Source organism: Scaptodrosophila lebanonensis, unplaced genomic scaffold (genome assembly GCF_003285725.1).
Source record: "Scaptodrosophila lebanonensis strain 11010-0011.00,11010-0021.00 unplaced genomic scaffold, SlebRS2 tig00000024-arrow-pilon, whole genome shotgun sequence".
NCBI classification, from domain to species: domain Eukaryota; kingdom Metazoa; phylum Arthropoda; class Insecta; order Diptera; family Drosophilidae; genus Scaptodrosophila; species Scaptodrosophila lebanonensis.
Window position 1 is genome coordinate 1828017 of NW_022060538.1, and position 508232 is coordinate 2336248.

The 508232-nt window shown below is 40.1% G+C and overlaps 18 protein-coding genes across 27 annotated transcripts; 7 read left to right on the top strand and 11 right to left on the bottom strand.

Moving 5' to 3' along the window:
• Nucleotides 1–9350: 9350 nt before the first annotated feature.
• On the bottom strand, nt 9351–13653 carry LOC115620737 (sodium-coupled monocarboxylate transporter 2). Its single transcript, XM_030514122.1, has 7 exons — nt 13201–13653; nt 13023–13140; nt 10812–10879; nt 10587–10738; nt 10387–10527; nt 9846–10329; nt 9351–9788 (listed from the first exon to the last, which is right to left on the bottom strand). The coding sequence occupies exons 1-7, from the start codon at nt 13579–13581 to the stop codon at nt 9402–9404; spliced, it is 1731 nt and encodes a 576-aa protein (XP_030369982.1). The 5' UTR covers nt 13582–13653; the 3' UTR covers nt 9351–9401.
• A 38561-nt stretch (nt 13654–52214) lies between these two features.
• LOC115621467 lies at nt 52215–54015 on the bottom strand. The gene is made up of 2 exons (XM_030515127.1): nt 52590–54015; nt 52215–52512 (listed from the first exon to the last, which is right to left on the bottom strand). The coding sequence occupies exons 1-2, from the start codon at nt 53769–53771 to the stop codon at nt 52504–52506; spliced, it is 1191 nt and encodes a 396-aa protein (XP_030370987.1). The 5' UTR covers nt 53772–54015; the 3' UTR covers nt 52215–52503.
• A 34179-nt stretch (nt 54016–88194) lies between these two features.
• LOC115621607 lies at nt 88195–90968 on the bottom strand. 2 transcript variants are annotated; one of them, XM_030515299.1, is made up of 2 exons: nt 90783–90968; nt 88195–89181 (listed from the first exon to the last, which is right to left on the bottom strand). In XM_030515299.1, the coding sequence occupies exons 1-2, from the start codon at nt 90802–90804 to the stop codon at nt 88277–88279; spliced, it is 927 nt and encodes a 308-aa protein (XP_030371159.1). In that variant the 5' UTR covers nt 90805–90968; the 3' UTR covers nt 88195–88276. The 2 variants fall into 2 exon arrangements, 1 of the variants encoding a protein (XP_030371159.1); XR_003995279.1 differs by lacking the exon at nt 88195–89181 and adding an exon at nt 90089–90192 and having other exon boundaries at nt 90783–90829.
• An 8605-nt stretch (nt 90969–99573) lies between these two features.
• LOC115620870 (putative inorganic phosphate cotransporter) lies at nt 99574–103375 on the bottom strand. The gene is made up of 3 exons (XM_030514343.1): nt 102200–103375; nt 102007–102143; nt 99574–100871 (listed from the first exon to the last, which is right to left on the bottom strand). The coding sequence occupies exons 1-3, from the start codon at nt 102225–102227 to the stop codon at nt 99597–99599; spliced, it is 1440 nt and encodes a 479-aa protein (XP_030370203.1). The 5' UTR covers nt 102228–103375; the 3' UTR covers nt 99574–99596.
• Nucleotides 103376–111515: 8140 nt separating this feature from the next.
• Nucleotides 111516–328893, top strand: LOC115620510 (polypyrimidine tract-binding protein 1). 5 transcript variants are annotated; one of them, XM_030513769.1, is made up of 18 exons: nt 111516–111531; nt 111614–111700; nt 112259–112530; nt 131109–131163; nt 141589–141618; nt 167193–167291; nt 217349–218275; nt 233475–233516; nt 283290–283413; nt 296124–296389; nt 307678–307995; nt 308467–308740; nt 309096–309289; nt 310215–310248; nt 320604–320696; nt 326999–327215; nt 328490–328567; nt 328627–328893. In XM_030513769.1, exons 4-18 carry the CDS (start codon nt 131143–131145, stop codon nt 328757–328759), a joined length of 2850 nt encoding a protein of 949 aa, XP_030369629.1. In that variant the 5' UTR covers nt 111516–111531; nt 111614–111700; nt 112259–112530; nt 131109–131142; the 3' UTR covers nt 328760–328893. The 5 variants fall into 5 exon arrangements, with proteins under 5 accessions (XP_030369629.1, XP_030369630.1, XP_030369631.1 ...); XM_030513770.1 differs by lacking the exons at nt 111516–111531; nt 111614–111700; nt 217349–218275; nt 233475–233516 and adding an exon at nt 111866–112196 and having other exon boundaries at nt 308467–308752; XM_030513771.1 differs by lacking the exons at nt 111516–111531; nt 111614–111700; nt 217349–218275; nt 233475–233516 and adding an exon at nt 111866–112196.
• An 18674-nt stretch (nt 328894–347567) lies between these two features.
• LOC115621953 (rho GTPase-activating protein 100F) lies at nt 347568–387981 on the bottom strand. Its single transcript, XM_030515800.1, has 11 exons — nt 387358–387981; nt 380701–381126; nt 356983–357558; nt 356439–356712; nt 355325–356376; nt 353704–354823; nt 353568–353647; nt 353087–353399; nt 352371–352624; nt 350120–350243; nt 347568–350051 (listed from the first exon to the last, which is right to left on the bottom strand). Exons 2-11 carry the CDS (start codon nt 380785–380787, stop codon nt 348412–348414), a joined length of 5520 nt encoding a protein of 1839 aa, XP_030371660.1. The 5' UTR covers nt 380788–381126; nt 387358–387981; the 3' UTR covers nt 347568–348411.
• A 1281-nt stretch (nt 387982–389262) lies between these two features.
• Nucleotides 389263–390947, top strand: LOC115620962 (ferrochelatase, mitochondrial). The gene is made up of 5 exons (XM_030514483.1): nt 389263–389376; nt 389431–389794; nt 389855–390001; nt 390057–390378; nt 390449–390947. The coding sequence occupies exons 1-5, from the start codon at nt 389340–389342 to the stop codon at nt 390761–390763; spliced, it is 1185 nt and encodes a 394-aa protein (XP_030370343.1). The 5' UTR covers nt 389263–389339; the 3' UTR covers nt 390764–390947.
• A 177-nt stretch (nt 390948–391124) lies between these two features.
• On the top strand, nt 391125–394337 carry LOC115621138 (solute carrier family 52, riboflavin transporter, member 3-A). 4 transcript variants are annotated; one of them, XM_030514691.1, is made up of 5 exons: nt 391125–391307; nt 391385–391605; nt 392659–393172; nt 393273–393935; nt 393999–394337. In XM_030514691.1, exons 2-5 carry the CDS (start codon nt 391502–391504, stop codon nt 394194–394196), a joined length of 1479 nt encoding a protein of 492 aa, XP_030370551.1. In that variant the 5' UTR covers nt 391125–391307; nt 391385–391501; the 3' UTR covers nt 394197–394337. The 4 variants fall into 4 exon arrangements, with proteins under 4 accessions (XP_030370551.1, XP_030370552.1, XP_030370554.1 ...); XM_030514692.1 differs by having other exon boundaries at nt 391432–391605; XM_030514694.1 differs by having other exon boundaries at nt 391480–391605.
• A 718-nt stretch (nt 394338–395055) lies between these two features.
• Nucleotides 395056–395933, bottom strand: LOC115621911. The gene has a single exon (XM_030515745.1). It carries the CDS (start codon nt 395931–395933, stop codon nt 395181–395183), a length of 753 nt encoding a protein of 250 aa, XP_030371605.1. The 3' UTR covers nt 395056–395180.
• A 489-nt stretch (nt 395934–396422) lies between these two features.
• On the top strand, nt 396423–404728 carry LOC115620528 (DDB1- and CUL4-associated factor 5). The gene is made up of 7 exons (XM_030513797.1): nt 396423–397286; nt 397360–397540; nt 397614–397880; nt 397942–398216; nt 398278–398408; nt 398478–399162; nt 403947–404728. Exons 1-7 carry the CDS (start codon nt 397079–397081, stop codon nt 404396–404398), a joined length of 2199 nt encoding a protein of 732 aa, XP_030369657.1. The 5' UTR covers nt 396423–397078; the 3' UTR covers nt 404399–404728.
• LOC115621523 lies at nt 399871–401793 on the bottom strand. The gene is made up of 2 exons (XM_030515189.1): nt 401051–401793; nt 399871–400966 (listed from the first exon to the last, which is right to left on the bottom strand). Exons 1-2 carry the CDS (start codon nt 401791–401793, stop codon nt 399871–399873), a joined length of 1839 nt encoding a protein of 612 aa, XP_030371049.1.
• A 695-nt stretch (nt 404729–405423) lies between the features above and the next one.
• LOC115620766 (bromodomain adjacent to zinc finger domain protein 1A) lies at nt 405424–414200 on the bottom strand. Its single transcript, XM_030514168.1, has 5 exons — nt 413837–414200; nt 407288–411091; nt 407055–407227; nt 406310–406763; nt 405424–405869 (listed from the first exon to the last, which is right to left on the bottom strand). The coding sequence occupies exons 1-5, from the start codon at nt 413956–413958 to the stop codon at nt 405773–405775; spliced, it is 4650 nt and encodes a 1549-aa protein (XP_030370028.1). The 5' UTR covers nt 413959–414200; the 3' UTR covers nt 405424–405772.
• Nucleotides 414201–414682: 482 nt separating this feature from the next.
• Nucleotides 414683–418669, top strand: LOC115621926 (histone-lysine N-methyltransferase PR-Set7). Its single transcript, XM_030515770.1, has 3 exons — nt 414683–414856; nt 415030–415543; nt 415622–418669. Exons 2-3 carry the CDS (start codon nt 415186–415188, stop codon nt 417406–417408), a joined length of 2145 nt encoding a protein of 714 aa, XP_030371630.1. The 5' UTR covers nt 414683–414856; nt 415030–415185; the 3' UTR covers nt 417409–418669.
• Nucleotides 418670–419310: 641 nt separating this feature from the next.
• On the bottom strand, nt 419311–425443 carry LOC115621925. Its single transcript, XM_030515769.1, has 4 exons — nt 424960–425443; nt 423582–424903; nt 423332–423524; nt 419311–421489 (listed from the first exon to the last, which is right to left on the bottom strand). Exons 1-4 carry the CDS (start codon nt 425102–425104, stop codon nt 419859–419861), a joined length of 3291 nt encoding a protein of 1096 aa, XP_030371629.1. The 5' UTR covers nt 425105–425443; the 3' UTR covers nt 419311–419858.
• A 311-nt stretch (nt 425444–425754) lies between these two features.
• LOC115621857 (ATP synthase subunit e, mitochondrial) lies at nt 425755–426439 on the top strand. Its single transcript, XM_030515675.1, has 2 exons — nt 425755–425773; nt 425917–426439. The coding sequence occupies exon 2, from the start codon at nt 425953–425955 to the stop codon at nt 426193–426195; it is 243 nt and encodes an 80-aa protein (XP_030371535.1). The 5' UTR covers nt 425755–425773; nt 425917–425952; the 3' UTR covers nt 426196–426439.
• A 130-nt stretch (nt 426440–426569) lies between these two features.
• Nucleotides 426570–428282, top strand: LOC115621855 (DNA repair protein XRCC3 homolog). Its single transcript, XM_030515674.1, has 4 exons — nt 426570–426788; nt 426868–427029; nt 427093–427436; nt 427800–428282. The coding sequence occupies exons 1-4, from the start codon at nt 426710–426712 to the stop codon at nt 428277–428279; spliced, it is 1065 nt and encodes a 354-aa protein (XP_030371534.1). The 5' UTR covers nt 426570–426709; the 3' UTR covers nt 428280–428282.
• LOC115621912 (homeotic protein labial) lies at nt 428276–468329 on the bottom strand. The gene is made up of 4 exons (XM_030515746.1): nt 468212–468329; nt 461741–462792; nt 455067–455431; nt 428276–429873 (listed from the first exon to the last, which is right to left on the bottom strand). Exons 2-4 carry the CDS (start codon nt 462765–462767, stop codon nt 428938–428940), a joined length of 2328 nt encoding a protein of 775 aa, XP_030371606.1. The 5' UTR covers nt 462768–462792; nt 468212–468329; the 3' UTR covers nt 428276–428937.
• Nucleotides 468330–480198: 11869 nt separating this feature from the next.
• LOC115621854 (dynein assembly factor 5, axonemal) lies at nt 480199–497597 on the bottom strand. 2 transcript variants are annotated; one of them, XM_030515672.1, is made up of 3 exons: nt 497492–497597; nt 490118–490552; nt 480199–482962 (listed from the first exon to the last, which is right to left on the bottom strand). In XM_030515672.1, exon 3 carries the CDS (start codon nt 482874–482876, stop codon nt 480354–480356), a length of 2523 nt encoding a protein of 840 aa, XP_030371532.1. In that variant the 5' UTR covers nt 482877–482962; nt 490118–490552; nt 497492–497597; the 3' UTR covers nt 480199–480353. The 2 variants fall into 2 exon arrangements, with proteins under 2 accessions (XP_030371532.1, XP_030371533.1); XM_030515673.1 differs by lacking the exon at nt 497492–497597 and adding an exon at nt 493883–494144.
• Between the last annotated feature and the right edge of the window lie 10635 nt (nt 497598–508232).

Consider the following 508232-nt stretch of genomic DNA (forward strand, 5'->3'; position numbering starts at 1 on the left):
ATTTTGTCGAAAAAAACAAAAAAGGCCATACAGGGACGATCGGCTCGATCGGTGGAAAAAGAACCGTTGTTCCCTGCATCCATAGACTATATACTTCTATATATGAAAACTAATGCCTTTCTGCCTACCGTTTTATTCGTTACAGATTCATAAGCTGCTTAAATGCTTGGGATCAACTTTTGAAATGTTGTGTGCATGCCGGATTGAAATTTTCTTATGTATTTACAAAATGTATAGAATAATTAGATGCCACATTGTGAATTTTGTATCCCTGTGGCAAAAACAAAGGCGATTTTCGAATTGAGTAACAAAAAATAAAAACCAAAATGTTGTGTGTTCCTCTTTGATTTTGAAATGGAATGAAAAATGGGCAAGAAAAAAAGCGAGGGGTGCGCATCGCTGTGTGGTCAGCCATCATGTTTAAATCACATGTATAATTCATGTGTTGGGGAGCTGGGGATGGCTGTCACAGTTCAAAGTGAAATTGATGCAGTGCCTCGTTTTATTAAAAATAGACAAAAGCCAAGCAAAGCACGGAAATTTACAATTCCAACATTGTTTGTATGTTTCATATACACATCTAGATACACACATACATATATGTATATATGTATATTAAAGTCCCCCAGCGACACCTAGAATTTTAAAATGCGCACTCAAGCACGCAGGGAATCAGTTCGGGCACAGTGTTTTATTTAATTTTCATAGCCTTTTTATTTTTTTAATTTTCGATTGCAAATACTCGAATTATAAATACTAAAATCGGTGCAACATTAAATAATTCAATACGAGTACGAGTACATATATTGAAGAAGAAAAGCTACCGGAAGCAAAATGATAACATTTTGTTGAACTTTAATAAAAGGAAGCAGGAATAGGCCTAATAAAACGCCAATGTGACCAACGTAGCTCACTCCCGCCCTGAATCATTATATTTGCTTCACCGCATCTCGACCCAAATCAAAGTTCGAGCAGTCGTTCGGCAAGTTGGAGTTTTCATGCTATTCGACCTTTGCTTTATGGCATTTCGGCTGAAGCAGCTTAAAAATTAATAATTCAGTAGTTCAATGATCAGGCGGTGATGGTGGCTTCTCTTAAATGTTGTGCACTGATTGAAATGCTTGATGGAAAATAAATAAATAGGATTTCAATTGCTTTCAATTATTTGGTCTGGTCTCAAACAATGTAATTGGTCTCAGAAGGGTACTCTACTTGTACATATGTTTGTACGTTTAAAACTTTCATCATTGTGTTTCTGCACAAGAGCAAGGTTATAAATCAACACGAACAAAAACAATAATAACTTTGATGTTTGGCAAAACTTAATACAAAGTCATTATTCATATTTTGCGAAACTTGTGAAGTTGCTTTTGACAGCCACATTGCCGACGGTGACGACAAGGCGACATATATATATGTATACTATATTGCAATCATTACATGCTAATTAGAACTTTTCGACAAGCAACCAACTACATACCGACATACATACATGCACATGCCATGAAAGTCATGAAAGGCGGTCGATGCGCCTGTGCGTATGCTACACATATATGGGTGAGAAAGCGTTTGACAGTTTTATTGTACACCGCGTGCTTTAATTTATTTATGTCATGCCCATCAATCTCATGAAATAAGGATCCAGTATAAAACAAGGATCCAGTTAATAAGCGACTAGTCATGTATATGTTTCTGAGTGTGTGTGTGTGGAATTGAAGCTACTGTCACATGCGTCGCCATGGATTGTTGAATTTGAGTTTAATGACATGTAAAAATGTTTTCACGGCTTTTGATTATATTTTACCTTGAACGCCGGCAGCTGAAGTTTCGTTAATATAAGCTCACACACACACACACACATACACACACAAATTGTTAAAGATCCCTTCCGTTTACCATTTGCAATGAATAATGTCAACGTTGGCGTGCTCATCGCCGCGACGACGCCAACGCCAACGTCAACTCCAGCTCCAACTCTTTTGCATATGAATACATTTTAACGCAAATTCGCTGATTAGTAGACTAACAATGGCAGCCACGGCGGTGGATGTGGCAGTGGCAGAGGCAGCGGAAGCATTTTAATGCCAAGCCCAACACAGAGTCGCATCCACCACCCACCCAAGCCCACACCGTTGTGACCTGTCAGCTATCGCTTTCAAAATATGGTTATATGTGTTTTTTGGCGTTTACGCTACGTTTAACACATTGTTTTCTGGCTGTTTGGCTTGCCAAGGAAGCGGAGATGCAGTAGCCATTGTACTTCTTAATTAAAGTTTAAAATGTGATGTTGCATTAATTTTGATTGCCGAACTGCGGAAGTTGAATTCAACTTATTGAAGCATTCGAAGCATACAATCCTGAATTGTAAAGTGCACGAAAGCAAAAGCCAGAAACGTTGTTTTGTGAGTGTCCTTTCTTCAAGAAATCATTATTAATGCGACTTGTAGAGCTGAAGTATCGCGTAAAAGCTCCACATTGCCATCAATCTGAAATGTTGACAATTGTGGTCGCCATTGGTTACAGAGTTACTTTTGGCTACATCCTTCTCTGTGTACGTTTTGTCTGTCCAATGGGACCTTTTTAGTTTTCAAGTAAATCTTCAAAAATCCCACACCTAAGGCAACAACAGCAAAAACAAAAGCACAATGCTATAGAAATACTAACAAACAACAAACTTGTTGCTAAAGCGAGCCTGCCTATTCCTTCAAGTCGGCCAAATAGGGGTTCCTGACAACTTGGCGTAAGGACAATTGTCTGCTCTTTGCCGGGCTAATATAAAAGTTAAATTTTGCTCACCATTACTCTCTTATGTTGGATGATTTTCCATCCTCCTTATGCCATAACATTGATCAAAATTAAGGAATTGTTAACAATTTAAAGTTATTAAGGCGAGGAAACATTTTACATTATATACATATATACATATATACAAGGTGCGTTCGAAAGTAAACAGGACTTGTTGAATCTAGCGCCCCCTGGTGGCGCTATCTATATGTCGACTGGTGCGTTAGAATCTGCTATCTTTATCTATTGTCCAGGGAGAAAACCATTTTTTCCGTTTTTTTAAAGTCCTGTTTACTTTGGAGATCGCCTTGTAGTACATATGAGCACAAAGATCTGAGGAAATGTAAGAGCAAGAAAAACAGGTGCTGCTAGGTCCTCTCATGTCCAAAAACGGACAAATGTGAAAATATTTTTTTTATAGAGACTGCGAAAACGATCCTTCAGCTGTCTGCCAAATTTTTTCTTGATGATTATTGTTATAGTGAATATTTGTAAAGTTTTGAAAATGTCGATAGTTTGTTAATCGTCCGTCGCTAGTTCGATTTAGTGATCACCTCTTATAGATGTGAACTGCGCATTAATTCAATAAAGATGACAGAATATCTTTATAATTATCTGCAGCCAATAATGGCATGCGTATGTATGCGGAAATTTCGCCTTTTTTACGGAAGAAATCGAGTATTGATTATCAAAACATCAACGATATCAAATAGTCGATATTTTTATTAACAGCCCTACAATCTAGGGCGTTAGCGGTGGTTTTAATTCCTCACATATTTACAAATTTGTATTTATATCCATCATCTATTTAACTGCGTGTTCCTTACATTTAAATAGGGATTCGTTTACCGCATATAGTGCATTTTTTAAAGTGTAGACAAACAACGATGTATGCGTTTGAACCACTAACCATATGGTTAGTGGTTTAAACGTAGTACATACTAGTGATGTAAATATGCATAGATACATCGATGTATCGATTTTAACGTAAGCGATTGTTTTCGATTTTAACTCGATGTTTTTACATTCGATGTTGATTGTTATAAAAATATCGATGTTACGGGCATTCCTAAGCAGGGAAATCCCAGCAAATGCACAAAAGTAATAAAACTGATATGGATTGTATCAAAAAAGTGCTAAAAAAGTGCTAAGAAACCATGCCAAAGCAAGTTTGGAACAATGGTTGATGTGTGTTAACCGTTATGTGTTATGGATGAAGGTACTACACTGACCACCATGTCGCAGCTCGTCTGTGTGTGTGCCATGCAAATGAAGACAAAAACATTTTTTGGACACTTTTCCCTTATGCTTGTCACAACTACAGCACTTGCCTCTAGGCTTTGGATGATGTGCACGTGGCACAGCAGCGGAGCGGGAATCCTTCTGTTTGTACAGATTCCCTGCCAATTTGGGTGGCGACCACTCACGCTTGCGGTAAAACAAGCAACTTCAGATACATGTGTATGTATGTATGTATATCAAAGAAGCATATGGCCTCGAATAGCAAATATTTAAAGGACATACTTAAATCGAATAGTAACGTTGTGGTATGTATTTTCGACTTCATTTGTGGGGCAATTGAAGTTGCCCACTTGCATCTCATCTGAGTTTGACTGACCACAACAAAGGTACACACCCGTAGCCCAAAGGCAGCTTTATTAGACCCACCCATGCACATGCTCGTATTGCCAGCTCATTGAGCGTAAGTATGCTGGGAAACGCTTACCCCGTGATAATGCGGCAATACTTAAAGTTACTTAATAGAAATACACCGCAAAAGCCGCAATATGCTGGCGTGTGCCCTTCTAAAGGCCCTGGGAGCAAAGTTGTCCGATCCTAAGTCTGTCTGTGTGCACCTTAACAGAGTCGCGTTACCACAAAACTTTTACTGCTCATTTTTGTATTGTGTTGTGGGCGTTAGTGCTGCCGCCTCTGTGGTGGTACCAATGCTTCCTGCCCGCCCACATGTACGAGTATTGACTAAATTAATATTCTCAATTTAAAACTTTTCAACAATTGATGGTGGTAAAAAGTTGCTCAAAGCTTTCTCAAGTTTTCAAAGTGAGAAAAGTGCGGGCTGCCTAATTTTCTAAACCACAAAATATCGTTGGATAGTGTAAGTAAGTAGTTGTATACAGCGGGTTCTAAAATGAGTGATTAAATACACATGTTATAAGAATTTAGCAGTCTGAATGCAAGTTGCGGACAGAGGGAATCAAGTATATTTGTGTTTAACATTATGAGAGAATGTCCGTGCCTTTACTTGTCTGTTTAGTACATGTTTTATTCTGATTTGCCTCCCACTCGTTCACTAGCAACATAATAAAAAGTTTTCTCACAAACAAAGTTTCAAGTAATAGCTCTAAAGCTTCCGGAAGAGGAGTGACTGAAATTGGATGACGAACAGACGGGTGTTACGAACTTAGATACCAAAAAAAAGCTTTAAATCGTATCTTTCTATATATACTCGTTTTTCAATGGCAGCTGTGTCCTCCCAAAAAGGCTTCGGTGTGAGGAGTAGAGATTAAAAAAGCCAACGCGAGTTGGATTAACATGTGATCTATCATTCTTCCACTTTAACACCATCCTCCACTGAACATCCAGTAAAATATACCCTGACACCTTTTGGTAAATATTTTCAAAATCATTCTTCTTATGCGAGCAACTTAAATTCGTTTCCTTCCGTCAACTTCGAATCAATTCATGTAATCGACAACATTCAAACCTTAGAACGTTTTAAAAGTTGGCAGTGAACGCACAACAAAGGCCAACACCACTACACTACACTCCCCAGTAAAGTACTCACCCAACTGCTTTGCCAGTGAAATGAACAAACATTTTTGAAAACTTACTTGAATAGATTATTAGTTTATCACAACTTGCTTCAGCACAGTTTGGCTCATGAAAGACTGTCCCAGTTCTTTGTAAGCTAATGAATGACTGAATAAGTAAGCTTAAGCCAGGTGGCAAGCAATCCAACAAAATGAAGGGGGACTTGAAAGTTGCTTTTGAAGTGGTTTTGTAAAACTTTGCTTCAACATCTTGCCGTTTACAACGACCCCATTAATATGGCAGCCATTGTATGAGCATTGGTGATTAAGAAAACCAAAAAAGTCTCCTTTGTGCTAAAGCCTTAAAAGACCTTAAAAGTAAACCAGATGAAGCGGCTTTGGTGTGGCTGAACACATGCGAATTATCTACTCTGAGGTAAGAAATGTTATTTACTACATAACTTTAATCGCGACTCGTTCACAACTGATTCAACTGCCCTGGACAGAGTCGGTGTTTTTTCTGTAACTGCTTTCTAATGAGGCTGCCAGCTGACACTCTCCCTACCAACCTGTCCGTTAGCCAGGCATATCCAACTGTGAAATTGACTTAAATTAAATGAAGCCAACGACACTAGCAATTGCAGGTTGCCTTCGGACTGGAGCGGCGTCAATCGACGCGGAAATTCTCGCAAGGCTAAAGCTTCCCCTTTTACGACGGCCGGCCACCCGCACATCGTTCCGTTTTGTTCCCAGTTCAAAAGCGTAGTACTGCGGGGGCTGAACAATAAGTAATTGTGTACTTGGCAAGTTCTAAAGTGCATTTGTATCCCTGTCTACTTTTCACAAACTCGTAACTCCTGAACTGTGTCCAAAAACTCCCAAAAATTTGCCTTGTCTTGACGAAAAGTTCTAAAATTTTTCAAGGAAGCTCAAAGCTGAACGCGTTAGAAAGGCAAGAGTTGCAATTAAGAAATCCTGGCAACTATCGAGGCGACAGGTATCCTGATTGCTGTTCTTCTGTGCAGAAAATTTTAGTTCAGCGACTACGGAGAATCTTGATCTTTTCGGTTCTGATGCACAACAACATAAAAATTGATTCAACCAATATATCGTGCTTATCATAAAATAAATATGGTAGAGGATCCCTTAAAATAACATTTATGCATTGGCTTCGAAAATAAAAGTATTATACGCAAATTCGCATCTATGTTGCTTGATCGACCCTCGTAATAATGCGCATTCCCACCTTATTGCCTCAGAAAAATAGTAATGAGCACTATAAGCCGAAGCTGTGCAGATAATCGCACGGAAAACGGATGTCCAATTAGTTGTGTGCCAGTTTCCGGCGCGACAGTGTCCGCTCTGGCACGGTTCGTCATTATGAACGTTTGCTTGTCAATTGCAGCTATTTGATTTCTATTCATTTTGTCAAGTGGTCGTCTGGTGGTGGGTCGTGCGGTTGGGTTGCTCTGCTGGTTAATATTTGCCTTACTTTACTGATTTGAATAACATACACAGATGCATATATACTTGTAGTATATGTACATAACAATATTGATTGCCCACTAGCTGATCTATGTGCTCGTACGCTTGTGTGCCTGATATTTATGGGCCTTTAGGGGCTCTTATCAATGCTTAAAATGCTGGCATGGAATCCTTCGGATTTATGTGTTTGATTGCGCAGCGTGTGTGGCGCTTATCGTTGGCATGAACGAGTATAGTATATTTTTAGGCGCGCTCGCGCGGCAGACAGATGACGGCGGCGTATATAAAATTTATCATGACTAAAAATTGAATAAAGGATTTACGGTCTCAAATTGGCGTGGCAACATCGAAGCCCAAATGTCATGTCAGACGTGTTCATCGAGGTCGTGCAACAGCAGCGTGTAAGTAATAGGAAGCCAAACAATAGCAACATGTGGAACTTGGGCGGCCTGTCGCCGGCACCACCTCCACACCATCGCATCATCGCACCATCGACCTCGATGTCGATGCCGACGCCAACAAACTCTAAGAGGGAGCGGAGGCTGAAAATCTATTAGAACGTGTTTCGCCTGCAAGGCCCCAAGTCTGTGCGTTCCGTGCCCAGCTCGACTGTATGGGCCATACTTATTTTGCCCGAGGGCATAATAAGCTTGCAACCGGATTGCTTTTTTCTTTGCCGCCCTTCTTTCCTTTTTCAGTCAGTGTGCGTGTGTGTGTCTGGAATATTTACTTATGATTGAGTTGCTTTGCGGGACACACACACACACACACACAACCAAACGCACCAGCTTGATATAAGATTGCGGGTTCTTTACTGATTTTCGCATCCATTTCGGTTTTTATTTCAAAATGCGTGTGTAAGCGTTGATGTAAGTGTGTATGCGTGAGAGAAGAAAATTTAAATTGATTTTATATTGTTGACTGCCGTTCTTGTCGAAATGGTGGTTGTTCTTTTTGTTGTTCTTCCAAAGTGATACCACATATTATTTTAAAATTCAATTTGCACTCTACAATTCGCGCCAAAAAGAGTGACAATCATCGCAAATGAGCGATGATAATAATTTTCGAAATGGTATGCATACTGAGAGAAAAACGAATGCTGGATCACATGTTATATGGCTAGAGGAATCGATATTTGTCTGTCTTCCTCTTGTGGAGCAAGTACGATCACTGGCCCATTCACCATGTATCCATTTGTGATTGCCGATTAGTCTCTGGTTAATTACTCTTTGCTAAATATGTTATAGTTTTTGGATTTTTCGACAAAAGGGTAACTTGAAAGGACGGGATAAAACAATCGCAATCAAAGTAATCCCAGATTTTTATACCCTGTACCCACAGGGTACACACAGAAGGAGGCTTGGTAGACCCCACAAAGTATATATATTCTTGATCAGCATGACAAGCCGAGTCGATATAGCGATGTCCGTCTGTCTGTCTGTCTGTATGAACGCAATGATCTCAGAAAGTATAAGAGCTAGAATAACCAAACTTGGTATACAGATTCTCCTGAGCCCGAGAAAGGACGAGTTTGTTCATTTTTTCTGATCCACACCCCCACTCCCCCCTATTAACGATTTTCTATAACTCCCGTAATTCTTAAAATTTCGAACTAAAACTACTGGTAGTCACAGTAGCTTAGTGATAGCTTATGATAGAATGATCGGAAAGAAAGTTATAGCCATATAACCAGGCCCAATGCATACATACATGTACAAGTACACAAACACGCATAGGCACGATTCTGATGTAAATGTAAATATATGTATGCATGTATGGAATATTTTATCTTTAATTTAGTTAATTAATTAAATTAAACTAATTAATTAATTTAATTAATTTAATTTTTTGTGGGGTGGTGCAGGGTATTTAAGAGTTGAGCCTGCTCGATTTTAGCATTCCTTTCTTGTTAGTAATAGGTGCAATCAATAATCATTAATCACTAGTCACAATTACAATTACCTGGTAATTGCGGACGTTTTCTGTATTAAATGCAGACTGCAATTGTCCGAAAACTATATGTTGGTGTCATGGATGAATAAGTACGAATAAATAGGCGATAGTACGTAACCGTTGAGGTGAGATGGCGGCGCTTTGCCGTCGGAACTAAGCATAATTTCACAACTTCAAATAGTACAAAATGTGATCAAACTTTAGTAGGTGCTATACGACGATTACGCTTGTAGATATGTCATTCTCATTATACAAGTATGTACATACATATGTTATCGTACGCAATAAGCTGAAAAAACTTTTTATGGTCTAAATACAATAAACGTATTAATGGGCTTGTCAAGGGAAATAGTAAAATTTGTCTTTAATCGCTTAATTTATTGTGTAATTAGAATTAAATGAACTTCACTAAGCTTTTAACTTATCGCACTTAAGATCATATGTTTCATCAACTTGTGTTTGCTCGTATTTCACAAACGGCCTTATTACTGGAGATAATAATTTTGGATCAAGCTTGAAGCTCGATGATGGGGGAATTATGTAGCTCAATGGTATTGCCACAATCCAAGTTATTATGAAGCCCACAAAAGCATACCAATTAAAGGATAAATTGAAAATGCTCCACTCATTATCCTGTGGCTCTCTCAGCATCGTAGGTTTCGTAGTCGTTGTCGTATTTGGAGCAGGACAACTTTGTGTGGATGTAGGTAAAGTTGGATAATGAATGCGTCCCCATGATCCGATAACGATAATGCTTATGCACGCAATACTCACAAAGACTCCGGCAAGGGCCGCCTGGAACAATTACTTGTAATTAATTGCTCTATCTCGTATTATTGAGAGTTAACTCACCCGACTATGTGCTCTGGGAATAAGCATGCCAAGAAGAAACACACCTCCGATCGATCCAAATATAATTCCTCCGATGCAGTATATTATTTGCAAAAGGGAGGAAAACTTTGAAACAAAAATTCCACCCAGGATACAGAAAACCCCAACACTAAAGATGAATAGCTTCATAACGATGTTTGCCTTGTGTTCAGTGTGATGTATGTGTGGCTTGATGTAATCGAAGTATATGATCCCGGCCAGTGAGTTAAGACTTGCGGACATTGTGCTAAGCGCCGCGCTGAACACACACGAAATAAAGACTCCTGGCATACCCTTCAGGTGCCCCACAACATCCTGCACAAAATACGGCACCATTTTGTCGACCTTCTCAACCACTCCCTGAAGCATAGGATCGCAGCCGTGGTACCGGACGTACATAACAATGCCAGTGTAGCAGTTGAAAAACATTATTACCACGAATCCTATTCCAAAAACGACCAGAGATCTGAAAAAAAAAAAACATTTTTAGCCGGCTCAGATCTAAGCCTTAAATCCGGCGTACCTTCTAGCGTGTCCCAAAGAGGGCAGTGAGACAATTCGCTGGACACAGCTTTGATTCAGTCCCACATAACTGGTCCACATAACTGTGGCAGAACCGAAAATATTCCAAAATGTAGAACGTGTAGTTAAGTCAAAGGCGAAGCTGTTAAACAAAACATATTGTATAGTAGTCTTTGCTCTTTTGGGATCTGCTTTATTTACTTGACGGTCAAACGTTCTCCTGCGCCAGCTATTCGCACAACTTCTGCGAATCCTCCGACATTATTTGTTCCCAGGATGCCGACCAACACAACGGATCCAACCATAACTGCAGCCTGCACAACGTCTGTCCAAACTACAGCTTTGATGCCCCCCTGAAATTAAGAACTTCCTGAATACTTGAACTGCTAGGTTGGGCTGCCAGTTCACATTTCAGAAACAACTCACAAACATTGTGTAGAATACGCAAATGCTGCAAACGATCGAATTGATTATGTGCACGTTGAAACCAGTAACTGGAACAAAATAAAGTTGATGAGACAACCCAGTTTTGTAACATATAAAGTACATATGTTTATAATATCTTTCTGGGTTCTGTATTACCACCCAGATGCAATGTCATTTGGGATAGAAAAATCAAAGTAAAATTTAATTGGGTTTGGAAAATGCGTTATATGCTTTGCAATATTTTGTGTGTTAGCTGATTCCCTACTTTTGCATTTTTTGTATACCCTGTACCCAAAGGATAAAAGGGTATACTAGTTTAGTGCGAATGTAGATATGTAACACACAGAAGGAGGCGGGGCAGACCCCCAAAAGTATATTTATTATTGATCAGTTTGACAAGACGAGTCGTCTGTCCGTCTGTATGAACGAAAGGATCTCAGAAGGTACAAAAGCTAGAAAGCTAGGTTCCCCTAAACCCTAGGCAGATCAAGTTTGTTCATTTTTTTTACCACCATATATACATATGTACAAGTACACAAACACATTGTACATAAACACTTATGGGTATTTAAGGGTTGAGCCCGCTCGACTTTAGCATTCCTTTCTTGTTTGACTTTAAATGAAGTATTGTCGTAATCAGCAAGAGAATAAGTTAAATATCAACTATTAGTAACTATTTGTTGACCCAACCCCCTTTTCAAACCAAGTAGATGTACATGTTCAACATGAGTTTGTCAACCTAACATACTTAGGTTTGCCACGCTATAGCATATTAACTAGTACACTAACTTTTAAATGCCGAACAAGGATGAACAATATGTAGCAGCTTCAAGGAATCAATTGGAGTATAAGAAATTAATCCATTGCTCCATTGTTAGATTTAGCAGATTGTATACGGAAGTTTGGTCTTGGAGTGGACAATTCAAAATATGAAATGTCGGGAATACATCTCAATGCTTTTTAACGATGAATGACACACAAAAAAAATCATCAGGCGAGGTGAAAAATTTTGTGCAAATCAGAACACTCTTAAAATCAATTGTGCCGCCTGAAACAGTCTGTTTAAATATATAACAATAAATAAGCAATGAGTTAGGAAAATATATAATTTCATTCTTAAGATACACAAAATACGAAACTGAAAATGATACAGTGTGTCGTGTATAACGCAATATACAACCCAGTAAGCTCCGGCTTATACTCCCACATATGTATACAGCTATTGACAACTAATTAACAATGACTAGTTCAAAATAGTACTATTCGTAAATTTTACTGGCATTTGGAAAGTCCCACTATTTGAGGAGTCAGGTTTTGAGGGAGAAAAATTGTCGCTTTTTTCATAGAATTTTTCTTTTCAATTTAGATATTTAGATAGAATCGGCATTTGTGAATACATTTTGTACATTTTTGTGCAATGCATGTAACAGGCAGAAGGAAGCATCTCCCATAAAGTATATATATTATTGATCAGCAAGCCAAAAGAAATTGATCTAGACATGTCCGTCCGTCTGGATGAACGTCTGGATTTCGGGAACGGTTGAGAGCACATTACCCGAACTTGGTATATAGATTCTCTTACTATTAGATATTAATACTTAATACTACTCCCACAAGCTGCAGCATCAAGTTCGCTCTTCTTCTTCCTTTACTTCTACTAAAGGCGCATATACCTCAGTGTCGAAAGTTTACCTGGGTACAGGGTATTTCAATGTCGGGTTTGCTCATCAGTGGCGTTCTCTCTTGTTATTTCCAGAATAGGGGGAGTCATTGAACGTAAACCCGTAACTGCTTGTACTAAAGATCACCTTTATTGCTCGATAGAGTTGATAAGTTGTTTTATGGATTTTTCGCGTGCTTCTTTTTTAAGTTTAGCGATAAGGCTGGGGTCTGGTGCAGGGGAGAGCCTTCTCTACCATTGGCGCCTAGATTTTTTGTCTGTCACGCTGAAGCTGCATATTATTTGAATTTGAAATAAATAGTACGAATTCGGCCTCAACATGTTTGCCTGATTTTCTGTATATCCAGCAGTGTACATACATGCTTATCTGCCTCTAGTGCCCCTTTTCTACAACTGATATCGAAAAGTATAAGCCATGCTATACTTAGTCTAAAGAGAAAAGTCCCAATGCTTTCTCTTTCGGAAGAGGGCATATAAGTAGAAGGTGAAGTTTTCACTTATAAGTAGGTGTGCTTTTCAAAATATGTTACCTTGAGAAAACGCCAGAGATGGTAAGAAGATGAATATTGGAAGCATCAAAAATAGGAAAACCACAAAAATGAGTGTTTGCCACTGGCGTGTGTTTCGGTCGAAGCGTAACTCCAGATACTGCAGTCGTAAAAACATGTTTTAGCGCAGGAAACATAACGATCAGTAAAATATTCATACTTCGTAGCAGTTGGAAATGTTATTATTATAAAACACTGGTATTATGACATAGTTGAGTAAGGGTACAACCACGATCATGCAGATCACATTGAAAATCCAATTAATGCCATAGGCATACATTTCCGCTGGTATAGTCATAATTGAGATGGCGGACAATTGACTGGCCACCAGGGATATGGCAATCGGAAGGGTTTTCATTCGTTTGCCACCCATCAGGTATTCCTCTGTAGTGTCGGCTCCTTTCGAAAAGAATCCAAAATACACCCCAATGGCTGCTGATATACTGAGCATTACAACAAAAACCACATAGTCGACCGTATTAAATACGAATGCTGCCGATTCCCGAACGACATTTTCCGTGCCGTTAACTAATATCGACATTATTACAACAAGTACTTCCCGAACTGCTATCCACGAACTGCACAATAGATCTACGAACGAGCACACTTCAACGGCAAATGGATATCACATTCCAAGATCTGAGCTTTTATATGGTATTGAAGTCGATAAGATGTTATCTATAAAGCGCCAATGGAATTAATAACCGAAATACCACCTATTTGGAGAGCAATCTTATCTAAATGGTTAAACTGATTTTAGTTTTATCACATTTTGCGTAGATTTGAACTTTTTAAGCATACACCATGAGCTTGGTCTTTCCCAGCAGACGCGCCTTGCTCTCTCTTATCAATTAGCTCTGACATTTAAAATCAGATTATCGTTATCTGAATAACTCATTCATTGTCTTCGCAGCCACAAAACTTGTATATATTATACATATTACCTAACCTGAAGTGTGCCCTCTTTTCACAAGTCATGCTATATAGATTATGGGGAATAATCTTAGGCAAGAGAATGACAGTGACTCAGCATCTCGAGAGTGATTTTGAATCATGAACAAAGCTGTTAAGCAAATATAATTTTGAGTCTCCAGGGAAGCAGCGGCTGACTGTGTTGACCGCCCAGCTACGAGTATTCCGTTTGAATTGTCCTCGATAACCTCCCCGATAACGGCACCAACAGTAAACGGTAAACAGGAGATCCCACTTAATGTAATTTTATTTATTATATTTAAGGTCAAGAAACATGAATGTCGATGAAAGAACACAATAAAAAGGTTATAATAAAGGCTTATAAGCTAGAAAACTAGCTATGCCCAATACAAATAAAACATTTATAGAGAAAGAAAGCTTATATTTAGATTTAATAGCTTATTATATTTATATGTATATTTATTTATATATACACTCGTATATATAAAAATGGAATATCAGATGCGATGGGGGAAGATTTATTAGCGAGTCCAGCAAGATAATCCCCGTCTCATAGCCGTTCCTGGTTAGAGATTACGGAGATGGCTGAAATATGAGGCTAATGATAAGCTTCCTTCAATAGCTTCAAGTGTAATTGCAGCCTAGTTTGCCGCCCCGGCCACCATCCCCCAAGTGAGTGTTTCTCCAACTCTTCCAGGCTATTCCAGGTACATTTTTTTTTATATTTTTATTGTAATTAATAATATTTTTATTGTAATTGTAAGGTCTCGGTCTACTTTGGGCTGTGAATCGGAGCATAACTGGTGGATGAACAAATAATATTTTTCCATCGCTTCGGATTCGTTATTAGATATTGACTTTAACTCTTTAGTTTTTAAGTTCTCGGTGAATTGTTTTTATGGCATCGATAATTTATGTTCAAGAAATTCGTAAATTTATATATATTAATAGAATATGAATATATATAAAAGGGCTTAGTTCTTTCGAACCCAAACTGATAGTAGAAAGGTTGCGAGATGCAGTCTTACGTTCGCCTTAAATTACAAGTCATGCGATACCCCGTCTAGAAGTTAAGGTTATATTGATAACAAATCATTAGAGATCTGGTCATAAGTTCAACAACTTGCTTGTTAACATAAAAATAATTATAATAATCAATATAAAATGCATACAATACATTTTAATGGATTCAGCATTCAAGAATGTGTTGATGTACTGTCCTGTATCAGGATCGTCTCTTGCTTAGGCAAATATTGATAGTAGACTATATCTATGTATATTTATGGTTCTTTTTAAAGTTTCCGCTAATACTCGACTCGATTAAAAGCCGACCATTTGTTGGCAGCCACTTTGGAGCTACTTGGCTATTCCACTCAAAATAGAGGCCTGCTAGTAGATTGAGGAGAGTGGCCTGTCGATGGTGAAGCGGTAGACGTAACAGCAAATTGGTTACGTGCCGTCGCAGGTGCATGAAATTGCACATCAAAATGAGTTATGAGACACGTCTTATTTGTTATTGTTGTTGCACAAAGCCGGGCGTTGAAGCGTTAAATGCGCCAGTGCCGACGCGTTGATTGCGTGTAAATGGTGTGACCCCAAACACATCTGTTTACCTTTTAATAAACTTGCCAAAGCCAAATCAAGGCGCACGCACAGGTGTGCTGAGCGCACAGTGTTGATTAACGGCGAACTGCCAGGGAGACGGATGCCAAAAACAGCGAGAAGTTCTTCAAGCCACAAAGCCAACTTACAGTTTGATTGGCATGCTGTTTGTTTGACTGCCTCTGCTACTCTGCTACTGTCCGCTTCCCTGACACGCTTAAACGTTTACTTAAACTCATGCAGCTGTTAATTAATGGATGCCATTTATTTTCTAATTAGTGTAATTTTCGCCGCCCTTTGTTATGCTTGCGATTGATATGGCAACATACAAATTTATTATAAATTTCATTATTTAAAGTGGGCGTCTCGAATGATTAACGGATACCTTTCGCACCGATGCGAACGCTCTTTTCGCCCCTTTCTTATGGCCTATAATTTTGAACATGCGTGTGTGGTGATGGGCTAGGGAGTAATTAATTTAAGTTGATAAACTATGGTTTATGCTGCAGTCCCAGGTGATTGCTAGTTCTTATGCCTGCTTGCTGTGGCGTGAATCAACAAGTTTGAAGTTTGAAAAATGGAAACATTAGTCCATGAGCTGCGATAAATGGAGGAGGCCTCTTCAAGAACTCGAAAGCAAATTCTGAATCTAATGTACGAACGACTTCATTGCAAAGCTGTTAACCGATGGCTTAAGAACTGAAAATTATTTAGGTGTGTTATTTTTCTTGCGAATCGGGCTGCAAGTTTTGGACATAGCACAAGAGCTTAACAAATATCCTTATTACAATTAATGAACAAAACAGGGTGTAAAGAAAGAGTTAAACATTTATTATTATAGCGCACTATTTCGCCTTAAAATGGAATTAAGTTAGATTTGTTTAACTTTTTCTATTAATAATATGCATAAGTTCTCAATTTAACATATCGTGCATTTTGTAATCAAAATTTAAATTTCTTAGCCCCCTTTGGGAAATGCTACGCCCTTGAGATAAAATTAGTTTGTAAGGTTAAGATCAGTTCAGATTTTGAATTCAGGAAATGAAGTGGCTTATTCGATTCCCTGCACTAACTTTTTTTTCCGTTTGAAAAAAAATAAAATTTATGCGTTCACCAACCGCCACTAGCATCCTTTTAACTTTTAACATTACAATATTTAAATTTGCAATTTTGCAACGCCTGTAACAACACTTTTACTTTTTGCCCTTTTTTCCTTTTGGCTCATTTGGTTAATGGCGAATTAATTGTCCAGTGGGTCGTATCAACTAATGGGAGCATGTAGTCGTATTTTACATAGCAAATTAGATCTCAAACTAAATGCGGACTGCCAGTTAACCATAAGAAAACTTGATTGCATACAAAATTAGTTCTTTTCAACAATAAAATAAAAGAAACCAAGTAGAAACAATGTTAAAGAAAAAACGTACGTGTACCCGGCAGCCATTTAGGGTCGGCACACAAAACGTTACTGCCATTATTTTCTTTGTAGATAATTAGAATAATATTTGATTTAAAACATTTTATTTCAATTACACAACCACCGCAGCAAACTAAACAGCCAGCTCGGCGAGTTGCTGCGTCGCTGCAGGCCAAATGTCCAACACAACTAGCAGCAGCAGAAGCTCGAGTTTGGTGAAGCATGAAGCTCAGCAGTTGCCACAAACCAACAACGGCGTCCGGCAGTTCAAAATAACAAAGAAAAGAAAAAAGGAACAAGAACAAAATAATGAGAGCTGAGCACAGCATTGCATTAAGTCAAGTAGCGTAAAATGTTAAATATTGTTTATACGAAAAGCTTCCGATTCGTTTATTTTGCTACAAACATTCTACGAGCTTGTTAACCTGCCGTTGCTAATACATTACAAAGAAGGGCAACTTCCCAACTGTATGCTATGGACAGCACAATTTCACAGATCTTCCGAGAAAACAACAAGCCCAGGTGTGAAGCGTATTGTGAAAATAAATATTCAAAAGAAGAGCAGACTCTACTTCTACACAGGTTCAAAAGTTATGTCTTGTTTATAGTTGTGGATGGTTAAGTATGCTTTTAGGCTCCAGACAATTGCACAGTTAATTTGCATATGCACTCGAATGGTCGAATGGAGTTGTCGTTCATTTGCAAAGTCAGATGCTGACCAGAGGCTAGGGTGGCCTTTTAAGCACATCAAATCCTTGAACGGTCGTTCGACATCTATCAATGCATGCTGAGAAAACCAGCCAGCCGGTCATATTTCAACTGTTTGTTGTTGTGTTAATTATCGATTTTGCCGTATTAGTTAACATCTATACGTGTATGTATGAAGGTCTAATATGTGCGAATTTTGCATAATATACAATTAATTAATGTTCAATAGTAATTACAATTTCCATAGGCGGGACTTATGACAAACACAAACAATCACATCTGGTGTTTATGCGATACAGATTTCTGTAAAATTAAATCCGTTAAGTGGAATACCCTAGACTTCCCAAACTGTGTTAAATACACAAACATACATATGTATCTGTTGTTGTATTAGCACATAGCAGTAGCGAAGTAGCAGAGTTGAAGTGATTCGCTAATAAGTGCTCTTAAAATACCGGTTTAGATGAAATTTAAGTGTGTTCTATATTTTTTCGGAGTTGTGAGGAGTATTGAGGAAATTTTGAATTGTGGAAAAGTGGGGAAACAAATCAAAACAAATGAAATAACCTCGTGTTATGTGATGTGAGCCTAGCTGTTTTCGAAATTCTCGCATTCATCCAGACGGACAGTCGGTTATGTTTTGATTGATTTACCTTGTCATGCTTCGGCGACCTAAAATACTTTTTTTGTACCCTTTCGGAAGATTTATCATAAAGATACCATTAAATTGCTACATACATAATAATACCATTATAATGCATTAATACACCATTATTAGATATTATTCAAATTTTTCATAGCCCGGGAATCAAATTTCACAAATATATATTATGATTGAGCGAGAAATTTGATGAAAATGTTTGCATATACTCGTACATAAGTAGTGTAATGTTCAACAGACGCTTCAAGTAAATAAATGGCTTGGCAGTCGAAGTTAAATTTGATCAAACATTTTTGTACGCATAAACGTTGCATGCGTGCATGTATGTATGTAATACACCCACAAGCAAACACTGTCCTAAGTAAATTCACAAATAGACAGCGAACGGCTTTCTGTCCATAGTCAATTTGATAATAAGGTTTTTGTATGCTTACACAGTGTCGAAATGTATTTGTGTCGAAGCACATTCGCGTATCCGGTTACTGGGTGAGTGGGAATCTAACTACTACTACAAATTACTGGCACGAATCATTGGCAAGGGCGGGTACTTGTGCTATATGTCCTAAATAATAAAGGAAGTTACATACCTAGCCCAGAAAAGAACGAACGATACACCCTTCGGATTAAGAGTAGCTCTCCATAGCAGCTGGGTGCATAAAGCTTCGACTAAAGCTGGTGAGCAATGGACTCCCTCTATTCCCAGTGTAATTCCAGAGAACGGATTGCAGGCACAGGTCACTGCTTAGATGTCAAGAAGGCCGACAGATGCAGGTAAGCGATCGAAAAACTGGAACACCTCCTGTACACGCCAAAAGAATAATTTCTCAGAACGGCGAATGCAGCTTATTTTAATCTTAGAGTACAAAATCCGAGTATGTTGTTAATCATATACAACGTGCATATTTTTTAAATAAACGCTGCAGCCCATTTCCCCCCTTTAGTGTTTGAATTTTCCAAACCCGTCCCAGAAAGAACGGCGAATGGTTGCCTAACTGAAAGAGGTCACAAATGGATTATTAAACCGCCCCCAAGCTGATTTCCAACATCTGATATGGAAATGTAGATATGTATGTACGTTCAATAAAACAATTCAACAACAACAATAACAATTCAACAACAACAATACCCTAAATTCTTTACCTCTCATTGGAGAACTAAAAGATGAGTGTCAGTTCGTATATTGAATTTTCCAAAATTTTATCGTCAGTTTTTGATTTATTCTGCTTTATAATGTAGTAAAGTAGCATCAACACTAATACGAAATGGAAACAAACTGTTAGTAGCCACTGTAGGTTTATTATTGTAAATTATTATTCGGAAGAGCCTTAGCTTAACAACAGCAACGATGAAAACAGCAAAAACAAGATACGAGGAAACCAAATACTCAGCACATTAATTTCAATCGCCTTTGTTACGATGTGAAGCTGTCTGTAAGCTAAAGGAGTTTGCTTACATTTAGAACTCAAATCGAATTGGCAGTTGCCTCAATTTCGACGTAAACTGCATTAATTAATAATTTATAATTTTTACAGCTTCCCCAATTGTGCGCAACCAAAACTAATACCATATAAGCCTTTTGAGTATGTAATATGCTTATAGATTCAAATGACCATACGGTAGTAGGAGGGAGGGAATGTCTGCAATTGTTGTCATGTCATTCTATTGTTTCGAGATTTCAATATTGTTTGATTAAATGACTCGAAGGGCCTTAAGCTGATACAAATTACAACCATACACTAAACTCCTCTCTCAATAATATCAGCAATATTAAAGACTAATAAGCATTGCATTTGATTTATTGGCAAACAATAGTTCCAATTATTGCTAAAACTGTTGTTATCGGTGCTAGCCTAGTAATAGTAATGGATTATAAACAATAAAAACGGAGTCTCACCGCTGAACTAGGCTTGTCCTCTCTACAGACTGTAGACCAAGAGACTAATAAGTCCTCTAAAAGCGCAAGTCAATATTAGAATAGCTCGCGATCAAAGAATATACGATGGAGTCCATTAACGACCTAAATGTTGAGGGATATCTCAGAATACAGATCATGCTTTGCTCCATAGGGAGAAGTTCTCTCCCCGCTCCTCTGATTGATAAATATAGACTGTATGCTAAGCAAATTGATTCAATGAGTTCCAATTGACTTCGTGCTACTGGCATCCGTACTTTTCTCGAGAATCAATATTTTTAAAGCGTTCATTAAGAAAGTTATGTAAAAGAACACAATTTTCAGCCTTAACCTACCAAAGCTAACTGGGCAGTAACCAAAGTTGTCAGACAAGGAGATACTTGACTGGAAGATGTCCGTGCAGATATAGAAGAGCTTGCATTCCCTTCTAGACTTGTGGGATAAATTAAACTATTGCTGGAGCTACTAGATTACTAATTGAACTGAATATACATAAAAAGCACAGCAGCTAAGAGCGCTCTCAGATTAGAGATTTGACCTGAGGGCGATTCAGACACATAGAACCCAAGAAAGCACCCCGACAAAAACAGGCATCGTTGTGAATTTGAAAAGCTTTTATTGTGTCTTCAAATCTAAATGAATATGTGACGAGCCCCAAAGACTAAATACTGGCCATCAACTGCCTTATAAATCAAATTACAGAACTTGGTAGACAAAGAAAAACAACATAAAGATTTGCCTTTTAACTACTTGCACAAATATGATAAAGCATCCGATATGTTTTGTGAAAGAGTACATTGCGTTTGTTATACCATTGGTAACGGGGTATAGGGAGGCGCATTATACCTTATGTTCATATAGTAATACTTACTGTGATGTATCCTTGCATGCTTAAAGCACCCGCCTTATGCTTCATTTGGTTAAATTTTAAATTAGTAGAATATTCGACTAAATGTTTCCATTTTTCCATTCTGCTGGGGTTTCCTCCAACCAGTCGCCAACTCTGCTGGGTGCTTTGTACAGCCGTGCCCTGGAACTGCGAACATCTGTGCATGAACATTATTGGGCCAAATTGTAAACAGGCTAACTGTAGGGCAATTGGCTATAGCTTTATTGCATTATAAATCAAGAAGAAAATATCTATTGTTCCAATTAAATGAGGTATAAGGAACCCAACTGATTTTTCATGTTCTCTTTTTTTAATTCCATCGCGCAGAAATGTTGGGTAGCCTGTTTAAAATGTTTGTGCTACAGAATACTTGTATATTATTAATTGATGCATATCTGAATGCATCGGATCAAATCACTATTTCATACATGAATGGGATTCAAGAAGAAACGCCACATCACTTGCTGAATTAAAAATTGAACTGTTTTATTCCTAAAAATGTTGCGTATTATATACACAATTGTTAATTCGCATCTATACTTAATTTCTATATTCTACACTTACTCTCCCTTTCTGTAGTTCTCTTTGACTTACATTTGATATATCATTCCATCTCTAATGTGAGTGTGGACTGTATATCCTATTGGTTGTTTGTACTATCTGTGACCTGCATATGATATCACACTTATCGATACCAGATGCTTACATTGTTTATGTGCTGTATGTCTTGGGTTTCGGCGACGCTTTTTCCTTGAACTCACTTGTATGTGTACTTTCATTTATGATCTGCTTGCCCATGTTCATATATGAGCAAGTGGCCTTTTTTGTTGCTATTTCTTTCCGGCTTCAACAAGGGAACTGCATTCATTTAACAATTTACGTTTTACATTTACATTTTCACATAAAAACAATACCTTTGTGTTGTGCAAGTTTATATTTAAACAATACATATGGAATAATATGTTTGGGCAATTTGAAAAACTGAGAAGTTTCGTTCCAAGTGTGTAGAAGGTTCGGCGTTCTAAAGCCAATGTACGCCCAATTGTTTTTTACTTGCAAGTGCTAAAGTTTCGGTAAAGGACGACGTGGAACGAGCATGGCAGTGAAAAGCCAAAAGTAATGTACCATGAAAGCTTGAAGTGGAAAACATTATAAAATTATTTTCAACTTTCTGTTGCGTTTGAAACAATACGTAATTTCTCGTATGCCATCTGCACACACATGCAGCTCCCTGTTGCAATTGCCAAGTGCCTTGGGACACAACAAGAACTCACACAAGGCAGCGCACAAGACAAGACAAAAGTAACAACAGGCAGCTAGGCAGTAGTACACGCGTCAAGGCAGGGGGCGTGGTGCCACGGGGGGGGGGGGGGGGGGGCAACGTGGCAAGTGCAACAAGCGAACAACACTCCGAACGGGGCATGCTGTAGTAACAGTAGCATCAGGAGGCACAGAGGAACAACATGCCTTATGTTCGTACATCCATGATTATTAAGTATGCGCAGCTAGTTAATTTTGAAGGATTTTAGTAAAAATAAAAATCTGTAAATAAGAGACTCGTCAGACTTGTTAAACTTTTGGAAGCGCTCCGTCACCGCCGCACCAGTCACAGTCGCTGTACCGCACCGTACCTCATACTCGAAAGTCAACGTCATCTTCGTTCGTTGTAGTGCTTGTTTTAAGTTTTCCGCAGAACTTTTCCGCCTGCCCGCCCGCTCCACTGACTGACTTGCTGCCGTTGCTGTTGCTGTTGTTGTTGTTTTGCTACACAGCAAAATTATATAAACGACGTCGACTAGAATTGAACGCCTTCGGTTATTTGCGCGAAGTTTAATGGAATTTTCAACAGTTTTGTGCCACCGCGATTTGCGCAGATACGGAAACCTCAATACTCTGAACACTAGAGGTGTACTGGGTTAGACATATTACATCACGACCACGATTGATTGACTTTCCAAATAGGAGGCATATATGTAAAAACGTATATAAAAATACATAAATCTGTGCTCAAAGCCTAGTCCAATATTGGCAGACTTTGTATGTCTCGCTGTCTGTTGGAAAGCTTAAAAGCTTTAAAAACTAAACTAGTTCTAGTTTTAATATTCCACTATGGTAAAAAAAGCAACAATTGTGATGGTGGATTGATCGAACTACTACTTCCCGTAAATCGCCAAAAGTGCTCTTGTGCTCTTTAAATAAGTTAATAATGTGCATATTAAAGAATGAGTAGATAATATCTTGTTTCAATCAATTAATCAATTCTTGATGAGAATGACGAGACAAAGTGGTCTTTATATTTAAAACAACGTACATAGTACATATACAGTACTTACAAGTATTATTAGCATAATAAATTATTACTTAAAAAAATCAATATATATACATCAAATGATCTTTCAAATTTTAAACATTTACTTTAAATTTTTCAAAGTTTCCTTCGAGTCTATGTTTAGGCTTGTGTGTGCGATGTACACAGTTAAACTATAACAGCAGCAACAACAAAAGTGTTTTAAATACAAATTTTAGATTTTCTATATCTTATACATACTTTCCGAGAACCTTTCGTTCGTGCAAACGGACATGGCTTCATCGAATCTGCTTGTAATTTTGCTCAGGACTATATACATATGTGTAGCATACTTTGTGGGGTCTGCCACGTCTACTTCTGTATATTACATTGGCATCCTTTGGGTACAGGATATACAATAGTTCGACCTAATCATTAGCCTCATTCCATTTATCAACTCAAGTAAACTCCAGTATATTCAAGTTTTAGTTGAGCCCGCTTTATATTCCAACTTTTTCAACATAATCCTGTTCTTTGCTATTTGGTATGAAATTGAAATTGAAAACACGAGTACGGCCACAAAAAAATCACGACCCATGTCCACCTCTACTGCAGTCCCTCACAGAGAAAAATAAAGAAAAACACACGGACACATACACATACATACTATACATTCGAGTATAGTACATACATATATGAGATGAATTTTATTTATTTACTTGCGTACTCGCATTCTCGTAGTTTTTTTCACTTTTTTATTCGCCGCATATGAAAATGAATTTGTAACTTTTTTACCTGAGGTTTGCATCTGACATATGCAATTTGATTTGGGACGACTGCTGCCTAATGGCTCTTAATGTTTTTTGTTTTTGTTTTTGATTTTTTTTGCTGCATAATTCCGTAACCCAAAACCCAGTAAAGCCCGCGGTTACTTCTACAGCACAAAGTCTGCCCCCTCACCCAGCGCCGGAAAATTCATTAGACGTCTTGCATACTTTTATTTAAACACATTAAACGCATTAAACATTTCAGGGAGCTCCCAACACCTTTATGCAAAGTGGCTTGTTGCGTTCTGCCTGACACGGGCAATGAATTAAAATGTCAAATACGAAAGTTTCGCCAGCTCTTAAAACGAAATTAAAAACGCAGAAAGCAGCTTTTTTAACAATTATTTCTTACTGACATTTGCTTGTTGGATGTTGAATATCCGTTTCCTCACTTGTACACGGTTTTTAATGAAGTGGATTTCCATAAAATGTGAGACCTATTCTATATTCTATCATTGCTGAGTGACAGCCGTCAGGTACAGGTACTACTCTTACAGCTATCTCGGCCTTCTTTCAATCTTCAATTATAATAAAAGGCTTCGGATACAAACATAACTGCACTGTTTGAACCCATAGAAAGGTCAACACGGATGCGCATTAAAGGATTCGCTCGAAACTACTTTGAAGTTGTTGTTACGACAGCGACTGCTTTTGTTGTTGTTTTTTTGCTGCCGTTGATAGGCCGCTTATGCCACATTATCGTTGGGGCGTTTTTATAATTTTTAATATGCATAAAGTAGAGATACGATAACTGAAAAGTCATGATGCGAATTAAGAGGCAATGGGGTCGGGAAAAGGACGCGTACATCGGAGGTCGGACGCAGTGGACCCTTCGCACATGCTAACACATGGCCTACAACCAAAATATGTCCGCAGCCGACCAGCAACCCTTATCAAAATATTTATATGACTTCGCATATGTTAAACGCAGAAACTGTTCGAAAAGCCACCATCCCCATTCCTCTCCATTCGACAAATTACATATATTTATATATACATTTGTATGAAAAAATGCTTAATGGTCTGTAATCTGCTTAAAATTTGGACATGAGTTCAATTTGCAAAATGGCCTCGGCTCCAGCTTTAGCTCATGTGTTGCGTTGCGCCGGAGTGTGGGCTTGTTAAGGGAAGGAGGGTGCTTTAAGCTACTGCCAACCCTCTCTACCGCGCTACCTCGATCCAACGATCCAAAACCCCACATACATATTCATTCTTACTGTACTACATTTCAGGAGAGCATTTTTTATTTATGAACTTTCATTTATTTTTGCACACAAACAGAGAAAACACAAAACGGCTACCATTTTATAATTTTAATTAGTGCACATGTGTGTACGTACATACTCTTATGTACATATGTATTTGTATATGTGGGCCACACATGATGGTCAGCGAACCCATCGTAACCTTAACGTACGACGCGCTTCAAGGAAATGCTCGACCTTATTTGGTCGACTGAAAAACAAAAGGGACCGGAATTCAATTTACGATGTTTTTTCCTAGCGCTATGCATGTGTGTGTAAATTTATTTCTTTTAAAAATTGAACCTTTTTCCAAAGTTTTAGGAAGGCCGAGATAAAATTAATTGTGCCAGCTTCTGCATTCGCTAAAAACTAGGTGAATCATGGAAAAGGACTCACTGTTAAATAAATATGTGGGTAATTAATTTATATAAAACAAATGTAAAACCCAACTCGCTCCAACTGAATTAATAGATGTTGTTGGCTGGTAAAATGGTCGCTCCGCTGCTGCACTTCCCAAAAAAACAATGTAATGGGCTCGCTGTCTATTCCGTGACTGGAGAATAAGAATAAGGAGGGAGAATTTCGCGATGCCAGACTTTACATGTAAGGTCATTGAATACAATTCGTTAGTTCCCAATTGAACAAATCAAACACTGGAAGAAATTCTAATCCAACCTCCTCCATCAGATGTTTTCACTTTGTAATACCAGTATTTCAGCAAGTTCAACATATTTCAGTTTAAAACAAGTGGACAAGCTAAAGTCGGATGCCCCGACTTTGAAATACTCTCTATATATGTGTAAAATAATTACACAAATTAAAATCCAAAAAATAAAACAAACTTGCACAGCTTACACAAACAGGACATCTTCGTGCCAAATGTTGTGTCTCTAGCTCTTGTAGTCCAGGTGTAGATCGACTCGCCTTGTCATGCTGATCAAGAATATGTATACTTTGTGGGGTCTGACACGCCTCCTTCAGTCTGTTAAATTTTTCAGCAAGCCCATTTTGCACATTTTATGTAGAGAGCATAAAAATATCGGCTATAAGCAACCACTTAATTACAGTTTTAATTCGTATGTTGAAAAAACGTACTTTAACGTACCTGTATTCATTACTGTAACGCTTGAATGCACAACAAACATTTTATATAGAATTAATTCCCTGTGCCAGTAGATAAATGTATAGTATAATACTTAGACAGGAGGAAGCATTTCGATCTTTGAATAATCTGATTTGAAAAAAGGTTTTCAAACAAAATCGCTTTCTTTAGTCAGACAGACAAAAAATGTGCACGCAAATCGAATAAGAATTATGTTACATGAGTGTAATTTTCTGTTACAAGGACTTTAGTGATTTACTTTCCAAAGTCTACTGGTAAAATACGAAGTGGACAGACGAATATCGTTATTCTGGTTCCTCTCAATATGCGACTCATGTTTGGCCTGCCATTCTTCCTTATGGGAACAAAAAAAAAATACTTTTCAGTGAAGGGTAAAATTTGCTTCTGAAAATGTAAACTCCATCAATCTCCATTGCATACTTATAACAAATATTTAATGGAAACTATAAATTGTCTTTTAGCATTTGGATATAATAAATTAATTTGCTGATTGGTCGTTATCTTAACTGTACAGAAGCCGACTGGAATAACTAACCCTCATTATGGATGGAGTAAAAATGTCCATTATTGACTTAAATATTCTTGACCAGCTGAAAAATAGCACTCATTAATCAGTTCCCGGATCAGTGTAGATGTAAAGGCAATCCGCCACATGATTAATTATAATTTCAGAAGCATTATGCTTAAGCAAGCCGCATACACATTCACAGTAACATGAAATGGACGTAACACAAAACACATTCATTGCCGACCCGCGGCCACAATTAGACACATATGATGCATATGGTATGTACTTATGTGAGTATTCAGTGGCATTATAATACATACATAGGTTGAGACGCCGCTGTTATGCTCAACATTGATATTGATGATGATATTGATTTGGGAAACTAATCTGTAAATGTGCCTGTTGCAGGTCTTGCCACTGCTTATACTATATGCTCGTACTTTTGAACTAGTTGCATGAATGTACAGTACCACATTAATTCTATTCTTTATTCAAATTCTCGATAACCCATCACCTCTGCTTGATTTCAGTCTGGCTCAATTGAAATTAGGGCTATTGTTGAGCTATCAATCTTTTTGTGTCCATCCAAATGAAACTAATTGGCTTTCAACAACAACGTTATATTGTGTATTTAATTGCAAACTATGTTAGTGGCTGTGGCTTACTTCGGCTAGCGCAAAGCCCTATCCCGGTGAAACAAGCTGGGTGCTGCTACTCTTTGTATCCTTGTTTTCTATATTTCAACAAATCGGGATTAGTTTTTTGACTTTGGAAATTGGCATCAAACAGAGGCAAACACATTAGACTAAATGTGTGACAGCACTGAAGAGTGTGGCACATACAAATCTTTAATCTTAGCCAACAGCTTGCACTTATAGTATTCTACCCTTCTTGACGCACATCTTTGGCGCTTTGGTGTTAGCCTAAACGTAGTTTTTGAAATTTCATTAATAACCATAACAAACAAACCCATTACCAATAAACAATTAATGTCTTTCCTATTATTTAAAAGGGAGAAAGTTATAAATATTTGTTCGATCTAAAAAAAATTAATAAGTATTCCGAATTGTAGATCTTACATAGTATTTTACGTCTTTGCGACTGCTTATTATTTTTCCATCTGGAGTATGGAAAAAGGGACTCGTGGGAGGCTCGCTGGCAACAGGAATTTAAAATGTAATAATGCTGACTAAATTAAAACATAATTTCAACTCAAACAGGTACGGAAACATGTCTCACACCCTCAGCAAATTGCCATCCCTTTACAGAGAAAGCTAAAATATTAAACAAATGAAAAACAAAATTTACAACATTCGTATTAATAAAAAACAACACATATAACGACAAAACAAAAAAAAAAAAAAAACAAGAAAGGAAAAAGCAAAGCAGCACTGAAAATGCTGGTAGCAATATTCCTAATCTAATTTCAACAAAGTCGAGGATGGAAGTAGCAGCAGCAGCCCAAGCCACATCGAGGAAAAATGTTCCGTATGCAGAGTGAAAAACGTTATAACAAAAAGGAAAACAACAATGCAGCTCAGAGCAAAGAAATGTTTATCAAAGTTGCCAAAAGTTTGTAAGACGGGGCTACCTGCACGGCCGGGAATATTGTTGAATGTCGCTAAATGAAATTAGAAACGAATAAAAGAATCATACAAGGCGCGAGGGAGAACGATGTGTGGATGGGGCGCCCAGCATTTCGGGGGTAGCTTGAAACGCAAATGATGGTTTAGGCAAACAAAGCGGCGAAAAATGTTGACAAACGGCATTTGCAAGCCCGCTGGGCCTCGATTTAAGCAATGGCGGCCGGCCATTGAGCTAAGGGGGGCACCAAAGAGCAAAGGTGCGGAGTGTGTTCGCAATGGAAGAATTTCGTGTGGAGTAATATGAAATAATAAACATAATTTGCCTGCTCGTGCCGCTTGCTCATTATTTACAGGCAAGTGCGTTGAATTTAATTAAAAGTAATGTTTTTCTGTCATTTCTCAGCTGCAGGGCATTCTCGAAGTACTACACATCATGCGTACTGCTTTCCATCAAACATGCACAATCAAAGCATTGCACGATGCTAATGGTTAGCTGAAGCGTTAAAACACAAACAACGAATGTCGATTCAACCAATTACCAGGAAACAGCATGTCCCAGCTCTTGCCACTGATGATGCTGTTTTGATGGAGCCGTAAGCTTAGAGGTATATTACACAAGGAAAATAAGCAGCACTACCTGGATATCAATGTTCACTTACCGACTTTGGTTAAGCTTAAGACAGAATCGCAACGCAAAAAGTCTATTATAATCGATCACCCTAATAAAATTATTGAAGGACGCCCAGCGAATATAATAAAAGGAAAATAAATCTGTCAGTCCGTCTGGAAGTTTTAAGCTATCTAGGCGCCTTCAAAATTTCTTTTCCAAATAATAATTCTATTTGTCAAATATGTACATTCGCACTAAACTAGTACACCCTATACCCAGGATATAGACAATTGTAAATGTCAACTTCCATTCATAATATTATCTTCATAAACGCAAAAGTTTTTAGTGCCAAGCGTGATTTATTCACAAATTTTTACTATACACCTTGTCTCCGTTGGAAGGAAACGGAAAGCACTCTCTATCTGTGGAGTAACGAATCAATAGCGAAATAACATGTATATAGATATATATATATATATATATATCTATATACATGTTATATAGATATATGCATACAAGTATATATAGATACATATGTAATATAGTGATCTTATTTTGATGAAACTGTTATGTTAAAGTAAATGAATTTAAGTAAATTAATTATGAAGAACTTAAGGAACATAAGGTACTTAATCAAATATTATCTTTTAGTTTTGTAGAAGCAAACGATATTCTAGTAATTTTTACACCTGTTGTTTCAATGACAACTATGTATATTTTATTATAAAGCTAAGTATATATGGTTTGTAAAAAACGTGTGATGAGATAAATCTAAACGACAATATATTGTACGCAGCTGTAGTTGCTCAACAAATGCGTTTGGGGGAATAGGCATATCAAATAGTGTTGGTGCTTGGTGTTTAGACTTCTACGTAAATTAATAGAAAAAAAATGACGAAAAAAAAATAAATTCAGATGTTGGAAAACTTGGCAATTTATTTCTAATGTAATGTACTTAGTATATAAAACGTAAAGCGAAAAAATAGCAAGCAAAGTACATATATATAGTAGATATTTACACAGCTCTATCTTGTGCAAACAAGGGTTAATATTTCTACTTTGATTCACAGTCGTTCTCCATTTGGCAGACCTGTGTGTGCTTTAGCAGCGACGTGATTAAATGTTGACGCTTACTTTTTATGTTGGGTGTATGTTGGAGACACAGTGAACCATAAACATGGGAAGTAGGAAGGAGTAGAGCAATTGGTCACGCTTAATCGCCTGCTTGGCAAGCGCAGGTCGGTGCAGCAAAATCAAGTATACGCCCCGTGTACATAATTCTATGCATTGACAGTAAGTTTATCAAACGCATCGACACACAAACTCCAGGGAACAATGCAGGCTTGAAGGGTCAGGGATTGGGAAAGAACTGTGGCTATGGGCAACGGGCAATGGGTAATGGGCGGTGCAAGGGCGATGCAAGGTATGTGCACATGCAGGCGAGGAACGAGAACATGCGACAGTGAAATGAAAATAATGAAAAGCAAAAGCATCCTGGGAGTTTTATTACAATTGATCACCTGTTACGTTCATTGGTAATTGCACCCAGAGCCATACTAAATATACACACACATACACATACATGTGTATATTCATACAGGACGCGGTCGACCATCGTGAGTGAGTCAACCAAGCGCATGATGTGCTTCACCCAGCCCGTTGTCGTTGGCTTTGGACTGCATGAGGTCAGCTTTTGTGTTTGGTTAAATGGGGCGGACTGGTTTTTGGACGGGTTAGAGAAAAGGTACCACCGTCGAGTAATTGAACGAGCTACCTTTTCAATGTGTCTGTGTGTGTGTGCTGCGAGAACAATATGGCCTCTGGACAATTGTTACAGATGAAATGCACTCGTAAAATGTTGCTGAGCCAGAGTGTTATAGTGGGCTAAAACTGCCGGTAAGCTGGAAAGAAGTAAAACAAATTGTTGCATTTTAATGTGCTGCCATCGTTGCTTATTACAGATGATGGGCACCGTTCATTGTTTGCTGGATTTATTGAATTTTAAATTTTGCCATTGTCAGGATACAACTCACACCCACACACACAGCAAGATGGAAATGGGCAGTGTTCGCAAATGGCAAAAGGGTATTATCTAGCTCCACAACAAATATGCCTGACTGGCTCCACAGACGAGATAATTTAGAGCACATTTAGAACAAATTTAGATAACTGAGAACATTGATAATTGTTGTAATACGCTTAAAAGGCAGCTAGCGCTAGGAGTTAGGAGAATAAGTAGACCTTACATTTAAACATTTGTTTATTGCTAACAGTACACTTGTAGCTTAAGTTAGTAAAGCACCCTGTAGTCTTCGTTTGAGCGATGATGATGGTTAGGAGAGTGTTTGTATGCCTGGCCCAGTGTTTTGGAAAGGTCGTAGGTCTTCATGACGGCACATGCTTTTGGGACACTCTTTGCATTATATGCAGCCAGGGGCCGTTGCCCAGCTTGCGTACTCCCTGGTATACAACAGATGTATAGGCCATGCCTCCTTTTGCATGTTAAAAATATTGTTATTTTAATTGCTTCAGAATTTTGCTTAAAATCATGCAGTGCTTTGTTTTTATTCATCCCGAATCTCATAAATCCTGCGAATCGGAATCACTTTTGATGCAAGCACTTAGTGCTAAGTATTTAGTCGGGCAGAGTGCGCACACATACACATAAACATTAGCCGAACACTTCATAACTCTCAACTAAACGCATTATCCCGCCAGTAACAAAACAACCACATACACAAGTGCCCGCTAAAAAAACCGCTAATTCAATTAACGCCACTTCAAAGTTGTAAACAGCAGCAGAAACGGATTTTTTTTTAGATTGTGTGTCATGAAAGCTGACTTCTGACTGTTGGCTAAGTCCTGGCTGGCGGGCTGGCAGGCTGCCTGGATGCCTAGCTGCCTGGCTGTTGGTTGAATGTTCGCTGTTGGCACTCAACTCACTGAACAACAATTACGCTTTAAAATGCTAATACATCAGTGTGCGCGTAATTACTTCAAACACCTTGCCACAGGGCACAGGAAAAACATGGGTAATCCCAGCGCATGGCTCTCTGCCTCTGCTCATTAGCAGCTCCAGGCCCGAAATGCTAAAATCAACGGACTGGAGTTCAGAGTTGGCCAAAGCAGCCCGCCAGCTAAGCCAACTCCCTCCCTCTAAGTGTCTGTCTGTTGGTGTTGGTTTGTTTCTGTGTGTGTGTGTGTATGTGTGTGTATGTGTGCTGCACTAATGTGTCATGTTAAATTAACACTTTAATTTATTCCGCGCTCTACACGTTGCAAAGTGCATATTTAATCAGTTTGTATTTGCGTTTCTCGCTTTGCCACAACCCGGACCCAGGCAGCCATCCCGACAGCGTTACAGAGAGCCGGCACTTCGGGCTGTCGGGCTGTGGGGCTGTCGGGCTGTGGGGCTGTCGGGCTCGTCGGTCTCCCACCTGGTTGGTGGCATACAGACAGCCACTTAGCCTTTTGCCTAGCGCTACAGCACTTCCCTAAATTTTTCGGCTGTTTCTCTGCATATACATATACACATATAAAAATATATATGTATACATATATAGTAATATATCTACTACTCGTATATACATAATATGTGCTGCGTGTGTTTGTGTAAGCCATTGTAATTCATGCTTCTGTTTTTAATTATTGCGTTTAACACACAAACAGAATTTTAAAACACTTCCCCAACGACAGTTAAACACTTTTACAACAAATCAACAAAATATTATTAAAAAATACACAATATGCATTGCATATTTGAACAGGTTTTCTATAAATATGTACAATATTAAAATCCATTTAAATAGTTGTAGTGGGCGGCTATTTTCACAAATTAAAACCGCATTTAACATTTAACATTGCCAATGCACATATCCTAAGGGAATGTCACAAAAAGTGATGCATGCCAAAAAGCTGCTGCACATTAATTGAAAATCAATTCGGTTGATATATATAGAGTACGTGGTCTGTTCAAAAGAAAAGGTGAATTTTTTGTAAATTTTTTATTGTTTTTGAAAAGTATTTATATATTTATCAATATCCAATTTGTCCCCTTCACAGAAGTCCCCCTCAGATTTAAGCACTTATGCCAGAGTTTCTTCCAATCCTCGAAGCACTTCTTGTGTATTTTGGAATTTTCCTCCCTCCCCCCTCTCCCCAAACAAAACGTAACTCCCGTAATTCTTAGAATTTCGAACTTAAACTTAGCAAATACCTCCAAATAGTGATTATAAGTCAAAATTCCAAATTTCATAATGATAGGCCGATTTAATATGAAGTTATAGCCATATATGTACATAAGGCCAAGCAGTGCCGACAGCTGTTGTTGATGTTACTGCTTTGCTCAGGCACACGAGACATACACAGACACACACATGCACGCATAATTATTCTACACAAATGTACAGAGTATTTCAAAGTCGGGATATCCGACTTTAGCTTCTCTACTTGTTAATTTTAATTTTATTCAAAAGTGTTCCATTCGGACTCCTCATAGTGTTTTTTTGCGGTATAAAATCAGGTCGAACGAGAGTTTTAGATCGTTGCATACCTTATAGCCTTCAGGATATCGGAAGAAATCTTTTTCGGTGGCGTATATGTCCACATAACACTTTCCTTTCATTGCCAAATGGATTTTGCGAAACTGTGCCAAATTAAGGCGAATACGGGTAATAGTTGATGGGTAAATACAATTTTTAATAAAACAAGAGAGAACGCTACAGTCGAGCAAGCCCGACAGTGTAATACCCTGTACCCAGGTTAACTTCCGTCTCTGAGTTATATGCGCCCATAGCAGCAGCAAAAAGAGGAAGAAGAAGAGCGAACTTGTTGCTGCAGTTTGGGGGGGGGTTGTACTGGCGAGAATTTGTTTCGCTAATAAAATTTTAAATTACAGTAGATAATTATATATGAATTATGTGTGCAAAGTTTGGTTTAGGTAGCATTTGAAATGTGGACGTTATTGACGAAATTCTGTAGCGGGAGAAGGGGGGAAAATAAAAAAAATTAAATAAACTCGTCCTTTTTCGGACCTCTAAGAATCTGGATACCAACTTTGGTTGTTCCAGCTTTTATAGTTTCTGAGATCCTTGCGTTCATCCAAACGGACGGACAGACGGACGGACTAGATCGATTTTCCTCGTCATGCTGATTCAGAATATATATACCTAATATACCCTTTTCACCCTACGGGTACAGGGTATACAAAATATTATTTAAATAACAAATTTTCAATAGATAAATAACCCATCCTAATGAAACTTGGCATCCGGACTCATAATCACTAACTGTGTATGTTTCGTGTGTCTGTGCAGTACAGCAACAACAACAACAACAGCTGCGGGCAGTGCTCATATTACATTACATAGATGGCTATAACTTCCTGTTAAATGGCATGTGGACTGGTAATCACTAACTGAAAGTATTTGCCAAATTCGAATGAAAAATTCAAGGAAATACGGTTTAGAAAATTAATTGCATTGGAGAGGGAGAAACGAGGGAAATTCTGAAACACACATTCTCTGCGTATTCACATATCATCTTGGAGTAAATTTGGTGCTCCTGGGTCTTCTAGTCTCCGAGATATGGGTGATTATACGAACGGAGTTTCCGGAAATCTCCCATAGGGGGAAATTGGGGGTGTATGAACTCAATAAAATAAACTCGTATATTTTACGCATGTTCGGCAAAATTGTGGTTCTCTAGCTCTTATTGCCTCTCAGATCCAGATGTTCATACGGACGGACAGACAGGACTAGATCGACTCGTCTTTTCAATCTGATCAAGAATATATATACTTTATGGGGTCTGTCCCGCCATCTTCTGATACACGTATACTCTTGTACATTTCATGTGCAGAGTATAACAAAGGATGGGGCGCTTGCTTTAACGAAAATCATTGCGAAAACGATATGCGACAATTGCTTATATTCAACGATTTTTTACAGCTATATTTACTTATATTATTTTCTGGAATACCTGCTATTGGAAAATATTTTAAATTGTTTTTAAGGGGCGGATAGGTACAACAATACAGACTCATAACATTTTTCGTACCCTTTGAGTGCAGGGTAAATAAAATGTTGCCTTTCATTTTAATCTGCTCCAGCAAATCAATGGCACTGTCGGTGGTCGAAAACTCAAAAGCAGGATGCATTGCTGAAAAGCACACCAATCGTCTTTCATTTCGTATTGACAACTGCATCTGTGTGTTTGTGTTTGTGTGCGTGTGTATGTTTGATTGTGTCAGCCGCCAGATTCCCTGCAGAGTCGTAATTAATTTATTGATGTACCGTTGCAAATTAAAAGGAAAAGCAGTTTGGACATAAACATATTTTTCTCTTTGGCTTTCTTTGTTCGTCTATTTGAATGAAGCCAAAAGTCAAAAGAATACCAGTACCGCCAGAGTTCCGATTTAATTAAATTTATATTGAAGGTGCTAAAGAAGCAACGAAAACAATAAAATTAAATATTTTGACAAAGTGAAATAGGAATAATAGCTGCATGGCAATTACTGAACAGGAAGCAGCGGAAAAGAAGGACCCATGCTATTTTTGCTGGAGATATGCGTGGAACTTACGTAATAAATATGTGTACGCCGACTTTTACCAAAAATCTAGTTAATATTTTCATAGAATACAAAATAATACGAATACGAATATAGTACCCGGAACACACTGTTTTGCCGCTAAAGAAAGACATTTTAGATGCAAATTCTATTTACTTACACCAAATGCTGAAAATATGCAGATACGTTACATTGTTGGTAGTACAAACATATGCTGTAAGTCCACACACAAAATTGTATCCGTTTGCATGTAAAAATAGCTGAGGTATTACGAATTTGGGTATTATTCGCCCACTTTTCTAGTCACACGGTAGTATTTCAGGCAGATAGTCATTTGCAGTTCAAATTAAAGCAGTTTCTAAGCAATGCTAGAGAAGGGGCACGCCATAAGATGCTATTATTAACTCTAATTGCTCGTAACTCCGAATCGAAATAAACTTTACTACTCATTAATGACCTGAGAGGCAAGACAATTAGTTATATAAGTTAACACGCGCAAGGCAGAATCTGCTGACCAAGTCATTAGACCGGACGCCGTTGCAACACAGCGGCCGGCGGAACCTGACACCCGCATGCCTGCGCTGAGTGACCACTGCAAGAGCGGTCACGAGGCGCCAAGTCACCGTTCTTTTGCCTACGCTGCCGCGGCCCATGGGCTATGTGGCCTGCCTTGAATATTTTTTAAGTTAGTTATAATTTGGAACTCACTATGCTCAGTTGAGCTAAATAAAGATTTAATTGAAACCTACTCCAACCGAGATTTGTTTACTTATATATTGCACATTTTGATTTATTACAAGAGGTTATATTGTTAGTCAGCGACATCGATCAGATCCCTTATGGACAATTACTATTTTGAGCAATACGGCAGCTAATGACGCCTTTTTATCAGCGGTAGTTGCCTTGAAGTGGGTTGAGATAAACTGAACACTGCTACTACAAAATTTGAACAAAAACGAAGAAGAATAAGGCTTAGTAGGGCCCTGGGCTTGATCAAATTTGTGATAATAAAGCCATGCAAATGAAATATCACTACATCAGGCTACAAGATATTTAATTTAACGAAATGGGTCGATTAGGTTTTCTAATCTATTTAGCTTCCAAAGGCCAAAATATAGAGTACACGAAAAAAACCTGCCCAGCTATATTTCTTAAGAGATATTCATATAATTAGAGTCTGTACATTCTAGCTTCCGGAACTTAAGTCGAAACCAATTAACGATTACTGTGACCACAATTATTTTAATTTAAATTGATTCGGAAAATGTTGTGAGTTGCAGCTTAACTTTCGCCAAGATACAAGTACAACTACAAACCAGTTTTCAACAACTCCATAAGTTCGTAGTATTAGCATAGGTTTTCGAAAAACGAAATATAGATTACTTTAAATAAATTGTAAAGTACCTATTATGGACTAATAGAGTAAGAACCAGTATGTATATATTAACTAGAGTTTATTATAGTAGTAAACACACATATATACTCACTTGGCATAAAAAAGCAAAAAAAAAAAAAACTAGAAAACAGTTTCTAGACCAGTATACTTTGTTGCAATTGAAGGGATGTGCGCACATCGTACGCAAAAACTCCGCCTCCAACTGGAAAATACTCAAAGGTGATCGCAGCATTTGTACACAGTTCACTTCGTTGTTATATAAAATTGAATTTGTTTGCACTTTACGATGTACTTACAACCAACCACTTTTATAATAAACACATGAAGACATGGCACTTAAAATAAATTAAAAAATTCGCAACGTGTCTTCCACGCCCACAATGGCATGCGAAAAATGCTATTAAATTAAATTCAAATATAATTTCATATATGAAAATGTTCAAAATGCGTCTTAGAGTCTGAGTCTGGCTTGCCCCCAGGGCTCTGGCCTTGAATGCCATCGAGTGCCATTCAATTGAATTCAATTTGCCATTAACCCATTACGGCTGAGCGTGCAATAATAAGCCAGTGCCGACGTTGGGCGGTACCGAAGCTCCGAAGCTCAAATATGCAATAACACATAAAAATTTTTTGTTGGTAAGGCTGGCAAACTATTGAATGTTAATGCACGGGCGAATGGGCATACACAAAGGGAGCCTTTGTGGTGAGATGGCGTCATGCCGCGGGGGACACATCGTGAAAAGAAAACGCAACGGCAACGGCAATGGCAACAAAAGCTACAACACGGGCAAAAGGTGTGTCGCGCATTAAAAGAGGCTGGCGCGTAGTTATCCTGCCGCAGCGGTGCGTTGAGACGAAGCGCACAGAATTTTTCAATTTTCCAGCTTTTGTGTGTCAATAAACGTTCAATTCACGAGCATCCGCAAAGTGCCTACAACTGTCAGCACACACACACACACGCACACACACAATCACACACACACACGCACTCACATGCACATTCGCATTCTGCCCACCTGCCACATGTCATGTCGCATTCAAACACATGTCCTCATTTTTTGCTCACTCTTACGTTACTTTACAATCATTAGAAGCATCGTAGCTAGTGATGTTTTACAACCACCCACCACCCAACCATGCGTACCATCTGCACCACCATCGCCAACAATGAATAGCAACAAAAAGCAGCGTCGTTAGTGGCTTTGCGCTATTTTCATTTTTTTCCAGCAATTCCTATGGTTTTTTTCATAATTTTCTCGCTGGCGCAGCCATATCCTTTCGCTCCTGTCCCTGGTGGGTGCTACTACCGTAATCGTTGCCGTAGTCGGCGTAGGCGTTGCTGTTGAAGGTAATAAGCTGCTCTCAAGTCGGGCGACTAAAAAACACTGAAACATAATTGCAGGTGTGCAGGTGTCAGAGCTGTTAGCCGCCTGTCTGCCTCGGGCGCCGTTGGCCGCTTTGTCAAAGACTTTGAAACGGAACGCAAAAACTAATCAATTTTCCTTGTGCGTTCTTTGTAGTGGCTTTGCTAGAAGGCCGGTCACCTCATAACCGCGCCTTCTGACGAATGACCACCACACATCTGCAATGCGCTTGATTCCAATTCCGAAGGAGCAGTAAAGGCCGCATCCCCAGTTGATTTCTTTGTAGTCACACATGTCTCTGCGGCTGGGTTCTTTTAATTCTTTTTAGGCATCGAGCGGGCTTAACAAATAAGCTACCTACAAAGATATCTTGAGAGGATGGATTGATCGATTTCTGATGGTTCTTTCAAGGTCTCAGTTTCGTTCTTTCAAGTGGCAGTCACATAATTGATAGGCAAAGTGGTCTTCTCTTGAGGCGGGACTTGAGACAGGCTTGTATAATTGGTCCAGCCAGTCTGTAGGTATGGTGGTTTATTTGTAGCTCAACATTTTCCAGATTTAGGTCATTGTGAATCAGTAATAAAGCAGCCATTCCTCAAATCTGAATTCCAGTTCAGAATGGTAATTTTTTCTGCACACAGGCTGCATATGTGATTTGAAGGTCAACCGTTTGTCCAGTGCTTGATTTATGATCCCAGTGCAGGACTTCACAGATAAGCCAACCGACTGCCACAGAGTGTAGCATACTTTTCAGCACTATGGCGGATTCAGCCGTATGTTCCACCTGCGAGTTCAGTTTTCAAGCAAGAATAAATATTAGGAGCGGTTTGTTTTTATACTCTGTACATAAAATGTAGAAGAGTATATTAGGCTTGCGGGAGCTGAAAAATGTAACAGGCAGAAGGAAGCGTGGCAGACCCCACAAAGTATATATATTCTTGATCAACAAGACAAAACGAGTCGATCTAGCCCTGTCTGTCTGGCCCTCTGTCTGTCCATCCGTAAGAACAAGAGACAACACTATAATTATTCTACACATATTTGGCATCTTAGACAAAAAAAGGGGTCAACCTCGGAATTTGAGATAATAAACTGAAAACTGGTTTACACCCGTGTTTTGGTGTTCTGTATGTTGCCTCAAAAGTCACAAAAGTCGTGTTCGCATCTTAAGATATTAAAGGTCCAAGGTCACGGAAATCGGGTTTTCTCGTATATTTCGCTTCCTTTGCCGCGACATATAGCTCAGTACCTTCAGTACTTATTCTTATTTATTTTCACTCCTAAAACGAAAATTGTGCTCTGAAAGTGTACCGTTATTATACCCTGTATATAAAATGTACAAGAGTATATTAGGTTTGCGGGAGCTGAAAATGTAACAGGCAGAAGGAGACGTGGCAGACCCCACAAAGTATATATATTCTTGATTAGCATGACGAGACGAGTCGATCTAGCTCTGTCTGTCTGTCTGTCTGTCCGTCTGTCAGTCTGTCCGTCTGTCCGTATGAACACCTGGATCTCAGAGACTACAAGTATAAGAGCTAGATACACCAAATTTTGTGTGTACGCTTTGCAAGTTTGTTTTATTTTTTTGATTTTCCCCTCCACTTCCCCCTATGGGCGTTTTCCCGATTTTTCATTCGTATTATCGCCTATATCTTGGAGACTATAAGACCTATGGACACCAAGTTTTAGTCCAAGATGTCTTATGAGAATACGCAGAAAATGTGTATTTTGGAATTTCCCTCTCTCCCCCCTCTCCCCCGTAAATCGTAACTTCCTTAATTCTTCGAATTTCAAACTCAAACTTGGCAAACACCTCCATTTAGTTATAAGTCCAAATGCCAAGTTTCACCATGATAGGCCGATTTAACAGGAAGTTATAGCCATATATGTACATAAGACCATGTAGTGCCCGCAGCTGTTGTTGTTGTTACTGCTTTGTTCAGGCACACGAGACATACACAGACACACACAAATACACACATACACGCATAGTGGGAGAAAAAACCCCTCTTTTTTGTGAGACAGCCAATTAGCACACTTACGCTTCAGTGTAATTTTCTGCGAGTGGGTTGTGGTATTTGGCTTTTTAAAGTTATTATTTAATAAAGTTAGCCAATTTTCAATTAAATTGAGTTAATATAGGGAAAGCTAAAGCATTGAATGTTATTTCCTTATTCGTAAGCAATGAGTATACCTATGGAAAATTATGAATATGTGATTACAGAAACTGGAAGGCGAATTCTATTGATGCTTGCGTCCAATTCACCCGACTCAGCCTCCAAAATTAAAGAAAACAAGAGAGATCGCTACAGTCGAGCAAGCCCGACAGTGTAATACCCTGTACCCAGGTTAACTTCCGTCACTGAGTTATATGAGCCCATAGCAGCAGCAAAAAGAGGAGGAAGAAGAGCGAACTTGTTGCTGCAGTTTGTGGGGGTTGTAGTGGCGAGAATTTGTTTCGCTAATAACTTTTCTTAGAATTGACAGAATTGAATAAAACAATTTAAACAACAGTAGATAATTGTGTATAAATTAAGTGTGCAAAGTTTTGTTTAGGTAGCATTTGAAATGTGGACGCTATTGACGAAATTCTGTAGCGGTGGAAGGGGAGGAAATTAAAAAAAAATAATAAACTCGTCCTTTCTCTGACCTAGGAGAATCTGGATACCAACTTTGGTTATTCTAGCTTTTATAGTTTCTGAGATCCTTGTGTTCATCCAGACCGACGGACGGACATGTCTGGATCGATTTCTCTCGTCATGCTGATTCAGAATATATATACTTTATAGGGTCGGAGATGCTTCCTTCTGCATGTTACATACTTTGCACAAAACTAATATACCCTTTTTACCCTACGGGTATAGGGTACAACAATATCCTTTACCCTTTGGGTACAGGGCATAAAATAAAATACATTTTATCTGATTGGAAACCAGTAGCTGGTAAGACCAAATAGCAATAAAAATTGTGGGCGTGTCAATATGTGGAATCAACAGCAGAAGAATCGTTCGTCCATATCGGCTGGGCAGGATACTCAAGGAAAATGTTATGCGATGCATAAAACAAAAGGGCAACCAGTATATATATATATATATATATATATATATATATATATATATATATATATATATATATATATATATATATCCTATATATATATATATATATATATATATATATCTCTACTATATATATCTAGCTACTCTCTCATATCTATCTCTCTCTCTCTCTATCTCTCTCTCTCTCTATCTCATCTCTCTCTCTCTCTCTCTCTCTCTCTCTCTCTCTCTCTATATCTATCTATATATATATCTATATATATATATATATATGTAAGCAGGCAAGTTACAAGCGATCAGGCGACACACCAAAAGCGACAAAGCTACAAAGCGGAGGGACAACAGACACAAGAGAAGAGCAAGTCGTTAGAAGCAGTCGAGAGAGAACAGTCGTTGCAGAGAGTCGTCGTGAATGGTCGTCAGTCGAAGAAGTTGTCAACGCCAACCGTCGTGAACATATTAATCATATTGAATTGAATTGAACTGAATTAATTGAACTATTGTTATAATTTGTATCATTTTTAAAATATATTGTACTTAACATAACTTTACATATGGGGGCTCGTCTCGGTCAATTCTCGGTTAATATTTCCTTCAGTGCGTGTAAAAAACGATTGATCAGTTTGTAAAAGTGGACATTGACAAAAGTTGCAAAAGCAGAAGTTTGGCCGATTGATAAAAAAGTTGAAAGTTGCTAAAGTTGTTTAAATTGATCGGTCGATGCAGAAACAAAAAGCTGAAAAGTCGTTAAATTTGCAAAAGTTGTGAAATTCGGCAGTCGAACATTCAAGGTCTTTCTACGTCGTATTGTCAGCCTGGCGCCAGCATCATACGATCGAGCGAAAAGTTACAGTTATATACCCGCAGTTGTGAAATAAAAAACAATTAAAGCGAAACTATGACCAAGGTCAGACGTACACCGGCAAAGAAGGACGCAAAAGTAAAAGAACAAAGTGATGAAATGCAGGAAGCTGTTGGTTTAGTACCGCGAGAAGTTGTTATTGTTGAACAAGATCAGGGTGACCAGTTGTGTGAAAAGAATATAGAGCAGCAGTTGTGTGAAAAGAAGATGGAGAAGCAGCAAGTAGGGATAGAGTGCAAAATTCAGCAAATGTTGCAGTTGCTAACACTGAAAGTGGAAATCGATGAAAAGAGAGAAAATGAAAGAGTGAAAATCCCTATAGACAGTTTTGACAAAGTTGTGTGTGAATGTGATGGGTATACAGTTCCGATAGATAAATGGTTTGAAATGTTTGAAAATAATGCAAATGCCTATGATTTGTCCGATATGCAGAAATATGTACAAGCTAGAAATAAAATGTGTGGTGCCGCCAAGCTATTTTTAGAGTCTGAAACAGTCGGTGACTACTATGAATTGAAAAGGGCATTAGTAGAAGAGTTTGAATATAGCCTAAATAGTGCAGATATACATCAGCGGTTGCAAGAGCGGAAAAAGAAAAAAGACGAAACCTTTCATGAATACATGCTACAGATGAAAAAATTAGCGTCAGTCGGTAATGTGGAAGATGCGGCAGTTATTCGCTATATTGTTGATGGTTTGTTTATAAAAGCTGAATATAAGTGCGCGATGTATCGTTGCAAAACATTTGTACAAGTGACCAAAAGCAAAACAAACCGAAGCAGAATTTAAATATAAAAAACGTGGTAGATCAAGGCGCAAAGAAGGACCATTGCTTTAATTGTGGCTCATCTGAGCATAAACGTAAGGATTGCACAGCTGCTGTAAAATGTTTTAAGTGTAATCAAAGCGGTCACATATCTAGTAGTTGCCCTAAGAACGAAAATAAAGTGCGTGTTGTTGTTGATCGCCGCCGTGTGAAGTTGGCCTGGATAAATTGTACAAAAGTAGAGTGCCTTGTGGATACCGGCTCTGACGTAACAATTATTAAAGAAAATGTAGCTAAAAATATCGCCAATGTTAACATTCTAAAGAGTTCATCCATGTTGCGAGGCTTGGGCAACATAGCAACGAAACCTGTTGGGTTCTTCATAGCCGAAATAACAGTAGATGGTCTGCACACAAATCAGAAGTTTATGGTGGTCCCAAGCTGCAAAGTCGACTACGATGTACTGTTGGGGCATGATTTTATCGAAAAATTCCGCTTGACTGTCGATTCGAAGGGCTATGCGTTTGAGGCCCTTGAAGCGCAGCAGATCTCTGACGATAAGTATGACCTAAACATTTACAATGTTATTGAAGTCCCATCTATTACAGCTCCGCCTCAGTTCTTGAAGAGTGTAGAGCAGTTAATAGAAAGCAGCACCCAGATGCCACCAGATGAACCAAAGCAGTGTCCGATCACTATGAAAATTGTCCCGGACACAGTTGTCCAGTCGTTCCGTCATTCGCCAAGTCGTCTATCGGCTGATGAATCAGATGCAGTGAAAAAGCAAGTAGACGAGTGGCTTGAGCAAGGTGTAGTGCGCAAGTCAACTTCGAACATGGCAAGCAGAGTAGTCGTTGTGAAGAAGAAAGATGGCACACTACGAGTTTGCGTCGACTACAGAAAGCTGAACAAGATGGTACTCGACGATTGTTTCCCTGTGCCACTAATGGAGGAGGTCTTAGAGAGGCTTCAAGCTGCCAGATACTTCACCATCATGGACCTCGAGAATGGGTTCTTTCACGTACCAGTGGATGAAGAAAGCAGAGCTTTCACGGCGTTTGTAACCAGAGAGGGCCTTTTCGAGTTCAACAAAGCGCCATTTGGGTTTAAGAACTCACCAGCCGCTTTCATTCGCTTTGTGAACTACATATTCCAAGAGCTGATCAACGAAGACATAATGCAGTTGTATATGGATGACATTATTGTCTACGCTAAAACACCAGACGAATGTATGCAGAAAACTAAGATGGTCTTAGAGACAGCATTCCAGTATAAGCTGAAAATAAAATGGAAAAAATGTAGCTTTCTTCAGTCGCGTATAAGTTTTCTTGGACATTTTGTCGCAGATGGGAAAATATGGCCTGGAAGAGAGAAAACTACAGCCGTTATTCGTTTTGCTGAGCCGCATAACATTAAAGCCGTACAGGGGTTTCTTGGGCTTACCGGATTTTTCAGGCGATTCATTCCTAAGTACGCTCACATGGCTCGCCCGCTAACGAATCTTCTAAAGAAGGATACTGAGTTTATAATTGGTCCAGCAGAAAAGCAGTCGCTACAGCAGCTAAAACAGGCTCTCAGTAGTGAGCCAATTTTGCACATCTACAACCGATATGCCGTTCACACAGATGCTAGCAAAGAAGGATTCGGTGCGATGTTGCTGCAAAAGTTTGATGCCAAGTTCCACCCGGTATATTTCTGGAGCAAGAAGACGTCTGATGCAGACTGCAAGAGGCACAGTTACATCCTAGAAGTGAAAGCAGCTTACCTCGCCCTGAAGAAATTTCGACACTACATTTTAGGAATACAGTTTAAGTTGGTAACAGACTGTATTGCCTTTAAGCAGACAACGTCCAAGATCGATGTACCAAGGGAAGTCGCGCAATGGATATTGTACATGCAAGACTTTACGTTTGATGTTGAACACCGCTCAGCTGATAGAATGAAACATGTTGATTACCTCAGCCGCAACCCACAATCATGCTATGTCGCCAGTGCAGAGATCCTACCACAGTTAAAGAAAGCGCAGCAGAATGATGAGCACATTAAGGCAGTCGCAGAAGTCCTTAAAGAACGCCCCTACCAAGACTACAAGCTGAAAGGTGGCATTCTCTACAAGTGCGTCAGCGGAAATGAACTGTTCGTGGTTCCAAAAGGGATGGAGCGCGAAGTAATACAAGAAGCTCACGAAGTTGGTCATTTCGCAGCGCAAAAAACCATGCACTATATTCAACAGCAGTATTGGATCCCACATTTAGAGCATAAAGTTGCAAAGTTCGTCGCCAATTGCATAAAGTGCATAATAAGTAACAGAAAGTTGGGAAAGCAGGAAGGCTTGTTGTACTGTATAGACAAAGGAGATACACCCCTCCATACGCTGCACGTTGACCACTTGGGGCCATTGGATGCGACGTCTAAACAGTACAAATATATCTTCGCAATGGTGGATGCTTTTTCAAAATTTGTATGGCTGTTTCCCACAAAATCTACTGGACAAGAAGAAGTCGTACGTAAGCTGAAAAGTTGGTCTGATGTTTTTGGGTTTCCAAAGCGCATTGTAAGCGACAGAGGATCGGCATTTACATCAGTTGCATTCAGCGAGTTTCTGAACCAATACCAGATTGACCACGTGCGTTGTACTACAGGAGTAGCCAGAGGGAACGGGCAGATAGAGCGCGTTAATCGTTCTATTTTGTCAGTCATCACAAAATTGTCGATTGATGAAACGTCGAAGTGGTTCAAACATGTGGCGCAAGTACAGAAAGCTATTAATTCAAACGTGAATGCAAGCACAAAGGCTTCTCCGTTTGAAGTCATGTTTGGTACAAAGATGAACAACAAAGTCGAGGATCGCGTTTTGGAGATACTAAATGAAGACAACATCAAGCAGTTCGATGATGAGCGCCTAAAATTGCGTCAGCTGGTTAAAAATAACATTAAAGATGCACAACGAACCTATAAGCGCAATTTCGACAAAAAGCGTAAACGAGAGCATGGCTATAGCGTCGGCGATCTTGTTGCAGTAAAAAGAACGCAGTTTGTTGCCGGTCGCAAGCTAGCCACAGAGTTCCTGGGTCCGTACGAGGTAACGAAGGCTAAGAGAAACGGCCGTTATGAAGTCAAGAAAGCAGCAAACGTCGAAGGGCCAAATGTTACGGCTACAAGCGATGACAATATGAAGTTATGGAGGTATGTGGCTGAAAACGAGGATCTGTTGTCATCTGGGACAGATGACGAGAATCAGGAGGGCCGAATGTAAGCAGGCAAGTTACAAGCGATCAGGCGACACACCAAAAGCGACAAAGCTACAAAGCGGAGGGACAACAGACACAAGAGAAGAGCAAGTCGTTAGAAGCAGTCGAGAGAGAACAGTCGTTGCAGAGAGTCGTCGTGAATGGTCGTCAGTCGAAGAAGTTGTCAACGCCAACCGTCGTGAACATATTAATCATATTGAATTGAATTGAACTGAATTAATTGAACTATTGTTATAATTTGTATCATTTTTAAAATATATTGTACTTAACATAACTTTACATATATATATATATATATGCACTGACCTTTGGTAATTATTGAGCAACGCGAACCGTTTGCAAATCTAAAAACAAGAGAGAACGCTACAGTCGAGAAGCCCGGCAGTAAAATACCCTGTACTCGCCACAAAACAGGAAAATTATTAAAAATTAAAATTAAATTATGAAATTAAATTATAAATTTCAATACATACGTAGATATGTACATACATACATGCAAAAGTAAAGACATGCATTCTCTTTTGTTGGTATTAAATTCGTTAAAATTCAATAAAAATATTATTTATGAAGCTAATACGAGAATTATTATTTAATATACTTGTATTAGCTAAAGAGTTAATTTTAAATCTTAATTTGACTGGACTATATGTACAGAATATTTCAAAGTCGGGAAACCGGACATTAGTTTCTCCACTTGTTTTTTTTTTGTTACAGAGATGAGCAAATATTAGAAAATATATGCATGCGCGTTGAAAACCTTAATAGACAGCTATTTGAAGATCGACGATCACTGCCTTCGAAAATGGGTGATCGACCATTTCGACGATATTATTTTACCCTCTTGGTGCCAAGCAAAAAAACTATAGCGCATTTTACAGCTTCCGGCAAAATGCATCGGCTCTTTTTTTTTTGTTGATGTCCCCTATGCTTTACTTTGAGCGTTGAAAACAAAGCTCTGTAGCTTTGTAACAGCACCGGCTCTGAACAGCACTTCGAAGCAGAGCGAATAGCGAACAGCGATGTCCCAGGCTGGCATATCAATCAGGATTTAACAAGCAAATTTATGCACTTGAGCTCTAAGCAAGCATACATGCTCACACGAATACTCGCCTATGTGCAAACGAGCATGTGTGCGTATACACACACACACACACACACACACACACACACACATACACACACACACGCATGCCATTCGCTTCATCTGTTTTGCATATTTGAATAGTTTTTATTTACTTCAACTCACAATTGCACTTTTGCCATTACTTTGGCTATTATGCTGGCGCTTTTAACGTGTAAGCCGTTGACAACAACAACAACAACATAACAGCAGCAACAAATATAACATTGTGTAAGTGTGTGTGTGTTTGTGTTCATTATTTATGCATAGGTGTTGGCTCTGCTTGGCTGCTGCTGCCTCTGTCGCCCGCTCCCAGTGCTATGCGTGTAGCTTTGCTTTGCATATTAAAGCAACATCATTTTCTTGGCTCTTTCCCTCTGGCTCTCCTCGTGTATTATCCCTGATGCCGTTTATCCTTTTTTGCATTAAACAAAGAGTCAACAGCAGAAACAAAAGCAGAACACAACAACAGAAGCAATAGCAATGTGAGCAACAAAGTATTCCATTGAAATTTAAATATGCTTTGCTCTGTGTTTATATCCATGGTTAGCCCAGCACATACATACATACATACATCCTCGTACACTTCTATACTCGTACACCGGCATTTTAATAACAAAAGTCTAATTATTTATCAACATTTAATATTCATATTGCCTGTCTTAGAAGCACAATCAGCAGTCGTATTCGGGCTCTTAGAAAGGCTTAATGAATTTGAATGAAACAAGTACCCATTTCTTATATACGAGTAGTACGAGTATGCCCTGTACCCAGTGTACAGTAACTAAAAATAAGTGTGTTTAATAGGTATGTTTAAATTAACATTTAATGCAATAATATCAGCTGCTCAAATTTAGCTTAAGTCGAATCGGTAAAAATTTATTGTCCCTAGCTTGGTAACATCATCTGACCGAAATATGTCAATTGTGGTATGCTTGCCGACTATTTGTTTATGCGAACTCGCAGGACCTGAGGGCATTAAAAATATATCTTATGAATCGACTGAACAAGTATTTAAATACATACATCTGTAATATAGTGTAATATAGTTTATTAATTGTGTGCTTATTTTACAATGTTGTTTAATATATACATTTATACATTCACTGTTAGGTATTTCTAAATGAACTCCGTTTGCTGTCCGCCTCTGGCGACCACACAAGCACAACTGAGTATATAGTAATTGATTGATATCGATAACGCAGTTATCGTAGTTCATCTTACGAGCTAGATCTACGAACTAGGTCATTAGTACAAATGAGAGAACTAGTAACTGCCACTTTGTTTACAACTCGGCCAACCTGACAAACAGACCTCGATCTCGGTCAAAAACATACAGAAATTGTCTTATTTAATATTTGTGTCCAAGGTTTTAATCTGGCCGGTTCTAAAATTCCTTTATATGGTATTTGTGTTAATTGACAATTATCTATATCAGTAACTTCATATCTATCATTTTCAAAAACACGGCTTATCTTATATGGCCCGCGGTACTTTGGAGCGAACTTTTTGCATGTGCCTGTAGTTACATCAACGTTACGAATGGCTACGTAATCTCCACACTTATAACTTAACGGCGGCTTGTTTTTCAATACACTAATTTTTTCGTTCCTAACCTGTGACTGCGTTATTTTTCGACTAGCTTCTTGTCTTATTTCTTCGAGATTATTTTGATTATTTGTAGTAAATTTTTCCTCTAGATATTCCGATAAATCATCTATCATGGCGCCTCTCTGATTAACTCCGAATAAAAGTAAACTAGGGGTTTTATTTGTACTGCTATGAACCGAATTGTTAATGGCGAATTCCACCCTATTAACTAACTTGTACCAATCTTCTTGATTTAACGGATTTGACAACTTTCCCAACATAGGCGTTATTACGCGGTTTACCCGTTCTACCTGCCCATTTGCTTGAGGAGCAGCAGTTGCTACCTTAATATGTCCAATATTTCGTTCAGACAAAAACTCAGTAAAAGCCATTGACGTGAAACAACTTCCGCGGTCTGAAATTATTCGGCGGGGGCGACTGTAATAGTCGAAGTATTTTTTCAAACAAGCGTTAACTTCCTTTGTACTCGTCGAGTTTACTGGATATAATTTTACGAATTTGGTAAATGCGTCTATCACCACCAACAAGTGTTTTTGCTTTGATTTAATACTAGGAAGTGGGCCTAAATGGTCTATATGTATCGTATCGAAAGGGACAGGTGCTTTTGGGATACTGTGTAGTGTTCGGTTGTTTACTGTCTTCGGGACAGAATGCAATATACATCGTAAACAATTCCTTACAAACTCTTCTATTTTACTCCTCATTAATGGGAACCAGTACTTTGATTTCATATCGTTATAGCATTTTTCGGCGGCTAAATGTCCAAGTTTCTCATGGCTCATTCTAATTAACTGCTCCTGCATACTTAACGGAACGTAAAGCGCTAATTCATTACTTGCGTTTACACGATAAACTGCTCCATCTATTAATGCATAATTATCAACAGGGTGATTCTCTAACTCTTCTCTTAACTCATTAATAGCCTTGTCTCTCATCTGCTCAGTTTGTAATAATAGATCCATATCCTCTGAACTCGCACCGACTACACCAACACACTCTGAATCTACGCATTTTAACGGATATGTACCATGAACGATTTCATTATTGCTATTTTCTAACGGATTCTTCTCTTCACTATTACTGACCGCGAAACTTTGCCCCGGCCTATCTAACGGTTTATCCAACGGGTTTTCTATCCGGTTATCAAGCGGGTTACCTTCCTCTATCTGCTCGACAACATGTCTTCCAAAACTTTGAATAACATTTAATAGCTCTACACCTGACTTACTAATATTCATGGGGCCAGGCTTGGTATCTACCTGACTTGGCAAAACACACGGTTCTACTGGCAATCTTTCATCATCGTTTATAATAAACTGAGTCTGCCTACTCAAGGCATCAACATGTGGCATACTACTTCCTGGCCGATGTACTAGACATTCTATCGGGTAGTTTTGTAATTCGAGTACCCATCGGCCTATTTGTGGGTTCACCTCCTTTTTTTCTAGGGTACAGGCCAGTGCGTTACAATCTGTTACAATTTTAAACGGTCTATGTTCAAGATAAACTCGGAAACGCCTTAATGCATATATTATTGCTAAGGTTTCAAGCTTAAAACTGGTCATTCGTGCTTCATCTGCAGATGCCTTAAGAGAATAGAAATATACTGGGTGCATTCTATTATCATCCTGCTTCTGAAACAATATCGCACCAAAGCCTCTTGAACTTGCATCCGTATGAAGTTCAGTTTCCCGTTTCGGGCTGTAAATTGCAAGAACTGGCGGTGTGGACAAAAGAGCCTTTAATTTTTCAAATGCTGCCATTTCTGTTCCCTGCATTGGAAAAGGTCCCTTATTTTTTAATAATTCTACTAGCGGTTTACAAATACTTGCAAATGATTGGACGAAACGGCGAAAGTATGAAAACAACCCTATACAAGAGTGCAACTCTCGTACATTTGTTGGTATTGGATAATTTTTTATTGCTTGTATATGGGTGTCGTTCGGCAAGACTCCACTTCTGCTCACACTATAGCCTAAGTAGTCGATGGTTTTCCTAAAAAATTTACTCTTTTTAAAGTTAATTTCTAATCTGTTTTCACTCAACCGGCGAAGCAATTTAGTCAGTGTATCAAAGTGTTCTGCTATACTTGTTGTTGCCACTACAATATCATCCATAAAGACCACAATTTTATTGTTTCGAACTAAATCATTTAAAGTGTTTGAAATGAATCTTTGAAAAACTGAGGGGCCATTTTTTAATCCAAACGGCATTCTGAGATACTCATACTGTCCCTGTGGAGTTACAAAGGCTGTATACTTAATTGAATCTTCATTTACTCCTATTTGGTGAAATCCGCTTTTGAGGTCAATCACCGAAAAGTATGTCTTTCCTTCCAAATATTCTAGGCAGTCCTCAATTAACGGCAGAGGAAAATTATCACGAACTGTTAGCTTATTTAAGCATCTATAATCAACGCACATACGTATTTCACCGGATTTCTTTTTAACGAGTACAATTGGAGATGCATACGGTGAATTACTTGGTCTAATTACTCCTAATGCCATTAATTCCTCAATTATTTCTGAAACTTTGCCCTTCTCATAAAATGAAAGTCGTCTCGGACCAAAGCTAAAAGGGGTACTATTAGTTAATCGGATGCTTATTTTTCCTATCGGTTCAATCATTGTATTACTCCAAGAATTTATATAATTATTATAAATAAGATCTCTACACTGTTCAGCTCTATTCAAACCAAATTCGCAGCCAACATCAACCTTTTCGTCCACTATTGCCGCCACTCCGGCACATACATCATGCAGCTCCAACAACCAACGGTTATACAAATAACTGTTTTTTACAAACTTAATTACTGAATTGTTACAGGCTACATTATTTTTAGATATGTTCTTAAACAGGGATGCACAGAAGGATTTATATTCACATTTAATGACATTCTGATTTACAGCTTTAACATTGTTTTGTATTAATCGAACTTGGAGGATACTGAGGGCATCTCTCCCAAGCACTAACTGTGTTGGTAGTCTACCATTATCTATAACTAAAAGTAAAATTTCATAATATTTTCCATTAAATTTAATACGGGATTTCACTTGTCCGCAAACAGAAAGTTGGGTTCCTCCCAGTCCATGATATTTCTTCATAAATGGATTTTCCAATACAAAATCATTTGGTACTACGGATTTATATATAAAACTAACTGGGCTGCCAGTATCAAAAAGAGAAAGAATTGTTGTAAAATCTGTGCATCCACATTTACTACTTAACAAACAAAAACTCACTAATTGTATGGCTGCCACATCGTCTTCTTCCTTTACCAGCTCTGCAGTAGCGGCAACTGTATCTTTCATACGGCGTTTCGGGCAGTCCCGATGCTGATGGCCTCTCTCCCCGCAAGTGAAACATCCATCGATTGGACGTTTCGGCTTCTTACACTCAGTCGATATGTGACCCATCTGACGGCAGTTGTAGCAGCGGACTTCACGTACTGTAGCTTTATTCGTAGAGCCTGCTTCGTTCAATAACACCAACGGCCGGATTTTGTCGAGCTGGATCACTTTCTGACGTAGCTCTTTTAGGGTCTGACAAAAGAACAACGATGACGTAATACCAACTCCATCGCGCAAGCCACACACAATGTGTTTGATGACGTCGCAATCTTCCAAATCGGCTTGACGCGCAATACTGCACATTCTTATAAAATAATGAAAAGCCGATTCGTCTTTAGCTTGCTTGCATTTTTTTAACTGCTCGCCAATCTCCAAGCGCGTGCACTCCTCCCCAAATACATCCATAAGCTGCTTACGTAAATCGCCCCACGGTATGGCTCCTTGATGGAGGAAATATTCCTTTGCCGATCCACTCAATAAACGCTTTGCATAGATCCACAAACGTTCATCTGGCACTCCAAGCATGCTACAAGCAGTCTCAAATTCGACAATCCATAAACGAACGGGCAAATTATCATCGCCAGAGAATGCTTGCACGACCGCTTCCAAGTCTTTTATATCGATACGGCTAGGATAAATTTCAGCAACACTGGACGCTCTTGATTCCACAGAAAGGTGACTCATTCCTACTTCAACACGCTGCAACTCCGCCATTTTGTCTTCTTCAAAATCACGCTTCTCAGCCGCCTCCACGGTTTGAACGGCGTTGCAAAATTTCGAAGCGTCGTCGCATACCACCATGGCGCCACATTTCTTCATAATTGTGTCTGCATTGATTTCGCCTTCAACGTGATTTGACTCGATATTAATTTCATGCGGCTGTACAGAGGTAATTTCTACCAAATTCTGGGTCTTGCATTCAGTTTGTGCTCTTTCCCTCTCCTCATCCATCACTGTTTTTACCGCTGTGCGCAGTTGGTAAATTGAGGCACCGTTATCTAAGCGTACACCTCTTTCGGTTAACAACGCGCACAGTTCTTCTTTATTTAGCTTTATAATTTCGGTATACTTCATTAACTTAACAGAGGGCTGTGGCTTCACCCCACATCTGAATTGTAATATAGTGTAATATAGTTTATTAATTGTGTGCTTATTTTACAATGTTGTTTAATATATACATTTATACATTCACTGTTAGGTATTTCTAAATGAACTCCGTTTGCTGTCCGCCTCTGGCGACCACACAAGCACAACTGAGTATATAGTAATTGATTGATATCGATAACGCAGTTATCGTAGTTCATCTTACGAGCTAGATCTACGAACTAGGTCATTAGTACAAATGAGAGAACTAGTAACTGCCACTTTGTTTACACATCAAAGGGTTCTTTTTATTTAACCAGTTTCGGTAAAATTTGATCAAAAGTTATATAACGTACATATAGTTGTATACATTTCTGTATATACATTTCTTTTGCATATATACATGCTTGTACATATGTAAGAATGCGCTTAATAAATTCCAAGTATTTCAGGATCAAACAACACAAAACACCTTTGGAGGGCGGAAGGGAGCTGCGTTAAAAAGAAACTTAAATATGCCCTTTCATGGACATAAATTAGTTTAAATAAATCTAGGGATGCAGCTCTTATTATTTTCCTTCATGCATTTCTAGAACGATTCGAGTTGCTAAGCTGATCAAGTAAGTATATTTACTTTATGGACTGCACCAAATCAGTAACACGATTTGAACGATTTTCAAATTGTCGAATTAGAACATAGCTCAAGTTTTATGGCAATTTGTCTACAGATATGTTCTTCTTCTTCAATTTGATCCCCTTTTTATTAGAAATAAAAAGCTTGGGTTCTATCTATACACCGGAATACCATTAAATACGATTCCATACAGTATTCTTTCATAACTGCATGGACTTTTCGCCATAGTTTTGCAAGACAATAACGAAAAACTGAGCAGATTTGATTAGAATTAGGTTTATTTAAAGAGGTGGACAAGGAAAATAGTGTCCGTTTTTTGTAGTAATGCAAAAGGATTGTTTTTAAGTTTCATTTCATTTGACTTCCCAGGCCTATTAATTTATTTGTTTGCGCACTTGCTCCCTAGTTGCGTCCAGTTGTGGGAAATATGGCTGCAAAGCTGTGGACAACGCGAGCATGAGAGAGACAAGACGATAAAGCCATAATTTCTCAAACTGCAGTCTTACAGTCCACACCTTTTCATATTCATTTCATTTAACTAAGCTGTGCGCTCGTCGCTCAGCAAAGGTGAAACCAAAGTGAGGCGACGATGCTGCCCGCTAATTGCACACGGCAGCTTGAACTTTTTTAATTAAAAGACGCAGCTAGCTAGCAAAACGCCAACTGGTCGTCCAGAAGCCAGCAGCCAGCAGGCCAACAAATCTTGACAAACGTCGAGCGGCTATAAGTAGCAACAAATCTTTGTTAATGTCGGTTGACACTTGCATCGTCGTCCACCGCTCGCTCCTCGCCCATCGCCCCACGCACATCGCCAGACCATCGCACTAAATGAAAAATACATATAGTAGATATTTTTGTTTTTGTTTTACACTTTACATTCTCTAAGCAATTTATATGAGGCGAGTACTTGGCTGTTATCTTGCGTAATTACGCTTTTGCTGGCGCTTGCATTTAGGCTGAAAAGAAGGCCAGGTCTGAGGCTAAGGTGGAGAAGAGCGCAATAACAAGAACAAGAAATTGTTTATTGTTGCAAGTTGTGGAAAAAGTTAATTGAGTTTGTTTTAGCCCCTGCGCAAAAACGTTGACAAAGTTGCGAAATTATAGCTAAGCACAAAGCTCGATGCATTTATATGACAAAGTGCATAAAAAGCAGCGCTCTCGAGAGCGCTTTTTACAAACGGCCCTTCTGCAAATTGGTTTCGCATGGGCACCGCTCTAATGATATTGGAAATTACATTTTCCACTCGTAGTTGGGTATTTGCACAGGCGGCTGGGGCTCACAGCTCGGTTGGAAAATAATTGAAACGCAAAAAAAACAACAACAACAAATAAAGGCCATCTCGCCCGCTTGCCTGACTAGCTGACTGACGCACTGACTGACTGACTGACTGGCTCATTGCTTGTGTTGGGAATGAAAATCCACTTGTCCTTTGGCATTGTCGTAAAAGCGGTTGGTTAATAGAAATGGCTGCTAATTGCTGCATTCCGTTTGTTCTGTTGCTTTAGGATTAGGGATTGGAAAACAGTTCGCATAAAAGTATTTGTAAGCTTTGGATCAGACGTACAGTGGCTCAGAACTGATATAAACATGTTCATAATTTTAACAATGAAAATATAGACAATTTTTGCTTATTATAATTTTGTTGATTGACTGTTAATGCTGGTATTCAATTGTGCGTAAAATTGAAATTGAAATATTGAAAGCCTTTTGCCAGTATCGCTGGATCAAAACACAACTAAGTTGTCACTTTTTACATTTTTATAGCCTGTACCCAAAGGGTGAAAGGCTATACTAGTTTTGTGCGCATGTATGTAACACACAGAAGGAGGCGTGGCAGAACCCACAAAGTATATATATTCTTGATCAGGATGAGAAGTCGAGCCGATATAGCCTTGTCCGTCCGTCCGTCTGTCCGTCTGTCTGTCCGTCTGTCTGTCCGTCTGTCCGTCTGTCTGTCCGTCTGTCCGTATGAACGCAAGGATCTCAGAAAGTATAAGAGCTAGAATAACCAAACTTCGTTTCCATATTCTCCTATGACCGAGAAAGTACGAGTTTGAGTTTTTTTTCGATGCACCCCCCCACTCCCCCGCAATTCGTGTTTTTTCTTATAACTTCCGTAATTCTCGGAATTTTGAAATCAATTTTGGTAGGTACATCCAGTTAGTACTAATGTGTCCGTATGCCAAATTTCATCATGATAGGTCAATTTTGAAGAAAGTTATAGCCATAAGTAAAATCGCTGCTCATGCGCTGCCTCTGTCGGCAGCGCTGCCCGCAGCTGTTGTTGTTGTTGCTGCTTTGGTTCAACTTTGTGCTGCATACATACACGCATATAAACACGCATAGGTACGTGATGTAAATGTATGCTGTTAAAACTGAACATAAACATGTATTCTCATTTAATTTAATTAATTAATTCATTCATTCATTTTTTTTAATAATTTAATTGTTTTTTTAATTTTTTTTTATTTTTTATTTTTTTTAATTTTTCTTTTTTGTGGAGAGTACAGGCTTTTTTACTGTCGGGCTCGACTGTAGCGTTCTATCTTGTTCACTTTGCAATGTGTAATATTATTTTATATGTGTAGAAGTAACAAAATTGATCAATTTTCTTCATTTTTATTTTGTATTTCACTTAACCCAATGCTTGCTGTGAATCACAACAATTCTGTCTCTGCTTCAGACTTTTTGTTATTCTTTTCGGTCTGTAAGCCAGCCATAAATACAATCTAGAAAAATCGAATCCATACTTTATAAATCTAATTTAAGGCGCACAAAACATATTTAAAATTTTACATCGAATTGGGAAAAAGCATAGACTACCGTATATTAGATTCGTCTCGACATATTAACAGTGCAAAGTTTCATCGCAATTGCTCTAATATTGTGGGAGGAGTTGTTGGCAGCGATTTGACATCGTCTTGTCATGCTTTCTAATGAATGCTCTAACATAATTATGGTCTCTACAGGAAGTTTAACCGCACAAATGGATGCATTTCAAAGATTGTAGATATGTGGAAATTCTATGTTGGTATATATATAACAATTAGGCATCTTATAATATAATAATGCATAATACATAGATCCACGAAGGATCTGAATCGGCGAATATACAATACTAATTTCACACATCGAGTACACTGCATGGGGAAAGGAAAACCATAAGAACCGAATGCATTCTTGTTTTATGTGCACAAAGTTTTGTTGAAAAGCTTATCACTTTTAAGTGTTCATTACAATTCAGGGGTGGGCGATTACATTGGAAATATGTACTTTAATGCAAAGTCCTAGTAATATCCACTTGATGCACAACCGCAAGTTCATGCTATACTTAAGCGCCTTTTTTGTGTACATATGTATGTTATGTATATGCTGTGTGCTTCCTGCCATTTTATTTCTCATTTATTTGCCGTCTTGTAAAAGCTGCAATTGATTTCAAATTCTGCGCAAAGACTCATGGCCAGCAAAAGGAGCAATCGAAAACATTTTGCGAAATACACCAAACGGGCTTCCCGTCGTGCCCGCTTTGATTGCTTTGATGCGTACACTCGACGGGTGGTGGATGCAGATTTGGCCGCAATGGTTCAATTGCAGTATATTGTACTTTAAAAATGGCAAGCAACCAATAAAAATATATACTATGCTAAGTAGTTTAAATTAGTACAATATTATACCTCATATCAAAAGAGAGAATGTTAGAGTGCAGGGTGCACTGTATTATATGCGTGGTGCAGTTTGTGACCGTAGTACTGGAGTGAACTTGTAAAAATAATATACATACAAGTATATATGTACTTTATGGGGTCGGATATGCTTCCTTCTGTCTGTTACATACTGTGCACAAACCTACCCTTTATATCTTTCTGCTAGAGCTAAAAAGAAGGTCGAAAAGAGTTGCTGCGACAAATTTTGTAGATCCTCCCGACTTGGCAATTATCATGAAATTTGAAACTAGAGGTTCTCGAAACCGTTTTCATCCAATTTAAAGCGATGGACAAAGGAGCACTCGCAGAGCCTTTAAACTGATTGTATCGGAATGGTTTAAGCCGTATGCCAAATCTATGCCTTCATTTGAAAGTTGTTTGCATATCACCAATTTAGAGTCAATCTTAAGCTCTAAGTTGGAAAAGTACTCAGCATACCAATATTGTTTTCAAAGTTATACATAATTCATAGTAATATTAGAATAAACAATAATGTTAACAAATAAAAAAAAACCGGACTTCAAACAATTCCAATACAAATTAATATGCACCAAAAAGTAAACAAATAGTTACGTATTCGTCTACAATAATCTAGGTACAAGTATTGTTATTTTTGGAGTCGTTGTCAGCTGTGTCACTCAAGAGAAAGAAGCGATACGAGTCACTTGGCACGAGTCTACAACGACATTCTTAAGGTAATTCCTTTTGTTTTATGTTGGCTATGTTTTCGTATCACCGTTTGCTAGATTGTGTCTCAGGATAGTGTCGTATTAAAGTTCGTTTGTATGATTTAATTAGGTATTGGTATGAAGTCTCGAGAATCTTTCATGTTCTAAAGAATTCGTCGTGGATGTGCAAAGACAACCTCAGGATGAGCAGAGTAATTAATGTCTGGTGCATATTCGAATGCAAGGCTGGTTGCTGCCTCTCTCTGCCGCTTTTTCAGAATGTGTATTCAGCATTCGTGCAGCTCTTGTTTTCAATATATTTTTTCGCAACCGCTGTTCTTAAGATTCTCGTCTGCGAATATCTTCTTTTCTGATTTGTTGAGCTGCGATTCTTGTTGCAGTTCGTTCTTCTGACTTTTGAGCTCTGAGCACGCTGACGTTGGCATTATATTGAAAATGAATTTCTATTTCACATGATATCTCATTTCAAATTGACACTCATCTACCGGGTGTTTTCGCATTATATCCGAAACAATCCCATAAACATTTTGTGGGATTTAGGTTTTCTCATGGATGCCATTGTCAGAATAGTACCAAATTGAAGTAGGACCAAATAGTCAAAAGTTCTGAGGCAATAATCAAAGATTCAGTCGACTTGAGAACGTCCTCTTTTGCAGAACTTAACCAAACTCTCATCAAAGTACCATTTACAATAAAAGAAATTCGTCCATTTATCGCGTACATATAGTACTTAATGTAAATTTAAGGCTTATATGGTTTTTTCATGCATGCCATTATCAGAACTGGACCAAATTGAAATGGGACCATTCGGCTTTCAAATAGAAAACGAATCATCAAAATCGGTTCACCTATTGTGCTAAGGTAAGAAACATAAGAAAAAAATACAGACGAATTGATAATCTCCTCCTTTTTTGAAGTCGGTTAAAAACAGTACTTATTTGTTAAGATTTGAAAGATGAGAAGTTATGTTCGCTCTTCTAAAGCTATTTGAAAGAGTCATTATTACCAATTTTTCATTTCCGCTATAGTTGTAGCTTTTGAGACAATATTGTTTATTATTTGCATATTCAGAATTACGAGTAATGGCAGTTTATCAAAAATGTTTGTAAATACGCAGTTGCCTGGCATTCTGCGAACAGTCCTGCCAAAGAAACACCACAACATTGTTCGAACTTCTTTCTTCTTTCGCAGCTCTATCGCAGATTTGCCTGTTTTTACATTTCGAATACTTTTGTTGTTGTTGTCTGAAATACATGTTTTACTTTAGCTTGTTTGTAAAAAACACAGACTGTTGCGCTCCCTTTGTATTTGTCTTAGTCCCGGGTAGGTAATTTCTTCCGTCTGTCATTTTATTGTTTTTATATGCTCAATTTTATTGTTGTTGCTGTAATGGTATTGCTCAAGAAGCCACGGAGTAATTTATGTAGCGAGAAGCACTACTGACACTTGGGCGACACTCAGCTGAGATAAAGGGGATAACAAATTGCGCTCATGCAACAGATTTCCATGCAAAAACGCCAAATGGCCACCCACCCACATGTAAAGGCGCTATTGAGAGTTAAGTTAAAGAGAGGGAGACGAATGAGAGAGAACTTAAAAGAGCGAGTTGTAACCAGAGGGGAACGAATGATTAACTAATGCTTGCGAGTATATCTTCAAATTAACGCGTAAGAATGCAGGCTTCACTGCAAAAGTTTAATTGTAAGCGACGAATATTTGCATTCGCTTAGTAATATTAAAAAATTGTCCACTTCTTATATGGCGGTAATCGCAATAGTGCTGGCGTTTTCAAATGCTGGCTGGTTTGCCGCCAACAGCTGACTATCAATGCGCACGCACGCATATCTCGTGTTCGGCTCTCAGCAGTTTCACACCGTGGTGAGTTGGAGAAGGTTACTCACGGAATTACAGCGAGTAAAGCGAACGGCTCTCTCCTCTCACGGGCGGATGGACAAGGGCAACTCGCTGTGGATGTTGGCTTTAGTAACGAATAGGCAAGGTGCGAACAAATCAACACTGTGTGCACGCTCCACGCTGCGTGCCCTAAGAAATAAATTTTTAAAATTACCAATCGGTTCGCGGAAAGTACAAAAATCGCATTGTCGCAAGCCAAAAAGCAAGACACACCAGTCTGCATAGACAAAAGCTGACAAAGAGCTGTACAAATTGTGAGCAAGATTGAAAATTACGGCATCAGGCAGCACAACAGCAGGACATACGCCAAAACGCGTCCCCCACCACACGCACACCCACAACATCAGAATCGTACGTATGCTTGTATGTGTGTGTGTGTGTGTAAGAGGAAAGAGCGCGCGCGAGAGTGCTCTGAGCATGTAGTGGTGCTGTGTTAACAATGTGCGGCGCGAACCAAAACATTCGACTGTATTTAATAAATAATTTGATTATTAAACGAAACGAAAGTTCAGTCGATGTGAACAGCAGCAATAACAGTGAAAACAGCTACAATAGTTCAAATAATTAAATACCGAGCTTAATTAAGTAACACGTCATGGTAATTACAGGCAGCTGTGTCCAACAAAAGGCTACATATGTAAATGCCAATTCTACCTCTCACCCAAGACTACTCGCATTACTCATACGCCGCCGCAACACTTGTGCGCCAAAATGTTAGCATGTGGCGTCGTCGCGTGACGTTTTAGTGTTGTTTGCTGGGCGCCGCCTCGTCCCTCGTCTCCCACACACACACACGCGGTAAAAGCCCATCGTAGTGGTCGCTGAAACTGAATGCATAATTTAAGTTTTGAAGTCAGCCTAAAAGACTTTTCCAAAACGTATGAGCCGCGAGGTAAATAAGTGAACTTAATTACTTAACTCAGTTTTGTGGACGCGCACAAAAACAAAAACTTTTCGAGTGCTCGTTCCTCAATGAGCCGTGTGTTTCTTCCGTCTGCCTGTCTGTCTGACTCGGCAATTGTATACATACACGTGTGCTCCAAGGCAGTGAAGGTGGTGCAGTCAGTGTGTTGAACGTGTTTGTAGCTGTTTTGCATATGCACCTGTGAGTGGCATTATTACTAACGTACTAACGCAGTCAAGTGACTCTTGCCTGCGTTGGCAACTGGCAGGCAACGCGCACGTGCAGCGCGCGCACACACACAGCAAGAAAAGTGAAAACACTTGAAAGTGACATTTCGCCACGTCAAGCGGACTAGTCGAGCGTGTATGTGTAAAAGACGTAACCATACACTTCCCAGATCCTTAGATCCACAGTCAACAACAACCAGCGCCCCACTTCAGTTCAATAAGTCACCGAACTATCCTAACCTACAGTCAACTGAGTCGAACAATACTTGCGTAAGAATAGTAATGCAACTGTTTCCACAGCTGCTGGAGGTGAGCCACTTAAATTATTAATACATTAGGTGAGAAAAGTTTGCCCACAGAAGTTATGCGGTTGTGCCGAAACTATTTTCAAAGTCTTCTATAATATAAATTGTGTATTTGTGTTTACCACAAACACATTATTTTGGTTTTAGTCAGCCATAATCACCAATCCCCAGCCGCTGTTCACGATACTTTATCGACCACACGTTCATTATTATGACGCACTATTCCGCCTTAAAATGGAACTGAGTTTGATTTGTTGAAGATTTCCATTGATCATATGCATAAATTATTTTTTAAATGCATCGTGCATTATTTTACTAAAATTTTGTTTTTTGGCCGCCCTTTTGTAAAAGCTGCGTACGCCCTTGGGTATTTGGATCCATTTTTTGTTCTGATCGGTCTCCAGTTATTAGCGTCATTGCAATATTTCAGCAGGATAGCTTGAAAACTATCAACTGTCACTTTAAATTAAGAAACGAAACGATATTGTTTTGTTCTGATACAATTCTTAACATATTTATCGGTTAACAGTTCCAGATACGTGTTCATTTTTGGCTGTACTATATAGTACATATAGTACATGTAATGTATCATTATTACGCCGTCGTGTTGTCTAAAATGCTTAATAAAGAAACTACATATTCTTATCAATAATTTATCGATTGCAAATAATTCAAACCTAGATCGTCACCATACTATTCAACCATACACACCACAAGATGTACTAGTACCTTTTTAATGACTTAGCTATGGCGTTTGAGCGCAAGAGTTTCGTCTGTTTTCTTAGTCGCTCGTAGCGGTTCTCGCCAAGTTGAAGATCTATCATCGTTACATGCATCCATCTTGCTTCTTGCGGCTGGCGGTCGCTTGCAGTTGTCAGCCATTCATTCGCACTCATGCCATTATTTCAACCTCACTTCACACAAGCAAAGTCCTGCGCTCGGGTAACCCAAAATGTCATGTCCTCCTGTCAAATCAAATCAACTGTCGCGGCTGTGAAGTCTGCCTCGTCGGTTTGCCAGTCAACGACCACTTGTTAGTCTATAATATGTATTCACCAATACAAACAGATGCACATCCTGCCACACGTTCATTCACATACACACCCATTCATTCACATATACATGCATATACACCCGTATGTATATACATGCATGTACGTCTTGGCAGTCAAACACAGATACAGTAACTGAGCCACAAAACGCTTATGATTTTTGCTTGGCTGAGTACGCAGGGCCTTTAGCTGATGCTCATACTGCCCCTGTTGCTATCAGGCACGGTCATGTGGTGTGCTGTGGAGTGGTGGGGATGGGGGGAGTCTTTTGTCATTTGTTGAATCTTCGCGCACTTCGCCTCAGTTATTGTTGGCGCGCAACGCATGCCTTTAATTTTGCAACTTCAACGAGTTTCCTCTCACCCGCCGCCTACCCGCCTGCCCGACCGCTCGCATCGTTTTCTTTGTTTTGACTCGCTCTCGCGCTCACTCAGGCAGGCCACTTGGCACATAATGTTTGCCTTTCGCTATCCACTTCAGCCCACTGTGTGTTGTTTGTGCGCTTAGAAACTCACCACAGTTGACTTAATTTATGCTGCTCGCTTCCACGTTGCGTCGATTACCAAGCAAATCCAATTTTTATTTCTAGTTTTCTCGCCATGCTTGTCCGTTTTCCAGCAACAGCTTGACAGTGCAACGCAGCTAATAGCAAACAGCTTTTTTACAGCTTGGTTAGCTTATCATCTTTTGCACGTGCCACATAGGAGCCGCCATAGTTGGGCGCCCCCTAATCTCGGATTAAAAAGCTTTATTAAAAACGTTTTGAATAGCTTGGAATCATATTTCACAAAATTTCTATAAGAATTTGCATTTTTGATTGTATTACCCAATAAAATTATAGAACACATTTTGAATACTAAATACATATACTTGTACATGTGTATTTGATAAAGCTTCGCAAACTGAACAATAATAGCAGCCCTTTCAAGCATTTGGCAACGACGTCATCCAAGAAAATTTGAAAAATGAAGGGAATTAAGGCGGAGGACACGTATTATACTTGTACTATACAGTGGGATACGGTCCTTTATTACTGGTACTATACTTTAACTTCTGAGAAACTAAATAGTACACCAAGCTAGTTAAAGCAAACATAAGAAGGAGGTTGCATTAAGCCGTTATAAATCATATTTTCACTTGATTTTGCTTGTTCGTCGTAGCTTGTCTGACAAAAGGAAGATAAATCTGATAACTGATGTTATATCGTCATTTATATAGTAAGACTCTGTGCAGTCTGCCATCTCTTCGTGCCAGAAGGGTACCTATTCAGTATACTGATTTCTAGCACCCTCCTGTCAACTTTGTGCTTAACACAAGAACAATCTTGTATCTTCATAAAATGCCAAAAATATGACTGATTTACTATATAAACAATATATGTTGGATATATCGGAAATATTTTAAGGAGTTATTTATCGATAACTTAGTACAATTTGGTAATTAATTTTCGCTGACATAAAAAAGTATTCCCTTATATTTGAGCATTACTTGATTTATTTTCTCTGTGTACTTCTTAGGGTTAAGTGAAGTGGCGTTGGCTGCCTGTCGGTGTCTGTGCGATTGTGGCTCGATTCATTGTATTGTTTACACGCTGTGTTCGGGTGTGTGTGCTTGGCATTGCGTCCTGTTGCGCCTTGTACACATCCCGCTGACTGCGAAATGGTGACACACAGTTCAATGGCTGGTCTACTGACACCCATACACCCGCACACATTTATAGATTGCGCACACGGGTGTAGGCGTCGGCTGACAAAAATGCCACGCAAAAAGCTCTTCATGATTGTATGTACATACATAGTTTTTTCCACTACTGTGGTCCCCTCTGATACTTCAGTTGCAATTGATTTTTATATGGGTCGCCGCCAAAAGGCCGTTGCAAAAAGTTACACAGCGTTCGTCTGACATTTCAATTGTGGTTTCGTTTCAATTCGATTTTGATGCCACAGTCAAGACGCTGTCCTCGCTGTCTTCGCTTTTCGCCCTGTCGTTGCCATCAACAGAAATGCAACAATAACAACAATCTGCGGGTGTCGTCAGTAAAATGGCAGCAATATTGTTATGTTGCAGCGCCGGCGTCACTGCAAATTAAGTTAAATGCCAGCAAAACTCGTGCAATCCGAGTCGGTCTAGCTTAATTTTGTTGGCGCAGCTGACTTATACTTGTATGTGGGTCATTTTTTTCAGCGCCAGTCTACATCCTTGTCGATTTCTATGCACACAAGCCGGCTCGCTGACGTCAGCGCCATCCAGCTAGTTAATTAAACTACTTTGAATGTTGGCGAAAGTGTTAATAAACACCAACACATACATACACATACATATTCTTGCTTGTATGGTTCGCTTACCATACGAGTATGCGCTGTTACCTATCGCCGGGTGGTAAGTTATTAAACTTACAGCCGCACTATGGTAGTAAATCGGAATTTCAGCCCAAAGTTTTATATTATGTTCAAAACTTCAAGGTCGAAGTATGTGAAAGAAAAAAACACTATCTTCAGGGCGGCTTATTGCACTTTTAAAATAATAGATCTCATTTCTTATCTATTCTATGATTATAGCTACGAAAAAGGAAGTTACAAACAGTGCTTATAAGACTCTAGCATCGAGTCTAGTATTTGATTATCGGTTGTTTTTTTTCTTTTTCTGGCTAAAATTCGATCCATTGTACGGTCTCAGTATTGCGTAAAATAAGACGCCACCTCTTCTAATGAGCTCCTGCTGTGTTTTAACATTTCCACGCAATGCTGGCAAAGTTGCTTCAGCCAGCATGCGGCAGTGCCCACAAACAGTGTCAGACAGTTGGAGACATCATCCTACCATGCTATGCTGAGCGTTCCAAGCTCTCATCCGCTCGGGCAGTAGGAAAGAGCTGCTCTGCGTTTAGTGTTTGTTGCGTGTTGGCGCTGGAAAGTATGCTTCAAATTTGGTTAATTTTTAACATGTGTTCGTTTTAAAACGCTTTTGCACCACGCCCCACCTGGTTCAAACAGATGCATATGCTTTGCATAACAATTTTAATTAAGGTAAGCTGCAGTTCAGGCCAACAACCCAAAAGCCGAGGACGAGTATAGGCGTTTGCGAACACGCTAAGCAAGATCGCGGACTGGCACATGCCCCGATCAATGCTCAAGTTGATTTTTGGAAACTTTCCACAGAGGTAATTGCATAATTAATTTGTTGTCGTTTGTTTGTCGTCTTAAATAAGAACACTTTAATGAGCGCCATGGTCCTGGTTGCGATTTGCGGCCAACTTGTTAAATCCTTTGATGCTCTCTCGCAGTGTGTCTAGCTAAGGCGCTTGCGTATGATGTCATATTTGTATAAGAATTGGAAACCATAAGTATGTATGAAGCGACTTAATTGCTCATTTTTATTGAAAATTTATTTGCATTGGGGAAAAATACCTATAAAGAAAAAACTCATGAGATGAAATTGCTATGGAAAATGCATTAAAATAAAATCCTATTCATGATTAGTTCAAAAAAGTTAGCTCGAAAAATGAAATCTCTTTGAAACTCTATTACATCAATGCATATTTCCAGCTATCCCGTGTAATCACAATTGACTCAACATTACTCTCAATACACACTGTAGTGTATTAAAAAGATACGTAAAGGCGGATAAAGATTAATGTGACAATTGTATTTCGTTGCATTCCTTTAACACTTATCTAACTGGCCCGCTTGTTTAGATGGTAGAATTCTGCAATGGGTACATGGGGGGCGTCTCTACTTGCACTAAACTAAACAAGAGAGAACGTTACAGTCGAGCAAGCCCAACAGTGTAATACCCTGTACCCAGGTAAACTTCCGTCACTGAGTTATATGCGCCCAAAGCAGCAGCAAAAAGAGGAAGAAGAAGAGCGAACTTGTTGCTGCAGTTTGTGGGGGTTGTACTGGCGAGATGATGTGTGCAAAGTTTGGTTTAGATTGCATTTGAAATGTGGACGCCATCGACGAAATTCTGTAGCGGGGGAAGGGGGGGAGGGAAATTACAAAAAAAAATAAACTCGTCCTTTCTCGGACCTAGGGGAATCTGGATGCCAACTTTGGTTATTCTAGCTTTTATAGTTTCTGAGATCCTTGCGTTCATCCAGACGGACAGACGGACGGACAGGCGGACGAACGGACGGACATGTCTAGATCGATTTCTTTCGTCAATCTGATTCAGAATATATATACTTTATGGGGTCGGAGATTCTTCCTTCTGCATGTTACATACTTTGCACAAACCTAATATACCCTTTTTACCCTACGGGTACAGGGTATAAAAATAGTTCGTCCTCAATAAGAATACCACACTTCATACTTTTTGCGCTTTGAAACGGCCTTTGCAGTAGGAATAATAGTTAATAGCAATGTTTGTAAGCAGATCTTATTGTACAAACAAAAGTTTTATTGAAAACTTTTTTGTCTGCTCAAACAAAATATTAGATCGGTTTTCCTCAAATATTACGGACCTCGAAATATTGAAAAGTGTTTTTTTTTGCACAGAATGTATTTAACTAGCGATACGAGCACAGTACGTTTTGTGGTTTGGCTGAAACCGTCGACTTATCGGAAAATCTGTCATTGTCCCGTTTTGGTTTTAAATTTTTGCGTACAGGGTTTCACGAATTTAGTCGATTTGCCGCCCACTACTGCCGTCGGGGCGATGCGTGAACAATAGGATATTGCGCGCAATTTCCGCTATGCGGCCGGAAGTAATGGTAATCAATTGATTGTTTTATTGTAAATTAATTGTGGACATGAACATGAGCAATGTTGTTCTTGTTTCATTTTCTGCTGCTGCTACTGTTATTGTTGATGTGCTCCCACTGCGGGCGCTGACCGCAGCGTTGCGTAGCATTTGGCCCTGGCGGGTTGCTTGTTGTTGTTTGCATTGTTTATTGTTTTTACGCAATTGTTTGGCAGTTGGGCCGCTGTTGTGGTAGGCTTGCCTGCTGCTGCTGCTGTTGATTTAAAACAACCAAAATGCGAAATGAGTTTTTGAAACGGAAATTGAGTTTTTGGTTGGCAGAATGATGCTTTTGCACTTTTTTTCTGGCACTGTTCTGCGCAAAGTTTTCCACAGCAGCTCGAGGCGAAATTACTTGGCAAATTACAGAAGTTAGCAGGCTACTTTGATAGCGTTGACAAGTTATTCAGGCTGGTCAGGTATGACAAAGTCGGACTTGTATTCATGATACTCCTATATCCGTAGGCTTTGGGCTGTTTGTGCTTTGGTAAAAATAATGAGCAGGGTTTTTGCTGTTCCTACTATATACAAGGTGTGTTCCAAAGTAAACAGGACTTTAAAAAAAAAAAAACAGAAAAAATGTTTTTTTCGGCAAAATCAATTCATTTATTCAAAATAGTCTCCTTCCGGTTCAATACAGATTTTGTCATGATCCAAAAGCATGTCAAACGAGTGTTTTAGCTCGTTGGCCGGTTTGGCCGCCAGTGTGCCGGTGCAAGCCTTTTGCATAACGCTTTCCTTTCATGGGCAAATGCATTTTTCCGAAAAGGTAGAAGTCGCACGGTGCCATATCAGATGAATACGGCGAGTGGTTAATGGTTAAAATGTGATTTTTGGTCAAATAATCGGTCACAATCGGTTGGATTTTGAGCAATTTTTGGTCATCAGTCAATTTGTGCGGAACAAACCGTGCACACACCTTTCGTAAGCCCAAATGTTCGGTCTAAATGCGGTTAATCGATGTTTTGGAGATGTTCAATTCCATTTCCATCAATTTCAATGATGATTTCGGCTGATTTTTGATGAATTCACGCACAGTTTCGATGGAATTTTCGGTCATCACGAATTTTGATTGGCCCACATGTTGATCGTCATTTATGTCCTCACGACCACTTTGAAAACGTTGAAACCACTCGTTCACTCTGCTACGGGATAGGCAATCATCGCCATAAACTTGTTCCATCAATTGAAAGGTTTCGGTAAAAGTTTTACCAATTTTAAAACAAAATTTCATGTTGGCTCTTTGTTCGAAGCTCATTTTCTCACCGATAACACAAACATACTGACACTCAAGGGTGTACGCTGGGGGGGGGGAGGAGGGGGGGGGTCCCAATCGATGAAATGTCATGAAATTCTCACTGGACCATTGATAAAGCAGACATATAGATAGCGCCACCAAGGGGCGCTAGATTCATAAGTTCTGTTTACTTTGGAACGCACTGTACTTGATGCCACTGTTTTTAGGCACATAATGATTTCATTTTTATACTCTGTACCCAAAGGGTAAAAGTGTATATTAGTTTTGTGCGAGTGTACATGTAACACACAGAAGGAGGCGTGGCAGACCCCACAAAAAGGGTATATATTCTTGATCAGGATGACAAGCCGAGTCGATATAGTCATGTCCGTCTGTCTGTCCATCAGTCCGTCTGTCTGTATGAACGCAAGGATCTCAGAAAGTATAAGAGCTAGAATAACCAAACTGGGTATTCAGATACTCCTACGCCCGAGAAAGGGCAAGTTTGTACATTTTTCCCTATTCTCTTGGAATTTTAAGCTAAAATTTGGTAGTCACATCCAGTTTGTGATTGTATAAGTTGATTTAAAAGAAAGTTATAGCCATATTACCAAACCCAAGCTCTGTTCGCAGCTGTATTTGTTGCTGCTTTGACATAGTTGTGTAACGCACATTTGTACAAGTACACAAACACGCATATACACGATTCTGATGTAAATGTAAATGTATGTATGGAATATTTTATATTTAATTAAATTAATTAATTATTAATTCATTTTTTTATTTTTTTTGTGGTGTCGTACAGGGTATTTAAGAGTTGAGCCTGCTCGCTTTTAGCATTCCTTTCTTGTTAGTATTTGCATCAGTAAATAGACACTTTTTAGTTATGCTTTATACATGGGGTCTATTCTTATCTTAAAATACTAGAAAACGCTTTGAAGGCAAGCAATTTAAAACTGCTATCATTATAATTATAGAAAAATGCTGCCTAGGTTGCATTTAAGTCCCGGCATTATTTACAAACAAGAGAGAACGCTACAGTCGGGCAAGCCCGACAGTGTAATACCCTGTACCCAGGTAAACTTCAGTCACTGAGTTATATGTGCCCAAAGTAGCAGCAAAAAGAGGAAGAAGAAGAGCGAACTTGTTGCTGCAGTTTGGGGGGGTTGTACTGGCGAGAATTTGTTTCGCTAATAACTTTTCTTAGAATTGACAGAATTGAATAAAACAATTTAAACAACAGGAGATAATTGTGTATAAATTAAGTGTGCAAAGTTTTGTTTAGGTAGCATTTGAAATGTGGACGCCATCGACGAAATTCTGTAGCGGGGGAAGGGGGGGAAAATTAAAAAAAAAAAAATAATTTCGTCCTTTCTCGGACCTAGGAGAATCTGGATGCCAACTTTGGTTATTCTAGCTTTTATAGTTTCTGAGATCCTTGCGTTCATCCAGACGGATGGACAGACGGACGGACGGACATGTCTAGATCGATTTCTCTCGTCATGCTGATTCAGAATATATATACTTTATGGGGTCGGAGATGCTTCCTTCTGCATTTTACATACTTTGCACAAACCGAATATACCCTTTTTACCCTACGGGTACAGGGTATAAAAAGCTCTATTTGTGGCCAATTCCAAACCAATTTCAGTCCATACATCTTGTTTGTGGCTAACGTGATTTTTAGATAACTATTGTTTGCCAGTGTATCCAGATGCCATAGAATCTTTTGTCTATTTATGTATTTCGATTACTTAAGCCGCGGTTTGTGTTTATTTCTGATAGATATAATTAATAATGTAGCTACCAAGAAACGGTTAGCGCTATAGATCAATAGAAGAGAGAAAATGGATAAAGAACCGATAGATGTTGTTGAACTAGTTAGGAGTTAAGACGGCTGGAGCAATAGACCTTAACCCTTCCTTGAAGGAATTGTACTATGTGTGGCATTCATTTCATTAAGTATCCTGACGATATCTTAGTTGATCTCTTGTCTGTTATAAGCTCTAGTGGTCCAGAATAGATTCCATTCAGAGGTCTCTCCCTGTGTTGGTTGCTAACTCCCTCTCTCTATGATATCAAAGGGAGATCAAAATGGATGTTTAATGTTGAGTTCTGTCGATCTGTGAACTTTGTTGAGTAGCGTGAGATCAGTTAGTTGCTCCAGCGCCCTATCACCCCATTGAATGATGGCCAAATAGATCTGGTAAAACATTCCAGCAGAGAACTCCCATCTGCTACTTTCTTACATGGGTAAAGCGCATTTGTGGCTTTAATAGCTCGTCAGTACTGCATTCTTCTTTCTAGATTGGCTTTGTTGCTAAATGTGAGACTGTAGTAGTTCCGGAATCTGGTACCGTTTCTTGTAGGTTTTACTACCTGTCTACGACAAAAGTTCCTTCTCCATTAGGTTCAATAATATTTGCAGGACTAATAAAGTTAAGCAGAGCCTCGCATTTTGTCTATATATATGTATAGCACTTTTCTATTGGGCCCACACTACCAATTAACACAAACACATTTATCATAATTATCAACAAAAATCTTTGCCTATATCTGTCACTGCGTACTTTGGCCTTAAAGGCAACTTGTTGCATGGCGAGATATGAAGCCCCGTAGGCCTTATTTGTCACACTTGCCGCAGATGAAAAGTTATCGGAAACTTTACTTGACTTCATTTTTGGCATTTTTGTCTGTCAACGCCGAGCCCCAACAATGATGGCAACCCAAATTGGATGCCATCCAGCTCACGGCTCCTGGTGGTGACAATTTGTTTGTGTTGTTTTGTTGGTTTTTTTCATCTGCACTTTGGCGCCAGCTCATCATCATTAACTCATCAATGTCAAAGTTGATCAAAGAAGGCGCTGCCCTGCGCCGCGCTGCGGTGGCTGTGGCTGTGTCGGATTCGTTATTGCCTCGGTAGCTAAAACAGGCTAAGCGTAAAATTAACACAATGTGTAATGTACGCTGCTTATTGGAAATCAATTTTCCCGCTGCTGATGACTGACAGACAACGTCAAGCGACTGGCGCTCTCTGCTTGGCTGTCTTTCACTTCTTCCGGAGGTGAGGCATATGTTTGTTTGTGTACGTGTGTGTGTGTGTTTGTGTGTGCGTCATGCCTAAATCAATTATATGGTCGGCTTCTCATACGCTCATTTAGTTCGACTCCTGCTGTTTCGGATGCTGCTCCTGTCCTCCTTGCCAGCCCTCCACTTGCTTTCCCGTTAATTAAGTTAAGCGATTTATTGCATTTGCTCATTGCCTAATGCTGCATGGCATTGATTACGCCGCGTTTGTGTACATACTATACTATATAGAGTATATAGCTGAAAATCGCATTGTCAAATGTAAACATCAAACAGAAAAAGGGCACATTTATCATTGTTTGCTCGGCGCCCTTAGCTCAAAAAAAAAAACCCAGTATTTGAACACACAATATTTGTTATTTTTATAGTGAATTATTTTTTCTCTGCGCAGACAGCACTCTGTATTTGGATGACTTTATTTTGTGGCAGCATGCATATTTTCATGCCATTGGCTACGGCTTTGCCACATCACATCACTCACCTCCCCCAACAACCACACACACACGACAATGGACTGTGTTAACAATCCTTATTGTTTATTTTCAGCTGCACTTCAAGTTGTTGCGAAATCCAATGTCCTCTGCATGTAAATATTAACAGTATTTATTTGAAATACGATATCCTTTTTTTGTGTTTCCGCCTATGTCCTTTAATTTGTCGATTGTAACTTTATTTACCCTTCGTCCATTGGTAAACTCGATTTTGAGTGTCGTGCTGTCCACAGCTTAAGTCTAACAGCTTGGAGTGCCTTTTGTTTTCAAATTGCACATCAATCTTTCTAGTAAATGAATTAAATTGTACTTACACAATTAAGCAACTTTATATTCGTGAGAATGAATTGGGCTCTCGTCCACAAGGTTTTTGCTTACAAAATTGCAAATTTAAGCATAACCTGGTGTTGTGCAGAAACAGAGGTAGAGGTATTCTGGATTCTTCTGCACTCTTAGATCGTTCCAGACTCTCTAGGAACTTTCACTTGTGGATTTTATGTGCATCTAATCATCTCTTTCTTCTTCTCTCTAGTCTAAAAACGTATATCTTTAACTAGCTTCGGAGTAATCTCCGACTTTACGGTGAGTTGGAGCTTAGGATGTCAGACAGTCTATTCAATTTTTATCTACTGTGCTCGAGACTTACAATGTTTTCTTTAAGTAATCGAATTAGCTATTAATTGTTGACTTAATAAAAAAAAGGAAAATATTAATATAAGAAGAAGGACAACAACAACATTTGCGGGAGCTATTTAAAAATCAGTAATAGTAGGGAGTGAAAAAACACTAACATGTAACTCAGAGTTTGGTTATTCTACCTCATGAACTTTAGAGATAATAAATATAATACAAATATACAAATATACTATGCTTGTGAATTAAACTCACATCAGAAGAAATTTTTTAAACTTTAGAAACATTGCCGTAATTTCAAGAAACATATGGAAATATTTTTATAATATTCAGGATACTAACTTGTTTTTAAAAAGAAACTATCACAGAAGTGAGCTGGCTAGCTGTCTTTAGTTGTATTTGAATTGCATTTTTTCAAAATGTAAGAGCGATTTCGGTATTTCTATTGGTATCGGAACGAGAAAGAAATGTTCCTGGCATAAGGATATGGAAGTCGTCAAGATTATCCGTCGCTATAAAGGTTCGTATACGACTAAATATTCTGCTACAGCTTGACATGAATTGTAGCTTTGGAACTTGTGTTGCCCAGGGATTAGGGGAGCCTACAAACTAAGTGCGGTCAATGTGGACTCAGCTCATACACTACTACAAACCCCAACCCATTCACCCATCGACTATAGGGTATACAAATTAAATTTAAAAAATGGCAACAGAATGGAACTCTTTTTGAAAATTTAATTGCACTTCAGTTACCCATTTGTGAAAAGTCACGTTTGTGAGCACATCCAGCCATATGTCGGCAATACTTATTATGTGTGCACCCTACAATCGTGCTGCGTGTTGGAATGCAATCGTAGTTTTAGATTTTTCACGTATGTACAAGTATGTACATATATACTATAGCTGTGGCTGTAAGGCTCGACTATACCCGCATCGTACTGGTATATATGCCATCGATTTTTAGCTTTATTGTTTTACTTGTCAGTTGGCTGGCAAACCCAAATGACACTTGTTATGCAGCCAGCGTTTGTCTGCTCTCTTTGTCTATACTACGAGTATACATGTATCTGAATCCGTATACAAATCTATTTTTACTCTATATGTGTATATGTGCGCAAAAGCAATTGTTGTTGCTGTGTAACAGTCAGGCAGTTTGTTGTTGTTGTTGTTGTCGTTGTCATTGTCGCTGCCAATGACACTTAAAATGTATCAATATTTTGGATTTCGCGTAATTGAAGTTGAGTTTGTCGCAGTCAAGTGTGGATTATATCAGAGACATCGTACTATATACAAGAATGTGCTAAAAAAAAGTTAATTAGCTTGCAATTGTCAATTTGTAGCTTTAAAAGTTCAGAATTGCCGCATTCGACGGCAATTAGCCATAATCTCCTCGTTGCTCATTGAATATTCATTATGAACACAAATCCAAAATGTCCACCTATCAATTTTTAATTAAAAACCTTTGCGCAAACCTGAGCCTGTGGCTCTAATTTGATGTTCGCTTGGATTTTCGATGGCTTATAATGAAATGTTCTTATTCGACCTACTAATCATCATCGTCACCATTCTCATTAGCATCATCATAATCATCGAGTTCAATAATATTTGGCATAATTGTTTCAATGTCGAGGCAGCTTCAGCCACAAATTGCCTATCGTCCGCTTGGCAGCTGGTTGGCCACGGCCATTCACCAAGCGGCTAACCATAAAATGGGGATCGGGAATCGGAGCGGGGATGGACTTATAGCTGGAGAGGGGAGGGGAGGGGGGCGCCGTCATTGTCGTCAGAGGCAACCAACATCGCCAAGCTGCTTAGTGGGTGGGGCGGAAGCGGTTTCGGCGCAATTGACGTCAGCTTTGTTTTAACACTAATTAATTAAATTCAATCAAATTAACATGGCGCCCAGGACACTCAGTGCCACGACCACTCGCGCAACCATTTTCTTTGAGTGGCTTTTTGTCTGCCTCTCCGCCCTCCCCTGTCCTCCTCGCTTCCACAGATTTCCCTATCCTTGTGCATTGAAAAGCGTTAATTACCAATTTTTGTGCTTTGTTGTGTTTTGTGATTTGAGCGCGCGTTCTATTGTTTTCCACAGTCTCATCTCTCTCTCTCTCCCTGCCATCCTTTTGAAAAGTCTCTATGAAGGTGTGCGTTAGTTGCCTGTAACCGTTATAGAAAAACTGATTAACATTTGGTGGCCAAACGCTACAAACATTACAAAATTGTTAAGCGCTGCTGCCTAATGAGCGCTGCACCAGCTGTTACAAGTATGCCTTCGTGGACCTGTGGACCGCTTTGTCATGCTGTGATGCTTACAGGATGGGGACTGCGACGGGAGGACCTCCAGATCTCATATTTTGCTAGTAATTCATTTAAATGAAATGCACTCAACTGCAGTGGAAAGTAAGCCAATCGATTAGCATGAAATGGGTTCTTAATTGCTTAGACAGCTTGCCTCACTGGTTGCTCAGCTTGCTGACAGCCTCCATCCCCCCCCCCCCATTTGCCTGTTTGGACGACTGGGGGCGGTGGGATTTCGTGGTCATTGGCTAAACTTAATTTCAAGTTTTCTAAAAGTAGCCCCACTGGCGTTTTATGTGGCAATTACAGCAACAGTTGCGCTCGCGAGTGGACTTCGCTGAATTAAGGCGCTAAGAGCATTATTTGTTGAGCGGAAAACTTAATTTGATTAACAGAGAGTGCTTTGTGCTGGCCAAAGCTTACAGTTACCTAACGACAAAATACTAGGCTTGATGTTGGCAAATTCAAGTTGTTTTTGTTCAAAAACGAGCTGTATAATATAAAGCAGAGCTCAGGCTCTAGGCTGCGGTTTACGGACAGTCCGATTCAATCAATGCACCTCCCATAGCTTTTGAATTATCACATTATTAAGGATCCCCAAACATGCTGGTAACTTCTTAGTATGGTTAGATTAGTTAGTTTCCTGGAGAAATTCCCCAACAATGTTTGTTATTCATGCACTAACATTGAAATTGGATTTACAAAATATTATTTTTATATTATTTCCTAAGATCAAGCTAGTGCGAATAAAAACCCCCTGATAGAAGTTTTTCTATTAAGTGTATGTCGTCAGAACTTACACGATCGTAGTAATTGTTATTAAGGACTTACGTAAACCTAGAATTTGGCGACCCTTGCTCTTATGCTTTGAGTTTATACACTCAGACACACCTGTATAGATTTATTCGTCAGATATAGTTTATAGTTTTGTGCGCATGTATGTAACACACAGAAGGAGGCGTGGCAGACCCCACAAAGTATATATATTCTTGATCAGGATGAGAAGCCGAGTGGATATAGCCTTGTCCGTCCGTCCGTCTGTCCGTCTGTCCGTCTGTCTGTCCGTATGAACGCAAGGATCTCAGAAAGTATAAGAGCTAGAATAACCAAACTTGGTTTCCATATTCTCCTAAGACCGAGAAAGTACGAGTTTGAGTTTTTTTTCGATGCACCCCCCACTCCCCCGCAATTCGTATTTTTTCTTATAACTTCCGTAATTCTCGGAATTTTGAAATCAATTTTGGTAGGTACATCCAGTTAGTACTAATGTGTCCGTATGCCAAATTTCATCATGATAGGTCAATTCTGAAGAAAGTTATAGCCATAAGTAAAATCGCTGCTCATGCACTGCCTCTGTCGGCAGCGCTGACCGCAGCTGTTGTTGTTGTTGCTGCTTTGGTTCAACTTTGTGCTGCATACATACACGCATATAAACACGCATAGGTACGTGATGTAAATGTATGCTGTTAAAACTGAACATAAACATGTATTCTCATTTAATTTAATTAATTAATTCATTCATTCATTTTTTTTTAATAATTTAATTTTTTTTAAATTTTGTTTTTTTAATTTTTTTTTTTAATTTTTCTTTTTTGTGGAGAGTACAGGCTATTTTACTGTCGGGCTTGCTCGACTGTAGCGTTCTATCTTGTTTTTTATTTAATTTATTTTTTCATCGACAAACAATGCAGTCGATTTACATAAAAAATCAAAAAATAGAGAACTTAAACTAAGTAAAACTAAAGAAATAAAAAACCCTATAAAAATGACAAAAATATCTAATAACGAATCAGACACGGTGGGGGGAATTTTATTTGCCAAACGGCCAGCTATGTCCCGATTCACAGCAGAGAGTAGTCAGATACGTTATTAGACCTATCAAAATAGAAGTGGAGATGAAAAAATATAGCAATAAAAGATACAAGAAAACAAATTAAAATTAAAATACTTAAATAATAATAGATATAGAAAATATAATTAAAAATTAAAGGTGAAGAATAACTGACGCGTTGAGGGAAAATTTATTAGCCAGCCCGGCAAACTATGCCCCTACTCAGAGCAGTGGTGATTCTGCCGAAGGTAGCAGAAAATAGAAGATTTTAGTGAGGGAGAGAGAGCTCACTTAAGATTATAAAGTATTATAATTAGCGCATAATACTCGAAAAGGATTGTACATGGCGTAATCACTAGTTCGTCTGTTAAGAAGAGAAGCAGAAAGTTCCTTGTTGGCCTGGAAGGAACAGAAAAATTGATACGATCTAAAAGCATAGAGAAATCAACATATCGAACAATCAATTTGTGGAGGAACAGAACACCAAGAACTATCTTACGGTCAGCTAAAGAAGGCAGGTTAATAAGGAGAAGTCTGCTGGAGTAGGATGGAAATCGCAGATTAGGATCCCAGTTTGGACCACGAAGAGCAAAAAGAAGAAATTGTTTCTGAACCGACTCAATGAGATCCTGATGCAATTTATACTGAGGACACCAAACACATGAGCAGTATTTTATCCCTAAAGTAGCTTGGTGGTGTAGGGGTCGCTAAATTCTCTGGACCATCGTTTAATAAATCCAAAAACAGCCTTAGCTTTGTTAACGATAATGGAGATGGGAAGATTGATATTCAATTTGGGATCGAAAAGAACTCCAAGATCTTCAACTGTAAATATACGTTGCAATGGTATATTGTCAATCGCATAAGTACCTAGATATGGTCTGGACCGGTGAGAAGTCATAATTTTATATAGTATATAAAGAAAAAAACCTCTAAAGGAAAAGTTTCGCATAAACAATCAACTGTTTTCCTTCTGTTTAAGATGTTTTGCAATATTTTTATACACTTCTCAGAAAGCTTTCACGAAACAATTTGAAGGATGAATTAAGAATATAGTAGGATCAGTATGCCAAATAGCTCTCGTACTAACTATGTATATGACTTAGGAACAGTTTTTGAAAACCTGGATCTGAGAGACTATAAGAGCTATGTGAATACGCAGAAAAGGAGTATTACAGAATTTTCTTCCCTTCCCCCACTCCCCAGCAATAAGCAATTCGATTTTTCAAACCTCCGGTATTTCTTAGAATTTAAAACTGAATTTTGGCAATTACCATGGGTTATAATGTGTCCGTAATCAAAGTTTCATAATGAGAGACCGATTTAACAGGAAGTTATAGCAATGTATGTGTATATAACCAAGCAGTGCCTGCAACTGTTGTTGTAGTTACTGTTTTGCACAGGCACACGAGACATACACAGACACACACAAACATACACAGACAAGCATAATTATTCTACACATACATATGTACAGAGTATTTCAAAATCGGGACACCCGACTTTAGCTTATCTATTTGTTGTTACCTAGTTTTTCTAAGAGTTTGAACTCAGAAAAGCTACACTTCTTTGTCCTTCTTCTTCTTCACTTGCTATTTAACACCTGGCTTTACATGAACCTGTCTACAAGTATCTACAGCTATTGGTGCACCATCCAAAAAGCACTTGTTATAAAAGGATTTGACTTTTCAAATACTTATTAATGAATATTTTGCGAGTATGGATGATGCCTTGCTACCATTTGTACCCTGTACCCGAGCCTACAGAGCGATGACGAGAGAGAATGTTGCGGCTTCTGCAATTAGGCAGCAGCAGGCTTTTACGCAGATCACGAAATCATCAATAATAGAGTTTTGGTTAATCAGCATCCGCGCAGCAGTTAATGTAGTAGTCAGTGAGTGCACTTGGTGTGTGGAAGAGCGCATAAATCAATTGTATTAATAAATTAACAGCATTCATTTCTGTGCTGCAGTCACATGCAACTATGTATCGTATAGTAAGTTGTCTGGTTGGCCCCAACCTCTCTGCTAGCTTGTAGTTTCATAATTAATTATTACAACACCAAACATAAATATACATATGTATATGTAGGACATACATACATAGTATAGTACGTATGTATGCACTGCTCTTAGGCGGAGAGGGCGTGAGGGGAATGCGTGACTGAATCGGAAACACGACGGTTGTCTGGCATATTTTAATTATATATTAATGTGGGCGCAACCCAAAAATATACACACATACTATACAGCAAATAAACATGTTATTATTGTTGCAACACACTAACATTTGCCTTTAGTGGCTCTAAAAAACAACAATACATTGTGACTTGCTTCGCTTCTGGCATACACTCGTACTACTCGTATACTATACTCGTGCAACAAAAATGTCCAAAGTTCTGCATTTTGAATGGAATAAAATAAATGTAATTCAACACTGAATAATTGGTGAACATGTAAGCATGTAAAATGTATGTTAATTAATGTGAGCGTCGAACAACAAAATTAAAACTAATTAAAATTAATACAGCAATAATGAAATGTTATCAACATTTATACAGCTAGGCTAACTTTGGGGTGATTACGGTGTTGGGCCACAAATATTTGCATTTCCCTGTTTAATCCCAAATCGATTAGCTCGCCTATGTACGCCTTTATTTGTATGGAAATGCATTCGTAAAATGAATGAGCTTCGGTCTACGTCCGAAAGGGTACCCAGTTCGATACAAGACAGACAATTTTTATTCAAAAGGGCCAAGTATATTTCATAAACAAAATTATGTTTTCTTTTAAAACAAACTTATAGACAGTCGCAACCTTGATTAGTAAAGAGTAATGAACAATTTTTCATTTTTTTTTATACCCGCCTCTCTAAGAGCTGCTGGTGAACTATCTGCGTCTCCATTGGCTTTTAACCTGCTGCCTATATTATTTATATGACCGACATTTAAATTGAAACGTTGTATTAATTTACTGATCATTAACTTAAAGAGGCTTACCTTTGATTCCTTATTGTTCGCCATTTATAGCATTTTATAAATGAACAACGAATGTAAACATCAGTATTTTGTAATTTCAATTATTTTATTATTGGATTAATGGATAGTCATTTTTAATAGAGCACTTCAATAGAAACAACAATTTTGATTGGGCAGTGAATCATATAAAGACTTTGTATAGTCTAATGATATTTCTGTCAATGTGCAGACCCGTACACCTTACGTGTAAGGCATCCCATCCATTTTCTATCACATCGAGGCCAAATGGGTATGGGGGTTACTATAAAAGAGATACGTTTTCTACGAATCGAAAAATTATCATGCTGGCAAGTCAAAGATAAAGGTTGAAAAATGTGTATAAATATGAAATTGCTCCCAAACCATAATACTTCACAGTTATGGTGATGAGCCAAATAGTGTTCGATCATAGAAGTGTAGTGTAGTGTAGAAGAGTAGTGTACATTTTAGGAATATCGTAGGTTTTTGAAGTTACGGGTGAACAGTGGGTGCTGGTCGTTACTGGTCGTTTAGTTGTGCCGAACACGTCCAATTAGGAGAACATGTAAGGCACATTGAAGCAGGCACAATGATTCCTTGGCCATTTATCTACGTCGTGATATGATATTTGTAAACTTGTTTTCCAGTTCGAGCAAAGTGTGAAGGCTGCTGAACGATGTGAATTGTGGACTGTGAACTGAACGGGTGGGTGGGAAGTTTTTCCACAACTTGTTGAGCGCCCAGATTCTAATTCTTTATGCAAGAGAGTATTGCAAAGTACTGTACTCGTATGCGTCCTGGCAACGCAATGCGAGCACTTAATTATTTTTTGTAAACATTTTAATGCTCGTTCCTTTTTCTTGTGCGATATTTTGTGGCGTGCAAATAGTTTTTCGGGTTTTGAAAGTTGCCATGCCTGCACGCCGCCTCCCAGCCCACAGTCCAGGCTGCGCCTGTTTGTTTGCATTGGTAATGAGTTTACTTTAGTTGTAAGTTTCGCAAACAAAATGTCTGGGTGCGCCCACAAAGCTAAGCCCGACACAAACACACATGCTCACGCACACTCACACTCACACACACACACACAATCACACACTTGCACATACTAGTACGTACAAAGCAAATGACAGCGGTGAAAAGTTGTGCATTAAACTTTCGTTTTATTGTAAAGTTGTGTCAACAAAAATGCGAACCACGCTTGCCACATGTGCTGGCTCTGTGGGTCCGCGCTTGCGGCTGGCTTTTACCGTATTTGATTATTTGGCAAATTGGTCTGCAGTGTCGGTTCTTTTTCTTTTTTTTTATTTGGTAACTTTCATAAGCATAAAAATTATAATTAGTATGCCAAAAAAACTGCGTTAGTATGGACAGCAAATCCACCTATAACTTTAAACGAGCCAGCATAATTTGCTTGGAAATAATTTCCTTCCATTTACGAGCCCTTTAAAATAGGCCCAAAAAGCGAAATAAATCACAGTTGGCTGGCGAGTTTATCAAAATGTTGATTTGCTTGCACGTGCTTTTGGGGGGAGGGAATCAAAAACAAGATGTGCCGATAAGCGGTCCTTTCGTTCTTTTATCCCTGGAAGCACTGGTATAAAAGATAAACATCGGGCGCCGCTACATAAATTACACAGCACTACAATCGCATTCATCCAAGTTATACTGCCAGCCTGACAACCTGCCACAAAATCAATTCATTAGTCGCTCTTAAGTGCAAAATGTAATGAAATTAGCGACAAGCATTCAAAACAGACCCACCGTCAAGTAACTCTGTAGTCAGAGTACACCGCTAAGTAGGCAATTGGGCCCACCGCCAGGGGTAAAATTTCAAAAAGTATGTGTTCAGCCTCGAAAAAGCCCCTCCAAAGAAGTCAGTTCACCATAAAAATAAAATCCGCCACTAAGTAGTGGTGCTTATGACATAATAGGCCGCTCGCACTTACCATGGGACACATCTGAGGGTGGCGATGGTGACATACAAATCGGATATATGAACTTTTAAGTGTCGTCAGGTTTTGTGGAAATGTTTAAAATCTTTAGAAATGTGCATTCTAATTGGAAAACATTATACAAGGAGTGTTCCAAAGTAAAGAGGACTTTTTAAGAACAAATGGTTTTTTCGGCAAAATCAATTTATTTTATTCAAAATAGTCTCCTTCTGCTTCAATACAGCTTTTTGTACGATCCAAAAGCATGTCGAACGGGTGTTTTAGCTAGTAGGCCGGTTTGGCCGCCAGTGTGCCGGTGCAAGCCTTTTGAATGGCCTCTACGTCTGCATAACGCTTTCCTTTCATGGGCAAATGCATTTTTCCGAAAAGGTAGAAGTCGCACGGTGCCATATCAGGTGAATACAGCGAGTGGTTAATGGTTAAAATGTGATTTTTGGTCAAATAATCGGTCACAATCGGTTGGATTTTGAGCAATTTTTGGTCATCAGTCAATTTGTGCGGAACAAACCGTGCACGCACCTTTCGTAAGCCCAAATGTTCGGTCAAAATGCGGTTAATCGATGTTTTGGAGATGTTCAATTCCATTTCCATCAATTTCAATGATGATTTCGGCTGATTTTTGATGATGGAATTATCGGTCATCACGAATTTTGTTTGGCCCACATGTTGATCGTCATTTATGTCCTCACGACCACTTTGAAAACGTTGAAACCACTCGTACACTCTGCTACGGGATAGGCAATCACCGCCATTTTTAAACAAAATTTAATGTTGGCTCTTTGTTCGAAGCTCATTTTCTCACCGATAACACAAACATACTGACACTTAAAACGCAATAACTTCACTTCCAATCGATGAAATGTCATGAAATTGATAAAGATAGCAGACATATAGATAGCGCCACCAGGGGGCACTAGATTCAAAAAGTCCTGTTTACTTTGGAACGCACCTTGTACTAGAAAGCAACACTGGAACTGAACAAAAGAAATCAAGCTAGCAGAGACAACCAAAATTATGCAATTAAATTAATTGAATTAAGAAATTTTGGTGTGACTATTACTCTTTTACAGAATAATACACCATTATCCTCGCCCGTCCACAATTCCAGACTTGGATTCCATTCAATTGTGATGCTCGTGAATCTTCGCAATCCTAATTGTGTTAAATAAACACGTATGGCGTTTCTTCAAAGCAGTCTAGAGTTCATATTCGATTCTTTAATGAACTATGCTTCAGATTGTATATGTTTTTGAGTTTTCGGTGCGTACTTTTTATCCAATTGACCTGGCTTTATTGAAGCGTACGCTAATGATTGAGAAGACCTTTACATCAATATCATGCTACACTATATAGTTGGAGTAATCAATGTAAAGGAAAATATTTCCCGTTTTATCCAGATGCTGCCTTCGGGTGTTTTTGTTAAACTATAGCTGAACCAGACTAATTACTTTCTGTCTACTACTCTGAGCTATTATAGTTATACCACTCATGTTTCTGAAAACAAGTGATGATGGAAAAACGGATTCTTGTTTTTTAATATACTTACTTTTAAATTAATCTCAGACCATCAACCGCATGAGACGGAAGATAAGTTTCTTAAAGCTATCCAATAAAAATTTACAGTAGTTGCTTTGAATCATTTCTATTTATTTTTGCAGATATTTAAATTTAGGATTTCGTAGCTGGCTTAATTATATACACGCTAGTATAGCATAACTGAGTTCATGCTGCCACTTATCTGAATATTCATAAGTAATGGGGAATACCTAAGTCCAAATCTTTACACGCTCGCAGTTGGTTTCTGTGCCATGGTGCGTTCCTTTGGCCATCTTCTACCATCTTTAAGAACTAATGTCGTTTACCTGCCGTCCCATGCCGCTTTTGCTGTTGTTGGTTTTGTTGTCGTTGTATTTTGGCTATATTATGTAACGCACCCACACACAGTACGGAGAGTGTGTGGAACATTTTAAGAAAATTAAAAAATAACATTATTATTTTTATAGCATACTTTTAGGGCGCCGTAACACATGGCCGACCAGAGCTGTGTGCTCTCCTGGATTTTTCCTTGAATGTTTATTTATTTGACGTGCATCAATCTTGAAGTTTGTTTTTCAACGGCAACAACGAAAACAACAACATCAAGAACATTTCAATTATTCGCATAAATTAATGCTCGCTAATTTCTTTAAAAGCTTTAAAGTAGTTGTGTAGATTTCGAATGTAAGCTTCAGGGTCTAGCAGCTGCAAACAAGCAGCCCAGTCACCTGTCACTCTAATCAAGTGTCAATAAGCCAAATAGTCAGTCATACTAGTGCTGCGTATGCGTATAGCTCGCATTTACCCAATCAAAGTCGAGCAATATATCATCATCAATTGTAGTTGTGGGCAGGGTCATTGGCTTTGATGCCCGGAACCTGTGTCTCTGACCGACCATTACACGGCGGCCCGGCGATGATGACAGTGACAAAGCAAATGTCAAATTAATTTGATGGTCTGCTTAAGCTTGAACACCTTCTGTTCAGTTCGGTTCAGTTGCGTTCAGTTTAGGCAAAGCAGACAAGTGCTCTGGCTGTGTTTGTGGCATCTTCAAATAGTCGTTTGCTTGAGCAAAATGTCAAACGGTTTAACACGTTACGAGGTGCGCGTGCAACCACTGTCGGGGACAGAGCGAAAGGGGATCGTCCTGGTTAGCTGGTCACTTGGCACGCTGGCTGTCAATTTCGCATACGCTTTCAATCGATTCATTGTTCCTTACACTTACACATACACACACACACACACACTCATACATGCTCACACACTCGTAGAGCTAGCCAATATTGGTTAGATTTTTGACAGCTCAAATTGAATTTGCCTTTGCATTGGACATGTGCTGTTCGCTGGCCTTATGGCTGCCTGCCATCAGGCGTGTGCGAGCTGCTAGGTGTGAGTTGTTTTGTTTGCTTGACCGCCCGCATGGCTGGGACCAGGGGCGTGTAAGAGGATGTGGCCGACCGTCAAGGTGTGAATACATTTGGCTTTTGTTTACTATACAACCGACACATGACGATTTGGTTTATTTTTTGATCGATTGTATATCTCGTAGCGGATCTGGGGAGGTGCCCGGACCGGTCCGGGCAGGCTGCGTGTTTGCCTGTCACCAACATCTTGTCACATTTAGTGTGGGATTTGGTAAAGAATTTGCTGCCTACTGACCACACGAAAGGCTTATTTGTCATTTCCTCAACTGCTACAAAAATCTTGACACAGTTTTCTATCCTATATTTAAGGACATATATACAAGTATTTATGTACTATATGTGTATGCACGTACAATAAATGTGTCATTTATTTGTTTTTATTTATTCTTATGAGCGCAATGGCGCTTTTATGTGCCGCATTACGTAAAGCTTACAAATATCTACAGTTTAAGATCTTGGAGTTATTTTTGAACCCAAATTAGTTCTTGGTTTTATTAATGGAAAGTCCAAAGAATTCAATAACCCCTATACCGCTAAGCTATATTCGCAGTCAAATGGATACTGGGTGGGTGGCTTTTTTAAACTTACTCGATTTCAGTAAGGCATTAGATTGTGTTAATCATGAAATAATGTGCAATAAACTTAATAGAATTTACTACTTCTCAAAAACGGCAACAACTTTCATGCTTCTTATTTGGTGTTGCTTAGGGATCCGTTCTTGGCCCATTATTGTTCAGCCTGTACGTGAATGACATCCCATCTGTCAGTCTAACAGTAAAGTCCACTTGTGTGCTGATGATGTGCCAATGTATTTTATTCGTCATGTTACTGAATTAAGTGAGTGTATATGACTGGGCTAAAAACAATGGGTTAAAACTCAATCCCCCTAGATCTAAATGCTTAGTAATTTATAAAAACCGCCGAAACACTTCTCACTTTAACTCCTATGTGATTAGAGATATTCCGATTGAGTATGTGGATCAAGCTAACAATAGAAGCTTGACGTGGTGCGTTAAAAGTTCTGAACTTGAAACCGATAGCTCAAAATCGATAAAATAGTGTCACTCGCTATGTTTCGGTTCAAGACGCTTTGATCAGGTAACCAGCTATACATACCAACTTTTTGACTTAAGCATCATGTCTTGGAGAAACTTTCGGGCTTAATCATTTTTACACAAATTGATAAATACTAAGGAGCCAGCATACCTGATTAAAAAATATCAGAAACGCGACACAATTTCGATGTAATCTAAAAAAATATTTGCAAAATTGGCAGTAATAAACTGACACGATGACATGCATAAAATATTTAATCATTTTATAATGTAAAACTAATAAATAATTTAGTATTAAGAAAATGCAAAATTTAATTTAGATTTTCTTTTTTCTTAAAATTTTTTTCCTTTAATGCCATTAAGAACAAATTCTTTTTTCTTTCTAATAATTCTTTGTTTACACACAAAAGTTTACAATTACATCAGAATCTGTGCCCCAACATTTTTTGACAGAAATTCAGGGCTCAGGAAAAATTTAAAAAAACCAAGTATACTGTTTTTCTTGGAATTTTTTAGAGATTTTAAAGTCTAAATAAAATTGTTTAAAAAAATTTAATTAATTAAATATAAAATTATTTAAACATGCATACATATTATGTATGTGTTTATGTATAATTTCACTGGAATAAATTTACTTTAGAATGCAATGGTTGCATCAGAAAAAAATGCAAACTCGTCCCTTCTCGGACTTAGGACAATCTAGATAGTAAATTTGGTTATTAAAGCTCTTAAACTTTCTGAGATCCTTGCGTTCATACAGACGGACATGGCTACTTGTCGACTTGTCTTGTCATGGACAGGCTCAGTCCCGCTTTTCGGGAATAGATATACATATGTACATACATATAAAATAATTTTTTAAAATTAATTTTTTATTTTTGTGGGAGGTACAGGGTTATTAAGAGTTCAGCTCGCTCAACCTAACCATTTTTACTCTTTAGTTTTATTTAGTTTATATTCTCTATTGTATTGTAATTATGCTTTTGCTTATCACTAATTTATTTCCATATTCAAATCAGTTTTATTTCACTCTGGCACATAAACTGTTTTTTATATACCCTGTACGCAAAGGGTAAAAGGGTATATTAGTTTTGTGTGAGTGAGCACACAGAAGGAGGCGTGGCAGAGCCCACAAAGTATATATATTCTTGATCAGGATGACAAGCTGAGTCGATATAGCCATGTCCGTCTGTCTGTATGAACGCAAGGATCTCAGAAAGTATAAGAGCTAGAATAACCAAACTTGTATCCAGATTCTCCTGAGCCCGAGAAAGGACGAGTTTGTTCATTTTTTCAGATGCACCCCCCCACTCCCCCCTATCTTCGATTTTCTATAACTCCCGTAATTCTTGGAATTTTGATGTAAATGTATATATGGAATATTTTATATTTAATTTAATTAATTACTATTTTTCTCTGGCACATAAACTATTTTTTTTATAAATATGGTTTGTAAAGAACGTTTTGTAAATTTGATAAGAAAGGATTTAACATTATTTGCATAACATACTCGTGAAGTTGGGCAAATTTGTATGCAAATTATGTGCCTATTATATTATGCTCTTATTTGTAATTATGCTCTTGCTTATCACTAATTTGTTTCCGTATGCAAAGCAGTACTATTTCTCTCTGGCACATAAACTATTTTTTTTATAAATATGGTTTGTAAAGAACGTTTTGTAAATTTGATAAGAATTGTGCTCTCTTTTGATTTAACATTATTTGCATAACATACTCGTGAAGTTGGACAAATTTGTATGCAAATTATGTGCCTGATTTATTATTTTTTATCCTCCATTCATTTCACTGCAGGCGTTGTCTTCGTGGAGTTTTTGTTCAGCTGTTTGTTGCAGCTGTTTTGAAATGATCCCCTCTGTCTCTGGCGCAGAAATGGCCACGGTATAGCGCCTATAAATGCTTGTCAGTCTGCAGTACTCCGACCAAAAGTTCGGTTGACTGAACGGTTGCTTGAATTTGCTGGCAAAGTGCACAAATAAGTGATTGGCTTGGGTCCGCACATTTTGGGAGTCCTGCTGGAGCTCAGCCAAATCATCAGCAGTGAGCTCGTCCTCTTCACTATAGGGAACTCTAAATCTGCAAAGCTGGCGAATGGTGTCCACGGCGTCGTAGTTGCGAATAAGTAGCAGCTGGCTTATAGGTAAATGCTGCAGCTCCAAGAAGGCTGCCTGCGCATTCAAATAGTTCTGGTCGGTTAGGGTCAGGCTGCTGCGCAGGCGATTGATCTGCTTAATAAATTGCGGCTCCACGTTGAGTGAGTCGCTTTGCTGCCGCACATGGTACACATAACTTAGGTCCAATTGCTCCTGACTGAGCGGCGATGGCTGATCGGGGATGGTGGGCGATGGCTGTGATGAAAGCACCAGCGACTCTTCTATGGGACTTAGAAGCTCCATAACGGCATCAATGATGCCTTCCTCCGTTACGCCGCGAATGCGCTCGGTAATGAAAACGGCTTCACGAAACTCCTCATAGTCGAGCGTTTCGCGGGTGATGAACTCCGACTTGGTATACTCATTATACGGCCAGATTTTACTGTAGCGAATCCGATGTCGGTCATTGGTCGACATGAATTGCACCAGGCTAGCGCGACTATGTTTAGCAATTATTTTAGCCGGCCAGGGTATGTAGCCACATTTCTTAGCAAACACTATATCTCCAATAGCCAAGGTTTCTATAGAAATATAAATAATATTGAAATAATCATTAGTTTTAAGGGTTATTATAAATATTGCAAAATCAAATATTTTTTAATTTTATTCATTCTCTCACAACAAAATGATTAATTTTGTGTAATACTTTTTAACTTTAACCAATAATTTTTTAAATACATATATTGCTTAAACGATGCCTTTTAGCCCGAAACTGGACTATAGGGGTTCGTCATGGCGCACTGTTTAAGGATATATATGTATGAAATTCACAACTTGAGTTTTATTTCAGATCATAAATAAATAAAACTTAAATAATAATCCTTATTTTATAAGTAATTTCTAAAGCATACATAAAAACTAGTGAAAGAATGAATAAAACTGTAGATTATGAAATCATGATGAATATGCATAGATAGCCCTAAAAGAAGGATATTGCTATAATCCTCGTTTTCTATCTATATCTATTTCTTGATGTTCATGTAATAATTGAACACTCGTTTCTCGTTTCAGCCTAACAATATTTAATCCTCAGCGGTAAGTAAGCATGTGAGGTTGAGTAAGTGTGTAGAGTTTTCGGTTTTGTATGCTCTCCTAAATTTTGTGAATTACTTTTAAACAGCTGTCTATTATACAAACATTCATTGCTTTTCGTAGTCTCTAATTTGATTTATTTATATCTTTAAACCCATTATCATATTGTTTCGTTTGTCATTGTAATGAAGCGAAGTACATTAAAATAATGGGCGCAGGAGGAAAGGGCGGGGGCTTGGGCTTGGATACTCGCTTGGAAATGGCTGTGAAAATTGAATTGTGAAGCAACCACAAAATGGACACTCAACTCATGGCGGCGGCCTCCATCGCGTATGCTCGGGTAAATAAAACACGTGCGCCGACGCTGAAGATTAATTGTTGGCACCGTCGTCCTTCATTACAACGCGTATATGCGTAGAGTACATGTGTAAATAAGGACACAACATTCCCGAGCAGCACTGTTGTTCTCGTATTTTTGGTGGTGCTGCACCACGTTGCGCCTGCTTTTTGGGTCATCATATTTAATTCAGGCATAAATTTTTGCACGCATATAAAAAGGCCAAGGCGAGGCAGGGCAAGGCGAAATAAAAAGAATTAATACGTTTCGGTTAATTTATATCGGGTAGGCTAGGCGGGCAACCAGCCAACCAGGCAGAGAGGCATGCAGGCAGGCAGGCAGCCAGCCAACACGACGAACCCACAGTGGAGCCATGAAAAATTGCCATGCCGAACCAATGAGCCACAAACGGCCGTGACGAACGGCACACACAGGCACGACGATGGCGATGACGATGACGATGATTATAATGATGATGATGATGACGATTGCGGCGGCTTTTGTCTCGCTTTTGTTGTGCTGGTCAGCCCGTTGGGGCCCTCATGCACACTCGTACCTAGGGATGGGCTGCCATTTTGCAGCCTTTGTTGCTATAATGGCGCCGGCAATTACGCGCGTAGGCGACCGTGCCACCTGTTTTTATTTCTTGCACACTCTCACAGCCATTCAGAGGCACACACACTCGCTTTTTAAATTTGTCATAATTTCCACACGCTTCCAGCGCAGGCCTGTTAATTAGACCCCTTCACTCACCAGCTGTTACAACCGTAGCCATTTCCAATGCACTTGCTGGTGGGTTGGTTGATTGGATGGATGGCCGTTTGCCGATCGCTGGTCCCGCTTTTTGCAATTGTACGATAACGATTACCTTACTTTGTCGAAATCTTGGACGAAACTAAGCTCGAGTCGGGGCGAAGCTGGCGACATTCGTCCGTCTGTCATAAATTGGAGAGTTGGAATTCTTTCGAATTTTTAAAGCTCCCTGCGTAAACAAACATTCGTAGAAGTGTTGTTTGTTTATCGATATGAGCGGCGTCAATTGGAGGTGTTTACGTGAAATGGCAAACTGTTCTTTTGTTTCCCAACAGCTCTGGTTACCTATAAAATGCAAACATAAACACAATTCGTGTTTGTTTTGAGGCTTTCGTGCGCAATTGAGTTACGAAGCGAGAGTTTAGTTCTAGAAGCTACAAATGCAAAATGACGAAAAATAGAATGACAGTTGATAATTATCAAATAGACCGATAACATGTATTGCCTCTATTCGATTTATTGGCTGACGAATTGGTTCTTGCATCCACATTTCACGAAGCGACACCTTTAGCAAAAAGCAATACAATCAGCAGAAGTTTTTTATATTGCAAGCTTGAAATTAGTAGTCAGTAGTAATGCGAATATTATGCTGTATGATCAGTCCACATTAGGAATAAAATAACAATAACAAATAACAACCTTTTAGAATAACACAAAAGTCTATCATAGTCGATGGTCATACATCTGCCTTAAATATTAAATTACTAGTTCCGATAAAGCTTCCGATTATTGTAAGGTTAAGGGTGAGCTTTTCACCGATCATTTCGCTGGCAGCTACATGATGTACTCATAAAGTGAATCGATTTCAAAAAAGTTTATGGTACCTAGAATGCCTTTTGTACTAATCAGCTGTATTCTAAGACAGAATTAACAGAATGTAACTTTCACAAACTCATAAAAGTTAAAATTTTTCGGTGTATGGATATCGGCAGTCAACACATCGATGAGCAAGTTGTAGCGGCAATTTTACAGTTGTTATCGTTATTGAAAAACTTGAAAATTGCTGCCGTGACCGCATTAGGAGAAGCAGTCACACACCAACCAGGGCTGCAAAAATATCGAGACCGGTCTCATTCGATACTACTCGTTGGTACACAGTTGAAACGGATATTTTAGATTTAAGAAAACATTTTATTATTAAATCATTTAGTGTGAATTATAATTTCTTAGGCCATTAAAAGCGAATTATATTACAGCCAGGGAAGGACCTCGTCGATGTGGTGTTGGGAACTGGGGCTTGAAATTCCAAATGTATATTCTTCTACCAAAATAAAAATAGAAAGTTAGTTTGTGTTTAAAGTTAAAACTCAAATAGTTCTGAACCGATAATTGCACAAAAATGTGCACAGTTTAATTGCATTTCTGGGTCGAGATGAATGTTTAAAGTGATTTCTAAAAAAACATAAATTGTTCATCAAATAAATTGGTTTTGAAGCTTTGCTATGCAAATGCCAGATAACATACATACATATATATGTATGTACATAGATACTAAGCGTATATAGTAAGGCAAACGAGGTAACATTCTAATTATTTCAAACAAGAAAGGAATGATATAGTCGATATACCCTGTACAAAAAGAATATATATATTTTAAAAGTTAATTGTAAAAAATTTAATTCAATAATTAAATGAAAATAAAAAAAATACTAACTCGTACTTGCTCAGGCATGGGATAATTTGGATACAAAGTTTGGTTATTCTAGCTTTAATACTTTCTTTACCTATATGTAAAGGGTATACAAATATTCTTTGAAGCTTTACTTATCGCATGCCACCGGACCATTTGGCATTGAAATAAATTTAAGTTGCAAAGACACTCCGAACACAGAGAAAAGCAAAATCACAAACTTGGATCTGGACTGGCAAGCACATACATATTACTGGCGACTTAATTTTTCTCGACAATAAACCCAGCCAACTAAACCCCGAATAAACTGAGAGGCAGCCACAAATGTTCCAAAACATGCCACAGTAACCACATAAATCAATGCCTGGACGAGTCCAAAAACAAATCAGGCACAAATCAGAGCACGCTGGACATCCACATCAACACCCATCATTGGCATGCGGGGACAGAAATAGCAAAATATTTGATTTGTGCTTATTTAATTCGAGTTTCGAAATGGACGACAGCCGACAGCCGACAGCCGACGGACGCTAAGAGCAGACCACAGAGAAAACATATCAAGGACTTTGGCTACTTTGGGCACAGGACGAGCACACGCACTGCATTGGGCTCGGTAAAATAGCTTGCCAAAGGCATAACAGTGCGAGATGAAGATGTCCAATTGTGTGCATATGGAGGTGGAGCTGGATGCGAATGAGAATGTGAATAGTAATGGGGGGATAGTACAGATAGGGATAGCGAGTACGACCCTGGGTCGAGTGCGTCATGCAGTTTTCAAGTGCTGTCAGCTGCACTCATGCAACATCGGCGCTGATGAATTTTGGGCTCCCAGACAAAGCGCTGCAGGATGACAAGTTGCATGGGATACCATTTCATGTTCAATTAGTGCAAGAGCTGGGCGGCGGGGGGCGTAGGGGCGGCATGGCGGTGAGTCGGGCCGGTGCGGGCCGGGGCGGGGGCGGCAAAGATGAGGCGATGCCGAAACTGATGCTGCAGTCGAACAGTGCAGCAAACCGAACTCTTGCGCTTTGTTCATCATATAAAATGCCTGCGAGTCTAATTAATTACTACACGATGGCAAGTAGGCTCGGCCAGGACATGCTCTGGCAAACTCTGCTCTCTGTCCTGTGTGCGAGTGTGTGTGTGTGTGTGTGGCTTGTGGTTAGCTGACATGGACATACGCACACACAATCACACAGTCACATTCATTTGGGCAAAGTACATATCAACAACATCATTATCAACGTTAGGCAACATCGCCGCCTCCGCCTCCGCCGACCACCTCCCCTCCATGCACCCCTTTTCGCATGTGGTTGTCGATACCTCTGCCTCTGCCTTGGCCTCTGCTGCCGCCGATGCTCTCGTGGCAACTTTGGCGCATTTCATGCGCAACCTAATGACAAAATATGTTGATACTCAAATGGATTTTGGTTAGCGGTTAAATATTTGCAAATGAATTTGCCCCGTGCTTTCCTGTGGGAGAAATGTACGGACGACTACACTATAATCAGCGCAAGCCTCCAGCTTCAGTTTCCACGCCCCTTTCCGCCCCTGTCCAACATAAAGTTTTACATACATATGTACATACATGTAGCTGAAGTAGCATTGCAAATTTATATGGAAAACAGCTGAAAAAGTAGAAAATTGTTGTCGCCAATTTGCATATTGAATTACATTCATTGTTGATGCTTGCACCCGCACCCGCACCCACTCTCCTTTGATGAGCCTCTACCCCAACGCCATCCGCCACCCGGCACCCCACTCCAACCAGCAATACAGTACAGCACAGAACAGCTTCAGTCGTTCGCGTCATATTTCAAACGCACATACATACATACATACATATGTATGTATGTATGTAGGTACATCCATACATGCGAGTACATACCACACATGTCACAAAAGGATTGAGCTGCACGAACAGCCCGTTCGTGCCTGTGGGTGTGGCACCTCAGTTGCTTATTTTTGACGCTTTTGAGGGACGCCAACAATGCTGGCAATTGGCAGCCGCTGTCAACGTCATGCAAAGGCAAATGCCATAAAGAATTCATCTACACAACAAAAGGGCGCATCGCCTTGTGAATTTTCAATAAATTACATATTTATTTTTATTTTTTAACTGATTTTCAATTCATTCACCCCAAGTTTTCTCTTTCTGCTGCCCGTTTCAAACGCTTATAGAGCTACGATATAAGACGAGCTTTGCCATTTAGCGATTCCCTATGCATTAAAACCCACTTTTAAGGTTCGACGTTCAAGTATTCGGGAATCAAATCTTGGCATATATGGTACTTAACAAATTCAAATCAAGATGCTTTTCATGCGTAAGAGTAGGGGAAATAAAAATTAATTATTTTGAATCCCAGCCAATTAAAAGCATTCACAACGTCAAAACGTCTAGTAGGGTTTTATTTTCTAGAAAAAAATCGAGTTTCAAGGAGCGATTAAAACTACTCGAACATTTAATCTGCTGGTTTCGAGGCGGCAATGTCGTGTCTAACATGGTCGCACCCGAGGGGTAATCGACAAATGTGTGTACTCTATAATGATGAGAGGAATCAACACAGACATTCCCGTTTGTTCGTCCTCCTATCCGTCAGCACACATTTAATCGGATAATATGTACTCCTGTATAGAATTTTTCCATCCTGCTGATGACTTCTAACAGCCGCGACGCGTCGTTGTTAGCTACTTGCATGGAAAAATATACTTTATGTACCCAATTGGCTATTCGTTTAAAACCAGCGGAAGTAGTGATGTAACTAAGTTTGAATAGAGGGGTTGCCAAAAAGGGAACGAAAGCGGGGCTTTAATATTGGGAAAAAGGGGTTACCAGTAAGAACTAATCAATGTCTGTTCGAAAATTGGCCAAACTAAATTAGAACCAGCCCTGCTATTATTGAAATAGTAAAGCGAAGACATGATTTAGAAAAACACACATACGAGTATAGTAGAATAAATGTATACAGATAAACTAGAAAACTATAAAGTCTTTAGTTTTATGATTCTGTGAAATGTAAATAATGATTCAAAAGCTAGCCTACAATAGGTTGAAAGGCTTAAGACAACAACTGAATTTGAAATATTTGTCGAGAAGATTTCTAGGCTAGTTAATTCTGCGGCAGACTTAAAGAAGAAAGAACAAGTGCCTAAGAAGGTAACAGAATTTAAAAGCAAAAAAAACTGACTTAATAAGAATAAGATGTTATATTTACATTATAATCAAAAAAAAATTTTTTTTTTCTTTAATTGTATTGCATTGAGTTGCAAAAACATCGAACATGTTTGAAATAATTTTTATTTTTACATTAAAGCGGAATATAAATATATTTTTTCATAAAAAACAAGAACATATTTAAAAACCAAAGAGTTAAGAGTAAATCAATATGTGCTGCCTTTGAATTAACTATTCTTTGAAAAGAACTGGATTTCATAAATTAGCAGGTTGGAGCTACAGTAGATATTATTCACAACTAATAACTAATTCACTTATTCAATTTTAAAAGTATCAGAGCTTATAATTCATTTGCATGAAGACATTTATATTTAATTGGCTTTCCTATTCAGATATGTAGGTATGTAAGAGTATGTACGAAGCGGCTCAAAAGTGTTCGAGTGCAGATAGTTTCTCTAACTGGCAATAATTCACTTGGAAAATAGTTAATTTTCCATTTTGGCCAATTTGTCGATGGACAAAAATGTTTGCAAGTGTTTCTCGCACATATCCGGCTCTACTGAGAAGCAGTTGAGGCTAGTCTAGAATTCCTAAAAACGATTTATATTCGAAATTTGTTCACTTGAGTTGGGCGGAGAAAATTGAATTTTTAACTTAATCTAGACACATACTGAGGCTGACTTACTCGTAATGGGTAACGAGTAATGCTTGTCGAGTTTTTGATGTTGTTGTTGGTTGTTGTCGTTGTTATTGTTGTTCTTGTTGTTCTTGTTGTTGTTTTTGGCAGTTGAGTTGTGCAATTTGGAGGTTCAGTTTTTATTTTGATGCTATAACACATTTTGTTGTTGCCGAAAGTTTTTGGGCGTACATTAATTAGAAGCTGCTATACACACACACACACACACACACACACACACACACACTGGCACACGCACACATGTTCGAGCGTTGAGAAGCGAGAAGGCGTGCTCGCAGACACGCACCAGCGCCTGAAAGTTGGCAATAGGAAAGTGCAACATGTACGCGCGCACAAAGTTTTCGGTTTGAGTTGTGCTTGAGTTCTCTTTTTTTATGTTTTTTTTGTGAATAAACCCAGCTAGTTTTGGACTCATATATAAGTGTGTACGGCTATATGTTTTCGGCAGCCAACTGGCGGGCAAGGTGCTTTTAATTAAGGCCGCCACCGTCATGCGTCTTGCACTTTTCCGTGGACCTAGTGGCAGCGACAAGAGCAAAAGGACTGCATCATTAGCAGTCGCATCGCCGACAACGAGGTGGCAACAACTTTTCAACGTAACGTTTTAATTTTGTCCAAAGCGTCGCCCAGCCAAGCGGCACGTGCAATTTGAGAGCGTAAACAAACATATGATGTGGGTCCAGGTTCATGTTGAGGTCCAGCTCCAGCTCCACTCCCCGTTGCCAGACACTGTCTGTTATAAATAACGCAATCTTCACGCACGTAACTCAAACGTATTGCTAATGGGTCAGGGCAAATAGTTGCTGGAGGGGCGGGCGAAGGTGGGCCGGAAGTGCGTCGCGTCTCATTTAGCGCACGTAGCAGAAAACGTAACAAATAATGGCGCCAAAATTATTGCGTTTCATTTAAATGAGCAGCAGCATGGGCTCTGCTGCTTCTGCTCCTGCTCCTGCTTCGGATGATGATGATGATGAGGATGGTAGCAAGTGGTCAGCATTATAGAAAAAAGGTACAACGGTACAATGGGAATGTGAATGAAATGCTTTATCAACCAACAGAGTACAGCTGCCTCCCTCTCTTCCTACCCCACGCACCACACACACACACACACACACACACACACACACACACACACACACAGAGAGACACACACCAAACGCCAGGTTGACTGATGAGGCTGCTTGGACGTGTGCAGCAGCATCGGGGGCCACAACAGCCACGTCGTGATATTTGTTGTTGTAATTGTTTTGTTTGTCGTAAATGCGAAGATAGATTGCAATTGTTACAGGCCATTACCAATGGAAATTACGCAGGCCTCAAACTCACGGGATGCGCACAAATTTCTGTCATTAAATTAAAAATAAACGACAATATTTTATGCGCCTATAAATATGCAACAAAAATGGCTTGTAGCGGAAAGTGAACAGCTGTTATTTATTTATGTAAGTATTTATGTGTGTTATTGTTGTTGCTGCTACTGCTGTTATTGTTATTCCTGCTGCGGACGCCGCACGCTTAATGTCTTCTTTATGCAAGAGACTTCCTCGTTGTCTCTCATTGTCTCCCATTGTCTCCATGCCCCCCACCCGCTCGCATTGCATACTTTTATGCGTTGGCACAGGTGCACAAGCCAGTAGAAAAGAAGAGTGTTTGTCGAGGCGTGTGCAAAATAAATGACCAGCAGGCCTCCTTCAGGATTTACTTACGAGCACATTTGGCCTAAACATGGGTAATAAATTTAGTTTAGACTGCAACTAAATTTATTTTATTGCAACTACAATATTTTGGTTGCCAAAAAATACTCACGAGCTACAACTATTTAGTCAGTTATTGGTAATAAACAAACAGACACAGGTAACATTTATAGATTTATTGGCAGATTAAGTGATCATTTATCCAATTCGAGTTATTATTATACAAACGACTTAAGCCACGTTCGGACACGCAGACAATTGGATTGCCGACAAGCACGTGCGAACGTGTCTGCACGCCAATTGTTTGCAGCGAACATCCTTTAATTTTCATTGTTATTCAATTAATTAATTTAATTTAATTTTGAAACTCATGGGAAGATTAATCTACGGACCAACAAATGGTGTTTCTTCTCTATTCTCAGCGAAAGAAAACTTTAATCTTCATTGATAAAAATGAATATTTCTAGGTACTAGTGAATATATCATATTCAAGTTCGGTTTGAGGTATAAACTCAACTTCCTACTTGGACAGACATCTACTAAATTTCATAAACGATTTGTGGGTTAGAAGCAATAATTAAAAAAATCGATTCATAGACCTGCCTTACTTGATAATCCACAAGAACTACTGCTATAGCTGATTAGTGGCAAGATTATTCTGAGTCGATATAAAATGCCTAATAAAAATAAAGTTGTTTCTTGCAATCGTACCAGCTCGTCTTGTTGTTGATAAAAATGTCCAGCAAATATTTGACTTCCCCTACATTTGAGTTATGTAGCATAAGTACATCATCGCCTTCTAGCATCATGGGTGCAGGCATTCCAAAAATGAGGTGTGATCCTTAGACAGAATGGTGCCAGAAGCCTTCCGATTTCTAGCTCTATAATTGTAGAACTTGCTGCAAGAATTTGGCGGTGCGTTCTTGTCGGCACCAACATAGGGCCCAAGGACCCACATCTAATACTTGGAATTCCCTGGCTATTTCCTTCCAATCACGTTTGTGTAATCAGCTGTACCAGCGATAGCTCAGACAAGGTAATCGTTATCAACTAGCCGTTCGCCTGTGACAGACTTATGAGAAATCAAGTCTGCTGCCGACTGTGTGAACATCCAGCACATGTTATTGACAGACGCTAAGCATAGAGTCTGCGTGTCAGAACGTAGCTTTAACCGTGCAAGTGCTAAGCACAACATGATTTATTAAACAGTTTACAGTTCTTGGTGAGTGTTGACTAATAGTTATGATAAATATCACATTTTCGACCAATTTCGCTCAAATCCTCAAGCGATTTTGACAAGGACTTGATTTATTGGTTTATGAATAAAAATATGCGCAAGTACACAGCCAAAAGAAATAAAGAAAATGCATCATGTGGCGCAAATCGAACCTACATCTGAATTTTTTATACATTGAATAAAAAATGATCTAAAATATCATCGCATTTATAGACACGTTCGAGGTCATTTGCACAAACCCGTAGGGTCCAGGATATAGAAGTTATTCTTCTATTTATTTCAGAGTAGAACAACTGTGTTATCAATAGTGAGAATTGGTATTTATTTACTAAACGCTGATGCTTTGTTAAGTAAAATTTCCAGCCTGGCATCCTCGAAAACCTTCGCCTCAGGCTGCTCCTCCTCCTCGCTGACAGCATCCCATTTCTGGGTCTCTGCCGTACCCCAAATCAGGTAGACAACATTGCCCGCGAAGAGCACCAGGGCGGCAATGCTGAACACCAGCTGCCACTCGCCGCGCTCCGTTTGTCGTTCCACGAGCACGCCCACCACCAGCGGCGTTATGAGCGCCACCACATTGGTGAAGGTGCTGAGAATGCCCGCCAGTATGCCGGCGTGGTTTGGCGATAAATCAATCGTGTTAAGCTCGCTGCCAATAGTCGCTGCACTACTCACGCCTACACTAAGCGTTACCAAGACTAGGGCCAGCGGCCTCTGGTCAGACTCAACGAACCCGAGGGCAATGAGGATGCAGGCGGGCGTCCACAGCGCAATGCTATTGAAACTCTTTCGAAGCGCTGTCAGACTTAGCCAGCGACACTGCAGGGCCAGGTCTGCGACGATCAAATAGACATAGCACATGGCCCACATCAGCAAAAAGGGCAGTGCGGAGTAGAGGGCGTTGCTCCTCATGTCCAGCTGGAGAACGCCTCTTAAATAGGCGGGCAGCTCCGCCTGCATTGTCGCCAGGCCCCAGGTGTCGGCGCAGCGCGCACACAGCAAGGCATAGAATGGCGCCGATCGGAAGATACACCGCCATGGAATCGGGAGGCGTCGCTGCTGCCGTTCACTGCGCTGCACATCCCCCACTATGAAGGAACGTTCCACCTCAGATATGCAGCGGGCGTTGCTGGCCCGATTGATGCCTAGGAGCAACCAGAGCAAGCACCAAACAAACCCCAAAATGGCCGACACATAGCTAATGCCAGGCCAGCCCAGCTGAGAGCTCGCCAACAGGCCTGCTGCATACATGGCCAGCACATTGCCGCAGTCGAAGCCTGTGTAGGCGAAAGCGCCCAACCGTGTGCGCTCCTTCAGAGGAGCCCAGTTAGCCAGGTGCTGGTGTACGCAGGGCAACGTCACGCCCTGACACAGACCCTGCAGCACTCGGATGAGGCAGTAGGCGCGCCAACCGGCCGCGTACACCCCATGAGGTGTTGCAGCACTTAGAAGCGCTGATCCGAGACTGCCCCATAGGAGCACCGTCTTGGCGCCGAAGCGCTTGCACAAGTAACCGCCGGGAAACTGAGTCAGAGTGGAGCCCCAGTAGAAGCTCGAGAGAATGTACGACTTTTGCGGCTCCGTCCAGTTGTAATGCTGCAAAAAAGTAACCATACATACATACATACATATATGAGTGTACAAATACATCTTAACTTTCTAACCAGCTATCGAAGGTAATTGAAAGGTATGCGGTATTTAGGTAGGTGCCTTGCTCTTAATTCTACATTCTATTTCTTTTTAAGGTGCATACTTCAGCGAAATGAGATATTGTGGTCGGCATTCTATCTTGTTTCAGTATTTTATACAAAAACTCTATACGTAGCATATCGTTTCGATGACAGCTATATAATGCTCTGACTTTATAGTAGAGGAAGTAGTAGCTCCTGGCTCAGTATTGTCCTGATAACTTTTCTTAGATTTTAACAATCCGCATGAGCTTTGGAATTGTTGAAGCAATGGAAATAAAATCGGACTAGGAGAGTTTAATTGCTGTGCCCTCAACCGATGATTGGAGTATAGACATGCCAAATAAATTTAATTCTCATTTTTTATATCGCGTTCCCGTAAGATAAAAATGGTATATCAGGTGTAATAGGCCCCATGAAGTATCTATATTCTTAATCGTCAGTTCGTCCGTCTGGATGAACGCCTGGATTTTGGAGACGTCTGATTCCACATTAACCAAACTTGGTATGTAAACTCTCCTTATCGCCAGGCAACACGAGTGCATTTAATTTTTATGGATTTTTGCACCCCTCCCTCCGCTTCAGAATTTCGTCAATACTGCCCATAGTTCCAAAGATACGAAAAGTAAGCTTTGTACACGAAATGCATAATAATCTACTCTTGCTTTCATTTGATCCAAATCAGTTAACTCTATGAATTCTTATTATTCTCTTCTTCTTTTTGCCTTCTTTATGCCCCGACTGTAGCGTTCTCTCTGGTTTTAACATTAGAAACATTTTCGGACACGGATTAGGATTCGGTAGGTGGAAGTAATATGTCTTGGCTAGCATTAGCATTACAAAGAAAATCTTAGAGAACCCTGCACCTGGTTGGGAGAAGCCAGTCTAACTAGTTGTATCTTGTTGGCCTGCAATTGAGATGACAACTGACTGAGCTAAAGGCGGGTCGAGATAATCAGAACACTAGCACTACTTAGTGTTACGATATATCATTATTTTCCACCAACTCTTAGAGTCGTTCCATGGCTTCTGATTATACTAACTGGTATTTGTCCACTGCTGGGGGTGGAATTTGTCATGGCCACCACTGCCACGCCCACATTGTATTGCAATATGGTGTTCACTGCCAGTCCGATGAAGAGAAGCGAAGCCTGCAAATGACGCTGGCCGAGGCAGGGAACTGGGGAGGCCGGGAAGCTAGATTAGTTCGGTTTGTTGTCATTCCTGTAGGCTTACCTTTTTGTTCCGCCCTAATTTCATTCATGGCCCTGTTGCTGCTGCTGCTGCTGCTGCTGTTACTGCTGCTGCTGCTGTTACTGCTGCTGCCGCCTCTTTGTTGTGGTCGCCCCACACTCTGCCCCACACAATTGAACAAATGAAGCCGTCGTCGTCGCCGCTAAAACCAAATCAGAATGCAGTAATTGTATTAAATAGTGTGTGGGAGCGTGTGTTTGCGCGGTCGTTGCTTGATAGTTTCACCCGATAACTTGCGTTGATAATTTGGCTTTGTCGCTGACGCGATTGTTAGTGTTGTTGCTGCTGCTGCTGATAGTTGCTGTAATTAGTGGTAACTGGCAAACGCTCGCGCTCGACATAATTGCCTCTGCCGCGAGTTAGCGGCAAATTGAGAGTTTGCGAACAAAACTGACACAAATATACTCGTAAGTGTTTGGGGAAATGTCACTCGAGTGGGAGTGGAAAGGAGCGCAATGAACAGTGGTTGAAAATAATTGAATGCCATGATTAGTTCACTAAATACGACACTAAAACGGCACTGGATAGTAGTCGAATGACGTTAAAACATTCAAAAGGCAAACAGTTCCATTGTGGTTTTCAAGAGAGAACGTTGAAGCCAAATGCAACGCAAAGGACCTCGTCAGAAAGGGTACCCGCGCACAAATGGTTTCTGATAAGCACAGAATCCTACGTTTGACTCTCTTAAAGCTTTTGACGGGAAAGGAGTCAACAAGTGTGCAAGGACAAAGCTGGACACGACAACTCAGCACACAGGAGAGGATCAACCTATCCACTGCAAAAGGACTACTAGCAGCTCACTGTCCTGCTGGCAGTCAAGCAGCTAGGCTTGTCATTCCGTTCAAATATAGAAGCTCAGAGGGGAAAAGGGAGGCCCTTTTTCTTACAAAATCCCGCAGAATAGTCGGAAATGAAGATGGGATTATTAAATGATACAAATATCACAGGATGGCTGAAGGGACTATAGTTAATTGAGCGTTTGAAGGAAACGATTGATTGAGAGAATGGCAACATATAATATAATAAATTTGAAGCTTTTTAAATAAAATTAAATCCGGAGTTAACTTGCAAAAGAATCAATTTCAAGCAGTATCTTACAATAGAAATGAGTGTTGGCCCTCGAAGTTGGCATCAAAAAAACCGCTATTTAGTCGCTATTTAGTCTCATTTTTACGTATTTTGCTAATTACTTTCTCAAAAGCTAAAACATATGTATTTTTAGGACAAATTTATGTTTTATAACCAAATATCACATTTTAAAACCAAAAGGGTCTCTAAGAGAAATGCAATTTTTTTTTGAAGAAGAGCAATTAATGCAATCATCTTGAGTTCGAATTTAATTTTGGAGAGGTCAGAGCTTTGTTTTTGCATAATAAAGAAAATGTGGCTAAAACTTTAAATATTTTGAAAAATCAGATAAGTATTTATGAAAAGCTATTTCGAAGGAGAGGGGCAGACCGCACAGACTACAAAGTAAGTAGGTTGAGAGAGACTTGTCTGTCTGTTTGTCTCAGCAGGACAGTGTAAGGGAAACAACAAACTTGGTAGCCAGGTTCTTCTAAGCCAAAAAGTTCGACAATTATATACTATTAGTGCTTCTGGGAGTATTTGTGCAAACCCGATGATGAAAAACGTGTGCAATTGAAATGTATATGGCTATATGTCTGTTCGTTTTATTTTAGTTAAATTAATTGAGCTCAAAAACATATCAGACATCATAAAAATAAATGATATGAATTGATATGATTGAAACTCCATTTAATTAAAAGTATAGGCAAGCAAGCAAGTATATGTAGATAATAAAAAGTGAACATTCAAGGATGGGCAAGGAGCTTGCAAAAAATACATTTTTTAATTCACTTTGTGTTGCCATCAATTTCAAATGCCCTTCATACCTGTATGTATCTACATAGGAGTATGTATGTAAAAGAGCTTATGTATTTCAAAATGCACAACGAAATATACTAAAATATTACACATACTGAGTACTCGCAATATATCAATAATTCAATCGTTTTTCTACGCAACTCGCTGAAAAATAATTTAAATGCTCAGCATTGTTGTTTTGTTTTCAGTTCATAAGCTACAGGTCGATTTTTTGTACCAGTTACAGAAATTAAATTCTAAAACTTTATCAATGCCTTCGTTTAATTATTGTAAAAGGAGTCATTTATTCCGTTTTGTGCATATCTCTAATTGTATTCATTAGGTAGCTTTGTGGTTTTTTGAAAAACGTAAAAGAAATGCGTCTCTGCAAAACCAAAGAATAAACTTCAAAGAGCGTCTTCTCTTTGGAACGAGATCCTTTTTTATTGAGTGGACTTGGTTCCGAAAAGTCGTTAAAAAGTTTTTGAAGCCAAAGAGGAATATAAGTACATTTTATTAACTCACAATCAATTTATTGTGTTTTATTCAGTAAAGTATTAAGGTATGTTTCTGTATTAATAATATCCATTATCCAGATACTTCTACCAACACATGAAAATTAGTTTATTTATTAAAAAAATTTAATCTCAGACCCTGGGGGGTTAAGATTCATTAGCCAGTCCGGCAAGCTATGTCCCGTCTCACAGCTTTTCCTTTTCCACACATGGCTGAAAAGGGTGAAAGGATGAAAAAACTCATAATAGGTTAGGCATAAAACCCGAAAAGGATTGTGCAATGCTTAATCAATGCAATGCTTTAACCAAAAGGGGAAGATAATTTTTTATTGTTCTGCAAGGAACTGAGAAACTAAGACGACGTAAAAGGAATGGAGAATCGAAATTACAGACAATCAGTTTGTGGAGATTGGTTTGATTTATATGTTTAAAATTTCATCTTTCATTTCAAAAATGCTTCTTTAAGTTATTTAAATTATTTGGTTGTGTGGAGAAACCTCATTCAAGGGTTCATATAAATAGGTAATCCTCTTCGTTGATTAAATAAAACCAAACTTAAGGTAATGTGTTAGCTGCGGAACCTGTGGCTGTTCTGCCATTGCCTTGGCTGGAGCTTCGATTCAGCTCAGTTGTTTGTTATTTTAGAAATTGGCAATGTCTATTTGTCTACAAGTATGTGTGTAGGTGTGTGTGTGCTCATGGGTTGCGAGCCTAGTGGCTCTAGTGGGCGGAAATGTTGTCGATAATATCAACGAAATAATCAAATTTGCTCAGCATTTGCTATTGTCTTTGTGCAGTTAAGCAGATACTTTTAGGCGTCAAACAAATACACTCCCGACCAGTAAAATAGTCCCAATAATTCCAAATGAACCATTTTTATACCCTGTACCCAAAGGGTATATTCGTTTTGTGCGAGAGTGTACATGCAACAAGCAAAAGGAGGCGTGGCAGACCCCACAAGGTTGATACTTATATTCTTGATCAGCATGACAAGACGAGTACGAGTCGATATAGCCATGTCCGTCTGTCCATCTGTCTGCCCATCTCAGAAAGTATAAGAGCTAGAATAACCAAACTTGGTCTCCAGATTCTCCTAAGCCCAAGAATGGACAAGTTTGTTTATTTCTTCAGATGCACCCCCACTCGATCGCTATTAATGATTTTCTATAACTCACCTACTTCTTGGAACTTTTAACTTAAATTGTAATTACATCGAAGTAGTGATTATGTGCCCGTATGTCAAGTTTCATGAGGATAGCTCAATTATGAAAAAAGTTATACCGAATGTAAATGTAATCTCTGCCCAAGCTCTGCCCGTAGCTGTTGTTGTTGTTTGTTGACTTCATTCTGTACTGCACCCAAATGTCTCCACTTATGTATTGGAAATTTTTTTGTTAATTTAATTAAATTTTTTAAAATGTATTTTAAAAATATTTTTTCTTATTTTTGGGAGTGGGAACAGGTTATTAAAGAATTGAGCCCTCTCGACTCTAGGAGGAATGCTAGAGTTTGTAGTCCAATAAAAATATTTTATTGGCTAGCACTTAAGTTTTAAATCTGAGATAATATAAAATCTTCTTAATTTATTTCCAATAAATTTTCAACTTTTGCCTTCTCCCCTATTTAGACCCAGATTTGAACGAATTTTCATTCACATTCACAATGTCTCAAAAATTGATAAAATTTAATGAAAAACACAGACCCCAGACCGACTGAATTTTCGCGTAACTTTGAAAGTTATGGTGAGTCTATTCGATTGATCGGTAGTGTATATTTGTACATATGGCATGTTTATCTATATGCGAGCTGCATGTGTTGTTTACACTTGTACAAGTATTAGTTCCCGATGCTTTTTCAATTGTTTTAAACTTTTCGCAACAATGCGAAATAAAGATGCATACGTACACATGCATACATACGTATGTATGTTTGTACGAGTATGTGTGTCGATGAGTGCCCCGGGTAGGGGTTGAGGTCGGACATTGCATGGCTCTGGCTGGCAAGTAGGCGTCCGTAGCCCACCGGTGCATAGAAAACACAATCAACGCCACATTTGAGAACATTTTCGGGCCCATGCAAATATTTGCACATTGGCACAGCATTTTTGTTTGCATTTTAGTGCAAATTTTACAAATAACTCGGTCCGATGGGCTCAGCACAGCCGCACACAGAGGTTGTCAGCTTCCTTCTACCAGGCCATATCGGAGCTTGTAAGCAGCTTTTACGAACACAACTAATGAGCAGCTGGGAATCCAGCGTTTCGCAATTGCATGTACTTTGTTGTTAAGGTTTCCAGCGATATTATAGCAACGAGAAATATTCCAGTAAAATTGGAATAAACTACAAATGCTATTTACTTGTACATATATGCAGTGGAAACTATTCACTTTAGTTAAGAACCTACTGGTGATGAGCAGTTATAAAGCAAAAGCTGGCACAAAAGTAGATTTCATTGTTGGAGCAACTAACCACATAACATATTATGAAAAGAGCGCAAAATAATAGCAGAGGGGCTCAAATCAAGGCAGAAATATGTACATAGGTATACCCTAATATTCCGAAAAATGTGAAATTATCAACTAATATTGGAACCAACGTTTAATTAAAATGCATTTGCAGCTTAAGAGCGTTTTCTTTTTGTGTCTATTTAGTAAACACTTCTAAGCTCATGTTCATAGAAGTCGAGGCCAGATGCTAGTTTTTTCTGGGCTGGGCAATCATGAAAATACAAATGTATTCAAGAGTTGCTGGAAAGTGACCGACAATTGGACCCTTCCGTAAGATATTTCGCAAATTGTTTCATTATTTCTGGAAATAACATAAGCTTAAGTTAAACTTCCGCGAAACACGATCTTAGTATTATTCAAGGGTGCCACAGGAATCTCTAGAGATTTCGGCTAGGGTTGATGTTGAAATATCTAGAGCTTTCATTTTTTCGAGCTTCCCCTTTAAGCCAGCTGTCAGTAACAGTTGACTGACTGTAAAGTAGGCTAACAGACTCGTTAGAGTTACCAGCGCACGAAACTAAGCCGTATTTCATTTTAAATTAGCTACATAGCTTAAAATATTATTCACGATTTCCACAAAAAATTAAACGGCACTTGCTTAATAAATAATAAAAGCATCAATATATATTTACGGTGACACAAAATTTTCGCCAAGTTTTTTTAATTAATACACAATCATACACAATTCGTATTTGAAATCAGAAGTGCGTCAAAAATATATTTTATTTTTGACTTTCGTTTAACAAAATAAGACTTAATTGAGCAAAATGTGATGTTCGAAAAAAGTAATTTTGTATTTGGGCCAAGTTGGAATCTCTATTGCTCGGTTGTTTTGGAAGCTGTATGTGAATGCTAGTGTTTTAACTAGGGGCTTAGTAATTTGCTAATTTAATAATATTTTCATAGCATATGCAAAATATTTTTGATGCAGATTGCACAGAAAAACTATAAAGTTTATATTCCAATGATTATTTATATTTCGAAAAATGCCTTTGTTAGAAGGGATGTCAGAAGGGATTTCTGAAGCACCCCTGATTATGATTTTTCAAATTAAACGAGTCGAGTTCTTAAACATTGTATACTATACTACCAGAAATCGATTTTAATAATGTTCTCCATAGATTTTGAGAAATGCGATTTTTAGAACTAAACTCGAAAAGATGCAGGGGTTGTAAAAGGACATGTTTTCAGCGATTATTTTCGATTTCACCAAATGTTTTGATATTTGATGTTACGAAGTAAATTTGGGTTCTACTCAAAACATCGGTGTCTCAGAGATAAAAAGTTTTCAGTAAATTACGAAAAACTCTACACAAAATAAATCAAAGCGTACACACATAAGGCATCTTTTTGCAAAATTTGGTGCCGCTAGCTTTTATAATCTCTGAGATTCGGGTCTTCATACAGACAGACAGACGGACATAGACCGACTCGTCTGGTCATGCTGATCGAGAATACATACATATACTTTGTGGGGTTTGCCATGCCTCCTTCTGCCTGTTACATTTTTCAGCTCTCGCAAACCTAATACAAAACCTGAACATTTCATGTACAGAGCATAAAAAGTTTCAAACTTGTATGAGAAATGGTTTAATTCGTATCTTCTTCTTATCTGGACTCACATCACTGATGTACATACAGGTGCAGAGGAGTAATGTTACTTTCAATTTCAGGCATATAGGCCGAAACATGTACACCTCCTCCTCCGTGCCGAAATGTGGGAATAAGATGATTCTTTTGAAGCGGATTATTCGGCTTACGCCATTCCCGCTTCATTCCGTCGGACCCATAGGTATTATGGGCCGTCTTCAAAAACATATCGTCCCACCATGAGATTGGTTTCAGAACGAGATCCTTGGCAAGTTGAAGTGGACATAAGCGGCTTCCTAAAGGTTGTCGACCATTGAAATCGTGTTTCTCCACTACTCGGATCAGAGTTTCTGCAGAGGATTTTTTGACCAGTTCATCCTCTAATTTTTATGGCCAACTTGGGGCTGATAGCATGGGGCTTTCTTTAATTTTTCGTACTATACGGCGCTAATCCGAGTCCGTAAAAATTAGTGGTTACCCGAATCTCACGTTCGATGATGCTCTGCACTGTACTAGGAATCAGATCTACGAGGCCCGCTATTTTCCGTTGGCTAATGCCTTCTTTATAATGCAGGAGCACCAATAAACGCCCCAATCAGCCACCCATTCTTAAAAATGCTAAAATATTTATATTGAATTGGGAAAAAACGGAAAATTTGTGGAAATAAATTAGTTAACGAATAGTCAATTACAATGGAAGAAGAAGAACTCGATTTGGCTAGCCATTCGACCATCCGAAAAAAGCTGTGACCTTTTTCTTGGTTGCAATATGAATAGTTTCTGGTTTGTTGCAAAATAAAGCAATGCTCGAAATGAACTCAGCATGTTAAACATATTTTAAGTAAATAGCTACAAATCTACATTCACCAAATTTTGTTATAACAAAGCGTTTACTTGCTACGGCGTTTTAAAGATTTGCACAACGCCTGCTCGAAACAAGCTGTGACTCACTGTACGTGTATATATATATGTATACTTTATGGGGCCTTAATATACCCTTTTTCCCCTTGGGGGTAACAAAATGCATACTAATTACTTGTTAATAAAACTATCCTAAAATTGTTCAGTTCTTCAATTCCCTCTCACTCTCTAACTGAGAAAGGTGAAACAATCGTACAAGTGGCTAAGAATTTCGCTCACAGCTGTGTCAAAAAAGTAATACTAAGTGGTTATTATTCAATGCACCCTTCTTGTACGGATTCTTCTGCAGCTTATTTAATGCTAATAATCTACAGGGTGCAGTCAGATGCGACAAAAATCAGGGGAAATTCTAAATAGTAGCGCATATATTTGCTTAAGAAAATCGAATTCATTTAGTCGCCCACATGCGTCGATACATAATTCCCCGAATTGGCTTGCATTTATTAACTACAAATAGAACAACAACAACATCAAGAACAAGAACAACTACAACAAATACAGACAGAGAGCGGCAGAAAAGGTAGTTCATATTGTTTTGTTTTTATTTAATTTAAAATTAAAATACGAGCAGTTGGCTGGCTGCCTCGCGAATCCGTTGGCAGCGGGCGAGTCGATTCAGGAATTTGGCAATGGCATGTGGTTTAACGAATGGGCATGGGCCTGTATTGGCCATACATGCTTTTTATACATATGTACATGCATTCATACTATACTTTATAAAACGCATTGGGGATGAAGTTCTTTGTTGATGCAAATATTTCACAAATTTTTCATCTTTTCTTGAGGCGATGCGCGACTCGCCGCGGTTTTGATTTACACTTTGTTGTATTTGTATTTTTATTTGTTTTTATGGATTCAACTCGGGTCTGCTTTTAGAGCCAATTAAATGCACTATATGCAACGAATTGGTTTGTGCGACGCGCGATTCTCGATTCTGATATATTTCATTTACAACCCAGCGGGCTCACTTCGCGTGCGATTTGCTCAGCAGCGCTTTGTTTTTGCGAATAATTTATACAAATTGGTTCGCAATCAATTTAATTCTCGCCTTAAAGCTTACATAGTGGTAGCAGAGTGAGTCACGCGTGAGTCATCGATGCAGTGCCAAACGTGTTGAGCATTTGATTTGACATTGAAATTTACGAACAGAAACAAATTTGAAAGCAACCTAAAATGAGAATGCCTTAGTGGGGAGTATTTGAAATATATACAATTGGAACAATTAATAAAATTTTGCTTGATGGCTTTAAAATAAACTGATCTGATCGCTGATATTCCATTCCATTTCAGGAATGCCTAAGCGTTTCAGAAGTTTGAAAAGTAACGCATTCTTTGTGCACGGTATCAAGCTCACTGCTACGTAATACATTCGCTATAAATATTTCCCTAAGTTTGTATTGCCCGACCGCAAGGTGGTGTTATGTTCCACTGTGGTGAGTAGAACGATCTTGAGGTGAGTAATGCAAATGGCTTATGTGTGACCGCAGCATTGTATAGCAAGAATAGAGTGGCCAGACAACCAGCGATCAGCTGTTTTCTGTTTGAATTTGTTAAATTGCACTGTTGTTAATTTCTTTAATTGACAACAAAACGATAACTAGGAGCAGCATTATTTACATTGAAGCGCAAACACACTGCATGAGCTGTGCAAATCTTCTCCAATGCGTTTGTCTTAAAAAATACTTAAATTCGAGTACTAAAAAGAGAGTAATGTGCGCATTCCGGGCCGGGCGGGCACATGCGGATCGACACCAAGCAGCCAAAATCAGTTTTCGTTTAGTTGCCAACCAGATCGCGTGTGAGTGTGGCGAACGCAGCGCTCACCAATTTTAGTTCGGCAGACGTCGGCGTCGTGTTTTCAATTGAATTTGTTTAAATAAACAAACAAAACGCAATCAACGACGACGAGTTATTTGTGTGTATTATGCTGTTATGAGCAAAAGCAGTCAACTATTAAATTGCATTAAATTATTAGTATATTTTCTTTTAAAAAGCAGCAACCTACAACAACAAAGCAAGCAAGCTATCTGCAAAAGTGCCGCTAAACGGCTGGCCAGAAAATAAAAAGCGAATAACGCATTCCAGTAATATTAAATATTAACAAAGTTAAGCTTTGCAATTGCATATGTATGTTTGATTCTTACGTCGTTTTCAAAAAAATTAGTTTCGTCCGACTCTGGCATTCGATAAGTATACATACATACATACATATGTAGTTTTCGTGGAATTTGTGTTGTTTCGTTCGTTTTCAGCTTTTTCGTATCCTTCTTTACACTTTCTGCGCGTGTTTGTCAAAATTCTTACGTTTTGCGCGTCTTTGTTTCCTTGTTGCACATGCAACGTGACCTTGCGCTCGCGCGTCCCTAAATCCTGTATCCCTAAGTGTACGAACGTCGTCAACTTACGGTCAGTCGATCCCCGTCCTCTTGTCGCATCCCCCCTACCCCCTTTTCAGAAAAAGTGAACACGCGCGCCATTTTCCGCCGCCCTTCGGCATTGTTTTATTAGCACTTCTAATTGCATTCATTCTTCGTGCGGTCCGGTCCTGCCAGTGCTTACATTTTTGTCCTCATCGAGCCTGTGAGTTTAGTGGCGCTCTCTTGTAAATTTGCGTGCTATAAATAATTCACCCTATCCTCCAGTTTTTATTGTGTGGTGTGTTTTCATACGCGCTGCGAGCGTCTTTATGAACGTGTCAAAATTCTCAAAGTATAGATAAAAAATAATAAAAAACCGCAAACCTGTACTAAATTCAACGTGCTTCATCATTTCGTCATCTGCTACTGGACGGTTTAATAAACAACTACAACAAAACAATAAGGAGAAGCGCATATACATACATACACAAAATTGTGTGAATAATTCATCTTCAACAAAGCATTCACCGCTCAAAGTCTTATTTGCCTGCTGTTCTGTAAGTTGATAAAATATATTTTATTCTTTTTACTACTTCTGTATTTTTAAAACTACCTACATACATATGTACATAAGTATGTATGTATGTATGTTTTTGTTTAATGCTTAGCATACCTTAATTCAGCACTTGAACCAAGCGCCGTCGATCGCTCAGCTACAAAAGTACAAACATACATACATACATGCATACATATGAACATTTGGATGTACGTTAATTTCATATAAAGATTCAACTACCTGTTGCCTTTTCCCTTGTATCGTCTCCCTTTCCTTCCAGTACACTCATGCATATACATATACATACAAACACATGCACATGAACACGCACACACCCGCGCAATCGCTCCCGTCGCTTTATTAGCAACGGTTATTTTTATGATTGCTCTTTTTTGGATTCACTTTTAATATTTTACTTCTGCCTGTTAATTTCTCTCTCTCTCTCTGTCGCGCTGCTGATTGTTGCTATTGCTGCTCTCATACAACTCTTGCTGTTTTCTTATTGTGTAATGCAGCCCTTATAATACATACATATGTACATACATATATACACACCTTTGCTCGTACCTTCTTCTCACCTTTCGTCTTTATCACGGTTCATCTGGCCGTTGTTTTTGTTGTGTCCTTCGTTATTAAGTGTGTGTGTGTGTCTGTGTGTTGCTTATTTTCTTTAGTATTGTTTATTCAACTTCATTACCACTGCTTCCTTTTTTATTATTTCGCTGACTCATCCGTACGCTACATGAAATTTTAATACACAGGCAAACATACATACAAACATATGCATGCTTGTGTACTATATATGTATGTATGTGTGTGTGGACATGCAATACTCAACGTTTTCTGCGGCTTTTGGCACCATAAGGAAATAGTACGCCGGCCGCTCTGAGCTTCTCGCATGTTCAGTTCGGGCTTTATTGTCTTTGCCTGGGTCTGTCTGTCGGGGTAGTATTTCTTTGTTTTTAGCGTTGTAGAGTTACAAATGGATGTACATACATGCATATGTGTGTGAGTCTATGAATATGATATTTCGGAATTATTTCTTCTGAATTATTTATCTCAAATAGCTTCAGAGATAACCCGACTTGGCAATTAAACGTATTCCTATGGATATACATGCATACATATATACATATAGATAAAATAATAGGCTTTCTTCCACTTATTCCTTCATTATTCCCCAAAGAACAATTTAGTTTTCAAAATGTACTACTACTACAAAGTCTACTACTCCAATTCTAGATGGCCCTATAGCTGTGCCGAAAAAAATTTGTAAATAACATTGAAATTTCGCTAACTAGGATCCCGTCTTACATTGTTACAAGTTTGTATTGTAATATTGTTACAAGCTATTTGACGTTCCCAATGGGATCTGAAGTTGATTTAGCTTTTCCAGGAACCATGCTTTCAGAAATTGTGTATGTAGTATGTACATACATATGTGTGTACCGAAATCTCAGTATTTATTTTTGCATTACACCTTATATTTTTTGACCGTTTCCAGATCGAGAATAGCATGCTGCACTTTTCCATAATGAATAATCCGCACAAACAGGAAACAAGAGTGGAATTTTAGAGTCATGAGGGCCTACTTTAAAAACTTCACCTTTCAATGTGAATATTAATAACAAAATAAGCATTTACGAGAGTTATGGAAAATCATGCATCAATTATTTTGTTACCTTCACAGATTGAGGATCTGTCATAAATGCATATTAGGTTAAAAATTAATGGATGTTTTGCTTGAATTTCATCCGTTAAGATTACTTACTAAAAATAAGAGGTTTATTGTTTTCACTCTAATGGGCATGTACTGTACATACATATTAATAATCTAAGTATAATAAGTAACAATCCTCTTTAATTTGAAATTAAATTTATTTAAGAAAATCCCTCATTTTGTACAAATCTGAACACTAAGACAAATCGATTTCACAAAATTTGATCGAAATCGCGAACGGGTCTGTATTTACACTTACATAAAACAAGAAAGGAATGCTAAAGTCGAGCAGGCTCAACTCTTAAATACCCTGTACCACCCCACAAAAAAGTAATTAAATTAATTTAATTAAATTAATTAATTAAATTAAATTAAATTAATTAATTAACTAAATAAATTTAATTAATTAACTAAATTAAATATAAAATATTCCATGCATGCATAGATACATTTACATTTACATCAGAATCGTGCCTTATGCGTGTTTGTGTACTTGTACATATGTATGTATGTGTGCATTGGGCATGGGTATATGGCTATAACTTTCTTTCTGATCATTCTATCATAATGAAACTATACGGTATACGGATATATAATTACTAACCTAATGTGACTACCAAATTTTAGTTCAAAATTCCAAGAATTACGGGAGTTATAGAAAATCGTTAATAGGGGGGGAGTGGGGGGGTGGATCAGAAAAAATGAACAAACTCGTCCTTTCTCGGTCTCAGGAGAATCTGTATACCAAGTTTGGTTATTCTAGCTCTTATACTTTCGGAGATCCTTGCGTTCATACAGACAGACGGACGGACGGACGGACAGACGGACGGACAGACGGACAGACAGACGGACATGGCTATATCGACTCGGCTTGTCATGCTGATCAAGAATATATATACTTTGTGGGGTCTACCAAGCCTCCTTCTGTGTGTTCCATGTGCACTCGCACAAAACTAATATACCCTTGTACCCTTTGGGTACAGAAATTACGAATTAAAATTGGTACAATGTAGGTAGGATTTTAATTTTTACAAACTAATTTGTAATGAAGCCAGAAATATTTGTTCAGAGAATCAGCAAAGTTTAGAAAAATTAAAAACACTACATAATTATTAGCCAGGTCCATTGTAGAGTATATGTGAAATAGGAGTACTATACATCCTGCCAATTTTCCGATTTGTTTTGATAATAACAAACCAGCTCTACATGGCGCTAACCGCCATTGTGGACACACTCCGCAATTGGGGCACTTGCTTGGCTGGGCCAGTTGTTGCGCTCCCTTCTCAAATTGCACAGCCAGACACACACACAATATTATTTAAGCCAGAAACAATCCTATGAGCAACAACTCATTTGGCCACATATGGAACGAACGGAGTTGCAGGGGCCGGGATGCGAGGGACCAGGCATGGGCATCGGGCACCCGGCACCGACGACAACAATAATAACAAAGCGACGCGTAATTTGCAAACAAAAAGTCATTAAAATATCAAATTAGCGTCTGGTTTTCAGATTTAGAGGGTCTCTGCTGATGCCAGCACATGCATTTAGACCCTCCCCCTATTCCCAACCCCCAACCCTTTTGCCTTACCACCTCAAGCATATGACTAAAAACTTGTGCAAAAACAAAATCGAAAGCTAACTTAACACAATCCACACGCACATACATATGTATAATTGTTATGTATAGGGGTATGTTCATGTGTAAGCCAAACCCTCATTTTGCCGATAATCAGGGGTCGCTCTCACGTCAAAGCCTTCAGTAAAGTGGCACTATATAGTATATATAGATGCCGCTTGCATGTATAGCGTGTGCGTTTTTATCACAAGCGCAGCGTTTATCAATAAAATAGCGAGCTGGCAAAACTTTCCCTGATAACAGAGTTTAGATGCTACATGAATTGGTTGGTGGGAGGGGCGTGTGTGTTACTCTTACCTTTTATTTGCAGTTAATTGATTTTATTGGGAATACATTTAAATATATTAAGTACGAGTATATAAGGCATGGAGCGAAACCCGTTTCTAACTGAGTCACTGGGTTGAAGGAACCCTTAACGTGTTCGTTCTAGTGCGAAATTTGTACAATACTTGTACACGAGTATTTATGTGTATCCAGTTTGTCGCCACAGCGAATGAAGCCAAAAACAATCAAGCCATTAAAAACAAATTTATGAGTTCTCTCGCACAACCCTCCAAAGCACAGTTTTGAGCTTGACTGACTGGCATGGTCGTCGGCACAACAATCTTGCATCTTCTATAGTATGTCTGGTCTATATTTGGGCAACACATGTGCACAGACACAAATGTTTTTCTGTATCTGTGGCTACGCTTGCGCGTTACCGTCTTAGTTCTCATACATACATACATAAATATGTACATATACGTATGTATATGTAGTGTGAGACATACATACATATGTGCACATCGTCGTACCCTTCCCTAGTCATACACAAACGCGTTTAATAAATTATCAAGTTGAATGCCCAGTTTCGAAATTTAACATGTACGACCTTGAACACAAATTTCGGTGCTTTGGGCTCTGGTCTCGCATTGTGTATGATCGAATAATGTGTGTCTACATACATATCTGAGAGTACGTATATGTTTACAGTCGAAAACGCCTATAACGGCATTGCTTATAGAGTTCGGATTGCTATACTACACCGTTTATTTTATTATTTTTATTTAGTCTTAGCTATTAGTTAGAACGAGCAAACCCAAAAAGTGAAACGTACAAATACTGTTCTTTATAGAAGTATTTTTCTTTAATCTGACTAATAGCAATTAATAGTCGGTCTATTTGCCAGTACTTTAAAGTAAAACTGAGCAACAAACGCAAACCATTTTCTGTTACGGAATTATTAGATATTGTGAGCAGCCATTGAAGACAATCGTTTAAACTTTGAAGAACAAAAGCATTAGAAAGTTGACGGTAGACTCATCCTTATTTATTAATGAAAATGTGCATATTTCTGACCTTTTTTCAGCTGATAATGATATTTTGAATTCTGTAAAATCGGAAGAGAATACCATATCTTGCCGATAGTTTTACTGTATACATTTATCTGTTCGACTGATATTGGCAATAACTAGCACATTTATAGTATATAGTACACTCAGCAGTTTAAGTAAAAAAAATAGCAGACTATTTTAATTAATTTTTCACTGTACTTTTTGAAGAAGTTCGTTTTCAAGTTTCTGTTGAGTACGGAACTCGTATATGTATAACTTTTTCTCATTTGCGAAAACTCAAAAAGATTCTTCTGAAGTGGATTCTACTTACTACTTCTTATAAAAATCCCAAAACACTTCGTATAACATGAACAGAAGAACAGGAAACAAAAACTATTCCGAATGAACTGACCTTACTCAAACTATATGACTACACAACGCTTAAAACTGGAGGAGTTGTTTCAGGAGGTCCAGCTCCAAGAGCTTTCTCTTTCTCTCTAAACAGCTTAAATAATTGTTTTATGAATTCCTATTAAAAAAGAAAAATGATGAATGTCTTTATAAGCAATTTCGACTGTATATATAAGTATAAGTACATATGTACATATATACATATATACTCATATATGTTATGTATGTTGCGTATATATTTGTAAGCTGCGCCTCTTCATTTTCACGCGTGTTGTACTCGTACTTGTATCTGTAGACTGTGTTCTTCGGCAATTACCCGACATTGCTTGACGCGCAATACTGCCCCCGGAAAAGGCCGTCGTCAACAAGCTGATGGTTTCACTCCGTTTCTCACAGATATTTCTGACAACACGGCCAGCTGATTTCGCTTTGGTTAATTAGCGCAGCCATACAAATTAACTAACGCACATGCGTAACTCACATATAGCCAGAAAACGCGCCGCTCTTGCCGTGATTGTTGGCGGCTCAGTTGTTGTATGCTTCCTCAGCTGAAAATGATTAATGTTGTGTTTTCTTATTCGTTTTTATTTTTACCATTGTTTTTTCATTGTTTTTTATTTGAGCTATCTACGAACTTGAGGTAGTCATGGTGGTGGTAATGAAGTAATGCTCAAATTTTTTGTACGCTCAAATGGCTGGGCATACTACTATATATTCGGTAAATGAAACCGGTTGGCAGACAAATATTAAAGTGCGGGGCACTAGCTTTGGGGTTTTTTGTGTACTTTTAAAGGTCAGAATAATTGTGTTTTGCCCTTAATTGCTACAATTAGAAAAACTACTACGCAACTACATATACATATGTCCAGTCTCAATAAGCCTAGATAATAAATGCATACATTTTTTTCACCAAAAAGAACTTATTTTCTTTGACTAATGACTGGAGAATTCACCAAATGCTGTTCGTACTTTCAAATAAGAACACAATTATAAAACTCTTATTTGTACAGCAATAAACGCTTAACCCTTTGACGTCTTGTAATTCTTATTCGGAATATACTATATACATACTCTATATCCTATATATATGGTTTATTAATTCTTTTCGCATATCGAAAGAAAGCTAAGAACCTGCTTCTTTTCAACTAAAATTAATGTCCCCGGCTGACCAGCAAGAGTGCAGATCTCTATTTACTTGTACATCGATTAGAAAATCAATTCCTACAAAGCGATTAATTAACTTTGTTTAATAAAGGAATATGAAAAAAGTTGAACAGAATCAGAAGCTCAATGTAAAACCTTGTTACAAAACCAATTGATCTGATGACAAAGATCCATACAAAAAATATAGTCGTAGAGAGATAAATTTTCGAAAATTGTTCAGTGGCTTCGCAGTAGCTTTTGGATATTTGCACTTTAAGAACTAATTGGATGAAACTAATTAAAGAACATATCGAACCAGTAAACAGATTGTCTGCATCCGCATAGACGTGGGAGATCGCCATCTCTGAGAACTCAAGAGCATGAAATGATTAGCTGCCTGTGAATGCCAATTTGTTAAGGTGCTGAAATATGCAAATAAACGATGTGGCCCGCTGATTTGTCTTGTCAAGTTGTGGGATATCGTGAGACGGTCCGATTGCTGCTTGGGGCTATAGGAGGAGGGGAGGATGTCAAGTGATTTGATGGCATCGCGTCACATTTGTCATTTGGTAGAACGCCCAGCGTGTGTGAAATTGTTTCGAATGTTGCACCGATATCATCTGGATTACAAACGCTGCCACAATTTGAAACTCAGCTCAATCAAAGGGCTTACGGCTGTGGCTGCGGCTGTGGCTGCCACGCCGGTGTTTATCGGAGCGAGCGTACCCTCCGATTCAGTTTGTATTTTTTTATCATAGCGCACGTAAATGTCAAACATAAGCTGGGCAACTTAAATTAGTTTCTCTGGGTGTGTGTGTGTGTGCCTTTTGATTGATAAGCAACGAAGCGACAGCTGCTTGGGAGTGTGTCATGCCATTGGAAGCTATAAGAAATCAAAGGGTAGGTCTGGCTGGCTGTCTGTCTGCTTGTTGGTTGTGTGTGCGTGTAATTAGGGTTGCATTTCCCGATTTTCACTTGGCATATGTCAAGGGGTGTCAAGAGAGCTTCGGAGAGCTGAAAAAAATGTGAAATAGAAAGCAAAGCCTTGAACTGTTGTTAAGGACATAATCGTATGCAGGTAATTTTGATGAGCAAACTGCTGTCTGAAGTTATCCCTTCAACTACAACTGGGCTCCAGTTGGATACACAGAGCTCTTTCTGCTTGGATTTACAGAATATTTTACCGGTTATATGCCTGTTATATTCTGGACAGGTGCGAATTGTTTGTATACATAACACACGTCGTTATCGCAGGCTGCGTTGAGTTGTGTCTTTATCGCTTTACAAAGTAATTCATTCCCTGTAGGACGATTCACAAAACACAAACAAGAAATCAAGGTAATTCGATAATGCACAATTGTAAAAGAAAATTACAAACTATGTTTTTATAACTTGCTCTAGAGTTGGGAAAATATTGATATTCCCGAAAACTAATCTTTAATAGAAATAAGCATCCGCTGGTTAATACTTCCACAAAATCGTTATAATGGTTGAACCAAAAATATATCTATTTTAAAGTATCTTAACAATTTACAACAATTGTGGAATTTCTTGGGTTTTAAATGAAATTGTCATTTGTCTGTTAAAAATGTTAAAGCATATAAACGTTAACAAAGAAAAACAAAAGCATCAGTTATGTTTTCCTTCTAAAGTTCGGAAAGATCGCAATTTGTTAGGTTACTACCGGAAGTTGACCAATAAAAATCTCTTCTCACCTTGCTTTGCCGCGTTTTGTTTTTTGGGAATAAACGAACGAAACCATCGATAGTGTCATCGAAATTTTGACAAAGATAAAAAGCCGAGTCGTTCTACCTAAGGCATTATAGATCCTCTCTAATTCTTGGAGTTTCGATCAAAGGCTGTTTAATGTACGGGTAATTGGCATTAAAATGGGTCTCTCGAGGAAATGGACCGTCCATGGCCAGCTGAGAGATAGCTGAGTGGCTATAGCCGAAACCTATTGCTAGACGGGAAAATTATCTCCACGCAAATCTGTCGAATGCTTCGATAGGAATTCTAACTTTCAGCCACAACAAAGTATCTATCAGAAATTAGTATGAACATTATTAGCATGTCTATCTAAGTCTATTTAAAAGTATATAGAAATGTAATTAATTTAAAAATTTGTATATATTCATATAACATTGGATAAAATATTCATATTCAAAATAAGTGTCGTACACATCACATTTTTTCCATCGATATAACAACTCGTTTTAAATTTCTATCTACGCCTATTTACTATACTTTTTAAACTACAATGTAATGTTTATTGTTTTGTTTTAAGGGCTTGCAATACTTCTACTAATTTATTGATATCTCTGTAAATAAGTATTGTTTAAAGAAAACCTACGTCCGCCATCTACCATATGATAACATAATATTTCAATACACTTGTTTGTTTTTGTATAGAAACCAGAAAGAAAAAAACACAATTTTATAGTTATTCTTTTTATGCGCTTGTTGTGCTGTGAGAAATTCTGTTCCATTATTTCCCCCCACACAATACGCACACACACACACACACACTCATACCCTATTTCTCTATCTTTCTTTTACCATTACTTTTTCTATCTCTGCTGTATCTCCGTCACTGTCTTCCTGCTCACAACATTGTCCCTATGTCCTCATTGTCCGCCTGTCTTTGACGCCCACTGCTGACTGTTGAGTTTGTATGTACAAATGTATCTATATATGTATCTAAACATTTATACACTAATTTTGATGCGATTTTCAAAGCAAATACTTATATCTACATATCTATATAAATGCTGTTTATTATATGCACATTGTCTGTCTGTGCGCTAGAAATTCCGATGCCTAGAGCCGCGTGTTTATAAAAATATTTCTATTTTTTTTACTCCAGCCACAAATATCACATGCCACAGATACAAATACAGAGCTACTACTCCCACACATTTTCCTAGCATTTAAAAATGCATTCTCACCCGATTCTTCAGCTAGCTGTTTACAGCTTCTTTGTAACACATTTGCCTGTGGAGCCAACGTTTTCATCCCCTCCCTAATAACTTAAAGCGTCTTGATATCTCTATCTTCATATTTTTTTTCGCTCTCTCTCTCTTTCTCTCTCTCTCTCTCTCTGTCTTTCTTTCCCCTTCTCTTTCTATTCTTCTCTCTTGCTCTATGTATTTTGTGCCAATCTTGCTGCCCGCATTAACTTTTCACTTTCAAGCCAGTATCACTGATTATACATAGACCTATATATGTACATATATCCATATGTAACTACCAACTTGTTGCCTTACATCGAAATTGTTATAGTTCTCTTTCGATTCTTACAGGCGACCCTCGTTCGTACGTGTGTCAGTGTGCAGTGTCGTTAGCTCAGAAATGCCAAACAGCGTATAAAATCCAAAATAATCAAAACATCAGAAGTAAGATCATTTCGAGTATTATAATAAAAAGGCTGCTAAGTTGTGCAATCCTTGAACCAATGCCATTTATTCGAAATCGATAACCAATGAAAATTAATTCGAAAAGCCACTAAACTCGAAGCCAATTATTTGCTTTATTTGAGTAAAATTGTTTCAGTATCAGCAGGCCAATAAATTAACGCAGCTCGGTCCTCGGGGCGTGCTCTATAAATACTTATCGGTATATAGTATGTACTATAAATTGTGCTGCGCCCAAATTCATTTAGTCTTTTAAACAAATATCAGAGTGGTTTGTTTTGTTTTTTGATTTTGTTTACGTTGGCGCTAATTTGACCAGCTCTGCAGTTCAGAGCCGTACTCGTCATAGTCCATATGGCGCAAGAATTGAAAAAAGAGGGTAAATTATACTTGCACTCGTAATTCATTCACAAGTAGTACCTTTTTATCTTAAAACCAATGCGAAATCAACTAAAATTATACGTAAAACTCCGACAAAGGAAGGCGCCGTCAATATAAGCGGCACTCATGTACGGGTTCTTCTGAAAGTGGGTGAGTAGTCAGCAAAAAATGATCGCATTTATGATAATAACTCTGCATAATAATAATTCTCACATTACACATAACACTGGCAACCTTTAAGGAGTTTACACAAAATTCACATTTAAATAATAAGCTTCATTTTATTGTGAAATTTCAATTCAGAAATATAAGCCAATCATTTGTTCTTTCCTTCTCAAACATAGAACTATAGAATTTAAGACTAAAATATGGTGGAATCAGATTTGGAGAATCGTATGTGGAAAAGTTCTCAGAAAAAACAGTTGAAAAATGTCCCCACTTTAATATTTAAGGTCTCTTAAATATTGAGCTTACGCAAGATAAGTATAAGAAATACACAGGGTTCGTCTGGGCGATAGAAGCCTCTACTGGGAGTATAAGTATTGCTGAAAAACTAATTGATCTGTGATGGTTCCATCGAAAATCAGCTGTTCTGCATTGTTGTTCCATTTTGATTTGATTTGACCAAAGTTTTTATATTATTTGAAATTAATGGACATTCATTTAATATTAACATTGTTGCACATACTTGAGATTTTGGAAAAGATTGGGCTAGAGCTACTACCACATTCTCCATCCATGGCCATTAGAAAACAATGGCACATTTTACTATTACTATTGTTTTTAAAATATTTTCTTATATTGTATATATTTGGAAAGCAATATTGCTATTAACTGCTTATGTTCAACACTTCTGAACACTCGCAAAAGTCAAACCATTTAGATTTTCCAAAGTTGAGATCGAATGTGTTTTTCACAATCTAAAGCAAAATCTTTTTACTAAAAATTTAAATGCAATAATTATTTTAAACGCGTTTTAAATTTGAAACAATGTTACATTCGTAGCTGAACCTAGTATCTTTATAAGTACTTCCAGATGATATCCATGTATACAGACAACCTGGCAGTCATGTGTGTACATACATACATATTCATTGTGGAGTCCTTTACGTCTCCTAAACACAAACATACTATGTATATGTTGCTCTGAAGACACGCCGATTTGATAATAGCTATACTACACTTTGACTGACCGATTTCGACGAAACTGGCTTTCGAGAGAAACATTTACATACATTTGTTTCTACGCAGCTGCGCAATCGTTTTGGATTACTTTTCTCGCAAAATTAACTTGCAATACTTTTTATTTCGCATCCAGAAACAAATGCAAATGGTATGTACATATGTATGTACATACATGGGAATAATAAAAAATAAAGCATTTGTTTATTTTATCATATTTCGACACTCGTTTCATATGCAATTTAACATAAACTATAACACTATTGTTGTTGTTGTCGTTGTCGCCGCAGTCTCTGTTGATTTCGCACTAAAAATGACGTGATATTTTTTTTGGAGCGGGCGTCAGACTAGAAAAGAGGAGATAAATAAAAAAAGAGCAAAACAGAATAAAAATAAATAATGCACAACGAGTTAAGCTTATGTGTTTGTTTTGCTCTAAAATGACAGATCAGCTGTTTTCGGCAGTTTTTTTTTTCCCTTTGTCGCGTTTCTGCTGTTGATGATAAAACAAAAGCCAGCCAGCCTCACTGTTTCCACTCCACGCGGCTCCCATTTCAGTTCGAAACAAAAGCTGTGCGCGTGACAAACAATGCTCTTCCAATCACGCACATTCCCGAGACAAATGTATTTAGAAAAGAAGTTTTAGATTTTGCTTTGTTTTACAAAAATGTTGATCTTGAAAATACGTCACCATTCGTTCCTCTTCTTACGATTTCAACTGATTCGATGGAGGATTGGGTGATGTGTAAAAAAACCTACTTCCCTTAAAGTGTTCGTTGCAGTGTAATAAATTCTACTACGCTTAAAATGTTAATAGGTCGGTTTATCAATTAAATATTTACAGCCCTCAATATCTGCGCATCTATGCGAATTTTAACCACTTCTGATAACATGATGTTTCCAGAGTTCCTTCCACCTGGGACTTTTATACAAGTATGTTGCTTAAGAGACTTTAATTTTGTTTGAACTCAATTCAGAGCAATTAAAAATTGTGCATACTCTAGTAAAATTAATTCATTTGGGGTGTAAATAATAATGTTACTCGGCTTTATGTGTTGAACCGTTAGCATGCTCTTCAGTCCGTGACAAAAACTGGATATACATATTACGAACAGCAATGTTTCTTTGCTAGAGTTGTTCATCACTGATTGTTCATGTCTTAGGCACTTTTAGAATTCCATATTTTCCAATCAGCAACCAACTACAGTACATATTAAAAAGAAAAAGGAAATGCTAGAGTTCTGTTCACCCAATTTGTAAAAATCCTTTACCAACTTCATTTCTTAATCGTAAAAACCTGGATACCAAGTTTCGAAGATCTATGTCTTATACTTCCCAAAATTCTTGGGCTCATGGCGAACAAGGTTGTTTCTATCTATTTATTTATATATAGTATACTAAATGTTATTAATATATTAATTAAGCCAAGCATGCTTATATAGTATTACTATATACATATACTTCTGTCGCGTTACATATGTACATTCGCACTAAACCAGTGTATCCTTTTATCCTTTGGGTAGAAGCTATAAACAACTTTTTTGGGAAATAGTGCATTGGCAGAAATGTGCCCGTTTAACGCCGCAGAGTAGCATCTTTCTCGTTAACTTGTCGCATATTTGTACTACATCTTTGTGCCCCAATGAGCAACCAAAGACTCATTTGCATGTCGGCTGGGAAACGATTTTAAGTGCATTTGAACATTAGACACTAGAATAAAATGAAAATGTACACGGTCGCCTACAAAGCCTCCATGTACATTACATCCGATGTTCATTTTGTTGTAGTTGTTGTTGTTGTTTTTTTGAATATACTCGTAGTACGTGTTGCTGGGCTATGAATGCGAGACGACAACATGCGACGATTTTTGCTCGAAAATTTATTTCAATTGCCGCTAATCGAAATAAACTGACTTGTGCTTGCGTCTTGTAGTTGCGGTGGTGTAGGCGTTGTTCGTTGTTGTTGTTGTTGCTGTTGTTGTTGGTTTTCTTGTTATTTTGTCACCTAGCACAAGTCATTAGCGGAAAAACCTCCGCCACAATCATCGCCTAATGGCGTAATTAACAACCGCAAATCATAGCGTAAAAATATTCATTCGGACATTTTATTAAATGCTGATCATTACAATTTGATTTACGAGTGAGTACTTCTTATGCACGTACTCGAATATGTATTATTTGATTTTCTTCCCAATCTTCCGCTACAAATTTCGTCTTGTATTTTGAAGCTACCTATGTATATAAAGTTTATATTATAAACAGATGCCAATCCTAAGAAAAGTTGAAAGCATACAATTTTTAAATGAATGTATAGACGTTCTTTCCTGCAGCAGCCTTTTGCTTCTTTTTGCTCATTATTGCTTCACAGTCGTGTCACAATTCTGTGTGGAATAGATAGTGTGATGGGATTTAATTTCTATATATGTATTATATTTATACTTATAATGATGTGACGATACGTAAATATTCGAAATCAGCTGTTTGGAGAAAAGGGCGCCTAAGAGAACTATTGGTTTTAAGATACGGCGTGTGCCGTACGCGCGACCTGTTGATGGCAGCAGTTTCAACTGAAACTTGTTTGCAAAAATATTAAATTTTACTTAACCTATTAGTTGCAACAGACAGCCAGGGGTATAACAACAGCGACAAAACAAACATAGTGTTGCAGACAAGACGACACTCTGCCCCCTGCCTGTTGGAATTCTGCTCGAAAAGTGGAGCCAACGGCTTGGCGGGCTGTCTTGTCTGACGCCTTGGGCAGCAAGTGCCAAAAAATGGTTTGGTTCGTTGTTGTTGGTGGTTTTCCCATTTTCCGGCCGCGTGCTGCGCATTGCATACTCTGTGGCGTGCGTGCGTGCCAGTTGTTGCACTTTGCGCTTTCGACCCACATTTGTCTTTGGCAACTCGCCCTCGCCCTCGTCGCAGTTTTCGTTGTCGTTGTCGTTGCGCTGTGTCTGTCGCTGAGAAGATTAAAAAAAAAATAGTTTTCTTCTTTTTTTCCCTGTAGTATTTTAAGCATTCCTTGTGCATTTTTCAAGGGGTCCAACATTTTTGTTGTTGCTGTGGAATTTGGCTCCTTTATGCATTGCATTCATGCTTATGCAGGCTCCTCTCCTTCGCATTTGTTTCCACTGCTGCTGCAACTGCCACTGCTTCTGATACTGCAAGGAGCTTCATGTTTCATTATACAACATAGTAGCTTTGGTGCTGTCTAAGATTTTTCTGGGCATCAACTGGGTGCCACTTTTAAATGAAGTTAAAGCTTTTACATAATGCAGTGTGTTTTTTGGTCAAGGAGTGGAAATTCTGCCTTCAAGTACATTACTTAAAATGCACGTATATACGAGCAAGTCTAAATCAAAGGAGACGTTCTTGATGCCATGTTATCAGTATATCTGCATAGCGATAACAAACTTTGTAAGTAGGGGAAACCATATACATACAGTGATAACTCGGACTAAACGACACCTTTTTTATGCGGACTTTTAAAGATAATCTAAAGATATATTGACAAAATCGAAACTTTCGTAAAAGATTTCGTCAACAATTTTTGGTATTTGTGACCCGAATTTGATCGAAATAGATGCAGCACTATCTAGGAATGATTGGAAGAGAAAAGCTGGTACAGGGTATTCAAGAGTAGGGTACCAACGACCTAAACATTCTTTTTGTTAACTTTACACAAAACAAGAGAGAACGCTACAGTCGAGGAAGCCCGACAGTGAAATACCCTGTACCCAGGTAAACTTCCGACACTGAGTTATATGCGCTTCTAGAAGAAGCAAAAAGAAGAAGAAGAGCGAACTTGTTGCTGCAGTTTGGGGGGGTTGTACTGTAGAGAATGTGTTTCGCTAATAACTTTTCTTAGAATTGACCGAATTGGATAAAATTTTAAACAACAACAGTAGACGGACGGACTAGATCGATTTTTCTTGTCATTCTGATTCAGAATATATATACTTTATGGGGTCGGAGATGCTTCCTTCTGCATGTTACATACTTTGCACAAACCTAATATACACTTTTTACCCTACGGGTACAGGTTAAAAAATTGTGCTTCCACTCGCAAACCTAGTTAGCTTAGCCAAATAATTTTTCGATTAGCTGTTTATATCTGAGTATTTTTAAAGATTTGCAATATATGTACAGCTTGAAAACCACGTAGACAACACAGCCCAGCCAACAAGTAATGGGAGGGGACAAACAAAGATGCCCAAACAACAGCACCACCAACTATTGTGTTTTGACAAATTTTAGAAGGCATATCATTTATTTCTTGGTCCGTTGACAAGATCTCAAATTGAGTTCTGCATTGGTGGTTGGCAGAGAGCAGTCTTGTTTGACTTATGGCCGCTTGTCGCTTCAACATAAATACCACTCACTCACGCCGACACTCACACACACTACTTTCGCAGCATTGGTTGTACTGATGTGCAAAGGGGGGATGGCACGCGTATCTGACGGATAGGAAAACATGCAACTATGCTACAGCTACACATGTTTGCGAAAATAGTTGAGATTTCTGGCGAGTGCGGCGGTAAAAGAACATTTCGCATTTTGATTTAATTTTGCTGCCCAATATTGTTGTCTTTGTATTCGTGGCAACTTGCCAGGCCAGCCTTAAAAGCACATAAGACACTCTCAGACATCGGATCTCGGCCCTTTCATGTACTATAATTGACTTATTCATCAGACTTGTAGCATGTTAGTACGACTATAAACGATTTTTTTCTCTCTGAGCTAACAAGTACTAAAATGTACATTATAACTTAAGGGCCGCTGGTAATTGTTGCACAAACAAATAAGTAGGATAATATGCTAGTGCTAAATATTGTGCATCAGTAATGATTCAGCTCGCTTAGCGTATTATTATTATTATTTGCCAACACACGGTCTCACGCATATTTTAGTGTTCGCGTCGCAATTGTTGTTGCCGTTGAAGTGCTGGCCACTTGAGCAGACAATGAACTACTGACGAACCTATGCATGATGACATCATCTAGTCGTTAACTGCCTTCTTTGCTGTTTAACTGTCTTAAAGCAATTTGAACGACTCTTGTCCATATAAATAGAATTGTATACCTCAGGTTTGTATGCCTTTTGCAAGAGGTGGCTATCACTGCTCTAGTCTTACAAATCAACCGTACCTAATTATAATTAGTAGTTTGAGGTCGCCAGTCTTCTCAATTTAAATGTTGTATGCTAGTGCTTCATTGTTCCAACGGCGATACGGAAAATCCTCTATCAGGGGAAGGGGGTGGGGGGGCATAAACAAATAAAAAAAACTTGCAGACAGATGGACAGATTAAACAAACATATGCCCCCGCACTACCCTCAGCTGGTTTTCCAAAACACCAACTTTAACAGTTGTCTCATCATTTCATTCTTATTTATAATTATTTACTGTGGTTCTCATTAATGACTGAACGATTGTGAATAAAAAAGAACCAACCGTTATTCATAGAGATTTTTGGTGTGCCATGTTTCTGATAAGGTTTTACATTTCATTTTTTTTCACACTTAGTGTAATGTGTGTGCCTTTGCGTGTGGTCGACCACAATGGTAAATAACAACAAAGTTATGACAAATTAGATAAGGCGTATAATATCACTGATATGGCGACGACGTCAACACATGGTTACAAAGCGAGTGTTTGAAGTTGCACAAATTACGTTTTTGATATCAGTTTCCTATGACCTGGTGTTTCTTTTTCCTAGTGATCAATGATTTAAATATAGCTTCTGCTATTTTCGGAATTTGGCAATTACCTCTTGTAAGTGCCGATTAGTCCTGTCCTGTCCTGTCCGACTTTAATGAACATTTGAGCCATAAATGTTGGCACTTTTAGCAGCTGTTTTGTTCCAGAAACATAAACTTGTGCATAAAACCGATGCACACGAATTCTGTTAGCTTTGAGAAATATGCCAAATACTATTTCTACAACATTTACAAACAAATTGAACATACATATTTGAAAACAATTATTGGACAGAGTATAAAACCATTGACCAGGAATAACCTAATGTGGTATAAACGGTCGGGCACGCTTTTACATTTTTGTTTGAATTTTTAATATATTTTTCTGATGACCATGGCTTTCTGTTTGGCTCAGCCAGCTTATTACTATACTCTTCGTCTATGCCAATCATATGTTGGGACAATTGTCGATATCTGTATGCCGTTTACGTCGCTTAAGCATAATGATTCTGGGCTTTATTTTGTAATTTAAGTACACAGATGTGCTCACTTGGATTTTGCTCAATTTATAGCAGTATTGTATATGTGTTAGGGTAGCAAAAAATATGAAACCAACCTACGTAATCCAAATGCGGCGAACAGCCAGCTTATATGATATAGAGGTTCTGCAGCGGTATCAGGTATCAGGTCCAGCAGCTGCCTGCACAAGACAATACCCAGGCCATATACTTGCAAGGGAACAGTCAGCCCCTCAGGCGCCTTAAGAAGATTCACCCGCGCGACCAACCTTCCGCACTCTTTAAATTGTTTATCAATAGTTGTCTGTCAAGGTCATTGAGAAAACTTAACAATTGTCAAAATAAAGAATAGAACGAACAAATAATGTTAGGTAGTTTGGAAATATTCTATTTATTCGCTGAAGATTTGACAAACAAATAAAACATCTAGATCGACTTGTCTCAATCTGATCAACCATATATATACTACTTATGTGAATATACCTTGTGGGGTCAGCCGTGGTTGTTACAAGAGCTACACGATTTGAAATTCCCTTCTTCCATTTGGCTATAGGGTATAAAAGCACAGACGGTGGCTACTGAACCAGCTGTTTTGTTTTGCATTAAGGTTGCTGTGAACGAAATGTAATATAGTTTTTTATGTGCCTAATAAACTACTTAGCACAGAGTCTTCGCAGAATTCCTTTCTTTTTTTCTTTTAGTTGACTTTTGGTTTTTCACTGCCATTCAACCTATTTACTTTTAACTCTAATTCATTACTTTACGCGCCATTTAGTTAAACAATGAGTTTTGCTTGTTTTCCTGCTTGTTGTTACTCTTGCGTGTTGAACGTTGAATCTTTCAGCTATTTTGTTTATTTACACGCTTTTGAAAACAACAGCAACAACCTGCCTAATGAACAGCATTTAGGGAATGCTCGTCGTCCGCTCGATTTGAGTGCCCGCTGGTATTGCTATTGCTGTTGGCAACGGAAGTTTGCATGGCATAGAGATTTCATTTACGAGTTTTTCTTTTCAGCAACCAAGAACAACAATGAGTAGGAGAATCTGCTCCTCCATTGCCTGGAAAATACAATAGTTTTTAAAATAAGTTAAGGATATCCTCAATTTGTTTCCACTACATGTGCCCCCTTTCTCCTATTCTGCTCTTCTTTATCGTTTTAGGTAAGTTTGTGGATGTGAGGCAACAGGTTTTGGCATGAATCGTCACACAGCAGCAGTAAGTGTAAATTCAAGTTAATTCTATAGCTGTACAGTAAAAAAATCTCACATTTCTGCAAATTATCTATTACCAAGATGAAAAGAGAAAGCAAGCAAATATGTTATATATGCATTTATTTTTATTTGTAATAAGTTTTGTTATTTTAAAGAATGTTTGTTTTCATAGCCTTATCCCAAGGGAAAAAGGGTACCTTAATTTAGTTCTAATGTAGAAGGAGATAGCACTGCAGGCCACACAAAGTATATGTATACTATAACATACATATATGCAAGCATTTTTGATTAGACGAGTGTCCTTATCAGAAAGTTGATTCACCAGGGTATACCACATAAAAGTTGTCTGAAGTTGGAGATGGAAAGCTTTCTTTCCTTAGAGGTTGGTACAGGATTTTTTAGGAGCCACAACTCGTAGTAGGATTCTATGCTGACTTTTCGCAAGCAGTAAAATTTAGAAATCCCGATGATCAACAACAGTAGATCAACAATTTCAGTTTTGAAACTGCCGTGTAACTTCTGCAGAGACAGAACTTACTTCATCTTTGTATAGAAATTTCACAATTTTTTTAAGAACAACTTCAACTAAAACATTATTTTTATGGCATATTCATTGCAACCTTTGGAACCGCAAAATAAATGACTTCAAATACACAAAAAGAAACTTCATATTTAAATTTTATTTCCGTAGGCGACAACTCGCTTTTAATGCCATAGAATTGTGTCTCTTTTAAAGGAAGTGTCCGGATGTTTTCGGTAGACAGACAAATACTTGTTGTCCGAATTACAGAATCCACAATAGCATAAGATTGTTCCGTACCCACAAGCTTACCCCAAACACCGCATTCCTTGTTGCATAAAAACTGTAACTGTGTTGCATGCTCGATTTGTGAATGTAAGGGAACTTATACTTTGAACTGCAAGTGACGAGCACAAAGCCAAATGCCACTTGAGTTTCACTTTGACAGCCAAAACCAACAGCAACAACAACAACAACAGCGACAACAACGACAACAAGGGCCATTTAAACCGCAAAGCTTAAAATGCTAAACATTTGGTGAGCATAGAAATTATTATTATTTGCTGTTGTTTGTTCTGCTGTCTGAAGCTGGTGTTGTTGCTCCAATTTCCTGCATATTTTTCATGCCATTTCACATTTGCAATTTCAATGAATAGCGTGAAATACTACTGTTGCATATGTGTTTGTGCATGTCTTTGTGTGTGTGTGTGTGTGTGTGTGTGCATGTGTTTGTTGACGTGTGTAGAGTATGTGTGTGTTGTATGGATTCCTTGAATTTGTATTTATTTTATTTTATTTGATTTTTTGTTGCCGTATGCAATTGAATTGCAAATATTTTTGCCAGTATTTGTATTTTTCTTTGTTATTTTTTAAAACTTTTTTTTTTGTGTATTTTAGCGACGCCATGCGCCAGTTAAATAAATGAAATTCTATTGCATTTGATTAGTTTGAAAATAAACAGTCCGATCTATTTCAATTTGAGTCCAAACTTAACACTGTGTGTTGTTATTATCCATTGTGGCACTAAATGGCATTGCGTATACGCAGCGTATGCCCATTAAGCCACTAAGTTGCCATGGGCAACAGAACGACCCCGCTTAGTGCACACACAAAGCATTAAAAGTATCCAAGTATGGCCCTGATAAAACAAATGTGCAACATAAGCAAAAACAACAACAACAACAACATTAAGAGCCCGTCCGAAATCGGGAATCAAGAATCTTTTGCTTTGACTGCCGCCGCTGCCGCTGCCGCTACTTAGAACAGTTTTATTTCACAGCTTGCCGCCTGTGCGCGCAGCTAAAAATAATATTTACGATTTTATTTCATTTTCATTTCATGTTTGCGCTTTGTTGTAAGTTCCCGCAGCTCGTGTTGATTTCGTCGTTGATTTTGTAGTTGCTGCTGCGGGCTGGGAAGGCAGGAAAGCACGAAGGAAGGGAGACAGGCAGGCAGGGGAGTGCTTCTTGTTTGTGTTTTAGAGAACATCGCTTATAATTAGCTACTTTGGTGGCCAGACGGCGCTGTTTGTTGCTCATAAGTCAATAGCTGGCGACGTTTTAACGGCAAGTGAAACGTGTGCCTTGTTGCGCTCCTCCTCTGCGCACCCCTGCACCCCATAGCGCCCACAATTACTGCATCTTACTCAAAAATCTTGGCGCTAACGGGAAAATTATGAATTTATGGATGTGTACGCGTCCACGCTGGTCGCATGAATTAAAGTATAATTCATATTTATTGTGCCACTAGCCGAGTGGTGGCATATAGTATCCACCTGTGTGTGTGTATGAGATATTCTGGCTTAATTATGGGGCAGCACCTTCATTTCTTTTAAATAAGCGATTTGGCTATATATTTGTGGCTACATTTGCCACATGGATATTGATTAATTCGTCGATTGTGCAAGTAAATCCTTCAAGTATGTTAGAAAGGCTTGCTGTTATTAGAAAACTTGATTGTGGCCGGCAAACCTAAAGGATTTAGGAGGCCGCTTATAGCGATAAATAATATATGCAAGCAATTATTTATTCATGTGGGCATTTTCGATAACAATAGATGCTGCAATTTCTTAATAAATGTCCGGTGGGAAGGAAGATGGGTAGAACATCCAGAAAAATCATCCCCATCAGTATTTGGTACTCACCTTTTCTAATATATCTAGAAATATAATAAGCATTATTTGGTACTCACTTTTTCTAATATATCTTGAAATATAATAAGCATTGTGTGATACTCCAGATCTCATAAATGTCTATTAATTTTCTTACAATTTAGTTGAAATACAACTAAATTAAGGCTATTAGTGTTTTTTTTTGTGGTATTCACGTTTGATTGTGATAGGTCAAAGAATTTCATTTTGCAATATTAACAATGTTTTTTGCACACAGAACGTAACGAAATTTTATTGATATAATCCTCTTATAAATAAACGGAAAAATTTCACATCGTGACGAACGAATTTTTTATGTCAAAACATTATATGCATAGTCTTGAATATATGAGCACACAACCGCACATCGTTTTAGTCTAGATGGTATGCCTATGTTCAGATGTAAATATGGCCATAAACAAGCTATTTGGTAGTATACGAGTATACACATGTTTGCAAGTATTTGTTCCTTACAGGCCATTGGCAGTGTTAATTATGATGTAAAGGGGGCCGTAAAACACAATTATTAATTTCAATTAAACATTACTTTTCAACGGAATAAGCTATAACACCCAATTACGATTTTTTCAAATGGAATACCATTGGCTATAGTATGTACATATGTATAGTGCAATGGAAAAATTATTTACAGTGGGTAGTGTATGGTAACGGAAAGATCCAATGTGTTAAATGAAAACTGCTCCGAATAAGGCCAGCTTAAAACGAAGTGTATAGAAATATCGAATATTTTGAAACCAAATAATGGATCGTATATTTCTCTTTCAAATAGGTACTTAATTATTTTCAGCAGCCTTTTTAAATTGTGCATGTGATGCTGCATTAATAATTTCAACATAATTTCCGATGTCTAATTACTTTTGTCGGAAATACATATGGTTTCATAGATGGGTACGTGGAAATAGGACAGAGGTTTAAGGTAGAAGATACTTGATATACCCAAAAAATCACCTATATAGAACCTTGTCCAATATATAATCCCATCGATGACATACCTTTACATAACGGCAAGAGCCTCAACAAAAAGTTATAAAATTTTTTTATCAATCAGACTTAAGTGTCTGTTTAATTTATTTAAAGCTATTCAAATGTTTGGTACCACTTCAACATTTGACTTACCTATTTTGAATCTTTAAGCTGTAATAAAATTTCTATAGACTTGGATTAAACAAGAAAGGAATGCTAAAGTCGAGCGGGCTCAACTCTAAAATACCCTGTACCACCTCACAAAAAAAAAAAAATAATAATAATAAAAAAAAGTAATTAATTCATTTAATTAAATATAAAATATTTAACACATGCATACAGACATACATAAGTGTTTACGTACAATTTCAACAGCATAGATTTACATCAGAATCGCGTTTATGCGTGCTTGTATGTCGGTATGTAAACATTGAATATCTTTGAAAATAAACAACCGACTTTCAAGTATGAGATATTTATACTCTGTACATGAAATGTACAAGAGTATATTAGGTTTGCGCGAGCTGAAAAATGTAACAGGCAGAAGGAGGCGTGGCAGACCCCACAAAGTATATATATTCTTGATCAGCATGACGAGACGAGTCGATCTAGCCCTGTCTGTCTGTCTCTCCGTCTGTCCGTCCGTATGATCACCTAGATCTCAGAGACTATAAGAGCTAGAGATTTTTGATTTTCCCCCCCACTTCCCCCCTCTGGGGGTTTTCCCGATTTTCCATTCGTATAATCGCCTATATCTCGGAGACTAGGAACACCAAATTTTAGTCCAAGATGCCTTGTGTGAATACGCAGAAAATCTATATTTTGGAATTTCTCTCCCTTCCCCCTCTCCCCCGCAAATGCGATTTTCTCTAACTCCCGTAATTCTTGGAATTTCGAACTAAAATTTTGCAAATACTCCCAGTTAGTTATTATGTGTCCGTATGCCAAGTTTCACTATGATAGACCGATTTAACAAGTTATAGCCATAAATATATTTGCTGCTGCAGCGCTGCTTAAGCGCTGCCCGCGGGTGTTGTTGATGTTGCTGTTTAGTTGACTGCGAAAATGCTTACACAGACACAAATAGACGCGCATAAACATACATACACTCACATAGACGCAATTGCTTTGTATATGTGCAATTATATACCCTTTACTTGAGTTCGAATACCGAGAAAGGTAAAATCCATCCAATTTTTTTAAATTTTCTTATTTTTTTTCTATAATTATTGTAAACATATGTACAGAGTATTTCAAAGTCGGGACACCCCACTTTAGCTTTTTTACTTGTTTTATTAAATTTGGTTCTGTTGACAATTTGTTGAACTGAGGTTTTCAACACTGGGCTACTCAAGTCAATCGGATCACTTATGACAAAGTTATTCAATATTTACATACCGACATAAAAGATGGTACTTTGTATTAAGGAGGAAGCTAAGACTACATTCACCAAACTTAGTATGTAATCTAATCTTTCGGCAACACTTTATTGAATTTTTCCCAGCCTTCGCTTCCTATTTCCTACCACAAATATGTTAATTAATCCTTTCAACCTGCAACAGAAATCGCTCTCCTTCTTTTTCTTCTGCCATGCGTGCTTAGCAGGGTGTTTTTAAGTGTCGGTTTTGCTCGACTGTAACATTCTCCGTTGTTTATTTTCTGTTTTGTTTTCCATATGGAATATTTCAATCTTATTGTTCTCCCATAAAACATTTTCTAATTAAATTGGAACTATATAATAACATACTATTTTGGCCATGGCTTGCCTCGGGAATTTTTAAAGTTTTCTAAAAAAGTTTTTGGTTTCGACTTTAAGAAGATTAATAACTATGTATGTATGTACAGAGGTTGGTCAATTCTTTCATGCAAACACTTAATGTGAACAATTTTTGCAAATCACCACAAAACGTAAACATAGTGAGGAGTGTTGAATGAGTTGATATTTTTATCGGGATCATTATAGCGTAGATTTATAGCTAGCCAAAGCATTTTCAGATTAAAACAACAATATTTGATAAATCCTGGCTGTGATTAATGCGGCAAGCATCAAATGGCAAATGTCTGGTTATTTGACAAAAGAGGCGCCGCCGGCCATTTGCCAACCAACCAACCATTCAGTATTTCTAGTGTTTTAAGAAAGACAAACATACAACATACTGTATTTATAAGTTTATGTATTATAGAAATATTATATAATATATATATTATATATAATTTTTGCTCAATATTAATATTTTAGTTCACGTTTTTCGTTCTCGTTAACCACTTGGCGCTCATAAAGATGGTTCATTTAATTTTCTATATACATGCATAATATTTTTATGTTTAGAGCTATTTTTTATATTTCGGCCGTTGGCGTTGGTGTTGGCCTCTTTCCAAGTTATTCAGTTCTCTTTGGGCCTGAAATAAAACGAGACGAAAGAGTGAAAATAGAAATGAAAACAAAAACAAAATGGAAATGCGAAATGTTTCGCGGCTCTTAATAACAACGTCACAAACATATACTATATGTATGTATAATTCTTAATTAATTTACGTTGATTTTTTATGTGAACCAAAATGATGTATTAAATTGTGTTGCGAGTGCGGCACCCACTCGGATTGCTGGCATTGCTGGCATTGCTGCCTGGGATGATTGCTCACCTGGTCGATGTGATTGGGCGTGTTTTTAAAAATACATACAGAGTGGGAAACAGCATTGCAGGTTGCATTGCTGCGAGAAATCAATATTGGCAAACTTTGAACTGAATTAGCGATTTTCCCATTACATGATAAACTTTAACGCTGCGTGGCTGCCACGAGATGCTTGGCAAAGGGTGCCTGCCCTGTGCCGGCACCGATAATTGTGCTGGTGCTGGTGCTCGGTGCTCGGGCCGGTGCCTGATTATTTAGTTGACTTGTCTTTGATATTGCACTGGGCAGCACTGTCGATTGGATGTGCTTTGGCTTTTAGGTAATGAAATTTTTGCATGTTGCCGGGCCGGTGTAAAAAGTTTGCCGAGCCATAATGAGCTATTATGACGCCTGAGCTGCATAAAATCAACATGCAGGCATGCCGCCGCCTGCCCAACGCGCCATAGAATATGGAATTAAGCAATGTCCATTTAGCATTTGAAAAGCGCACGTTTTGCCTGCACATCACCGCCGTAGATGTTCATGTGGGTGACGTGTGCATGTGTGAGTGTGTGTGAGTGTGTGTGATGGTGTGTGCGTGCTGTGGCTGCCACACAATATACCTGTACGGATGGCAGCAACTGTGAAGCTTTCAACAATTCCTCGTTGGTGGGACTGGCATGTGCGGCATGTACACACATTACTTCGATGTGTGTGTGTGTGTGTGTGTATGTGTGTGTGGTAATTTGTATGCAGCGCCGTGCCGGTGGCTCGCCTGCTTGGCGTTGAACGATTGCGCTCTCGAGTGCACTGAGGAAGCGACGTGTGCTTGCCCCAGTGCCCAGGAAACTGCTTAGCGTTGTGTTAACCTTGTTAAAGAGCTGCTCCACATCTGCCTGCGACCTGTGACCTGAGACCTTTTTGACCTGCCCCCCGACTAGATGTTGGGTGTTGTTGCATTTATCTTAAAGTGGAACTAATGATGCGCATTGTGCCACGCATGTCAATGGCTAGCGTGGTACTTTGGACTTGGCTTATAGCAGCAACTAAAAACAACATCAACAGCTCCCTTAATTGCGTTTGCGCATTACAATTAACAGATATTACGGCTACAGAGCACTTAGGTGACTACTTTTTCTCAAAGCGAATGATTCATTTGTGCAGTTGTGAGCAAACCCTATTGCTGCGTGTTGATGTTATTTGACTTAACTCAATTAAACCACACATAATACTTGAGTAAACTGTTGTCAACATTACTCTTGATTGCAGTTCAATAAATGGACAGAGATTCGTTTAAGCACTCGTATGTTCATGTTTTCAGCCACTGTTGATTATTTTCGAGGCAGCTGACATTCAGAATATTGAAAAAGCCAACATAAATTTATCTTTCAGAACTCATTCTGAATCCTAATTCACGTACTGGATCTAGAAAATATTGTTCATGTATATCGTACATGAGATATTTTTGTACCACATAAGCACATGTTCAATTAATATGCAAAAAGTTATTGTTTATTATTAATAACGCCTCCGTTTCAGTGCGGAAATTTTTTTTAATTTTTTAGGCAAAATAGGAAGGAAGCAAGTTGAATATTTAAGACCATTATGGACGAGTATGTACATATGTATATCCTCTGAGGCCAATAATTTCTTGGTAGTTTCCAAAACATTCAGGAACTAAAACGACCGAAAAAGGGAATGAATCTATATAACCGACATTTAATTTGTGAAGGAACGTAGCTCCAGGGAATGTTATCCGGTTAGGTAGCGACGGAAGATTAATAAGCAGAAGTGGCAAACAAACCTTGGTATCCCAATTTATAAATGCATGAACATTATTCCAGCACATTTCATACTAGAAAGGACTTCAGTGGCCTGATGGTGATCATTGATTTCTTTGGACTAACGATTAATGAATCCAAGGAAATATCATAAAAGATAAATTTTGAATCGAAAATTTTGATAGAATAGGTTTCACATCATCGTCATTTATAAATAAACTATAGCTACACCAGAAGTTTCGAAATATTGGACCTGATTTGTAAAGGTGCAGCAAATAATTTAGTAATAACCCACAATTTAGGAACACATTACACGGCTTTAGCATTGGTTGCACTTCTTAAGCAAACAACTAGAAATATTTTCTGATCCAGGAGAGTGTGAAGATTTTAAAGTTATCATACAGAGATTACAAGAAAATGCGCTAGTTGTAAGAATTGCCAGACTAGACGTTGGACGATGGAAAAAACCCATCAGTTTTTAAATGGTTATGGAAACCACCGCTTTAACGCCTTTCTGTTACAACCGCAAAATCCAGTAAGATATTTATGTGGTTAAATATCGAATTAATTTGAACCGAAGCCAGATTAGACAGGCAAGTCAAATAATCCTGCAAGCCTGCTGCGTATACAATATTTGGCAAAGTGATTCCGGTATCTGATTAATTTGGATAATCTGTGAATGCGTATGTGCCTATAGGCGGAAAATATTCACTTTAGATTGTTCAGAGATCGGCACGTGCAAAGCTATGCTGTCTTATAATACTGGACCGACGGATAGCCGCAAAACTTACACATCAATGCATTTTTAATATGATTGCCCGCTGGTGTACAGTCGGATGGGCTGGGCTGGGTTGGGTTGTGCTGGGCGCTGCTTCCTTTTCTAAGCACGAATGCGCAGGAAATTCGCTTAAGTGTGCAACAAAATGTTAAAATTAAAAATTGATGATGCTCTACCACACTGCCTCTGTGGCCTCTCGCTTTTGCGGTTGTGCGCACATTACCCCAACTCCTCCAACCCCACCCCCGCCTCCACCACGACCACCGTCTACTCCTCTGTTGCTGTTCCTGTTCCTGTTTCTGCCTGTTTCCCCCCTGCATTAGTTTCAGTTTCAGTCGCAGCTTAAGCTTCATCTTCGTTGCCCCGAGCTTGTGGTCAGTGTAGCATAACAAAAAGACGAAAATGCGAGTCAAAACCGACACGGCTAAGCATACTATAGTCGCTCTCCAGCTCTGCAACTCTTCGAAACTTTACTCCACTCGGCGCGATGCCGGCAATCACGTGTGAATATTTTTGCACAAATGCAGTTCAGTGTAATGTATTTAGCTGTACGTGCTGCGCACAGCTCGCGCATTCGCAATTTGAAGTTATAATTTATTTAAGCGCATCCATTAACGTGCTAATATTGATGACCACCACTCACGAGTCACTCACGAAAAAGGAGCACGCAGCGCAGGCGCCCAGCAGCAATTGCCGCTCAGCGCAATTACTTTTGAGTTATTTGACGTGGGCTTTGACTTTAATAGAAATGCTGCTAGCAGCAGCACACTTTGTGTTTGTCTAGGCCTGGCCCTCCCTCGAGTAGACTCGACTCGCTTTGATTTCCATAAGTAAATTTTTGACAAAGTTGCGACTTAGCCAGCCAGCTAGTCAGTCTCAAGCAGCCAGCCAGCCAGCCAGTCAGCCAGTCAGTCAACTAACGAACGTGTGTCTAGGGCAGGTGTATGTGCAGGTGCTCTACAAATATTGTTTGCCCATGGCACACACAGATAGTCTATCAGTGGCGTCCGTACCTCCGACAGTTGCAGGCAAGTTCGTGCCCCCGGGGAGGCAAGCGCTGAAAATCGATTATGAATTATTTGAGTTAGAAAAATGACTTATGAGACTTTGCCTGAACAGAGGCTGGCGACGGCAACTCACAATGGCCACAACTTTTGTGGTATGCTTGTTTGGCATGTTGTCGTCATATTATCATTTTTATTTTATTTCTGCCACAATCTCACACCCGCACCGCACGCAATGTGTTGTGCTGGTGAGGTGGCATGATAAATGATCATCCCAATGTTGCTGTGCTGAAGGCAGCAACAGCCTTCATTGTCTGGCCAAAAGGATGCTTAGCCTTTGTTATTGGCCTTACTCTAATAAATTTAAAACTCATATATTGAAAATTAATTCTTTGTTCGCTTGCTTTGTGGATTTGATTTATGTATGTTTTCTAATACATTACGAGTATGTGCTTTCAATTTTCATGCAATTTGCAGACATCTATGTATTCGTATGTATGTATGTAATTTATATCCGGTCAAAGCTTATTTAATTATAAACGTAGCAGTTCTTGCAATTCCATCTAATACAGCGTTTTCTTTTCTTCTTTTTGTTTCCAGGTAAGTTCGCAGTACGACGGAAAGGAAAACGTGAGTAATACAAATGTTCGGTCAATGTCATTAATTCATTTATTATTACGCTGGATTTTTGGCCTCTGGGGCATACAATTTGTGGTTCTTGGCCCTTTTAAATAATTAATAAGGCGCAACGCAATCGATTTTCATATAAATTGAGATTTATTTCGTTCATACCACAAAAAAAAAAACAACAACAAAAATCGAAAAACACAGCTAATTTATTTCCCAAGTTGCGCATTTTTATAGTGCAATTATCACGCCCGTCGTGTGGGTGACTGTAGCTGTGGCCGGCCATTGCAAAATGCCATGATAAAATCATATAAATTAGTCGTAGACTACGGTCTACAGCCTAGTCCCCCACTCCCCGCACTCCCTGCACTCCTCACCTCCCCGCTCGTTCCACACTTATTAAGACACTTGATTAATCGCCTAACGCATTGTGTTTTTGTAATGCTTGCTTTAGCAGCCGTTTTGTGGGGAGATGGGTGGTTGCGTGAGTATATGGGGGTTTTGTTGCTACTGCCCCAGCCAGCTAAGCCAATTAAGTCATCGGTTTTGTGTGCTGCTCAAAGTGTCATCAATATGCCTACAATTGGAAATTAATTAGCCGCAAATTTGCTGCTGTTTTTCCCCCGCTATTAACCTATCTTTATCGAATGAATATTTCGTCGACTCATTCCATTAGCTCGTTATGTTTGGGACGCTAGGTAATCGAACCAATAGCAACTGTTGCACCTTTAAAGGATTTGTGTAAAAATTTTACATGTACGCATTAGTACCGGCCACTGTATAGGCCGGATATAAGGATATACCATTTCTATACCTTATCTTAGACCCCACCAAGTATATACATATGTTCTTGATCAGCATGATCCATGGCCGTTCCTCTGTAGGCCTGAACGCAAAAGTCTCAGAAAGTATAAGAGCTAGAGGAACCAAATTGGTTAAATTAAATCGCTAAAAGAAATTTGATATAAAGAGGCTTTAAATAATTTGTATTTTGCGTTTTCTAAAGTCATTGGATCCAAAGTAAATATTGAAAATATTTCTGCCAGACCTGGGGATGATATGTTGTGGTGTTAGTAAAAACCCGTCGGATATGCTTCTTTCTGTAGTCTTCGGGTTCCGAGACTGTTGACTCCACCTATTATGGTTCAAAAGTTCCCGGGAATGAGATTGTTGATACTTGTCACCAAGCTGCTTCTAAAATATGAGGACAGGCAAGCCGCCTTCTGTGTGTAATATAGTATGTACAATTGGCTTTTAGCCTTTCTAAAAATAGAAAAAGCAACTATATTGGAAATAGGGTATTTGCGGAATATATGTAGTAGTATCAGAGTAAGCCGCGCACTGTATCAGTATTTTACTTCATTGTCGTAAATTGTAACCGTGAATGGTTCGGTTACATAATTAAGCGATAATTGTGATTAAGAACAGTTCGACTGCAACTGCATACGATGCTATCCTACTATAAAGAAAGTGCCTGCCGCAGATTTTAAATCACTTCAAAGACAAAGTCGCCCTATCGCTCAGTTCGCCGTCACTTTATTCGCTCAATTATGAAAAGAAATTATTAAGTGTGAGCCGTGCTAAATTAGTGCGCAATTGAGTGTGGCTGCTGGCAGAGCGGTGCACTGTGCACCGTGCACTGTCTTTTGCGGCCTGAATGCGGCTGATGCCATATTTTTGCCTCATATTTTTGCCACACTTCTAGGCGAGTGCCGCCGCACACGTAACCGGTCGTGTGTTCGAAATGGTGCGGGAAATGCGGGTGGTGGCCTGTGTCTGCTGCTGGTAATATAAATGGCGCATATTTTGTGCATTTCATTTGCGTGATTTGCAGGCCAAAGTGTGTAGCATTTCTATGGCACATACTACATACTCGTGCTCGCATTGTAGAGGAAGACATGATGGGCACGAAGATAATGTCGACTATGAGTGAGGACCTGCCGGACGGTCCGGACACTTGGGCAGTCAACAGGTTGTTGCTGCCTCTGCCGCTGGCAATACAGTGAATGCAAAGCTACTTAGTTGAGGTCTTTGGCTTGGTTGTTGTTTGCATTGAGTTTGCTTGGTTTTTGTTTCCTTGGCTGAGTGCCAAATACGTGTAGGTTTTGGACGAGCATTGTTGCAGCTACTATATGTGTGGTTGCTGGTTTGCCGCATAGAGACCCTTTGTGGTGGCCAAATTGTGTCACAATGCAGTAAATTCGTCTGTTCTATACAGCCTTTGAATGCACCTCCATCTCATGTGTACCTAAGGAGCGCTTCTCTTGAGATATGCATCGCCATTTCTTAATCTGGCTAGAAGCATAAATCTGACAGGGGGTCGTCTGCGAGTGGCAGCTTCTTCGAAGCGTTGCTAAAATGCTTAATTGACTGAAAATAAAAGCTATAAATTATACAGTCGCAGTGGCAATCGCCACATTTCTCCACTCTATAAAAAAAGAGATGTGTTTGACGAGTTGCTGCTTACGGTTTTTCTTGGTGAACGGGATGCCACTCATGTGCTCCATTGAGAGTTCTTATTATGGAAAAGAGTGAATCCTAAGGGCTGTGGCAGGCTAATGCTACACATCGGTCATCGATTCTAATCGGTTTAAACAAGACACAAAGCACAATTATCGGCATCGATAAAGATTTTGCAATGCCAGATCTCGGCAATTTTCACAATATAAACAGTCAAAACAGACAACGGAGCACAAACTGCTCAAGTTTTTAGGTAGAACGCTAACTCTTGTATACCCTGTGCCAACATGATCTGCTTACAGATAAAATAAGTCTCTATGCCTAGTTTGGTGTCCTTAGTTGTTATAACCCAAAAGCTCTTGGTGTTCATATGACTACGGATGATTATTGTATTAGAGTGACAATGGTATTACGTGTACAAAAGTTTTATTTATGTGTTTCCAAGATCCAGGTGTTCGTGTAGTCGGATATACCCTTTGTTTACAGAGTATAAACACTGAGGACTCAGTCACTCAATCAGTTTCGCAGCAGACAGCAGGCAATATGTTTCAAAGGCAAAAAACAGATCTTTCTAAATATTTATGCTTGAAAATCGAAATAATACGGCGTCAGGAACAATAAATAAGGTTTGATATTCCCGAGAACTGAGCAACCATCAAAAAGTTTGTGCAAGAACTACATTTTATTTGATCTATTTTGGCGTGCCAGCAATCGTGCATGTTTTGAACAGTTTGAGGCTTTTATTTTGTTGGTAATAATATTCCAAAATGAACAATACTACTTGTACACTCCCATGATAAAACTGATGCCTGTCTGTTTCAATCATTTCGAACCCGACCAAGTGAGATCGCGATATCATAGAAATGATATGATTTAAGAAGCGTGTATGTATTAAAATCAATTTTTGTTTATAGAAATATTGCAACCAAACTGTAAGTAGATAATATGGTTGCAAAACTTTTGGATCACACAGCAAAAGGAACCTAGTACTTTCTAATGAGAAATTTGATAGTACGAACATTGTCAAAGAATATTATTATTGCTGTAAGTCACACTGATGTATCATATTTCAATATTAACCCTAGATGGTTGTTCTTATTTTACGTACACCCAGGTTGTTCTACATCGAAACGACTACGGCCGATTTTAAATTCCTGTTTGATCTAAAATCACAAAATTCTCAGTTTTACATTAAAAAAAAAAAAATTGTATTCAATATTTATGACTTAAGTCTTATATTTCGACCAAGCTTCAAGTAGTTATGCTCATGAAATGTAAAATTTTTGATATACATAATTGTATACATAATAATTAAAACTAATAAAGGAACTTAGTTTAATGTACATTATTTTGTATTTAGAAAAAAAAAAGGTCAGATCTAAGTAACTGTTGTGGACATCCGGAATCTTTTTGCTTCTATACTTTCTTAAAAATCGACCTATGCTATCGACAGGAAGTGGGGGGTGACAGATAAATGAACAGACATGAATATGTATCAGAAATAAATTAATAATTGTTTATCCGCCATTTCGTAGAAACCTCGATATCTTTTAAGACATCAAGCCACAATTACGTTCAAAAACTTGGCACTTAAACCAAGTTTATTTCGAAATATATATGCAAGTTCTTTTTTTGTTTTATTATATCTATACCATCTGTGTGGAGTGTGAAAAATAGGCGGTTGCATCGCAACATCAGCATTCAAAATTGTTAAAAATGAACAATTTTATAGAGAATGATTTCAAAACAGTGCCATGTCCCAAGTTGTACGATTTTTTGCTTTAACTGAACTGTTGTTTTTGGAATCGTTTAATGTTCTTCGTGTTTATTATGCGGCGCAGCGGAGCAAATCATTAACACACTCGACGTATAGTATGTGTGTGGGTATTAAATTGTGTTTGTCCCACTTTATTTTCATCAAATAGTAGAAAAGCAAAATAAATGAGTTACGAATATATCTTCGTTTGTGTCGAACCTATATACCCTTTTCTACTCTCTACAACAACAACATATTTTTCTGCTGTAACATTATATGTTTCGCTTCTTGTAAAATCTAAGTATTTATTAGAAAGAATTTTAAACTTTTTTCCAATTTCATTAAATTCCTAATATTTCGAATTTTTCTTTTTCAAATATCTTTTAAAAAAATTGCTCATATAGAAATTATATTTAAATTAAAACGTGTCTGTGGCAGCTATGTGATATATTGATTTGTGAAAAAAAGTGGATGCAATCGTCAACGGTGCTTTCTTATGGGTGTTACAACATGCTTATGAACAACAATATACCCTTACAGTTTTCAGTGAAGAGTATAATAACTGAAAATTAGTAGACGACGACGCCGACGACGGCGATCGTAATCTAAACAATTTCGCCACATGCTGCGGAAGGTAGGGGAAGTAAACAATAAATTCAAGAGGAGAAAGAAGAAGGAGACAGACAGACAGCTTAAATAGGAGCAGCATGAAAACATCAGCAGTATTCGCTGGAAAACCATAATACCAGCTGAAATTTAATGTAAATAATAGCTTGCAGATACACGAGCATGCAAACAGCTGTTGCTACTATTAAGATACTCTTTTAAAATACTTTTGCAAGCTGTTTTTTTACAGCCTGTGTAGTACCCTAAGCGAAAAACGGGTATGCTTGTATGTGGTTTGTGCAACTGGCCGAGAAAATCATATACGACCCCATAAGCTATGTATGAAAATATTCTTGATTAGCATGACGAGAAAAATTGAATGATCGTCTGACTTGGCAATACAAGTTTATTTCATTTGTTTTATCGGCTAACAGCTTGTGTGAGGGTATTCTGCCGTCAGCCTTGCTAGCCTGTAACAATCTCTCTTGTTTAACGATCATCGCGTGTAGTCTGCCAACAAGATCAATAGGTGCTGGTGAATCAAATATCGCTGCAATTTTTATGGCAATAAAATATGCTTTGTTAAATGATACTTTTCTTCTAAACTTCAAATACGGCAAATAACCCAGAAATGCTCGCCGTACGTTAATCGAGAATGTTCCGGCATCGGCGCTGTCCAACTGGCCGACTGGCCGATTGACATACTAAACGAGAGGCCCGCTAGAACAGAGCGATCGCATTATGACGCTTCCAATTATGTGCTGCAATTGAAAAGCCACTTGTTATAACTCATGACCATTTAAATTTCTATTGGTCTAACTGACTGATTGACTCACTGACTGACACACAGCAATCAGCGTCAACAACAACAAACACATGAGCATCGGCGATCATCGTTTGCACTTTTGCGCTAATTTTCTGCTGTATCGCAGTCTCAATTGAATTATGACAAATTAGTTGGCTCGAAGTGTCGGGTCAGACCGTGCTGGCCCACGAGAAAGTGCTAATTACTTAGCGACGGCAAACAATAATGCAGTTTCAGGATCTGCCCCGGACTCGTCCGCTCCAGCCTGGTTCATGAGTTGTTGTGCTAAGGACTTGTTTGCACTACTTTCCTTGTTCGAACGGACGAGACAGGCCAAGTAATAGGCAGTACTGTGTGATGGGTCAGGGGTTGTGTAGGGGGGACGTGCAATATGATCGCGAAGCAGACAGTGCTGTTGCACGCATGTGAATGAGTTTTTCACATTGTTTGGCATTTTATGAGCGTGAAATTAAATTAATTAAAACTACACGTAGACGTTGCCAACGTTGCTTCTGTTGCCACGTCGCAGTCAGCCACCCAGGCAGGCACGGAGTCAGTCAGGCAGGCAGTCAGACAAGCAGTTAGTCGCACATCCTTACTTGCCTTTGTTTGTCTATTTGCAGAATATATGAGCATTGGGGGGGTTGTGGCGTAACAAATTTTGTGCCCAGGTTGTTTTGAGAATAGCATTCTGGATTTTACACCTTTTCATAGTTGCGCGTTGCTGGCCACGCTTGCTTTTCGCTGTCACACGCATGGCGCCCCCACCGCACCTGCAGCTGCATTGTCTATCCAGTTAGCTGCTCGGTTGACTGCCCAGGATAATAGTATAGCACATCTGTTGGTGTCGTCAGTGTGTGTCCTGTGTGACCGCTCAATAGGTCCGCAATGAAGTAGCTTTCAATTTCGGTATTTAGCTTAAAGGCAAACATGTAATTAGGCGCACTATCTTTTCAAATGTAAGACTGTAATAAATAAACCTTTAAGAGGTTTCGATAACACATAAGAATGAGTCTGACTTGCATGATGAAGGCTTTCTATTTGAGTTGTGCATCTGAATTAAGATAAATGATATCAGCTAATGGTGGGAAATTATTATGTTAGGTTGCAGGAATTGATAATTTGCCTCCAGTAAAAAAATAAAAGGGGCTTTTATATGCGAATCCGTTTTTATACCCTGTACCCGAAGGGTAAAATGGTATATGAGGTCTGTGCAAAATATGTAACAGGCAGACATAGGAGTATCGGACATAGGAGAATCTGGATACCAACTTTGATTGTTCCAGCTTTTATAGTTCCTGAGATCCTTGCGTTCATCCAGACGGACATGTCTAGATCGATTTCTCTTGTCATGCTGATTCAGAATACATATACTTTATGGGGTCGGAGATGCTCTCTTCTGCATGTTATATACATTGGCACAAAACTAGTATACCCTTTCTTTCAGCCTTTGGGTACAGGGTATTCAAGTAATGATGTACGTTTTATATCCTTTCCTAAATAAAAATTGCATGTAAAGGTTTAAGCCGGTTTTGTTTTTGGAACAATTTGAGGAGGACCTTCATCTATATACAAGTACTATATATAAAACAGTTTGTCCTGACTGACTGATTGGTGATCAACGTACAGCCCAAACGGTAAAATCTAGGAAGCTGAAATTTGGACTCAAGTATCCTTTCAAAGTGTAGGCTGGCGATAAGAAGGGATTATGTAAAATTCGAGCTCCAAAGGGGGGACATCGAGCTCCAAAGTTTGTATGAAAAATCTATAATTTACAATTAATTTCAAACTTGGTTTGTATACTCCCAGAAAAATTCCAAGAAAAACTGCATACTTGGTTTTTTGAAATTTTTCTTGGGGCCTGAAATTTGGGCTCAAGTATGTGGAAAATGAACTCTTTAAAAAACTTTAGAGAGCGTCGAAGTAAATAAACTTTAAATTATAAGCACATTTTACTTAGGCCAGCAAAGACGGGCAAGACCTGCTAGTACATACATATAAGAGATCGAAAGAAAAAGAAGTTGGAGGATTGCACGATGTTTGCCATTCCTTTTACTTTCACATGCAAGTTTGGGACCGTTTGAGCTTAAGTGGAAATTATAAATGAAGTATCAAAAAATATTCGGCACATATGTATGTATATTAACTGATTTTATCTGATGAATAGATAATACCTAAGAAAGGTCGATAAAAATCGATATGAAGTCGTAGCCGAATTTCATATATAGCTGTTGTAGGGAGCGATATATAAAAGCTTGAATATAATTGAATATAATTTAACGGAATACTGTGAACACTTTGTCCTTCTTGCGAATACTAAGAAGCAGTGCTGCACTCAAAAATTAGCCCGACATTGTTAAACACGTTTTCTGTCAATTTAATTTCTAATTAGTCACGACCTCCTAAGGAGTCGGGCCCAGGGAATACCGGTGTCCCAAGCAGTAGCAAAGGAGCAGAAGCGGGCACTGATGGCAGGGCGGAGGATATTGGCGTGCGGACAGCTTTTCTTTAATTGAAATTGGCAGCTGTTATCGTGTGTCCAGCGGCATCTTGCACGTGATTTCGTTGCTAATTATTGTGGATAACTGGAGGGATGCATTGGTCGGATGTGTGTGGATGGTAAATTGATGAAAGTGTCACTTGTGATCGACTTGGTTACGTGTTTGATGTGCCTTTTGCATGCCAAATGAAATCAAAATTCTACCAATTCATTACACTCGACAATAATGTATACATGAACATACGGTGAGAAGACATGAAACATCAATCGGATATACTTAATGGATCCAAATACATACGTGTATATGCAGCATGCAGATGTATGTAGCCATGGGCGGCCGATGTTAAGGGTACAAATAAAATGAGTATAATAAGCTGCTGTCAGAACATTCCCAGAGTCTACAATTATGGTTCGAATTGGCATTACGTTTATTACTAAGAGGAGAAGTGTTCCCTAACATTTCGAAGATTTAAAAAAAAGTTATAAAAAATCACTTTTAGTTAAGGAGTGAGACAATCGAGCAAGGCTTTATCGCCTTATCTCGTCATGGTGGCCAAGAATATGTAATATATGTAAATAATGCCACGCCTCCTTCAGTGGGTTACATACATTTGCACTAAAACTAATATACTAGCGTTGTATACTACTTAGTATGCCATAAAATGGCACGACATGTAACTAAAGACGTACACATGTAGTTGGTTTTATTTTACAATATAATTTCATTCATTGTTCTTGGTTGTAGCAGGTTTCGCTGCTGTTTTTATTGTTGTTCTTCTGGCAGTTGTAACATTGCCGGCCGGCAGCTGGTTAGGTTGTTTGACAAGTTTTCCTACAAGTTTTCCTACAACTGCATGAGCTCATCATCATTTGAGGGTATCAGCTGGGCCAAAGTGTACGCAAATACTTAGAAGTCAAGACAACTTCGAGTACTTGGAAGGCCTGACTGAAGTCATTAATTTGGCATGGCAAATGGGAATTTATATGTCTGCTGCAGCGGCCAAGCAATTTCTCGTGTACAAAAACATTTTTTCAACATCAACATGTCTCGAATGGACTAAGCAGAAAGATAAACCTTAAAAAGAAATACAAATTTTCGTACAAATGTCAATAACACTCGTCGCTGTCAAGACCAAAATATTATGAAAAGCCCAGTTGCTGTTCAGTTGAGTTGAGGCTCATTAGGCCGGCTACGTTTTAATTTTTTTTTGCGGTCGTTGGTCGCTTGACCAACCAACAACACAAATTAACAAATGTATTAAAAAAAGCTCGTTTTGTGGGCTACTTAAAAGGATCGATGGCTTACTGTGTCAGTGTCCATGGTTGTAACATAAACAAATGCTGAGTATTCAGAAGATTCCGTTTTTGAAAAACCAAACCTGTTGTACGCACTTAATGCCTTTTGTGGTATGGCAAACAGCTTCAATTATTAATCATTAACCACAACTGTTGCTAACAAATATTTTATTTTTGCCGTCGACAGCTCTTATGTACATATATAGATGAGCCATTTTGTTCGAGCTTCTATAGCAACCAGATAACTGAGAACACAAAAACTTACCTTATATAATACCATTTCTTCAATTTCAAATTGAAAAGCCACTTCAAATGCAAAAAACAACATTGGGCAAACTTTTAGTAATGTTTCTTGTTAAGATTTAAAAAAACCACAACCAAATGTGGGAAGTAACTTTTGACCTCTGTTTTCAGCCTAAAATAATTTGTTTCCTTCAGTTCTGCTCGATTTTTTGGAGATATTTCATTAGGTTTTTTGATAGAATTAGGCAATATATACGCTCCTAGGTATATATATATTTTTTTTTTAAATGTAAAGATTGTTATTGTTAATTTGAAAAATGAAAAAAGAAAAACAAAATAATTTGCTCTATGTTTTATTTTGTTGTTCTTTTGGGCCCATCTATGTTATGATAGCTTCTTTGCCCGCTCCACACGCACTGGGAAACAAGAGTTTAATCAATTAATATTGCTGTTCAACTGGCCCCACACATGTTTTTGTATATTATATACAAATACTTTAACATGCTTCCAACAACCAAACTAATTTTGTTAAAATGTTTTGTTTTGTAAACTAAAATTTCAAAAAAGAAATACACAGAACACATACACATACGAGTATATGTGTGTGTATGTACATATGTACAGACTGCATGTACAAACTGCAATGCAAACAATAAGCAAATGCTCATTGCACGGTACGTGTGGCCATTTGTTTAGCGCTTGAAATTGGTTGCCGCCGGGTTTGCCAGTTCTGTGTTATTTTGTTTCATTTTAGACGGCTGCTATACAATGCAATATTACTCTACTCGTACAGTGTTTGTTTTGGCTGTAAGAAACAGCAGCAAAAAATGGCACAAGACAGATTTCTGCACTCACATATGCATGGTGGCGAAAAAAATACAATTCCACCCGAGCCACTCAAACATCATCAGGTGTTTTCATTTAATTTGTGAAAAATGTTTGTCTACTGGCAAGCAAGCGCTTACCACCTACCCGCCGATTTCCCCACCAAATTGAACAACAGTGCAAAGTAGAAGCGGAAGTAGAACTATGTAGACAACGGCTTATGGCGCTTTGAATAAGCCCCGTCGTCGACTTTCTCCTTCAGGATTAACCAGATACCAAATAGATAGGTACGTACGTCTGTTTTCACAATATCTCTCTCTCTCTCTCTCTCTCTCTCTCTCTCTCTCTCTCTCTCTCTCTCTCTCTCTCTCTCTCTCTCTCCCATGCTAATCTCTCCTTTGGTTTAGAGTTTTGTAAGTCTTTTCGAGCTTAATAGCCAAAAATAAAATAAACTCGTCCTTTCTCGGACCTAGGAGAATCTGGATACCAACTTTGGTTATTCCAGCTTTTATAGTTTCTGAGATCCTCGCGTTCATCCAGACGGACAGACGGACGGACATGTCTAAATCGATTTCTCTCGTCATGCTGATCAAGAATATATATACTTTATGCGGTCGGAGATGCTTCCTTCTGTATGCTACATACTTTGCACAAACCTAATATACCCTTTTTACCTTCGACAACTTACGATCTACTACTTTGGGGCTCAACCGTTTGTTGCCCTACTATCTTTGAGACTCAAATGTTTACCGGCTACAGGAGTATTGACAAAATACTGCCACGGTGTTGAGGCACTTCTACGATAAATATTATAATGGAAATGAAAATGAAAATGTAACAGTAATGGATCGTACTGGCTTCCTAGAGGGGCCAAAACCAACGACAATGTAGGATGGTAAATTCTGAAAACCTTTTTTTACCCGAAGTCTTCAGAGAAAAATGAAAATCCATCTAGCAATGCCCAATTTATGGAGGAATAAGAATAACTTAAGAGACCTGAAAACCATTCGATATTTTTGGTTTTCATCATACTCATACTTTATGAGATCCATTGCGGGGCCCAAATTGTCAAATTGTCAACTCAATAATTGAGTTCTGCCACCTATTGTTGTCACTCTTCTCAAAGTTGAAAGCCCAGAACACTGGGGGCTCTGCTCCACTTTATCCTTCTGTGCATGGCTAAGTCTTCATTTTTCGGCCAGGGCTGTGTTGGTGCAACGTGATTGCATTGTCACCTAAACCATTGTGCGTTGACATTTTTAATTATGCACAAATCCACAGAAACGCACAACACCGACCTACACACACATCCAAACACACAGGAGTATGCGGAGTAGATAGGAAGGTAAATGATAAATGATAGCTGCTTGCTGTTACATGCAGCATGTTCTTGCAACGCTCTGCAAGCAGCACTCTACTGACTGCTCTAGAATGGGCTTAACCAAAGCCACCCAAACATAGAGCAAGCACAAGCTACAGTAGAATAGAGCGGAACTCTGAGCCTGGGCCTACCGCCAAAAAAGGCGATGGCGTCAAAATGCAAAGAGGCGACACAAATTCCGTAGCTGTAGCCGTCGCGTTGTCGTCTACGTTGTCTGATGCAAGGAAAACAAATGTGGAGGCACAGACATAGTCTTCTTTTGCGATTGCAGCTTTCAACACTAATGCAATTTGATGCCGAACAAAACCACATGGAGGCACCAACACGTAATGCTCCCCTCCAGCTGCTGTTGGCGGCGGAGGAGTCGGTGGTCGTGGTGTGGTGTGGTGTTGGCTGTTGTTGGTAAATCCTTTAGAGAAAAAGATTTTCAACGCATTTACTGCGCGTGCTGTATAGTTTTAGGCGTTACATACATACGTCGCACCCATGCATGCATGCATAAGCGCTAAGCGGCACTAAGCTCGGCACTTGCCAAAACAACACACAACCAACCACAAAGCACACTACATAAGACCCATCCGTCAGGACACGCTTCATTGCTGGCATATCAAAAATGCATATCGCACACATACATACATACGCGAACTAGTCAGAGCGCACAAGAGCGTGCTATTATATTTCTCGCTTTTCCACTTTATTGCTAGCTGGTGCAGTGTCGACGCTGTCTGCTCTTCTTATCATTACCATAGAGCTTCCGATCAATAGCCAACGTGTATTCGTCATCTTTCTTGTCGCCAGCGCCTCGCCATCGCTATCGCCGTAAACGAAATTTATGCAAATGCTGCATTTTGCTTTTCAATTTCACTCCGGCATTTCCCATTTTATATTGCCCAGCAACAAGTTTGTGTGCAACTTCTTGCCGTGTTTTCTTTGCGCATTACGCCGAGAGTCGTGAAAAATATGGGCGCCATTCTTTGCGTAAAGTGGCACTTCAACAGATACAGATAGAGAGAGGGAGGGGATGAAGAGGTGCGCATATCCTTTTCTATTTACTTTTACTTGTCACGCTAAATCTGCACAATTTCGCATGCAGCTTTAAGGCAGTCGGATGTTTTCTGTCATTCTAGAATCCATTCAGTTTGTTGTTGCTCTCACTGCTCCTGCTATATAGTATGGCTGATGCCGTTCATCCGCTCCTAAGTGTCACAAATCTAAACGCTTTGAGCTTTTTAATGCACTTTGCAATGATTTGATTGATACAGTCAGTCAGTCATTGAGTCGCAGCACAGGTTCTTCCTTGGCGTGGTTCTTTGTATGACAGGACGGCTATAAGTGCTCCGTGTGCACCTTTCTAAACTAATTGATTAATATTGTGTTTGAAAGGAAAATTTATACTTTTAGCTGAGATTTAGATTTAAAAATATGTAAAAATTGCTTTGCATATACGAAATGCCATGATTGGAATACTACCAAGCGATATATCCTTAAAAAGCGACTATTCATAATAGCATTATTGAATTAGGTGGTAACAATTACTTACTTGCTTTCTACTTTGTATCCCTAGATCAATCAGCCCAGACTGCCTTAATCAATTTGTCCCGTCATGCTTATTAAGAATATAAAAGCTTTATGGAGTCGGTTATAGTCAAATACAGCTTGTTAAAAACCTTATGAAGACTCATTACTTTATATACTACCAACAGTTCCTGCCCGTCTTTGCTGGGCTAAGCATTTGTGCTTACAATTATAAGTTTACATGCATGGCAGACAATTTAGATCCTTGAAAGAATTAAATGGAGCAATCGTAACAGAGTGGGCCAAATTGGGCGGATCACTTCTTCAAAACATGAAAGAAATTAACGCAAAAAACATGTATATTGAAAAAGAAATACTCCTAATTCATAAACAGCCGTGTAAAAAAAGACATTGATCATATGCACAAATAGGTGATTGGTACCTTATCTCTAAAGAAATATATATGAAATTTTTAATTTTCAAACCAAGTGTCCTTTAATTTCCTTAAATATTTATTAACTGAATGTAAACTGTCATTTTAAAAAGTTTAAAGAAAAATTACTATCATTTTAAGATATCAAAGATTTGTTATTTAAATACGAACAAGAGAGAACGCTACAGTCGAGCAAACCCGACAGTGTAGTACCCTGTACCCAGGTAAACTTCCGTCACTGAGTTATATGTGCCCAAAGCAGCAGCAAAAAGAGGAAGAAGAAGAGCGAACTTGTTGCTGCAGTTTGGGGGGGGTTGTACTGGCGAGAATTTGTTTTGCTAATAACTTTTCTTAGAATTGACCGAATTAAATAAAATTTTAAACGACAGTAAATAATTGTATATAAATTATGTGTGAAATGTGGACGCTACTGACGAAATTCTTCCTTTTACCCTACGGGTACAGGGTATAAAAATATTACTCCTTTTAAGAGTAAATAAACCAAGTTTAAAGTTAATCGGATTTCTAACTTTCTAAACTTGACTCCAAATTTCAGCTTCTTAACGCTTTACCACTTGAGCTGTGCGTTGATCAGTCAGTCAGGACAAACTTGTTGATGTATATGAAAATACCTTTTCTAAGAAACGTTTTTGTTTGTATCCAAGTTAAGTATTTACGCGATATCGCAATGGGCCATCCTTCAGGGCCTAAGTAAGTCTACGATCTACATACCTACCTACCTACCTACCTAGGTATTTATGAGTCTTTAAAGTGTCTCTCCACAATCGATAAACTATATATCACAAGAATGATTAATACAACCAACTTTATTTTGGTTGAATGTCTGTACCACGAGAATAATTTCGAGATTGGGAAATAGAAACTACACATATGTACAAGTATATGTAAGCAAACTCCCCTGTTGACCTATAATCGGAATTGTATTCTTATTCATAAAAAAATAAAAAACAAGAAAGGAATGCTAAAGTCGAGCAGGCTCAACTCTTAAATACCCTGTACCACCCCACAAAAAAGTAATTAAATTAATTAATTAATTAAATTAAATTAATTAACTTAATTAATTTAATTAATTAACTAAATTAAATATAAAATATTCTATGCATGCATACATATACATTTACATTTACATCAGAATCGTGCCTTATGCGTGTTTGTGTACTTGTACATATGTATGTATGTGTGCAGTAGGCCTGGTTATATGGCTATAACTTTCTTTCCGATCATTCTATCATAATCAAAATTGGTATACGGATATATAATTACTAACTGGATGTGTCTACCAAATTTCAGTTCAAAATTTCAAGAATTACGGGAGTTATAGAAAATCGTTAATAGGGGGGGAGTGGGGGAGTGGATCAGAAAAAATGAACAAACTCGTCCTTTCTCGGTCTCAGGAGAATCTGTATACCAAGTTTGGTTATTCTAGCTCTTATACTTTCGGAGATCCTTGCGTTCATACAGACAGACAGACGGACATGGCTATATCGACTCGGCTTGTTATGCTGATCAAGAATATATATACTTTGTGGGGTCTACCAAGCCTCCTTCTGTGTGTTCCATGTGCACTCGCACAAAACTAATATACCCTTGTACCCTTTGGGTACAGGGTATAAAAAAAAAATCGTATGAGTCTTGGAGTATTAATAAGGGACTCGAGCTCTGGCTTTTTTATTCAGTTGCTGACTTTCTATTTATTTTCATTTAAGTAATACTGTGCCCGAAATCTCAATTCTCAATATTGTTCCATTGAGTTCAATGCTCTGCTAAGCAGCTGCGTCGAGACAACAGCGCTGTCCGCCCACCACCTGCCTGTTAACTCATTTGTTGCCGCATTCTGTGTTCCGTGCAATATTTCTCGTTCTCGTTGGTATTAGTGCCGAGGGCGAGCGGTCGGAACTGTTGCAAGTGCACGAATTCCCGTGCAATTTTCATTCGCTTGATTTGCAACTTATGTTGCTTTTGTTTTGCTTTTGTCTTTGTTATTGTTGTTGTTGTCGATGTTGATAATTCTGCCGCTGCTGCTGCCGCTGTCGCTGTCCGTGATGCTTTTGGCTGATCTCGCCGCCGGCTTGGGCATTTTCCGCATCTGTGCGAAGCGACGCATGCTCAGTCAACTAGAAAATGCAACGGCGGCATTGTCGGCAATGTCGGCCACGGCTCACTGCAACAGTTGACTAAATGTCATGAACTTGTTGCAATGACAGCGGCGTGACGCGCTACAGACAGACAGTTCGCCGCTCTGAAGCAAGTTTTGCCATATATTTTGCCTCTATCTTCATGGTTGAGGAATTGTGCTGAACGATGGCCGCAACTTAACGGAGCATTAATCAATGGGCCTATGAGTATTTGGCTGGCACCGGGTCCGGTGGAAGCCACCTAGTGGGGCAACTGTGGCAAAAACCATTTCACTTGGTAGTTTGGCGGCGTGGGTGGCGTTTGCATTGTTCGACATTTATTACGCTGCTTGAATGTCAAACGCAGCCACAATGCTGGACAAATTAACGCGTGGCTGGCGTGTGGGTGGGTGGGTGGAAACTAGGGTCATGCATCAATGTCGTTCCTGTTGCTGTTGCACGTTGTAAGTGCCATTGGAGTGCATGACAAGCAAATGCACATGCAGCGCAGCGGCGTCGCACGCATGCACAGAAAGTCGGGCATGCATTACAAATGCCGTTGCAACGTCCATATGGTTTCCATATGTGCACAGTGGTCTAATTTCAATCAAAACGTCAGCACTACATTTGAGAATGCACGTGAGCTAAGGCACCGAGTTTGGGCGACAGAAAAGCAATTCAAACAAGATAGAACGCTACAGTCGAGCAAGCCCGACAGTAAAATAGCCTGTACTCTCCACAAAAAGGAAAAATTAAAAAAAAAAAAAATTAAAAAAAAATTAAATTATTAAAAAAAATGAATGAATGAATTAATTAAAATAATTAATTAAATTAAATTAGAATACATGTTTATGTTCAGTTTAAACAGCATACATTTACATCACGTACCTATGCGTGTTTATATGCGTGTATGTATGCAGCACAAAGTTAAACCAAAGCAGCAACAACAACAACAGCTGCGGGCAGCGCTGCCGACAGAGGCAGCGCATGAGCAGCGATTTTACTTATGGCTATAACTTTCTTCAGAATTGACCTATCATGATGAAATTTGGCACACGGACACATTAGTACTAACTGGATGTACCTACCAAAATTGATTTTTAAATTCCGAGAATTACGGAAGTTATAAGAAAAAATACGAATTGCGGGGGAGTGGGGGGGTGTATCAGAAAAAATAAACAAACTCGTTCTGCCTAGGGCTTATAGGAACCTTGATACCAATTTTGGTTATCCTAGCTCTTGTACTTACTGAGATCCTTGCGCTCATACAGACAGACGGACAGACGGACAGACGGTCAGACGGACAGACGGACATGGCTATATCGACTCGTCTTCTCATCCTGATCAAGAATATATATACTTTGTGGGGTCTGCCACGCCTCCTTCTGTGTGTTACATACATGCGCACAAAACTAGTATAGCCTTTCACCCTTTGGGTACAGGCTATAAAAATAAGCCAGTTCATGTACTACTTGTATACATTAAATTTTTCGTCTTCCATGGTTCTTATGCCAGTTAACAAATATCATTTTATGGTTTGTAATTAAGAACTATAGAACATATTTAGTCAATGAGTTCTTATGTTTGGCTTGAGGTGGTAAATAATTTGTATATCCTGTTCCCAAAAGGTGAATTGTACGCAAAGTATGAGTATGTAAGATGCGGAAAGAAGCATCTTATATTCTTAATCAGCATGTTGCGTCTGACTGGATGACTGCCTGGATTTTCGAAACGGATTAGCCCACATTGAGTCAATCTGCTATGTAGATTCTTTTAGTCTGTATGCGAATCGAGTTTATTTTATTTTTTGGAGTTTTCGTTTTATTCCTGCTATGCGCTCAGATATCTACGAATACTTATTGGTAGTAGTGCGGTCGAAGATAGTTTTGACGTGCTTGAATATAACATTCAGATCTCGTTTGGATTTAGAAGAAGGTGAACTCCTACTCTGATTATTTCCTTGATCGCAGCTATATTGATCCTGTGTAGTATATATTTATTTGTACAATAAGTCAGTAATTAAACGATAATTTTGTTTGTATTCGCACCACTGTTCTGTGTAGTTGTTAGGAAACTTCAGCGTGCGTGTGTGTGTGTGTGTGTGTGTGTGTGTGTGTGTGTGTGTGTGTGTGTGTGTGTGTGTGTGTGTGTGTGTGTGTGTGTGTGTGTGTGTGTGTGTGTGTGTGTGGTGAGTAGTGCCACCTCGCTGCTCGGCTCAAAGTCGCGTGTCACAATAAAAACACAGCAGCATTGTCGCTTGCCGCAAAAGTCAGGCAACGTCAATTTCCGTTTGTTGTCGTCATTAAAATGCAAGCGGCTGCAGCACTTTGGCACTCTACTTTTGATAATGATGACGACATTGACTTGTCGTGCATGGCAAAGCGGCAACAAGGAGCAACCGTAAATCGCCGTTTACTCGGTCAGCAAGTGTATAAATAAAACTACGTACATACATTAATTAGTCTGTCCAGCTCCAATGCAGAACGCAGGTGGGCGGTTCGCGGATAGTGGATGGCGGGGTACAGACACCCGCTATGCGTGCATGCAAGTGACACTTTTGAGCACTTAAAGCAATTTGCTGCGAAATGCTCAGCAGACGCATAAACAAACTGACAGTGCGATGACAGCGTGGCAATAAAGAAGTTGGGTCGGACAGGCAGACAGACTTCAACATAAAGATATACAGAGTTAGAAAGAGATATATATATATATATATATATATATATATGTTGAAGTCTGTCTGCCTGTCCGACCCAACTTCTTTATTGCCACGCTGTCATCGCACTGTCAGTTTGTTTATGCGTCTGCTGAGCATTTCGCAGCAAATATATATATATATATATATATATATATATATATATATAAAACAGTTTGTCCTGACTGACTGATTGGCAATCAACGCACAGCCCAAACGGTAAGTGCTAGGAAGCTGAAATTTGGACACAAGATCCCTCTTATAGTGAAAGTGAGCACTAAGAAGGGGTTTCGGAAAATTCGAGCTCCAAAGGGGGGAAAACGAGCTCCAACGTTTGTATGAAAAATCTACGATTTTTATCCGGTTATAAATTTAGTCCGATTGATTTCAAATTTGGGTAATGTAATCAACATAACTATATCAACAAATTGGCATTCAACGATTAAAATATAGCAATATGTTTTTTACTTGCCATATATCAAATATCAAATAGTTGGGAACAGTTCGTGTCTATGTGTGCCCATGCATACATACATATGTACAAGCATATGTATCTATGCCTGTATATGTATGAAGCATGTAAATACAAAACAACAACAACAACTTCAAGTTGTTGGCTCGCTCATCTTCTTTCGTTTTGACCATTTAATGTTAATTGCAAAGGCAAAACACCAAAAGTTTACAGCTACCGTCGCTAAGCAACGACTGCGTATGCGATAGTAAAGCAGAAACCGAATAACGGAGCTACGCATATTCTGCTTCGCATTGCGGGCAGATGTATGTATGTATATGATTTGTTCTTATCGATCTCAATAAATAATTAGATTTTATTATTTAAATATTCTGCTTATTGCATTCAAACTTCGATATTTTGATGGTATCGGTGGCTTCAACTATCGAAAGTTTTACTCTAGCAAATTGAGATGAGAATTGTCAGTGCTTTTTGATCGTGGCTCATTGCTGCACGGCATTGACACGAGTGCCGTGTTTCATATTCCGAGTTTGTGCGTGACCGTATTGACTCAAATTTGAATTTAAAATTAGGATATACCCTTATAATTATTCCCCCTTTTTTGCACATAGTCTATCTTAAAACGTTGCGTTATCTCTATATATAAAACAGTTTGTCCTGACTAATTGGTGATCAACGCACAGCCCAAACGGTAAAAGATGAAATTTGGACTCAAGTATCCTTTCATAGTATCCATCATAGTGTAGGAGCACACTAAGAAAGGCTTTTGGAAAATTCTAACTCCAAAGGGGGGAGGTTTAAAAAAATATTAGTTATAGTGGTCATGTTCGTTTAAAGAAATAGTTTGGCAAGAACAAAAATGTAACGGACTACTGAACAATTTTTTGTCAAGAACAGAAAATGTTCATTTAAATACCTTAAATGCCTTCCTACTGGTAACTTATAAGGTGAAAACATATGGGTAGGTTATGCACAAACAAAATAAATACAATTGGACACATTATATTGAGCCGGGCTAAGACGGGCAATACCTGCTAGTATATATATATATATATATATATATATATATATATATATATATATATATATATATATATATATATATATATATATATATATATATATATATATATATATATACTAGCAGGTATTGCCCGTCTTAGCCCGGCTCAATATAATGTGTCCAATTGTATTTATTTTGTTTGTGCATAACCTACCCATATGTTTTCACCTTATAAGTTACCAAACTTACGTCACTGAGTTATATGCGCCCATAGCAGCAGCAAAAAGAGGAAGAAGAAGAGCGAACTTGTTGCTGCAGTTTGTGGGGGTTGTACTGGCGAGAATTTGTTTCGCTAATAACTTTTCTTAGAATTGACCGAATTGAATAAAATTTTGAACAACAGTAGACAATTATATATAAATTATGTGTGCAAAGTTTGGTTTAGGTAGCATTTGAAATGTGGACGCTATTGACGAAATTCTGTAGCGGGGGAAGGGGGGGAAATTAAAAAAAATAAAATAAACTCGTCCTTACTCGGACCTAGGAGAATCTGGATGCCAACTTTGGTTATTCCAGCTTTTATAGTTTCTGAGATCCTTGCGTTCATCCAGACGGACGGACAGACAGACGGACAGACGGACGGACATGTCTAGATCGATTTCTCTCGTCATGCTGATCAAGAATATATATACTTTATGGGGTCGGAGATGCTTCCTTCTGTATGTTACATACTTTGCACAAACCTAATATACCCTTTTTACCCTACGGGTACAGGGTATAACAAGATAGAACGCTACAGTCGAGCAAGCCCGGCAGTAAAATACCCTGTAATCTCCACAAAAAAAGGAAAATTAAAAAAAGATTATTTGAAAAGAAATAAAATATTCAAGACATACATACATAAACAAGAAAGGAATGCTAAAGTCGAGCGAGCTTGCACAGCGTACACACATAAGGCACCTTTGTGCAAAATTTGGTGTCTCTAGCTCTTTTAGTCTCTGAGATCCAGGTGTTCATACGGACAGACAGGCATGCTTCCTTCTGCATGTTACATACTTCGCACAAACCTAGTATACCCTTTTTACCCTACGGGTACAGGGTATAATTAGAAAGTGAATAAACTATATGTAGCTTGGGAATGGTGGAATTGTAGGGCAGTAACACTGATGAATTCATGGACAACAAGTTGGAACTAGAAGGCTAGAGAGGCGACAGTTCCGAGGTCTACACACTTGTAGCGAAAGTGCGCGAAGTGGTAATCGATGCCGTTCACATTGAAAATAGGAATTGAAACAAAAACAAAATGATATCTTGCTCTTGATGCGTAAAATGTACAAACGTATGTATATATCTAAATATTTCTGAGTACTGACTGACAAGTCGCTGCTGTTGGCTGTCAATAACTGACGAGTCGGAAACAAAATGTGTCCATTAGGTTGCGCCCAAAATTATGACAGATGGACGAGGGAGCAACACATTTGAACTGGTAATTCGATGACAAAGTTGTTTTTTGTTTTTTATTTATTTATATATATAGAGATATATATTTTAAACCATCAAAGCATTTTTATTTGTCATAATTTTATCTAAGTGTTTTAGTTGCTCAATTGTTTTGAAGAGAACATGCTAAGTAGTAGGAAAAAAACGATATAAGCGAGAGGAGGCGCTCGAAATTCAATCTGCCAGCATGCCACTTTTTTTATGAGCCACTGATGCAAAGTCTTGATGCAAAGTTCTGACAACAGTTGCCACTTTGTCATGCAATTTTAATTTGAACGTTGCATGCTCACTTGTGATTTTACTTTGTAGTTTTTGTTTGTGCTTTATTTATTTTTTTAAGAGTCGCTGCTCGTATTTTGACAAAGTCGAGAGTTTTTATTGGTTGCAGCAGCAGAAGCAGCAACAGAAGCGCATACAGCATTTTGATTTATTTGGCTGTATGAGGTGCCTCAGTGGCGATTGCCCGAAACGAAATAAAGCCATCAAAACTGTTGACATCGTTGCACAAACATTCGCCGAACGGAAATGACAATGATAACGATGGCGGCAATAATACCAATGCTGATGACGGTGTTTGAATGGTGTGGGAGGGGACGGTGGGGGGGAATTGCAACAAATGAAACGACGAGAGTGCATCGCGTTAAATGCGGTCGTGATTTGTGCAACAGGGTTCGCCCAGCTTTGGCTGCTACTATTACAACGCGTGAAATTGAAAAAGGAGTAAAATTGCAATATCAACAGTGATACAAACGGTTGGGGACCGAGCACCCTTGTAACAGTGAAGGACGTGCGAAAAGCTGCCAACTATTTGATGACTGATATATGTACGACTACGTAGGCTGGCCTGCGCTATGACAAAATGTTTCGAATACAGAAATTGTGTGCTGCGCGTTTCGTTGTATACCGAAAGGGGAAAGGCGCACCCGACACCATCACGATATGAGTCTATAATCCCGTCAGTATGAGCGCAGTATTGAGGAAGAGCTTAATACAACTGACTAACTGACTGGTGATCAACGTACAGCCGAAATATGGACAAGATATTGTTTTCCAGAAGCAGAAAACGATTTAAATGAATCTCCATAACTTGTGTAATTCTTCGAAATTGACTCGTCTAATCACACGTATGTAGACTTTTGGCGCCCACTGTATGTACTCGTATTTGTGGTATTTTTATACCCTGTACCCAAAGGGTACAAGGGTATATTAGTTTTGTGCGAGTGCACATGGAACACACAGAAGGAGGCTTGGTAGACCCCACAAAGTATATATATTCTTGATCAGCATGACAAGCCGAGTCGATATAGCCATGTCCGTCTGTCCGTCTGTCTGTATGAACGCAGGGGTCTCCGATAGAATAGAATAACCAAACTTGGTTCATTTTTTCTGATCCAACAAGTATGCACAAGTACACAAACACGCATAAGGCACGATTCTGATGTAAATGTAAATGTATGTATGCATGCATGGAATATTTTATATTTAATTTAGTTAATTAATTAAATTATTTTAGTTAATTAACTAATAAAATTAATTAATTAATTTAATTAATTTAATTTCTTTTTTGTGGGGTGGTACAGGGTATTTAGAAGTTGAGCCTGCTCGACTTTAGCATTCTTTTCTTGTTTTTTTTTTGCGAAGCTTGAGCAGAAATAGTTGGATGTTGATAATTAAAGACAGTGTATAATTTCAACGTTTCAGATAATAAAACATCGTAATTTAACTATTGAACCACTTACGACCGACTTATCTGTTAGATCCTTCATTGTTATGTTCAGTTTAAATATGTCAAGCCTTAAAATATCCAACGAAATACAATGAAAACCACCTTAACGGACACCTCTTTTAACCGGACACCCCTCTTAGGCGGACACTTTTTCTATAACATACGTTTTGGTGCACTTTTTAGAGCAAGGTCGTCTCTCTTGTGCGGACACTCTCTTGACCGGACGCGGACACTATTTTTCGAGAAATTCGAACCAAAGCCTCCCTTGGCTGGACGCGGGTTAACGGACGCTGACATGCATAAGCACATAAAATTTGAAAGAAAACCTCTCTTGGCCGGACGCGTACCTTTTGGTAATGGACGTTTCAAATGCATGCAAAATAGTTTCATATTTCTTTTATTTCTTTCTACGTATACCCATGTGATCTACTACAAGGTTTTTATAAAATATGTTAACTTCCGCTATTTGATCACATATTATTGTTATTATTTAAATATTTCACATTTATGCTCAGTTCTGCAAGATATATACATAATAATAGTAGTTCTTGAAAAAATATTGAAAATTACATTAAATGTGTTGTTATTTAGCTCAGGAATGGTTGCAATAGGAAAATATTTTAGTTTTATAATAATTTGCAAGAGTAGTGAATATCTGTTTTCTTCTACTATGGCTGTAGCCAAGCACTGCACTTCTGAATATCGCACATTTACTCAAAAATTGTTTTTTAAGGAAAAAATTTACAACATAAAATTATTAAATGAATTTGGATGTTCATTTTTTAATTGAGTGTTTCATATAAGTATTTACAAAATCGTAACGTATTTTTTATATTGAATAAAGTCAATTTATTTTAACCGCCTAAATAGAAAAACAATTAAAACGAGCAAAAAATTGAAACAATTTCTATATATCCTATTAAGCGGAGACTCCCCTTGGCCGGATAAAAGTTGGTCGACGGTGAGTGTCCGGCCAAGAGATGTTTCACTGTAATTAGCTATAATAATAAACTACGTTTCATAGTATAACACCTGAAGCGTTCAATATATTTTTAAACAACTAATTTTTGTTTAAGCTTAATATAGATATAGATAATCTTCTATAAACTTCAATTAAAATAAAGCAAATAAAACATAAGAATATATAATAAACAAAATTATACACAATATTTTCAAACGAAATAATTAACTAGGACAAATAATTGTTAAAACCAAAAAAGAGTAAAACAAAAAGAATTTTAAACGATGAACATATTTGAAATGGAACACCCGTTGTTGTTCAAAAATTTAATTATTCGACCTGGCTTTGAATTCACCTAGTTTTGGAGTATTTGAATGTCCAATTTCGCCCCTTCTCTTAACTCTTCTAGAGTTCCGAATTGCCTTTCGTTGGCATAAACCCGTACAGGCAAGGTGACACAAAGACATTCTTTCGAATTTAAGTCCGGGGCGGGTGCAGGTTACTCTAAAAGGGGAAATTTGGAATGCCAAAAAAGCTTTAGTGATGAGTTTGCAGTATGGATGGGCGCATTAAACAGTGTCCAATAGCTCTACATAATTTTGTGATTCATTGTATGCGTCGTAATCTTTCCATTAAACCCGAACGCAACCCATATCATGAGAGACCCACTCTTAACTACCCATTCTTAACTTAGGGAGTTTCTGGCTAGGTAGACTTTTTGAGGCTTCACATATCGCATATTTCGGGGTCCTTTAACAAGTTTTCCACCGAGACCTTATTTCTGCCAACATTTTCCATAATTTTATGTATTGTCATCCTTATATTACGCAGTGCCAATACTCTTCCACGCTCTTCTCTTTAATGAGCGAAATTGCTATAAATAATGATTTAGTTGAAGCTCACTTATTTTTAATTAATCCTTGGTTTGAAAGAACTCTATATAAACAGATAAAATTTGACGCAATAAACTATCTGCAAATGAAAGCAAACTAATCTGTCCTAGATATTTATTGCGTTCACAAAAGTCAGCGTTGTGTTCTAAAAATAAACTTAGCAAGCTTACTAAACTAAACTAACGAAATATAGGGATATAGAGAGAAAACGAGAAAACTCGTTATCCTAGTTAGTTATTTCGCGCAGCTTATGTCCCACACACCTAAATATTTAACTAACTTCTGTGTACATTTGTACTATTATTATTTATTTATTTCCCAAATAATAAACTAACCACGAGTTTCTCACTTTTCGTTTCATGTGATTGACAGGTAGCGACCATGATGTCCTGCCCCCTCCCTATGCCATTGCCGATACCGATACCTTCAATACACAAAACGGAATTCTCACCGGTTCACATTGGAGTCAAGGTAAGTCGCCGACCATTCAAACCTCGGCTAACTGTCGCTCCCATAAACTCTAGCCGCAGCTCTCGAGCGGCACTTGCGGGCTATTATGAAATAGTAAATTAAGCGAATGAATGAGAAAATAATGCAAATTTATTGCAAATCGCGTCCCAGCGACCCGCATTCAGCAGCAGGATAGAGTAGAATAGAATAGAACAGAGGGCAGAGGGTGTGGAACCGATGGCATACAGTACTCAACAAGTGCAGTAAAATGCTAAATCCTGCAAAGACAACGGTGGCAAGCTGATACACATACAGACGCGTCCTCGTTCGATCGCAAGCACAATGTGGGACTGGGTCCATTGTTGACATTATTACATGCTCATATTCGCACACACACACACACATACACAACAAGAGTCGTGAGCAACAGCCCAGCCCCAACACACTGACACATAGATATGTATTTACGCTAAATAATGTGTGCCACTAAATCAAATGGGCGGCAAGATGGCGCCGCCGCGTCGTGTTGCTCCTTGGTCCTTGTGTGGCGCCCCATTTGACTACAGCTTTAATACGCAGTGATCGCATTTTAATGACACTAAAATGCACTGATGCCGTTGCTATGTTTGTTGTTGCTTTAACATCACAGCACAGCACTGAACAGCATAGCACACATAACAATGATGTCAAGTAGGAAAAGGTGATGGAAAGGTGGTCGGTTGAATGGGGCTAAAATATTTTGGTGAAACGCGTCACGTTTGATAAATGTCAACGCATATTTCTTTATTTTGGTGTTGCCCTTTCGCTTAAATGCCACACATAAATATATTTTTGAATGAATGTCAGGCCAACTAAAGACGATGAAGATGACAACGCACCACGGGAAATGGGAATAGGAATGGGAAACGGGAAATGGGCGAAGAGAAAGGAGTGTATGCATAATGTACTTGCTTTTGTACCTGAAAATAGGGTGCTCGTTGTTTGCATAATGGGCATGGATTTTTGATGAACATTTTAAAGCGTGGCTGCTTTTCAAGCAGACTCCACTACCTATCCACTACTGGCTCGCACATACCGCCAGGCCTAACCAGTATAAATGTGTTTTTAATTTGTTTCTTTTTTGTTTTTACTTTTTTATTTTTATTATTTGTGCGCGCGCGCCTCTTGGGGCCGGCCTGCTATCCGTCTCTTGCTTTGTTTTGTCACTTTGTGTTTAATAAATGATTTTCCGCAAACCGAACCCCTTCGGTGGTGCGGTGGTGAATGCTAACGCACTGCAGATGAAGCTGAAATTGTGGCTGAGCCGTGGCTGTGTCCGTGGCCGATTCACTTTGTGAACGAAACAAATGTTGCCGTATAGTGTTATCCTTGAGGGAGCTTCAGTGCCATACCACAGCTGCATGTGCTGATTGAACAAAAGCTACGACGTTCGTAACGAGCAAGTTGGCCGACATTTTGAGTTCACACAAAATTAAATTCTGCTTCCACTGCTGCTTCGGGTTCTTCTTCTACTGGCTGCTGACCAGAAACCAAAACCAAACTAAGCCCGGCCATGACAGCAACTGTAGGCAGACTAGGAACAACACTGAAAGACAAATACGTTTGTCAGCGGGGCTGGTTGTGTGTATTTTCAGTTTGCAGCTTGGCCAGCACCGAAAACTTGTTGCTGGTTGCTGGTTGCCCAAAGGAAGTCCATTTTGTAGACGTTAGTTGTGAATTTATTTAAATTTTCCATTTCCCACACAACTTCGTGCGGATGCATGCTCAATTTATGCTAATTTTTCTGCGTTTTGCGCCACTCATGCACACTGCGTTGCATAAATAGTGGAGCAATTGAGAACACATTAAACAAATGAATTGTAGCGCAAAAATGTATGCATTTGATTAATTCGGGGTATCCGTAAATAAATATTGCAGTCAGAAAAGTGAAAAACCCAAATGTTCGCAAGCATAGGTACGCGCGTGTGTGTGTGTCTGTGGCAGAGGGAGGGATGGGGCAGTGGGGGACAAAGTGGATTTGAAATATTGTCATTTAAAATGTTTTCACATTCAATGCCGAAGAGTAAATAATATCGAAATTAGCGCGTCGTGTATGAATAATTAAATGTCGCGCTATTGTAAAGCCATTTTTTGTGTTTTAATTTAAATTCTTCCCATAATAGCAATGCAGGCTTGTTGCTGAAAAGGTTAATTAGTCAGCCATAAATTTATCTCTTATTATACCCTGTACGCAATGCTGAAAAAGAGAGTATATTAGGTTTGTGCAAAAACAGGCATATCATTTTGGAAACGGCTAAACAAACTACTACTATATTGACTCTATTATTCCCAAACTGATCACGAAGTTTCGCTAACTTTAGCTATTCTTCATAGAGTGAGTAGCGCCATCTATTGAACGACCTTTCGAATAAACCCAATTACATGCTAACCAGCGTTCTAGTGACAGTAGTTTGTTTCGTTATAAACCAAGGGAACAAGGAGGAAATAATTTGTTTTGTGTACAAAATCTGCGAAGACTTAGGTATTGCTCCAAAATGTATGATTATATAAATCGTAGCGTAGCGGCAAGTCAACGGAAAAGATTGCGTTTTCAGATGTTGACAACTTTTTATGATTGTAAGGGTGAAGTTTAAGAATAGTATATAGTACAGTAAAAACTCTCTAAATGGACACCTCTTTTATCCGGACACTTTTTCTACAGCATTCACCCGTTGTCTCTATATTTATTAGTGTCCCCTTAAGCGGACACTACCAGTTTTACATCGTCTGTGACGCATCACCGTTCTGTTCCCGAAACTGAAAACTGTAGTGGGAGGAGATTTCCAGCCGTGACACAGATGCTAAACAACATCCCAAAAGTCGAGTTAAAAATGTTTATGGATAAATTGGTGGATCGTTTCAAACATTGTAGTGGGTAAAATGTCTGCTATCTTGAATAAATATCAGCTTTGAAACAAAATACCGTTACCATGCTTGTGGTACTCAATAACTAAAACGTTCAATTGTATGTCTTAGATCACGCTATGTAATCGTAATTTAAATAGTAGTTATCTATCCCTCTTTTAAGTTTCATCGTTTTATCTTAAACCGAGGCATTACGAAACCCTTTTATGCATTTTAGCTCTTTATTTTTGCTTTGCCTCTCGTTTAACTACGAATATAACAAAGCGTTGCAAGTTCTTTGGGTGCTGGGTATTTCAACGTCGGGTTTTCTCTCTTGTTTTTTAGTTTACTATAGGCGCCCAAACAAATCTGGGAAATAAACGGCTTAACGAGAGTCAGCACGGAGAGTCCAAATTATGAAATAAATGTGCGGCTGTGTGTTTAAGCCTCGTTGTATTCTTAGAGCCCAACAATGTCGGCTAATTAAGCCGAATAACAGCACGCAAAGCAGTTTGCTTGTTGGTCTGGCCGCCCGGCTACAAATTGATAACGAACTCCACATTGGCCAGTTCATAAAAAAAGGGAAACTGTGTGCGCCCAAAAGTAGGCAAAAATTAATAAAATGCGCGTACAACAGACAGAGAGGACATCGATGTCGAAATTTAACGAGCTGCCAGCTGGCTGTTAAACTGAACTTCCCACCCAGCGGCATGACGTACACTTCCACTGACCGGTTGGCATAAATCATCCGAGAGCAGGGGAACTGGTGTGGTGCTCGAGGTCCGCCGCCTTTAGATTAGCCATGGCGGCGGGCCATAAAAAAGCGTTTAAGAACAGCGTAGAAAAAAATTCAAGGTGCGCGAAAAAACAATATTAAATAATGAAAAATGAGACAATGGACAAGCTTCCGTTTTATGGGTTATGTGCCACTGCGAAGTTTTGGCGCCGTGTGGTGTTTTATTATGTGTACATAAATACATATATAATTAACTAGCCGGACTTGCCCGTCGCTGCTGGACTAAGTATTTCTGCGTACAATTATATATTTATTTATAATATACGCTTCCATCTGACAAACCTTATGCAGTAACTGCACAGAAGATAATCATTTTGCTAGGAACCGAGCGCTATACATAAGTCTGCATATGTATCGACTTATGATTGTGGGAATTTTAAGTTAAGATTTCCGAATTCTAGTTGATTTACAATAAAAAAACAAAAATAAACGGTGAGGCAGTCTACTCGAACGGAATGCATAATACAAGTAATTATAGAAATTAAAAAAAATAAGAATATTTATTTATTTATTTATTGGATTGGTTTTACCTTCTTTAGCATTCGAACTCACGTAAAGGGTGTATAACTGCACATTTACATAGGAATTGTGTCTACAAGTATGTGAGTGTATGCATGTCTATGCGTGTCTGTGTGAAAGCATGTATGCAGTACAATGTTGAACCAAATCAGCAACAAAAAAATACACATTTTCTGTGTATTCATATAAGGTATCTTGGACTAAAATTTGGTGTCCCTAGGTCTCATAGTCTCCGATCCCTCATAGGAGGGAAATTAAAAAATAAAATAACCTCGTATAGCGACACACATAAGGCATCTTTGTGCAACATTTGTTTTGAGTGACGTCATTCCTTGTGCCGCAGTTTTTAAAGTGTCCCTTGCCCGATATTTCAATTTGTTATTAAAAATATGTATGTATTTACTATTTGCTGTATACGTATATCAGTCTAATGTCGTCTGCAAATAGCGCGGTATTTAATAGCACAATAATATAATACTGCATCAGTAATACCCTGCAATACTCAGCCCTGCTCTGTCGCTGCCTAGCGACTCGAACTGTGATAATTTCGATAATTCTACATTTCATACATTACCAAAGTTCTCAGTTGGAATTTAATTACATTTTATTGGATTAATATTGGAAATATCAACGCTGTTTGGAAATTTAGCCCAGCCATTATCTATTGATCGGTTCAGTTCAGTCAAATCCATCTGGCTTGCCGTTCGCTATCAATGTGGTACTATGTGTGTATATTTGTGAGCCTGAGATCGATGGTCAGAAGCTATAGTTTATTTCACATGATTTCATTTTACATACCAGTCAGTTTTCTCGTTGAGATTTATTTGTTCGTTTTAAGTACGCTGCCCCAAAAGGCTGCAGCTCACCGCTCACCAGCGACGAAGGGATGCCACTTGGCCGCAGCCCGGAGCTACCTTCCTGACCGGCACTGGCTGGTGGACATGCATCTGCTGCGGGGATGGGAAGCAGGGAGGACGCTTTGGTTCATCTGAAAGCCAGCCAGCAGCAGCTCCTGCCGTAACTTCATTCGTGTACATTTGTTTTTCTTATTCTTATTATTAATAATTTAAGTTGCGCTTTACTTGCGCATGCCAAAAACGGGAGAGACAAGGCATTGTTGTTGTTTGCCTTAGTGCTTGGCTCTGTTGCTCTGTTTATTTGTCAGTCTGTTTGTGCTCCTTCCATCGGTGTCTGTCCTTCGGTTGTCTGCCTTTCTTGTCCTCGCAAAGGATTGCGTTTCAGTTACATACTACATAGCTGGCATTGTGTTAAGCGCTTATTTCCCATTGCCGTGCTTTTGTCAGTACCTTTGTTGTTGTTATTGTTGTTGTTATTTTTGTTGCTGCTTCTGTTGGGTGTTGTTATTTTCTTTTTATTTCCACTCAAATTGTTTTATATGTAGCACGGCAGCCCCAACTTCACCGCCCGACATCGCATCCCGTAAACTGCCGAACTGCACAGCCATTCCTCCCCAGCTTTATTACAGCGATTTTTCTTCAGCTCATTTTGTGTGATGTCGTTTTTTTATTCTTTTTCTTCTTACCTTTTGTAATTTTTATGATTTTATTTCTGCTTGTCTTATTTTGCGTTACTTCAACTTTTGATACGCGCACCTTGCCCCTGCTTTCCTTGTTTTTTCTTCTTTTTTATATTTATATTATTGTTGTAATTCATATAAAAAGGCAGTGTGCAGTAGTGACAGCTCTAACCTCCCCACCCCCGTCGCTCCCCCGCTCACATTCATTTATCCCACACACTGTGTTTGCTTTTTGTGCTGCGTAGCAATAAAAACCTTTTCAAGATATTAAAAAATAAACCAAGCACCACCGCAACTCTGCGCCCAAAATATGTGTGCACATTGCGGCCGCGGACATTGCATATGCGCCAATTTTTACCAAACAGAGTTCGTGATGAGCGTGAGACGAACTGAGCTTTCACGAAACTCACGCTGTCTGCATCAGATTTATCTCTTTGTCTATCAGAAAAGATTTGCCCACTTGAGATTAATTAAACCGCTTCAGCTACTGCAGAAAATCATAGCACGTACATACTATGTGAGTAGCAGATAGGAGAGAGGAGGCCTGTTGCTTATTAAATACCAAACCTGTTCCAGGGGATAAACTAATTTAGTTCAAAGGGGAAGCTAGAGGCAGCGCTATAACAACAACAAAACTTTATATTCATATTCCTCTCAGCTCTAAGCGGATCAAGTTTGATTTTAACTCCTCTTTCCCGTTTATAGTGATTTTTTATACTCTTAGCCCAGATACACATCGGAATCAAGTTATTGAAATGTTTTGTGTATGCCATGTTGTATTACGAAGCGCAACTAGTAGAGTATTATTTTGAGCGTTTTTTTTTTGTTTTTTTTTTTTAGCTTTCCTTTCAAATCAAACCCCGATTCACAGCAGTTAACTTAATTAGTGTCTTAACAAAAGAGCTCGTCCTTCACGCCACTCCTCAATGTAAGAGTTGCTCTTCAGGTCCATCTCTACCTTAACATCGCATAGGCTTAGCACAGCGTCTTTTGTATGTGAATGTGTCACGTCATTTGATTTGCTTTGTTGTTGCTGGCCATTGAAAATTATGGTCATTTAGCGAGATTGTTATCATCAGTTTGGTTCCCTTTCGTGCTCACAAAAGATCACTCGCAATCACGGAAAAATGTTTGTGTGAGGGGCGGGAAGAAAGCCGGAAAGATCTCCAAAACTGAAAACTTGTAAATCATGTTTTAGTGTGAAGCTAATTAGTGCCTACTTTGGGGCCATGGATAATATCACAGGACATTAATTCAACGCAACAATTATAGCATAATTTTGTGAGCTCATGAACTATCGCATTACAAACAACGCAAAGCACACACATTTACCAACACATGTATGCATATAATGTATATAGTATATGCCTCGGGTATACCCATCACGAACATTTCCCACATTTCGAAGTCAACAGATGAGGGCTGCCATGTCCAAATTAGCAGGGAAAACAGGCAGGCAGGGAACCGTTAACAAGCTAGAGCAAAAACAGTCGCCGTTGTTGTTGCGAGTCGGGTTATTTAGCCAAAAAAAGCAAAACTATGTACACGGGATGAGAACAAGACGAAAGAACAAGACACAGGGCCAGAAAAGAGCTGAAGGTGACGGTGAAGGAAAGGCAAGGATGGGAGGAGAAACTACTAGTGGCTGCTTTCAAGGGATTGGGGGGCAACGCAGCACATTGCGTTCAACTGGCGTGAGTAGAAATCGAAAAGGGTATAGACATTAATTTTAATCATGGCGTTCTTCGCGCCTTATTCTGCCACAATCTTCGAGTGGAGCACAGTTGAAGTTGCATGTGGCCAACGTTATTGTCGTTTAACTGCCCTTTGCTTGGTAAATTCTCAAGAGTAAGTCGTACCCGTATTATTGTCATATCTATTGTTGTTGTAGATGTTGTACTTACATTTGAGCTGAACATTCGCATTGTTCACTATTTTGTTGGCGCGCCTTTTATTTATTGGAATGAAGACAACAACCACCAGCAACTACAACGGAATCAACAAGAGATGACAACTTAGGGGCAACAAGCGGAAAAACAACTCCTTGATGTCTCGTTAAAATTTCTAAATAGCCCAGAAACATACAAACCGGTCAATGCTAAGACAATATAACCTTGACAACAAATGCCAACATAAAACGAGCTAAGAAGCTGACTCTGAACTATTCCATACAACACAAACAGAAACTTCTCTATGCTCATACTAACTACTTTTCGTTTTACTGATTTAAATGTGCCCATAACATGTCGTTTGTTACTAAATCTGCATTGATTGCATTCTTATATTCTCCTAATAATATATCCTTTTGAAAAAATGTCATCAAATAATCTGCCCAATATTAGAACCTTTTCCATTTAAAATAGTTTGTGAAGACTTAAAGCAAGCATTTGGGTCAATACAAGCTAGAAGACTGATGTATTTGAATTTTGGCAAATTTAATTACAAATTGAAATTGTACACAAATTCTTAATATTTTTTAAATTGTTGATGTATTTGATCAGCGTGTTTGTTTCATGAAAATAAAAGCTAATTAGTGTCGAATACTTATGATTTATAGCCAACGCCGGCAGCTTAAGCAATTGTTTAAACAATTTGGGGTCTGCCGTTTTGATTAACGTCGCACAGCACACAAGCCACCTGTGCGACACAAAAGCCGCTTTAACCCTTTCCCGAGGCACAGTTGCACACACACACACACACACCCAAAGCACCTTTTCGGCAACTGTTGACTTTGGGTTTACTGTTCAATATTTATTTTCGCGATTTTCACACTCTGCTTCCCAACAAAAATAAAAACTAAAAAGAAAACTAAAAAAAGAAATATTGTCTTTTCGTTTTTGCCAAAACAAAGCAGAGACAACAACGATTCCCTATCGTCTGTGTTTGGACACAACAAACAAACGGTCACATGCATTAGTTGGGCTTAAATGTCGTCGTCGTTGTTGTCCTTGTTGTGACTGTCGTCTTCGTTGTGGGTCTGCGCTCAATTCATTGTGTGTGTGGTTGTGACTTCGACGACTTGTCTTTGTCTGTAGCCAACTGCCAACTGGCAACTGCAGGTGCGCCAAGAGTTGTTGACCAAACTCGAAGATAAACAAACACCCACGACGCTCGGACACTAACTTTGCCGGCACGCTTTTTCGGCAAGTACGAGCACGAGTAGTGTTGGAAGATCGCAAACATTACTTTCAAAATAAGCATTATAAAATTTTCAATAATTTCCAAACCGAAACTTTTCAATTGAAAGTGAAACTAAGCGTGGCAAACTAAAAAGTTACGTCCCAGTCTGCCGCCTGTCTCGTCTTTTCCCCATGTCGCATGCCAGGCACGTAGCGCCGTCCGCTAAAATTATGAGCGCACCTTGAGATGTTGTCGCAGGAGGGCATCTTGTAAAGCTCCGCACTCAGCGATTTATTTGCATGTGCGCCTATAAATTTGTCATAAAACTGAAAACGACCGAAAAGGCTGGCGCGTCATCGTCTTCGTCTTCGGTGGTGGTGGTGGTGGTGGTGGGATGGGACTAGAGTGAGTATGAGACGCCCGGGACATGTTGGCTGGATAAATGAAGTGGTGGCGACATCGGCGACACTGCCACTTATACAATCATCAGCAAAAGGGTATGACACCGGCAAGACCTCGCCTCAGTCCCCCCGGTGGAGACCGGTGGAGGCGGTGACCGCATGTGCGGTGTGGTAGTTGTTTCTTGTGGAGGCTCGGCATTTGTTGTAACTCATTTGGCATTATTATGTGCGCTTTTATGGCTTCTTAGGCTCGACGTGCACGCATCTTCAGTGCGTTTGTATGTGTGTGTGTGTGTGTATTTGTTTCTCCCACATAGCACAATGACATTTCCTGCGCGTCGGCCGCCCGCCCGCCTAGGTAGTAAGTAGGTAGCCCTAAAACACATTACGTGGCACATCAATAAATTTCTTGCAAATGTGTGTGTTTGTTTGTGTTTGTGTGTGAGTATGTCGAAGATGGTGGCTCTGTCACAATGAGTCTTGGCTTTTGTTGTAAAGTCCTCACAAAGCTACGGGTAATTATTATTTTGGTTTATGATTGCCAACGCACTTTGAGGATTTTTGTGGCATCTTTAGAATTTTGTTTATTACGCTGGCGAGGGCGAGTCAAGTCGAGCCAAGGTGCTCTCACACCAACGCATAAAATGTTACCTTGATTTATATGTGCGTGTGTGGTGTATTGTGTGTGTGCCTTTGTCTGCTTTGGATTTGCGCTGAAAAGTAGGCCACACACAAAGATATGTATATTTTATTGCCAGAAACTTTATGCGCGTCGAATAGTTAATGCGCTTTTCATGTTGACTCATATGCCTGACGTCCTTAACGTAGCCACAAATCTTGAGTCGTGTGCCACAAAAATTTCCTGATTGATCAACATATGCTGCAAGGCAACTAATAGTGAAGACTTTGTCATAAATTAAACTTAGAATAAGGAATATACAGCCAATTGGCAGAGCACTCAAAACTGCAGCCGCGCACACAAAGCAACGGCAGTGGTCTACTCCCTTAGTGCCTATTAAGGACGACACACGCAGATGGTCTAAGTAAATATAACAATAAAATAAAAAGTCATTACAGCTTGAATGCAGAAATGGGGCGCATAGTGGAGTTGTTTCGATATTTTCTTGTAAAAACAATAGAATTTGAAGTTCGTTAAATCTATTTGATATTTATTTATGACAATGCCGCGACTACCTGTTACGCTTCTTAGTACTTACACTTGCCGTTAATAGTAGTTGCTCTTAGCTCATGTGGTATAGAAATGTTATATGCTGTTATATAGATGAGCTGACCAGACACGGATGTGTCTTGAGTAAATAACCATTCATATCTGTTAACTTACATTTCCCTACTAATGTTTCTAATGTTTTTGTTTGTGAAAAACTTTAGTTTTTATACCCTGTACCCGTAGGGTAAAAAGGGTATATTAGGTTTGTGCAAAGTATGTAACATGCAGAAGGAAGCATCTCCGACCCCATAAAGTATATATATTCCGAATCAGCATGACGAGAGAAATCGATCTAGACATGTCCGTCCGTCCGTCCGTCTGAATGAACGCGAGGATCTCAGAAACTATAAAAGCTAGAATAACCAAAGTTGGCATCCAGATTCTCCTAGGTCCGAGTAAGGACGAGTTTATTTTATTTTTTTTAATTTCCCCCCCCCCTTCCCCCGCTGCAGAATTTCGTCAATAGCGTCCACATTTCAAATGCTACCTAAACCAAACTTTGCACACATAATTTGTATATAATTGTCTATTGTTGTTCAAAATTTTATTCAATTCGGTCAATTCTAAGAAAAGTTATTAGCGAAACAAATTCTCGCCAGTACAACCTCGCCAAACTGCAGCAACAAGTTCGCTCTTCTTCTTCCTCTTTTTGCTGCTGCTATGGGCGCATATAACTCAGTGACGGAAGTTTACATGGGTACAGGGTATTACACTGTCGGGCTTGCTCGACTGTAGCGTTCTCTCTTGTTGAAAATGAAGTCATGTGCGCCCAATGCTTTTATGCCGCGTACCACACTCTACTATTATTATGAACAACAATAGACAATTATATATAAATTATGTGTGCAAAGTTTGGTTTAGGTAGCATTTGAAATGTGGACGCTATTGACGAAATTCTGCAGCGGGGGAAGGGGGGGGGGGGGGGATTAAAAAAAATAAAATAAACTCGTCCTTACTCGGACTTAGGAGAATCTGGTTGCCAACTTTGGTTATTCCAGCTTTTATAGTTTCTGAGATCCTTGCGTTCATCCAGACGGACATGTCTAGATCGATTTCTCTCGTCATGCTGATCAAGAATATATATACTTTATGGGGTCGGAGATGCTTCCTTCTGTATGTTACATACTTTGCACAAACCTAATATACCCTTTTTACCCTACGGGTACAGGGTATAAAAATACTCTTCTTTGGATCCTTCCATCTATTTCTTGTGATGGATTTGATTGATGTAGTGAAATGTTAACCATACTTCCACCGATTTAATACCGATTAAATTTTGATGTCACTTTCTCTCTGTCACTCAAGACCCAGAAACCTTGTGTACAATAAGTAGAACGCTAAAGTCGCGCCCACCTTTCTTTTCTCCATGGTCTAATAACGACACTAATCTAGCCTACAAACGTTGCTATGTATCGTGTGTACCGATTTCGATAAAACTTCGTACTATCATTTTAAATGCAAGTATATGATATAGTATGGATACTAGAGTTAGTTAACATCTGACAGACTGACATGTCTACATCGATTCTTCTTAAATAGAGAAATCGAAAATACGTTTGGAGAAATGTCAACATTTAATTTTCCTGCAAATATGTTGAATGTCGACCATTTTGAAACCACGGTTTTGCAATCCCATTTGTATTGCTCCAATACAGCTATAAAAATCAGATACATAAAAAGCAGCCACAGCCGCTGCGACGCTCATAGAAACCAAATACAAATATTTACATTGCATATGCGAGCTCAGGGCTCTGTTGCCTGCTGAGTTGTCTTTGCCGTTTTGTGATATGATGGGGCTGGAGGAGTTGGGGGTCAGATGTGGTGTAGCGTAAGTGAAGCGCGTAAGGAGTTTTATCAGAGATTTTTACCTTTACGATGTCAATATAAATTTGTATTTACATTACAATAATAAAAGGGCAAATATACGTATATCCATATCCACACTCACACACACACACACGCAAGTTGCACGCCTAAGAGCAGCAACAATTTCTGATTTATAACGCAAAAGTGCAGTGGTAGGACGCTCACACGGCAGCAGCGGGCGGCAGGGGACATGCAGCACAATATGGCGACGTTTTTAATTCCGCAGATAACAAAGCACTTGTGGCAAAGCCCCACTTCGCACACAAAGCACGGCCAAGTAGCAAATAGCAAATAGGGCGAGCAACGTGTGGCGGCAATAAGTCGCAACGGCTGCAACTACGCCAGGCGGCAGATAAAGATCAAACTTAAGCGCAATGGGCCGTGAGCGGCTGCCTTTGCGGGCGTAGACGCACATGGCCTTGCAGCAGCAACAGGCAGTACGAAAACAATTCCTAATAAAACCGCATGACAGCGAAGCCACCGCTTCCCTCCAACGCCAGGGATGGCAAGTTGCGAGGAAAATCCGCTTGGAGTGGTTCAACCATTGCGCTTACGTTTGAGTCAACAGCATGGACAATCGAAGAAGAACAGCAATAGCGGGTTTTGGCTATACTCGTATATGAAAGTTTTGCAAGAGCACTTTCAAAGAGCATTATGTTTGTATTTTTGCTTTGTTCGTAACGTCGTCTAACGTGTGCAAATCTCCAAAAAATTACCTCATTCTTCATCCGAATGGGAGACAGTAACCATGCAAGTATATAAGCATATAAATATAGCGAGTGAAGAGGTTCGCTTTTATTTTCTCCTCACTGTGCCAAACTGTACTCGTATATCTTCTTGTGTCCATATAATGCAACGCCATCAGAAATGACAACAATATTGCCAAAAGCTGTTTATACAAACGGCTTTAAAATAAGATAAAGAAAAAAAAACAAGACAGGCAGAGCATTGGTTCCACTTTCTTATGTACATAGACTTGTACATAAAATATGTGGCCTACCATTCAATAACAGAAATTAAAGATTGTTTAAAGTGGCAGAAATCGGTTCGAAATGAAGAGAAGGGAAAATGAAAAAAGAAAATAAAAATTTGATCACAAACCAGAGAGAATGGGCGATCAACCTTGACAGTAATAGACCCCTTAGACAAATTCATCCAAAGCAGAGGTTCAAAGAAGAAACTTTGGGGACGATTAGGCAATAAACCCGAAATGTCATACCATTTACTTGATTTTATTCCAAATTCGACAACGATCAGATAGAGCCATCATACTTGTAAGAGTGAGTAGTAACCGACTACTTAAGGAAGTCATGGTATATTTTTTTCAAAAGCAGCGAAAGACTAGCAAGCGAACGAATGTCACTTATCTTGTCCATATATATAATTATATACGGTTTGAGTAAAATGTGTTTAATTGTAATAGCTCTCCAGAACTTATGTTAATTGAAATTATAAACTATTCCCTGGATTGAGGGGGAAATTATTCTCCTTTGGCTGTGAATTGCCTCTTGATCTCAGGTTCGTTCAGGTTCGTTTGCATCCCTCTCTTCCATAATGCCGGCTCTTAATCTTCCTTAGCCCTTTTTAGTGTCGTTGGAAGCGTTCTGCCGGACGTACAATTTACGACGGCATATTCTTGTTGGCCGTTCGGCCTATATGTGAGCTCCTTAAATCAGCAATCTTGTTGCAAACCACGTGCCACATGGTGTTCTCATAATGCGCTACTAGCTGCTGCGACTACCACTGCGGTTATACTTATACATACTCGTATAACTGCTTAATTACTCAACTCATAAAGTTTGCCGTGCTACTTGAAACTTGCGAAATTGCCAGTAAGCCAATGAGGTGGAAAAAGCTGCTGAAAAATATTTTTAAAGGAAAGTAACGGGGAGGTCTCCGCATGGCCTGTCTGTCTGTCTATCGCTTGACTGTCGCGGTCTGAGTTTAACAAGTTTTATGCCATTGATATGAAAGATAAATTGGGGAGCAGCAATCGGCGTGAAATACTTGAGGCTTAAAAGAGCGCGCACAAAACAAAATGGGCCAAATAGCTTTTCCAAGCAGCAAGGCTAAACTTCAAGCCAAGCGTCATTATTGAAAACTTTCGCATACTTTTAACCCCTTTTGCAAGGCCAACAAAAATAACAATGGCAGCATGGCAGCCTGGCAGCACGGAGGAAAAGAAATTGTATGCAGATTTTTTCTTCAACACCAAATTTCCGGCGCCCTCGCTCATTACCTATTGTATCTACTGCGGTGGCTGGGCTGCTGCTTAAAGCTGCTCCTTGGTGCCAACTTTCAATTTAGTATTTATTTATATTTTGGCACCCACTTCTTGTGTTTGCCTATTTACGGGTGCCACGAACGCCCCCGCAATTTGTCTTAAGTGGCAGCCCATTCGCCAGCCCTCTTAACCGAACCCCTTCCTTTCAAGCGAAGCGTTTTCTCATCGTCGTTGCCTGCGTTCTGCGCCATCGCGTGTTGCTGCTTACAAAAGTGTGAAAAAAGCGTACAAAACGCCATAAAGTATGCAAAGCATTTGCATTTAGCATTCAACAAGACAAACAAAATGAAGTGCAAAGTAGAAGCAGGAGCCGAAACCGAAACCGGTCGCGACCAATTTTTTCTAAAAAGGATGCGCAAAAGGGTTGCTTGAGACCACCGCGCTGTTGTTGTTGTTGTTGTAATCTTTTGTGCTGACAAATTCAGGCGTGATAAGTTTTATGTGCGCTTATTAAACTGTTTTCAAATAGGCCAGTACCAACCAGTCGCGAGTTGCGAGTCTGTACTTGAGTTTTGGGCTTCGCGAGTACAGCGCATACCCTCGCAAAAGTTAAATAATTGTTGTTGACAATCAACAAAACAAATAAAGTAGACGAAATGTTCTAAAAAGAAACCCGAATATGAAGTGCTGACATTTTTATTTTCCCTTTTCTCTTAGCTTTTTCTTTTATAAACTCGCGTGGCTTTCAAATGTGCCGAAAAACAAATTAAATCAAGTCTACGCATCTAGAATACAGCCTTTCTGAATAACTTAAAACCACGGAGTCCAGGACTCTATAGAATGATTTATTTTGATCATTTTTTCCAAAACAGAGCCAGTGTAGTTGCTCCAAACTTTAGCACCCTTTTGCAGACTTACAGAAGTACTTGTAGTATGTATTTACATCATTAACCAACTTTAAGTGTCAATCTTTATAGACATGATAATAAGTTTTAATTAACGGTTTTGAAACTATAGTATTATTTGTAGTACAATTAGCCATGGTCAAGCACTTTGGATAACTTTGAAGAACTTGAACCTGAACCAACTTTACTCCCCCCTCAAGCCCTTGCGTGCATTCCGAAGGGTGGTCTTGACATGCGTTGTTATAGGCAGTTCTTTAATGTATTTTAAACATTCTAGTTGGAAAAATCAACAGTTATTGTTGCTACTATTACGTTTTCATTAGTTCTGCTGAGACACCGTGTCTACAACGTTCCGATTTCTTGAACAGGCGGCAAATCTTCGACTTGAGCTTGAGAAAGTGACCGCAGTTGTCCATTTACACAAAAACAAAAACAAAAGAGGTACTAAAAGGACGCTAAGTTGAGTCCTGCATTCGTTTGGGAAGAAATGAAACTGAACAATTGGAACCAGCAACCCAAACCAAACCAAGCCCCACATGCACTTCAACCGAAAATATGTGTCAATTGGGAAATCTATTTTCGGATAAGAGAAGTTCAGTTCAGCTGTGGTTGCTGCGGTAACTGTAGAGGTTGCTGCCGAGGTTTAGCTGTCTGCGGATTTACACGAGCCACTCAATCAAATGCCGCTGCAAGGCAAAGCAAAGCAAGGCAAGGCACACAATTTGCGCCTAAAAGTATGTTAGCGCAGAGAGCTATCTAAAAGGCAAAAGCACATCGCATACACGCAAATGTACACACACGGGCAAAGCATATAAAGATAGCACATGTCAACATACACTCGCGCACACCTGAGCAGCCGCTGCAAGATTGTTGAAGGTGGGGCAAGGCGGGCAGGGCGGGATGGTACGAGGCGTGGCGGGCACCACGTATGGCTGCTACGCATATTTAAGTAGGGCGTAGGAAGTGCCACCCCGCTATCACATTGCTTTCATTGTCCACATATAAATAAAACATTTGTGGGTGCACGAAGGATGAAAAAGAGATGGATGACCCAGTGGCGCAAGATGACAGCGGCCGGCATCGTGGACACAGGAAGATATCTTTACGAGCACGGGTAAACGAGGAAGCGAACGAGCGGCTGGCGGAAGTGCGTACAAAATGAAACAAGGCCGGACGGGGCGTGGGTTATTCGGGTCGTTCTGTGTGTGTGCGTATGCGCTTGGTCAAGCAGACATGCCAAGAAAGACGTTGACGACCAAGACGGGCTGAGAACGCTTTTGAGCACATCGAGCGGAGCGGCGTCTATGACGACAGCGGCATTTCGGCGGCAAATTGAAATTGGAATTGAAAGTAAATGAATTCGAATGCCAGCCTGCCTGCCTCCCTGCCAGTCTTCCTGCTGGACTGGCGTAAATGCTAACTCGCCAGCTGTTTGACTGCCCGCCCGCCAGTTACTGCTGCCCTCCGTGCTATCCCGAAACAGTCAGCTTGCACGCATTTACTGGTGGCATAATTGGCGCTTATTTCCTGGACAGCTGCCGACGTATTTCGTCAAATATCTTGCGTCTGTCGTTTTTATTGGTCACTGGAGAGTGAAGATTTCTACGGAAATGGTAGGTAGGCAAGAGAAATCTGCTTGCTGCCTCCTGCCTGTCGCCTGCTGGCCTGTGATTGACAGCTGGCCAAGTTTTTGTGCAAGCACAGGTTATGCATGAATTTCAATAAATTACAATAAGCAACAAAGTGAAATGTTGTTTCTGTTTTTTTCTTTATTTTTCTGTGTGCGCTATAAGCCCTCGTTTCCTATGCGGTGGAGCGGGGGGAGCTAGCTATGCTGCTTTACTGCTTTGCTGCTTGTTGCTCGTCATTGACTTTTGCATGGCACAAAGTTTTTAATGCCACTATTTGTGCACTCAACATGCGATGGAGCTGCTCTGCCCCTCTGCTTACTGCGTGCAACTTTATCAAATGAAGCGTATTAGAGCTAAAAGTTTTAATTGGTCAAATGGCTGGCATATTGTGTGCTTAAGTAACTTGCACACACACATCCATCCATTCGTAGCTTCTGTGTCTATGTGCTAGTGGCTGTGTGTTTGTTTGGCTGCTGCTTCGAAGTCGACTTTTGAATTTTGACGAGTCAAACAAGCTAATTCTAAGCGGATTTGCTAGACATATTGGTAAAAGTGTAGACAAACCCCAAAGTATGCTACACTTTTCGATCGGTGTTTGGCTTGCAAAAGCCACTAGAGGCAATCGCGTGACAAACTGCCTAGTCACGTGAATCATCAGTACACTTTGCATTTGCTTCAAAAGGCAGTTTGGCAGCCACGTTGATTTCCAAAAACGCTGGCCCACTAGATATATTTTATTGAAACCCTATACCGAAAGGATCAAAAATAATATGTTTGTGATCAACATCGTTCTATGTCTGTCTTTCCAAAAAACTACTTACTATAACAACCATCCACCACCGATTGAGATAAGCGTTACATTTATATTTAAAATCGATTGATTACACAAATCAATTTAGATTTTCATGTAAACGGAATAGGCCGTAAGTCTGCATTATAGTTGGCCTGCGAAGGGAATATAATAAATATAATTTTAAGCTAAATTTAAATAACAGATCCTTCTCCTGACTCATTGTTTCTGGAACCCAATCAAATTACATCGATAAAGCCTCCGAAAGCAAGAATATAGATGCATTTAAGGATGCCAGAATAAAAACTGCAGTTTTCAAAAGCCAATCTATTTTGCAGTTTATATCTTATTTTTTCAAATTTTAATGCATACCAGTATTCCGTTCATGCCTTCCTAATATATGTTGTAAGTATTACAAATGTTTTTTTTATTTGTCACAAAGACAAACCACATAAATGTCCGAATTATTGGATGCTCTATTTATTCCTTATACTCACGAATTTGTACAGTCACAAGTCGAAGAAGTGGCCACCTTTGACTTTTAATCGTTGATTCTATATGTTGCCCTTAAAGCCATAAACATGTGTAATGCTGATGAAATGATACATGGCTTTCGACTTAAAGTTTGTAGCCAGCCTGACAAGCCATTTCACGCAAAATGACAAAAATCAAATACTTATAGTATTTCAGTACATCTCATGCCATAAGTCAAACATTCAGTAGCAAATCTCCAACGACTACTTAAATACTCAGAGCAGGGCTTGTGGGGCGCAAGCAGAGCAAGGAGCTGCCAAAAAGGAAACAGGCTGACGTTTCAAGTCAATCAAGCAGCTTAAAAAGCGCCAAGCAAACAGAGACCAGATTAAAGACAACAGACGGGCCTGGCAAGTCAACGCTACAACTATAGCTGGTGACATACGAAAATTAAAGAAAGTCCTTGAGGACTATCAAGCTGCCAGGAAGGAGACTTCTTGTTTAAGCGTCAAAAATATACATGCACATATATTTATATATTTGATAAAATATGCTAAACATGAGATAAGCAGCAAAAATCCCATTGGAACCTACGACAAGTGCACGCCAACACACACACACGCTGACAGACAGAGAGACAGACAGGCAGACATACGCACTCCCTTGTAGTAGAAAAAGCATGCGATTGCCTCATGCCGGTGTTGGTCCGTACGCGCAAATGCCAGGGATTCAATTTCTCAAAAGGAATTTTTGAACAACCAGAGTAGCAGAGGCAAGTGTAAGTGATGGCTAGTTAGGGGGGCTGGAAGCGGTGGCAAGATAAGGCGTCTACGTTGTGTAGCAAGTAAATTACAATTTAAGTGAATTTTTCATGGTGTCGACAACAACAACAGTTCTGCCAGCCAGCCCTTCTAGCTGCTAGCGTGTGCACACGACACTAAGCCAACAGAGCAAAAAGTATTCGCACACACTATCAGCCAAAAACCTCAGAGTGCGTCACTCTGCGCATTTCTCCAAAAGATTTGTTGGGTGCAAATTGAAGGAAAGTGGCAGAAAAAATGTTGTTGAATTATGCAGCAGCATTCTGATGGATAAGATAAGCTAATTTGCGCACATAAAAGCGAAAGGCAAGACGCCGTTGCGACGGAGGCCAAAGACTGTTTGGTTAAAGCCACATTGACCATGTTGTCAGCTTTAAGTGCGCCCTTCTGTATGTGTGGGTGTGTGCGTGCGTGTGTGTGTGGCATGCATTTTAAAGCTAATACTTGTAGCAGCCACTTCATTTGTGTCACTCGATGGCACTTCACACGTGACAATGATAACAATAGCAAACACGATAACTACGATATCGTCGATGGTAGCCAGAACATGAAAAGGCAAGGCGTACACACACACAAACTAACGAGCATATACACACACATACATATGCACACTATTATGCTGCAAGTGGCTGCGAGTTGACGAAATCTCCAAAGTAAATAAGGCAACAATTTGCATTACCGAGCAACGCGTTCTGAATAATGACATCTGCCCTATAGTATGATATCAGCATTAATTTATTTTCACGAGCTGTAACAATATCCAATGTGTGTCCTCCACGCTTGTGCTGGTCAGATAAATATCCAAGTAACGAAATCTAATGGTATGTTCGTAGTAGTGACTATTTTATACTAATTTCAGCGCAAAAGTTTTCTTTTTCAAAGGCTGCATCGAGATGTCAAGTGAGAGGTAGAATCGCAATTTGAAGAATAAGGTTGTTGATCTTGAGAAGGATTCTGTAATAGTTTGTCGTTGGTAAGCCGAATCTAATCCGATAACCACTGAAACCGTACCACATACACGCCTAGAGTTGTAGTTCGTTGGAAAAAACTTTTAATGAGTGCCAAGTTCTTCCATATCTTATCTTATTCCGTTTGAATGTAAATAGCAGGAATTCAAAACTAAGCCGGCTTCCCAAAAAAAAAGTACAGTGATAGGAAAATGGCAGTCTGAAATTCTTTTTACAGCTGCTTAGCTTCGCCACGAATCGGAATACCAAAAATTAAATGTCAAGGAAAATCTACTAAATTGACAATGTCTCTAACACCCAGAAGGAGGTGTGGCAAACCCCACAATGTATATACATAGTAAGCAAATATTATTGATTAGCATTATCCGTAGTTATGTCCATTCGAAAGGAAAACCACACTTGGTATCTATATATTGTACATATATTGTTTTTTGATCTCTGGCCGCTTGTCTATCTACCGGATAGTGTTTCGTAATAGCCCCCCACCTCCAAAGACCAAAATTCTTTTTATACTCTGTACATGAAAAGTACAGAAGTATATTAGGTTTGCGGGAGCTGAAAAATGTAACAGGCAGAAGGAGGCGTGGCAGACCCCACAAAGTATATATATTCTTGATCAGCATGACGAGACGAGTCGATCTGTCTGTCTGTCCGTCTGTCCGTCCGTATGAACACCTGGATCTCAGAGACTATAAGAGATAGAGACACCAAATTTTGCACAAAGATGCGTTATGTGTGTATTCTATACGAGTTTGTTTTATTTTTTTGATTTTCCCCCCCACTTCCCCCCTATGGGGGTTTTCCCGATTTTCCATTCGTATAATCGCCTATATCTCGGAGACTATAAGACCTAGGAACACCAAATTTTAGTCCCAGATGCCTTATGTGAATACGCAGAAAATGTATATTTTGGAATTCCCCTCCCTCCCCCCTCTACCCCCAAATCGAAACTCCCGTAATTCTTGGAATTTCGAACTAAAATTTTGGAAATACCCCCAGTTGGTTATTATGTGTCCGTATGCCAAATTTCATTATGATAGACCGATTTAACAAGAAGTTATAGCCATAAATATATTTGCTGATACAGCGCTGCTCAAGCGCTGCCCGCGGCTGTTGTTGATGTTGCTGTTTGGTTGACTGCGAAAATGCTTACACAGACACGAATTGATGCGCATAGGCATACATACACTCACACAGACGCAATTGCTATGTAAATGTGCAATTATACACCATTTACGTGAATTCGAATACCGAGAAAGGTAAAATCGATCAAACATTTTTTTAATTTTAATTTTCTTAATTTTTTTTATTTTCTATAAATATTGTAAACGTACAGAGTATTTCAAATTCGGGAAAATTGGAAATTTCAATATTTGCACGTAGATTTAACTATTTTTACTATCGATTTTGCACCATTTTGTGTTTTAGTAGATTTAAAGTGTGCACACTTCCATTTCAAGTTGAATATAAAAATATTAAATTTAAAGTGTGACGATATTAAATGAAAAATGACGATGTGGGCGTGGGTTTGATTCACGCCAAAGTTTATTTTTTTTAATTATAAAATATTTATCCAACTTTTTTGTCTACTCTACTGTATTTAACTCTTTTTCTCAACTACGACATTTCCATAATGCATATTTTATATACACCATAAAGTTTGTATAGAACCATTTTTAGTGGAAAGCGATTTTGAAATTATTTTGATTATTAATTCTTATCAATTAATTATCTGGACGTTTTTATGCGTTTTATATAGTTTAGATCAATATTAATATTAAAAGTGAAGAAATGCTGACACATTTGCACACTGTGTTGCACTTTTATACCACACATCCGCTGAAAACCGACTTGAGAATTCTAGTCAATTGAAATTTAGTAAATTTCTAGTATATTTAAATCAACTACAAAAAACGTCAAATTAAAGTTGAGAAAAATATTTGATTTGAATATGAAATAATGCAATTTCATTTGAAAATATTCATCTGCACTATGCAACTTTTTTATCAGTGTACGTTATGACCGCCAGGTACCATATTTATTATTATTACTTTTTATACTCTGTACATGAAATGTACAAGAGTATATTAGGTTTGCGGGAGCTGAAAATGTAACAGGCAGAAGAAGGCGTGGCAGACACCACAAAGTATATATATTCTTGATCAGCGTGACAAGACGAGTCGATCTAGCCCTGTCTGTCTGTCTGTCCATCTTTCCGTCCGTATGAACACCTGGATCTCAGAGACTATAAGAGATAGAGACACCAAATTTTGCACAAAGATGCGTTATGTGTGTATTCTATACGAGTTTGTTTTATTTTTTTTGATTTTCCCCCCCACTTCCCCCCTATGGGGGTTTTCCCGATTTTCCATTCGTATAATCGCCTATATCTCGGAGACCATAAGACCTAGGAACACTAAATTTTAGTCCAAGGTGCCTTGTGTGAATACGCAGAAAATGTATATTTTGGAATTTCCCTCCCTCCCCCCTCTCCCCCGCAAATGCGATTTTCTCTAACTCCCGTAATTCTTGGAATTTCGAACTAAAATTTTGGAAATACCCCCAGTTAGTAATTATGTGTCCGTATGCCAAGTTTCATTATGATAGACCGATTTAACAAGAAGTTTTAGCCATAAATATATTTGCTTCCGCAGTTCGAATATCGAGAGAGGTAAAATCGATCAAATTTTTTTTTTATTTTCTTAATTTTTTTTTTTTCTATAATTATTGTAAACATATGTACAGAGTATTTCAAAGTCGGGACACCCGACTTTAGCTTTTTTACTTGTTTTCTGTTGTCAACAAGCTAATTACAAGCCAAGTGTTATTTGCAAATATATGTAGCAGTCATCCGCGTGCCAGTGACACGCCTCGGAGTCAAGTGTTGCTCCTGAAATTAGTGTAAATAATGTTCAATTAATTAGATCAACTAAAAAGTTTGGCAGCCGTGCACAGCGTTGCAACAAAGGCAACTGAGCCCAGCCGACAAGAAGTTGGCCAAAACTTTCCCTAAAGGTGAACACACTGTGCCAACAACTGGCGTCGCATCGTCCGTTACTCCTTGTCGAAAGAGCCTGCTAATTTTCATCCATTCACTGCCCCCGCCGCCGCCCCGTCTCCACCATTTTGTCTGCAACAATTTGTGCTCGCGAGAGTTCTTTTTTGTTGCTGTAATGCGCGACGCGCGCGCAACGCCCTGAAATTAACACTTTTCAACCTAATTTGATATTCATGCATTTCTCATGAGAGTGAAGGAGCAGCGAGGAAAACTTTTGCCCAGCATTGTGGCGAAGTGTTAGCGCAAAAGTGCTGCCAAGTCACTGCAACGTCACCAGCCTCTGCAGCTGCTGTAGGAAGTGTGAAAAATTGTAATTCCCCAGCTGCCGCTTACTGACTTGGTTAGCTGGCTGGCTGGCTGGCTAGCAGGCAGGCAGGCTGCTGTTCTATCTTGGCCAGAACTGTCAGGCGTTTCGGTTGCTCTGCTTCTGCGTTAATTTGAAGTCATGTTAATGATAAAAGCCAACAAAGAGTGCTGCTGTGTAGGCCAACTGGTCTTAGAACTTTTCGGCCACTGTTTGCCGCCTATTTGCCAACGTGGGAGTCAGGGTTGTGCCCCCTTTTCGCCATCATATCCTTGTTTTAAGCCCCGTTACGGCGGCGGCGGCTTCGTTCACGAACATTTTTCTGCATGTAATTAAAAAGCGTGTTCAACTTTTTTCTTTAGTTTCGGTTAGGGTTTGGTTTTGTTAGTGCGTGTTGCTTGTTGCGCTGCCTCATAAACTGTGTTTGCTGCTGTTATTTATTTTGCCCCAGCATGTTACGACTTTAAGCTATTTTAATGCCATTCATTGGCTTCGGTAATATTTGCCTGCGCGTAAGTCGTTTAAGCCTTTTACTTATACAGCGTAATCACCGGGCGCGTGTCCTTGATCAGTTGCATTAATTTGTTCGCCCGCGAGCTCATGGCTTGTAACAGAAAGCGCTGAAAAATCGCATGCAATAATTTTTACACACAGTTAAAAAAAAAAATGATATCTTACCTTTTGTTTTGATGATGGTTTTCTTTCATTTTATATTTTAATTTTCTCATGAGAATTTGTGATTTACTGCAGGCATTGATATTTTTGGGCCTTTGGAGCACTGGTTATTAGTGTTGAATTATTATGCATCTCTGTTCTTCCATTCCCTTATTAGCCGCGTCTTATTTTTGAATTTTTTGTTGTTGTTGTTGTCGTCGTCGTCACAATTCAATCAGCCCGCTTTTTCCTTTTTTAAATAAATACAGAATTACATTTAGCCTCGAGGGGCACACGCACACACACATTTTCGATTGTTTCCTCAGCCACTTCCTCCATACGCGCTGCTTTCCAATTTAAAATGAAAAGTCATTTCATTCTTAAGTGAGAGCCGCACACACATGTGATTTGAATTTGCTGTTACTTTTGGTGTTTGTTGTTGTTTTTCTTTGGCCAATTTGCAAATTTGCACAAAGGGATGGCAGCACACACACACACAGGCTTGAGCTTCGGGCCAAACGAAAGCAAACCAAACCGGCAGCAAGCGGCAAAGCAAATAAACAGTTAATGCTTTTATGCAAATTTATGCCATTAACACAAATAAGCAGCGCAATCGTCGTTGCCTTTACTGTTGCTGTTGCGCCTCCGTCCCTGCTCCGTCCCTGCTCTGTCCCTGCTGCTTTCCCCACTCGTCAAATCGGCACAAATTTTAAAACAATTTGTCACTCAAAAGTCACCCAGAGAAGAAGATGGCAGCAACGTCTCTCCTTCACGTGTGTGTGTATGGGTATGTGTGTGTGTGCTGAAAACAATTGCGAAAAAGAATAAAATCAAAATCAAAGCATAAATGACAACTATAATGCATAGAGCATCAGCAGAAGAGGTGGGAAGGAAAGGTGGAATGGGAAGGACGGATTCTTTACTTGCGGCAAAAAGTGCAGAAGATAATGAAGATGCCAAGTCAGTGACTGTGATGGGGGTCGTATATGGGTCGTACGAGTATGTGGGTTTCTGGCGGCGACGCGCCGGTGGTTGACTAAGTTGGGGGTGATTGTGGAAAGTGGTTGTGACAAGTGTCTCTGTGGCGTTGCGAAAAATCAAAGTCATTGAAAATTAAAAGTAATTTGTTTGTTAAAACGCCCAGGACATTAGGAAGCTTCCCGGCTGGTGGCCTGACTTTCTGGAGAACTGGTCTTGACGTCAAATTGAAATGTGAGACTCATGCTGCATGTGGCAGGCAGTCCACCAGCTAGCGACTCACGCACTTAGAGGCGCAGAGCCCCATTAAACAGTTACGACGAGTATGTCAGCCCTTGGCACAATGGCGAGCCTAAACAGAGCATTGGGTAGATCTGTCAAGAAGTCAGCAGAGCAAAGTTTTTCTAAATGCATGAGCAGTGCTGTAAACACACAGCCAGCCACACAGCACCACATCAAAGTGACTGCGTGTGTGTCTCTCTCTCTCTCTCTCTCTCTCTGTGTGTGTGTGTGTGTGTGTTTCTCACTGCCAGCCTGAAAGTATGCAATGAACACAAGCGCATTAATAATTGAAACGCTTGGGTGCTGCCATCCCATCCTCAGCTCTCTGCACTGACACTGACTGAAAATTGATGCCTCCTGTGCAAGTGGCAAATTTATCAGGCATGCAAAGAGCATATAGGGGGCCATATGTGTTGTAGCAGAAGCAACAACAACAACTACTACTGCTATGGGTACTTGGGCAGAGCGGCGTTCAATAATAAATTAAGTTAAAATTAACATTTAAATTGAACAATATTTAAATGTGTTTGATCTTTAATCATTTGACACCAGCTATCACTTTTATGCATTTTAATAAAAACTTCATTTTTCTTTCGATTTCAGGTAAGTTGGTTGTTTTATGATGCTTCCTTCCGTCCGCCACCATTTGTGTTGTGAGTATATAAATCAGTCAGTCGTGTGTAATTGTGATAAATTATTATGGAAGATTTATTCGAAAACTAAATTGAAGGATGCGCCGTTTTTATGCCTACGAGAAACCAAAAATGAATTTTCTTAAAATAATAAATCTATTTTCATTAAGTTGTTACTGTTGCGAGAGGCACATCCTTTGCAGCCGTTAAATAATTGCTTTCTGTTTATTTATTATGCTAAACTTTGTTGTTGTCGAAGCGCGCAAAACTTTGGAATGTTTTGTAAACTTTATTATTAGCCTGTTGCTGTCCTGTCCTGTCCTGTTCTGCCCTGCATACTGTTCGCTCTGTCTGCCAGGCCTGCCGCCTTATTGCCGTGCCTTTATCTGCTGTATCTGTACTTTTATCTGAGCAGCAGGCAAGTTTTCAACCCCTCGATTGATGTACGTGTGTTGCTATGGATCAAATATGAATACTTTTCGAAACAAATTTCTTATCAACATCTCCGATGCTGTTGACGTTCTTGTCGCAAGCATTTCAATTAAAATGCCAAATGAAATGCAAGAAGCTGGCAGGCAGGCAGACACAGGCATAAATTTCTTATCGACCACTAGGCAGAAAAGGCAGGCACTTCTTCTTTTTTTCTTTAAGCGTTTTTGTGGTTGCCCCACAAAGTGAAAAAGTGGCAGCCACAATGACAGCAATGCCAGCGCAGGCAGCGCAGCCAACAGAAACTGGTTTGCATTGCATGTGGCAACAACAATGAGCAATTTCAATAACCACGAGCAGCGGCTGTGGCAGCAACTGCGCCGTGCCGCAAAGTAAATATTTTCGTAATGCAAAACCAAAAGGGGGCGTGGCAGTGGGGGTTTGGATTTTTTGCGGCAGCCTTGGCTTTTGATTTTGGTTCTGCCTTTGCTTTTGGTTTTGGTTTCTGAACTTGGCCAAAGTCAAAGCCAACAAACTAGCGCCTTCCTGCCGGCTAGCCTCCCAGCTAGTTGGTAGTTGGCGCAAACTTTTGCGCCGTCGCAGTTGTTAGCTCGCTAGCTTGTCTAGCTGCCTGCCCCCAGGTTTGTTAGCTAATTTGTTTAACTCATAGCCACAGCGCCGCGAGGTAATTGGCCGCGTATGCTTGTTGCTTAACTTTGATGCCTGAATATTACGGATATACGATAGCCGCCTGCAAGCATCTGTTATTGTTGAATACTCGTATGTGGCTATGCACTTGTCTGGGAATGTGTCACAGTTGCAGGCAAAGCTGCAACTCCATTAGGGTCAATAAACGGCAGCGAAGTGCAGCGCTTATGTCAGTCAGCCAGCCAGGTAGACAGTCAGCCATCTATGAACACGCAATGCCAAGCGTTAATTATGACCAATGCCGCTGAGTGGGAATCTCGCTCATTGTTCGGCCATGTTCTTGACTTTGACTTTCGCACAACTGATAGTAAAGAAGGGTTTATTTGTAGGAAGGCATTTGCGAGAAGAGTGCATGCAACACGCGTATTCACAGTCTTGGGCAAACAAAGAAAACTCTTTTCTGTAGATCCAGAACTATCTTTTTTATATACTTACACGTATATTTAAAAATACTACGATCATGGGTGCTCTGAATATTTTAAATTTTGCCTATTAATGTAACCGGTGATGAATAATAAGAGCTAGAATAAACAAAATTTTTACACATATTCCCCCAATCCCTAGCAATTTTTCATAACGACCCTTAGTTAAGAAGCTAATTAAGAAAGCGCTTTATTTTGTTGCTATATCCTGTAAGTGCGAGCTTAGTTCAATATGAGAATATAACAAAACCAGTTCACTGTCTGGTTCAAAAAATTTCGATGCGACTACATTGATTTGTCTCGGAAAGTGTTGGAGATTACATTACCGGCTATAGCTTTCATTAGAGATTTTGATAGCCAAATTCGAGTGGGAGATTTAAAAATAACAGAAGCTAGAATAAAACGTCCTTAGCGATTGAAATTGGTAAATGAACTTCTTTTTATACCCTGCACTCGAAGGGCAGAAAGTGTATATTAGATGTGTGCAAAGTGTGGGGCAGGCAAAAGGAAGTATCTCTGATCCCATGAAGTGCATATACTTTATTCTACATGGGAATGATGAACATATTCGCTATGTTTTGAATTTCTGAACCAGTGTAGAAAGCTTTTATTTGGATTTTTTTTTTGTTTGAGAACAAGATTATTATCAGTTGTGCATCTATTGAGTAGTAGCGGCAAGAGGCAACTTGTTGCTCTAGCAGCCCTGAAAGGTTATATCGTTGCTAAACATATTTAACTCTCCTTCTGTAAGACGGCGGCGGTAGATTAATTATCAGAAAGAAGCAGCGGACATTCCAGCAGAGGTCGTACTAGAACACTTTACATTTCCTTAGTGGTATAGGGGTTATTGAAGTATTGTTAACGTGTACTTCAAGTTGTTCAATCGGCGATATACTTTGCAATAGCACAATGTCAATAACTTACTGACTAATTCCAGTCGGGTCCGATGAAGTTATATTCATACTGCGGACGAATATGAAGCAGAGGATGCTTTACAATATAATAGGCTTTACATCGTGCAAGCAAAAGATTAAATGGTCTCTTTTAAATGCCATTACTGGACCATGTATTTTAAATAAGTTGGGAATGACAGATCTTTAGTGCCTTATGTTTAACTTACATCCATATTTAACGAATTATACGAGATTTTCCCAATTGAGGTATTGTTTTAGTTGATTCAATTGAGGAATTGATTCGATTTCAGCACACAACATTGCAGAGTTTTTTTTGGGTGAGTCTAATTATTGTATTTTATAGAGAAAATATAAATAGTAGTAGTAAGAATTGAAAGCTTAGAGGATGTGAGTATAGAAATAATGGTGTCATTGCTAGCATTTCCATAAAACTTAAAACTAACGAAAACATAAAACAGCCAAGGGTTCTGTATGAATTGCAGTTTACGATGCCTAAGATAATTCGACTCTACTTCGATTTGGATTAGGAAAGTCGTCCATTTATGGTCAGTTTAGTGTCCATATACTTGGTTGAGTTGTTCCTTTTGTATTTTGTAATCTTTTGAAATCTATTTTTTGCAATAGACTGAATACTACTTGAACATATTCTTGTTATTATTGCTCACTACAGAATATTACGTAGTTCAAAGGCTATTATGGAGTTAATCATAGATTGAATTAATATACATTTCAGTCCTATACCATTTCAAGTTCAGTTAACACCTATCATCATTTTGGGATAGCTGCTTTATATTAATTGTCGTTGATCACTTATCGGATAATGGGTGCTGCTACTTCGTGTTAGGGTATTCCTTCAATTTGAACGATTTGTAATATCTGCCAAAAACCATGGAACTATATACAATTTGATTTGATTGATTTTTATAATTTTTCTGAAACCCTGTTTGATTCTCGTAACATAATTCACTGACACTTTCTGGGGTTCTACGGTTTTTTGTAATGGCACTGCCGGTTTCCCTCTCCATAGTGCAAGATATTTTAACGTTTAATTCACACACCTCTGACGCTGATGACGTTGCCACTGCAAGCGTCGTTTGCTGCTGCTGCTGTCAATGCCACTGCTGATTGTTGCACCAAGCGCATCTTTAGCCAAGAAGACGCGACGGCTGTGACGGGGCCGACAACAACAACGACGGCAACAGCATCGCCTTAGGTGGAAGCATGTGTGTTTTAGTCTGCACTGTTGTCTGAGATTTCTGTTAAGAATTTAGATGCAACTCATGAGAAATTCTAGAGCCTGTGACGACAGTGACGACGAAAATGTTGGCAACAAGTGCTGTCATTTTCTCATGGCCGTTGCGTCCGCAAAAAGTGTTGCCAAAATGGTCAATGTACTCGCATCAAACGACAAGAAATGTGTGGTTGGACTTGTCTAGCCTCGATTCTCTTGGCCGCTTTGTAGCTTTGCGACAACCGTCGGCAATGACCGATGTTCTTCAGCTGGCGGCGGCTTAATGCAGACATTGACATGCGTTGCAGTAAAATCGGCATTCCTTCGAGGCGGCCGATTCGCCAACCAACTATTGCCTCTGCAGTTGCCGCTGCGCGTCAGTTGTTGTTGTGTGGGCTGTTGCGCTGATTTGCCGCCGGAAGTTTGACGCACAAAGACAGGCAGAGTCGGGTCAGCCGAGTGAGCAGCTCAGGCGCCTGGCTGGCCATGGAGCCGATGTTAAATAACAGAAAAGCTTCTGCTAAACAGCATTACCCCTGCGCGCATCCCTTGGCATGCTGTTCGCTAACATGGACACAGCTTTTATGTTAACGGCCCCCGCCGTATAACAGTTACCCCAACACCGCTCTTATTCACTTATTGGCGCTCTTTTCAATCTCACGAGTCCTAAAACCGGTTCTTGGGCACACCAGTTGCGCATTTATTATGCATGCGAATGGCCCGCTCATGTTCCTGCTTCCTGCCGAGCACTCTTAAACTCTTGTGCTCCACCTCGTGGGCAGGATATATAGTATGTATATAAATATATATGTCCTCTTGTATATACATATGTACTGTGAGTGCAATGCATGCATGCGAGCATTGCCGCTCTGTGTGTATATTCATTCCAAGTGCCTGTTGACTTGTTGTTGTTGTTGTTGCTGTTGCTGTTGTTACTGTTGTTGCTGCTTTGCTGTTTCTCTTTTGACTTTTGGCTTGATTTTCGATCAGTTTTTGCCCGATCGCTTGGCGTTGCGCTCGTTAAACCTTGGCCTTGAGGCCCTTAAATGGCGCATTCCCCACAAGTTGTGATCAAAAATTGTTAAAGCATGCCAGAGCAGGTTTCTTCGTTATTTAAAATGCACACTTCTTATTTGACTTCATATCTCTTTTGGTTTATTTTGCTTTCGTTTTTTTTTGTTCTTGTGCCGTTCCAGATATGCCATGGAATCTCTGCTTGGATGCCGATTCTCAAATAGACCTTCTCTTATGTATATACAAGTAGAAACAGGCCCATAGTACACTAGCGTGTGCACCTTATACATACGTACGTATATATGTATGTTCAGGCAGTTATAAAAGGCATGCAAATTAATGTTGCCCTCTCATTATAAGCAACGCCTGCTTCACTGCTTATTAGCCGCTGTTTTCATCTAACAGAAAAGCCAAAAATCCGCTTGTAAACTTCAATTGAGGCAAATTTTGCGTAAGTAAGTATTATAAATCACAATTTAAACAGTGAAAACGAAACGGCCGGCCACTGCAACACATTCCGGGAAGTCAGGCAGAGACGACCGACCAACCAACAAACCAACCAACTTGTTATTGTTGCTGTTTCTGATTCTGATTCTGTGTTTGTTTTTATTGTTGTTGCTGGCGTTGCAGTCTGGCTAAATAATTCCAATCAGCGACTGCAAACGATGCGCCGCCGCCATCGCGTTGTTGCTTGTCTGCTGGCCAAGTTGAATAGTTGGCTGGATGGTTGGTTGGTTAGGTACTTTAGTTGGTTAGTGCTTGAAGGTCGCCGAAGGTAAAGGCAACAGCACCTTATTATTATCTACGCCAATGCTGTAATTCTTGTTTCTGCATCGTCCTCCTGCTCTGCCTCCATGAATACCTGCAAAACCTGTTTATTTTTTGTATTTATTTTTTGCTGTACTTCTGCGCAGCCCCCAAGTCCAAATTATATTCTAAAACGATGCTTTGACTGCCGTCCGCTTGGCATTGTTCCGGAGAGTTGTGGCCAAATTGAAATTAAAATTTGTTAAACCCTTTTCAAGTTCTTTGTGCATTGCCCGCCCTGATTGCATGAGCTTGTGGATTGTTGTTAGTTTCCCAAGTTCTGGAGCCAAACATTTTGTGCTACCGAGAAATCCCATTTGAAGTAATTTAAGAGTAGCTTGTAAAACAAAATCACTGATTTGCGTTTTTATCATCCTCTGGTGTACTTTTACGATGCTGTTTTAATAGCAGTTAAGCTTTCAGTTTAAATCCATCGCAACAGTTCAATTCTCAAACCTTTCCTATAGTATTCTATAATTCATCTACTAATTTTAGAGTAATCTCGAAACATTATTTGTGTACATTTGTCTTTCAGTTCTATAAAAAGTATTGGGGGCGCACTGGAAAAGCCTCTTAATGACTGCCAGTTTCATGCATTTTTCGTCTTAACTTTGGATGCTATATCGATATCAACACTTTATTTGCGTATCGATAAGTACCAGCGTTTGAGGACATGCAGAGCTTGAGCGATGTTTAGGACGACTATTAAGAGCAATATTTTATTGATTATTTAACAATTCATTTCAGCTTACTTTTATTTAGTTTTGATTAAAAGTTTATATGATAACGTGAGGAGTTTATCGGAAAGCCATCGATGTGTCCACCTCACGCAGGGTTGCTTTAGGAAGAGCTAACGATGAAAAAGAATGAGGTATATTAATTATATTAAAAGATATATTGTACTTGTTCATCGGCTGGCTCTGTACGTTCTGTTCTGCCACAATTTGTGATAAAAGTGATTTTCGTTTAGAAGACGCCACGAACAAGAGAAAAAGCGTATACGGCTATCAGTCTGGAAACAGCATTTGGACGTGTTGAAACGAAATTCTAATCTACTTTTGGGTTAAGCCGTACCTGTTGATACAACCTAGAGACAAAGAATCATTGAATCTAAGAAATCTTTTGCGGAACAATCTGTGAAAGAGAGATCTTTTATTTGGGACATAAGAGGAATAACCTCTGTAGACATTTAAGAAAAGGAATACACAATCACTGCGGAAGCATGACAGTAATGGACGGCATTAGACAAATATAAGACATATCGACCAGTTCCATCGGTCCACCAAATGAGAAGCTTTCGTCACATAAGCCGGCAAAAAACTGGCAAAATATCTCTTTCTTTTTTTATACCCTGTACCCGTAGGGTAAAAAGGGCATATTAGGTTTGTGCAAAGTATGTAACATACAGAAGGAAGCATCTCCGACTCCATAAAGTATATATATTCTTGATCAGCATGACGAGAGAAATCGATCTAGACATGTCCGTCCGTCTCTCCGTCCGTCCGTCTGTCCGTCCGTCCGTCTGTCCGTCCGTCTGGATGAACGCGAGGTTCTCAGAAACTATAAAAGCTAGAATAACCAAAGTTGGCATCCAGATTCTCCTAGGTCCGAGTAAGGACGAGTTTATTTTATTTTTTTTAATTCCCACCCCCTCTCCCCCCTCTCCCCCCCCTTCCCCCGCTACAGAATTTCGTCAATAGCGTCCACATTTCAAATGCTACCTAAACCAAACTTTGCACACAAAATTTATATATATAATTTATATATAATTGTCTACTGTAGTTCATTTTATTCAATTCGGTCAATTCTAAGAAAAGTTATTAGCAAAACAAATTCTCGCCAGTACAACCCCCCCAAACTGCAGCAACAAGTTCGCTCTTCTTCTTCCTCTTTTTGCTGCTGCTATGGGCGCATATAACTCAGTGACGGAAGTTTACCTGGGTACAGGGTATTACACTGTCGGGCTTGCTCGACTGTAGCGTTCTCTCTTGTTTTTTATTAAAAAATATGAATTTTTCGACTGCCACTAAGTTTCTAGGGGTCAAGGGATTTTATATCTAGATCAACAAATTAACCATAAACGAAACCAATTGGGTCCCAAATTAGGCAGTCAAACACCACTTCGTTTGAAGTATTCGGGCACGCTAAAGATTTCCTTAAGTGGTTGGTTCTCTTTCAAAAACTAACACAGTTCTGCGTTCGACATCTGGTAACAAAAAATAAAAAAATAAAAAAATAGAAAAAAAGAAAAACATAATGCCCGACAAATGACGCTAATGAAAAGCTTGGCGACTCTGTCGCCAGTCAACCCATCGACAAAACGAATACACGAACTTGAACGAAATACCTAAGCGCGCACAATCGAAGCTCAAGAAAGGACAAGTGGCAAGTAAATAAACTCAAAAAGTGCCACTCGATTCATGGGGCAACCAAGTCGTTAGCCAGTCAGTGGGGGCCAGTTTAGGACTCAGGATATGCGCCAAGTAGTTGTCGCCTGGCCGACTCCTCGCGTGCTCTGTGACCCAATCCGCTTAGTGTGCTTCGTGTGTTCATTTTTGTTGTTGATGTTGGCGTTGGTGTTGGTGTTGCTCTCGTCCTTATTGGTTGTAAGTGGCTACAATGAGATTATGCTTCATTACGCGTCGTCAGACTGCCTAACGGACTGACATGCTGACTATTGGGCTGCTTGGTGGCGGTGGCAGTGGCTGACTGGTGGCAATCATAACGAGCTTTATGCGCCCCATTAGCGTCGCGGTCTCTGACGATAATATCAAAAGCACTCCAGCTAATGGACACGACACAGTCCGTGTTTTTGAAATCCACGTATATGTGGCTGCAATTGCCGGATGGGGGCAATTGTAAACTGTTTGCAACTTCGCGGCACACCCACACCCATCGAACCTGCCCCACAAGAGGCCGCAGTCAGCGACCGAAATCTATGCAGGGGCATACATTTCTATTCAACGCCAGCGGAATCTCAAAAATGCAGTTGCGCCAGACGCTTGACTCAGACATGGCCAGTACCGTTGCTCTGCCAAAGCTGCTGATGATGATAAACCTATTGCGGTTGTGCGAAATTTTCGCCGACGCACAGTGGCTAACAAGCGGTTGACAACTGCTCCCAATAGTGAAAAAACAAGAAGTGGTCTTTTCATAAGCCCTTTTCATATATCCTGTGTTAGGAGCACAATTGGGGCTGAACAGTGCTTTTTCGGAACGTATATAACTTGGACCCCCAATCAAAAGGAACATTTTCTTGATCAGCGTGCGCTGCTGAACCACTGTGCGGGGCCAACGTTGCCAATGATGATGTTGAGCTTCAGAAGGCGGAGTAGGAAAGCAGAAGGGTGCTGCTGCGGCTTCTGGCTGGCCCGCTTAGCCTTCATTGCCAAAGTTGCCAAACTTGTTTCATTTGCGGCGGAAATATAATTGCGATGGTGGCGCGCGATGCTTTTTTTCAGTTTGATTCTGGGCGCATCCACTTTTTGCGATGCTGTCCTTTTCACTGGAATTTTGTTATTGAAAATGTTTCGATTGGCTCGTGCGTTTTTATTTTAGTTTTTTCTTTCTTTTTTCATGTGCTCGGGGTGGCTTAGGGTCGACTGCCACTTACGACTAGGTTAAGGGCTTAAAAATGTGCCATTTGTCAGATACTTGCCGCAGACGAGGCATGCAAAGTGCAATGGAATGGAATGTTCCCCGGAATGTGGCGATAACAAACAAATATGTATGAAAATATGTTGCACAAAATACAGAAAGCAAGGGGAATGGAGGACTGTAACCGCAGCACGCAATGAAAAATGATGCAATGCAAACAACTGCCAAATGCGCTGGCAAATGAGCCTCCGATTCATGTTATATAGTATAGTAAGTACGAGTATATAAACAGTTGCACTTGAGAAATTCGGCGTATGCCTGCCGAAACAAGTTCACGGTCAAGCAATCGCTGCACTCAGGGGTTGAGTACAGAGTGCGGTGCAAGCAAAGAGTTCGTGCAGCACTCATCTTTTTGTTGCAGGGTTCGTTCACTGCTAGTCTTCGCGATGTTTCGACATGCTCCAATGCCTTGCATCAAGTCAGAGGTGTGGCAAAGGGGGAACTATTTCAGCATTGCTTGAATAAAGTAAATTATTGGCGATATCCTGACGTAACCGTGGGACCTGACACCCAAACTGAACTCGAAACAAATTCCAATAAAGCTCAACAGTTTTGTTGATTTCACTGTCAGATAGGGAAGTAAGTTTCGCTTTTGTGTTGGCTGTACTTAGTGATCTAGTCATCGGGCGAGTTCGGATTAAATCCGTCCGTCTGTATGAACGCAGGAATCTCTGGAAGTACAAGAGATAGAGGAACTAAACTTGGTATTCATATTCAACTTGGTTATTTGTAATTACATTAATTTCAAATCAAACGATAACCAATGTCGGTCCAGCCCGACTCATGAATACTCTATAGTCATATTTTCTTCAATATAGTCAATCAAGTAAAATAAACTTTGTTGTATCATTCATAGGAATTTCGATGTTCTAGTACATCCGTTAACCCCCCTATTGCTGTTTAAAATACTATGAATGTATGCGCTTTGGTGGAATGCTCAAGTGTCTTTCAATTTATTGCATTATGATTGCAATTCAGTTATGTTTTATTGAATTTATTGGCTTTATCTGAACGACGGTTGTCAATATATGGAAAGAATTTCTAACCGACGAAGATAATAAAAAAAACTTCCACGAATATAGTAGTAATTAATTAATAAATTATTAATTACAAGAACTGAACGATTCCGAAATATTCTCTTAGTGTGCAGTAAAAATTAAATTGACTTTCAACAAAAACTGACTTTCTCCAGCATTCTGTACTTATTTTGTTTCAGTTTCAACAAATTGTGTATTTAAAATATTCAAATAAAAATGAGTATTTAATTGCAGTAATTACTCTATTCTTGGACATAAGCTCGATTTATATTTATATTTAAAGTTTTCTTTCGGAGCGACTACAAAGAATCCAAAATTCGTAATAAATTCTTATTATAAGTAGTCCGAATAGTAAAGTACGTTTCCCCCTATTGTAATTGAATATTGTTCTTCATTTTGGAATTGATAAAGACACGAATACGTTGCATGCACGATGAGGATGCCACCGAACACCCCCCAGCCAATTGTTGCACAGTATACGCTGCTACGCCAGGGCAATAAATTGTGCTTAAATAAACTAAAAGACAGAAACTAACTATAATTCTATTGCTCCTCTCGGGCTCGGCTCGTGGTACATGGTGCTGTTCTGGCTGGTTGGCGACATACCAGCGACTACTTACGGTCCATCCAGGTCGGGCAAATGCTGCAAGAAGTTAGGCACTGTCCCGGCCAGGCCAGGGCAAGTCGAGCCGGGCCGGGCCGGGCCAAAGAACAAGCGGGAAGCTTGAGACAACGCCAAGTCAAGCGCAAGACAAGGTAATGGAGGAAAATCGCGCTGCGTATGAAGACATTCCTGGGACCAGAGCCAAGTGCAACAAGCGAGTCACAATAGATATAGGAGGCAATGTCTGTCTGGGTTGTTGTCTCTTAGTCTATCTTGCTGTCTGTACCTCATATACTCGTACTTGTGTAGTATGTTTGTAAACGAGTTGCATGCGATTCTGCCGTTTATGCCATTTGCAATAAGAACGAGTAGCAAAGCGAGTGCAGCAAAAACTGGCCAGAAGAGTAGCATACAAAATATTCGAGTGAATTAAAATGTGGCACGTTGACTATTTCGTGCGTCTTGTTCTTGCTGTATTTGTTGCCTTTGGATGGCTCGCTGTATTTTGCTTGCTTGGTGGGTTGCCCGTCGCTGCCTCGGTTGGCTGCTTTGGTGCCTGGCTTCGTTGGCTTCGCTGACTGGGCTGGCTTGGCTGGCTTGGCTGACTGACTGGGCTGGCTTGGCTGGCTTGGCTTGGCTGACTGACTGGTAAATGTTGTTACCGCATATTTTTCTCCAAAACATTCAAGTTGAAGTTGAATGCAGTCTACTGTTGCTCGTTTTGGTTCGCCTCGCCTTTCCTTGCCTTGCCTCGCCGTCTCTGCGAGTGCATGTTGCTGCACTTGAATTGCCAAAGCCAACGTCATGGGCTTTGGACGTCTCTGCCTTGGTATCTGTATCCGAGCTTAGCGACGACGACAACGACGTAACCGAGATTGAGATTCATTGCCTGTTGCATGTTTTGGCCGGACGACTGACTGCTCGCCAGCTTGCCTCAGTTGCGCGATTCTTGGTAGTTTTTGCGCTCGAGACTAGCAATGTCTGTACATACTTATATTCAACATATGTATCTATACTACTATACTATACTTTCACACAAATACAATATATATGGCGCATACTTGTATATGTTTGTGTGAGTTTGTCTGTATGCTGCTTTGTTGGTTTCTGCGGCGTTGCATGAATCTTGCATGTGGCTAACTGACTGTCTGTCTGTCTGTCTGTCTGTTTGTCTGTCTGGCTGGCTGGCTTGCTGGCTGGCTTGCTGGCTGACTGACTGACAGACTCTGGTAACATTCTTCTCGTAGAAGAGCTCGCGACGTCGTACCATCTCTGCACTCTGTTGTGTTTGTTGTTTGTTTTGTGTTTTTGTGTGGTGCTGTACTTTTCCACCCAACTTGTTGCCATAACATTATTGCCTGACCTGACCCTCCCCCCCACACACACATACATATACATATATTTGGGTCTACGCAATGGACCTCTTAAGTGCCATTTATCCACGCATGCCCAACAAATTGTGCAACCAATTTAACAATTTGTTAAAATGTGCTTCCGATTTGGAGAAACCATTTCGAGCATTTTATAACTTACTTCGTAATCAATATTTGTGCGTAAAATGTAAATAATACAGTTTTTTTTCCTCTTCTCTTTCGCTTTTTTATGTACTTTGCAGGTAAGCCCGTTTTACATTTTTTGAACTACATGCCAAAATTACAACAGCAACAACAACAATAACGAGAACAGACTGGCTAATACGGCATAAAGAGCGTGAGTAAAAACAATCGCAAATCATTTAACGAACCCAGCTTAGAGTCGAGCATATTGTTTTATATGCCCTTGGTAGAATGGCAACAACAATGAAAGTTGCCAACAAATTGCGCGTAAATCCCATAAACCGTTTACAACTACAACAGCGCGGCGTCATCGATGACGACACCGTCAGCGGCAAGGCAGGGCAGAGCTGGGCAGCATTTGCTGCAACAATAACAAAGCGATTTTTATGCACAACCTGCCCCCCCCCCCCCCCCCCATGTCTCTGTGGGTGTGTGTGTGTGTGTGGAGGCAGGAGAATGGAGCGTGCATGCCTTAGTTGGGAAGGGCAATATTTTGGGGTCGCATGCAAAAAGGCGTCAGGCCAAATGAAATTCATTTTTATTAGCGTAAAATCATAGCGGCCAATCAATGTCGAATGGTGAATGGGTTTCGACGTCATTTGCATGTCCCTAAGTAAAGGGATTAGGTTATGAGTGTGTTGTATGGGAATGTGTGCGCGTGTGTAGGAGGCAGAGAGTTAAATCTCTTGGTATCCCATGCCACGTCCGCCATTCTGGTACAGGGTATACAAAATACTATTCAATATAAGTAGAATCCGCATTAACCAACTCTATAATTCTCTAACAGTTCGAGCATGAGTAGCATGGTTAAGAAGTTTCCTTTCTGCTATTTATTTGTAGTGCTGTTTGGCCTCTAGTTGGTTAACAAAATAATGAGCCAAGATAGATAGATAGATAGATAGATAGATAAATAGACAGATATATAGATAGAACAAGAAAGGAATGCTAAAGTCGAGCAGGCTCAACTCTTAAATACCCTGTACCACCCCACAAAAAAGTAATTAAATTAATTAATTAATTAATTTAATTAATTAACTAAACTAATTTAATTAATTAACTAAATATTAACTAATTAAATATAAAATATTCCATGCATGCATACATACATTTACATTTACATCAGAATCGTGCCTTATGCGTGTTTGTGTACTTGTACATATGTATGTATGTGTGCATTGGGCCTGGTTATATGGCTATAACTTTATATATAACCGATCATTCTATCATAATGAAACTTGGTATACGGATATATAATTACTAACTGGATGTGTCTACCAAATTTTAGTTCAAAATTCCAAGAATTACGGGAGTTATAGAAAATCGTCAATAGGGGGGGAGTGGGGGGGTGGATCAGAAAAAATTAACAAACTCGTCCTTTCTCGGTCTCAGGAGAATCTGTATACCAAGTTTGGTTATTCTAGCTCTTATACTTTCGGAGCTCCTTGCGTTCATACAGACAGACAGACAGACAGACAGACGGACAGACGGACATGGCTATATCGACTCGGCTTGTCATGCTGATCAAGAATATATATACTTTGTGGGGTCTACCAAGCCTCCTTCTGTGTGTACCATGTGCACTCGCACAAAACTAATATACCCTTGTACCCTTTGGGTACAGGGTATAAAAACCAACTAAATAACTGTACATGACAAAATGTAAGACTATTGATGCACCCTGCTAATTAGGGGGTGGGTGTATAGTCTATAGCAATTATATGTTCAAAGAAGCAAAAAGTCGATACGAATTATTAGGGAGTTTTTCCTTTTCAAAAATTCAGGACACTGAAAACAAACACACATACGATATACCCGTATACATATGTATATACCATAACAATGAAGAGAAACTCTATAGTATATTCCAGAAATCGTCTATAAGTGTAACTTTAGAAGTAAAATGCCATTTTCGTTCCCAAAGTCAAGAAAGAAAAGCAACACACACTTAACGCAACAAAAAATAATCGTTACAAGAACAACAGTAATAGCATCCCCCCATAAAACTTTCATTAACATATTCACTCGCCTTTGATTAGCTTAATTAAAGCTTGACAGAACTTTGACAGCCTGTTGATGTGCAGCCAACAAGTTAATAAATTCTAAGCTGTTGCTTTCTCACGAGCCGAGAATGGCTCTAAAGGCTAGCACACTCCTAGATTCTAGAACTTAACAGAAAGCTTTTGAGGGCAAAGCTTTGGTGACGATAGACCAAATTTAACAGCTGGCCAGTCACAGCTAGAGTTACCCCAGCAACAGAACTTCCCCTTAAAATAAAAGTAAATGTGCCACCCGCTGCCCCTTTCTACGGCCCACTCACGCACATGTGCATACCTACGCATAATTCGCACCTTGGCGTCATGCGCTTTGCAGCTATTCGGAGTCAAACGATTCGGCAGCGCTACAACAACTTCAGTGGTTCGGCGGCCGTCGGGCTGTTCGGCATGCACTTCGTTGTCCATGCTTCGGCATTTCAGTCATCGCAGCAGCAGCGATAGCGGCAGAGACGGTCAGTATTTGGGGGTGGCTAAAATTGACGCTCACCTGATTGCGTCTGTGCATGTGTGGTGTGTGTGTATGTGTGGGTGTAGGTGCGTATGTGTGTTTGTGTAGCGCCCATTTCCACCCCTTGCGCGCACACTTCCGAAGCAGGTGTAACAATTATTATTTTCTCGTTGATTTTCATTTTTGTTGCTGCGCTGACGTCGCTGCTGCCGATGATGGCAACGACAACAACTACGTCGTTTTGCTTTTTTTCGCTCCTGCCTCATGATTTTCCATTTCTCTTGGTTCCGCGCTCTCGCTCACACTGCAGCAGGCGTACTCTCTCGCACCCACGCATGAGACCCACACGCATGGTGTATGCATTTGCTATCTCATATGCCCATGTGTGCGTGTGAGGGCTTTTCTGTGTGTGCGCGTGTGTGTGTATGTGTGTGTACCAGTAATATTGTTACTGCAACAATAGCAGCTATTACAACAACAACAGCAACCACATCATCGCTGTCCCTTTTGAAATGCGATTTGGCACGAAGGTGAAAGCATCATCGTCGTCCTCATCGTCCGTCCCCACAGTTGTTGGAGGTTTCTTCCTGCGATTTGTAGTACGGATACTGACGTCGCTACTGTCTATGCTCTGTTCTGTTGCGTCTCAGTTAGTGCTGACGCACTGTTGTCTATCTGTTGTCTATCAACAGGAAACAGGTTGGAGCTGCTTGATCTTCAGCACGATGCACAGTGGTGCCGCAACTAACAAGCTAACTTACTATAAGCCGGATTTCTGTAAAACTAATCTATTATTGATAGATCTGAGCTTGATACGCAAAAGCAGATAATGTCTTTTAGTTTTAAACTCTTATAGTATAACTTGCTAGTAAGCCTGTAATAGTATTTGCCAAATAGAACAGCGTATGTGCTGTGTGCTGCTGTCGACAAATGCGCCTCAAAGTACAACATGTAGAAGATACACAGAATATGGGAACAGGCAACAAATCCATAATAAAAGTAATGACCAAAAGACAATAATAATTGCGCACCTGAGGCGCTCAGCAAGCCTCAGCATATACCAACAAAGCAAACCAGTGACGCTCGTCTCTGTGCTCAAGCAAAGCCTGAAAGTGATGAGGCGAGAGACAGAGAGAGAGAGCGACTTAGAAACCGGCAGGTAATAGCAGTAAGAACAACAACGACAAAAACAGCAGAGAGGAGTCGTCCGAAGGTGTTCTACAACAGCACTCCGACAATTCGGCTTTTTCGGAGTTGTTGGCAGCATTTCTCCTGCCAACGAGCATAAAACGAGCGAACTGTGCGTCGACTGCGACGTCGCCGTTCTAGTCTCGTCATCGCCGTCGTCGCCACACGAGCAAACATCATCCACAGACGTAGTAGGTAGGTCCGAATGCGATGTGCTCATGGTTCGGCGGGCTTCTCGGCTTGGTCTACTGTTGCTTTATTTTGGTTAAAACGCGTCGCTGCTGGCGCAAGCGTTGACGTTGATGTGTACGCCGACGTTGGCCGCGCAACAGATTCAATCTCGTGGCAGCGACGCGCGGCGACGGACTCCGAAACAGAAAAGGTATATTACCTTAGAATGCCAGTCGTTCTTACTTCAGTCTTCGTACAGTCTTTGCTTTAACCCGTTCCAATTCTGTCCGCCGTTCGTACGCTCGCTCGTTCGTTCGCTCTATAGAAAACATAGTATATTTAACAACTACAGCAGCAACAACAACAACAAAAGGCTTACATATATAGGTATATCTAGCAGCACATCAGCAACAACAACAGCAACAGCACAACACACGCGTCTTCGTCACTCAGTCCAACAGAAAGAAGTTCAGTGTTCGGTTCAGTTCAGTTATCAGTTGCCGTAGTCGTAGCCGCCGCCGCCGTCGTCGTCTACGTCGCCGCTGTTGTCGCCGTCGTCGCAGCCAGCCCATATCACAAACCAACCACCACCAACACCACCACCACCAACGACCACCGCAGCAACAGCAACATCAGCAGCAGCAGCTCCAACATCAATACGCACACATACACACACACACACACATACTCTCACGCAAATTTCAATATCCAAATCAAAGTTGAGTTCAAATCGAAAACGGCCGTAATACCAGCAACAACGCCTCGCAAAAAGTACGCGGAAAATAATAACCGGAAAACACACGCAAAATAAAATATTCATAACAAACTGCAAGACGAGAGAAAACTGAGAACGTTCAACTGGACTTGGAAAACTAATTAATTTCGAATTTTGAACGTAAACACTTTCGACTGCTCACGGCACGGCTTCACCCGGCTTGCCAAGTTTTCATTCCGCCACAACCGACGCGTGTGTGATGAGTAAACAAAACAACAACAAGAAATTATTTGTAAAATAAAACCGAAATTCAATTGTGTGCTCTCGCATCTTCACATCAAATACTTATCGGTTTTCCTCGACTCTTTAACTTGTTACTCAACTTTGCCGCAGCAACAAAAACAAATGTAAGCCAAATGAGTTTTGCTTTAGCTCGCAAAAGAACCTTTGACAAGTTTTGAAAGCAAGAATCATAAAATAAGTATTTTGCGAACACAACAAATTCAAATTATATAAAAAGAACTGCAATAACAAAAGGAATCATAATAATAAAATTTAAAAAAATTAAAAATATACAAAAAAAAATTCTGGCAAAGTTCGTTGCTTCTTTGGGCACACAGGCGTCGCTTGATTCTCATTATAGGCCCGCTTGCTGGCTGGCAAGCAGAGAAGTAAAAAAATAAAAAAACAAAAATAATACAAGCCAACAAGTTCTGAGCCCAGTCAGAAGTAGCGATTGTTCCAGCCAGTCTCAGTTAGTCAGTTAGCCATTCAGAGTCAGCCAGTGTCGGGCTAAGGCCTAAAAGTAAAGAAATTTCATACCCGGCAAAAAAAAAAAAAAAAAATACAGCGCACGACAAAGAAACACGTTTTTGTCTTTGCGGCCAAAAGCAAAACAGCAGGCAAAAACACAAAACGTAGACAACTGCGACACCAGCGACGACGGCGACGTCTTCAGTCACTGACGACTGTGTCTTGCCTATCAGCCATTAAGCCTTATGGCGAACGTTCCAATAGGCCGCACTTCATGTGCGAGTGCGAGTTGGCTAGAGCCGAGTAAAATAGACTTACGCATACAGTTGGCCATGTTATGGTGGTGGTCTTAGCCACTTGGCGCATTTCACTTGTCGCCGAGCGCTCACTAAGCACGCATAGAAATAATTCTCGTACTTTATTTCTATTGTCGTAATTACACGTCGCCTCTCGCTGCTCAATTGCCTACCCGCTCCGACTGCCAAGTCGTCGGACCCAGGCAAGAACCCACGCTCCTCTCCCGGCAGTCATTTAGTCAGTCAGTCAGTCATTCAGTCTCTTTCATTTCGTGCTTTGGTCTTGGCAACTGCTGCTTTTTGCACCGCGAGCCAAGTGTGTGACTCAAAGCATAAAAAACCGGTAAAGAAATTTGGTGCGTGTTAATCAACAACAACAACTACTAAGTGCCTTCTGTGAGAGATCGAAGCGTAGTCAGCGAGCTTCTCACAAAACTTCAGCCGCAGTCTGTCAGTCAGTCAATCAGTCCGTCCAAACGTGTTATGCTTGCAAAGAAAAAATAAAAATAAAACACACACACACGACAATAATTATTTACTCTCATCAGAATAAAATATCACGCGCAAAAATTCTCAACCGAATTTGTTTGTTTCAGAACCACAATTACATGCCACACACAACAACAATTACAAAACGAGAGCAATTAAACATTAAATAGCTACAAAGCATAAAAACTCAAAGCAAAACCTCGAAGAAAACAACAACAACAACAAAAACTAATCAAAATAAAAACGAAAACAACAATATAAGCGCTGCATTAAAAACTTTTTACCACAAAACTTCACTTTATCTACTTCTACGACTTTGACTCGACACTAATTGGTAATGAGAGAAAATTGATATTAAATATTCCCGCCCCTTATTATTATTCAGTGAAAAGTTTTTAGTTTTGTTATCTAATTGATCTGATCGGCTTTTGTTTCTTTTTAAATGGTAATTCATTTGGATTGGAGTTTGGCTTTGTATTGGCAATTGTGGTCGAAATGTGCACAGATTTTCATTTATGATATTTTAATAGAAAAACGTCCAATGTGCAACGAAATTTTAATACATACAGTTATACATTTTTGTTGTTAAATTTTTAATTGTGGTTCGCCCCCCTAATTTTTTTTCGTTTTATAATTTTTTTTTTTTAATTTTAAAGCTTACTAACCAAGTTTACAACTTTCTTGTTATTTTTTCTAAACTAGTACAACTGAGCCTAAGCAAGTCAACCAAACATAAATTGAATAGCAAAATATAATTAAATAAAATTATCAAAAGCAAAAGCAAGAGAAAATAATCAAAGTACAAGTCGTCCAAACCCAATCACTTGCCTTCCCACAATACCACCACAAAAGAATCCGAAACTCATACCAAACAAAAAAAATCAGCATAGAAAATCTTTAGACATTGAGGCACAAAAGACAAGAAAAAGCTCAAAGCTTATACCGCCAAAAAGTTGCAAATTGTTGCTGTTTTTAATGATTTGAGGTTGATTTAATAGATTCATGCCGCACGGCACGCCCAAACGGGTCTAGATAGAAGGCAGGTGAATTTAATTGAGAGATTGTAATTAAACTATTTACACAAGAGCAACTCTTTCAGAGAAATGGAAAGGGCTGGCAAACAATGAAAACTTTTATATTTTGTTGCTAGTTTTGAGCGTAAATTAAATAAAAGTTTATAAGGTAAACCCAACTCAGCATAACATATATTCATAATACAGGTGAGCTTCAAGGGCTTCAAAGGCAAGTTGAAAGTCAGCGGCAATCGAAGCTTTAGCATAGCAACAAGAAATCAAAAAGGTGATAATATATAAGGAGGCGAAAAGCCTGCCCTGTCTGTACTCCAAATCAAATTCATGCGTGTCTGCGCGGAAAAGGAGCAGAATGCAAAGGTTGTTAAATTGAAATTAAGTATTAATATTTACAAAGCACAACGGCAACAGCCCGTTAAAAAGCAACATATCAAAAGGGCAACTAGTTTATTGTACCAGCAAGTGAAGGTAAAAGCAATCCAATAAATATAAAAATACAAACATTACTTGGTGCGGGACTTAATTGTGTATTTCTGCTCTCGTTTGTTTTTTTAAATCAGTCGGGTGTTATTTATTAATTGAGAGAAGACAGTAGTCAATTGTAGCAGGTTAGATTAATCACGATTTATACATACATGCAAACCTAAATACATACATACATATTAAGCAAACGGATGTCAATCAGTCTAGTTGTGTCTACAGTTCCCCTGATAAGCGTTTTATTAGTGGAAGTGAATTTTTCTTAGCATATTTCTAGGCTTAAGCAGCGGTCGCAATTTTCGATGCACATCGAGTGCCGCCACTTGACAAGAGTACGCGTTTTGACAATCAACAAAAATTAGCGTATACTTAGGCGACTACAATACAGCAGCATTCCAAATACAGGCAGGCAGCAATCTAGAGTAGAGCTACACTATACAAAGTAATAGTACATATATATATATATATATATATATATAGATATATATATAGATATAACTGTAAACTCTAAAATATATTTATACTGGATTTTTACGCCACTTTTGCTAGCACTTTACAACACTCTAAAAGTCTCAAAGTCTCTCAAACGAACCTCACTCTGCGACAATCTTTGCAAAATCAAAACAAAACATAAAAACAATTATTCTCAACTCTGAAGCTTGATCAATCAAATCTAATACAATCTCAAAACGGTTTTCAAAACTTTTACCTACCTACCTACATACTTTACTACCTACACACATACATATATTTATATATAGATACATACATACATACATATATAAATAAATGTCTAATTAATTAAATTCAGTAGTGATATATCATCTAAGCCTACAAAATAGCTCATTAGAGCGCCACTAAGTTAGACAATCTACATGTTTCAATCATAGCAGGCACAATCCTTTTTAACTACGCTCAAATACTTACATATATACATATAAATATTACTTAAATAAATAACTTTGTATTGGAATTGGAACCAAACTACTACTACCACCTATTTGTAATCTAACGTAAAGTTTTTTGAACAACTCACCGCTAGTAGCAACAATTTGTGTAAATCTTTTGAACGGCTTCTATACATAAGCACTCACAACTAATTGGAATACTAACTGAAACACCATAACACACAGATCTGTGACAGTGAACAGGGCTCATCAATCAGTACACACATAAAACTCGATCCCAAACCAACACCCGAGCAAGTCCCTTATTAAGCGAATACCAAAAACCAACCGCCGAATAAATTACGCGTTGCAACGCTTAAAAATCAATCGACAGCAAATTAAAAAAAAAATACGAAAAAAAAAATAAATATATATATATACGTATATATTGAAATTGAAAGAAGCGACGAAAACAAAGACGCAATCGAATTCAAATCCAGTACAACCTCGCAAGAATCGCGGTCCGACGCAAACGAAAAGTGCACCACATAGAAATTTTTAACCAGCATTTGTTGCCATTAAAACTGTCATCATTGCCGCGTTAACAGAAACCACGGCGTCAGCAGCGATTGCAGCGCTCAGTATCAGCAGCAGCAGCAGCAGCAGCAATCAGACAACTGCAACTGCAGCTGCAGCGCCAACAGCAGTCGCCGTCGCAGCAACCACGCCGCCGCCGATAACGATAAAGACCGAAATCGTCGCATCAGATTCAACAGCCGAGTCCTCCCCTTTACAAGATCTAATTATGGTAAGCGCCGCTCACAGCACACCCTAGCAACAAAAGCTCAGAAACTCAAAAAACTGCACTTAACAAATAATAACGAAAATAATCGAAAGTCGAAAATTGAAAGTTGAGAGACTGTTGTTGAGAATTCATGTTTCGTTTTTGTTAAACGAATCCAAATAAGCAATTATTTCATACCATCGAATGAACCTATAACACACATAAAAGAAAGTTGTACAGCTTACTATGCAAAGTATTTGATTTATTTTTGTTTAATCTACCGTTATCATCTACTTAACTACTTAACTATACACTTTTCAACCTCAGCTCAAATGCAAAACTATTTCACAAGCTGACAATCAGGCGAGCTAAAAATACATATGCAATCGAAATTCTATAAATTGATTTGATTGTGGCATGTTAATGGCTTGAACTCACAAATAATTAAGTTTACTTATTGATGATTTCTATTGTTTAATAATTACTTCAATACATTTATAAATATAGTCTATATACTCGTTTATACCGCGGGATGTGAAGTCTCTTCGCAATGGAAACAGATAAAGGCATCTTAATAAAATGCATTTAAGCTGTTGTAAAATTGTTTATGTTAAAAGGAGAAATGTTTATTTTCTGTCTCAAAGCATTAAGTTTTCGTTACAACGATTAAGCACATTACGTTATATGTATATATTTTTAGTAAAATATTCCATCCATTTACCTTAGTGTCCAGAATAGATCAGCAGAAAGCTATTGTCATACATTTATAGAGCTTTGGAAATATTCAAATTGTATGTTCGATTTAGATCAAATATGTGGTGTTTTTTTTTTAATAAATGGTTGCTTCATAATTCCTCTCTCATAAAAGCTCTGGCCCTTGCTGTTGTACAATTCGGCCAACCAATTTTTGCAGTTCTCCACAGAAAAAATGAATAATATAAATCACTATACGGACTAAAACACTTCCCCACCCAACTCTTGAGCTGTAATCATTTCCAAGATTTATCCGTAATCTTTGACGATGGGTCTATTTGAAATATTTAGCTGAGACAGTATCGGAGCCACAATAAAAATTGTCCACAATTTTAGGAGCATTTTCGCCTTTATCAATAAAAGTTGTAAAGGACTTCTTTTTTTAGGGGAATTCTGCATTTTCAATTAGACCAAGCTTGAGCAATGCTTTACGAATTCAATGGATTTACTATATATTTCCCATTTAATATTTTGATGCTGTGTTAGTCGAGATAGTTTTCAATCAATCAGTACAATCCAAATTATTCCAGATATAGCCTCATTTTGTTCTTATATTTTTAGTTAAGCGTGTTATGCAAATATATTTCGAGCCATATATACTTGTATGTTCTTATTTTATTTGTTAAGTTTTACTCCAGTTTTTTCTTTTGTGCGTTGTTTTAATTTCTGTTGTGACTTACGAGCCATTGACAATGAAATTAAATACAGTCCCAATAATAAGATGGTGATGGTTTGCTCGTTTCCCTCCGCACGAACTGGTCAAGGTTTTTCCGAATTCTTTTTCGCTTTGCCGTGTTCTTGGCGTGCAAACCACTCCCAATCACCACAAATGCTAGCCTGACTTCGGCTTTTCGAACTAACTACTTAACTACATTTCTAAGCCTCTCCAGCTATCTTTCTACCAATTATTTTTCATTCTATTCACTACTGTTCACTTTTGTCGCTACTCTTCTTGTCTGTCACTGTCACCGCTCCCATGTAGTTTTAACTTTTCACTTGTAGCGCTCGCTAAGCTCTGGAAACGCTGCTCTCCCATATACTTACTATACTTACTTACCTACTATACTACTCGAAAATAATTATTTTTAATACTTTTATTGCAACTACTCCATTTCACCTTGAACCACTTACCTCGTAGTCGTACGTTATATTTATAAGTATTTATATTTTTCGAGCGAGATGGGAGATATTTTTCTTTAGCTCTTTTGCGTTTTACGGCGAAACTTATTCAGGACGCACAGCAACAACGATAACAACGACATCAAGACGTAGAAAAAAAAAAAAAAAAAAAAAAACAGGATAAAAATCACAGCATAGTGCGCCCTCTTTTTCATTTCGTAGCCCCCCGTTTTTTGGTCTTTGTTTATTTATTAATCAATTTTTGGTGAGTTATACAAACGTTTCGTTTTGCATATTTGGCCAACAATCTGTTATTACTTGTGTACGCCACTATTATTCAATTATATCTATTTCGTGTGTTTCGATGACCGAAACAAAGAATCCAGAGCCAAACTCGAACGCGAATTCAAAGTTTCAAACAAAAATAATCTCAAAGCGAAAAACTTCACACCACGCACAGCAAATGCAATTGTTGCACGCCCCGCCGCCCACGCATCCGCACCATCTGCATCATCAGGTGGCAGCCGCGGCTATGCTGCAGCAGCAAACGAACGCGAGTGTCAACGCCGTCGCCCTCCAGCAGCAGCAGCAGCAGCAACAACACCAGCAAGCACAGCATCAGCTACAACAACAACAACAGCAGCAGATACAATTGCAGCAGCAGCTCCAACTGCAGCAGCAGCAGCAGCAACAACAACATCTCCAACTGCAGCAGCAGCAGCAGCAGTTCCACTACCACCAGCAGCACCAACAGGCACAGGCTCAGGCGCAGGCCATGCTGCAGACCTACATGCAGTTGCAGGTGAACAATGTGGCGGCCGCTGCGGCCGCCGCAGCCGGCGCTCCGGCCACACCGACCAAGTATGCGGCGGCCGCGAGTGGACCGGCGAGCGCCGCCCAATTCTTCACTGCACCCACCACGCCGCTCACGATCATTCCGACATGCAACGGCGCCGCTGCAGTGGCTGCCGCGGCTATGTTCGCAACAGCTGCTACGCCCACTTCTGCAGCGACCACACCGACCAACAATGTAAATAATACAGTTAATCTATCAGCCGTAACTAGAACTGCTACCAAATCTACCAAAACTACCAAATCTACTACCACCACCATAACCACCTCTACCACTCAGCAGCGCAATGCGGCTGCCGCCGGCGGTGCTGGTGCTGGAGGCTATCGGGGTCTTCTGCTGGCCAGCGGGTATGTGGGCCGTGGGCAGCTGGCGTCGCTGCTCGGCTCGCCACCGCCTACCACGACGTACCTCGCCGCCACCATGGTCAGCACCAGCGCCGTCGGCAGCAGCGGCAGTAGCGGCTGCAGCTCTTCTGCATCTTCCGATTGTTCTATGCCATCGCCAACTTCTCTACACTTATCTTCTCCTAAAAAGGTTTGTGTCTTCACTAAAACGCTAAAACAAAATTCTAAAAATCTCAAAACGATTACAACAACTGATCTTTCATTTCTCAATTTTCCAAACTCAATTTTAATCTGTCATGTATGAACGCTTTTATAATTTCTAATTCTATTCCTAATTATTTTTTCTTCATATACAGCAGTAGTAGTGTAGATCGAATCTGGCTAATTTTCTTTCTTGCTCTTCTGCTTTCTATACACCCGCACACACACACACACACACACACACACACACACAAACACATTCTTGGTCTTGCTATAATTATCACTTCTTTATCTTCCACCCCCTCCTTCCCCACACACTTTTCTCGCACTTTGTGTCTAATTCATTTGTTGCTGTTGTTATTGTTGTTGTACCTTAGACTAGTCGCTGTTGTAATTGTTGCTATAACTGTCGTTGTATGGAGCATGCTTAGATATGTAGATAGCCCCTAGATTGAAAATTTTGTTCGTTTCGCATACACATAATTGATACGTAACGCTCCAAACGAGTTAAGTTAGTTATAAGCCAATAAAATATAGTAGTTATGAAAATGCCGACCATTTATTGGCAGCAGCAGCAATTTACATAATTGTATCACTAAATTCAAAAATTGCTATAATTAATAAGTAGAAATAGTAGAAAATATCGCGAACAGTCTGCGGTCAGTCCGCAGGCGTCCTAGCTCTGTATTGCGTTTTGTTTACTTTCCCATCCATCCATCATCGGTCGTCGTATTGACTAACGACTTGACTATTGTTTGCACTGCTCTGATGGCCCTGTTGTTGCACAACTAACAATCTTTGGCCCACATGTTAGCGAGGCGTGCAAAAGTCCTGCGACCACAGCCAACAACACAACAGGGCTGCGAACAACGACATATTGGCGACAATTAAAGTGCAATTAAAGTTGAATATGTAAACAGTAAATTATTCTATTTGCCTTGTTATAACTTGATTTTTGCAGCCTTCACTCGATTTAATACCAGATTTCATTTTCTATTTCTTGTTGTTGTTATAATTGTGAGTGTGTGTTTGTGTGTGTCTGTGTGTGTCTGTGTGTGTGGGCTGAGTGGAGTGCTGCTCCCCTTGTCCCTTCTCCTGGCTTTTTATGCCCACGTTTTGATGTCGGGTCCAAAGAGTCAATTGTGCGTAATAAAATAATGTGCAACCGCCTGACCATGCGAGTGGCATACTGATGAGTAACTTTGCTTTCCACTTCCACTTATTTATGGGATAGTCCTTTTTTGAATTTGGTGCCAGCGTGCGGTGGAGGCATGCGGTTGTCAGTTTTTAAGTGGTCCTCATAAAGAGTTTATCAGACGCAGAGATGTGACTTCATGGAGCGGCCTTTGCGAAAATGAATGAGCTACATAATTGATAGTGCAACTATATCCTTGGCTATTTCTTGAATGTGATTTATCTGAGGTACTAAGTAATTGCGAGCTTACGTTTTAATATAACCCTTCTATTGAAGGATTTCATATATATATTCTTTCATGAATTGCTTATATTCAAATTTATTGGTTTGCGAATTTTTCAAATTCATTTGTGTCTGGTAATTACTAATAGCTTATCAATTTATTCTAAACGTATCTCACTCTGATTTCGAAATCATTTTAAAAAATCCCTGGGAGTATGTGAAAAACTCGTTAATTAAGCGAGCCTGCCTGCCCGAGTAGGCGACTCGTAAATTATTTTGTAAATAAAATGTCCAAAGGGAATAATCAATATGAAAATGTCGCTTTTGTTTATAAATGAATGCAATGAAGATTTTTGTAGCCTACATTTTGGGATCGGCATGAGGCCCGCAAATTGCTTGCGACAGATTCCAAATCGTTTAAAATAATAATAGGAGTAGTGTTCGTAGCTTTGTTGCCCCCACCAAAAATTTGCCACAAAAATGTTGCACTAAAACTTGTTGTCTCAAAGTTGCCTCTGCCTCAGGACACGTACTACTACTATACATATACGCCACAAAGGCGAACTTGCCAGTTAGTAGTCGGGTTTATTATTTTATCAGTCATAAATATCGCACATGCGAGCATTAACCGCAATTGTTTCGCATGCAGTCGGGCGCCTTGACGTGGCAAATGGTTCACCATATTGATTAGTTGGCGTTGAAAATGTCGCTGCTATTTGTTGCAGGCTGCACGTCGGAAAAGTTGTGTTGTTTGGAAGCCAAACGCGAAATAAAATAAAAGCCGAATAGGGTGTATTTTGTCGACAACTGCTCGACCGCTGGGCAGAACGCAATGTTTTTAGTCGTATAGTATATTTCCCCAGTTGTGGCTGTTGGTCGAACAATGCCATTCCATGTGTGTTTTTCTCTGTTTCTTGTTCTAACACCCGACGCGGCGAATGTGTCAGCAATCGCGACTATTTGCTCACATTTTTTTTATGACTGTCCTGCGCATTTATTATCGATTTACCGTTTGTGTCTGCGTTTGCCTGCCACATGTGCTGTGCTGTGCAGTGCAGACAAGCGACGAGTTCGCGGGACTATTTTATGGTTTGTCATCGGGCCGTTCGCTTGGTGCCCGGTCAGCGGATTCGACGTCGTTCGACGTTCACGTCTGTCGCAATTACGGGCGTCGTTAAAGTTTAAACTGCACTTAAATGACTCTATTATGAGCTCGCCGCGCGGCCCTCAACTCCATCGGCTTCTGTCCTGTCCGAGGCGTGTTAAATTATCTGTAATTGATTTTGTTTATCATACGCGGCCGGCCCCCTACGAGTGTTTGTCTGTGCGCCTCCTCTGTTAAAACATTTGGGCGCACTTTTTAATGTTTATTTTATTTCATCAAATTACACTTTGCTAATGTTATTAAATGTGCAGCACATTGGGTCGGACATGAAAATATTTTGTTATTATACAACATTTTTAACATGAGCGTGTAATTGGCGCTGTTGTAGTAGTTGCTGTTGCTGTAGTTGTTGTTGTTGTTGTTGTTAGTACTGTTGCAATGTTCGATATGTGTGCGAATAGTTGGGAGAGCGATTCAGCATGCATTGAATTATTTTCAGATTGTTGTTTATGTTAAACAAACACAGAACAATGCGTCGTGTTGCCAAATGTTTCGCATAATTTGACCGTGAACCGTTCATGTTCTGTTTTTGCCTCGGTTCTGGACGAATAGCCCAGGTCTGGGCCATTACTGCGGCCTGTGACGAACATTTAATGTGCAAATATTTTTGCCAACAATGCGGAAAGCAAAAATGCCTGAGCAAATACAAATACAAATGAAAATGAGCTTAATACTATTGCTGACAATGCGCAGCAGCCGCAGCAACAATGCAAAGTGCCAGGCAAACAGGCCTGAGGTGTTAATAAACCTGCCGAGGCACACACACATAGACAGCGGGAGAGGGAGAGAGAGAGAGACACTTGCTTACACCCACGATTGTTTGCATGTGGCAAGTGCGTGTGTGTGTGTGTGTGCGTGTGTGTGTGCAGTCACAAAGCATGACAGAATATAACATGAAAGCGCCCACGCACGCACACAGCTGTAAGCAAATAGAAATTTGTGTACAACGCACATTTTAATATATTTTACAGAAACAACAACAACATCAACAACAAAAAAGAAAAGAACGAAGCCTAGATTTACTGTGTGGCTGCGCTTGCAAAACACAAAATGAAATGTGGACACTCGACAACTGAAAGCCGCCAATTCAAATAAACATATTAAATTGTGAATTAGATATGATAAAAGCACAAATACACACACGCACAGCGCAATCGAAATAGGGGCGGAGGAAACAATTCCAGAGTGTCAAAGTAGCTGGCTCTTTGAAGTGTGGCCAGTGGTTGCTTTTAATAAGCGTTGGGCAAGTTGGAGGTGCGGGTGAGGGTGAGGGTGTGGCTGGGGATATACTACACAACAAGCCCTATGTTCTGCCCTAATAAACTTTTCAAATTTAAAAATTCATCAAACTTTCATTCGCCACCGCGCCAGACAAACAAACGGCTTCAGCTTTGGCTTCGGGGTCAGCAAAAGCAGAGCACGACCCATGAGCTAAACAAAAAAGTACATAAACATAAAATACATAAATAAAAAAAATCACATTAATCCGTAATCGAAAAACTTGAAGTTGCTGCACACCAGACAGCAGACCATACCAGCGCAAACTTGCGCTCGCCCCGACGCGTCGTCACTTCAAAATTTATGAAAACGTTCGCCGCGTTTTCTAATAAGCGATTTACAAGCAAAGTGTTTTTAAACTAAAATTTCAATTATTTTGTGCGTGGAGCAATAAAAACAATTTGAAATTTAAATGCACTTAGGCGCTGCCATAGCTGTTGCTGTTGCCCAAAAAAGTATGCTATGCAATGGCTATAAACTTAGCTTAGATGGCAATATGTCAGCGTCGATCACGGTCGGATGGTGACGGCAAGGGCGAGTGTCAAAAATGTGGATGCTTGCGTCTGTGCCCCCTGTTGCCTGTTCTCTTTCTCTCTCTCCCTGGTTGTCTGTCTGTCTTTCTGTCGTCCTGTCCGTTCGTCTGCTAACAACAAGAACATCAAATTGAGATGAGAAAATAAAATTCAATAAACTCTTGTTAAGCACGCAACGGCTGAGGCAGCTGCCGTGGGCAGCAGCTGCGCACGCAGCAAAAACAACAACAGCAACAACTTTAGCATTCTGTTCCAGTCTAACAAGGACAACGTTTTAAATATTGACAGCTAAGCGTACGCACGACAAGCTACAACACAACAAAAACTACAACACATCAAGCCAAGCCATTCATTGTTAGCGATGCGCCCCCAAATCTCTCCCCAAGACATTGTCGATTAAATAGATAAATCAACCCTAGAGACATGTACACCAAATACTTTTTGCATTGATCAAAAGCAAAGGGTCTGAGGGGTCTACGAGTAAGCGGTCGAGGGGCCGCGCACGGCTGTAATGGGCCGTGGTGGCGGCTCAAGGCTTCTGAGTAGGTAGGGCATTGTTATGATTTCAGAAGCAGCAGCAGGGACAGAGGCCCAATAAATGGGCCATATCGATTTTGGGGCTATTGAAAATTAAAGCATACTTTTTCGGGCAATTGACAGACACATTACTTTGTCCCATTTGGGATGTGTATGTGTGTGTTTGTGTGTATGGCGCAGTGCTTTTAATAGAATTGCGCTAATCAGTGAGTCACTTTTTACAAATTAAAAAGTTATGAGAAAAATTCTTTTTCAAAATCAAATTTCTGCTTGCAGTGGACAATGTTCGCTCAGCTGCTGCCGCCGGCAAAATTTAAATTGCTTTTGTTGCGCTTTTGTTGTCCACTGGAACGTTTCATAGCTACGAGTATATCTGCCGAAGTCGTTGAAGGCGATTTTCCTCTTTGGGCGCGCTGGTTTTTTTCTCTTTGTTGTTTGTGCAAATAGTTTTTCTTGTCTGTGCGATACTGCGTGAAAGCGTGAATGAAGTTTTCAGTTAAACGGCCACGACTAAGCGCATTAAAAACTTTTTCGCAACCAATGTAAATGTTAAGTTTCAGTCGTTTCTCATGAAGAAGTGGTGCCATCATTAAGATGCTTTTCGCCAAAAGACTTAAAAAAAAAGGTGGCGTTGGAAAATGTTTTTATGGGAGGCATCTCCTCTCCATACTTACTCTAATATACTTGCTCTGCTAGTGGATAAGATTACAAAAATACTGTCGACAATTTATGATATAGGAAGAACATGGTTTGAAGAACATACTTGGTCTTCAACCAAAACAGATGTTTTAAATTTTGTCTAAATCTGTGCCCTCATTTGACGAGTGCTGTGCTTACGTGATTTTTACTTCAAGTTGCAGGTGAAATATGAATATTGAATGTACCGGACCGAGTCAAACACGTCAAAACCATTAAAACGCGTCCTCTATCACTCGCACCCACACACACGCAATCTACTGCTGCTCCCTTCGAGCATCTGCAGTTTTAAAACTTTGCCCTTTATGAGAGAAATTGTGGATGTCAGTGTGCACTAATCCACCGTACATGAGCGCACTCATTGGCTCGCACAGAGGCAAGCACACACACGTGTGTGTACCCTCAGTCGCATATAGTTCTACTTGTAACAACCCCGATGGCATTTCGCGGCATAGCAGTAGGTAAGCAGTTAACCTCTCCTCGTGGCGTGTTGACCAACTTTTTGACGCTCGCCATATAAACTACGACTATGACCGCGAAGCTCTCGTTGGCACAAGCAAACTAACTTATTAATATGCAATGCACACTTTGTTGCTGTATTAATTGCAATATTAAATTTCCACTAATACACGCTTAGCACACACACACACCCACACACTAACACTCACACACTTATACTTGTACATGGGAAGCAGTCGTGCGCGCGTCAACTTCCAGTTTCGCAAGAACGGCGCGAAGTATGCTTTTAAAAGTTGTGTGCAACTTTTAGTGTATGTGTCTATGTGTGTCCGTGAGTGTGTGTGGGTGTGTGTGGGTATGTGCTCACGAGCGAGTTGAAACACCTAGCGCAAAGTAATTATTACATGTTCATGCGAACTCAAACACATTGACGTGCACATGGCATGCGACCGATAGAGGAAGAGGCAAGTGAGGTGAGGCAGGGGAAGGCCACAGGCCCCAGACAGACAGACAGACAGACGTCCGAACCCCAAACAGTCAACTCCTCATTCGCATGCGGCGCAAGTGCGCTGAAAAGCGATACTAATGATGAGTTTTGTGCACGAGCAGCAAATGAACTCAATTTGCTTCGTTTTACATTACCAGACTACGGCCTGGACGGATGAGGTGGTTATGGGAATCGGGGTGTGTGTTTGTGTGTGTGTGTGTGTGTGTGTGTGTGTGGGGTCATATACAACTTTATGGATGGCAACTAAAATTTACATCAGGCCCTAAAATATAAACTTCGTACTAACAAAAAATTGGCCTCTGCTTCGAGTTCAAGTTATCCAAAAAGCGTTGCGGAAACTGCAACTGAATCAGCATCGATGTCATAACGACCGGTTGAACGACCAACAGGAGGGGGTAGGGTGTACGGCTATCAGAGAGATGGGAGGCCCATATGCCACACGCTTCAACGCGCACAGGCGCATACCGCGCGTCAAATGTACGTTAACAAAATGTACACAATTCTATCAACATGCACACACACACACACACACACACATGCAACCTAAGTTGCATATTGTATGCTGCTTAGGTAGACCCTAATGCTTGTTAATGAGGTTTGCTCGCACCTACCAAAATACTCCAATCATGACTTAAAGCTGCTGCCGCAATGATGTCTCAAGTTTTGCCTAAACTTGTAGGACATTTTTTGTCACATAGACCAAGTTGGTCCTAGTCTTGCTCAGGGTTGGAGATCAGTTGGGTAGAAGGATGTATTGATCCGTTGATACATATATTCAAGACAATAGTAGCCACTTGCTTGTTGTCCAAATAAACTATAATTTAAAATAAATACAAAATTTACATGCCTTCAAAAAAGCTTGAAGGAAAATTTTTTTAAGTAATTTACTTTATCAATAGCTTGTTTTGTTGCACCAACCTAAGTAGACGAAATTTTTTACCCTTTGGGTGCAGGGTATACGCAAGTCAATACATTGGAATCTTGGAAATGTGAAGACAAGAATGCAGCACGCTTGTTTGTGTCACGATCTAAGCGCGCATCTATAGCCGACATGGCAACGAGCGACGACAGTGGATGTGTTGCTTGTTTTTTATTTTTATTTTTTACAAGTGCTTGGCATTGTTGTTTTTATTGCTGCCGTTTGCGGCTCCTCGTAGTAGTGGGTAGAAAATTAATTTGTTGAAAATAAGTTGTCGAAAAGTTTTGCTCGTCTGCCGAGGCGGGCGCGCAACATTCGGCTGCAGTTTGGCTGCGGCACGCTTGTGTGCGGCCGCTGATTAATATCAGCACTTGCTGCACACACACACACACACACACACACGCACACTCGCATACGGATACACACTCGTTGCCTTTGGTGTTTTAGTCAAATTAATATGTCAGAAATTTATGCCGAAAAGTTGTTGAAGATTTTTGAGCAAAGTTTTGATGCTGCTTCTGCTGCAGCATTTCATTTGCGTTTTAGGGCTTTAATTATGCAAAACCTTATGCAGGGCATTAAATATTTTATAGTGTGTGTGCGTTTGATCTGACTTTCTTGTCCCCATAAACACACGTTTATGCCTAATTTGTGGCCGCCTTTAAATGGACTTATCAAGTCGGCTACTATTAATATAGTAGGTTATGCACAACTCCCAGCTGCAAGTTAAATGCCTGTCTCTTCATATTTACGATGAAAGAGACGTCGTTGGGGTGGGTGGGGGCTGGCAGCAGCAACTATTCATAGAACTGACGACAATTGTGTCACCTTTGTCAACATCAAATTTTCCGCTAGTTTTATGTGCATAAATGTAAAATGCGAAATGCTTTTCATGCCAGCCGAAGGCAGACTTTTGATGAGTTGCGCAATTTCTCGCTCGGCAAAGGACTCAACTATTCGTATAGTGGAGAAAGGGAAGAAAGAATTGCTAAGGCACAAAAAATGGCAGTTGGTGCGCTATTGTCACTTGTCGTCTTTGGCTATTTCCGTTTGGTCGTTTTGTCCTCAACTCTGTCGCCGTCCTCTTGAGCAGCGTTGTCTGCATGAAACACACTTACACACGCAAATTAATGCTGTGATTGTGTGTGTGATTCAGTGTGAGCTGTAAATGCGGCAAATGTGCCAGCGCCAATTTTTTATGCTCATAAATGCAGCCACCCGCCCCTGCCGTCAGCATTCAATGCTAGTGAGCGGCAACCGTTCCAGTCAAGTTCATTGTATTTGCATGCTGCCTGCAAGCAGCCCAGCCCAGCCCATCCCAGCACAGCCCAGCACAGTTCAGCCCCTCTTAGCATATTTTTCTGCTGTTTCATCATTTTCAGCAGCAGACATTGCTCATACGCCACGTTAGTCGACAATGGTAGCAGCCAACAGCTCGACTTCATTTTTTGCCGTTTGCCGTACACCGTTCACTTCACTCCACTCCACTCGTACTTTACTGAACGTTTGTTTGTTTGTTTGCGGGCTTGCTGCTTGCTTGCCTGCTTGTGTGCTCACTCAAAACGTTAACAGTATTTTCAGCATTTTCGAGACAGTTTGTCATAATTTCATAGAATTTCTTTTTTCTGGTTCTGTTTCTGCTTGCTCCTCAGATATGCTTCTGGGGCTACTTTAACTTTTGCTGTGTGACGTTTTATTGTGTCAACATGACAAATCGTCAAGTGTCAGGAGGTTTCTTTATTTAATTTTGACATCATTGCAACCAGACATATTTCTCTTTCATCTCCTGCTCATCGTCATAGTACGAGCACGAGCATCACCATCGTGTGGGCCTTAAATGGGTTAAATGGCTGGCTAAATTGAAAGTCGTCGAGAAGCTGAAGCTGTCTCCAGTGTCTTTGGCTTTATCTTGGTGGTAATAAATTTTGTTGCCTACTCTGCACAGCAAGCACACATTTGGAAAATTTACCGCTTCTCAATTACAATATTTTTGCCAGTATGTAAATGTATGCCACATCAATTTATGAGCATTTTTTGTTCGATCAATTTCCTTTTCTACTTATTCACCCCGGTACAATGTGTGACCATTTGACTTATTTATGCCGGACCATCCAGACCCAGACCGAGACCAAGACCCAAAAGCAAACTCGGACCAGACCCACTGACAAGGAGAGCAAAAATTTATTCATTGAAGTTTTTACAGTCAACTACACCTATTCAATGCGGTTGGCCTCTTGGTAATGTTGATGATGCTGTTGCTCGTTTCTCGTTTCTCGGTCTGACGTAATCATTCATACTTCATCAAGTTGACCGACTGGCCGTTAGATTCAACTCCACTCGCCTTGAATCGTCTCATTTTTATGTTTTTATGCTCTTTCTTCTGTCTGGATGTGTGCCGTGTGTTCTCTGTTGTGTGTCTCTGTGTCCGCCTTTGGCCTCATTGCTATGCAAACTGCTCCCAATGGTTACGTTTAATGGTCAAGTGTGTAAAATTGCATAGCAAATCGTAGGCAGCGTGGACGTGGACTACTCGGCCTTAGGCCCCCCTCTCCGCCCTCCCCATTTCTATACTCTTAGATAAACATCTTTGCCAGCTTCCCGCTGTTGTTGACGCTCTTGCTTTTACATATTGATGTGATTTACCACTCATGTCTTTGGGGCGTCCAACAGTTTACTGCGCAAATTGTTTGGAATTCAGTTTTGAATTAAGCATTCGTGTGTGTATGTGTGTGTATGTGGGTGTGTGTGTTTGTGTGGGTTTCGATACTCGTTCAAATAGTAAAAGTCGGCTGCCTATTGGTTGTGACATGCAGCTCAATTGGAGGAAAATTATTTAGGTGGTCGACGTGATGCTTGAACGGAAATTAACTGTAGATCGGGGGATGTTTATTTGAGAGGGCAACAGATATAATACAGGGGCGTTTGGCATTGTGTTTGTTACGACTGTATCAGGAAACAGTCCTGAAAGTTAATTAGCATACTAAATAATACGAATAATACCGATACAACAAAGAATATGCGAGAGTTGTAGTTTTGGAAAAATAAACACATTAGCAGAACCCTCTGACCTCTATCAAGCAGTGCCAGATGTGTACAGATGTAAGTCCAAGGAGGCCTACTTTTGCAGTAAATTTTTACCAGAATGTACTTGTTATTATATTTATCAGAGATACACCCGTCTTTTATACCTGTATTCGTTTCGGTATTAATGGTATATAATGTAGTAACATTGGTTTTTAAAGTTTTAAACGAAACGAAAACTTATCCTTCCCCACACTTAGAAGAACCTGTATACCAAGTTTGATGGCTTCAGCTTTTATACTTTCGGAGATAGGTGCGTTCATACAGACAGACAGACGGACAGGCCGACCGTGTTTGCTTGTTTGTAGAACGCACCTGAATCACAACAAAGCCATAACTTCCTGAAAAACTGTACTAATAGGATGGACTTGGATATAATTGCGTATTACCGAGAATAATACGCCAAGAACGAAATGCTTTAGAGCTTGATGTTTCATTCAATGAATTAATTTTAATTAATTTTAATTAAGTAAATATAAAGATATACTAACATTTATTGAATTTCTTAGTTGGTTAGATCTGGTGTTGATACTAATAAGGGATATATTTTCGGTTACTATATGGTAGCCTTTGATCGGATATTTGATTTTTGTCCACTCAACGATTTCGACGCGCCTTCCATCTCTATCCTCTCTAATACTCGTAGTTCAACTGTTCCACTTGATTTCATTATAATTTCGATTTGCATAAGCAAATGTCTGAACACCAACTTGAATGGCGCCCCCATCCAAATGCGGGGTATCCTCCGCCTGGGATTTGTCTGACAATGCCAAGAGCGACAGTTCGTCAGCAACAGCAGTGGCAGCGGAAACAGTCCTTCAAGTTGCGTCAGTGTATCAATTTTGGATCGCCCCTCCACTCTTCATTCCCCACTCAGCACTCACTCCACCACTTGGGCCCGAGACCTGCTCACATTTCATTAGCTTGTCAACATTTATGTAGCTCTGCGACCGGGCCGGGTCGGGCCATGCGGGAGAAGCGGTGATGGTCATGTCTTTGACACTTCAGCCTGCGGCATGCGGCAAATTGAAGTTGCCATAGTGCACACATTGTTGAACTACACGACGTGTGCTTCTCTGTGTGTGTGTGCAGGAATGACTAAGAGTATGAGTGCTCGTGTATATTATTTTGTTGCTCCTCTAAATAGTTAAACTGCTTAGCGACCCCGCTCAAAGGTACGTCCTCTGCACTGGCCATCTATAAAGCAGACTATGCTACATGCTGATTTTGCTGTCAGAGATCTGAGGCAATGGAGGCGATAAAATACGAGTAGATGCTGACCCCCCCGCCCCTGCGCTGCTTGTTTGTTGCTATGCAAATCATTTTGCTCGGAAGCTGATGTGCGTGCTACTTTTGCTCGTATTTGCCTACTTTGTAGTCTTTTTCTTCTATTGAATAGAGATACATTTGTGCCCCTCCGCCCAAGAACGCTTTTCGACAAGTTCATTGGTAGTCTCATCAACAAAACAAACAAAGGAAACTTGCTGTTTAGTTAACTTTATGGACGCCTGTTTGAACACTGATACTGAACGTTGTTGTTTCTTTCTCGCATTTAACAACCGATTGCCTGGCGCTCCATTACCAGTTAATTAGTTATAATTGCCATAATTCCCCACCGGTTTGTTGCCCAATCTTCTTTTCGTTCTATTGGAATGCAAATTTACGGCAACTTAATTGTTGCACCGAGAAATTTTAAAGATCGTTGTAGTAGATTCGGGTACCCAGGTAGCGAATGCTAACGAGCACACAAAGAGCAAATCCTTTGCCATGAAAAGAAATCATAAATTTCGCCAGCAGTCATAAAAGTGATAGGCCCTTTCCCAACCTCCTCCCCCAGCAGGACGCAGCACGCTACCCGCAGACAAACGCGCAGCAGGCAAGGAAATGTGTTTGTTTATTTATGTGTGCGTCTGTGTGTGTGTCTGTGCCCCAGCTATCGATATGCCAAAATCTATACAAACCATTGGGGGGCCAAAGGAGCTTCGCAACAATGTCGATTCGATGCGCCCCGACCTGCTCCTTATCCCCCCTCCCCTATTGTAGCCTAGACAAATACTTGGAACAGAAGGAAGAACAAAATCGCAGCACGTAGCTATGAAATATGCGAACGTAGCTGTGCCTGCCCTTTTTATTTCTGTTGCTATTTTATTTTGCTGCCTTTATTATCAGCAGACATACATGCCAGTAGAGCGCCAGAAAATTTTATTAACTTAAGCGGCAAACCGTGGCGGCAGCCTGAAAGTATGCAACAGTTTTTTGCCACCCGCCACATATGCTGCCTGCGTTTGTGTGGAGGCAGTGTGTTTGTGTGTGTGTGACACAGACAGGGAAATTAACAATGGCAGCGACATTGAGCTTTTTACTAGGCCCCTAGCTAGAGCAACTGGTTGTGGAGAAGGGAGGAGTATGGTAAGTGATTGGTTGGAAAAATCTGTTGCGTCTGGCAGCGTGCCAGAAATGAGTTTATTGCAATTTAATAGCGTGGCGCGTAGTGCGAACCCACACACAGACACAGATAAATGGCAAATGCATTATCCACATCATAAATGTTTAGCTTTTGCTTTCAAACCACTTAACGCAAATGATGTTGATATAGCGCGCGATGATGATGATAATGATTATAATGATGATGTTGCTTCTACTCCGCCGCCCACATCAAACATTTCGGTCGAAACTTCGCGCATAAACACACACTTTCCATACAGAAGTCTTCATTTTTTCCTTCATCTTGTTCTCGTTCTTGTTCTTGCTTTTCGCGAACTTGTTTTTCTTGCGCGCTACTTTCGCTTTCAGCTGCTACGGCTGGTCTGGCCCCTGCTCCTCGACGCAACAGTAGTAGGCAAAAGCAACAAGAACAAGTAGAAAAGTCGTTTAGCGTTAAAAGCAACCAAAACGCAGCATCGACCAAATGTTGTTCAACTTTCATGTATATGTGGGAGTGTGTGTATGTGCCTAGAACAAGTTAATGTAAAAGTATTTTTATGCTTTGAGAAACATTTGTTGTACACAAAATTGGAAAGCAAATAAAAACAACAATCGGCAGGGCTAAAAAGTAGGCAAAGAAAAAGGCAACAGCCAAGTCTTGCGTTTGTTGTTAAACAAAGTACACGAAAGCGCATAAATAAAATCAAACAAATGCCGCATAGAAAACAGAGCTAAACGCACCCGCCGTACAAACCATCGACTGGTAAGGGACAATCGGGGACTGCGGCAGGTTATACGACCCCGCACATTATCGTCATCGTAATGGATCAGCCGTAGCCGTAGCCGCAGCCTCCTTAGTCCTTTAGTCTCAGTATCAGGCTCAGACGGCAGCATGCGGTAATTTTGTTATAGGCATGCGGTCTAGCAACGGCACTACGCGTGTCCTGTACCTCTACAGTCCTGTGTATGCCGTATGTGTACGTGTGTGTTTGTGTGGGTGCACAACCTGCCTGGCTGCCTGACTGCCTGTCTGTCGTTTCGAAAGATAAATGTCTATTTAAATTGTCCTTGTTTCGCTATGTGCCATTGCCTTTGTCTAGCACGACACGACAGGCCGCCGCCAACTCCAACGTCTGCCACTTCATAGTCGTCCTGTGCTCGATTGCTGCTTCCCCTGCTCCCACTCTGAGCTCGCTCGCTCCTCTCTAGTTAAATCTTTATTGTTATCATAATTTGCTTTTATCCATGCTCAGCTTGTCACAAGTGCGCGAGCATCGTCTGCTTTACCTTCTGTCCTGCTTTCTGCGACATCCCAACCCCACCGTCCCAACGTCCCACCGTCTTCTCCCGCTCACGCATTTTATCATAATTGTTTTCGTGCATTTTTTCATCATTTCGCTAAGGTTTTCGATATCGTCTTCCTCGTCGTAGTCGTAGTCGTCACCTCCTCATCATCGTCGAAGTAGAATAACAGGCAAGCGAAAAGCGTCAAAATATGTCGTAAATAGGCGAAGAAGAGGCGGACAACAGCAGCAGCAGAAGCAGAAGCAGTTTTAGGCCTGGCTTTGGGTTTACTTTGGAAATCGATAAAATTGATAATTGAGATTTCTTTAGATAGATTGGGTGGGTGCGATTTTATTCAAATTATAGGCAAGCAAGATGGCATCAATTATAATTAGAATGAAATCGAGATGAGGTCGGCAATGTATTCCATGGAAAGAGAGAGAAGGCACAACAATGTGAAGTCTATGAAGGCAGGGGAAAACCGCAAAAAAAAACAAGTGTGTTGTATATTCAAGAAATGATTTGCCTTTAAAATAACCCATATTAGCACTTTTTCTTAAATATATACCACTAAATTGTAAGTATCGATTACATGGAACATTGCAAAATAATTATTTAAACATAGTAGAAATTTTGTTACATTTTGTTTCGTTTCACATATCCGCCAATTCTGCGCCCAATTTTCATTTGATCCAGCGAAACTCTAGCTCAATAACATCTCAGTAATTTTCGTATGAAAGAGAATAGTAATTACATGCATTTTATATTGTGTATTACCAAAAAGTCGTTGTAATTGAATATGTCCATGTCTTACATTAGTAATAAGTACGTAGCTTCACAAAATATGCAATTTATTAATATGTTTACACTTCTCCCTCTTCTTACAGGTAAGGATTGATGAACAATTTCTGTATAAACTAAATTATTTGGTAAGCGCTCAATTCATTTGCCCCTAGACCATTGCAAAATTATCCCCATATCCGAATCCAATGACCCACCATCCACTAGGCTGCATAAAATAAGGTGAGGGGTATGCGCAAAAGCAAATCACTTCGTTTGCCAGAACCTCCAAGCGACTTCTAGAGACTACACTGCAATTGTACTTTTCGAGCAGACAAACGCAGCCATAATTGAATTTTAAATAAATCTACAATCACACTTGGTTGGGAGTTACTTACATACATGTATGGGGCGAGCGAGATAGATGGCTCTTGTCTACTTTTTAACTGTAAATAAATTTCATCGAATTGCTTGCGCGCTGCTTGCTGTGCACACTTGAAGCCGACATGCCAGACGACGCATGCAAGCGTCCTCTCTCCGTGGCGCGTCTTGAATGCCTGCATGTCTCCACGGCTGCCTGCCTGTCTGTCTGCCTTGTCTGGCGCCATATAGTATGCAATTTTATTTGCAGTGCGACCGGCACTTACCTGGCTGCCGGTTCGCCTCGCTCCCAGGTTCGTCAGCAGCCTGCTTGCTGCTGCCTTCTTGCTGCTTTAATGCCATAAAATACTTTAGTTTACATTTCTTACACACGAGCGCCATGTCCGGACTGTTTTCCTGGTCGCCAGCCTGCTTTGCCGCACGGCGACCACGACACAGTATGAAATTGCTGTCATAAATGCAGACAGAAAGAACAGCTCAGCATAAGAATTAAAAACTTTGCGCTATGGAAAAAGAGTATACTTGTTCAGAGCAAAGGTATGAAATACCCATAAGTTCAGTTCAATGGTAGAAGCCAGAAGTGCCAGAATAATCAAACTGGGTATTTAGTCGATCAAGCCCGATAGTCAAACATCACTGTGTATATGCTGTGATATCACCACGAATAGAATGGGCAGAAGAAGAGTGAACCTTCTGCTTCAGTTTTTGGGGATTGATAAGATAAGATTGATTCGCTAATAAATTCAAAATTAACTGCTTAGGATAGAATTTTGGTAAAAAAGGCGTTTTGAAAAATAAACAAGAAAGGAATGCTAAAGTCGAGCAGGCTCAACCCTTAAATACCCTGTACCACCCCACAAAAAAGTAATTAAATTAATTAATTAATTACATTAAATTAATTAACTTAATTAATTTAATTAATTAACTAAATTAAATATAAAATATTCTATGCATGCATACATATACATTTACATTTACATCAGAATCGTGCCTTATGCGTGTTTGTGTACTTGTACATATGTATGTATGTGTGCATTGGGCCTGGTTATATGGCTATAACTTTATATATAACCGATCATTCTATCATAATGAAACTTGGTATACGGATATATAATTACTAACTGGATGTGTCTACCAAATTTTAGTTCAAAATTTCAAGAATTACTGGAGTTATAGAAAATCGTTAATAGGGGGGAAGTGGGGGGGGGTGGATCAGAAAAAATGAACAAACTCGTCCTTTCTCGGTCTCAGGAGAATCTGTATACCAAGTTCATACAGACAGACAGACGGACAGACGGACATGGCTATATCGACTCGGCTTGTCATGCTGATCAAGTATATATATACTTTGTGGGGTCTACCAAGCCTCCTTCTGTGTGTTCCAACTAATATACCCTTGCACCCTTTGGGTACAGGGTATAAAAAGCTCATGTTGCTTAGGGAGTAGGCAAGTTTGGTGAAATATAGATGGACGAACGCACGTGACTAGAACGATTTGGCTTGTCATGCTGATTACAAATAACTTACTTTGTAGTTCTACCCTTTTTTAAATAAGATCACGCGCATATTAGAAACTGTAATTTATTGGCATTCTTAGCACCGCTGATAACTTTTCTTAGAATTAATATATGTGAGATGTCGCACTATTCTCCAAAAGGCTTCAACAATGCCACTGGCTCTGACAGTTGTTAAAAAGACTAAGCTTGGGTGGTGTCCGACTGTAGAAGCTGAATCTACTCCAATCCGAGGTCGTTGGCTGTGGCATTTTTATAATAGGATTTTCAGGCAGGATTCTATGCGGTCAGTGCGCCCAGCTACACACACACACATACACCCCCACACACACACACACGGCAGCTGAAGAGCACAACAGCCTTTGATATTTGCTTTCCTATTGTCGTCTGCATTTCTGAGTTCCGACTCGGCTATTTGTTGAGCACTTATACTCCTGCCCCCTGACTTTGATTGCCAACAAATTCAGTTTGCCTGCAAATATAATTAACTATATATAAACAGCAAGACAGAGGAAAGATATTTTAAAAGTAGTAGCAGTGTGCCACCTTTCCGATTGAAAGTTCAATGTTGAGGCAGATACCGGCCATTACGTAATTAGTTTACCACTGGGCAGACGGCAGCAAGCGAAGTGTAAACAGATTTTCTAGTCAAGCAACTTATTTTGCAGTAATTTGTCAATAAAATAAAATAGAGAAACGAGCTGCCAAGGTAGCAGACAGGTTAGCCAAACCAAATCAAAGAACAGCGCTTAATACAAAATCTTGGGTCAGAGACCAGCTGTCAAATGTTGGCACAGCAGCATCGAACATATAGTAGATGTAAGTTGCTAGCTCATTCAATTAAAAGTAACTTCCAAAACAAGAGCAGATAATGAAACTAGAAATCTTTAACCCGCGCGAATAGAGTACAGAAGTGAATCGGAGCTGAATCAGCAACAACAGCTGTTGAGCTTGTTTATGAGTAGAGCTGCAAGAAAGTCGAGTCTGAATCGATTTGATCGATGTTTCACACTCTTGATAAACATCGATTTATTTTTGGTGAATCGATTAATCGTTTTAAGTCAAATGCATACTTTAATTTGCAATTCATTACTAGAAATTGACTCTGATAATGTATAATCCCATCGAAAACGTCAGTAAGAATTCACTTTTTTCAGTTAATGATTAATCGATTTTGTTTTTAAGAAAATCGCAAAACAAAAATTGATTACAGTCAACATCGATTATTTTGCGGGTTACTAGGTCTACTAATGTGTATAACTAGCTTTGGAGTTGACCAATTATGATTAAACTGGTCTTGCTTTTATTTAATATCGCCAGAGGCCATTTACTTTCGCAGATATACAGTGCACCGATTTCGAAGAAAGTTCAGATTATAGTGACCCATTACGCGTATAACCATTGTGTAGTGGTTGTTGGTTACGATATCGTGATAAACAATATAGTCTTGGGTCGATTATTCCTTTGTCAGCCTTATGATGATGTACTGCTTCGATCTTGACTAAATCTAATGCAAACTCGAGTGTCATTCAAAAACACAGTGTATTCAGAGTAAATCTTATTTGTAAATAAATTTCCCTTTAGCCAAACGTGTGGCAAGCACAGGCAGAAAGAAACTAGAAATCAATGTACACCTAGTCTATTTTATCTGTTACTTGGTTTCACGTTTTAACCTTGCTTTTCACCTCAACAGCATGAGTTGCAGCTAAAGTTAACAGACTAGCATCGAACAAAAAGTTTACAGGCTACAACGGAACTCAATGGTTCAATAGACCGGTCAAATGTGAGAATGTGCCCAAATTAATGTGGCAAGTAAAAAGGGTAATTTCTCCATGCCACTTCAGGCCATCAAAGGAAGCCCACAGCGCTTGCTGCTTGACATGAAGTGCCTGCCTGCTGCCTCTATTTGTTAGCCGGCTGGGCTGGAGCAGGAGAAAAACAGCAAAAAGTCAAGTTCACAAACTTGTTGCTTACTCTCGGGCTCCTTGCGATGTTGCCGCTGTCAGAATGAAGTCAAGTGTAAATAAATGTAAAATATTTTACTTCGGGAAAACGCCAAGCTATAGCTAAAGAGTTGCTGCTTTTGTAAAAAATAGAAAAGAAAAAATATACAACTTTGTTGTGTTTAGGAACGAACGCTTGAGTAGTCTTTAAAAAAAATCAAGCTGTGGGATGGACGCGCCGGCTCATTAACAAAAAGTAAAGCATGCTTTTGGGTTACAATGAAGAAGAAAAACCTGTAAAACGAATAAGACATTTCAAAGGAAAATGCTGCAAAGAGCAAAACGATGACAGGCGCCGCTGGCATTAAACTCATTAACGGTAATTGCAACCTTTTCCCTAGCTATATTGGTGGCAACGTCGATGTCTGTTGCTGCTGCTTCTGCTGCACACTGAGATCTCGGCAGGAACGCATTTCGAATTTTTTGCATGCAAAGTCGCTGGGAGCGCTGGCAAAACCGTGACGTGAAAGTGTGCCAGGTTTCTTGTATTAGACAATTTACGTTGAAAACAGTATGTAGACAATCCATTCAGGTTGCACTTTGACCTTTGCTTTGCTGCTGCTTTTTCTTTACTCGTACAGCACCCGGACACGTCAAACAGCAAGGCGCCAATTGCGCGACGCCCTTGCCTGACACTGATTGTAATTGTTGCTGTTTCCCAGTTACTCTACCCTCCCCCATTCAAAAATGTAGATAATTTGTCTTGCCCCCAAAACTTCTATTATCAGTCGTATCAGCATGTACCTAGGCTTGTGGTGTGTGGTGTGTGTGTGGGGGGCGTCTGTATTTGAAAGCGAAAATAATATCAAGTTGAAAAAATGCAAAAATAACAAACGCAAGTCTTAAATGTACTTCATCGACAAATGAGAGCTAGCCGACTTTTGGATACCCTGCAATTTCCATCTCCCAGGCAGCTTAAAAAACTCAAAAATACCCTGTGTCCGTTCATCTTTGCGTCAGAGCTCTTCTACTTTCTTGCGCCTATCATTCCTATAGCAGTTATATGATAACTTAAGATTATAATGGGACTCTACAATAGTAATTTTTCTACTAAATATTAAATTTGCTCTTACTATAGAATATCAAGTTTAGAGTATCTAGCTGTAATGATTTATACGCTATCGGTGTTCATACCATCATTAATATAAAGTTTAGATTTCCAAGTGTACATTTTCTCCTATCGAGTAGGGGGGATACAAGAGGTTTTATAACTGATATTTGCACTGATCGTATATAGTGGCGTATACATAACATAATGGGGAGCTATCCACAAGTTTGAATGTTTTTGTTTCTACCAGCTTTTGACAAACGATTCTGAACGTTTAGACGGACAGAAACACGCGCCTTCTTTTTCTTGTGAGATACATTTCTTCCTTTCACTTTCAAGTGTTATTCAGATCTGACAACAGCAGCTCACGGCCAAGGAGCTGGAAACAACTACAACTTTGTCTCTCTGCTTGCAGCTGATTTAACCATCGCCTTCTGGTGATTTATGGCAAGGCACCTTTGCTTGTACAATCGTGCAGCGTTATTTAAATCAGCCAACCCTAATCAACATATTCAACAATGGGCTGGAGGGAGACGGTGGTTCACCCCCGTAACTCGCTCGACCGCTGGTCAGTCTTCTAACGAAATGAAAACCATAACACAATATGTGAAATATTTTTCATTATTGCTCTAATCAAGTAAATTGCCGCCGCACAGAGAGCGCGAAGGCGAGCGCGTTTTCCATTTGCGTGTAATTATGAGTAATTGCCATTAATATAATAAAACAGCCGTGCAAAGGCCTATGGACATATGTATGCATAGCGCCCAAAAGCACGCAACGAAAATATGTCACGCTGAAAAAATAGGCAAGCGCGCAAATATGCACAAAATACATTTGATTATAATCTACTTCTACCTCTACCTCAGAGCCGCCACAAATAACCACAATGCACCACAACAACAACAACAACAACGACAGCAGCATAACAACATAACAGCAATAATAATGTGCGGCTCATAGACAAAGCGAAAAAAAATTGATATTAATTTTAGGTGGACACTGAATGGAATGTACGTAAAAAAGAGCAAAAGGAAAAAAGAGCGCTTAATATAACAAAGCACAATTTTATGAGCAGTATCTGCGCCTTATTACATCGCCCACTTTGTGCACATTTCCGACTCTACCTAGATATGAGCAATGTTTTTTCTGTATTATTAATTCTTGCTATTTAGCCTGCGTCCTTTCGGCAGCCACAACGACAAAGAGAAAATATCAAATTAATTAGTGGTGCTTTGTTGTCTTCATGCCTGACTAACAGCGACAACAACAGCAGCAGCAACAACAACAAAATCGTTGATAAATTAAAAGCCTATTCCTCCCATCGTTGTTGGGCAGTTGTGGCGCCGCAGGCACTTTCTTCGCTTTAGTCGGCCAAAAAACCAGCTGTACAGACAAAAATAGTGTAGTGCTCATAAGTAATTCCCTAATGATCCACCCGGTGAACCTAGAGCTGATGCAAAATGTTTGCACTGCATGTGTATTACCCAAGTATGCCATGAATGAATAATCTTATCTCAATTAAAACTAATATTAATTCGAATATCCAAATAAGTGTTTAGGCTGCTTTTTAAATATTTTAATTTCCTTTTTGCGTACTCTCTCCGTAACTCAGTTTCCCGTTGATACAAAATAAGGCTAGCACGATTCTGACTGATTGCAGTGATAGCGAAGTTCATTGGTAATCACAGGATTCGCGGCCTAATGGGATTTGTTGGGGATCAGCTACAGATTGATAACCTAAAGAGAGAGAAAGTGATCACTAAAGAGCGTTAAGGTTTCAATTCATTTAGTTTATTAGCTTAGTTGTATCCGAGCTTAGTTGCTTTATAAGCTTCCAACCCAAACGCTTTGATAGTAGGAAGAGCAGTAATTATGTTTTTTAATTTATTTGCTCTCCTTATTATGCTTCACTTATGCTTAAACAACACCCCCCATGAGTTATGCTTAGAAATTGTCTCCACCCTAGATTTAATTAGATTTTCAGCTGCAGAGCAACGCACAAGAGTAGGCAAAGCAAAAGTTTCGTTATTGCTGTCTTGTCCTTGATGCAGTTTGTCGGATGGACGTTTAAAGTAAACAGTTTTACAGTTGTGTCTACTTTTAAAGGTGGCGGCAACAATGCAACAGCAACAACAACAGCAACAAACAAAGGACTGCAAACTGGGTTATAAAAACTCAAAATCTGTCTTTTGTGTTGCTGCTTAATAAAATTTAACTGCTGCAATGGCACGCGGCGCATTAAAAGCCCAGCAAAACTATTTCAATGCACAAACTTCAAATAACAACAAAAAGCAAAGGACAACTACGAGTACGAATAGGAATACGACGACGACTACGGCAAGAACAACTATGGCCAGAAGCAAAGGAGGCAGTCAGGCAGCGTGCAGCGGCAAACTTTTTAAGTGTTTATTTCAATTATTGTTTGTGTGCGACTGAGTGTGCGTGTGTGTGCGTGGGTGTGTGTGTGTTGGTGTGTGAGTACGCCCTCATCTTTTTTTTGGAAGTGCGCGCGAGGGCAATTTAATTTTCCGCATTTTGTGCAGAGCAGCACGCCGTCAAGCAACCACCAGAAACAGAAGCAGCAGCAACAACAGCAACAACAACAAACAATAACAAAAACTAGTTAAGAAATGCGAAAGTTTTTAGCGTGAAAGTTCGACTAGATGGCCGTGCCTGGCTGGGCGTTCTGTTTGGTTTCCGAGTTTGTTTTGTTTTCGTTTTCATTCACGTGGTGTACTCGTGGTTACTCAATTTCTGCTGTTTGTTGCCGTTGTTGGTTGTGTTTTATTTTTGTTTTTTCGTTGGCAACGTCGCGTGACTTAATGGCAACAAAAAACAAGACGTACCCGTACAACAAAAAGCCTAACGACAAAAAATGGCAACTAGAACAATGCAACTTAATGCCAAGCAACAAGAACCACAGTCGCACTTGTCCAAAATAAACATTTCAATCTCTATTTCTCTCTCTCTCTCTCTCTCTCTCTCTCTCTACAATAGGGCCTTCAGCGTCTAGTCTTAACATGTTGGATTAATTTAGTCCCTTTGTTTTAGTTTTTTTATTGTACTTTTTTATGAAATAAGTTTTCAAGTTACCTAATGTGCTAAGCTAGTAGTACCTTACGGGTGAATTCAAAAATTGTCCAAGGCATCAACAATAAAATATAAATTATTCACAATTGTTCGAAACTATAGAATATACAATATACTTGAAGATATGATGCTAAACATGGGATCTCGTAAGGAGATCCTGTGAAAAAATCGTGAAAGGACGTGAAAGCCCGCAGTATATTTTATTATCTGAGCCTACAAGTATTTCCTAGAACGGTGTCCTAACGTTTCCATCTTGAAGAAGCTCGACTGTAACCTTTTACAGATTTGATGCCTGCTATGCGATACAAGTGCCTGCTCTAGCACACCGCACACATTGACGCCTCGCCATAATTGAATGTTGCTTTTGTAGCTGCTTTGTTGAAAGTTTCCCCATGCCCCTGTCGCCGGCCACTTTCGCGCAACTAGCGCTAATGTTGACACGCTTGGACGAACTCATTCACTGAACCAAATGCGCCGCCGCACATAAATCGCGGCTTCCATTCACTGCTCTGTTTTTGTTGCCAGCAACATTGTTGCTGGCGTTGACAGCAACAGTACATATGAAAGACTTGCATGCTCACAGCAGCGGGAACAACAACAGCAACAACAACCCATCCTGCGACAAGAAAAGTCGTCAAAAGCGTGGTTTTTTGTTTGGGGTTTCCCTTTTGCTTGCTTCTCACATATTCTTTTCGTGCGAGCGTGCGTGCTTAGTTTTGCGTGTCGCCATATTGTTTGCTTTGAAACGCACACACACACACACACGTACACGCACACATCGTGATGTGTACTCGCACTCACACAGTCGTACATGTTTTATTTGTGCTGACTGCCATATATTTTACTCGCAGGTAATTTCGGCTTTTATTTCACAGCGAAGCTAAATAATAATAGGTGCAGCTTTGGCCGCCTTGCCGTGCCAGCGCCTGGCTCTCCACGACGGATGTTGTCAGACGTCGCACAAAAGTATGCTACAACTTAAAGTAGCGCAAAACACTTTAAAGACGTGCGCACACACAACATACCATATTTATATATAAGTACGAATACATACTTATGTATGTATGTACATAGCAGCAGACTCACATTCGTTTGTGTGTCCGTACACATGTACCATGCATGTCAAGTGTGCTCAATGAACAACATGCACACCCGTTGTTTAACGCTAATAAGACGGGCGGGTTTGTGTGTGTGTGTGTGTATGTTTGTGTGTTTGACTGTATGAGTGTGTAATATAAGCCCTGTTAACACACTTAACAACAACAAAACAACTGCAGAGGGACGAAGCGACGGATAAGCAGACGATACGTTGGGTGTAGACATACGAGTCTACATATATGTACATATATACATACTCGTACTCGTATGTATGCTCTGTATGTAAAACTATACGCGCTTCCATAACTTTAATGCTCATTGCTGCTGGCGCTGCGCCAAATTTAAATGAACCGGGTCGCCAGTGCTAGTGATGAGCTTCCAAAGCAGTAGTGTGTCACGCGAATATTTACTGCACATTCTTCCCTAAACAGTATTGGGTGAAAACTCACAACTGAAATCTGAAAACGGAAAACTTGGTAGACTTTGCAAGTTCTCCTTTATTCAGTTACATTGCAAACAATTTACAAACAACTTTCTCGCCAAAACTATTTTAACAATAAGATAACTAGTGTAACAGATATAAGATGTTTGGTGCACACACTTGAGTGCTTGACTGATCTCTGCTGATTTCAATTAGCCGCTGTCAATATCAGCAATGCCAGCTGTGTGCGTGTGACGATGATACTGAATGAGTAAATTCCATATTTACTCGGGTGTTTTAATACCAGCATGCAATCAAGTAACCACCCAAGTGCTCCTAAATGGAATTAATCTTGATTCAAAACAATTTCACATACTGAGAAATAGGCCGTTCCATACTTGCACTTGCTTTTAAGGCGTGTATTATGCGTTCATTTCGGGTAACTAGTCCTTCGTAGTTCACACTCTTCTAACGTCGTTAAAGGCATCATCGACTCGGAGTGCCTCTTGTAATTGTTGTAGTTGTAATTCGCCGGCCTATAGGACGCTTCTCCTCCAATTTGAGTTCAACAGTATTTTTAGACGATGCCATCACGGTTGTTTGTCCGATTAGTTGTCTTGTGTTCCCTAACCATTTGGCTATATTTTCATTAGCTTTTGGTGGGATTATGCAAGCTTAAAGCCAGCCTCGCTTTTGGCAGTGTTGCCTCCCTTTGCGTCACTCCTAATTAAAGTCGGACTGTGCGCGGCTCTACCCATAACTCACATGCGCACTCACATGCTCAGCTCTGGCTGCCATGTGGCGCATTAGCACGCCAACTTGGCCAACTGGTCGCCGGGCCAAAAACTTAAGGCAACTGTCTAGCCGTTCACACGCAAACACACGGGCTGTTTATAAACAATAGTTCATTTGTGCATGTTGTGTGTGCGTGTGTGTGTCTGTGTATGCATGCGTGTGTGTGGGTAAAAACAAAGAGCGAGCAAGAAACTCAACCAGCCCGCATGTTGTTATGGTCGGTCGCTTGTCTGCGCTGGGCTCAGTGCCTAGGTTGTGGGTTTGTGGGCTCGTGTGTGGCTTTTAAATTGGTTGGAAAATGGGTTGGTGTGAGGGGGAGGAGGAGGTGGAGAAGGAGGAGTGTGGGTGGGAATAGGTGGGATGAAAAATGCGCACTAAATATGTTAATGCAAATCATTTGGGAAATCAAAATTGATGCTCAACCGCCGACAATGTAGTAGTAGTGGTCTAGTCAACGTCTTTATTCAATTGCAAGTGAAAATATTTGACCCAAGTAGAACCGGGTTGAACCGACAGGCACGCAATTTGCAAGGGTTTTGACTAAGCCAAGCCCCAAGTGTAAACGCCGAAAACTTTCAAGGCTGTTGCGCCATCGCCGAGTTTGTTGTCAAATTTGAACTGCCACTTTGCACCGCTTCCGATTGCAGGCAGGCCGTCAAGTCAGCAGCCACTAGGCAGCAGGCAGCAGCCAAGTCATTAGCATAAACACGCCACCTCAAAATGGCAGGCAGCAGAAAAGTAGCAAATCCATTAGGTAAAAGGCGTAGCCAAACAGCTGAAACAAACGCCAGGCACTTGAAAGAAAAACGAGAGAGGTTGCTGGCTAGAGAGGGCTGCGAAGGCTAAGTCGACTGAGATGCCTGCCTGTTGTCGTTATTGCTTCTGGTTCTGCTGCCGTGTGCTCGCCACGACCGCTCACCATTTTGGCAACTCTTTAAAGATTTATGAAGCGTCAAATATTTATTATGGTCGCTTTGAATATAAGGCAGTGAAACACGCAAACCGGGACGTAACGCACACGAAATAGAACGCCAGACGATGGCAATGGCAAAGCTATTGCGATGGTGATGGTGATGAGGCTGGGGCTGGGAATGAGGATGAGGAAGTGGAAGTGGAAGCAGACGTACGTACAGGTCGTCCAAAAGCTGCACTAAGCCAGCGCGTTTTCCGTTTCCCGTTGTCCGCTGCCTGCTCATGGCGAACACTTTTTGAAATTGCAAAGCGGCGCAAATAAATAAAATACATAAAAAGTAGGCGAGCAAAGACGACGCAGATGCACAAACACACTCGCAGACTCACACTCGTATACGAGTACACATAAAATAAAAAGCGCAAATAAAACAAGAGCGAGTGGTTACAGTTGAGAAAGCCCGACGGGGAAATACCGTACACCTATGCGTTGTCATAGCCGAAGCAAAAAGTTGATGAAGAAGAACGAACCGCTTCTCTTCTGAAGCCGTTGTGCATGCTTTATTTTATGTAGCTTTGGAATTGTGGAAAATATTCACGAAATTTGAAAAAAGTAAAAAACAAAATAAATGCATATTGCCTAGGAATTAGAAGAGTCGAACGGATTTGTCTTGTCACAACGATTATGAATAAGTATACTTTAAGAATTCGAAAAACCACACCTAATAAGTATACCCTATTTCTGATTTGACAACAGGGTATAACATACCGAACGAGCGATGCCAGCCACAACATAGTCACAAGGGATGGGTCGGCATGGAAGAGAATCATGTTTAATCCCGTACCACTCCTGCAGGAGTCAACATTTCAACTGTTGCGAAGTAAACAAAACAGTTAGCTACATGATCAGACCTTGAATCACCATCTGTAATAGTCTCATACCACAAGCTACTGAGCTCTATTTGTGTTTAGTACAGTGCTGAACCGAAGCAGCAGTAGCAACTCTAACTTCCTTTAGAGGAACAAGAGGACGAGTAGAGAGTTCTGAAAAACCACAAACACAAACCGGTTCTGCTCATGTCTTAGGTGATGCTACCTCGTATGCTTTTCCATACCCTTAGACAGACAGATATGACATGACTACATCCCATCATCATACTGATTAGAAATATTTGTACACAATAGGGTTCTGATACGCTTACATACGCTTGTATATTTGCACTAAACTATTATACCTTTCTACCCCTTACGTAGAGGGTATAAAAATCAATGTGTTGGCAGCGACGGTGACGCCAGCGTTGTGCAGCGCATATAACACTAAAGCTCATTTCTTGAGCGTCGCTTTGCATCTCGTTCCTTCTGTTCCTTATGCGCCGCCCTTTCACTCTTACTTTTCGGTTTGTTTTTGTTGTTTTTTTTTTCTTCTTCTTTTTTCACACACGACAGACACTTCAACCCTTTCAACGACTGGAGATGGCGGCGGCAGCAGCAGATCGTCGTGAAAAATGTTGTTAAAAATATGAAAAATCTTTGCATGTGTTTATGCTCATACGTTTGCTCTCTGTGCACGTTTGTGTGTGTGTGGCTAAATTTAGGAGTCTGACGCAAAGGTGGGCCGCGAAAGTTAAAGCGTAGAAATATGTCAAACATCGTCGAAACCATTTAATTTTCAAGGCGGCGAGTGGCGCGAGCGTGAAAAATGTAAAGTGTATAGAAATGTCAAATGCTTAGCATATTTTTAGGCACCAAAGTTGAGTTGTGACGCGCAACTTGTGACTAATGATGATGATGTGTGCGATGCGAACGCGAGCACCAGCAGAGGTAAACAGCGCAGATCGCAAAGCTCGCACTATGTGTAACTAATGAGGCGCATAAATTCTACACACAAATCTCACGGCGCGGCGGCTGGGTGGGTGTGCGAAAGGGGATGGGGATCGGGGTGGGGAGAGCTGGTTAAGCGGAGCGACCGTGCATATGGAGCTAAAATGAAATGTTCATTGAGTTAAGAAAAACAATCTGCAAATTTTATGAGCTGCCGTCAAGCCCCAGCGGCTCCTTCATGCTGTCATTAGTCGTAGTCCTGTCCCACGCCTAGAAGTAGGCAATATTGTTATGTGGCATGTGCGCTGTGCACTGTGTGCTGTGGCATGTGTGTTGGCACCCTGGTTGTCGTTGCCGTCGTGGGTTTGTCTACGCACTCAAGCAGTTAGACAATTTAATTAACGCATTTTGGCTGCCGTCTGTTTGTCATTTGTCATAGCAACAAAAACAAAAGCAAAAACGGAGACAAAACTGTTGTCGGGTCCTAAGCAGCTTTTGGTAATTTAAAGCCTGACGTTTGCCATGAATGGCAACAGTTGCTGACTAGAGTGGATTTTAAAACAACGCCAGGGAGCATTTCAAAGCTGGCATGTTATAGGAATTTAGAGCAGTGCAAGGATAGAGGATGAAGGAAGAAAAGTGGCTCAATTTGAAGCGCGGCCAGTGTTGAAATCCAACGTCACGCTCCAATTCGCAAGATTCGCCCGCCCATGTACCCACCAATACATGTACTCGTCGCATATAAACACCATATATACATTCATTTATAACATATATATTCATATGTGTTTGTGTGTGTGTGGATGGGCTGGCCAAAAAGCCCTAACCACAATTTGGCCATGTCCAACTCAATTTTCGTTACGTAAACTGCATCATATGCCACATGCGGCATCGTTGCTGCCTGATGTTTGTTGTTGTTGTTGTTGCTGCTGGCTCTTTTTTTAGACATAACTTTTCGTGCCTGCGCCTTTTGCGGCGCATATTTTTGTTTGTGCCGCAAAAATTCCCAAGCCAACACCGTCGACGACGGCAATGGCGTCGGCGTTGGCGTTGGCGGCTGCTGAGGCGCTTCAAATTTAATTAAACATGCACACGTGAGCAGATGCAAATAAATAAAAACTTTATGGCTTTTTGCCACAGCGCGCGACCGTGCGTGCGGCTCAACAGTTAGCGAGAGTATTGCATACATTGCGGCGAAATGACGGCCCGGACATGCAAACAGATGTGAGTGTGTGTCTGTGTGTGTAAGTTTTTAAATTTCCTATGCCTGCGCACCGACCGAATGCTGACCACAATTCTCGCGTTTTTTCCATTTATGTTTGCCTTTTTGTGACCAGATCAAACATGGCAGGGAACTTACTATAAACCTGCTTCAATTGGGCGTTGTTTTGGAGAAACCCAAAGTGTGCTGCTTTTTTATCCACAGGGTAAAAGGCTTACTAGTTTAGTGCTCATGTACGAAGCACACAGGAGGAGGCATGCCAGATTCCACAAAGTATATATATTCGTGATCAGTATGAAAAGAAGAGTCGATCTAGCCAGGTCCGTGCGTCGGTATGAACACAAGGATCTTGTAAAAGTATTAGAGCTGAAATAAAAGAACTTCTAATTAATCTTCTCCTAAGCCCTAAGCAGGATAAGTTTATGGTTTTTGGGATTGGTTAAGCTTTATCGTCTTTAATTATAATTTTTATTGAAATGTATCCTCAAGTTATTTGTTTTTTTCAATCCTAAGAAGTTAAAAGTGAGCAGAACGTTCAATAGATGCAGCATTTGTGGTGTCAGCAAGTAATTGCTTAAAGTCAACTAAAGCTGGCTGCACTAAGGACATTGGTATTATTAAATTATCTGACAACAATTGGCTGTGAATCGGTGTTAACTAGCGTGACGTAATTGATGATAAAAGGTGCCTTTTAATAAGTACAATACCTATTTCACGCTCTAATTTATTCAGTTTTTAAGCCACGCCTTTATTTTACGGAAATGTAAATTATTTATTTATATTTATTCCTCCGTTTCTAAACTCTTCAATTTAGAGGAATTTCAGACCAAAATTAAATATTTACATTAGTTTTCAATTTTACATTAACTGATTACGGATTAAGTTTTATCTCTGCCGGTTATGCTTGTCAATGAATTCTGAGCGCGCTTTGATTTATGCAGCAGGAGATAGGAATTTTAATTGAAAATCACTTAAGGGCTTAGGCGCATTTTTAAAAATCTGTCCTTGTTTCAATTTAAACTTGCACCAAAAATAAAAAATAGCAAGCAGATGTACGAGTAAAAAATAAAGAGAAAGGAATAACGCCCCCAATGCAAACATTTTTAATTACGCCAAAAAGCATGCAATGCTTTTTGTCTGTCAGCAAATACTACCCACGCACACATGTGAAAAGGATTTGCATATGTTATGAAGAGTTAATGACGGGCAAGGGCAGGGTCGGGTACGATGATGAAACGGGAAATGTAAGAGAAAAGCTTCGGTCACATCGTCCGTGGCGTCTCATCATGATTATCAAAAGCGGTCGCGCTGATGTTCTGTTGATGTTGAAAGTTTCGTGCGCATAAACATCGAATAACAAATGTCATTTCTAATTTGCAGCTCCCACTCTCGAAATATGCGCATGTAAAATGTATAAAATGAAATGTAATAAAACAAAAACAATTCCACTGTTTCTGCTGCCATGACTTTACGCTTGACAAAAGGCCAAGCCAGGCAGTCAGTCAGTCAGCCAGCCAGCCAGCCAGCCAGCTAGCCAGCCAGGCAGCCAGCCGGGCGGTCAGTCAACCATGTAGTTCTACCAACTGCGACTGCTGTTGGATTTTTGTTAAAAACTGCATAATTCATATGCAGCAACTGCCATGACAATGGCGATAAGGTTGCGGACGATGACGATGAGGATGATGACGACGACGACGAACGAGAACGAGGAACAGCTAGTCCAGTCTCTGGACAATGTCTTTGCCGTTGTCCTTGCGCTTGGATGGCTGCCACACATATTTCATTTAAAATTTACAAGTTAACAATATTAAATATTAACAGTTATTTATTCATTTTTTGGCACAAATCAAAAATTTACATGCGCACAAAGTTTTTGGCCTGCCTCTGCTTGATGATTTATCAACCACATACATCACACACATATGACTATACACACAAGCACATACACATATGTACACTACATGATGCTGCTCTGCATTGTCCCTACAATTGTACAAATGTATAAAGGTTTTCTGTGTGTGGCGTGTGTGTTGATTTAAATAATTTGCTCTTAGTCTCGCGTGTTTGTGTATGCATCTGCAAATGTTTTCCTTTATTATTTGTTCTCAATTGTTTGCCTAATTTGTTTGTTTGTTCTTCTACTACTTGCATACATCAGCCCCCCACCCGCACTAAAATATTGAAAACAACTCAATCTTAATTTAATTTATTATTATTGCTTGCTCTTATCGTGCCGAACAGTTTTCCATAGCAGCCTTTTAGGCTGTTCACGAAAAGTGTTGTCTGGCCTCCGAATGCATCCTCGTCGCCAGACTCAGAAATCGTCTAATGCATCTAAAAGTATTTGCTAATTTTCGCCAATTCACTTGGCGGCGAAAAGTTTCGACAAATTCCCGACTTGCTAAAAATACACGTAAATTTGCAGACAAATTTAAAAGCAACAGAGTGCGGGGCGGCGACCCCAAAACAAAACTTTTGCATTAACTTTTGTGTGCACAACAGCCAAGACAACAACAACCACAACAACAGCAATAACAACAAGGGGAAGTTGCTTATAGGCGGCGCCTTGCCATCTCTAAATGCAAAAAGTTGAAACGCGTTGCTGCTCCTCGCTGCTCAAATATGCAAATGAGTTTGGGCGAAGGACTTGACTTGCTGCCTGCCTGGCTGGTTGGCTGGTTGGCTGGCTACCAGACGTGTAAAGTGCTCTAAATTCCATCGCCCTACAACTACAACACTGCATTAGCCTAAAAATCGTATTGCGCACCAAGCAGCAGCAATAGCAGCAGCATCAGCAATACCACCAACAATACCAACAACCACAAGGGGAGGCAATGCAAGTGAAATTTTTACATCCCAAAAAGTTCAAGAGCAAGAAAGCCTTGCATGAAACATTTGTTTACATGCCTGCGAAAACAGGCGGAAAACAACAAAAGGCCCAATGAGTGAAAAATAAATGGAGTGTGACTGCAGAACAGCAGCCAAAGCAACAACAACAACAAGAGCAATATTTGCACCAACGCCAGCATTGTGACGTCATGGCACAGTGGAACTAAAGTCGAAAAAATCAATACTTTTTAAAAGTCTGTTTTCAGTTCTTTGATCCTTTTATTGCCTTAGGACTACTGAAATGTTGAAATAAACTGGTCTTACTTACTTTACTTTACTTTCTGTCCGATTCTAAGTTCAAGAAAGCCATGATGGTGGGGGAAGTCGCCATCAAAGCAAGTTTATTTCAAGTTACATGTGCATTTATTTGGATTGCGATGATATTGCTCTTCAAAAGTTATATCCAATCTCCATCCGAGCAATGGTCCTGTGGGGTTGGGTATTTTATGTGGATTCTTCCCACTGTATGACAAACGAAAAGATGCGTCAGCAGCGGCCTTTGGTAACACGATAATGCTGTTGCTGATGAGAGCTTGCTGCGGTTGTAGCTCCACCTCCTGCTGCTTGTGCTGCCGTCCATTATTTAGAAAGAGTGCAGCAGCGTGGCAGCCGCTCAAATGCCAACAAATCATTGCCAGGACAACAACCAAGCAGCAAACTTCAACATCATCATCAGTTGCCGGCTACGTGGCACGCCTAAGCCGCATTTTGTGGATTTGGGTGCTGGACTGAGCCTGAGCGCTACTGATGTTGCTGCTGTTCTGCTGTTGCTGCCGTTGCTGCTGCTGGCTCTGATTTGGTAGGGAAACCTCAACAGCAGCATCAGCATCAGCACACGCGTTCGCCGTTCGTGTGATGGAACAAATACGAGTACGCAGAGTATGCAGAGGAGCTACAAAAACAAGAACAAACACCGTGGTGGTTGCAAAGTGATTTCTGGTTTAATGTTTTTAATGTAGCTCATGTTGGAGTGACCAGGAGTCGCATTCGAGGGTTTCTGCTGTCACTGATGATATTGTTGCTGTCGACGGCAGCGGTTACTTTGGTCAGTTGATGTTTCCTGCCATCCCCCCTCTGCCCACCATCATCTGCGTGGCTGCTTGCTTGTCAACTCAAACAAGAGCCATGTGTGTGTGTTTGCCTCATATCCGCGATGCTGCTGCTGTTGTTGTACCGGCCGCTTCTGCTGCTGCTTTGTCTCTGTCCAGGTCTGGTGCCTGTCATGTGGCTAGATGTTGTTGCACCTACAAAAAGTGTGGCCAGCTTGCACTCGTTGCTAATTTTTCCCTCTCATTGTGTGTTAGACTCCATTAGTATTTGACAAAGTCCGTCCGTGTGTGTGTGTATGTGTGGGGGTGTATGTGTGGGTGTGGGTGTATGTTGCGGCTACTTTGGTTGAGTAGCCGAATTTGACACAACATTTGTCAAACCACAAAATGGCCGCCGCAACGTTACTTTCATTAAACCAAGCCCGACGACGACCAGGCGAGACCGGTGGAAAATTTGAACGGAGAGGATGTGTTCTGTTCGTTGTCTGTTTTGGGGGTTTCGGTCGGTTTGTTAACCTTTTAATGACATTTGACTTGGTTCTGGTACAAATGTGTGTGTGTGCGTGTGTGTGTGTGTGCTTGTGTGTGATTCTCTGCAGCTGCTTTGCCACCAAACGTGTATAGTATTGGCAAATAACAATTACAATTAGTTTTTCAACTTAATTATTTTAATTTAGTTGGACTTGCAATCGTTTTTGGCAAATTTTACAGCTCATTGCCGTTTTGCAAATTGACTTAATGCCATAAACAAAACCATAAAATGTCAGGCACACAGATCATTATGCGACACACACACGCACACATACAAACATACATGGCATTTGTCCCGGCGACCACAAAATGCCCAGTGGCTCTCAAACTGTATGCGCGAAAACAACAACAACAACAGCAGCACCAGCAGCAGCCAAATGCATGCAAAATCAATAATTCATACGCATATTTTAGCCAAAATCATATTATATGCGATGTGAGCAGTGAACGGCATGGCGTTCACGTAATTCGATTGCAGCTGCAACCAATGGCGAGTGTTTGCATACATATATAGTGTAGTATGTGTAGGGTATGTGTAGGGTGTGTGTGTGTGTACGCATTAAAATTTGTTTCGAAAATTACCAAATGCAATTGTCACGGCATTTCAGCCATTTCAACCAACAACACAACACATTCAGGCAAAACGACGACGACAAGGCAGGCTGAAATCACGCATTTGCCAATGCGTTTGCATAGGTGTAGATATGAATGTGTGTGTGGGTGTGTGTGTGTGTGGTTCTGGCTGTGGCACAGATTGAAATTGATGACAGCAGCACATAGTCGATGCCATTGCTGCCAACAACAAGAACAACAACAGCAGCAGCAGCAGCAATGACTGCATATAGGAAATCAATTAATGCAAACATATGACCACCCATAGGATTGCCAGATGTTCAATAAATGAACAAGCGCCGACGCTTAAATGACGCCCGACATATTGGCGGTATATTCCGCATCCCACCGCCCTATGCTGGCAGCCGATATCAGCGCTACATGTGTACGAGTACTGTCAGAAGTGAAATTTTAACCAAAGGAATGATAGATTTGTTGTCGATGCGTTATAAAATGCTTTTGCTGTTAGGCATATCTTTGAATGCAGGTCATTAGAAAGCAATATTCTTGTGCCAGTCCGGCTCCATAAAGTTGTAGTTGCAGAAAAGGACACTGGAAAAAGAACTTAAACACCTATTGTGTTTATTAAAATTTGTCCGATTTATAAATGTTTGTTAGTTGGCCATGCAAGTTGGCATTCAAGTTGTTGCTCGTCAATTTTGCATAAGTATAATACTTGTAGAGCTTCGACTTGTGTATTTGCGAGTATTTATTTATTTATTGATAGCTTAAGCCGTGTCTCGGTCAGAGCTAGAGCAAGAGAGAGAGAGAGAGAGGCCCCCTTTCAAGTTTGTTAATTTTTGTTGAGCTTTGCATAAATATTTCATGTGGTTCGGATGGTTGATTATTCAAGAACAATTAGCAGCTTACAAGCAGACAAAAAGCCATTGATTTAAATGGGGATTGCTATTGATGGATGCGGGCGGCAATGGCGGCGCCGTTCTGTGGGTTCCATTTCTATTCAATTGCGGCATGGTCGTGTTTTTATGGGTGTTGTTTGTGAGTGTGTGTGTGTGTGAGAGAGAGAGAGTTAGGTATGCGTTAAAGGGTCATAATTAATAATTTAATTGCTTCTGTTTATCTCTTAATTAAAAGGGATTTATTTGACCAGCAAACACAAATGCACACAATGCATAAAACACATAACCGCAGCCATCGGAGCGGCACTAGCAGCAACAACAACGATGCCTAAATGCACTTTACTTTTTATCGTAGCTAATTAAGTTAATAATAAATGGTGCTTAATGTGCTTTTTGTTGAAGAAATTGCAACGTTTGACCACAGAAACTGATTAGGCAACTTAATTAGATTTGATTGCTCAAAAGATTTGACAAATATTTGTAAACGCACAAACATACAAGCATATATATACTTTTATATACATACACACACTCACAAGTAAGCCCCCACTTGAACACACATTTCAATGACACAATCAATCCAATTTGGAATGCTAATCAAATTTTCATTATTCCTTTGCTCTTACAGGTGAGTCCACACGCATATTACCAAATGCCGCACCAATTAGTAAGTAAACTGATTTTTATTAACAACTACAAGTTCTGCTGTAAGGCTGTTATAGTCGACTGCAAGACCGACACATGCACAACCACATTTCCGTTGAAAAAGCTGGCCTGTCACAACCAGACGAGTCCGCTCCGCCCCCCAGCTCACGCCTTTGACTCGCTCCCTGCTAAGTATGCTACACTAATTTAATTTCAAGGCATATTTGCGCCTAGGCTTTTCTGCCTATTTAGCAAAACTTAATTAGCCGTCAAAACAATGGCCAGCAGCAACAGCAACGGCAACGGATCGGCAAGCTAGCCGAATGAAAAGTCCTCTTAGCGGCCCACCTAGACCAGAGCTCCGCGCAAGTCTTTGCGGCCGTTGCCTAATTTTCATAATTGTTATTATAGAAATTCAGCAAGCATAAACAAAAGGTTAGTTACTTGCCTAATGACTTGAAGTGCTGTCTGGCAGTCGAACTTCCGCCCACAAGTATTCACCATTTGCCATTTAGTTTCGGCCAAAAGTTTAAGGCAATTTCTGTAGCTGTAGCTGTAGCTGTCGCTGCCGTCGCCGTCGCCGCTTGACTTGATAAACAAGCAAATGCGCTTATCACTTTACAACTTTTATCAGTCGTTGTTGGTGCTCGCTCGCCCAATCACAAGCCAATGTGAAAATGATAGCCTTCAAGTTAACGAAACTTTCGAACTATGTTGTGTGTGGTTGGGTGGGTGGGGTGGTGGGTGGTGCAGCCCTTAAAGCAACCCTACACATTCTGTTTCCTCTTCCCCTCCTCTTGCACGCTAATTATGTCCGCCTTGATTTGTATGTCCAAAAAACCAAAATGCAATGGATTGCCGCGTCCATTAAAGTTGGCGATGCCTTAAAGTGTGCAACGACGACCAAATTTACGAAATGGTTTTCTTTTTCTTCTTTTTGCTACATTTTCTAACCCAAGTTTGGTTTTTAGTTCGCGTTCTGCGGCGTACTGTCTCGTTCTGATGGCCTACAAAGTTGCACGTTGAACTTTGCAACTTTTGCCGCACTTGGTCGTTGCCTCCTCCTTCTGCTTTGTGTTGATTTCTAGTGCAGAAGTATGTGGGTACGTTTGTATGTTTGTTCGTTTGTTTGTTTGTTTGTTGGTCGACAGTTGTCCGTTGTCCGTTGCCGGTTGTCCGCATCCTCGTCATTGAACGTCGTCACCACTGAGCAGCGGGCCAACTTTGAGCCGAACGCCTTTCATTTATTAATGCTTCTTCGTATTTTAATTAATTAATTTGGAAAAGTTTGCAATTGAAGAAGTCGCTTGCACAAAATCGATAAAAGGCAAGGCGGGGCGAAAGTCTTAAATTTGGCCAGACGGCTTTAAAGAAGCTCCAATCAAATCAAATCAAATCGCAAAAGTGTGCGGTAGTTAGTACGACTTCATCTGAATGGCATAACAATAAACAATAGCTCTCGGAGAACAATACAAGTAAACAGCTGAAGAAAATTTAAAACGTCGCAAGCGAAAGAAACGAACAAAAGTCAAACAATGAATTAATTGTATTACTCATACTATTTGGCATAAGAAATTCTTACACACCGCCCAAAAGCAACTAAGCTAGACTTTCTCGTAAATGTCAATGTGTGTGTTATCGTGTGTTGTGTGGATGTGTTTGTTTGCTTGTGTGTGTGTGTGTGTGTGTGTGCGTGCGTATTTCTGGTTCTTAAAAACCATAGCAGCATTTTAGGCATCACATTTCATTGTTTTGTGCATTTGGCATGCATTCTGACTTGGATTTGGATTTTACGTTTGTTGTTTTTCACAAAGCTTTATACATATTTCAACTACACATTTAATTAACAAACATAGCAAATAGCAGCAGCAACAACAAGAAGAATAACTTCAATAAATTTCTACAACTGTCGTCGTCTTCTTGGCTTAATTGAGGCAACAAAGTTGGAATTTTCCACACACATATAGTATTTACTTGTATACATATTTTCACATCCACGTACCGTGTTGTTTTGTTTATGTAAATAAATGCACTAGGCATACAAAAACAAAAATTTTTTGCATGCTTAAGAAACTGCTGTTATTCTGTAAAATTTTGTGCAAAATAATGAATTTTTAACTCGTTGCCTACGGCTGTTTTGTATGGTCGGCCAAGCATGTAAAGTGCTCATAAGCCTTGCAAAGGGCATTAATAACTTTTAATACTTTGTTGGTCACAGAACTACCTTCGAAGCCTATTCCAAAGCACGGCCACACACAATCGGATATGTGGCGCAACAACAACAACAACAGCAAAAGGGTTGGTCGAACTTCCGCTTCCATATTTTACTGCCGATTCTGATATTTTTATTGTTGCTGTATGCCCCCGCATGAGTTGGCTATAATTAAAAATGCTATTACTGGCAACTTCATATAAATTTTTAATTAGCAATTTTTGCTATTTTCCTACTTTGTACAGCCGCGCGTGCTCACCCCTTCCTTAATTTCTCAAACCGATTGTTGTTGCTGCTCTTCCGCTTGCTGTTGTTGTTGTTTCTGTTGTTGATGATGCTGCTGCCGCAGCCACCGCTTTGGTGAACTTTTTAAATTAGCACTTTGTTAAACACCCTGACGAAAAGGTAGCAACAACGGCATAAATTGTTTTTTAAAAGGATTTTCGGTTCCACCATTGCCCCCCACAGCCCCGTCCCCGTCGTCAGCTTCTGGCACTGCGGACGCATTAAGGAAAGCACAGCACCAACAGCAGCTGTCATAAATATTTTAGATAAAAACAAGAAAGGAATGCTAAAGTCGAGCAGGCTCAACTCTTAAATACCCTGTACCACCCCACACAAAAGTAATTAAATAAATTAAATTAATTAACTAAATTAATTTAATTAATTAACTAAATTAAATATAAAATATTCCATGCATGCATACATACATTTACAATTACATCAGAATCGTGTCTATGCGTGTTTGTGTACTTGTACATATGTATGTATGTGTGCATTGAGCCTGGTTATATGGCTATAACTTTCTTTCCGATCATTCTATCATAATGAGACTTGGTATACGGTTATATAATTACTAACCTAATGTGACTACCAAATTTTAGTTCAAAATTCCAAGAATTACGGGAGTTATAGAAAATCGTTAATAGGGGGGGAGTGGGGGGGTGGATCAGAAAAAATGAACAAACTCGTCCTTTCTCGGTCTCAGGAGAATCTGTATACCAAGTTTGGTTATTCTAGCTCTTATACTTTCGGAGATCCTTGCGTTCATACAGACAGACAGACAGACGGACAGACAGACGGACAGACGGACAGACGGACATGGCTATATCGACTCGGCTTGTCATGCTGATCAAGAATATATATACTTTGTGGGGTCTACCAAGCCTCCTTCTGTGTGTTCCATGTGCACTCGCACTAAACTAATATACCCTTGTACCCTTTGGGTACAGGGTATAAAAAGAACAGCACAGCCACAAGCAGCAGGCAACAAAGAACGAATGAGAAGCGCCAGAACGAGGGTAGTGCAGTGAGAACTCTGCTCGGCACACCGATTTCGAAAATGTAAAGGAAACTACAGTGGACATTGGCAATGTATAGTAAAACCATTTATTTATATCTGCAAACTGTGTATACTCTCAGCTGAGTTTTGTAAGACCTCTTGCAGAATGTTACAAAATTGTGGCTTCTAGCAATTTAAGGAATATTTTCCAACTCCTATTTATTCTCTCAGGCCTGCCACTGTTACTTCGACAATTAATTAATTAGGTTGTATTTGCAAATTTGTGCACCCATGAAACCTACTTGTAGAAGCAAGAAAAACAAAAAAGAAGCAAAATTCAATGCATATCCTGTGCATTTTGCTTGAGTTCCGAACAGGGACTGTTTCTAGGCTATTTCGATTATTTCTCACAGGGCCCTCGTAATAAGGGCATTGTGAGGGAGAAAAAATTGCAGCCTGGTGGGCGGGCACCAACAATGAAACCGCGTGGTTGATTAGCATACAAAAGGGTTTCGTACCTGACTGGCTGTGGTGTAATTATTAGATTTTATGCGTCGCCTGCAACTTGCGAAGCGTTTAACACACAAACACACATGAGGACGAGGTGAGCTGTGTGGATAGCACACGCATGTGTTGTTGGTCGCGTGTCGGCTGCTCTTGTTTGCCGTAAAAAGCACAAATATTGACAATAATGGCCTATAATTTGACACTCATCACTGAGCGACATCATCAACAAAAACAGCAGCAGCAGCAAAAGCGGCAGCAACGTAACCATTAATACAAAAACACAAGGATTGTTAACCCTACATTGGCGGCTGTTTTGACTGTCAATTAAAATAAAACCAACAGCCATGTATGTATGTATGTTTATACATATATATAAGTAAGTACACATCTGACTGTGGATGGGCAACCCAGTGACGGTTTATGATTCAGCCGTTGTATTATTTGCGCTCACACACACAAACACACACGTGCAGAGAACTTTTCATGAATTTTAATTAAAATTAACTTCATTTTTATTACACATATGCCAGCGTGGTCGCTTAGTTAGTTGCTTGAGTTGCTTTTTCTACAAACAATTTTTACAATTAAATAAAGATTTTATTATCATGCATGACGAGCACAAGGCCTTACCCGCCGGATGCCCGTTGCCTGTCGCCAGGACACCATGATACCATTTAGCCAGTCAAGCCGTGAGCCTGGGCTGCTTGCTGCCTTTTAATGTCTGCGAGTGTGTGTAAATATTTAAGCTGCCGCCTGGGCTTGCAGCATATAAAATTTACTGTAGGTGTCGCGTCGGCATATTTTAAAAGCTTTTTGTTATATATGCGCGTTTACTTAGCACACACGCGCCCGCACATTCTCAGTGGAGCAAGGCAAGACAGAGGCTGGTGAAGCTGAAGCAGAAGCAGGAGCTGGAACTAGAGCTAGAGCACGCGCTGGCAGCAGTCAGGCAACATCTTTTGGTGCACGTCGCCTAGACTAGTCCAACACCATGCTCGTATGCAAATTTATGCCTATGTGTGTGTGTGTGCTCGCATGTTTGTGTGCTTGTCGCGCACGCGTTCACTTTGGCTTAAGGCTCGCCCAAAGGAATTTCCGGCTTTTGTGTTTTGCTTTCTAGAGCGCGCTTGCCAAATAGCTGACGCTGCAACAGTCAGCGCCGAAATGTATGCAAAGCTTTGTTTGAAGTGCGCTGCCACACTCAACTCAACTCACATACCACCCGTCGTCGTTCGTCACACACTTATGGCACATCACACACACACACACATACATACGTACATAGGGAGCGTGTAAGTCTTGCTGGCAATTTGGCGCCGCTCACTGTCTGCCTGCTTTTTATGCATATTTAATAGTTGCTATTTTTGCTAAGTGCTCGAAATTGTCGTTGACGACGCTGAAGAGGCTCCACACCCAGCAAGAACTGCGCAGTCGACGGATTAATGAGAAAGAGTTATGCTAGCATTTATTACAAGTCATCATAAGTCAGCGAACGAATCGATGAATAAGTGATAATCCAACTTTATTCCAAACAAATTAGAATGAAAACACTTCAGCAGTTGTTTTCAAATTTTATTTATGTACGTTACTTGCCTGGGAACACGATGAGTCTAAGAGATTCAGTCAATATTTGCTTTAACATTTTCTAAATCTAACGGGAACGTTTTGTCCAATGCTTAGTTGCATGAAATATGTGTCGATGCTTATTTATGCCACTTTTTATTGTATTCAAATACGTAAAGAACTGCTGTAAAGTTGTCTTTAAATTCTCTGCACTACTCTGCTCATACATAATGCCGCAATGCCGACTAAATTAATTAAATGTCTGCTTCATTTGCGGCATATCCTTTACAGTTTTCGCAACTTTGTTTGGTCTTTTTGACACTCAAATGGAAGGCAACTTGCACAGCACAGTTAGCGCAGCCACTGACTAATTTATCCAACAGTTGTGCGCAAACATTTCAATGAATTTTGAAAATTTACCAAAGTTGAAAAAAGCGAAACTTGCCAAATGTAAATTTTAATGAATTGCTGTTTCTGACTGTTGCTTGCCCGCTCCCCACGTGCCACCCGCCTTGCTGCCAGTCCTGTGTCTATGCCTGTGTCTGGGCGCATAGATTTATGCCATGGAAATGAAAAGGTAAATAGCTGTACGCGTCAGTGGCAGAGAATAGAGGGGCAGCAACAAAACTTTAATCAAGAGCCTTTGTTTGCCTTGCCGCCCAGTTTGGTGCATAATTGCAAGGCGTGCTGGCGCGGTGTGGCGCACAAGTTGAATCAACTTTGCATCAATTTCAATATTCCCACTGTTTTCATTTAATTTCGCCAACTTAAAACTTAATTGTGTACTTCCTGCCAGCCCTAGCTGGCGCCAGTCGACTGCAGCGCACTTTGCTGCCCTGCCTGTTCTACCCATTCCTTCTCCTAGCTTCTTAGCGCAAGCTCGACGTACAAACTTGCTGTGCTTAACATGAAAAGCGCGCTCCTTTGGCTGCGCTTTAAATTCTGCAAAAAGTGTAGTTGGTGGAAAGTGTAGTCAGGCAGCCAGGCAACAGTTAAGAGAGCGCTGTAGGTGATGGTTGGATGGTATTGACGCAACAGGTCGCCCCACAAACTCATTTAAGGTATTTATGGAAGAGTGAGGGTCTGGGTACGGTGGCCCGCCGTTGTTCCGGGGTCTTGTAATTTGCACAGCAAGCCAAAATAAGAGGCAGAGATAGCGGCAGAGGCAACGACAACAGGCAATGATAGTTGCGCGTTATGAATGTAGCTGTCTGGGCGTCTGCGTTGGTGTTGTTGCTGCTGCTGCTGCTGCTGTAGCTGTTGCTGATTCTGTTGGGGTCGCTGTTTTTATAACGAGGAATTGGTGCAGCAGCAACAGTATCAGGAGCAGAGGCAGCATCATTTAAAAGCGCATTAAAAACTTTTTAGATTAATTTCAGCGCTGCATTTTTTCATTTCGTTTTTGCTTGCGCGCTCTGTTATTTACTGTTGGTTCTGTCTTCTGTTGTTGTTTTTGCTTAATGTCGCGCATTTTAATCCACTTTATGTTTTTATATTCAGAAATTTAAATGCAAACAAACTTTGAATTAAACGCAACTAAATTTTGCATGACATAACATTATTCGCGCCTGCAAGTATGCAACAGTTTTTATGTATTACGATTATTTTCCCCATATGTTTGTTGTCGGCTCTATGAATAAAATAAACAACAAAACACCAAACAAGACTATTGCAGCATGCTACATGCCACTAAGTTGTGCATGCTTTTCATTTTTGCATGCAACATGCAGACAAACATGCACCGCGAGGCAGGGGCGGACCCAAAGTGGGTTCTATCGGCCCACATATGGAATGTTTTCGTTGTAGATTCAATTTCTGCCGCTGCCGCTGCTGGCGCTGCTGATGCTGATGCTGATGGTACTGCTACTGCACCGGCAATTCAATATTTCTTTGTACCTTTCGAAATACACACATTTGCCAAATCATCAATATTTTTGCAAATTCATGCATGTTGTATGGAGCAGCATGTTGGGAATAAAAAAAGGATGGCTTGCCAAAATGCATGCCATGGGCATGAAAAGGAAGGGGGAGCGGTTGGCAGGTGCTCGCTCTCTAGCCACTGCTTGTTGTGGCTGGGGTCTGCTAGTTCTTGTGTGCTTTTCACAATCATTTTCAATAAATTTATCTGCAATTTTTCTCTGTGCACAAAGGTCGCTCATACGCCACGTTAACGCACCTACAGCCTTTGGCTTGTTGTCGTCGTCGTAGTCGTCGAATCGCTGCTACTTGGATTCAATTCCCAGCTAGATATATACTCGAATATAGATTTTTCTATCATTTCTATGACACTCACTCATGTCGCTTACTTTTGCCTGGCTGCTTGGCTCAATGGTTGGTTGGATTGCTTGGTTTCCTGGCACTGCAGCTTCAATTCTAATCATCAAATGATAATTCATTGCAAGCTCTATGGCGGTTTGCATACAGCACATTGAAGTGACGTTCCCGAAATGGATTTTTAACGCTACGGAAAGTCGGACAAATATGATTATATTTAAGCTGTACCTGAATTACTTTTCAAGATTTATTTAGACAAGTTTTTTGCTTGCCAGAAAGCATATGTGTGCGTGTGTATGTGCGTCTTCTCTCTGTGTGATGAATGCGTACGAAATATAATCCGAACATATACATACATACTTGTATATCATATAGGACGCCATGCTCACTTGCCTTTGGTACTCGCTCCCTTCCAGCTGCATAATCTGGCATTGAACAAATTTTTTTAATTAATTCCGCTAGCTAACTATTTTCGATCAACCTCGCGTCCTTTTATTCCTTTGACCCCTTTTATCAACCTCCACAACACGCACACAAATTATACGCAATTAAGCAAATTTATCTAGGGCACAAACGCCCCGAAAATCAAAGCCACGACGCTGATTAACAACTAAAGACAACAAGCAACCATAAAACAAACAAAATAAACCAGCCAAAAAACGTATAAATAAATAAATAAAAACCCCAACGAACGGAAAGACGGGCTATAAGGAAACGGGCGACGACAACGTACTCGTAGACGAGTTCATTTAACTTACGGCGCGCTTCCGATTTGCCGCAAATTTGAAAACCAACAACCAAAAATTTGCCCAAAGGGCTCTGCAAAAAACAACACCACAATAAACCAACAAAAATAAAATCCGAAGAGGAAAAATCCAACGAGCAAATAAAAAAAGGGTAACACAAACGAAGCAGTCGTTGTGGTGCTGGTGCCTTCTGCTGAAAAGAAAATAAGAAAAACTCGAAAACGAAAAATTGTAAAATTCAATTTGTGCCCTTTTGCTATTTTTAACACTTTTAACTCTGATTTATGCTAAAATTTCCACTTCACTTTGCGCTACACGCTTTTTATTTAGCATCGCTCCACTGTTGCTTTTGGCTTGTTGATTTTTCGCAAATACTCGTATTTTGAATCCAGTCCCTAGAAAGAACCGCATCTAAGCAAATTTTGTGGACATCAATAAAACATTTCATCTGGTTTGTTGCTGATTTTGACCTCATTGTGTCTCCTCTATTTTGAACTGCAAAGCATGAGTTAGATATTTGTTATACGAATATTACTGCAGTAGTATTTTTAATATTTTTTAGGAAATAATTTCAGAAATATTGTGGGTTTATTTTGGATGTTTGAGGATTCTCTCCTTCTCTGTCAAGAAGTGTTCATTTTGTTTGATATTGTTTCACAATTATAGAAAAGCTTTGGCACTTTGAGAATCCCGTTGGAGAGTAGACTTAATATACTTGAAGTTTTTTGCTTAGCTTATTAGATTGACCTTCTTTTGTGCATTGTCTTGTCTGGCCAATAAATAAATAAATACACTGTCAATAAATAAAATTTCAGAAATTTAATTAAGCTGTATTGCAGTGAGCTTGAAAAATTTATGCGCTGCGGCACACAAATGCAACAGCTTTTCATTAGCCGGCCATCAAGGCTGTGTTATTTTTAATGGCAATTATTAATGTTGCACAGGTTTTTATACCCTGTACCCAAAGGGTACAAGGGTATATTAGTTTAGTGCGAGTGCACATGGAACACACAGAAGGAGGCTTGGTAGACCCCACAAAGTATATATATTCTTGATCAGCATGACAAGCCGAGTCGATATAGCCATGTCCGTCTGTCCGTCTGTCCGTCTGTCTGTCCGTCTGTCCGTCTGTCTGTCTGTCTGTATGAACGCAAGGATCTCCGAAAGTATAAGAGCTAGAATAACCAAACTTGGTATACAGATTCTCCTGAGACCGAGAAAGGACGAGTTTGTTCATTTTTTCTGATCCACCCCCCCACTCCCCCCCTATTAACGATTTTCTATAACTCCCGTAATTCTTGGAATTTTGAACTAAAATTTGGTAGTCACATTAGGTTAGTAATTATATAACCGTATACCAAGTCTCATTATGATAGAATGATCGGAAAGAAAGTTATAGCCATATAACCAGGCTCAATGCACACATACATACATATGTACAAGTACACAAACACGCATAGACACGATTCTGATGTAATTGTAAATGTATGTATGCATGCATGGAATATTTTATATTTAATTTAGTTAATTAATTAAATTAATTTAGTTAATTAATTTAATTTATTTAATTACTTTTTTGTGGGGTGGTACAGGGTATTTAAGAGTTGAGCCTGCTCGACTTTAGCATTCCTTTCTTGTTTAAATATAAAAAGCAAGTGCAATGAAAATAACCATAATCTGACACATTTAAACGCAGCGTGCGAGTAAAAACTAACAAAAAAGAGTTGCGGAAAACGATGATAATGCGTAAATAGTTGCTGTTAAATAATTTAATTGCTTTTCAAATACAAAATAGAGCACTTAAACCATCGTAGCGAGTGAAACAATTTGCCTGTGTGTAAAAAAGCATTGCCTACTTTTTGGCAGCGCATTAATAAACCGGATTCAAGGCACAAGTCGACCGGAAATGAAGCTGCAACTCAACTGCCGAAAACGAGTGCTGCGAATGTGTTGAAAGGCAGCAAACAAACACTCGCGCACCCACACACTCACACACTCAATAACTCGTTCATGCACAGACATAAAAAAATGTGCAATGCTTTATACAAAATTGGTCGCCCGCTCGGTTACACAGCTACCATCGCCTCGCCTGTGTACCCCTTTTGCCACAGACGGTGTTGCATGTTTATCTGTGCGCGAAAATGCATTTTTGCATACAACATAACCGCAACAGATGCGGTCGCTTCAATATAACTGCAGTTACAAATGGCAGTCGGCATCCCGCTGACCAATCGTCTGCCAGCCTGTCTGCCATCCTTTTATATATGTGTGTGTATACATACTATACTATATATGTATGTATCTGACTGTGTGCGCTGTGGTCATTACAACGAAATGCGTTTACAATTTCTCGCTGGTCATTGTTGTTATTGTCGTTGTTGTTGGTTCTTGTTGTTGACTGCGTTGCGTTTTATGGCTTGTTCGTTCGCTCGCCTTTGCTTGTGTTTTGCCTTGGTAATTTCCGTAGTGTTGCTGCTGTTGTTTTGGATCACATTATGCGTCCTGTCGTCGTTGTTGCCGCTACCGTCGCCGTCATCGCCCTTCCCAGCAACACATACATATACACACCTGCTTATGTGTATATGAACGTTTAAGCTAGAGATGGGCACGTGAGAAGTGAGCATAAACTGCATGTGTGCGATAATAGTACAAAAATCCCTTCACGATGTAAAAGGCATACAAAGTTGCAAAATAAAGGCTACAATTCACATCATTTGAGACATCAAATTTGTGTCGAAAGGGAAACAAGACTGCGTATTACAACACTTTACAGTTGAATTGATCACTGGATCTAGTCATCACAAAAGCTACAAAATCTTTAAACAGTTCGATTAATTTGTCTGCTTGAAACGGATAGAGATAGCTTTCGATATATGTACATATATGCATTAATTTATTAAACATAATCTAGAAAGAACACCCAAAAAAAAAACCGCCAAACGTGTTTTGTTGTGTGTTTTGTTCAAGTATAATATACCTAACAATTTTCATAATAGGCACCTAATAAATAATAAGATAAATTTGTCAGTACAACTATTTAAAAGAGGAAAGCTCTATAAATATTTAAAATTGAAAATATATAGCAGTCAATTTGTTTTCTTTATCATTTGCTTATACCCTGTACCCGTAGGGTAAAAAGCGTACATTAACCAAACTTGGTATGCAGACGCTCCTAGTCCCTAGTCTATACCAGTTTGTTGTATTTTTTTGATTTTTCCTCCCCTCTCCACGTTACAGAATATCGTCAATACCACATTTTTATACCCTGTACCCGTAGGGTAAAAAGGGTATATTAGGTTTGTGCAAAGTATGTAACATACAGAAGGAAGCATCTCCGACCCCATAAAGTATATATATTCTTGATCAGCATGACGAGAGAAATCGATCTAGACATGTCCGTCCGTCTGTCCGTCCGTCTGTCCGTCTGGATGAACGCGAGGATCTCAGAAACTATAAAAGCTAGAATAACCAAAGTTGGCATCCAGATTCTCCTAGGTCCGAGTAAGGACGAGTTTATTTTATTTTTTGGAATTTTCCCCCCCTTCCCCCGCTACAGAATTTCGTCAATAGCGTCCACATTTCAAATGCTACCTAAACCAAACTTTGCACACATAGATTATATATAATTATCTACTGTTGTTTAAAATTTTATCAAATTCGGTCAATTCTAAGAAAAGTTATAAGCGAAACAAATTCTCGCCAGTACAACCCCCACAAACTGCAGCAACAAGTTCGCTCTTCTTCTTCCTCTTTTTGCTGCTGCTATGGGCGCATATAACCCAGTGACGGAAGTTTACCTGGGTACAGGGTATTACACTGTCGGGCTTGCTCGACTGTAGCGTTCTCTCTTGTTAAAGCTACATTAACTAAACTTGGCACAAGCAATGCTCCTACAATTGTCTGCTTTTGTTTTAAATTTCATAATTTCAAATCAGTCAATTCCAAGAACAGTTATTAGCGCAACGTTTCGTTGTTCTTCTCTTTTCTTCTGCTAGAGGCGCATTTAATTCAGTGTTGGAAGTTTGTCTGGGTAAAGGGTATTTCAATGTAGGTCTTGCTTGCCTGTGGCGTTCTGTTACCTGTGAGCTAACTGCTCTTTTAAATATTGACGTGCCGTTCGCACTAGTTTGGACGCCATATGTTGTTGGCCCAGTTCTCAGTTCTCTGCATACACTTCACAATTTATGGTCACGCTCTCTTCTCTAACTCATGGCGCTTTTGGTGGGTTTTTTGGATACACCGCTTTATGTGATGCACCCGGAGCAGCAGCCGGAATGTCGCTTCCGCGTCATGCACGCCATATGTTGCTGGCCGATGGTCGGAAGCGCATTTATAAATGCACATAACGCTAATTATGGGTTTTGTGCAGCGGCCTTTGTGCGCAACTTTTGTGCACATACGAGTATATAGTATAGTGCGATATGTCATTGCAGGTGCGCTTATATTAATCCGCCTTTCTTTACACAATGCACATGGCAAATTAAAGCTCAAAGCACCGCAGCAGACGTAGTACGGACATGGAAATAAGCTGATTTGGACCGGCCAGTCAAGTACGAAATGGTAACAAAGCATGTGTGGCAGGATACAAATAATTAAAAGTAAATGCCTGAACCACTCCTCACCACTTCCCACTCTCGCTTCTGCCGCCCAATTAATCTGCATATTCAAAGGTACATTCTCATGACAGTTCGCATTTTATCTCTCGCATATTTGTGACATGATTACCGCACATCCAATAACGCGAAATGCTCTTGGTGGGCCGTTGCCGACTTAACATGAATTACGCGTACAGTGACGAATTCGAGCCAAAATTTGACCAACAGCCAGCCCCTCAATGTGCTCCCAATAAAGCAAATTTCGCGTTTTCAAAGCTCCTTGCACACCTCCCGCCTCTCACACACAAAGTGCACCGTAATTTGTGCCACATGTGTGACTGTGTTTGGGTAATATATTGTTGTGTGCGTGAGTAGATGAGGTGGCCAACCAACAGGCAGGCAGCCAACCCATAAGCATCCACCGACGAACGGCACTAGACAATGTCAACGCATATTTGTCATGCGGTATGGCGCTCGGTTCATTTCTGCTGTTGTTTTCGAAATGGTGCCAACGATCATACAAACACAAGCATATGATGTGTGTTGTGAATACTAGTTACCTCACACACACTCACATTCACACACACACACAGACACACGTACTCACATGTCGAACTGAAATTGAACCTGTTTAGTGTTGTTAGATGCTGCTTGCTTGCTTGCTTGTTGGCTGGTTAGTTGGTTTCGGTTTTGCCTTTGGCAGGCAGGCAGATAATTTGCTAGGAAACCCATTTTCCGCTCGTTGCTGTTGCTATTGCTTCTGTTTCTGTTCTTCTTGTGTAACGTTTGTTTAACCACATGCAATACAGAGGATGAGCTTCACGCATATGAATGACCGTTTGCCCGCCCCCAGCCAACGCTTTGACATGCCTTTTGATTTGTCGCCCTCATCGTCATTATAGTCATACTAGAAACACACACTCAAATGCATTGTTTCAATTTGCCGAAGTTTTGGCAATCCAAGTGGCTACTGATTGAGATGCTTTTGAGTTCAAAAAACAAGATAGAATGCTACAGTCGAGCAAGCCCGACAGTAAAATACCCTGTACACAAAAAAAGGAACATTAAAAAAATGATTTAAAACAAGAAAGGAATGCTAAAATCGAGCAGGCTCAACTCTTAAATACCCTGTACCACCCCTCAAATAATAAATTAATTTAATTTTATTAATTTAATTGAATTAATTAACTAAATTAAATATAAAATATTCCATACATGCACACATACATTTACATCAGAATCGTGTCTATGCGTGTTTGTGTACTTGTACATATGTATGTATGTGTGCATTGGGCATGGTTATATGGCTATAACTTTCTTTCTGATCAACCTATCATAATGAATATAATGGTATACGGATATATAATTACTATCTACCAAATTCCAGTTTAAAATTCCAAGAATTACGGGAGTTATAGAAAATCTTGAATAGGGGGGAGTGGGGGGGTGCATCGGGAAAAATGAACAAACTCGTCCTTTCTCGGGCTCAGGAGAATCTGTGTACCAAGTTTGGTTATTCTAGCTCTTATACTTTCTAAGATCCTTGCGTTCATAGAGACAGACAGACGGACAGACAGACGGACATGGCTATATCGACTCGGCTTGTCATGCTGATCAAGAATATATATACTTTGTGGGGTCTGCCACGCCTCCTTCTGTGGTTTCCATGTACAATCGCACAAAACTAATATACCCTTGTACCCTTTGGGTACAGGGTATAAAAACTTGTATGTTACGTCTTTAAGTTCGCCCACGTAAACCATACAACTAAACCGAAAAAATAAAAGCATATATGAGAGCCACAAAAACCCAACGTAAATTGTGAGACAATTTAAGAACGGCTCACGGTACCCTTTCGCGATTCTCGCGCCTCAGTGATGGGAAGACAGGCGCATTGTTCGTGACGTAATGGCCGCTAGCCGCCATCATAGACTGTCACACATGCTGTCGCCTCGCCATTTGGCTGCTCAAAAATTGCTTGCTACAATAAAAGGTGCTTTTAAGACAAACTGCAGCAGATCCGACGCTTTTACAGCGCACATAAAAATTAAACAGCCCAGAGGCAACGAGGTGTTTGCATCTTCCTGTTATTCCTGTGTTCTTTTTGTAGAATGCTTTTAGGCGGAAACCGAAAATTCGCACCTAGCGGCGGCTCATCAAGCAAAACAAATGTGGCATGCACAGCAGCCACAGCTACAACAACATCCATCCACAACAACAACAGCAACAACACGCCTACACAGCAGCACTTAGCTGAATCGTTCCAGCAGCTTAAGTAGTCAGCGTAGTTGTAGTAGTCCTAGGAGTCGTTTACTGCTGACTACTACTAGTCACGCCTGCCATTCCATATTCATAATTGCTAATGGAATATGCTGGGCCGACCGACAACGACGGCGACGACGATGATGATTATGTTGCCGCCGCTGCTCCGCTGGGTGATTATGGCCATCATGGCACTGCTGCGCCTGTCGTCTGCCCACTACAAAGTATTTTTGGGCTTGGGCGCATCTTATTCGAAGCATTAGCTTCAAAGCCGCCAGCTGTCGCCGTTTTGTGTGCCACTTGCGCACTGAGAAACTGACAGTGGGCCTGAACAGACGAATTCAATTTGAAAAATCCAAGTAGAAAGCAGTGTTCGGCTCTAAAATATCATTTCATGATCGTGCACGATTGGATACTCTATATCGATTATGCTTACAAATTTGTATTTTTCTTTCATTCAAAATCGGCTGGTTATGTTGCTAATTCAATGTCAAATTAGTAGATCTTAGTAGAACTTAGTATCTGTAGCTTCTGTAATGATGATATAGTTTTCGCTGCCACTGTGCGATTTCAGAGTCGGGAGTCGGCCACCATGGTGGCAGTTCCTCGGAGAAATTAATTTGCAACTTTTGCGACATTTGGGGGAGCGCGTGTGTTGGAGGCGGCGTCTATTTACATTGTATACATTACACACTTTTGGCAGCATTGCCTCACAGTTGGCCGTGCTGTGCTTTGAGGTTGTGTTTGGCCGGTCGCAGCTGTTGTCTGCCTCCACCTTAGTGCTAAAGCTAAAATGTGCGCGCTAATTTCTAGTCGCACGTCACCTGCAGCAATTTCCACTTTTTGCTGCTAGGCTTGGGGTTTCTTTTCTTTTTGTTTTTTGCTTTTTGCCGACGCTCAGTGCTCTTTGTTAATTGGTTCAGTCACCTGTCTCTTGATCTGCCAGTCAAGCGCGCACGACCTGTGGTGCCGGCAGCAGGCAGCAGGAACCGGGAGCCACCAAGGTGGGTGAATGGGCCAAACCAACGAACGTACGGTGGACGGAAGGAAGCGCCTGCCAGCCAGTCAGCCGGCTATCCAATGAACGTTTTAGATTACAATGGGCCAAGGCGAGGAGCAGTCAGTCAGTCAGTCGGGGGTTTGTCGGGGTGGGCAAGTAAGCAAGGTAGCCCCACATTAGCCAGCGAGTTGCTCGCTTCACTGCTCCTCCAGTACTCGCTCTTTCTTTCGCATCGACCGCAAAGTTGGCAGCGCCGTCGTTAACTTAATTGGCCATCACCACCCACTTTGCGGGTTTTTATGATGCCGACGACGAGAACCACAAGCAAGTTTTGGGCTCCCAAAAACAACGACAGCGAAAATTGTGGCCAGCAGCAAAGGAAGAAGAAACGTTCTATGGTTGGGCAGTGGGCGGCGGGCGGCAGGCGATGGGCAATGGGCAATGGCGTCGCCTGTCACATTTTTGACATTTTTATTCGACATTTTGCTATTTAGTTGTCCGACGCAAATGCTGCTGCTGCTGCTGCGACCGTTGTCGCTGTTGTTGTTTTCTATTACGACTTTTTATTTTTTGTCACCTGGTGGCCCATCATATTTTCGTGCTGCCTACTTTTTAGCACCAACTGTCGCTCGTCGGTTACGGGCAGACACGCAGCCTAACCATAAGGCTTTCAACGACTACTTGGTCGACTCACTGACTGACTGACAAACGGTCGGAGTGACAAACATGACCGACCAGCTTGGCATTGGCCACGTTGGCAACTTTGACTCTAGGACGGACACTGACGCTGGCGCTGGCACTGGCGTTAGCGTTTTGCGCTTCGTTTGGCTTGGCTTGGCTTTCTATTTTTTTTGTGATTAATAGGTGTGTTAATGGATGTCATTTTGACATTTCCGTCGGTCGAATGGCAAGTCGCCACCCCCGTCCCGTCTGCCATCCCCGCTGCCGACCTTCAATGCCACTCCAAAATTGCTGCCGTGACCAAAATTCCCTCGTTCCTAGGAATGTCGTTTGGCTTTTCATCGGCGCTGTCATTGTACGCCGCTTTTTATGTTTAATTTGAGCATTTCTCGCTAATTTTTAAGGCTCGTCATTAAATGTAGATAATTTTTTATTATATTTTCCACCACTGCTGGTCAAGTCGCGTCGCGTCGACTGGATCTGCCCGCCAACCACCTACCCATCCTGTTGTTATTTCATTGCCCGTTTCTCCTTTTGTCCCTGTGGGCGCATCGTAAAACGCAAATGTAACGAGCCAGGGACACGAAGGCTGTGGACGCCGTAAAGCGACGTAACGGCTGCTACAGCTATTAAAGCCTTTTCTCCAATGTGTGCGATACAAATGTGTGATACACTTGTACACGTATAGTAGTATGTGAACGAGTATACCAATTTGTGTGCGTATCAAATGGAATCTGTAAGATATTTTTAATTAACAGCGAATCTATTCGGCAATGAAAAATTACCCAAAATGCATGAAAATAATGGACCAGATTTAAGAATCTTAAAATCAAATGCAACATGTTCGTGCCGCCCCACGAGCACACCCCATCGTTTTTATTGCGGCCTTTGTCTATGCCGCGACAGCAATTACGCCTGTCAACCGAGGACCCCGCCTCTTGCCGCGCGCCTCTCACCGCCCACCACACGTCCTTTCCCCATTCGCCTAAATGCATGCATCGGCAACATGAATAACAGCAGCAGAACGCACAACAACACCAACAACAGGGGTAATCGATATGTAAACACAAGTGCAAGCATGTGTGTGGCGCTGACAAGGACGCGAACGAGGACGAGGACGATGGCAATGTGTGTATAAATTTAGTGGAAAACGAACGAGCGACGGCAGCCCTAAAAACAACGACAGCAACAACAAGTGCAAGTGCGTTGGCATGCAACATGTTTTTATTTAAATCAATTACTTACCAAACATGACGCGCATTCCATGCAAAACACGACCAATAACAACAATAACGGAGCAAATTTAATGGGAAAACGAAGAAGTTATTGGCTTCGAAGCAATCCGTTACTCTGAACATTAGACAGAGAATTGAAAATAAGATCCAAGAGCCAACAAAATTAAATGTTTTGTCAGAAAGGCGTTTCATTAAAAGTGTTCTTTACTATAAAGTATTAAAATATTACTCCATTGCTAAGTGGTCTAAATCCGATATGAGCGAAGAATATTTGAGGTTTAAATTGTTCGAACAATTGACCACGTTTGCCTTAAAAATTATTATGGTTAATTTAATTGGATTTGTACAATTAATGTAGCTGAAGAATATTGTTGGCTTTTGTGTTCTTAACCTCCAATAGAAATTTGCACGTTGTTCTTCGTATCATACAAACTCTTCTATTGCGAAAGCCTTACTCGAATTTTGTAAGCAAAATAATTGATAAATTGAAACCCACTTGCGGCTAGAAAATTGGCAAGCTAGAATACACAGCGGCACTCTCCGTGGGGTATACTGGAAAAGGTTTCACTGGGAAGATTTGTCACAACAATTTCATTGCTGAATTGATATAAATGTTAGATAGACGGAGGGTAATGGTGTCAGAGAAGGCGACGGTTGCAAAGAAGCCAACAAACAACGTGGGCCCAAAATAATGCGCTAAATAAATTGCGAAAAATTACATAAAATATTTAAGCGCATTCAAGTGTAGCTCTATAAAAAATGGCGGGGCATTAAAAATTGTTGAAGCAAAGGCAAAGCGAGCGGCAAATGCTGACAGTCAACAGCCAGCAGGCAGCAGCCAGCAACAACAACAGCAACATTAAATGTGAAAAGGTGAAGGGAGAAACGATGACTGGCTGGCAGGCAGGCAGGCAGGCAGGAGAACGACATCGTGTCAGACACGCGAATAGACAGGACCCCGAAACATGTTCTCAAATAGACATGATGGCAGGAAGTAAGCAAGGATAACAGCCGCTACGCTAGCTTCAGCAACAAAACGTACAAATTATATGTATAAAAAGAAATAGCATCGAAATATTAGACATTTGAGAATTGGCATAGCAAATTTTTGTTCATTCTCACCATCTCCCATTCCCTTCCCCCCGCCCCAACATAAGCTCGCTCCCCATTTCTGACATGCAAATATGATACGCCTGACGTTGTTCCTGTTGATGTTGTTGTTGAATTGCTGTTGTTGTTGTTATTATTGGGCATAAGCTTAAACACACGTAACGTACACGTCGTGTCGCTTTAAAGTTGAACACCACTGCAGACAAATAAACTCCAAATTGTTTGAAACCGAGAAGAAAAAACGAGCGAGAGAAAAGAAGAGAACTGAACAAACAAGAGAGAACGCTACAGTCGAGCAAGCCCGACAGTGTAATACCCTGTACCCAGGCAAACTTGCGTCACTGAGTTATATGCGCCCATAGCAGCAGCAAAAAGAGGAAGAAGAAGAGCGAACTTGTTGCTGCAGTTTGTGGGGGTTGTACTGGCGAGAATTTCTTTCGCTAATAACTTTTCTTAGAATTGACCGAATTGAATAAACTTTTAAACAACAGTAGACAATTATATATAAATTATGTGTGCAAAGTTTGGTTTAGGTAGCATTTGAAATGTGGACGCTATTGACGAAATTCTGTAGCGGGGGAAGGGGGGGAAAATTCCAAAAAATAAAATAAACTCGTCCTTTCTCGGACCTAGGAGAATCTGGATGCCAACTTTGGTTATTCTAGCTTTTATAGTTTCTGAGATCCTCGCGTTCATCCAGACGGACAGACGGACAGACGGACAGACGGACAGACGGACGGACGGACGGACATGTCTAGATCGATTTCTCTCGTCATGCTGATTCAGAATATATATACTTTATGGGGTCGGAGATGCTTCCTTCTGCATGTTACATACTTTGCACAAACCTAATATACCCTTTTTACCCTACGGGTACAGGGTATAAAAAGCAACTCAGACGTTTTTAATGCATTTTTTATTTGGTTGCCGCACAAACGGACAACCAAATAGACGCACATAAAAATAAATAAGGCAAGGGAAGTGTCATGGAGGCTGGTATATTAACACGGAGACTGTGCCTTCAGCACCCATTCACCTCTCGTCCACACATACACACACACACACACACACACACATACACATACTTTCTTGCGCTATTGCCGGCGACTGTCCAGCCGCCATAAATTTCAATGGTTGGTGAATTTTGTATGAACCTCGACATGTAGCTCGCTACATGCTTGACCTGAGACCGACTTCGATGCTTACGAGTATATATAATGAACCCAACGCCGTTCGTGTTTCACCTTTGCTTCCAAAACACATAATTTATTTTAAAAAGACCGCTCAACACGGAACTCCCATACCTACATACATACACACATAAGAAAGGAGTAAAATCGGGAACAAAATCAATATGCCAAGATTTATGTAGCAGGTAATCGCTGCTAAGGTCAGCCAGCCTCCTCGAACCGGAACTGAACTCATTAGAAATGCCAAACAGCAAATGTTGTCATTTACATACACACGCACACACACACACACACACACGCATGCACTCACACACGTTTATGAACGACGAGTGTATATATGATGTCACATTACACAAGAGTGAATATCTTAATGGACCCTCAAAGTTAAGTTGGGTCTGACAAAATTGAAAACTTCGTGGCACGCCTCCACCTCGTTCTGGGAGTAGGGGTGGGCCGAGAAGGAAGACGTGCGTGCAAGGACCGCCAGAGAGAAAGCAAAAAAAAGACACACACGTGCAGGCATATCAATGAAAATGTCATACACGTAAATTGCCAGCGTCTCGCAGAATAAACTGTTGCCTACCTTTAAGTGTGAGTCAAAATGCTTTTCCACTGCAATTTGTGGCAGTTATAGAGATAGGAGCGTGACGAAGCCAATGGGTAATCGTGAAGAAAAAATTGCAAGAATGTTATTAATATTTTTTTTACTTTTTATTTACGAATAGGAACAAATAAAATACAATTTCAACATTGCCGACAGTTGTTGTTTTTTGACAGTTTTTGTTTTGACCTAAGTAAAGAAATACAGACTCTCCAGTCATAGCATCCTCAAGCACAGGCTCCTAACAGTGACTCACGCGGCCATCTCTAACTAGCACGCATGCCGCCCAGCAGACGACGATACTCGACCTGTTCTGGAACACATGTTTTGAATAATTTATGCGGGCGCAAAAAAAATGTGCCCATCAGGACTTGTGCGAAGCGGGTTGGCACTAGGCCAGGCAGAAAGTTTTTTGCAACACACACACACACACATACATACATACAAACTGGCACATACTCGTAGATAGCAGAGAAAAAGAGAAAAGGTGATAAATGCATAAGCAGCAAAAGTTTTGCCTGCCAGCCAGAGCTTGACTGCCTGACTGCCGCCTGACTTACTACTTTAAGCAACGGCAACAGCAGTAGTCGTCGACATCCTGCCGTCCTGCAGTCCGCTGCTCCTTTTTAGTTGGCTTTCGATTTCGCCAGGCTGTGTCCGTTTGCCTGCAGACAGAGCAGCCACTAATAGCGAAATTGCTACAAATCGTTTTGGCCAAACTTGCGGAAGTTTATTTTGCTGTTGTGCACACTCACACATACACACTCACACATACACACACACACATACACACACACACATACACACACTCTTATATTTTTTCGCTTTCACACGACGCTTGGCGTTTGAGATTCTAATTTAGTTGCGCTTGAAATATGCATGCAAACAAATTGAAATAAAAAGAGTTCTTGACTCGAAAGCAATAAAAGCCAAAACGTAAATATTTAGAGCAGGGTATCACACACACACACACACTCACACTCACACAACTATTGGTTGATGCCGCACTCTGGGCTCTTTTTGACGGTTTTGCGAGATAAATACTTTAAATAAAAAGCAAATAAACTTCCTGCCCTTCTTCGCTTAGTCATGTGCAAGTACCTGCATATATATATATATATATATATATATATATATATATATATATATATATATATATACATATCTAGACTATATTTGTATGTATATATACGTATGGTATATGTATATGTTTATTTGCTTACATACTTGGGGAAATAGAAACTCGCAACTGTTGTTGTGCGGGTTAAAGCTGCCACCGTTTTGTACAGGTGTCTTGTTGCGGCTTGTTGATGATGGGAAGGGAGGTAGATGGTGGAGGATGGGGGGTGGAGGGCAGTTCGCTTCGCAGCTGTTTCACTTTGGCGGCGTTTTCATATAATTTATTGCTTTTACCATCGTTAGCAGTTCTGAGTTGGGTTTCGTTTGGTTAGGTTGGTGGTACTTGTCTGTTACTGTTATTGTTGCTGATGCTGTTTTGTTGTCGTTGTTGACGCTGCGGTTTGTAAGCAGGCCAGGCCACAGCCACAAGTTGCGGAAATGCTGCAACGTTTATCATTTGACAACTACGCAAAACAAATAAGAGTGTGCAGAGTGTGCTGCTTACAGGCGTACGGAAGGGTGTGTAGGTCGTGGAATGAAAATGGTAGCGGCAACATGTGCTGCTGTCTATCCATTCTACGTCTTTTAATTAAAAATTATAGGCAAATACTTGCGGCTTGCAGAGAGTAGCAATATAAGCGAGTAAGTTGAAGTCTTAACTTATTCAAATAAAATTGTTGAATAGGGTACATATGCTTTAAACGATTTCTTTTAAGATAGAAATCAGTCGGTCTGTGGCAAGACTCTCTTAAAATTAATATTAAACTTGGCTATTATTGTTATTTGAAGGCGAACTGGTCTGGTTATTACATCTTTCAAACCACACCTTTCCCTTCCCGCCCCACTTCACTTGCACACACCCACCTGCACATACTCTTACATACAGCGCTCCAATAAGCAGACTTGTACCTGCAGTTTTACGCTGCAGTTATTTTTACCTACATGTGCAATTTGTTGCCTCGTGTGCCTGCATTTTCAAGGATGCTGCCATCGACCGCGACATCATCATCAACAACGCACCAACAACAACAATAGATATCCACGGCGCCGTCTGCAGCACCGCACCACACAAGCGGAAATGTCGAATCATATCTGTGCCACAGCCGCGCACACAAACAACGCCCACATATGTATGCACATACGAGTACAGACATTTTCAAACCGTGCGCTGACGAAAAGCCTTTAATCGACAGCAACATATTCGATTTTAATATTCATATGCCTGTCATAAATTCATAATAACAGAGGAAACTGAAAGCAGAGGGCAGGCAAAAATATGAGGGCATCTATATTCTCTGTCTGTGAGTGAGAGATATGTGTAGAGGAGCGCACCTTCATTTTCTTTTAAGAATATTTTGTTTAAATTTCCCATTTCTTTGCAAATAAAAAGGGAAAAGAAAACTAGAAACTTGGCTGGGGTAATATTCCTTCATAAATATTTTGTTTTCTTTAAAAAAAATTAGTCGGCCATTTAAAAAAGTACTAAGTTTTTTATTGGAATTCAGAAAGGCCTGTGCTTTACTAATTGCCCCACAAAGTGTATTCATCACTATGTCGAGACAATTCGATGGAGTCATATTCTTCTGTCCGTCTGTGCTATCAGATGATCTCGGGATAGCCAGGTTGGTATCCAGGTACTCTATATACAGAAAAACCGGGTTGGTACTTTCTTCTCGATACATCCTTCCACTCAGCTTGCCTCGCAACGATCCTTTTGATAAATTACGGCGAAACTTGGCCAAGTTTAACTTATAAAAACTTGATGTCTTTAATTGTATATCTATTTGTGTGCTGATTAGCAATGCTTTAATGTCCTTGCGGAATAGAAAAATCTGCAGACACTCGGCAAATTACCCAGCGGCCTTTGCCAGTGCTGCTGATTCGCAGACTTCTCTGACTACTGCACCCATCTTCGTCACATTTCCTATGCTTGCTGTTTTCATTTTGTTGACCCTCCTTTCTCATTAGAGAAAACTTTGTGCACAAACATTGTTATGGCAACTTGGGTGCGCTGGACACTGGCAGGAAGCTGATGATAGAAATTGTGCCGCCATCTTGTCGCCTTTAAAAATTCCCATTATAAATACCCACACTCATTAGTAGTGGCACATAATCACGCCTTCTTCTCTCTAGATGTAAAAGTATGTGGTAAAAGTATAAAGGCAAGGAGAGATTAGGTAGTGGCGCTATATAGATATGCTTCGATTTTTATTCTGTTTTATTGAATATAAAATCAGTAACGTATACTCAATTCTGCGGCTTTCAAGCTCTTCCAGATTGACAAAATAGATTTGGTTCGTTGGGTGCAGTGGCACGTGCCCATCTCTAGGCCAGTGGAGTAGTGCGCCTTTTAAAGCATCACTCGGAATTCCTCGAGTAGAAGATCAAATGTGGAGCATATACGAAAAATTAAACACACAACAGCAGCACAGACGCATACTGCTCATTATATCAACAACAAAGGCTCACTCACACAGATAAATACACTCACACACACAGAGACACACACACGTAGAGACAGACAAGCACTGGCAGTTGTTGTTGATGACGCTGACACCCTTTGCTTCCGTCGTCGAGGCGCGCACTTCAAAAACTTAACCGTTAGGCATATGCGTGATTATCTCTCTGGGTTGTCCGACAGCAGCAGCAGTAGCAGTTGTAGCAGAAGCAACAACAACAAGAATAAGAACCCTCCATCGCTGCTGCTGCATCCCTTTAACAATTGCTCGCTGACCCAGTTACTCGGCAACAAAGACGGAAGCAAAGGAAACATCAGAGAGAGAGAGAGCGAGAGAGAGAGAGTCTCACTCGGCAACGACAGCGGCAGAGAATAAAAAGGCACATGTCATCATAGAATTCAGTGAATGGCCAGCAATGGCGACGTTGACGCCAACGCCTTGCCAGCGGCAGCAGCGTTGCTTATAAAAAAAAATTTGAAGAGAAAAATGTGTAAAAATTCATTAAAATGGAGCAGTAGCCGGCGACAACAATGGACGCCAAATGGCAAGGCTGTCTGCTGTATGGTCAGTGTACAGGCATAGAAGTAAAGGGACGGGATCGTTTTTGAAATGGGGGTGCCCTGCTTTTAAGCCACAAAGCATATGCGCATATGTGGACAGGACAGACAGTTACTAATCAAATATTTAGAATACTTTTTATAGAGGATATTAAAATAACATTTCCGGTCAGCTTAACAGACAGAAGTGGCGCACGACCAGAAAGGCAGCTGACCGGTCTGGGCATGAGGCGTGTAATGTTATGATGCGCACTAAGTTGGCCATGCCATTTACACACACACGCACACACACATACATCGGAGTATAAACCCCAGCTGCCTGGCACTTGCAACATGTGCTGTATGTAGCATATAGTATGTGTACAGTCGTCGACTCTCGGGAATTTGGTGTGCCATCGGCGCTGTTAATGTGCCATAACGAATGCATTGGAGAGAAGCAATGAGTGCCTTTCCCGCTGTCTATGCCCAAGGGGTTGATTGGGGATTGAGGGCGTTTAAAAATTTAATTACTCGCAGTAGAGCTAGAGCTTGCCGTTCTTCAATTTCCTTCAGATCGAATGTTAACAATGGTCGTGTCATCGCATTTTTATAGATTTCGAGCTAAGCAAGATTAAATATGCTCGTGTCTAACCGAAGCAAATCAAATACTAAAGGATTTTGTCGTTCCAATTTCAACAGCATTTTTAAATTCCAATATTTCAAGAGCAGAAAATGCTATATTTATTTTCAATAGGTTTTGTTTAGTTGTTCTAGAAATTTACTCATGAAGATTGACTAGATTAATGAACACTTTAAAAACTATGTTTCCCATGGTATGTAATTGAGTATTTAAATTATTAAAATTTCCAAACAAAAAGTGAAGCTAGCTTATAGACACAGCTTTTGAAATTACATCACTAGATTGTTTTTCACAATAGAGAATAACTTCCAAATAACTTTACTGAACTCAGCAACGAGCGAAGCTTTACAAATAATTCACAAGAGCAAGAATTCGATCTGCAGTTCACATCCGCAAATATTCACCAACAATTGAAAAATTTCTACTCATTGGCTAGGTTTTAAAAAATTCAATATCAAAAACGATATCTACACCGAAACTTTGCTTAATAGAACCATAAAGCAAAATTATATGCGTGTAATGCTATTTGGGTATTTTGCCAAATCTTCTCTACGGATGCCAATAAAGCGCAAGCCCAAAAAAGTATGCTACAAATTTTTTACCACAGCCGACAAGCGCACGTACAACTACAGCAACAACAACAACAACAACAGCGACAACGAAAACGAAAAACATATGTTGGTGCTACAACAATGCACAAAAGCAGCAACAGCTTCTCTGATATCATTACTCAACCAACAAGCCGCACAACACACACGCTCACGCATACAACCGTACGAGTTTCCGTTTGCGCTTGATGTCGTTTATTGTGTGTGTGTGTGTGTGTGTGTGTGTGTGTGTGTGTGTGTGTGTGTGTGTGTGTGTGTGTGTGGGTTGGTGTGCGTGGCTTGTTCGTTTTTTGTCTGCGCTTCGTGCGGTGTGTTGTGCTCTGTGATATTATCAAGTGAAGTGCTTTTGCGGTTTTTGCTGCTGTTGCTTTGTCTATCACACGTTTTGTGTACGCGCCCCCTCCCGCCCCAGCACTCGTTGCTCGATGTTCTGATGTACTATATGCGCGTGTGTGTGCGTTTGGCTTTGTTATTATTGCTATTACCACATGTTGTTTTTGTATTTAAGCTAATTCTTTTATATATTTGTATATAATTCTATATGTGTATATGCTATACATACTATACATATCTATATAGAACGTGGAGTCACATAAAAATAAAAGCAAACAACAAACAACAAAGCAGAACAGAACAGAGCAAAGCGAAACGTAACGAAACGCGGTGCAGGGAGTGCCACCATCGCCACCGCCGCCACCACACCATGATAAGCCAAGTGGCGAATTCAAGCGTAGTCAGCATTGATAGCAGCATCCAGCAACTAGACAAAGCGCACAATGGGTGGGGGTGCTGAGGGTGATGTGTTTGTGTATGTGTATTTGTATTTGTGTGTTTGTGTGTGTGTGTTGTGCCAAGGTACTTCACACAAAATTACCCTTTTCAATTTACGCTCTTGCTTCCTCGGCTTTTGTGCCATGGCTGCCTTTGTGCCAGGATTTGCTTGTTGGTCCGTCGGCTGACTGTCTGTCTGGCTGCCTGCCTGCCTGCTTGTTGTGCTCGTTGCTGTCGTTTTCGCATTTATTGACTTTTTGTCATTGCGCTAATGCATGGCTAGCTGAGCAGTCGAGCAGTGGAGCACTCACAACCATACAACCAAAGAACCGAACAACCGAACAGTCACACACTAGGTAGTCCGTAGTCAGCAGCAGCTTTATTTTTATGGCGCGCATTACATTTAATGTTGGCTTAACTTGCCTCGCCCTAAGCATTTCGGTAACTGCTCGTTCAGCCCTACCACTCGCCGTTTTCTGTCTTTCTGGCCCTCTGGCTCTGGCACATTTTTGCGGCTCTTGGAGTGCGGTAATTAAGTGTCACAAGTAATTACAATACACTTATATGCCGCATTACTTTTAGCCGCAGCCCAACTAACATGGTTTTGTAATTAGATTTTAGCGCCACTATTTGCACTGCCATTCACCCCTTCCGTGTGGCCAGGTATATTGCCTTAATCATTGTTTGATCATAAAGGTAACCCTAATCTATTCTTGGTCAAGTGTTGTGAGCCTGGCTTGGCCTGGCCTGACCTGACCGCTCTTATTTAAACGAATGCGCTGTGTAATTATTTACATTTTCAAGCACCAACAAATAGCAACGAAAAGATATCCCAAAGTTTGTTTAGCGACTCGTTGGGAACTTTTTTAAAAATGAAAAATGTTTTCGCTGCTAGCAGCAATACAAAAATATCCCAAATACCAAAATCCTTCTTATTTTTAAAGGTATATGTAAATTTTCCGAGATCCTAAAACTGATCCCAATTTTAAAGTGGACTCTAGCATCAGTTACCAAGTGTTCGAAATTATTAGAAATTACAGCTGTAACATTAAGAAATATCAATAAGTTTAACACTTTATTATTTAGACATAGTTGTAAGAATGCGCCAGGAAGCTCAATATATGTTTATTAAAGAATTCACTTGCATGCCAACCACTAACAGATCATATAGTATATCTGAACCGCAACATTACCAAGCTCTATTTTTTCTGCCGCTGCCAGCATGACCAGCAGTCGATGCTTTACAGTGGGAAATATGAAACCACTGAACCACCCAACCACCCATCTACCCATCATCCAAACAAGAAATAACAAAGCAGAAACGCAAACCAGAATTTGCTGTAATTGATTTAACTTGCGTAAATATTAAATATTTATATTGTTCTCTCTCTTTTATTTTTCTCTTTTTATGTACCGTAAATACTTCACCTACTACTACTACACACACACACACAACCACAACCACATACACTCAACTACCAACTATTGCCTTCAACTTCTCTGCTGTGCCTGTGCCTTCGCCTTTGCTGTGCCTCTGCAATATCAACTATATACAACAACAAAAAATTAACAAAACTGAAAAACCCGAATTCCAACCTGCCGCCTGCGTCTTAACCGCTATACGACGCGTCTCTACCACACAGCGCGGAAGTGACGAACTTTTGAGTCAAGCAGCAGTCATGGCGCCCGCTTCCGACAATAATAATCAGGACCTGGCCACAAAGAAAGCCAAGCTGGATTCGAGCACCGTGCTGGCCGGCGGACTTGGTAAGTCTTATATTCTTTCTCTCTCTCATTTAAACTCTATCTAACTACCATCAACCTCCCCTTTGCCTCTGTTGCCTTGTTTTGCTTGCCTTAACTTTCCCCTGTGCCGCTTTCTTGCCGTTGAAAAAGTGTTCAAATAAAATGAATTTCTAGCCTTACTTTTAAGACTTTTGGGACAGCGTCTTGGTTTGCTGCAATTAGAGTGCAATGATGACGATGGCGACAGGTCCGAAGCCGAAGCCGGAGCCGACCACAGCAGCTAAGTGGCTTGGCGACATTTCAAATTGTCTTAGGCGTCGTCTTACACATAAGCCAACATACTAACCACGCCAACTTTGGTTGGTGGAGCCAGAAATCTCTCAGGCATGCTCTGGGACTGTCCACCCCTACAACCACGGTCCTCTATTTATACCAACGATTGTTCGCTCAGGTCTAATTAAACGCGTAGACAGCCACAGCCGATACACACACACACACATACGCACATAAGCACTCGTTCAACCGCGCACGCTTCCACGTTGTGCTTATAGCCAATTAACCCACTAATTAGCATAGAAAATAAGTCAACAAACATTTGGCCTTTTGTTGGCGGCTCTGACGAAAATATGGAAAAATAAAACGAGAGCAACAACGGGGAACACCGTGGAGGAGGCAGGAGAGCAGGAACATGAGGACGGCTGGAGGAGAATGGAGGCGGCATTTATGCGCCGCGTACGCACTTTTGGCACATTAATTAACAGCGCGTGTCTGTGAGTCTATGTCTGTTTGTGTATATGTATATATATGTGTGTGTGTGTGCGTCAAAGTAATAAAGCTAATCAAAAACCGCGCACGCCAAATACCAAAAACCAGAAACCAGAACCACACATTAGGTAAATATTTGGCAGAAGCCGCCACTATGGACGCCAACAATATGCCGGTTGCATGCTCAAAACCGAAAACCATGCAACCACAAAATGATTTCACAGGCAAACAAATCAATATACAATATTTTTACCCAGGAAGGCCAATCTAGCAGCCATCGCTCCCAAATTCCAAAGTGTGGGTGAAAAATGGCGGGATGGGCGAAGTGCAACACGTCAAAATGTAAAAATAATAAAGTGGTGGTTCGGCCTTTTGCCCTTTGCCAGAGGGGCGGCACATCCTTCCCTTTTCCCTCCGAAAGGACTCGTCGCCGGAGCGGTTTCTTTTGAAATTTCGTGTTAATTATTTTTGACCACCGTGTCCACCTTGCGGCCACGTCGACTACGGGACGGCAGACTCGACCTCCTCCAACCGCAAAAGTAAACGCAAAGGCTGTCTGGACAAGCTTGGCCTGCGGCCCTCACCGCGCGCACGTTATTAAAATAAACAATAAACAATGTTTACCATTATTGAACGCTTATTGGGCGAAAATTTAATTAATGCATGCATCGTTGGTAATTTTCGTTTGTGGCTCTTGCTGAAAAATTAAAAATTAACGCCGATCGCTCTTTTCACGGCGTTGTCGAGCACTGATGCGGCCGCGAACATGCTTTTGGTTTTTTTCAATTAACACTCATTATTGGGCGCACGCGGTGCTCGTTAACCGTGTGTAGCGACTTTACAGTGGGCTTTCAATACAATCAATCACATTTGACAATTTAGCAATCTTCTTTTGCAATGCAAGACCATCTATTCTGACCTTCGTTCGAAAACAACTTTTCCTAGGCTTAACAGATTTGCAAACTGATATATATGTGATATGATATGTACAGGAAAGCGTCAGCGACTCCAATAAAATATAAACTATATATTCTTATTTGGCATAAAAATTATCTGCTTGTCTGTCTATGTAGATAAAGTACAGGTTTGAGAAAACGGCGCGGCTAAGCTTAGTAATAGACATCTCTAATACGTGGGAATCACGTGCTGTTTTCCTTGGTATTTTTAACGACTTATATTGGGAAATTTATCGATCGAACAGCATAGCTGGGAAGTGGAGGAGCTCATCGAGAATTTGCAGCTTCCCGAACTTAAGAAAGCCTATTTCTGGGTGTTTTACATGCAAGACATGTCTTAATATCACAGAAATTGCAAGGAATTCAGCTGTCCTTTTCACAGGACAACTCAACACTCAATTGCTATGCAGTTCCAAAGGTGGAGAGTATGCTGAAGAAGTGCTGGCTTTACAGGTCGGCCGCTCAGTCACCCGGTCACATTGGCCGCTGTCTTCTCTATGTCGATTTGTGTGTCTATGTGCGTCTGTGTGGGTGGGTGGGTGTGTGTGGAGGTGTTAGGGTGGGTGGCTTAAATAAACGCAAAAGCATAATATTTATTTATTACTTTACAAAGGACTTTTCTATTAATTAAAAAGCAACAAACCCATGCGCACACACATACATACACAAGCGTCGGTGTGCGACCCTGGCCAGCTTTTTGAAGAGCTGTGAAAGAGTTTCGAGCGCCCATTGTTCAATGCTGCTGCCGCTGTTTGATTGTTGTTATTGCTCTTGTTGTTCTTGTTGTTATGAGCTGTGGTAGCTTGATTGTTGCCGTGGCCATTACACCCGAGGCTAATGGCAACAATATCAACAACAACACAGGAACATGGAGGAAAAGTAGAAACTGCGCGACCACATCGAAGTAGGAAAACGATGCGTGCCGGTAGCGGCGGAGGCGACGGAGTTCAACCATCGATGCATACAGCAAACTGTGTACAACTGAACTGAACAGAACAACGAGTACATTGTCGGAATTCAAAAGGTGTCTACTAGTACTACTACTACCATTAAGGCACAGGTTGGTGCGTGTTCGGGCCTCCATCTTACAACCTGACACCAGATACCTGCGGCCATTTTAATTTTCAGCGAAAAAATTGTTGCGCAAACACATAACACACAAATTTGCCGACATTTTGGCAAGCAGCGAAAATAAAATTGTGGATCCTGCTATTAAAGACGGAGGCTGAAGTCGCTTTAATATCCTCATTTTTCTTTTCACCCTCACCCGTGTCACGTACGTCCGCAACACGTGAATGTATCGGATGCAGAAATCTCATGAATTCATTTATCTGCTGGCCAGGAACATGCCCTAGCCAATTGTATTGAAATCCACTTAAAGCTGCGTCGCACACACACGCACACTAAGAAGAAGAGAAATGAAAACGCCGACGCGAACCTTGCAGCAAAAATAATAACAAAAGAAATTGCTAAATAAATGCGTGAGGACACTTTTATTGCGTTACAAACGCAAACGAACGCCAATGTAAACGGAGGCAGCAGACAACAGCCATAACAACAAAGCCAGACCAGACGACAAGCAAATGCCAAAGAGGAAAAAATTCCAAAAGCAACATGGAGCATTGTGCTTTAGACAAACACAGGCATACACTCACACTCGCACACACACACACACACACACACACACGCACACACAATCGCACTTGTGTGGCCAATGACCAATTGTTGCTCTGGCAGTTGTTGTCGGTGGTGCGGTGCCACGTCCTACTATACATCCTACGTTCTGTGGCGTTCTATCGGTTGGCCGATTGTCTGGCCTGGGCTTGTCATTTTGGTCAATATGTGCAAGAACAACACTAACACGCATACACACGCAAATCCTCCCACACACCCACCCACCCACACAAGCACACACAAACACAATTGGTCAGGCGTCAGCAGTCAATTGTATTTTTATGCCACTAAACCAATACACTAACACACGCTTCCGTTACACCGGCTTAGCGGCCAGTGACTATGACTGGAACCGGATCAGGCACAGGGGCTGGATCAGGAGCTGGGCTGGGGCATTGGTTGGGGTAGGATCGGGGGCAGCAACCAGCAACAAAAAAGTTCTCCACGTAAATGTAATAAAAACACTTTGGCATGTGCATGCGAGACCAAATCGTCGCTCCCAACACCCCCTACCCAGCACTCTACGCCTTTGCCCCTGCCACGCAACAACGCTTTTGGGGCACTTCAATGCATTGAGTGCCAAGGCGTGTTTGCACAGAAAGCTCGGTGGTGTATATATGTAGGAGTGTGAAGCACACTTCCAGTAAGTGCCCCGAAAACGCAAAACTCTCACGAATTCAGTTTTATGTGGTCCGTCATCTAATAAATAGTTGCGTTTGATTTACTTTATTTTTATTACGATTATTTTATGCACGCCAAAATCTGCCACCAGCCAGGGCTGGCTACGGGTTCCCGGTGTCATAATCTCTCCCGACTGCCGAGCTAGCTAATTTGCACAGCGTGTCTCGTGTTGAGGGAGTTCGAAGAGTTGGTCAGTCCGTCGTGGCCAGTCCGCGGATAGACGTGAGCTTCGACCACGGCGACTGTTATTGTTGTTCACATTCACATCCACATATACACATACATGCACACAATAACACACACAATCCTGGAACTCAAACCTATTGTCGTTGCACTCGCCACAGACGGCATTTGTTTGTTTGTTTATTGACCGATTTTGGGTTTTGACGCTCGTCCGTCTGCGTGTTACTGTGAAAAAGCAAGAGACAAGAAAACACATGTTTGCTCTTTGCAAGTCGAATCGAATGCGCAGTATTCGCTAATTGTATACCCTATATTCCCAAATGGCAAAAGCATTTGAATAAAATCGAAGGGAAAACGTACATAATGTGATTATAAAAATATTAAAAAACATTATTTACATTTAACATTTATTTACATGCTGTTGTTGTTGGCCCAAACGATTATCAGGTGTTTGCTTCGTCATCTCTTGCTACTGTCTTTAAATTAGGGACAAGACTTTGGGCCTGTCAACGACTGTGTAAAACATGCCCCATGTGTAATTTATCGCCAGTTTGCTAAATCACTCATCAAATTTGAAGTTGTTTGCCCAACCCCGTACTGGCATTAAATCTCTCTTGATTTAGAAGGCAAGTGGAAACGTAAATAAAAGCAACTGCAATCAAAACAATTATTTGTTCAAAACCACTATTTCTGGTCACGACAACAAACCTGTTTCTATAATTCACTTCAATCACTTCATTACGTATCGATAGTCTACTGCTGCCCACATCCAAGGTCGCAAACCTCCACCCCCAATCGACCTAGCTGGGTAAATCATTTAATATCGAAACACTTAAACGATTTTATTGCCGCAACCAATAAGGCGACACTTTGGCCCGAAGCGTGCTGCGTGCTGCAACGCATTGGAGTTGGAGTCCAGGCTTCAAGTATCACAGTCGTATCCTTCCCACTGCCTGCCCGCCCAGCTCATTGCGTGTAAATATTTTCGCAGTCAATAAAATAATATTGTCATATTTTTGTGTGTTCCAATGCTGCGTCACCCTCGTCTCCATCCACGACTGTCAGTTGTCGGGCGCCGACCGCTGTCTGCCACTGTCTGCTGTCCTCTGTTTGCCATTTGCGTGCAAATATTGAGACAGTATGGAGCAAGGCTGGAAAAATCAGAATCAGAATCAGGTTTTTCACTTGGACAGCGTCTGACAACCGACAGTGCAAACAGCGAAGCCAACGACGGCTCGGCTCGGCTCGACTCGACTGACAAATTGTGTCATCATGGGTAGCGTGCGGCGACCGCTTACAATAATTGTCATTACGAGTAATGCTGAGGACTCGCTCTCATCATATTGTTCGATTGGCTTGTGGACATTCACTTTTTGACTTACTGAGCTGACAGCCCAGCTGTCTGATCTCATTAAGAATCATACTTGTGGGAGTCGGCAAAGGCTTTAAGCCAACTTAGGCCAAGTCGATGGCAAAGGCACAGACACTGCGAAAGGAAGCCCAGCACAATAGTTGGCAATTATAATACACAAATGAAGCAGAAAAGTTTCTGTGTGTTCATAATGTATACAATTGCTCCGTAGAATGTATATTTATATAGTATGTCGTCCCTCTAACTACGACTACAGTGGGTCGCGACAAGAGGCCTGCTGGCGGTTGTTTGCTGGATGGCAGCAGACGAAAGGCAACTGACTGCTGCAGTGCTTGGTGTGACTAACCAAGTGCATTGAAAACGTTGCAGTAAGCACACTGCGAAAAATCACACTCCCCAAAAATGTCAGCATAAGCTACTACATTACCATCTTGAGTGGTAATTTATCATTTACGTCACGAATACAGGACCTTTTTTTGACCTTGTGCTAATAATTCACCTAAGTTCAGCGGCAATTTCAATTACGAAAATGTATTACATTATTAGGTAATTTGTTATATGGCCTGCATTTATTTTTTGGAATTAGGAAATATTTGGAGACAAACATGGATAGTGATTTAAACAACTAAACAATATATATAAACAAGTCTGTTTTTTTGTCTAAAAGGGTATAACTACAAAATCTTATTATTAAATCGTAGAATCCCAAGAATTACTGGAGCTATGAAAAATCAGTGATAGCGAGGGAGTATCGCACAAACTTGACCTGTAAGTAGGACTTAGGGGAATATGAGTACCAAGTTGGGTTAGTCTAGCTGTTATTCCACGACAGCCACGCCTCCTTCTGTGTGTTGCATAAATACGTTCGCAATAAAGTGTAAACCCTTGTACCCTTTTAAGAATTTCAATTTATTGTATTCAGAAACCATCCCAGAAATGTATGTAACTTCTACTGCCAGCTGTGCACTCGAAACTTCCAACCGTGCTACCGACCTAATGGGCTGTGGAAATTTGAGGGATTCAAGAGACGGCTGAACTGTGAATAAAGTGCATTCAGTAAAGTGCATAGCCCGATTTGCCGAGGGGTAGGGTGGCCCCACCCGCCAGCTGGTGTGTTTCCGCTAAATGGCAGGGCAAACAAATATGAGCGCAAACTATTTTTGTAATTGAAATGCAATTAACATTCGCGAACGTCGTCGCATTCATCTTTCCAGACATCGTCATGCGATGACTTGCGGGCCCAGCCAGCAAAGTCGTCTGCGTCAGATGTCAGTCCGGGTCGTCATATCCCTCTCCATCTGCTGTGAGTCTGTATGTGAGCGAGTAGGTTTTGTTGAGCATTTTTTAATGAATTACACTTCTTGCGGATGCTAGACCAGAGAAAAATCGTTATTTTCAATTAAAAGTGGAAGTGCAAATATGCTTGCCGGCGGCGCTTAAATACTTATGAAATGTTTCCCCATTATTGATGATGCCCGGCAAGTTGTGTTTAAATTAAAGCGAGGAATAGGGCGCAAGAATTGGCGTGCTAAAGCAAATATCGTTAACCACCATTGATAACGCACGTACACACACATAGGCCAGAGCGAACAATTTACAATTTATTATGTGTGAGCTTGTAAAATCCTAATTTACTGTCGCATAATTAATGTTGCTCGTTTCCATGTGGGTGTGTGCTCTTATGCGTGTGCGTGTACAAGTGCGAGTGAGGGTGAGGGTGCGCGGATATGGCCGACTATTGACACACCCAGCGAAGCAGTAACCCGGCCAGACAAACATTGGCGTCACGCGCATATTAAATCATTAAATGTCGCCATGTAAGCATAAATTTAATTGTTATTAACAATCAGCACTTATTTTCCACACAATACGAGCACTCGCATGTATGCACGCCTACGTACTGCAATAGGTCAGTCAGTCTGTCCGTCCGTCCGTCAATTTGTCAGTCCGTCAAACTTTCAGTAAAACCATTGACCATTCAACACTTACAGCGCGTGGCTTTTGTCGAGCGGACGGGACGGACGCTTTTCCATTCATTTTCATTTACGCTTTTCGCTGCGTGTTTGCTTTATGAATTTAAATTGTCATTAATTAAGTTCATGCATGGAACGCAACGCACACAGATCTCACAAATTATTACGCATACGCCATGTTGTCCGATACGCTATGGACAACAGCTGACCAATCATTATAATATGAACATATGCGTGTGTGTTTGCTGTTGGGCGCGTCGGTGTGTGTGCGCGAACTCAATTACAGTTTGTAAACTTTTCAATTAGCTGTAAATAATTTATTTATACATTTTTCATGCAACTCATCGAAAAGGCTTGTAAGTTTCGGTTGTTCTGAGGCTTGCGCTGGGGCGGTATTTACATTTCACATACGAGCGTTTGTATGAATGCGTGTGTTTAATTGAAATTGTTGTTGTCTGAATTCCGATCTGGGTGTTGGGCCGTCCCTCCTTCGAGGACAGAGCCTTTTTATGTAACATTAATACAGTTAAGCCTTACTCCTTTTTTTCGCAGTTCATTTTAACACGCAACTGGGCGTATGATTGATATTCTTTTACCTGTCGCACATCATTATCGAATGCAAATTTCGTCTTCCCACCATAATGCGCTACATTTAATTGGCAATGTAATGTTGTTCTGTAATGTTCTGGTATTAATTGTCTATCCTTGAAACTCTTTTAACTGTAGATTTGAGATTGGAAAAAATTCAAATTCAACCATTTTGTGTGAGGTGTGCCACTTTTTGGTTTCATTTTTGGATTTCAAGCTAATATTAGGCTTTCTACTCTGTCCAAAACGCACATACGGCTTAGATACAAGTATTTAGCCCATAACTCCAATATTCTCTCATCTAACCATAAAAGTTCACTTTTCTCCATATTTCGTATGTAGCAAGCATATATACTATATAGGTATATACATATATAAGTAGCATAATAAGACAAGTCGAAATAGACATGTTTAAACTCCGATATCTTACTCGGTATAAAGACAGATGTTTGGTAAAAAATTTACTCTTCGCAGGAATCATTTAAAAAAGCTTTTTATAAATTAAAAACACCCGAGTCATTTCAATTTCCACAGAGCAACCCCTTTCTCTCTCCCTCTCGTTTTACCATTTATACAAATTTGATGATAATTTTCGTTTGCTTTTGCTGCCCCACGCCCTTCATGTTAATGTTAACCTTTATTGATGGGTAATTATTTTGTGAAATGCGTCTTTTGTGTGTCAATTTCAGGAGAGCGCGAAAGAGCACTCCTCCCACAAACGATTTTACAAAATTGCAGCGTACGCAAATATTGACAGCCCAACATTACATTAATGAGTTGCTGATGCTCTTGCTGTTGGTGCAGCTGCTCTATTTCCATTTTCATTATTGAATGGCATCTTAATTAAAAACATATTTTTCCCACAAAAGACAGCACACAAAATTTCACCAAGTCAACAATTAACACACGTGCAGAACAGGACGCATCTGACATTGTTGCTGCCACTGTGCAAGTAGCCCACATGGTCCAATTCCCAGTAGTAGAAACAAAAAATAGGCAGCAGCTATTCAGTAGTCAGTAAAGAAGTCCGGGCTTTCAATGCAGCCACGGACCAGAGACGTCATGCTCGTCATCAGCATCAGTCGCTGCACTTTTTCAGTTTCAGTTTCAGCTCAACTACAGTTCCTGGGAGGGTTTGTGGATGTTTCCGGTGCGCTTTCCGTCATCAATTCGTCGCTTCATCTCTCCGTGTCTCTGCCGCCTCCACAACGCCACAACGCCACATCGCCTCGTCGCCATCTTCCTTTTCAATTATGACTTTGCTTTTGTGATTCGTGGCAATATTGAACATGCTGCACGGCCCCAGGCGAATGTGATTTCAAATGCGAATGCGAATGCTCGCTCGCTCGCTGTCGATTTGCGCTCATTGCGCTGATGTTTTTCGTTTTCACACAATCAAACCGCTTTTGTTGCGATTTGAAGCAAATCCACCAAAGCTGCAACAGCATCAGCAACAGCAACGGCAACGGCAGCCATAAAAAAGGAACTGCTAGCCCCAAAACATAAATTGAGTTGTTGTTGATGGGGGAAACGTCAAAAAATCCACAACTTTTCTACTGTTGCTTTCGGGGCCGGCAGCCTCAACGACGACGTCATCATGCATGATCGATAGTTTTACATATTTTCGCTGTCAACGTTATTATTTTTTGATTTTTTTTTGTCGGAGCTGCCCGAAAGGCGCTTGATTTGTTGTTTGTCTTCTGCAGTACATTTCCGGCGCTGTTCTGTTCATTTTTATTTAGTTTTTGTTATTTATAGCGGCTGCCGTCCCAGTGGTGGTCATCGAAGGGTTGTGGAAAGGGGAGCGACTATGGCGCTTGCCAACAGTCAGGCATTGATTTTTAATAAATTTTTGTGCACAGCTGAAATGCCGACACCATGCTCGTTGCATAATTTCGTTTCAACTCCATTTCCGTTTCGAACTAATCAAAAAGTGTAATTTCCGATTAGTCGTATTCAACATCGAGTGCGGCCATGTTGACCTGACCGGCCCATCAGAATATGAGTCTGAGCCCAACAGTGCACTACTGAGGCTGTTCATAGTTTGCTCGACTTTTGCCTCAAGTTGAACAAGGTGCACTCTTTTTCTTGTCCGGTCGGGCCTGCCAGCTGCCTCGCCGTGTGCCTTTTCATTGTGCACGTAATAAATTGGCACATTGACCCGTGGGGTCAACACAGGAAAAGTTTTGTTTGGTAGGGACGAGGTGTGTCGGTATACTTGCAGTAGTAGTGGTGCTGTGAGTCGAGCCTGCAGTGAGGCAACAGTTGTGAGATAGTCCTAAAATAGTAGTGAGGGAGAAACCAGGCCAACAATTGCAGCAAAAGATTACGGAGGAGGAACCAATTTGTTCCCAGAGCCGCCGAATAAAAGTAATACTATTTAGAAAGTTCCTTGAAGCGTTTCCATTGTTTAAAGGAAAGTATTGCAACTTATATTAAAATAATTATTTTAAGTGTTATCTTTGTATTTATATACAATATCTTTAAGGAAGTTATTGATTTGCATAACCAGCCTATGTTCCATCTGATTCTGAACTCTTTCCATAAGTATATATGTATCTGGGAGTATATATATCTGGAAGAGAATACGAAACCTGCCAGCAATAAAGGACCAATTTGTTCCATCTGACAACCCTTTCTATGTGCGCGCCATTGCATTCGTAAAGAATTTCGCAAACCTTTCTGCGCCTGCTTTTAAAGGCAGTTCAAGCACTACAGTGTTTAATTGCAACGACAAGCTGGCCTACTATCTACGGCAGGTGCATTTGGTTGTGTGGTAGGTGCGGTAAATACTGCTAACACACGCATATGTACGAAAAAAGGAAACAAAAAACATCTACAGCGACACTTCATTTGCATATGAACAGGCAGTAGTGGCACACATGGCACCTGCATGTTGCAGCAGCAAAAACAACAAAATGTAGAACCAACACATTAACAAGTGTTGACTAAGCGACGACTAAACAAGCAAACAGTTGGACAAACCCCTCTTGTTTCGGCTTAACGTGGACCAACAATATTTTTTGTTATAAAGAGCGTCAGCAACGCTGCAAATTTGTTTGGGTTTGTTTATAAAAATTTAAGGCACTTTCTGCAGTAGAAATGGCAATGAAAGCACGGAAATCCCTGAGCCGCAAGTAGGCGGGGCGGGGGCGCTGGCGGAGGCAGATGCGGGAGTGGCAGCTGGAAAGGCAGCCTAAAATCCCATTTGTGCACCCAACCAGTGAGTCAGTCGGTCGGTCATAGTCGGTCAGGCAACCAGCCAACCAGCCGGACAGACAATGCACCGTGGGCATTTTATTTATGCAAAAATAACAAACAAGAGTCAAGCAGGCAGCAACGGCAGAACAGTTACACACACAGACAGTCACTAACACAAGCGCCAGAACAGAGCCTAAAAGCCTCAAATACTGTCTGTGTACCGCCGACGTCGCCACGTTGCAACGGACATTGTCGCCGTGTGGATTATTCACAGCCGTTGAAAGTGTGCAATGAATGAATTTATGCGTTCCACCATTGCCGTCGCCGCCGCCATCGCCGATATCGGGCCTCGGGCTCGGACTCAGGCTCGGGATCGCCTGACCACCACCACCCGTCGCCTAGCTGTGCAAAATTTATACAAATGTGGCGACGTTCGCCATGTTATCAAGCATTTTGTTTATATTTGTTTCGCTTTTGTGGGCATCCTGTGATTTTGGCGCAAAAATACAAATTAAGCGACGGAAGCGGAAGTGCAGAGAATAAGCGAGTAAAAGAGTGGCGGATAAAGGCACACGAGAGGCACACGAGTCTCCACTGCTATTAAGTTACAATTTTTTTAAACAATTTTTTGCCAACGGCCATTTGCCTGCCGTGTGACTCGCGTTAATATTTTAAGCGCATTTTATATTCAGTACACAGAAAAAAAACCCAAATGGGGAGCGGCAGACCAAACCATTGAGTACAGGGTATACAAGAGTCGTATTCTTTAAACAATTATTAAATTTAATTTGATAACAAGTTCTTTGTAACAGCGAACTAAGAATCAAACAGAACGCACTCAATATAAGTATTTCATTCCCAGGCAGGCGCCTCTTTTCATTTGATTTCTCTAGCAAGACAAATATAAACAAAAGAGCTTATGAAATTATAGTTAAGTTCATTTTATACCCTGAATCCACAAGGTAAAACGTCAATATAAGTACATATACATGTTCATCTACCCATAATTCTAATACCGCTTAGATTTCGGAAATTCCTAATCCATTGGCGATACGAGTATTTTAATTCCGTTGTATTCCTTGCCCTCTTGCAGCGATATCTACGTTGTACACAATCTGTTGGTAGTTTATTTTCACAATTTCAAATCTAGAAAAATATACATATTTGATAAAATTAACGATGCTATCAAGATTTATCTTGTTAAGTTTTCGTTTTGTTCGAAATCATTATCCTTGCTTGCTTATTCTACCGCTCTTCTGCTATTAGCTAGAGTTAGAATTACCAAAGCCACAAATTTACTGACGAACTTGTTCTTTATTTGTCTTTCCTCCATTGCAGCCAAAGCCTCTAAAGTCATACACTTGCGCAACATTCCAAACGAGTCCGGAGAATCGGATGTAATTGCACTAGGAATCCCATTTGGACGTGTCACCAATGTGCTCGTACTGAAGGGCAAGAATCAAGCATTTATCGAGATGGCCGACGAGATTGCGGCAACATCGATGGTATCCTGTTACACAGTCAATCCGCCACAGATGCGTGGACGCATGGTCTACGTACAGTTCTCCAATCATCGTGAACTGAAAACAGATCAAAGTCATAACGTAAGTACAAGAGAAATGATTACTATATTGCGTAATACTACTACCCATATGAGATCCACTCGTAGATTAGTATAAAATTGCGTTCCCTGTGCTAAACTTATTCGCAATCGAGTAGGTTGTTCGAATGCTCAGAGGAGGCGTAGGAAAGAATGCCTAAAGAAAGATTAATCTGGCAATTAAGTTGGACAAACAACGATTTATATGCAAAACTATTTTGGTCATTATGTGGGACAATTCGAGTACGACGACGAATGCTACTAGCTCCTGATTAATTACAATCTCTGGGCAACTTAATTCCCAGACACACACACGCATACGCACACATACTCGTGCACATACTTTCAGATAAGGGCGGGCGTAGCTGCTCATAAATGTTGAGATATTTGTCAGTTGGGCAAACCGATTTCTAATTTTAATTTCGTAAGCCACAAAGTCAGCAGCAAGGTTTAAAAAGCTTTCAAATAAATATACATGGTCACACACACACACACAGACGCACACATATGTTGACAAAGGCAGACAAATTCATAGTTTTTGGGGTTTCGGCTAAGCACACAAATGAAAACCACACACACAGAGAAGAAGGACGCACTCGGGCACCCACAGATGCTCCACACATACGTACTCAAAGCCAAAAACATATTTTGATTACTTAAATGAAAGCAGCAGCTCGAACAAAAAGTGAGCAATGTTTTAGCTCTTGTTGTTATTCTACTATACATGTGAGTAGTTATTGTTGTTGTCGCCTGCTCTTTGCTGGCACAAACCCAAAGCGGTGTTGCCACCTTTGCGTGCCATCTGATGGCGCATCACATTAGTCGCATCAGGCCCGGTGACAGCCCCTGCGGAAACCCAATGTAACCCGAGAGCTACCCACAAGCAAACTACTTAAAAAGAGATCGCCGGTACGCACTTGTTGTTGTTGTTGCTGCTGCTGCTGTTGTGTCGGTGAGGGGGGGATAAAGGTTGCTGCAGCAATAGAAGCACCACAAGTAGCAGGCGGGGCATTGGCGGGCAGGCCTGCTTATGACTGAGGTGGCACAACAACAACATTAAGAGCGCCAAACAATATAGTCACATTTCACTGATTACCTTTTGGCTGTGCGGCTGGCAACTCTGCCGTGAGTGTGAGTGTGTGTGTGCGGCGCCTGATTTCTCTTGTTAACTACTAATCCTAGTAAAAGGCCTTGTTGCTTTAGTCCGGCAACAGTAAAAGCAACCACAACAACAACAACGTCAGCAACGGCAAGTGGAAAAGTCAACGCTGTTCTAGTAGAAAATAGCTTTAAATGCAAGATAGAGTGTGAGTGTGTGTGTGTGTGTGTATCAGTGTGTGAATGTTTTTGTCTGTCTATGCGAGCTTAATCTTTTGTATACCTGCATGTTGTTGTTGCTGCCGCCCGCATCACGCCGCCCGCCGCCCGCCTCTCTGCCTGCCAACATATTTATACAATTTCTCATTTCATTCAGTTTTTGTCTGCAGTTGCCGCCACTCTGCCGCATTGTCAGCCTGCCTCCTTATTTTTCATTCTTTCCTCTTCTATTTAGTGTAGTACATGTATGTAGCCTGGTGCCTGCTGCCTGCTGCCTGGCCTCGCATTTTAACAACTGTCTTCATTGGTTTTTGTTGAGTTGGACCCGTCTCCTTCGGATTCACCTGAAACATCGCCATCGCCATTGCCTTGATTGCCTTCGTCGCCTTTACAGCATCTTGGCTGCTCCTTTTGTTATTGCTGGTGCTTGCTGCTCTTGTTGCGATGTGCCTCATATTTCTCAGTTTGTCATTTGTTATTCGAGTATAGTATGTGTTTTTATTTGTCGCTGCAGCAATGGCGTGCAAAAACCCAGATAAGAAGCTTCTCTGAGCTCAGCAGCCTCGCATGTGGTAGCTGCTAATGCTTAAGAGAAATCACATGTGAAATGCCAAAAGAAAAGAAGTCGAAAATCAGGGAAAAACATACAAAGATGTAACAGCAACAGCTGCTCACCACACTTGACATGTTACTGTCCTCCATTCTTGCTCAGACAGTCGTCTCTCCTTCAGTCCAGAATGACAAGCTGCAGTTACAACATATTTTTATATGCGACACAGCTGTCTTCTCCTATTTAATTACTTCAGAGATACCTACGTATGTTATATAAATTGGCCCAAACTAATCATATCTGCAACTTTACTTAAATATCTAACTAAGAAAAAACCTCTTTGTCTGCTAGTTGGAGTCGCTTTAACCGCTTTACCAGACTGTGGCTTGTTTTAAATATTTAAAAATGTCGCTTACAGCTATGGCGCTATGGACGCTCGAATTTCTTCGGCCACACTAGAGGAGTGGGTTGTGCAGCTAATAATGTTGCTATTGGCCCATAACTCTGTAATGGGAAACCCCAAAAATGTACTTAATTTTTTTCGCATCACATTTTCCACGAGGTTTCATGTGAGGTAGCTGCTGTCGATAGTTGTCTAGTAAAAATGCAAAAATGTTTCCATGCCCGCAAACTATGTTGCCATACGCGCGCACACACACATGTACGCACTAAGAGACACACACATGCTCGTTCTCACACAAGAGTCCCATTGCATACCTTAAGGGACTTAACCCCAACACACGCACCTGCATGACAAAAATGAAAGCAAAGCCATGACAGTCGGGAGCCGGCAGCAAATCAGCAATACAGGATTTCCAAATCATCTGCTCACACATGCACACATACACACGCACACACAGTTACAGATATACACATATATTTAAAGATTTCACCGCCTGAGTGATTGCGTCGCATGCCGACGCAGAGCAACCGAAAAATGAAACGGTAAACGTGGAAATAGAAAATAAAACAATGCGACAAGAAAAGAAACAGCAAAAACCAATCCTTGTAGCATACATTGTGGCGCAGGGCACTCGCCAAATGTCTGCGCCAACTGACATTTATGTTGGCAATTTCGCAGTCAGGTGACGTGCGCTGCCTCTGCCGTTGCTGGAGCGTTGCGTAGCAGGATTCTAATATGTCATGTCGTCCTATCACCCTATCCGCCCCACCTCTAATGCCATTGCTTCTTGAGCTGCTGCCACTACATTTGCTCGGCTTTTTTCTTCATCCAAGAATCCTACAGCGCATATACGAGTACATACTAGTATATATACTAGTTCTATTCGCGGTACTTCTCCAAAAAATAGATGATGAATATTTACATGCAAGTGATTGATTAAATGTAAAAAGGTACTTCCGTTGCTTCGATTAACATGGTCTGTTGCTTTAAATATAGTATAAAGAAGCTTGTTTATAATCGGATAATAACCGAGGGAAAGTAGTTGTGGAGACAAATCAGTTTGTTCTCATCATCATTGGACTGCAACATTCTCACTTGTTTGCTTATGAATATGTGTACCTAATAATTTTGTGCGTCATATCGGTACAATTTCTCTACAGATTGGTTCAGAAACATGGATCTTTTGAAGTTTTGTACACTCCCTCAGCTAATATTAGATCGGAAGCTGTAGGGAGGCAAATGGTAGCTAGGAGACAGCCATGGCTTTTATTTGTAGTATATAAAATAGCGTGTCCAGACAGACTGCTCTCGAATTCGTCTCAAAGAATATCATTTTCATACTAAATGAAAAGTTACAACAAAGCTATTTTCCTTTTTCGCTCCTTAATTGCCTCCTCTAAGAATTGGAAGAGCTTCTGTGAAAATTAATTGTCTGTCTGACCCTGGCCTTAATAACTTATGTATTAATCTAAAGGAGGTAGCTGATTTAAAGAAAACATCAGCAATAATAAGACACTGCGCGTCTTAGGCTGTATCGAAAATAGGCAAACACACGATACTCGCCTCAGTGACAAGCCCAGGACATTCTCTTGTGGACTACTTACCATCAAGAAATGAAGATAAATGCATTTGGAGTTCACGCGGTCTCCCATTTGAGGTTACAACCACAACAAGCTGCCCTCCAAACGCTAACCATTCGTAAAGCAAGAACCCTCAGCTCCTTCTTCATCGACCCTGCCCAAAATTTTCTTTGTTTGTTTGTGTGTATATTGTTTAACTCTTGCGGCAAACCGTGACGCTGCCTGTGCCTGTCTCTGTTCAGAGCTCAAATTTGACATGTGATTGTTTTGTGTGTAACTGTAACTGTGCATCTGTCGTTCTGTCTGCGTCTCTTCCGGTCCTCTCCCAGGTCCTTCTATACGTTTGTGTGTAATTTTGATAAATTAATTTTTGAGCTGGCCCAATGCGCGTCACACAAAGGGTTGACAGTCACTTGGGACGATGGGAACGACAGCGACAACGACAAGAGGCAGGAGCCACAAAGAAACAAAAGTGAATGCTACAGTCGAGCAAGCTGAACAGTGAAATACTCTGAACCCAAACAAAAGTTACGCCGCTATACAATCAAATAAAATTAACTCGTATTTCGTACCTACCAAGCTAGGCGTAAGTGGACTTAGTCGGTTTGAACTGCAGGTCTAGATAGATTGATAATTTGCTTCATTCTGCCTGTTACGTACTTTGCTCGAATATAATATACTCTTTTGCACGATTGGGCTACAGGGTACACAAATAAGCAGATTGAAATTTAATTTCAAACAAATGCCATCCAGAGTACGTCTCTAGTGTAACATTTTCAAGAGGCTTGTGTACGCGCCTAAAAGGGTTCTGCATTTATAGATTATTACAATTGATTAATAGCTTTATGGCTAAGCAAGGCGTTCATCATCATTCCCGATTAATGCTTTGGGCGGCGGTAATTTCAGTAATAATCGTAATTGGCACTTGTGTGGCAACAAAGAAAACGGCACTAAAAGCAGCAAATAAAACTGAGGCAACAACGGCAACATCCCAACACAAAGTGCAGGTCAAGCACGTGGATGTGCCGATGCGTCGGCCACAGGACTGCACTTAGCCGTTAATACGGCGGCCGCAGAAGCGTCGAGCGCTGGCCATAAATGCACTGATTACAACCAACAACAAACAGCGGGGCTAGCCAGATATTTATTATACTATATATATACACATACATATATGTAGGTCTCCATGGTCTGCCCGATGTGCATGCATATGTTTGGCACGTGTGTGTGTGTGTTCGTGTGTGCTGTTATGTGGGTGTTCCGTCTATGTTCCTTCTGTGCGCCATTGCAGCAGGTGTTCGTTTTCCCTTTTGTGATAAGGTTACCTTGTGATTAAATTCAATTGCAAGCTACAACACAAATATGTACGTACAAATAAATCCACAAACATACGGATGTGCAGCCGGCCAGCAGGTAACCACTCACAAGTGCAGTGGCAACCACATTCCCCTTTGATTTCACTTTATGGAAGTGAAGTACAAATGCAATAAATTTTAAAGCTGTTCTCTCAGCTGGACATCAATATTTCTCTATGCGTTCCATTTTGTTATAAATACATAGAGGAAATGTCTGAAACAGAATATAAAACCAAAACTTGTTGTCAAAGGAAGTAATTCGACAAACCCTCCAGCCGCAGAATGAAATTCTTGCTTTAACCTAAGCTTAAGTCTGCAAACATACGTATATTCGGACGATCGGTTCGGATTTGAGTTTAACATTTTATTCCATAAGATGCTCTCAGCTTCTTCTTCTTCATAGCACTTGCTCGTAAGATGGCACTAGCCAACACAAATATGTGCACCAATTCAATATTGTTTGTAGCTGCCCGTTTGTAGCAAACATGGCAGTTGAACGTATTGTAGTATGTGCATTAAAGTCTAAGACTCTGAAAGAAGCCTCGCATTAACGTCTCCATGCTCACACAAAACCCCAACGTCAGCAATTGTCAATTAATAGAAAAAATATCAGCAAAAATCACGCCAACATTAATGCCGAACACGAAATGAGATTAATTTTGTTGCACGGCCTAAATTTGACGTCTGTGGTCGCCAAGCTTGTTCGTCTTATTGTCGCTAAGACTTGGAGCATTGTTACTGTAAGTTAAGACCAATCAAAGCACAGTTAACACCTCTACGCAGATGCCGCTCAGGCAACTAATACAAATGTCAAGCGATTAAGCCACAAAAAGGATAAACCTTATTAGCAAAAGCTTACCAAAAGCGCAGATCAAGACATCGGGGTGTTGTGTATTGCCTTGCATGTATAGTATATATGTAGAAGTTGCGGAAAACACCTCACAATACGTCGCTCATCGTCGGATATTACGCCTATACATTATATACGACTATGAAGGCGCGCAAGCGGAATTACTGTTTATTTAATTTGCCGTGTTTGACGAGCTGTCGATGGCAAGCCATTCAGTCGGGCACATCATGAAGCTCCGTTTGAGTAGCACTCCGTTCCCTTTTCGGCAAGCCTATGAGACACACACGCACACACACACACGCACACACACACACATACACACCCACACTGGTGATTTATGTGTTGCCCGCTATTTGTCTAACTCTCAGGCGTGTGCAGTTAAAGGATTTTGTCGAGCAAATAACTTTACATATGCGTCTGCGGACGTGGCTCTATCTGCGTGCGCTCCTTGTTTATTTTTCTATGTGCTGCTTTTGTTTTTCTTTGTCGTAGTAGTTGTTGTTGTTGTTGTTTTCACGTTTGCTTTTCTGCCGCCGCCATCTTCGTCTGTCGAAAGCAAAAGTAAGCTAATCTTATTGTTTTCACAACAGCGCCGCGAAATGCGCTCCTTGTTGATCCTTTGAGTTATGCGCATTGTTGTTGGTTGCTCCACTCTGTTCATGCTGTTGTGCTCTGTTTGCTTACACTCATGTTGCCGCTAAAGCTTTTTGCCATTTTGATTGGTGACGTGTTGAAAATGGATTTAAATTACATTGTTTTACACACACACACACACACATAAGCACATGGACGGGCGTACGTGCGGATATTTGTGCTCAGCTTAGCAGGAACAACAACAGCAGCAAGAGCAGCATCGAGAAGAACAACAACGTTATGCCAAATGCATGACTTTTCAAGTCGTGCGTCAATATTTTCATTGTATAGATTAGTTTTTCGTTTGGGCGCTGCTCTGCTCCCCTCAAAATATGCAACATTTTTTGCAAATCGCTCTCCCTTTTGTGCGTCTGTTCACTTAGTTTTAGACTTTATTCACGTATTTATTTATGCAAACTTTCCGGGACACCTTCTAAAGCAAAGCTTCTTGTTGTACCTTTTTTGTGAGCTGATGGCTGGCTCTCTTAGCCGAGCATTAAATCTGTTGGCATAAATAGCACAAATATTGCACTCTTACTTCAAAATCCAGGCCACAAAAAGTGCACAGAACCTAGACTACTTAGAAAAACACAGAATGCCAAGTTTGTTGGCTTGACCATAAAAACCACGCAAGTTGGCAAACAAACAGCAAAACAGACAAACATTCGAGTTGTCTGCCACTCAACTCAACGCCACAACTTACACAAAGAGCGCTACAGAAAAATATGCGAGCAGGGGGAGTAGAATAGGAGGAGAAGAGGAGGAGGAGCAGCTTCCATGAGCAACCGCAAGAAACCACGGCAAAGTAATACATAATCCGCAGCTTAGCTTTAAAACTTAACTACACAAGTTCATAACTTACATCGGCAAAAAAAAGAAGAAAATAGAAAAAAAAAAAAAACGAGAGAAAACTTTTTAGTGCACACAAAGAGGAATTTCAGCTGCTCCTTGGCAGCGCATGCATGCAGGCGACCACGGAGCACAGTGTGTGGGAGTCCCTTGGTGGGAGCCTTGTGCCCCACCCCCACTCCATTGTCGCACTTAAGCCAGTTGCCTGGGCCACTTTGGCAAGCGTGTACGGCCGCGTGCGACACTTTGGCACTTTTTCAAGCCTCAAGCACTGGCACACCAGTCAATGGTGTCCTTCTCATCCTGTTGCTCTCAGATGCTCGCAAGTACTCGCCCAGCTGCTTGCCTTACCTCATCCTTTCGCCTGCCCCTGCCTGCTCGTAAGTAGCGCCGCTCAAGAGTAGAGTCGCTTAACCCAAAAAGTAAGCTCTCAAGTGCAACCGTATGACATTGCAATGAAAATAAACTTGCTGGCTTGCAGGACGAGCCAATGACCAACCGAAGAATGTGGGTGCATTGCGAACGGGGCAGTTATGAATCAAAAATATTTATGCATCGCGCTAAGTTAAAGTGCCGTCCTTTCCTACCCGTCCCTCACAGCTTCGCCACTGTTTTTGCATTTTTTGTGTACTGTATTTTTTTTCACGTTTATTATCATTATTCAAAACCAGGAGCGTCTTTGCCGCCACCAATCTGCTCATAGACAATATGGGAAAATAAAAAATCGAGCGTTTCTTGTCGTCTTCTGCTAAGATGATTGGTTTTTTATTTTTCGTAAACATTGCAAAAGTTGGCTTAAAAGCTTTTGTCATTTACGCTTATAGACAAAACTGTGGCTACTCTCAGTGGACTGCCTTCAATATGTCCAACAAATGCTGCTCCCTCTTTATTTGGATTGGTTTGTTTTAAGGGAAAAATAAACTGTCAATAATTTTGAGTGCGGCTTACTTTTTAAAGTCCGGGGGGAAATTCCACTGGCCCTTGACATCTACAACTTTATATTTTGGCATATGCTATGCGTATACTCCTAATTAAAAGACTTTTGTGGTCAACTATGGCGCTCACATATACTCATGAGCGCGCGCATGAACCATTGACGCAGACAATGCGATCGATAAATGCACTTATCAGCATTTATGGCTCTTGGCTTATCAACTTTGCTTACTCGTAATTATTTATTGTGTACATTAGCGTACTTACACTGATAATAAAGTTGAGCAAACTAAAGGCTTTAATGTATCGATCCAAAACAGATGCAGAGCTCTACAGTAAAATCAAAAGCAATAAACACTTCCACACTTCCATGCCCTGGCTTTGATCCTCTTTATCATGTTATACCGGGATAAGTAATTCCATATTGTTTGAATACAGCACGGATTATTTTTTGTGGAAAAGTTAATTTGTTTTAGACTTAAGCTGGTCAGTACACAAATAAAATATATATGTAATTGATATAATTGAGAAACTGGAATCGGTGATTGGAAGAACACTTGCATTTTATTGAAAAATTTGTATATCGAAAAAATGATTGTAAATTAATAAGAAATCGTTTCTAGGCTACATCTGCTGTACGTGTCTTGCTTCCTAATCAATGCCACAAAACGCCTCACAGCAACGGCCACAACAGCCGGTCACAATTGACTCATTAACAGACAAAACCGCGAGAAGGCTTAGCCCTCTCCCATATGCATGCACACCCACACCGACACCCACACCCCCACACATACACATATACGTGCACACACTTACATGAACGCACCCCCACAAGACTAGATACCCAAGCATATAATTTGTTATGTTTAATGCTGTTGGTGGTGCTAGCAGTTGGCCAGTAGGAGTTGCTTGTCTGTTTGTCTGCTTGTCTGTCAGATAATTAGAATGGCTTAGACAAATGTGGCAAGGAAGGAGGAGCATGGGAGCACTTGATTGCTCGGTCTGCTCATTATTATAAAGCCATAAATAGCGCAAACTGTCGCAATGTTTGACCGCCGCTGCAATTAACATATTGCCGCTGCAATTAACATATTGTACATACTGGTATTGTGGGCTCCTCGTATGTATTCGTACGTATGCAGTAGTAGTTGTTTGTATGTTTCTCCATTTCAAGGCGAGTTGTAGCAGGTCTAGAGAGTCCTATGTTGTCCTGGCAAAGTTATGCGCAATTATGAGCACACATAAACGCCTTGCAATTGCCACTTGACAGGCAGTTAACAAAGTTTAAACACTTGAACGTCCACATAACAAACACACCTTCACACACACATACACCTATTCAGATCCATAAGCACGCATTATGCACTGCCGCATGTCGCATGCCACACTGCCTGCACATGCAGGACCAAGCCATGTCGTATTTTTCCTTTTCTACAATTACATTACAATTTTTACACAATCAGCGTCATCGTCGCCATAATAATCAGCCAAAGTGAAGTATCAAATTACAGTTGTCAGAGACGACGCGGCTGATGACGATGACGATGGCGATGGTGATGTCGATGGCGTAGCACTTGATTCTCGGCATCCCACTGTGTCACGCACAAGCTAGGCAGAGGCAGAATCACCGACGCGTCGGGTGAGCAATCGAAGCAGCCGCATCATCGCTAGCTACACATTACACATACGCCATGGCGTCTAGTCGCTGCCATGGGCTCCTCCTCGCCCTGGAAATTCTAATCAATTTTTATTATTTTTATAAACTTGGCAGTAGAGCACGAACACTCCACTCACTCACACACAAAAAACACACGCCCGTCTTTGTTTCGAAAGTGTACATTTATCTAGCAGCAAAGTAAGGAAAATCATACAAACATATAGAATACGACTACATACACACATCGCTTGGGGTAGATTTGTGGCATGTCTTTGTATAGGCAATAGTAAGAGCAATAGCTGTCCTAACTACCTGCCGCCCGACCTCCCGACCGCCCAACCGACCTCCCGACCGCCCAACCGACCGACCGACCGACCGACCGTTCTTGCCATCCGCTGGCAAACGCACAAAAACGCGTTGTAACGCATCGGTCGACAAAAGGGGATGGCAAGGCACAGAGGAGCTGGCGAGGAAGCGAGCGAGCAAGCGAGCCGAATGTGTTTACGTTATGATTTTCGAAATCAAAATTCAGCACGAATAGGAATAAATTTACTTCCGAATGTCATTAAATTGTTTTCCGATAGAACGTGTATATTTCATACAAGAAGTTTTCGGGCCTCAGTTGCTTCAGCTTCCTGAAGAAGGTAAAGGCAGCTGTGGAGAAGGACGTTCAGGTTGCCTCTTCTACCGCCACTCATCGCCTGCGATGCTTCCCTTCGCTTCGTCTCCCTCCCATTACTTTTGATTTCCTATTATTATTACGATACTTGATATTATTGATTTTGATTGAGATTTATGTTGGTCGTTGCTTCCGCTGCCACTGCCACTGCCGCTGCCGCTGTTGCTTTTCCTTTTGACTGCTCGTTGGCGTGCTGTGAAAATATTTAGCATATTTTCTTTGCCTTTGCCTTGCTGTCGTTTCTTTCTCCTCTTTCTACTTTAAAAGTTGCCCGACTGCATAAATTTTGTGTGCTTTTGAAGCATTGAGGAAATATGCAAGTTTGATGATTAATGCGCGAAGTTTTTGTATGCGGCGTTTAACTAATAAAAGTTTCGCGTTTTGGACACGTTCCGCTGACGTTTTGCTGGCATTTTGGCAGCATCTTCTCCCTTCCAATTGAGTTATGTCTCATACATTTGCATTTCTCTTTTCGTTTCCTTGCAGAACGCCATAGTCCCAAGCGACTATCGCATACAGTCGCCCGCCGGGGGCTCCCCGTTGCCACTCTGCGCCGTCGCCAATGTGACCAGCAACAATGCCAACTCCGTCGAGAACAACACCACCACTGTTGCCGTCTTGTCGAACAACACAAACGCCGTGAATGCTGGCAATAACACCAACGCCGGGGGACCCAACACCGTGCTGCGCGTCATTGTCGAATCACTGATGTATCCCGTATCGCTGGACATTCTGCACCAGATATTCCAGCGCTTCGGCAAGGTCTTGAAGATCGTCACCTTCACCAAGAACAATTCATTCCAGGTAAGCAAGCAACAAAAAAGGCCCAAATATGTATACTAAGTAGGTTAAGGGAGGCGTGGCAAACCCACATCAGATATATTTACATGGAGAATATGGGACCCTAATAGACGCGCGAAATCCATGTCACAATCCAATTGCTAAATGTTGGATCGAAATTCCAAAGAATCTTCTACAAAGATACCAAATGTGAAGACTTCACACTTTTCATATACCATGTACTACAACTAGTAGTTTAAGTAAACAATAAAAGCGCATTGCATGGGAGTGGGAGGGGTGCATCAAAAGGAACTCATATACTTGTCCTGTAGCGGACTCTAGCTCTTATACCTTCCGAAGATCCCTGCATTTATACAGACAGACAGACATACTTAATTGAAATGCATTTTTTCGTAGACTTGCTGGGAAAGCTTAGCCCTCTTACTTACTTTTACTGTCCTCCAATATACACTGCCCGACTTGTACTATTTGCAGGCATTAATTCAATATCCCGACGCCCACTCGGCCCAGCACGCCAAGTCCATACTTGATGGCCAGAACATTTACAACGGCTGCTGCACCTTGCGCATCGACAACAGCAAGCTGACCGCTCTAAATGTTAAATACAACAATGACAAGTCGCGTGACTTCACGAATCCTGCGCTTCCGCCAGGCGAGCCAGGAGTCGACCTAATGCCCACCGCTGGCGGTCTGATGAATACCAACGATCTGCTCCTGATTGCCGCTCGTCAACGCCCCTCACTAACAGGTGATAAAATAGGTAACACGAACGGAACAATTTCCCATTTTTCATTTTTGTTTTTGTTTGCACAAACAATTAACTATCTGACCGACTATCGTCACACTCATACTACTACTCACCCACTCACACACTCACACGCTCACACACACACTTGCTCTACATGCTTCCATGAATTTGGCGATTCGATTTTAATTTGACTCTGTTGGCTTTACACTTGCTATCGATTCGTCTAGAGCTTAAGGCGCACGCTACTAATCGAACACCAACACGCAATTCTTTCCTGCATCTTACTCATTTCGCTCTCTTTTTCCCTTTCTTTGTGCTCTCTCTCTCTCTCTCTTCTGTGGCTCTTCCTCTGCAGTGAATGGCCTAGGTGCACCTGGCGTACTACCGCCCTTCGCCTTGGGCCTCGGCACGCCCCTCACCGGCGGCTACAGCAGTGCGCTGCCCAACCTGGCGGCCTTCTCGCTGGCCAACAGCGGCGCCCTGCAATCGGCCGCACCCACCATGCGCGGCTACTCAAATGTGTTGCTCGTTTCGAATTTAAATGAGGAGGTAAGTGTAGTAAGAAGGTTCTCTTATTCGTACTATGTATAATATACTCGTGCTTACATACTATATAAATAAACTATGCCCGTACTTTGTAGCAGTCCCGCCCAGCGCCGTAATATCGTAAATCTCTTTCAACTCCCTCACGTATACTCGTATAACTCTGTACTCGAATTCGAATTTGTACTGTAACTACAGAGTAGTTTGCTCGTTTCGCCTACAATTTTCAATTCATTAGTGGCGCGAGGTGGTTTTCCCAATCAACGCGCCATTCCTTATTTACATATATATTGTATATTTGATTTGTTTATGTTTTTTCCGACTCCTATTTCATTTGCATATAGTACATACTCGTACAAATTAAAAATTATTTATACTTTTTCACATTTCCATTTTCGTCAGTAAACAACAAGTGAAATTCATTTATTTCCTCTCACAGTTTTTATTTAAAACTGACTTTCCCCAGTTCGTTCGGCAAACACTTTGCCCGTCCCCCCTCCCCCCTGCATTCAGTATTTAACATTCAACAAATTGCATCTTGCATTCAATTATGGAATGCCTTTCAACACGAAACGCAATCAGAACTAAATACTTCATCAAGCCTCTGGCATAGCTCAGAGCAGTGCATCGCAAGTCTAATAAGTTTTTAATCGCCCCTTTTTTCAAGCGCAGATGAATTTGCGCCTTTCTTTCTTTTTGAAAATACACTGCACTGCACTGCACTACACAGATTCTGCCTAAGCGCGTTTGTCAAGTATGCAACTACTGGTCTGTACCCAGACTTACTATATAATCCTCTTAATGCCAAAGTATGGTTGTTTTTTTTTTTTTTTTGTTTTTTTTTTTGTTTTTGTATTTATTTTTGACACGCACCCTAAAACGAAACTCTCGCTAACTGACAACAACTTCTATTTTCTCTTTTTCTCTGTAGATGGTCACGCCTGATGCTCTCTTTACCCTCTTTGGTATGTCTGCACAAAACAGAATACTAGTTATTAAATACCGATATCGAATTTTATGTTCCTATTCAAAGTGCAGCGACAGGGCCAAGCCAGCAAGTCAAATGTGGAGCTTGCAGCTTTTCCATCCAAAACAGTCAAAGGCCTATTCCTCTAAATTTCCTCATCCTCCTCTGACTACTGCTTGGCTCTGGCCTCTGCACTTTCTCAATATCTGTCATTTATTTATACTTTTCAACTATTTTTTAAGTAGTACATACCTGATTCTTAATTATGTATAGACTCGGATCGACGCAAACAAGAAGCTAAAATTCCAACATTCATTGTAGCTGTCCCACTCCACCACCTTTTATTGAAATATTTATATAAATATAAATCATACAAATCACCGATTTGTGAAGGCAACACTTCGAGGATTATAAAGAACTGTCCTTATCTACATACTTAGAACTGTGACCTTGGGTGATCCTGTCCTTATGGATTACAAGAGCACAGCCGCTAATGTGCTGGTGATCCCTATCTTTACGGAAACTATACAACGAGAACTTACAATTTTTTGTCTAGGCATGAAACGGTAAAGTTCTTAGAATCCATTTGTTTTTGTTGATAATCACAAAAATCAACAAGGGGCTTATTGGTTAAGGGTTGGCAGGACAATGTAAGCGTATTAGGTCTATTATCCCAGATTTATTTAATCGAATATATAGTTTCGTAGTCTCTATGTAATGCCAAAGTGGAACTAAAGTGCATATACTCCGCTTTGTTCGAATTGTTGTGAAACCAATGAATCAGAATCCAGCATCTTCATTATCCTTGCTTCAGGTAACCATGCATTCCTATGTCAGCTCTCTATATTACAGGCTTAGTAGTGATCAAACTACCATTACGGCAAGGAAGCCAACCATCGGTTTATGATTCGGACAATGCACACTTCAATTGTGTTGTTGTTGTCCGCTCCTGGCACCCATAAACCTTGCCGTGGACTTTATAGAGTGGAGGTGCGATGTGCAAACAGGATATTCGTGCGCTTTTACAGCGAGCTCAAGCCATAATACCACTTTATGTGTGGCGCATAAAAATATTGTTTTACAATATCGTGGGCGAGCTCGATGCTGCAAGTCTTCTGAGCATTAAGAGACATGAGGCAGCAACAGCAGTGTCCAGCGAAGGTGGATGCTGGATGCAGGCATTAAAAAAGCAAAAGCACATACTCCATTTATATTTATTGTATCGCCAATTCCCAACTACAAATGACTTTCTAATAGCTCTTGCCTGGCGCTTGCTTGGCCACGCAAATCCATCAGCAATTCGAAATTGAAATAGTTTTGGCCAAACGCACACGTAATATTCGTAGGCACATCCACATCCACATCCAAATCCACACGTACACGCACACATACGCGCACAGAAAGGCACTGCCGTTATCCTCTCATAAGTTGTGCTTACAAATTGTAAAACAATGAAAATGAAAATATATTTAAAAACCCATTTTGTGTGTCTGTTGCTGTTGCCGTTGTTCTCGGCTTCCAGGCAACAAGTGAAACCGCACACCAGCGGCCGCACACTTGCACTCACATCTTTGTATCGTGTTGCACGCACACACACACACACACACACACACACATACACATACAGAAACACACAATGTGTGACATGTGCTCATGTGTATGTAAAATTACATGAATTAAGTGTGCTCGTGGCTCTCGGGCTCGACTCCATTGTTGGCGCCTTGTGCGACGCGTCTACTAACTTGCATATACAAAACACATGCTTCAACATGCGCTTATCCTACCCCACACCCATATCCACAAACACACACCCACACCCACACAGACGCACACAACAAAAGATTGAGTGCGGAAGTGCATAGCTATAAAAATGTCCATTTATTTAGTTATCATTGCGCTTGTTGCGCTTGCCATGGCCATTGCTGTAGTCCTCGTCCTCGTCCGTCGCTTGCCTTCGCACAGTGGCTCGAAACTAATAATAAACTTTTTTATTGCCATCAGTAAATTAAATATGCTCGTAAGTACGAAGATTTTTCAAATTTAAATCATTTTCCCTATTTTAAATTTAAGTTCAGTTCAGTAAACAACAAGTCATTAGTGACAAGCAATCTCGAATACTTATTTGTATATTTCGAACTTCATTAAGATCCTTGAACAATTCCTTAAGCAATAGTCTACAAATTTGTCACACTTCTGCAATTCTCTAATGGATGAAGAAGAAATTAAAATTAACTTTGAAATAAATTTAATGCATACATAGGTCGAATTCAATTTTAATTCTCTCTCACATAAAGTAACTCATCTGAAATGGAGAAAATACTATATGTATCTGAAAAAGAAGCCGATTATTTTGAAAAATGAGCTCGCTATTTCGTGTGTGTTGGCTGATAAAGGACGCTTCTAAACCACTGTCGTGTTATGCCGTCCTCATTGTTGTTATTGTTGTGGTTGTACATATGTATTTGTCCTTTTGTGCACACTCTTACAGACCACACACACACACACACACACACACACATGTTGTAAACTTTTTGCTGCTTTACAATTGAAATAAAATTTACTTGTGACTTTTCGTTGCTGGTGGAACGCCCTGCCCTGCCCCGCCCTGCCCCCAGCCATTACGCAACTTGGCAGGCGAGTTTTTGTCATTGCGTGTGTGTCTGTCTGTCTCTTTGTCTCTCTGTGTGTGTCTGTCTGTCTGTCTGTTTGCCAAATGAATTTAACTAACTTTGTAAAGTTAATGGGGTTTGCTGTTTGAATTGTCGTTCTCGTGCTGGTTGTTGCATTGTGTTTGAGTCTGGTTGTGTGTGTGGCGTTTTATTATTTTATGGCATTTCAACTTGACTTTTAGCTTGCGCTGCATAAGTCTTTTGCCTGCCGTGTGTCAACTCTGCATGTCTGCCCCACTCCCCCCAGCCCTCTGGTCCGACTCTGGGTGGGTTGTTTGCTTTATTTAATTACCAAAATACTTCGATTGTGTCGGGCCAACTGCCTGCGGTGGTTTCTGCTGCCTCTGCTGCCAAGTGTGGCGCATAATTGCAACATAATGGATTTGCTGCCACAAACAATTGGCAACAATGCTGCTTTTGCATTCGATGTTTTTTGCCAACCAAATAGATGCAACCACAGAGACATATGTAAAGCAAGGAGTAGCAGCAACAAAGTTAAGTCCGATCTCCATTCCCCCACCACACTCCACCTATACTCGCACTTGCACTCACACGTACGTGCCTTTCGAAGCAACAAATGCAGTCGACGGTTTGTTGTTTGTCGCTCGGTTGCCTGTTTGCCTTGCTGTTCTTGCTGTCCTTGCTGCTTTTGCTGCTGCTTCTGCTGCTGCTATTTGTGTGCACACAAATGCATTTAATTTCAGTTTAAATACCCAAATATAAAGTTTTGGCAAACAAGCGCAACCGCAACCATACAAACATAGCAAATTTGAAACCTCAAATAGAGAGGAGAGTAGTGGCGTGGCACTGGTAAGCCACCTCTTGCCACTCGGCTAGATTCGGTTTCAATTTGTATTTACAATTTTCCATACTTCAGTACCCTACTCTGTCAGTATTATTTGTGCAAGTACTCGTACTATATATTCAATGCTAAACATAAACTCGCCCGGAGCAATAATTGCTTAAAAATGGTTTGTTTATAAAGCAGTCGCTGCCACCCAGCCAGCTCCAGAGCCGTATTCCCGTGCAGAGTCAAAGCCAAAGTCAAGCACTGGTCAGCTTAAATGAACTGAGCCAGCGCAAATCCTATCAGCAGCTCGTTAGCCGGTGCTAAAGCCAATGGCTTTATAAATACATTCAGATAGAACGGCAGTCAAGTGGCAGCTGCCTGCAGTGCTAATAAAGCTTAGATCGCTGATTTAATGCGCCACAAAGAGTGCAGCGCAGCATATTGTACATCACACACTCACCCAGGCGCACACAAACACCCACACACCCGCACACACACACACTCGCACACTCGCACACCCGCACACACACACACACATAAGAGGCAGCAACACGGAATTCGCTCTACAGTTAAGCACGCCACTCGATGGCTTCTAGGAGTCACAGTGGCTGCAGTTTCTACAATTTGTGTTAAGCAAATAAAACTCTTCCAATTAGCACACTAACCTGTAATCAGAACCGTTTCCCAATTTAAAATAGCAACAGGTGAATTAATCAGACAGTTATAGTTCTATGGTATGTAAATCGAATAATTCAAATGCATTCCTTTTTTATAAGTATTAGGTTTCGTATAAATAAACTAAATGCCAGTAACAAATGATAAATCATTTTTAATTCTAATCACTTAGAAATAAATCCAAATCTCGTTTTAAAGCAATATTTTATCCGATAACCGTTTATAGATGAAATGCGAGGTTTAATTTGCTTTGTTGAACGTTGCAGTCGAGCAACTGCTGAATGTACCGTTTTTATTTATCAATTTATTTTAATGTCGACAAACAGTTTAAAAACCCTAAATAGAAAAAGTTTAATCAAGTATTATATATAAATATAATAATCACTATTTTGTTTAATAAAAGCCCCCGACTCGAGGCGCGATTTTATTTGCCAATCGGCCAAGTATGCCCCGATCCACATCCAATTGTAGTCAGAGGCGCTCATATACCTGTGAGCAAACATTTAAAAAATAAACGATTTATAATAAAACTTATAAAAGAAAGGAAACTCCGATTTATCAATAACTAATTTATTAAATAAAAGTTATAGTAAAATGAACAGAGAAAGATTAATTATCCAGTAACACAAGCTATGTCTCGTCTTACTGCCTTGGATAGTCACAGATTCCGGAGATGGCTGAAAAGAGAGGCTTATAGGAAGAGAGATTTCATTAATAAAATTAGAAAATAAATGTGGAGAAACACATAAAAATTACGAATGCACAGTTTCCTTCAAGTTTGGGGGTAGATAAAAAATAAACTGGTGTTACTTAGGAACTAGTCTACATACCATGCTGGATCAAGCAAGCTGTTTCCGAAATCCAGCCTTGCACCCAGGCACACGTGCAGGCGCATGGGCATGTCTAGATCAATTTGTCTCATCATGCCGATTAAAAATATTTCACTTTTGGGGTCGGAGATGCTTCTTTCTGCCCACCCTCTTTCCCCTGGGATACAGGGGTTTCTTGCTTTTTTGTATTCGACATGAAATTGTGTTCATTCATAAGATTTGCACAGCTTTCAGCATTCATCTTCTTATGATTTTCATAAACAAATCATTTGAAAAAGACCACTGTGGACGTGGAATAACTTAAAGCATATCGTCGCTGCATACCCTTGCCCCTGCTTGACTGTTTGCCACCGCCACCATGGCTGGGCTGTGACTCTTTTGGCCTGTGGCACCACCTTGAAGAGCGTGTCAATAGATTTAGATCAAGTTGCCATGTAATTGATGGCAAGCGCAGACACTAAACGCGCAATCAGCTAAATGGCAAGCTGAAATTTTATTTAATAACCTTTGAATATTTAAGTATCTCGCCTCAGAGCTGTGGCGCGAGGAGACTAATCGAGGGGGGGATTGGAGGTCACTTGTGTATTGCCAATGACACTTGAAGTAAGTTGTACAACAAAAAGCATACTACTGGCTGCTGGCAGGTGGCAGCTGGCAGCTGGGAACCGCCACACACATGATTCTGCTGCTCCTTTTGTTATGTTAATGGGAACTCGCAGCGGCACGTAACACCAATTTCAACATAACGCGAACGTCAACGTTTCCATCGATGCCGATCCCACGAATGTCTACCTTGACGTCGACATCGAGGTGGGAAATCGTACTCTGGAAACATGGCAGGCTGTTGGGCGTTAGGCATACTAGCCGAGGATGTGGTCTGGCTAAACGTCGTTATGTTGTTGTTGTTGTCATTGTCGATGTTCATGATATTTTATTTTGTTTTGTTTTTTTATATATATAGTATTGTACTCGTGTGTTGCCCGAAAGCTGTTTGCATAACAAATAATAAACACACGGCAACCGAAAAACCCAAAACTCAAAAACTCAAATTCGAACGCCGACAAGCGCACTTCACACGCCAGCCAGCATTTACGAGTAGATTGATGAGGCACGCAACAAAGGCATGCTGCAAACTAAGGTATGCAAAAAGGAAAACCCTTTTTCTCTTCTGGCAGCCAGTCAGACATTTTATTAGTTTTGACACCGCTTTGTTGTAACACTGGCACTCACACACTTACACACACACACACCCACCTACGATCTCAATTGGAAGGGCCAAAGTTAAAAGGCCCTTCATGCGCACCAAAAAATAGAAAAAAATGAGAAAAACAGTCACTTGACAGACTCCGCTTATCCTGTCAGCTATTCAATGAAACCTTGTTCCTCACATCCAGTATCTGGCACTTTGTTGCTGCCACTCTCGGCCTCCTCCGCTATTGCATGCCACATTCTCATCTACTAGTACGATGATCTGACCCAGCCCGCAACTACTTTACATAACAATAAAAACTTAATCAGTTTGCAAATCGTCCAACAACACTTTGGCTTATCATCGTCATTGTCATCATCATGGTTATCGTCCTTGGTCGTCATATGAATTCGCCACACATGCTCGATTATTTGTAATCCGCTTGTGTAATTGTAATGGCGTGCTAAAAATTTATATCATTGCCGAAAATATTGTTGAAACGTGTTTAATTGAATTTTTATGCATTGAACCTGATGTTGGGGGCGGGTGCGTGATTTCCATCTGTTATTGAGTTCAGTTCAGTTCAGTTCAGAAAAAGCAAATAGCATCAATTTTTATGTGCAAATAGAAAGGGAAGAAGACACAATGTGTGTGCATTCACTTCAATAATTTGCTCAATAATTTACCAAGTCCGATTAGTTCTAATGTGTGCCTGCAACTATCTTGCCATATGATGGCACGTCAGGCGAAGCCAGGCTGGCCAGCCATGTTATTAGGCCAACATTACCCAAAGAACTTTTGATGTTGCTCTACCGAAATTGGAGTCGTCCATGGCTACATTTGGAAGGACAACTAAAACAAAATAAATTAACACTAAAGAGAAATGTATTATTTTTACAGATAAAGCAACCTTTTGGAACTATAGCCACCACTGGATACTGTATTGGAAAGAAAGTTTGTGCAATTTGTTCTTTAAAATAGCATCTCCAAATCCAATTAACATGGCTACGTCCTAGATTGAATTTCAAAAAGATAATTATTCGCAAAACACATTACATAACAAAGGATGATCAGTTGAGATACTTTTTGTTAGAACATAAACCCATTTTCCCGATCGCTTATGCAAGAAGCTCATTTCAAAGGACATACTCCTACTTGTCCTGTACTGCACCATGGCCGCAGAATATGTCATGCCTACTGCCAAAAAATAATAGACTCGGGCGCTTCCTAGAGCCGCATACCAGCCGCACCACTAAAATTTGTGCTGCCATCAAACAACGACGATGTAGACGACGGCGTTCACGACGACGATGACGACGGCAGTGCCGGCTCGCATATTTCTTCATCTAAAACATGCTCGAACATGCAACTAATGGGGCACCAGGGAATCAGCGCAACGTTGGCGTACGCCAAAAAGCATGCAAACATTTTCAAAGTCAGCCGCTTGGCATGTCCTGGCGCTGGTGAGTGCCGGGGTCCGTCCACATAGTCATAGTACAAATATAGCTAAATCTTTTTCACGATAATAAATTATTATCAAGTCTGTCTGCGGGCGGCCTGCAGCAGCAGAGGAAGCGGCGCCAGTGGCTGCCACTTTGCATAGCAACCGACAGCAGGCAGGCAACAGCAGTAAGCGGCAGACAGCAGCTGCACATACGCCCCGTTGAACGTGAATTGGCATTGCAGTGGTGGCCATGTTGGCCATGATGGCCAAGCCAGGCAGGCTGGGTGGGCAACAACGCTTGGCATCAATACGCTCCACTGATAATGCCTTCAGATGCTGCTGCTACTGGTTCTGGTGCTGCTGCTGACACAGAAACTAGTACGGTGAAAACTGCTTGGAAAAAACTAGGAAATGATAAAAAAAAGATATGAAGAATTCATGTTTTTAATATTGCTGTCCCATGGACCTGCATATGTTAGATCGACCGATGTTTGTTATTTTTTAAATCGTACTCCACATAAACTTAAGCTGGGATTTTCTTCCACAATATTGGTTCAACTTATACTCAAAATTGATGCGCCATTAGATTGATATACAAAAAAAGAAAAGTTTAAGTAAAGTTGTACTAGCTGAAGCATTTGTTGAAATTCTCGGGAACCAGATATGTTTACTGATCGGAGCATCCACTGCAGATGCCGTCTCGTCCGCCTGACTTGCCTGCTTTATTGCTGCAGTTGTGTTGCTATGCCAAGCCAATTTCTTGCAAACGAAACTTCTGCTCGCCCGCCGCCCCAAGAATTTTTCGGTGTTTGGCACAAGTCAGAGCTCTGCTCAGTCAGCCAGGCAATCCGGGCGAGTCGGGTGCGGGTAAGCAGGAGGAGGAGCAGTCGTCTGAATAAAATGGATTTACTGCCAACTGTTGAACTGTGCACCGCACTATTTACTACCTGCATTTCTATTGCTACTTTTGTAACTTGTTAGCGCTTGGTCGCTCCGTTCGTTTTTACAGTTAAGCCCCTCCTCCACCCTCCACCCTCAACCATCCACCAGTGCTCTCTCATGATGCGTGCTCCGTGCTCCGTGCTTTTTTGGCTAGTTGAAAATTTACTTTTCGCATTATTCGATTTGTTGTCTTGGGGACGCCACCTTGGTCTTTGCCTGCACTTTACATTGTTTGCATTGCGGGGCAGCCAAAAGGGATGGGATGGGGTGGGGTGGGGTGGACTGTCCTGGTGCGACCTTTTAGCTACCAACTATTTTTTATGCTTGATGGCAATTTACGCTTTGCTGCAAATTTGCCGCTGATTGGCTACACATGGACGACGAGTAGTGTTCAGCTTAGCCCAACTCTGTCGATTCGATTCGCCTCGGTCCGCTTCAGCTGTCAAAGCAAAGTGCATTGACCAAGCAAATGGACTTTCCACTTGGAAATTAAAATAAGAAAAACAAACTTCTTCTTGTTGGTCCCACCTGTCCATCTGCCACTTTGGTCAGCAACCGATGGATGGGGCATTTAAATTTTTAAAGTTTGACCAAAACTTGCACACCCCGCTCCACCGCCTACTTTATAGGGTATTTCTGTGCAAGCTAAGTCATAAAACACAATTCAATAACGTGGGCGAATCCCCTCCACCAGCCCTCCAGCACAGCTCCACCTCCACCTCCGCATGCCGGCACCGATGCGACGTCTGGCAGAGCAAGCAGCTGTAAAATCAGCCGCGTGCAAAAGCATTAAAAAGGATGCTACAGGGCTCGTTGATGTTGCCGTTGGCGCCGCCAGTCGTAAAGAACGGCTTGGGAAACTTATTGAGCTAGTTATGACTTTCGCATACAAGGAACTGCGAACAGAAACCGCGCAGGGCTCGGTAATAATATGAAGCATGTGGCTCACTTTAGTGTTGCACGCCTCGAAGGGTGGCTGTTGCACAGGGAAGGGGCAAACACTGCGCGCATGTTATGCGTGCTTGGGAAGGATGAAACTTGGCGTCCATGAAGCCGTCTGCATTTTTAAGTTTCGGCAACACAAAATGCGCGAGAACAACTTGTAACCAGAGATACTTTGTCGACTTGTGGGTGGGCCGATAATTTGGGAAAACAGGTGAAGCTCTTATAACAGCTGGCTACAGATATTTAAACCCCTAATTGTCAACTAAGACGAACAAGGATGTTAAGAAGTACATATATGTAATATATAGTATACATATGTATGGTAGTTTTACTTGACAATGAGCCAAAGCAGCAACAACAACACCTTCTAGCAGAGCGTGGGTAGAGATTACATTTATTGTTAAACGAGCTGTAAGCTATACAAAATCAAATAGTGTTGTACGTTTTACGGAATTAGTGGATAGTGTAGACCAAGTTTGATCAACACAGATACTATATAGATGGGCGGGCGGCTCTAGCTATATGGGGTGAACAAATATCTCTCAGCTAAATTACCTATGTTTTCATCTAAATATCAACCTTTTCTCATTCAAAAATAGATCTTAAATCGTTGCTTCCAGGAGTTGAGGTAGAACTATTCCTTAAATTATGAAATTTAGCGGCATTTCTGAATTGATCCTAGCACTCTTCAGCTACAATGAATGTTAGTCCTTTAGCCAGTCGCTAATAAAATGTATTAACGATTTAATATTTCTTTTTTTATATACTACAAGTATATTATTATGCTATTATGCGCAATCGCATAAAAGAAAAGCAATGCAGTAAGCCCAAATCCTCGCTAATAACTCCCACTCTTACCCAATTCACAGGCGTATATGGCGATGTGCAGCGTGTAAAGATCTTGTACAACAAAAAGGACTCGGCGCTCATACAAATGGCGGAGCCGCAGCAAGCTTATTTGGGTAAGTCAAATAAAGTAAACCAATCCCGGGCGGTAAATGTAATGAAAAAGCCCACTCCTTCCTATAACCAGACTGGTATATACCCGTACATATGTATGTATAGTATACACAGATATATAAGCAGATATATAGCCATCATAGACAGCGGAAAACGAGAAAGAAGAAACAACTGCAAATTGCAGCTTGTTTAAAATGAAAATTCCAGTAGCTGAAATTCCAAACGGGGGATGGCATACCTTATGCAGCCGTATCTGTAGCCGTAACTACTACTCGTTTACCAGCTGCAACTGCACCAAACAAAATTTATTAATAATAAAAATTGTTAAGGGAGCGTGTGAGGGGGACGGGCAATGGGGCGGATGGGCGGACGAGCGGGTGCTTGGTAGTGAGAGATCGGACAAGCCGAGGGCATAAATGAAATTTCATAAGCGCTTTATTAACAGGGCCCAAACGGCACCTGGCTTGGCATCCAGAAAAGACCAAGGCGACAAAGGCTGACCATCACATACGCACGCTCCCACGACCACGACCACACCCACACACACACACACTCTCACACACACACACACACACACATTCAAACACACCACACGTCTGCACAGCGGGGCATGCCAATCATTTTATTGCATTTATTTTGTGCATTTTGCCATTGTCAGGCGAATGGAACTCCCATCGGCTCGCCCCCCGCCTCGCCAGTTATTTGTGCGCGTATTAAACGAAATGAAATCGCCGCGTTAAGTCCGACGCGACGTGCCAAATTCCACTTTATTACAAAAACAGAAGCAGAAACGCTGATGACAGCGACACCTTTTTCAATTTCGATTTGCTTTTATCCCATTTAACACGTGGCAGGGGGTGGGAGGGTGGGGGTGGGGTTGCACGCACCATCCTTATTTATTCATAGGACAACAACAAGAAGTATGGCTCAGCGGAAGCAGAGAAAGTGCCTCTCCTGCAGTTGTGATGCACTTTATTAAGAGAATTTACTTGAATCTTGGCATTGCGCATACGCCATGTGTTCGCATAAGTAATTAGCTCACGCAACCCCCTTATATCCCAATTCTGCACCAGGCCGCATATGGGAAGAGGACATGTATAGATATTGTGTACTAACGCCCAATTATTGTGGGTCCCATTGAGAGTTTGTTAAAGTGTTGTTTCGGATATCTTCGGGATTCCTAATTATGTTAACAACTGTTGATTCTAAACATGTAATGTATTTTATTATTCTTAAGGACTCCTGCAAAAGTCTTTGACTTAAAAATATAGAATGCTTCAACTTAGTTTGCAAAACAGTCGGACCTGGTTGAAGACCCATCCAGGGAATGTTTCTCCTCGAGATGTTTTATTTACAAGCTGTCCGAGTTGAGGACAATTATTAAACGATTTTACAATACATCGGAAAACTTCACGATTACTTATGCAAAACTTAAATGATAATGCATTAAAAAAAGAAGAAAAATCAAGCAGGTCCAGGCAATGATAGGGTTTGAGCCTCTGTTCCAATCCTTAGAGGAAATCAAAACAGCCCGAACAGATTTAAAATCACATCCTTCCTCAATAGAGACCAGAACTTACTACCTACTTGGGCTACATACCAGCATTAGTTAATATGGCATCATATCTCGATTGATTTGTTTATATACTCGAATATATGTCCGTTACACCCATTTTCGCAAACCAAAAATGTATTTGATTTAATTACTGAACCGTGTGTATATAACTGTCTAGCATCCTGCACCTTAAGCCATTAGTCAGTCAGCGACCTGAACTTACAAAATTCGAGCTACAATTCAAGTACAACCGCAATTGAATGCCTTGAAAATGATTGGGTTGTAAAATAATTATTTATTTAAAGCGCGCAAGTGTTGCGAATAAAATCCGCTTTAAATCCGTGCAGCATTTCTTTTTTGTTTGTTTGTTTGTTTGTTTGTTTTTTTTTTTTAATGCCGCTCAAACGGTTGCCAAATAATATTCGGAGAACCGTGATCGTTTTTATTTATGCCGGCGCTTAAAATGCTTTTTAAATACACAGCAAATGAAGGCTGGCCGGGCAGTGGAAAGCGGACAGCGGACAGGGGCATCGTCGCTGGCCTCAGGCCTCAGGAGCCACAGCAGTTGTGCAATTTTGGAAGGCAGACGTTTTATTCGCACGTGCATTTTCGCCTGTATTGACAGTTTGTTGCTGTTGTTAATAAAGTTGAAATAAATTTAATTTGCTCAATAAATGATGCAGCGCGTGTTAACAACTCGGGCACCCTCCGCGTCACCCTCAATAGCCTTGCGGAAATCGCCAGCAAATTGCGAAAACGTAAAGCTACCTATTAAATGCCATAAACTGTTTATTGATTTAAATACATGAGCATGACCAAAGCAACAACAACAACAACTACAGCCCAATTTGCCCCAAACAATAACAAATACATATGTACTCGTACATGTGTGCCCGAGGTTTCTGTAGTTGTAGGTTCTAGGTTTCAGGTGGCAGGTGGCAAGTGGCCGGTGGCTGGATTGTTGGCATGGGCAAGCGGTGGTTTTTGCGGTGAAAATATGCTTTGTGCTGCACTCAATTAATTTTTTAATTATCATTATGTAAACATTTGCGCGTTCTTTTTGTTGCTTACATGCACGCCAGCATGTATTTACACATATTTGCAGCTCAAAAGCATTCCGAGTTTACGTTAGCATTACATTTTTAATACCCTCCACCTCCTACACCTGTCCAGGGTCCACTCTTCGTCCGTCCGTCTTGGTATTCCCCGACCTGCAGCCCCAATAACACAACTGATTCTGGACCACAGCTAATCAGCTGCATAGTTTTAAATGCATGCAACAAATTTTCGCTTTGTCTTTTCTCTCTCCTGCATGCCACACTCCACACTCCACAGACCACTCTCTAGGAAAACCATCGAGCCGAGTGTCACACACAGGGGCTATGCGGCGTATGCGTAATGCCCGGTGTCCATTGTCCATTGTCCATATGCTCGTATTGTAGGCAGCCAGCAGATGCTGAAACATTTTCATCGCTTTATTTATGACAGCGCCAGTCAAACAAAAGTGAACCGAAACAAGCGGAACAACTGAATAACTGACTCGCAATACAAACGAATTATTGTAGCTGTTACATACATGGCAGCAGTTCGTGCCGAATCCATGCATGGACGCACAATCGCTTTCATTGCCATTCATTCCACTGCCACTCCCACTCCCACTACCGTTCTCATGCAACGGTCATGTGAAAATATTAATGGCTATGCGGCAGCATATAGACTACTAATGTGCCGCAAGGGCTGTAAAATCGCAAACACTTCCGCCCCGAAAGCAACAGCAGAAAGCCATCGGCTGCCTGCCCTGGCCTGGCCTGGCCAGTTTTAATACAAACTCACCTGTCTCTCTGGTACGTGTGTGTGTGTGTGTGTGTGTGGCTGAGTGCCGCCTTGGCTGGTAAGAGTGCGCACTTATACACTCATAAAATATTAACAAATTCATTCGTTACTTTACTCAAACTCGAAACTTCGACAAACAAAGACGATTACCGAGCAACAACATGTAATGGGGGGGGGGGGGGGGTTCAGTTGGTCGGATCGGGTCGGGTCGGGTCTGGTCTGGTCCGGACTGGACTGGGCGACGTTCTTGGGTGGAATTGGATTGGTTTGGTATGGTTTGGGCAGGAATGTGCTTTGGCTGGCAACAGCTGGCCTGGGTCGCCCTATGCATATGAAAGTGTCTCGTTTGGGCTTGCTGTGTGGAGTGTGTTTGTGTGTGTGCGTGTGTGTGTGTGTGTGTACAATATACCGTTACAATTGCACGCCCCTTACACGAATTACAGCGTAAAGGCGCAAAAACTTTTGCTTTTGTTTTGTTCTTACGTTTCTAAATGAAGTCAGCAAAAACAGTGGGGCACGAGCCAACCAAACAGGCGAACAAACAAAGTGCGACAGCAATCAAATATCAAAGCCGAAGAAAATAGACAAAACAATAAGCCTCGTCTGACCGGGCAGAGCAGAGCCGAACAGAGCAGAGATTACTAGGTGGGGTGGGGTGGGGTCGGGGGGTGTGGTGTGTGGGAAATATTATAATGGCACATTTTTTCCTAGTGGGACAGGCTGGCGCGCCATTTGTTGTCTGGTGTTCAGGATGAAGTTTTTGCGCAACTTATTACAAACTATATACAGAGCCAGACAGACAAACAGACATATAGACTCGCAGAGTATACACCCGCATATTTATTTATAGGCGCACGCACAGCTGCTATCCCCCGGTCTGCTATAGGTGTTGATGTTGATGTTGGAGTTGGAGTTGGAGTTATTGGTGTTCGTTGTTCGTGTTGGCTTGCTCCGCTCTCCTCTATTGGGGAATTTTGCGTAAATAAATTTTCTGTTTTGTCATACAAATTACCACAACATATTTTGCATAAGCGTATGTATGAAGGCATTTACAATAAAAACAAACAAATTTGTGCGTGAGCCACATTGTGGGGGTATTGCATGTGGCAGCCTGTCTATACTTCTACTATATATTATGGCTGATTACGCATACGCCATGTGTGGCGTGTCTGGAAGAGCAACTGCCACCGAGTATCAACATAGTACATAGTACTATCAACATAGTTCAGTGAAAGTTTTGCAACATTCTAGACGCTTGCCAGTTTGCGTTAAGTGACTCTTTCAATGACTCAATGCATGGCACTTTGGATGAAGTACTCGTAGCCAGCCTATAAGACCCAATCGTGTAATCTGCGTTACAGCTGACATTTTCAAACCTACGACCTGTCTCTAAACAATTAAATACTCATATGTACTTATTTTTAAAACAATACGAGTAAAAGCAGTGCAGTTTCACAAAATCACAAATCACATCGATACAGCTCGTTGTGCTCTTGACTTATGCTCATGTCACTCGAAAATCACGAAAAATAGCAACCCTTCGAAAAAACCCACCTGGACTTCTCGGTCTTCAGACTGCTTAGTGCAATGCAATGGAAACAAGCCACATAATCCAAAGAGCTCCATGCATGAGCTACTTACTTCGCTTGCCTGCTCCCTTTGCCAGCCAGAGCCCAGATGTGCGCGCACTCTCTTTTTAATGCCCTGCTTCAGGTTAATAATGATTTGTTGTTGTTGCTCCGGCGGCCGCTCCTAGTCAGCCTCCCGTAATTAAAACTTTAAGATACTTTTTGAGCTGGGCCAAAGGCAGCAGCTGCAGCATTCGCAACTTTTGAGGAAGGGGCTTGTTGCCGAAAACTGGCACTGCTGCCTCCGCTCTTGACTAGGCTTGTCGAAAAGTAGAAGAGCGGCTTGGGGCTGGCACTGGGGCTGGCACTGGGGCTGGGGCCCGAATGTTGTGTACTACATTAATCTTTATTATGCACAAGTGTCTGTCACATGCGAGGGCCGACCGCAACGCATGCGATTGGCCAAGAGAGGCCAAAGAAGCAGCCTTTGTCACTGCTGGCTATGCCTTTTATTTCGCAATTTATTATATTTTCGTATGTACTCGTACTTTGTACTTTTTGTAAAATCATTTAATCCATTAGGCGAACAATAAACGGCTGAGTAAGCACATTATTTTTTAACAATAAAACAAGTGACAAGTGCGTGCCAAGCCCGCCCTGCCCGGACACAATGATAAAATGTTATACAATTTATTAGAATAATGCAGAAAAATGGAAAATGGTGAGAATAGAAGGGCTCGACGTGCATGACTTGCACCACCACCGACCACCCCCATTGCAGAGATTGAGGAGAAATTAAATAAAAAAGTAATCGAAATTGAAATTGTTTACTGTCTTTGGACAGCCTAGCAGCGACTCTGCATGCTGTGCTAGAGCCTCAGGTGTTATGACTGAGAATATGAGAATACTAGTCGAATGCGAGACTACAAAACTGCACGCCTGCACGACTGCAGGATTGCCGCATTGCCGGATTGCCGGAGGACGACAAACGATGCGAGAACTGTTGCCAATGCCTTTTATGGCAAACCATTCGCCTGTAAATCACCAAAGGCGCGCAGACGACATTGATAAAGTTGCAGTTACATTTTAGTATGTAAATATTTGCTGGCACTTACACGCGCTCGCTGCTGACTTCCCCCGACTTGGTCCGAGCGGCAAAACAATTTTATGGCTCTATCCCCAATATATAAATTTTATACACACATACGAATATGTACAGTCCCCGGCACCACCACCACTACCACCACCTCCACCACCAACACACACAACACAGCAACTAACGAGCACTCTGAAAAAGTTTGCCACTAAAATCGTTCTCGTTTCCGCTTTAACTTTTTGTTTTTTCCAGCTATGTCTCACCTTGATAAATTACGTTTATGGGGCAAGCCAATACGTGTTATGGCCAGCAAACATCAGGCCGTACAATTGCCCAAGGAGGGCCAACCGGACGCGGGCCTCACACGTGACTACTCACAGAATCCGTTGCATCGTTTCAAGAAGCCCGGCAGCAAGAACTATCAGAACATCTATCCGCCATCGGCGACTCTGCATTTAAGTAACATTCCGTAAGTATTTCATCGCTATAGCCAATCGAGCGATCATATGTCCCTTCCCAGTAGCATACAAATAGATTTATTTTAATTTGAATTTGATTTTCTGATCCCTTTCGACTCAAATCCGATTCTGCACAGGTAGTTTGCTAGATGTCCGGAAAGGGAAAGAAGCGGAAGAGTTTGATAGGAAATCGATAAAAAAAAACTAGCTTAGAAGCAATGTTTTGATGCAACGCAGCTTTTTATGTATAAATAGCTTTCCTTTTCATCTATAACTTAAAGCACGTTGCATGTTGGTAATAGGTCACCATTCTATCTAATATATACTTGTATATCTGTACTTTCGAATCGTTCACTGCAATTACATTTCTAAATGGTATATCTATAGGCGAGGTATACTGATCGAAATAGGCGGACATACCTTTCTTCCCTGTGTATATCACAGACCTCAACACTCCTACACTCCTCAGTGAAGGGTATGCAAACATTGTTACCATTAAACATTAAAACCACATATGTATGTTATGAAGTTTTGTTCAACTATGTCCTTATATTTAGCCAATAAACCCCTGGCTACATACCCTTACTATTAGTTAGTTTATTTTGGAAATGTTTAGTATTTGCTGCAATAATTCCCATCTAATAGATGTGAGCAGGACCTCGAGATTATAATGTATAGGGTATGTTCTATGGCAACATACCCAGAATACTTGTACCGAGCAATGAGATCAAGATCCCAATAATTCCTTAAACAATTCCGTAGCTTTGAAGGGGAGAAGAACCGTAGCTGGTAGTTCAGAAAATTATTTTCTTTGCAACATGTACCCGATTTCAGCAATCGATGATAGTGATATGTTATTTGAAATGCCAGGAGCAGTTGTAGGACGTTCTGGTGTTTTCCATTCAACATTATCGCAGCTTGTGCGAATGTTGTTCGAGCCCCAGCACTCTGCCTGCTCGAACCCGAACCGGCGCAGCTGGTGTTAGTTTTTCATCAACACCAGGCACATAGCGCCCGGTGCTGCCGAGGCAATTACAATTACCGCTATCAGCAGTAGCATCCTTCAGCAGGCACCGTCCCAGGCACAGACGCCCCGGGTCACCTTGTCTGCCGAATATGACAAAGCGCCCCGTCGGGCTTTTGTGCACGGCGACTGGTATTTGAATTTATGAGCCTGCCGGCCCAGTACTCGTCGCATAGAGTGCCATTCTCATTCGTTTAGACGGCACCGCGTGGCCTTTTAAATGCGATAGCTGCTTATTTAAAATCTATGTCACATTTTCAGCTCATCCTGCACTGAGGATGACATCAAGGAAGCCTTCACCTCGAACAATTTCGAAGTCAAAGCCTTCAAATTTTTCCCGTAAGTACGAAATGCGTTCGCCGTCTGTTCAAGCCACTAATCCCGCCCTTCCCCCACAGCAAGGACCGCAAAATGGCGCTGCTGCAGCTCTCATCGGTGGAGGAGGCTGTCCTGGCACTCATCAAAATGCACAATCATCAGCTGTCGGAGTCGAATCACTTGCGCGTCAGCTTCTCCAAGTCGAACATCTAGAATCCAACACGTGGTCAGGTTCACTGAACTTGACGTTGTGCCAACAGCAACTATGGGCTGCAAGTCTACTGGCCACCACCTCCACCCCAAGTGGCCACAATCTGGAACTCGTAGTACAAGCGGTGACGAACAACTAGTACTGGAACTGGAACTGGAACTATAACAAGAGCCAACTGACCCACAGCATACAGCCTGAACCCTATATCCAATCGAACCCAACCCATCAACCACCCATCAAATACCAGCAGCAACAATCGATTTATGAGCTATATCAGTAACCACTTAAAGAATCATTCTTAATGTTTAATCCAAAAGCAAAAGCGAAACAAAAAAAAAAACAAAGCGAAGCAAATGAAGAAATATCAATACTAAACTACAAAATTTCTAAGATTAAAAAATAACAAATTACAAATAAATTATCTAAATCAGAAAATTTCTCAAGTCCTTACGACGCACACAGACACAATTCAACAACAACAACAACAACAGAAACAACAAAAGAGAAACCAGCCCCAAACAATCAGCAACGGCGTATTACCTACCTACCATAAGCTTAATCTAAAATTAAAATTAAATTTAAAATAAAAAGAAACTATAGCTAGTAAGTTGCATTGCATGAAAGAGATCTACTCGCATCGCATGATGATGGATAAATTAAATGCACTACTGTGTTTTGGTTTTTAAAAACAGCAAAAAGTCAAAGCAAAACACACAAGAAACGGGAAACGAGAGACGAGAAAGAAGAAAAAAGAAAAAAGAAACAACAAACAGCAATTAACAATTATTGTACGAGTATAAGCATGGAGTAAGATTTTTATTATGTATTTGCTGTTGTTATATTTTAAACGAGCGCAACTTAATTTTAATTTAATTTTTAAAAAACAAAACACAACAAACAAGCAAACAAATGAACGTAGTTTTTAAATGTTTTTCACTTTGTTAGTTGTAAAATGAATTAACTTTAACAAAAACAAAAAAGAAGAAGAGAACAAATCGATAAGGAAGAGGAAAAATCCCAGTTTTAAAACGGAAGAATTGTAAGGATGTTTCGGAAAAACGTTTATATTTTATTTAAATCGATATGAAGCATATGAAGATAAATCCAAAAAGAAAGCATGATTATAATTTAGTAAGTACTATATATGGTATCTGTTTGTTTAGCCCTAAATCAAGTAAAACATTTTAGAGCAGTTAAATAAACACGTAACGTACGTAAAATCTTATGTGTGTCTGTAAATGTAAATGTTGTTAAGCTAGCGAAAAATATACACAAGGTATGGATATGGATCGGTTGGAAGTAAGAGCGATATAATATACATATATATGATGTATTATAAACTATATATATATATATATATATATATATATATATATATATATATATATATATATATACAAGAAAACATGAAACAGGAAATTTTAAGCTATGAAAGAAAATCTCAAATGGTATATATACATATATGAAGATATATATATATATCTTATATACATATTTAAGCGTAAGCATACCAGTAAAGAAAGACATATTCGTGTTTTTAGCAAAACATAACAAAAAAACGAAAACCTAATGATTTTTTGATAATTTTACAACAAGAACACACAAATACATGCATACATACAACAAAGTATAACATGCCCCGAACTAACACACGCACACCCACACACAAACACACACACACACAGCCAAGTACACATGTTCACGCACACAAGCCGACATAAATATATATCTATATAAAAACAAAAATTGATATAGTTTACATGTAGAAAGTGAAAAGGAGCGAAATTATTTATACGTTGGCGCAAAAGAACAAAACAAAAGTAGAACAAAGAAGAAGATGAAGATGATGAAGCAGAGGGATTACAAAATTGCAATTAGCTATAATTTACTTGATATGAACATAGTTTTTAAGAATAAGTAGCAGTGATCGTAATTTAAAATTAACAAGCAACAACTAAGCATTGGCATAAAGATAAATGTTAAAAATAAATTGAACATGAATATACGTGTACGAAAAGCAAAAGCAAATTAAAACAAATATTGTAAAAGCTAAAGCTGAATACAAAAGAGAAGAGCAGCAAAAAACCATGTACCCCCGACCCTCCCCCCTTCCCCACTAACCCACAAAACATTTGAAGAGGAGCTGAAAACGAATCTGCAGTAAACTAAATCAAACCCCCATCCCCCTAATTGGGGCTGAATTGTGTGTGTTATTTTAAAACAATTACACAATTCAAAAGTACATACTACAAAGGACAAATTTGAAAAAGGAGAGCAGCTGAAGCAGGAGCGAAAGCAGAACAGAGAAGGGAAAACATTAGTGTTTCATATACAACAAGAAAACAAAACAAAAAAACTACTTAGCGTATTTATGTATCTTATCTTACTTAACCCTACTTTAACCTCTTAACTTAACTTAACGTACATATAGTACATACTTGCATATGCAACTCTATATCTATGTCTACTATATAAATGCATAAAAGCATATTACATACAAGCATACATAAATTCAAACATAATTGTACACGTTTTGTTAGGGCGCATCGCATCGACACAAGGTAATACACATATAGTACATATACCTACTATACGAGTATAGTATGTATGTATATCAAACCCACGACTGCTAGAATTTCAAATGAGAACTCTTGACAAATCAAAATTTCATACAAGTATTTAAACTAACCAAATCTATTTCTATATACATATACTATATATACAGACATAGCTACTACTTGCAAGTACACATCTATTTGAAAAGTTCAAGCATGTACGAGTATGTGTATACTACCTGTATACACACAGACACAGACACAGCTACGGACATCGACTTATACAATAAAAGTCTACAAAAGCTCCTTCATAAATACACACACACACACACACACACACGCACAAGTAAGGCGGCCAGTGGCCGGCCATTGTTGTTCTTTGGTATGCAGCGTTCAAAGCGTAATCAAATATTTAGCCCAACGATAAAATACAATTGAAATAACGATGCTTAAGCATGGAGATGCAGAGCATGATGAGCAAAGCACCGATTAAATATGAAAAAATATATGAAAACATGATAATTGATAGAACTAACGAATAAATAGTAGGTACAGTAAAGCATGCAGCATAGATGGCGCAGCTATTTGACGGGAAAATAAACCGAAACCGTAAACTAAAACAAAACAAAACAGAAACAGAAAAAACAAAAACTACAACTATTAATTTACACGTAGAAATAGAAAAGTTAATCAATTTACAAATAAATTGAAGAATTTATTACTGCTAAAGCAACAACAAAACATGATGAGGCGAGGCGATCTCACAAAAACACACATTCAATTGCATTCGTTGACCGCCCCTGCGCGCCTGGGCCCCTCCTCCCGCTTCAAACTTGTACCCCCCAATAGGCGTAATTAACTATTTGAAAAAACAAAAGAAGAGAAAAAACAGAAACTGAAAGAAACCGTTTTTAGTGTAGATTTCGAGCTGCAGTACAAGATTTTATCAAATTACAAATACAAGGCGAAATTCAAATTGAAGACTAATATACTATGATTATGAGTTCAGTTCTCTTCACACTCCCCACTCAATCACACACACAGACGCACACACACACATATTTTACACATAAGTGGTACATTTACAGTTGAAAAGAAAACAAATAAATGTGTACTATATGTATTTGTAGTTATATATTTATAAATAAATACATACATATACCTAAGTATGTATTGCAAACAGAAACAAAAACAAAACCGAAAGTGATTAGAGAAATAGCATAAATATCAAAAGCGAGTGTAGCCAAAAGTGTGTGCTGTTCTGAAGAGCGTACAATTTGCGATTTTAGTTGAAAAACAAAAAATTTTAAAAACTAACAAAATGGCGAAACTAAAGAAAGGGGAGCGCGGCTTACACACAAAACAAACATTAAGATAAACATATCAGAGCAAAAATGTTGACATATGTACGAGATTAGTTCAGGGAGGACTCCCTTCATCATTTCAGAACAGTAGCATCCGCATAATCAGATATAATACAAGGCAGCAAGAACCATCATAGAACAACTACACCCCGAAGAGTTTAACCTCAACTCACAATTACAGAATGCAATCTAATCACCTAAATGGTGGGTCGCGAAGAGAGTGAACTCAAGTTAGCGCAGCAAATAGACACAGTTAAGGAAGGACAGCATACACATTACTCAATCAAATCGAAAAGAAAGCTTATTTTAAGTACACTGATCGGAACGGAACGGAACCGGACCGCACCGGACCGGACCGTATGCGTACCATCGGCGATGTAGGCAGTTAGTTATACATACGAGAGTAGGTGCGAGCGTAGAGAATATGTTAAATTTTTTGGCGTTGTGGAAGGACAAAATCAAATCAAATCAACATAAATCTGTACATTTTTACAATTATTACATAGGAACTTGATTTCAAATGTTTTTCGATATTTTATAGAAAGATAAAGATAATTTCTTGCTCATTACTCGTACCAGGAATTTTTAGTAGCGTAAATTTTGAGAGTGAGTTTTAGAAAAAGTGGTTGCTTGGCTATGAAAATGTTATTGACGTTTGTCTTTATGTTTGTATTAGAGGGTTGTTTTTTTTTTTTTTTCGTTTTTTGGTCCGATAAGTGTTTACAAGTACTACTAGACAACATGAATTTGTATCTTAATATAGATAGATAAATCTGTAAGGGAGTTTTACTTGATAATTTGAATAGTTTATGGAATTTTAGTTAACTCGGAGTGCACAGCAGAGCAGAGCAAACAGCATGAACAGGCAGAAGTTCCTACTTTTTAGTAAAATGATGTTTAAAGTAAACAAAATAAGCAAACAATGACAATTTGCAGCAGTGAATTAAAATACACATGAGAAAACAAATACAGAGTCCGTGTCACATCGGAAAGCTCCTTGTTTCATTTATGATCAAATATCTTTTCCCTGCATTTTCTTTTATTACTTGGTCGGTCTGTCATCTGTAAAAAAATTGTGTGTGCGGCTAATTGGAAAAGGTTAGCCAAACACTATGGAGAATTTCAAATAGGGTCCAAGCTTAAATATTGTATTTAAAAATTAACCTAAATAAGGGAAGCGTTGAGAACACTTGCCACAGCAGGGCCTACCACCCAGCATTTGATTCGTTTCTGGCACCCCATATTTCAGCACACTATTTTACCCAATGCATCATATACTATATATACACAGCCCCACACACTAACACACACACATACTATACTTACTTAAATCACATATCACGCACGACTCGACAACATATTTAAGAACCTGTTAGGATGAGTCTCTGCACTAAAATTGTTGCTGGCGACGAGCTCAACAGCAACTTGATCTACCCTCGACTCTTGAATGTAACAGCCAACACCTAACCTACCCGACTACTTACTATACTACATACATATACTATACTATATATAATGGCGACAGAAACATGTGAAACAATCAATCTTGAAGTATTTGTTAAAGCAAATTTTTAATTATACTCGTACACCAAGCTAAATACTTTTTAACTTTTGTGCTCTCTAATTGTACGATTTACGAGTAAATGTAAACAACAAGTAATCATTTTATGCTCTAATGGTTAAGAAAGGACGGTGCTGCCTAGGCAACGCCACATTTTTCTCAACAAATTTTACTACAAATCAATCTTTTATGTGCATTGTATATAAAACGAAAATGAAAATGAAAACGAAAACGAAGGAAACAAAGTATATTCATATATATTTAAATGTATTGCGTTAAGAAGCAACGTATGAAAAGTCAAACGGAACAATCCAACAGCAGCTACGCGACTCTAATTAGTTTTAAAACGAAAACAACTAGAACTACATACATGCTCTACATTTTCAAATTGCAACCGAATTCGAAGGCACGTACGCAGCTGTACGTACGCGAATTGAGGGACTACGTCTTGCTATAGTTCACAACCAAAACGAATAGGCACCACTATACATATGTATAGTACATACGTGTACATGCATATATGCAAGATTCCGATAACTATTGATAGTGAAGAACATACGAGTATAGTGTGTACAACAAATTGCAAACGTGCTAAATTGAATGAATGACAAACCATCGAAAGTGGCGTCGTGAAATGAAAATGTAAACAGAGAACGAGATGAATATTTGTTATGTTACAAGCATTAATTAATTAATTATTATAATATTAATTATTATTGAAAATATTTGAGAAATAAATAAAAATAACAAATGATTTAAATCATTCAAAACTCCGAGAGCTGATTCTTTCTTCACTTGCGTCACATTATCAAACCTATAGTAATTCATCATTTTATTGTTCAGTTTTAATCATAAATCAAAATTAACAGTTAAAGCGATGACTTTTGGATGTGTTTTATCTGTTTCATGTCGACGGCTAAGTACTCTCTGAATTATCTATAGTTTTTTATTGTAATTAATTTTATATCCTTAGCTCTTAACATCTTAATATTATGAATTTATCATCAGTACCCAGAAACATGTTGCATGTAATCTCTTTTAATTTTTAATTTCCTACTCAACGATTTGTATTTCTTTTCATCTAATTTTAAGTTTCTGAAAGAAAAAATTAATATACATATATATGGAAAAAGGAGTGGAGTTAATTTGTGGAGTTAATTTGTTGTTGCGACAGCTGCCAAAAATTGTTGGAGAAATTGGTAAGTGGGCTGCTACGCAATGCAAACCGAGAAAAGGCGCCATTTTTCCCAAAAACATTATACTTATATATACAGAGGATCTGCAGCCTGAATCGACATTTAGTTTGCAAGGTCCATCGAATGCAACCTGTTCAGCCTCCTCCTCACAGTCGATCCTCCTCTCTTGCGACTCTTGAAGAGACGCCTTCTTTGACATTTGAATGGGCCCGTGGCCTTCCCATGTACTGCGCAGCCTGCTCGTTAAGGACGTCACTAACTTTGAGTACTCCTAGGTCCTTTCGATATTTGTTGTTCTCATGTACCAAGGGGCACCATTCAACAAACGTAATGTTTTGGCTTGCAGCGATTCCGTAAAGCTGCAACCCACCGCCGAGAAGAGGCAATGCACGACATATTTTCTTTTCATAGTTTCTTGCGTAATGCGTAAGTCACATTAGCTTACCCGCTTGTGTTGATGGCAATTTTCCATCACTTTGCCCACATTTGGAACTCCTGCAAGTATCTACAGTATGATATCTGTGGCTTTATATGAGTTTGGTTAATTTAGCGCTTGTTTCTGGCCAGGATCGCCGCGTCGTCAAGCACAATCTCTGCAAAAATAATTACTATGCTGAAGTACAACAAAGCAATATTACTGATTAATAATTAAAAAAGTTTTAAGTAATAAGAAATGGATTATTACTTCCATTATAAAACAAGATAGAAAGCTCTCCATAAAAAAAGGAAAATTTAAATAAAAAAGTTAGTTTAAAAAATTTAATTATTAATTTAAATTTAAAAATATTCAACACATCCATACATAAGTACAATTTTAAAAGAATATATATATATGCGTGTATGTATCCAGTACGAAGTTGAACCAAAGCAGCAACAACAATAAGAGCTGCGGGCAGAGCTTTGGCAGAGATTATATTTATGGTTATAACTTCCTTCATAATTTACCTATCATGATGAAACTTGGCATACGGACACATAATCACCAAATTATGGTTCAAAATATTAAAAATTACAGGAGTTATGGAAAAACAAGTAGAGAAGCTAAAGTCGGGTATCCCGTCTTTGAAATACTCTGTACATATGTGTAGAATAATTATGCGTGTATGTGTGTATTTGTGTGTGTCTGTGTATGTCTCGCAGTAACAACAACAGCTGCGGGCACTACTTGGTCTTATGTACATATATGGCTATAACTTCCTGTTAAGTCGGCCTATCATGATGAAACTTGGCATTTGGACTTATAATAACTAAATGGAGGTATTTGCCAAGTTTGAGTTCGAGATTCCAAGAATTATAGTCTCTGAGATCCAGGTGTTCATACGGACAGACAGACAGAGCTAGATCGACTCGTCTCGTCATGCTGATCAAGAATATATATACTTTGTGGGGTCTGCCACGCCTCCTTCTGCCTGATAAATTTTCAGCTCCCGCAAACCTACTCTTGTACATTTTATGTACAGAGTATAAGCACGAATTGCGGGGGAGTGGGAGGGTGTATCTGAAAAAATAAACAAACTTTATCTGCTTAGGGTTCAGGAGAACCTGAATACCAAGTTTGGTTATTCTAGCTCTTGCACTTGCGTTCTTATAGACAAGCAGACGGACATCTCTACTTGTATATATATAAAACAGTTTGTCCTGACTGACTGACTGATTGGCAATCAACGCACAGCCCAAACGGTAAGAGCTAGGAAGCTAAAATTTTGACACATATTGTGTAGGTGAGCACTAAAAAATTCGAACGCCAAAGGGGGGAAAACGGGCTCCAACGTTTGTATGAATAATCTACAATTTTCATCCAATTACCTTCAAACTTAGTTTGTATACTCTCAAAAAGAATACAAGAAAAACTGTATACTTGGTTTTTCACCATTTTTCCTGGGGCATGAAAAAGGGGGGGTTTTCCGTGGAAAAATTGAAACACAATCAACACCCCACAGCCCAAACGATAAAAGTAAGGAAACTGAAATTTAGGCTCAAGTATCCTGTCATAATGTAGGTGCTCACTAAGAAGGGTTTTTGGAAAATTCGAGCTCCAAAGGGGGGAAGTCGAGGTCCAAAGTTGGTTTGAAAATTTTGCATTTCTGAATCGATCAACTTTAAATTTGGTTTTTATAATCTATAAAAGAATATAAGCCAAACTGCAAAACGGTTTTTCGAAATTTGTGTTGGAGCTTGAATTATTGGGGTTTTAATATTTATTCATTTTTTCAAATGAAAAGTTTGTGTTATAAATTTTGTCCGATCGATTTCAAATTTGGGTAATATAATCTACGTAACTAAAATTACAACTTTGCATTTAACGATTTTCAAAATATGTATTTTACAAAAGCAGGCAGAACAAACAATACAAAATATCAAACAGTTGGGGACAACTAAGTATACATACACACACACACACACATGCAAGCAGCTGTTCGTGTAGTTGCGTGCAAACGATTGAAATAGCCAAAGCAAAATGTGAGACACTAATGTGTGAATGTCCATACATGCATCTATGCACATCTATGTATGTACATACATATGTATCTACATATGTATGTATGTACATTCGTCTTGCACTGACAGAGCAAGAAATGTTAATTAATTAAAAATTATATAACATTTTTAAAAAGAAATTTTTTCTTTGCTTAGTGCATTTGGCATTAGGGTTTTCATTAATAACTTTATGCAGCAACAACAAATATCAAATAGTTGAGGACATCACATACACACACTCACACACACAACAAGCAACAAGCAACAGTTCGTGTCTATGTGTGCGGTTCTCTACGTACGGTAAAGAGAAACATACATATGTATGTATGTATGTATGCCTGTGTATGAATATAGCATGTATGTACATTCGTATTAATGTATACATTGGGCAATCGAACACAGTTGTTTGATTGTAAAAAAAATAATGCTCTAAAAACAACAATAACTGCAAGTCATTGGCTCGCTCTTCTTCTTTCGTTTTGACCATTTAATGTTAATTGCAAAGGCAAAACGCCAAAAGTTTACAGTTACAGTCGCTAGGCAACGACTGCGTAAGCGATAGTAAAGCAGAAACCGAATAACGGAGCTACGCATATTCTGCTTCGCATTGCGGGCAGATGTATGTATGTATATGATTTGTTCTTATTGATCTCAATAAATAATTCGATTTTATTATTTAAATATTCTGCTTATTGCATTCAAACTTCGATATTTTGATGGTATCGGTGGCTTCAACTATCGAAAGTTTTACTCTAGCAAATTGATATGAGAATTGTCAGTGCCACTAACCATACAACAGATTATTTGACTGCCTGAATAGTCATGTTTTATATGACAAAAATCCTAATAGATGTGCCTTAAAACAAAACAATATAGTTCATCAAACCCTGCTGGATATGCGAACATACTTACAAGAATGTAAGTATCCACAGGAAGTATATTGTTTAAAAGGAATGATATTATCCATATCTTCCATTATTAATTTGGCTGAAAAAGTTTGGAGCGAATCTGCAGAAGTTTTTTTTGTTGCTACGTCAAAATTAAATCAAGACCCATTCGAAAATTTATTTTATTTAATTAGATCACGTGGAGTCACTAACAGCAATCCCACTCTGTATGAGTTTAATCTCATCATGTCCAAAATGTTGTCCATGAAAGTCTTGACATCAACAACAGTATCGGGGAACTGTGCCCCCGATGAAGATACTATGTTGATTAACATTATACAAGACTGTGGGTCAAATCAATCATCACCAGTGCTAACATCTTCTGAAGATGATGATTTGATTTTCAGTGATGACGAATTAGAATTAGAATTGGCTATAGAAGCAACAGATTTGAATATTCAAGACGCTTTCAATGAGAATGCTTTGCGTTATTTTGCAGGGTATCTCTTGCATAAGCTCTTGAAGAAACACGACTGCAAAGTGTGTTCAAATCTGTTGAAACCGTCCGATGAAGTCCAATGCACTTCCGAGTATTTAATACTAAATAAAAACTTCGGTTACGTTAATAGTAACCTTAAACTTAAAGCTCCATCCGATGATTTTTTTACTTTAATTAAAATACACTTTGATGTTTTTAAACGGTATTTCGAGACAAAGTCTCACAGATTCCATTTGAAAAAAACAATAGTTCAAAAATGCGTATTCATCACATCAAAGTTAGATAAATACGCATGCTGGTTTTCAGAGTCTGGTCCGTGTTATAATCACAAAACTCAATTGCTTAATGAGTTTCATTTTGATTTTAATTAGAAAAAATTGTAAATGGATAACAGATGGGATTGCTGGTAGTAAGAACTCCAGGGTAGCTTTAAATAAATTAAAAATAATTAAGCAGTAGAATTTTTTCTTACTTTATGTTTAAATAATAGCAAATATTAAATATTTATATTTAGTTAATACACTAAATAAGGTAATATTAAGTGGGGAACATGGATTTGACTTAATTTCAAACACTTATAAATAGTAATTAAAATGTTATGCATTTTTGAAATTAAGTCATTTCAAGTCGACTCAAAGGTCCTATTAATTTACGACCCCATTGAAATGTTGATGGCCTCCACGTGGTGTTCCCTGGATACCGATGTAATATGTTTGCTCATATACAATATTAGATCGGTAACAAATTTGAGCGGCGAATTAAAAAAAAAACAATATATATTAAATTATCAAAAGATGTACCTACATACATATAAAGATATATGTATTTTTATAGCCTGTACCCAAAGGGTGAAAGGCTATACTAGTTTTGTGCGCATGTATGTAACACACAGAAGGAGGCGTGGCAGACCCCACAAAGTATATATATTCTTGATCAGGATGAGAAGCCGAGTCGATATAGCCTTGTCCGTCCGTCCGTCCGTCTGTCCGTCTGTCTGTCCGTCTGTCCGTCTGTCCGTCTGTCCGTCTGTCCGTATGAACGCAAGGATCTCAGAAAGTATAAGAGCTAGAATAACCAAACTTGGTTTCCATATTCTCCTAAGACCGAGAAAGTACGAGTTTGAGTTTTTTTTCGATGCACCCCCCCACTCCCCCGCAATTCGTGTTTTTTCTTATAACTTCCGTAATTCTCGGAATTTTGAAATCAATTTTGGTAGGTACATCCAGTTAGTACTAATGTGTCCGTGTGCCAAATTTCATCATGATAGGTCAATTCTGAAGAAAGTTATAGCCATAAGTAAAATCGCTGCTCATGCGCTGCCTCTGTCGGCAGCGCTGCCCGCAGCTGTTGTTGTTGTTGCTGCTTTGGTTCAACTTTGTGCTGCATACATACACGCATATAAACACGCATAGGTACGTGATGTAAATGTATGCTGTTAAAACTAAACATAAACATATATTCTAATTTAATTTAATTAATTAATTCATTAATTTTTTTTAATAATTTAATTTTTTTTTTAAATTTTTTTTTTTTAATTTTTCTTTTTTTGTGGAGAGTACAGGCTATTTTACTGTCGGGCTTGCTCGACTGTAGCGTTCTATCTTGTTATTTATTTAATTACACTTGTTTTACAAATTTTACCACATTTTGCGACCCTTAAATGTACTTATTTTCATAATAAATATCGGCTAATTTGCCAACCGACATTTTTACCAAGAACATAAATAAAATATTTTTAAACTAATATTTTTGAATTAATTTGATTTAAATGCCAACTGACATTTTTACCAAATATTTTATAATTAATATGCAAGTCAAACAAAAATAAGAAAGTCTATCAACAAAATTGCTTGTGCATAAATATAAGTTGAGGCAGGTCATGACAATGTCAAGGCTACTGCCACGCGTTCATATATGAAGTGTCTGCATATGAACACAACATTTGCACACATACATACATATGTAATTGTTTGTTGCTTTTATCGCCATTATGAGAAACCCATACACCATTGACAAACTTCACTTGCATACGCATCCCAAAATACATTGCGACAGAAATATGGCAATAGTGTATGAAATTCTCATGCCCATGTAGCAGGTAAAATCTGAAAACGAAATTGAAGCTGCTGCTCGCAAACAGCAAAAGACCAAATGCACAAATACATATAAACATATACATGTATATATGTGCACGCACACATACAAAGAGCATACGCGGCATGATCCGACCGTCTCTGTTGACTGCCTCTCTGCGAATGAAATGAAATTCGCTCACAGAGAGCACGTATGCGACAGCTCCCAGTCGGGTTAGCCGAAGTGCGACAGCTCCCATTCGGCAAATACCCGAACAGCTATGGGAGCTGTCGCTAACAATTTTGATGGGACGTTTTCGTTGTATGAAATGACGCATCTACATATATGTTGTATGGTTAGTGTCAGTGCTTTTTGATCGTGGCTCATCGCTGCACGGCACTGACACGAGTGCCGTGTTTCATATTCCGAGTTTGTGCGTGACCGTATTGACTCAATATGGCACGAAAAGACTCAAATGTGAATTTAAAATTAGGATATACCCTTATAATTATTCCCCTTTTTTGCACATAGTCTATCTTAAAACGTTGCGTTATCTCTACATATAAAACAGTTTGTCCTGACTAATTGGTGATCAATGCACAGCCCAAACGGTAAAAGATGAAACTTGGACTCAAGTATCCTTTCATAGTATCCATCATAGTGTAGGAGCACACTAAGAAGGGCTTTTGAAAAATTATAGCTCCAAAGGGGGGAAAACGAGCTTTAAAAAATATTAGTTATAGTGGTCATGTTCGTTTAACGAAATAGTTTGGCAAGAACAAAAATGTAACGGGCTACTGAACAATTTTTTGTCAAGAACAGAAAATGTTCATTTAAATACCTTAAATGTCTTCCTACTGGTAACTTACAAGGTGAAAACATATGGGTAGGTTATACACACACAAAATAAATACAATTGGAAACATTATATTAAGCCGGGTTAAGACGGGCAATACCTGCTAGTCGCTATACAAGTATGTATCTACTCGTCTTCTCGTACTGATCAATAATATGTTACATACATTCGCATAAAACTAGTATATCCTATCACCCTTTCGGTACAGGGTATAATAAGAACATTGTTATTTTAATTTTAAATAAATAAGTAATTAATTGATATTATTATTATAAAACACAGCAAAAATGACTTGTTTATTTCCGAGTAAATAAAAAATTACATTTCTTTTCATTTTTGTTTTTATTTTGAGAAAATCCAGGACAGAAGATGTTCGCCTCTAGCCATCAATGGTTAGCATGTGAAATCGCTTCAGAGAGATGCCATTTGCAGTTTGGAGGAAGATATGCGAGAGGTGTTTCATCAAGTGAAGAAACTTAGACTAGAAGATCCGGGGAAGGGGCAACCAGATAGGTGTAAAATATATGCAGGTAAAGAGATTTGCAGCTTCTTCTAATTCAATCGAATTCGATCCATTATGTTTTTGCGTATGATGAATGGCCATAATATGGGGAGGCATTATAATATTATAGAATAATATACCGGACGAGGTGCAAATGAAACACGATACGGGTATCATTTTAATTATATTTATTATATGTTTTCATTAAATAATGTAACATCTTTTAATTCTCACGCAAAGAACTATTTCGGATTCAGTTTTTAATTGTAATGAGATAATCTTTATTGTTATCGTTTTATTATTCAGAATAAACAATAATTTGAAGTTATGTTATGTATTTGATGTTTATTATATCTCCTGTTTGTTTTGTGCAAACATATTATACCATCATATTTTTTACCATTTTCACTTGTTTAGTATTTGTTAGGCATGTTGTATAATTGTTGTAGATTTCTTTCTCCTCCCGGGCTGTCGATTCGATATATGTATGAATAATGTAATGCTATATGAAAAGAATATATCTTTTTATGTTAAAGTCTATATTAACTATAATTTTAACTTTGTGGCAGTGGTAAATCAGAGTATTATCTTTTCTATTCTGTTTCGCTCTGTTCTGTTGCTGGCTCTTCTCTCCTCTCACTAGTTTCTGCTACTTCTCCAAGAAACATTCTTTGCGATTTAAGTAGTTTGGTTTTCCATTGCTGCTGCGCATTTATTTATACATATGCTTATCTATATTTATATGTAATTATGTTTATGTACATACATATAAACGGTTAATGCATTTGTTTTGGATATTAACATGGAAATATTGCTGCTGCTGGCCTCTGCACAGTTCACAAATTGCGATTGAAAAGTGTGAGATTGATTGAAACGATGAAGGAGATTCATAAACAATGTGGACTAGTATGTATTTAAAATACGCCTTCACTTATATTCTGCCTTGCTTACATTTTTTGTGGTGTTTTGTGGTGGTGAGACTCGAAATCATTCCAAAATACGAGCACAATCGAAATCTAAGAGTCGGTCGCCCTCCCTATGTTACGATATACATTTGTTTACTTCTCTACTAGAACATTTCGGCTACTCTAATACCATCTCCTTTTCAGAAATACTATTGTAAGTAGACTATTGTAAGTAGATTGGATTACTTTCATAATCGTTCCACGATGGTGTATGCGTATGGCCATATGTTATGCGTTAATATCATCTTTCTATAACTTTAAGGACTTTTAATAGCTTAAGCTTAATGGGGGCGCTAGTTATGGTTTAAGTAACAACAGATTCGTCAACTTATTGAGAAAGAACTTTTCGAGTTGGGGATTTTCTGAAACAGTCGTTAGTTTGCTGCTGTTCGCTTCGTTTGAAATCACTCTGGCTCTGGCTATGGCTCTAGCTCTAGCCGGCCGTCTTTCCATCTCTGGGGATTGTATTTTTTATGAATTCAGTCTTTTTAACAAATTGATTGCTTGGGTTTGTAAATTTGTTGCTAGATTGTTGTCTTTGTTGTGTCGTTTTGAGAGCTGAAATGCGTATAGGTTGATTGATGGAGGATGCTCATGATGTAATACTGGTACACTTATTATAAGTATGACTGCGTTTTGTTTTGTTTTGTATTTTCATTGTATATAATGCTTATTAAAACTCACTAAAGCCCTGAGCATTTGGTCTCCATTACTTGTTAAGTTCGACAGCAGAAATCGTTGTACAAATATGCCTTTGAATCGTTTTAAAATAAATCCCCGAAAAGTGACAGTGACAAAGATTTGCAACCAAGGCACACATACATAAACAAATATTCCAATAGGTATATGTATTATTTGTGATTTGTGTTGCGGTTAAAACTCAAAATCATACTTTTAGGCACACATTTAATACAAACATCAATTCACATACTAATATATTCTTAGACATATGTATTCACCAATTATCCAAAACTACACAGTTGGGATCTTCGGTTGGTTGAGTTGAGGACAAAAAATAACAATTCTATACGTGTACATACGTTCGTGAACAGATCGAAGTATGTACTAGCTTGTGAACGGATTTACAATAGATTTATACATGTATTATAAGCTTTTTCGTCTTTTAAGCTGAAAACAAAATTCGGTTTCGGATTTGGGTTTGGATTCGGATTTGGATTCGATAATGTTGTTGCTGGCGCCGCATTCATATCTACTCGTACCAATTGCACACCGTATTGTTGTTGCGTATTCATAATTACTTTCACTAATATTAATATGTGTACGATATTGTGCAATACATTTCAGTAAATTAGTTCGTTTCTCGTATCTGTATCCGTATCTGTATCAGTATCAGTATCGTATTCGTTTTCGTTTTCATTTTCGGTTAACTAACATTATTTTGTCGCATGTGTATTATAGTATTTATTATCAATTCATATTTGCTCACTAAACGCTTTCAACATACATATTTGCTTAATATTTGTATTTTGTCAGCTAACATTTGGTATCATAGTTGCTCATTTAGTTATTGATTTACGCTAGATTAAATGCATATACAATTTGTAGTACATATGTATATAGTTAGTATATAGTTGTTTGCCAATTGCTCCAGCTCCTTCCTCTACTATATTATCGTAGTTGCTGCTCTGCTGCTATAAATTTAGTTAAGTTTACTTTCTATATACTCATTACTCATTTCTCATTACGTAAGTGTAAATACTTTAATTTAACAATTTTGCTTAAATAATTTTGCTTATTTCCCTCTCTCGTTACTTGTGTAAATGTACGATATGACACAGTGATATATTCCATAATATACTATATATATATATATATCTATATATACCTTTGCTTTAATACAAATACAATTATCAAGCAAGCCCAGAACATTTAGCTAAAGCGCAGCAAAAATCAAGGCAAGAAACACACGCAACAGTCATATCCTCGCGGACAACGAGATCCTAACAACAGTCCAATATCTACATACTTCTAATACCAGCAACAGCAACAACAACAGCAACAACGACAGCAACAGCAAAGGCAGCCCCCGCCGCGAACATTCCAGGCCTACTAAGAAAATAACAATTGCAAATGAGTTCAAATGCTGACCTTATAAGGTGTATGTTTTGTTTGTTGTGAGTATGTTTTGAATTTGTATCTATTGGGTCGTTCCACGATTAAAGCTTCTGGTGAACAAATTGAATTGAGTCGAATTGAAAATGTTTCCTCGCAGGACTACTAGTAACAATGGCGTGACGTCAGCCCCAGCCCCAGCCCCAGCTCATACTCTATAGTACAACTCAAGAACTAACAGTTCATAAATAAATCTTATTACTGGCTCTTTAAAACTCTACGCGCTATAATAATTAACAATTCGCTATATAAAAACCAATGGCATCAACTATGTTTGCTCTTGTTTTAAACTTTTTGGTTTTTAGTTTTTGGTTTGATATTCACGGTTCAACACTTAAAATGTCTTTCGTATAAAATAAATGTGACAACAATTACATACATAACTGAACAATTTACTATTTAAAATCTGCACCCACCCATCCTCAAACTGGCTTGTGGTGTTCGTTAAAACCAAATACACATAACGCACTAACTTGGCTACAATTTGGTGATTGGTTAGTAATCGTATGTGAAGCTGCGTCAGAACTTGAGATGTACTCGTAACTTGTTGAGTTGCGTTTGGAAGTTGTACTTTGTATGAAGACGAATGATTAATGCTGGTGTTCTTCTATAGAAATAGGTAACTTATATATTCTTGTATATACGCGTGTATGTACGTGTATAAAGTACTCTTAGTTGTACGAGTACGAGTATGTATAGCTCTTATAAATATTTGCTCTTTTGGTGTTCTAAAGTAAGTTTTGTAGTATTCTTTGGGATTAGCTAATTGGGTTTCCACTTATTGCTAACGATGCTCCCTGGCCACCGAAAATAAAACGCTTCTGTGTTTACTCGTATGTAAGTATCTTCTAAGTATGCCTTTAAAAGCCAACCCAAAGGTAACAATGCCTCCGACTAAGAACTGACTAACAGATTGACTAACTAGCTAAAGCACTAGAGTTCAAGGGACATTGTAGGTATTTACAGTTTTATCGCTTTTTATATACTTTATTATTGTTATTAATATACTCGTATTTGTAATTATTTATAGTTCAATTGCATAAAATCTGCTCTTCGTTCTTTTTTTGCATTTCAAAACGTACTATAATGTATGTATTTTTAGTGTTTTCTGTCACGCCGGGGATGGCAATTTGTCAAAAGCTTATGTTTCTTCAACAAAATAACTTTTTAAAAACTCTAGGACTTTGTCATGTCGACAAAGTGGATATACATATGTATATATATTTTACTTTTACTTTTACGTTTGGTTTGTTCGTTTGTTTTAGTGTATAATATTTAGGTTTGTATATTTATGTTCAAATGTTTATAAATATATATAATACGGTATGTTGTATATTAGTGTGTATATCAGACTTTGTTTCATACAAAAAACTAAGCACATTGATTTATCAATAAATTCATGTATTCATTTATGATTTTTTGTATGCGTGTATGTGTAATGTGTAATGTGTGTGTGTGTATGAGTCTTGCACTTGATGTCCATTGTACATCCATACATAGTACATATAGAATGTCTGTATGCATGCATGTGTGTATTTGTATGTATGTGCGTGTGTGTGTATTGTGGGCAAGAGCTTAGGTTTTAATTAATGTGTAGCATGTTCTAATATTTTTGCAATACATATGTATAAATATATAAATATATGTTATGCATGTATATAGTATATGTTTATATAGTAGTATAAGAGGCTTAGCGAAATATTTTAGGCAAATATATTGCTCGAAAATGTTTGTGGTTGGTTGTTAATAGCTTAGAGTTGGTCTCATTTAAATACATACATACATACACACACATATGTATAAGTACATACAGTATGTTGTGGATTTGGAGTAAATGGATTGATTGTTCTGTATGTGTGTATGTACTCGTATATTGAGTTATTTGTTGTTCCTCAAATGCGATTTCAGCAGAAGTTCAAATTACGCGTATGTGTGTTTGTATTTCTTTATTTCACTGTTCACTGTAAAAATTAAATGCTTGGTTTCAACCTTCTGTTCGTGTTTCAATTAAAAACTGTAAACCTTAGAGTTTACATTTAGTTTTCGAAAATGGTATGCTATTTCGTCTAAGATGCAGTTATAGGCACTAAATGGCTGCCCGCTGTTAGGCCTCACAGCGACGGTGTTAACAGAGAAATGTTAATGCAAAGCTTTTGAAGCACTGTTAAGCTACATATAATGCGCATGAAAAGCTTTTTGCTCACTGGAGACTGGATTGGGCAGCCATTTAAATGCCTCCATGTTGTTGTTGTTGTTTATCTATGGATTGCCGTTGTGTCATTGCGATATTTCTTTTGGAAATTCGTTGAAATATTTAAATATCGTTTATGCTTCTTGCAGTTATTTAAGTTATTTTGTATATTATGTATGTATATTATATGTTATTATTAGGTTAGACTCTAATTTGCATTAGTCATTGATAGTTTATCAATTTCGTAGCTAGGGTACTGCGTTAGGTATATTGTAAATTTGTAAACTGTAAATACTCAAAAACAATGCGATCAGCGTCTAATCGTTATCTGCATCTGCAAGCGTAAGCCACCCGTACTATGATAGCCCCACCTGGCTGACTGGCCAAAGGCTACTCACTTGAGATCATCGTACTCGTCACTGCCATTCTTCGAATCACCAGATTGAAAGGAAGCTATGACGGACGAGCGCTGATGTGCCTTTTCCCCCAACTTGTTGTCGTCCCCAAACAACAAGCTGCCATGGCCTGTACCATTGTTACTACTGGCACTCCCATTGTTGGTCTTTTCATCGAAGGCATCAAGGAAAGGATTGGTCGCCGCGTACTGCGCCCGATACGTGCCTAACGTGTGGTAGTTGTTTCCCCCATTAGCGAACGGTCGTGAGCTGCTGTTGTTGCTGCCCGTATAGAAGTCATAACTGTTGGTCGAGCCAGTCATCGAGCTGACGCCACTGCTGCTCGCTGTGGCGCCACCAGATGAGCTGGCCGAATAGTATGAGGAGCTAGTGCTGGTTCCAAACAGCGCTGCTCCTGCACTGCTGCCGCCTGCTGAGCAACTGCTGCCAGCGCCGTTCTTGGGAAGTGTGCCATACAAGTTCATGGCATTGTGATTGCCATTGCCATTGGTGCTTGAGTGGGCGTGCCCGTTACCGTTTCCCAAGCCGCTGCTGCCGAATAGCGTGCTCCCAAAACTCCTATGCTCTGAGCTAGAACCTGATTTATTGCTACTAGTCGCTTGGTTTCTAGAATCGTTCGTGTAAGTGGTGGTGCTGGCCGCGCTGCTACCGACTGTGGTTCCACCTATATACGTTTTGGTCTCTGTTTCCGATGATGATGACGATGCCAGGCTGTCGAATAAGCGCCGTCCACTCGATACAATGGACGAAGAAGTGCTGCTTACCGTGGCGGAAACTGCTCTGGCGTCCTTGCCCTGACTGCTACCCAGATGTCTGGAGGGAGAGGCAGGCTTATGGCTGCTGCTGGTCAGATTCGTGGTGGTGTCCATTGAGGTCGACGATGACGAAGTCGTGTACTTGCTGATGGCACCGGTGGTGGCACTAAGCTTACTTGAACTTACGCTAGACGCGACCAGCTGATAGGTGCCCTTGGGGAGGCCATCTCCTCCACCAGGTGGGGAGGGCGATTCCGGCGATTTAATTGGTGTAAAATGAACGCGCGGTTCGCGCTTTAAGTACTTGGACATGAGCTGACTCGTAGTCATGGCCTGGGACTGCGCGAGCAGTGCGTTGGTGGAGGCCGAAGATTTGTATGAGACAAGATCATCGGAATCGTCGGACGATGTAGTGGGCGCTGAGGTGGCCGTAGAACCAGCGCTCAATACCGTCGCCTGTGATGAGGAGGAGGAAGATGTGGCGCTAGACTTGTTACGCATAGCCTTGTAGTCGTCGGTTGCTGCCGACTTGCCACCGGACGTATAGCTGCTGCTAAAGCTGCTTTTCTTCGTGTCTAGACTTCCATACTTGGAGCTGTAGGGGTCGTCATTGCTGCTTTTCACCTGAGTCTTGTGCGATTCGTAGAAATCAACGCCTTTTCGGGTTGATGTGCTGATAGTGATTCCATCTAAAGTCGCGATGTTGTTGGTTCCGTGTTCTGCACTGGGTGTAGTGGCGTCTATTGGTGCGTCCTTCTGCAGGGGAGGTTTCTTCTGTACAATTGAGTATGGGCTGGCGGTGTCGACAATATTGACCTGCTTTACAGAAGCGGGCGAGGCACCGCGTTTTATGGTATCAGTGCCTAAGAATAGGAGAATACATTGCAATACTCAGACAACCAGGGTTATGGTATAATGTAAGTGCTCTTACTTTTGCCGGAACCCGAACCTGAGCCCGTCGACGCCGAGCTACTGCCTGGGGAGGGTGTGCCTGGAAGTGGCAGTGGCGATTGGTCGGGAATTGCTGAGACCGCTGAGCCCGCCAATTGATAGGGCTGCAAGAGATAAAAGAGAGTGTCGGACGCAAGGGTAGCGTTCTTTTTTTGTTAATTTGCTACGGCTATTTTCGATGTTGGGAACGCAGTACGTGCAGTGGTTCTTCTGTGGTGGTAGTGGTCGGTATTTGTGTTGGCAGTGCGGAAGTTAGGCAATAATTTAGAATTTGTTTTATATCAAGTGTTGGGTGTGCTTCTGAGTGGGTGTAGATACAGGTATAGAAAACGATAGACAGACATTTACAAAAAACAAAAAACACGCACACACTTATTACAATAGGCAATGAAGTTCCTTTTGGTGCATATCTTAAAAGGGATGTAGCCAATTAATTAACCGATTGGGGCTCATTTTGTGTGTAGGGCTTGAGTGTTGAGGTTAGCATGACTTGAGAAAATGTTAGCTAGTTTATGGAAGCTGTGGGTCATATAAATACATGGGTGTTGCATGCAAACGGAGTGCCATGAACAATGTGCAGACAAAAAACTCTGATAATCGGGCTGCAAATCGTATGAGCAATGTGGGATTTCCAGATATCTCTAACCATCGGTCATAAAATCTAAACATTTTCAACTGAAACTATTTCACATTTTGGACTTTCGTAAATACATTATTAAGTGCGAAATCGCCAATTCTTCATCGTTTCATATTCTGACCTATGAACTACTCTGGGCTTACCAGTATACGATATATGTATATAATTAAAAAAATATTATATATACATAATAACTGGAGTGCATTGTAGACCGGCTTTTGACTCAAGTGCTTCCTAAACACAGCCACATCCGTAGTGCCAATTGCATAGATCTTATACCCTCTATGGCTTGAAATAAATCTGATATGAACTACTCGTATGTACTAGGCTGACTAAAAGGATATGCGTGATAGTTAATGAGAATGTACAATGAATTTGTATGGCGCATTTACATGGTTCGGCACGTGTAACAAGGATGTATTGGATTGGTTACATATAATGTTGGTATATATTAATGTAAGTATATAGAGATTATATCTATATGTTTTGATTTTACCAGTAGTGGGCCAATCATGCTTTATACGCCGTTTACATAGTTATCACATCGCTCAAATCATTGTCAATATTACCATAGCATGTTATAGTTAGTATTTTTAAAGCATTTATATCACAATTACAACGTCGATCAAAGTTCACAGAAAATTATGAATTCTTGTTGTTATGAAGCACAAATCAAGTCAACAACAAAGAATGCTTTACATATTTAATTAATAGTTAGTTCAGTATGTACGTAAACAAGTAGATATCTTATATGTATATATGTATTATTACTCTTAACAAACGGCCAACAGGAAAAATTAAATCAAAAAAGGAAGAAGAAGTTGTAGAAAGTGTGCTAGTGTGGTTGTGGCTGTGATGGCAGTATTTCCTCGGCTCAGAATTCCCTCATCAAAAATATAAATAAAACAAACGAAACTCTCGTTCTAACATAAAAGACCCATGGAAACTCGCTGTCTAAAGCTACAATCAGACTGGAAAATAATTTGCACCCAAATTCGCCGATTTTTGAAAATATGTCATGCATATAATATTAATTTAAATCGCGTAAATAATGGTTTTATGGTATGAGTACTATATACTATATATGTTTTGGAGCGCTAACGATTATAAACGTTTGCAAATGCACTTCTTGCCCAATCCACTAAAGCGTTTTAATAACAGACTGACAGTTCTATATCAATAATGTCATTAATGAACTTTTTGTTACCAAATAATGCTACTATTATTCAAGTCAGTAATTTTGTTATCCAACTGAAAACGCCTTTTTAACTTTTTAATTAATTAAATTTAATTTGAAAATGTCCCTAAGAAACCGGCTTGCAAATTACTTTTTATGGTCTTCTCAGAAAAGGCATCGGAGGGTGTACAAATAACTTGCCAGTCTAATCGTAACACCCGAGTAAGTACTATTGTGTGGGTATAATTATGTACTTGTATAAATGTTGGTTTATTGTAATGTTTTAGTGTTTCAAAAAATTGCTGTTGTAAGCTGTTGTTGTTGGTGTTCCTAAACGATCTTTATCTGTTTGCTGATGTTGTTGTTTGTTATCGTCTGCAGTTTTAGTTGTTTGTGGCTGTTGTTGTGGTTGTTTACCTGTTGCACCGCTTGTTGCAAGGCTCGATGCGATTGAGCTAACTGACCCACTACTGATTGATACAGATGACTGTTGGCTGTGGCTGAGAGCTGATGATGGCCTTGGGAGAGTATGTTGGTTACCGAAGTGGACGAGCGTAGAAGGTTGCCCGCCGCCATGAGCTGCTGCTGCTGCTGCAGTAGGATTTGTTGTCTGTCCGCTTGCAACACATTGACTTTGCTTCCACGCTGCCCTGTTGACTCGCCGCGCCGACCTGTCTACATAGGACTCTGTATTAATCAATATTAATGTGAACGTAATTTGGTTGATGGGGGATTTGATTTGATGTCTAAGGCTGGGTCAGAACTTTTTATGCATGTATGAGTGTGTGTATGTGTGTGTGTTTGCGTGTGTGAAAAAATCTTGAAACGTAACGGTTTCTGTGCCGCATTCAAAGAGTGAAGGGAAAGGAGACCAGACTGCGAGTGTGCCTGTAGCACTCATTCAAAGCGGAATAAAAACACTTGCTAATATGTATGCATGTGCTTGTTGGTATATACGAATATGTGATCTATTGTGATCTGATAATTCCTCTCTCTCTCTCTCTCTCTCTCTCTCTCTCTCTCTCTTTACAAGTATGTGTGCCTGAGTCTGAGTGTGACTGTGACTGTGGCTCAAGAGAGTTTGTGTGTTAGTGTGTTGTGTGCTTTAATACATCACGCAGTGATTACGTTACCTGAAGCAATGCCCGCCATGTTGCTCATGCTGCCCCCTGTGGCCATGCCACCCATCAGTGCACCTGCCGTACCGCCTATATGCTGTGCCGAAGGCGCGTGATGCTGTGCCTGCGGCTGGGGCCAAATCTGCAGCAGATATTTCAGTACCGCTATGGGCTGGGCATGGTCGATATCGGTACTAGGCTGGGCATTGGCTGAGTGCAACATGAGCGGGGGTCCCATCACTGTGGCCAGAGCTTGTGCGGACATCTTATTGCGTTCGGAGTTGGAAACGACGAGCGACAAATGGTCTAGCAGGAAAACTAGTGTTGCCTGCAAATGCAAGGAAAAATAAATAATACAGTTAACATATGTGTGTCTGTTAGATAACGTCAAAAAATTAGCTAATTTCGTTTTCCATTTAGGCTACCAAACGAACTTATCTGGAGAGGGAAGTGTGACATTGCCGCAATGACGATATCATAATCTACACCAACTTACCCTGTTCGCCCTAGGCAGACAATCGAGTATGCTAAGCATGAGCTTCGCATTTCCTTCTGGATCATCAGGCAGGCACACAGCTGTCGACAAATAATATATTAACGATAAGAATAAAAAAAAAGGGCTAATCTCTTACCCAAAGCATCTACTGTCATCTGAAAGAGACAGCGAGTGAACAACGGCTCCGGTAGCTCCCTGAGATAGTCCTTCAGCACGCCAGTTATGACATTGATATCAGGAACATGTTCCGGGCTCAATTCCACGGCCCGGCTGTTGCGTTCAAAGGCTTCGCGCAGCAGACGTTTCTTTGTTGCCGAACCACAGAGGCGGTAGAGCCCGATAATATCGAGGCCGCGTCTCTCCACCTCCTCGACACAGCGGCGCAGCACAATTGGCACAGGGGCACTTCCAGGGGCCCCCTTTGACTCGCGACTAACGACTGTTTCTAAGTCAGCACCGAAGAGTGTGGGATAACCGGCACGCAGACTAGGAAGGCCGCGACGTTTATACAGTGCGATTGGATCGGTGTGGCGCATGCGTATGTAAATAGTACCCCGAGGTTCTACCTTAAGCGCTAGTTGGTGCAATGGAGACTGTCGAAGTACCGCAGACAGGGAGATAGCGCCACGGTAACACAGCTTATGTCGGTGCTGTGGATCCCAGGAGTATACCAGTACGTCCAGCTGCTTATTTCCCACCAGATCCAGCTCAAAAGACTCATCCCAATCAAACTGCAGATCACCAGAGCGCACAACGGTTCGCGCTTTGTGCACACGATCGCATTCGATGACACAGTACAGATCTCGGGTAAGGTTCTGTTGGTTTGCTGCTGCGTGCTGGGCGCCCAGCTCTGGAGCGGTTCGCAGTCCTCGTCCAGCCAGCAGATGTATCCAGAGCATTCCTGAAACGCCCCCAATGTCCACAATCGGCTTGTCCAACTTATACTTGGCAAACTCAGCTGGATTGATGTCAATTTGACGATGCGGGCGCGGAAGTGTAGCGCTTGGTGTAGGCGCTGGACTTTGATGGCCACCGGTGCTCATGATGCTGCCACTGGGACTAGCTGGACCAGCAGACAGCTCAAGCAACTGACGCATACGACGTATGCTAGGCGAGCGTATGGATGACGCGCCTCCAATGTGCTGTGACGACATCGAGCGCACAGGCAGCGCGGATATGGGTCGGGTGAGGCCAAGATTCCGATCTAGTGTCCCCGCGCCAAGTATACCTGTGCGACTGGAGTAAATGCTCTCCGTCTGCAATGGTATAAGGCGGATGCATATTAATATAAGTGATTCTCTTATCTTCGCGGGATTTCTAACTATTTTAATGACATATTTTCAGCATCACACTCCATCAGGAGCATTTGCTTGAACGAATATTTATTGTAAACATAGACTTTCGGATTCAACAAAATGTTCTGTCCTCTCTAAGCACTTTTTTTTAGAATACGAACGGTTTGGAAGATTTTCACTACAATTCTGCGGTTACATAAATGTTCCGTTTTCTATGATGCAGCTATGCAGTGATGAAGCCTTTTTCCTAGCATTTTGTAATTTTTGGCCTCGCATCCATATGTCTTTCAAAACATATTGATACCAATGGTATTTAATATTTATTCAATATCGCTCACTAAATAGTGTTACCTGATCCATTTTTGACTGATCATATATGAATATGTGTTATATAAATATTTTTAAAAGATTAGACTATATATTAAGGCTATCTAATCAGTTGTGCACTACACCAATACTTACGTTCTTGAGCGCATCGTGTATGTTTTCCGCACTACAGGAGAAGCGATGTGAGCGTTGCTGGGAAAACATATCGCGTGTCATACGCATCTGCTCGGCGATGGCGGAGCTGCTAGGCGCTCGCCTTAGCCAGGCTCGATATTCATCTGCCGTAAAGATCGAAGGGCTGGCTGTAATACGTTGCCGCAAATCACGACTTCTCCGCGCATCGAACTCCGGTGCCGAAATGTTGCCGTCACTCTCGTCCAATATGCGATCTCCAATTCTCGCACGTATACCCTGGAGTCTTACACCGGGACGTTCGCGAGGCAGCGAATTGAACTTGTTAAGATCGGGAGCGCCGGCTAGAAGGGCAGCGGTTGCACCTCCCACACCGCTGGCCCCACGTGGCATGCTACCAATGGCGGGCCGATTGTAATAGTAGTAGCTTGGTCGTGGGCCAATCGTGGCCTCTGTGTCACTGGAGTAATCAAGGTTGGGCCGAGATCGTCGGGTAAGTGACTGCGCACCCGCATTCGTCTGTCCATACTTAGAAACACCGCCGCGCTGCTGCTCGTAACGTCCGTAACGACCTAGAGTACCGCCCACACCCATGGGCGCTCCACCAACTCCCGTGCCAGGTTTTAGGCTCGAACGTAATAGGGAATGTCGGCCCAGGGAGTTGGAATAGTCTGCATACTCTACACGCGGTAGGTGCTGATCAGAACCGGAGCGCGGGAAACGTGCATGCTGCTGTGCCAAACCCACACCCGTTCCCGTGGACATACGACGCGAAGGGCCTCCAGGGTAAAATGCGTGCACCTTCTCTGCCAGGCTCTCCAGCGTGCCCGCGTTTTGATAGTAGGCATGTGAGGGCGCAAACGCATGACCTTTTGGTTGTTCAGTGATGACAGAGGGTGGTGGTGGTGGCTTGTAGCCCCAGCTTGGCGGGTCCCCAATAGCATTGACGCCAGCACGTGTATTGTAGTACATATCGAGCTGCTCCGATTGCGGACTGTAATTGTTCAAGCCCAAACCCAGCCGAGAGCGCGACTCGGTCATCTCACGCCCGTCACCTGGGTGTAGGAAGAAAAGGAACACGATAAGTATTTCAAAACTGGCGCACATGTCGAACTACCTGTACGTCTTTCTCGTGATGATCGCGAGCGCGGCATACGATCCGTCTCGTCCAAGTCTTCTTCTCTGAGATCGCGCTTGATGACCACTACTGGCGGCGGTTTCTGCTCCGGTCGAGATAGCGTGGGTGGACCTGGAGAACCGGTGCCGCGATTACCACGCCGCTGGCGTATAGCAAGTACCAGACGTCGCGGAATTGACATGATAATGACGACATCGTCCAGCGACATGTGCGTGACGTCCACCAAATTAACGGCCAAGATTTCGTCGCCCACCTAATACACAAATATACAATACAAATTAGCTTATTCGAAAATATAAAGGTTAAAGTAAAATTGGTTTACTAAAAGATTTAAATTTCACTTTATAAACGCGGCTATTAGTGCACACATATTTTATTTTATTTATTATTTATGTTTCGATCTCTTTTAGATGAAATTTCCAATAGTTTTACTCAATTATACTTTAAACCTTTAAGGTCAGCATCCTAATTGGTCTGCTAGGAACTCATTTGATTGTGAGCTTAACTACTATTTTTCGCTCACCCTTAGGCATCCACTATTGTACACAGCCGATTCAAGCGCAATACGAGAAATAAAGACACCATCGGTGCGATCGGCGCCGTTCCCTTCACGTATGTACAGGCCTAAGGTCTGACCAGGCCTTTTCACAATCTCAACCAGCTGCACCGTATGTCGGCCATCGCCTTTGCTCATAAGCTTGTGCGCCGCCTCGACGGCTTGCTTACTTCCCATGCATCGCGGCTCCAGAATGCGAACAATCATTTCGCCTCGTCGCTCCACCGCCTCCAAAGCGGCAGCCGTGTTCGGATCATGATCATTCTCCACTGCTTCTATCTGCCGAAAGATCTCGGAACTAATCCCACTAACTTTTCGAAAGTCACCCTGTAACAGCACCGGCTCCTTGACGCCGCCGGTGGCATTCTGACCGCGTTGCTGCTGCTGATTACCATGATGTTGTTGCTGGTGATGCGACAGTTGCTGCTGTTGAAGGTGCTGCTGCTGTTGATTGCCCAGTCCGGACAGCTGGTTGGCAGGTAGCGGACCGGGCGGTGCACGTCCCGGGCTGGCGGTAACATCAGGAACTGATCTTCCATTTTCCTGCAAGAAAACCCATGAAGAAGTTCTATGAAATTTGTTTTTAAAGTAGCGTTAAATTGTTGCATTAGATAGGTTGTAGCCAAGTGCACTCCGGTAAGTCATTTAGCCCCGCATTTATTATGGATGGTATACTAAACTACTTACACTTTTTCGGCTAAAAATTTAAGTTGTCTTCTGCTTAAATATATTCGGCTGGCACGTTTGCAAACTAAAGCCAAAGATGAAGCCGCGGCTTTAAAGTACAATGCAAACAGAAATAAGAAACAAACAGATTTTGAACAAGTAGAGAAGCTAAAGTCGGGTATCCCGACTTTGAAATACTCTGTACATATGTGTAGAATAATTATGCGTGTATAAATAAATAGCATTTTTAATTTTGTCTGTGTATGTCTCGTGTGCCTGAGCAAAGCAGTAACAACAACAACAACTGCAGGCACTACTTGGTCTCATGTACATACTATATATGGCTATAACTTCCTATTATATCGGCCTATCACGATGAAACTTAGCATTTGGACTTATAATAACTAGTTTGCCAAGTTTTTGTTCTAAATTCCAAGAATTACGGGAGTTACGATTTGCGGGGGAGAGAGGAGAATTCCAAAATACACATTTTCTGCGTATTCACTTAAGGCATCTGGGACTAAAATTGTGTGTCCCTAGGTCTTATAGTCTCCGATATATAGGCGATAATACGAATGGAAAATCGGGAAAACGCCCATAGGGGGGAATTGGGGGTTGTTTGGTTATGCAGTCGCCACAGCCAAAAGGCAACAATTCATCATAGATACATTTGTTTAATTCGATCACAAAATCACTCAATTTGTAATCTTGTTCTGTGCAGCAAGTTGAGCCATTTAACGTAAACTTAACTCATTATTTGCTTTGTCGCTCAAATTCCTATTTTCCTTACGCATTTTTCTTAATTTGCTATAATTTTGCCTAAGGCTCTTAATAACGAACTTGTACTATTTGTATCGCAACCAAGCACTTATAAATAAATAGCATTTTTAATTCGAACAATTTCGCACCGTTGAATATTAATTCTTGCCTATTATTAGTTATAGAAAAGCCTATAACTACACAGGGGGGGAAATCAAAAAAATAAAACAAACTTGCACAGCGTACACACATAAGGCATCTTTGTGCAAAATTTGGTGTCTCTAGCTCTTATAGTCTCTGAGATCCAGGGCAGACGGACAGACGGACAGTCAGGGCTATATATACTTTGTGGGGTCTGCCTCCTTCTGCCTGTTACATTTTCAGCTCCCGTGAACCTAATATACTCTTGTACATTTTAAGTACAGAGTATAAACATTTAACATTTAAATAAAATCCCACAGCGTACACATATAAGACATCTGTGCAAAATTTTGTATCGCTAGCTCTTATGGAAAGTACAAATCAACTCGTCTTGTCATGCTGATCAAGATCCTTATACATTGTGGGATCTGCCACTATATTATATAATTCAGCCAACCAGTCTTGTATATAGCACACATATTTCCTATAATAAGAATTCGAGAAACGGTTCCTTTGAACAGCACGGTTGGTATAAAGGAGTGACTGAACTAGACGTGCTAGGCCTGCAATATACAATTCTCATTCAATATTTTTAAGAAAGACAAAAAAAAAAGAACTGGAGGGGTAGGAGAGCGAAAAATCCATGCAAATATTATTTTGTTAGCTTCAATGTCCGAAAGGGCCGACAACTGCAATTTGTGTCACTGAGCCGTCACTCAAAATTCTCTGAGCTCGAGCAGAGCGTTATGTAAGCCTTAAAAAGCTTGAAGCAAATGTACCGCCCCAACTACTCAATGGGCTCCTTGGCCATGCAGCTGACCGCCGACCTGCCCACCGGCCTTTGCACTCCACGTGATGCCGATGATGTCACACGAAAGTTAAAGCAACAAAAAGCAATGTTTGTAGCTTTTGGACCTGCTTGTTTGATATTCATGGTTCCGCACGAAATTCGCTTTAAACGAAGTTCGACGTTGGCGGCAGCCACTCCACCACTTCTTCATTTCCACCAACAGAGGCACCAGCAGGAAGGGAAGTTTTTAATGGATTTATTTTGGCCACCCACCCATCAAACAATTTCTCGGCTACTGGTGTTGAGTGCGTTTTCAGTTGATATTTGCTGTTAGCTGCTTTTCAGGCCTGCAGGCAAGTTGTGGTCAACCAGAGCAAAGTGTGTCTTCATGGCATGCAGTCGTTCTGAATTCAGAATTGGTCGTTCGTCCATTCGCCAGCGGACCCATGGTGCTTGCTGGCACAGATACTTTCTGCAGTTGTCAGTCATATTCCTGTTTTTCGCAAGTAAAAATCTTTCAAATTGGAAAGCTTTGACATACATACGGGTATGTTGCTGCTGGTACATTCATATTTGATGTTGATTTTGTTGTTTTGCGTTCTCTCTTGTGTATATGTGCAGCATTTATTCCTGAACTTTGTCAAAGTTGAGGCTCTTGTTCAAGTTATATGAAGCTCCCATTCATTGTTGAATACCCTTACTTTGCCAATTAGTTCTTACTCCACAATCCCTGCCTTGTGTACCCGTTTCTTGGCAAGGCCCTGAAGCTTGCCCTCCTCCTAGCATCTTCAACGTACTTCAACTATTAAGGAAGCTTTACTGCACTACCGAATTGTTGAGTTTGATAGACATCTTATTTCTGTTGTGCACTACAATATAACTTAAATCTCGCATTGTTCACTTTGGTGCGGATTTGAAGTGAATAACACAATTCGAGTAGTTTACAGAAACATAACAATTTCAGTCGCCGGAGGCTCACTTAAACATTGACAATCATATATTCAACATTTTCATTTGCTCAACTAAAGCAGTTAGAAATAGCACCTATTGTTCTTAATGTTATTATTTCTGTGCACAGAAGCACGCCTCCTTGCGTGTTGGAAAAGCATAGGCTGGGCGTATCACGCTGAATTAAACAACGAAATTCAATAAGGCACTACTAAAACAGTTGAGTTAGTGAGTCCGCTCAGGGCGCTACACAAAAAACCGTAAACAAGAAAGGAATGCTCAGCCCACTGCAAAAATAGGTTACATACTAAATTAGTCTCTCTACCCTATTCTAGGCACGATTGCTTGTAAAGAGCAACACTAATTAAGAATGAATTATTGAAGAATAATCACAAACTGCTTTAAATCCAAGAATATGCGACATGAATGCTTGAGCTGTAAAATTTGAGGCACACTTATTGTTCACAAAAGTGAACAAGAGCTCAGAAGTTAGCATAGGGAGCACAAGCAGTAGATAGGCTAAACAACAAATCTCGGTCTAAAAATAGCCGCATGCAGCAGTGGTACAGACCAACGCATAGTAGATAACAGAAAATGCATAGGCAAATAGGACCGCGGCAGCGTTTAAGGGTGGGTGCACACTGCGTTTAAGAAAGGCTTGAAATATACATATGGAGGGGAAATCCACTTGACACCGTTAGGATAGAATAAGACAAAAAATGTAAAATTAGAGTAAGTACAATGTTTAGAAAATAAGAAAGAGTAAAATATTGAATTATTAGTACATAAGAAAAAAACCTAGTAAATAAGGCAAAAATTGTATAAATACTGAAGGAATTTCAGAAATAAAATCAGAATGAAATTGGAAATTTAAGCATTGGTTTGTTTCCTTTTTTGTTCTCTCAGAGACGCTCTACACAGGATAAAGTGTAGCCTCTGATAGTGAATAGTTCCTAGCTGTATAGCAAGGAACTATTTACACTTATTTTACCATCCAAATGCATGCCCCTTGCAGAACAGCCGAAAAATGTTCCTTTAACTCAACTTTTCTTCAAGTGAACTAAATAAATTGTGGGGTCTGCATCGCGTACAGTACATATGGGGTGACGGTGTAATGGACACGCGATATCACCGAGCAACAGTCTGGCATCTACGTCCCTGTACGTCCCTGTATATGTGTACCACGCTCACGTTCGGGTATGTTTAAGCTGTCAGCATGAAATTTATACACTTTTGCGGTCAACTCTTCATACACTTCCCGCTCACCAACTATTCCTAACCATTACCCACTCAGTCAAGTTCAACGCAATCATTTATATGCTCGCTTTCACTTAACCATCGAGGAGCAAAGTGGCAAGATTTGTACGCTCTTCTCGAACGGTGTACAGTTTATGGCTTGTCTGCTTTATAATTGCAAACGTTAGCAATAAATGATTTACTACAGCCCACACACCCAATTAAAAACTAAATAGCTTATTAACCGTACAATCCAATAAGTTGGCGACTCTGTCGAGTCTCGTATCTAACCACCCTTTCCATCTGACCCGATGTAAGAAATGCAAATTACTGGCACTAACGGGCAGCCATCCTCACTGTCGACCATGTCAGTTAAATGGGGGCGCACATAAAGAGCTTGGAGAATATCTTACGACTTGTACAGCACCCACCCACACACACAAACACATATCTGCGTAGTTTATACATACATGAGTCATGGGCTCTAGGGTTGTCGCCCCTGCTTGCTTACTTGAGTGATTTAACTTTTTAAACTCACTTAAACTTCACTACGTTGCCTTCCGCTTAGTCAGCAGCAGCTACTTGTGTTCCGCTTTTAAATACACACACAGACACACACACACCCTCTCTAACTCATGAAAGAGAAGCCTAAGAATGCGCCTAATTGAAAATAGTCGACACTCTGCCGATGACATCATGACGATGTGCAATGGCTTTTAGCTGATTTTTTAGAAATTCAATTTCCTTTAAATTGGTTTTAATAACAAGTCCGGACGCGTCCCATCCACGCGTCCTGCTACCGCAATTATACGGCAAGTATTTAGTAGAGTCATTAAGTTCCATCCTGAGGTGAAACATATTTAGTTTTTTAATAGCCATATCTACGCGTTTAAATTCTAAAACGCAAAAATACGAGTTTATACTAGTACTACATAGGGGTAGGTGGCAGTGGAAAAACGAGTGCAAGTTGGCAATCATAATCGAAATGGCGTGACTACACAAATCAATAAAAACAATTTCAGTGTCCAACTAACGGAAAAAGTGCTTTCATTGGAATTTGAAAAAATTGTAATTAAACTGAAACACACGTCATTAGGGCAGGACTTCTGTCCATTTCAACTGGCATACAAATCGGGATACTATATGTGTACTACATAAATGGGAAATCAATAACTCCATTTTACAAATACAGCTATCACAGTTTCTAATAAAAATGTATTTCATTATTTTTATACCCTGTACCCGTAGGGTAAAAAGGGTATATTAGGTTTGTGCAAAGTATGTAACATACAGAAGGAAGCATCTCCGACCCCATAAAGTATATATATTCTTGATCAGCATGACGAGAGAAATCGATCTAGACATGTCCGTCCGTCTGTCCGTCTGTCCGTCCGTCTGTCCGTCCGTCTGGATGAACGCGAGGATCTCAGAAACTATAAAAGCTAGAATAACCAAAGTTGGCTTCCAGATTCTCCTAGGTCCGAGTAAGGACGAGTTTATTTTTTTTTTTTTAATTTTCCCCCCCTTCCCCCGCTGCAGAATTTCGTCAATAGCGTCCACATTTCAAATGCTACCTAAACCAAACTTTGCACACATAATTTATATATAATTGTCTACTGTTGTTCAAAATTTTATTCAATTCGGTCAATTCTAAGAAAAGTTATTAGCGAAACAAATTCTCGCCAGTACAACCTCCCCAAACTGCAGCAACAAGTTCGCTCTTCTTCTTCCTCTTTTTGCTGCTGCTTTGGGCGCATATAACTCAGTGACGGAAGTTTAACTGGGTACAGGGTATTACACTGTCGGGCTTGCTCGACTGTAGCGTTCTCTCTTGTTTATTTCTATAATATTGTGATATTTTTTTATTGTTTAATCAAATATGTTTGACTTAGTTAGCATTAACATTAGCTATATCAACTCATCCTACAATTCTGATACTTAATGCTTATTTTTACGCCTTCTTCTGCGCGTTACATACTTACAATCAACACTAAACTAGTATAACCTTTTACCCTTTGAGTAAAGGGTATAATGACAATGAACATTTTGCGCATATTTTCTTGATAACCATTCCCACTGTCGTTCAACCCTTGCCGCCTTAACTCTGTTCTTCTTTTATAAGCAATACTAGCCTGGCGATGAATAGCGCATTGATTGATTGGTGGAGGGTGTGATTTATTATGCGTAGACATAAGCTTTGTGTTTGGCATATCTCCGATGGCAGCCGTGCTTTAGTGATTTACAATTTTAGTACCAAATACCCAAAGCATAAAAGTGTATACTAGGTAAGTGCGAATCTATGTAACACCCAGAACTAGGCGTGGTAGGCTCCACAAGGTATATATGTTGTTGATCAGTTTGACTCGTTAAGTCGATCTAGCCATACATATCTGTCTATCCATCCGCCTGTATGGATGCAAGTATATCGGAAAGTAGAAGGGCAAAAATACCCAAAAATCATAATCAGATTCCCCTAAGCTCTAAGCAAGACAAGCTCCCGCAATTAGTACACTTTTGTCGAAATTTTAATCCAACTACAGCAAATTATCATTAGCGGTTGGTTGCAAATTAAATAATTGAATAAATATACAAGTATATGCTTGTATTATTTATTGCATTCCATTCCTGTTTTTTGTATCGTCAGCCCTAATTCCAAAACGAGTAGAAGAATGTAGGAATGAGACGTAGCTGTGAACTAAACTGAACTAAATATGTATGTAGTGTAGTGGTCGAGATAAAAACTAAGAAAACCACAATGAATTTAAATGTGCACACATGAAACAACCATAAAACCCAGCACGATTATGATATTATGCAATGAAACGCATTTATAATGAATGTCTATTAGAATAAGAAATCAAACTCGCGGTTCCGTACCTACTAGGACGTCCAAAAGAGGGCAATCGACGCAGCCAGCCAGCACCATCAGCATCAACACGTCAAAGAGTAATGTGTGATGTGGATAACTAAACTAAAACTAAAAAAAACTAAAACGAAGATGCCGAAAAAGGAAGCAGCAGATGAAAAAAAAATCCTGAGAAGTGACAGAAGAAAAGTGTCTAAAATTTGTGAACGCAGACCATTTCACACAGAATACTGGAACGAGAATCAATGGCACTTGCAGGATGGGTTGTTAAATTCTTTAACTTGGACATACTTGTCTTTGCTCGCTCGTCGAAATGTCAACGTTCAAGTATTGTCGGGTACAAGAATAGAATTTCATTTCAATATTTCAAGTGTCATTTGATACGGGACATGACGTGACGACTGGTGCAAGTTTGGGAGAGGGATACTCCAAGAATTTAGGGGGACTCATATTTTTGAATGAATTAAATGTACTCCTCTTAGAAGGCAAGCGAAATTTGCAGGGTCTGTCATTTTAATTGCTATATTTTCTTTATGTACTTATTTACAAACAAAAAACAAAATTTGTTAAGCTATTGCCGTTGGCGCTTGGGCTTTTGGCTTTGGGGCGCCCACAGTATATCATGGCTTTTTAAATAATTTATCTTACGCGCATTCATTTGCTTAAACGTCTGTAAATGTTATTGCAACAAAATATGGAAAAAAGAACGCTTCAGTGCGCGTTTATATGCACATACAAAGTAATTCATGACTTTTCCTGCGCGTGTTCCTGTTTTTAATGAAATTTCCATATATCACCCCATTGAATCACGGCATACACATATTAATAAAACATGTACTAAAAATCTACTAGATTACTAGAATATTTTGTGGCAAAAGTAATTAAGCTTAGCTCCACAATAACATCTAATTATTGGGCGTCAATTATGGCCAGAAATTGTATTTCTTTGAAGTGGAGGATATGGTAACTTGTTGGGGATAATTTGCGAAACAAATCGCTGAGCATCTAACCTTAAATAACGGATTGTAGAATACAACGATACACATGAACACGTATTTCGAATGCAAATCTATGTATATTACATACTTATTTTTGTACACATGAGAATGTTTCGAGGCAGAAGCCAAATTAAGCAAGTTAGCTAATTACCGCCACGCAGCTAAGCGGTTTGCTCCAACTAGTATACTCATCAATACATTATCTATAGATATTCCATTTATCACTTCAAATTTGAGCATAGTGCCAAGTTCATGGTACAATCGTAGCAACGGACAAATTGTGCTACCTTAAACTTATTGTCCTTTTCAGAAATTGCATTGTTCTGTGCATCTTAAGCTCATTAGTAGAGTCATGCAAACCCTACTCCTGTGTACCCCGTTTTCGGTACAACTAAAATTAACTTCACAATATGATGACGTATTTTAAAAATTGTGGTTAATATATCTTTTTTTAAAAATAACGTTTTAACTAAGTAAAATTTTTCTACCGATCGCGATCGGTCGTATGAGAGCTCCAACTTATATGGTTTGTAATACACTTGATCTGCGTACAGATACAAACGGACATATCAATTGCCATTCATCTCTTCGTGCTGATAATATAGGTGTGTTTATTTGACGCTTAGACTTTCTAGTATAGTCTTGCAACCTTCGGGTATAAAAACTCTGGCAAAAATCTAAACTCACCTTGCGGCCGCTGTTTCTAGTCAGGAAACACCCTGTGGTGGCGGTGTCGCACATTAACTTCGTTACAGGCAACACGACGACGTCTTGCAAATGTCAAAATGTGTTGCCAAATTCCAATTTGAGTGTTTGGGCGGGTGTTTGTGTGCCCCAGTATTTTAAGAAAGTGCGGGCGTTTTGTTGCCAACGGCTCACGAATCAACAACAGCAACAAAGCTGGAGATAGCGTGGGCGCTCGATGACGATGAGAACAAGGGCGAAAACGTTATCGTAAGTTGCGTGTGAGCTGCGTGGATATCATGAGCTGGTCACAAACCGAAATACATACATATGGACTTGCAAACATGTATTTACACAACAACACCGATGTAGAAATGCGAAGATATACATATATTTCTAATTTAAATGATAGTTTCTGCACCTCAATCCCGCCTCGCAGTCCTCACAGTTTCGATATCGTAGCTTAGTTTCGTTTCGCAGTTAATTTATGTTGCTTATTGTTACATTTGCTTGTTGTATGGTTTTCGCCGTTTCTATTGTTCCTTTTACTCGGTGGTTTCGTAACTGTTACTTAAGTTATAATTTGATACGTTCAATGAAGCTTCGGTTTTTATGTGAGCTCGTGGACTCCTCGATGACTGCTCACATCGTAATTCCAATTGCTTTCTTCCGATTTCCCTTTTATCCGCTTTCACAGGATTCTATGGCACACACGGATTTTGTAAACATTGATAGCGGTACTTATTGCTGTATATGTATAGTATATTATTTGTTCGCCTCTGTAGAGCTGGAAGATTTCTATTCTATTCTGACTGGCTACTTTTGCAGAAATTCTACAAAAAGGTCTTGTTGGTGTTGATAAAAAAAAATTTAAATTAATGGTATGGTTAAATAGTTTTCATGTAAAAAATTAAGATACCTTGAAGCCCAGCCACTGGCAAAGACAAATATTTGTCGGAAATTTACGTATCATTGCATGTTGTAATAATAAAACAAAACAAGATTTCCATTTAACAACTCGCATATATTATGTATGCCTTAACATCGTCCTTTGAACATTGCGGTTGAAACAAAATAACTAAATCTCAACAATAATCATACCCGTATACTAGAGCGTATTGTGTACAAAAAAAAGTAGCTACATGGTTCAAATTTATGAATACCATATCTGTTCAAAATTTAAACGTGGGCGGACTTCCAGTTTCTGTTGCTTTATATTGGGCATTTTATAAAAGAGTTGATTGCGGATGCTTTTTATTAATATTTATTTACTTCAGAAAAAGTATGCAGGGAATGTGGGTGTATGCAAGTTGATATGTGGGTAGCTCGTCTAACCGGATAGCAGTTGGACTGAAAGCAGTTGAAAAGACACAGCCACGCGCCACGCCGCCACGGCGACAGCAATGCAAAAATTACATTTCGCCAAATTTGCAGACAGAAGACGAAACATAAAACACAAGCAAGGGAGAGAAGGGAACAATGAAAGAGAGAAAAGCACATGGATGTGCGTACCGACGTCTGGGACGGTGGCAGTGACGGTAGCGGTGGCGTATACGCAATATTACTTCTGCAGAGACTGCCATTCTACATGGGGTTGCGTTGTCGAAGATAATGGCAGCTTTGGGGCGCGCTGAGTGGGCGGCTGCCTTGGCTGGCAATCGTTGTGCTGTTGAACTTTAAGTGTCTGAATCCGTCGTGTGTTTATGTGCCTATGTGGGGTCTTATCTGTGTGTGCGGGGGCGTGAGTGTGCTCGTTTGGAAACAACAATTTTCTGTATATGGGACAGTGTGACAGCCAGAAAAAAAAACCAAAAAACCGATTCCTTCTGCCTTTGGCATTGCCGCCTAAGTATGCCTCAGGTCGTAAAAGCAGAAGTGATGATGAGTTTTCCGTGCGCTAGGCGCATAGGTGCGCCTAGACGGCACAGTCCTTATGCACCACATTGGGCATGCGGCGTAGCAAGACATCATATTATTATACATTTTAAGAGACTTCAGCTAGTACAACGTGATGTATATGTGAAAAAAAGAACACACGCGCACACTCACACAGAAATAAGCTCATTGAATTTAGCGCCCAAATGTAGGCAAGCGTATTCGAATGTGTTTTAAGTGACGAAAAACGTGTTACCCTAAAACTTTAATTGACTGGCGATATTGATTGGTGACGACGGTACGCCAACGTGGCGCAAAGCTTTCGACTTAAGGCAATTTCACGGAATATTAGATTTTTATTGGTCATTTTTCCCACTTTTTGCAACGAAAACCATCCTGCCATTTCCACCACTGGAAGTTCAGGTGAGTTTTTACATTGGCTCTGTGTGAAACACTATTAAATAAGTTTTTAACGACTTTTACTATAAGCCACTGCACTATACTACACTTCACTAGAGTCTGCGTGTGTGTACATGAAAAGCGGCTGAAATACTACGCACATACACATACGCACGCGTTAACTGTATGCGCCACGCACGACGACGGAAACGATAATGATGATGATAATGATGCCGATAAAAACTGCGACGACGACGATGGCTACAACGACAACGTCCAACGTCCGACGCGCTCCGCAGAACTTTGCGTATTGAAACGGCTGGCGAGACAAACGGCATGGCATGCCACGGAGCCGAACCGAAGCAAACCCGATGCGCCCCGAACTTAGAAATGCTTTGCTGAAATTGGAGCAACGCACCAATACTTAAAAATACTCACACGCGCGCACAACGCAAATTTAGACTCTCCCTTCACACGATGACTGTGCTATGAAAAGCGCGGGAGCAAAAGCTTTCACGGGAAAAGTTCATCAGGCTGCGCTGTTGCGTAAGTGTGTGTGTATGTGTGTGTCCATTTGAATTATTTAACATGAAAAAATTGGCAGTCGGGATTTAGGGAATTGTGCTTGACATGTCTGCCAGGCTGCCAGGCGGCCTGGCATTGCCAGATGAGATTTTTGTTCTTGTAGTGTCAGCGGACTTGAACTTGTGAAAAGAAAGAGCACAAGGAGGATGCGTCGCCATGAGCTAAAGCTGAAGAGAAATTCGCTTGCCAACAAGGAATTCAGCTCAGTTAGATCAACTGCAGACATCAAGATGGATAGCATTCAATCAGTGAATTTTATTTTTTAAGAAATTATATTCTACTCCACAGTTAACATTGAGTTCTTTCATAGTAAATATTTTTATTTTTTGTAAGAGTTAAATATGTCATTATACGTTAACCGCTTAAAGCGAATGATATCTGTAATTATTATAAACAGAAAGCATGACTATAAATATAATCCAGGCTTCAGGAGTGCCAATCATGTGAGCTGGTGTCTAGAATGCGTGTATCTATAATATATAGAATCCCTGCTCAAAAAGGAACCAAGTGCCATGACAGCGAAACATTACAAATGATAAGGGTTCAACAATAACAATAATAACAACAACATGAATGCATAACAACACTCAACAGTTTTTTATTTTTCTGGCGTAGACAAAAGCGCACCGCTTGTTTAAATGTGCACCTTATCTAGCAATTCAAATCCACAGAACAAACGAACAAAATAAAAGAATAAGCGGTACACATTGGGGTCTGCCTGGCCATGGCTCTGTCGGCTTCGCAGCTGGCCACTCCAAACGGCATTATGAATGCTTTTAATAACCTGGCCAAGATGACATAAACAGATAAAGGTCTGCCATTAAAAACGCATTACAATTCGTAAAAGGGGCCAAAAGCGAATAAGAGAGAGAAAGAAAGAGATAATCGTATAGAAAGAGTGGGATGTTGAGCGATAAAGAAAAGTGTAGCGTAAAATTAATATTTTGACATGAATGACAAGTTTGCATGTGTGTCGATGTGCCTGTATTTGTGACTAGCCCACATCATTCACAAAAGCCACACACTCGCACCGTATTCAAAGCCACAATTTATTAACTCATTCGCTGCTTTTGTGGGGCAGTTTTGCAATGGCGTGGCTGACAGGCAATCAAATGCCAACTATGCACAAAATATGAAAAAATGTACTTTAAGGTGATGGCTATTCGGAGTACATGTAGAAGTGAAACTGTGCTGCAAGGAGCCCGGCAAAAATTACAAATGAATTGCACTCGCTTCGCGCGCCAAACACAACGTGACGTATACGCAATGTAAACGTCTGCGCGGATAAGCTGCGCAGTAGCAAGTACAGCAGAGCAAGAAGCACTCTGAATTAGAGATGGCCCTCATCGTGATGGTGAACATTGCAAGAAGGTAAGAATTGCAACACGGAAAATCTGAACATTTTCAGAAAATTGCTTATGCCTTGTACAAAAATTCGCTATTAAAAGTTATTGTTTATGAGGAAAAAAAAGTTGGCGCCAATATTTCTATCTGAGGACTGCAAACTTTTATTTCTAAGAATATAGTAGACTTAAAAGCGTTGGAAAAATGACAACTAACGAAAAATTTGAGCGAGCGAGCTTTTGTCACGCACTCATTGCAGCTGCTTTGTACTCATTGCCATAACTAAAGTCCGCATGCAATTGTTGAAGCTTACACCACAACACAGCACGTAGCGGACGTACGCGGCTAATAAGAAACTTCCGGAGAGGAAAAATTTTGTCACTGGGATTTGTCGAGCACAGCAAATTGAGTTGGTTCCATGAAAATGAATTCAAAATAAAAAGCTGGCACGCAGTAAAATGCTGAGCACAGAAAATGGCGGGCATTTCTATAAAATGAAATGCCGAAAAGAAAAACTTCTGCGATACTACAAACTATGTTCAAATGTACATATACATAGTATACATGTTTGTATACTTGTGTATGTATGTGTATATGTTTGAATGTGATAAATGTCTGAAGTACAGTATTCGGGTAATTTTTTTGATGCTTGTGTGGGTCAGCTAAATAGTTTGGGTCCAAGAAAAAGCTTTTGCAAAGCCGAGCAGGCCACAAACACAAAAAATGACCACGATAAGTTGTATGTGGCTGTGATACGTCTTTGCCTTTTTATATGAATTATGAATAAATCCGAGTATATAGTATAAGTTGTACAGGGAGGTTTGGAAGGCGATTGTGTGTGTAAGTGTTCCTCTACTTAATCTGATTTCAGTTCAAAGGTAAGTCTTGTAGTATACTTTTAGGCACGCCAGTAAATTGAATTTTAAGTGGTTTCATTGACAATTAATGCCACATTGCCCAACGCTGCCACACACACTCAAACAAGGCGCAAGTCTTCGCAGTTAATTGTGATTGCCGTGAAAAGGTAACCGCAAAAGGCGTGAAAAGTAGTTGGCGCTTTGTTTTCAACGCCCCTCAACGTTGTTGTCACTTTTCAAATGCATGTAAGTGACAATGCCTGCGTACAATGAACCTTGACACAATTTACCCCCGCTCTGTACATCTGTACATGTGTTGAAGTGTGTGTTTTTGTGTACTTGGGAGTTTACATGCGACACTCAAGGCCCTTGAGGCATTGCCGACGGAGAGACAATGGCAATGCTTTTAACGCTAATTGATGGATTGTGGGCTTTCCGCTGACCGCAAAATTGACAAAAACTTAGCTGCTGGCTTCTCAATTAATTCAAATGGAGAGCAAGATAATGTAAGAAAGTTTGCTGCTTAATCTTTAAGTTTGGCCCCGATTGAAAAAGAGCTAAGTACACATGCAGCTGCTCAGCTCTCAAAAGGATTGACGGGTCCGAAACTTTTCAACTTTTTAATGCTCGGCACTAGGCACTCAGCATTAAGCCGCCCATTGGCCCAAGCCCTACAACACACAACCCACACCACACACAGCACACACAACATCAAAAACCACGCAACAATTACGTGCACAATTTCCTCAGTAACAAAATATCAAATACAAAATGCAAAAGTCTAAAACTTTTGTCTAAACCTGGCCACTCTTAACAGGCAACCAAGCCGCAAAGCCAAAAAAGAAACGCGTCACTTTTCTCTACTACTAAAGCTTTTTTCCAGGCGTAAGCGAGAGAGCCTAAGTGAGAGCAAATACAAATACACGTACGTAGGGTAAAAGCACAAACAGCAATGCAGCCACCCCCACCACACGCACAAACACATCCATATGATAGAAATACAGTTTGACGCAAAGTAAAAACAAAATACTATAAATGCTTAAAAATATATATGTATATGTATATATATTTGAGCCCACTTTTTGGGGTTGGTGGGCTGACAACGAAATGGGGCATGCTAATGTGGGTGGTGGTGGTGGGTTACCAAAACGTAACGAAAATCCACAGCAAAGCAAACTGAAAATTTAACTGTGCTGCCGCAACGCAATCCCAGAGCGTTGGCGGTGAAGAATGTAGGGGGTAGGGGGTGGAAACGCTAAGGTAGCTGACATTTGAGACACACAAACACCAAGCAACGAGTTTGCATGTGCATGTAAGTGCACGAGGGTATGTGTGTGCGTGGGAGCTAAAGAATGAAAGCCACGACCTATCCACACAACAATTGTGTGTGGGTGTTTGGCGTAGCAAAACACTTGGCGTTTGGGGCCACATGTGTTTGTACCGATGTACGCATCTATGTATGTATGCAAGTATGCCTGTTTATGTGTATGTGAGTGGTATAAACCGCTTTTAGTACTACTTCACATACACACATTCACACACAGATGCACAAAAATGGCTGTTGTGATGCTGTTGCTGCTGCCGTTGCAGTAGGTTGTGAGGTTAATTTCGTTTCGGCATTGCATTTTCTGAACTGCTTCACAGTATGCGTATACATACAAATGTGCATTTGTATGCGTTTATGTTCATATATATGTGTCTGTTTGCCTCTGCACTTGAGTGCCCTCAATACAAACGCACACTTACACCCACAGGCACAGATACACGCGCAGAGTGCTGCTTGACAACCACCCACTCAGCGGTTGTGCATGATTTTACTTTTTTTTTCCCAAATAAAATATTTCATACGCAACGTTGCCACACTACTCGTCTTTAAACGTCAAACGTCATGCCGCATAGCCGCACTCTCCGATCCCTTAACTAATTTGCTTCATCATTTTAATGGCCTGCCCACCGCAGGGCGCAGCATCTCTCAAAGCCTTGCCAGAACTAATTAAAAATAATTCCAGCTCGACGCGCGCTTCCTTTGTCCTTCACCTCGTTTTAAATTATAGAAGAACACAAGTCAATAAGTGAAATGTCAGTCTCGACGCGAATATTCCAAGATACGCCATTCCGCAAAATTTTCTGCTGTTAAATTATAAACACGTTCCCGTGCTCAGATACGAGTATAAGTCAGCACGAGTGCGGCACATGTTCATATCTATATTTACTTCTGCCACAAAATGTATCCCTTAGGTAAAAATAAGTCAACTTGCTAACAATGGCAGCAAATATTTTACGTGCACAGCCAAAGTAGCGACAGCAACACCAATAACAATAATAAAGAAGCATAAAAACTCAAAATGTGAACCTGAACCTGAATGCAAATTTATTCTAGACAACAATAAAACACGTACTCTTGCTTTGACAGTCGCTAACGCTCCTTCAACTGATACTGATATGGCGCAAGGAGCATTCGAAATTGAAAAGAGAAGAACTTCTTCATTCTCATAAAATATATCCGGAGCACTAAGATAATAATGGGGTTTTCATCAGGAGTGACTAAACATTATAGCTGGCGTATCCTTCTACATGCAAAACACTTTCATACCGAGAATTCTGTGCATAGCCACGGTCCACAAAGGCTAGTTAAGCTAAAGCCCCACGGCTTACGGCTACAGATTCTTTAAAATTGGCCTATCACATTAACAAAGAAATTACGAATAGCGGAGGAATAGGGGGTGTATAAAAACAAAAAAAAAACAAACTCTTCCTTTCTCGGACCTTTGTTGTGCTAACTCTTACCTTTACCTCTTTACCTCGGAGATCGCTGTATTAATACAGATCTGCGGACGGACAGATAGTCGTCTTGTAGTATATATGTATATATATACCTTGTGGGGTCTGCCACGCCTTCTTGCATATGCTGAAATAATTCGCACTGCACTATACGTCTATACATACATATAAGTAAGTATACTCATTAATACATCCGAAAAACAGTTCTTGCGCCTTTTATTACAACAACTACTATAAGTTTTCCAAGTCATTGCTCCTAATTACGCTTACTAAGCGAGCATAGGGAACTACGAGAGTAGCAACAACAGCGACATGGCACATAGAACTGGAAAAAGATTTACGCAACGTGTGCAGTAATTAAAAATGTTGATACACACCTGCTTTACCAATTAATAGTTTTTCAAATTATTGTATAACAAAAATGTTGAGAAATCAGGAATGTTAAGGAATCGTGAGAGAACCTCTTGTTGCTTTTACCATGGCTGCATTTTGTTAGGAAAGGAAATAAAAAAAGCCGACAATAAAACAAATCTGTGCAAAAACAGTAGTCGACACCAACAAAAGGACCAACAACTACAAATTAGTGTTTGCCTTCTGCAGAACTTTGTGCCTGTTGTCCTTCGGCCAAGAAGGCGGTTAGACGAAAACATCCAAGCGGCCTCATTGCATGAGCAGCAGCCATGGCTGGGGCAATATTCTTATCTGCATAGAGGCAAAAATTGTTCAAACCGGTACACACGTATATATGTATGTACTTGTATGTATGTACAAGTATGTATATATAAAGTTGCTGGTAACTGGTTCACTTCGCTGCGCGCTGTACTCGTACGCTGCCATTCGAGTGTGCCAATTGTTGTAGGAAAAGCTGAAGTAACTAACAGGCGACAAGTAAAAGACGCCGCCCGTCTGCTTTCTTCTCCGTCGTTCCTCATCTGCTGGCGCTGTCTAAATGCTCGCCATTTATTTGCGAATGGCACTCGACGAGATATACACGCCCAAGTAACGAAGGCGAAGGCAAAGTCGAATGCTGCGGTTGCGGTTGCGGCAGCAGCCTCGGCCGTTGCGCCATTTAGAACGTGCTGCTGCATAGCAAAAAACGAAAACTTTTCGCCAACCACCAAGCTCAGTTCAAAGAAACCTCACATATCAGAGGAGCGTACAACAGCAGCAAAGTGTGGACTTTCATAAACTTTCATCAAGCGCTTGGCACTAAACTTTCTGCCTAACGTTTCTGCTTCTTGCCCAACTAATCAGGCAGCAAAAACGAAAAGACCAGAAGAAGAGAGTGCTCCACTCAACTGGTCTCTGTCTATCCCTCACAGTTATTTTCATGCCGCGCTTGGAAATTTATGAAAATTAAAATAAATATTCAACCATTTATTGCCAAACAAAGCGAAAAAAGTTATGCCGGTCTGGCTGTTTGTTTGCTGCCGCTAGCCCCCCAACTGTCGACGTTTGTCACTCAAGTGTCAGCGGCAGGCAGGCAGACAGACAGTCAACTCGGTCCCAGCCCTAATTCAGTCACTCTTTGCGTTTTAATTAAATTGCGCCAGCACGCTGTGCGGCTCTGAACGCTTTTCAGTATCCTGCGTTCAAATTACTCATACGCCGAATTAACACAAATCAAAGCAATTGTCACTAACTGCCCAGGGAAAATTGCAGTTGAATAAATTATACCAAACCGAATACGTTTTTATTTAAAAAATCTAACTATACGCACTTAGCATAATAACAAATAATAAAGAAGGAGATATATTAATTAAATTATCTACAATCTCCAGTATTTAGAAAAAGCACAGGGTCGGCTTTGAAAAAAAAAACTTTTCAAACGTTTCGGCTCTATTCGATGAGATATTGAAGTTGGTCATCGCGCATACAGAGAGAAGGTGTTATACCCTATTAGAACTATAAATACCAAATTCAAAATTATAACTAAACAACTGATGTCACACAAAAGATTACTGTAAAAGCCATTGGGTTTTCCCAACCACATAATCATAATTGTATTCGTGTATCTTGCAATCGGAAAATTATTAACTGAATTTACTAAACATTAGTTTTGATTCCGTTTGTGTTGCAGAAATACATATATGCATACATAACGCGTGGATAATACACATTATATTCCAAGATTTTTTATACCCTGTACCCGTAGGGTAAAAAGGGTATATTAGGTTTGTGCAAAGTATGTAACATACAGAAGGAAGCATCTCCGACCCCATAAAGTATATATATTCTTGATCAGCATGACGAGAGAAATCGATCTAGACATGTCCGTCCGTCTGTCCGTCCGTCTGTCCGTCCGTCTGTCCGTCTGGATGAACGCGAGGATCTCAGAAACTATAAAAGCTAGAATAACCAAAGTTGGCATCTAGATTCTCCTAGGTCCGAGTAAGGACGAGTTTATTTTTTTTTTTTTAATTTTCCCCCCCTTCCCCCGCTGCAGAATTTCGTCAATAGCGTCCACATTTCAAATGCTACCTAAACCAAACTTTGCACACATAATTTATATATAATTGTCTACTGTTGTTCAAAATTTTATTCAATTCGGTCAATTCTAAGAAAAGTTATTAGCGAAACAAATTCTCGCCAGTACAACCCCACCAAACTGCAGCAACAAGTTCGCTCTTCTTCTTCCTCTTTTTGCTGCTGCTATGGGCACATATCAGTGACGGAAGTTTACCTGGGTACAGGGTATTACACTGTCGGGCTTGCTCGACTGTAGCGTTCTCTCTTGTTTTATTTTAAGCTATAAATAATAAGAATTTATGGAAGTGGAAAACTTAATATAAATTCCCGACTTTTAAATACTATGTAAATATGTGTACAATATCTATAGAATTTTAAGAAAATTAAAAAAATACAAAAATTTATTTAACGAATTTTCCTCTATTCACGGCAAAGGTGCGTTCAATGCCTAAAACTCATTATCTTACAATTAAACATGCGTTAAATAAAACAATCCTAACTACAAATTTTCCAAAGGAAATTATGTAACGTCACGTCAGATAATAATTCAAATTTAAAAAAAAAGAAAGGAATGCTAATGTGGAGTCAACTCTTAAATACCCTGTAACTCCCACCTCCTTTTTTTGTAACGTCACCTCAGGACCTATTTTGGATTATATTTTAAAAACTTGAAGATCGAATTCTATAATTTTCTACGGCATATAGTGCAATGAGTAGTTTAATCACAAAAGTATGAAACAAACTTTTTAAAAATTTTACTTTTCATTTATTTATTTAAATGTCACATCACGTCAGATTGGAAATGCCCATATATCCCTTTTGGTCAAGGTGTGTAGGTGAAGTATAAAAACTTCTTGCGATTCAATTTAATGCAAATTCCAAGATACAATATTCAAAGGGTAAAATATGCCACGAGGCGTGAACTGAATTTTCACAGGGCTTGCGGGCAGTAACAACTAGAGGTTCAACAACTATAACTGATGTAAGTATGTGCAGCTGCATCAGCAGCAGGGAAATGATGAAACAAAAACAAGTCCATCATTATCATTACTACAGCAATAACATAGGTGGAAGAAGCAGCAACCCTGTTGCCTTGCACCAATGAGCAAATTAATGAATTTATTTCATTTCATTTTTGTCGTCTGCATTGGGCCCAGCACACTCAATTTTTTGCCAGCGCTGTCGCAGCAACATAAGTAAAACAAAGATAAAATTTAATCATTGGCCTGGGGAAGGCGGTCGGTGCAGACAAGGCGGGTATACGCCGCGGTAATTGCGTCAAGATCGTCCAATGGGACTTAATTGTGGAGTAAAAGTGGTGCCATTGACTTCGATGACTGAACTGAACTAGAGTTGTATATTATTATTATTGTTACTGTTGTTGCTGCTACGATCTGGATCAAATGCAAGCGATTTCCTGTGTACAGTTTTCACTTGGCGAAACTTTTTGAACGCCTCCTACCTAAAGTTTCGACGTTTGTTTGCTTTAGTTTGTGTTTAGTTAACGTCGCTGCTAAAAGTTGACAAATTCACTTACAAAATGAACTTTGGCTTTGGGTTGAGCGAGTTAAACGAAGTTTGGTGGCGTGAGCCTTTAAGCCAGCAAAACGGCACTTACTATTGAAATATGACTAATCAGAATGTTCTGTCATGCAAATGCAATTTGTTTGATTATAATACCTAGAAGGATCAACTCGCTCAAATACTATTTTGACCCACTGTTGTGCAGCATGAACGTCGCCGTAAACCTTGATGCTGAGCATAGCTCCACTGCAAGTGATGTCACTTTTTGTGAGTCTGAAATATTTATTTGCGTGGAATAACTCATAACTTGAAAATCGCAAAAAAAAAACAAGAGAGAACGCTACAGTCGAGCAAGCCCGACAGTGTAATACCCTGTACCCAGTTAAACTTCCGTCACTGAGTTATATGCGCCCAAAGCAGCAGTTTGGGGGGGTTGTACTGGCGAGAATTTGTTTCGCTAATAACTTTTCTTAGAATTGACAGAATTGAATAAAATTTTAAACAACAGTAGATAATTATTTATAAATTATGTGTGCAAAGTTTGGTTTAGGTAGCATTTGAAATGTGGACGCTATTGACGAAATTCTGTAGCGCGGGAAGGGAGGGGGGGGGGGGGGGGGGGGAATTCCAAAAAATAAAATAAACTCGTCGTTACTCGGATCTAGGAGAATCTGGATGCCGACTTTGGTTATTCTAGCTTTTATAGTTTCTGAGATCCTCGCGTTCATCCAGACGGACAGACGGACGGACATGTCTAGATCGATTTCTCTCGTCATGCTGATCAAGAATATATATACTTTATGGGGTCGGAGATGCTTCCTTCTGCATGTTACATACTTTGCACAAACCTAATATACCCTTTTTACCCTACGGGTACAGGGTATAAAAAATAAACTCGTCCTTACTCGGACCTAGGAGAATCTGGGTGCCAACTTTGGTTATTCTAGCTTTTATAGTTTCTGAGATCCTTGCGTTCACCCAGACGGACAGACGGACAGACAGACGGACGGACATGTCTAGATCGATTTCTCTCGTCATGCTGATCAAGAATATATATACTTTATGGGGTCGGAGATGCTTCCTTCTGGATGTTACATACTTTGCACAATCCTAATATACCCTTTTTACCCTACGGGTACAGGGTATAACAAGAGAGAATGCTACAGTCGAGCAAGCCCGACAGTGTAATACCCTGTACCCAGGTAAACTTCCGTCACTGAGTTATATGCGCCCAAAGCAGCAGCAAAAAAAGGAAGAAGAAGAAGAGAAGGGGGTTGTACTGGCGAGAATTTGTTTTGCTAATAACTTTTCTTAGAATTGACCGAATTGAATAAAATTTCGAACAACAGTAGACAATTATATTGCAATTAGTATACAAAATTATGTGTGCAAAATTTGGTTTAGGTAGCATTTGAAATGTGGACGCTATTGACGAAATTCTGTAGCGGGGGAAGGGGGGGAAAGTTCCAAAAAATAAAATAAACTCGTCCTTTCTCGGACCTTGGAGAATCTGGATGCCAACTTTAGTTATTCTAGCTTTTATAGTTTCTGAGATCCTTGCGTTCATCCAGACGGACAGACAGATGGACGGACAGACGGACGGACATGTCTAGATCGATTTCTCTCGTCATGCTGATTCAGAATATATACACTTTATGGGGTCGGAGATGCTTCCTTCTGCATGTTACATACTTTGCACAAACCTAATATACCCTTTTTGCCCTACGGGTAAAGGGTATAAAAAATATGCTTCCAAACTAAAGAGCAATTGACTGCGTGTGGCTTTCAAGACGAACCAATTTCACCAATATTTCTCATACGCAGCGTTTTGAAACAATTAATCGCCTACTTCTCTTTAGAAACGGACACAGCGTTACAATTTGAGCAACGTCGTTTTGTAAGATGTCAATGGAACACAATCATTTATTTTTACTCGGAAAAATACATAAAAGTAACCGTTAAAGAATTGTCCTCACTGCCATCGTGTAGGTCTGATTTAGTCCCCAATGACTTTTTGTGCGAACTATGAAAAACAGAAGTGGGAAAATTTATTTGAAAGTTGGAAGTGGACTGATCTTCATGGAGAATCGTTTGAAAACCCATAAATCCAATTTGATTACCAATTAATTGTCACACGCTTTCATTGAATTATATTATAGAATAATTCTGTTTTTGTGATCAAAAGGATGCATTGCAGAACCGACAATTTGTATATTCTTAATCAGTATAAACGCAAATATGGAAACCAATCTTGGAAAACATTTATTTACTGCATTTTTGATGTTCGTTGTTTTTGTTTCTACTATAAGACCTCATTTTGTAATGGCAACACCACACCTGTAACGAAAAAGTCAACAGTAAGTTTGCTTTAATGTGGTCGCCACGAGTTGCCATAGCCCGTGGCACGCGCACAACAGCCAGCCTCTGTCTACACGCCCTCGTACACAAGTACGTACATGAACAGCACACTAAATAATTGAATTTCGTGCAGGTCGGGTGCAATAAAAGCACATGTGAACAACAACCCGAAGCCGGCCGGTGAAAAGCCAACAATTGACCCAGACACACCCCCCATGTATTCGTCGCCCACCCGTGACCAAGCAGTCTCTCAGTATATACTATAAATCAGATTTTGCAATTAAGCTTCATTGAAATGCAAGCATAAAATTTAAATTTATTTTACGAACACGACGGTCAAACGACTGTTTTAACCAAAGCGCCAGCCCATTGCTGCGACACCCAGCTGGTTAATGGTGCACTCACCTTTCTACGTCCACAACAAAGCATTCTTCGCACACGCGAATTTCCGGTAGCTGCTTTCAATCGAGTAAACTTCTTCTTCCACTGCATTTAGTAGTGGTCCTTCTGGGGATACTGGTCCAGTTGGGGCATTTGGGCCCGGCTGCCACGGCTGCTGCTATCACTGAGCTGCTTCTTCCACTGCTCCTAAGTGGTCCGCACCCGTCTTGGCTGGCCGCTGAATTTTAATGTAGTGGATCGCTTGATAGATATACGTGTATACTACGTATTTCTTCTATCAGTAGGGTCACTTTCTTCGCATTGGCAGGGCGTGATTAGCAGCTCATTTGGATTCCACGTGGTTGAGGTGCAGCTTAATTTACAAAATGTTTTTGGCGTTGTATATAAAAATGTTGAAGGTCGAAAACTTCGTTGCTCGTGTAAAGTGCTCTGCAAAGAGAAAAAATGCACAGAAAAGAAAACCATGAATGCATTATGCTGTCAACAAAAATGCGGCCTGTCAAGTACTTATTTATTGCTACTTAATTATCAACAGGCTCACAGCGCTGCACATATGTATACGCACGCACATTCAACTAAGTATACTTGTACACACACATAGAGTTGGTATATGATGGTATATGACGACGAGCCACTTTGGTTGACACGTGTCATCTGCTTATGCCCCCGCCAGAGTACCTAAGATAGCCGCCATTTTTCAAAAATTATATATATATATATATATATATATATATATATTAAATAAATTATCAACTATATATAAATATATAAATATATATATATATATATATATATATATATATATATATATATATATATATATATATATATATATATATATATATTTCCCATCTGCATTCTGGATTCATAGTAATAGAACTAAACAGATTCAGTTCTTTCAACATAACATGTAAGCTTTTGTTGTTGTTGCTGCTTTGGTTCAACTTTATGCTGCATACATACACGCATATAAACACGCATAGGTACGTGATGTAAATGTATGCTGTTAAAACTGAACATAAACATGTACTCTAAATTAAAGTAATTAATTAATTCATTCATTTTTTTTAATTTAATTTTTAAAAAATTTTTTTTTTTTAATTTTCCTTTTTTGTGGAGAGTACAGGCTATTTTAATGTCGGGCTTGCTCGACTGTAGCGTTCTCTCTAGTTTCAATTCGGTCAATTCTAAGAGAAGTTATTAGCGAAACAAATGCTCTCCAGTGCAACCCCCCAAAACTGCAGCAACAAGTTCGCTCTTCTTCTTCCTCTTTTTGCTGCTGCTGCTTTGGGCGCATATAACTCAGTGACGGAAGTTTATCTGGGTACAGGGTATTACACTGTCGGGCTTGCTCGACTGTAGCGTTCTCTCTTGTTAAAGTCAAAGCAGCCGCAACAACAACAACAGACCATGAGCAGAGATTACATGTATGACTATAACTTCTGTTAGAATTGACCTATCACGATGAATATTGATAAGAGGACAGATAAGCAGTAGCCGATTGTCCAATTTGAGTAGATATTTTGAGGAACAACGCCAGTTAGATTATTATAGCTTACATAGCTTTGCTGACATCCTTGCGCTTAGACGGACCTGACTATGTCGACTAGTCTTGACACTACGATCATACTGATTACCCATTGGGTACTGGGTGTAAAAATTCGCATTTTAACAATAATGTAACTTAAACTTAGTTTGAAATTTAATTACTGTACAAAGTTTGGGTTTTTTAAAAACGCATTCCGAAAATTTGATTTGAAAACCAATTTTCCTTACTACACAATTGTTAATAGATTGAAATAATGTAGCTAAGAAAATTATGGTATTGTAATAGGCTGTTGAATATATTATTTAAATATATTTAAAAAAAAGATATTTAAGCAAATTTTCTAAATTACTATTTTCTTGCTGAGTGTTGCAAAATAAATCAGTAAAGTATCTAACAATCAAATCAAAATAAATGTCATGTACAATAATTAAAGCTGAGCTGTTGTCATATGCTTTTCTATTCCGCAGGGCTCCCGTGGCACCGTCATTTAAAAACATCCTCATCGTACGTCTGGCAATTATTGTCCTACCAAGTGGCAAGCGTCCTTATTGTTGATACTTTTTTAATTCCTGCTCATATTACTCATCGTTGTCGTTACTATTGCCGCTTTTGCACACAAGCTACATAACAAAAGGCAGGCTATAAGAACCGGCCACTTTTAATGAATGTAGATATAATTTCTAATTAAATAGCATTTATTGTTGCATAGCAATTGGCTTACACACATAGAGAGACTACTCCAAGAGTATACAAGAAACATGCAGTGTTTACATTTCAAGAAGCAGCTGAAAATGTGTACAACTGTTTATACTCGTATGCATTAGTTTAAGCTGTGCAACTTGGTCTAAATTGAAAAATATGTTTAAAAAAGAAGCATATTACTATTGTCTTGCCTAACACGAGGTTTTCTAGGAACGCAACCCCCATGTTAAGCGAGAGGTAGGTCTTTGGTGTCTCCAACCACAACTCATTAAGTTGCTCAACGCAGCATTGCAGTCTTCATTTTTCCGTCTGAACAACTAGAAGCATATCCAAATCCCCCTTTTAATTTTTATACCCTGTACCCGTAGGGTAAAAAGGGTATATTAGGTTTGTGCAAAGTATGTAACATGCAGAAGGAAGCATCTCCGACCCCATAAAGTATATATATTCTGAATCAGCATGACGAGAGAAATCGATCTAGACATGTCCGTCCGTCCGTCCGTCTGTCCGTCTGGATGAACGCGAGGATCTCAGAAACTATAAAAGCTAGAATAACCAAAGTTGGCATCCAGATTCTCCAAGGTCCGAGAAAGGACGAGTTTATTTTATTTTTTGGAATTTTCCCCCCCTTCCCCCGCTACAGAATTTCGTCAATAGCGTCCACATTTCAAATGCTACCTAAACCAAACTTTGCACACATAATTTATATACTGTTGCTCAAAATTTTATTCAATTCGGTCAATTCTAAGAAAAGTTATTAGCGAAACAAATTCTCGCCAGTACAACCCCCCCAAACTGCAGCAACAAGTTCGCTCTTCTTCTTCCTCTTTTTGCTGCTGCTATGGGTGCATATAACTCAGTGACGGAAGTTTACCTGGGTACAGGGTATAACACTGTCGGGCTTGCTCGACTGTAGCGTTCTCTCTTGTTTTATACTCTGTACATGAAATGTACAGAAGTATATTAGGTTTGCGGGAGCTGAAAAATGTAACAGGCAGAAGGAGGCGTGGCAGACCCCACAAAGTATATATATTATTGATCAGCATGACGAGACGAGTCGATCTAGCCCTGTCTGTATGTCTGTCCGCCTGTCCGTCCGTATGAACACCTGGATCTCAGAGACTATAAGAGATAGAGACACCAAAAAGATGCCTTATGTGTGTATTCTATACGAGTTTGTTTTATTTTTTTGATTTCCCTCCCCCACTTCCCCCCTATGGGGGATTTTCCGATTTTCCATTCGTATAATCGCCTATATCTCGGAGACTATAAGACCTAGGAACACCAAATTTTAGTCCCAGGTGCTTTATGTGAATACGCAGAAAATGTATATTTTGGAATTTCCCTCCCTCCCCCCTCTAACCCGCAAATCGTAACTCCCGTAATTCTTGGAATTTCGAACTAAAAAAACTAAAATGGAAATACCCCCAGTTGGTTATTATGTGTCCGTATGCCAAATTTCACTATGATAGACCGATTTAACGAGAAGTTATAGCCATAAATATATTTTCTGCTGCGAAAATGCTTACACAGACACGAATAGATGCGAATAGGCATACATACACTCACACAGACGCAATTGCTATGTAAATGTGCAATTATAAACCCTTTACGTGAGTTCAAATACCGAGAAAGGTAAAATCGATAAAATTTTTTTTTTATTTTCTTAATTTTTTTTATTTTCTATAATTATTGTAAACATATGTACAGAGTATTTCAAAGTCGGGACACCCGACTTTAGCTTTTTTACTTGTTTCAGATTACAACGGACAAATTCTGCTGCCGCAATTTACAGCTGTAACAAACTCATCAAAGATTCGGTGTGTTCCAAAAGAATTTTCAAGTCTGATCGTACCTTTAGGCATTGGATATATTTGAATTAAAGTTATTTGCGGGATTTGAAGCTATTGACTGTTTTACTATCTGCACGACTATTTTCTTAAATGTTTAGAGACGACCTACAACAACAGTGCGAGAATAATAATATTACAAACAGCAGCAATAGTTCCACATCAGCCGTAGTCATCACGATCACGACAATGAAAAATCAACGCTAAAGAATTTTTAATTAAGTGCTAAAAGGAGAGGCAGGGCAAGTGTTAGGAAGCCACGTGGGCGACCATCGCCAGAGCACCAGCTGCAAGCGGTTACACAAGCACACACGTCCACTTTCAATTCACATAGCCGTCATCGTCATCATGGTGGCCACGTACCACGAACTGTGCCACTGGAATAAAAGAGCACGTTTTTCAACCGTGCACCCCGGACAGGGCCGGATGAATAGATGGCTGGTAGCTGGCGGGCTTCGCTGGCATGTTGCCCCTATTTCCGTTCGCGCTGAGATTTTGTTGCCATAAAACACTTTGCCCTGCTTCGTTTCTGGTGCAAGTATCGGGCGGCGACCAATGCCAGTAATTGCAATGAAAAATTTTACAATCGTGAACACGTCATTTAAATGGGTTTGCATGAATGTTGGCTGGTACATACTATATGTATGTACATACTGGGCAAGTAAAGCTGTGACTATGGCTACTGCTGCTGTTGCATGTTGCAGCTCTATGCACTACCACTACTAGAGGCTGTGCCATCTCCTTCTTCAATGAACTTGTGACACATACAAAGTTACGCTGCCCCCGTCGCTATGCAACAGAAAATTTATTCATAATTTTTCCCAAAGAGTAGCTGTTCGTTCGTTCATGTGTGTGCGTGCGCGTGTGTATGTTAGTGCCAGAAGCGACAGCGACATGCAACTACAAGATACTTTGTGTCACAGCAACATCAAGAACAGCCCCTGCAACAAAGTGTAGCAATCAGCTAAGAAAAATGACATCGGATGTTTATGAACGAAGAACGAAGAGAACGAACAAGAAGCTTGATTTCGATAACGCTGGCACCGGCACCGCCTCCATCGATGCCAGAGCGTACAGAACAGTGACTGAATGTTGCCTACGCACGCATAAAATGTATTATGACATCATAAATTCGACTGGCTATGACGTTTTTGTTTTTCGTGTTACACACATACTTAAACATACATACATACGATCATGCTGTTGCCCAAATAAGCGACAGGGCATTGAGCCAGCCATTTTGATAGCATCGACTAACATGTACAAATTATTTATCATGTTAATAATAAGAAACGGAGACTTATGAAAAAACTAAAGGGAGCCTAGGGTAGCGACTACTTGAAGCTTGAGAATTAAGGGAGCCGCAATACAAAAATATTATATCCTCCCTGGCCAGATCACAATTCTCACAAAATTTATCAATCGCCTTTAAATCGGACAGGCCCAGAAGTCTACAGCCTTATAGCTTAGTGCAAGCCACTTACCACCCACAGACTACAATGATTATGGCTATTAGAGGTGCCAGAAATAACACATGGCTATGTAATTGTGTTTATAGCCTGTGCCCAAACGGTAAAAGGCTATACTACTTTATTTATAGTTCTTTGTTTCATAATTACAGCACATTTTTCTTAGTATTGTCCTTATATATATATATGTATATTCGTTTCCCAATACATTGAATTATTGATTTTATGTGATTTTAGCGCTATTTGAAACGTCCATATTAGCGTTAAAGCTAATAATGCTATTATTAATAGCCGTAACCATTCTGAAGATATGTTCTTCTAACTTTTCTCGTTTTCCCATGCTAGTTTTTCTACCAATTGGAGAACACCTTTTAACTATGTATTTAATTTGTAACATAGTGGAGAGGTAGGTGACCGAAGACTTTAATTCTCTGAATATAACAGAAGAATAATAAATAATTTTTGTAAATTGTGCATTATTGCGGCTTATATATTTCTGCTAAATGGCCGTGTACGGGTTTTATTACATTTTAGTTGTTACTGACTACAAGTATATACGAATGATAGAACTCTGAATCTATTAAGCCTTGCACGTCTGTCCTCTTGCATAAAGAAGGAAAATTAGGCTAAATAGACGATTTTGTTGGCCGAATTTAGAATCTTTTAGCTTTTTAATGCTAATATACAGCATATAGCTATACATACTCATACATACATATGTATGTCTTACGGTAATCAGGTTTCAGAATATTGGGAAAAATGGGATATAGTAGTTTACAGCCACTTTATAATACTTATCAAAGGTAAATATCAGCTGAGTTTGACGATCCCGCCGTTATTAGTGATTTTCTTCATGTCATTGTGATCGATCAACTAAAAAGCTAATTATAGTCCTAAATAAAATCTCTGCCCATGCTCTAGTTGTTATTTTTGCTGATTAGACACAACACCGCTGAACTAGAATATCGATTTTGTATGTCTTACATACATATTATTTGTTTAATTATGTACTTATACATATGTATTTTATTACTTTGAATTTTCAAAATCTATACTATCATTCCATAGTACAGTTTGCAACAGCACTTACCTGCGCTTTTGTATTGACTGCTGAGTTGTGGCGTTTTGCGTTGCAAATGCTGACACCCAATGTGGTCTAAGCCACCAATGAGATGCCGTTATCAAAACATGAAATCGCAGGTGCAGCGGCAGCAATGTCCTCCAGCAGTAAAAATGAAGTGAGCTTGCTACTCCGTCCCAACTCTTGGTATAGCATGTGATTTCGGTTCGATTTGTTTTAATTTCCGTCGCAGCATCAACGATGCAGTGTTTCCGGCGTAGTGGCACAAAAGCTGGAACGGGCGCTTCGGCAGTGAGAATGGTGATAACAACGAGGGCGACTCTTCAATTTAATAAAATGCGAGGTGAGGGGACACGAAGCGGTAGGACTACGTTGTTCCTATTGCTATTTGTGCTACTGTCGAAAACGATAGAGATAATTTGCTTTTTCGGTGGTCAATGACACGAGGATGCAGAGGCATTACGGCACTTCAATTTTGCACTACTTGAGCTCGGAGCATTTTTCTTTTCCTTTTCACATTTTGCACGCATCGCTGCGGCATTTTTTGCGTAACTTGTGAGCTTTTGCACATTGCACAGTAAATTTCAACATATTCGCGAGTAAATTCTGCAAATTTTCCAATCACATAACAAGCACGATTAGCGAAAAAATGTCATTTTGTGGCCGTTAATTGATTTTTGCGTGTGTGTGTATTTTATATGTATACAGATGTATGTGTGTGTGCGCGAATGCGTTTTAATGTATGTACACATGTACACAACTGCGTGTGAGCTTGTGGGAGCGAGCAAGCAACGGAATGCGTCCGAATGGCAGTGAAGAGCTTTTGCTTATGAGCTGAAATGGCTCTGTTTTACTACGACAACGATGACGACGGCCGAAACGCTTTTGGCCTCAATATGCGAATTTCCGTTAACGTTACTCCTACGTTGCCTGCTTATAAGCAGCTCATAGGACGCAAGTTTGTGTGAGTGTTCGAATTTCAGTATAATAAAATATCCTGTTTGGTGTCCTGCTACAAACTCAGAGCGCACACGCACTGCGCAGGCTCTGTAAATTTAGAGCAAATGCCTGCTGCTGCTGGGGCGGCAGCGATAGCAATTGAATCGACAAACACCCCCGTCGCACTACTTTGCTTTTTTCTACACTGCTGAATCTGCGGATTGGCTAGTTGCCCGTTTACGTGTTTTGTTTGCCCGTAGTTTATATAAAGAAAAAGTTTTGACGTTACAATTGCAGGTTATATTTGACTTGTTTGAACTCGCTTAATAACAAATCTCTGCTCCTGCACTAATTTTGCACTATACTTTATTTCTACTATAACGACCAGCAAGACTCACTCGCAATGAAAGATGAGAACGAAGTGCATTAAGTAAAAAGTGGTAGCCGACACTACTACCGTTGCACGACACCGCACAGGCGCAAACCTACTAATTTGTTTCATATGGCAACGCTGCTTAACGAACTAGCTCCATACTGAACCTAACCGGCCAAGCGATGATGGCTCGTGCTTTCCATGTTACCATATCGTTGCTTCCATCTCTACCTCGAATTAAGCATGTTCCAGCACATAATACTGGTATTCCCGCCACTAAATCAGTTGACTGAACGAACATTTTAAAAAAGGAATTCCGCAAGAAAGCTTTAAAAACCTATTAATTAAAACCAAGGGCGTAGGCAGCTTTTACCAAAGGGCGGGCCAAAAAATTAAAATTTTGATTAAATAATGTTCGATGCATTTAAAAAATAACTTATGCATATGATCAATGAAGAAACTTCAACAAATCCAACTCAGATCCATTTTAAGGCGAAATAGTGCGTCATAATAATGAACATGTGGTCGACTTTATATGGCAAAATTTTTTCTAGGGGTGGTGTTGCAAACATCGGCAAGAAAAACATCGATAGCAGAAATACCTCAAGATTTTAAAATATCGATATTCCGACAAGAATTTCATTTATTTCCTAAGAATTGAATTTTTCAATAAAAAATAATGATTTTGCACAGTAGAAAATTGTACAGATATGCAAGTGAGTCTGCCTTACTGCAATAAAATGGAAATCTAAATTTTCTCATATCCACAGCGAACCTCTGCAGCGGTTATGCGACCACTGCAAACTTTTCATCGAGTGCAGCTCATTGCACTCAGCAGCAACCCAAAACGGCCATACTCATGCTCAACATGGGAGGGCCGCAGCATACCGATCAAGTACACGACTACCTGTTGCGCATTATGACCGACCGTGATATGATTCAGCTGCCGATGCAAAGCAGATTGGGGCCCTGGATAGCGCAACGCCGGACGCCTGAGGTGCAGAAAAAGTACAAGGAAATCGGAGGGGGCTCGCCTATCCTCAAATGGACAAAATTGCAGGGTCAGTTGATGTGCGAGGAACTAGACAAAATATCTCCAGAGACGGCACCTCATAAGCACTATGTCGGCTTTCGGTATATGTTTAAAGTTATTATTCAGTGTCGCGCAAAAACTAAATAAGTCCTGCCATCCAGTTATGTTACTCCACTGACTGAGGATACTCTGGTACAAATCGAAAACGACAAGCCCGAGCGCGTGGTTCTCTTCTCACAGTATCCGCAATATAGTTGCGCCACTTCCGGCTCTAGCTTCAACTCCATTTTCACTCACTACCGACAGAAGTGAGTAAACTCGTTTAACTGGGATAATCGGCCATAACAAATTCGTTCATATTAGCACCTTGCCAGACAACATAAAATGGAGTATTATTGACCGCTGGGGCACACATCCGCTGCTGGTAAAGACCTTTGCACAACGCATCCGAGAAGAGCTGGCTAAGTTTGTGGAGACGAAGCGCAACGATGTGGTCATACTCTTCACGGCACACTCTTTACCCCTGAAAGCCGTCAATAGAGGTGATCCTTATCCTTCGGAAATAGGTGCTACCGTGCACATGGTTATGCAGGAGCTGAGACAAAGTAACCCCTACAGCTTGGCCTGGCAGTCGAAAGTCGGTCCCTTGCCTTGGCTCGCGCCAGCGACAGATGACGCTATTAAGGTGATTGTGCCCTTCATTATTATGTCTTCGTGTTTGTAAATACAGCTAAATTTTCTTTTGCTACGTGAAGGGATACGTAAAACAGGGCCGCAAAAATTTTATACTCGTGCCCATTGCCTTTGTGAATGAACACATTGAAACGCTGCATGAACTGGACATTGAGTACTGCGACGAGTTGGCCAAAGAGCTAGGTGTAGAGGAAATGCGGCGGGCTGCAGCACCAAACGATCATCCACTATTTATTAATGCATTGAGCAGCATTGTGGCGGAGCATCTGCGAGCCGAGCAGCCGGTCAATCCCAAGTTTCTGATGCGATGTCCTATGTGTGTCAACTCACGTTGTCGCGACAGTAAACGCTGGTACCAGCAGATATGCAGCCAATAGAAATTAATCGCCTTTTTGCATTCACCGAGTGCACCTTCGCAATTTCAACTGGTTTAATTGTAAGCTATATATGATACATATGTACGCACGCTCATCGATAGGTTCTGCGGTTTCTTGGGTTGGGGGAATTTCACTTCATAAACATAAACAACAAATATAGTACTTGCTACTGCAGACTCTCTTAGTGTGCCATCTCTTTACTTCATTGTTTCTCTCTCGCATGTTTTTTTTTAGGCCACACGTGCGACGCGCTCTTTCAATACAACCAATCAGCTGTTCCGGCTGGCAAATGTTTAACAATACATGGTTTATGGGGCTTGCGTCGGCCGCCAATTAGTCGGAATCATTCAAATGGCCCGTGGAATTGGAAGGCGCTGCATGTGTGAAAACCCGTGTGTGTTGCATTTGTCGGTTGTGCTTCAAGTTGTTGTTGCATAACAACTGCCAACTTTAACGCATAACATACGACATTCGCGCTTCGTAGAAGACGCAACTGACAACTGAAGCAACAGGAGTGCCGCCAGGCTACCCCATTTTACAAACGGTCAGTTCGATTGAGGCGTTTGTCAATTAAGCCGCAATTGCTTCCAAATTGATTGGCAATTAATGCTATGATTTCAGAGTCGTTCATTTACTATTAACGCTCACTGTCCTGGTTAATGTTGCAGACGTAGCGCCTATCTAATCTCGAAATCGCTTATTGATCATAAATTTAGAGAAATCACCGCTCCGTCTAAAATGAGTAATTTCAACGCCGGCCAAACCTGCTGTAGCAATGAACGGTGTGTTGCAGTCTACGCCGTGATCCCAACGCTGGAAGACACCGGCACGAACTTTGACAGGTGTGTAATAGTGCGATCCCGTATGTGTTTTTACTAAATCATTGCGTGCAAAATACATGCATAAATATGTACATACATACATATTGTATGTATATGTACGTAAATAGATCTGAGGATGTAACTACATAAGTCGATTTGTTTATTTTCTTTCATAATTAATAACGTGACGTTTCTGAAATTTACAACTTATTGCTATCTTAGCGAACTGCAAATACGTGCATAGATCCCGTCAACGATTATCCAAGATAGTACTTCAGTCAAACGCTGAAGAACGGCACGCACCTGTCTAATTAGCCGATTAGATCCGATATCGCAATTGTATTTCAAGTACTTTCTTTCAATCTACGTATAAGTATATGCATGTATATTTGTAAACTTTAATAACAATATATGCAAGAAAAGATCTTGCCATAATACCGCTCTTAACTAAAGCATATCCGTGTCCGCTGGCAATAGAATCTAGTCTACATTGTCTGTATGTAAATTAAAATATGCCACGTATACTCGCATTCGCCGAATACCAGTGGTATTCCGGCTAGTGGTTTAGATTTTTAATCGATTTGTCCCGATAGCTGTTTACAGATTTCCCGTACAGATTACAAAGTGTGACCACACCGGCTTTGGAAAATGCGGTCATGGGTGATTCAAATTGTATTATTAGGATAGCCGTTTTTTCAGCAGAAAATAATTGACCATCACATTGATTTATTTACATTCAACAAGAAAAGTATTTCCGAGCAAATTATTATATATACTTTTTAAAATGGGCGTCCCGTCAACTGATGTATGTAGTTATATTAGTGTACAAACAATTCAAATTCGTCAAGTCCTAACAAGTTAATCTCATACACGTATATGTATATAACATAATAACCACTCAATATTGTTTACTTTAAGGCAAAAGAATTTGTAACTTTTACTCTAACAAAATTATGGACATATTTTTAAATAGCTAAGCTTAAACCTATTTATAAATGTAATTCTCCTAATTCCTATTGTCTAGCTTACAAATCCATAGAATCATAAATCATGTTTATTTCTCATCATCAACAGAAGACGTAAAACATCTCCCAACGAGCAACAGAGTGCATTACTAAGCTGGCGCCATATGGGCAAGAAAATGGAGGACAAGTTTGGAACTGCTCTTAAAAAACACAGCCTGATTGTTGATTTGCTTTCAATTTTTTTTGGTATTGGCACCTGGCTAGTCGTAAATGGCAGTTTCATACAACTGCCGTTGTTGGTGGAAGATGCACCGGAGGGCTGGAGTCTTCCATCCTATCTTAGTGTTATGGTCCAGATTGGAAACCTTGGACCGTTGCTATACACGGTTATACAAAAGTTTTCACCACACAAACTGAATGATGGCTTGACTATTCACGGAGTGCTGCTCATCGGCACCACCTCTTGCCTGCTCACGGCCTTCTTTTACAATAAGACGGCGAATGTGGCAGGATCAGAGCACAGTCTGGCACTCTTCATTCTGACAGTGTTTACGGCGATAAATGCCTGCACTAGTTCTGTACTGTTCATGCCTTACATGGGCAGGTTTAAGGAAAAGTATCTGGTGAGTTTGATCGGTACTGTAAGGTATTGTACCTTTTTTAGGGTTTAATAAAAAAATGCCTATATAATTGGATTTTTTGAAAATGCCCACTCGTTTTCAGGTGACTTATTTCATTGGTGAGGGGTGCAGCGGTCTTCTACCGAGTGTAGTGGCATTAGTGCAGGGCATCGGTGACATCCAGGAATGCGTACTGGTTAACGTGACAGAGACAGGCGAACCAATCTACGAGCGCCAAAAGTCACCACCGCTCTTCAGCACCGGGACATTCTTCCTCATACTTTTCGGACTGATGGTGCTCAGCTATATTGGATATATCCTGCTTAGCACACTGAAGTTAGCAAAAAGAGAATATGCTCAGGTCACAGTGTCAGAGGGCAATAAGTATGTCTACGACGCTGGTCAGCCAGATGGGACTACGAATGCCCCAAAAGACAGCAGTGTGGGACAACTAGTGGGTGTTCAGTATTGGAGTCTGCTCCTACTTATGGGAGTTATTTCATTTTTTAGCAACGGAATGTTCGGTAGCATTCAGTCATATTCTAGTGCGCCGTATGGTAGTCGCGCCTACCATTTGGCCGCAACATTAAGCGTCATTGCCAATCCAGTGGCCTGCTTCATGGCTATGTTCCTACATTTCACATCATTGCGGATCATATCAGTACTATCTGGACTTTCGGCATTGCTTACCTTCTATGTCTTCACTACTGCTGTTCTAAGTCCTTTCCCACCTTTACATGGCGAGACTATTGGAGAAGTACTAATTGTAAGTTTTAAAGACACATAAATTATATTGCTTAGATGTATGTATATTATTTTGTCTTTTTAGGTGATGACTTGGACACTGCTTGTTGGCCTGGTTAGCTATACAAAGCTTGGAATCACGACGATCATGCGCGCACAGGGGGGACAATCATTAGTCTGGGTCGGTGGCATTACTCAAATTGGCTCCGCGTTTGGATCGGTCTTGATTTTTTTTGTCATCAACTACACACGCACTTTTCAAGCAGCTCCATCTACTTGCTGACCATAGAATAATTTAGAGTAGGATTCTGAATAATGATGCGAATTGTGCAGTTTGATTCAATCATGGATTTTGTTGCATAGTCTACTAGCGTCTTGAATTTCAACTAGAATTTGTTGAATGTATTTTGTAAGCGTTTCTATAACTTAGAGTAATATATATGTAAGTACACGTAGATTCTTACATCTAGTGATTTATTGAATTCAAAAATATTTGTAGCGCAATAGTATTTTATATGTACACGAGTATATGTGTACCGCTTTTATACATCCAGATGATTAGAAAATATACAATGAATTATTGGATTAACGGATTACTTTTGTTGAAAAAAGTTTTCTAAATTAAATTTAATAAAAGTGATAGTCACCGGATTGTAACTGGAGTAGGGCAGGGCAGAATGCTGTGATTCATGTAGGGTTTCTATGTAATACATACATAGCGTTTTAAACAACTCATAGATTACTGTAAGTTGGGGATTTGAAATTGTGCGAACCTAACATTTTTGTTTACTCAAAAAGCTTCGCATTGCTGTTTCTAAAAACTATGCTTTCTTTGAGTAAATTATTTTTAAAGGCATTTACAATCTGATTAAATTTAGTTTTATCAGCGTCTGGCTTTTAATGGCACGTTCCCAGGAGCAGATAGTGAAGTTTTGAAAACATGCAAAGGTCACAGCCAAATTTGGCAAATACGGTACTGATAAATTTCTTTTCTTTTTTGGCCAAAAATTTTGTCACATTTCGCTCTTTTTTCCGATGTTATCGTAGTTAATAGAGCTGAATGGATGACTTGAAGCAAGTTCTCTACGTCACAAATGATAAATTGTAGATGTCATGCAAGTACATAAAACAAACAGCTATCGTTGATGGTATGTACTCGTTGTATGTATAGTTTATGGAACTGACAATTTATTGAACCTACGTACCGAACAGATTAGAGCATGGGAGAGTTTTAAAAGTTTTTAGGACCAGAAAAATTCTCTGTCAATTAAATCTTAATAGACTTTTCCGGTTGATCCAGCTCACTATCCACATCTCCTTCGTATCCTGACTGTCCCATGGAGTTGGTATGCGAAGGAGCTTGTTTGGGCTTAATTTCTGTTGCCGACTCATAGATTTCCTCCATGCTGGTGTTGCTGCTAAAGCAGGAGGCAAAGTGATGTGCGGTATTGTTTCCCTGCTCGGCCGCTTTGTTAAACATTTGGATCTTTTCACGCAGACTCAGGCTGTTACTACTGGCCTGCGGCGAAGGGTGCTGAGCATCGCCTGTGCCGAATTTTTCCAGAAATGTCTCGATTTGTTCGAAGGACTCTTTAGCACGATTAAAGAGAAGAAGACTCTCACCGAGTAGTTGACTCTGATTAAGACGTTCGAAGTCTCCGATAAGCTGACGCAAGTCACCAAGATCGCTTTGAGCCAGGCCAGTAGATTTGCTGGGACTTGCATTGCACGCTTGCGCACTCTCAAACTCGAGAATCAAACGCTTGATCTTCGTCATGCTCTGTGGACTTGATCCTTTCTGTTCACTGCTTTGGCCAAGCAACGAGGACACATCTCCGAGCTCTTTAATGATGCTCACCGAAGTTTGTATAGCCGAGCTGTGCTGCTGACACGTATCCTTCAGGCGATTGCGGAGATCGCTCAGATAGGTGCAAACGCGCACCGTACGCATCTGCTCGTCTTCTTCTCCAGACCGTTTAATAGGGTTGCTTTTGTCTTTACTATTGTTTGTGTCGGTCATTTTGAGTAAAAGGAGAAATGAAAAAATATTAAATTGAAAAGCCGAAAAAAAATGATTTGTACTTCATAAAATATTTTCTAATTAATGAAATTTTCAATGAGTTTAATATCAATGCTCTATTTGTGCAACTAAATATGATTCGCAGTCTGTGTTAAAGTTTAATGTTGCAACCTATTAATATAGGGTAATATTCCTCCTTTAATTAATTTACATTTCTTAATCAATTTAAACATGAGGGCAGATAAGCACTATCTGGTTGTATAAATCAACATCAATTTAGTAAAAAGAAATATGAAATCATTTTAAAAAATAATTGTTAAAAATTTTCAAAAAGCTTGTCTTTTTTAAATTTGTAATACATAGCAGTATTTAGAATATTTCAAAGTTTGCACATACATAAGTAAATCGTAACCGCATATAGTACATGCTAATCTCGTATATCTGTAGGTTTCGTCTGCAAAGGAAAGAACGTAAAAAACGTAAAAAATTTCGCCCCGTGCGAAACTATCCGTGCACCACTGTCTGCCGCTGCGGCAACGAGCGACAACAGCTGTTATTACGCTTCAGTCGTATACTTTTTGTTTTCATTTTGATTAAAGCATATTCCGATGATTAAACCAGTCGAGTAGCAGTGGAGAGTAGCAGTGAGAAAACCGCAGGAGTCGAGTGCTGAAAAAGCAAACAAATAGACAAGTTAAAGCGAAAAGCCATTGCAATCATCCAGTGCGTGGTAAACAAATGAAAACTGTATGCGTCTGAGCCTCGGATTTCCAATATAGTTTATTTAAAAAGACGCCAACGCCAGCAGAAAGCAAAAAATTATACATACGACGACTAATCGTTGACGAGGCGCAGCAGCAGAAACAGCGAGGGCGTAAGCGACAGCTACGAAATGTATACAATAGTGACGTTGAGTTGCTATTGGAACGGCCGGCTGCAGACGCGTTAGGGACTTAGACTCCTCTTCCTTCTCCTACTCCTCCATTTCGAGCATTTGGGCACTCCGACTGAGCGTGCCAGTGTATGCGGGGGCGTGGGCTAAAGATAATCATCGGGGTGGCAGCAACTGGAGTGCAGCAGCAACAGCATCAGCGGCGTTTACAAGTGCTCGGGACACCTTTTAGTAAACGGAAAACATCACCAATATGTCTTATATGACCACAAGGCACGCAACCAGCCTCAATCTGGACCTTGCGCTCGGCAGCCGTGAGTTGCATTTGCGCAGTCATCAGGCAAGCATTTTTCGACAGCGTCTGCATGTGGCTCAGAATCTCTACCAACGCAATATGACGGCACATTATGGCTGCGTGAATGCGTTGGAATTCAGCAATGGTGGGCAGTATTTGGCCTCAGGTGAGAAAGAAAATCGGAAACCTGTTGCGTCGTTATTTTATTTCATTCACAAATCCCTTCCGTTCTTGTGCAGGCGGGGATGATCGCCGGGTTCTGCTATGGCACGTAGATCAGGCGCTAGCCAATGTGGGTGAGCCGCGGGTCATGTGTGGCGAACATGCTAGCAATATTTTTTGCCTGGGTTTTGATACGCACAACTCCTATGTGTTTTCTGGGGGCAACGATGATCTGGTCATACAGCATGACCTTTCCACGTAAGTTCTGCTATGTTGGTTAACCATTTAACATTTGAACGAATTAAATTCTCTGAATTCTTCGCCGGAACAGTGGCAAAAGTGTTAACATATTCTCACATGATGGACCCGTTTATGGCCTCAGTGTCGACAAGACCAGCTCTAATTTGATCAGTGTAGCCACAGAGGATGGTGAAATCTTGGTATATGATTTGCGTGTGGGGGAGAATGACCCTCTGACCATTGCCAAATTTTCCGCACCCTTCAACGCTGTCGAATTTCACCCACTAAATGGAAACTTCCTGGCTACAGCCAATGCAAAGCGTGGCGCCATGCTCTGGGACATACGCCACCACACCCAGTAAGTTGGCTCATCATATACTTCTATTTAAATTTAACTGAGGTTTTTCTTCTTGGACCAGACCGCTTTACCAGTACAATTTTATACCAGAATCCCCAAGCTGTATGAGCGTCCGCTTTAATTGTAATGGCTCCTTGCTGCTGACACTGCATCGCCGATTACCACCTATTTTATTTAGTCCTAACTCAACGGAGCCACTGTGTACTTTCTATCACCATGAATATTTTAACTCGTGCACAATGAAAAGCTGCACCTTTGCTGGACCGGAAGATGAGCTGGTGGTATCGGGCTCGGATAATTTTAATATGTTTATTTGGCGACTCGATGGCGTAGACAGTAAGCTCTTGCTGGTTTTGTTTTATTCCCACATAGGCTATTAACGTTTGTATTTTTAAAGTGGAGCAAAAGGATCAATGGATAGATACTGCCCCAATAATACTTTCTGGTCATCGTTCAATCGTTAATCAGGTGCGATATAATCGTCAGCGCTGCCTACTAGCATCCTCCGGTGTAGAGAAAATAATTAAGGTAGGCAAGCAAGCCATCTGAAGCTGAAAACAAACTTCCAATTCTTGAGGTCCCTTCTTTTATGTTTAGCTCTGGAGCCCATTTGCGCAAGCGGGATGGCAGGGCTCCTTGCTGCAGAAGTCCGCTACACCATACTGCAATCGCACACTACACCGTAATGCTACAAACCACGTGTCACAGGACTTCAGTGCGCGCAATACAGACGAAGACGCCGTCATGCTTGCCTTCTTTGATACGCTGGTACAGCGGGAACTAGAGGTTTGGCAGACACCCAGTGCCAGTGGCCAAAGCAGTAGCGAAAGCTTGGCCACCTCCACAGAGAGTGACAGCAGCTCGCAATCTGAGGACACGCCCAACGTCAGCGAGCTCAGTTGGCAGGCGCATCCAAACCGCATTTTCTATCTGATAGCAAAAAAACGGCGTGCTCTATTGCATCTTGCGCTTAAATCCGCCAGCACGGGTGGCCATCTACCGCTGCGCGTCCGTGCCAAATCGCCGGTGACTACAGCAAATGTGGAGCAGCTGTTGGGCAGCCTCCTGGGGGGAAGCAGGCACTCGGCCATGCAAGCACGTGTCAGTGACTGGCTGGAGCAAACACATCGACTTATTGGCGATGATGAAATGCCAACTACGTCTGCGGAAGCGGCGGCGCGCGAACGCTCTCGAAGGGCGCTGTGGATCGAGGAGCGGGAGGACCAGGATGCCCCATCGTCGACTACTAACAGTTCCAATAAAACGCGCACGTTCCAAATGAGTAAGTAATAGAAGTACAGAAGTAAGTCTTGGCTTTCTACCTAAAATAGTCCCAGTTTTAAAAGCAACTTCACTACTAAATTTACGTAATAGGCATAATAGACCCATAGGCATATACAATGTAAGTGTGTATGTATGCATATGTATAATCACCATGATGAGACAAATCGAGGCGATAGCCTGTGCTTGTGAACACAAAGAAATTTTAAACAATAACAGCTTGGGACCCCAAACTAGTCTTTCCATACGCAGAGCACGTTTATTACAAAACATAGAACCGAACGGTGGAAAATCACTCGAAGTAGAAAGAATGACTTGTGTTTATTAAGATGTGTTTATGAAATTTTGTATTTGAAAGTTTTGTGATAATAGTATTCTGAAGTTATGTATATTAGAATTAGAAAATTCTTTGTTCATTGCGATATCACAACCAGGTTAGTATTTATACATAAGTGTTTGATAATGCTTCTCTAAAATCTGAACATTCATCAAAGTCGGTGCGCTATTTCGTATGCCATGTGAAGGACTGGTACAATCTGTCATTTGCTGTTACGCATGTTTCAGTTTTTTTTACGTTTACGTTGTGTCGTTACACTTTTACTAAAATCGTTGAATCAGATTCCTTTGAGCGAACTCGACCAGCTCCAAAGTTTTACTATATATAGAAGTAGCTAGTATAGTACTAATGAATTCCTGACCTTTTTCTGGTTCATTTGCGCCAATGATTCCAAAGCAGTTCTGTAGAGCACACTAACGCAGCCAGAACACATCCCAGGGCGAGCGCATAGAAAGCCAGCTGCACGTCGGTCAGCTTCAGAACCTTCCAATTTCCCACGCCCAGTGCGGCCAGGTACTCGGGAAATTTGTGTATGCTCCACTTCGCACGTTCCTTCATCTCGCCTGTCCACAGTTCAATGAGTCCAGCCGCGCAAGCACGAAGAACAACTGTGTTGACCATATCTAGGTAGGGCGAGTGGCGCTGTAATACATAGGCAATGTGATAATTCTTGGGACACTCGGGTATCTTGTGAATGCGATTGGTCATTATATAACGTATGTCGCTAAGCATAAGGCTTCCGGCACGAGTCACGCCTGAAAAACCTCCGCGATTCGCTACCATGCTTATTAATCGATCCTCGCCCTCGCCCACCAGAAGCATCTTGGCATGCAAGCTCTTGTATACGGCCGAGTCGTGACCAACAAAAAGATCATCCCTAAATGCAGGATGCTTAATGTAAATAGGCTGCTGCGATTCGTCAAGCTCCATGAGAGTATTGATGTCGCGATAGTATAATGGTCTAATATACACGGTGGCTAGACTTGATTCCAGCAGCGCGCCAAAGATAACGCTGACCAAGCAAAGCGAGGCGAGAAAAATGCGTTCCGAGTAAAAAGGCGGAAACTGGCCGACATTGACGCGCACCCACACCACCAAAGTATCGATAAAAATGCGCACCACAGTGCTTCGAAAGTTCTTCTGGTCCTGTCCAACTCCTACGATAGACTCAATGTTCAGTTCCAAATTTAGCCTGCGAATACATATCCAGACAAAAGCGCAAACGGGACCCACTAAAAGAAAACATAGCCACACATCCAACCGCACGGCAAAGAGTGGCAGTATTGACTGGGGAATCCGCTTGGCCTTTTGTACGAAAAGACAGAGCTCGTCCATGTACACGGCGGAGCTGAACTCGATACCGCGCGTTAGATAATCCTTAATGAAAAAGCCAGCGAATACAATGTCTAATTCGTGGCGGTGCACACGCCCAATAGCCCCACTAAAGGATCCGTTGTCCAAGCGGCCCCTGCATATTGGAAGTGAATTGCTCGTAAATTGATATTTAAAAAAAGAAGAAGGGAAATGACTGAATTGCACAAAGCACACTCACCCGAAGAACTCATCATCTGGCCACAAATAATTCAGCGTAAAGTTCATGCGGGCAGCCACCACACTGGCGAGCTTAGCATCGGCTCCCGATACGCTAAGTACGCGCTTGGCCTCCGCATCTCCATATACCGCCGAGTAGACCGAGTCAAAGATATAGCATCGCAAAGACTGGCCATACAAATTACGAAAGATGCGCGCATAGGCATCTGGCTCATCCGCTAACATAATAATGTGCTTAAAAGGATTATAAAGTAAGATGCGCGCCTCGGGTAGCACGTAGTAGATCCGATTGTGACCATGTTGTTGCCAGACTTTGAGCATAAACTGCAGCAAATCATCATCAGTCGTATCAAATAGCTCCAAAGCTAAAATATAAACGCCACCATAATTGACAAACTGTGGTAGGCTTTGACGCATTTGGGCTAAATTTGTAAAGAGCCAGAAGTGATGCCTTGCCTGCGAAGCAACTCCTTTACCGAATAGGCTCAGGACTATGGTGCAGTATGGCTGTCGCAGCAAAAATTGCACAAACATGTGTCCACAATCACGCAAACTGTGCACGTGCAGCTCCAAGACATCCGATCCGAACCGGCCCAGTATGGGCGCAAATGCATTGTCGAATTCGGAGTCCCAGCTATCGTTGTCGCTGTTCCTGATTATATCCTCTATTGTCACTTTTGCCTCGACACTAACGGCAGCCGCGAGCGTAAACACAATTAGCCAGAGGCTCGACCTCGACCACATTATATGCTCGACTGTGCGACTCCGTCGAGATTGAGCAGCCCCTTGTCGACACAGGGGCTGTATTTTTGTGCTCAAACAATAGCCACTTGACACCTGCTGGCCGATACATTCTATTTGCACAATGTCAATCGCGCTGACAGCCGATACTGCCAACAATGGGAAACCATAGACGCCCACTCACTAAGGTCCAGGAACAAAAGGAGAAGTAGACACAAGTTGAAAAGAGCCGGTTTGTAATCAACAATTATAATATATGTGTGTCTTTACTTAGCGCGCCCTTTCAATTTGCCACTCAAGCTTTCTGCTGTATGAGCTTGGCAAAAAAATTACCATATTAGTGCCTGCTTCGAAAACCTATGATATCACACTCTTCTGCAGCGCTATAGAGTTAATCTTTTATCCATTTTCTACTCGTTCAATTTGTATCTCAAACATATGGATGGATTGTGGCAACTTAACTGTTTTCATCTTCTAATTAAATGTTTAAAACATCGAATGATCCTGTAGGACCTATAAAATCGAGGTTAACATTTTAAAAATCTTAGAATCCACTTAAAAAGCTCACCTTGGCCTAAACTTAAGATCATTTATGTGAGATGCGATCCACGACAATGCGAGCTCTCACACATCGGTTCCGAACATTTATTAACTAAATACTACTAAGTAATGGGTCATCCGGCTTACAGGACAGATTTGACTTATTAGGTTTGCAGAAGGAGGGAGGCGTTAAAAAGTATATATACTCTTGATCAGCATGACAAGACGAGTCGATCTAGCCCTGTCTGTACGTCCGTGTTAACACATGAATTTCAGAGACTATGTAATTTTGTACACAGATGCCCTATGTGTGTACGCTATACGAGGACACCACATTTTACGGGTAACGAGATGGCGGACACTCTGGTAAAGGATTGGAAGAAAGCCTGTAACCCCTGACTCCTAACAAGCCCACTCACAGGTCACTGCTTGGTGCTTTCCCATGTCAAGAAGCTGGGCATCATAACAGAGGATAAATGCGGGAAATGCAAGGAACCGGAGGCGATCGAATCGCTGATACACCTCATATACCACTGTCCAACACTGGGTGATAACCCAGAGGGTTGTCTTTCTTAGGAAGCCCATCACTAAAGACCTACTGATATCAGAGACGTTGTGAGTTGGTGCAGCAATAGCAGCAGAAATGCTGTAGTATTTTTATACCCTGTACCCAAAGGGTACAAGGGTATATTAGTTTTGTGCGAGTGCTCATGGAACACACAGAAGGAGGCTTAGTAGACCCCACAAAGTATATATATTCTTGATCAGCATGACAAGCCGAGTCGATATAGCCATGTCCGTCTGTCTGTATGAACGCAAGGATCTCCGAAAGTATAAGAGCTAGAATAACCAAACTTGGTATACAGATTCTCCTGAGACCGAGAAAGGACGAGTTTGTTCATTTTTTCTGATCCCCCCCCAATCCCCCCCTATTAACGATTTTCTAAAACTCCCGTAATTCTTGGAATTTTGAACTAAAATTTGGTAGTCACATTAGGTTAGTGATTATATATCCGTATACCATACGTATACCGTATCATTATGATAGAATGATCGGAAATAAAGTTATACCCATATAACCAGGCCCAATGCACACATACATACATATGTACAAGTACACAAACACGCATAAGGCACGATTCTGATGTAAATGTAAATGTATGTATGCATGCATGGAATATTTTATATTTAATTTAGTTAATTAATTAAATTAATTAATTAAATTACTTTTTTGTGGGGTGGTACAGAGTTGAGCCTGCTCGACTTTAGCATTCCTTTCTTGTTTATATTTTAGCACAATTTTATATGAGAAATTGTGTAAAAAAAAACACTATCACTACTCAGTTTCCTTCGTCGTTAAGGGGTTTTTGGTACTTAGTAGTGTGTATTTTCATTAATACTATAATAAATAATAAAACTGATTCTATTCTTTTAAAATTTCGGATTTAAAATATTTATTCAAGAATACAAGTATTTAAGTCTGGTTGTCAATATTAGAGTCTGTTACACGATTGATCCAACAGCTTTCAACTACACATATAAAGCATTGCTCATGAGTTTTTATTTTGAAACAACGAAGAACTGATTATAAACTAACTGTCGCTCTGTCTTTGCAGTTGGCTCTGTGCAGGCTAGCTTTGAACAGATGGAACGAAAACGCAAACTTATGCACTTGCGCTTTGCCGCCGCCTTGAAGAGACGACGCACCGCACGACGCAGTGACCGGGACGAGGATAGTGTTATTGCCTACGAATCGGACTGGTTAGATGATGATGACGATGACGACGTCGAAGATAATGGCGATGATGGTGAAGGGGAAGCTCGTGAAACTGAAGCAGACGACACATCCACAAACTCATCGTCCACAGAGCAGCTATCAGAAGCGCCGAGCTCTTCGTCTGCCCTCTGTTGTATTACTGATCAGGAAACTAACAACAATAGTCAAATGACTACTAATAATAACAGCGCTGTCGCTACTAAGCCTATTAATGGACTGGACATGCCTGCGGTCTATAATGGTGAGAGCGGCACGGCCGAACCCGCCGGCAGCAGCAAATCCAAAATGTAAAGTGCTGAAGCCCTCGTGCACACGCTACCGGTGTTCCTAGTACACACACATATACCCATTTGTTACCACTATCAGCCAAAATCAAGGGACAATCACACTCGCTTTCCATATAAAAGTACAACCCAAGGTTTAAAATTGACTGGTAGATACCCTTAAATGATTTAGAGCCGTTACAATTTCATTAAAACCCACAACTATCCATATGTATAGTATATGTTTTACGTTTGATATCAAAACAGCTTTCGATAAAACAGAATATTTACTACATCTTTGATGAAGCATTTTTTGAAAAAGCGATTGCAATTCATTCAAAACTATGAAAATGTTAAGCTGTACGCCTATTATTTATTTATGATTATAATAAAAGAAATCATAATCATATAATATAAACGCTTTTTTTGATTAATTTTATTTTGTATTTAATTTTTTCTTCAATAAAATTTAAAATTTTTTCTTTTACTATAAGTATGCAAATGTAAAGTTTTGAAATACTTTTAACTTTATACAGAAAAACTTGGCTAGAAAGGCATATATTGGATATAATAAATTATTTATTGGATTGCTCATTTAATGAGATGATGCGCATTATATCAAAAGCGAGTGTTTTTCGTTCAATAATTACTATGTGGATATGGATATCAAATTATATGTTACCAAAATGCGTTCGATTGAATATTGGAACCAGCTCCTCCTCATAGGTATACCGAATTATTGTATGAAGAAACTGAAGAGCAAGAAAAACAAAAACGATAAACTGCTGGCAATCAAAGCCAAAAAACAAATAACTGACTTAGCTTGGGTAAGAAGTTTTTTCCAAAAGTAAACCTAGTTACAAATGTAAGTTCAATAAAGATTTATGAATAATATTTACAGCTAAGAAAGCAAAAATATAGTATACAAGTTCAAAACCTTAACAGAAAACTTTGTATGTTTCCTTTTGGCATTGTTTGGGCGACTCTTTTATTATTGTTTTTCCTCTTAATTATTATTTTGTTTGTGATCTGTTTAAAAGCTTATAAAAATTTATGGATACACATTAGAAAAAACTCATGAAATCGAACAGAATAATTTATTAACATTTAACTTAACTGCTGAAGCCGAAGAACAAAAATAGATGTGTGCTGTTCCTTGAATATAGATTTTTGGGAATGTGAATCTAGCTTATATTTCGAGTCCGACTTCGAAGGTTCAAGATGGATTTTAAAAGTGCGAAAATTGTATGTGATTATTTTATTTTCTTTCACACAAATATAATATCCTACTAATAATGTAAATGTAACGCTAATTATGTACGCGAGCTCGTCTTTATGTATGTTTAGGCCTAATATGCATAATTTATAGTACACTATACGTAATGCACGGCGAGTCGCCTGCTCAACAAATAGCCTCGGCATTCATGTCGCTCGGCTTGAAGGGCAACTGTAAGTCCTTGCAGCGTGCAATGACAAAGCGTTCCAATTGACTGCCGGCGCTGAAAATAAATTAAACGCTTTTATTGTCATTTTGATAAGCAAACAAGCTATTCATCTATAAACTTTCAAAGTCCCCATTTCAAAACAAGTGCCCAATATCGAAACAAGCGTCGAAGCAAAGCTACACCTTTATCATACATATAGAATAGTATAGTATCTGTACTGTATCATACATAAGACACACCTATTACAAGTGGTCTCCCATTCACCGTTATGGATTTTAAATACATTTACTCGTACTACAAAAACAGTGAAGGGTATCCAGTTATTATTATATTTTAAAAATCAGGGCATAGTTGGAATTGGAACAAAACAAAACTGTTTTTTGTGATACATGTAACATTTATAATGTGACGACAACCGATGTTTAATGAAAAATATTTATTTGGACGCTACGTTTGTGAATATATAGTAAATGGATGGATTCTTTTTTACTCACTCGTAAATCTCATTGCCCTGAACATTGTAGAGATCGCAATTTCGGAACACGAGTTGGATATCGTTCAGTAGCTCCTCATTTATCTGATAAGCTCCCATGTTTAGCTTGGACTTGACTTTGGCCAAGTCCATCGGCGACTTGATAATCTTGTGATAGTCTGGTACCTCGGAGGACAGCACTGGGCGCAGGAATGGCCAGGCGGATTTGTGCTTCATCGTCTGCTCAAGCAGATCATAAAGAGCGGCACTGTTTAGCGGCAGATTGTCGTTGGTGCGACGACCAGAGCGACGATTGTTATTATTGCTGGTACTATTGTTATTGTTATTGCTGTGACGCGTACTGGATTTTTCGGATGCTTCTCCATTCTGCATTGAAATTCGAAGCGAAGTTCGAAACGAACGTGAGCGTTTGGCATGCGGCTCATCATCGCCATCATCATCAGCATCTCCATCGGCTGCGGAATACCAAAAGCATTAGTGGTAATGATCTACTAATTTACCATAGTTAGCAATAGGTTTGAGTATAAGGAGTAAATATAATTCTTGCTTCAAGATAATTATTAGACATAGTAATATCTCGAACTTTATTTTAAAAAAAAAAACGTTAAGGCCCATACATTGCACAAACCTTTAAACTCAGTTTAACCTGTAATTGCCATGGCTTAAATAAAATAAAGAAAGATTTGCCAATCTCTTAACATACCCATATATATATGCAGATGCTTTACCTTACAATATTATCTTACCATTTTGTCTTGGGCGACGTCGCGTGTCACCACCCTTGCACTTTTTGCACACAAAGTCGGCGCGCGGCCGTCGTTTCAGCTGCTCACACTCTAGATGGTACCAATCATTACAGCGGGCACAGCACACTTCGCTGCCATCATACCAGCAAATCATGCAGATCTTCTCCTCCTCCCTAAAATGGGCGAAATGGAATTGGAATGTTTTGTTTGCATTGGTAATGATTCCAACTTACACTTCGCTTTCTTCTGCATCTTTATCGTATATTTCTTCGTTGTTCTCATCATCACCGTTGTCCGATTCTGCTACATCGGACTCATCAGCCATCTGCTCATCATCGCTGTGCGGCTCTTCTTCTGCCTCTTCATCATCCTCATCAAGTTCCTGCTCGATTTCCTTGGATTTTAACTGACGGCCACTGCGTCGTCCGGAGGCGCGCCGCTTGTGTGCAGACTTAACATTAGCTGATGATGCTTCGCTTGTATTATCGGACACATCCATTTGTTCCTCGTTGTTGTCCTCGTCGTTTTGCTCCTCGTCGGCCAATTCCTCATCCTCTTCTACAATGAATTTGCGCTTCTTTTGAGCAGCGCGCTTCTTCTGCTCCGGCTGCACTTCGTTCTTCAGGCCGAGATTTTTAACACATCGACCACAGTACCAGTTGCCGTCCGGCACTGTCCGCATTTTTGGCTTCATGCAGAACATGTGGGTGCCGCCGTTACATTCATCGCAGAGCAACATTTTTTCAGGATCGCTTCCCCGACGGCAAACAGAACAAAGTGACTTGTTTGTGGATCGCGCCCACATGATGCAATCATGAAGTATGTTCAAATGCAGAAAGACCTGCGCAAAGCTAGTACTTTCCATTAGGGAAACCTCCCACTGCTTGAGTCGGGCCTGACCGGCTCGCTGCTTTAGCTCCAGTTTCTCCTTGTTGGTTTCACGCGTCGTCACGCCATAGGGCTCTTTAAGGAAGCGTTTTTCAATGGCTTGCTCCACTTGAAGCAACGCCGACGCCAGCTTGTGTACCTGGGATTGTAACTCTTCTGATTCCAAGAGCGGCACATCATCGTCGGCACTGTCCTCCGATTCTATTTCAAGTGTTGGACCTAGTTGCTCGCCTGGATCGCGATACGGCTTGGAACCAAATGCCCGTGACACATATGGTTCGGCGCTCTCGGCTTCCAACTCACCGTCTTCCTCATCACCTCCATAGGTAGAGCCATTCTCTGAATTGACGTCCTCTTCCTGATTAGCTCCTCCTGTTTGGCGCACTCCGATGCCTATAGGACCCCACTGTAACTTGCCCTGCGGATCGTATCTGCGGTTTAGTAAATCATCGCGCCACTTTTGCATGTCCTTGACCTTAAGCCTGCCCAGGTCCCCCGTATATATATCCGATTCAAACTGTAGAATGCGATCGATAAGATGTAGCTGCATTACCTCGCTGAGATCGGTGTCATCTGGGAGGCCAAAGTTGGCCTTGCCATACTTTCGATGTGTTTCCTGGTGCATGGCATTGCGAAAGCTCTGACGCCGCTTCTCGTCCTCCAGGCTAAGCAAATCCACCGGACAATTTTTTACGTGCTGTTCTATTAGCGAGCGCAGACTGGTTAGCTCATCGCGAAGACTCGATTCACGCCAGCCTAGTGGATTAAGTGCATTGACTAATGCTTCGATTTCCTCCGGTTTGTAAATATATGCCCAACGCTGGCGACCTGCATTTCGATCATTGTGTACAATACAATTACGTTTGTCTCCGCTGCACATTAACAGCTGATATTGCGTGGGCGAATCTTCATTCTCACAAGCCGCTACATCCGTTTCTACGCCAGGGTCATCTACACTAGCTTCAGGATGTGTGCCATTGGTCAGCGAGCTGGTTGACTTGGAAAGCCCATTCACACGATGTTCCTGGTTCTCCTTGTTCTCAAGCGATTGCTTGGGAACCTCGGGTTTGCTACTACGTCGGCCTCGCTTGCGCTCGTCGCCGTAGAGCTTCAGCAGATATGTGCGCAAATTTTTTCGATTTGTGGGCAACTCCGCCAAATTACGTATATCTGCCTGGGTCTTATTTTGAGGCGGCTGATTCAAACAAATATCCATGCTGTCGGGCGGATGCTCTATAAATATGCCCGGTATGGACTCCAAAACGTAGTACTTACGATAGCAGCGATCAGAGCCCAGATATACCAAAAAATTAAACAACTGCGAGCGGAGCGAAAGTACCTGGGTCTCGTGCTTACGACGCTCCCGATCGGATAATGCAAGCAGCTCTGCGATACGCCGATTTAACTTGTCTCCAAGTGTCTTTTTCTTTTCAGCATCGCTTTTAAGCTCGTCTGTCATGCATTGCTGATTGTACTCGTTAGTCATCTTCCGCTTCTGTGAGTCTACGGCTGCCACTCTTCTGTTTTCAGCTGCCACCAGCGTGCGCAATTCTATACGCGCCTTCGCCGCCTGCTCCATGCGTTCCTCGATGACGTTGATGGTGCCCGAATAGGTGAGGATCTGGGCCATAAGGCAGCGTATGACGCGCATAATGTCGACAAAGCTGAACTGATAGATAGAGTAATTCTTGAGCGCGCGCAGGATATGCGCATGTTGCATTCGTAACTCTAGACCAGGATCTTCGCGTGAGGAATAGCCATTTCGGTACATAACCCTCCACTTTTCGGCGCGCTCCGTTACGGCAGCGCCAGATGACAGTAAATGCAATCGCAACACTTCGCTCAGTGTCAGCGCATCCAGTGGCAGCTCGTTGATCTTAAAAGAAAAATGTCGCTCGGCATAAAAGTGACTGCGTGTCGCATCACTCATACTGCGGTAGGGTTCCCGATCCTTTGGCCCGTATCCGATTAAATATTTGTGAGGGCACTCCTCCTCCTCCTCCTTTTGCAGGTCAAATACGGTGCCCAGCAAAATTAGTAGAATGTCCGATAGTGGACCTGCCACTTCGCGCGCTGTCAATGCTCGTGACATTTCATAGAAACTGAGATTTTGTCGGAATACCTCGATTCCGGAGAGCAATCCCGCGTACGAGTGCATGAATTCGCGCAGCATGAAACCGTCTCCAAGAAGCTGGACAGGGACGTGTGTGATAATAGGCCTGTATATGGGGAGCAGGCGCTGATCGCTACGCTCTAAATCATCCGTTTTTGTTAGCAGATTGTTACATTCTGTTTCGACACGCTCTAACAGCTGTGCCTTCTTCTCCGCCTTCTGACGTTCTTTTTCGGCTAGTTTCTCTATCTTCTCCAGACGCATGCGCTCCATCTCAGCCTGCAGCGATTTGGCCTTGGCGGCCTTCTCATTCTTTTGTTGCTCCACCGTGGACGGTTCTTCTTTGTTAGCTTCGTCACCCTTGACCAAATATTTATTAAGTGTCGCCTGCTTCTTTGTGTCCTTGCTGGGCGCTTGATCCGGCCGTTTGATTTTCGCAGGTGAGTAGCGCGGCATCTTCCCTATGAAAATACTTGAGAATGTGATTTTCCGGTCTGTCACGTACTGCTTGTAGACGTCTGGCTTGGGCCGCAGGATTCCATCCACTCGGGTCACATTGTTTTTGATGTACATTTGCAAGTTCTCGTTGGTGAACTCCATGCGCAGACGGCGCAATTGTTCGAAAGGCACGGTAATCTCTGTACTCTCATCTCCTTTGACCTCACGTAGGCGATATTCTAGGTCTTCGGTATTTTCATATACTCCGTTTGCGGGTTCAGGTGCGTTTTTCGGTGGTTTTATACCCACTACAATATATGATATGTTCTTTTTGTTCAGCGTCGTGACCTCCTCATTTAGAAAGTAACGCTTGCGTAAAAACTTAGTCACAATCAGATGGAGCGTTTTTACGGCCGATTGGCGGGCATGCTCAATTACCAACAGTGTGGGCGCCCGCAGGCTCTGCTTAAACTGTTCCATCTTCTTACGAGCGACACGCTCGCTTTTCAAAGCCTCTTCATAAGTGAGACTATCGCGTCCAGTGGCTTCGCACTGCCAGACCGTTGAATTTATGACCATAACGTGACGAAAGTAGTCTCTATAATGGAAAAAATTGTGTATTGATATTATTATTTAGTAATTTATAACAATATAAAAGGTTTCTATATATTTAATTCAAAACTAAATTTTAACGGAATCTATGTATATATATTTAAAACACAATGCCACTTTTCGTTGTAATTTTATAACTCAAAAACGGGCTCACCTATCCAAACCAAATGCTTAGGATTTGTTTGGACTATTTAGTAGATGGTTTATGTGAAATTTGCACAAAATCGGTCGAGTGGTTCTTCATTTATCACATTTCTTGTAACAAATGAATTCAATAAATGGCGGATCATTTTTTAATAGGGATTTTGCTGTAAAATTGAAACTTTTTTCAGATAGGGATTGTGGTGTGAATTTGGAGGAATCATGTTTTTCACATGGCCAACTTTATATTGACTGTTCCAGAGTCGGAACCCCCAGCCGTTTGTTTATTCATGCTCAAAATGGAATAACAAAAAATATTTTTTATCCAAATGTTTTGGATTAAGTTTTAAAATAGCTAGCAATAAATAAAATATTTTGCGTGCCGCCTAATTGATTGATTAATATTGAGGGATGTCTTGATAGCATAGGCGAATAGAACAAGTAGAGAAGCTAATTTCGGATGTCCCGAGTTTGAAATACTCTGTACATCTGCGTGCACTGCTTGATGATATATACATATATAGCCATAACTTTCTGTTAAAACGAAAAATCAGTGATTGCGAAGGGAGGGATGTAAATTCCAAAATATACATAAGGCATCTGGGACTAAAATTTGGTATCCCTAGGTCTTATAGTCTCAGAGATATAAGCGATTATACGAATGGAAAATCGGGAAATCCCCCATTGGGGGAAGTGGGGAAAATCCAAAAAATAAAACAATGAATGACCTTCGTGCAGTCCTGATTTAAATCCAATTGAGCATTAATGGAATGACATTAAAAAAGTCATTGCTCAATAGAACAAAAATAATTTAGATATGTACATACATTGTTCAAAGAAATCAAGAAAGTCGACAGGGGTGTTTGAGTTTTATCTTTTCTGTTGTGTACATTTTCGATCTTTCCAATTACATAGTTGATTCAGTCAAAACTCATACTCAAAAATAAAATATTTTAGCCACTGACGTACACCTTAAGCTGTTTATGTTAAATGTATATGTCTAACATATATATTTTGTGGAAACATTTCTGAGATCATAACGAATTTTACAAAAAAAAAAAAAAGTAAGTAGGGAAGCTAAAGTCAGTTGTCCCGACTGTGAAATACTCTGAAATACTATGTATGTTTAGAATAATTATAGAAATTTAAAAAATTAAGAAAATTAAAAAAAAAAACATTTGATCGATTTTACCTCTCTCGGTATTCGAACTCATGTAAAGGGCGTATAATTGCACATTTACATAGGAGTTGCGTCTGTGTGAATGTATGCATGCCTATGTGTGTCTATTCGTGTCTGTGTGAGCATGTTGAGTCAAAATCCCAAGAATTACGGGAGTTATGGAAAATCACGGATTGCGTGGGAAAGGGGGGTGGAGGGGAATTTAAAATACACATTTTCTGGGTATTCACATAAGGCATAAGGACTAAAATTTAGTGTCCCTAGCTCTAATAGTCTCCGAGATATAGGCGATTATACGAACGGCGATACGGAAAACCCCATAAGAGGGAAGTGGGGAGGAAAATCGAAAACATAAAACAAACATGTACAACGTACACATATAAGGCATCTTTGTGCAAAATTTGGTGTATCTAGCTTTTATAGTCTCTGAGATCCAGGAGCTCATACGGACGGACAGACTGACAGATAGGGCTAGATCGACTCGTATTTTCATGCTGATCAAGAATATATATACTTAGTGGGGTCTGCCACGCCTCCTTCTGCCTGTTACATTTTTCACCTACCGCAAACCTAATATACTTTTGTACATTTAATGTACAGAGTATACAAATTAAGAAAAACACAAAAAATTAAATAAAGTCGTCCTTTTTCGGACCTAGGATAATCTGGATGCCAACTTTGGTTATTCCAGCTTTTATAGTTTCTGAGATCCTTGCGTTCATCGATCGTTCTAGATCGATTCGTCTAGTCTCGCTGATTAAGAATATATATACTTTATGAGGTCGGTCATGCTTCCTTCTGCCTGTTGCATACTTTGCACAGACCTAATATACCCTTTTTACCCTACGGGTACAGGGTATAAAAAGCTATATTTTGCTATCAACTTTTTATATTATCTGTGAATTTTTCTCTAAAATAAAAAGTTGATTGTTGACAGTGACGGTAATATTTATTTCACAGTATAAGAAGTTTCTCCTTCTTCTTGGTTTTTAGATGTGGGACAACTTAGATTAAAAAAAATAAATAAAATGAAATGCCAGAACCGCACTAAATTATCCAGGGCACGTTGGATTATTTTTGAATTGTACAGTTTATAAGTTTATATTTCAAACTAGAATCCCTTACTGCACGCGCGCCATCATTAGGGTGGCAACGCCAAATACAGCAGCTGTGAATCTATTCGCGCGCTTTCGCCCTCACAAATGCACAAACACACACAGCGCCATGCGTTAGCATGTGTCGCTTTGTTGTATACTTTAGCACAGCATTTGCTTTGCCATTATTATACATCTTGTGCTTTGCAATAAGGCGAAGTGGGATGACAGACGGGTGACAGCCAATGCGACGACAGCGCTTGATGCTATTGGAAAATGTGGAGCCGTAGCCTTGGTGCCGCTCCTTTGTACTTACTCGTAGTCGCGAAATATGCGTTTTGTAATGTAGCAGCAGAAGACCAAATCATTATCGTGGAATGTTTCATGTTTGCTCTCCGATTGATTTAGATCAAATCCTTCCCGCTTACAAATCGGCATTTTAATGCTTGTTTTATTTTAATTTCCAAAACACTTCAATGTCTGTTGTTGTTATGATGCTGCCTCTTTGGAGGGAAATCTATGTTGATTGTTTCCGATGGAAATCAAATTGCAGAGCAGTGCAATTCGTTTGCCAACGTGCCTACGTACACAATTTAATGTTAATGACAACAGTGAACTCTTTTATGGTATTTTTGCACGTTTTAACAATTTCCTAGGCTTAATATTTGTTATTTTCTACCGCCGTAAATTTTTTCGAGCGCGCCTTGCAAATTATCTTCTTTGCCTAGTGATGTCACAAGCCATCGATGTATAAAATATCTATATATTTGTATTGGCGATATATCGGTATTCGATGTGTTTATCTACCATGTCAGTGCTGCCAAAATAACTAAAAATTTCTGGAACTCACGAAATAATGATCATAAGTGAATGTTTGTCCATACCAATAGTATATTGAAAGGTAATTTATTTGTTAAGATGTAGTCAAAAAAAAACATATTTGAGAGTAGTCAAATTAATATATTTTATTTACTACAGCTTTTATATGTATGTATGTATGTATACGATTTTAAAATTAAGAAATATTTATAGTAAATGAACGAAAGAATTCTCCCATCATTGTTGATATCGATATCGATAACACCCCACGTTCATTGCATCAGTGCTTCTGCTCGCCGCCAAATAATTGCAGGCGTAGTGTAGCCCTGGTCGAATAAAGCAAGAAAGCAAAAAGGAAGAAAAGAACCACATTCAATAGGGAAAAATTCAAAATTGTATTGAAAACTGTATTGGAAAGGTGGTGTAGCTTGTTGCAATGTACTCGACACCATGTAAAATGCAACAAATTAGTAGATGCGTATGACGACGGTCTTTTCTCGGTTCTGTTAAACGAAAGGTAGGCGATTTACACACAGACACATCTGCACACTTACACACATCTGCAACAGTGCTACGATTTTTATGGTGGCAAAAACTGTACGCGCATCGGTATACTTGGTGGGGCAGCGGGCGAAATTGTGTACAAATATTTTTAATGTGTCGTTTTGTTTCTGCTTTTGTATATTGCAGTGCTTCAATGTCTGGCTAAGTGCGTCTCCGATAAAAATATTGCTACAGATTCGCTGTTTAGTATAATTTATTTCTCGTTAACCTTTGCGTATCGTGGTTTTATTGGTCGCTGCTAGTTATTGTGTGCGATCACGTCGCCACTAGGAAATAAAACTAATGATAATGGTACGTAGACGAGCACGGCCAGCCAAAGATGTAGCTGCGGTGGCCAACCCAATTCCGAACGCAGTGGTTCTAAATGGCGATAATGTCTCCGACATGGTGCTCCATGGCGGAGCTATAGCTAACCCGGCCATTGTGAGTGCTAACATATTGGATGAGCAATATTTTGCAAGTCCCAAGCGAAAAGATTGCCGCCTTACAAAAACCAATGAAAATCTCAAAAACGATGCGGCGGCCACTGTGAGTGAGCACACGACCACCAACATCACCACCAATAATAACGATGGCAGTTACAACAAAAGCAAAGCAACTACAAAGTCTGAACGCGCTGGCAGCGCTGGCCGTACAATAGGTAAGTTTGGCATTTTTAGGTTAACTTGGCGCGAATTTTTGTACGTACATATGTAAGCAAACACGATTTTACCCACAGGCGTGCCCTTGGCTACGCGCTCACAAACACGCACCATCGAGAATTTCTTCAAAGCCAATGCTGCCGCAAAAAATGCAAACAAAATGACTACAAACAGCCAACCAACTGAAGAGCAAAAGACAATAGCGTTAAACACAACAGAAAACACTACAGTAACAACTTCATCATCCCATCAACAAGCCGATAATGAGGTCGAAAAACAAGAAGAGGAGCTGCATGAAACATACTCGATTGCCTCCTCCATCTCGCCACGGCATCAGGATATTTTCGAAGAGGAGAAAGTGGAACTAGAGGCAGATATAAGCTCCTCGCAGTGCACACTACTTAAGACCAATGGTACTGATAGCGTTGACTTTCAGACTCATCGTTCAACGCTTCGTGACAGTCACTCCTCTACCCAAAGCAACAGCAGCGCCACCACGGATAATATATTCTTGCAGGAGCCGGTGCTAACTCTAGACATTGATCGCACACCAAGCAAGGCATCCAGCATCAAAATCAATCGCAGCTTTGAACTAGCTACCGCTGTTTTTTCTTCACCGCCTTCCGCTCTATCCGCATGTATGCTTAATGGTCGGTTCAATCAAATTGTCTCACTCAATGGTATATGCGAGCCTCCTGCAGTCAATTTTGGCGCTGTTCCGGTGCTCAACGCATTTGCCTTTGAATTAGACCAACACGACAGCAGTTCCTGCGACAGTGGTGTCGTAACCACCACAAAATTAAATACGACCAATATTGATTCGCCTGCTGGCAATGCACGTCACCGCAAACCGGCAACGCCGCATCGCATACTCTGCCCATCGCCGATCAAATCAATGCCGCGTTCTCACGATCCCATTCATATGCATTCAGGGTCTCTAAAAATGGCCTCCAAGGGCGATCCATTGTCGCCACGTAAGTCGCCACGCAAACTAGCCACTGCTGATAACGCAGTGTCTAAGTCGCGACGAAGACTGAATCAGCCAATGCCGCAAGCGCCTTACCAATCCACTAGTACGCAGAAAACGCAAATCAACTTGGGTGAAGTGATTGTTGTGCACGATGACGATCAGGAGCCCGAGGAGATAGACGATGACGACGATGTGCATGTCCTGCTCAAAGCTAGTGAGGAAATGGAGAATTTGAACAAAGCACGATCGGCTAACAAGGTAAAGACCGTGATAAAGCCGGTGGCGCCGAAAAAAGGGAACGCCAAGGGTGCCAAAAGCAAGACATACGGTGGCACCATGTCACAGCCACTTGCAGCCACTAACAGAAATCGTGAGCTCACAGATTTCTTTCCTGTTCGTCGCAGTGTACGCAAAACAAAAAGCGCTGTCAAGGAGGAAATGATGCGCAATCTTGAACAGGCCGTTCTTGAAGAGCGTGCTGAGGGTCTGCTGGTGCGCCACTTTGAGGGCAAGGGTCGCGGCGTTGTAGCCGATCGCCACTTCAAGCGCAATGAGTTTGTCATCGAATATGTGGGCGATCTTATACCCATTACTGAAGCTTCTGAACGCGAACGCCGCTATGCGTTGGACGAGAATACCGGCTGCTATATGTATTACTTCAAGCATAAAAACCAGCAATATTGCATCGATGCCACTGTAGACACTGGCAAGTTGGGACGACTCATTAACCACTCACGCAATGGAAATCTTATGACAAAGGTGGTGGTCATCAAGCAGCGACCGCATTTGGTGCTCCTAGCGAAGGATGACATTGAGCCCGGCGAGGAACTGACCTATGACTACGGCGATCGCTCCAAGGAAGCGTTGCTGCATCACCCCTGGCTGGCGTTTTGAGTGAGGCATTATAAAAAAATACACGGCGTTGTAATAACAAAGATCATTACGTAATTACTAGTTTAAAATTGTTCTTCTAATTTAAGTACACTTAAAAACTGTTAGTGCAAAATATCATAAATGATAGCGTTTTCACTCTGCATATTTTTGGATGTGTTACCGGGTTTTTGTTTCTAAATTTTTGTATTGTGTATAAAAAAATATCAAGACAGAAATGAAAAAACTAAAAGTAATATTGCATTGACATATTGATATTGTTAAACATTTACATATTTGAAGCTCATAACAATGAAGTTAATGCGGAGACATTACCATTTATTCATTCACATTTATGAAGATCGTACAATATTTATATAGATATTTATATTAGATACATGTGTAATTGCTACTATTATGCTATTTACTGCCATAGTGCTATACCCCCACGCACCTCGCTTTTACATATTGACTAGAATAAACAACAACAAAAAACACCACTCATCTCCAACAAACGCCAAGTTTGACAAAGAACCTCAGACTATTTGGTATTTTTCAAAATCATTGGGGCCCTACTTCATAAACTCTTGAATCACACAATCCAATCAAACAATTGTCCATTATGTGTGTAATCTGACCGAATCCTAAATATTAATAGCATAGCTAAATCCCAATTGGAAATGTAATAGATATGTATTGAGGTTTAAGCTGGTTTCAATTCATCTTATAAAGCAGTCACCTCCATGATCCATAAAGGTGTCTGTAACGCCTTAAATTTTATACCATGTACTTGGAAGTTGCTGTCGCAGGACTTGTTCTAGCCACATATTGCTTTTTTCCCCAAGAAATCGAATCCAGTCATTACCTTAAACGCACGCTTCCTTCCCATCTAACTATTCCCGTCCCTCAAACAGAATATTATTTTTTGATGAAAGTGCAAAAATGTATAGGAAATTTTGTTCAAATTATCTTAAACTTTGATTTGTTTTGTAATTATTTTTATTATACTCCACGCATATTTAATATATAGTATAATCAATATTTTAAGTACACATTTTTTAATTTACATAAATTAAGCGGCAACCATTTTATCATGTTGTTTTTATCATAAATATCCAATAAACAGAACAATTCAAACACTACTCTTACTCGCTCTCAATCATGTCCGGAGCATTAATCTTAATACGTACATATGTATATAGTTTGTTATTTTTCAGACACACGAAAAAACTGCATAAAATAAGAAGCGAAAAAATAAATAAACTAACGCATGAAGAAAAAACCAGTAGCACAGCTTTTTTGGAATCTTGGAGATCATGACGAGCTACACGCATGGAATGAACTACGACATTATAAAACAAATAATTTTTTACTACATGTAAATTTACTTATCACTAATCTAAGTACATACATGCATTGGGATTTGTGGCTATAGGCACAAAAATATGTACCAATTGGTTCAGAGTATTCGGAATTGCTGGCACTTGAAATTTATTGCCATTTCAAAAACCTCTTCTCAAGAGAGGAGGCTTGGTTATAGATAGACATTTTCAGGGGTTTTCCGAATTATTATTGCAAGTTATCTACGATATATTTTCTGTGATCAACAACTAAACAATGTTTCTATAACATAATGGCTACCTCAATAACGTTCCAGCTTAAAAGTTAAAATAACTCTCAATTTGTATTGGGGTTAGTAACATATCTATTTTGTCGAATTATAAAATTTGTCATAGTTATGAGCTGCATAAATATTTGAAAATCCATACTCTAGTAAAATGAAAAATACCAAAGTTTTACCGTTTGTGGTTGTTGAAAAATATGCATGAATTATTGTGTTAGTACAATAATACAATCCTTGCAACATTTAAAGATATAAAGCATATCTTCTTCCTTTAAACCAATGAATGAAATAATTTGAAAATATTTACAGATCTAACATACATGGGGGCTTTAATTTCAAATGTCTCTACAGCAACACCAAATTCAGAAAGGTTGAATATTGCGAAGGTTATTAATAGTTTAAGTACACGGAGAAAGCAACCGATAAGATAGACGGAAATGTACATTTGGAAATAGTCTAAGAATGAAGTGGGATATAGGAGTTGGTACCAGCTTAGACTTACAATATTAACAATTCTCATGGCTGAAACAAATATACATACAACAATAACAATAATGATAACTGGAACGACAACAACACCAACAGCACTACGTCGGTTAAGTTTGTTTTACAATTCTGTTTAACAACTCTGTTTAATGCTAGACGGATTCATAATACTGACTGTCCTCACTCTCCCTCACTGATCACTGCGTCACAGCCACATTTGCGGCAGCAACACTCTCTAGGTTAACACGCTGGCCTCCACAAGACCGGTGGTATTTTTCAGTGAATTTGGTCGCTGCTGATCGACTTTCGTCTGCCTCTGCCCATGGCCATGAGAACGTAACTGCTTCACACTGCTGAATATTTGTCATTTCTTGGCACTAAAACTATTCTTGGGCAAGGTATTCCTGAAGGCGCCCGCATTGTTGGTTTGTAGTGTGGGCGCCACAAAACTAAGATCGGGAATGAGAGAGATTCGTGGCGCCACTTTCGCATTACCTATTTGAAAGTGTTGACGCTGTTGCAATTGTAATTGTTGTTGCTGCTGCTGGTGGTGCTGATGATGTTGCTGTTGATAGGTGGTTGCGGGAATCACTGGCGTAGGAGCAGGCGCCGTGGAAAAATCATGCATTATATGGATTTGTTGCGGTGTCGCTCCCGCATTATTGTTGCTGCTGTTACTACTCGTACTATTATTGTTATTGTTGTAGCATTGATATTTATGCACCAGATTGCTGTGAGTGGGCTGCTGCTGGTGTTGCTGTTGTGATTGGTAAAGGCTGAGTGGATTGTTGTAGAAGTTGGCGCTCTGCCAGGCACCGGAATTGAATTGAGGCGTAGATAGTGGTGTACTGGACACAAAGTCCGACCAATCTTCGTCTTTGCTGATGGCTGTTTTAGTAGAGGTTGTGGATCCTTGTTGGCGATGTGGTGTCCCTTGTTGTTTCTTCGAACCAGAAAGATTGTTGTTATTACTATGCTGCTGCTGCTGCTGCTGTACCGACACCGGTACTGGTACTGACACAAACTCGGACCAATCATCATCCTCTACGTAATGTTGTGCCACCGTCGCGCTTATAGTCGGTGCTTGCGCTTGCCGTTGTGTCGGCAACGCTTGTGATTGCGGAAACAGTTCCTCGATGCGCGCTAGCTCCTCTGCATTGATGCTGGCGAGCGAGCTGTCGCCCCACTCGATGGTGGGTTTGGCCAGAGGAATGGCCTGAGGAAGCAGGATGGCCGGACTGAGAATCATCTGTTCGCCGAAGGTGGGCGTACCATTGCGAGGCGTAGTGGTCTTCAGTTGATGTGGCGCGGGCGCTGGCATTGACTGAAAATCGGAGAAGTCATCATCCTCGGTCCTGGACCCTGAATACGCCAAGGGAAACTGCTTAACAGCTGACATATCGAAAGCTGACGCCTCATCATTCAACTTAATGGGCGAGTCAAGGCCAAAGGGCGGCGGCTTGTACTCCACATCACGGTATTCCTTCTTCACAACCGTCTCATCAATAATAATGCCCGCCGAGGCGATCTCATAATCAAAATCAACAGGTGCAAGTGTTGTCGTCTTGGCTACTGCCGTATCCGACTTAGAGGGCGTGTAGATGTGTGTCTCCTTAAGTGGCACCGCATAGCTGGAGGTGGTCACAATCTCATTGAGCAGTGCGTTCGGTTGGTTGGCTCTCATATCAAGTTGCTGGTGCTGCTCTGGTTGTTGCAGCTGATACTGCTCCTCACCACCGTCGAGGCGGAGGCCATCGCTGTCTGTTGGTAGAGTAATCGATATCGTTGCTCCTGCTGTTGTAGTAGGAAATGCTGTTGGCGCTGCTGCGACGTCATCGTCGTCGTTGCCTGCAGGTGTGACGCTTGGTTTACTGCTGTCTGCGCTGTTGTCATTCTGTCCGATTGGATCGACGTCTTCAGCATCGAACTTTTGCCCATAAAACGTGCCAGGCTGCGTTTCAGTTTTGCGCGATTGTGCTGCGGTTGAGTCGGACCCTGTGAAGAAGCAGAGAGTTGGATTTAGTCGATTGTGATGGTTGGATATGATATGAGGAATTGCGTTTCTTTTGCGCCAACTATATATGTATAATTGTGTTTATGTATATTAATACAGGATGAGTTTTTAATATAAGCTCCATGCATAGCTTTTGTAATAGATTTTCCGAGGGTTCGGGCTCACGCATGATCTTTTTATTCCTATATGTGGTAGAAAAGTAAAAACTACGCAGGCAAACACACGCACACAAACATATACGAAGCTTGAAAACAGTAAACTTAGGTAACCAAATCCATGTACTTCTAAATTTCTTCAGGATTCGCATAATGCATACTCGTATACATATAAACTAGAAACAGTCAAGACATACGCATAGCCAACAAAACTTACTAAGGTCCGGCAAGGCATCGTGAGCAGTGAGATTTGTGTTAGTTGTTATTGTTGTTAGGTGGTGACGGTTTTGTTTAACATTATTATCATTGTTGTTTTTGTTGATGGTGGCAAAATGTGAATCAAAATCGTGCACAACATTGGTATTGCATTGGTTGTTATTATTGTTTGTTTCATTTGTTGATGAGCAAGTTCCGTTTTTGTTGTTGCAGTGGTTGTTGGTGTTAGCAGTGGTTACAGAAGTGATTATTGTGTTCACATTATCATACAAGTCCATTATAGGCATGTGAATTGCGACGTTTGTTTCCGATTTAATATTGTTGTTGTTGCAGCCATTGTTGTTGTTTTTGTTGGTGTTGTGGAAGTAGTTAGAGGTAACAAGATTTATTTTATCAGCATTAGCCACCATCGTAAGTTGGTCTAGTTGTTCCAATTGTAAAGTCTGTACATGTGATTCTAAATACAATTTATCGTAATGATAAATTTCAGTTGAAAAATGTGGGTAAAGAACTGTTAAGTTGTTTTTTTTTTCTTCAGTTGGCATTGATAGATAATCAAAAGAAAACCTCAAGTTCGTTAACTTAAACTTAAGACAGCCAATAAATAAACCAAAGGTATTCCTGAAGACGCTTAAGAATCGAAATAGTTTCTGGATGTTGGCCGTGATCGAATAATTGAAAAATGTTTGCCATTCATTGAATATCTATCTATGTGTGTGTGTATACGTAATACATATAGGTATTAGCAAATGTTACTTCTTCATTGCATTATTCAAATAAAGAAGAAAAATATAAATCTTCAGCATATGAATGGATCGCCTTTTGATTAAAGGACATGTTATAAATGCATTTTGATTAGTCTGGAAAGCTCTCATTTGGGAAAGGAACTACTGACAACAGCTTATCAGGTTTTTGTTTATAATTTTTTATATATTATTTCCCTATGTCGACAATCAATGCTGGTTGACATAAATATAAATAAATGAATAAATAAAAAACACATTGATATACGATTTATTATTTGTGACTACATTTTAGTTATTTTGTCACTAATCCAGAACTTTTCTCCCAAAACTAAAGGAAAACGATCTAATTAATCTCAAAAAGGATGCCTCTGGACTAAGTTAGTCAGTTGGGTAACATATTTGGGTATCAGAAATGAATACAAGCCTTAATTACTATATTAATTTTGTTTTCCTTAAACGCAGTCGTTACCAGTCAAGCGTTTGCGGGAATACCCTTGAAAACAAGCAGCAGGTCAATGAAAGCGAAAGCGTGTAAGAGAAACCAAAGATTAGAAAACATATAAAAAGCGAAGGAACGGAATCGGAAGCGACAGGCTGTGGCAATAATTTTGGTTTACGAAAATCGTGTGAGTGTAGCTGTTAATTTGCGGCAACTAAATTAGGTCTGGACAGAGTCACGGCGGCCAATGTAAAGTTTTGAACTTACCCTCCATGGTTTGTGTGACATCAATTGTTGTGGCTGTTGGTGACCAAACGAGTGAGGAAGTGGTCGCAACACTTGCACTGTCTAAAGTCGGCATTGCGGTATCGGCACTCAAAGGCTTAAGCGGCTTCAGAGGATCAAAGCTTAAATTGGTGGCAAATCGCGGCATCGATGCATTCCATTTCTCGCCAAAGAGCTAAATGGAATGAAGATTGTCAGAGGTAGTAGTAAACCATTTGCTTGTTTGACTTACAATATTCCTTGAGTCTATGGCCAGTGCACGCACCAAAGCGTGCCGTATTTCGGAGTTACTCCATTGATAGTCTAGGGCATGCGCCTGTTCAATAGAGCTGAACTGTAAGGTTTGCACATGCGATAGGGGCATGTGACTTTTGCTCTGTACTGAAGAATGAGACTCTGGAGTGGGAAACATCGCATTCAGCACAGGCTTGACGCGTTCATTAATGCTTAAATGTGCTGTTGGCGGCGGAGGCGGTGGGGGCACACTTATCGAGGCATCTGCGATGACGGCGGGCGGTACGACAACTGAATAAAGTGATGTCGCTGAGAATTCACCGAAATCATCACTATCATCTCCATTGGTCGCAGTTGGTGGCATTGCTGGACTTGCAAATTCCTGAAAATCGTCGAAGCCATCATCGAGTGCTTGGTGCAACTGTGTTTCAGAATTCTTATTAAGCGTTATGGCAGGCTCGATTGCTGACTTTTCTGTTAGAGCAGAGAAGTCCGTAAAGTCGCCAAAATCATCTTCATCTTCTTCATTAACAGCCGTATTAATATGAGTAGGTGCATCGGATAATGATGAAGTTGGGGCTATGTTAGACGCATCCAACTGTTTTACATTGTCCTCTGGTATATCACAGGTTTCAGCCTGATTGCCCCTTTTTTCAGACACTATTATATGTGTTTCCTTTTCCTTGTTATCACATACGTTTATTTGAGACATCTGGGGGCAATCAATTGCGGGCATTCCCACAATTTCTATGGCAAAAAAGTCCTCAGCACCTTCGCTTATGAACAATTCTTTGGGTTTCTTTGTCGAACACTCTTCATCGCTGTCATCTGAAACGTCTTCCAGTGTCACTTGGTGACAAAAGACATTCCCTTTGGTCAATTGCTTTTCAGGTTGAAGCTGCGTCGTTGGTACGGCGAAAGCTTCCCCTGTTACCGGGGAGAGTGTCGACGAGGCCGAAATACTTTCATTTGAGTAGAGGCTTAAGCTGTCAAGTTTTAACGAAGGCAGCTGATCGTGCGTGTTCAGCTCCCCCTCTTCTTCCTCATCTAGTTCTTGAGCAGTCAAAGGTGGTGGCGTTGTCGGGGCCAGTTGCGTAAAATCGTCAAATTCGTGGGGAATTGTGGGTAACGGCAGCGTTTTGTCACTGCCTTTCACTTGGAAGTTGAATGCCTGCACGGTTTGATTAGTATCTGCTGCAGTTTTGCTACTTTGATCAACGTCAAAAGCAGGTGATGTCGTTATCCCATTGTTTATAATTGCTGTCTTATCATCTGATGTAGGCTCCTCCGGGTGCGATTGAAGGCGTGGCAGTGGCGGCGCTGAAAAATTCTACACCTTTAACAGCTTCCATCAATAGATAACAATAGACTATTACCTCTTATGCTGAGCTCGCCTTCGTGGGTTTCGGTGACTAAGTCAAAGTCGCAGAATTCGTCACCGTCATCTAAATCGTCCTCACCAAAATCAATTGGAGGCGGGGTACTACTCAGTGGCGGAGGCGGCACGTTCACCATTTTCATGCAAATAAGTAGATGCTACCTTCCTAAAGGTTAAAAAACTGGTAAAGTTTTTGTTCTTGTGAGTGCTAATTTGGCCAACAGCAGCTGCAAGCACTTCAGGAATAGTCGTCGTTGTGACGTCGTCTTTGCTCAGTTGGTGTATGTATGTGAATGTGTATATATTGCATATGTATTCTACTCAAGGTCTGTGCTGGAATTTTACTATTTGCATCAAAAACCCGTTATATTTTCGCTGTTTGCGTTTTATGTGCACATGGAAGGTGCCAAAAATTAAATAATTTAGAATTTTCACCCGCACCAGCTAAATTTTGGGAAATACTCCATTATTTCATCAAAACAAATTTTCTCTCTGCTCGATTGGTGGAGGCTCAACTTTGTCATTCACAACGCATAACAAAGAATTAGTGTTGAAAAATCCCGGGTCAAAATAGCAACCACTGATTTTGTAATCTCCGTTTATTTTTATTGTACAAAGTAACATCGTATGTATTACTAAACAATTGTAAGAACCCATTTCAATGTAAAATTATCCCCACTAAACTACACATTCGTGTAGATAACAAAGCGAATTGGGACAACAGTGAGCATATCGATATCTTCTTAACCGATTGTACGCTTGTCACTTTGACAGCTGTTTTAAGGTTATACTATTTGGCTAAAGTTTACTGGGTACGCTTGATAGGGAGTAATTTATTTTAAATCGGCAATACTTTTTCTTAACGAAAAAGTTCCTACTGGCTGTTAAGATACTTGAAGAACACGAGAGTATTACTTTTCGTAACTTTTATAACTGAAATCCTTTTTTCTTACAGTATTCGCCTTGACCATTACATAACTGCTTGGTAACCATGTCTCAACCTCCAGTTCGTGTGTCTCCGCTTATCAAATTCGGCAGATGGTCGTTGCTCCTGGTCGGCATTGCTTATGGCGCAGCTCATCAGAGCCGGTTATCCAAGAAGGAGGAGAAGGTGCGTGCTATTGAGGCGCAACAGAAAGCAGTTCGTGATGCCAAGATAGCCGAGGAGAAGAAGCGTAGTGCCGACGCCGAGGCGAAGGCTTTGGCTGAACTTTCAAAGCCAACTCCCAAGTAGACTCTTTAAACCAAACCACGTACACATGTTATACATAATTCGTTAAGTCCAGAACAGCAACGGCTCCAGCAGCAAACAAAATTATTTAATGTTCTAGCCGAAAGAACACACATCAATAGCAGCTAAGGACAGTGGTATCATATGCTTTCAGTCTTAAACAGTCGTTCTTGTGTGTTTTCCTACAAGTTTCTTTAAAATGTATGCTAGTGCAAACTAAATGAATGACACTACATTATGTAAAACATGCAAAAATGTGTTTTTATTCGCGTTATAATACATATGCCTGTTCATCCACAAACTCGTATTTAAATAATATGGATATAAAATGATTTATTAGTAAACACAAATGTGTTGACGAGAATACAGGAATTCCGATGACTCTTTAAAATATTGGCCCCTTTTATTAAATCAATAAATATTTCGCTACCAAGGTGACAATTATGAAGGTGTTTCAACACCAAAGGTGCTTGGCACACGCAAGGCACCATCTGCATGCAATTCCTAAAGTAGTCGAATGTCGACGCCTACAAGTATAGCGATGACAAACTTTTTGGATCAATTGCCTAAGCATATAAGAGAAATGGCAGAACGTGGTAAGAACCATAAGTGTTTTATCTATATGTCTCTTAAAGGCATCTAATGCGATTTAAATACTTCGCACCCAATTGGTAGTGAATGTGCTGTCACCGGAAGTTATGTTGACTACGCCTAGGATTAAATTTCTGGACACCCGTACTAAGGAGTTGGACTCGTTGGTGCACAAATGCACACCGGAGGATGTGCGCGTGCTGAAGGAAGCAGCGGCCAAGTGGTTGGCCGAGACCCTAGTTTCGAGTGAGTTAAGCATAGCGAATCAGTATAAGGATCTAATGATCAAAGCCTTTTTACCTGCCGTAGATGGTTCCCTCTTTAGACCGCTCGTTTTTACTAAATTGTCACGACTGACCTTTGGCTGTGCTGCACTTGACCGCTGCACAGGAGGAGGAGTTATAACACGTGGCATTACGGAAATTTGCGGACCTGCCGGTGTAGGCAAAACACAGCTTCTATTGCAATTATCACTGTGTGTCCAACTGCCAGTCAGTCTCGGAGGGCTTGGGAAGGGTGTCGCCTACATATGTACTGAGCATCTGTTTCCCTCCCGCCGTTTGCTACAGATCTCAAAAGCCTTTGAGAAACGCCACCATGACAAGAAGTTTAATTATTTGGGCAACATTTACATCGAACAATTGTACGACAATGTGAGTAAGCGCATTTTCGCTTTCAGGTAAAAATTTATCGCTTTACTCGTCAATTCGTTTTATGCTTAATCAATATGAATTTCTTTCGAAATTTTTACTTAAATCTCCATTTGATCCGTCAATGCTAGTTTGTAGCTTTTTGTTCAATTTATTGAAATAACTGTAATTTCAGTCCTCTCCTTTTCGATTCGATTTTCTTCAGTTTATTTATAAGCGAATTATTTAATAGAAATTATTTAATAGAAATTAAAGTGATTATAATTGATAATCGACGGTCGAATACCCTAAATGGGTTTACAAGCCCTGACATTTTAATGTTCATAGTTCTGTCTCCAATAATGTTTTTTTTTTTTTGCATTGCAGGAATTACTGCTGGAATGTGTGCTTCAACGGCTTCCGCGCTTGTTGCAAAAGTATGACATTGGATTGATTATTATCGACTCGGTAGCCACAGTTTTTCGGCTTTACCCAGACATAAGTCAGCGAGCTCGTGACATGCGTCGTCTGGCGAACGCGCTGCTTAGCTATGCGGAAAAGTACAACCTGGCGGTCATTTGCGTCAATAAGTTGGAGTCGCTACCCTGTCTGGCTGCTGGAAAGCTCCAAGATGTGCCACCCCTGGTCTTGCACTGGGCGCACCTTGGACGCACGCGCATGCTGATCACCAAAGTGCCTAAACAGCGAATAGTTGCGAATGAGCTACTGACCGTGCGGAAGCTCGAGATAATGTATTCGCCGGAGACGCCAAATGCATTCGCAGAGTTTTTGATCACCATTGAGGGTGTCATCGACGTGCCACCACCCGAATTGGAAATGCCAGGCAGGAAAATACATCGTGATTAATATTTTGTATTTTGTTGTTTATTTCTTTAGTTTAAAATGTGCACCGACTGCTGCGCCTTCTCCTTATTTAGTTTTTGTACATTCACAATAAATATTTTAGTTAATTGCATTTTACATGTATAGTTTATAGCTTTATAGTTTTAGCTTCGACTGCTTTTGGTTGTTGATGTTTTTAAAGATGTACTTGTAGTTTAAATTTCAAATTGTAAAATTAATTTTGTAATAAACATGTCTCTACATTAATTTTGTTGTTGCTGCTTGTTTTTGCATTTACGCGACCTCTCGTATACTTTATCACATGAAATTTTCGAAAGTTGAAATTGTTTCGATAATATACTCGTATAGTAAATATAGCAGAAACAAATAAATGCGATCCCTATGGCAACATTTACAAAGCCTAAAACTTAAAGGTAAGCAGTAATGGGTAGATGTAAATATTTTAAATAAATTACATAAATGCCTAAAATTAAAAGATACATTAAAATAACTCCCAAACATCAGTGCAACGGATGAATGGTTTTAGATACATATGTATACTCCTCGTAGCATTAAAACGGACTCTAGGACATTACTTCTGACCCTTTTCCGTTGGCGTACTGTGAGCAATATTCGACTTTTTGGCACATTTTGTAATTTTACTGGGGGATGAGGACTTGGCTTAGGCATCGCGCATTACCACATCGTGAGACTCGGTGGCGGCAGTCATTAGGTTGTCCTTTGGCTCATTATTTGGGCTTTGCACATTTTCTTCCGATTCACATTCACTTTTGTCTGGAGCCTCTGACTGCGATCTAGCTCCAACAGATATTTTAGATGCGGCCAAGTCGCTTTCGAAATCCTTTTGGGCTAGCAAAGGAGCTACCGACGGTGTACTTCGCCCATTGTCGTTTTGTTGCTGCTGCTGTTTGGCAAATGCTGCGGCGGCGTGTACGCGTTGCAATCGCAGCTGGAGCTCACGGTGCTGAGGCGACTCCTCTAATTTAATTTCCAGCTTCTCAGTCTGCTCCAGTGGAGCTGCCGGTTCCACAGTCAAGGGTATCGCGTGCTGATGTAGCCGCTGATGATGATGATGCGCGGTCTCACCCGTATTGTTGTTGTTGTTTATGTGAACATGACGCTTTTCAACGACTCTGTTGCCAGTGCTGTCGGATGCGCTGGCGTTTGCTGCTGTGCCGTTTGCAGTTTTTGCCACCTTTTCGAGCACTGCATTCAATTGTTTTTTAATCTTTGTGGCCGTTTGTTTTACGTTTGCTTTGATGTCATTGCTGTTGTTGTGGCCTGCAGCTAGCATATTGTTGTTGTTGCTACTGTTGTTGGTGCTGCGTGTTTTTTCTGTGTGTCCATTTGACGCCTTCTTTATAGCATTGTCCGTATTGTTAACTGTGGAAAGAGCGGGAGCTGCACTAGTTGGATCATTGCCATTAATGCTAGTGTTGCTGTTGTTGTTGTTGTTGCTGCCTGGCTTTGGCGTTGAGTCCGACGCTCCTGCTGTCGGTTTGTTTGCATTGGCCGATTTGTGCTCAGCAGCCTCATTATTTGTGACATTATCCTGTTTTTTCCATTTTGTGCGACGGTTTTGAAACCATATTTTAACCTGAAAGAGAAAAGTTGCAAATTAGTCCACGAAAATGTAATAATAATACACAATAAGACCGGGGGAAATGTGAAGTAGGGAAAGCTGCATTCAAAATATAAACAAGTAAAAAATCTAAAGTCGGGTGTCCCGACTTTGAAATACTCTGTACATATGTTTACAATAATTATAGAAAAAAATAAGAAAATTTAAAAAAATTTGATCGATTTTACCTTTCTCGGATTTCGAACTCACGTAAAGGGTATATAATTGCACATATACAAAGCAATTGCGTCTATGTGAGTGTATGTATGTTTATGTGCGTCTATTTGTGTCTGTGTTAGCATTTTCGCAGTCAACTAAACAGCAACATCAACAACAGCCGTGGGCAGCGCTGCAGCAGCGCTGCAGCAGCAAATATATTTATGGCTATAACTTCTTGTTAAATCGGTCTATCATAGTGAAACTTGACACACGGACACATAATAACCAACTGGTGGTATTTCCAAAATTTTAGTTCGAAATTCCAAGAATTACGGGAGTTAGAGAAAATCGCATTTGCAAGGGAGAGGGGGGAGGGAGAGAAATTCCAAAATATACATTTTCTGCGTATTCACACAAGGCATCTGGGACTAAAATTGGTGTTCCTAGGTCTTATAGTCTCCGAGATATAGGCGATTATAGGAATGGAAAATCGGGAAAACCCCCATAGGGGGGAAGTGGGGGGGAAAATCAAAAAAATAAAACAAACTCGTATAGCGTACATACATAAGGCATCTTTGTGCAAAATTTTGTGTCTCTAGCTCTTATAGTCTCTGAGATCTAGGTGATCATTCGGACGGACAGACGGACAGACAGACAGACAGGGCTAAATCGATTCGTCTTGTCATGCTGATCAAGAATATATATACTTTGTGGGGTCTACCACGCCTCCTTCTGCCTGTTACATTTTTCAGCTCGCGCAAACCTAATATACTCTTGTACATTTCATGTACAGAGTATAAAAAGAAAGGAATGTTTAAGTCGAGCGAGCTCAACTCTTAAATACCCTGTACCTTCCACCAAAAAGTAAAAAATGAAAAAAAAAATTATTTTTATTAATTTTAAAAAATTATATTATTTAAATAATTTTATTAAATTAAATATAAATTATTCAATACATATGTATATACAGAAGTGGAGACATGTTCATGTACAGTTTCAGAATCGTGTCTCTGCGTGTTTATACACGTATATGTGTGTATGCAGCACAAAGTTGAACCAAACCAGCAACAACAAAAGAACTGCAGGCAGGAGCTATAGAAAAAAAAAGAATTGCGGGGAAATGGGAGGTGTACCAAAAATTCGTCCTTTCTCGGACTTAGGAGAATCTAGATACCAAATTTGGTTATTCCAGTTCTTATATTTTCTGAGATCCTTGAGATCACACAGACAGACGGACATGTCTAGATCGATTTCTTTCGTCACGCTGATTCAGAAAGGACGAGTTGATTTTATTTTTTGGAATTATCCCCCTTCACCCGCAACAAAAATTCATAAATACCGTCCACATTTCAAAAGCTACATTAACCAAACTTTGCACGCATAATTTGTTTACAAATATCTGATTTTGTTTCATCTAAATCGGTAAATTCTAATAAAAGTTATTAGTTCGCTCTTCTTCTTCATTTTTGCTTTTGCTAGAGGCGAAAGTTTTTGCTCGACTGTAGCGTTCTCTCTTGTTATTTGTAATGTTGTTAGTTAAGCATTCTTGTCAGGTTTAAATGAAGACAGATGAGTACTAGATGAATTTTATTGTTCAACTTAAGAAATTTCGAGAGGTACGCAAAATCACTGACAATCGAGCAGTGCATCCTGGCCTTTCGATTAAGCAATAACTGCAATATGTTGCAGTTCGTATATAAAAACGAATTAAGAATTCTTATGCTTAGTAATAATGTTTTTCGTTTTATTTCTAGAAACCCTTAAACTGGCTCTGGCAGCCTATAACATACTTAAGTTTTTACCATGTACAGAGACGTACTGCTAGAATTGACGGATGTCCAGCTGTCAAAAGTGCGTGCAACCAATCCTCCTGCTGGAGCACAAAATATTTGCCTCCCCTATTCTGTGCTCATGTAGACGAGTACGAGTGAAGAAAATTAAATGATGGCTAAATAAATGAAAAATCTATTTAAATCGCGCACATAATTAGTATTTCAACAGCCTCTCTCCACACATACACACACACTCACATATACACACTTGAAGCGGGTAAATGACATGCTCATTTTGGCTGGGACTGAAAAATTCTGAAATGAACATGAAAACGTCTGGTACAATTTCCACATATTTGTTGAATTTTGTTTCGACCACGAGGAGATTGGTGCTTGATGTGGCAGAGGAAACGCTTAAGTACACAAATTCCCATATTGAAAATCAATTAATTGATTGCTAAATTTGAGTATTCCGATGGCTGAACGTAGAAAACAACCTCTCAACTGTGTGCTACATCAATAAGAGCTCACTTGTCGATGGATTGATGAATGCGCAATTGTTTGTTTTATCGACGAAGAAGATGAATTATGAGCATCACCTTCAGCCCCTTCGCTTTTAGGGTATGGATTATGGAATATTGTACACACATGTATGGTTAATTTACTCATAATTATTATTAGGCAAAGCAGCTTATGCAATTGGCAATTACTCATCAGCTATGATTGTACTGCCCGCGTCTGCATTCGTTGATTGTTAATAAACAATTGAGGTTTCTGTTTACTCTACGAACAGCCTTTATGATCTTCACAGCTTCTGGGAAAGAGTATTATTCTCGAGTATTATCTCTATCTCTAGTCACATGCCTTTAATTCATAGTGCTTAGATATTGCAGACCCCATATTGTTATAGTACAATTATTGTTTGCTTTTCTAATATTATGCAAGCTAAACAGTCAGTTTTATATCCTGTAATCAATCATGTTGGACTAACATTATTGTTCATTAAGATATTTTAACCGAACTTGTTATTATACTCTGTACATGAAATGTACAGAAGTATATTAGGTTTGCGGGAGCTGAAAAATGTAACAGGTAGAAGGAGGCGTGGCAGACCCCACAAAGTATATATATTCTTGATCAGCATGACGAGACGAGTCGATCTAGCCCTGTCTGTCTGTCTGTCCGTCTGTCCGTCCGTATGAACACCTGGATCTCAGAGATTATAAGAGATAGAGACACCAAATTTTGCACAAAGATGCCTTATGTGTGCATTCTATACGAGTTTGTTTTATTTTTTTGATTTTCCCCCCCACTTGCCCCCTATGGGGGTTTTCCCGATTTTCCATTCGTATAATCGCCTATATCTCGGAGACTATAAGACCTAGGAACACCAAATTTTAGTCCCATATGCCTTGTGTGAATACGCAGAAAATGCATATTTTGGAATTTCCCTCTCTCCTCCCTCTACCCCGCAAATTGTAACTCCCGTAATTCTTGGAATTTCGAAATACCCCCAGTTGGTTATTATGTGTCCGTATGCCAAGTTTCACTATGATACACCGATTCAACAAGAAGTTATAGCCATAAATATATTTGCTGCTGCAGCGCTGCTCAAGCGCTGCCCGCGGCTGTTGTTGATGTTGCTGTTTGGTTGACTGCGAAAATGCTTACACAGACACGAATAGATGCGCATAGGCATACATACACTCACACAGACGCAATTGCTATGTAAATGTGCAATTATAAACCCTTTACGTGAGTTTTTTAAAATTTTCTCAATTTTTTTATTTTCTATAATTATTGTAAACATATGTACAGAGCAAGGGCGTTCGCTGGGGGGGCGGGGGGGGGTGTCAGGGGGGGGCGTATCCCCCCCTAGAAAAAATTTTTCCATATAAAGTCGACCACACGTTCATTATTATGACGCACTATTTCGCCTTAAGATGGATCTGCGTTGGATTTGTTGAAGTTTTTTCATCGATCATATGCATAAATTATTTTTTAAATGCATCGGGCATTATTTAATCAAAATTTAATTTAATTTTTTTGCCCCCCCCTTTGGTAAAAGCTGGTTACGCCCTTGGTACAGAGTATTTCAAAGTCGGGACTTTAGCTTTTTACTTGTTTTTAGAAGAAGGAATACGTATTATACACGCATTTTGTTCCACACATTATGTTCTTTTTTACGCCGATCTCGACATGTATGCCCGACAGGATTTCGGAAAAGATACATTATCAGCTGTTATTGGAAGGGTATATAATATTTGGCACGTTCACGGAGGTGTTTGTTTTCTTTAACTACATGGGCTATTTTTATTGGTTTTATAATGCGGGCACTTGGTCGCATGCTGCTAACATTTAATTGTTGATTTATTCAGAGCTTGTATAAAAGTAACTATTATATTGAAATATTGCTACATGCTTGATTTTAATGATGCATCGCATTAAGAAAGAGCTCATTACTGATTAGGCGAATAGTTTCATGCGCTGGGGTGGTATTAATTGCAATTTCAAGATTTCACTTCTTTGTTGTTTCGCACTTAAGCGCCATAAGTGCATTCGAAATTGAATTCCGCAGGCATTTCCCTATAAAGTCTTCAAAATGGAGTGGGGAATTGGATGTGTATGTGTGTGTGTGTGTGTCGAAGAGAGGAAGTACTCGTAAGTTGTCTGCTACTTTGCTTTCACCCTCCCATGTGATACAGTGACAATAAAATTCCTGTATTTTTCAGGGAGTAAGGGCTCGCCGACAAAAACTGTGAGAAATGAATTATAGAATAGAATAAAGCAAATGTGTGAAAATAGCCTGAAAGCACTAAATAATCAAAATCACTGAATTTATCTTCCAACGTATGCAGATAGGCCTATGACAGCACTCCACCCCACTAAGTGTTACTTCACTTACGTGTTTTAAAGTACATACTTGTACATACATATGTCTTGTATGTATGCTAACAGTCGGAAGTAGAGATTCTTAATTAGCCTCTAAATAAGTTATTCGTTTGGCATGTCGAGTGCTATATAGAAGCTTAAAGCCGTCTGCCTCCCACCTGCATCAGTTGGGTCAAGTCATATGCCATGTGCAGTATAAGTACCCGTAGTACATTGAGGTCGTGGTTAGATATTAAAATAGACAGATAAAACCGCCACGTTTATCATATACATGGTCTGTTCAAAACAAAACATCAATTTTATTTTCTTCGGTTACAATGGGGTGGTACATCATAAGTTCTTGCCATCAGGTCGTACGGTTAATAAGGAATACTACAAGGAAGTTATGCAACACTTGCGTGAAGCAATACGGCTCAAACTATCGGAATTGTGGAAAAAAATCATGGATTCTGCATCACGATAATGCACCAGTTCACACATCAAGGCTTGTTCGTGATTTTTTGGCGAAAAAGAACACTGTAATCATGCCTCAGCCATCTTATTCACCAGATTTGGCTCCCTTCGACTTTTTACTATTTCCAAAACTGAAGGACCATAAAGCATAAAGCTGTTGACTTGGTTTTCAATTTGTTACAATATTGGTTTTATTTAGAGGTATGTCGCCTCCAGTGGCAGCTGGCAGAATCGGTGGGGAAGAGGGGTGAATAACCACAATACTTTTATTACAATATTTCGTTGGCAGTGCGACTGCTCGCCTTCGTGGCTTTTCCTTGAAACTACTCCTCGCCGTCCTTTTCTAGTGACGACACCCTGTGACGCTCGCCAGGGCTTCGTCCTCTTTTAGTAACAAAATCAGTTATAAGAAAGTGGAAATGTTTTAGTCCTGCTGTATGCCTTTATGTTCAGCTTTGAATGACTTATGACTGCTGAATATGTTGTTAAGAAGATAGGTGTAAGGAGCAATCAACAAATGAAAACATGTAAATTCAGTCGAGTGACTTGTATACAAAATTTCGCAGGAATGCTATTAGTTGCTCTCTTCGAAATGACGTTAGTCAAAAGTTAGTGCGGCTATCGGTCTACTCTTTAATACATTTCGTACTGCCCCTTGCTACCCCCTGAAGCGAGTAGCAAAACACTGTGTTGTTGGCAAATAAGCACATTGCCATGGCATTAGTAATTAATAACATAATCACTGTGCTGCCTGCCTCTCTGTCATTTCGGATTATGTTCGCCTCCCTCTACCCCCTCCACAAACACACACACCCATACACAAACACAGTTGGGCGAATGCAAATGCAAGCAGGCAACGGCGACATGTCAGTGCACACAGTTTGGCAAACACAACTCCAAACTCACAATGCGCTTAAAATGCACAAATACACTTTACTTGTTGTGTGTGAGTGTGTGTGTGTGTGTGTGGGCATTCAGTGGCATATTTGCTTCAATTTGTTAGTTGATTATTTATTAAATAGAGTTAAATGAGTAGAGTGCTCAAGCGATAGGAGTTGAGGAATTTTCAATCACAGTGAAAACAGTGACTGCGACTTATCAAAGGATAATTAAGGATTTAAATTACAACATTTCTTCCAGCGGTTTTAAATAATTTTGTTACTAATTATTTTTTTTTAAAAAAAAGGATGAAAATACATGTAAACAAGAGAGAACGCTACAGTCGAGCAAGCCCGACAGTGTAATACCCTGTACCCAGGTAAACTTGCGTCACTGAGTTATATGCGCCCATAGCAGCAGCAAAAGAGGAAGAAGAAGAGCGAACTTGTTGCTGCAGTTTGTGGGGGTTGCACTGGCGAGAATTTGTTTCGCTAATAACTTTTCTTAGAATTGACCGCATTGAATAAAATTTTAAACAACAGTAGACAATTATATATAAATTATGTGTGCAAAGTTTGGTTTAGGTAGCATTAGAAATGTGGACGCTATTGACGAAATTCTGTAGCGGGGGAAGGGGGGGAAAATTAAAAAAAAAAAATAAACTCGTCCTTACTCGGACCTAGGAGAATCTGGATGCCAACTTTGGTTATTCTAGCTTTTATAGTTTCTGAGATCCTCGCGTTCATCCAGACGGACAGACGGACGGACAGACGGACGGACATGTCTAGATCGATTTCTCTCGTCATGCTGATCAAGAATATATATACTTTATGGGCTCGGAGATGCTTCCTTCTGTATGTTACATACTTTGCACAAACCTAATATACCCTTTTTACCCTACGGGTACAGGGTATAAAAAAACGGTTCAGCATTGTTGACCACTTATTTCAACGATGATCTTATGATCCCTTCTTCTTTTACAATTTTAAGGAGGAAATCGATAGACTGAAGAAGCAACAAGTTAACATGATCCTTGATAACATAAGTAAATGAATGAAACTAGATCATTGTTGCGCGTTCGTCCATATTGGCTGGGCAGGATACTCAAGCTAAATTTTATGCGATTCATGAAACAAAAGCGCATCCAGTAAGTGTAGAAAAAACGACGTAAACCGTCTGTGTTTGCACAGTAACAGCAGCAACATCACAAACAAACAAGTGTCAAAGGATTTTCGATACAAAGGGTGCACTGGTCTTTGGTAATTATTGAGCAAGGGGAACCATATGCAATTCTAAAAGAAAACAAGTAAAAAAGCTAAAGTCGGGTGTCCCGACTTTGAAATACTCTGTACATATGTTTAGAATAATTATAGAAATTAAAAAAGTAAGAGAATAAAAATAAAAATTTGATCGATTTTACCTCTTTTGGTATTCGAACTCACGTAAAGGGTTTATAATTGCACATATACAAAGCAATTGCGTCTATGTGAGTGTATGTATGTATATGCTCGTATATTCGTGCCTGAGTAAACATGTTAGCAGTCAACCACACAGCAACATCAATAATAGCCGCGGGCAGCGCTTGGGCAGCGTTGAGCAGCGCTGCAGCAGCAAATATATTTATGGCTATAACTTCTTGTTAAATCGGTCTATCATGATGAAGCTTGGCGTACGGGCATATAATTACTAACTGGGGGTATTCCAAGAATTACGGGAGTTAGAGAAAATCGCGATTTGCGGGGGAGAAGGGGGAGGGAGGGAAATTCCAAAATACACATTTTCTGCGTATTCTCATAAGGCATCTGGGACTAAAATTTGGTGTCCGTAGGTCTTATAGTCTCTTAGAAGTAGGCGATTATACGAATGGAAAATCTGGAAAAACCCCCATAGGGGGAAGTGGGGGGGGGGGTGGGGGAAATCAAAAAAATAAAACAAACTTGCACAGCGTTCACATATAACGCATCTTTGTGCAAAATTTGGTGTCTCTATCTCTTATAGTCTCTGAGATCCAGGTGTTCATACGGACAGACGGACAGACAGACAGACAAACAGACATAGATCGACACGTCTTGTCATGCTGATCAAGAATATATATACTTTGTGGGGCCCGCCACGCCTCCTTCTGCCTGTTTTTCACCTCCCGCAAACCTAATATACTCTTGTACATTTCATGTACAGAGTATAAACAAATAATGGCATAATGGACGCCAGAATTCACAATTTGCTACCAATCCACAAAATTGCTGACCAAATGCATTTCGAACGTATTATGTAACATATTTTGCGTGTAATAATTACATTGTTGTTCTTGCTTGTTGTTGTTGCTGCTGCTGTTATTAGTATCTCTAATGCCATAAATCTGCATGCATGCATACATAAATAGGCCCTAAATTGTTGAACTATGTATAGTAATTTGAGTTGCGAGCTGCCGCAAGCCGCAGTCTGCAGGACCCCTCCGCCACATATAAACTACTGCCTGCTGCATTCATTCTGCCACAATTTAAATGAGTGCTTATGTTTACATAAAGGGCTGAAATTGCATTTGACTTTAAATGAAAGAGAAATAATAATACTTAGTATAAAAACAAATAAAATAGAACAGCGATTACAAGTCTTGTGTGAAATTAAAAAGTCGACGCCTTGCCTCTGCAATGGTAATTAATGTTATATAAATAAATTAAATCAAATGAAAAATCTGTTCTACAGTTTCCCGTTACGAATTTTATTACTGAAGTGAAGAAAAAATGTGCAACATCGAGGGGTGGTCGGACAGTTCTCCAAACGGGGTTGCTAGCGAGAATGTAGAATTATCTGAACATTTAAGTACAAAGTTATCAAATTTTGATAAAATATCAGTATAAAAAATGATATTGATTCCTTTGCAGATGTCTAAAAAAGAGTCATAATGCGAGATAGGAAAAATAATGAATGTAATGAATTGTTTTCTTAGTCGAATTGCTGTTAGTGGACTGCATATAATAGCTTTAGGATTCTATATTTTATAGGATGTCTTATAATCTATGGCCGAGGTCTGAAGCTGCTGGTTTTGAAAACACTTTGAACTAAAAGCATAAACAAATTTACACACACACTGGGAGCTCGGAGTACCTAATGAACAGATGTTATCTCACATTAGAGTATTACAGCTAATCAAGAAATTTAATAGAAAATTGGAAATAAATTGCAAATTATGTTGTTTATTGGTCCTCGTGCATATTGCTACTTATAAAGAATACGAATTAAATAGGAAAATGGCAGCAGGCAAAAGGCAAACAACTAGAATCGTATAAATCAACAACAGGGCCAAAAACAACAACAGAGAGCAGAAATGCTGTTGTTGTTGCTGCAACTGATGATACTCGTAATGATGTTGGTTTATACTTTGTTGAAAATGCCCGAATCACTTGTAAATATTTCAATTTATTTTTAATTTTATATCACTCGCGACTCAAAATTCTTCGTGCGCTCAGTTTTTGAGTTAGTATTTTTTTTAGCATTAGCATTATGTGTGCTGCGGTCTTATAATGTTATTTCTGCTCTGACCCACAAGCAGAAAGTAGCATAAATTATGTTTATTAGCCAAAAAGCGAGTGGGTGTGCACTGCCAAAGAGAGAATGGAAGAGCTCTACGGCCGGTCGGCCATTGCTATAATCGTAGTTTTGTTTGACTTGGATTTGTGGCCCTTCACTTTGGCTAAAAGTTTATAGCTGCTGCCACGCACTTTTGGGCCTTAATTGGCTCATTGTGTTATTTCACGCTCAAAGTATTTATTGTAGTTTTAAAGCTCTCAAAAACCGTCTTACAAGGTGTGTTCCAAAGTAAACAGGACTTTTTAAAATAAACAGAACAAATGGTTTTTTCGGCAAAATCAATTTATTTTATTCAAAATAGTCTCCTTCTGCTTCAATACAGCTTTTTACACGATCCAAAAGCATGTCGAACAAGTGTTTTAGCTCGTTTGCCGGTATGGCTGCCAGTATGCCGGTGCAAGCCTTTTGAATGACCTCTACGGCTGCATAACGCTTTCTTTTCATGGGCAAATGCATTTTTCCGAAAAAGTAGAAGTCGCACGGTGCCATATCAGGTGAATACGGCGAGTGGTTAATGGTTAAAATGTGATTTTTGGTCAAATAATCGGTCACAATCGGTTGGATTCTGAGCAATTTTTGGTCGTCAGTCAATTTGAGCGGAACAAACCGTGCACATTTCCATCAATTTCAATGAAGATTTCAGCTGATTTTTGATTAATTCCCACACAGTTTCGATGGAATTTTCGGTGATGATGAATTTTGATTGGCCCACATGTTGATCATCATTTATGTCCTCACGACCACTTTGAAAACGTTGAAACTACTCGTGCACTCTGCTACGGGATAGGCAATCATCGCCATAAACTTGTTCCATCAACTGAAACGTTTCGGTAAAAGTTTTACCAATTTTAAAACAAAATTTAATGTTGGCTCTTTGTTCGAAGTTCATTTTCACACCGATAACACAAACATACAGACACTTAAAACGCAATAAATTCACTTCCAATCGATGAAATGTCATTCTCACTGAACAATCGATAAAGATAGCAGATTCTAACGCACCAATCGACATCTACTTAGATAGCGCCACCAGGGGGCGCTAGATTCAAAAATTCCTAGATTCCGGCTTACTTTGGAACGCACCTTGTATATAGTATAAATATAAATATTAATTCATTCGCTCTGTTAAGCTTTTTTTGACTCAAGCAAGAAAACTTTATCTTTATTTAATTAAATAAAACACAGTCTGGACATTTGAAACAAATGCATTCGGGTAAGACTGCAATCATCTGAGTTTAGAAGGGGAACCTTACAAAATTTGATATTTGCATTTAAACTGTTGTTCCGATTGACAATCTAGTCCAGTCTTTAAACTGAATTTTAAGCCAATCGAGTTGAATTTCGATCCAAAATACTCTATGTATTGAAGGAGACAGTATATTCTTTCGTCCCTTGTTATGAAAGTGATATAGTAGTTTGTATTTAAAATTTAGTTCATAATCTTGAATGAATAATAAAATGATTATTTTTTGATTGGCTTGACTAATTGCATGCGCGCGTTAGAGTGCTTTGAACTTCTTATTTTCTACAAAACTCACAAACAATTGTATTATTATTTGAGTGAAGTTTGGATTTAAAGCATTTTTTTTTTCATAAATCGAATTTATTTTCCTTAGGTACCCTAGTTCTTTTTAGACGAGAAGTGTTCAAGAGGCTATGAACTCAACTATTCAACTTATCAAATCATACGACTGTTGCACTATTGCACAAAATATTCAGTTTTTAGTACTGGAGCTGTCAACAAATGATCTTGATTTGCTAATTGGCCAAATGCTGAGTCCATAAATAAACACGAAAGCACACATTCGCTCGCAACATTTGCTGACGCCCCAGTCGAAAAAGACGGCATAACAACGATCGTCGTCGTATTCACTCGATCAGACATGTCTCACAGTATTTGGGCAACGACCGAAATACTCTTAAAAAGTGGCGCAGAAGAGCGCGCTTTTAAAAAATTGTCAGCAGCCATAGCTGTTTTGCATAGAATCGAGAGTTCGAGTAAATTTATATGTGTGCTTTGTATGTCTGTGGCTAGCTCCGCCTCAAAATTAAGTCTCATTTGCAAAAACAATTAGTTGTTGCTCGTTTCCACACAAATGTGTTCATTGACAGTGAGAAAATATAATTTATAAATAATTAGGTGGGGGCTCGTTTTTGCCGTTTTGCAAGCACCCGAACTTCCTGTTAATTTATGCAAATATTGGCCAGTCAAAATTAATAGTCGAAATGGCTTTTGGGCCAATCATTGTGTTAGGCGTGTTTGCCACACTTGCTGTTGTTGTATTATGGACGCCAAATGGCCAACAGCGGCAATTAATAGATTTTCATTGTTCGATGTTGCCATTATTGGTGTTGTTGCCATCATTGCTGCACTCAAATTTATTCAGACATAATTCAAATATTTTGGTGTTAAAATAATATTACCAAAGCCTTCTGGGTCAGTGCACGACATGTTGGCAATGTGGCGTATGCGCAACATTTTAATTAAGTTGTGGTTCAATAATTGTTGAAAATTGCATTTATTATTTGATTATTGTGCGCAAAAGCATATTCTTATATACATATATTGTATGTTGAATGTGTGAAATGGCTTTTACTATCCATTTATTATCATTTATTTTCTATTTGCACATTCAAATCATATTTTCTAACGAATTTGTGTACATGTCTAAAATACGCATGGGATATAATTTATGCTCACATACTTAGCTTTCAATTTTATTTGCTACCGAGTGCTCTCTTAATGGATTGTGATCCAATAAAACCAGTTTTTGATTATAAACCAATATTCTTTTATAAGGAAATATTATGATTACGAATTAAGAACGGCTTATCAAAATTAAAGAAAAATTTGAACCCTATATAAGCCCAAGGATGTAAACAAAATTGTTCTCCAAGGCAGAAAGGATTATGCTACCAAAAAATTCGGGAACATGCAGAAGGGGTTTCGACAGACTCCATATCTACTTTATAGTTAAATAACACAGCATGACGAGACGAATCGATAGAGACATGTGCGGTTGTCCGTTCATAAAAACATCGAGGCCATTTAAAATGCATCTGGAAGATACCGACCTAGGCGGCGAGAGCGGCGGGAAAGGAACTAACATGTTTTTAATAAAAAATATTCCCCTTAAAACATATTGTTTCATTGGTATTGGTATTTGATTGGGCGAGTTGTTACAAAACATTTGTTGTACGCCTTAATAATAAGTGGTGGGAGAAAGGCTGATTGAAATAGACAGACTGCCAGATGGATGTCGTGTTTTGTCTACTTCCTTCTGAATGTTAAAAACTAACCAACCAAACACAATATATTCTTACACTATTTAGTTAAGGGTATGCAAGTTATCATGCGGATCAAAGCCCGATTATGTTCAGTTCAATTAGAGTCATATAAAGGAAAATTCAATTGAAACTTTTTGTATAAAATGCGCTTCTTGTGATTGGCAATTCTCTTGGTAATTATTGGCAATTGTTTATTGACAATTTATACACAAAAGCAAAGGCAAACATTTTAATTACCTCGGATGGAAGTGAAATCAAGCGCTGCAAGCACTCCAGCAATCATTAAATAACTTTTAATGCGTTTCATTGCCCAGTATGGCATAAACAAACAGACACAAGTGCATAGTTGTGGGAAATAGATTATGTTGTGCGTCGTGTGTCTATGTGTGTGTGTGTACATTGCGTATAATTGATGCAAATGCATGTATCGGATAATAAAGATTGTACTTTATATACGTTCGTATACATGTATGTATGGATATATGTATAAATAATGCTCATCGTTGAATCACAAACAAAGCAAATAAAATGAAATTATGGCACACATAGTACGTATGTACTCGTATATACTATAAAAACATACGCATATGTAAGTATGTGTATATTCATGTTTGTATGTAGGTGTGTATGCAAATAGGTTTATACAATGTTGGCTTGCATGCTTTTGTAAAATTAATTTGCGCAAAAAGTAATTTTGATGTCACAAACATAAGCAGAGAAAGGGCATAAATTTAAATACACTTAATAAAGTAAATACGAAATATTGTTGCACAGATGTACATATATATATGTTCATATGTAGATGTGTGTGTAGTTTTTGTATGGTTGTGCATTTAGCAGAAACGATTGCAGCTCCTGGCGAGCCGCACAGCCGAACAGCCTGAAAGCCTCAAAGATGAATTGTCATTTGATTTGTTTGTCTGCTTGTGGCGGCAATTTAATTTAATTATTTGCCATTTGGCCAAATGCCAAAATGGGCGCCGCAACGACACGAACGCAGCGATCCAAATAGGCCGGGCAATGTACAGCAAGGAATTTGATTGGATGGCACATGTTCTGCATACACCCCATGGCCCCAGCCCTGTGGGTTCGGTTCTGGTCCTCTCTAGTCGAGGTCGAATTGCAGCAGCCGGACGGAGGACACAGCTGCTCACAATTACGCCGGATTATGAACGGTCAGCAAACATTTAAAATGAAATGTTTAATACCGCACTTGTCGCATTGGTGCATGCCACAAACAGCGCATTTAACACAATCTCTCCCATCCCATCGCATCCGATTCCGCCCTGTCCCGTCCCGTCCCATCCCCAATCACCCTTTCTGGCAGCACTAATATGCAAATGTAATTTGCTGCGTTTGGCGCGTGACGTTCGTTCGTAATCGCAACACAATTACAATGTTGCCTATTTACATGTGTGCGTGTGTGTGTATGTGTGTGTGTGTGTGTGTGTGTGCTACCAACTGTGCCACATTGCCACATTGGATCGCTTCATTGCAGGCGTAGATGGTCCCACAGTTAGGTGACAGCGGTAGTAGGGATGTTGGCCTGCACGCGTAATTAATTGATTTTTATCTGGCTTAAGGCTATTTTACAGTTTGTTGATGACAGACGACGCTAACAGAGCCAGGGCAGAGTGGGCGTTGGGGCCGGCATCATATATACATATATATAAGTGTGTGTGTCTATGTCTGTGCGGTCTTTTCGTGCGCTGTCGTGCCAGAGAGAAAGTCTATTTAAAGTGATTTTAATGGCTGCCTGCCACTTTGTTTTTGCCGCTGATTTTTTGCTCTTTCGCAGCGCCGTTGAGTGTAGTTTTTGGCTGGCGCTTTTTGTTTATTTTTGGTCACTCGTTCTATAAGTTCGTTTAATGAGGCGTATGCGTAACAATGTTGCGTGCCTTATGAGCAGCCGTCTTGGATTTTGCGTTCGAAGCAGAGCATGGGGGCCAATTAGGCGACTGCCTAACACTGAGTGTTTTTTAACAGTGCAGATAAATATTAAAGTTATAATGCGAAAGGAACTGAACAACTTTTGTTTAAATTCTTAATAGATTTTTATCGGATTGGGTGTAATATTTAAATTTATTACATGTCGTTTGTCCCTTTGTCCAGGTATTCTAGGCACGTGTAAGGATAAGCCTGTGGTTCCCCCTACCCTGTAATTGCTAAAGATATTTTGGGTTTTCACTAATCAATATATACTTATTTATTGTCATGGTTAAATGTAGCTGGTGTTACCAAATTCGCAAATGTAATCTCATAATACATTAGGAGTGGCCCGGGCGACAATGCTTATCTATTGTTTCCAAATATGTACATATGTATGTATGTATGTAGCTCTGGTAACCCACACACTCGCACGAAATCATTATTCTCATGTATATTTGTGTTCATGAAATCTGTTGAAAATCCTCCCCAATTAACAATGATTTTCAATGAATGCGTTACATTCATTGTGCCACATTTTACGATATACATATGTACATACACGTACACTTAGGCGAAAAGCAAATTGCCAAGTGCCAGTCCAAATGCCCAAAAGCGTCCAGCAGGCAACCGAGTCAGACATCAGGCAAATCCTGCCAACTAACTATACAAGCTGGATGATGTAGCTAATTTGCTGATATTATTGGTGTGATTAACACATATATGTTTATGTGCATAGCTATGTTTTATATACAAACATGCAAGGACGCACAATGCGCCAGAAATAGCGCTACAAAATCTGTGCGCCGTGTTGCATACTTAGGCGTTGGCATTAGAGATGAGCAATATTTATACATCTGCTCCTTTGTCACGGTGAGAGGGAAATATTGATGTCACGCAGTGACAATTGCTTAATCTAACATCTGCTTGTCACTATCGAACGCTAATATGTGAAAACATTTGTGAGAGATCGCGACATCGCCCATCTCTAGTTGACTCTCGATTCATAGAGATGGAAAAAAACGGTTTTCTAATCAAAATTTTTCGCTTTTTATGCTCTTTATTTTAAAGTGATTACAAATATTTCTGATGTATTTAATTTTGTTTAACCTAATATTATTAAATAATAAATATTAAACTAATAATACTACTTTTACTAATCAGCTGTTCACTGGTAATCGGTTAAGATTTTGTTAAATATAATCATTTCAACCAAAAGCGCGCCAGAATGAGATCACAACTCTATATGGAAACCCGTTTCATTTTATTTGGATTTAGTTAGGGTAGGTGCGAATAGCTAATCGACAAAAACAAGTCTAATTATATACAGTTATCAGCAGTTCCCTATTGCTTGTGGTGCGTGTATATATGCATGGAACACCCAGAACGGGGAAATGGTAGACCTCACGGTAAAGGTACATAAATGATCATCTTGACGAGAAGAATCATTATGTATGCTTTTTTTTCTGGCTACTCAATTGCCAGCAAAACACTTATTATTTAAAAATATTTAAGAAACGTCGTTACATCAGTGTACATCACTATCGAAGCTTTGATTCCAAATTTTAGTCTGCCTGGGTGCCAGCCCGATTCACTGACTGGCTATGGCTTTGCGGTTAAATGTAAACGAGTTGGGTGGCACGCAAAATAGCTGCACGCACATTCATGTCCTCACACATACAAGTTCCCATGCATGCAGCTGTGTGCGTTGACTGCATGTCCTTGTATGGCCCGATGATAAATTGCTGCTAAGCTTATAATATTAATAACACAGACAAAATACTTGAGCATGTCGACATGCATAACATGTTGGCTCACATACGAGTATAGCAGACGAGGCACACACGCATACTGATGCACACATACACACACACATACACGCACACACACACACACACACACACACAGGGCTGAGCTCAGGCTACTGTGGGGGTCACAGGTGGCGGATAGTGAACGGCCTGTGCAAACAGGCCAGCTGCGAATAACCAATAAGCAGTCCCCGACCAAGAGCAGCAAGGATGGAAAGTGCGTCTAAACGTGGGAGTAGCAGTGGCAAGACTGCAGACCCTAAAGAAGAACCGGCATACCAAGCCGAAATACCCACGAGCACACCAAATGGAGAAGCGGAAAAGCGGGTCCGAGGACCCATCAGGATCGACCCCAGTAAGATCCTGATTATGGTATACTGGGCAAACATGCAACACCTTGAACAGACGATATTAGGCTGGTGGGTGAGGTATTCTGTTACCAATATGGGCTGGAGTGGAATCTGGTCCAGACGGCTCTCAGGCTAATGCGTCACCTGCCCCCGTCCCGTTAAAACCTGGCAAGCCTCGTAGAACGCTCTTGTAATCGTCCCGTTAAGTTGGGGTGTAGGGTCAGTTAAGGTTATCCTTCTGTCTAGCTCCCGGTCTGGCTCTGAACACATGCACTCATAAGGTCTTGTGTCAACCCTCGCATGGCCTCCCTGCATTGCAAAGATAACCATGGGACCAAATAAGGGTAACTACACAACGAATACAAGATAACGGCTACGAGTTGGGACCCAACAGCTCAAAAATGGAAAAAACAACAACAACAACACTGGCGGAAGTACAGATAGGCTCTAGCCCTCAGGCCGGCGCAAAGAGCGCAAAAGAGGCACTAACGGGAAGTCCGGGGCAAAACCCGTTCCAAAAAGCATCGAGGCTACCACGCTCCCCAGTACAAACCCTGCAGGTGCGGAGTATGGAAAGATCACGGTCATCTCCTCCTGAACTAGAGAGCGAACCAATGCTAGTCCAGGTTCCGAAACAAGGGAGAGACCCTCTCACGAAGTTGGGGGAGAAAATCGGCGAGCTCAACGAAATGTTTGGTGGTGGGAGAAGGTCTATCCACCAACCAATGCGCGACCTGGTGGCGGTGATAACATCACTATACCAACAAATAGCTAGGGCCAAGGAGCCGCAGGCAGAGAAATCCGTGCGTACAAATGATAGGGGCACGCAGACTGCCCGACAGCAAGAGGTACGCGGCACACCAAAAAGGCTAAGAGAAGAGGTAGAGAGACCTAGAAGAACACCTCCAAAAAAGACGAAAACTAACAGACAGGAGAACCAGGATAACACAGATGCAAGCATGCCGAAAAGAACACCGAAGCCAAAAACCGACAAAGCAAGCGGACCGAGTCAAGAGATGGAAAAGGCACCAACACAAGGAGGAAGCAGCCAGGCAACCAGCAAGTGGATACAAGTATCAAAAAAGCGAAGGAGACCGCCTAGGCCTGATGTCATGATTATCAAGCCGACGGAGAAACTGTCATTCGCAGATATTCTCAGGAAGGTAAAAAACGCCCCTGAATTGAAAACAGTCGGAGAAGAGGTCCATGCCGTACGGAAGACGCAAAAAGGAGAGCTGCTGCTCGAATTTAAGAGAGCAACCGATGTGACCACCGGACAACAACAGGAGCACATCAAAAGCATACTGCCCACTGAGGTCGAGGTCAGAATGCTTACACAAGAAGCCACGTTCGAGCTAAGGTACCTCGATGAAGTGACTACGGAGGACGAAATACTCACCGCATGGAGGAACCAGATAGGTGACATACATGGCGAGGCCATCAAAGTAATCAGGGATGCTCCTGGTGGCACTAGGACGGCCATAATCGTCATACCGGAGAAACAGGCAAAAGAGGCAGAAGAGTTAGGCAAACTGCGAGTTGGATGGACAGTCTGCAGACTACTCAAAAGGTCTACACCGACAAGATGCTACAAATGCCTTGACTTCGGGCATATGGCAAGAAACTGTAGAAGTCTCAAAGACTGGTCGAAGCACTGCTTCAAGTGCGGGGGACTTGACCACCTAGCCAAAGCGTGCCAAGGAGACCCACACTGCCTACTATGCAGAAACGACCCAAATGCCGACGCCAGGCATGTCACAGGAGGGCCTAAATGCCCCCACTATATATCAGCCCGCAGGAAGGTCCTGAATAAACACAAATGAGGGTCCTTCAATTGAACTTAAACCACTGCGAGGCTGCCCAGGAGCTTCTAAAACAGATAGTGCGCGAGCAAAAAATCGACCTAGCAATCCTCAGCGAACACTACAGAGCGGATGACTCACAACGATGGACCACTAGCGGATGCAATAAAGCATCAATATGGACATGCGGCAAGTATCCACTTGAGAAGACGCACAGCGGCGAGGAAGGATACGTAAAAAGCACAGTGAACGGAATAACATACTACAGCTGTTACTACCCCCCCAGCATGCCGCTAGAGACGTACAGACATGCACTTGATAAGCTCGTCAAAGACGCGGAAGAAGTAAAGCCCATAGTTATCGCAGGCGACTTCAATGCATGGGCAGTCGAGTGGGGCTCAAATCGCACGAACCTCAGGGGAGAATACCTTCTTGAAGCGTTTGCAACCCTGGATGTAGCACTGCTCAACTGCGGTGAAAAGGACACTTTCTCCAGAGGGGGGAGAAGCTCAAAGATCGACATAACTTTCATCAGTTCTGCCCTACTACCCTCAGCGGAATGGCACGTATCGGATGAATACACGCACAGTGACCACCAGGCAATAATATTTGAGATCCACAGACGACCCACGAGACGGAACCCAACAAATGGCACCCGACCCAATCCAGGATGGAGAGACACCACCTTCGACAAAGAGGCATTCAAACTGTCGATGGGTGAGTGTCACCTAATGGGTAGTGCGAGCAACAAAGCGACCATCCTGATGCGTTGCATTGCTGATGCCTGTAACGCGTCTATGGCCAAGAAAGGCCAACAGGCTAGAAGACAACCCGTCTACTGGTGGAACAGACAGATTGCCGACCTCCGCAAGAAATGCATACGCGCACGTCGAATATGCCAGAGAGCTAGAGGTCGCGAAAACTTTGTCGAACTTCAAGAAGAGTATAAGGCTGCGAGAGCCACCTTAAAAAAAGCTATCACCCAAAGCAAAAGGAACTGCTACAGAGAGATGTGCGATGACGTTGAGAATAACCCATGGGGTACAGGGTACAAGCTGGTAATGAAAAAGCTAAGCAGCTTCCGTCCACCAGTCACAACATGCGCTACGAAGCTCAAGGCAATTGTGGAGGGACTCTTCCCCCAGAGGGCAGAAATTACATACTCAGTGGCAAGCTGTGAGGCCACAGAAAACATCCCAGGTGTCACTCTTGAAGAATTAGAGGCGGCGAGCAGAGGACTAAAACTAAAGAAAGCACCTGGAGTGGATGGAGTCCCAAACATTGCCCTCAGGACGGCTATCGAACACGAAGCTGAACTATTCAGAGAGACCTTCGACGCATGCATTAAGGAGAGGAAATTCCCCCGGATCTGGAAGAAGCAAAGACTGGTGCTAATCCCAAAAGGAAATAGCGCCCAGGACGCTTCAGGCTACCGGCCGCTCTGCATGATTGACACTGCCGGCAAACTACTGGAAAAAATAATTAGCAGAAGACTGGACGAAGCACTGGAAGGAGATGGCCTCTCAGACCGACAATATGGCTTCCGCAAAGCCCGCTCCACAGTAGATGCGATAGCAGCAGTTATACACACAGCGAAAGACGCCATTAAAGGAGTGCGGTGGCTCGAGGGAGAAAAAGAGTACTGCGCCATTATCACGCTGGACGTGAAAAATGCCTTTAACTCAGCAGACTGTGATGTCATTCTTGCAGCACTTGATGGGAAAAATGTACCAAAGTACCTAGTAGAGATCATTAGGGACTACCTTAACGACAGAGTGCTCCTGTACGACACAGACGAAGGCAGAAAGCATTATGCCGTGACAGCGGGTGTACCACAGGGATCAGTGTTAGGCCCAATACTATGGAACATAATGTATGATGGCATACTTAGGCTGGAACTGCCCAAGAGGGCAGAAATCACTGGGTTCGCGGACGATATAGCAATAGTAGTGACGGGAAAACACCTTGACATACTGACAAGAATGTGTAACAAAACTGTAGCAATAGCTAGGAGCTGGATAGCAAGCATAGGACTCAAACTAGCTGACCACAAGACAGAGGTGCTACTTGTAAGCAGCAGGAAAAAAGTAGAGTTCATAACAATAGAAGTAGGGAATGAACAGATCACCTCAAAAGCAGCAATCAAGTACCTGGGAGTCATGATAGACAACAGACTCAACTACAAGGAGCACCTCAAATATGTTGGAGGACGGTGTGCTGGAGTAAGCAATGCCCTAGCACGAATAATGCCCAACCTTGGTGGACCGAGGCAAGACAGAAGGTTACTATTGATGAATGTAGTCACATCAGTAGCCCTATACGCAGCGCCCATCTGGTCTGAAGCAATGGCTAAAACTTCATATAAGAAGCACCTGCTCTCAGCCTACCGAAGGTGTGCCCTTAGGGTATCTTTCTCGTTCCGTACTGTATCAACGGAAGCAGCAATAGTAATCGCAGGAATGCCACCGCTAGAGCTGCTGGCAGAGGCAGAAAAGCAGAGGTACCTTGGCAGAAGAACCGGCGTAACATACTCCCGGAGGCTAAGTGATGAGGCGATGGCAACATGGCAACACCGCTGGGACACATCCACCAAAGGAAGATGGACACACAAGCTGTTAGGAAACATAAAGGAGTGGATCGAAAGGAGACATGGGCAGGTCAACTACTATTTGGCCCAGCTGCTAACAGGACATGGCTGTTTTCGCGCATACCTGCACAAATACAAGCATGACAACAACAACACTTGCCCGGAATGTGCAAGTTGCATAGAAGATGTAGAACACGTGTTCTTCCACTGTTCGCGATACGACCGCCAGCGGAACCACCTAGAAAGGGTAGTAGGGGCGCAGGTTACACATAGTACGGTAGTAAACCTGATGCTGGCATCCATCGAAAACTGGACCCATGTGTGCGACTTCGCCAGAGAAGTCATAAAGCTACAAAGGATGGCAGAAAAAGAAAGAGCTGCAACCCTAGAGATCAGCACTCGCTGAATCACCACCCCCTGAAGTCATGCTTGCCGGCGGTACCGGGGGGAACACATGGTCTGGAGGATACGGATAAGGATGGGGGTTTAGTACGTAGGCGCGAGCAAGCCAAAGAGTAAGTCTTGTCTCACATGCGAATCGTGCATATTGGTAGCTCGGGCTACCAATATCTTTCGAAGATTACCCAGCCTTTAGCTCGTATAGCTATAAAAAAAAAAAAAAAAAAACACACACACACACACACACACACACACACACACACACACACACACACACCAATGCACGCACAGGCAGGCAATATGCGCTGCTGCTTAGTGTTTATATGTATACTTGTAATTAATTGACTTGATGGAAAATGTAATTTAATTAAGCAGACATTTCAATGCGGCTGCCGTTGCCGTGACCGTTTCAGCCTGCTGCTGACGTTGTTGTAGTAATTGTTGTTGTTGCTGTGGTTGCGCATTGCTCGTCAAGCATGCATCCCTTTTTGCCTGTTTCTCTCTCTCTCTCTTTCTCTTTCTTTGTCTCCTTTAACCACTTCGTGTGTTTGTGTGCACAGAGCCAATTAGTCTTATGGCGTTTGGGCGTACAGTGCGTATACGTAATATGTGCGACTTGATTAATTGAAATTTGATTTAATTTAAAGCTTTTTCTCTCCAATTATCTGTCAATTCATTTGAATTCAAAAATTTAAGGACACATTTTTATGGTTGTTTCCAAGCGAACTCAAAAGAAAGAGATAATCTTTGGTATGTGCAATGCATATTGCATTCCTAAGTATGTGGCATTAATGATGACATGATGGCATTTGCAGCATAATTTAAAAATAATTTAAATTTAAATACAATCTGTGTATTATATATATATATATATATATAGATATATATATATATATAATATATATATAATATATATATATATATATATATATATATATATATAATATATATATATATATATATATATATATATATCTATATATATATATATATATTTATTTATATAAATTAATATATTTCAGCATCTTCTTCTTTTCCGAGAGGCCTTTGATTTACTTTTCTGATCGAGTAAGTTGCGAAGCACAAAGAGAGGCCAAGCAACAAACATTAGATTCATCTTAACGATCGTTTGAATTATGCAGACATATCTTGGCGTAACAATTGATTTCTATTTGTGGCCAACAACCGTCACTTATGTGCCTAACCGCAAGTATTTACATGCCCGAACGTTAAGGACATGTGTAGTAGAGTGTACACATACATATGTACATATGTATCAGTATTTATGTATTCGGATACCTGCTTAGCTCTATTTACTTTAAATAGGTGTGCCATGCAAGCCGTTGCCGCCGGTTGCTTGGCATGTCGTCCTTGCTAAGTTAATTTATTCTAATTAGTCAATAAATCTCAATTAATTTGAATGGGTGTGCATGTATGTATGTTCTTATGTGCTCAAAGGCATTTCATGTTTCCATGCAAATTTCATGCATTGGTCCTTTCTCCCCTCAGTGATTTCAATTGCTTCATCTAGAGTGGCTGTTGCTGCAACAGAAACAATAGTAGCAGCAGCAACAACAATAACCATAATTTAACATTATAAATGAATGGAATAATAATTGCTGAGGCGTATTAAGCAAAATGACACCTTGTTTGCCTTAATTTTCGCTTCAATTAACTCATAAATGAGACTACCTCATAAAAGCCCCAAGGTCTTGCAGTGTATTTAATCATAGAGTTATTTTAAGCTCACTGCGTCTAAATTCTAAATTGTCACAATATTCGCAATTATTTATTAGGACTGTATTTTATATTCGAATATTTATGCCGTATAGTATAACCCTTAGGCTGCTCATTTTGTACGATTGTTTTTGACGCTACTTTAAATCACATGCTTTCGACAAATACAAGTATATAGTTGGTCGTTGTCTGCTTCAATCAAGTAGAACGTTAAAGTCATCCCAGTCGTGCATTTCCTCTGACAGCTATATGAAAAAAGTCAACCGATTTAATAAAACTTTACATTACAGTAGCAAGCTAAAAATGTCAAACTTGGCTCCTTTTTGCAGCAAAAGTGCTTGTTGTTTGCACCCATTGCTCCTATGGATTATAAAAAGAGAAAAAATAATAACCCTGCTCTGCGTATGGATAAGGAAAGGCAAAATACCGAGTTTTATGGTTCATACGGATGAACAGATAGCCAGAAATTTCCATAACTATTCATCTCGTAATATATGATATATGATGATGGTATATCGAACACATGATGGGATATTTAATATCTGCCCAAGCGCTGCCGACAGCTGATTTTATAGCCTGTACCCAAAGGGTGAAAGGCTATACTAATTTTGTGCGAATGTATGTAACACACAGAAGGAGGCGTGGCAGACCCCACAAAGTATATATCAGGATCAGGATGACAAGACAAATCGTTATAACTCTGGTATTTTTTGAAATTTTGAAATCAATTGTGGTAGTTACATCCAGTTAGTGCCAATGTGTCCGTATACCAAGTTTCATCATGACAGGTCAATTCAAAAGAAAGTTATAGCCATAAATAAAATTGCTGCCCATGCTCTGCTTGTAGCTCTGTCCGCAGCGCTGCTCGCAGCTGTCGTTGTTGTTGCTGCTTTGCTTCAACTTTGTACTGCATACACACAGACACGAACAGGCATGTCTAGACATGCATACACTCACATAGACATAGTTTCTAAAATTATTCTGCACATATGTATGTACGGAGTATTTTTAAGTCGGGAAACCTGACCTTAGCTTATCTAATTGTTCCTTTTGTGTATTGAATAATTTTTACTGGCAACTTAAATGAGTATCTAAATAGTCGTTTGAAAAAAGTAAATACTAGCCTATAAGCGTGGTATAGCATTATGAGCATAACATGCGTAGCAGCTCCAGGACTAAAATATGGACAACAGACTTGACTTGAGTATGTACCTATATGCATCGAAAAGATGGCGTGGAAGAGTCTATAATATATAGTATGTACATGACCGTTCTCGTGTATCTATTATGTTCTGGTTTAAAATAAAAATATTAAAGATCAAGAGAGAATGGATGGTTCAGTTTGAGGGTGTATTCCCTTTTTGGCAAAAAAATAATAAATATTTGAGAACAATGGAAAATAATATGGTAATCATGTTGCTGTGAAATCATCGTTTACACCTTTTAAGTTAAGAGTCAATTAATTGGGAAAGTCATTTCTTGCATTAGTACCCCTTGTTAAATATAATAAATAAATGGGTATTCACCTGTGTTTCGGTAACCATTAGCAGCTTGGCCATTTCGGTTCGTTCACTTGAGCTAAGGTACTTTTTGACCTCGAATTGTTTTTCCAGTTCAAAAATTTGACGGCCAGTGAAGGTAGTGCGGGCTTTTTTCTTACGGCGCGCATCCGATGAGCCAGAGTCCGAATCATCTTCTGTAGTCTCCAAATTGTTGTTGTTATTACTGCTATGCAGCTGGCCGGTCGTGGTTGCACCTGGAGAGCCATTTGGACCCAGCATCTTGTCTCGCATCAAACTGTCGCTGCTGCCGGTGGGACTGATATCTGGGGGCAGTGCCAATGTGGAGGAGTTCAGCTTTTTCTTTTTAACTGGAGGCTTGGCCGTGCTTTCTGGAGGGCGAAAAAGATATTGCATAATATAATTTATTTCACTATTCATTTTTCAGTTTTAAATTTGCACTCGTGGCCTAACCTCAATTGATTTCTGTTGGCTGTCACATAATGTTTTGAAATTACTGACTGACTGACTGATTGTTATTGTTATTGTTGCGGTTGGTGCTGCCATTTGATTTGAGTAGCGCATTTTAATATGCAAAAAATGTTCGCTACGTTTACGTTTAATTTTCCATACAAAATTACGCTCTTAACATGGCTGCCCTAGTCGAGTACTATGAGTATATGGCTAATCGACAGACGACCGACGACCGCCGACAGCCGACAGCCGACGACCAACGGGCGATACTCAGCGCTAAAACAAGTGTTAACACTATTTGTGGGGCAATCGTGTCGGGCAGTAGCCGGTCGGTCCACTTAGGCATATGCCAAATTCATAGGTAATTGAAACCTAAAACAGCGTTGACTGGTGAGCACCTTGTCGGTTTTGTTGGTCACGAACATCGCTTCAAAATACAGACAATATGCAAAATGCTTTAGCTACTCTCTTAAAAGCTATAAGCTGCAAATGCATAAGGGGTTCAAACCCACTAATATACAATTTCGAAAATATCATTACATTAATATTGCTTAGCTGAGTTTTCAAATGTCTTCAAACAAAAACGTAATCCCTATCACATTCGTTATCAGCCATTCAGTTATTTAGTCCTTGTAGGCGTCTGCTCCTTGGCGAGGATTTGGTGGACACTTTGGCAAAAAAATGAAAAGAACTTGGCCAGGCAAAAATGCAATAGGAACAGTGGCACACCTCCTTTGTTACTGCTAAAATACCGTGTAAAATACCTTACCTCGTATAGTGTTGGCTCATATTCAATACCCGAAAGAAGTAAGACCAACTTGGTCTATGTGGTACCAGCAATCGTTCACCGGTATAACCTTATTAAGAAAATAGCTTAAGGATGTTGGCTACTGGTTTTATTATGGTTGTACACTTTACTGGAAAGTGTTGACTTGTTTTTGCTTGTACAGAAATTCGATGGTGTGTGAATATAAACTATATATACTATATCTAAATTTCATGTAAGTCACAGACGTAGATAATTTTTTAGCCCGTTTTTGCAGTCCCTTTAATATACTTGTACAAGCATTTATTTAATTGGCGAGTTTACGGCTATTAGTATGTGAGTCATTGCTTCTAATGAATTGGATACGATTCTATTATACAATGCGGACTTTAAAGCATAATGACACAACACCCAAGCCAAATAGTTTCGTGAAAGTAAGGTTCCATGTCAATTCAACATTTGTTTAGTTCTAAGTCTCTGTATGTGCTTGCCATTTTGGTTCTGCTGAAGGAAGTCTGGGCTAAGAAGTATGTGATTGATCGTAGCTGTCAGTCTGATGTTTTGCGCTCACGGACAAAAGGAAGGACCATTCTCGGTAGTGCTGTAGCATATATAAATTGTACCTCCAAAACCTTCAGGGCATTTAGAGGCATTTTCCAGTGGATGGATGGAAAGGATAAGGTCACAGATGGGATCATAAATTATCTGGAGTTCTATACGAGCCAAACGCGTGGATTCATTGCGATGATCAACTATGACCACAGCTCAAGATTTGAAGTGAACTTTAATGTGTGGGATGGAATAAGTGCTACAGCTGGAGACGGAGTTGAATGTAGTGCCTTCGGGGACTGTGAGAACTCAGAATTGGGAGAAGGATACAGATGCTTTATTGAAAATTTTAGATTGGTACGCAATGCCATATACTATTTGGATGTTGAGATGGATGGTACCAGTTTAAGGGGGTATGTCTCGGATCCGCAACCTGATCTGAGTAATCGTAATAATATACGCATTCGACGTTCGCTCATTGGCGCTATCAGCATGAACAAGAATCAAGACGAACTACGGCCACATGCGTACTATTATTCAAACTATAAGGAACGTGAATCATGTAGAATTGCCCAGGAGCTGGTTTCGGTGAACTATGCTCCATTGATATACCATTCAGCTAAGCGTGTGGAAACTCAAATCGTAAAAGTTGAGCTTTACGAGTCGCAGTGTGAGGCCCAAAATATTCTTATCGCTATTGGCGAAAATAAGAAATCGGTCATCTATTTGACTCGACCGACAGTCCTAACGCGACCACCTCCCCCGGCACAGTCCTGCTGCAAAATAAATTAAAACGAAAACAATGGTTGAAGTCAATATCTATTTTATATTCACAGTTAAAAATAAAATATTTCTTCTTTCGATTATTATCACCAATACTTTTGGCAGTCACACCATCAAACAGGCTAGTGCTAACTGCCCCCACCTATTTCAGTTCATCCACTATGGTTTTTCCCCCGTTTTTTTGGCAGAAAGTCCAAAAAAAATTTTGCCCAAATATAAAATTTTTTTTTATTTTATTATAAATTGTTTAATTAAGCGAAAATTAAATTAATTCCTGCTGATATGGCAACACCATTTTCTTGGCGCGCAGTCAAAGTTACCTGATTGTGTGAAACACATGTATTTGTGATTTTGGCAGCAATTTTTGGTGAACTTTCAGAGCTTCCAGAATTAAGAAAATAACCCACAAAAGTTAAGTTATATAATGGAAAACGTTAATCAAGGTATGTAAAATTATAATCCAAAACTGTTTTTAAGCGATGAAGTGTGTTCGTGTAATTGTGCCATGTGTTGTTCATGTGGTTTTTTTTAAATTAACCTTTATAAGTTGCGCTGTGTTTCGTGGAATAGTACTTTTGAATGGTAAAGAGTTGCAGAAAGTTATAAATGTGGAAATACTAACTAATATATGTTTATTATGGAATTACTAAAGAACTTTGTCCCAATTAGCACGTTTTCTGTAAAATTGCGTTTGTTGCAGCAAAGCTACTGTTTGGGCATGCAAACATTGTTGACATTTGTAGCAGCAACAAAGACTCAGAATACGCATTTAAGCAGAATATATTACAGAAAATTAATGTAAGCATCTTGAATGAATACAATACTATGTTAATATCGATAAAAGTAAAAACCTTCTCCAATTATATTAAAAAACACATGCCAAGTTGTAATCAAACTTTAAAGCCATTCAAAAAAAACACAAAATGTTTTGCTTTTAACATGATTGTTGATGTTGATGGCGATTTTGAGCCGTGATAGAAAACGCTATAGTCGAGCAATCCCGACAGTGAAATACCCTGTACCCAGACAAACTTCAAGCACTGAGTTATATACGCCTATAGCGGAAGCAAAAAGAAGAAGATGAGGTAGCTTGATGCTGTGCTTGTGGGCGTAGTACTAGAGTGAAATGTTTTCGCTAATAAATTTTCTAAAAATGTAAAATGAAATTTAAAACAAAGATAGATGATTCTACATAAATTACGTGTGCAAAGTTTTGTTTATGTAGCTTTTGAAATGTGGACAGTATTAACGAAACTCTGTGGCCTGGAAGAGGGGGGAGGGGGGAAATCAAAAAAATAAAATAAACTTATATTAAATTATTTATATTTTGTGAACTAAAATATATTGCATGTGAGCAAAATATAGGCCAGTTTCTGGTTCGATACAGTTAAAAATACTTAAGTTAGTGAAAGTCGGCCATATCGGTTATATGGCAGCTATATGAAATAGTGGCCCAAACTGAACCAAACTTGGTATGTCGTCTTGAGGTACCAAAATATGCTTACAAACTAAATTTGGGGTAAATATCTTAATATTTCGAGTTTCTGCCAAAAAAACGGGCAAAAAAACCATAGTGCAATCGTCAGATTTTAAAATTTCTTCGTTGGACAAAAAGTATTATAATATACCAAATACTTTTCCAATGTTAGCTGCAATATAAATTCTTCCTAAACATATTCTGATCATTGTAAATTATGTACCATATAGTGCTGATTTTTTGGCCCGATTGAAAGACGACTTAGATGGGACAACTCTTTAAAAGAAAGAATTTACATATGAAAAGCTTTCCCAGATGCAACGTTTTTCTTACTTTTTTTTTCTTCTTTTGAAATTGGGGTGGAACCTTATTTTATTTAACCATTTTGAAAGTAATAGACTTGAAACAAAAACTGCCCATCACCCACAACTGACTTGCTACTGCAACGAAACCAAGTCAAGCGCAAAGGAGGGGTGTCCGTCCGTAGGCGAAATCAATAAAAATAAAGCAAGTCGAAATGGCAGAATGGCAAAGCGAGAACACAACATCAGGAAGCACTGGTAGCGGCAAAACGAAAGCGAAAAAAGCACAAAAACAAAGACAAATCAACAACAAGAACAGAAACGTTTTTTTTTTTTGTTGCTTGTTTGTCTTTGTGCCAATGTTTTAGCGCCAATTGCCAATTGCCATGTCATTTCATTAAGCCCAGTCGGCAACATTTAAATGTCGTTTGACGAAATGAAACAGAGAACGGCAGCCGAGACAGCGCTCTCACACAACACACATACACACATACACACACACGAACGAAGCAACATTTGTATTTATGGCAGCTGAAAACAAGTAATTAAAGCGCAAATTAACAGCCGCCGCCGACGACGACGACAACAACAACAACAACAAAACCAAAACAGAAAATGAAAACTTGGCGGGGGGATGAGGGAACGAAACGATGACGACGATGACAATTAAGGCGGCGGCAACATTTGGCTGTAATTCATTTTACATACCCGTATGAACAGCATGAACAGCAAACATTATTATTGCCGATATTCGTTTCTTCCTGTTCCCGATTGCTATTCGTGTTTTTAACAACAATAAAAGTCAAATGCAGCATTCATTGAGCTTGCCAAATGGCATCATTTGAGTTAAATGAAAAGCAAAACAAAAACTTTTGCCAAGTTGTCGACTCATTAGATTTGTGCTCAAATACATATGTATGTACTTGTACATGCATACATACATACATGCTATGTGTACGTGCATATTGCCTTTGTTGTTGCTGGCTAGGCTATTAGGTTTCTGTATATTTTAATTGCTAATTGCATTTGTTGTTTTGCAACACTTTAGCATTCGCGCGTTCCCTTCCAACACTTCATCCATCCATCCATCAGCCCTCCGCCATTTCCGTTGTAATTCAATTAAATCATTTTAATGCAGCACATTCAAATTGGCAACAAATTTGCACAAGCAAAAACAACAACAACAACAATAACAACAAAAATATACAGAAAACTGCAGCTAATTAAATGTACGCATTATGCAAGGCAATTACTGCTGGCCAGCTATTGTTGTTGTCGTTTATTTAATTGAATTTCAATGCGCAAATCCATAGAAAATGTTGTAAATTTATTGACTGACTTAATGGCCTACCCAGCCCCAGCCCCAGCTCCAGTCTACCCCTAGTCCCAACCAATTGCCATGATTTAGCCAGCGTGTGTATTTTAAGCATTTTGGTTTAGCATCATTTAACCTGGCAGAACGGAAGCGCTCGTTCGCGTTCGCGCCCACTCCCACTCCCACTCCCACGCACTGGCAAATTAACACGAATAGGCCAAGTGTGGCCAAATGGCCGACGCAAGACGCGGCACAACAGCAGCAAAAAATCGTTTCAGAAGTTATTACTTTGAAACTATTTTATTTAATTGCTTTGTTATATTAGTTGTATTTCCGACTGTTTCATTCATTATTCATTGGAATTTTTATACGCTATGAAACCGTTGTGTCTTTCGAAAGGGTCAAAGGTCAGATTATCAATGCCAATATCGGTTAATACATTTGTATACAATTTATTTATTCAACATATTATTAATTAGGTATGAAAGCTAATATAGCAATATGGAGTCAGGTGGTGGGACTCATTACGAAATAGAATCCTCGAATCATTAACAGAAAATGAAAATAAATTTGTTAGTTACTCTGTTTGCATTACCGAATTTTTTAAAATTTGGGCAAATACTGCATCGACCGACGCGTAGGTCGCAAGGTATTTGGGAAATTTCAACTCCTAAGGGGGGAAAATGGAAAGTTTTTAATACTAATATATATATATATATATATATGAGTACTCAAGTACTCAAGTTTACAAAACTTGGGATTTATTGAGATTTTTTTGCTCATTTTATTCAAGCAAAAAGTTTCTATTACGAATTTCTCTCGATCGATCTCATTTCTGAACATAATTAATGTTATACTACTAGCTTGGCAATTCATCACTTACGAGTATTTCATATCTGAAAATGCAAATTTTTGCAAATATTTTAGCAATGCTTCTACTGGACTGGACTAAGTGATGACGTAAACTATCTATCATCTGACGGCACCAAAAGGCGCGTAACAGTACTTCATGAAATAACAGTACTGTTCACTTACCCTTCTTGGCGGTACTCTTGCCGGGAATTTGGCTGCTGGGTTGTTGCTGAGACTGACTTTTCGGCAACGTTGTCGTCGCCGGGATGGATGAGTTAGTGCAGCTATCGCGTGACTTCTTGGCCACACACAGATTCAATGGCTGATCGAGTGGCGCCATCACCAAGGCTCCTGGCGCCGAGGCGCTAGCATTCAAGTGCATCCCGATGCCACTCTCCTCCTCGCTGGCATCGCTCAGTGAAGCGCTCCGCAGCGTGCGCTGCTCGTGCTGCTGTGCATATTGCTGCTCAAAGTTTCGCAGAATGCTCTTTGGTGATTTTGCGGGGCCTACGGCCATGGACGCAGCGTCCGAGGCATCTTTACTTGCAGTCAGACCACTCGCTGCCTGCAGCTGATGGGCGATGGAGGAGGACGTTTGCTGGGGCCATCCGAGTATGTCGGCTATGGAGTGCGGGGTGGGGCGATTTGGCGGGCGGGCATACACATGTGCATGCCAGGTGGCTGTGGAGCTTGCAGATGTGGTTGTTATGGGATATGGCGTAATGGAGCGACGCGGCTGCGGCTGCGCCTGAGGCTGTGGCGTTGGCGTGGCCGTTTGTCGAGTGGACTCGTACTGAGTGGCGCGTGGCGCTTCCAGTTGTTTTTGCAGAAAAGTTGTCGGTGACCTGCTGGCCGAGAAGGGACTGACGCTCAGTTGCCGCTGCTGTTGTTGTTGTTGCTGACTATTGTTGTCCCGATCGCGCAGTAGATTGGCGAGCTTTTCCTTGCCGCTCGGACTAATGCAATTGGTGCTCATGTTGGCGGCTGGCGGTATGGACAGCGGACTGCTGTAAACATACGAACTGGTCGCCATTTTATATGGAGTAGTAGTGTGAATGTTGCTACTGTTGTTATTATGCTGTTGGTGCAGCTGCTGTTGTTGATCCTTGACTAAAGTCGATGCGGCCGTTTGTGATCCATAAGCCTGCGCCAAGGCGCCGCTGACCATTTCCGCTGCCACCAAAGAATCGCGTTCAGTTTCGGGCATCATTTAGGGCAAACCGAGAATGGGCGAGCTGTAAGAGGAAATAAAACGAAAGGGAACATTAGTATCAATCGTGCCATGCAAATTTCAAACTAAATGCGGCACACAGTATGAAATGAATATATAGGCCTAGCCTTTATATAGTTTCTTGTTTGTTGTAAAGAAATAATTTATAGAATTAGACTTCATGTGTTGAGCCTTTCACTAAAAATATTTCTTAAAGCATTTAATAATTAAATGGTCGCTTAAGGGTAAAAGGTTATTATGAAGATTATGCGATCCCATATCGCATAAATATTGATAATCAGCATGAGAAGACAAATCGATCTAGACATATCCGCACGCTTGGCATTATTTCGGAAACGGCTAAGCCCACATTAAACAAATATGGTACCTGTACCTGTGCTAGCTAAGTTAATTTACCAACCTAGTTGAGGATTGTCAGAAAAAACTTCTCTGCTCGACCCCATGTAATGCAATAAAGTACAGTCAATGCGCCGCCAACCTCCTCAGTGAAATGTAGTTCAGCTTAGCTTCATCGCCCGGTGGTTTACTCCTTCACTTACTTTCAGCCTGTCGCACTCCGCACCCGTCCTTTATCTAACACACGACAGCCCTTGCCTATTTACTGGCGCACGTTACACGCGCCCTGTGCTGTGATTTGCATAACAAAATGTTGCACAACTGTCGGGGTCAGCAGCAACACGAACAACACCAAGAACAGTGACGGCAGCAGCAACAGACGTAACCTCGAAAAAGGATTCTCAGCCAGCCAGGCGTTGCCGTCACATACGTTAGGGGCCACTGCCTTGTAGCCTTGTGTGCGCATTTGTCATAGTGTGTGTGTGCTTGACTTTTGTGAGTGTTGGCATAAATTTATGGCACAACATTTGAGTGTGGCACAATTTAACTTAATTTTCAATGCGAAAGCAACATATACATTTATACATATATTTAGTATATATTAGAATACGTATGTACGTGTATATGCAAAAAGTGAGGCACTTTAAAAGCCACTTTAAGGTTGTTGGAAAAAATCTGAGAATCGTTATTTGTGATGCATTTTACATTTTGGTTGTTAGCTTTGCCTCAATAAATACCCATACTTTTTAAAATATGAATTTGTGAGACTTTTTGCTAAAGCTTGTACAACGTTGTTGTGATATTTTAAAAAGTTTTCTTCGAAACGCCATTGCAGGTTACAAAAACAAACAGTAGAGATTTTAGTATGTATGTATGTAAATATATTGATGAAGGTCTAACCACTTGCGATGCGAAATTTCTTCGTCATTTGTATACGTGTGTCATTTGTATGTATGTGGTGATTTAGATAGGAGGCCACTGTCGATTTTCCATCACTGAGATTTTAGGTATGAGAATGGCGGTAGTCGGCTAAATCACCACAAAGATGCAAGTGAAACTACCAAACTCATCAGTGAACAGGAGGTCCAACTGGTCTTTTTATACAACAAAAACTTAATAATATCAGAAAAAGCCATTCTAGAAGAGCTCCCGTTCATTATGCGATTGGATGATGTACAACACACCTTAATCTCTAAATTAGTTAGCATAATTAAGTTGTTGTTGCTTACTAGTTGGGTGCAATTTTAAACGTAACAAAACACTGCATCGAAAAATAAGAAGTTTGTCCTACTTAGGGGTGCATCAATATTAATTTTGGTGATTCTAACTTTTATACTTTCCGAGATCCTCGCCTTCATACAGACGAATGCATATACGGTTGCTACGCTTCTTTCTGTTTAATTTCACTAAATGAGTATATAGTGCCTGATTATCCTTTGGTTACAGTGTATAACAACCTCTGCGCGCTATAATGTTGGCAACATTTTTCATGGCATTTAAATGTGCCGTTATGTGTCATATTTCATAGCTGACAACCCGAAAAGCAATTTAAATTAATACAAAGTGCAAACTCATTTAAAATCCAACACACGGCACACACACAAATATTCTGACATACAGAAGCACACACGATTTGTAACTCACACATTCACACAAATGACGTCGCAGTCGAAATGTCATTTCAAAGAAGCGCGCGTTTTCCATGGCGCTCAATAACGTAATGCGTACTTAAATGCTTTTTATTGCCAACAACAGCAAAAAAAAGGACGACGACAACAAAAAGATGGCAGCCCTGCCCGCCCACATTCGCTTCACTTCACCTAACAGATTGCGTACAAATTGAGCGCGCAAGTGGCGTGATGCGCTCTCAACATACTACACAACACTCGAATGTTGCTAGCAACATGTTGCCAGGCACAATCACTTAGAGAATCAACAAAACAAAGCGAAACAACAAAATAAGCGTAAAAAAACAACGCCAATTCAACTCAGTTAAGCTTTCGAAAAGGTTACATGGGGGTCGGGTCGGTCGGGCGATGGCTCGGAGAGGACGATGGATGGCGGCGGACGAGGAATGGACACATTCAAGCAGCGGAAGCGAGGCAGGCAAGCGGAAGAAGTTATTTCAATTGCCTGCCCAACTTTGATGGCAGCAATGGAAGGAGAAAACGAGAAGTTGAGTGAGGGTACGGGCGCCCGGGAGGATTGGATTCCGCGCAACGTAAGGCACGTATATTGGCTTAATGTATGTGGGGCCGTGTGGGTGAGTGTCAGTGTGTCGTCTGTATATATGTGTGTGTGTTAGTTACCTGGCACGCTTTTGCCTTGGCCTGCCAACCAAGCGTTGGTGAGCGGGGGGAAGGCGAGCAAGTGTGCCCATTATACGGGGGCAGGCTAATGCCATTTAAGTTTTTGCCCGAGCTTGTCTGCCAACACACTCACGCACACTTCGACACATACTCCTCGTATATAAATACAGTAAGTATAAGTTGCTTTATTGCGAGTTCCTGCATATGTACTTTTTTCCCATAATTAAATGATAAATAAGTTATTCTCGCTATTATATTCCTATTGATAGCATCGAAGACTAATTGTCATTGATTTATTCCCAAAGTAACTCCTTTGTTGAATCCCAAAGATTCTTAAAATTATCTAGATGTTTTTGAGTCTACTTGTAAATTCAAATTTTACTGCTTTGCGTATTTCTTCAATTAAAGCATTAAAGCATATAATCACAATAATTTATAGACGTGCATACACGTATATTTGTACATCAAATTAATCCTTTCCTTTATGATTTTAGCGAGTGTTGCGAGATTTTACTGTACTTCTACACACACACATATTAGTATTGCAGTTTTTTTTAGTACAGACATTGTGTACATTTTGCCTTTGGAACATTTGCCTCCATTATTGTGCTTGAGGCTTAGTCCTTTGCTGGCCAGCCCTCGTACTGTCTCCTTCATTCACACTCCCCTGCGCTCACTTGCTTTGGCTGAGTGCTCCTTACCTATTTTATTTTCATTTTATTGCATTGACAACACATTCCTTGCCGCTTCGGCATGCCATTTACTTATGCCGCCTGTTCGCCTGTCACTGCGCGGTGGTGGGGGCGGCTTGGCATTTTAACAAGCTACTGTCGAATCTTCATCATAGCCTCTACAGTTCCTGTGACCCCTCTGCCCTGGACTTCACATGCCTGCCGGCTGTGCGGCAGCTCCTTTGCTTTTCAGCTTTTGCTGCGTCGTCTCGGGCCATGTGTTAGTTTGACGTTGAACGTGCCCGACTTTAGTCCACGTTACTTTATTATTTTAGTTTTATTTTTTGCGGAGAATCAGCATAATTTAATGTGCTTCGTTTCGTGTGCCAAAGGACATTCGCAGCGTTTCCGTTACATCTATTTCCTATGTATGTTTGTATATACTTGTTGTTGTTGTCAGCCTGGCAGTTAAAGTATAATTCATCATTTATTATACATTTTTCTAGGCCTCTCTTTTTTCATGCAGGGCCAGCAGTTTGAAACCAAATATACTTGTATGTAGTATTTACTAACTAGTATAATGCTTTTGCTTAAATGCTCGTGGAGTCTCACACTGAGCCACAAGCAGTTGGTTAGTTAGCTGCTTTAAAAATAAAAGCTCCGTTTGCCGCAGTCTGCAGTCAAATAAGAAAATAATTTGCACAAAAATTCGACAAAGTCCGTCATAAAATTTAAATCTGAATCAGGTTTGTGTCAATTCACATACTCGGACATACATAAGTATGAACTCAATTGTTCTGTCATCTGATTAAAGCAACTCTAGCTGAATGTCAGACACATACTTGCATAATTTGATAAATTTGTGTGCCAACGTTTTGCCTGTCTGTTCGTAAAATGCCAAGCAATGAGTTGCTCTCCATGACTGATTTTTGGAGAATTTTAACTTAAAAGGGGGAAAAGGGGCTCCAATTCTACCGATCGAAATGAAATGTGCACTCTAAGAAAAATACGATAGAAATTTATGGAATCTGAAATATTGATTCAAATAGCTGTAGGTCCTAGAAAATTCGAGCTCCAAAGCAGGGAAAAGGGGTTTCAAATTTTGTATGAAAAAGCGGAATTTTCAAACTGAGTTACTTGAAACTTAAGGTGGCCTACCCTTGGCCTGATGGATAACTTCCTCTTGTAGCGAGAACACTGTGAGTGATGTCAGTGTGCGATCACAGTCGCTATAGCAGACATTTTTCCGCATCTTTACACCCTTACTAGGATCTCCACGTCTGGACAGCATGCGTCATACTTATTTGTACGGGTATGTATGTTTTTTAATGTCAGACATTGAATAGCAAGTAGCAGTTAAGTTACTTGGAATGCGTCAGGTTTCCGGGTAAATAGGCAGGTAGAACACGAGAATCAGAGTCAGAGTATGGCAGCATCCTGGGGGAGCGTTAATTGATTTTTACGGTGCGTTAATGAATGTTTGCATAATTCCGGCGCGTTCTTTAACGCCTTGGCTGCTGCCGTGACAACGCAAAAATGTTCTACACGTCCTTTGCAGTTGCTAGGGGAGTGTTAGTGTGCACACACAGCAATAAAAACGAGAATAATACACACACACACACAGACACACACACTAAAACACATACATCCTTACGTACACGTACAAGGATGTACAAGCATTCGGGGACGTGTGTCTGCGCTCATATTTCACTTGAAATTACTTGAATATTTTATGAAGTTATGTGCTCGCTAATTAAATTGACGTGCCACTCTGAGGCAAGGCAAGCGGCGTGTGGCGGGCACATTACATGACGATGCAGTATCGACAGCCTTGGTCACACATACCACCACCTGTGCATGTATGTGTGTGTGTGTGTGTGTTTGTGTGTATGTGTTTGTGTATGTTTGCATGCGCGGTAATTTTAATGAATTTACTTTTGTCGTGCGCAAGTTTTTGTTTGCGTTTCCAACTTGTTGGTCGCCTTGCACTTGCACATTTGCAACATTGTTGTTGCCCCTTATTAATTGTCTGAAATATGTGGGGCAGCCGCCTTAAAGCGGCCGCATGCTGTTACAATTTTTGAGAACTTGTGAGTTTTATACTTACATGACATGCCGTCGTAGATAAATTTCTCAATAAGCTCTTTTCAAGTTTCAAAAAACGAAATATTCTCAAAATAAAATACTTTTGCCAGCGCTCGTTAGCATAGAATTCGTTTAACTTTCGACGTGCTCGACAAAACTGAAAATTGAATTATGTAGTCTAAAGTAAAAGTCGACGACAACTTGAATGAAATTTATTCCACTTCAATGACAACAAGGTCGAAGGCATCTGTACACAAAAGTGCGAGAAATACAAAAATAAACTGACCTGCCATAGAACTCGCCTGAATTTCTATTCCTTCCCCATTCCAAGGGTCTGTTTTTTGGTCTGACATCAACTCGATGCGTTCTTCTGGCGACTTTTTTTGATACCCTATATAAAAAGGGTAAAGAGTATACTAGTTTATTGCAAATGTATGCAACACACAGAAAAACCCCCGAAAATATATGTATTTTTTCTTGATCTTGATTTTTTCTTAATTTAAAATAATTAAGTCATAAAAACATATTTATTTCTTGTTTTTGCAGAAGTATGTACTTATGTACTACTCTAGTATTCCATTCTCGTCTGTTGGTAGTTTTTAGTATTTTCGCAGAAAAATAAAATGAATCGTAAATTGAAGAATGAAATGGAGTTGTTGAATTTTTGTTCTAAAATTAGTTAGTGGCCTAATTTAAGGATCACACACAGGCTCTTAAAATTAAAACTGAAAAGTAAATGGAAGCTTGTGAAATAAACAATATATTCAATAACGAATCCGAATAACTCGATGGGAGAATATTTGTTGGTCTTCCGAATAAAAACTTAAAAACGACGGGTTAAATTTAAAACAAGAGAGAACGCTACAGTCGAGCAAGCCCGACAGTGTAATACCCTGTACCCAGGTAAACTTCCGTCACTGAGTTATATGCGCCCATAGCAGCAGCAAAAAGAGGAAGAAGAAGAGCGAACTTGTTGCTGCAGTTTGTGGGGGTTGTACTGTAGAGAATTTGTTTCGCTAATAACTTTTCTCAGAATTGACCGAATTGGATAAAATTTTAAACAACTGTAGACAATTATATATTAATTATGTGTGCAAAGTTTGGTTTAGGTAGCATTTGAAATGTGGACGCTATTGACGAAATTCTGTAGCGGGGGAAGGGGGGGAAAATTAAAAAAAAAAAAAATAAACTCGTCCTTACTCGGACCTAGGAGAATCTGGATGCCAACTTTGGTTATTCTAGCTTTTATAGTTTCTGAGATCCTCGCGTTCATCCAGACGGACAGACGGACAGACGGACGGACAGACGGACGGACAGACGGACGGACATGTCTAGATCGATTTCTCTCGTCATGCTGATTCAGAATATATATACTTTATGGGGTCGGAGATGCTTCCTTCTGTATGTTACATACTTTGCACAAACCTAATATACCCTTTTTACCCTACGGGTACAGGGTATAAAAATAAAAATAAAATAAATGAGGAATGAATGTTCCGGTTAAACAGTTTAGTGTAAGTTAAATGTGGGAGCAAGTTGGTGAGAGTTCTTTGATATACACAAACATTATGTTCATATAAGATCTGCAAAAACACTATTTAGAGAAGTAATGTAAATTCTGAAATTACTTACTCTTCCTCGACTATTTTAATACTCAGATCTAAGTCAATTAAACAGTCGTCAGTCTATTAGGTACTTTGTATATATTTCTTATAATTTGTGCACACAATTAAGTGTTCGATTAGAGAAATCGGTACTCTTCGTTTGTTCTGACAGAAAGCTTAATACCTCTTCCTCTACTATGTGGCCAGTCCTTAATGTTAATTTGCAGTTTTAAAAATATAGCATTAAGAAATGGAAGCGCCGTTAGCATGCAAGTACATACGATTTGATATGTGCGTTTTACTTATTTCGATACACATATAATATGCATGTAAGTGTGTAGATGTGCGTAGCTAAGCACCTACACACGTAGTGGCTGCCTCGAGATGGTCCTGCCACTGCCACTTTTATAAAAGCTGCCAAATCATGAAGGCAGACAAACATTATGAAGCTATTTTGAGTGAAGCATTTAAGCGCTTACTACAATTCCCTGAAGGATGTCTTCAAGTTGTTGGTGTGTGTGCTTTTTCGAGCAGTTATATTTATTTTTTATTTTTATTGACAGCATTATATTTTATTTATTATATTGAATCCATGTCATTGTGCTGCCACGAACAGCCAACGAAACGGGGCGCACTCAATACTCGAACCCCCAGCCTCAGATCCAAAGTGCCCATAGCACGTCCAATAAATGGAATATGTTTGCTGTGTGTGTGTGTTGGTGTGTCTGTGCCATTATTGTCAAGTCAGCATATAAAACAGTCTCGAAGTTTGCAGGGGAGTGCCAAGCTAAGGGAGCAACGTCTACTTTCCTATGTAGTTTGTTCGCTTTAAACGGAAATCGTTATATAAATCAAGGACAGATTATAAATGCTGCGCAATTTTCAAGTTATTTTTGGTTGAAGCCTGGGGTTTGTTTATGAGTGTATATAGTGTGTGTGCGTGTGTGTGTATGTGTGTGTACGTGCGTCAGTGGGTGTTTTTTCTATTTCATGAGAGGGTTGTTATCATGCTGCTTGACATTTGGACAATTTTTATGGAAAAGGTTGAAGCTCAGCTGGAACTAAAGAGGCAAGTGATGGGTAGTTATAGCCTGGCCAAGAGACTCCACAACTCGGCCAGCTCATTAGCAATGTAGGTAGTAGGCGCGAGTGATAATGTCAGCTAATTATATATATTTTTCTAGACACACATTCAGCGCGTGTGGTGAGGGGTGGGAGGGAGTGTGTGCCGGAAATACCGTCAGACTCATTTCCGGTGACAATGCTTCCTGTCATAATTTTTCACAGATTGCTTTTCACATTGATTTTCGTTGCCTGGTGATTCTCAAAAAATCCACAAGTCGAAGCTTTCTTTGCTCTGCCTTAAAGCCAAACGGCCCGGCAATATTTGGGAATAAATTCTTTAACTTGCGTATTTGCGGCAATGTTGCTCCCAGTCGCCATTGTTGTGGCGCTCAAGTTTTGGGGCAGCATTTAGTCATGGCTTATTTCACTTCACTTCAACTTTGTTGTGGGATGGAGTGGTGTGGGCAGAGAACTTCTGTAACATTTTCTCTGTGCGGTCCTGTCGCAAGCATTTTTGAACGATTTTGTTTCCTGCCGTTCCACTTCTTCCTTGGCCATTAGCAGGCGGGCTAAAGTCGTTTGTTTTGCGCAACAATGTGGCGATTTGAATGTGTTTCTTATTTTTGTACTGGCTGTTGGCTTTGTAAGAGACAGACAAACAAGTTGGCGCATTTAACTAGCTGCCTATGATTGATGGTCTTTTAAATGAGTGCATCAACAAAACAAAAACAACAGCAATCATGAAGCTGACGCAAGGTCTGGCGGACCAATTTTTCTGTAATCAACATAATTTGCAGCGATTTAGTCTCCAGCGAAGTTATCGCCACTGTCACCTTCTTTATGGTCCAATTAAGACCATTGATCTGGGCCATTAGGCAGCATCCAGTCTGGGTTGTGTCTTGCTGCTGCTGCTGCCGACAACATCTTTGTTATGCTTTACTTAGTGTGGCTTGGTTTTTGGCATTTATTGGTGTGCAGGTGCCGGTATGGGATTGGCATTGGGCTTTAGAAATTGCAAAGTGTGTCAAAAGGTCGTGCTGTGCTAATTGACTTTTAATTGTGCTGCGCACATGTCGTCATGTCGCCATGTCGTGTGAAACAGTTCACATTGTCGAGATGCCAGTTCGGCGCCCGCCTAATTGCAAAATCAATGCAAACAAATGGCAAAAGTTTTGAGAGAGTGCCATAAATTAGTTATTATACTACTCAGGCAGCCATCAATCAATCATTCAAGACTATTAAGTATGCAATGGGTTTGTTGTAGCAGTTTATGGAAACGTTTTAAAACTTTCTGCTCATAGTCTGACACAAATAATCGTAAGCATACATAGCTCCTGTGACTTTTCACGCCTTTACTTGTCGAATTGAATGAGTTACGGCAAATTTTACGGAGATAAACAATTAATGCATGACTAAAACAGAACATTACGATGCTCGTAGTTCCCTCAGTAGCCTCAACAACCGAAATGGTAGCTTAGGTTTTTAAATTATGTATTTAACAAAGAAAATAAACATTAATTAGAATTGTGAATTGTATTGAGGCAGTAAATGAACAAAATCAGGCAGATTAATTGGAATGCTAAGACGCCATTGGGGCCAGAGGGAGGCGCACTAATACTACTATAGCCTGAACTAGAGAGCACGTCTCTGTGCACCGTCTGTCTGAAATATGAGTCAATTATACTTCCGTACGCATAAATTAATGATTAATTGCAAAATAAATTGACTTGCGTCACTTAATTACGTCGCTCGCGCGCGAGAGCGTGTGTCACGCCCCGTGCAGTGTCTGCCGCATCCGCCGCGCTCCACAACCTACCGCCTGACAGGCTGTCAACGCACACACACACACACACACGCACACGCACACACATACACTCGTCTCTCTGCGCAGCAACGGCAGCGATGACGACAACAACAACGACAATTTCTGCTGTTGACATTCACAGCCAAACATGCTAAATTAATGCCAACGACAACGTTACGTTGCCGTCGCTCAGCGTCTCTCTGCAGCAGGAGGATTTGGAGCAGGAGCAGGAGCAGAAGCGGGAGCAGCAGCAACAATAACGAGAGTATGAAAACATTAACGGCAACATTAACAAAAAGTGCTGCCAAAAATAAACACTCGCAGGCATCATAATAACGATGCATGGCCATGGCAGTCCTTCCTCGGCGGTTTCCGTTAGTTGGAAGGGAGCATCGCAACCTCAAGCTTTCATAATGTGCTTGCATTGTACAAGACAAAGGCACAGTGGTCTACTTGTGAAGATGTAACAACAAAGATGGCCTTCAAAGCCACTTTTCTGTTCCCCACACAATGTACCATTTCGAGATGATTTCCGAACTGTATGCAATATCTTCAAATACAAGTACTTCCTCAAGGCATATGCAAGTGTTTCAAATGTGTTAAATAATATTTAATCTTTTCGGCTAAATTTGAATGAAATTGCTTAATCAACATAAATAGTGAAAAATTGCATGGAACAGTTTTCTTGGTAGAATTCAGTGAACGAACAACGCTGGTATTTTAAGTAATTTTCGAAATCTTGGAATGGACTTGTAATTAAATAATAGCTAGACATTTGTGGTTATCAAGAGCGATATCTTATCTTATTGTACTTCTTTGATTTCTTCAGTCTTTTCCTTTATTCACGACGCCTCCTTTGATGTGCACATTGTGCGTCTTGTGGTGGCCATTGCCACTCTTGTGTTGCTCGGGGCTGCTTTAACGCGCCAAAATCAATAAAAACGTTGCCAAAATGGCTTTCGCGCCTTTGCAGTTTATCCGCTTTGTTGCCACTCTTCGGCTTTTTCCGGCCGCGACCGCGACCGCTCCAACATCAACATAGCCACCTCATTCGTGACGAGCGCGCTACTCAACTTTCACATTAACTGCACAGGCGGCTTTGGCACACTGAGTAGCAATTAACACTGAATTGATACCCAGAGCTTTGGAGCGTTGAACTTTATTTCGCTAACTGGACAGATCAGGCGGGAGGGGGGCGACCTTAAGCGACGGCATTAAGACGTAATTAAAACAACGCCAGCAATTCGCTATAAGAAAGAGACAGACATACAGGGGGAGAGAGAGAGAGAGCTAGAGAGAGAGAGAGAAATGGAGAGAACCCTTTTCCAACTCCAGCGTCGAAAACAGCAAAGGGGGTCGAGTCAAAAGATTATTTGTATTCAATTTCAAGTGAGTAGCAGCGGCGGAAGGAGCCGCAGAGGGGGAAAAGGATGCTGTCGAACTTTTTGGGCGGCTGGGAGATGGGACAGTTTTACTTTCTTTTTTGTGCGTTGTACATAAAACTCAATTATAATTAAGCATTTAAGTGGAAAGAAGCTGCGCTGTGGCAAATGAAGCGCGCGCGTTCCCTGACAACGATGGTGCGCGCAACAACAAGGGGCAGCAGGCAGCAGGCCTGTAGCAATGGGCGGTTGGTTTGTTTTCCCGACGCTTCCCGTTTTTATTATAGTGGTAGATTGCACCCTAATTGCTTAGCGCGCCACTCAAACTTTGTGTCGTGCAATATTTAATTACCGCTCAACGTTCCCGTTCCTCTTCTTGTTTATTGGTAGAACATTTGCCATTTGGCCGGGGATATTGTTACACAAGTTGCCATGGTAGGATGCGAATTAATTCTGACGATAACTCATTTCGCGAGCAACACCATAAAAAGATGTCAGTTTCTTAGGTGGCTATATGTGTGTTTGTGTGTGTGTGTGTGTGTGTGTGTGTGTGTGTGAGTGCTTGTGCGCGAAAATGGAGGGAACTAAATGAGCGACAAGCTGTTGGTTCAACTGACTTCTAAGTGGAGCTGCCGGTCCAACTTAAAACGGTCAAATGGAGCACTCGCAGTTACTGGTCGTTCCTTCGTCTTCCTGTTGCACCTTTGAAAGATTAAAAGAGTTTCAAGTGCGCCGCAAAATCTCATGGCAGGGGCTAAAAAGGCACTGGGAGTCAACTTGTGTACTTGGCAGGAAGAATGAAACGATGATGATGCTGTTGCTGCTATTGACTCCTGCATGTGCCTTGTTCTTGCTGACGTTGATTAAAGTTCTGGGGATCGATTGTTATAGTATTTTTTAGATTCTTCGACTTCGTTTTTCTAATGTGATCAGAGTCGAAAATATCAAGAGATATATATTTGAGGAGCATATCGTTAAGATGGCTTTCTGGCCAGAATTTATTGCCTTTCCTGCAGATTACAAGGTGAATATTAAAGTGGTCTGGATTCTGTGTAAATCAATGGCTGTTGTGTTATCCAATAGCAGTATGGTGTTCACCTGGCTATGAGAAAAGAATCACATGTCGCTATAATAAAAGACTGACTGCCTCATGTATGGCAAATATTCCTGCCTGGGACTGTCTTATAATCCTCACTTTGGAAGTTGAAATACCTTTTTTAAAAATAGAAAATAATATAATTTATCGACACACAAATAAGTTACTTAGCCCGCCCATAAGATTTTTGTATTGATAGAATTTTCTTGGAAACATAAAGGTACGGTCTCAATATACTTTATATGCATACGTATCAAGTTAAAGTTATGTATGTAGGTTATTTAGAGCTCGCCTCATTTGCTGCAGTCTGCAGTGCAAACATTTCATATTACCGCTCAAGCCGAAGGAGAAGCAAAAGGACTAAGCATGTGTACAAAAAATAAGGGAAGGCAGCTACCTTTCAGGTTTTTCGCTTTGCGCACTTCCACAAAACTGAGAAGCGAAAGCAATAAACGACAACTGGCGCCTAAAAGGATCCTGTGAACTGGGGGTAAATTAAATGCCATGCCAAATAAGTTGTTGATGTGAAATTTTAATGACTTTTTAAATGTAATGAAAGTAATTTTCAAATTGCACCAAGAGCAGATCCTGTAGCTGAAGCGAAGGGCAGCGGGGCAGGCGCCTGAGAACGCAAAGCAGCGTGCGGTTTTTCTTCGCCTTTTTTTTTTTGGCTAACAAAATTCAATTGCGGCAAAAGTCGACGCGAGTTGGCAAAGTTTCGTGCGCTCGTTGTCGTGCTGTGTCCTTCAGCAACGGCAATGGGTGGGTGAGGAATGAGGGAAAAGTGAAAAGGGGGTGTCCAGGGTCGTGCTGCAGTCGAATGATTTCGAAATGGCATTGGATTATTGTAGCATTTAATTTGTGCGGCATCTTCCTTGTCAGACTGACTAGCGGGCAGGGCAGATTCTCACTGTATTATAGCTGTTTATTTGCCTTGCTCAGATGCTCCCTGTGTGTCTCTCTGCTGCTCGTCTGCCTGCATTTGTCTCTCTCTCTCTCTCTCTCTCGCTCTTTCTCTCTCTTGCTGGTTGCTTCAAAAGGATTAATTAAGCTGACGACTGTGGGAGGCCACTCTAGCATTTGTAATTCTGTATATGGATGTGCGTCCGCGCTCTCTTCTTCCTTCTCTCTATCTTGTTGCCATTCTCCACGCTGCCCCTCCAGTGTCTGTCTTTGAAGTTTGAGTTCGGCATAATTAGTTTAATGAGCTCCAGCAGCAACAATGTCGGCGCTCTTGCCCTCTCCCCCCCCCCCCAACCAGCATCCACTTACGCATGATTGTGCCTGGCACTTGTGTTTGACTGACTACTTGACAGACTGTTTGGCTGCTTGAATGACTGCCGTCTGCATAGTGAATCCATTTTTATTTAGCTTGGTTGCACTTTACAGCACAGTTAATTAAATTTATATATTTTGCTTCTTTTCCCACTTTTACGGACTCACTGGAATCGGAGTTTTATTTATTTTCATTCATAAATATACGAATGGCAAGGGCATTTGTTGGGCAGTGGTGGCTAACAATAAAGCCACCATCAACAACAGCAGCAGCAGCAGCAAATGCGCAAAATATGAGTATTATTAATTGTGGTCCCGGTAGATAGAAACGGCAAAAAGAATTAAGTGAGCAGTAGGGCAGGGTTGGAGTATTTCAAACCTTTTCTATGCCTTTGCCACACAACAGCAAGGATACAAATATAATAATGCGTGAATGAGAGGCAGGGAGTATATATGTATAATTTATTTACAGCAAGTCATTTAGCAGTCATACAACATGAGCCACGACCCTTCAGGACCCTGTGCTTGCACAGTTGCCCATGCCCCCTAATCACCCGTTACCTGACTTGGTTTATGTTTTTAGCCCATTTTTGGCAAATTACAGGGTTGGATGATACTCGTATTTGCAATAAAATAGATAAGACTCGCTTGCAATTGAAACTATTTAGACAGTATACTATATTAGACTATATTAGAAAGGAAAGCTAAGAAATATATACGGCATACTAGTAATTTGCAACTACGGCTTAGTTATTGCAGCAACCAGCATTGAAGTTCCTAAATAATTCTCGCATTCCAGAAACTAGTAAATTATAAGTAAAGATGAAAGATTAAAGCCTAAAAATGTGATGCTAAATATATTAGAAACGTGTTATCCTGGTCGATTAAAATGTAATTCTTTAAGGACGAATTTATAAAGGAAGGGGTTATTTAAGCTCTATTATCAATGATAATTTCCTTATTAGCTCGCCAGTTAAAGGCTCTGACACGTCGAGCAGAAGTTATCGTACTGCAGGGGCTCGAAAAATAGACGAGAAGGCAGTTGCTCGCTCTTTGGCCGACAATTGGGCGTAAACGTGTATGTGTGGAAGTATTTTCTGTGAGTTCTCTTCATTGTTGCTATAAGTAAAGAGTCCTATCCACAGAACAAATTTATTTTGTCTGTAGAAAAATGAAGCGAACAAATGATTCTTGGATATTTAGGGTTTACAAATACAAAATCAGATAAACTATAAACTGTATAGTAATTAGTAATTTTTTCAATACTCCTATAACTCGCGGATTTATTCACCCAACTTTAACACCAGTTGCGGGTAGACCATATGTAGAGATTACATTTAAGGCTCTATAAGCACTAATGTATGTTAATGTGATTTCATTGCAAAAAACAATAGCTTGTACACGTAGGGTATAGACCCTAGAATAGTGTTTCTAAAGCCCCTTCTGATATAATTGCATTCATATATAAGTATATGGAGTCATCTTATTTTACACCAACACTGAGTATTTCTCGGTCAATAGTGATGCAAAAAATAATTCAAAATTGTATTTACTATAATTTTATTGACCAAAAAATTGTTAATAAATTGTTTAACAATAGTTATGCTGAACAGTAACTAACAGTAACTAACAAGCATTCCATTCTTTTTTCCCATTCAGTTCAATTGCAAACTTTGAAACGAAAAGTATTCTATACAGATCGAAAAAACGAACACTACTTTAACTTCAAGCTTGTTTCTCAGTGCAAAGATTCGCTGTCTCTTGACGCTAACTGTGTACCATTTAATTAGAAACTTGTACATTTTGCGTAATTTGACAAATTGTTTTAAAATGATTTGCACACACACACACACACCTCGCAGACACAGATGTACTTTGCTGCAAACTTTTTGCAATTGCGACAAATTAGTTGTGCAATGTTGTTGCTGTTAGTCGACGGTTTAAATTTGGGTCAACAAGCTGATGATGCGACATATACATACACATCACACATACGTCATGTTGCCACCGCCTATAGCAACTAATTTGTGAGTATGTATTCTCCTATTCATGATTGTGTGTGTGCGTGTGTTGTATTGATGGCTGTGACTGTATATTTAAATCGTGTGTGGCCAATCAAACGCAGCTTAAACCTGTTTCAATATGCAGCAAATGTAATTTGCAACAATTAAGCGCACAAAATTATGCAACGCTTTTTGTGCATTAAATGGCTGCCACACAGACCGCAAACCCCAAACGCCACCCCATCCCCGCTCACCCTCATAACACTCCGCCTCTCACATTTCACCCGCACCCGGGCAATGGCAAAATGCTAATAACGGCACGCATCGCTACAAATTTGCCAAAAGGATTAAGGGGCGTCCGTCTGGGCATCAGCCACCCAACCAGTCATCCAGCCAGCCGTTAACTGTGCGCAGCGTTGCATGTGCTTTGGCTTTGGCTCTGCCTCATCCTTTCGTCTGGTCAGCCCCCCCTCGTAAACTGAGTGTCTGCATGCTGGTTGCATGCAAATACACTCGCGTATATTAAAATTGTAGTTTAATTAAACAATTCATTTTCAATGAACTGTAAATGCATATGTGCTGCATGCACATGCAGCTTATTTGCTTGTGCTGTAGATGCTTTTATTTTTATTATTATTGTTTTTGTTGTTGCTGCTTTTTGTGCAATTGTTGCGTCCTTCTGGGGCGCATCACAAATTGAAATCGAAGCGCGGCAACAAAATCAATTTGTGATATAGCCGGGTGGCTAGTGGGATAAGGGGCCGAGGGGCTTATGTGCATAAAATCAATCAGAGTTTTTTCGTTTCATAAATATTTGTTGCACTTTCCATTCTATTTTTGATGTTGGCAGATTTATTCAATGTACTTTTTTCTAGACCCATTCCCATAAAGTGCTCTATGGGTACATACTTGTAGAAGTATAAATGTTTCAATTTAATTCAAATTTATTTTCTACAGCAATTCATTCACATATAGATATCGCAATTATCGTAGTTGATCTTACGAACTACTACTTGTACATTATATGAATTAAAGCGATGAACTAAATAGCATTTACAATATAAGCTAACTAATGTAACCGGCTATTCATCTCCTTACTTATAAAATTATTTGTCCTCACTGTCTGACTGATTGGCGGTCAACGCACAGTAAAAGTTAGGAAGCTAAAATTTGGACACAAGTTTTTAATAATACTCTGTATACCGAATACCAAGAGAGGTAAAATCTATCAAAATTGTTTTTGTAATTTAATTTTTTAAATTTCTACAATTATTCTAAACATATGTACAGAGTATTTCAAAGTCGGGACACCCGACTTTAGATTTTTTATTTGTTTTACAGTGTAGGTGAGCACTAGGAAGCGGTTTTGGAAAATGCAAACACCAAAGGGGGGAAACGGTCTTCAAAGCTTGTTTACAATATAGGAGGGGGAGATAAATATGTCTTTCCCCCTGAAAAGTTAAATTGTTTCCCCCTTCTGGCAGGTCTACTAATAATTTATACTGAGTTGAGATTTTTAGATGAATCCATTATTAAAGGAATTAGCAACTCATGGATAGACAGTCTGGATTCAATTAAGCTTTAAGATATAAAGTTAGAAATTTGGGGTTTCAGATGACTTCCCCCTACTTTTATGCTCTTTCCATAATAACAAAATGCTAGTTATGCCTTGGTTTAAAAAACGTTGTTTAATGACTAATTTTTAAATATTCATTCACAAAATGTGCGTTCTATTGTCTATATAAGTCGATAATTGAGAAGATGAAAACATTTACAGAAATAAGTTCTTGACCAAATAAATGCCACAATCGAAATATTATTTAATTAAATCGAAACTGTTTATAATACATAAAAACTAAGTACATAAGGTAATGTAATGAGAATTTAGGTGCTTTTTTGTGCGATCAACTAGACTAGTGGCTACGCCTTAAAGAGTTAGTCCTCCTTCTCGCAGGTTTGGATGCTTAACTTTGCGTAAAGATCGCCTAGTTGGTCTTTTTGCTGAACCATGGCAAGGGCACGCTGATAACGCTCCTCCCAGCAATCCGGATGTGCTTTTGCCAGTTGCTTCAGAGTTCTTTCGGCTACCGCACGCACCTCCTTTTCTGGACTCTCGTAGTGCAGTAACAACAAATCCATGGCTCGTTTAATAAAGGCCTCCCAAACCTCCAGTTCAAACTTGACTTCCTTTTCAGCATTCGTATCCGCCTTGAAAACGGGCTTCAGTTTTCCAACGGCAGTGGCCGCCATAAGTCGAATACCCGAGGAGGGATCGTCCAATCGTTGAAGCGTAGCATAGGCAAGTGGTTTTAGGTCTTCTACACCCATATTTTGAAAATAGCACATTGTCTTGACTGCGTAGTGTCGCGTCGTCACGTTGCGGTCCTCCAGCAAGCTGGGCATTAGCTTAGCCAGCGAGGGTAGAACTTCACGCATCTCTTCCCCAGCACCTTGGGAAAGGGCACACAGAGTGGCCATGGCCAGAGAACGCATAGCCTCGGCGCTAGCACCGGCTTGCCAGCTGAGGTACGGTTCAATAATTTCGTTCACAAAATTGGACAGGAGCTGGGTGCTCTGTTCCCGCTCGCATGAAACCGTATCGGACCAAAGCAAAGCTGCAATCGAGAGGCTGCTGAAGATTCGCACCTGAGCGCTGTCACAGCAATTCGCAAAAACAATCTGCACCTTGGCGATGAGCGCCGGCAAGTACGCAGCACGGATATGACACAGATTTATGAGCCCGTCAAGGAGCAATACTGGTTCAGCATTATCCTCAAGGGCAGCGTCCAGATTCTCTATATCATCCAGAACAAGCGCAAAGAGTCGTTCATGCAACAGTGCCACCGTGCTGTTCTCCAGTTTAACAACTCGTTCGATGAGCAGTTGCCCACGGTTTACATCCTCGTTGTGACTGCCTGTGAGCGAATAGGATAGAGCCATAACCTTCATTCCGGCCACGTATATATATTCGTACAGTTCAAGCAGTTGCTCCAGCGTGGCTGTCACCTGAGCTGACTTGTCCAGTAAAGTCTCCAGCATTTTGATTATATAAAGCTGAAATCTAGGCTTCAGCGTGTGCGAATAGTCGCTTGAGCGAAGCAGTTTGCTCAAGCGGAGCAACTGCTCGAAGTTTCCACCCAGAGATGCGCTAAACATGTAGAAAAAGCACGTTAGATAAGACTCGCGTGCATTGCGCACCAAACCATCGAGGCCATTTTCAATCCAGTCGTCGTAGAACAAAAGACGGCCCATCAGATCGGCTACCTTTTTCGCCTCCGCCCTTACAAGTGCCTCCGCATCGACGCAGGCATGTGCCACATCCGGGTAGACCTCGAAGAATTTGGCGGTCATGGCCGCCTCTGCATGAAGCACAAATTGGTAGAAAAGCTTAAGCGAGTGAATGCGCACATTGTCTTTCCAGTCGCCGGACTCCCGTGTTATCAGCTTGAGAAGACGGATCGATCGTTGGACAAGACCACGGCAGCCTAGCGTGGGTCGCTGCACACCTGCCGGGTAATTATCGACGGGTAGATCGGCAGCCGCCACTTGTGAGAGCTCCGCTTCGTTCTCATCATAATACAACTTGCCACACTTCTCCCACAGTGGGCGAATGTAGGCCACCACATCTGGCGAATCATCTTTCAGGCAGCACAGAACTAGCGGCAAGATGCGTTCAAAGTACGAGTATCGATCCATCAGCTCGAGCAACATTAGTACACCCATCTGGCCACACTCACGTCGCACCAGAGGCATGCTGTCCATCAGCAGCGGCGACACTTCCATTATTAGTCGACGTAATCCGTCCCCACTGGCATTCATGTGCAACGCGACACGTCCCAGCGCCTCCACGGCTGAAATACGAGCTTTCGCATGTTTGTGATTCAGCATTCCGTAGAGCGCCAAAGCTAGTGGCTCCGTAAACTCCTGCAGTTCGAAGGCATCGGCCACGCGTGCTAAGTCCACCAAAGTGCCGCATGCCTCACGCTGGACCGCCGGATACGAGTCTCGGATGGACTTAACCAGCACGCCCACCACCTGTACATAGCACTCCCTAAAGGCGTGTACATTGCCCATTAGTGCATATTGCCGAACCAGTACATGCAGTTGTTCAATATAAAGCAAGCGAATCTCCTCACTGCCCTCGACCGTCTCCGTCTGGCCCATGCGATCGTTCAGCGTGGCCACCACGTTCAGCAAATGGAAGTCCGTGGGCGGCAACCGGTCAAGAAACGCGCTAACGACGCGAACAGCCTCATCACGGACGCTTTCAAAGCGATCCGCATAGCACTTGAGAAGGTGCAAATATAGTCCATCAAAATGGGCAGCCAGTGCGTCGGCGCTCAACGCTGCGCCACTATTGACGCATTCTTCGCGTAGCTTCTGCAACGCAGTGGTTTTCACTCGTCGATCGCTGGCCTGTAGGTCCTCGCAAATCTTATTGATATCAAGATTGTCCATATTGCTACTGCTACTTTGGTCTGGTATTTGCAGTTGTAATAAGAAAACCGGCCGGTATCTTCGCTAGATTTTTTCAAGCACACGCTCTGCAAACGAAAATGTAAAACATAAAAAGCAAAGCAAATGAAATAACAACAGCAAACGCGCCGGTTGCCACAACTACGAGAGAGACTACATTTCACTTTGTTTATAGTTTCATGTCGACAACAATTTAGCGAAGCACGTTCAGCAACACTTAATTATTGAGAAATCTACTGCAACTCGCGCAATTCTGCCCGCACATGGCAACTGACGAACAGCTGTTCTTGCAAGTACGAGCAGTGTTGGAAAGCTTCAGCATAAGAGTTTCTTGCGCGCCACTTATCGGCAATTTGAATTTGATGTTAGTGAATATTAAAATGAAAACTGAACACCAGTTGTAGTTTGTTCTACCCTTTTGAGACTAATGTATTATTTAATGTTTTTTTATGAGGCAATTCCACATACCACGCACACATATCGTTATCACAACTATCTAGCTGTAGTGCTTGCTTGGTTTGTGTGTAATGTGATATCTAAGATTGATTGCTTCAGGCTGGGGACAAAGCGTTCACTTGATAAAAATCTCATAAAATTTCTATTTTTGTCGACATGCTAGACACCTAATTGCATTAATGTGCTACTAAATTGACCAATAAATGCGCATAGTGGCACAATATGATACTATTATGAGTGTACGCGTCTCCTTCCGTCAGAATTTGTCGACGTGTCTCTCTGTGGAAACCTGAAACTACTTATGCCTAGATATTACTCTGTGAATATGTTTAGCTTTATCGTAATTTTTCGTTTGCCTTTTAGTTAGTATTCCGAATTCATCAAATGTTTCATAACATTGGATATAACCTATCATCCCAATCGCCTTTATCTTATATATTTTTTTCACCAACGTTCAATTGATCTTTTTGAAGCAAATGATGTATAATAATGCCTTAGAAAATGACTGTTGACACAGTGGTTGGTGGTGTAATGTTATTTTATACACATTTCCTTAATGTTCATTAAAATATGTTGTCCGTTGCTTGTTGATAATTGATTGATTGAGAATCCGCCAATTCTTTCGTTGGACGTTTTTAGAAATTAAGGAACATAATAAAACTAAAATTCCGGTAAATAATCCACAAGAATATTGTAAAAACGCATTCGAAGAGAACGCTGTATTGGTGCTATTGTTTAAAAGAAATTAGAATATAATGTAATAAAATAAAATCATTTAATGTTAAATAATACTGTATGAAATAAAGGGTAGAGTTAAATAAGTCTGATTTGTTTGTTTTTTGATATTTTTAAAATATGGCAAATTATTTTCTGAAAATAATTCAAAAGATAAATTGACTCTAAGATGAGCTTAAGATATGCATTAAATAGTCTGACATTGCGGAGTGTGTTTTTGAGTTTTGGGTCTCGATTTGCCATACCATTTCTCGTTAATTAACAAAAGTACACTTTCAAATACAAAGTTCCCAAAATGGAAAGACCACTGATGAGAGTTAAGTGTCGGAACTATCGAGATTGCACCGTTCATATATGTATGTATGTAGGTATGGATTTATGTTCATTTCAATTTCATACCTTTTCGTCGCAGTTTTTGCTGCAGATCGGCGCACGCTCCAAAGCAATTAAGCCCATGAATCAGGTCCGTTCAACGGATAAATAAAAAGCGGGCAAGGCATGGGTAACGTTGCTTGTTTGTTTGTGCGTTTTTATATGGTGTGTCGCTTTAATAAAATGCCACACACATACACACACACTCGCACACAGTGCCACAATAAACTTAATTGATATGAAATGAAGTCATTTGGCAAAATCACTGGCAGAGTAATGGACCGCGCTTATTCAATTTGATTTGATGTCGGGAAGAAACAACAAATGAATAAAAAAAGGTGATACATGCACACATACGTGTACGTATGTTTGTGTACGAATATAAATTATATTTGTTTTTGAAAGCAATCAGCCATACGCGTGTGTGTGTGGATTTAAAGGTGCAAGCCACAAAAAAATGCAATTAAAATTACATTTTCATAGCCAATTGGAGCAGCAGCACGGAAGCTGTTGGACTGCATTTCGGCCACTCGTTTATAACTCGTTTGCGTCGCCATATCATATCATACACAATTATTAATAAAACGCACTGTGGGCCGTGGCAGGACGTACTTATAGTAGAGCGGTGGCCGGGGCCGACAAAAGTAATAGATTTAGTAGCTAATGGGCTAAGATTTGAGTGGACACGCCATGCTTTTAGTTGTCTTGCCGCTGCCGCTGCTGCTGCTGCTGCTTGTTGTCCAATTTGTTGCCACTATTGACTTAAATGGACTTGTTACACATACATGTATACACACACATGCAAATAAAGTGAGAAGCACATACATACAAACATATACATATACATATGTATATGCAAATTTGCCAATTGATTGAATTGCAAACGTGCATGAAGCGGGCAGAGCTCCTCCGCCGGTCGCTCGCAATCGCTGCGGTCGCTAATTAGTTTCATTTTTCAAATGCGCCCAAGCAGCAACAACGACGACGACGACGGCAAATGACTAAGTGACTGACTGACTGACTGACGGACTGTGTTGGTTGAGTGCCGCTGTCGCTGCCTTTGCCAACATGCACTACACACATACATATATAGACAGATATTTGTACTCGGGTTTGTCGATTTCTTGGAATACAATTTTGATTAGGAATACTGCTGCTAATGGCTGGCTTCATATGCGCAGGCCTGGCCACTTCGGCCACTTGTTGGGGTCTGATGCCCGATTCTGCTGTCGATTTATGTACATATAGTATGTATGATTCGCGTCTCTGCTGTCGTTTCCCAGAAAGCGTAGAGTCGAGCAGTCACTTTGCATGTAATCAGCAATAAAAGTTTACTTACATACATATACATACATATGTATGTATGTACTCGTACATGCATACATAAGTAAATGGCTGACTCTCGCCATTTCATATTAATGTGCCCCGTTTAATTGCGTGACTCATCCACTCAGTTGCAGATTTCAGTGTCTCCGCTTTCGTCTGCCTCATCCGTCGCTTGTTTTGCATTTCTTTATTTGCCGCCGTTTCTTGCTTCTTGATTATGAGGGCGCTTTCATTTCTAAAGTATCGCTCGAAGCTCCATTTACACTGTTGAACTCCTAGTTGAAAAACTGTTTTTATGGAGTTCGAAGGAGCTGGAATCATAAGGAATGGAATTGCTGAAGGAAGTAATGTCTTCCTTGTCCAGCTTCATTTATATCGTTCACAAGATTTTTTAGATATTCATCCCTAATAAAGTGAAGTTAAAATTCCTATATAACCGATCTGATTTAATATGACCTTTGTTGCAAAAAGATTCCCAAATCTATAATATGATAGACATTCCAAAAACATAACCAGTTCATTTGCTTGCGATATGCGATATACAACTATATGTATGTATATATTTTATTAATTTTAAATAGTACCCCATATACAAATCTGTTCCTGCATCATTTTAAAGTGTATTGGAACATATGTATGTACATATGTAAGTATGTAAATGAGTCAGAGTTCTCTCTGTAGAAGAACTACTGCCCGCAGCTTAATACAGTAAATACCTATAATGAACATATGTACATACATACATATGTGTGTACAAATATACAAATGTAAAATGGGTTTTGGTCTTGGCTTGAACTGAATTGCCTGATTTGGATTTCGTTGAAGTTCGAAGTCGGGGCTTATTCTTAGTAATACTTATTTCCCAACTCACTTGCATTATTCCAAAACATGTGCTTCGGAATCGTTTTTATTTATTTACATTGCACATTACTGATGGAAAATATGCATATTGGCGAGTAATGTGAGTCGCAAATGGTCTTTGTGTCGGCGCTTCGGAATCCAATCATTCGACTTCGAACGAATTCCTCGACCGATCAGATCCAATCCGAACGCTCACGATCTATTATTTGTGCAGCCGCACACAAAATATCCATATGTGTTTGCATACTTAGCTATGTGGATATTACATACATATACATACATACATACGACTATATGCAGCTATCAGTCAGTCAGTCATTCATTCAGTGCGTCAATCACGAAACAGTTTGAGTAACAATTTAATTAATTACAGAACGTAATGCGAACCAGTTTACCGATAAATATCAGCAGGCATTTTTGTATCGTTTTCCATCGTTGCTGTTGTTGTTGTTGTTGTTGCTTTACAATTATGCATACATAATATGCCTGACACTCTATTAAAAGCCTCAGCGATAACTTTGAAATGGCACAGTCGGTCAGGTCGTAGTCGGAGCACGCAGGGGGGCAGACAGACAACGTTAATTGCTAGACATCAAAACGTATCAATTGCCAAGGCATGTGTGTGTGTGCATGTGTGTGTGTGCGTGTGTGTGTGTGTGTATAGTTGCGACAGTCGGCATGATAGATACAATATCTCGGTCTAGATACATACATACATATGTGCCAGAGACTTTGGGGAAGAGGGGGTTTTGCTACGCGACAGCCCAGGCGCAATTTAGGTTGTTTGTCATTATATTAGTTGTTGTTGTATTTTGTTGCTGCTGTTGTTGTTGTTGTTGTAATTTTTCGTCCCTTTATTGCCATCATTTGAGGCAAATTATGTGAAGCTATCGCACGCATACTCGTACTCATATCTGAGTATGTATCTACACCACCGCCATGCTTTGCCATAATTATAGATTGCCTTTCATCTGTGCGCCCATTGATAATTTGTTCGCTCTGTGCACAGTTGCTGTTAAAATGAATCGTACTTATTTGTGCATCAGCTGAGGCATTTGTTTACTTTCAAAATAGTTGCAACCGTTTGCGAGTTTCCGATTTCAAATTCGCATTTCTGTGTCTCACTTTATCTACGTATGTATGTATTCCTGCAAATACATACATACACATAGTAAATACATATACAGATGTAGTACATTCATATGTACTCGTACATACCTAGATATGTACATATGTACAACTGTTTGTGTATGTAATTATAAATGTCATATTGCTGACGTAAGGTGTGTTGACTGCGCCGCGTTCAGCTTTGAATTGAGTGCGAGTGCGAGTTTAACAATTTTCACATAGTCATCAATAGCAGCGGCAACAACAACAACAACAGTTGTTACAACAACAACGACGGGAACAGCAGGGCACATCAAATGCGCAACATCATCATGTAATTGAAATTAATTATATGTCAATAACAATTGCAATGCCATTGGCACAGAATCAACACGCCGTAGCAAACCATATTCGAAGGCAAATAATCTTCTTTAAAATCTTGCAAAATACAAATTGTCCAAAAAGTAACAATTATCTAATTAATCAATAACAACAATATCCTATCCCCACTGAAAAGAAAAAGAACATATTTTTGTGCAAGTATAACATATAAGTACCATTCATTCATATTTAAAACAAACTACCTTGGGAAGACTTCATTCAAATCTAAACATTCATATGGGAGCTATCAGTCTGATTTAGCTTAATTTCCCGCCAATGCATATGTATTTAATATATATTTATTTAGTTGAGATAGGTTCAATAACAAACACAGCGGCCTATTGTGGCTATGTATATAAAATAACCACGTTAAAGGCGAATTAATATTTTTTTCGGCTTTAATAATTTGCATAATCAAAAGAATTGCTCTGCGGCCTGACAACCTACATTAATTTGTAATTAAATTTGTCAAGTTTCGGTAGATTTCCAACCCCTATCTTAAATAAATTAGTGAAAATAGAAACATCGTGCAAAGGAAACTATTTAATTTATTTTACTTAAAATATCCACTGATTTTTACTTCCACTTTTAGATTTAAGATCCCTTCTAATCAAATATAACATGTCCCTCGATAAAAATTTAAAAAATATATTAAGTTGTTGAGAATATTATCAATAAGTATTGCGAATATTATTAAATCAAAATAATTTCAGATTACGAAGAAAAACTTTTCCCTAGATTGTTCTCAATATTTTGATTAATTGAGATTAAAAGTGATATTTGAGTTGATTTGCTTGCTGGATGATTATACATACTACATATGTATATTTATTGAAATAGGTTGCCTAGCCCTTGCCCTAGGGCATTGAAAAAACAATTTGGTAAACAAATTAGTGGGGAATTCCAGGAATTGATGCGAACATACTGCGCTGTAAATTTTAGATGACGGCTTGGCGTGGCTTATCACATTAGTTAAAGCCAAAGAGCCCAACATTTTTCGACCTTCGTGTAGGTCCCCCTTATCATAACGTAGTGGGTATGCAGTAGACGCACTAAGAAATTACATCTGGTACCCGTTATGCGCTTACGTGTCAGCATAATCTTCTATCCATACTAACCCACTAACGAGAAGTGATAAGCATCGTTCAGATTTAATAAACAGCAGTTCTGCTCAAAACTAATTTGGGGTAAAAGGTATGGATTCAGTTCATCGTTATAATCTATGATATACATATATATATATATATATAAGAAGTATGTACAACATATATATATACGTATATATGAATTTATGTATAATGTACATAAAATATAGTAAAATAAATTAGCTAACAAATGATTTGGGTTTATCGTGTGATCAGCAAAGTAGAGAGGAAATCCCATAACACTTCTCATAGATATGCATTTCAAGCTGGAAAGTGTAAGAAAAGGGTTCAAAAGTGTATTGGAGAATGCCCATAAGGGGCTGTACTCTCTCCCCTACTATGGACAAATGTCTTTGATTTGTCGGGAAAACCAACAAAGTTCCCTTTATAAGGTCGCCCATCGCCCAGATCGAACTAGAGCCATTCTGCAAACTATTCAAGGCACCCATTATGAAAAATATCAGGAGTATATAGCTATTCAGTGAAAAGCTGACGTTCCTAAGGAAGGAACAACTCGAAAAATGGATATCTATTAGATCTAGAGGATGAACCTTTCAAAAACCGATATCTGTCGATTCTGCAGAATGAAGCCGGACATATCGAAACGTTTTCTGTATAGATAATAACAGTTTGGCAGGATTTGGAGTCTATATCCGAACGTGGTGTTGAACATTGCAGTAACATATGGTCGCCCAATAATAAAAACATTTACAAAACATATTCACGAAGTTATTTCTTCAATGGCAACTATCAGAGAGGAGTCCTTTTGACATTGATTCGATGTCGTGCCACTGTGGCTGGCTCTGTAAATACTTAATGGATGTTAACTGCGACGCTTACCTCAATGGAAATCGTGGAGTGCTAAATGGACGTGTGTGTGCCGCACATGTGTCCAAAATCCGAGGAGGGGTTGAGTGTTAAAAAAATCCAATTAAGTATTTTACTTTTTTTTCATCCACCGATGTGTGCTTGCTTGCGTGTGTTTTCTTGTGTGCGTAGTATACTCGTATATATAAGTATGTGGGCTGCTTTTAAGCTTGCTTCTCAAAGGTCACGATACGCTGATGTTGTTGTTAATTGCAATTGCATTTTACTTTCACACACACACTTTAGTACTTTTATTGTTGTTTACTTGCTTTTTCTTGCTCTTTTAACGGACTGTTTAAGCGGCAGTGGTACGCGACCGCTTTAATTGCCGTTGCAGGAACTGTACGCATACATTTAGGTGGCACTGTGTGTGCATGTTCTATTCCGGCGCGCTGGTTGTGGCTGTGGCTGTTGATTATAATCCTTAATTAGTCTAACGAGTTGCAAATTAATCCACTTTACTTAATTAAATTGTTGCACAACAAAAGCGCCAAGTAAAAAAATCGGAACGGCGGTTGTTGTGATAAAAAATTTAAACAGAAATAAAATCAAATTGTTGCCGAAAAGCAGCATAAAGCGCATGAAAGGAAGTTTAATGAAATGTAATTAATTCATTAGCCCGCACTTTGGCAATTATTGATTATTATTTCGGCATTTTTTTCTACTTATTTTGTTTTGAAATTAATTTGCATACAATGTTTATTTTTTTTCTTATTGGTTGCACAATTTTCTATTGCCTGCCCGCACATGGGTTGGCTGTTCATTTATTTAGGTTTTAATTCAATTTATTTTTAACTCTGTTCTGGTTTCATAATTGGCAGTCCATTGTAGTATATACATAGATATATGTATATGTGTGTGTGTGTGTGCGCGTATAATGTTTTTGATTTAATTAAATGCTTTTATTTATTTGTGCAGCAATAATAAGTGTGCGGCTGTCCTCGGCCTGTCGTTGTCATTGTTGTTGCTGTTTTTGTTGCTGTTGTTGTTGCTGTTGTTGTTGTTGCTGTTGCTGTCCGTCTTGTGTTCGTTTCAATTTAACTGTCAGCTTCGCTCAAATATTAAAAATGTGGCGAAACATTAAAATTGCTTTATGCTCTCAACATATTTATTGCATTTACATTGACATTTCAAAACAATTACATTTTAATTGCAAATTTGTGCAAATTGTTTACGAAAAATCAATCAAATCAGCGTAAAATGAGGTACGTAGTATACAGTGCGATCTAAAAATAACTGAACTTTTAATTCAAATCCGAATTAGAAAGATACATTTTCCTTCTTTCGAACAGCCAAAAAGTAGTTTTTGTTTTGTAGTCGTAAAACATAATGGAAAACAGAGGAACTATTCGTTTTGCTTTCGAGACTTATGACTTTTTAATAAAGAAGCTTATGATAATCCTGAAATCACGCGACAATTTGCAGAATAAAAGTCGAAAAACGACCAAAAACTTAAGCAAATTTTCAAATGGACATAATTTTTAATTTTTCCATGGGCATTTTGCACAAGCAAGTTGTAACACAAAAAACCGTCAATGAAGAATACTATTCAGAAATTGTACATCATTCGTGAGGGAAACAGGAAACTAGATATTTTTATTCTATTACATAATAATTCACCATCCAACAAGATCAAAACAGCCCACATTTTTGGTAGAAAAATAAAAACAATTTGTTCTATAAATGTTGGGCTCTAATGGAAGGCGCTTTTTATGATGCTGTTCCACCAATTCAAGCACCCATAGCACAGGTGATAAAAAAAATTATTAAAAATGTCGGTTATAGATTTTAGATCACACTGACTAGCCTCAGACAACCGCCAATAAGTTTCTTTTAGAAATTGCCTTACACATTTTTGGCTTAGAATGACATTTTACAAGTTCCTCATTTTCTAATGTCAATGTTAACTGTCAATGGGATACTGTCATAACTGCGTTCTGATTGAAATTTGGAAAAACATTTCGTGCGCCTAAGTACCGTTAGTGTTACCACACATGCATAATAGTTTGGAAGCGTATATTGTCAGAGATTATCGACACCCAGTGATCAAATGTGCCCAGATACATGTATGAATGTAGAGCAGTTAAACGCTTTTGAAAATTTGCACTTTTTCACATATATTCACATTTTGAGTTTTCCGACGGCAATTCGATTAGCTCACATGTCAAATTCACACACTTATTTCGTGTTGCTGTTGCTGTTTGTGCATGCCATTTAAATTAATTACGCTTATTTAATTGTTTAGTTTAATTAGCGTTTTGCACGTTCCGACAATTAAAACTTGAACTTTTGGGCTAAAAAAGCAATTTGGCATTTTATATAGTTATTTATTTTTAAGTTGTTATTAATATGCGCGTATTGCGAAAGCGAAAACAATTATGAACGTCGACGTAATTAATGCGATGCGAAAACACACGGGCCAGCAGCAATCGTTCGACGCGTCGCTCATAAAATGGACTTCAATTTGTAATACACACACTCATACATTCACACACACACACACACACACAGACATGCACCAAGAACGAGTCGGCCTTATATTGTACACCTCGGCGGGCACCGTCTCTGGCCAAAGTGAATTTAATTGAGTAATTGAAGTATTTTTGTTTGTGAAAATAAATTTCCTTTTCGCACTCGCTCATAATTTATTTATTAGATTGCTGAAAAATAGCAACACAAATAAAAGCAATTACGGTGTGACAGTAACAAGGCGAGTCCAGAAAGAGTCGATGGCTATTGTTGTTGCTGCTGCCAAAGGCGGGCCACAGTGCGGCTGCGTAACCTGTCAACACGTCGTGTGACAAATTGGCAGAGCGATGCGTGCAAACCAAGCGAGCAAACAGACAGACAGATGAGGCACAGTTTCGGGAGCGGGTCGGCGAAGTGGGTAACAGAGGAGATCGAAGCTGCGCATGGCAAAAGTTAGCGCCATCGACAACAACAATAGGAACAACAATATGCGGCAGCGATGCCGTCCAGCAATTTGCACCAAGAGGCTTGCGAAAAACATCTTTCAGATACATGCGCCAACTCACGGCGGCAATTAGCGCCACCGTTGATTGTTATTGTTGTTGTTGATGATGATGAAGATAATTGTGTCCATTTCGTTGCTGATTACCGACGGTGTGTACAAAAATAAAACAACATCAACAACAGCAATGCAAGAAGAAAACGCTAAAAGCCGCATCGCGAAAGCGTCGCACAAAAATAAACAAATTAATGAAAATTCCAAAGTCATAAAAAGGCGAGTGTGTCTGTCTGTCTGGCTGTATGTCTGTCTATATGGTATTTACATACATACAAACATACATACACATGTACAAAATATGTTCTATAATTGTTGTTGTCGTTGTCGTTGTCGTTGTCATTGTTGTTGCCACTTTTGCGCTAATTTTGCGTTTTATTCTTCTTTCTGCTTGTGGCAAGAAATCACTTTTGGCGAATGCGACAATAACAAACAGGCAAATGCTAATTAGTTTCATGTGTGACTAATGGATACACAAGCGCACACAAGCACAGGAGGAATAACACAGATACTCATGCATGCGTTGACTTGACTTTGTTGTTGCTCTTATTGTTGTCGCAAACACACACACACACACACACACTCATACACACACTTAGCACACTTAATTAAAATAGTACACTTTGGGCTCTTTGCTGTCGCGTCGACGACTGACAGACCAGCGGGAGGTCGTTCTAATTCTATAGAATATCTATGCGGCCCATTATTATTACATTTATAATAAGCTTGTTGTCGTTATTGCTGTTGATGGTGGTGGTGTTGTTGTTTCTGTTGCTGCTGTTGCTCGCAACGCCAACGCGCGCGCGTAAATTATAATTGACTTTAAGGCGGCGCTTGCTGTTGTTGCTGTTGTTGCAGTTGTTGTTGTTGTTGCTGTTATTCTGCATATGTATATCGCCGTGGTCTTTTATATCATCAACGATGACGCTAGCAATTTCAGTTAAATGGCCCGACAATCCGATACCGAAACCAAGCGCGACCACGACGCCAACGATTCTGAACAATTTCTCACTGTGAACGCTATAAAGCACAAACACACAGAAACACACATACAGACGCAGTCGCAGACACGGACACAGAATCAGCCACACGCACAGTTAACGACTACGGCTACGGCTACGACGACGATGACGACGACGACGACGAACACGACCGTCGCGACGGTTCGATGTGTCTGGCCTGGCTGTTGCTGCCGCTTGTGTTGCTGGTCGGTCGCTGGTTGCTTGTTGCTGATTGCTGTTGTTGCTTTTGGTGCTCTTGCCGCCACTTGGGTTCGTTATTTGTATGTGTGTGTGAGTGTGCGTGTGTTTGTGTGTGAACTGTGACTGTGCCGTGCAACTATTTAACGACGACTGAATGTGGCAATTATGTATCTAGATACATTTTGTTCAAATTGTTTGCTGACGGCTGCGTCGCAGCCAGCGTTGCGTCTTGCTCTCATTTGTGTGTGGGGGTTGTTGGTGGCCAAGCGAGCCAGCAACCATCATAAAACATATTACTATAATTACAATTATGGTGTATGAGTGTGCGCGCCTTCAAATGTTATTCTTATTATTGTTGTTGTTGCTCTCTCGCACACACACACACGCGCACACCGAGACACAGACACAGACAGACGTCGGTCACGCAGCACGTGAACATATCGCACGGCAATAAAACAGCAATTTTCATATTGCAGCAGCAGCAGCAGCAGAAATGCTATTAATTTAGTATCTCGGCTGTTGTTGAACTCATAATTTGTGCGCAAGCGACACTCGCAACATGTTGCTGCCGGGTGTTGTGCAACATGCTGCTGTTATGTTGCTGTGCTTAAGCTTTTGCAAATTTGCCGAGATACTTTTCCTATTTGCGGCGCTTGTTGGTTATTAAGTGCTGAATGTGTTTTATAGCTCTGATTGTTGCTGTTGGTGCTGCGCATATCTGGCGTGCTTCACTGACAACGACATCTCACTGTGTACGTGTTGCTGCCAGTGTGTGTGTGTGTATATCTGTGTGTGAGTATCTTTTGCATTGCCAATGTAGTTGCCGTCGTCGTTTGTTTTTAATTCTCTATAATTGAGTTATATGTACTTTAATAAGTTGGCGGATGCTGTGCGCTGCTCTGGGGAGTTGTTGTTGCTGTTGTTTTTACCGCTCACTTTGTATTTTTGTTTGGCGCGTCTGGCGGCTGAGGCAGCGATGTCGGCGTTTAACGCTAATTAATGCTGAGCCACTGGCTTTCCATTGCTTTTTATTGCTGGTGCTGGTGCCGTTGTTGTTGTTGCTATTATTTTTGCTATAGCTATGCCTTTTGTCGTTCCCCGGTTGTGTCTTTTATTTTTTCTTAATTGTTTGCTAAGCGGCATATGCTGCGCTCTTTTCACTGAGATTTATTATTTGATTAATTATTACGATTTCATTTGAGTGAGTTTGCTGTTGGCCTAGGGCCGTATAGTTTTCTAATTTCTTTCGACTGCTGCATTTAAACGAAATGCTTTAATGGTTTCGTTTTTCTGTTTATGTATGTATCTCTTTGGATTATTTTATTGGTCCGTTTGCTGTTTCTGCAATAATGGGTGTATAATTTCATTTCCTGAGAATTGTATACCATTGCCTGCTTATTGTTTTTGTTCTTGCTGCTGTTGCTGTTGGCACAAAGCGTTTATTGTTTATTGTGCAATTCGGCTTTGCTTGAGCGCCTTGCAAATTAGTCATCTAAGCAGCTCAGCGGTACAACTGCAAATTTGTTATTGTATATACTATATACATACATACATATGTACATACGTTGGTGTTTTGTTCATACAGTTTATAGTATGTGTATTTAAAATAAGACTGCAGGTTCTACGAGCAATACCTATTCGTATGTAGTGCACATTAACGTTTTGTCAACATTGTTGTTAAAGCTTATTAGTCAGATAGAATGGTTTTCTATTATTAAACTATGTACATATGTATATATGAGCAAAATGTGAGCAAGAATCTTATATTACATACTATTTTGATCTAACAAGACCAACGAAGCTCACCGGGTATCCTAAAATAGTCTCATATATGTACATACATAAATGAGCCTTTTCTCTTTCATGTCAGTTATTTGATAAGGAGCTATGTACATATGTGCATATGTACATACATATGTTGACCAGAAACTAAAGCTTAATTCATTTTATTTGTTCACAGAAATTGGCTTATTAGTTTGTGCGTATCCATTATCCACTTAATTAGAAATAAACCATATTTTTAAATTAAAATTCTAAAAATGTATTTTATTTTTTTTTTTTGTCAAACTGTTGACAACGGAAAATCGAAAGAAACGACTTATTTGTATGTGTTTGTACCTTAGAATGTAGGCTTTTCGAAAAGAAGGTTTTCCAGAAAATACTCCTATTTTTCAACACTGTGGACAGAGAAGATTTGAGCTGACCATTTGGATAGATCATACCTATAGAGCTAGTTTGAGGGAGGTTTAAGTCTGCAACAGTTTTCAATAAGCAAATACATGAATATATCTATCCAATAAATATACATATGTATGTACATATCTATTTATCTATTCAATGAAGTTGTCATCATTATATCGCAGAAAATTGGCCAACGCTAATGGGTTAATTAATGGCGTAGGAAAAGCACAAAATCCACCGACTGTGAACTCAATGAACTCTTACAAAAATAACAACAAGAACAACAGAAGCAAAATCAGTGCAGGCGTTAGCGACGACCCAAACAAACATCATTAGCAAAGCCATAATAACAACAACAGCAGCAGCAACAGCAGCAGCAACACAACAGCAAGAGCACTCTGCGCAATGATTGCTCATTTAAATGTACACCAAAGCAAATTGTATTGATGTTGAGAAGGGAAAAGGGAAAAGGGCAGCGGCCGAAACACACACACGCACACACAAACACACACTCACACTCCCCAGCAGCACACTTGCATTTTAAAAAGAGAAACCACTCGTGGAAAGCAAAGGTAAGGGGAAGCATTGGAGAAGTCGCAACGGAGCATCAAACTAAAAATAACTGCAAATATGAAATATTGTATGTACAAACATACATATATACATATTTATTTATGATGATGATGATGATGAGCCACAAAAAAGAGGAAGACTGATGCTGCAGCCGTTGCCATTGCTGTTGCAAAGAAGATGAAGCAATTTTAATTCACTCTCACACGAAGAAGAAGGAAGGGGGCAGCGGACCATAGAAGGCAGAAACGGACATAAGAAGTTGGGCGGGCGCGCTGTGTGTGGCTGTATGTATTTATAATGTGTAAGTATGTATGTATGTATATAAACATGCATTAATAAATATTACGAGCAAAGATATTGCCTTACTTTTTGCTAGCGAATCGGTCGGCGGGAGTTCAAGAAACACGCGCGCGCTTCAATAAACGAAATTGACGTGAAACGAGCCAAAATACACGATACGCTAGACGACGACAACACGTCGTTAACGCAAAACGCCAATTTACAACTGTGAATGTGATTGTAAATTGGGGTCCCATAAGCGGCAAACGAGTAACGAAGCAGCATGCTAGCAACATGTTGGGGATCAGCTGGCAGCAACATGTGCTGCCAGAGTTGAACTCGCAATAAACAGTACAAGTAAATAAACTTATTATAAATATTTCCACTTAAGTCGTCGTCCTTTGTCGTCGTCGTCCCTTCTCGCTCGGGTGACTGTAGGGACGCATTTATGTTGCTGCTTTATTCGAGTTGAAGGCAACGAGGAAGATACAAATGCGCACACGCAAAGTCAAAGCTAAATGTACTCTCATTCAGTCACTCACTCGCTCGCACACACTCACAGTCACACACACACACTCGGTCTGTCAGGTCGCATGAGGCAAATATGCACAAAAGCATTAAATGCTGACAACAACATGGGCTTAATGGACTGCCACTGCCGCCGCCACCGCCGCCGACACCGACACCACCACTAACGCGCCTCAATTCAAAACTGCATTTTTATTGCTACACAGCAATCGCACACTCACATACGCACACAAATACCCATACAAGCACGCTCGCACAACAAGAGAGCAGGGCCTGGGCCCGCTCTCTTGTGTGTCGTCCCGTTCGCTTTGTTGTCGAGTTATAAATCCATTATAATAAAATCATTTCGTTGTTTTATTAGTTCAGCAACATGTTGCCATGCCCTGTCGTACTGAGTCAGTCAGTCAGAGTCAAGTGCTTGTGCAACATGTTGCGCTGCCTATAAATATTGCAAGTGCTTTCAATTAGCTCACATTCTGTGACTTCCATATTAAATGAGCGCTGAGTACGACGCAGGCTGGCAGGAAGGCACGAACGCTGACGATATAGCGCTTTTTGTAAGTACATACATATGTATGTATGTATATATGTATGGAATATACGTATGTATGTATGCTCGTATATAAACAATGTGGTTCGCATAGATAAAGTTGCGCACAGTTACCAAGCTTTGCTTAAAAGTCAATTCGAAATTAGAGTTACAAGAACGAAATAAATAAATGTGTTGTGCTATTTTTGTTTGTTGATTTATTATTGAGTTTTTCAAATGCTTAATCCAAAGAAACAAATAAATAAATATTTATGTTATTTCGAAATCCTTTTTTGATGTTTGTATTCTTTCATCAATAGAATCTTTTTTGTTTTGTAAATCTTTAATCTTTTTTTAAGATCTGGTTGGACAACTATTTAATTTTATAATAGTTTTGACATTTTTATACCCTGTACCCAAAGGGTAAAAGGTTATATTAGTTTTGTGCGAGTGTACATGGAACACACAGAAGGAGGCGTGGCAGACCCCACAAAGTATATATATTCTTGATCAGAATGACAAGCTGAGTCGATATAGCCATGTCCGTCAATCTGTCCGTCTGTTTGTCTGTCTGTCTGTATGAACGCAATGATCTCAGAAAGTATAGGAGCTAGAATAACCAAACTTGGTATCCAGATTCTCCTAAGCCCGAGAAAGGATGAGTTTGTTCATTTTTTCTGATGCACCCCCTCACTCCCCCCCTATTCATGATTTTCTATAACTCCCGTAATTATTGCAATTTTGAACTAAAATTTGGTAGTCACACCCAATTGATTAGAAAGAAAGTTATAGCCATATAACCAGGCCCAAGCTGTATTTGTTGCTGCTTTGACATAATTCTGTAATATGTAATGCACACATACATAAGTACAAGTACACAAACACGCATAGACACGATGTATGTGAAAATGTATGTATGGAATATTTTATATTTAATTTAATTAAATGATTAAATAAATTAAATTTTTGTAATGGTGTGGTTCAGGGTATTTAAGAGTGGAGTCTGCTCGACTTTAGCATTCCTTTCTTGTTTAATAATGCCTTTGTCATATGATCGTTCCGGCGTGATTCGAACCGAGTGCCTACACAAGGAACGAATTCACATTGTGGGATTCCTGCTAGCTCATTGAGCTAGAGTTGATAACGAAAACTTATTTATGCATAAATACCTAAACATACCCAAGTATACCCTAATGTGTCTATACTATCTTATCTTTGATTAAAAAGCAATTGTTACTTATTTTGCATTTGAAAACTTATTTTGGCAAATCGTTGAAAGCATTGGATCTAAAATTTAAGGCCTTTTGAATTATAATTCAGCTGAGTTGTAGCAAGATGCTTATTGGTTTCTACATTTGTGCAGTGCCTTATAATAGGATTCGATCAGCTATGCACACTCATTACTGGGAGAATGGTATTCCTACAACTGATTTAGATCCGTAATCAATTCATTTACTGCAAATCTAAGCTAGTTGCAGACATATACTGTTTCTATTCGCTTAAGCTGTGGTGCAATTAATAGAGAGTGTGTTCGGTTCGCCAATTGGTTTGCGCATGTGAGGTCGCTATTAAATAACTACAACGACCGCCACCAAAGGTCAAAGTTTTTGGGGTCAGCAAAGCGTTTTGGCAGGCGTGCAGCCAAAGTGCAATTTCTCAAACATCAACGGCAACTTGCCAGCCAAGCACTTTAAATCATTGGCCGCTGCAGCAATCAGCGCACTTCCGCAGCTCTGGTGCCCCAAAAGCCCCAGAAGCCCCAAACTAGACACATGCTTCTATGTATGTATATATATTTGTGTGTGTGTACGTGTATGTGTCTGTGTGTGGCTGCGAGTGGAGTATTATGTAAAATGTCAATGGGCCGATGGGTACGAGTACGGGTGTAGGAGTATGGGAAAGCAATTTCCGCCTGTGTCCGCAATTAAAAAGCAATATCATCAGAGGAGACGTTAGCAGAGAATCGAATTGAATTTTTATGATGTGTTTGTTAAATGGTTTCATAAATGGCAAAAATTTTGTGTGCACACTAACCGACTGCGTCAGATATCCGTACATTTGCAAATGTAGCTGCTCTGCTCCTGCGTTGTGCCAAATTCCTCAAAGCGCTGCACGTGCAAACGTGCAAAGTCATAAGCGTGCGGTATGGGTTGGGGGGAGGGGAGGGGAGGGGGCAGAGTTTTGGGACACACTCATATAGGGCTGGTGGCTAGGGAGGGTGCTGGGGTGCCTCGCGGTATGTGTGCATAACTGTAACTGCTGAATTGTAGCAGCAAAAATGAATAGGAACTAAATGTTCTCGTACTCTCTGCAGACCAGACGGACAGTGAGAGGGGCGGCAATTGGCAGCTCAGCAAGAATGTGGCACGTATCCAGATAGAGGGCCAATGCAAAGAAGGGGTCTGCGAAGCTTGTTGCATTTTGGTCGTGTGCGTTTTTGACTCTAGGGCGCTGTTGGGAGTTTGTTTTCGACTCTCAATTACGGTCATGAATTTCATTAGCGTATATATGGAATTTTTGTGCACTCTGTGGCATTTAAAATGTGTGAAATATTCATAAAATGAGTGACTAATCGTATTTACAAATGCTCCCGCATATTTATTAATTGAATTCTTAAAATTCAATTCCAGCACAGTTACTATGAGATTTGCTAAATGGGAATTACTATCTATCTACATTTTACCCGGACGTGGGTGAAGAATTTATTATTCAATGAGAGGACAACCACAATCGTAGAAAAGGCTCAAAAGTTACGATTAGCTTACTATGGACTTTATACTTTACTGTATCCGCAATAACTATGCGGAATGGCATACAAAGGAACCCTTAAATCCGTCTTAGGTTATCCTATATACCTTTATCTGTCACCCAGCATTTCAAAAAGTAGGTTCCCCCTACTTTCTGGAAGAAGAAAGATTCCTTAATATCCAAAAATCCCCAAAATGTTTGAATGCACTTGTTAATTTTCGGGTTAGTTCAGTTCTTCCCCAATTATTTCGACTATGACTTAAAACGTGGATCCAGCTTGTCTTTTTTCCCTTTATGTCCCAACCCTTTTATAAAACATTCATTAATATGCCGGCAGCTCCATGCGTGGCAAATGCAGGGCGGTTCTTTGCCATTTTTTGCAAATGTTCACTCAATAAAATGTCATAATTAAAAAATATTTCTGCTCATATGCAAAAGACCGCTACTCTGACTGCTATGACGTTTTCATTGTTGTTGCTTTTGTTGAACGATTGCTGTTGTTGCCGTTGCAAGAATGACCTTAATTGCTGTGCATAGCAGGCGTACGTCGATCTCTCTTTCTCTGTGTGCGTGTGTGTGTGTGTGTGTGTGTGTGTGTGTGTGGCAGAAAGTGACGGTGTGTCGCAACTGTCAAATGAATAAAATTAAGTGTAGCAATGCACTCGTTGTTCTCGTTGCTGCTGCTGAACGAGAGCGACACGAGTAGCAGCAACAGCACAAATGATGGCAGGATATGTTGTTGCACTAATTGAATGTGGCATGCAGCACCCAGTTGGATTGCTGGGATGTATCACGACGCCAACGAGCGCCGTCTCTTTCTCACATCAGTAGCTGTGTGTGTGTGTGTGGGCACAGTGGGACCTCATTTTGACTGACCCAATTCCTTCGTGCGAGTTATACGGAGAGCTACTTCTTTGTTTAACCAAAGTATATGAATTTGAGTTTTATTTTATTCGATTTCGTTAAAAAAAAGCACTTACATCAAAGGTACACCTTATAAAGGGACATTTACGTTTTGGGACTTTACCATTATGTATCGGTATACCAGGGGAAGCTCAAAAGCTAAAACTACTCCATATGCAGAGGACATATGTTTCACTGGAAAGGGTTTATGGCACGCTTTATCAATAATATTATTATATAAATTAAATATTATTGGCTTCCTGGGAATCAATAAGCCTATATTTAATATTTAGTTATTTGTATTGATTTTATGTTTCCAAAAATTTGTTAGACTGGCCTTTCAAATCATTTAATTTCAAATATTTCGTCAATCCCTGTAATTATGCCCATCACTATAAAGGGAAGAAAGAGTCACGAGCCAAGATTATGAGCAATTGAAGCAAAGACCTAAATTTTCTATGTAAACTATAAGCAAATATAATATGACCTTACAAACTAAAATATAATATAAGCATACGGCAGGTATTTATTTATATACGAACAAGACTGGTACTTCCCTGCTATTTCTCCTGCTGCAAAGCTTGGATGTTTTATATTTTTGACTCGCCCTCGTAATTGTCTGATTTAATCTCGCCTGCTGTAGGGTTATTTAATGTTCAAAATTAATGTCTGCGGAGGCGGAGCGTCTATTGACTGCACTAGAATTGTTAACAACATTTGTTGCAGCTTATTGAACCGTTCCTCAAAATCTGGACAACTGCAGAAATCTTCACGATTCGTCTTGTTGGCCAAAAATACAAAAATACAAGTACTTGCATAGGATCGGAGAAACTTTAATCTGCCTGTTCGATAGATTTGATCGATTAGAGTTGTGGTTTTTATAACAAACTTATCATTGGGGTCTGCAACGAAAAGGGGCGATCGAAATTCCCTTTTCTTTTGAAGCCAGCAGCCACCTGAGGCAATGTCCACTGTTTCTGGATTTCTGTCGTACACAAGTAGCTTCATTTTGCGCTACAACTCGCATTCACAGTTTAAGTGCAACAGCAGCGGCAGCGGCAAAGGCAACGGCAATGGCACACAGATTGCTGTTGACATGGCAACGCAATAAAAGTTCGCCTGCTGCAGCTTTCAGCTTTCAGCTTGGAGCGCCCAGCTCCGGTTGAACTGAAATTGCAGTGGCAGCAAAAGGCGGTGGCAACAGAAGCAACAACAACAACAGCAGCAGATGGCAAGTGGCAATTGTTTTCCATTATTGCTTATGTTGATGATTAAAAGCATCAGAGGCGCGCGCTTGCCGCTTGCTGCAGGCACTGCCGCCTGCCTTTTTTGGGGGCGACCACACAAAAGGGAGTCAGAGAGCTAGCAGACGATGACGATGACGATAGCGATGATGATAATGATGGCGAGACCGACATCGCACAGATTAAAATGTGTTAATGGCTCGCACAGTCCCCTCAGTGCGATGCAATTAACAACAATGCCCATGTTGTCAATTCTAGAACTTTGGGCTTACGCTTGGGCTGGTACTGGGACTGGGGCTGGGGTTTGCACAGAGCGCCCAACAAATTGCCGTCAATTAAAATCACAAAAGACAGCTGAGAAGAGACAGGACTTGCAAATTGCTCAACATTTTGCCACGCACAGACACACACATTCGTCCGCTTTTGCATTAAGTATTACAATCCCTTATTGCTGCCGATGACAGCTCACATCGGAGGATGTATTTCATATTGCTTTAATATATGCAAATCAATTGAGGCTACTGCCCCAGAAACTTTGTGGCAAGCTATCCTTCCTTTGTTTGTTTCTTGCACATCATTTCAGGCTTAATCTGGAACGCCTGCCAGCAAGCCTAAGTTGCCTAAGTCGCCTAACATTAAAACTATGAAATATTTTCAGAAATATGTGTTTTTGAGCATTTAGTCTGCCTGTCTTTCGATATTCAAACTCCTCTCCCCTCTTCCGCCAACCAACCAAACATGTGTGCTGCATGGTCTTGGTTGAATGCCTCGTCGACTATCTGTGGAGGTGGCGTTTTGTCTGTTTGTTTAGCATCAGCAAGAACAACAACAATAACAACAGCAGCTAAGAGACTTCCCTCCCTGTCTTTATGACTCTCAGTCTGTGTATGTCTCTGTTGCCAGGAAGCTGCTTGTTTGCGTGTCTATAGAATTTTCCATCAAATACTTGCCGCTTGGCGCACTGAAATGAATAAGTTATAAAATAATACAACGTAATCAGGTTGTTACACTGCCAGAAAGATATGGTGGCAATATCGGACCTACACAAAACTTGAAATACTACGTCTCCTTATAGTCGAAACTAGCTGTACTTGAATCACGGCTGACAAGCATGATCATCACAAGAAGACCAGTGTAGGAATGTCTGCCTCTCGCTAGACAGTAGACTCGCATTTAAGCCATATATTATAACCCCATTCTCCAATTGCCGACGAAAATTGGCCAAGCTCAACTGATTACTGTCTAAACTGTTGCTGCGATGAAAGAGGGCTGCAGGTGAAAGCAATATAGAGTCAACTTAGATATAGATTGCGTGTGCAAAGTTTGGTTTATGTAGCTTTTGAAATGTGGACAGTATTGACGACCAACCCTTTTTACCCTACGGGTACAGGGTATAAAAAGAAAACAACAAGGCAACCCATTTTACGTTCCTTTTGTGTGTCTTTGAGCTGTACATTACATGCAAATTTGGAACTTTTTCGCACAGTGTAAGATACAATTCGGCTCGACTTTATATGCCGGTAAATTTTGAGTGAGCAGAATACGGTAAAACGAAGTCGGCAACAAAATTCTTAGCCCACACGAGAGAGAGAATTTTACAACAACAACAACAAGATGTAGCAGCAACAACGACGAGTGTGGGTTGGTGCGCGAAGGAAGTTCCGGGCCGTGCGACTTAGTCGGTCGATCTGCCGGAGGGTCGTCTGGCTGGCTGGCTGGCTGGCTGGCTGTCCGGTGCACGCGCGCCAAGCATGTTTAAATGCTGCTAGTTTGCCATTTACAATATGAAATGTTCCTCTAGTTGTTGTTTTTGTTATTCATGTGGCCATTCTTATTTTATTTTCCAACAATTTCGTAAACATACGTTCATCCCTGTAATACTGCAAGCATTGGCTGGCGCTAGGAGTCAGCGTCTTTCCCGCCTATTAGGGGTCGACTCGAAAAGAGCATTGCATTTTGGTCATAAAGGAACGGGTATAGCCTGAAGTTTGATTCAAAATATGTACTCTTCTATAGTGCACTTTGTTAAGGATTGTATAATAGGTGTTTTTTCAAGGTTTGTGCGGAAACAATTTCGTAAATATAAGCTTGGTTAATGATACGAGACGAAGAAGGTACAAGTGTAAAGAAAATAATAAAGAATATACTCGTACAGAGCTTGCAAAAATAGTAGAAGGTACCACACTGTAAGAACTTATGTAAGAACCAAGGGATCGAGCGAACAATTTTCCTTATAATGTACACACAGAAATATGCCGTCGTAAAGAATTCCTACAGCACACATAGTACAAGTACATTTTGCTCATGTGTATGGGCTGCTCACTACAAGTAGTTCACACTGTTTGCTGCTCTGTGCTCACGAGCATGAGCAGCTAATTTTTAAATTTGCTTACCCTTTTTGCTCACGAGTTGCTCGTGTGCATAAGCACAATAACCAATAGGATGCGAGCCCTGAAATAAAACAATATATAATTATATTTCAAAGTCATGGAAATGGATAGTTCGACAATACGATGTTTACGATGGGTCGACTATTGCCGCAAAGAGTTCGGCGAAATCACCGTCAAGGGGCTCAAGCCCGAAATATATTTGTAAGGATGCTCAAATATGTACATATTTACCTATGTGAGTGTATGTTTGTGTGTTTGCTACAGGGGCACAAAGGCCTTGGTAATGGCAGTCAGACTTCAACTCCAAGCCGCACCCACTCCGAGGCGGCGGCACAAAAGTCAAGGTATTTTACTTGAGAATTGTTTGTTAGTGGAAAAGTTTTCGCACACGTTTCGTACTGAGCCATAAATACCCGCAAAAAAGACTGTTTTTGCTGCAATGCTGATGAAATTTCCAGTGAATTACTTGATGTAATAATTACTGCTTTATGCACATATCTATATATAAGATAGGGACTGACTATGAAAGTCGTCATTGAGAGAATTTATTTATAAGAAAGCAAAGCACAAGACAATTACCCAAGTGAAGGGGCAAAGAGGGAGCATCGGGTGCTTGCAGCAACTACACAAATCAAAGCCATCAAATAGCAGACAGAGCTGTGCAGACTTAGCTGGTTGGAGGATAGGAAGGCAGTCAAACATCGAGAATCACCTGCCTTCTCCCTTTTGCACCTTAACTCTTAATGTACATTCATAACTTTTCATTGCAACGTGTATTTAAGGTCGAAGGTCTGGCAGTACTACATATTTGATTTTCATCTTCACTATAGTAAACTAAGCTAACAGTGTTCTTTGATTCATAAGTCGCTGGTCCAATGACTTTAATAATCCTTATACTTGTACTATACCGCTAGTCTATGTGACATTTCTCTTCTTGGGCTGGCGTCTGCGATAGAACGCTTTAGAATCGGATTTATTCGGTCTTGTAAGAATGCAGACTTCTCTTAATTGTTGTGTTCCTCCACAAAGTGATTGTTGGTGGGGTTAGAGATTCCTTTATCCTTTTACATCGTTTTAATTGCCCTGTTCCTTGCAGACCAACCGGAAATTATTTTCCTCTTTTCCTAAATAGATGCACAACTGATTATGCGTCGCACATTTTAATTATCTTCTCCACCTGCTCTTAACCGAACTCTCTTTCTCTCTCTTTCCATTTAAAAAGTGTCTCTTTTCAGCTTTCGCCGAAGACCCATAATAGGTTGAAGAAAAAATCGCATCTGGTGATTAATCAACCCTTGGCGGAGGACGCGACAGCGCTTCGAAAGCTCGGGCAGTAATAACGTGGCTTAAAATTATTGAATGTTCCTGCTAACTGCTTTTCGATGATGCCACAAACAAAAATTCAGTTCAACAACTGCGACTGCGACTGCCCAGACAAAGTCAAATTGAAAATCCATGCAATTCAATTAGAAAAACGTTGGCAACATTGTTGCATGTGGCGGACAATTGCATTACAATACCACGAATACACACACATCTCTACAAACTCGTATCTACTGGGCACACTCACAGCGACAAATGTACACGTACAATGTATGTATGTGTATGTGTACGTGCAAGCCATGGCACAAAAAGCAAAGATGCCCAGAAGCCTATATTGTTGCACCAATAAAATCACGATGGCCAACAAGAGGGCAGGCAGCATTCGGGAGGAATCCTGCAACAACAAGAACAATAACAACAGCAGCAACTGTCTGTGTGTGTGTGTGTGTGTGTGTGTGTGTGTGTGTGTGGCGGATATGAGCTCTGCGGTCATTGGAATGCTCCACCGTTTGGCGAGGGAGTGGGAGTGAACCAGGGGAACCAGGGGTGGGGTCAGATAATATAACTGCTGTGCTGTGTGTTGCAATAATGGACGTAAATTGCAAGCGCTTTATGCCATTGTTGTTGTTGCTGCTGCAACTGCTGCAGTGCGTGCTAGTTGAAATGTCGCTCAATGCCACTGTTGCAACAATGGCTGTGTGCGAGTGTGTGTGGCATATTGGTGAAATTAAATGCGTTTACGTTCATTTGATTGTACAGACATACATATGTATATATACAGACATAGCAAATGGAGATATGCACATAGGTATTTTTGTGGTTCCTCCTTCCAGTTTATGCCAGGCTTAAGGATTTGCATATTCTTGATCAGTGGAATGAGAGGATTCGATATAGACATGTGCGCCCGTGTGTATAGACGCAAGGAATTCGGCGAGTATAAGAGCTAGAAAACTCAAACATGGTACATATCTAGTATCATTCATATCTAAGAAGAAACAATTTGTCTCTGTTTATATATTAGCAGACCGTACGGCTAACTTAATCCAATAGTTTTATTCCTAACTGCGCGGCATAAATGTACTATGAATAGTGGACTTGTGCAATGGCATACATTTTTCATAGCCTTTTGATTTCAAAGATCCAGAGAAAAGCAAATAGTTGTA

Excerpts from the sequence above, each read along its gene's own strand:
- LOC115621953 (XM_030515800.1), bottom strand. The coding sequence starts at position 380,787 with ATGCAGTGGAAGAAGAAGTTTACTCGATTGAAAGCAGCTACCGGAAAT. Across the intron at positions 357,559-380,700 it reads TTTGTTGTGGACGTAGAAAG|GAAAATGGAAGATCAGTTCC; the intron begins GTGAGTGCACCA and ends GTTTTCTTGCAG. Across the intron at positions 352,625-353,086 it reads CATGGCGGGCATTGCTTCAG|GTCGGCGCGGCGAGTCAACA; the intron begins GTAACGTAATCA and ends CTATGTAGACAG.
- LOC115620870 (XM_030514343.1), bottom strand. The coding sequence starts at position 102,227 with ATGAATGAAATTAGGGCGGAACAAAAAG. Across the intron at positions 102,144-102,199 it reads AATTAGGGCGGAACAAAAAG|TTCCCTGCCTCGGCCAGCGT; the intron begins GTAAGCCTACAG and ends CGGCCTCCCCAG. Across the intron at positions 100,872-102,006 it reads CCAGCAGTGGACAAATACCA|CATTACAACTGGACGGAGCC; the intron begins GTTAGTATAATC and ends ACTTTTTTGCAG.
- LOC115620766 (XM_030514168.1), bottom strand. The coding sequence starts at position 413,958 with ATGCCGATTTGTAAGCGGGAAGGATTTGATCTAAATCAATCGGAGAGC. Across the intron at positions 407,228-407,287 it reads GATGCAGAAGAAAGCGAAGT|GGAGGAGGAGAAGATCTGCA; the intron begins GTAAGTTGGAAT and ends CGCCCATTTTAG. Across the intron at positions 405,870-406,309 it reads CAGGGCAATGAGATTTACGA|CGCCGGCAGTCAATTGGAAC; the intron begins GTGAGTAAAAAA and ends ATTTATTTTCAG.
- LOC115620510 (XM_030513769.1), top strand. The coding sequence starts at position 131,143 with ATGAATCGTCACACAGCAGCA. Across the intron at positions 131,164-141,588 it reads TGAATCGTCACACAGCAGCA|GTAAGTTCGCAGTACGACGG; the intron begins GTAAGTGTAAAT and ends TTTTGTTTCCAG. Across the intron at positions 141,619-167,192 it reads AGTACGACGGAAAGGAAAAC|GTAGCGACCATGATGTCCTG; the intron begins GTGAGTAATACA and ends TGTGATTGACAG.
- LOC115621857 (XM_030515675.1), top strand. The coding sequence starts at position 425,953 with ATGTCTCAACCTCCAGTTCGTGTGTCTCCGCTTATCAAATTCGGCAGA.
- LOC115620962 (XM_030514483.1), top strand. The coding sequence starts at position 389,340 with ATGATTTTGCACAGTAGAAAATTGTACAGATATGCAA. Across the intron at positions 389,377-389,430 it reads AAAATTGTACAGATATGCAA|CGAACCTCTGCAGCGGTTAT; the intron begins GTGAGTCTGCCT and ends TCATATCCACAG. Across the intron at positions 389,795-389,854 it reads AAGCACTATGTCGGCTTTCG|TTATGTTACTCCACTGACTG; the intron begins GTATATGTTTAA and ends CCTGCCATCCAG.
- LOC115621467 (XM_030515127.1), bottom strand. The coding sequence starts at position 53,771 with ATGAAGTATACCGAAATTATAAAGCTAAATAAAGAAGAACTGTGCGCG.
- LOC115621138 (XM_030514691.1), top strand. The coding sequence starts at position 391,502 with ATGAGTAATTTCAACGCCGGCCAAACCTGCTGTAGCAATGAACGGTGT. Across the intron at positions 391,606-392,658 it reads ACCGGCACGAACTTTGACAG|AAGACGTAAAACATCTCCCA; the intron begins GTGTGTAATAGT and ends CATCATCAACAG. Across the intron at positions 393,936-393,998 it reads CTATTGGAGAAGTACTAATT|GTGATGACTTGGACACTGCT; the intron begins GTAAGTTTTAAA and ends TTGTCTTTTTAG.
- LOC115620528 (XM_030513797.1), top strand. The coding sequence starts at position 397,079 with ATGTCTTATATGACCACAAGGCACGCAACCAGCCTCAATCTGGACCTT. Across the intron at positions 397,287-397,359 it reads TGGGCAGTATTTGGCCTCAG|GCGGGGATGATCGCCGGGTT; the intron begins GTGAGAAAGAAA and ends GTTCTTGTGCAG. Across the intron at positions 399,163-403,946 it reads AACGCGCACGTTCCAAATGA|TTGGCTCTGTGCAGGCTAGC; the intron begins GTAAGTAATAGA and ends CTGTCTTTGCAG.
- LOC115621523 (XM_030515189.1), bottom strand. The coding sequence starts at position 401,793 with ATGTGGTCGAGGTCGAGCCTCTGGCTAATTGTGTTTACGCTCGCGGCT. Across the intron at positions 400,967-401,050 it reads CCAGATGATGAGTTCTTCGG|GGGCCGCTTGGACAACGGAT; the intron begins GTGAGTGTGCTT and ends TCCAATATGCAG.
- LOC115621855 (XM_030515674.1), top strand. The coding sequence starts at position 426,710 with ATGTCGACGCCTACAAGTATAGCGATGACAAACTTTTTGGATCAATTG. Across the intron at positions 426,789-426,867 it reads AAGAGAAATGGCAGAACGTG|TGAATGTGCTGTCACCGGAA; the intron begins GTAAGAACCATA and ends CCCAATTGGTAG. Across the intron at positions 427,437-427,799 it reads TCGAACAATTGTACGACAAT|GAATTACTGCTGGAATGTGT; the intron begins GTGAGTAAGCGC and ends TTTGCATTGCAG.
- LOC115621912 (XM_030515746.1), bottom strand. The coding sequence starts at position 462,767 with ATGATGCCCGAAACTGAACGCGATTCTTTGGTGGCAGCGGAAATGGTC. Across the intron at positions 455,432-461,740 it reads CAAGAGTACCGCCAAGAAGG|AAAGCACGGCCAAGCCTCCA; the intron begins GTAAGTGAACAG and ends TTCGCCCTCCAG. Across the intron at positions 429,874-455,066 it reads TAATGGTTACCGAAACACAG|GTTAAAATATGGTTTCAAAA; the intron begins GTGAATACCCAT and ends TTTCTCTTTCAG.
- LOC115620737 (XM_030514122.1), bottom strand. The coding sequence starts at position 13,581 with ATGTCGATATTAGTTAACGGCACGGAAAATGTCGTTCGGGAATCGGCA. Across the intron at positions 13,141-13,200 it reads ACATTTCCAACTGCTACGAA|TATCTGGAGTTACGCTTCGA; the intron begins GTATGAATATTT and ends TTACGACTGCAG. Across the intron at positions 10,528-10,586 it reads GGAGAACGTTTGACCGTCAA|CTTCGCCTTTGACTTAACTA; the intron begins GTAAATAAAGCA and ends TTTGTTTAACAG.
- LOC115621854 (XM_030515672.1), bottom strand. The coding sequence starts at position 482,876 with ATGGACAATCTTGATATCAATAAGATTTGCGAGGACCTACAGGCCAGC.
- LOC115621607 (XM_030515299.1), bottom strand. The coding sequence starts at position 90,804 with ATGGCTACGGTTGTAACAGCTG. Across the intron at positions 89,182-90,782 it reads GGCTACGGTTGTAACAGCTG|AAACCTTGGCTATTGGAGAT; the intron begins GTGAGTGAAGGG and ends ATATTTCTATAG.
- LOC115621911 (XM_030515745.1), bottom strand. The coding sequence starts at position 395,933 with ATGACCGACACAAACAATAGTAAAGACAAAAGCAACCCTATTAAACGG.
- LOC115621925 (XM_030515769.1), bottom strand. The coding sequence starts at position 425,104 with ATGAAAATGGTGAACGTGCCGCCTCCGCCACTGAGTAGTACCCCGCCT. Across the intron at positions 424,904-424,959 it reads AGGCGAGCTCAGCATAAGAG|CGCCGCCACTGCCACGCCTT; the intron begins GTAATAGTCTAT and ends AGAATTTTTCAG. Across the intron at positions 421,490-423,331 it reads TGTCACACAAACCATGGAGG|GGTCCGACTCAACCGCAGCA; the intron begins GTAAGTTCAAAA and ends GCTTCTTCACAG.
- LOC115621926 (XM_030515770.1), top strand. The coding sequence starts at position 415,186 with ATGATAATGGTACGTAGACGAGCACGGCCAGCCAAAGATGTAGCTGCG. Across the intron at positions 415,544-415,621 it reads CAGCGCTGGCCGTACAATAG|GCGTGCCCTTGGCTACGCGC; the intron begins GTAAGTTTGGCA and ends TTTTACCCACAG.